Source organism: Ovis canadensis, chromosome 20 (genome assembly GCF_042477335.2).
Source record: "Ovis canadensis isolate MfBH-ARS-UI-01 breed Bighorn chromosome 20, ARS-UI_OviCan_v2, whole genome shotgun sequence".
In the NCBI taxonomy this organism is placed as follows: domain Eukaryota; kingdom Metazoa; phylum Chordata; class Mammalia; order Artiodactyla; family Bovidae; genus Ovis; species Ovis canadensis.
Window position 1 is genome coordinate 65,594,833 of NC_091264.1, and position 560,398 is coordinate 66,155,230.

Here is a 560,398-nt window from a genome sequence, read left to right on the forward strand (position 1 = left end):
GTACAAGCTGGATTTAGTAAAGGCAGAGGAACCAGACAGCAAATCGCCAACATTCTTTGGATCACAGAAAAAGCAAGGGGATTCCAGAGAAAACATCTGCTTCATTAACTATGCAAAACTCTTTGACTGTGTGCATCACAACAAACTATGTACAATTCTTAAGAGATGGGGATACCAGAGCACCTTATGTGCCTCCTGAGAAGCCTGTTTGCAGATTAAGAAGCAACAATTAGAACCAGACATGGAACAACTGACTGTTTCAAAATTGGGGAAGGAGTATGGCAAGGCTGTATGTCACCCTGCTTATTTAACTTATACACAGAGTACATCATGTGAAATGCCTGGCTGGATGAATCACAAGCTGGAATCAAGGTTGCTGAGAGAAAGATCAATAACCTAAGATATGCAGATGGCATCACCCTAATGGCAGAAAGCGAAGAGGAACTGAGGAACCTCTTGATGAATGTGAAAGAGGAGAGTGAAAAAGCTGGCTTAAAACTGAACATTCAGAAAACTAAGATCATGGCATCTGGTCCCACCACTTCATGGCAAATAGATGGGGAATTAATAGAAACCGTGACAAATTTTATTTTCCTGGCACTGTGGCCAGTGACTGCAGCCATGAAATTAAGATGCTTGCTCCTGGAAGAAAACCTATGACAAATCTAGACGGCGTGTTAAAAACCTGAGATGTCACTTTGCCAACAAAGGTCTGCATAGTCAAAGCTATGGATTTTCCAGTACAGATGTGAGAGTTGGACCATAAAGAAGGCTGAGTGCCAAAGAACTGATGCTTTAGAACTGTGGTGCTGGAGAAGACTCTTGAGAGTCCCTTGGACAGCAAGGAGATCCAACCAGTCAATCTTAAAGGAAATCAACCCTGAATATTCATTGGAAGGACTGATGCTGAAGCTGAAGCTCCAATACTTTGGCCACCTGATGCAAAGAGTCGACTCATTGGAAAGGACCCTGATGCTAGGAAAGATTGAGGGCAGAAAGAGAAGGGAACAACAGAGGATGAGATGGTTGGATGTCATCACCAACTCAATGGACAAGAATTTGCGCAAGCTCCGGGAGCTGGTGCAGGGAGACGGACACCTGGCGTGCTGCAGCCCGTGGGTCACAAAGAGCCAGCAACAAGTGGGCGACCGAACAATGTCGACAGTAACGACCACAAACCATACTGAATCTGCCATAACCAACAAATGGGGATGATACATATGTGTGAGAAAAGCCTCTTATTAAAAAAACAAACAGACAGGGATTAATGGGTGAAAAGAGCTTATTCATCGAGAATGTTACAGCATGCTTCCTGCCTGTTAGTCCCACATGCATACACGCACGCGAAGTTGTGTCTGACTCTCTGCGACCCCATGGACTGTAGCCCACTAGGCTCCTCTGTCCTTGGGATTCTCCAGGCAAGAAGACTGGCGTGGTTGCCATGCCCTCCTCCAGGGGATCTTCCTGACCCAGGGATCGAACTGGGGTCTCTTGCATCTCCTGCATCAGCAGGCAGGCTCTTCACCGCCAGCGCCAGCTTGGAAGCCCCAGCGAGAGTCCTGCAGGAGACTAATGTTGGCAGAAGCCAGCGGCCAGGGATGAGGCCGCAGTTACCCACATTTGCATAGCATTTTGGTGTTTTCTAAACAACCTAATGTGCTAAAGAAAGCTGACCCCCAAAAGCCCGTCCAAGTAAGTGTCCTGGTTGGAAAAATAAGATGCAAACCCACATGTGGGCTATGTGTGTGTGAAATTACCGTTCTGAGGAATCTTTTAATTTTAAACAGAAACCTCTTTACCCAGAGTTTGCAATGCCAACTGCCAATGCTGAAAGAAAATTACAATAATGACGATAAAGACCAAATCGGTTAGAAAGAAGGGAAAAGAAAGCCTTCTTGTTGGACAAAGAAGTTAAGGATTCCTTTTCTCTAAGTCTCACATTCGTCTTTTTAAAAACTTTCTTCCCATAAAATGTCACAACATAGTGAGGACTCGTACCGTAAAATCTCAAGGATAATTTTTAAGCAGTTTTGTTTTCACTAGCGTTCCTGAAATGAATACAGAAATTGAACCGTCTGCCCCTTGCCTGTGAATTTCAGCCCCTACACACGTACCTTAGCAGACTGTCAGAGACTAACTCACTCTCAACCAGACCGTTTAGACTACCTTCCCGCCCTGTTCATGCCATTCTCCGGAGCAGGAAAACGTATCGTGCATCATATCATTTGCCCCAAACCAATTTTTCCAAGTTTCATGGTCATCATCTCCGTTTTCCTGGAACAGAGCGTCTTGCAAGCGTTGCCAACAGTCATTCAGACTTGACCGCTGGTCACTTCCTAGACAAGGCAGCCTTGACAACCAGTACCTGGTCTCCCGACTACCAGTCTCTGTAATGAGATGTTGCTGTCCTGCCGTGCGGCTGCGTGTCTGAGTGGGATGCAAGGGAGAAAGGCTCACACTCAGCCTCAATTACCTACCCCAGGCTGGTCAGGAAAGTCAGAAATAATTGGCATAATCCTTCTGTGGGGGAAGGGGCACAACATTTAGGAAGCCAGAAACCAAATAGGATACTGGCCACATGTTAAAAAACGTCTCTGTAAGGCCCTGGACGGGGGAGGGCAGGGAGGAGTTTCGGGAGAAGTGAGCCAGCATCAGATCAGGGTGACCGGCTCTGTCCTTCATCAGCCCAGCGCGGGCTCGCTGCCTGGACCAGTCAATCTGTCTTCATTTTGCTGGCAGCTGACATTTGCCTGCAACACGGCATTCCTAAAAATGATACGATCCAAGAATGTCTTTTATTTACATTATGATATTCAGCACAGCCCTTATTTCTTAATTCATATAAGTAAAGACATCTTAAACTTCTCATTTCAGCATAAAGCAATAGTCTGTGCTCTGATCAAAGACAGTAACCCTTGGGTTCTTTCCCTCTGGTTAATTTCAATACAATATAGTCCTTCACAGAAAAAGCAGTTTTATTTCTAAAAGAAAGAATAACAGGAAAGAGCAGGCCGTGAGCCTACCACTTCAGCAAGGAGTCAAATTTAGAATAATCATTTAGAGATTAAATGTCGCTTCTGAAAGGATCAGTAATAATTGGAGAATGAGCCCTTACCCACCCAACTGGGTTATTTTCTTTAGTAACATTTTTATCTCAGTTTTGGACATTGTAGAGTGTTTGAAGTATTAATTCCTGATTAAAAAATTTTTAGTATCAACTTCTGCTTCAATTTGGGGAAATTTTTTTCTCCCAAAATTAAATGGACGTATCTACTTGTATAATTATTTGGGATCGTTGATGGTGAAAATTTAATGTAATCAGAATTTTTCTTTATCAAAGAGAAATATCATCACGACTCATCTCCTTCATGTCGCCTGGTCGTTATTTCATGAATCAAAGACAATGTGAACATCATACATTAACTGCACACCTGGGAGACCCAGCTACCACTGTTTTGGTGTGTGTGTGTATGTGTGTGTGAGAGAGGGATAGAACTTCATTTATTCCATCAGCCTTATCCTTACTGATGCCTTAGCACAACTCGGCCATTCATAGCTAGAGACATACATAGGTATATTTATCATGCAGACGAAGTCTGGGCTTTATCTATCTGATTTTCGTGGGTCGAGGGTTCACTGACCACAAACTAGGTTCTGTTGTTCCGTCTTTCCACTGACTGAAGCCATTGGGAAAACCATCCACACTGGCTGTGTTTGCGGAGGGGAACAAGATACTATAATTTGAGTTTAACAGAGCATGGCCAGAACGTATGTACATTACCCAGAGTGCACGGAGGGCGTTTGGCCAGGAGAGCAGATGCGTGGAGACAGGGGCTCTTTCTGCTCGCCTGGCACTTGTCTGGACCTCCCCTCCCACCCGCTGGCTGCAGTTAGCGCTTCCCTGGTGGAACCTGCCTGCCAGACTCCAGCTCAGCTAACGGAGAAGATGAGAGACCACTTCAAGATGCGGAGAAAAAGTGCCTGCGCTCACCTCCTCCCCTAACACAACAGTCTGCAACCACGTGTAAAGGAATTCCCTCGGACCAGGACCTAAAAGCTAGGTAAAGAGTCTCCACACGAAGGGTAAAGGAAGCTCCGGGGTGGGTAGGAGAGCTAGAGAGAGGGTCTCACAGAGGAAAAGCCCACACCCCTGCCCTGGCGATCCACCGCTGTGGGGGGGGGGGGTCACAGAGGGGTGAACCTTTTCCCCGAGAAGCAGGGGATTGCAACTCCGTACCAGGCACCCCAGCTCCTGGATCCCGCACACGGAAGACAAACCCGCAAACGCCTGGCTTTGGAAAACAGGAGGAGAACCGTAAGACTGCAGGGAGCAGGAAGCCCGCTCCTAAAAGGCACACACGCGGGCTCACTCAGCCCAGAAACCACCACAGAAACTCCAGGTCAGAGAGCGCGTGGGCCGTAAGTGAGGGAACCCACTTGCTAATCTTGAACCACCCCCCAGAGAGGCAGGAGCCAGCTGGGATGCTCCCCAGGGACGGAGTCGCTGCTGGAGCCATTCCTGCCGTTTCTCGCTGCCTTGTCAGCGCTGGGGCCACAGGTGCTGATTTGAGGGTCCCCCTCCGATCTGTTAGCTCCCGTGGGTGCACCCTGCTGAGGACCCTCCCACCCCAGACCCCTCAGTGCTTGACTGAGGCCAACTGGCTGTTTGCTCTGCTGGCTATGACAAAATTCCACATCCCTGTATGATAAAAACTCTCAACAAAGTGGGTATAAAAGGAATGTGCCAGAGCATAATGAAGGCCATATACAACCACCCACAGCCTACGTCCTCACTGATGCAAAGCTGAAAGCTCTTCCTCTGAGATCATGAACAAGACAGCAAGGTCCCCTCTAGCCACTTTTATTCAACACAGTGCTGGAAGACGCAGCCACAACAATTAGGCAATAAAAAGAAGAGAAGGCATTCTTGTTGGGAAGGAAGAAGTAAAACTGTCACTCTGTAGATGACATGATACCATACTCAGGAAAACCTAAAGACGCCACCAAAAACCATTAGAACCGACAAATGGATCCAGGCGAAGTCAGCAGGGGTTTCCCCACCATTCTGGTCTCGTCTCTACTGCCTTGGCACGTTGGGTTTTAATGGAGTGACTACTTTTTGCTCAAGTTAAGCATCTTCTTCTTTTGTTTTTAATGAGACTGAGCAAGAAAAGGCTGCGAAATAAACATGAAGTTGCAAACATTTAAGCACAATTTTACTTTATTTCACATCAGCTCACCTGAGAGAAGGGGTGGGGAAAAGACACTTCGCTCACGGCACGGACACGCCGAACACACCTCTCAGGTGCAAGCGAGTTCACATCCGACCATTTGCCCCGCTACTACTACTCCTGCTAAGTCACTTCAGTCCTGTCCGACTCTGTGTGAGCCCACAGACGGCAGCCCACCAGGCTCCCCCGTCCCTGGGATTCTCCAGGCAAGAACACTGGAGTGGGCTGCCATTTCCTTCTCCAATGCATGAAAGTGAAAAGTGAAAGGGAAGTCACTCAGTCGTGTCCGACTCTTAGCGACCCCATGGACTGCAGCCCACCAGGCTCCTCCGCCCACGGGATTTTCCGGGCAAGAGCACTGGAGAGGGGTGCCATCGCCTCCTCCTATTTGCCCAACAACTCGTAATAACTGAGGCTCAGTCCCCGCAGCAGCTCTCTGTTTCGTCACAGCAGCCGTGGGGACGCACTTGTGAGCCTCGTGGCACCTTCCGGCCCTGACTCCTAACTTCCCTCCCCAGCACATGTCCTGGGGCAGAAAGTCAGATTGAGATGGAGCATGATTATCTCAAGGAACATGGTCAAATTAATGTGAGTGCTGTGAGGCATGTCTGCAGAGAAATCACGTGGTCCTGGACACCTTGTACCCACGAGGTTTCATTTAGCCACACGTCATACGTCAACAGACAGGGTTTGGCGTTGAGAGCGTGTAGCTGGGAAAGCCGTCAGTCTGCTGCACACGCAGACTGTGTTTCCGATCCTCCAGCTCATCGTTCACGTCCCACAGGTTCTGTCCTGAGTGGTTCTCACTGTAAACAATTCTGTGTCAGGTCACGCGTCACACTAGCGCACCTCTGGCCTACCACAAAGGGCAGCTGTGGCAGTGGAATTCTGTGTTTATATTCACCATTTCTTTTCAGTCATCAGTCCAGCTCAGTCGCTCAGTCGTGTCCAGCTCTTCGTGACCCCACGGACTGCAGCACGCCAGGCCTCCCTGTCCATCACCAACTCCTGGAGTTTGCTCAGACTTGTCCATTGAATCAGTGATGTCATCTGACCATCTCATCCTCTGCCGTCCCCTTCTCCTCCTGCCTTCAATCTTTCCCAGCATCAAGGTCTTTTCCAATGAGTCAGTTCTTTGCATCAGTTGGCCAAAGGATTGGAGCTTCAGTTTCAGCATCAGTCCTTTCAATGAATATTCATGACTGATTTCCTTTAGGATGGACTGGTTTGATCTCCTTGCAGTCCAAGGGACTCTGAAGAGTCTTCTCCAACACCACAGTTCAAAAGCATCAATTCTTTGGCTCTCAGCTTTCTTTATGATCCAACTCTGAAAAACTTTTTCCAGTAGTTATCATCACCACCAGCTTATTATAACAGGCAATGATGCTTTCAGCACTGATCTTTTAAAATGTTTTATAGGATGTCTTGCATGTCTTAATGATACCAACCTGTTTCAGGTTGACAAAGACTTCTAGTTTATTAAATTGCTGGTTAGTTCTCAAGGGTCTACAAAATTCCACCAAGATCTAGGGAATGCCCTTGTATTTTTTTTATAACTTTGCCCACTCTGCAGGACCTACACACACGCCGTACTTTTATTAAGGTATATCTTTCCCAAATCTGCTAGCACACAGTAGACGCTCAATAAAGCCTGCAGGAAAGAATAGGCAGTCTCACACGAATCTCTCATGCACCTACTGCTGTGAAAGAAAGTATGTAAGGAACCGGCTGCTTCAAAGGTGGTAAGAATCCCTCAGACTAGATGCACTTGAAAAGGAGGCCTGCCTCATGAGGATGTTGTTGAAAACCCTCACGGACGACTCCAGTACAGACTAGACACAGCCGGCTCTGCCAACAGTGGGCGTGAGGTCAGGTCTGGAAACAGGCCATGCTGGCCTCCTCAGGGAAACAGCTCCAGCCTTGAAAAGTCCCGCCGCGGAGCCCTGCTCAGCGGTCCTTGAACCGCCCCTTTCCACCCCCGACTCCTCCGTGTTCCTTCCTTCCTTCCCTCCCTGCTGCCCTCTCCCTTCTCTTCTTTCCTCACTCTCTTTCTGGTCTCAGAGCCCCTCGTGAGGCTCGTCCAGGGGCACTCTTTATAGAAGGCCTTTAGTTTCCCAGCATGGCTTGTGCGCAGAGAACAGAGCCCCCATCCCAGGGACAAAGTCTCCGCCTCTTCAGGGAGGGGAGAGCGCAAGGCTCCCCAGGAGGAGCTGTCCCAGAGTCAGCACCCCGGGATGCTTGCTTAGGGCAGCTGTTCGCAAGCATAAATGACCCACACATGGGCCTGCTGTTCTATTATGCCTGTTATCATGAATTGCCAAGGTTAACCATCGGGCCAGGCCAGAGTGAACCTTCTCTGAAAGGTTAACCAGCTTTTCGTTTAGAACACCCTTCTCGGTGGCAAACATTTTTGAACCAACAAATGAACTGACTGCTCCAGGACTTGCTATTTTTAACATCTTCTAAATGACCGCTCTCACTGGTCCGCGGTGGGTGGGCAGCTGTTTGTAATTACGGCCATCCATGTGGCCCGCAGGTAAGCCAGGCTGCAGAACCGGCTTCTGGTGAAATGTTTTCAAGTAGCTTACTGCCACGCTGCACTTGGCAGGCAAACGACACCCAGTGGAGACGCGCTAAAAGAGATGGGCCGGGCGAGGGCTCCCGAAACCAGAGGCGTGACTCACGCTCGTAAGCCGTCATCGCCATGGCGATTCTGGAAACACACAGCCGGTCGGGGCCGCGGGAGGCAGGGTGGCGCCTCGGGCACCCCGGGAACTGCTCACGGGCCGCTTGTTCAGAACGTCGCTCTCCCGCTTGGGCTCCTGCCGTCCTCACTGGTGTGGCCAGGAGTCAAGCTGCTGCTGGAAAGAAAGGCCTCCTCGGCCAGGTGGAGAGGAAGTCTCCCTCCGGAATGGCTGCACACCCTGAAACACACGTGTCTATCTGCACCCCAGCCACATCGAGAGGGTGTGTGGCCTAGGGCGGGCAGTGCTTGGCTTTAAAATCAGGAGCTACTGAAACCAAGCAAAGAGCCAAATGAAAGACCTCCAGAAAATCTGCGCTCTTTCCGTCCCTGCCACGGCCACCAAGCCTGCGAACAGGGAAGAGGCAGTTTGCGAGCAGCCTGCATTCCTAGACCCACCTCCGCTCGCTCTGCCCGGGTCCTGGCTGGGTCTCTCTGGCCCTGCCTGATTTCTGGGCCAGCTGAGGGTGTGCGCGCCAGCACGTAGACCATGCGTGTGGCGTGTGCTGGGTGGCGGGGGTTTATGCTGTGGTGTGTTGAGCGGTATGGGTGTGTTAGGGATGCGGATATGATCACGTGTGTGTATAGCAAATGCAGATGGTCCTAGTGTAAACAGGGAATTCCGACTCCAGACAAGAAGCCAGTGGCCAGCACCGCACGCATCACTCAACCAGGGAGAAGGCGGCCCCGCCCGGCACACCCCGGGGGAGGGGGAGGTGCAGGCGGACTGAGCGCGGCCGCCTGGTGCCCGCAGCCCCCGGGGCCGCCTCCGCCCTGCATACGTCAGCAGGATGTCATTGTGACCACCGATCCTTCTCTCTGGTTTGCCCATGCTTTCTGCCCTGGAACAGAGGGGAGGCCGTTGAGAAGAAAGGGTAGGGAGAGAGAAGTGGAGACGGGAGGGGAAAGAGCGGCACTTTGGACACAAGGCCGGGAGCCAGCCAAGGAGGGGACGCACTCCCGCGCCCTGCCCCTCGGAACGACGGCCTTCGCGTGTCCCCGGCCGGGGGCACTCGTGGCTCCACTCTGTGGCAGCCCTGAGCGCGTCCTTGCCTGTGTGGTGTTCCCCGGCCCGGCTGTGCAGGTTCAAAGCTGGCTTTATGCGTCCATTCCGGCAGGGAAGGTGCTGAATCTCCCCCAGTGCACACTTCCATATAATCATTCCTGTTCTTGTTCTTGACGAGAAGAACACGATCCTGCTATGGGGAAACCAGGTGTCCTGAAACAGTCGTCTTTCAGATGAAAGCTTGGGTGGGGGGGCGACGATTGCGGGATGTTATCTGTCATCCCCCAATTCACAGCCATCCCGCACCCCCATTTTCCTGGCAATAAAGCCAAATCAGAGCACGATCCTCACCAACAGCTGATGGGCAGAAATGACAGCAGCGAGTCACGCAGGGCCCTGTGATCAGGGTGGACGCCCCCGTAACACGTCAACTGAACAAACATCGACCTCTGTGTCCATCCGTCCAGGGGTTTCCCACACGTTCAACAGACTCACTCGCAGAACTTTACAGCCAGAAGGGGCTTCGGAAATCATCTGTGCGAACACCTCATGTTGGGATGAGAGTCCAAGGCCCAGATGCATAGAAGGACCTGCCTGAGGGGCCCGGGCTGGTTGCAGAGAGCCAGACCAGGCCCTGAAGACATGCTTTCTGCCAGGGACACGGGCCCCCGTGCAGGGCAGGCAGCTCAGGGCGGCTTTACGGGCTTCATTTGAAGAGGTGTCTGAAAGGGAGCCTGGTTGCAAACACCTCTCCGGAGACGAGCACATGGTTGGTGGAGAGTGAGGCCACACCCCGACCTCCGGGAGGGTCGCAGGGAACACGTGTCCTCTCATCCGTCTTCTGAAGAACAAGATCCCTTTGCAGGCCCTCTGCGGGCATCTGTGTGTGATCGGCCTGGGTGAGGGGGGAGGAGAAAGCAAGGAGCATTCTTGGACTTGAAACCAGGCACTCAGCTCCCGTGAAATATGTGTCTGCGCATTTGTCTTGCTCAGAAAGAAATATGAGAACAAAGTTTCCTTCTTCAGGGGGAGGAGAAACAGGCCAATATATTACAAGCTCAGAGCATAAGAGACTTTGGCAAATACAAACTGGTCTGTCTGCTTTATTACTTCTGAGATGATGTGGAACCTAGGTGGGTGGCAAATATAACTTCCTCCTGGAAAGGGGTCAGGCTTGACTGCTGATCCACCGCAAGCCGCGAGCCGTCTCAGGGTCGGGCCTGGCCGTCCTGACCGGGACCCCAGGCCGAGCAAGGGGAGACTGACAGGCAGGGTCCGCCATGCCCCGGGGATACATGATCCGCGTGTCTGCACATGTCTTCATTTCTTCATTCCTCAGATTTTCCACGAGCATACCTGGGCTCGGGCTCTGTGCTGCAAGAGCCTTGCAGTTCTCCCGGCCTTTCTAACCCACGCTTAGTCAAGGCCTCAGCTGAAGTCTGATGCCCCTGCTGCAGGGTCCCATGGTGTTCGGGCGTCCCTTCCACACTCTTGTGAACCGCCAGCCCTGCCAGGCGGGGAGTCACCGGGGAGACGCACACCTGTCCACACACACAGTGCCACGCTTAGCACACGCTCGGCAAGGACTGGTTGGCTGGCAGCGGGACACACACCCTCTCTGCCTTGGGAGGCTGCGATTCAGCTGCCTCTACAGACTGCAAAAGGAGAAGCCCTGTCTCTCCCAATCCCGTTTTCTTGACCCTTTTCTCCATGAATGTGCTTTTATGTGGAGCACAGACTGTGGCCCTGCCGCCGGCACCGGCCGGGAATCTAACTGGAAATTCCAACGAAACGGTTGAGAGTGGGGAGTTAGGGACCCCTTGAATTCAAATCCCAAGTCTTGAAATAAAGCAGACCCCTAAACTCCATCTCCACACAGTCTTGAGTCAAGAAACTTATCTGATTCTTTTTGGGGTTCTGAGTGGGCTTTTCAGAAAAATTCTGTTGACTAATGTCCATTTTCCTCCTACACCAAGGGAACACTGTCATGTGACGTGCATGTGCAGATTAGATAAATCATCAATGAGTCTGCCTCAGCCAGTAAACTCCCCCCCTACCTGAGCACCAGCGCCGCAGACCTAGCATCTGGCAGCGTGAAGCAGTCCAGAGACGGCAAGCTGAAATGTTCTGAATAGGAAAGCAACCCTAAATATTCATTGGAAGGACTGACGCTGAAGCTCAGCTCCAATACTTTGGCCACCTGATGCAAAAAGCTGACTCATTGGAAAAGACCCTGATGCTGGGAAAGACAGAGCAGGAGGGGAGGCTGGGGACAAAGGATGAGATGGTTGGATGGCATCACCGACTCAATGGAAATGACTTTGAACAAGCTCCAGGAGACGGTGAAGGACAGGAAAGCCTGGTGTGCTGCAACCCACGGGGTCGAAAAGAGTCAGACTCAACTGAAGGACGGAACAACCGCAGCCGGTCTGGCTGCCTATAGCTGGGAGCTGCCTCAATACAATGTCCACTTTCACATTGGGCTTCACAAGAATGGGTGCCTTAATTCCAATGTGCTAATATAATAACCAGTTTATCATAAAAGTCAGCAGTGGACACTTTTTCTGTAAAGGGCCAGAGAGTAAGCCCCTCAGGCTCCCCAGGCCCTTTGGTTCCGCCGCAGCTGCTCAGCATGGACAGTGTGTGGAGCAGCCCGAGACAGCACCTCAGTGAGCCGCCTGGCTGGGTCCTGACGCAGTGCCACCTGCAAAATCAGGTGTGGGTCGGTTTTGCCCTGCCCCGTCCCCGACCTGAATGAGATACTGAGGCAGACAACACAGCAGAGAGTTCCAGGAAACTGCACAGTGGTGTGAGCAGACAGAAATCATGGGAGAAAAGAATCATTCTGCAGAAGAGGATGAACAATGATGCCAAGTTAAAAATGGAAAAAGATTTAAACCTTAATTGTCAATATCGTGTTCACCTTGCAAGCCGTGACTTGTTACAGAGTCCCTAGAGTGCCGACGAAGAGATGAATCGGCACAAAGATAAACGTCATTCAGATTGCAGAGCCCTGCAATGCACCTTCAGAATGTGTAAGTAAAGCGAGTTTAGATATGGCTTTATGACTGTACATACGTACATATTAAAGCAGAGATAATTTAAACTCTGAGGGATTCTGTGGTAGATTTTTTCTCTAAAGGAAGTTCATCTGAACATCCCTGGAGGCTAAGGACCACTGGCCTGGACAGAGCTGTGTCCCCCTCTTCGACAACCAGGAACTGAGCGGGACTGAGGGGTCAAAGGCCAGACTCCAGGCCAGACTCATGTGAAGGCCTTGTGCACACCGCTCAGGGTCACAGCAGCTTCTCAGTAGGAAGGAGGTCCTGGGGGTGTGTCGGGACTCATTCTGGCCTGTTTGGTTTTGTTTCCTCAGTTGAAACATTTCAGACAGTGTTTCAATCAACACTGAACTGAGCAAACACCCAAGTGTGGGTCTTTTTGGAGAGACACTGTGACAAAGTCTGTGAAGCTGAAACACGCGTGTGCACACACACACACACACACACGCATGTGTCAGGCAAACGAGATTTTGTAGGGGCTGGCAGAAGGCAATGGTACCCCACTCCAGTACTCTTACCCGGAAAATCCCATGGACAGAGGAGTCTGGTGGGCTGCAGTCCATGGGGTCGCTGGGAGTCGGGCACGACTGAGCGACGTCACTTTCACTTTTCACTTTCATGCACTGGAGAAGGAAACAGCAACCCACTCCAGTGTTCTTGCCTGGAGAGTCCCAGGGGCGGCGGAGCCTGGTGGGCTGCTGTCTATGGGGTTGCACAGAGTCGGACACGACTGTAGTGACTTAGCAGGCATGTCCAAATTCTGCTCGGTTAAGGCTTCAACTTCCCTCCAGTTGTCAGCTCCACTGCTGAGCATGGTTTTTTTGTGTGAATATTTTTATACAATAAGGGAGGTTTCTCTCGATTTCTGATTTACTGGGAGTTTTTTTTATCCTGAAGGAGTGTTGAATTTTGTCCAGGTTTTCTGCAGCACCTATCAGCATGGCCATATAATCTCCCCTTTTATTCTCTGATAATCTGATGAATTAGATTGATTGAGTTCCAAATGTTAAATCACCCTAAATTCCTGGAATAACCACACTCAGCACGATGTATTATCCTTTTTATATATCACTGGATTCTGTTTGCTAATAATTTTGTTAGGAAATTCAGCATCTTGTAATTTTCCTTTTTTGTAATGTCTTTTTCAGGTTTTGATATTCAGGGTAGACTGGCCTCATAAAAAGAGAAAGTATTCTCTTTTTCCTATGTTCTGGAAAAGTTTGTGTAACATTATTACCATTTCATCCTTAAATGTTTGGAAGAAATGACCAGTGAAACCATCTGGACCTAATTTTATCTCATATAAAGGATCCTGGAAACCCGACTTCGTTTTTTCACAACGGGACAAAAGTGAACGCAGACATCAGGTCAGAGGCTGGAGCCCCCGCCTACCCTGAGCCCCTCCCGGGCCCTGTCGTCCACCTCCCACTCTTACCTCGTCCCCAGGACGTGCCGGAGCGGGGCCCCGAACCACAGCCTCATCACAGAAGCCCTCCAGCACGTCTCAGCCACACAGCGCATTACCGTAGGCCACGGGAATGATTACTAAGATAGCCCACTTGGCATGCTTGTCTTGCTCTCTAGGGATCTGAATCTTGTCAGACTCGAAGTTCCGAGGGCCCTGAACAGCCCAGCATGAGCCACCGTCTGCTGGGGGAGCGAACAGGCCCGGACCTCTGGAGCTGTCAAGGCCTCCTCCTCGGGGACACCTTGCGCGTTGGCCGTGCGCGTCTGCTCCCGCTGCGCCCGAGGCTCTCTGCGCCCCCCGGATGGAGCAGCACCGGCCTGAAGCGCCCACGTCATGGACACAGTGTCCCAAAGGGCAGGGGTCACGGCACTCACATCCCCCCAACCCCAGCAGGACAGCCCGAAGGAGCCCCGAGGGGATGGACACACAGACCCATGCACACACACACACAGATACACACAGACACAGACCCACGCACACACACAGAGATGCACACAGATACGCACACAGACACACACACAGATACACACACACAGATACAGACACATGCGCACACACCACATACACACACAGATGCACAGAGACACACACACACAGATACACACGCACACAGACCCATGCACACATACACACACATACACTCAGATACACACAGACACACACACACTCAGATACACACAGACACACACACATCACACACACACAGATACAGACACATGCACACACACCATATACACACACAGATGCACAGAGACACACACACACAGATAGACACGCACACAGACACACACACTCAGATACACACAGACACACACACATCACACACACACACACATGCACACATACACACACAGATGCACAGAGACACACACGCACAGATACACACGCACACAGACCCATGCACACATACACACACATACACTCAGATACACACAGACATGCACACAGATACACACGCATACATCACACATACACAGATACAGACACATGCACACACACCATATACACACACAGATGCACAGAGACACACATGCACAGATAGACACGCACACAGACACACACACTCAGATACACACAGACACACACACATCACACACACACAGACACACACACACATGCACATAGATACACACACACACAGACCCATGCACACACACAGATACACAGAGACACATGCACACAGACACATAGATACACACAGACACACACACAGATGCACAGAGACACACACACCCATGCACACACACAGAGATACACACAGACACGTGCACACACACCACACACAGAGACACACAAACACACATGTACACATCACACACACACAGAGACAGACACAGCATACATCACACACACAGAGAGACACACATGGACACACACACACCTGATACACACAGACACACACAGAGATACCCACAGACACACACACACAACTGCACAGAGACACACACAGAACATGTACACACACATATGCAGAGATACACACAGACACAGGCACACACCACACACAGAGATACACGCAGACACATGTACACACACACACAGAGATACAGACAGACATGGACATGGACACACACAGAAATACACAGACACATGCACACACACAGATACACACACAGATGCACAGAGAAACACACACACAGATAAACACACACACAGACACACACACACACAGACCCATGCACACACACAGACACACACATAGATACACACAGACACAGGCACACCACACACAGAGATATACACAGACACATGTACACACACAGATACACACACACAGGGATATACACAGACACACAGACATGGACTCACACACACCCCCATACAGAGACACACACAGACACAGGCACACGTCACACACACGCTCCCACACAGACACACACAGACTCATGTACACACACAGATACACACAGACACACTGAGAAATACAAACAGACACACACACAGATACACATGGATACGTGTGCATGTCACACACGTGGACACACACAGACATGTACACACAGAGAATCACACATAGACACATGCACACGCATACACACACAGACACACACAGACACACACAGATCCATACAAACACCACACACACATAGACACGTGTGTGCCCACACAGAGCTACACACAGACACACAGAGAGACACACAGAGACACACACAGATACACACACACACACACACACACACACACACACAGACGCTGGCCTCCACTTCTCAGTGAGGAGCCCCAGGCCTGCCTGCACGGGTTTGGGCTCTGTGAAGACGTGTCGGCCCCCCCACAGCAGCAGGCAGGGGCCGGCTCCCAGGGGCCGCCACGCTGAGACAGGACGTCCATTGCAGGGACACCCCGGGTGTCGTCTGGGTGGGCGAGAGGATGTTCTGCACCCCTCAGCCGTGCCGAGCGGTCCCCTCTGACGCGTGTTCTGAGGGCTGGCAGTTGGAGGCCCCTTTGAAGCCCACTGTAAGGGGCACAAGGTCCAGCTGGCGCCAGGCGGCTCTTCCAGGCCAGCTGGGGAGTGGCCGGGCCACAGCCCCCGGGTGCCCGGGGCGCTTCTGTGGGTGAGCCGCTGGCGGCTGGCGTTCCTCCTCGGAGGCCGGAAGAGCGGCGTCTCTAGGAAGACGGCTCCCGCTCCGAGGTTGCTCTGAATCTTTTCCGCGCTCCTTGCGTCTGCGTTGTTTCAGCCACTTTACATTAACGCTTGCTAGACTGGAATCTACATGGAGATGACAGTCGAGACGGACTCGATCTCATTTAGATGCTTGTCCTGTTGTTCTGACTTCATTTATTATATGATCCACTCATTCCCACAGGTTCTTCCTGGAATCCTTTTATCGAATACTGAGTCTCTGGAGGTGTCAGGGCCAGTGGCCCCCGCCATTTGTCTGATAAGCTTAAACCCGTGATTTATTCCTCTGGCCTACCTGCACTGGCCAGTGCCCCCAGGACGAAGCTAAATACTGACGGTAACTGGGGAACCCTCGATCGTTCTCACTGTAGTGAGAATGTCTGTGTTTCCTCATGAAGCGTGGCGTCGGTTTGAAGTCGAAATATTTTATTTTAAGGACGTAACCACCGATTGCTAACTACGGCAAAATCTCAGTGACTTAAATCTCAGTGACTTTGCTTTGTTTTTTTTTATCACTCAAATCACAGCCCACCCTGGATCATGGGGCAGTGGGGGTTCTGCTCTCGCAGCCTCTCGGGCCCATCCACCTACCGGTGCCTGCGGCCTCCAGCGGCCTCCTGGAGTCTCTGCCTCTGGATGGCAGGAAAGAGAAAACAGAGAGGCGATTGTTCGGGAGATGCTGCGTGGGCCGGGCCTAGAAATGGCTGACATCACCTCTTCCTACATGTCATTGAAAGGAACTCTAGCAAACCAGAGCGGCTGACCAGTGGAGCCTGCCTCTGGCCCAGAAAGGAAAGGAGACAGGTTCGCTGAGCACGCTGCTGCGCCCATTACGCCTGTTACTGTCCACCTGTCCGCATGGCCGTCTGTACACGCACTCTCAGGGTCTGAATGCATCTGTCAGAACTGGCTCCACTGCACTGCAGTAACAGACAACCTAACTGCCTCAGCACGTTTCACACTGAAGATCCACCTACCCAGTGCAGGTCAGAGGAGGGACTCTGCTCACCCCAGCTACTCAGGCACCAGCCCAATGATGCTTCCATGATAGCCGTAGCGTGAGAAAAACAGGCTGGAAAACCAGGCCCACAGGATGCTGGCCGTAGCCGTGGCTGGCTGCGAGGGTAAGGGAGTGCCGGCCCCCACCCCCCCGAGCCTCCTCACAGAGGTGTGAGAGGCGGGGTGAGCTGTGGGAGGAGCTTCCCCACTTCCTGCACATAAAACTATGAACGTGTGTTCCAAAGCCCATCTGGTGTCCAATCTAGAAATGTTTCCAAGCCCACAGACGTGCATCTCTATGGTTGGAAACGATCACCCCCCTCCACGGACAGGACTGTGCCCTCAGACAGCGGAGACTGGTCAGCTTGCGCCAGGGCAACACCACCAACCCCCAAGCTCAGCAGAGCCCGTCTAGGAAGCGTGTCTGCATTTGTTTGTCGTAAAGCAGATAAACCAAATGTAACAGGTTGGACTAGGCCACTCCACAAGCCTCCGTGCCAGGGACTAACATTTATTGTGGCTAAAGCCTGTAGTTCAGTTGGAATCTGTCAAATACCACAGGGAAGCCAAAAACTGAACTCTCTGTTAGCAAAGGTCAAGAATTGTGGAAATTAAATACAAAAATAAAATCTCTTTGGCATTTCCATTTCCAATAGTCTTCTCCTTCGATTTTAGAAGCAGATGACCCCTCTTTCCTTTGTGGACCGTCAGGTACAAAGCATTACAATAAAGAATTATCTATTCCAGGGAAGTATGTCATCAACAATGTGAATTAAATTCTTATTAGGTGTAGCAGCTCTTGGAAGGTGGGTTATTCATTTTTCCACGTTCAGCCATTATTCAGGTTTCTAACATGAACCTTCTTGGTGGTTGGATAGGCCAGAATAGGTCAACGTGAAACCTGAGTTTAAAATGCAGTTTGGAAGAGATGGCCTTTCCAGGTCTGTCCAAAGTAAGCACGTGGCCTTGCAGGAGGGCATCGCCTGTCCACCCCCACGTGTGGTCCCTCAGGTGGGTTTAGGAGCAGTGACTGCCCTCACCTGGGGGTTGGAGCGGAAGGTCTGGGTAAGCTGGGAACTCTTCCTGTTAAAGAGAAAGAGGACGGGGGTCTTCGGGGAGCCCCCGGCATCTGGACTCAGCCTGAGCCCTTGCTTTTCTCTGCCCTGCCGGGCCCACCTGATTCTGCAGCCCCAGTTGGCCCCGAATTCCCCCTGCTGCTCACAGGACTGAGACCCGCCACGCCCTGGGTTCTGCGCCAAATCCCAGAGCCACAAAGCAGAGCAAGCCTTGGGCCCGACTCTTGAGGACGTCACATCGAGGAAGAGAACAGGTTTGGGAGCAGGGCAGGGGCGGCTCAGTCGCGCTGACGGCCCTGAGTGCCCGTGTGCAGCTGCACTCACTGCATGTGCTTGGGGTCATCAGAGCCGGGGGCCCCTCCTCCAGGCTGGCAGGACTTCTGGGAGCAGGAGGGGACTCCTCTGGGTCCTCTAGGGACCCTGGAAGCCCCCTCCACAACCTCCTTCAGAGGAAGGGGAGGCCCTCCATCAGCAGGATCCCGCTGCCCCCCGAGGTCACTCCACGCTGGCCCCTCGCTCGCCACCCTTGCTGACCGTGCTGAGTCAGGGGGTCCTCGAGACCCTTCAGGCTCGGCATGCGATCTGTGCAGAACCCCCTGGTCAGGGCTGCGGATCCCGGGCTCTGTCCTCCCCGAGCCCTTCTGCACTCTCTCCCTGGGTCCCCCTCCCCGGGACACTGAGCCTCACCCCTCCAGGGGCCCACGACGCCCTGGGGCTCCCTGGTGTCCTGCCTGCTTTGCTTCAGCCCTGCACGCCTGCTGCCTCGATCTCTCCATTTCCTGCCCCACGGCCGGGACAAGCCTGGGTCTCTGGATACTTGGCAGGCGGAAGGCCCTCCTCCCAGCTGGTCCGGCCGCCCATTCTGTGGTCTGGGGTTGGCCACGGCCCATAGCTGTGCAAGCAGCACGGTGCACGGCTTCTGGGTCAGAGGACAGACGCACACTCAGCCCCACGCGGAAACGCACGGCTTCGCAGAATGCTGGCGCGGCGTGCACGCCCGCGACGACGCCCTGTCTCCCCACGTTCCGGCGGCGCCTGAGTCATCGGCTCTCTGGCCTCGGCCGTCCTACGGGTCTGAGGTGGTTTCCATCACTGCTGCGTCTAGAGAGGGACCACTGGGGGCCCTAGGCTTGCCGTTTACATTCTGTCGTGCTCACAAACCCGCCTTTGAGAGGGCCATCTGGAGCAGGCTTCCTCCATGGTGTGCTTCACAGATGACACCTGATGGCCAGCCCTCCCAAATATTGACTCTGCATGACTTCCGTGGGTCCTCAGAGCCGCACGGGTGCAGTGAGGCTAACCCAGCTCCTGGCCAAGCCAGGACAGGACTGGACATCCCGCGGTGAAGGGTCAGGGCCCTGGGGACACACACACAAGCCTTGTCACTGAGTTCTCAAAGCTGACGTGGTGATGGCTGTGCAATAACGTGAATGTACTCAGCCTCACTGAACTCTCCACTTAGCCTCGATGAAATCGTGAATCCTAGCCATGTTTTACAACAGCTTCTAAACCAACTTCTTTCTTCGTGGAGAAGTGTCTGGGAAGTTCGAGAGGAAGCCAGGAACACCAGCTGGAAGTGACTACGGTAGAGGGGGCAGGAGCTGGGTTCAGACAGGCTCGGAGGAGGTGCAGGGGTGGATGGGGAGACTTGGGAATCCCTGCGTTTCCTTCTTAACATCACTAATTGGTTCCTGAAAATCACAGATTTATGCACAAAAGCACAAAGAAAGAGCATGTTTTCTCTTGTGTGTGAATGGAAAAAAGTCATACTACACTGCAGGATGACAGATTTCCCAAAACAAAACTGGGTCACGAAACTTACACCTGGTATCTAAGGGTAGGATGCGCAAAGCTTAAATAATCATTTCCTGATCTTCGAATAAGCGATGTGACTGCTACAGGCACCACATTCGCTCGGTGTGCAGGCAGTAACACGCACGGGTGGTCATGCTGTAACACACACACCACGATCCCTCGGTGTGTAAACAGTAACACACACAGGTGGCCTTTCTGTATCACACACCACATTCTCTCAGTGTGTAAGCAGTAACACTCACAGGTGGTCTCGCTGTAACACACACACCATGATCACTAGCTGTGCAGGCAGTAACACGCTCAGGTGGTCATGCTGTAACACACACAACACATTCTCTTGGTGTGTAAACAGTAACACCCACAGGTGGTCTCGCTGTAACACACACACCACAATCCCTCGGTGTGCAGGCAGTAACACGCACAGGTGGTCTCGCTGTGACACACGCACCACGATCCCTCGGTGTGCAGGCAGTAACACACACAGGTGGCCTTTCTGTATCACACACTACATTCTCTCAGTGTGTAAACAGTAACACGCACAGGTGGTCTCGCTGTAACACACACACCACGATCCCTCGGTGTGCAGGCAGTAACACGCTCAGGTGGTCATGCTGTAACACACACAACACATTCTCTCGGTGTGTAAACAGTAACACCCACAGGTGGTCTTGCTGTAACACACACACCACGATCCCTCGGTGTGCAGGCAGTAACACGCACAGGTTGTGTTGCTGTAACACACACTCCACACTTACTACAGAAGGTGGCACATGATATGTGAACTCATTTGTTTACAAAATGCAAACATTTCAACAAGACTTTTTTCAGGCCTCTCCTGTGATGACCGGTCGCACACGCTGGGCACAGGTTCCCGGGTGGGGGTGGGGGTGCGCTATTCTGTTATACCAGCTGGAGACCCCAGCCGGGGAGGACAGACCCAACCTGAGTTCTCCATGGCGATGCTGACCTGCCGACACTGAGTCTCCCACCTGATTCTTACTCTGTGAAAGAACAGGTTTCCGAATTGTTCAGGGGGTAAAAAGCATTCATGTTCTTTCGCTTTGGATTTTCCAACTGATATTGATGGCGATTGCAGCCACCAAATCAAAAGACACTTGGAAGAAAACCCATGACAAACCTACACAGCGCATTAGAAAGCAGAGACGTGACTTTGCCAACAAAGGTCCTTATAGTCAAAGCTGTGGTTTTTCCAGTAATCACGTACAGATGTGAGAGATGGTTCATGAAGAAGGCTGAGTGCCAAAGAATTGATGCTTTTAAGTTGCGGTGCTAGAGAAGACTCTTGAGAGTCCCTTGGACGGCAAGGAGACCCAACCAGTTCATCCTAAAGGAAATCAACCCTAAATATTTATTGGAAGGACTGATGCTGAAGCTCTAATACTCTAGTCACCTGATGCAAAGAATTGACTCATTGGAAAAGATCCTGATACTGGGAAACATTGAGGGCAGGAGGAGAAGGGGACGACAGAGGATGCGATGGTTGGATGGCATCACCGACTCAGTGGACAGGAGTTTGAGCAAGCTCTGGGAGACGTGCTGCAGTCCACGGGGTCACAGAGCCGGACACGACGGAACAACAGAAGCAGATATGAGCACCACCTCAGCACTACATGACTCTGCCTGCTGACTCTTTTCATACTAAATGTACACTCGTGAACACCAAGGTGTCAGACCAGAAGTGCAGGTGAGTTACAGGAACAAGGGAAAGCTTGTCTTTAGGTAACCTGCCATGCTATGATTCCTACTTGTCGGATTTAAAACTAATCTTCATTATTAAAGTATTTTTTGAGAAACAAGAAAGATTTGCTATTTTATCCTTAAAGGGTTGAGGTAAAAATATAGCCAGTCCTACAGGGGCTAACCCATATTAATGTAATATGAAAATAAAGTATGCCAGCTTTTTCCTAAATTTGCTTTTCTAAGTATGTATCTGAACTAGAGGTCTCAGGAACCCTTGTTAATAAAACATGAAGGAGCCCTGGCTGGGGAACAGTGCTCAGAAGAAGGAAAATGCAAAGAAATGCCAGAGTCTGGTCTTCTTGGAGGAGGACTGAAAATACACACGAGAAGAAAACCGAGAATTAGAAAAAAATTAGCAGCACTTTTTAAAATCTCTCCTCTTTTCTCCTTCCATATATGATTCAGCAGAGGTGTAGGCTCTCAATAAACACAGCAGATACTGAACGAGTGAATAACTGAATGGTGAGTGACTGGGAGGCTCGTCACCTGGGATCCTGCCTGTGGAGGGTGGAGAAGGGAGCCGGAGGGGCCCTCCTGGAGCATAAGAGTTTGCGCGAGTTTCCCGCTCCTTCCCCGCCCCCGAGAGTGTGCACCCTCCCCTCTGCAAGCAAGTCTATCTCCTGGAGCCTAGTTGTGGCCTCATTCTCCTGATGTAAGACCCTAACTGTGAAATCACACGGACCCTCCTGGGTGTTTGTGTTGGGTATTTTATGCTTCACACACAATATAGATTAAAAAAATAAAGAACCCAAAGACTGTTTTAGAATACGGTGAAAACAAAGCGGGCCAGGGAATGTGGGAACCAGAGTCCGAGAGAATAGCTCGGTCCTGCTGCACTGACCACCCTCATTCAAGTGGTAAGTCCAGCTCAAACACCCACTGCTCGGTTAAACCTACGTCGCAGTCCTGACTCAGAAACACGTTTTGACAGCGTAGACGACCTGATCTGGCCTCCAGGCCCTCTGTTTCCCAACAACACAGGGCTGGACCAGGGGGTTGCCAGGGGGCCTCTCAGTCCTTGCCGTGAGCGTAGTATGAACTAACGTCTGAAGAAGCGCACACGCCAAGAACTCCAACGAGACTCTGACCGCGGAGTAAGAAACCTGGGCTCTTCTCCAGGAATCTTAAAACTCACTTGAATTTTAAGTTGCCTCGTGGATACAAAACAAAATCTGTTTTTAACTGGAATATTTGATTGGTGTATTCATACAGACATGCTTTTAGGCATCTACCTCAACTCCCAATATTTCAAAAGTTATTTTAAAGTCTGAATCTGTAATTAATAGGTCTTGTGGTGGGGAAGGGTACTGTTGTTCCTTAGCTCACAGTTCTAAAATCCTGCCTAGGAAAAGACTTTCCCGTCTTCAAGTTACACATGTTGGAAAATGTATCATTTTGTGTAGGTCTAGGTATTTTAGCTGATCTAAAATTATAAAATATGCAAACATTTATGCATTTATGGAGATTTCCCTAAATCAGTCCTCCTCCCCTTCACCCCCGCTTGGACTATTATAGCTGCATAAGTTTGGCTTGTATGTCTTTCTTTTACGCAGCTTCAGTGTTTCAGTGTTTGCAAAGATCCTGTTACAAAGCTAATACAAATTAATGTCAAATACAGCCATGTTACAAAGGTAGAAGCAAGAATGATTGGTTAAATTAATTTCTGAAATCAAATGTGCACTTTCCAGCACATTTGCTGAGGAGTGACTGTTTGCAGCAAAAGGGTATATACAGATACAGACTTCAGGGACATAATGATTGAATCAAAACAACTCCATTGAAGTTATAGTGTTCGTTGTCAACGAAGAATGGATTTAAAAGACGGCGAGTCAGTAGCTGCAGATGCTCACGTGACTGGTGATTTTAAACATTCTTCCCAAACAACAATTAATGAATGAGATGGCAACAGCTAACAATGGCACCCCACCCCAGTACTCTAGCCTGGAAAATCCCATGGATGGAGGAGCCTGGTGGGCTGCAGTCCATGGGGTCGCGAAGAGTCGGACACGACTGAGCGACTCCACTTTCACTTTTCACTTTCATGCATTGGAGAAGGAAATGGCAACCCACTCCAGTGTTCTTGCCTGGAGAAACCCAGGGACGGGGGAGCCTGGCGGGCTGCCGTCTCTGGGGTCACACAGAGTCGGACACGACTGAAGCGACTCAGCAGTAACATAGTTTCAGCCTCATTTTCTTAGTTCCTCTTCACTCTGGATACATTTTCTTAATGAAAAGACAAAGACAAAAATAACAACCTGGAACTAGAACTCTGTACAAAAGAAACTGTTTAGCGCCACAAAGATTTATAACTACCATCACTTCCATAAGAATATGGGAATGTTTTGGGGGAGAATGGATACATTGGTATGTGTGGCTGAGTCCCCTTGCTGTTCACCTGAAACTACCAAGCATCGTTAATCGGCTGTACACCAATGCAAAATATTTCCGGTGTTAAAAAAAATTTAAAAAAGAATGTGAAGTGGTTTGTAGCTATATATGATCCCAATGCCTATCAACTCATTTAGAAAAAAAATCACACATAAAAGCACATTTCTGTGAAATCCACTGGCAGGCAGAAGGAAAGACAGACCCTTTGCTTCGTAAATAATATTTATATAAATAAACAGAGCTTTGCATTTTCGTGTCTATAAATGCGGATGTCCTTGTTTGGGCCAGCAGGTGGCGGTGTGGACTGTTTGCCAGAACAGCCGGAACCTGGCTGGAATTTCTCATTGTTTCAAAAGTAATTCCCAAGAAATACAAATGAGTTAATCTTATCTGTGTTTTGAAACTTTCAAAGATATTATTCCATCCTATCAGAGGCTACCGTGAACTCCCTTTGTGAAGCCTGATGATCCATCTATTTCTCTTGGCTCGGTGTGGCGCATTCAAGAGGCGGGCGTCTTTCATTTCCAAGTCTTGGTAGCGGTGGGATACGCTTTATCTATTTCACAGCCAGACGAGCACCACTGTTTACCTTGCCGAGGACAGAGCTTTGGAACGACGGGGGAATTTTCCTATCAACACGCAGAGCAACATACCCGTGAAACGAAAACAAGCGTGTGTTTGGAGACACAAACAAGGCGAGAGTGCAGCCGGCTGATTAGCGTCTCAGCCCACTATCCAGCAGGATCTTCTGACAAGCCTCTCTTCCCTGTGTTTGTATTTGATATCACTTATCTGTGGGTGGAACCGCCTCTGACAGGAGCCCTTTGGATCCTATCAACAAGATATGAGACGCATTTATACACAGGCCGACCGGTGCATCTTCTGAACAAAATTTTCTCACTCTTTTTTTTATTACCAAAGTTTCCAGGCTTGCTCTACACATTCCTTCCAGGAGGCATTGCTACAACCACAGATGAGTTACTTACCCCTTTCAAGCAGGACGTGGGGGATGGGGTGGTGGCCAATCCTTCTTAAAGGGCCAGAGAGAAAATGTTCCAGGCTTTGAGAACCAAGAGGTAAAACTGAGGATTCGATGTAGGTGTCGCGATAAAGAATCGCCTACCAATGCAGGAGACGCAAGAGACACAGGTTCAGTTCCTGAGTCGGGAACATCCCGTGGAGGAGGAAATGGTGACCCACTGCAGGATTCGTACAATTCCATGGACGGAGGGGCCCAGGGGGCTACAGTCCATGGGGTCCAAAGAGCCGGACACAGCTGACCACAACAAAACAACAACTTCTACAACTATTTAAAAATGTGAGCACCATTCTCAGCTCAAGAGCAATACAATACCCGGCCGCAGGCCAGGCTGGACCTACCAGCTTAGTCTGACAACAGGTTTCTAGAGAATAAACTCTGTGGTGGGTTTTTCTAGCCAAGCACATAAACGCTCTCAGAAACACAGACTGTAGCCTCGTACACTGTTTAAAATGTTTTCCTGTTTAGAGCTAGATGGTAGAGTTTCATACTAATCTTATATTTTGAAATATATATTGTATTATTATCACTAAAAAATAAAAATCGCGTGCCTGAGATCAGAAGATTTGCTCCAAAAGACATCTGTGATGCTGTCCAGTGGGCTGGACTTGGTGAGGGGGCACGGCGTGGTGGGGGTGAGGGAGGGGAACGCAGCCCAAACTAAGCCACCAAGCCGCGTTTACAGAGTGCGCTTTGCAGTAAAGGCCTTAGTTAGAAAGCTTCTAGGCGCTCTGTGTGCATGAGCTTTAATTTCAGTTTAAGACTGATACTTTTAAAGAGTGATCGGCACCGCAGGCTTTTAAAGAAAAGATCCCTGCTCCGGCCGGCCCTGCACAGCCAGTTCTCCTGAGCCTGCTGTCCTGGTCTGTCCCCCGTGGAGATTTCAGCGGCTAATGAGCTAATCTGCAGAGCTAACTTAGAAAGAAATGTGAGTTTGGGGTTCACAGTTTCTTCCTTTTCACGAGATCATAGACTATTTCACAAAGGAGATTAGCTAGTAGGAAAGGAACGGCATAAAATAACAGACTTGCTCAATAATTATTTTATCTTTGACTTTGCAGTTTAGTCAGAAATATTCTTGGAAGCTTGCTTTTTAGCAATGAGGAAAAGAAACCTAACCCACTCAGCCTGCATGTTCAGTCCTGGCCCCTGGGAGGGGCCTTCCAGGAAGCCCAGCGCGGCCCCTTTGTCCTGCAGGCGAGGAAGCTGGGACCCAGGGCCCGGGCGCCCTGCCCCAGAGTCACTCTGCAGGGGCAGGCTGAACACACGCCATCTGCCTGCTGCTCAGCTGCTCAGGCCGTCTGACTCTTTTGACCCCATGGACCATAGCCCACCAGGCTCCTCTCTCCATGGGGTTTCCCAGGCAAGAATGCTGGAGTGGGTTTCCATTTCTATCTCCAGGGGGCCTTCCCAACCCAGGGAATCAAATCTGCTTCTCCTGCTTGGCAGGTGGATTCTTTACCACTGAACCACCCGGGTTGTTGAGCCGCTAAGTCCTACTCGACCCCGCGCGACCCTGCGGACTGTTGCCCGCCGTTCACGGCTCCAAGGGTGGCGCTAACAGCAAGTTATCTGTCTTTCAATGAACAGTCTTTACTTAGACTCACAAGATAAGCACAAAATACACGCCAATTCGAATGCCTCCCAGCATTGCCCAGAGAGCCAGTATGAATACGAATTCGGGGCACACATCTCTCTACTCCAAGCTCGTTCTGTGCCCACCTTAGAGAGAGAGTCCTGGGCAGTGAATTTGCTCCCCAGCCTGTAGACACCCAGGGACCTGAGTCCTGACTGCTCTGGGTGGGGACCAGCCACCCTGCGTCTGCGGGCTGCCTGTCTAGCTCAGGGCAGCCCACGTCTGCCTTAGGCCAGAGGGACCACAGTCAGGGCACCCCAAACCTGGGCTCTGCCCACAAACAACAGGCCAACCCCTTCAATGGACGAAGTCAACATAGTCACTCACACCTCTCCATACAAACACATCAAACTGCCTGCTTATGACCAAGTCACATCAGCAAGGTTTGGTTTTAGAGTTAAGGCTTGTACTTTATGGGACACACCGTGACCCTTTAAATACATCTTTATCCAAGAGTGCTGTTCACTCAAGGAGCTCCTGCTATCCAGGGGGCTCGTCCAGGGGCCCCCTCGAGACAGCCTGTGCATCTGAATTCCAGACTTTGGTGTTGCCAACTCAGACCTCCTCCAACCCAGCACCTCACTGCCAGCACAGCCACTCTGCTCGTCTGCCCACCCACTCCAGAAACAGGGCTTCGTCTCACTCTCTGGCTCCTTCCAGCATGGCAGCAGACAAATGCCAACACAGTGCCATGCGCAACGTGCCACCCCCCAGGGGAGGCGACCCTGCCGGTGCTGCCCTGCCCTGCGTGCCCCCACCCAGCTCCCGCTTCTCAGAGACGCTCTGTCCAAGCTCGGGGCCCAGAGGAGCTGTTATCACGTCGCCACCATAGGGCCAGACATTGGCTGGGCCAATCAAAGCCCAGCACAGGACTGGCTTTAGTTGGAGTGGTCCCCAAGAGCTTTTTCTTCTCTGGTTCTAAGGTCTTTAAAATGTGACCCTGAATCCCCACCTGGATCTGTGATGGAGCCTGTCGGGAGCAGGAGAGATGGGGGAGAGAGAGACAGAGGGAGACAGAGACAGGGGGAGACAGTGACAGGCAGAGGCCAAGGAGCAAGCCTGCAGGGCGGGCCGCCCGTGGACCCAGCGCTAACTCACTGGATACAACGTGAGCTCAGAGGCGCCCCACCTGCCCCAGGGCAGGAGGAGGAGCGCCTGGCAGGGCCCCATGGCCTGTAAGAGCCTCAGAGCAAGCTGGGAAGCGCCGTGGCCCACGCGGCTGACGCACGGCCCTGGGCTGGCTTCCGCTCGCCTACGTTTCACGCTGTCGGCACAGTCGTGGGTTTCTCAGGCGATCAGTTGTCAGCATTTACCGAGCAACCTTTGCTGTGTAAACCTGAGTCCCGGTGTCTCAGGGACAGTGTATGGAGGACCCAGCCCTGGGCTGGTCCTCTCCCCAAGCAAGGCTGGGTGGGCTCTAGCAGGTACCAGGCCCCCAGACCAGGCAGGCCCAGCACGTGACCCAAGTGTCTGCGAGTCCTGGACCTGACCTCGTGCCCACAGCCCTAAGGCCAGGAGCACACCAGACCTGCCGGAAGCCACCCTGGAGAGGTTGTCCCGTAGCTGTCATCTGATGGGATCGTGTGTCTCTCAAAGTGTGCGGTTAGGATGCATTCTCAGCTGACCAACACTTTCCTTTTAAATCACACGTCAGGATGTCAAACATTCAGGAGCATTGTTACTGAGATGCCGTACATAGACTGTACTAGCTACTATGGAAAATAATGTTGTATCACTTTTTACCAAACTTCAAAGTGTTCTATTGAATCCTAGAGCAAATTTCCCCCAAGCTGATTCATCTTAAAAATATCATATTTATTTATTTGGCTGCTCTAGGCCTTAGTTGGGGCACGTGGGGTCTTTGCTTGCAGCGTGTGGGATCTGGTTCCCCGGCCAGGAATCAAACCCAAACCCCCTGCATTGAGAGCACAGTCTTACCCCTGGACCACCAGGGAAGTCCCGTCGCAGAGCTGACAGGACCTGTGATCTCATCCGCTTCAGACACACTGGAGGGAGCGCACGGCCTGGTTAAAGTAGGAAACTCCTCTGGGGCCTCGGGAAAGAGCCCCCCTGGGCTGCGTTCACCATCGCAGCTCAACTCGCAGAGGGCGTCTCTCCTTCCGTCCGCAAGCTCGGGGTCACAGGGCAGACGGGACTGCTGTTCAGCCCCGGTCCCAGGGTTGTACTTAAGGACTGGGTGGCTGGCGAAATAGTGGGCTGTATGACACTCTTGCCCGCCGTGTGGTCTGTTTACTCCCAGGAAGAGGCTGAGCAGAGGCGACGTGGTGTAGATGGAGCACCGCCAGCAGCTGCCTAGCGCGGCTGTCTGCTCACGTCCGCAGGGCGCAGGGCGCAGGGCGCAGGGCGGGCTCCTTCTGCACAGCACCCTCGCTGGGGCGGGCCCCTTTGTCTTCACGTGTTGCCTCTGTGCTGGTGTGTGTGAGACGGGTGGCCTTTCTGTATCTGCAAGCATTCCTGTCGGCAGGTGTTTGGCTGGGACCCACTGGCTGTGCTCTGCCGGCCACAACTTTGCTCTGGGCTCTGTCTCATTTCTGTTCTAAAGCTCTTTGCAAAATCTTCTGCCAGACTTACAGTCCAGCTGAGGGGCTAGTTCCCATTCTTGTTCTCTTTTCAAATTAGGTCTCCAGTGTGAGGCTCAGCTCCACGGACAAAATGAGACGAGAGCACTGCCTTAACTCCCAAACGTCATCCAAGGGGATGTTCTAATCTAGCCTGAAAACCTCCTATAGCTTTGTCATCTTCGATGTTTGTTGCTGTTGTTATTGAGAGATAATTAACATATAACATTATATGTCAATATTGTATTATATGTCAATATTACAATATTATAAAACATAGTCATTATAATAACATAATGGTTGATAAGTGTGTATATTGCAAACTGATCACCAGAATAGGTGTCATAACATCTGTCATAATACATTGTTATCAGAAAGATTCTCTTTCGGTAAGAACTTTTACCATCGGCTCTCTTAGCGATCTTCAAACGTCCAATCCAGTATCGTGAGCTATGATCCCACCATGCTGCGCACCACTTGCCCGCGACTCACTTACTTCACAGCTGGAATTCGTCATTTTGGCCCCTCCCATTCATGCCACCCCACCTCTGGCTACCAGTCTGTTCTCTGTGTCTATAAACTCGGCTTGGGTTTTTGGTTTGTTTTAGATTCTACGAACAGGTGAAATTATGCAGCAATTTTTTTCTGTCTGCCTTATCTTGCTTAGCATAAGATCTTCACCGTCCGTCTATGCTGTTCCAAACAGCCAGATTTCATTCTTTGTTATGGCGGGATGATATTCCAGTGTGTCTATATCGGGGGGGGGGGTGTAAACAGAAAGGAATAGACCGATAGGCAGGTAAAGCAATTTCTTTAGCCAGTCATCCTTCAGTGAGCACTTAGGTCGTGTCCACGTCTTGGCTGTCGTAGAAAATGCTGCAATAAACACAGCGTCTTTTTCGGTCAGTGTTTCGTTCTCTTCAGGTATGTGCCCAGGAGCAGGAGTGCTGATCATATGGTAGTTCCCTTTTTAATTTCTTGAGGAGCCTCCCTGACATTTTCCACAGTGGTTGCACAAATGTACGTTCCCACTAACCGTGCTCAAGAGTTCTGTTTCTGCACCTTCTCCGCAACACTCGCTATTTCTCACGTTGGTGATAGCAGCCAGTCAGGCAGGTGTGAGGTTACTTCTTGCATGATTGACTTGCATTTCCCTGATAATTAGGAACAAGGATTAAGGCTGAAGACCGTGCAGAGAAGAGGACTCAGACTCAGACAATCCCGTGGGAGCGGGTGACCCTCAGTGGAACATAATGCTCGTGCACTCCAAGACTCGGGCCCCCTGACAGTCAGCCACCTCCAAACGGAGACCCCAGAACCTGTGCTGCTGGTGGGCAGGACAGCAGCGAGAAGACTCTCTCCTGAAGCTCAGCTCTCAGGACAAAAAATTAGGACAGAGGGGAGGCTTGTGAGTTTTACTGATGACCCACAGCAACGTGTGCCCACGTGGACACGGGTCTGATAAGAGCAGCAAGTGCATGAATCTGTGAGGTCAGCTCGACACCAGGCTTCTAGAGTCTGGTCCTATCCTGCTGGCCTCCTTCTTAGAGCCTGAAGCAAAACAGTGGAGCAAAAGGCAGCAGACGGGGATGAAAGAGAGTGGCCTGACTCCACCAAGGATGCCAGGAAAATGGGGAACAACCACAAAATCTGGGTTTCAAACTGAGAGTCAGCAGGCGAGCACCTCGGTGCAGAGCCACCAGGCCAGCACCGTGAGCGGGTGGGGGTGAGGGCCCCGGGTGCCCCCTGTCTGCAGGCTGGAGTCCAGGACAACAGCAGACGCAGCCCACCGCCTGGCAGAACCATCACACCAACCAGGAAGACAAAGGCCAGGCAGGGGAGCAGAGCCACTCCTTCAGAGCTTGCCCCAGCAGGGAGAGAGTGGAAAGGCTCCCCGGTGGACAAGAGGAGCTTCGGGGCGAGCCCTTGCAGCCTGTGGGTGTGGGGAAGCTGTGGACGGGCCAGCCGGGGGGTGTCTGTGGGGCTCATCAGGGCTGCGTTCTCAGATCTCTCTGGTTGGTCTTGTGTTGGAAACAGCAAAAGTTAGGGAAGCTGTCCGCTAGGTCCATCGAGTCCCAGCCACAGTGGGGCCAACTGTCCCAGAGGCTTGGCTTCCTGGGCTGGGGCCGCAGAGGCTGACTGTTGGCAGCAGTGTTTGCTGGGCAGCGCAGCAGGCCGAGGTGCCCAGTCTATAGCCTACAGCCTTCAATCCAGCAGGGTCGCTCCCTGAAATCTGTCTTTAGATGAAATGGGCTGCATACGAGGCTACACATGGCAGGGTTCTTTCGAGAGAAGAAAGCAAAGACTGAAAGCAGCCCAAATGTCCCCCATCCAGGCACAGGATGTGTGAGCGGGGGCGCAGCCCGGCCCGAAGACGGACCCAAATGTCTCCCCTCTGGCACAGGATGCGTGAGCGGGGGCGCAGCCCGGCCCCGAAGACTGAGTCTACGACCCTCCTCTGCTCCCAAGCGCCCACACAGCGTCCAACGGCACCCCTTTACCTATCAGACTTCTCCAATGCGTCTTTAAGGACGTGAAGCAAAATTCGGTATCATTTACCATTGTGTCCTCTCAGTAGATACTAGTCAGCTGGGAGTGAAATGCGGGGCAGCTGCTTCTCTCCAACCAGAGGCCGGGCAGTCATGAAAAGCAACAGACAAACAGACACAGCTCCGCAAGTCAGAGCACGGTTTCTCAGGAGCAGGGCTGCTTCGCCACGAGCATGGCCGTTAGAGCACGTTACGGAGCAATGAGGGGTCCTAATTCCAGTTAAACAAGGTTCTGTGGACATTATCTAAGAGAGACGGCCAATGGACTTCTCCAAGGTCCAGACAGTGAGCATTTTAGGCTTTGAGGGCCATTCTCTATCTGTCACCTAACTTCGGTTTTGCTTATTTGTTTTTAACAACATTTGAAAATGTGGACCTTCCTCATTTCTAGGGCTATATAGAAACATCACAGACTGGATTTGGGGCTCACAGTTCAGTTCAGTTCAGTCGCTCAGTCGTGTCCGACTCTTTGTGACCCTATGAATCGCAGCACGCCAGGCCTCCCTGTCCATCACCAACTCACAGAGTTCACTCAGACTCATGTCCATCGAGTCAGTGATGCCATCCAGCCATCTCATCCTCTGTCGTCCCCTTCTCCTCCTGCCTCCAATCCCTCCCAGCATCAGAGTCTTTTCCAATGAGTCAACTCTTTGCATGAGGTGGCCAAAGTACTGGAGTTTCAGCTTCAGCATCAGTCCTTCAATGAACACCCAGGACTGATCTCCTTTATGATGGACTGGTTGGATCTCCTTGCAGTCAAAGGGACTCTCAAGAGTCTTCTTCAACACCACAGTTCAAAAGCATCAATTCTTTGGCGCTCAGCTTTCTTCACAGTCCAACTCTCACATCCATACATGACCACAGGAAAAAACATAGCCTTGACTAGACGGACCTTTGTTGGCAAACTAATGTCTCTGCTTTTCAATATGCTATCTAGGTTGGTCATAACTTTCCTCCAAGGAGTAAGCGTCTTTTAATCTCATGGCTGCAGTCACCATCTGCAGTGATTTTGGAACCCCAAAAAATAAAGTCTGACACTGTTTCCACTGTTTCCCCATCTATTTCCCATGAAGTGATGGGACCAGATGCCATGATTTTCTGAATGTTGGGCTTTAAGCCAACTTTTTCACTCTCCGCTTTCACTTTCATCAAGAGGCTTTTTAGTTCCTCTTCACTTTCTGCCATAAGGGTGGTGTCATCTGCATATCTGAGGTTATTGATATTTCTCCCAGCAATCTTGATTCCAGCTTGTGCTTCTTCCACTCCAGTGTTTCTCATGATGTACTCTGCATATGAGTTAAATAAGCAGGGTGACAATATGCAGCCTTGATGTACTCCTTTTCCTATTTGGAACCAGTCTGTTGTTCCATGTCCAGTTCTAACTCTTGCTTCCTGACCTGCATACAGATTTCTCAAGAGGCAGGTCAGGTGGTCTGGTATTCCCATTTCTTTCAGAATTTTCCACAGTTTATTGTGATCCACACAGTCAAAGGCTTTGGCATAGTCAAGAAAGCAGAAATAGATGTTTTTCTGGAACTCTCTTGCTTTTTCCATGATCCAGTAGATGTTGGCAATTTGATCTCTGGTTCCTCTGCCTTTTCTAAAACCAGCTTGAACATCTGGAAGTTCACGGTTCACATATTGCAGAAGCCTGGCTTGGAGAATTTTGAGCATTACTTTACTAGCATGTGAGATGAGTGCAATTGTGTGGTAGTTTGAGCATTCTTTGGCATTGCCTTTCTTTGGGATCAGAATAAAAACTGACCTTTTCCAGTCCTGTGGCCACTGCTGAGTTTTCCCAATTTGCTGGTGTATTGAGTGCAGCGCTTTCACAGCATCATCTTTCAGGATTTGAAATAGCTCTACTGGAATTCCATCACCTCCACTAGCTTTGTTCGTAGTGATGCTTTCTAAGGCCCACTTGACTTCAGATTTCAGGATGTCTGGCTCTAGATGAGTGATCACACCATCGTGATTATCCGGGTCATGAAGCTCTTTTTGTACAGTTCTTCTGTGTATTCTTGCCACCTCTTAATATCTTCTGCTTCTGTTAGGTCCATACCATTTCTGTCCTTTATCAAGCCCATCTTTGCATGAAATGTTCCCTTGGTATCTCTAATTTTCTTGAAGAGATCTCCAGTCTTTCCCATTCTGTTGTTTTCCTCTATTTCTTTGCATTGATTGCTGAGGAAGGCTTTCTTATTCTCCTTGCTATTCTTTGGAACTCTGCATTCAGATGCTTATATCTTTCCTTCTCTCCTTTGCTTTTTGCTTCTCTTCTTTTCACAGCTATTTGTAAGCCCCCCCCCAGCCAGCCATTTTGCTTTTTTGCATTTCTTTTCCATGGGGATGGTCTTGATCCCTATCTCCTGTACAATGTGACGAACCTCCGTCCATAGTTTATCAGGTACTCTGTCTGTCAGATCTAGTCCCTTAAATCTATTTCTCACTTCCACTGTATAGTCATAAGGGATTTGATTAAGGTAATATCTGAATGGTCTAGTGGTTTTCCCCACTTTCTTCAATTTAAGTCTGAATTTGACAATAAAGAGTTTATGATCTGAGCCACAGTCAGCTCCCAGTCTTGTATTTGCTGACTGTATAGAGCTCCTCCATCTTTGGCTCCAAAGAATATAATCAGTCTGATTTTGGTGTTGACCATCTGGTGATGTCCATGTGTAGAGTCTTCTCTTGTGTTGCTGGAAGAGGGTGTTTGCTATGACCAGTGCGTTCTCTTGGCAAAATTCTATTAGCCTTTGCCCTGCTTCATTCTGTACTCCAAGGCCAAATTTGCCTGTTACTGCAGGTGTTTCTTGACTTCCTACTTTTGTATTCCAGTCCCCTGTAATGAAAAGGACATCTTTTTTGGGTGTTAGTTCTAAAAGGTCTTGTAGGTCTTCATAGAACCATTCAGCTTTAGCTTCTTCAGCATTACTGGTTGGGGCATAGACTTGGATTACTGTGATATTGAATGGTTTGCCTTGGAAACAAACAGAGATCATTCTGTCGTTTTTGAGAGTGCATCCAAGTACTGCATTTTGGACTCTTTTGTTGACTATGATGACTACTCCATTCCTTCTAAGGGATTCCTGCCCGCAGTAGTAGATGTACTGGTCCTCTGAGTTAAATTCACCCATTCCAGTCCATTTTAGTTCGCTGATTCCTAGAATGTCGATGTTCACTCTTGCCATCTCCTGTTTGACCACTTCCAATTTGCCTTGATTCATGGACCTAACACTCCAGGTTCCTATGCAATATTGCTCTATACAGCATCGGATCTTGCTTCTATCACCAGTCACATCCACAGCTGGGTATTGTTTTTGCTTTGGTCCATCCCTTCATTCTTTCTGGAGTTATTTCTCCACTGACCTCCAGTAGCATATTGGGCACCTAATGACCTGGAGAGTTCAGCCCTGCCTAAAAGCCAAAGTTTGTGACTTCTGTTTTAAGAGGAGAAGAGAGCATATTGGAGAAATGTCTAAGTCTGAATATTTAAATATGTGGGCGGGTTTCAAGTGGACCCTTTGGGCAAAGAAACTCTACGACAAAAGGGACTGAGGTGGTGGCTGAAACATCAGAAGCTCCTGGAACACTGGCTGAACCCAACTTGCAAGGGGCCGCGTTCCCCCAAGCCACCATGTCTGGGACGCAGTCTGAGAACCGTGCTGCAGGGACGCGGATGCCAAACGCAGGCTCCGGCTCCTCGTCTTGCGTGCTTTCGCCTTTGCTGCATCGTTGAAACTCGCCTCCCGACTGAAACAAGGCTGTGACGCATGGATTCCTGCCTCAGTGGCCAGCGAATCAGGCCCTCTGCAGGTGTCACTGAAACCCCACTCTCAACGCACTCTGGGGACAAGGGGCAGGGGACCAGTTCACCCAGTCTCCAAGGGCCCAAGGCTCTGAGATGGGAGGGGGCTTGATCCTTTTCCTCCATTTTACGTGCATTCATTTTATCCTGCTCACATCGTGCGATTGTTACGCAGCCTATGAAAAGTGCCAAAGCCTAGTCCACTTTCCAGTGCTGGGTCACAGCTAAGCTGCGAGAAGGGAAAACAGTGAGGAAAGCCCAGGTGGAGCTGAGGGTGTGTCGGAGGCTGGCTGCCTGGCTCCTGACGCGTGGCACCATCTCTGTGGCCACGATTCCTGCCAGGAGGCCTCCTGAGGTCCCCGCATCTTTTCTCTGGGGCACAGGACCAGGACACCAGACAGGCCTGACCCAGATGGCTTCCACTCCATCCGGAGGTCCCCGTGTCTTTTCTCCGGGGCACAGGACCAGGACACCAGACAGGCCTGACCTAGATGGCTTCCACTCCATCTGGGTAAAGTCCACTGGGCATTTGCAACAGAGCTGTTTGAAAGAAACCTGATTTTATCTAGAAACACTCCATACAGAAGCTCTGGGCCACCTGCTCTTATAATATTTACAGTGAAAACAGCCCTATTTTTGGATCCAAAACTGGCAGTTGGGCTTCCTGAGCCGACCTGTGGCCTGTCTTTTCCCCAAGACGCTTGGGGTTTATCAATCAACATCTTGCCTGTCACCTTGCACCTTGACCTTGGTTATAGTGTGCATGTACTGTGGGAACTAGGCAAATAAGCCATCACAGAAGCACACATACCATGCAAGTCACTTGGATGCAGAATCTAGGGCCGTCAGACTCACGAGCACAGGCAGCAGAAGCGTGCTGGCCGCCCGGGGCCGGGACAGGGGGCAGTGGGCGTGGCTGCTCGGGGCCCCGGAGCCTCAGTTCTGAAAGGAGGCAGAGTTCCGGGGTCTGTTCCAGAGCAACGCACACATGTGATGTTCTCAATGCCAGTCTACGCATGTAAGAATTTGTTAACTGTATCTCACTGTATGCGTTTTTTACCACAATAAAAAATAATTTGGCTATTCCAATGGCGACCACCCAAAAGGTGGACAAGAAACCATTGATAAGGTTGTGTGTGGGGTCACAGGCCTCTGACTCCAGCTGACAGGAGGGCGAAGCCATACAACCTTTAAGGAGGGAGGGCGTGGCTTGGTGACATCGCAGGTGCGGGCCTGCCACACGTCCTTTGACCCGGCAGTCACGCTTCTAGGAGTCTGTCCCACAGACACACCAGCAAGGGTGCAGGAAAACAGCTGCGCAAAGCTGTTCTCTGCAGGGCTGTGTGTAACCCAGGGCCAAAGTGTGACGGAGCAACTCCACAGCGTGGAAAAGGAGTGAAGGGGAGCGTCTCAGCTGTTGTGAACCAAACATTTGTGTTCCCCTCAAAATTCATACAGTGATGAGCAGACCCTCACTGTGATGGTGGGGCCTCTGGGAGGTGACTTGATTTGGAGGAAGTCCTGTGATGGGGTTAGTGGACATAGAAGAGGAGGGGTGTGTATGTTGTTCAGTTCAGTTCAGTTCAGTCCCTCAGTCGTGTCCGGCTCTTTGCGACCCCATGAACCACAGCACGCCAGGCCTCCCTGTCCATCACCAGCTCCCAGAATTTACTCAAACTTGTGTCCATCGAGTCAGTGATGCCATCCAACCACCTCATCTTCTGTTGTTCCCTTCTCCTCCTGCCTTCAGTCTTTCCCAGCATCAGGGTCTTTTCAAATGAGTCAGCTCTTCACATCAGGTGGCCAAAAAGTATTGGAGTTTCAGCTTCAGCATCAGTCCTTCCAATGAACATTCAGGACTGATTTCCTTTAGGCTGGACTGGTTCGGTGTCCTTGCAGTCCAAGGGGCTCTCAAGAGTCTTCTCCAACACAGTTCAAAAGTCTCAATTCTTCTGTGCTCAGCTTTCTTTATAGTCCAACTCTCACATCCATAGATGATCACTGGAAAAACCATACCCTTGAGTAGACAGACATTTGTTGGCATACAACTAAAATGTTTATGAATGCAATGATAGAATTTCTTGAGTTTTCTCCAAAAGGAACAGAGGGAAGGGAATAAGTGAGGGTCCAGAGGAAATGAGAGTAGTCCTGGGTGATGTGCTGAGTCTGAGTGCTGGGCCCACAGCGGTTCACTGGGGTCGTCCCACCATTCTACTTGTCTTTGCATGTAGTGGAAGCCTGGCCAACTCATCCTTCCAAAAAGCACGTCAGTCCTGTATTTCAGCTCCCTTGGTGTTGTAGACACAAAAAGGAAGCACCCTTTTCCTCGACCCTCTCAGCTCCAGTGATCTGTGAATCAAACTTGTAAAAGGCATATTAATAGGAGAAAAATGTTCACTCTATGTGCAGAGCGGAGGAGCTCACAGAAGGGTGCAGATCCCAAAGCGGTGATCAGACCCAGAGGCAGACACTCTGTTTTCACACAGGGTGATAAGTCCGTGCAGAAACGGCAAGACCAAGGGAAGGAGCAGGGCTTCGGGGGCTGGGTATTTGAGAAGGTATATGTTTGGGAGAAGCCGATGGAAGATAAGGGTATTCACAGGGTTTGTCTGTGTAGACGCATCTCGGTGGGGCCTCCATCCCCTGTGATAAAGGCCGTTTTCCCCTCCTGGTATTGGGAGGCAGGCGGGGGCACCACACAGGGTAAATGCGCACCCTGCTTTTAGGCAGACGGGGCGGGTAGGAAGCTCTGCTGCTGGCTGCTCTTCCTCAGCTGCTCTCAGTTCAAAATAACCCTTGTGCCCAAGCGGCATATGTGGGGGTGGCCTATTCTAATCCCCTTCAGTGTCTCCCGCAAGAAGAGAGCCAGGCTGGGCCGCCGGGAGCCAGCCTCCTCCCGCCTCGTCGCTCTGCTGCCTTCGGGCAGGGCCTCCTCCAGGCTCTCTCTCTGGCTCCTCACCCTCTAGCCGCAACGTCTGCATTCTGGCTGGCCGGGAGAGGGAAGGACAAGGAGCAGTGTGTCCTTCTCTTAGGACTGTAACTAGGTGCAGAGCTCTAAGACTCCGTCTCCTATCTCAGTGGAGCCAAGAGGCGAGATACACTGGATTCCTCTTGCAAAGTGGGAGGTTTCTCACATTTCCACCTTATGGCTACTATTTTCTGGTAGCAATAAAATAAGATTTCACACCCTTTTCTCCCCCCAGTCATCTTTGCCAGCGTCTGAACTGAAACACACCCTGGTATTCAAATAAAGTAACTTCTGGTATGAAAAATGGCAAGGCTTATGCCATAAAACTTCAAAACCAATCTAAAATTGGTAGAAGAACTCCTAAAGAGCCCTAACATCATTAAAAACAGAGTGAAGATATTAAAATTGAATTTTCAAAGGCCAAAGATATGCGATAGTCTTGCACAGATGTCAGTGAGATGCTCCGTTGATGCCACCTTGAGACAAATAAAACCGGGCTGATGTTGGTGTGCACCCTCGCGTGCTTTTTTCCTGGATTCGCACCATCTTTAATTTTCTTATTCCTGGAAAAGGCTTACTCAACCCTGAGGCTTTTTTCGTAATAAGACCTTTCCAAAGGCCTCTGGTTCAGTGGCACTCAATAAATCTTTTAAAGTAGTAAAATTGAAAGCAACATTTTTTAAATGCCCCAGGACAATATCCTGTCTCACAAACATGAGGATCAGTTCTCAAGGAAGAGAATTTCTGTGAGACACTGATAGAGCTCAGCACAGCACACTTCTCAACCGTCTGGAGGAGAGCTCTAAGAGCTCGCTGTCTAGTGAGAAAAGCCAAAATTTTCCGAACAGGAGGGTGATTAGATTATTAAGGATAATCTGGTCCCTGATCCAGCAGTGATTCTCCACCATCAGCAAGTGGATGATGAATCGGCTACGAGGAGCCGTAGAGAGAGCAGACGGCCTGCCAACCCCTCCTGTGATACAGACCCCGGCATTCCGGGCAGAGATGAGATCTCCAGCTGTTGAACAGTTTTTTCTGAGTTTCAGAAAAGCAATAAAATGTATGGTTATGAAGAATGGAGTAGCATACCTATTTGTGGAAAATATATCCTAGAGAGACATTAAAGGAAATACTCTTATTTCCTTAAAACCTTGACGTTGTAGGTCCTGAGATGCGACTAAGCCACACACTTTGCTATGGTGGGGACCCACTGGGCCCCATAGTTTGTGTAGACAGAAAGTAGTTGCTCAGTCATGTCGGACTCTTTGCGACCCCATGGACTGTGGTCCCCAGGCTCTTCTGTCCACGGGATTCTATAGTCAAGAACACTGGAGTGGGTAGCCATTCCCTCCTCCAGGGGACCTTCCTGATCAGGGATTGAACCTGGGTCTCCTGCACTGCAGGCAGGTTCTTTACCATCTGAGCCACCAGGGAAGTCCAGGAACACTGGGGTGGGTAGCCGTTCCCTCCTCCAGGGGACCTTCCTGCCCCAGGGATTGAACCTGGGTCTCCTGCACTGCAGGCGGGTTCTTCACCATCTGAGATTATTTTAAAGTGAAAACATTTGGTCTCGACAGGGCTCAGGACAGGCCACCCCAAAATATGCCATGTTGGTCGGTGTGCTGATTATTTTTGATTAAAGTTACTCTAGAAACAGCCAATGTGTGAAGGGCAACCTCATCTTCCTTGGTCCCCATGAAAGTGCAAAATAAATCTTCCCCAGGAAGTGCCCTTCCCCTAGGGAGTGTCCTTCCTGCACCAGGAGGCAGAGAGACAGCTCATCAGCAGAGACGGAGAATTGAAGGCAGAGGAGTCTGTGTAAACGGCGTGGTTACTCTTCACTAGCTCACGGCCGCCGAGTCCAGGCCTCTTTGTCTTGTCAAATTTTCACAGATTTGTTGCTTCTTTGTCTGGAAAGTATAAACGCTGTCTGCTTTGCTCACTCGTTTGAGTCTCACTTCTATGAGTTCCTGAATACAGGACTCATGCTTGGTTTCCTCCTATTAATCCGTCTCACATCAATCTAAAGAGTGCTGGTGTGATAGCAGACAATTGCTTCTTAGTTTCCAGTAGAAATAAGGGTTTCTATGGGTCAACGTTTCTAACATGTAATTAAAACTCCTAGAAATAGTAAGGGAAACGTATGCAGCAAATGCAGGATATGTGTTTCTGGTGAGAAAAAGCATGAGCAATGGGCCTCTAATAATTCCCTTCTCATTAAAGAACTTGTTTTAAGGCAGTTTGTACACAAGATGTAAAAATGGCCAACAAGTGCGTGAAAAGATGCTTGGTCTCACTAATCAGCAGGGAAATGAAACTCAAAACCATGGTGAGACGTCACCTCACACTTGTTACAGGCCATGACCAAACCTGCAGGGAATCACAAGCGTTGCTGAGGATGTGGAGAGAGGGGACACGTGAGCACAATCGGTGAGGACTGTAAGTCGGTGCAGTCGCTGTGGAAAACATTACGGAAGCTCCTCAAAAAATTAAAAGTAGGGCCACTCTGTGACCCAGCAGTTCCACTTCTGGGTATCTGTCCAACAGAAAGAAGATCGTCACCTTGAGAAGATGTCTGCACCCTCGTGCTGACTGCAACATGCTTCACAACACACGGAGACAACCTGTGCTCACCAGCAGATGAGTGGATCACACACACAGACACACACACACACGGACACACACACACACACGGACACACACACACACGGACACACACACACACGGACACACACACACACGGACACACAGACACACACACGGACACACACACACACGGACACACACACACAGACACACACACACGGACACACACACGGACACACACACGGACACACACACGGACACACACGGACACACACACACGGACACACACACGGACACACACACGGACACACACACACACGGACACACACACACGGACACACACACAGACACACACACACACACACGTGATGTGCCGTGGAGTATTATTTAGCCGTAGAAAAAGGGCATCCGTGGGAATCCTCTGGTGGTCCAGTGCCTCGGGTTCAGCCCTTTCACTCCTGGGGCCTGGCTCAATTCCTGGTTGGAGAACTAAGATCCTGCCAGCCATGTGGTATGGCCAAAATAAAGAAAGAAAAAAAGGAAATCCTGTCATTTGTGACAACAGGGATAAACCTCTGAGGGCATTATGCTGAGACAAATCACACAAAGTAAGACAAATACTGAATAATCTCACTTGTATGTGAAATATTTTTAAAATATTGAGCTGGAGAGGGCGGCGGGCAGCTCCACCTCCTTACAGAATGTAAGCTGATGTAAGGTGACATGAGGTTGAAACTGAGCTCTTTCTAAATTAGTTCTTGCCGAGGAAAGGCTGCGTCTCTAGTCTCAGATGTGGAGCGAAGAGGATCCCAACCTCGCCTGCAAACCAGAAGCACCAGTGGGGCTGTTAGAATCTCCGAGGCCGACTCCCCCTCTGCGACTCCGAGCCCATCTGTCTGGGGTCGGCCCAGGCATCGCTCTGTTTTTAAGGCTCTCCAGGTGATCTGATTGTGCCCTCATCCTGCCGGACGCATGGATTCTTATGTAGAGCTCAGTCTCGCAGCCGGTGATACACAGGCAAAGCCACTGCGGTGTCCTCCCCACAGAGGAACGAAGGAGAAAGCCTGGAGCCAGGGAGAATGAGGGGCCTTAGCTTCTCACCACTCCTGGCATAGGAGGGGCACGTGCGCACCACGGAAGAGAGGACTGGCTTTTCCCACCTGCTGCAGGTTCTCGGACAGCTGGGCCCTTGCCCTCAGGGCTGGGCGAAGCGCAGGTCAGCTGCTGCCAGGCAGGATCGCATCCCTTGTGAGGCTCCCACAAGCCCCACGCTTCAGGCTGTCCCAGCGGGAGGCCCCGGGTGGGACGGCCCGGGAGGGCGGGGCCCAGGGTCTGCAGGAAAACAGTCATCCGCCCTTGAAAACCACACGGTGGGAAGACAGCCACGTGTTGCATGTCCAAAGCAGAGCTGTGTGTTAGTCGCTCGGTCGTGTTCGACCCTGTGCCACCCCGTGGACTGCCAGGCTTTCTGTCCGTGGGATCTCCCAGGCAAGATGACTGGAGTGGGTTGCCATTTTGTTCTCCAGGGGATCTTTCCAACCCAGGGATCGAACCTGCCTCTTGTGTCTCTTGCATTGGCAGGCGGATTCTTTACTGCTGAGCCGCCAGAGGGGAGGAGGCGTTGAATGGACGTGGTGAAACCACCACCACATTTTCTCAGCACTGTGTGATGAAAAGAAAGAAAAATGGTGAGCATTCAGAGAAGTGCTGAATACTGGATCTGTCTAAAACGTCCAAGCAAAATCCAGTCAAACATTTTAAAAGGAAGATTGAACTTGGTTTGACACCAGGCAGGGCTCTGAGGGGCCTTCCCGGGTACAACGCCCCTTAGTGTCCCCCGGTTCTGTCTCTTTCTCTCTTTCTCTGTCTTTCTAAGTTAACTTCGTTTGGCTGCACCAGGACGTTTAGCTGCAGCGTGCGGGTTTTGTGCTGCGGCAGGCGGCATCTGTGAGGCGTGGCAGGCCGGCCCTTAGCTGAGGCGTGTGGGATCTAGCTCCCTGAGCACGCACTGAGCCCAGGCCCCTGCGCTGGGAGCACTGAGCCTTACCTTATTTGTGGGAGAAAGGCTTCATCTCCTAGGTATTCCCCGTTTCCAAAGAGCAGACTCAAGAGTAACAGGACAGTAGAGTCACAGGATCCCTAGTCCCTCCTGAAGGGACACAGATAATCTGGCGCACACCCTTGAGCCATTTTGCAGAAACTAAGACACCCGCCCCCCCACCCCCCAATCTGAGGAGGATAGTGACCACATGCCGCCCACAGGCACACAGACCCCAGACTGGCTGAAGCCTGAAGGTCGATGACTAAGATTCCTGGCACGTGCACCCTGTTCCCTCTCCACCAACCAGTCAGAAGCAGGTCCATGCGCTGATCAGGCCCCCGCGACCTTCATTCCTAACGCTGTTGCTAAAACCCTAAGCTGAATGCCGCAGGGATGAACTGTCCTTCGCAAAATGTCAGAAGCTGTCTGGCTCCTTGTGGTGGTAAATAAGACCCATCACCTGGGACTTCCCTGGAGGTTCAGTGCTTGAGCCTCCAGGTTCCCAGTGCAGGGGGCCTGGATTTGATTCCTGGTCAGGGCAGTAGGTCCCACATGTTGGAACCAGGACCTGGCACGGCCAAAATAAAAATAATAGTAAAAAACGCAGACCCACTGCTGCCTGCTCGCAGCTTCGCAGCTTCACTCCAGCCTGCCTTGTGAGGGTCCTCCCTTGCTTTACCTTTGATGCCGTTTTGCTTGTTTGTTTTTAGACCCTAATTCTGTCATTCCAGATTAAATTCAGAATAGCAAAAAGGATGAATAACCCTTTACTTAATTCCTCTAACTCCAAGATCCACTCCTGAGAATGGTCCTCCAGGAGCCCTGGGGGTCCCCGGGTGGTCTGAGAGGGTACAAACATCTGGAGGTCCTTAAGGAAGCCAGTGGGTCTAGAAATGTCTTTCAGCCAGACTCCCCTAGCTCCTCAAGAGCGGAATGCTCTCCATCTGGTTCTGTACATCATGAGTTTCAAGTGGCAGAAAAATGTCACCGTTTGGTTCCTCTGGTTGTGGAGTGACAGTCACAGCGGATTCCCCGAACCAAATCACGTTCTTCACTAACAGTTTCGTCTCCCTGCACCTCATTCCTGGAAGTTGAGGTGGTTGCGTGGCACCCGGGCTTCCTTCTGCCCTATCGAACTTGGTGACCTGCTAACACCTGCTGAGTCAGGACGTCTGGGACTTTCCCATTTGTTCATGATAAGCAGAGAGTGAGAGTTAGAGTAACGAAGACACCTGGCACCGTGTCTTATTTCCTGTAAACCCCCAACCAACCACCCAGAGCAAGAAGTATCTCGCTGCTATTGGTCAAAGACCTGCAGTGATTCACATCACCCCTTTCCAGATAACCCAGTGTGAACAGCTAGCATCACATTGCCTGGCAAGCAGTCGGCACTGAGAACTATTTTCTGATGAAATCTGACCAAGTAGAACATTCAGCCTCAATCTAAGTCCCTTTTGTCTCTCTCAGGACTGAGCAAAGAGAAAACTGCTCAGCGTTTTCCTCAAAGCCCTTTATTGGACTTGAACAGAACACTGAAATCTTCTCTCTGGACGAAATGATTTTTTTTTTAACTTTTAATAGGAACACATGTTTTTATTTGTAATTTTGTGTGGTAATTCTGGTGACCAGTCTCTGTATTTTAGGGGAAAGCAGTGGATACAATAAGCTGAGACAGCTTTACCAGGCTGGTGAGGAAGAGGAAGGAGGGCATTCCTGACCTTGAAGGTCATCATCTCCTTGGATTGATTTGTGAGCCACCCCGATAAAGTGCAGCCGATAGAGGAAAAGCGCTATTTCTCATCAGGACTCAATTCAGTCAGCATTCACTGAACATCTTTCCAATGTGCGCTGGGAGGTTGAGAGAAATAAAATGCACAGTCCTGCTTTTGAGGAGCGGGTGAGTCCAGAGGTGCTGGGCCATCCTGATAGTTTCTTGATTCATTAAGAATTCTGTTTCGATTTTATGCACTCTGAGAAAGCTTTTGCAAGAAACACTAATTTCTAGTCCTGACATAACTTAGATTTTTGAATCAGAAGGCAGAGAAAGAATGAGGGAGCTGAGAGATTTTTTTGGCCAACCAGAAGTTTCCATCCGCTTTGAATTAATTCTCTCTTTTCTTCTAGCTATGTCATGTTTTGTTTGCTTGCTTGTTTTTATTTTTTTCTAAACATGATCAAAGCTTCATATTGGATTCCAAAGATGCTCATACAGATTTTGCATGTATCGTGCTTAATTGCTCAGTCATGTCCAACTCTTTGTGACCCACTGGACTGTAGCCCTCCAGGCTTCTCTGTCCATGGGATTCTCCAGGCAAGAATACTGGAGTGGGTAGCCTATCCCTTCTCCAGGGGATCTTCCCAGACCAGGAACCGGGCCAGGGTTTTCTGCATTGCAGGCGAATGCTTTACCAGCTGAGCCACCAGGGAAGCCCCCAACTTTACGTATATGAATGGAGTTCCCAGCACAGCAGAGTGGGAAGTGTGCTATTGTGACTAAATGCTTTATAACTTGTCCTTTGGTTTATTTTCAACTCCATCAATTAGCCCTTTATGTGAAATTTTTTCTGGAGATTTTTTAAAACACAAGGCAACAGCTTTTCACAGATTGTATGAACCGTTCACTATAAGGTTTTGGACCCAACTTCAAAGTGTGTTTTTGGGGAGTGTACCCACACCACCAACAACAAAGGTCCGTCTAGTCAAGGCTATGGTTTTTCCTGTGGTCATGTATGGATGTGAGAGTTGGACTGTGAAGAAGGCTGAGAGCCAAAGAATTGATGCTTTTGAATTGCGATGTTGGAGAAGGCTCTTGAGAGTCCCTTGGACTGCAAGGAGATCCAACCAGTCCATCCTGAAGGAGATCAGCCCTGGGATTTCTTTGGAAGGAATGACACTAAAGCTGAAACTCCAGTACTTTGGCCATCTGATGCAAAGAGTTGACTCATTGGAAAAGACTCTGATGCTGGGAGGGATTGGGGGCAGGAGGAGAAGGGGACGACCGAGGATGAGATGGCTGGATGGCATCACTGACTCGATGGACATGAGTCTGAGTGAACTTCGGGAGCTGGTGATAGACAGGGAGGCCTGGCATGCTGCGATTCATGGGGTCGCAAAGAGTCAGACTCGACTGAGCGACTGGACTGAACTGAACTGAACTGAACTGAACTGAACTGAACCATCAAGGGGCAATCGTGTGTGCGTGCTCAGTCGCTGCAGTCGTGCCCAACTCTTTGCAACCCCATGGACTGTAGCCCGCCAGGCTCCTCGGTCCATGGAATTACCCATGGAGTTGGGTAGAGTGGGTTGCCCTTTCCTTCTCCAGGGGATATTCCTGACCCAGGCTTCAAACTCGGGTCTTTTGCGTCTCCTGCACTGGCAGGCGGGTTCTTTATCACCAGAGCCACTGCAGCTGGGTGTCTGTCCTGCAGTCAGCTCAGCTCTGACTCCGTGGGTCCGGGGACAGCATCGGATCCCATGGTTAGGGGCTCAGTCCCATGAGCTGCCTTCCACCAGAGACACCAAACGCACCAAACACAAGCCTGGGTCGTTACCTGTGCTTCTGACCAACCAGCAATAAATCAGTGGCTCCCAGGATCCCCTCCTCGGGTTCAATCAATTTGCTAGAGCAGCTCGTGGGACTCAGACTTTACTTACTGGATTACTGGTTTGTCCTGAAAGATTACAGCTCAGGAATAGCTGGTGTAAGACAGGCACAGGGCAGGTGTGGGGACGGGGTGGGGATTCCACGCCCCCTACAGGTGTCGCCTGCTCCCCAGATGACACGTGTTCAACACGGAAGCTCTCAGAACCCTATCTTCCAGGTTTTATGGGTCTCCATGACGAAATCATGAGTGATTAAATAACTGACCATTGGTGACTCATGGAACATTCAGCCTCCCCTGCCTGGAAATCAGGAGGTAGCCCTAAAGTTCCATCCTGTTTTCATGGCTGGGTCCCTGGCAACCAGCCCTGCGTGCACCTCCCCCTCCAGCCCACCCCCCACACCCTCAGATTCTTCCAAAGTCATCTCATTAACAAAATCTCAGTTAATGTGGGGGTATAGGCTTGTTATGAATGCCAAGACACCCAGTTCACCTTTATGACTTTGAAGCAATTTCAGGACTGAGGATAAGAAAGCAAATACATTGATAAAAGGTATTCCTGTTCTCGAGTGGCCCATGGAATTCCAAAGGTTTAGGGGGAACTGTGAGCTGGGATCTGTGGACAAAAGCCAAATATATATGAGAAATATATGGTGGTCACCTGAGTGATCAGATAAATATTTATTTAGGTCATAATGTTGCAGGAAGGGGGACCCCTTCCAGGCCTGAAACTGGGCTTTTGTCTAACACTCAGAAATGAATTTTCTGAGGAGACACATGTGCTGGCAAAGCAAGAGATTTTATTGGGAAAGGGCACCCGGGTGGAGAGCAGTAGGGGAAGGGAACCCAGGAGAACTGCTCTGCCGCGTGGCTCGCAGTCTCGGGTTTATGGTGATGGGATTAGTTTCCGGGTGGTCTTTGGCCAATCACTCTAACTCAGAGTCTTTCCTGGTGGAGCAGCATCGCTCAGCCAAGATGGATGCTAGCGGGAGGGATTCTGGGAAGTGGATGGACACTCGGTGACTCCTTTCAGCCTTTCCCGAACTCTTCCGGTTGGTGGTGGCTTATTCCGTCTTCCTTACCAGGACCTCCTGTCGTAAAACAACTCACGCAGATGGTTAAAGGGTCTGACGAGGGTGGGCGGGTTCAGCCAGAGTGCCTCCCCTAGCAATAACATTGCACACATCAAACCAGAAACTCAAAATAAAAACATTTAAAAAGTATCTGTTTTTAAAATTTTACCAGATTTATCATTATCTAATGTTATTTATTCAACAATATTGTTTATTTCGGCTTTCCCAGTGGCCCAGGAGAAAGGAGCAGTGACCGCACAAGAGACTGAGGCAGACATGCCCATGAGTGTCCAGGAGTCTCCGGTGGAGGCGAGGGTCGGCGGTGGCCCGCTGCAGGGTGGGGGCACTGAGCCCGGCAGTGCACATGGGACCTTTGGAAGGAGGTCGCCAGTATCCTCATGACCTCCACCATAGGTGGCTTCAGGCCAAGCAACAGGGAGGGAACACAGCCCCACCCATCAACAGAAAACTGGATTAAAGATTTACTGAGCATGGCCATGCCCATCACAGCAAGACCCAGTTTCCCCCTCAGTCAGTCTCTCCCATCAGGAAGCTTCTATAAGCCTCTTATCCTTCTCCATAGTAGGGCAGAGTGACTGAAAACCACAATCACAGAAAACTAACCAATCTGATCACCTGGACCATAGCCTTGTCTAACTCAATGAAACTAAGCCATGCCATGCAGGGCCACCCAAGACAGACGGGTCATGGTGGAGAGTTCTGACAAAACATGGTCCACTGGAGAAGGGAGTGGCAAACCACTTCAGTATTCTTGCCTTGAGAACCCCATAAACAACATGAAAAGGTAAAAAGATAGGACACTGAAAGATGAACTCCCCAGGTCGGTAGGTGCCCCAATATGCTACTGGAGATCAGTGGAGAAATAACTCCAGCAAGAACCAAGAGATGGAGCCAAAGCAAAAACAACACCCAGTCGTGGATGTGACTGGTGATGGAAGCAAGGTCCGATGCTGTAAAGAGCAATATTGCATAGGAACCTGGAATGTTAGTTCCATGAATCAAGGCAAATTAGAAGTGGTCAAACAGGAGATGACAAGAGTGAACGTCAACATTTTAGGAATCAGCAAACTAAAATAGACTGGAATGGGTGAATTTAACTCAGATGACCATTATATCTACTACTGAGGGCAGGAATCCCTTAGAAGAAGTGGAGTAGAGATCATAGTCAACAAAAGAGTCCAAAAAAACCAGTACTTGGATGCAATCTCTAAAATGACAGAATGATCTCTGTTCATTTCCAAGGCTAACCATTCAATATCACAGTAATCGAAGGCTATGCCCCAACCAGTAATGCTCAAGAAGCTGACGTTGAACGGTTTTCTGAAGACCTACAAGACCTTCTAGACTAACACCCAAAAAGATGTCCTTTTCATTATAGGGGACTGGAAAGCAAAAGTAGGAAGTCAAGAGCTACCTGGAGTAACAGGCAAATTTGGCCTTGGAGTACAAAATGAAGCAGGTTAAAGGCTAACAGAGTTTTGCCAAGAGAACGCACTGGTCATAACAAACACCCTCTTCCAACTACACAAGAGAAGACTCTGCACATGGACATCACTAGATGTTCAATACAGAAATCAAATTGATTATATTCTTTGCAGCCAAAGATGGAGAAGGTCTGTGCTGCTGCTGCTAAGTCGCTTCAGTCGTGTCTGACTCTGTGCGACCCCAGAGATGCCAGCCCACCAGGCTCCCCCGTCCCTGGGATTCTCCAGGCAAGAACACTGGAGTGGAGTGTTGCCATTTCCTTCTCCAATGCATGAAAGTGAAAAGTGAAAGTGAAGTCGTTCAGTCATGTCCGACTCCTAGCGACCCCATGGACCTCAGCCTACCAGGCTCTTCCATCCACGGGATTTTCCAGGCCAGAGTACTGGAGTGGGGTGCCATTGCCTTCTCCGGGAGAAGCTCTATACAGTCAGCAAAAATAAGACCGAGAGCTGACTGTGGCTCAGATCATGAACTCCTTATTACCAAGTTCAGACTTAAATTGAAGAGGTAGGGAAAACCACTAGACCATTCAGGTATGTTCAGTTCAGTTCAGGCCAGTTCAGTCGCTCAGTTGTGTCTGACTCTTTGCGACCCCATGAATCGCAGCACGCCAGGCCTCCCTGTCCATCACCATCTCCCGGACTTCACTCAGACTCACGACCATCGAGTCAGTGATGCCATCCAGCCATCTCATCCGCTGTCGTCCCCTTCTCCTCCTGCCCCCAATCCCTCCCAGCATCAGAGTCTTTTCCAATGAGTCAACTCTTCGCATGAGGTGGCCAAAGTACTGGAGTTTCAGCTTCAGCATCATTCCTTCCAAAGAAATCCCAGGGCTGATCTCCTTCAGAATGACCTATACCAAATCCCTTAGGGTTATACAGAAAGTGAAATTAAAGTCACTCAGTCATGTCCGACTTTTTGTGACCCCATGGACTGTAGTCTACCAGGCTTCTCCATCCATGGATTTTCCAGGCAAGAGTACTGGAGTGGGTTGCCATTTCCTTCTCTAGGGGATCTTCCCAATCCAGGGATTGGACCTGGGTCTCCCGTATTGTAGGCAGATGCTTTTACCATCTGAGCCACCAGGGAAGTCCAGGGTTATACAGTGGAGTGACAAATAGATTCAAGAGATGAGATCTGATAGACAGAGTGCCTGAAGAACTATGGATGGGGGTTCATGACATTGTACAGGGGGCAGTGATCAAGACCATCCCCACGAAAAAGAAATGCAAGAAGGCAAATTGGTTGTCTGACGAGGCCTTACAAGTAGCTGAGAAAAGAAGAGAAGTTAAAGGCAAAGGAGAAAAGGAAAGATGTACCCATTTGAATGCAGAGTTCCAAAGAATAGCAAGGAGACATAAGAAAGCCTTCCTCAGCGATCAGTGCAGAGAAATAGAGGAAGACATAGAGTAGTAAAGACTAGAGATCTCTTCAAGAAAATCAGAGACACCAAGGGGACACTTCATGCAAAGATGAGCACAGTGAAGGACAGAAATGGTATGGACCTAATAGAAGCAGAAGATACTAAGAAGAGGTGGCAAGAATACACGGAAGAACCGTACCAAAAAGATCTTCATGACCCAGATAATCAGGATGGTGTGATCCCTCACCTAGAGCCAGACATCCTGGAATGTGAAGTCAAATGGGCCTGAGGAAGCATCACTACGATGGAATTCCAGTTGAGCTATTCCAATCCTAAAAGACGATGCTGTGAAAGTGCCGCATTCAGGATGGCAGCAAATCTGGAAAACTCAGCAGTGGCCACAGGACTGGAAAAGATCAGTTTTGATTCTGATCCCAAAGAAAGGCAATGCCAAAGAATGCTCAAACTACCGCACAATTGCACTCATCTCACACACTAGTAAAGTAATGCTCAAAATTCTCCAAGCCAGGCTTCAAGCAGTACTTGAACCATGAACTTCCAGATGTTCAAGCTGGATTTAGGAAAGGCAAAGGAACCAGAAATCAAATTGCCAACATCTGCTGGATCATCGAAAAAGCAAGAGAGTTCCAGAAAAAAACATCTACTTTTGCTTTGTTGATTATGCCAAAGCCTTTGACTGTGTGGATCATAATAAACTGTGGAAAATTCTGAAAGAGATGGGAATACCAGACCACCTGACCTGCCTTGTGAGAAATCTGTATGCAGATCAAGAAGCAACAGTTAGAATTGGACATAGAATAATAGACTGGTTCCAAGTAGGGAAAGGAGTACATCAAGGCTGTGTACTGTCACCTTGCTTATTTAACTTCTATGCAGAATACATCATGTGAAATGCCGGGCTGGATGAAGCACAATCTGGAATCAAGATTGCTGGGAGAAATATCAATAACCTCAGATATGTAGGTAATATAACCCTTAAGGCAGAAAGTGAAGAAGAACTAAAGAGCCTATTGATGAAAGTGAAAGAGGAGAGTGAAAAAGTTGGCTTAAAGCTCAACAGTCAGAAAACGAAGATCATGGCATCTGGTCCCATCACTTCATGGGAAATAGATGGGGAAACAGTGGAAAGAGTGTCAGACTTCATTTTTTTGCGCTCCAAAATCACTGCAGATGGTGATCTCAGACATGAAATTAAAAGATGCTTGCTCCTTGAAAGAAAAGTTATGACCAACCTAGAGAGCATATTAAAAAGGCAGAAACATTAGTTTGCCAACAAAGGTCCATCTAGTCAAAGCTATGGTTTTTCCAGTAGTCATGTATGTATATGAGAGTTGGACTATAAAGAGAGCTGAGTGCCAAAGAACTGATGCTTTTGAACTGCGGTGTTGGAGAAGACTCTTGAGAGTCTCTTGGACTGCAAAGAGATCCAACCAGTCCATCCTAAAGGAAATCAGTCCTGAATATTCATTGGAAGGACTGATGCTGAAGCTGAAACTCCAATACTTTGGCCACCTGATGGAAAGAACTGACTCACTGGAAAAGATCCTGATGCTGGGAATGATTGAAGGCAGGAGGAGAAGGGGACGACAGAGGATGAGATGGCTTGATGGCATCACTGACTCAATGGACATGACTTTGAGTAAGTTCCAGAAGTTGGTGATGGACAGGGCAGCCTGGAATCTGAAGTCCATGGGGTCGAAAAGAATTGGACATCACTGAGCAACTGAATTGAACTGAGTGCCTCAAATGGTAAAGAATTTGACTGCAGTGCGGGAGACCTGGGCTCAATCTTGTTGCTAAATACTCGAGCCTTCCCCCATGAATGAGTTTATGGACTTTTCAATATTGACTGAAAAGAAGCATCACAAGCATCAGGGGAAGTTTTGGTTTGGTGGGTCACCAAACGATGACTGCATGTGTAGCAGGATGCTTTTCCAGAAACAGAGGTGTTGGAACAAATAAGATGCTAGCATAAAATTCATACGTAAACTGGAATTTAAGACACTATGAAGGAGAACCAGAGCAATCAAGAGTTGGCTTTGAGGTAATTGGCTATCATTTGAGAAAAACACATTTTATTACATTTTAAATAAAAATACAAACACAGGAAAAAACAGGGAACAGTTGTGTAATACTGTTGTGGGAATATCTTTCTAAGTAAGTCCTCGAAAGAAAGGGAAATGAAAAGCAACCTGAAGGGAGTGAGTGTCTGTAACACAAAAAATAATGGCGTGGTTCTAGCCACCACACACAGAAAGCTCAGCAAATCTGTAAGAAGACAAGCAAAGCAGCAGAAAAGGGACAGAACCCGTGATGTAGTAGTTTAGAGAAAAATAAACAAAAATGATAAAATGAATTTGACGAGATGCTCAACATTTCTCATAATCAAGAACATATAAATTAAAATAAGATACACGTATGCCATCTGATTTTGAAGAGTTCTAGATTGAATACACAGCTTGGTGAATAGGCTGGAGAACTGAGTACTTTTAAGCACCTTTAGTGGAATTACCTTGAGGAAGGCAGTGTGGGCTGGTACGTGGCATAAGGTAGGCATAAGATAATTATTTGTTGGCCTAACGCAAGATTACTTTCCTGAAGGAGCATGGACTTTGCTATCAGACAAAGCAGAATTTTTTCCTGGCCCTGCCGTTTATTTACTAAGCAAACTTTAAGCAATTTACTTAACTTCTTTATGCTCCAACTTCCCTTTCTAGAAAATGGAGCTACGTCCGATCTTTTATAATTGTGACATATAATGAGATAACATAGGCCGGGCTTCATCTAGCAGCTGCCCAGTTTACTTGCTTGGTAAATGGAAGAATTTATTTCCTTTTAATTTCCCTGGCCACGCAAGAGAATTCCATACCCTCAGAAAATTTTACCCAGGCTCTCTTCACAGTCTCCTTCCTGGCCATCTGAGCACCTCTCTATTTTTTTAAAAGTCCAGCCTCCCCAGCTCTGCCTTTTATGCTGCCCACGGTTCAGTCACATGTTCCACTTACGATGACTTATCAGCAGCACTTCAGTTTTTCAGTAGACTCATAAACACTGCGTTTTGTGGGTTGTATTGTGTCCCCAAAAAGACGTGTTCGAGTCCTACCAGGCTCTTGGGAATGTCACCTTATTTAGAAATAAGGTCTTTGCAGATGTCTTCAAGTTGAGATGAGGTCAGACTGGTCAGACTTCACTGGGGTGAAGAGGGCCCTGAACCCACTGTAACTCAGTGTCCTTATAAAAGGAGGAGTTTGGATCTGAGACCACACTGGGGGAACGCCAAGTGCTGGTGGAGGCAGAGGTCACAGGGAAGCATCTCCAACCCAAGGAATCCCAGCGTTGGCTGGTAACTCAGGAGCCAGGGGCAGGCTCCCTGCAGAGCCCCGAGGGAGCACGGCCCCACGGACGCCTCTCCTCTGGACTTCCAGTCTCCAGAGCCGGGAGCGGCTGCGTCTGCTCCGCAGAGTCCCTGGTACCTTGGTGAGAAGCCTGAGGAGCCTGACACGCTGCCCCCAGAGGTCACTGGGCTCCCAGGTTTGACTCTGTCATCATCTGTGGCTCAGATGGAGGTGGTACCTGGTTTTGACAGTTCTGGATAAATCCCCGAACATATAGTCTTGATGTTCCAACAGGAAGCCAGGCTTAGAAAAGGGGAGGATATTTAAGGACTGCTACTGCTAAGTCACTTCTGTCATGTCTGACTCCGTGCGACCCCATAGATGGCAGCCCACCAGGCTCCCCCATCCCTGGGATTCTCCAGGCAAGAACACTGGAGTGGGTTGCCATTTCCTTCTCCAATGCATGAAAGTGAAAAGTGAAAGTGAAGTCGCTCGGTTGTATCCGACTCTTAGCGACTCCGTGGACTGCAGCCTACCAGGCTCCTCCGGCCATGAGATTTTCCAGGCCAGAGTACTGGAGCGGGGTGCCATTGCCTTCTCCGATTTAAGGACTAGATGGGCAAAAAAAAAAAAAAACACCTCTAAGGAGACAAAGCAAACAGGCGCGGTTAGCCTCGGGAGCGAGGGCTCCGGGCAGGTTCCCGGCAGGGACCCTGAAGGCCCCCACTTCCCTGGCCACTTGCCGGGGGGCGGGCGCGCAGTGGCCGTCCAGCGCTTCTGGGGCTGCCAGGCTCCTTTCTGCCGCCGCTGGGGCGCGCAGCGTTGCCCTGGGTGCACAGCGAGGGTACCGCGGGCACAGCAATGGAGGCACGCCACCAGCACATCTTACGGGGCAGGGCCGACCTGGAGGGCATCGGCCCTTCCTGGGAGGGGGCGCGGTCACCGTGGTGAACTCTGATTGGCGCTCCCAGGGGCCCGCTCCCCACACTTGCGGCTCGGTCCTCGTGCTAGAAGCCCAGCCCCGTGTCTGCCGGAGGGTCTGTCTGTCTGTCTGCGGCCTCAGTGCTGGCGCTGACCCTCTCTTCCCCCTGCCCCACCTCTCCACTGAGGTTCCCAGAGGGGCAGTTTGCGTCCTCGGGGATGACGTTTGCTGTAGGAACTTGGGACCGGATTCGGCAGAGCTGCCCTGAGGATCACTGGGCATCTCCATCAACTGTGACGTCACAAGTGAATCTTTGTACGGATGATTAGGACACAATCAAGGACAGAGCCCGGTAGGCCTCAGCCCTCCTGCAATGACCAACCCGTGTGCTTGGTCCTCCCCAATCCACAGAAACGGGCCGGAGGCCAGATGAGAAACTTAGGCCAGGCTTCCCTGGGGCCCCTGCTGCAGCAGGAGGCAGCAAGAACAAACAGGTTCCCTTGCTCACTCTCCGAGGGGTGAGCTGGTCCCTCACGTGGGTCTGGGGGTCAGCTGGAGGGGAGCTGAGGGGTGTGCCCACCCCTGTGGTGGTGTTGGGTGCGGGGGGCGCGCGCCATACCCTGCTTTGGCTCCCAGCACCCTCGTGACCGAGGGCTTTTGGCCTCCGATGGCTTTCTGTTCATGATGTGCCCCACTGTGCGCAGCTGTTTTGAGTCCGTTATCGTTTCTTTGTATTATATTTAGTTGCTCGAGGAGACGTTAGTCCAGGTGCAGGCCCTGGGGCGAGGCTCCCAGGTCCTGGCCTGTCTCACTTTTCGTCCTGGAGAAGATTCCTTCAGATGTGTCTCCCAGAGGTTGAAGGAAGCTCTCTCTTGCTGGGGAGGAGGGGGCCATTAAGAAAATTTACTAGGATCCTAATTTTTCTTACCATCTCTCCCAGCTGGTCTAGCAGATTCTCTAATGCACAGGATTCCTGGTGTGAGCCTTATAATCCTAAAGTTCCTCTATTACCTGCACACACGGGGCCCTGAACCAAGAACTTTCTAGGCACACAGGTACTGGAGGCAAGATCAGAAACAGAAGTGGACTCAGCCTGGAGGAGCTGGAGATTTATGACAGCGTCTCGAATGTGCTCAACACGTCAGCATAACGTTTTCTGGAATCAGAATCCTTACCATTAAAAGTGAGACCGATATCATAACTTTGAGGCAATTTCGACATTTTATAGGCATCAGACTAGAAGCCAGGAACTGGAAGGGTCCTCTAGGCGGTCAAGGGTGTTTTATTACCTCATCTAATTTAAAGAATAATATATCACTTCAGTTCCAGTGTTTCAAGTTATTGGAGAGTCACTTTTTGTTGGGCACGGCTTTGGGAAACATCATGAGGAGAGGAGTGAGCCTGTGTCCATCCTCACGTCCAGAGGGAAGGCTGAAAATCAGGGCCCAGGGAGGCTGAAAGCGTCAGGTGCTTCCCCCTGGGTTTGCCGCCAGTAACTATGGGAAAGCCATGCCATGTGCCTCGAGTGGAGATTCTAGTTAGACAGTCCAGGAGGGACCCACGGCCCTGCTCCCTGGGACTTCTGTGAATTAAGAAACTAAGATTACCAGAGGGTAAACCTTTCCCAACGAATAGCTCTTCTAGTGTGAAAGCCATTAGTGCAACTAACAACTTTGGAAATTTAAAAACAAGGGAGGCAGGGGTGAGGTGGCCGTCGGCCCACGTGCTCCACTAGAGACAGAGCGTGTCTAGCAGGGCCCAGAAAGCGCCCTTCTCTGCTCATCTGCCTGGAGCCAGAGTGGGGTCTGAGGCAACTGCGCGTGTGAGAAGGTGGGAAGTAGTCTTCAACTATTTCCGTTACATCTTCCCTTTTCCGAAAACATGATCTGCACAACTTGCTGCAGTGAGATCTCATTTGTCAAAGGAGAAACGCAAAGCAGAGGTGACATTTCAGAAGTCCTCACGAAGGCCAGCGATGTCTCACCATTTTCCAGTTCTGTTTCTAAAACTCTGCTGCTCCTGCCACAAAGCCCAGGACAGGAAACCTGCCCAAGTTAATTTTATGCTGAAGAGAAACGCAGTGAAAGACAGGGGTCTGAGCTGCCTCTTCTTCAGTGGAACTTATAAGATTTGACTTAAAAATCCACTACTTCTGTCCTGCTTTATTTTCTGGAAAACTGGTGTAAATTCTGAAATGGAGGGAAAGTAAAAAGAAAATGGTCTCTTCTTTCCCCCTGTAGGTTTGCCGTGCTCCAGTCCTTCTCATTCAGTCACACACACAGACACACACATACACACAGACACACACACACAGACACATACATGCACGAACCATTTCACTGGCCTTTCAGTGGAGATTCAAGGCCCCAGGTTTGGAGTTTCTTCCTCGTCTGCATTGCTTTGCTCGTCAGAGTTCAGAGTGGGACACAGGAACCATCAAAGGCAATTCAAGTGGAAAGGGGTTTTAGAGCAAGATGTTCTGTTTACAAACTCTTTGCAAGACCACAGTTTGGAAGTTTAAAAAAACAAAACAAATAAGCATGTAATTACCACGTGGCCTGGCAATTACACTCTTGGGCTAAATGAAACCTATGGCCACACAAAAACATACATGAATCGTGTACACGAAACGTTTACATGTTCCTACCCACAGACTAGAAACGATCCAAATACCCTTCAGCCGGTTAGGGTTGGGGCTGCATGAACTGTGGGGCACCCACACCATGGATGGGTTGATATTCGGCATTGGGAACGGATCGCTGGGGAAACTCAGGCTCTGTGAACAAAGCTGGTCCACAGACTGAGAGCTGGAGGAGTTCAGTTACAACACTTTGTGAAGGGACAGCTGCAGGAGTCACGGACGGAGTAGCAGTTCCCAGGAACGAGGGATGGGCAGGGACAGGGCAGCAGGAGGGGCCTGGTGCTGCCAGAACCGTTCCGTACTTCGAGCTGGCAGATAAACAGACCCACACGTGCGATAAAACGGGGTGGAACTAAAGGCAAGCGCGTACGCGTGAGTGCAAGCAGAAATGGGAAACCTGCACAGTGTCAGCGTCTGGCCTCAGTGCCAGAATCCTGCTTCTGATGTTGCACTGCAGCTTCTGAGTGACCACGGGGGAGATTCGGTAAAGGGTACATGTCGTGTCCCTGCATTATTTCCTACAAATACATTTTAATATACAATCATTTCCATAAAAACATTGGTTGAAAAAGAAATCTTTGTATGGAGTGGAGGAACGGAAGTTGGAGGGCTATCACTGGGCTGCTGATGTCAAGGGTATATCGTCACCTTGCTCCAAACCAGAATTCAGGAAGCCACTGCTGATGCCACTCCTCCTGGCTCCTGGTGAAACTGGAGCCTAAACTTGGAGTCCAGTTGCCAAAAATCTTTCCACTGTATGACCAGGAAGGAGAAAGACAGCGCCCGTTTCCCTTCCACCTGTCATAGTCTGACTGGCGGAACTCAATTTCTAAAACTCTAGATGCAAAATAATCTGGGAAATGTGGGTTTCTGCTGTTGTTGTTCAGTTGCTAAGTCATGTCTGACTCTATGTGACCCCATGCCAGATTCCTCTGTCCTCCACTATCTTCCAGAGTCTCAAACTCATGTCCATTGAGTCAGTGATGCTATCTAATCATCTCATCCTCTGTCCTCCCCTTCTCCTCCTGCCTTCAATCTTTCCCAGCATCGGGAGTCGGCTCTTGCCATCAGATGGCTAAAGTACTGGAGCTTCAGCTTCAGCATCAGTCTTTCCAGTGAATATTAAGGAGTAATTTCCTTTAGAATGGACTGGTTGGATCTCTTTGCAGTCCAAGGGACTCTCAAGAGTCTTCTCCAACACCACAGTTCAAAAGGATCAATTCATTTGCTATTATTTTCTCCCATTCAGAAGGCTGTCTTTTCACCTTGCTTACATTTTCCTTTGTTGTGCAGAAGCTTTTAATTTTAATTAGATCCCATTTGTTTATTTTTGCTTTTATTTCCAGAATTCTGGGAGGTGGATCATAGAGGATCCTGCTGTGATTTATGTCTGAGAGTGTTTTGCCTATGTTCTCCTCTAGGAGTTTTATAGTTTCTGATCTTACATTTAGATCTTTAATCCATTTTGAGTTTATTTTTGTGTGCGGTGTTAGAAAGTGATCTAGTTTCATTCTTTTACAAGTGGTTGACCAGTTTTCCCAGCACCACTTGTTAAAGAGATTGTCTTTACTCCATTGTATATTCTTGCCTCCTTTGTCAAAGATAAGGTGTCCATATGTGTGTGGATTTATCTCTGGGCTTTCTATTTTGTTCCGTTGATCTATATGTCTGTCTTTGTGCCAGTACCATACTGTCTTGATGACTGTGGCTTTGTAGTAGAGCCTGAAGTCAGGCAAGTTGATTCCTCCAGTTCCATTCTTCTTTCTCAAGATTGCTTTGGCTATTCGAGGTTTTTTGTATTTCCATACAAATCTTGAAATTATTTGTTCTAGTTCTGTGAAAAATGTGGCTGGTAGCTTGATAGGGATTGCATTGAATTTGTAAATTGCTTTGGGTAGTATACTCATTTTCACTATATTGATTCTTCCGATCCATGAACATGGTATATTTCTCCAAATGAAGCAACTGACAAACAACTAATCTCAAAAATATACAAGCAACTTATGCAGCTCAATTCCAGAAAAATAAACGACCCAACCAAAAAATGGGCCAAAGAACTAAATAGACATTTCTCCAAAGAAGACATACGAATGGCTAACAAACACATGAAAAGATGCTCAACATCACTCATTATTAGAGAAATGCAAATCAAAACCACAATGAGGTACCACTTCACACCAGTCAGAATGGCTGCGATCCAAAAATCTGCAAGCAATAAATGCTGGAGAGGGTGTGGAGAAAAGGGAACCCTCCTACACTGTTGGTGGGAATGCAAACTAGTACAGCCACTATGGAGAACAGTGTGGAGATTCCTTAAAAAATTGCAAATAGAAGTCCCTTATGACCCAGCAATCCCACTTCTGGGCATACACACCGAGGAAACCAGAATTGAAAGAGACACATGTACCCCAATGTTCATCGCAGCACTGTTTATAATAGCCAGGACATGGAAACAACCTAGATGTCCATCAGCAGATGAATGGATAAGAAAGCTGTGGTACATATACACAGTGGAGTATTACTCAGCCGTTAAAAAGAATTCATTTGAATCAGTTCTGATGAGATGGATGAAACTGGAGCCGATTATACAGAGTGAAGTAAGCCAGAAAGAAAAACACCAATACAGTATACTAACACATATATATGGAATTTAGGAAAATGGCAATGACGACCCTGTATGCAAGACAGGAAAAAAGACACAGATGTGTATAACGGACTTTTGGACTCAGAGGGAGAGTGAGAGGGTGGGATGATTTGGGAGAATGGCATTCTAACATGTATACTATCATGTAAGAATTGAATCGCCAGTCCATGTCTGACGCAGGATACAGCATGCTTGGGGCTGGTGCATGGGGATGACCCAGAGAGATGTTATGGAGAGGGAGGTGGGAGGGGGGTTCATGTTTGGGAACGCATGTAAGAATTAAAGATTTTAAAATTTAAAAAATAAAAAAATAAAGAAAATATCTTCGTGTTAATACCAAAAAAAAAAAAAAAACCAAAACCAAAAACAAAAACAAAAGCATCAATTCTTCGGCGCCCAGTCATCTTCTTCTTTTTTTCCTTCCAGATAGAATATGGAATGGGGTTGGAAGAACCAAGAATGATTTTTACCATTACCAGCTTCTAGCTGTGTGACCTCGGCAACAGCTTGTTACAAATTGCAGTCCCCATTCTTAGGTGACATGTTACAAGGTTCTGGACACAGTTCCAATCAATGTGTGTTTTGGGGGCGGGTTTCCCATAGCACCAAGGAGCAACTCTCTCACATCAGCTGGGTGTCCTCCAGTACAACTCAGTTCTGACACTTCTCACCCAGAGGTGAGCCAAGAAGAGAGGCCGCAGAAGGAACCAGCCCTGCAGACACCTGATCTCGGACTCCAGCCTCCAGAACTGTGAGGAAACGGATTTCTGTTGTGTAAGCCCTCCATCTGCGGCAGTCTGTGCAAACCAGTGTGCTAGCCTGCCACTGTCCCTGGGCTCCTCCAGATCTGGGGACAGCAAGGCCACAGAAATGTGTATTGCTCCTGCAAGGCTCTTTGGTAGCCAAAATTTTATACTGGAAGGAGAGCTTGTGCACAAGGGAGAAGGCAGAGACAAATGCCAGCTGCCTGAGATGTTCAGGGAAGGGTTTTAAGGGCCATGTGAGGGTGAGGACCACAGAAACCTGAACTACCTTGTGCTCAGTTGTCTGACTGGTTGGCGTCAAGGTGACGTTTCAAGCATCATCAACAACCTGATTTCAACAGGGCTGGGGTCCATGTGCTTGTCCTTGGCAGTTTTCAGCGTTTTCATCGGATGGGGGTCTGCTTCCTGCAGAATAGCCTGGGAATACCTGTCAGGTCTTTATCTGTATCTTTCAGGGCACTGGCAGTTTTGTTGGGTGGGGCTTTACAATCCCGCTTTTGTTCTTTGGAAACTATGTATAGACATCAGGGAACAGAGAGAATCTTCCAGAAGCCCACCCTGTAGGTGCTGTTTTACTGAGCCTGTTACTCAAGGCGGTTCTTCCGTCCTTTTCCGAAGTGGCTGTACTCTTGTCTTGCTTTCATCACCTTTCTCCAGAGACATTTTCCAGGGAAATATCCTTCCTTTTAAATCTCCCACTGTATCTCGGAACTACCATTTCCCTCAATATTTTTTTTTTTTTTTTACTGTTTACAGGCCCTAAAATATAGTCGATCTTCTGTCTGGGGGTCTTTCACTGTCAGGCTTCTTAGCAGGACAGGTCAGAGATATGACGAGAGTCTTAGCTGCAAATAAACTTGGCACATCCTCCCTAAGTATCTGGGTTTTTTTTTCCAGCAATTTTGGGGAAATGTTAAATAATTTATCTGCAAATTAATTCAAAGCATATTTATTTCAAGACAAACTTAAGCTTTTAGTCAGCTCTAGTAGATTTCACAGACATTTCTTGCTCATAGCAAGTTCCTCCAACAACAGTGCTTCCTCTCTGCTTCAGGGCCTCTGTGTTCAGCAAGGAGGTGAGTCACAGACCTTCCTTCAGTCACTCTCAGTGTGGAGCGGACAGGAGAGAGGCAAGTGAATCCAGAGACGAGTCTATCCACAAATATAAGGAGTATTCCTGATGAGTTTAGGGGATGGAGAGATTTTTCATTAAATCCTGAGCTTTTCTATTCGGGGATTTGAGGTCTGCAAGGGTCTGGCAGGTTAGGCAGGCACCTCCGAGTCACCCGGTACATGATGTGAAGCTGGTCTGTGCGGGTCTGCTGGGGAGAGGAATTTTATGCACAATGCTGGGAGGCAGAGCAGGGGGCTGGGAAGTTCCATTTCCTCCCTGGATTCCCGCCAGCGCTCAGGTACACACACCTGCTGCCCCACCAGGGTCTGAGTCACCTCCACTCCTTTCCCTGCCCTACCTGCAGCTGCCAGGTGGAAGCCACCTTCAGCAGGCCTCAAGCTAGGACCCCACCTTGCATCAGAATTATTTTTTGAAATTGGACATGTCCAGGGTTACTGATCTGTGCAGTCTTTTCAAGAATTCATTACGATGCACATGGGTGAGGCCAGAGACTCTTGCCCTGCTCTGCCAGTCCCCTGACTAGAGCACTTTACATCGAGTTACTTGGAACATCCTGCCTGGTTCCAAGCCTCAGAGAAACATGAGAAGAGCCCGAAAGCAGGGAGAAGTGAGGCTGTTCATTGCCCACATGTGCGACCCCATTCAGGGGGCTTACAACACAGTGCCCTTCAGGAAGCAGAGAACCAGACTCCTCAAAAGGTATTACAGCGCGTTTCCAGGAATTACACATCACTTCCCGCGTGGCTTAGTCTGTAAAGCATGTGCCTGCAATGCGGGAGACCTGGGTTCAATTTCTGCGTTGGAGAATGAAATGGCAACCCGCTCCAGTATTCTTGCCTGGAAAATTCCATGGACAGAGGAGCCTGGCAGGCTAGAGGCCATGGGATCTTAAGAGTCGGACACGACTTAGCTCTGTCTTTCTTTCTCCAGGAATTACTTGTCAAAGCCGATGATCCAGGGCCGTGACCTCTGGATTCAGAATTAAGGGCCTTCTCCCAAGGTAAAGGTCAGCCCGTAGTTCAACACAGCATCCTCGGTACAATGATTCTGGGAGATTCGGGAGGGTGGAGGGGAGGACGAGCAGCATGAGATGGGCAAGTCCAGGTGGCTGACAGCCCGCCCGGTCCACTGCCGGCCCTTACGAGGGCGCGAAGACCCAGCATCCTACGTCTGCCAGCATTCTGGACCAGCCCGCGCAGGCCCGCCCGACGCCCCGCCCCCGGTGTAGACCCCGCCCCAAGCCCCGCCCCTCCCGGCGAGCGCGGCCCCGGTGGGGTGGGAGGGGCGCCGGCGGGGTGGGGCGGGGCTTTGGGCTGGGGGGCGCAGCCCCGACGGGGTGGGCGGGTCCCGGCGGGCAGAGCGCCTCGGCGCGCGCTGACGCGGCCCCGGCGGGGAGGGCGGGGCTTGTGGGCGGGGAGGGCGGAGCCCGGCGGGCTGCGCGGAGCGTCGCGCGGTGACGCGGCCACGCGGCGCCCGCCGAGCCGCATCCCGGCCGCCCCGCCCCCGGCCCGCCCCGCCGGCCTCCGGGCGGCCTGTCAGTGTGGCGGCCGGCCGCGCGGTGCTGGTCCCTGCAGCCGGCTCCGCGGCACACCCCCGGCGGTCGGCGCCTCCGGTCAGCGCGCGGATATGGCCCAGGCGGCGGCGCACTGCCCCGGCGCCGGGGACGCCGAGACGGGCAAGCCCAGGAAGGTGGCGCTCATCACGGGCATCACGGGCCAGGTGAGCGGGCCGGGGGTCCGCGCCGGGGGCCGGGGTCTCTGGGGCCGGGGGCTGGGGGCGCCCCGTGCGCGCTCGGGGCCGGGGGCCGGGGGGTGGGCGCCGGGTCGCCCCGGCGGGGTCCGCGTGCGGGGGCTTCCCTGCCGCCGCGGCCCCTCGCCGGTCCCCCGGTCGCGGAGGAAACGAGAGGGAGCCGGGCTGTGCAGCTGCGGACCAGGAAATGTGCGCCTGTTTGGTGCTTTTTAAACAGAAAGCCCGCCTCGCAGGAGCTGCTGCGAGCGCCGGCAGTTCCGTGTCCGCGGCCGCACATGCACGTGGGGCAGCCGGTGCCCTTCCCGCCGGGCCCGGAGGAGTGTCCCAGCCCGGCCCGGGTGGCGGCGGGCGGGGCCCGGCCTCTCGGGTGCCCCCACCCCGCGGACCCCGGTGCTCAGGAAGCGATGGGCGGCGGAGTAAAAGGTGGTGACCCCAAGGCTCCTGCTGCCTGCCCACTGCGGCCGGTCACCTGCTGATGCGACTCGTTTGGTTTCCCAGCTGCTTTTCCAGGGGGTGCTGTTAGGACCCCCACTTTACAGACGGGGCAACTGAGGCAGCGATCGTGCACTAGGAGGTGTCCAGCGGGATTCACCCTGCGCTCAGACTCTCTGGGGCTGAAAGCAGAAACCGTCTAGAGCCTTAGGCAATGCTGACTGCTGACCTGATAACTTCCTGGTTAATGGTACCTCTCTTACTGTGTTTACCTTAATTACAGTCAATGCGGGTTTGAAAACTGGTGGCAGAGGTGGGCGGGCTGGAGCTGTGAGGTTGAGGAAGAGAACGCTGGAATTCAGTCAAAAGACTGCATGCTGTCAGTATCTGGGGAGAAGTCAGTGAAGCTGTTCTTGTAACTGTTTGTATGGCTCATGGCAAGCTGAGTGCCAGCAGTGTGAATCCACCTGGATTAGAAAGGAACCCTCGCTCACAGCCCTGAGCGCAGTGGGCTGGTTGGTTGGTGCTGATGGGCCAGCACCTCCCCCCACGAGGAGCACCACCTTTAGGCTTCATCTCTTCACCAGCCTTTCCCGCTTGCCCCCAGCACCCGCCCTCTGCGTTGTCCCCTCACTTGTTGGCTTCCGCAGCCCTGGCCCGTGCTGAACTCTGGGGGCCATGAAACCCCTCCTGGTGGAGGTGACTGGTCTGCTCTGCACTTGCTGTCCAGGACGGTGGCTCCTGCCCTGGGTGTCCCGGATCTGGGAGAGCCGTGAGGTCAATGGGAAGGGTCTGGAGACACACATTGCGGTCCGTTTTCATCACTTTGGGTGAGAGCTTACTGAACGGCTCACTTTGCTAAACATTTGCTATGTCTCTCTGTAAGAGGCAGGTATGTTTTCTGTCCCCATTTTACACCTGGCTTAGTAAGGTTATGTTCCCTGGGGGTGCATACCTCCTGAGTGTCAGGGCTGAGATCTGAGCCCAAGAATTGCTCTAAGGCATCTTGTTACACTGCCTCTGTGGTGAGCCACCCACGTGAAATTACAGCTGTGTGTGTGTGTGTGTGAGGGCGAGCGAGAGATGGGGTGGGCAAAGGGATCGTTTTTACTCTCAGAAGGGGTCTCTTCTCAGAGGAGAGGTGGAAACTGCTGCCCTGGCCCTCAGGGCTGCTGCGGCCCTGGGCCGGCGTGGGCTCTTGGGCGGGTTGCCCCAGGCGTGCCCTGCAGGTGCTGTCTGCCGTGGCCTCTCGTCTGCACTGTCAGCAGCCACCCCAGCTTTCTCCCTCCCGTCTCTCCTGACAGGAGCCGAGAATGGGTTCCCAGGGACTTTTCTTACTGACTGGCCGGGGGCAGCGGAGGCCCTGCTCTGCGTCGCCGCCTCCAAGCCCTCTGCCCCCACCCCCGGGCTCACCCTGTGGTCTGACTGCACCTGCCCTTCTTTACTGCGCCAGGGAATGTTCCCGCTGGTCTCCGAATATTGCTGCCTGTACCTCTTCAGGGTCATTATTTGTGGCTGAATGCCCTCCCAGATGTGCCTCCTCTTAACTAAAACCCTCTGTGCCTGCACGCATCCAGCCAGGTGCAGCCATTCCAGGGTTTGTATTTTCATTTCTTTGTATTTACAGAAGTGCAGTCTCTGATGGTTACATAGGTAGTGTACATACCTTAGTGTTTTTTTTTTCTTTAGACTTTCTTTGGTTTGTAAACACCTTTAAGATAGAAACCCCTCTGTGACCTGTTACACCCCGCATGGCTTGTCTGAGCAGGCTTCCAGAATGTTGATCTGCTCTTCCGTTAACGGAGCATGTCTTTGCTGTGTGTCTGCAGGAGGCACGGCTTGCTTTGATGCCTCTGGGAGCATGAGGATACGTAGGGCATACTCTGCCCTCCAGAACTGCACAGCTTTGGAGGGACTTAATGCACATGACAAACTTTGTGTTGTCCAAGTATTAGAGGCCCCATGACTGGTTCACCCAGCCTCAGGGCTCTGGGAGAAGTCCCTGACTGCTGGAAATAGCGCGGACTGTGTTCTGGGTGGACAGTGGGTACAAGAGTGCAGGGGGAGAGGGGAGGGCGGTGGGGGACAGTGAGGTCAAATGTAGTAATACTGGGAGGATATTTAATAATTTATCGCAGAGAAGGAAATGAAAACCCACTCCAGTACTCTCGCCTAGAGAATTCCATGGACGGAGGAGCCTGGTGGGCTACCGTCCAGGGAGTCGCAGAGTCAGACATGACTGAGTGACTAACACATATGTAACAATTTACGAAATTCCATTCTCCTTGCTCCTTTCCAGAAAGATTCTGAGGTGGCTTCAACAAAAATCACCTCATTGGACCATCCTAAGGAGAATGAAGAAGGCAGGAGTCTGCAGTGAGGGAGGGCCGTAGAAAGATGGAGATTGTGCCCCCAGTGCCAAGGACTGCTGTCCGGTGGGCGTGAGACTCGGCTCTGGGCTCCCTGACAGTCGAGACAGAGTGGGTGGGCGGGTGAGGCTTCGTTAGCCCTGAGCTCTCGGGGACATAGAGCAGAATGACACACGAGGAGCTTAGTAGAGTCGTCCCCCCGACGGGCCGTGGGAGCACCTCGGGTGGGTGGGGACTTGGGAGAAGTGAACGGTCAGCGTTTGTGGACGCGTCTTGGTCTTCCCGCTGACGGCTGTGTCAGGCTGGTCTCTGCAAGGAGCGTAGGCAGGTTGGAACTTAGGTTGTTTCGTCGAGTCTGCTTGGTAGGACGGTGTTTTGAGGATGGAGGAGTTGCACCGGTGAGCCCTTCGTGCCCACAGGTACCCTGGGTCTGCCTTACGAAGCAGTGTCGACGTGCTTGGACATCTCCGCAGGCCCGAGTTCCAGAGTTCTGCGCCACGACGCATGGAAGACAAAGTTCTCCTCTGCCCGTGGTTGGAAAGGCAGTCCTGGTCAAGAGGAGCTGCCTTGCTGGAGACCGCACGTTCGTGCCGAGTCTTGTGTAGAGCGAAGGGATGAGCTGTTTGGGCTGGCAAGGTCTGATCATTCACGCTGTAATATTCCGTCTTGGAATTGCATCTTCATGGCCGTGTTTCTTATTTTCACTGGTCTGATTGTGTTCTAGCTGCCGAAGGTCCCCCGTAGCTTTAAAGGGAACGTACGTGAAGCAGGTGCCCAGGCTCCTGGGCTTCTCTGCTCCCTGCAGGTTGGGGTCTGTCGCCGCTGACAGGCCCGCGTTTCTGAGGAGACTGAAGTCCCCCATTCCAGTCTCCTGTACCCCGACACGTAAGCTGGGAAACCTCCTGGCCTGCTCTTGACACGCACGGCTGACTTGCCTTTTCCCTGATGGGGGTCGACTCTGCACAGATGCTTCCCTCACTTATGAGAGGCCTCCCGCTTCTCTCCTCCAAGAAGCCTTGTGTTCAGGCTGAGAGTGGTTCTCTATTTCATATCTCCTAAATTTCCAGGAGCAATTTTTTTCACGCTTAATTGGTCTCCTCCTGGAGGCAGTTACATTTGGGGGCAGACCATCCTCTATTTAGTCACAGACGTGCTAGTGACCGTGGTTTGGTCAGCGTCGGCAGGCATTTGAGCGCCAGCCATGTGTCCCGCCCTGGGGCTGCGATGGAACAGGCATCCCAGGGGGAGCCTGCTTGTGGCCCCAATGTTCCTGATGGTGACGTGGCAGTGGCGAGGGGCGATGACGGTGACTGAGGCATGCGGGCGTCCACTGTGTGCCGAGCATTGCCCAGTGGGCTCTGCATCTGTTTCCCTTTCGGAGCAGGGAGCCCTCCTATGAGGCAGTTTTCTTGTCACCCCTGGGAAAGGCAGAGGTTAAACACTTTGCCCAGAGGAAACTCCCATGCTTGTTTACAAAGTCAGATGTGAAATATAAATCCCAGTAATTTTATTTCTTATCAAGTTTTTAACTAGTATTAACTGACTCTAAGGACAGGTAAATAACTTTTAAGGAGAGGTGGATAGATTGTCACATTTGAAATAAAGCGTATTCAAGAGTGTTTTTCTTTCTGCACTTGTGAAAGGATGCAGATCACAGCAGTAAGGCAGATCTGTGCCGATCACCATGTTCTCTGCTGCTCACTGTCTTTTCTTTGCTGTCATTTGGGTCACACTCTCTTGGCATTTATCTTGTGAGCTCTCTGGAGGCTGGGACTCTGTCTTGGGGCGGTGGGGGAAGGCTTGGGTTTCGTGGCCAGCGTGGGTTTGAGCTGCTGCTTGACCCCTTAGTCAGTGTGGGCATGGAGTTCACCATTGCTGCCCTGTTGGAAGAGTGATTCCTACCAGATAGAAAAGAGGCCTTAGCAATGACAAACCGAGATAACACATTAAACAGCAGAGCGATTACGTTGCCTACAAAGATCTGTAGAGTCAAAGCTATGGTTTTCCCAGTAGTCATGTAAGGATCTGAGAGCTGGATGATAAAAAAGGCAGAGCCCTGAATAATTGATGCCTTTGAATTGTGGTGCTAGAGAAGACTCTTGAGAGTCCCTTGGGCAGCAAGCAGATCAAACCAGTCAGTCCTAAAGGAAATCAACCCTGAATATTCACTGGAAGGACGGATGCTGAAGCTAAAGCTCCAATACTTTGGCCACCTCATGCAAAGAGCCGACTCATTGGAAAAGACCCTGATGCTGGGAAAGATTGAAGGTGGGAGGAGAAGGGGATGACAGAGGATGAGATGGCTGGATGGCATCACCAACTCAATGGACATGAGTTTGAGCAAATTCTGAGAGATGGTAAGGGACAGATCTTGCATGCTGCAATCTGTGGGGTCGCAGAGAGTCAGACACGACTTAGCAACTGAACAACAAGAAATCTGGTGTGAAATAGAGAGCTGACTAGGATGGGCCTTCTCTTCACAGAGCAGCCAGATAGTAAGCGTTCTTGCATATGAGGAGAGGGCATTGCACGTGGAGGGTACAATAGTCAGCCTTGCTTTGTGCAGGCAGAAAGTTCCACGGGATTTGGATCAGCTGCAGGCTGTAAACCTCTTTGCCGTCCAGTGGGTCTTACAGGCAAGCAGATCTGGGAGCCGGGCTTATCCTCCCGGGCGAGAGGATTGCTGGCCGTGGTTGGACGCTAATCCTGTGCAGCGTGAGTGCTCTAGGATGGCAGGTCCTGCTTTGGTCGGAGACTGTTACCTGGTGGGGAGTTTTTTATGTCTTTACGTTACACGTAGTTAGTTGATTAGCTGAGTAAAGACAGTGGACTTGAATGAGAATCAGAGGCTGGGTTTTGACTCCAGTTAATTGTACAGCTGTGATTTTCTTCTGAATCTGTCATGTGAAGGGGTCACCTGGCGACCTCTAAAGTCTGTTCAGAGTGAAATGTACTGTAACAGCAGGATTGAATGCTAATTGTAATCTGTTGAGGGCAAAAAATCTTGTATTTAAGCAGCACAGTCATTTAAAATATAAGTTTTAAAGATAAGTCCAATAGGAGAATTTTAAAAAGTGACTATTAACTGTAGTTGTTCAGTGGCTAAGTCATATCCAACTCTTTTTGACCCCATGGAAGTAGCACCCTAGGCTCCTCTGTCCTTCACTATCTCCTGGAGTTGGCTCAAAATTAACCGTAGTGAATTTATAATTAAATGTATATACTGGAAAGAGATGAGTTGGTATTTTGCTAGAAATTATAGGGTTAAAAGCAGAAAATCTGAGCTGTCTGCCATGGTAGGTTTTACCAAATGAAGTGATTTTTTGGTGAAGAAGGCTTTTAAATTCCTGTTGCTTGTGTTTTTGGATTAAAATGTTAAAAGCTATAAGAATCTATATTTTGTGCTTAGTGTTTAATAGTGGAGGTTTTTTCACGCAGTAAATATCTGCCAGCCCCCTTCATGATCACAGCCTTGTCATGGCAGAAGGGCTTGCATAACTCAGTGAGGTCTGAGCCATGCCGTGCAGGCCGCCCGAGATGAACGGGCTGTAGTGGAGGGTCCTGGCGAAATGTCCACTGGAGAAGGGAATGGCAAACCACTCCAATATTCTTGCCGCAAGAACCCCATGAACAATATGACAAGGCAAAAAGATATACCACCAGAAAATGAGCTCCCCTAGGTCGGAACGTGTCCAGTGTGCTGCTGGGGAAGGTCGGAGGGCAGTTAGTGACAGCTCCAGCAAGGATGAAGCATCTGCGCCAAAGTGGAAGCGGCGCTCAGCTGTGGAAGTGTCAGTGTTCATGGGAACCAGAGATCACATTGCCAGCATTCGTTGGATCGTAGAGAAAGCAAGGGAATTCCAGAAAAATATCTACTTCTGCTTTGTTGACTATGTGGAAGCCTTAGACTGTGCGGATGACACAATCTGGAAAGTTCTCAGAGAGATGGGAATACCAGACCACCTTAACCTGCCTCCTGAGAAACCCGTATGCAGGTCAGGAGGCAAAGGTTGGAAATGGACGTGGAACAACTGACTGGTTTGAATATGAGAAAGGAGTATGTTGAGGCTGTATATTGTCACCCTAGTTATTTAACTTATATGCAGAGTACATCATCGGAGAAGGCAATGGCACCCCACTCCAGTACTCTGGCCTGGAAAATGCCATGGACAGAGGAGCCTGGTGGGCTCCAGTCCATGGGGTCGCTAAGAGTCAGATACGACTGAGCGACTTCACTTTCACACGTTGGAGAAGGAAATGGCAACCCACTCCGGTGTTCTTGCCTGGAGAATCCCAGGGACAGGGGAGCCTGGTGGGCTGCTGTCTATGGGGTCGCACAGAGTCGGACACAACTGAAGTGGCTTAGCAGCAGCAGAGTACATCATGCGAAATGCTAGGCTGGAAGACTCACAAGCTGGAATCAAGATTGCCGGGAGAAATATCAACAACCTCAGATATGCAGATAATACCACTCTAATGGCAGAAAGTGAAGAGGAACTAAATAGACTCTTGATGAGGGTAAAAAAGGAGAGTGAAAAAGCTGGCTTAAAACTCAACTTTCAGGAAACTAAGATCGTGGTATCTGGTGCCATCACTTCATGGCAAATAGACGGGGGAAAAAGTGCTTCCACTTTATTTTGGGAGACTTTATTTTGGGGGGCTTCAAAATCACTGCAGATGGTGACTGCAGCCATGAAATTAAAAGACACTTGCTCCTTGGAAGAAAAGCGGTGACTAACCTAGACAGCATATTAAAAAGCAGAGACATTACTTTGCTGACAAAGGTCATTTTAGTCAAAGCTATGGTTTTTCCAGTAGTCATATACGGATGTGAGAGTTAGACCATAAAGAAGGCTGAGCACTGAAGAATTGATGCCTTTGAACTGTGGTGCCGGAGAAGACTCTTGAGAGTCCCTTGACCTGCAAGGAGATCCAGCCAGTCAACCCTAAAGGAGATCAGCCCTGAGTATCCCTTAGAGAGACTGACGCTGAAGTTGATGCTCCGGTACTTTGGCCACTGATGTGAAGAGCCGACTGATGGACAAAGACTCTGATGCTGGGAGAGATTGAGGTCAAAAGGGGAAGGGAGCTGCAGAGGACGAGATGGTTAGATAGCATCTCTGACTCAACGGACATGAGTTTGAACAAAGTCTGGGAGAGTGGGAACCAGGGAAGCCTGACGTGCTGCAGTCCCTGGGGTCACAAAGGGTCAGACACGACTCAGCGACTGAACAACAGCAAGTACCTGCTGAGGTTTATCCTGTGCTGAGTTAGGTGCTGGGGACTCGGCCGCCAGCACGGTGGCTGGGGTGTTTCCCCAGGGCCCGATCGTCTGGGGGTGCACGTCATTTGACAGGTAACTTCACAGCATGTTAATTTCTGTGATCAGAGTAAGTGGGTCACTGCGGCAGGCGCGTAACATGCTGTGGTTGTTCGCATGCGAGGATGCCCGGGTGGGCCTGCGGCGGGGCCGCTGTGGTCTAGTTCTCATTGCGTGAGCACACTGAGAAGCGGGTGTCCTGGCTTGCTGTCTCAGAAATGATGCGGGGAATAAGGAGAAGGTGCTCCTGCCATGCCCTGTGTTGGGTCTGGGGGATGAGCTAGGAGGAGTCCTGAGTCTCAGCCCATCTCAGATTTCATAGACTGAGAAAACCTTGAGAATGATATGCAGTGGCCAAGTTTTTATCCTGAATGTGGGGACTTTAAGCAGAGTCCTCCGTGGCACCAGCCAGCTTGCACACCGAAGTGTAACAAGGATGTGTTGTCAGAGTAAAGAACAGTCACAGATTTCGTCCTCTGGGCTGTGCGGCCTCCTTTTGTGTTAATATTTCTCTTCTCATTTTGTGAAAGAGTGGGTTGTGACTGTGTCATGGATTGGTATTGGTCTATCGGTAACATCTGGTGCCCTCCACGGAATACTGCGCTGTGAGAAAAGAGTTACTTGTCTGATTCTCAGGGCTCAAGTATAAGTCTCCGGGCCTGCGATGACCGCGTTTTCTGGACGGCAGGGTAGGACACGTCCCATGACTCATGCCCTGGAGCAGGCCGAGTCCTGGACATCAGGGCTGTCGGGAAGGGCGAGCAGGGCCTGCCCACCGTGCCCACCACGTCCTGCTGGTGCCCGCTGACTGCTGGGCACCGTGCACGGTGCTTGCGAGCACGAGGAGCCGCCTGCTGGAGAGTTCGTTTGTCGCCATGTTCCTTGGCACGCTGGGCAGAGCCCACTTCGCAGAGAGTACCGCAGCAGCCTTGGGGCCAGGACCCCCGCCCCTCTGACAGCTGTGGACCTGGGCTGCCTCCGAGGGCGCCGGAGGGAAGGTGCAGATTCTTGCTGTTTCAGGTCTAACTTGGGAGCCTGAAACTGAAATCAGGTTTGGGGCGGTTCTGACTGGTTTTGACTTGGCTTTATGACATTGGTCAAACCTCGGTACGCCCTGCAGGGTGGGTATTGAGTGAATTTCTCAAGGGTGAATAGGAAGAGTTCGGGAGGGGTTGTTTTTCAGGGGAGGTGATAATACATGGTGGGTTTTTCAGAAAGTTTTGCTTTTTAATGTAAACCTTGGGAAGGAAACAGAAGTTAGAACAAATGCGGAACCTCTTCTGTTGTTTTCTTTTAGCTTTTTTGTGGACTGTAGTTTTTCATTTCACCACCTCCCCCCGCCCCCCATCCATTTTGACTGTTTAGGAACTTTTGAATTATTTCAGTTTATGTGGTGTTTATTTTCCATTGAGCTGTGTTTCAGTCTTTAGTAATGTTTGAGCGTATAGATTTTAAGTTTATTCTATTACCAGACTGTTATTTTGGAGATTTTGGTTTTAATTCCTAGAACAAGGGGGTGTCTTAGAAGGAACCCTTTATGGCAAGCAGGCCAGTGGCTGGGGCCCGGCTGGAGGCCAGAAGCCCCTGTGGGGCCCCTTGCTCGGTGGCAGCTTGGCTTGTGTCGAGGAAGCCTGGGGTTCCTTCCCGCTGGGCCACTTCTCCCACCTGGGCTGATTTTCTTCTCTTTGGACACACTTTCTGGAAGAGGCAGATGCGCGCAGGGCGTGAAGGCCTGGATGCCTCCCTGGGTTTCCTGGCTGGAGTTCCCAGCGCGTGTAATGGAGACGGGACTTGAGGAGGGCGGGTCAATCTGGTGTCATCTGGTGTGGCTTGGGCTCGGGGAGGACTTGGGGAGCAGCCTCCAGCCGGGCTCTTTAGGGGGTCTCTGGGTGGCTGGGGCCCTTCGCTGGGGAAGGGGGTCCTGGGGACTGATGCCTGGGTTTCACTGAAGGATGGGCTTGTGTCCCTCCATGCCCAGAGCTGAGCCGCTGGGGACAGGTGTGGGAGCCTGTGCTCAAGGGGCGCAGGGGAGCTCTGGGCAGCCTGCACGTGGCCGGGGCCAGGGGAGCGGGCCTGGCCGCTGAGACCACCGCCCCTGCGGCCCGGGTTGCACCTGTGCAGACACACCCTTGTTCCAGAACCCGGAGGAGGCAGTCCTTGCCTCTCCACCCTGTCCTCCAGCCTACCCCGCCTCACCCCCTGCTCCCGTCTCCGCGGCTCCGGCTCACTCTCTAGGAATCACTGACATTCTGCCAGCATCAGCGGTCCTCTAGATTTGGCGCTCGTTCCAAAAGAAGGCTTTGTTTTTCTCCTTGGTGTTTGACCTTCGATTCCAGTCCTCCTCAGAGATGCCCAGGTTCTGCAGCTGCAGTAGGAACCAGCTGGGCAGCGTCGACAGCTCTCAGCTTGGATGGTCTCGGGTCCTCCCACTTCAGTCTGCTGGCCTCGGGGTGGGACTCAACCTTGGCTGCTTGGGGGACAGTCCCAGTGACTCAGGAGTGAGCTGGGGCCGAGCGGATGGTGGCGGCAGCTTGACGATGGAGCTTGTCGATTCCCGAACACTTTACCCAGTTTTAAAAACAGTGACACGTGCATACTGTAGAGAAACTGCGACGTGTGAGAGGGTATAAAGCCTCAGGGGAAAGTGCACCACCACAGTGACACCAGCCAGAGCCAGCCGCTGGCAGCGGCGATGTCGCTGCTTTCTTTCGTTGTTCCCTCTGTTTCTGAATCACTTCCCTGCCTTTCAGCAAACCGTTCTGCCTAGACTGGGACAGGCTCCCCTGGCCGCCCTGGACTCCCGCTAATCTTCCGTAGGAGTCCGCGAGGGTGGGCAGGGCCGTCCAGGGGTGAGGGACCCCACCTTAAGGCTCCTCACCGCACGGCCCACGCGGCACCTCCTTGCCTGGGCCACAGCCGTCACAGACTCTGCTTGTAGATTTTGGCTTATGTGTTAAGTCATTTTCTGTTTTCAGTGAGATTATGTAATTTAGGGGAATACACGCGAGTAGGATCAAGAGTTCGTTAATTTTGACATGTTAAAGGCAAAACCTTCAAAGAAAACTCGCTGTTATGTCTTGAAGATCGCTGTTTCAGAGCCTCGGATCCCGTCACTGCTCATCCTGCCGGGACGTTTCCATGCCATCGGTGCCGGGACGTCTTCATGCCTTCGGTGTGGGGACAGTTGCTCTTGGCATGCGTTTCAGTTCACTTTTGTCATTGCTGTGTTCCATGAGAGCACTTTATTAACTTGATTCGTTGACATTTAAATTTAATTCTAACACATAGCAATGCCAGGAGTTGGTTTCATTTTTATTCTTACACACAGTTTTCATCTGTAAACCTACCTCTTAGGTCCCATCGTGGTCTCCTGCAGCTCTGATGAATTCTGTCAGAGTTTGGAGCCTGCATCCTGGCCCCTCTGTAGAGGAGACTCGCTTCCCAGGTTTTCTATTTTTCTGCCCAGGAGCCTGGGTTCTGCACCCAAGGCCAGTCCTAAGGAAAGACAAGCTTGTGCGCAGCAGGGCGCGTACCAGGATGGTTCCTCACACTAGGAGGGTGGTGGAGGGCCCACCTGGCCGAGGGCCCCCGGACCAAGGGCCCACCTGGCCGAGGGCCCGCCTGGCCGAGGACCACCAGGCACTGTCAGGATTCCTCCTGGATTTTCTCCTCGTGAGCCTGGCTGTGCGCAGGCGTGGTGGACTGTTGGAGCGTCTTGGCTGCCAGCTTGGCCAGGTGTCGCCGTGTACACACACACACACACACGCACGCACGCACGCACGCATGCACGCACACACACGCGCACACACACGCACACACACGCACGTGCACACACATGCACACACACGCACGCACACACATGCACACACACGCATGCACGCACACACGCACGCACACACACACGCACACACACGCGCGCGCACACACACACGCACGCACACACGCATGCACACACACACGCACGCACACACACGCATGCACGCACACACGCACGCACACACACACGCACGCGCGCACACACACGCACACACACACGCATGCACACACACACGCACGCACACACACACACACGCACACTGTCTCTCTCTCTCTCTTCTTCAGCGGAGACCTTAAGGCCTGCAGTGAGAGCAGCTTATCATGAGGGACAGAGGTCACCTGCCTGAGAACGCAGTGCTGTAGGGGCAGGACTCTGGCCCCCTGATTGCCTTGTGGGTGGTGACTGTGCCCGGAGAGCTGAGAAAGCAAACAGTGGGTTCTTGTTTAAACAGCCCTGGAAGGGGCAGTCAGGTTGTGTGCAGGTCTTGGTCCGGGTGGAAAGGGGCGCCAGCCTCCATCCCCCCCCTCCTCTCACCTCTAAGCGTTTCCTTATTCTGCCCTCCTGACGTTTCGCAGCCTCTCCCTCTGGTCTCCAGCTTAGTGTGTGATTGCAGGTGCTTTGCTACTTCCTTTCTGCTGTGATATTGATCTTTAGTATGGGCATGTAGCAAACACAGGGGTCCAGATGCAGACAGGGAAGTTGGAGGGCTGCTGGTGAGCCAGCATTGCCAGGAGAGGCCCAGAGGGACCGCGTGCATGCGCGTGGGCCTGGGGCAAGGCGGTTTAGAGGGAGCCCCTGGGGTGGGAGAGCAAAGGCTCCGGTCTAGTTTTGGGACTTTGAGACTCAGGCTTTACCCTCTGGGAACCTTGGAGTCTTAGTCTATTGAATGAAGGTAATTCACCCTTAATTGCAGGGTTGTTGGTCCGTAGGCTAGTTTACGGTAAGTGGTATGGCTTTTGTAATCTGAAACACTTCAAAATACACACACATTAAAGTATATGAAGTATCCAAAATTAAAACCATACACACCTCAGGTTATTGAAGCGTTGTTGGGGGCGGAGGGGGGGGAGGACAGAAGCTAAGGTATGTCAGTGTGCTGTGGTGTCGGAGGGGAGTCGAGCCAGCACCTGCTTTCCACTGCAGGATGTGAAAGCAAGCTGCAGAAGTGAATCCCTCAACTTCTGGCGAGACAGACTCTCGGTCCAGGCAGCGGCTGTAAATGCAAGTGCTCAGTGACCCCTGAGCGCCGATCTGACTGCCTGGCCTCCATCCTGCCTTTCCTGGGGGACAGGGTTTCCATACCATCGCTTTCCTCTGTCCCTGGGGGAGAGGGGACTGGAGGTGATTTGGGCACAGAAGGCTGGGGTTTGTTTTGTCCTTTATCACTTTCCTTTGACCTCCCAGCTTCCCGAGGGGTTTCTGAGCATCTTGGTTTTCAGATGAGTTCTTCGTGACCCTCCAGCTTTGTTTTCCTCTTGTTTCCTGAGATTTCGTTATGACTCCCAGATCTGCTTCAGAAAGGGGCGAGCGGGCAAGTGCCTTGCCAGGCTCGGGACGGAGTGCCTGCCTGGCCCGCGGGAGGGTGTGCGGGCCCGCAGGCCCTGCGACAGTGCCCACGCCAGCCTTTCCTCAGCTCCTCTGCAGCTGAGAGCGCCTGTTCTCCGTCAGCGCTTCCTTCAGACGCAGCTGGAATACTCCCAGAGCCTAAATGAATTTGGTTAAAACACGCCAGGCGTTTTGCTCTCTGAAGCATAGCCCGTCTTGTCTTCCTTTTGGAGGACTGTTGTTTCCTGACGGCACACCCCCAAGAAGGGCTGCCCCCGTGGGGCTGGGAAGGTCAGAGAGGGGTGAGAAAGAACCGCCTTGCCCGCGAGGAGCTCACTGAGTTGTATTAAGATGCCCGGAGCTCAGTCACTCCTATCAGAGCCATTATACGCGTAGTTGAGGCAGTGCTCGGACTATCTCTAATAACAGCAGCTAAAACACACCCAGTGTTTGCATGCGTCAAGCCCTGTGTGTGCTCGGATCCTGCACGTTTAATCCTCACAAGGGCACCATCACTGCAAAAGCCATTCACAAAATTATTATGAGCACAGTTGGGTATTTACTATTTAAAACGGTTGGGGGGCCTTTTTATCCACCTTACACCTCGGTAAAGGACTTGAGTTCAAAAGCAAGTTGGTGAAATTATATATATCTCCTTTAAAATTAAACAGCAAACCACAAATATAAACCTTCACCTAATATTAAAATATTTTGTCTGATACGCTATATTTTATTACGTGAATGTCATATTGTATTATAACGACATTAGAGTATATTAAAAGTATCCCGCAATCCTGCATCCCAGGAAGGCCCGGGCTCTCCTGCCTTGGGGAGGGACGGGGAGCAAAGACCCCAAAGAGGAGAGCAGGCCGGGGGTGGGCAGTGCAGGGTTCTCGCGATGGGAAAGGAAGAGAGGAGAGCAGGCCGGTGGGGGTCAGGGCTCCTGGAGGTGGAGTTGGGGTGGTTGGTGGGGAAGGAAGAGAGGAGGGCGGGCGGCGGGACGTCCAGGGCCTCGGGAGGCTTAAGCAGATTCCAGGACATCATGGCCCGGGCTGCAGGGAGACTGGCCTGAGGCCCGCCGCCGCCCCCACCCCTGGTGAGGACAGAGGGCAGCCCCAGGCCCCTCCCACTGCAGGACACGGATCTCCCTCTGGAGGGACCACTGCCACATGGCCCCGTCACAGTGGCCGGGGCTGAACCACGGGCTCCAGCCCCAGGGGCACGGTGGGTGGCAGGAGGGCTCCCCCCGCCCAGTGGTGATGGCTGAGTTCAGGTCCTTTAAAGTGGGTGCAGTGGGTGGGGGTCCTGGCAGGTGGGCGGCTGCCGGAGGACAGTCAGGTGTGCAGTGTGAGTGTGTGTGATGTGTGGTGGGAGGGGGTCGCCTGATCCCCGGCGGTTCTGTTTGTCTGTAGAGATCACACTTCGTTGTGTGAGGATTGACAGCAGCAGGTCTCAGGGAGGCAGGGTTTTTTCGTTTTTGTAACTGTCCTTGGATGGTAGACCCTTCTAACTAAATCCTCGCTCTTTCTCTATAGAAAAGTGCAGCAAGTGTGTGCACACGCGTATCTACACGCTCAAACACACTCGCTTACACAGAGCCCTGCGTGTGTCACAGAGGCCTGAGGGTCTCCGGAAAGACATGCGCGTTCCTCTGATTAGGTTGTAGTCAGTTTCAGGCAAACCGTTCAGCACCATGGTAATCCAGGTCGCGTCCCAGCCACCGGTTCTATGAAGACCTACAAGACCTTCTAGAACTAACACCAAAAAAAGATCCTTTCCATCACAGGGGCTTCGGTGCAAAAGCAGACAGTGAAGAGATACCTGGAGTAACGGGCAAGTTTGGCTTCATTACAAAATGAAGCAGGGCAAAGGCCGAGAACACAGTGGCTATAGCAAGCACCCTCTTCCAATAACACGGGAGCCAGCTGTACACATGGGCATCACCAGGTGGTCAGTACTGGAATCAGATTGATTATATTCTTTGTAGCCAAAGATCGAGAAGCTATATGATCAGCAGAACCGAGTTCTGGAGCTGACTGTGCCTCAGATCGTGAGCTTCTTATTGTAAAATTCAGGCTTAAATTGAAGAAAGCAGAGAAAACCACTAGGCCATTCAGGTATGATCTAAATCAAGTCCCTTATGATTATGCAGTGGAGGTGGCAAATAGATCCAAGGGATCAGAGCTGGATGGACAGAAGTCCTTAACCTTGTACAGGACTGACCAGAACTGTCTGCACGGAGAAGAACGCAGGAAGGCAAGTGGCTGTCCGAGGAGCTTTACGAACTGCAGTTACTCGTTTGCAGCGAAATTCATTTCATGTGTAGCGCTGTATTTTTCCATGACCCCCCACCCCATCCCAGATTTTTAAGAGTAAACTCTGTGCACAGTATCATAGCTGTATTTAGCATCGTATTTACCTGTAAATGATTCTCTTACAAAATACTATGCTATCAATACTGTATTTACCAACTTAATAATAATTAATACAGTCAGACATCTGTCAGTATTCCGATTGCCCCAGTTGTCTCCTCGCTGTTTTTAATAATTCATTTATTTGTACCAACTGCCTATGGCCGGTTCCCCCCGTGGTGCCCTTTCCATCATTCCTGCGTGGCCCATGGGCACACGTTCAGGTTTACAGACTTGATCAAGCTCATTCTTGGTCTGAGGGTGGGTGAGGGCCAGAGTCGCTGCCGCCTGCCCCTGGAGCTCCTGTCAGGAGGAGTGCACGGCCTCGTTTTCCTTCTTACAGCGTCGGTAGACACTGAGGGGCGCCGTCAAGGTGCACTGTTTCATTAGAGGCTGCGAAGTGGTGATAATTGAATTCTGTAGCCCCTTCTTCACTGATTAGCTGAAATGCTTCCTGAAAGAGAAGCTTGTGAGTCCTTGGCTACCCTGAGGAGTAGGAGATTCAAGATAGGTCATCCGTTCTTTTCCTTTGTCAGTTCTTACTGAGCTGGTCTGTAGCATCCTCTAAGGGCCAGCTGGTTTCGGATCTTTATGAACTCACGGAATTAGATCTTCTCCACGTGTCCAGTGCTCGGTCTGTTGACACTCCCCTGGCCTTGTCTGTGACCTGGAGAACCTTCCGTTCGGCCTCCGCGTCCCTCGGGGCCGGCCTTGGTGGTCCCGGCTTCCTTTGCTCTCCAGGGGGATGGGGCGGTCCGTGTGTGTTTCTGCTCCAAATCTGGGATCAGTTATTTTTCCAAGGAGCTCAGGGCAGGTTTATTTTAATTTTGAAAGTCTTAAACTAAGAAATGAGCAGCCTTTTCTGTGTTTCTGCTGCTGCAGCTGAGGCAGTGGTTTTGGTGGAGGGTCCGCAGCGTCGGGAGCCTCCTGCCCCGCCTCGGTCTGCAGTCATGCGGTGTGTCACGCGTGATGGGGCCGTGTCCGTGTCTGCCAGACTGTTGTGCGGAACGTGGTATTCGGCTCGCCCCGTGAGTGGTGAGAGTTCGGTCCTTCTCCACCTTGAGGGGCCCTGGCCGCCCTCATCTGTGTGCCTGGCGCCTCCCGCCTCCAGCGGCTCCTCCTCGTCCCCGCAGTCCCACGCCTGCCGCCCTCCGCCTCGGGCGGCCGGGCCTGCGCCTTGGGGCATGCCTGCAGCCGCTCCACGGGGAGGCCCCGGGCTCCCCTGGCCGCCTCAGTGGCTCTCGGAGCAGCTGGCCCCAGGCCTGCCCTTCCAGACCTGGGGGGGCTCACAGTGCTGTTTACCTGTGACCCCAGCCCCTCCCCCCACGATAATAGAGTCGCCTTCTGCACTTTTGTGACAAAGTTGATTTGTATTTTATTTGCTCTCTTTTCAAAGTGAGTTCAGGTGAGAATCTCATTTGATTACCACAGCTGCTCTTTCGAGCCTGGTGGGCCTGCATTGTTCTCATTTTAGGAATGAGGGGAGTGGAAGGCAGGCGGCCTCCCGGCCTCAGTCCCTGTGTGAGTGGCGGGTGGCAGACTCAGGGCCCAGCTGCAGAGGTGTCCACGGGGCCCCCTGCGCACGTCCGGGGCCCCTGTGCACGAGTCCCGTGTCCCCGGGTTAGCATGTCTCTGGGGCTTTCCTGAGAGCTGTTTGCTCCCTGAGGTCGAGCTTTTCCTTTGCCTCAGGGTTTTATAATTTCCAGTACATAACTGCAAACAGGAATTTACACGGAGAGCCTGTGTTCCCTTCAGTGAGTTAAAAAGTACGGGAACTAAGGTTCAGTGGGGAGTATTTTTGTCTTCCTGGCCCTGAGGTTCTTAAGTCACCTGGTGAGGGACTGGCCTTGGAGAAGAACACCCAGAAGGAATGAGAGGAAAAGGTGATGTTTTTCTGTTAAAACGTAAGGAGTGGTTTTTTTTTTTTTTTTTAAACCAAGATAGCTATTTAGAAAATAACTTCTGTTTTTACTTTCTAGGAAGATAACAGTTTGCCCCTCTGAGGTCAGAGTCCGTGTCAGGCTACACAAGTGTTGGAGTTTTCTCGAGGTCATTGTCAACTAGTAAACTCAGTGTTTTGAGTTCTGTAAGAAGTTAGCGTAACTTTGGTACACCAGCGGAGGCGCCGGCTAAGAGGAGTGTTCTCGGGCCCTTTCTAATGCAGGCGCTTCCAAAGGTGTTTTTTTTCCAGCAGCTACACTCTTCATATCAGTTTTATAGGAACGTGAGTTCCGGGCTGTGCAATTTTCAGAGAATTTGGATGTTTAAGGTTTACCTGTGTGAGGAGTGTCCTGCAGCTGCGGGATCGTGTATTATGTTCTAACAGTTGTGGTACCCGTGAGATTGTGTCCCTGAGATTTCCCCTCTCTCTTCCGGTCACACCCGTCCTTAGAAATCCCTGTCCTGCAAATGCTCCCGCTGCTGCCGTGTTCCGGCCAAGTCTGGGGAAAAGTCTAAGCCATTAGTGTGTTCTTGTGCTTGTCTCTTTAAGTCATTGAGGAAGAGCTGCTTGCGCCTGACTTTTCCAAGTAGAAAATAACATCCAGGTCACTTAAGGAGTGAGTTAGTTGAGGTATTGCTGTTTTATAATTGAATCCAGATGTTTAAAAAAATTCATGTCAGAGGTAGTATAACTTTTCTTTATCACATCACAAAATATCACATCTAGTTGACTTTTTAATCAATTGAATTACAGTGAAATTTAACACAGGTTCTAAATGAAAAACAAGTAAGTACTATAAAATTCTCCGCACAATTCTGCCATATTTATTTAATTGAATGAACTATAATTCAGAAGGGATGGGTTAAATTGTCAATTGTTGAAAGTTTAATGAAATTTTTGGTGATTGAACTGGGCTAAGTGATAGAAAAGTTGCTTATATATTATGGCTTACAAAAGCTTACCTGACAGATTAGAAGTCTCACTTCCATATGGAATACGTATTTATGGGGATTTAAAATTCTGCAGTAATTTTATAGGTTCATTATCATTAATGGTTTCTGATCCTGTAGCATAGGAGATTTTAAGAATACTAACACACGCAAAAAATTATTTTGCCTATAGGGCCTTTGAGAGTTTAAAAAAATTGCCTACTGCTTTTTAAAAAAAATTAATTTTTTTTTTACTTTACAATATTGTATTGGTTTTGCGATACATTGTCATGAATCCGCCACAGGTGTATATGTTTTCCCCATCCTGAACCCCCCTCCCACCTCCCTCCCCACACCATCTCTCTGGGTCATCCCAGTGCACCAGCCCCGAGCACCCTGTATCATGCATCGAACTTGGACTGGCAATTCGTTTCACATATGATATTATACATATTTCAATGCCATTCTCCCAAATCATCCCACCCTCGCCCTCTCTCACAGAGTCCAAACGACTGTTCTATATATCTGTGTCTCTTTTGCTGTCTTGCATACAGGGTTATTGTTACCATCTTCCTAAATTCCATATATATGCGTTAGTATACTGTATTGGTGTTTTTCTTTCTGGCTTACTTCACTCTATAATAAGTCCAGTTTCATCCACCTCGTTAGAACTGATTCAAATCTATTCTTTTTAATAGGTGAGTAATATTCCATTGTGTATATGTACCACAGCTTTCTTATCCATTCATCTGCTGATGGACAGCTAGGTTGCTTCCATGTCCTGGCTATTATAAACAGTGCTGCGATGAACATTGGGGTACAAGTGTCTCTTTCAATTCTGGTTTCCTCAGCGTGTATGCCCAGCAGTGGGATTGCTAGGTCGTATGGCAGTTCTATTTCCAGTTTTTTAAGGAATCTCCACACTGTTCTGCATAGTGGCTGTACTAGTTTGCATTCCCACCAATAGTGTAAGAGGGTTCCCTTTTCTCTGCACCTTCTCCAGCATTTATTGCTTGTAGACTTTTGGATAGCAGCCATTCTGACGGGCCTGAAATGGTACCTCATTGTGGTTTTGATTTGCGTTTCTCTGATAATGAGTGATGTTGAGCATCTTTTCATCTGTTTGTTAGCCATCTGTATGTCTTTGGAGAAATGTCTGTTTAGTTCCTTGGCCCACTGTTTGATTGGGTCGTTTATTTTTCTGGAAATGAGCTGTAGGAGTTGCTTGTATATTTTTGAGATTAATTCTTTGTCAATTACTTCATTTGCTATTATTTTCTCCTATTCTGAAGGCTGTCTTTTCACCTTGCTTATAGTTTCCTTTGTTGTGCAGAAACTTTTAATTAGGTCCCATTTGTTTATTTTTGCTTTTATTTCTGATATTCTGGGAGGTGGATCATAGAGGATCCTGCTGTGGTTTATGTTGGAGGGTGTTTTGCCTATGTTCTCCTCTAGGAGTTTTATAGTTTCTGGTGTTATGTTTAGATCTTTAATCCATTTTGAGTTTATTTTTGTGTATGGTGTTAGAAAATGATCTAGTTTCATTCTTTTACAAGAGGTTGACCAGTTTTCCCAGCACCACTTGTTAAAGAGATTGTCTTTAATCCATTGTATATTCTCGCCTCCTTTGTTGAAGATAAGGTGTCCATAGGTGTGTGGATTTATCTCTGGGCTTTCTATTTTGTTCCATTGATCTATATTTCTGTCTTTGTGCCAGTACCATACTGTCTTGATGACTGTGGCTTTGTAGTAGAGCCTGAAGTCAGGCAAGTTGATTCCTCCAGTTCCATTCTTCTTTCTCAAGATCGCTTTGGCTATTTGAGGTTTTTTGTATTCCCATACAAATTGTGAAATTATTTGTTCTAGCTCTGTGAAAAATACCATTGGTAGCTTGATAGGGATTGCATTGAATCTATAGATTGCTTTGGGTAGTATACTCATTTTCACTATACTGATATTTCTGATCCATGAACACGGTATATTTCTCCATCTACTTGTGTCCTCTTTGAATTGTTTCACCAGTGTTTTATAGTTTTCTATATATAGGTCTTTCGTTTCTTTAGGTAGATATATTCCTAAGTATTTTATTCTTTTCATTGCAATGGTGATTGGAATTGTTTCCTTAATTTCTCTTTCTGTTTTCTCATTGTTAGTGTATAGGAATGCAAGGGATTTCTGTGTTATTTTATATCCTGCCACTTTATTATAGTCATTGATTAGCTCTAGTAATTTTCTGGTGGAGTCTTTAGGGTTTTCTATGTAGAGGATCATGTCATCTGCAAACAGTGAGAATTTTACTTCTTTTCCAATTTGGATTCCTTTTATTTCTTTTTCTGCTCTGATTGCTGTGGCCAAAACTTCCAAAACTATGTTGAATAGTAGTGGTGAGAGTGGGCACCCTTGTCTTGTTCCTGACTTTAGGGGAAATGCTTTCAATTTTTCACCATTGAGGATAATGTTTGCTGTGGGTTTGTCATATATAGCTTTTATTGTGTTGAGGTATGTTCCTTCTATTCCTGCTTTCTGGAGGGTTTTTTTTTTTTTTAATCATAAATGGATGTTGGATTTTGTCAAAGGCTTTCTGTGCATCTACTGAGATAATCATATGCAAAAATCCTTAACAAAATTCTAGCAAACAGCATCCAATAACAACATCTTAAAAAGATGATACATCATGACCAAGTGGTGTCATCCCAGGGATGCAAGGACTCTTCAGTATCCGCAGATCAACTGATGCCTGCTGCCTTTTTGAGGGAGGAGCTTCAGAAAGGAGCGTTGTTGGAGAGGAGCAGAGATGGCACTGTCTTCCCTGAAGTTTAAGACGCAAGTTAGGAGATTACAGGAGAAAGAGCCACCGAGCCGCCACCAGAACACACTCAGAGTGCTCAGAGGCCCTTTGAAAAGCAGATACCTGCGGGCAGGAATAAGATTACTCTAATTACTTCTTCGACAAATGTTTGGTGGGCGTCCTGCTCAGACCCAGGGCTGAGACGGGCTGACAGGCAGAGGAGGCCAGGCCCTGGGGTTCAGCGCCCGCGTGGGGCCTGATGCGGCACCCACGGCTGTCCCCCGGCCCCGGTGTCGTGCGGGGCAGGCGGACATGACCTCGAGGAGACAGCGAGGCCGCTATGGGAGGGCGGCTGGGTGGGAGGAAGTCCCCATGCACTCGGAAGAGATGAGCCTCGCGCTGAGAGAGGGTACGCGGCTGGAGAGGAGCTTTCTGCCTGACTTTGCCTCTTCAGAGTAACAAACCCTTGCCTAGAAGGAAGCCCCCAGCGACCTCGTCTATGTCTCGGGGTCATTGCTGACCCTCGAGTGCTCCCCTGACCCGCCTGGGGCCCGCATGCACTGTGAGGGCTGGGGAAACCCACCTGGGACCGCGTGAACCCCGCTGGAGAGTGCACTGCAGGCCAGGTGCCCTCGGGCCTGGGTGGGCCAGCCCAGTCCCGTCAGCTCCCCGAGGTGGGCCAGCCCCGGCCTCGCCTTCCCACAGTGCCACCGAGGAAGAATGTGTTTCTGAACCATCCTAGGCACATTTGTTACTTAGAATAGAAACTCTAAATTGATCAACATTCAGTAGCTAGGAAACTCCATTTATATGATGCCCGTTCTTCTCTGCCGTGTGGGACAGGGAGTGTCTTTCCTCTCTTCTGCACACAGCACTGTGTACCGCCGTGCGTGCTCAGGTGGTCTTGTTTAGGTGGAATCAGCTCAGTTCTCGGTCGTGGGGGTGAGAAGTGCTCACCGCCCACGGCACTTGTTCTCAGCCGGCCAGCCACTTGGGAGCCCTCGTTTCACCAAAGCGGCTTGAGATCAGTCTTCAGCCTCCTGTTAGCCGTTGTGATAAATCATGAGCTAAGATTCCCAAGATAGATTTCCCCTTAATGTAAGGCTTAGTGTGTCTGTCTTTGTTTCTAGGACCACTTACCTGATTTTCGGCGTGGTTTTTAGTAAATGCTCGTGTTCGGTGATGCTGAACATAAGGACGATAGGCAGCAGGCATCCTTCTCCAGTTCAGTTCTTCGGTTGGAAGTGAAAGTCGCTCAATCCTGTCCGACCCTTTGCAGCGCTGTGGACTATATAGTCCATGGAATTTTCCAGGCCAGAAGAGTGGGTAGCCTATGCCTTCTCCAGGGGATCTTCCTGACCCAGGAATCGAACCTGGGTCTCCTGCATTGTAGGCGGATTCTTTACCAACTGAGCTATCAGGGAAGCCCGTGTGTGTGTGTTAAAGCTCTATCACACTTCAGGATGTGAGCGTGGATTTTGTTTTCTCACTTGGCACCTGCGAAGTCCCAGAGGGCAGGTGCGGGCCTGCGTGTTGGGGAGGAGGTTCTGGACGGGGCAGCGCTGTGCAGGACTGTGTCCCCCAGTGGGGAGGGCGCTGGGGAGTCAGCCCTGAGCGGAGGGACCCTCTAGAAGGGAGCGTTGGCAGCACCTACCCCCAGAGGTGTTAATTCTGGGTTGTGTGTGGGGCCCCCAGAACTCTTACCTTGTCTTCTAGGTTTTGACTGAAGAAAAACCCTGTCACACACGAACACTGAATTTTGCCATCGTCTAAAGTAAAGGACAGTCCCCAGCGGAGTACTCAGGAGGTCACCTTGAGAGCAGAGGTCCCAGGAGAAGTGTTAAGCGGGGCTTCTCTGACCTTATCCCAAACCCTTCTTTCTGTGCAGCGGCCCAGGGAACACTCACTCAGGGACCTTCCATAACAGGGATGGCAGCCTCGGAGTGGTGGGGGGGTGTGTGGAGCCGAGTGTGGGGTCTTTTCAGCCGTGTCCCCGCTGTGCCCACACGGGCCTGCAGGCCGTGCGTGTGCCTGTGCCTGCTGAGGTTAGGGCCTGTGAACCCGGGGTGCTCCCATCTTCCCTTCCATCAGGGATGGGGATGGAGAGCGGTGTCCAGATGGCGGTTTCAGAGCTTTCCCAACGCAGTCCACTCTGCAGGCCTTAGGATTCAGTGATTTAACAAAATCATGCCAGTTTTACTTGAAGAAAATGGTTAAAAAAAAAAATAGAAAAAGAAAAAGATCTTTCTAAAATTCTGTGCTCTCAAATTACGTCTCGGGCATGCTATTTTCTAGAGTGCTTTCCCTTCCCCTGGGAGTTTCAGCAGCACCGAGCCCGTCTACTGTCTGAGTGTTTTGAGTAATCACGTGGCCAGTTCCCTGGGAGCATTTAAGATGCGTGGACTAAGCAGTCGTTTGAGGCCCCGTGAGTGAAGAGGGACGTGTGTGCACATCCCGTGTTAAGGACACATGTACACACACACGTGCTGTACTTCTTGGTTCCCAGGATGCTGTTTTGGAGAAATGATCTCAGTTTTTCTGACCCAGAGGAATTCACGTGAGTAACCCCACAGTCCTTCAGAAAACTGCTCTGGCAGGCTCCTATCGCAGTCTTCCCAGGATAACCTTCACATGGGAAGCCTTCCAGGGCAGAAGAGGAGGGGTCTACTGTGAGAACCCTGTTTGTTTTCATTTAATGGTCGGGTACAAGTTGCTATTGTGGGTGGTATCCATTCCTTCAGCAAATATTTGTTGACCATCTTCTATGAACAAAACGCTTCTAGGAACAATGTAGATAAGTGAGCTAATGGACAATTTGGATCTGATACAGACTCTAAATTTTATTACAGTTCCAAGCTCTGTGATTATAGTGTTTTGTTTTCACTGTGACATAGACAGCCAGCTAGCTGATCGCCATTCTTCTCTTCCTTATGAACACAATTCCTGTGTTATCTGGATCAACTGTGTGCTTAGTTAAAAGGTGGCATTTTCCAGCTTGCACAGCAGACACTCTGACTCTACTGAATTCCGGCCAACGAGTATGAGTGGAAATGCTGTGTTGGCCAGCAGGAAGGGATGTGTAAGAGGCACTGGGAAAAGTGCCCCCTTGGCCTTTGCCTTCCTCTTGTCTACACCTGGTATGTGGATGTGATGTCTGGAGCTCCAGCAGCAGTTCTGGATGATGAGGTAGTCTTGAAGACAGAAGCCAGAAGGACAGAAGGCGCTTGTGTCCTGGATTATAGTCGAGCTAGTGATCAACAGCCACACCATCCCTGGACTGACTACCGCCAGACTCTCTTTATGTGACGTGTGTTAGGGTTTAACTTACATGCAGCTGCAGTGAGTTGTTTTGAGCACCTTGGGTTTCCATGCTCATCGTCAGCTTCAGTGGCATGACTGTGAGCCCCGTACTGAGCGGACCTCGGGCTCCAGCAGGGCGCTCGTCCTGCCCTGTGGCGCCTGGAAGCAGTCATTCCAGATGCAAGTAAGGAAACCCTCAGATTAAGGAATATTAATTGCACTGGTCCTGAACAAGTATGCCTGGAAAACTTTCCATGGAGGTTCTCGGAGCGCTCCCCAGATCAGCAGGTCTGGCATCAAGTGGGTGTTTGTGGTCGCCGGGCCATGCCTCGGTGCTCTGAATGAAGCTCTGGAGGGAGGTCCAGCCATCTGAGATTCGACGTGTGGCTCAGATGCAGACGGTGCTCTGAGATCGCGGCTTTGTGACCTGCACCTTGTCACTCAGACAGACAGACGGGCACACGCAGCTGAGGCTGGGGGCGGCTGGGTCTGGAGCTGCTGATGCGGCCATTTGGGTCCTGCTCGCACTGCGTTCCCTTGCTTACCGAGGAGCTGGCAGAGGAGCCCAGAAGGAGACGTGGAGATCGGTGCAGCCGGGCTTCTGATGTCTGCTGGAGCTGCCCCGGGACACGCCTGGCCCGGCCAGCTGCGGTGAGAACCCAGAGCCATCTGGTAGCGGAGGAAACAGCAGTTTGTTTGAATGGGGGCATCTGATTTCACATTTTATTACGTTCTCTGTTCTATTATCAAACTACTTCAATGGAAAATGGGCAGATCGCTCGGAAAAGATTGTGTGAAAACTGACACGCGATGAAACAGAGCGCACGCGCGGCAGGAAGCCCTCCTCTCTCTGCCCGCGCAGAAGCCTGCAGAGCACGCAAAGGCCCTGGCGCTGTGCACACAGCAGGGAAAAGGAGGCGGCCGGGCAGGATCTGGGGAGCAGAGTGCGGGGGCCTGGGGTGCAGGTGTCGAGGCCCCGACTCTGGAGCCCTTCTCCTACCTTTAGCCTCCTCATTTGCAGGGTGGAGATTACTGGGAAAAGCAAGCGAGGAAAAGTTATGTTTACGTGTTGAGGGCAATACATGTCAAATAGTAAGTAGTCAATACATATCAGTCACTACTATCTTCCTTTGTAAAACTTTTCACATAAAAACACTCAGTGTTGAAAAGTGGAAGCCGCTCTCTGCAACCCCATGGGCTGCACAGTCAGTCCGTGGAATTCTCCAGGCCAGAACACTGGAGTGGGTGGCTATCCCTTCTCCAGCAGATCTTCCTGACCCGGGAATTGACTGGGGCCTCCTGCCTTGTAGGCATTCTTTACCAGTTGAGCTGAGCTGCCAGGAAAGCCTTTGTAAAACTTCTCACACAAAAAAGTCAGTGTTAGGTAAAGCTTTGTCAAAACACACGGGCTGTACATGGACTTTTGCTTTGGAAACTGGTCATCTTAGCTTTTGGCCTTGCGGTAGCTGTAGGAGAGGGCAGACGAGAGCACCGGGCACACACCTGGGTCTGGGGGAGGGCTGCGGCCAAGCCGTGGACCCAAGGGCCCCGCCACCACGGACAGCGGAGTAGCGACAGATGGCCTGGCGGTCCCTGGTCTTCGGCCCCGGTCCCAGACCGTCAGCACAGGCATCCCTCTGCCTGCCGACAGCCGGGCTGGCCGTGGCCCTGCAGCAGGAGCCCCACACCAGGCACACTGGGCGCCCCTGGAGCGAAGGCGGCCCAGGCCCCAACCTCAGCACTGCCTGAAGCAGCTTCCTTTCTGGACGTGCGTCCCCTGACTTTCTGGACGTTTGAAAGTCAGGCTGTTCAGAGGCACCTCAGCCTCACCTCAACCCCTGCCCACCGCCCCCTTCAAGAAAAGTGTTAAATACTGGTGCATTTTGGTCCGTTGTAATTTCATCTTACTGATTATTTGTTCAAAATGGATTAGTTTTCCTAACAAGCTGCGCAGCCGTTTAAGGTTGTTCATTTCTTGTCGTGTCGTGAGGGTGTCTGCTCAGCCCCCAGCCTTCCATCCTCGGCCCAAAAGGGCTCCAGAGGCCTTCTGTCAAAGTGTACCACCGCGGAAGCAAACACAGGGCCCGCTGTCGCTGTGTGATGTGTATGCCAGTTAGTTGTTGTCGTTTAGTCACCAAGTTGTGTCCAACTCTTTGTGACCTCATGGCCTGCAGCACACCAGGCTCCTCTGTCCTCCACTATCTCCTGGACTTTGCTCAAACTCATGTCCACTGAGTCGGTGATGCCATCCAACCATCTCATCCTCTGTCGTCCCCTTCTCCTCCCGCCTTCAATCTTTCCCAGCATCAGGGCCTTTTCCAATGAGTAGGCTCTCCGCATGAGGTGGCCAAATTATTGGAGCTTCAGCTTCAGCATCAGTCCTTCCAATTGTATATTCAGGACTGATTTCCTTTACGATTGACTGGTTTGATCTCCTTGCAGTCCAAGGGACTCTCAAGAGTCTTCTCCAATACTACAGTTCAAAAGCATCAATTCTTTGGTGCTCAACATTCTTCATGGTCCAACTGTCACACCCATATGACTTCTGGAAAAACCATAGCTTGGAATATGCAGACCTTTGCTAGCAAAGTGATGTCTCTGCTTTTTAATATCCTGTCTAGGTTTGGAATAGGTTTCCTTCCAAGGAGCAAGCATCTTTTAGTTTCATGGCTGCAGTCACCATCCACAGTGATTTCAGAGCCCAAGAAAATAAAGCCTGTCGCTGCTTTCACTGTTTCCCCATCTATTTGCTATGAAGTGATGGGACCGGATGCCATGCTGTTAGTTTTCTGAATGTTGAGTTTTAAGCCAGCTTTTTCACTCTCGTCAAGAAGCTCTTTAGTTCTTCTTCACTTTCTGCCTTTAGAGTGGTGTCATCTGCATATCTAAGGTTGTTAATATTTCTCCCAGCAATCTTGATTCCAGCTTGTGTTTCATCTGGCCCGGTATTTCCCGTGATGTACTCGGCATGTCAGTGAACAAACACAAAATGTTCATTTTAAAGTCAATGACTTTCCCTAAACTGCTACAGAAAACATGGGAGGGACGTTTTAAAAGTCATCTTAAAAAAATCCTGATACGTGAAACAAAAATTGCAGCCTAAATGTCATAGCGCACAGGGCGTGCACAGAGGGACTGCTGCGCTGTGTCTGAAGAAACTTGGCGTTTTGTCTGCGAGTAAGTCAATAACAGGAATTCAGTCATAAATGCCCTGGTTTCCTGCCGGTGTGGCCCCCGGAGGCCCCCCAGGCTGGCAGGAGCACGCGCTTAAATAGCAGCTGGCAGCATGGCCTGACAGGGAGGCCTGCATTACTTCTAAATTGGGGAATTGTTCCTCAGAAATTTCTTTTCTTACATATTCTTTTCCAATTTTACCATCATTTTTCATTTCAAAATTGAATAAATGTCTTCAAAGTGGCAGGAGAGCCTACACTGAATCAGTAACTGTTGCTCCCTCCAGCCCTGCACCACCACCCCCCCCCCCCCCACCCCGTGGCCTCAAATAACTTGAGCACATAAGCATCAGCCTTTTATTAATTGGACAGGCCTTCAAAAATGAGGAAAAGTAATTCGTGTTGGCAATTTGATTAACAGGCTTCCCACGAACACGCATTCCTATAAAACTAACAAGTATGAACCATTCAAGACACACCAAGCGCAGTTCTGAGGAGCCTTTCAGGTGGAGAGGCGGCAGGGCGCCCCCGCCCCCGGGCCGTTGCTGGTGTCCTGGGCTGGGTTTCCGCAGAGCCTGGCAAGTGGAAAAGGACTCTGCTCTGGGCCTGGGCCCGGGGCCTGGACCCCTTCCTCTGCTGCTCCGCTGCAGACACTGTCCACTGTGGTCAGAGTGAGGGGCGTCGGGTCAGGAGCAGCGTGCCCTGTGGAGACAGCCTAGCAGCCACGGCGCGGCGTTCGATCGGATCCCGCCCCTGGGCCTCCCTTCTCCCCTCACCTGGTCTCATCGGTCGGCTCCATCCCCACGCGCAGCCAGCCCCTCCTCCCGGTCCCAGGGCTCAGAGAGAAGTGCAGCGGTGGGAAAAGCGTCAGGCGACACCCGACCTTCAGGCGCACTGGTGTCGGAGGCTTTTATCCGTCGAGGAGAGTTAAAAACACAGTAAATCAGACCAAACATGTATACCACCGTGACAAGAGCGAGCAGTAGTGGGTGATGCACGAACCAGGGCTCGGCGCTGTCTCGGGGGCGGTGGCCGCGCTCGCCTCCGCTGACCGTCGGCTTCCCTCTTCCCGTCCTGCTGAGGACTGGGTGCAAGGGTGCGACCTCACGGGTCAGGCTCCCCGGACTCTGCCGCCTGTGCTCCAGACGACAGGACGTGCCCGTGGCTGGCTTTTGCTCCAGCTTGGTAGAAGTCTGATGTGGTGCAGAAGTTACTGATGCTTCTCACCTTTCCCAGTTTCCCAGTCCTAACTTTCTGATGCTGTAAAATCTCTGGGAAAGATAAATCCCCTTGCTCAGTTCTGTCTGCAGCTCATGTTTCTTGATCGCTAAGTTCCCTCCTCCTTTGTTTCTGATCTGGGGTCTCCGGGGCATGATTAGAAATTATTGATGTAACCTCAGGCCTCACAGTCATCGGGAGTCCCAGCTTCCACATGGTGGAGAAGGGAAGCAAACAGATTGAAAGCTGTGTCAGCGAAGGGGAAGCAAAGTGCAGTGGTTTAGCAGGACCCACAGCCTCTCAGCATTTTGGACGCATCTCGTTTCCTAACAGACTGCTTTTCCTGCTGTGAGCCGGCAGTGACGGGATAGCAGCTGACAGGGAGGCCTCTTCGCGAGGAGACAGTGGTCTCAGAGCCCCGTGTATTTGTGCGTGTGGGTTGCTCCTGTGTCCACGGCCCTGGTCGTCACCGGAGGTGCCCCCTGCCTTCCAACCCCACCAGCCCTTGGGGGTCTGGCCCAGGGGCTGCGGGGTTGGGGTCGGCGTCCTCGTCACAGCTGGGACTTGAGTGACCCAGCTGGGATCTGAGCCCTGACCTGCTCCTCAGGCTCACGTCCCGCTAACGCCCTTGCTGCTTCTTGGTAGTGATTTCTTCCAGAAGTGGCTGAAGGGCTGCACTTGAATCTGCCTTTGGCCCAGCAGCAGCCCGAGCCGTTTGGGAGGGCCGGCTTCCCGAGGGCGCCTCCCTCTGTCAGCTGCCCCCGCTGCGGCCCCGCTCGCAGGCCTGAGCTCTTCGCAGCAGCCGGGCGCCAGGGAGCTCTGAACCCAGAGCTGTGTTACCCGGCCGGGGAGCGAGGCCCTTGGACTGCGCTGAGGCAGGCGGCATCTGAGCCCCCCGAAGGGGTTCGTGCAGAGCAGACTCCGCAGCCTGGGCTCCCCATGCAGGCGCATGGAGCAGAGCGAGGCAGCCTCTGATGGGGAGCGTGGTCACTTTTACAGGCCTGGCCATCGACGTGGTCGGGGTGAGCTGCTTTCTCAGGACCACACAAGGAGGGGAGAAACGGCTGGCCAAGGGGCCCCGCCTTCCCGCCGAATTCTTTCCCTAAAGCTGTCTACCTTCCTCAGGAAACAAGTCTTTTAATAGCAGCCTCGCCTCTGCCGAGAACCTAGCCTGGAGGATGGGCAGAGCCACCCTTGGGGAGCTTCTGTCTGTGCGAGCCGTGTGGCCTTCCCTCCTGGGACGGGCCAGGAGCGCAGGGTGTCCTCGTGGGGGTCTGGGACCCCTCCCGGGGAGCTGGCCGTGGCCGCAGCGCTGTGGAGCGGGCAGGTCCCCGCACTGAGCTTTGTGCGTCTCCGTTCATGAGACTGCTGGAGCTCCCGGGCACTGCTGCTGCTGGACGCGGGTCCACCTCCCCGCCCGCTTACTGGGTGAAGGGCTTGATTGTCCCTGGCTCCGTGGCAGGCATCCATGTCGAGCCGACTTCTGTATAATCCTCTCCTCCACCACCGTCAGGATTGTCTAATGCCCTCTGCTTCCCAGGCCTTTCTATTTTAAGGTGAAGGTGTTGCTTTTATAAAAGTTTGAGCACCCGAGGCATCTCTTTGGGACCTCTTTGGGCATGAAGCAGAGTCGTAAAGACTGCCTTCCGTAACTTTCCTCTTGTCGGCAGATTGTACCTCATCGCCTTTTTTTCTGTGTTTTTTTTTTTTACCCACGTCTCTGACCACCTGTTGCCGCCTTTCTAGAGGTGAAGGCGGTGTCCTGTTAGGAGTTACGTTGGCTCTGTTCTGAGCTGCCCAGACCCAGGCAAGAGGGCAGCAGAGCCTGGGCAGACCTCCGCGTGAGGGGCAGTGTCTTTGAATTTGTTTTGAATTAGGCACCTAGTGTAGGCGTCAAGCACTGTTGAAAAGACCTGGGAACCATGAGCGGCCGCGGTGGTGAGCCGTCAGCAGTGGGCCCTGTGCTGGCGATAGCCGCGTTTATTGGGTGCTTCTCTGCGGGGCTGCACCGCGTGGCCGACACTCCGGGCACTGGGCGTGCGGGCTCCCTGTGGTCTTGGCACCAGCAGGAGAACCCAGGCGAGTCCAGTGCGGCCCATGCCGGCCCCGGCGTTTCCCCGTGCAGTGAGGGCGGCAGGCCACCAGGTGGCTCACGTCCCTGGCACTCTGGTCCTTGAGGCCTCCCCTGCATCTTCCAGTTGGTTTCACTCCAGAGACCAGTTCAGAGAAACCACTCCGAGAGTTAATTCAACACCATCTTAGATGCTTCCCTGGTGGCTCAGCCGGTAAAGCGTCTGTCTACAATGTGGGAGACCCGGGTTCGAGCCCTGGGTTGGGAAGATCCCCTGGAGAAGGAAATGGCACCCCACTCCAGGACTATTGCCTGGAAAATCCCCTGGACAGAGGAGCCTGGTAGGCTACAGTCCATGGGGTCTCAAAGAGTCGGACACGACTGAGCGACTTCACGCTCACTTAGACTCTTGCAGCGGAAGATTACCTTCTTGAATTGTGTTACTCATTAGCATTTACAAGATTTTGGACCCATATACTGTGTTTTGCTTAGATTTATAAAAAGCTTGAACATTTTTTTCCATTCTTGGCTGAAGTGAGCCCCCCCCATCAAATTGTTGATTTAGAATGTTGTAATGTTAAGCAGAGTTGCACATGACTGAGCCACTGAACTGAATAATTTATGTTTATTTTGACATATACATTCCATAGTTACAAGTAAAATGAATAGATACAGAAACTTAGACCATCATACATGGTTTATATGGTTTTAGTTTATGCTTCTGTTCTTTGAGAAATGAAGAGACACACAGTACCTAAAAAATGAGCACATAATTTTTGTGGACTTATTATTTCTTATGAAGAATTAAAAAAACCTACCTTATTCCATGAGAAGGACATCACTATGTAGCTTCCCACTAACATTAGACAAGAAGTATTAAAATGCCAAAGCATTTCCTTTGTTTTAGGAATACGTGCCGCAAAGCAGTAACCTTCAAATTAACCCTTGGGAGCCTTGCTTATTTTTTTTAGCAGATCACGACATAGCGTCTTAATTTTGGTTTATTTTTCAACCAGAGATTTTCTGGAATTAGGGTTTTTTTCTGATACAGTTAAGGCATATTAGAAAACAAAGCAATTATTCAAAAATGTAATGTTCAGTTTCCTATTTATGTGGTCTTTCTGCTTCAGTGTTTTTGGAGTCCTTAGGTATTGTCACGTCTCTTACTTAGTGGGAAAAGAGAAAAGAAGGTGAAAGTCGAATCAGGGCCCCCCTCCCCCTTTGTACTAATTTCAGTAAAGCCTTTTCCGGAGAAAAGATGAAATAAATTTTAAAAAGCATGTTATAAAATTACCATGGGCTTATATCCCCTTGTTAATAACTTCATGTAAGCATAATTATCTCAGAAAGGAAACCAAAGTCTTTACTGCTATTATTAAAGGTTAAGTTCTCTTGTCCTTTTTCGTGAAGCCGAGGCTGATAGCTGCAGCCAGCGCCTGGCCTCGTGCAACGAGCTGGCAGAGCGGCCCTCCCACCGGCCGCGCTGACTCGCCCGTCTGCACGCAGGTAGCCGTCCAGGAGCCTGCCTTTGTTAAGGTGCTCATCTCTGTTAAGGAAATTGATGAGATTTAAAGAAATGCTGTTCCTGCGTGTGGACAGCGTGGACAGCGGGGTGTGAGTGCTGCCCCCGCCCATGATTGAGAAAATAAAGCAGCAAAAGAGAGAGAGTGTGTGTGCGTGTGTGTGTGTGCGTGCGTGTGTGTGTATGTAGCACTTTTTAATTCTACTTTTCATTTAACTTGGTGGTTTGCTATAAAATGGAATCATTTGTTGTGACGATAAAGCAAGTTGATGAAGTAAGGAAGTAACGTTGCTAGAAAGCGGCTGAAGACATAATTGAGGTTTATAATACTTTTACGTGTAGAGCTTTCCAGGTGGCTCAGCGGCTGTTCCATCCCTGGGTCGGGAAGATCCCCGGGTCGGGAAGACCCCGGAGAAGGGAAAGGCTAACCACTCCAGTGTTCCGGCCTGGAGAATCCCGTGGACAGAGGAGCCTGGCGGGCTACAGTCCGTGGGGTCGCAGAGTTGGGCACAGCTGGAGATGTACCGTGTGTCTGTCGGGTTCAAACAGTTTTCTGTGTGTGTGTGTCTTTAAAACATGCTGCATAACGAATTGACCTTATGAGTCAAGAAGCGCGTTTCCCAAACTTTATTTTTCATGTTTCTTTAAAGTTTTTTTTTTCACTGTGAATATTTTAATCCCATTTTCTCCTACTTTAAAATTGTTTAAAATTAGTTTTATTTTGTATGTTGCTTCAAAAATCACAGTGAATTTAAAAACGGAGCTCTGGCATGTGCAGAGGACAAAAGTGCATTGATGTGCGGGTGCCTCCCCTCACGCACATTGTCCAGACTGATGGCAGCGCTGAGATTAAGCCAGGATTTCCTGAGGCATGGGAAACTACCTGCTTGACTTGCGTTCTGCTGAATTGAGAAAGACAGGTAATATTTATATGCCTTTTTAAAAAATAGCCCTTTCACTAAGCTTCCACTCTTTCAGGGGTCCATGCGGCCATTTCATGTAGAGTTGACGCCTTTACAATCTTAAAATGAAATTCATGGACAACATATCTTCACGGCACACATTATGTTTTTTTAAGTCCATATAATGTTTTCATTATAACCAAGAAAAGGAAGGGGAAGTAGCTTGTCAGGAGAATCTGTTCCGTATGTACACGTGAGCCACTGCTGCACGGGACACGGCATGAGGCCCCTGCACACCTGCCCCGGCGTGCCTCCCGGGTGCGCCCTGACGTGACGGCCCCGGCGTGCGCCCCGACGCGGCGGCCGCGGTGTGCAACGGCATGCGCCCTGACGCGACGGCCAGGGGTGGCCGCGGCAACCCAGCAAGGGCTGCCACCATGCTGTTGGTGTCACCGTTTTTGAAATGGTCTAATTTGGTTAAATTTGCCATAAAGTAGTAGTTTTCCTCAACACACTTTGTGGTGCAGGCTTGGCGCCTATGCAGAAACCAGGCAGGTTCTGCACTGAGAGGCATAAGCATTTTCCCCTTTTCTTCTCTGCACAGGGATACCCAGCAGGACCTCGAAGTTTCGAGGGACGCGGGACAGGCTTCGGCGTGCGGGCTGTCCCGGCGCTCCCGCTCTCCGCCCCGAGGCCGGCCGCGTCCCCGGTGGCCGGCGTGTCCAGGCCCCTCTGGGCTCTGTGGCGCGGCCGCGAGAGCCCGCGGGAAGCCCCGCAGGTCCCGTGGCCGTGGTCCTCCGCGGCGCCGGCAGCGGCCGCCTTTGCGGCGGGCAGGCGCGGGTGCTGGGGCCCCGGGGGTGAGGGCCCCCGTTTCCCCGCTGCGGCCCAAGTAGGGAAGCGAGGGGGCCGGTCACCGGCGGGGTCCAGGAAGCGCGTGGTCCTCCGCGGCGCCGGCAGCGGCCGCCTTTGCGGCGGGCAGGCGCGGGTGCTGGGGCCCCGGGGGTGAGGGCCCCCGTTTCCCCGCTGCGGCCCAAGTAGGGAAGCGAGGGGGCCGGTCACCGGCGGGGTCCAGGAAGCGCGTGCGGGGCGATCCGGTGAGAGGTCCCCGCCGGCGCCGCCCCCCGCCCGCCCCCCATTGTGGCCGCGCTCGGCCGCGCCCCACGCAGGAAGTGCGCCTGCAGCCAGAGGCGGCCTGGCCCAGGGGCAGCTTCCTCTGCAGAAGCCAGGACAATGGGATTAGCTGCGCGGTAAGATAACGGGAGGATGAAGAGGGAACCGGGAGAGCAGTGTGTGAAAGCGTGTCTTTTCCTATTTTTTAACAAAAGAGAAAACTGGCAATAGACGGGGTTAAGCTAACTATGCTTGCTCTTTTACTACAAACACTAAAAAAATAAATTTCCCGATGTGAATGTACGTAGTGCCCCTCAACTGTACAGTTAAATATGGTTAAAATAGTTTTATATTATGTGACTTTTACCACAATAAAAAGCATTAAAGAAACCAGAAAAACTAATGAAGTAAAAGTTAAGTTGAGAAATAAAGAAATAAAACCCCCTTGGTTTGTCATGTCCGGGTTTCATTCCACACTTGATCCTTTTCCCTTCCTGATTATTTTCTTTAGATAAATACAGTCTAACTCAATATAACGTAAATACAATATAACCTGTCTATGAGCAACTGAAAGTCCTGCATTCCTGGCCTCGGGGCCGGGGCAGGACGGCTCCTGGTCTTCCGGCGGCTAGGCTGAGTCCTCACAGGGCGGTTGTCTCGATGGGGAGCTCTTTTAACCGCTTCCACAACCTTCCTACGAACGTCCTTGATGAGGCCCTTTGCGGCAGCATCCGAGCACGATAACCATCCATAAAAGAAGACTTAAGAGGGCAGCTTAAACAGCTGAATCCGATGTTTCTTACAAAGGAACTTGACCGAGTTGCTACATAAATTTTATGATCAGAGCCAGAACTGCAGCATTGCACCAGGACACGGCCAAATTTCAGAGCCTGTGTAGCTTTGCACGTCTGCATCAACAGCATTCATCCATAGAGCGCATTCTAAGTAGATTTGCCACTTAGGCAGACAATGCTCTCCAGGTAATTCAGCATTCCAGATACTGCTAGTTAGATATTTCTCTCTCAGATGCCTCGGGGGCCCTGTAAAGCATCCCAAAGGCAGCTGAAAGTCAAGAGTATTTTAACATTTGTATTTGGAAGTTTGTCAAAAAGTTTCAAAACACTTAGTCAGATGAGATTGTAAGTCACAGTGAGACAATACTTATTCCTTAACCAGGTTACAAGAGAGCTCACCTTCAATACCAGACGTTGGTTTAATACCTGACCCTGACCCTGACCCTGACCCTATCCCTATCACATGAACCCAGATCACATGAACCTGAAATTTGCTCAGACTGGCTTCTTTTATATTTCTAAATGTTTATATAAGTGCTTAATTTCCTTTAAGCCAGTTAAATAGAGCTCTTTTATTTACAAAGTGCTTTTGGCAATACCATGCCCCTACAACAGACAAATAGATAGATTCACACACAGAGACCTCGTAGCTCCCACTGCAGAATTTCTGCCAGGAATTGGCTACAACAATGTAAAACACACCAGTTACAAAGGAGGTTGGTTCACGTTGGGTTTGCAGTAGATGGAACGAATCAAGGTCACCTGTCTAGATGGCTAAACCCTTTTTAGGGAAAAAGACGCAGGATTTCTGTTTGTCCTCGACAAGTCAATTTCTAGATCGCTTACCTCGTTTTCAGAATTTGCATTTTAAAAAGATGGTGGGTTCCTGGAGAAGACCGGGTGGAATATTTGCATCTCAAAACACAGAAAGGCAAGTTAAGGCCAAAATTTTTTTTTCCCCCTCAAAGAATTGAGTGACCACCTAAAGGATGCTGCATGCCTGATAGACCTGTGCTGAATGGTAACATAGTAACAAACTTCCCTTCACTTATGTTAGGAAGCCCCTTCCCACCCCCCCCAAATTCCTGTCAGCCATGGTTGGTTAGTCACAGCAGTGGCCTCCCATTGGCCTCCCATTTTGGTTATTCATAAACACTCTTGAGGATCCTCCCTGGGTTTAAGAAATCGGTGCCTTAGATTTGGACACTGTGGCCCTTCTGAACTTGATAATCACCAGCTGGGTATCTTTGGCCGCGTCTGGGACCTCTGCAGTCCACACTTCTGGGTCTGTGGCGTCTTCTGTTCTAGCTCCAGGTTTCATCTGCTCCTTCCCACTTTCTGTTAGAAGCCGTGGTGATGAGGGTGGTTTCCTTGCCCCTTGAGAAACAGTGGTCCTCATTAGTTGCTACGCCTCTTCCCATTAAAGGGATGGGACGGTCAGACACAAAAAGGGATGTGGAAACAGTTGGCCATTGACGTTGCACAAAAGGGGCTGCAAGGCAGTGTGCCCCTGCCTCTCCCCTGCCACCCCATCACATACTCCTTACGGTTGCTAAGACTTCCAGTCGTTGGGGTTAAGGCCGGGAAGGTTGCACCAGTGTCTAAGAAATTCTGTCAGCTGGCTGCCCCACCAGTGACCATGTGTGGCTCGACGCCAGTTACGCAGAGGGCGTCTCTAGGCAGAGCCCCTGTTGGCCTCAGGCCCTGTCCGTCTTCTGATGGCAAAACTGTCAATGGCTGAGGGGCCCCCATCGCTCTGCATCTGGGCATCCCCTCCGCCAGTGCCCTGGGTCTTTGCAAAGGACTCATGGATCGCGATCCTCCCCCAGCGCCCCCTTTGTCCACCCTGGAACCCGGGCCCAATCTGGGCAGCCGTGAGCCTAGGAGTCCAGCAGGGTCACACTGGCCCAGAGAAGCGGGCTCCCCCTCGGCCATCTCTGAGTGGACAGAGCCGTGCCATCATCTGGGCCTCTGCAGAGCTCTCTGGGTGCCTCCAGCCCTCTTGCCAAATCCCTATGACTGGAGACTGAATAAACCAATTGAAGCAAACAGTTGTTGGCAGCTGAGGACCAGCTGTTGCTTTCTGAGTATTGCGCCTGATATCAGCGTGGGGACCAGCAGACGGCTGGAAAACACACAGCCTAAAGGACCTGTCCCTCGAGGTTGGGGGCTGGGCTCCGCACTGTCCTGCTTCCCGAGAGCCTCCTCTGGGCCCCCAGGAAGGCTGCAGGGTCGTCGCCCTGTCCCTGCTGGACCTCTTTCACCTCTTCACAGCTGATGGTTTCACTGTGAGTGTCTTCACGCCCTCTGTTAGGCGATCTGGTCCCGTCCAGTGACACGGTTCCATGTCAGCACGCTTCCCCTGGTGATTGCACTGTGGGCCTGCCTGCCCCAGGAGCCCAGGGTGCTGGTGGCCCCCTAGGGGGCCCAGTCAGCGTGTCCTCTGTGTCCTTCCTGGAGTCACCTCCCCGGGCTCCTCAGGCCCTGCCCTCCTTTTGGGCCTTGTTGCCGGGATGCATGGCCACGGGGAGTTGAGCCTACGGAGCCCCAGTCCGTTTTTAACTTCCTTCTGTGAGAGAAATCTAGCCAACCTGGGGTCATCACTCGGGCCCGTTTAGTGGCCACTTTTCTCGGCTTCCTAACTCATATTGTCGCCAAAGCTGATTCAGTTCAGTTCAGTCGCTCAGTCGTGTCCGACTCTTTGCGACCCCATGAATCGCAGCACGCCAGGCCTCCCTGTCCATCACCATCTCCCGGAGTTCACCCAAACCCATGTCCATCGAGTCGGTGATGCCATCCAGCCATCTCATCCTCGGTCATCCCTTCTCCTCCTGCCCCCAATCCCTCCCAGCATCAGAGTCTTTTCCAATGAGTCAACTCTTCGCATGAGGTGGCCAAAGTACTGGAGCTTCAGCTTTAGCATCATTCCTTCCAGAGAAATCCCAGGGTTGATCTCCTTCTCCAAAGCTGATTACATAACCTAATAAGATTTTTTCCTTTTTAAATTCCTGTTGGCCAACCTTTCCCTAGTCCCAGAGTGTATGGACCGAGGGGTATTAGTTGGGATGGAGGCAGCCTGGCCCATTTCAGACCCCAGCCTGGAGTGATGTCTCTAACTCCCGTGGTACCCAAAAGTTCCGCTCTCCTGTCATATCCACCGGACAGCTTGGTGAGGGTTTGCCTTTGGGATTTGGGGTGCTGTCCCTTCCAAGATGGTCTCCCAGCCAGGTGTCAGTGCCTGAACAGGTGCCGCAGACAAACGAACAAACGGTACAAAGGTGTCCCCAGCGGTGCTAGCAGTGAGCTGGGGCTGGTCCAGCTGCAAGTCGGGAATAAAGGGTCAGCGCTTGTCAATAAAAAGTATGTCTTGTCGGCCACACAGGCCTCCTGGGGCGAAGAAAAGAGAGAAAAGAAAGGGGACGGGAATGAAGGTAGAAGGTAGCAACAAGCCTCTGAGCCAGGAGCAGAGTGTAGAGGCTCAGAGCCTGCGGCGTGCGCGGGCCGCGTCTGCCAGGCCTGCGGTCCAGCAGGGACGTGGGCGCAGCCTCCACCCCACCGGTCGCAGAAGTACAGGGTCTGTTTTCTTTGAGGGTCGTCACTGACGGGTGAGTTAATGCCTGGCGTGCGGGCCCTGCCGCAAGCCCCACCGCCTGTCCCTGTCGCGGGTACCATGGGTGTGGTCGCGGGGCGCAGCGGGCGCTGTCGCTTCCCGGGGGCATCTGCCCGTTGCCCTGCGTCGTGCGTCCTGATGGAGCTCCCGTGTCGGTCCTGGAGGCCGGCTTCCCGGCCCCTCCTTGCGGGATGGCCCGCGTCTGTCGACGAGCCTCTGCGGCGTGTGAGGTCACTGGCTGTCCCCTTGCCCTGACGACCGCACGGCAAGCTCCTTGGGAACTGAGACTGGCTCCTGGTGACACCCCGCGGCAGCTGGTGGAGAACGCAGACGCCGTATGTGAGGCGGTAGCTGCGTGTTGGACCCTTTAGAGCTGGACGTGCCTGCGACACGTCCCACTGCGGCAGAGAAGGAGCATGGAAGCCTCTTTCTGCCTTTCCTGCTTCGGCGATGAACCCGGTGCACGTCAGAGGAGGGCAGTCGGCGAGCTGCAGGACTGAGTCTGTGACTGTTCCGTTTCAGACGTCTCAGTGAAGCAGCTGCAGACACTGAGTCTTTTTTTTTTTTTTTACAAAGTATTAGATTTGTCTGCTTCTGCTGGGCTGGGTCCTCACTGCTGCCCGCAGGCTTTCTCTGGTGGCCGTGAGTGGGCGCTGCTCCCGGCGCCAGAGCGCAGGCTCAGTGGGTGTGGCCCAGGGGATTAGTTGCTCTGAGGCATGTGCGATCTTCCTGGACCAGGGATCGAGCCCGCGTCTCCTGCATTGGCAGGTGGATTCTTTACCCGTTGAGCCGCCAGTAAAGCTCTTAAAAGAGGACCTGTGCTCCACTCCAGCCCTGACGCTAAAGCCCCTTCCTCTGTGGGGACGGGCACCTTGCTTCTGAGGGCGGGGGGCGCCTGAGGTGTGGGCCGTCAGTTTGTCCCTGTTGGGGGCCGGCGGGCGGGGGGGGGGCTGGTCACGTCCTCAAGGAGCTGACGGCTCTGCAGGAGCCTGGAGACCCCACCTCTCCCCTTCTGCGGAGCTGACCCCTGGGTGCCGTGCTAGTGTCTCAGCGGGAGGAACTGAATTCTCTGATTCTCAGGCGAGAGTGCTGGTTTAAATCTGTTAGTTTCTGCCCTTCAGTAATTGACTGTGTTGAAAACATGTAAAAGTAACTCTGCCTTTGAATAAAGCAGTTCCAGCTTGAAAACCGTCACTGTTTCCTCATAATGTGGGTCCTGTTTTAAATGATCTCTTACATGAAAGAATGGCAGGTCACGGCGCAGCCAGGCTATTGCTCTCCGCTGTTTTACCTGGGGTGTCTCTTGGGCAAAGCTGCTTTGTTTCCTTTATACCTCAGTGTTCTCTTCTGGAAAGCAAGACTAGTGTGGGTGCGCCCCCGCAGGCGGGCGGGTGAGATGGGGAGCCGGCGGCCAGCGCTCACGCCGCGTCTCCCCGCGGGACACTGGGACACCGTGAGGCACTCTGCTGCTCCCGTTTCGTATTTTGTCTCAGAGCTTGGTCCTTTTCCAAGGAGGAGCTTAGGTCTCCTGGGATGAGAGGCAAGCTTGTGACTGTGACTAATGGGGCCACAGGTGAATCACATCCAGAGAACCGAGAAGGCTTGTTGGTGAGGAGCAAAGGAATGGAACGTCTTTCCCAAGCATGGTGTGGATCCTGCTGGTCACTGACCTCTGCCCCGACTGACAGAGCAGAGCTGAAGCAGAATCTGAAGGTGGGGAAAGGCCCTACTTGGCCTGAGTCAGCTGACCGGAGAGGCGCGCGTCCTCTCTGCCCAGCACAGGAAGGACCGGGGAACCTGGGCCTTTCGTCTGTTTATGAACTTGACTTTGAATGAAGACTGTCTCGGGTCCGAAGTGATCCCGTTGCGAAATCAGTAGAGCAGAGCTGATATCTAAAGAGTGGTTGCCCAAAGACAAGGGATTGTTGCGGGTATTTCAATGATTTGGCAAAGCTTTTAAAGCATTTATTGTTTTTAAATATAGAGGAACATTTAACAGTAGACTTCAGTTGAAAGTATCAAATTTATCACATATGTGACATTATGTATAAATATATATCCTTGTATGCATTCATTTCTGAAACGTGGCAAATACTCAAGTAGAGACTTCTCGTTGCTGCCCATTTGGGTCAGAACCTGAGCAGCTGGAGGGCCTTAGCATGTATCCACCAATAATTTCAGCCCTTCGCCTTGATTTCTCAGATCTTGATAAGTGAATCTGTGTAGGCGACTGTGTGGTGTTCAGCCCTTGCTTGATAGAATAGATTTTTTTTTTCTTGAAATTAGTAAACACAGCTGAACAATGGTCTTCAGTGTGTACTGGAGCAAATGCTTGAAGGCGCCTGCAGGGGACACCAGGCACAGGGCTGAAGTCCTCCCAGCAGGGCTAACTTGTTGCAGGAGAGCCAGCTGACGCACCGTTTCTGTGCAGTGACCGCAGGGGCTTGTTACCGATCATCCAGGTTGTCTCCCACATTCTGATGCCTCAGTGGAAATCTTTAAACAGTGCCCTTGGCCTTATTTTAGGAGTCAGCTAAGCTAAATAGGTAGACTTATTTCAGGTTTCATTAATTGGTGCCTTTGCTATCTTTAAGGGGTAGGCCCAGGCCTCCGCTGCAGTAACATAAACCAGTGATTTTTGAATTGCCACACAGTTAATACTTTAGTGACATTGTGCAGTGAAACATCACGGCAGTCCCAGCAAATCTTGAAAATGAGCAGCTGGCGTGTTCCTGCTCCCCCTGCGTGTGCTTGTCCACACGCACCCTTGGATTTCACATGGTGAAGATCACTTATTTCCGGGGCCAGTTTGGCTGTGTGAGAACCAGCTGGTGGCTTCGATCACGGCGGCTTTGGTGACCTGAAGCCTAGCCAAATTTGAGAATCATTGCCAAGAAGGAAATGCTGTATTTAACGGAATAAAATTTCAGCAAATGTGTGTTCCTTGATTCATCCTTTGACAGGCATTTACTAAACGTCCCTAGTTCGCCGTTTTCTCATCTGTGAAACGGAATGATAACGGTGTGGGGAGCTAGAGGGAGAGGGCGTGATGGACGGGCGTGGAGAGAAAGAGCGCCTGTGATGCCCCCGCCCTCAGGATGCAGGTCCAGACCCGCTGGTGGAGCTTGTGGGCCCGGGTGCCCGCACCCGAGTGGGGCTTCATTTTTTATTGCAAGCTGATGAGATCTTAGGAAGCTGAGTTCTGTTTTTAATAGGTATTAGCATCATCTTGGCCCCGTTTCTTTAAGATGGCCTGAGGGTGGCAGCTGGGATTTCCTGCTGAGAAATCAGTGAATCAGTGAACTCTGTTTTGGGGGAAATTCTGAGTGTCTCTATCACTGACCTGGGGAGTGGGTGAAGGAACTCGCGTGTCGGTTGGACTGATGCTTGTAGGACAGACAGGGCAAGTGTTGGCAGTTCAGCTGAGGAGTGGATGGCTGTTAGGGACCGTTGCTGATGGCTCCAGACACCGGTTAAGGCTATGGTTGAGTTCTTCCGCATGGCTGGACCCTCCGAGTTGACATCTAAATGGACACACATTTAGAAGCGGTGACTTTGATCAAAATATTCGACTACTGTGTAATATAAGGAGCATGCGGTCACACTAGGGGGGTGTTTTCAGGAGCAGACGGTGCCATGCGTGGACTGGGTCACTCTGGTCCAGATTTGCTGGTCCGCCGTGCCGGCAGGCAGCGTGTTCTCCAGGAGGGTACCGTTACTCTTGACCCACGTGGAATGTTAAGACTGTTCTGGAACATTTCTTCCCCTGCTGGGATGTGTCCTTTCCCACAGCGCTGAGGAGAAGTGATGAGTGCTGCTGGGTACCCAGGAAACGCCGCTGAGTTACCCTGGAGTTCAGATCCTGGTTCCGCCTGTGCTCGTGACGAGGATGTGGCCTCCCGGGCCTCCCTGGGGCACGGGGAGGGCAGGGCCCTGCGCCCGCCCATCGCGGCGCTCCAGAGCCCGGCTCAGCATCTGGCAGCAGTCGCTGGGGGTCGCCCGGTGGCAGCGCAGGCGGTGCCAGGCCCAGGCTGCCGGCTCAGCGGGAGGCGCGCGGGGCTCAGGCTCAGGGCTGTGATGGAGCGGGGTGTAGGCCATCACCGCTGTTAACTAAAATCTCAAGCGCGTGTTCTCTGTGTCTTTGTCTATCTTTAAAGAAAATAATTTTACTGTGTTTTAGATCAGTTCTGTGATAGATTGAACATGAAAAAAAGGGGGGGAGCTCCTTTCATCAGAGGTAGTTTGAGAAGCCCTGTGCTCCGGGCCAGCAGGTGAAGATGGGGTGTAGGTTCCGGTCAGGGAAGGCTGCTCTGAAGGTGAGGTTTGTGCTGAAATCTGAGGATGCTGGGGCTCAGCTTGACAGGCCTCAAGGTGACAACAGCTGAGTTCGAATGTCCTAGGAGCAGAGAGAGGCTGGGGCACAGTGAGAAGGAGGGGGTGACAGCAGGCGGCTGATGGGCGGGCAGGGGCTTCTTGACTCTGACAGCAAGGCTGTGTTTTGTCCAGAGTGCTGATTTCATCCAGTGACTTCTCTGAAGTCTTCATAGTTGAAGAAGATCACTTTTGTAGCATGGATATTAGTGTTCAAGAAGGGGGGAAAGTACAAGTTAGGAGATCATCCTAAAGGAGACCAGTCCTGGGTGTTCGCTGGAGGCGCTGATGCTGAAGCTGAAACTCCAATCCTTTGGCCACCTGATGCAGAGAGCTGACTCATTTGAGAAGACTCTGATGCTGGGAAAGATTGAGGGCAGGAGGAGAAGGAGATGACAGAGGATGAGATGGCTGGATGGCATCACCCACTCAATGGACATGGGTTTCGATGGACTCCGGGAGTTGGTGATGGACAGGGAGGCCTGGCGTGCTGTGGTTCATGGGGTCGCAAAGAGTCAGACACGACTGAGCTACTGAACTGAGTTGAACAAATTAGGAGGCTGGTGGAGTGGTCCAGCCCGGAGGCGGTGGTGAGGGGAGGCGGTGGTGGGGCGGTCCAGCCTGGAGGCGGTGGTGGGGGGAGGTGGTGGTGGGGCGGTCCAGCCTGGAGGTGGTGGTGGTGTAGATGGGAGTATTGCGGGACAGTGGACAGCGTAGGCTGGTCTGTGGGATGTTTTGAAGGTGCACGGGTAGGACTTGCTGAGAGATGAAATTTGGGGGGTGGGAAGGGCAGCAGGGCTGGCTTCTGAGTGTGTGTCTTGATCGGCTGGGTAAATAGAGATCCCGGTTATCGACAGGAAGGTGTAGTTTGAAGAGAGGGGCGGGTGGGGGTCGAGATGTGCGAGTGCTGCCTGCCTTGCTCCTGTGAGCCTCTTTAAGCCCCCCCCTTTTTTTTTTTTTTTGAGGTGGCGCTTCACAGTTGTGACCTCTGCACTATTGTCACAGAGGACCTGGAGAGGAAATGCCTCGTGCGGGAGGCAGCTGGCAGTCTCCAGCTGGTTTCATGCCTTCAAAACATCAGAGAGAGAAATCTTTTCGTTGCTCAAGTATTTTGGAAACTCTCAGAAAGAGTCTTTGGGGTGACTGGGAGGGCTTGTCCGCGTCAGCTGCTGCTGAGTCCTGGGTGGCGTCCTGCTCCGTGTGTGCCCGACTGGCCTGTGCCTCTGTCTCAGCTCGTCCCACGGAGGAGCACGCTCCCCACAGGGCAGGCGGAGCTGTGGGCGGCCCTCCGGCTGGATCTCACACAGTGCCCTGTTCTTAAGACGATGAGAGAAGAGGAAAGGAAAAATGCAACCTTCACGTTAGCTTTTAGCTCCTGAAGTCTGTTTTGCAAACCATTTGTGTGTTTGGTAATACCCCTCCCCACCCCCTCCACCCCCTTTCTTTTCCTTTGGTAAGTTCAGTGACAAAAAAGGTCCAGACTCAGATCAGCCTTGTGGCTGTCGCACCAGAGCTGCCCTCCGCCCAGGGGACGACTGAGAGCACAGAGTGGCTCTGCAGCGGGCCTTTCCTGTGGCCGGAGGGTCTTTCCGGAAAGCTCCGGGGGTCTTGGATTTGGTCTGGGCTCTGGAAGGTGAGACCCTGACGCTCCTAGTCTTTTTCCCCGAGAGAGGGCTTTTGCTGTTTTGAAATGTGCTGTGACGTTGCCCAGCCTCTGGCGTTTCTGCCAATGCAGATGGGCATCTTCACCTGTTCTCAGGCTGCCTTTGGTTCAGTCCTGTATCCCTGAGCGGTCCGCACATGCCCAGGTGGAGCTGCTCAGACCGCAGACTGAGCATTACTTAGTCTCCCTGGGGACTGGAGGGAGGACCTGCACTTTGTAGCCCTTGCCAAGAAATTGCCTGTTCCCATTTTGTATCTTTTTCATCCGATTGGTATCTGTGATCTATGTGTCTATGGTCCGATTGGTGTAGCATCTGAAGTTTCATTTCTGTTTTTAAGTGAGAATTCTATTGATCTTACTGACTTCGGCAGTCAATCCAAATTTCAAAATAGAGAAAGTTAAAATGATTTTTTTTGGGGGGGGCATAACCCTTTCAAACACCTGTGGATTGATATGCATCTTCTTCAATCAAGCTTTAAAGCCACTTTAGAGTTTTTTATTGTGAATACCAACTGCCTTTTTCTAAAGAAAGGAGTGGCCTCCGACCTACCTTGGAATGTTCTCCGGTCTCTCTGCCGTGTCTCATCGGCCTGACGTTTTCCTGTGTGTCCTGTGGCGTTTTGCATATTTCCCATCTCTTGGACCAAATGGTGGTGTTCTTGAAGGCAGGTAGCACTTTTACTCGTTGTTACGTTCCACACAGAGACTAGAGTTGTTTCTTGCACAAAGTAGCTACTTGGTGAAAGGATGCTGAGGGGTTTCACACTGCTGTGCTCTGCTCACGGGGACCCCGCTTCTGTACGCCGTGGAGATGACCTTGCGTACTTGGAATGTGTTTCCAGTGACGTGCTTTGGCATCAGAGCACCCTTGCTGGAACGTCGGCAGATGCGTGTTCAGAAGCTGCCTCTGTCTCCGCATCTGTAAGGTTGCCGTAGAAGCAGTGCTCCCCTATCAGCTGGGCATGGTACACGCTGCGTACGTAGCCTCTCAGTGAATGAGTATACAGGGTTATAACGTGCTTCAGGGGCCCTGTAAGTGTTGGATATAAACTAACCCGTACTGTTATTATTAACAGAGACTCAGTGGATGTTTTATCTGTGGCAGTTTGAAGGGCGTGCACCTGCCCTTGTATGTATTGAAACGCAGCAGATTCACTCCTGGAGGTGTAAGTGTCTGGGTGGGCGTGTGCTGGGAGGGTTGCACCGAGGCAGTGATGGAACTGCTGGCTCAGAACCTCGTGGGCCCGAGGGTGCTGGGCCGCCCTCCACTTCTACCCGTGCTGATTCCCTTGGGAGGGTCCGCGGGGCCGTGGAGTGGATAGATGGTCCGCCAGGCCAAGGTGGCAAGTCTCTTTGAGTTCAACGATACTTTGATTTAGTTCTGGCCAGCCCAGGAAACACAATTGTTTTTAATTCTCAAGCTCCTTAAATTGGCTGAGTCTTTTTAAGGGCTGGTGGTGTTTCAATCACCTTAAATTTACCCCTCCTTCACTGGCTCTCTGGCGCGATGCCATCTTCGTTTGTATATACACTTTTTCATCAGTTTATCGTCCATCAAGTGACATATAACACAGACTGTGCCCGTTTTGATCCCTAGCTTGCACACATTCAGTTGAGCCATTTCTTTTGTTATGAAATTCATTTTAACTTTTTTTTTTTACTCAGAGAAGAAGTTCAGTTCAGTTCAGTCACTTAGTTGTGTCTGATGCTTTTCGACCCCATGGACTGCAGCACGCCAGGCCTCCCTGTCCGTCACCAACTCCTGGAGCTTGCTCGAACTCATGTCTATTGAGTTGGTGATGCCATCCAACTGTCTCATCCTCTGTCATCCCCTTCTCCTCCCACCTTCAATCTTTCCCAGGATCAGGGTCTTTTCTAATGGGTCGGTCCTTTGCATCAGGTGGCCAAAGGATTGGAGTTTCAGCTTCAGCATCAGTCCTTCCAGTGAACATTCAGGATGATCTGCTTGCTGTCCAAGGGACTCTCAAGAGTCTTCTCCAACACCACAAAGCATCAATTCTCCAGTGCTCAGCTTTCTTTATAGTCCAACTCTCACATGCATACATGACTACTGGAAAAACCATAGCCTTGACTAGACGGACCTTTGTTGACAAAGCAATACATTTTCTTTGGAGTGTTATCTGCTTTTATTTCCTAAGTATTTATAAGTAGTAGTTTTTTCAATAACCAATAATTGCAAATTTGGCTTTCTTTTTGTCTATGTATTACTTAGTGTAGTATTTAAAAGGTTCTAACATTTAAAATGTAAGATTGTTATGAATTTTACTGCTTTGAGAATTGAGACAGTGGCTTTGTGCTGTTTGTATTTTTTAGGAACTTTTGTGTTCTGATATATCCTCAGTTTTTATAAATGTTTCATCAGTGCTTAAAAGGAAGATGTATGTGACCACAGTCTGGTGCAAGCCCGCTGCCCGCATCAAGCGTATAATCCCATCCTCTGCGTTTCGTGCTGGCTTTCCCGCAGAGACCGTCAGACGAGAGGGTTGCTTTGAGGTTCTGTGGGACTATTTTCCGTGCACGTTAGAACTTTTGCCCCTAATTCTTTCTGGTCTTCTTATTCTCTCAGTTCAGTGATATCTGATGCATGGAGATTCATGACTGTTACCTCGTGACCATTGTTCTGCTCAATCCTCCTGCCTGAGCCTACTTTGTCTTGTATTAACATTGCTACTCCCTCTGTTTTTTGTTTTTATCTGCTGGGTATATACCAGATCGGGTTATTTTGAGAGGTGGTACCTTATTTTTTTTCCCTTAATGTGAGAGACTTTATCTTTAATAGAGGGGGTTAAATTAATTTATAATGACCAGCATCGCAAGTGAGTTTGGATATAATTCCGCCTTCTTATTATTTTGTTTTTAACGTATTGCTGCCTCACGTGGGGCTTGGGAGCTTTGTTTTTTGCTGTGTATGCCGTCTGTTATGGTGTCTTTACCTCACTGGGAAGGTGTCTGTTTCAAGTCCACAGTCCAAGACAGCATCTTGCGTCTGTCTGCCTCTTGAGTTGTTCCTCCGCCCTGTCGGCTGTGGTCTTGCCCTTTGCTGCCCGTATCCCAGTTCCTGAGGCGAGAAGTCTGAGCTCGAGGCTGCCGAGCTGGTCCCATGCCCGGGGCTCCCCTGTCCCCTCGTCTCATGGGTGGCTGGGACTTCAACACGTGGACACGGTGGAGTTTTCAGCAGTGTCGTGGTGGATGCCGCGCCCTGTGTCTCAGTTCATGGCAGCGGTCATCAGCGACGCCTGTCCGTCTGTAGGCTGCTCAGAGTCCCTCAGCGCCGACCCTGCTCGTTTCTTCTGTCCTGCTGCAGACCCACAGTCGGGGGTTTCTTGCTGGAGTCCTGTCTGTCCAGTGGAGTGTCGGGCCAGGTGATTCTGAGCACACTGCTGAGGAAGCCGGGAGGCTGGGCCCTCTTCCACCACAGTGCGGGGTCAGCGGTGCAGCGGGCAGAAGTGTGCGGGCTTGGGGACCCTGCCACCCAGGCAGCCTCTCTCCTCCCCTTACGGGCACTGCTCAGTCGAGGCAGGCCAGGATCCGTGGTTCTCTGTGTTTGATTTTGTCGTCACTAGTGGACTGAGTTCTGTGGAGTGAAGGACTTCCTCGGTGTTTTCACAGCTCTGTTCGGAGCATCTAGAACAGGGCCTGACACATACCTGGCACTTGAAAACTGTTTGTTCAGTGACGGTATATGTGAAGTGAAACTAACGGGGTGTTCTCCTACAGGGCAATGGGATACTTAGGGGGTCATGTTTATGAAATGCGTATTGCTGTCAAGAGCTGGGAGGGGTCTGAGATTTTAGCTCCTTACAAGCTAACAAGTTAGTTGGTGGGTTTCCTGGGAGCCGGTGGAAGACTTCAGAGTCTCGGGTGAGAGACAGGAGGCCTCGTGACCTACAGCTGTAGCAGCCGCCAGGGTGTCCCATGTCCCTGCTGTCCTTCCGGACCCCCTGTTTTCAGAGGGAGACGTGGAGCCAGAGGGAGAGTTCTGTGCCTGCAGGAAGGGAACCCCGAGCTTGGGGAACCTGAGTTTTGTGATGGGCGGTAAGCAGGCTTTTTGTGGAGGGAAATGGTTTATCTTCGACACAGTCACTGCCCAGACCTCCTTGAAAAGGCAGCTCAGGACGCAGGACAGTCGGTCCTCCTGCTTTAAGGTGTGCAGAAGCAGGGAGGCCTGTGAGCCTTGTTTCCCAGCAAAAAGCCCTGACTGGTGCTGTCGGGAAAGACTGGTCATGCGGGGTTGGTGACGGTCACCTTTGGTCCCGTCCCAGCCTGAGCATGAGAGGCTTCTTCTGCCTTCATCTAATCCTTATTCAATCCTGTCTCCCCAGCTTCTGTTGCAAGACTCCTGGGTGTGTATTTTGTGGTTTCTGGCACTTTCATCACGATTTGACTTGTCAATTTCGGTTACTTATTAATTTTAAGCTGTGTGTGTGTGTGCACGCGCGCGTGCGTAAGCTAAATCATGGCCCTTACTCTTCAGTGATCCTTTCTGTGATGTATTTCTTTTTGGGGGGGGTGTGGCTGAGCACATCTGCTGCTCTCTCTCTCTCCCCCTCCCTCCTGATGTTCCTGTCTCTCCCCTCCCCTTCCTGGCCTTCCCCCTTTCTTTCATGTTTTTGTAAATGTGGCTGGCAGGTCATGTGACACAGGCCGCTCTGCCTTGCCGAAGGGGCTCCATGTTGAACAGGCTCAATGTCCTCTCCGTTCCCTGTTCGTCTTCTCTTGTTTCTCGTATTTTCGTTTGAGTCTGGCTAAGGGCTCACTGCTCTATTTTATTAAGCTCATGAGACCCTGGAAACTTGTGCAACAGTCTCACACTTCACTCCTCGGGGTAAGAGCACAGACTCCTGAGCTCGGGCTCGCGAGCGCCTGAGCTCCCTCCGCATCCTGGTTAGTCGCTTGTAATGCTGTCCTTCAGGTTGATAGACACTCACTGGCAGAGATCTTTTCAAACCATTTACTTACTTATTTAATTTTATCTGTGCTGGGTCTTTGCTCACATGAGGGCTTTGCTGCTGCAGCGAGCGGGTCTGCTCTCGTGCTGCGGCACGCAGCTTCTCGCGGCGCTCTTGCTGCGAGGCACGGGCTCCCAGTGCCTGGGCTTCAGTAGCTGTGGTGCTCAGGTTTTGTGGCCCCGTGGCCTGTGGGGTCTTCCTGGACCAGGGGCGGAACCCCTGTCATCTGCATCGGCAGGCGGGTTCTTATCCACTGCACCACCAGGGAAGCCCACTGGTAGTAATGTTTGTAAGTCTGATGTGTATTGGTTTTTAGAGTTTTAAGTCTTCCAGAAAAGACAAATGGGTGAGTCTCTACTGTAACTGTGCTTTTTTTTTTAAACAGTTTAGACTATGCAGTGACAAGGATAAAGGACTCAAGCAAGCTGGAAGTAACAAGGCCTCCTTAAAGTCACACCAAGCACATGGGGTCCACCACCTCCGGCGACTCTGCGGCGTGGCACGTTCTGTCCAGACAGCGAGAATTGCTGTCCTTGACCTGCCTGCATTCTCTCTCTGTGTCTGTCCCCATCTGGGTCTGTATCTGGGCATGCTGTTTTGCTGGAGGAGAGTGTGAGTTAAAGATCCCAGGTCCTGGCAACTATTTTACGAAAGTAAAGGGGAAAGTAAGTTACTCTCAACGGCCTCATCGAATTATAATTGTGATCATTAAGTTCTTGGTGCCTCTGTTTTCACAGCAGATGTAAAACTGGGTCCCCTTTTCTGGCGGGAGCATGGGGGCCTGCCTGGTTGCTTCACACTGTTCCGGGTCCTGTTGTTGAGTGAGCTGTTATTCCCTCTGAGGAATTTTCAGCTGTTTTTTTAAAACACCTGGACTTCAGTTAGAACCACCTTGATAGAAACGTGCCTTAACTCTTCCGTTTCTCTGAGGACCTTGCAGGTCCTGGCTTGTCCCCAGCTTAGGTCTGATGACCGTAGTGCTGCCTGTGTTTGACGATATCCTAGATACTGAGAAAGGAAATGACCTTTGGCTTTTCCTGTAGGAAGTTGATGATGAATCTAAAGTGAAATCCACAAATCCTCTTTGAACCTCAGTGTCTTTTTCAAGCACTCTGTCTGCTGCTGAAACTCTCTTAAGTATTCACAGAATGTGGCTCCTGCTCTCTTCACTGTGTTTGGTCAATGTAATAAATCCAGATGGGTCTAAAATGTCAGGCATTGCTTGCGTTCTCTTGTTGGCCACAAAGACTTGGAGGTCCATTAAAATCACACTTTCTTCCTCTGAATACTCAGCAGTCAGGTTTCCTGAATAATTCATTCTCGCCTGCAGTGGTTGTATGAAGTTTATATTTAGAAGCAGAGTCCTTATTTGGCATCGACTTTGCCCCATTTTGGAAGTTTATTTTAAAAGAAGCAGTTGATGTGTTCTGGCTAGTATTTGAAAAATGTAACCGATTCGTTCAGCTTCCAAAACAGCAAAGAGAAGAGAAAGAGCATCGTAGAGTCTCAGCTTGTGGCCCATGAGCTAAAGCGTAGTTAGGGGTTTTTCCACCCAGCCTTCTCGCTCTGAACAGTGCGCAAGCCCAGGGCGTCAGCTGTCTGGGAGTGGACGAGGCCTTAAGCCCTGCCGTGCCGCTGGCCCTGCATGTTGGGGCTCACACTTCGTCAGCAGCTAGTGACTCTGCTTCCCTTCTTCTGCTTGAGGTGGAGCAGGACGCTGTGGTCCTGCCCCCCGCACGTCCTCCACCTGCCTTTTGTCCGTGGAAAAACTTTGGCCAAAGCATAAGTTTAATCAGATAAATGAGGGACTATAGCAACAAAGGGAAACAGTCCAACAAGACTAAACAGGAATAGTTTAGTCACTAAGCAAAGGGAAGGCCTCTAGTTCCGCCTCAAGAGCCGCAGGTGGTACTCCGAGCCGTGTCCTGCGAGCTGTCTCATAGATGCTGAGCCCCTCCAGGTGGGGAGGTCAGCTGCATGGTGCCCGGACGGTAGCCAGGACAAGAGCTGCCGCAGTTCTGAGGACAGGCCTCAAGGACATGGGAACAAACTGACCCTGTAACTGAAGATTAACTGCCCACAACAACCAAGACAGCGCCGGCCAGACCAGCTCCGTGTGGGGAGTCTCTGCTCACGCTCACTCTGCGCAGTGTCCAGCTGGCCCTGCTCCCCCAGGGCACTCTGGCTGGGACAGGGCGTCCAGCGTGCAAGCTCTCCTGACACGGGAGCCCAGCCGCAGGTGGCTGGTCTGGGCGTCCGACTCCTCATTGGTGACCCCTCTCTTCCTGAGATGTCGGATGTCTGTGCTTTTTCAGGTTTCATCTGAGCTGCAGATGACTTGGCTTTCCACTCCCGCCCTGGAGGTTTCTCTCGTGCCTGCTCCCTGCTGGGGCGGTTTCTCCCTGTCCTCTGAGCCACACACGCGCCATCGTTCAGTGTCACCAGCCGCGGCTCCGGGCCGCGATATCCGTCCAGAGCAGACGTCCCGGGCGCTCCCTGAGCGTCACATCGGCGCTGTCGTGCCAGTGGAGGGCCAGAAAATCAGCTTTTTCTCAGCCGACGGGCTGTTGCTTCCCAGTGTTTATCCTCAGATGGTCACAGAGCAGGTGGGGTGGTGGAGAAGGGTGACTGCGGGCATGCAGAGGGGTCGGGATGGAGGGGGACTGCGGGGGCCCAGCACCCGGGGGCCAGGTGGGGCTCTGTGTCCTGGGGAAGCCATGCGAGGCAGGGGGGGTGGTGTGCACACTGTCTTCTCAGCCCAGGGCCCCGCTCTAGACCCAACTGACCCAGTAGGTCTCAAATCTGGCCATGCCACAGAGCTCCAGGAAAGGCTTGTGTGTGTGTGTATGTGTGTGTGTGTGTGTGTGTGAGAGAGAGAGAGAGAGAGAGAGAGAGATAAAAACCTAGTAACTTTGATTCTGTCAGCTGCACCAGGAATAATTTTACTAGCAAGAAGTGTAACTATTTTAAAACTAGGAGGTTTACCATTCCAACCTGGAAGCACAGAAACACATCTTCTCTTTCTGTTGGGTGGTCAGTTTCTGCTTGCTCATTCAGAGACGTGGTTCCCAGCCCCAGAGGCCTGTGGGAAGCTTGATGGGAAAGAACTGTGCACAAAGATGTCCATTATTTGATGTTAGCTGCAGAAAACCACAGTCTTAATTTGCGGAGCGCTGGTGTTCCGTGGGAGGAGAACTTGAGAACCGCTGAACTTGTCTGATCAGTTCACCGGAGCAAAACCTGGCCCCCGTGCACCGCGCCTCACTCAGGATTTCGAGGTCACGTAGCTGCAGGCGGAACCAGGACTGGGGCTCAGACGCCTGCAGGCGGAACCAGGACTGGGGCTCAGACGCCCACGCTGTCAGCTCTGTTTCCCAGTTTCGGAAGACGGCTGCTTTTCTTCTCTTTAATAGGCACTAGAGTATGTATCCGAGTGGCTCTGCGGCCAGTTTAGTCTCGAGAGGTTTCTCCTCTGAGAGCAGTGGCCTTGTCAGGCACAGACAGTTCCCTGTGCCGCTGCCACGCCCCTTGGCAGAATGTCATTTTTCTTGGTGACTGGCGTGGTGCAGGGCGTGCCCGCAGTGAGCTCGCTGTTCCGCCACTTACCTGCGGCAGGCCCCGCTTCCGACTTTGTCGACAGGGCCTCCTGTCATCAGTGACCTGCTTGGTTGAGGACTTGGCTTTCTTTTTATTCCCCCCCACCTTTTTTTTTTCTCTAATAGCCTGAGTCACAACCAGGAAGTCCTTTGAAACCAAACCCTTATTTGTGTTTCTGGGAGAGTTCGGGAAATGGTAACTCTGCTTAAAAAGGTGCTTTGGTTTGGTTTCCTCTTTCCTCCGTTTCTTCCCTCGCCTGGTGTGAGAGTGTGAGAGTTCGCTCTGCCCCAGAGAAGCCATCCATGGGTCACGGGCGGGGCACCCAGGGTCTCCCTGGACGCCTCTGGGTCAGCGCTTCGTGGTACCACTCTGTTATGAGGTTGAAAATGAATCTCCAGTTACCCCCAGATGGAGACCAAGTCCTTAGAGAAGCGCGTGGAAGCCCCTGGGGCCTTGCTGGGTCCTGTTCTCGACTCTGACTAGAAGCCCTGTCCCCGAGACATTCAGCCCATGGCCCCAGGAGGTGCTCTGTGGATACCTGCTGCCTCTCAGGCTGCTCAGCGCTGAGTGAATAGCTTGCTTCAGCCGACGAGTGAATAGCACGCGTAGGTTTAGAGGTCAGACCCCAAAACAGCCCTAGCAGAGTGCTTTTGGCAACGGTTGTTATCACTGCAAGCATCCTGGCGAGCTGCACAGCGTGTGTGGCGAGAGTCAGAGCAGAGATTCAGGAGCACGACGCTAATGAGCACGCTGGCCATCTGTGTGGGCTGAGGAAACTGTTGTCTTTCAGAACTAATTTAAAAATACCTATCTAAATTAGTTGCTTGGAGTTGGACATCAGACCCTGGTTGAGTGCTTTCTGTCTGAGGTGGTTTCCAAATCAAGCAGGGTCATCAAAGCCTCACCCTCCAGGTTTGTGACGGGCCTGGAGGGAGGCTGAGTCTGTGACACCCAGGGTAGGATTCTCTCCCGGGGAAGGACCGCTGTCCAGAACCTACCCTTCTCTCAGTTCAGATGTCGGGTGTGGCATAAGCTGCAATTCATAAATGAATTGTCTATAAACTAGTTTATAAATTGCAATTTATGAACTGCAATTAAAAAAACTATTGTAATAATCTGTTGGGAAATATAGCACTACTTATTTTTATAGGGAGCAAAATTTACATTTGAATTTTAAAATTTATTTTAGAATACATTAATTTTAGGCTTAAATAGATCCAGGTTGCCTCCATTGACTGTAAAAGATTTATATTCTATATGTAGGTAAGTGATTTTTCATTGGCTTCCTTGTTCATTTATACTCCAATGCATGGTGGTAATCTATTGTGACTACCAAATGGCATATTTGTACATAATATTTACAAAGGCTCTTAAAAAATCATTTTTGGCTTACATTTAGTGTGTGTGTGTGTATATATATTTCACTTCAGTTCAGTCGCTCAGTCGCGTCCGACTCTTTGCGACCCCATGAATTGCAGCACGCCAGGCCTCCCTGTCCATCACTAGCTCCCAAAGTTCACGCAAACTCATGTCCATTGAGTCCGTGATGCCATCCAGCCATCTCATCCTCTGTCGTCCCCTTCTCCTCCTGCCCCCAATCCCTCCCAGCATCAGAATCTTTTCCAATGAGTCAACTCTTCGCATGAGGTGGCCCAAGTATTGGAGTTTCAGCTTTAGTATCAGTCCTTCCAAAGAACACCCAGGGCTGATCTCCTTCAGAATGGACTGGTTGGATCTCCCTGTAGTCCAGGGGACTCTCAAGAGTCTTCTCCAACACCACAGTTCAAAAGCATCAATTCTTCGGCACTCAGCCTTCTTCACAGTCCAACTCTCATTCCATACATGACCACAGGAAAAACCGTAGCCTTGACTAGACAGACCTTAGTCGGCAAAGTAATGTCTCTGCTTTTGAATACACTATCTAGGTTGGTCATAACTTTTCTTCCAAGGAGTAAGCGTCTTTTAATTTCATGGCTGCAGTCACCATCTGCAGTGATTTTGGAGCCCCCAAAAATAAAGTCTGACACTGTTTCCACTGTTTCCCCATCTATTTGCCATGAAGTGATGGGACCAGATGCCATGATCTTCGTTTTCTGAATGTTGAGCTTTAAGCCAGCTTTTTCACCCTCCTCTTTCACTTTCATCAAGAGGCTTTTTAGTTCCTCTTCACTTTCTGCCATAAGGGTGCTGTCATCTGCATATCTGAGGTTGTTGATATTTCTCCTGGCAATCTTGATTCCAGCTTGTGCTTCTTCCAGTCCAGCGTTTCTCATGATGTACTCTGGAGAAGGAAATGGCAACCCACTCCAGTATTCTTGCCTGGAGAATCCCAGGGACGGGGGAGCCTGGTGGGCTGCCGTCTATGGGGTCGCACGGAGTAGGACACGACTGAAGTGACTTAGCAGCACTCTGCATATAAGTTAAATAAGCAGGGTGACAATATACAGCCTTGACGTACTCCTTTTCCTGTTTGGAACCAGTCTGTTGTTCCATGTCCAGTTCTAACTGTTGCTTCCTGACCTGCATACAGGTTTCTCAAGAGGCAGATCAGGTGGTCTGGTATTCCCATCTCTTTCAGAATTTTCCACAGTTTATTGTGATCCACACAGTCAAAGGCTTCGGCATAGTCAATAAAGCAGAAATAGATGTTTTTCTGGAACTCTCTTGCTTTTTCCATGATCCAGCGGATGTTGGCAATTTGATCTCTGGTTCCTCTGCCTTTTCTAAAACCAGCTTGAACATCTGGAAGTTCACGGTTCACATATTGCAGAAGCCTGGCTTGGAGAATTTTGAGCATTACTTTACTAGCATGTGAGATGAGTGCAATTGTGTGGTAGTTTGAGCATTCTTTGGCATTGCCTTTCTTTGGAATTGGAATGCAAACTGACCTTTTCCAGTCCTGTGGCCACTGCTGAGTTTTCCAAATTTGCTGGCATATTGAGTGCAGCACTTTCACAGCATCATCTTCCAGGATTTGAAACAGCTGAACTGGAATTCCATCACCTCCACTAGCTTTGTTCGCAGTGATTCTTTCTAAGGCCCACTTGACTTCAGATTTCAGGATGTCTGGCTCTAGATGAGTGATCACACCATTGTGATTATCCGGGTCGTGAAGATCTTTTTTGTACAGTTCTTCTGTGTATTCTTGCCACCTCTTCTTAGTATCTTCTGCTTCTGTTAGGTCCATACCATTTCTGTCCTTTATCGAGCCCATCTTTGCATGAAATGTTCCCTTGGTATCTCTAATTTTCTTGAAGAGATCTCTAGTCTTTCCCATTCTGTTGTTTTCCTCTATTTCTTTGCATTGATCGCTGAAGAAGGCTTTCTTATCTCTTCTTGCTATTCTTTGGAACTCTGCATTCAGATGCTTATATCTTTCCTTTTCTCCTTTGCTTTTCGCCTCTCTTCTTTTCACAGCTATTTGTAAGGCCTCCCCAGCCAGCCATTTTGCTTTTTTTGCATTTCTTTTCCATGGGGATGGTGTTGATCCCTGTCTCCTGTACAGTGTCACGAACCTCCGCCCATAGTTCATCAGGCACTCTGTCTATCAGATCTAGTCCTTTAAATCTATTTCTCACTTCCACTGTATAATCATAAGGAAAATACAACCAAAATCTCTCCACCACCTGTTATGTTAAAGCAAGCCTGATTTTCTATCCTTAAAATTGGGCTTGGTTTAACATAACAGGTGGTGGAGAGATTTTGGTTGCATTATGTAAAGTGTCAAAGTTCCCGAGTGCTGAGGGGAAGCGTGCTGAGTCCTCCTTTCATCTTACTGAGCCCCTTGGTCTGTGATGGCTCGCCCGGCATGTCAGTACCGGCTTCCGTCTGCCCCTGCAGAGTTAGCCTTGCGGAGTCTCGCTGTACATGGCTGCGTTTGTCACGAGCATCCGTGGACTGGGAAGGGCCCTGCCGCTCCGCCGGCGGGACAGGGGGCTGGTAGGACGGACACCGAGAGGGAGCTTGCAGCCGTCTTGTGGCGGCTGGAAAAGGAAGAGCCTCGGTGCCCATATCCGGGTGTCCTGGCGGGAGGACGGCTCGAGAGGGGTGCTCCCTGGCCCAGCCCGCATGCCCCGCATGAAGGAAGGGCAGGCAGGTGGCGGCTGTGTGCAGTCACACGATCAGCAGGTGTCCGGGGACGTGTCTGCTGAAGAGCGCCCAGCTGTGACCTGTGACTCTCACCAAAGCTGCAAGTTCCCACGTCTAGGTCCTGTGAGGCCGTGTCACGCGGGAAGCACCATTTTATTTTGAAATCAAGATGGTATGTATTTGAGATGGATTGGAAATCTTGCTTCATCTTTCTTCAGTTTTTAGGGGAAACAAACCCAAACAGTTGTCCCGGGACACCTGTGTTCCAGTCTTTCCGGACGGTGGAGGCGTTTCCTTCCTGTAAGTCAGGGCCCCTCTCGGGGAGGTGCTTGAGTGTGGCCTGAGGCAGACTTGGCTTCTGCCTCGCTCGCGGCCCGCGTGTGTCCCATTGTGTGTGCTCCGTAACGTCCCTGGTCTCAGTGCTGCGGAGAGTCGTGCATGTGTGTTCTCTGTGGGTTTGTCCGTAACCTTCCTGGTATCAGTGCTGTGAAGGGAAACAAGGCTGGGGACCAGCGCGGCGAGAGGCGGCGCCTTCGGGGAGGCGCTGCGGACGCGCTTCCAGGCTGGGCTTTGCCTTCCCTTCCCCTCGGAGGCGACGGCGCGTCCGAGCCGTGTCAGGTGGGCTGCTCCCCGCAGGGGCGGCTCCCGGGCCAGGCCTGCCCGGACGGGTGTGTGTTCTGCTCCTCACCTCACCCTCACCAAGCAAAGGAATCCCGCGGACGGGAGCCAGCATCGGTGTAGGCTGAAACACATACTTGCATTGGGTAATAGAGGCATTCACAAATTCCGTTTTTTTTTCCCTTACACAAAGCAGGCCAGCGGTGAAACCCTTTTGCAAGCGCTCCCCTTCATCTCCGACTGACGCAAGATGCGTCGTGGCCTGCGGTTTGCTAATTACCGAGGCCCCGAGTTCCTTGGCAAGTCTGTCCTCTGTCTGCAGGCTTCCTCTTGGCAGCAGAAGTATTTACTCACACGATAAGACGAGCTCTGGCCTCCTCGGTGCTGAGATGCACCGTGCGCCGGGCCAGCGCGGGTCCCGGGCGCCCGGTTAGCCGTCCTGGGTCGGCGGGCGGAGGCGCGCAGCTTGACTGTGAGAAACGGGCCGAGACCGCCAGTGCCTTCCCCAGCCCGGAAACCACCGAGCGGGGGTCCTCGCTCAGAAAGAGGCGCGCTTGTGCCCCTGGGCGCGCATCCTGAAGCCCGGCCCATAGACAGGCAGTCTTGGCCCTGCCCAGCTCGGCGGGCTCAGGACTGGCTTTGGAACACGTCGTGCTGTTTGGATGCACAGTAAGGTCTGAGCAGCTCTGTCCTGGGATGTCCTGGGGCTGTGAGACAGCCTGGGCTCTGCTGCTGTTCCAGACAGGGCCGTCAGCGGTGCCACCTCTGCACTGGACTCGGAGGCAGAACTCCCCTGAAATACAAGGAAATAAAATTTGCTGTGTGCAGGGAGAAGCCCGCGGACAGAGGAGCCTGCTGGGGTGCAGCCCACAGGAATGTGAAAAGGCAGGCTGAAGCAGCTGAGCGTACAGGCACGCGCGTGTGCACGGGGAGGGAAAGAGTTCTGGGTTAGTTCTGTGCGTCTCTTGAATAATCGCAGCTCGGTGATGACTGAGTTCTCTTTGCGAGGTTAGCGACGTGGGCATAACTACGGTGCTTGGCTCTTCTTTAAAGTTCAGTGCCTCTGGCTTTCTCCTCATTTTAGTAGGACCTGGGAGAAACTGCGGGTTGCCGTTTGGTGGAAAGAAAATAAACAGGAGCATCTTCACCGTGGAAATGCGAAAGCGCCCCTGCCGGGAGACGAAATGACATGTACTCTTAAATACTTTTTTTACCCTCATTTTCGAATCATCTTCTCTACTCCTTACCTGACTTTAGGGAGAGAAGGAGGCCACTCCTTTTGTTTGTCACATTGTGAAATTTAAATTTTTTTTTATTATGAAAAAAATAAAATTTCAATACAATCTTATTTTACTAGTTATCAGAGACGTGTTTTAAGAACACATTTTTAAAAACCAAAGACTTTTTAGTTTACTGTGAAAATCAGTTTCGGGCGCGTGCCCAGTTCTTATTAGCTCACTAGTTTATTTCACGGTTTATTCGATGAGCATTTGCCGTGGGATAATACTTCCAGGCGTGGCCTGCTCCCTTCTAGGACTTAGAATTTCTTAATAAAAAAGAATCAATGCTATTTTATGAGTAAGAACATTTTTTTTTCAGAATACAGTAATAGGCATGTACGTATAAATAAATTACCTCTGAATTCATTTCAGGTGATTGAAAAATTTTCTGCCTCTAGTATTTATCCTTCACAGTTTGCCTTGAAAGTCAGTTGTAACACAGCTTACAGTTATGGGGGGACCAGTTTTTAAAGTACTGAATAATATTTTTGATTTTCTAAAGCCAGGGGCAAAAAGTGGTAGAGGGTGAAAAGATTTAAAGAACACTACAGCATCCATTTTGATTTACCTTAACGTTTAGCAATAACTTGTAAGTATCCTCCCTTCCTTGAGTCTTTAGAAAAAAGTGATCCTAATACTTTAGATAAGTGCCAAACAGCCTCAGTTGTCTTTTGTGACTGGTCACTCTTTATACCTGTTTGACTCTGTAAGCAGATTGGTCCAAAGTGCCTTTTCTGACTTTTTCACCTTATGGCCGTTGCTTTTGGTTTCACATACGTTTGTAAAATCTTCACAAAAACGCCCGTTAGCAGCCATCCCGCTCCTCACCCTCCGCTGCGGCCGAGGACCGTTGGATGGAGCTCTTGCTCGGGAGGAAGCTGGCATCACAGCTCTTCCTCGCACTTCATTTTTCTTAAGGGTCTGGTTTTCGCAAGTGCTCGGTAATAGGAACGCCTGTGCACACGGTGCCCGCATTGGAAACTTTTAGGGTAGTTGTGTTCTTCTTATCTTCTGCCTGGGACACCGTAGTCCTCTGTCCGTCAGGAGACGTTAGGCTGAAACACCGAGCTGTCATCCGTGGGCAGCGGAAAGTCAAGCGCTTCCTTTCACGAGAGACACCCAGAATCAATCTGGGCCATTTGGTCACAAGGCTTGGCCACAAAAGATACACACCCAAGTGATAATTGCCTTTCAAGTCTGTTTGTGAAATGACTGAGTTTTTGGAAACTGTCCACTTTTCTGATTTCTTTGTTAATTGTGAAATCAGGAGGCAAAACATCATTGTCTTTTTTCTGCTTTCTCATCTCCGTTTGTATTTTGCCTTTAAATATAATTACTGAGCAACAGTAGAGGGTAGCCTGGTTATACGTAACCTCTCAGTGGGTGATGACATATCCCCCGTGGTTTGAATCATCCGCGTTGTATCACACCGGGCACGTGAAGTCTCACTTAAAGAAGTTAGTCCGTTTCTCTCAGTTGCCCGTGTCGTGGGAGGACCTGGGGATGAGCGTCCTTTCAGGAAGAGCCTCCCCTCTGGTTTGGGAAAATACTTAAAAAATAAAGCGTGGTTACATGCATTGTGCCTTGAAAAAAATGAAGAGCTGCTGTGAGAATTCATTAGTCTAAGTTTTGCTATCAGGTCGAGCATGTGAAACAGGTAAAAAGCTCTAGGCAAGCCATGGACTGCATCTCATTTGGCTCAACCTATTGCAGGGTTCTTTGGACTCGCCAGTTTGGTCTAAGCGAAACTTCTAAAAGAATTTAAAAAAATTTGTTTTCTTTTTGTGTCTTCTCAATAGGAAGCTTTTATCTAACTTGCCTTTAGCCAGATAAAGCTCAGCACAAGATTAGGTTTGGCCAGGAGCTCAGGTCCTTAGTGATAAATAGTTTGAAAAATTCTGTTTTCACTCTGATCATTCGTATAATTATGTCTCAATGCGTGCTCTTATCGACATGTTGTTACTCAAATACTATAAACTTAGAATTAGTTGTGAGAGCGAGTTTTGAGTGGCACCAGACGGAATATCTGCATGTTGAGTGGCCTAAGTTTAGGTGGAAAAAATTCTTTACTGAATTTGAGTTGGAAGTGGAGTGGGTGCATACTTGTGGTCATTGACTTTCTTTCCTATCCTGCGTGCCAAAATCAGAATTACAGATCCCAACCACTTCCCGGTACCTTAATTTAATTTTGAGGATAAGAGTGCTTTTCAAACATTGTTTTTGTGTGTTAGTTAATGAAAGTCATTAACAGAAATCTGAACAGAACGTTTATTTAAAGTGCCACTTTGATATTGAATAGAATTTCTGAAGTAGACATTAAAGATTTCTCAAATAGGATCATTGTATGTATTCACAGCCATTTTCCTTTTAAGTCCAGAAAAACTGTGCAGTGGGCCAACATCTTAAGAGGAAAGACTAAATATTCTGTACGATTCATATCCACTTTTGTCTCTAAAATCTACCATAAATATCAAATCTCTTTCTTTCAATTTCTAGCAAATGTGATCATGACTTGGGGTTGTAGGTGTCATCGGGAAGAGCAGAGAGTACTTAGAGAGGAGGACCTGGAAGCAGCCTTACTAAATGCCTTCTTGATTTTCATGCAAAAGTGTTGATGGACGAGGCAGAAGGTCTCTGCCGTCACGTTCTTCCCTGGCCCTCTCTTCTTGCCTCAGAATGCAGGTTTCATCGAATCTTTTAAGGATATTCTGATGCATAAGCCTATGCATAGCCTTTAGAACGTGCATGAACGTTGCGTTCTGCGTAGACGTCTGCCACGGGCAGGAGTAGCCATTCTTGTTTAAGTGCAAACGTGCAGCTGGTGAGAAGCATGCTGGTGGCATCTCCTTTTGATCTGTGTCTGTTCCATTTTGCGCGGGGGTCAGTGTCGTCGCGAATGTGCTCATTGTCTGTTTATATGTATGTTCTCTGTTAACTACCTGTTCACAGCCGTGCCTGTGTTTCCCACTGAATGAGCTTTCTTCTCAGATGTGTTCTTTCTGTGTGGGGACTGTAGCTCTTTTTGTCATGTTGAAGATAGCTTCCCCCCTCCATTTTCTCGTTTGCCTTTTGACTATCTGGTATTTTTTGGCCCTAAAGATATCTTTACTTTTTCCTCGTCAGTCATCAGCCCTTTCCTCTGTGATCTGGATATTGTGTCTTGTTAAATATGGTCCTTGCTCTAAAGTTATAAATACCTTTATCCATTCTAGTGTATTTAAGATTGTGTTTGTCAGCTTTGTTGGGCTTGGAATATAGTTCAGTATCAGGACCGAGGCAAGGCTGTAACTTTATTTTTCTCCTAAAGCACTGATTTCTCAGCGTCATTTATTCAAGCTCCATCTTCTCCACATTGGTTGAAACTTGCCCCCGGGTCTTGCCTGCCTCGGGCTGCATCGAGGTTCTGAGTGCGTTGCGATGCCTCTCACCTTTATCAGGCTCTCATAGTGTGTAGCTCCGTGGCTAACATGGGTCAGTCCCTGCTGATCTTGTTCAGGATTCCCGTTCATTCTTCCTGTTTGTTTGACTCTAGCATATAATTTTGTCACTTTCTGTCCCAAACCCGATAATCTGGCATTAAATCAAGTTCAAGGTTAATTAGGGTTAGTGGATATCTCCATAATGTTGAATCTTCTAATCCAAGAATAAAGATCATCCTTGGCTATTTTAAAATACCTCTTTTTATATATCTTTGACATGTTTAAAGTTTTCTTTATATGATTTCTGTTATTAATAATATCTTACTATTTCTAGGTGTTCAACTTTCCTTGCTAGTATAAATAGGATATTTCCCCTCAGTATAATTTTATTGTTTATTAATTAGAAAGCTCTTGATTTTGATTAATAATTTTGTAACCAGGTAATTTAATAGATGCTTGTTTTTAAGTATACAGTTGCATCATCTGCAAAATGACCATTTCTAGGCTCTTCCTCATCTGATTTCATTCACTAGTAGCAGGAGGAAATTCTTATTAATTTAAACTCTTTCACATTGACCAATAAAATATTTGGAGTGAATTTAGCTTGAGTATAAATAGCCTTTTAAGGATGTTAAAAGGCTTGAATTTAGTTTTCTATCTAATAAAGGGTATTTGCATGCTGTTTATAAAAATGTGAAGTCGAAGTCTAAGGGGATAACAATATGGACCTAGCTGTTTCTCTGCAGCACTGATATTTCGTATTAGAGGAAGGCCTGTGCTTCTGATGGGGACCTGTCAGCTTGTGTGCAGCCCATCAGTATGGTGGACTTTTACCGTAACATGCAGACTTTAATTCGGAAACTAGTGGAGATTAGCAAACGCCGGTGTGGAGCAGTGTCTCTGAAAACCGCTGGGGAGGCAGCAAGAAGCATTCTGAGTCCGCTTCAAACGGATAGCTGTGAGCTTGTTTACCTGGGAAAAAGAATTGGCTCCATCGCAGCCTGTGCTTTCGTGGCTCACATTCGTAAAGACAGCACAGTGATCTAGAGGAGGAAGTGAAAGCAGTGCAGAGACGCTGTGGAACTCTCCTAGAGAGAGAGATCGAAACTGGGAAAATCAAGTGTTCTGTGTTAGTACTTGTACATATCTGCCAGGAGCAGTTTTCCATGCATTTTGTTAGTGCTTATTAAATAATACTGGTAAGAGCAACACTCCCGAAGGTCACGGGGCAGATACTGCGGAGACATCCAGTCTGTTGAACGTCATTTTGTTTTAATTACTGTCATTATTAATCTGAAACAATTGCTTCTTTTAGGTGAAAAATAATTTCAGAGATTATTTTCGAGTTCAATTTCTAATTTTGTAGATGAGAAAGCTAAAACCAAACCAGTGGTTTCCCCAGGACAGTGTGACAAATGGCAAAGCCTGTTGGGTGGGTCCCTGCCCTAGAACCCCAGGGGGGTGGTTTTGTGTTGGTGAGAGGAGCAGTCTTTCAGCGGCCGGGTCCCCTCGGAGAGGCGCGGGCCTACTTCCTGCCTGTTTGGATCCCGTCGGCCGGGTCAGTTCCTGGTTCGGCTCGCCTCTGTGCACCGACTCCTCAAGGGAACGGCGTGGACCAGTGCTGATCCTTCCCCGGTGCTGCGTCCTCGGTGGAACGAGCATTTTCTGGTGGAAGTGATAGAATGCACACCGTGACCAAGAATTCTGAATCATGGCAGTTTTAGCCATAAGACCGTCTTGTTATTAATTAAAGAAATAATAAATTTCAGGGCTAAAGCTACATAACAAGCCAACATGGAGGGGCTTCTAAGTAGTTTTTTCTTGTTTCTAAAATGTATGAGGTACTTTTAAGACACTTAGGAAAAAAAAAAAACCAAGAAAGAAAAAAAGAAGAAAACTCCGGACCCGAAAGGCCTGGGCTCAGAGAGCGCACCCGGCCTGGGCTGGGCTGTGCTTGCGCCCGTCTGCCCGCAGCTTGTAAAGTGGGTTAAATATAGCCGCAGCTGGTTCTGGGGAACAGCAAATAGGAAGAGAAGGGAAGCTGGAGGCGTGCCGGTGAAAATCACTTCAAAGGAATCTATTTTGACGCTTCTTAAAGGCGTCTTTGTCGGCGCGCTTTTAAGCAGCGCCCTGCGTCCTTGAGTCCAGGCGGGGCCGCAGAGCCGGCTGGGTCTGCAGGCTGGCCTGGAAGCGCGGGCCGCCGCCGCCTCGGCTTCGCTGCGTTCCTTCCCGCCCTTCTCTCTTGAGGGACCTGCGCTCGGGTGCGGCACGCCCCTTGCTTAGCGCACGCGCACGTCTGTTGCCCGTCAGTTCGCCCGAGTTCTGTACTGTCCACCTGGTAGGCTCCAAAGAGCAGGAGGCGTGCAGATGGCCCCGAGCTCGGTAGCAGGTCAACACATGAGAAGGGGACCCATCTCGTCCTTATTCCCCTTTTAATGGTGCCCGCTAAACGGATGGCTTCTTCCAACCGCACTCCTGGCACTCCAGTGACCCTTCCCGGCTAACAGGAAAGTCATCGTCCCCCTCTCCTCTCTTCCTTTCTCCTGGGTAGAGCCTGTCCTTCCTGAGCTGTCGGAGGCAGCCTTGGACAAGCAGGAAAGCAGTTTCCATTTGTTTTCGTCTGTGTTCCATTGTCAAGGTCTCGATCTCCTCCCTAGTGGGGTGATTGAAGTACTTGACCTCTGAGGCCGTCTCCACCTCTGATTAGTGACTCGTGACCGTGTCGACGGTGCTCTGGGAGCCCAGCCAGGCAGTGGTACCTCCGCGGGTGCACCTGAGGGCTTCCAGAGGAATCCGCAGGAGCTATCTCTCCCTTCTCTCCTGTGGGTTCCTGGACCTGCTCTGCCCCCTGGGTGCCATCTCTCCCCCAGAACTGGTGGGACCTGGGTCCCCGAGAACCCCTGCCGCCCCTGCCTCAGGTGTGGGCAGGCGCCCAGGCTGGCGTTGATGCCCGGCTGCCTGACTTATGACTCCCAAGTGTGTGCCGAGTCCCTGAATAGATCCATTAACTGGAGGTTTTCACACACTCGCTGAGTCACACCAGCCTTTCATTTACTTTGGATCAGCCCCGTTAGCTGGGAACTGAAGGTTTTACTGCTCGAGAAATGCTTTTGAAACGTTATTTACCCTGTTGCTCACTCAACATCTGACAGAAATGTGAAAGTGCTTCCAGGGATAGTAAGAATGTGTTTCCAAACACTGGACTGGAGCAGGGGGCTTGGCTGCACCGTGTGGGGGCCCTGCTTGGAGAACATCTAACATGCCACCTTTCCAGAGGCTTCACACAGGCGTCTTTTAAAAAAGGGATACTCCTAACATATTTTAAATGTGAGTCAATATATAAATATTTTGTTAAGACATCTTGTCAGCAACACATCTATTTCATTATGTATAACATCTAAGGACTTTTAGTTTCTAAGTTGCTAAATTATCTAGAATGCTCAGGGGAGTTTTTCTACAGCATTTTACTAGGCTTGGAGATACCTCTGTATTCTCTTGAGGACCTTAAGAAAAGCCCCATTTTGTAGTGTGATCTGCACTGTAGGCAAGAGCTAAGCCTCTGTGGAAAGTCTCAGCCTGGTGCTGCTGTCCCGTGGTGGGTGGTGATGGCCGCGGAGACATGGCTGGGGCGGAGCCGCGCTGATAATGTGGGGGCTTCAGGGTGAGGGCTGGGCACCGTGCAAGGATCTCCACTGTCTGAACGCCAGACGAGAGAGTATTAACTCCAGGGCTTCAAAGTTACAGCAGTCTGAATCTAGGTCTTTCCTCCCCGCTTTGGAATATTATCAAAATATCCTAACCTGTTGGACCGAGTCACTGGAAAGTGTAGGCTCAGAATCGCCTGCCTCCATCTCAGCTGTAGCCCACGTCACATGGCTGTGAAAGGAAGGGCTTTGAACGTGTGTGTGGGTTCGTTTCGTGTCTCGTGGAGCCCGCTGGGCCAGGGCATGTGTGTGGGCCGGCTCCGTGTCTCGGTGGAGCCCGTGGGCTGGACCGTGTCCGTGGGCTGGCCTCGTGTCTTGGTAGAGTCCACTGGGCTGGAGCGTATGTGCGGGCCGGCTCCGTGTCTCGGTGGAGCCCGTGGGCCGGCCCTGTCTCGTGGAGCCTGTGGGCTGGACCGTGTCCGTGGGCTGGCCTCGTGTCTTGGTAGAGTCCACTGGGCTGGAGCGTATGTGCGGGCCGGCTCCGTGTCTCGGTGGAGCCCGTGGGCCGGCCCTGTCTCGTGGAGCCTGTGGGCTGGACCGTGTCCGTGGGCTGGCCTCGTGTCTTGGTAGAGTCCACTGGGCTGGAGCGTATGTGCGGGCCGGCCCCGTGTCTGGTGGAGCCTGTGAGCCGGCCCCCTGTCTTGTGGAGCCTGCTGGGCTGGAGCATGTCCGTGGGCTGGCCCCGTGTCTGGTGGAGCCCGTGAGCCGGAGCGTGTGTGCGGGCCACCCTGTGTCTGGTGGAACCCGTGAGCCGGTCCCCTGTCTCGTGGAGCCTGCTGGGCTGGAACATGTCCGTGGGCCGCCTTCCATCTCGTGGAGCCCGTGGGCCACCCTGTGTCTGGTGGAGCCTGTGGGTGGAGCATGTCTTGGTGGAGCCCGTGGGCCGCCCCCCGTCTCGTGGAGCCCGTGGGCCGCCCCACGTCTGGTGGAGCCTGTGGGCCGGAGCGTGTGTGCGCCCTTGGGCCGCCCCGTGTCTCGTGGAGCCCGTGGGCCGGAGCGTGTGTGCGGGCCGGCCCCGTGTCTGGTGGAGCCCGTGGGCCGGAGCTTAGGGAGCTCTGTCTTGACTGTCATCACGGTTTGTGTCAGAGCGTCACTGGTCAGCTTTTTGGCCAACTGGTAACCTTTTTTAGGTTTTGTCAAAACTGAATAGTTTTTGGAGTGTTTTATTTTTCTTTTTTGCTCCAAAATACTACCTTTGGCGAACGTATCAGAAGACTGGAGGCTTCCCCGGTGGTCTGGTGGGTAAGAACTTGCCTTCTGTTGCAGGGGACACGGGTCCAATCCCTGGTCTGGAAACTAAGATCCCACGTGCTGCGGGGCGTGTGTGCAGCCAGGAAGTCCGAGCATCTTGGCAAAAGATCCTTCATATTGCAGCGAGGACCCAACACAGCCAAATAAATATTTTAAAAACTAGTCTATCCATTTTAAAAAAATTGAAAGACCTTAGACATTCTGAATTTAAGGCTGAACAGAATAAGCTTCAGTCAGAATGGACTCCTGCTTGCCCCTGCCGTGTGATCCTGCGGCCCCGGCCCCTGGTGCAGGGTCAGCGGTGCCTCCGTCCTTCACGTCTCCATACCCGGCACCCGGGGTCTTCTTCTTCATCTCACTTTGTTAAGTTCCTTGACATCTTGCAGAGGCTGGCCCCGAACTCATCGTCACGAGTTCGCCTGTCTGCTTCTACCTGACAAGCTCCCCTTCCTGGATTTAGACGTTTAGAAGGCAGGTCACACGCTCTGTGTGAACAGCGCTGCCGTAGAAGGTTCTCTGAGGAGGAGGATGGCCGGTTGCTCAGCCCTTCGGGGACCTACTGTCCAGTTGAATAGGAAAATCACACATCTGTGTCATAATATAGCTGTTCCCCCCCCTTGCTCGGGAGGTGGTTGAGAAGCAGGTCTCTGCTTCTCAAAGTTAGGGAAGAAGTCGCTCCCAGAAGAACACCCGAAGGAGCCGTGAAGCCTGGCTTCGTCTGACATTATCTCGGAACCTTTGCTCTTCAAGGGCCGCAAGGACCACTCGTGATGATATAATTTGATCAAGTCCCGTCTTCACCCACCGTGGATCTCCTGCTGGATGCGTCCGTCCGCTGTCACTGCCTGGAGCTCAGGATGCCTGAAACGGAGCATCACCTGTCCCCCTCAGCCAGCCCACCCAGCATGCACCCTTCCTCTGGGCAGCTGAAATCTCTTCCTCTCTCCAGCCCTCTAACTGCCTGCTCTGCCCGTCTCTTACGTGGTCATCATCACCACCCATGTTTGGGACTCACCCCCTCTCCTGGACTTGGGTGGTTTTCTATTTGTCTCCCTCCTTAGCTGCTCTTCCAGCTTCTGGTCGGCCCTGCTCACCCCTGCGGACCCTGAAGCATTGCTTCCACAGATGCAGAGTTTACTGATTTAAGTTAGATGGGGCTGCCCAGGCGGCTCCCACCCGCCGGTGCAGGAGACGCAGGAGACATGGGCTCGACCCCTGGGTCGGGAAGATCCCCTGGCAGAGGAAATGGCAACCCTCTCCAGTAGTCTTGCCTAGAGAACCCCATGGACAGAGGAGCCTGGTGTGCTACAGTCCATGGGGTCACAAAGAGTCAGTCATGACTGAGCAGCTGAGTGCACGCACACACACGCAATGTACGGACCACAACTGGGTCTTGGGTTGAAAAAAACAAACCGTTATTAAAACATTTTGAGGGCAATTGGGAAAGTTGCCCTAGGATGAGATGGGTGGATGGCATCACCGACTCGATGGACATGAGTTTGAGCAAACTCCAGGAGTTGGTGATGGACAGGAAGGCCTGTGGTCCAAGGGGTCACAAAGAGTCGGACGTGACTGAGCAACTGAACTGATTAACTGGGAAAGTTAGGAATTGACTACGTTAGCGGTGCTGAGGTCAGAGGAGAGCTTCCAGGCCCCTGGGAACCGCGTGCCGAGGAAGCTCGCGAAGGGCGGAGTGTCGCTCTGTCGCTGTGTGGCCGCAGCGTGCTCCCACGTGGGTCTCCCGCCAACAGCAAAGTGAGCGCACGCACGTGTGAGACGGAGATGAGACAGGTGTGAAAACCCGCCAGCAGGTGAGCCGCATGCAAGGTAATGGGTGTTTCGTCACTTTCCTGTAGATCTGAAACTTTTTGGGATCACAAGTTGGGGGACTCCTGGTGATCCCCGCTAGGCTGGAGGCAAGGGCCAGGCCGGGTGAGAGCGCCGGGCGGGTGGTGCCCTGCGAGCCGTCTCGGCGGCCCCGCCCCCCGTCCCGCGCCTGCTGCCGGGGCCCCTTCACAGGGCATCGCAGGCCGGGGGCTCCTTTTCTCCTGCTCCTGATGTCCGGGATCAGGTCGTCCACACGGTGGTCCCTCCTTCAGGCCTGGAGGGTGGGCCGGCTCCCGGCGCCCCGCGGGCTGGTGTGCTGGCAAGTTTGGCATTTTGGTTTCTGAAGTATCACCTTGGCCTTTGCCTCCGTCTTCACAGGGTGTCTCCCTGTGTGTCTGCGTCCAAACTCCCCTCTTTCGCAGGACCCTGCTCACGTCAGAACCTGTTGTTGCTTACGTTGCGAAGTGGCATCCGACTCTGTGACCCCAGGGACTCTAGCCCGTCAGGCTCCTCTGTCCATGGGATTTCCCAGGCAGTAGCACTGGAGTGGGCTGCTGTTTCCTCCTCCGGTGGAGCTTCCTGACCCAGGGACTGAACCCGTGTCTCCTGCATTGTGGGCACGTTCTTTTACCACTGAGCCACCTGGGAAGCCCTCATATCAGAAAGAAGTGAAGTGAAGTGAAGCCGCTCAGTCGTGTCCCACTCCTTGCGACCCCATGGACTGTAGCCTACCGGGCTCCTCCGTCCATGGGATTTTCCAGGCAAGAATACTGGAGTAGGTTGCCATTTCCTTCTCCAGGGTAACTTCCCGACCCAGGGATCAGACTCGGGTCTCCCGCACTGTAGGCAGACACTTTACCGTCTGAGCCACAACCGTCTCATATCAGAATAGGGTCCACCTAGTCTAATATGATGACATCTTAACTAATTTCATCCACAATGACCCTATTTCAAATAAGGTCACAAATAACTCAGTTATTCAAATTCAATTAATTTCTGAGGCCCTGGGAATTAGGGCTTCAACAGATGTATTTTCAGGGGACAGTGTTCGACTCATAACAGGTCCTATTTTAGACTGATGTTACGCTTTTAGTAAATAGCCCCTTCAGCTTTGTGCATGAACTGTCTCTCCCCTTTGTCTCAAGGCCTAGAGGCAGACACGTGCAGTTGAAACTGGCTCGTGGTGAACATGCTGTGAAGGCCCCATGGCAAGGTCTTTGTCCAGGTGCCATAGTTTACCTCCGCCTTGTAGCAGAACACGCGCGCCCGTTGTTGGGCACTGACCTGTTCGACTCTGCTGCCAAGGGGTGCCTGAGCCTGAGACCAGCGGGACCTGCATCTGTGCTTTGGGAGTGCAGGGGGAGAAGGGGAGAGGGGGTTGGAGACAGAGAGCCGGGGGCAGAGACAGACAGAGACAGACAGACACACGGAGATGGAGACAGAGAACGCAACCAGAGCTACGCCCAGACGCCCCGGCCTGTAATTAGCTTTCACAGAAGGTGCCAAGCGGACACTTGGAGGCGCGGTGCCCGGTGTGTGGCCGCTGGGCCCTGTGGTCAGCTGGCGGCGAGTGGAAGGCGGCCCCTGCCTACCTGGCCGTCCTCCCCTCCGTCCCGTGGCCTCCTCGGCCTGGGGACCTTTGTTGCTCACAGGAGGGTGTGGAGCAGCGCTCATTTTCCCCTCCTCCCTCCCTCCCTGCCTTTTCTGAGCTTGTTTTCAGCTGCAGGTCACGTCAGCCGTTCTCCGAAGGCGGGTGCACAGTGGGTTCCCGCCTGTGGGCACGGGACCTGGTGGGCTCTGGTGGGCTAGTGCCGAGCTACGGCTTGCTGAAGATTTGGAATCTGACCCTCGCTTGGCAGTGTTTTTCTCGCAGTGGTTATCCCAGGTGCACGTGCGGCTGTGCCAGAGGCCTGGGGCCAGCTCGGGGCCTGGGGCCTGAGCGTCCGGAGGCTGTGGCTCTTCTGGGTCGACTTCCTCCCCGGTGTGGGCCTCCTCCCCCGAGGGTTGCCGTTCCCGAGAGAGTCTCTGAAGGGCCGGGGGCCTCCTGTGGGGCCTGGCCCCTCCCCGGCGTTCTTCAGTGCTGGCTTTTACGGAATCCTCGCGTGCCTTCCTTTCTGTTTTGCGTTAGTTTTTGAGTTACTTGCAGGCACTGCTGTTTTGTTCCCCGTGGGATATTTTCTTGGAAACCGCGCTCCTTTGCTCCTTCCGTGCCGTGTCTCACTTGTCACCTTCCGGAGCCCCCTCAGCTGCCTGGTGTCCCTCCCGAGAGTCTGGTGTCCCTGCCTGGAGGTGGTGGGATCACTGGGGTGGCTGAGGGGAGCCTGCAGTGCCGTCACACGGGGCGTTTCCGAAGCCGCGTTTTCTGCCACCGTGACACCACCAGAATCCAGGCTTGGGTCGTCCCTGGGTAAACTCCAGCGCTTCTCAGAGCCCTGCAGTGGTTCTGTGCGGCTTGTTCCTGTACGGTCCAGACTTAGCTGCCTGAATTACATGCCTTCCAGGATTCGTCTTGGGTCGGGATTTTCCCAGGCTTTGTCAGGGACCCCCAGTGTGTCCTTATACCGGACACACGTTGAAAAATGTGACCGAGAAGCTCCTTAAAAACCGAAGTGCGTGGTTGTGTACAGGCTGAGCCCCGTTGCTGTTGGTGAGAGAGGGCACAGCGGCGAGATGACAATGGCCAACAGCGGGCACCTGCAGAAGCTGCCCCGTCGGAGTCCGGGAGCCTGTCCTCTCCTTGTGTCTGGGAGGGGCTGGGCGGGGACAGACGCCCCCGCCTGCAGGGCCTCGGAGGCAGTGACTGCAGAGATGGCCGCCGGCTGGGTGGAGGTGCGCGCTTTTCAACGTGCAATTTCCCCGCAAAATGCTTTTTGGCCCCTCCTCTGAGTGGCAGGACCTTCCCGCATAAAAGCACCACCCAGCAAGTACGCAAGGGATGACCACCCGCACGCCAGGTGCCCGCCGAGATTAGCCAGAGGTGTGCCGCTCTTGCCCGTCCTTGCCTCGCCAGGACGCTCTTGCCCCCCGAGCGTCATCTTGGGTCACTTGATGATGGGTGGCTTTCTGGGTGGACGCTGACACACTTCTCGCTGACGCCTGTGCGTGGGCTTGACTTGCGCCGTCTTCCAGTGGCTCTAGGTCTCACGAGCCACAGCTCTCGCCCCGTGCGGCTCTTCTGTTACCTGCAGGGTCCCCGGCTTCCTGGGAGCTCCACGCTTGCAGAGAGGACTGCAGGGCCCCAGGGCTCCCCAGGTGGTGTGTCTGTCACGGCTGTACCTGTGACAGGAAGTCTCACCTGACTGTGCCAGGTACGTTTATCCCTGAAAGAAATCAGGTTAAAAAGAGCAAGAATGTTTGCAAATAGCTCAACTCTACTTATCACCAACGGTGACATTGAAGTGACACCCTCATAACTGGACGTGTAGTAAAGTGGAAACAGATGCGGCCATCAATATATGTGTGTCCTTTTGTTATTCTCATGACCCTTTTAAAGCCGGAAAATAAGAGGACACTTGCTTTTTCTTCCTCCATTAGGCAGGGCACAGATTATAAAAAGAAATGCACGAGGAAATGTTAATAAATCAGGTAAATACTAAAATTTAATAATTCTTCCCTTTTCAGTACTACTTTTTTTTTTCTTCCAAATTCGAAGTTTTCATTAAGCATGGCCTTGAACACTGGACAAAGTGCGGCTCTGTTTTGGTTAGAGTACCTGCAAAAAGTCATTTCCTCCATAAATCACTTGGGTGATTTGAGCTGTGCAAGCATGTGCTTTGCAAAGAAACAGCCCTTAATTGTGTGGACCGTCACTCTGAGCGATAACAAGAAAAGGAAGAGGAAAGAGAAACCCTGTTTTCCATTTTTGTACAGTTTTAATGTATGTGCCTATTTATTACAAAGAGATTATTTTAAGCATGAAGTTTACTTGTAATTTATTATTCACCTTTCTACAGATCTGAACCAACCTTTATCGATGTATCTGGAGCCCTGAGTTATGAAGACTTTCAGTTAGAATATTGTTCTAAACTTGAAAGAGGCTATTCACAGCAGCACTGAACTGGCCAGTTAGGCAGACCTTTCAGGGGACTTTGACGGGGATATGCTTCTTATATTTCCTTGGTTTTCTCCCACCTTGATTTTGTGCTGGAGGGTGGTGATGGATTTCCGCAGAGCACCATGCTGTCCAGCACAGGTGACGTCCTGGGGACGCGCATCTTGTTCAGTCGCTAAGTCGTGTCCAACTCTTGGCAACAGCATGGACTGCAGCACCCCAGGCTTCTCTGTGCTTCATTATCCAGAGTTTTCTCAGACTCATGTCCGTCAAGTCGGTGATGTCATCCAACCATCTCATCGTCTGTCGTCCCCTTCTCTTCCTGCCTTCAATCTTTCTCAGCACTGGGGTCTTTTTCAATGAGTCAGTTCTTCCCGTCAGGTGGTCAAAGTACTGGAGCTTCAGCTTCAGCAGCAGTCCTTCCAGTCAGTATTCAGGGTTGATTTCCTTTAGGATGGGCCGGTTTGAGTGTTTCTTAGCCTTCCTTTTATCCCGCCCTGCCTCTGCCCGGGACTCCTGCGTCTCCTGGTACACCAACAGTGGGCACTGTGACAGCCGCACAGATTAACTGGCTCATCCGTCCACGTGTGGGCCTGCTGACCCGTGTGAAGCTGGGGATCCAAGCCAGCGTGGACGTCTAGTCCTATCTCGGTCAGGAAGTGCCTGGCTTCCCAGATACTCTGAGGACTGGAGCGAGGGACTGAGGCCCTGGCTTCCTCTCTGTCCTCTGTTCCCCGACACCCATGGCCTGGTGAGGGTTTGAGGGTCACTAGTCTGTGACACTTTGCTTTGTTAACAAGTTCTGTAGAGACTGGATTTTATGTCCCAGCATTGGTGGGCCCGTCCTTACGGAGCGATTGACCCTATTTAGTGAAGCAGGTGCCATATACATCGTTACAAGTCTCTGCAGTGTGATCCTTTCTGCTTTGCAGCTGGGGTCTCCTGCGTGTGGCGTGGTCTCAGTTTGCTCACCTGTAAAATGGATGTAATGGTAGTGCCCACTGCAGAGGCGGTTGTGAAGGCGTGACAGTGGCGTGGAGCACTGGGAGCAGGGCTGCGAAGCCCGCGTGCCGAGTCAGCGCTCCCGCCTGGTGCTGGTGCTGGCGTCGTCGCCACCTGCAGTCACACCAGGTCGCACGGGGAGGCGCAGGAGCTCCAGCGCGCGCATACGATCGAGACAGAAACGGCACAGGGTTCAGACCGAAGGGGCTTGTGTTTTAAACGGGAGGGGCGGCGGGTGGGAGGCGGGCAGCTAGCCCCACAGGACGCCTCCATGCGCCACGTGTGTGGCGCACCCACCCAGGCACGCGTGTGCTCAGCCCCTCTGGGTGTGCTTCTGGGGCTGTGCTGCGCTGTCTGAACTGTCCTCCTCCTTCCAACCGTGTGGTCAGAGACGATCTTTCTGCGCCTCACTGGCAGCTCTTCCCTCTAAGCCCGCTTTTCTTACGCGTTTCCTGAAGCACAGAAAAGCGTTTGCTGTGCTGGAGTCAGAGGTGCTGCTGAGTGCTGCGCTGCGTCGATGCCCCGGAGTTCAGGGTTTTGTGTTTTCATTCTTCTTTGCTCATTAAACCAAGAGTTTACAATGATCATTTGCAGTTTGAAAGGAATGAATTTTAAGCCAGTTACCACTAAAAATCTCTGCTCACCTAGTTCCAAATATTTTTTGAGTGTCTTTTATTGGAGATAGAGATTAGTCGGTTTTGTAATTTTCTAGATGCTTAGAGAAAGAAACTAATTGAGGAAATACAGCCTACTAGAAAAACGTGTAAGAAAAACCAAAGAGAAGAATGAATGATTTCCGGAAGAAACAGGGCACACAGTCATAAACACAAAAACGTCGTCAGTCTTAATAATATCCTGATCAAAAAATGGAAAGGAAAACATCATTTTTTAACCTGTCAAGCTGAAAATATAATATTTTCTAAAATTAACTTTCTAGATGATTTCTTTCCTCTACGATATTTTATATTAAGTTTACCATTAGACACAGGACTTAATATTCGAATCTTTTGAAATTGAATGTTGATTTGAAATTAGCGTTACAAAATTTTGAGAGTGCTCATGGAAAAGAACTGAAGATGGAGTGATGTTTAGGCTGATAGTGGTGGCGGGTGTCCAGCCTCTTTCTGAAAGGCTGCGCTTAACCTTCCAGCTCATCACGGTTTCCTAGGAGGCCCTGGGCCAGCAGCAGAGCCAGGGTCACCGCTGGATGCATGATGCCGTGTGAGGCGTGTGGCGTGCATGTGTGTATGCGGTGTGCGTGTGTGCGGTGTGCACGTGTGAACTGTACCTGTGTGTGGTGTATGAGGCGTGTGGCATGTGTGTGTGCGTGCGGTGTGCAGTGTGTGTGTGCGGTGTGCACGTGTGAACTGTGCCTGTGTGAGGTGTGAGGTGTGGCATGCGTGTGTGTATGCGGTGTGCGTGTGTGCGGTGTGCATGTGTGAACTGTGACTGTGTGCGGTGTATGAGGTGTGTGGCATGCGTGTATGAGGTGTGCAGTGTGCGTGTGCAGTGTGCACATGTGAGCTGTGCTTGTGTGAGGCATGTGGCGTGTGTGTGTATGCGGTGTGCAGTGTGCGTGTGAGGTGTGCACCTGTGAACTGTGCCTGTGTGCGGTGTGTGAGGCGTGTGGCGTGCATGTGTGTGTGAGGTGTGCAGTGTGCATGTGAGGTGTGCATGTGTGAACTGTGCCTGTGTGAGGTGTGAGGTGTGGCATGCGTGTGTGTATGCGGTGTGCGTGTGTGCGGTGTGCATGTGTGAACTGTGACTGTGTGTGGTGTATGAGGCGTGTGGCATGCGTGTATGAGGTGTGCAGTGTGCGTGTGAGGTGTGCACATGTGAACTGTGCCTGTGTGAGGTGTGAGGTGTGGCATGCGTGTGTGTATGCGGTGTGCGTGTGCGTGTGTGCAGTGTGCATGTGTGAACTGTGACTGTGTGCGGTGTATGAGGTGTGTGGCATGCCTGTATGAGGTGTGCAGTGTGCGTGTGCGGTGTGCACATGTGAGCTGTGCTTGTGTGAGGCATGTGGCGTGTGTGTGTATGCGGTGTGCAGTGTGTGTGTGAGGTGTGCACCTGTGAACTGTGCCTGTGTGCGGTGTGTGAGGCGTGTGGCGTGCATGTGTGTATGAGGTGTGCAGTGTGCGTGTGAGGCGTGCACGTGTGAACTGTGCTTGTGTGAGGTGTGTGAGGCGTGTGATGTGCGTGTGTATGAGGTGTGCGTGTGTGTGTGTGCTGTGTGCACCTGTGAACTGTGCCTGTGTGCGGTGTGTGAGGCATGTGGCGTGCGTGTGTGTATGAGGTGTGCAGTGTGCATGTGAGGTGTGCACCTGTGAACTGTGCTTGTGTGAGGTGTGAGGTGTGGCATGAGTGTGTGTATGCGGTGTGCGTGTGCGTGTGTGCGGTGTGCATGTGTGAACTGTGACTGTGTGCGGTGTGTGAGGCATGTGGCATGCCTGTATGAGGTGTGCAGTGTGCGTGTGCAGTGTGCACATGTGAACTGTGCTTGTGTGAGGCATGTGGCATGCGTGTGTGTATGAGGTGTGCAGTGTGCGTGTGAGGCGTGCACCTGTGAACTGTGCCTGTGTGCGGTGTGTGAGGTGTGTGGCGTGCGTGTGTGTATGCGGTGTGCAGTGTGCGTGTGAGGCGTGCACGTGTGAACTGTGCCTGTGTGAGGTGTGTGTGCAGTGGCTCTTGCCCAGCAGGGGGTCCGTGTCAGAAAGGAGTGTCCCTTGTTCTTGGTTGTGCAGCAACTGCTGGTCACTGGTCTCTGAAAATGAATGCTGCTCAGTCGTGTCTGACCCTTTGTGACCCCAGGGACTGCAGCCCGCCAGGCTCCTCTGTCCACCGGATTCTCTGGACAAGAATATTGCAGAGGGTGGCCATTCCCTTCTCCAGGGAGTCTTCTTGACCCAGAGGCATCGAACCCGAGTCTCCTGCATGGCAGGTAGATTCGTTACCATCTGAGCCACCAGGGATACCGCTTCTCTCTACAAGGGGGTGAATCACGGAGTGAGAATCTGCCCTTTGGCGACCTCAGCTTTTGTGGGGAAATAAATAGTTTCCAACTCTAAAGACTGCAGGAGTGGGACCATTTGTATGTCTTATGTACTGGCGGGGTCCTGAGTCCTGCAGACCCGCCTGTCAGTCTGTGTTTGCCCTCCTAACCCTTGGGGGCTGTGTCTCGGTCCTCCGCCTGCTGCTCAGCTGTAGGCGCCAGTCCAGTCTCTCCGGTTGAGTGCCTTTAAGTGGAAAATCCTGAGACCTGAGAGTCTGGATAGCTGTTTTTTTCTTTTCTCTCTTTCTTTCCTTTTTGTAACATTCTGCTCCTTCCTGACTGTGTGACTGGACACTGAACATTTAGTGTTTTCAGTCTCCATTTCCTGACCTGTAAAATGAGACAGTGGGATTTATTAATCCCTTTGGCTTTTTGAAATCTGTGTTTTTGACGGAGATTTTGTCCAGTGATTTGTGTTGCAGCCGTGCACCTGGTGAAAATGCTTTCCCTGGGCATCCTGCCTCTGGGTTTCTCACGCTGCCAGAGCTCGTCTTCCCAGGGGCAGTCTCGTTCCAGTTCACAGCAGTGTCTTCTGTTCACCTGTGAGGCGTCTGCTTCTCTCGCTGGAGGTACAGATGACTTTGCTACTGTAACTGTGGTTAGCTGAAAATGCTTGCTGGACAGCGACTGGCACGCTAGACTTGCTGTAGAGCGACCAGGACACCAAGACTCGCTGTGGAGAGGCCGGGCACAGCTAGACACGCTGTAGAGACACCAGCACTCCAGACTCGCTTTAGAGAGACCGGCGCACTAGACTTACAGTAGAGTTATTGGCCCACCTAGAGTTAAAGCACATGGCAGGCAGTGTTGGTGAGGCTCTCTTCTTGCAGAAGGGGTGTGTTACTTCCTGGTGTTCCAGGTGATGTAAACAAGGAAGTTCATTTTATCAGTGGTCTGTTCTTCACCCAATTCTGCTTGTGCTTGTCTTCCTCTGTGAGAAGAAGCTTCCTGCAGTGCTTTGGCCGAAATGTACGGTCTGATTCAGGTGCATTTCGGAGGGGCCAGGTGCTCAGGTTGCATCTGAAACAGCATTCTTCTCATTCGTCCTCTGGGCTGGAAGAGGGTCCACGTTTGAAAAGAGAGGAGAAATGGTCCCTCCTTTCTCTGGGAAGGGGGGTGTCCAGGCACATCCGTGTGCGGTCGTGGGTGGGCATGAGGGTCTTCAGGGCTATTTCAGCCTTCTCTGGACATCAGGAGAACAGGGGACTTTCCTCCACTTCTTTCAGCTTTTCATAGATGTGAAATTTTAGATAATTTTTATCCTACAATCAAAATACGATTCAGTTAACTTCTAGAGTTGCTGTGAATTTTATGGGTTTATATCTGGAACATTTCACGGAGGTGAAGGATACAACTACTCAGGGACACAGCTGCAGCCCCAGGCACCGAAATCTGCCTGTTTTGGATTCTAGACTGTGGCTCTGGCCCCTGGGCTTTACAGCCCAGAACGAACATCCACCACCAAGCCGAGTGCGCCTCCAAACCGCACTGTGGCACTTCCCCAGGGGCGCTGGTGCCCACCTGAGGCCCTGCGGCCTGCCTAGTCCTCCGAGCTCCAGGTGGTCCTGAAGCTATGGGACCTCTGTGTTTGGGTCACTTGGGTAAAACAAGAGGCACCGTTGCCCTGTCATGACGGCAGAGCAACAAAAGCAGTTTGATTTGCCAATGAGTCCGTTTTGGAGTTTTTATTACTGTGTTGGGTTTTGACATGGGCTGGTGGGTCCCGGAGGTGGAGCGTGTTTTCTGGGTGACAGTGGTGGGAGCCCCGGGCTCTAGTCCTGCCTCCCCTCTCACGGTGGGGACCAGGTGGGCAGCTGACCTCCACCTGCCTCCGTAGCTCACAGGCCAAGTGGCTGCTTGCCCTCCAGGGGTGTTCCTGTGAGAATAAGATAGAAAATACTTCTGTGTTTTGAAAATGTCAAAGCCACAGTGCTTGCTTCAAGCTGTACGGCCTTTAATATGGAAAGGAGATTCTTTTAATAGCTGTGTGCAAAGTCAGATGGAAAGAGTCACAGTTAGAGTGTCAGCTCTCCAGTGAAAACGTTTCTGTGATGAGGACTGAGCCCAGGCTGGAACCTGTCCCAGAGTCAGTGTGCTCATGGTGAGTGAGCGGGGCTCTTAGTCCCTTAGCCCCTCGGATTTGCAGAGTCGGGTGTCCGGTTGCAGCGCTGGCTGCAGCCTCGGGGGTGACGGGTCAGTCTTCCACCTGTCTTGCTGGAGGGGCTTTGGCGCAGGGTTGGGGGCCAGGGGAGGCTGGGGCCCGGGACCCTGCAGCTCCGTTCCCACACTGTGTTGCCGGCCCTATCGCTCGGGAGGCCTGGCAAGGAAGTGGGGAGGAAGCGGGTGCCACCGCTGGTGCAGAATGTTCCAGGCGGCTGGAAAGTTTGAGGAGGGCCCGGTGAGAAGAACAGGACCTGTTGGCGGCGTCCAGCCCCGGCAGGTCTGCTTCGCATCAGCGTCTGGATAATCACAGCTCACCCCTCCCCCAGGGTCTCGCCGCTGCCTTTTTTTCCTTTTTTAAAACATTCTGGGCAACTGTGGGGAAGTACAGTGCATTTCAACTTTTTATTCCAAGAGAAACGAAAAATGTGCAAAGCATGTAAGGCTTTTGGGTCCTGTCGATTGACCTGGCTTGTCTGAGTGTGCATTGTGCAGCAGTCTTGTCTGATTTACTTTGCATGTTGGGTGTGTGAAACCGAGCAGCTGTGTGTATATCACGAGAGGGGAGGAAAAGGACTATGCTAGACAGCTTCTCTTTTTCTCTGCATGAGTCTACGTGCCGGAGTATTTGTATCAAGGAGTCAGAAGAAAACTTGCTGCATGTTTCAATGAACCACAAAATGTGTCCCTGATACCCTTGCCGAGTGGTCCTGCCTGAGTTCGTTCTGACTTCTGCGCCAAAGTGTGAACCCCCCTGAGGCAACCGCGCCATTTCCAGAGCGGCAGGGTGTCTCCAGTCCCAGCTTTGAGTCCAGCAATGATAGGAATAAAGCCCACTTCATTCTTCTTATTCCTGGAGTATCTGATAGACACCTTTGAACCTCAAAAGGATATTTTAAGGTTTTTTCAAACTTAGGAAACCAAAGAAAACCCAAGTGCTCCCAACCAGATTTGCGCACAGAGCCCCAGCAGTTGTGAAGCCTGGATGGGTGAGGGGCCTGCCTGGGCTGGGAGCAAAAACACAGCTACGGGCTGGTTGTGATGCTCCTGGTCACCCGGGCAGGGCTGGGGCGGTCTGCCCCGTCACTGTCTCTGGCACCGTGATTTTGTGCCGTGTGGCCTCTTAGTGGTTCAGTTAGATGACTCTCATGCTTTCTTTCCCTGAAAGTGGCACATAAAATGCACAGACCCCCTCTCCTTACTTAGGCAGTTATAAAAGAATTTTAGAAAATAAGTTGGGAGGGGATTCCCTGGTGGCTCAGTGCTGAAGAATCCGCCTGCCCGCACAGGAGACATGGGTTCGATCCTGATCTGGGAAGAGCCCACATGCCCTGGAGCCGCTGAGCCCGTGCAGCACAGCCACTGAGCCTGAGCTCTGGAGCTCAGGAGCCTCCGTGAGAGGAGATGCCACAAGGAGAAGGCCCACGCTGCAACTGCAGAAGGGCCCCCGCCTGTCACAGCTAGAGAAGGGCCTGGCTGCAGCAGAGGCTCCACACAGCCTAAGTAAATAAAATAAAACAAAAAGCAAGTTGCAAATCTCTGTGTTTAGTCTGACACCTTGATCTTAGAGAATGCGCGACTTAAGATGCATCCAAACGAAGCTCTTACTAGTCTCCATAAAATAAGTGCACTCCTTCTGCTGAGCTCCATCCACGTGTGCCTGCACACGGGCAGGGATGACACAGATCTGATCACGTCTACTGCCCCTACCCAAAACCCCTGAACCCTTTCTTGTCACTTTCCAGACCCTTGGGTTCGAAGCCCGGAGGGCCTCTTCTCCACATGCTGGCTTTTCCCAGGGATGTCAGCACCCTGCATTGTCGGCCCCCTCCCCGTCCACACCCTGCCCTCTCCCCAGCCCCCACAGCTCCTGTCTCATGCCTCCCCCAGTGACCCCCACCCCCGATTTTGTCAGAGTCCTATTTTATGTCCCAGCAGCACCAAGGCCTCTGCAAGGCCCACATGTTCTGTGTGTTTCACACGGCTTACAAGTGGCCAGGCCTGAACCAGATCCACCAGCCTCTGAAACCTCACGTCCTGCCCGTTGCCCCAGTGTCCCTGCCCCCAGTATCTCTCCCTGTGGGGGTGGTGATGCCAGCGGCCCCCGCCTCGTCCCCCCGCAGGCTCAGATGAGCTCCCGCCTGTCGCAAGGCCTGGAGGACAGCAGAGCAGCGCGCGGTGTTCACGTCGGATGTCGTCTGAGCCGTCTTTCGCGTCGGTTGCTGTGGGCCGTGTTTACGTCCACAGAGCCCCTGAGGGCTGCTCTCAAGCCTTGGTCGTGGCTGCGGCGGGTCTGACGTTGTCTCTCCTCCTTGTCTTCCAGGACGGCTCCTACCTGGCTGAGTTCCTGCTGGAGAAGGGCTACGAGGTGAGTCCCTGAGCGGGTGGAATCCCGCGGCCTCCTGCTTCCTCTGCTTCCTCTGTGCGTGTTTTCCACGGAAACTCTGATAAGGAGGCAGGGGCGGAATGAGCCCCCGGGCCTGTCCCCGCGCCAGCCCATTGTGCAGTTTATCTGCCGGCGAACGCGGGCGGCCCCCCCTCCCCGCTCCCGGCTCTGCAGGCTCCCCACATTCTCAGATAAACCAGCCGCCAGGCCCGCCAGGCCCTTCTCGGGTGACTTTATGAGGTCGTGGCTACACAAAAAAGTCCTGCTCCCAGTGAAGTCCCTTGATTTGCATCGAGCAGTAACAGCTCGCTGCCCTCCAGCCTGAGCGGCAGAGTTGACCTCAGGACGCTGGCTTTCCGGCTCTTGGCCCGTGGGCTGGGGCGGCCAGTGCAGCGGCTGCGTTTGCTGCCCTTGCCCTCATCCTCCTTTCCTGCCTCTTCTCCTCCTTCCAAGTTTCCTGCTTTCCCCAAAACAAACAAGAGTTTTATGTATGAAATGGGTGTAGCTCCGTGTGTGCACCTTACCCTTTTTAAGGACGGTGTTTGGATACGTGCCTTTCTAGAGATTTGTGCTCTGCAGTCAGCAGAATCCTGAGCAGCGGCCCACATGCTCCTCCCGATTCGGGGGTGTTTGCATGAATAACTTGGGATGCCACATTTTTCCAATGGCAGGTGCGTTGTTTAAAAAATGTGCACCATGGACCAATGGAAAAGCAATAGCAAGGAATCTGGCAGCTAAGCACCAGCAGGATTTGAAGAAAAGGAATGTAGTGTTTTTTTTTTTTTTTTTTTACTGTAACTCATAAGTTTTGAGAACTTTGACTGTTAGACTTTAATTAGGAGCAGATATGATTAAACCTTCTGTGCCTTTATCAAATAATAACTAGTTCTACATCTTGTAATGCCATCAAGATAGGTAAGATGTAATTATAGAAATATACGTGTACACACATGTTCACATACGTGGATTCCTGTAATAACTGGGTGATCAATATGTATTCTGCAAAGCAGAGCATTTTAGAGTTATGTTACATATGATATCATTAGAGAAGGAAATGGCAACCCACTTGGAACAGGCCATCTCCAGTATTCTTGCCTGGAGAATCCCATGGACAGAGAAGCCTGGCAGGCTACAGTCCATGGGGTCACAGAGTCAGACACGAGTGAGCGACTGAGTGTGCGCACACACACACACACACACACACACACACACATTGAGTGGTCATAAAGAGAGCAGATCTAGCCTGTGTTCATTATTTACAGGATATCTGCAGGTGTCATCTTGTGATGAGAAAAGCCAATAATTCTCAGGTTTTGTAGAAAATCTCCCTTTAACCTTTACGGATTTAATTCTACACATTGTTAAAAGTGCAGAGGGCAATTTGCCCCTTTGTAGCGCCAGCCAACTTGGAGCAGGGGGTGAGCAGGCAGGGTGCTTCCGAGGCAGCCCTTGGCCATCGCCACGCAGGACTGTGTCCTTATCCTTTGCCAGCTCCACGGCCTCTCCGGGACTTAGGAACTGTGTACCCGTGGCCCCCAGATCGTGGTGAAGAGCCGGTGAGATGCATGTGGGCAGTGGTGCAGAGGAGCCCGGGCCCGGGGGCTGACCCCAGAGGCAGGGGTGCAGCTCGGTGCTGACCAGCCGAGGGACGCAGACTCTGCAGGAGGCCCTTGGCCCGCCTGTCACTAGCACCAGGGAAGGGCGGGTGTGTGACGTTGCCCAGGTCCCAGCCCTGCGCCCACTTCTTCTCATCGTGAGGGAAAGGAAACCAGAGGAGCGAAGCTTCCCGGGAAGGTGTCTCTGGTTTCAGGTGCCCTCCTGGCATCGTCGTTAGCAGATAAGCCGAGAATATGCTTTCGTACCTATTTGTGCAAAAATACAGAGAGAAACCAGAAAAATGAAGGACACGGTCAAACCCTTGAAAAGCTGTATCTGGGAGCATGTGGACAACCTGTGTTGCTCCACTCGGTGACAGGGGCACAGGGACTCAGAATGTGAAGAGGACAGGTGAGCGCGGGGTCCCTGCCTGGGAGGAGCCGTCCCCAGGGAGCCTCAGGAGCGAAGAGCTGGTGGGGGCTGTGCAGGCCCCGGGCGCTGTCTGCTAGGACCAGCTCCCGAGCGTCAGTTCCTCAGCTGTGGGTCCTTCCTTCTGAGTTGCTGGAAATCCTCGAGGCCTCGGTGCAGAGAGGCCAAGCTTTCCGTGGCCTTCCCTCTGCAACGTGCTGGCTGTTGGCCTGACGGCCACGTCTGCCCTCCATAGGCCGAGGTGCTGGCCGCGTGGTCTTGGCAACACCCTGGCCTGTGGATGGGAGTCACGATCGGAGGGGCAGTGAGGGCGCTGTGCTTTCGCTCTGCAGAGGACACTCTGTGCGCGGGCATGGCCCGAGCGAGCACGGTTACTGCCCGTATATGTGCAGGCCGCCGCCGTGCGTGCGCGGTCACAGCCCGTGCAAGCGTGGTCACTGCCAGAATGTATGCCGGCCTCTGTCCGTGCGTGCGCGGCCACGGCCTGTGCGTGCAGGCTGCCACCCGTGAGTGCGCGGGCACTGCCAGTATATGTGCTGGCCTCTGCCCGTGCGTGCGCGGCCACGGCCCGTCTGTGCAGGCCGCCGCTTGTGTGTGCGCGGGCACCGCCAGTATACGTGCCGGCCTCTGCCCGTGCGTGCGCGGGCGCGGCTGGTGCGTGCGCGGCCACGGCCCATGCGTGCGTGCGCGGGCGCGGCCCGTGCGTGCGTGCGCGGCCACGGCCCGTGCGCGCGGGCGCGGCCCGTGCGTGCTGGCCGTTGACGGAACGGCGTCGTCCGTCTTCTCGGCGGCAGGTGCCTCAAGCAGCCTCTGGAGGACTCTTGACTCCAGGAGAAACCGCGACGGGGAGACTTTACAAATCCAGTGGTGATGGCTTTCTGTTTTCTTCGCTGTGGTCAGTCAATTGACTGTGCTCAGTTAATCAGCATTTCTGTGTTACACAGCCTAATCTGACTCTTGGTTTTGAAGTCAAATCAGCTTTTTTCTCACATTATGAGAACTTGAAATTTTCTTTTTCATCACTTTATTTTTCAGAAATGCTCACTTCCATTTAACACCCTCAGATTTTTCAGAAATTTTGTTTTTCAGCTTCTGTAATTTAATAATAATTTTGGTTAAATTTAGTCGAAGTTAGCTCATTCATCTTTTCACTTTGGTTTCCTCGCTCATTTCTTTTTCTCCAAAAATCCTTATGAAAACAAACAGAAAATCCTACGTATTAAATACATCCCTTCTGTAAGAAAAAGCCACTAATGTCAAATTCTTAACTAGATTATCCAACGTGCACACATTTTGGCTTGTCTTAAAGTTTGCATTTCACCTGTCTCAGAAGTAGACAGACTCAGCTTTCATTAGTTCTTAGAATAATACCTGCTGTCATGGATTAAACATTTGGCAGTCTTTCTTCCCCTATATACACATACCAAGAGTTGGGAGTGAAGGGGAATTAAAACACAATTTTTTTTCCTTTTAAAAAAGGCCCCAAACTAGTGCTTAATGCTTTTGGTTGTAAGTGTGGCAGTGAAGTCCTAAGTTCTTTACTTGCTGTGACTTCATGTAATTGTCTGATTTCCATACTGGGTCCATCAATGTCATTGAATATTTTTAACAGTCCTCTATGTTGATATAAAGGGGTTCCCTGGTGGCTCAGCTGGTGAAGAATCTGCCTGCAATGCAGGAGACCCCGGTTCAATTCCTGGGTCAGGAGAATCTGCTGGAGAAGGGTCAGGCTACCCACGCCAGTATTCTGGCCTGGAGAATTCCATGGACTGTGTAGTCCCTGGGGTCACAAAGAGTCAGACACAACTGAGTGACTTTCACTTTGTGTTGATATAAAATGTGTATGGATATAGCATTTCTCTTTGCTTTGCGCTTTTGGGATATGTGATTTATCCAGAGACCAGCCTTCAAGAGAAAAAGACTAAATCATATCATTTATAGTTTTTCATTGTCAAAACTAAGGTATCTGTTTTTAGAACTTAAAAATTTCCCTCTATCCTATTAAATAAAGCTCAAATTACATCTGAGATGTTTGTATTTCAGAAGTAACTGGTAGTAAATACCAGTTTTGATATGTATAAGTATACATGTGAACTTGGTTTTTATTAAACAAAGTTTATTAAGTTTATAGAGTAGCTGAACTTTGTTATTAACAACTTGAAAAATTGGAGACTATCAGGTTGAATTAATTCAAAGTTTAGGTAGAATTTTCTCTGCTTTTAAATTAAGTAATGGGTGTGTGTGTGTGTGTGTGTGTGTGTACGTACTAGGTCGCTTCAGTCATGTCCGATTCTTTGCAGCCCCATGACTGTAGCCCACCAGGCTCCTCTGTCCATGGACTTCCTTAGGGAAGAATACTGGAGTGGGCTGCCATGCCCTCCTCCAGGGCATCTTCCCAACCCAGGAATCGAACCTGCATCTCTTCCGTCTTCTGCGTTGGCAGGCAGGTTCTTTACCACCAGCCCCGCCTGGGAAGCCCTTAAGTAGGGGGTTTGTGCACCCAAATCTCAGTGTAATGTTTCCTAGGTTTTACTGTTGGCTTCCCGAAATGTCAACCAAGTTTGTGATGTTCCTGTCTTAAAGTATTCTCGCGTTTGCACGCTTGCTTTGGTTTCGGCTCTCTCGGGCAGTGCTGTGGTTCTGGCTCTCCACATGAAGCATCCGGCCAGCAGGATCACTGAGTGTGGATGTGTCGGCCCCTCTGCAGAAGCCGGTTTCTTGCGTCTGCCGTGTAAAATGACAATGACATTTCTCTCTCTTTGAAAGAAGGTCTTATGTGCTTATAATTCCCCCCCACACACACACTAGGAATATCTGAGTCATGCCAAGGATTAATTTTTGTTCGAAATAGACAGAAAACGATTGAGTTAAAATATAGAAGTGTATTCAGCTGCAAATGAAACTACCCAACGTAGGAGGAACTCTTCTAAAATAAGAGAAGGATTAAAACTGCCACCAGGAGAGCTGGAGCGCGGGCAGCCGGTGACATAAGCTGGTGTTAGCATTGGCAGCGTGGAGGAGGAAGTGAGAGCAGGTCTTGAACAATTTCTCTAATGTGTCTGACACAAATAGTCTTTTCTTCAGTGTCGGACAGGTATGCGTTCTGGTTCCAACTACTTTTTTTTCCCCTCACACTTGTCATGGTTAAGTCAAAGATAAAGATTGAAAGAAAAAAATCTCCCTTCCTTTGAGTTTCCTTCATGTCTTAAATCTCATAGGACCTCAGTCTTGTCCCTGCCCTGAACTGCTTCGCCTTCTTAGCTTTTCCACATGACTGCATAATAGCAGCTGCTCCCCAGTTCTCTTCTGGATGGAGATATGTGTTTGTTTAGACACCCATTGCCTGCTGCAGAGCTCGGGGGTGCCGGGCCGGGCGGGAGGCAGAGAGCCCTGACCTCAGGTTCAGTCAGAGAGACGGGCCAGGCTTGCGGTGGATGCGGCCTCACAGGGTCTGTCTTCAGTTCCAAATGGAAGAGAGATTTTTATCAGCGGTAGGACTAAGTGTGTGTGCTTGGAAAAGGAGACACTGGAGTATCTACAACTGAGCGCTCACTGTGAAGCCGTGTCGTCATCTAAATACTTTGGTTGAGATTGGCAGTGAAAACACTGGAAAGGGTTGGAGGGAGGTGCCTGCAGGTGGTGTGGCCAGGGGCTGGGGGAAGAGCAAGTGGTGGAATTATTTCTACTAATTCAAAATAACGTCTGTATATCACACTTACATGTTGTTTTCAAAAAGCAATGACCTCTGAGTTTCTGATCAGTCTTCATTAATGAGTTATAACTTACCCTTTTCCTTCCACATGATAAAAATGCAGGTCCACGGCATTGTACGGCGATCCAGTTCATTCAATACTGGCCGAATCGAGCATCTATATAAGAACCCCCAGGCTCACATCGAAGGAAGTAAGCCATTTTCTGTCTCTAAACTCTCTTTCTGTGTAACTTCCTGTATTATGATAAGGTATTTTCAAGTGTCGTTCTCCTCAAAGCCCATCACACCCCAGTTATTTACCCCTGAGTTACCTGCCCTGACTGCTCTCTGCACACTCTGAAGCCCTTCGCTGCCTGCCTGTGGCCCTGGGCTGTGGGGTCATTGTGCTGAGGCTGTGCCCAGGGGCCTGGCAGGTGATGCTGCCTGAGAGCCCGCTGCAGGCCAGCCTTTGATCCCCTTCTCCAGGTGTCCCCGTGCCCTGGAGCCAGATCAGCTCCACACAGAGCCCACCTCTGCTTTGCACGTTTGGTCTAATTTAATCAAGCCAAGCAGTCTTTGTACATTAATTTTAAACATAATCGGGGAGTACAGGTCCAAAAGCAGATGCAGTCAAAACTCTCTGTGAATCTCTTCACAGGCGGTTGCCAGTCTCTGCAGTTGTGGTGGTCTTTGGTGGCATACTTGCAAGCTGACATCCCAGTTTTCTCATCTGACCTTGGCAGCAGGTCCTGAGGTCATGAATGAGTCTGTTTTGCCGGTGGAGGCAGAGAGAGGTTGACGCTATCATGGCCCGCAGCACGTGGCAGACGTAGGCGGGATGAGGACATGGGTACCGCCCGCCAGCAGAGACCCTCCAGGAGCCTGTACTCACTTCAAGGCCCTGAATATTGAAAGGTGTGGGTTCATTGCACAGCAGCGATGTCATCAGGAAGATGACCTGCTAGTTGTCTTTCCACCTCAATACTTAGGGTTTTCAGTGAAGCCTTTCTGAAAATTACCATCATTTTGTGCAAAATGCAGAAAGGCACTGCCATTGTCTTTAGCTGTAGACCAGAATGTAAAAGTAATGAACAGATCAAGTGAGTAGGTTGCCCCTGGCCTGTGCCACCTGTTTACAGCAGGGAAGTCCCTGTGGGGATCGGCTGAGATTTGGGATCAGAGCACTTTGGATGCCTTTCGGTCAGCCATGGCCCGTGTCAGCATTCCACAACGGCTTCAGGACTGTTTATGAAGGACTGGATGGAAGCTTCTGAATAGAGCCATCCTCACCACCACAGATTTCTTTGGAGAGTGTACACTCTATTTCCAGATTTTCTTTGAATCCCATTCTTTTGTGGTAGGTCTTACAGTCATCTGGGCGCCATAAGCTACATTAGTTGTGTAACATCTGTGACGATTTTGTTTGTACGGAAAGCGCATCAGAGTTTTCACAGGTCCTTTATAGACGTGGCAGCAAGCGTGAGCCTCTGCTGTTTCGTGTCTTTCCAGATGACAGTCACGGGCTGCCACCCCAGAACCAATCTAGGCTTCAGGTTTTCGGAATGCACGGTGCGGTTCCCTTCCCGCTCACGGTGTGTGTTTCAATTCTGCAGACATGAAGCTGCACTACGGTGACCTCACCGACAGCACCTGCCTCGTGAAGATCATCAACGAGGTGAAGCCCACCGAGATCTATAACCTCGGAGCCCAGAGCCATGTCAAGGTGAGCCGCCCGCCAGAGCGCGCTTTCTCTGCTCTGTCCTGAGGTTCGCATTTTCCTTTTTTCTGTTGCTTCTTTTTTTTCCCATTTTGTGTCTTTTAATTTATTTTTAAAATCATTTTTTAAAGTTTACTTTTAATTGGGGGAAAATTGCTGTACAATGTTGTGTTGGTTTCTGCAGTACAATAAGGCAGATTAGCGCTCCTTAATCCAGCCCTAAAACCACTAGTTCCAGTCCTCGAGTTTAATTCTTCGCACTGGTTTGGGTGTTAAGAATCTTAACAGAAATGCTAATACAGTTTTTAAAAGTATATTCTCTGTTAGTGAACAGTGTATTAAATCTTACTGATGACATTAGAGTAAAAGTATTTGTTTCTTTGGGGTTGATCTTACAGTCACAGACCCCACTTGGATGTGTTTTCTGCTGCCTTAACTCACATTGTGCATGAAGTCTTTTGTTCAAATGTTGGAAAATTAAGTCAATAAAACTTCTATTTTAATATTAATTTTTGGTAGTGATGATATTGCTGGCTGAGAAAATAGTATTTTTGAGTGCTAATATGTCAATTAATGGAATTAACATTTTCTTGTGAGTGGTGAAAATTATTGGGAGGAAAAACTCTGTCTGGACTCTTGTTCCTTCAGTTTTGTGGCACACGTAGCTCGTGCTGACTTCTTTCCATTGATTTAGGCAGATTCTCCGGGGGTCTGTCTGCCTCTCCTTAGAGGAGGGTCTTTCTGGAACCTCAGGAACTGCCCCCAGCGTTCTGGCAGTCTGCTTGACTCCATTTCTGCTGCTGTGTCCGAGTGAGAGCTGCAGCCAGGGATGGTATGAGTCCTTTTAGATACGTGTTTAATTAGGGTAGTTAGTGGAGCTTAGAAATACAAGCAACTAACTCCAAGTCAAAACAGCCCCCACCCCCAAACTAAAGGGAGCAGGAACTCTGTCAGCATTTATGGCTGTTTCATCAGTAAGCCTGGCATTCTGGCTTCAGAAACAATTTGAGGTGGTTGCTGTTTGTCCACACCCCCAGCTTGGAGTGAAATGGAAACTAGATGCCTGTTTTATAGTCTTTGCCAGTTTAAGGAAGAAATTACAGACAAGATCAATGAAACCAAGGGTAGCACATAGTAAGAGAAGCAAGTAGAAGGCCTGATCTCATTATTGACGCCAAAATTAGACCCTCACAGCACATTTTTCTCCAAGATGTCAACTTTGGAGGACGGCAGCCGATCCACCGATAGTGATACTTCTTTACCAGTCTGTGCTGTGGCGGAAGGTGCTTGTTCCCTTCCCTAGTTTCTGATGATTCTGTTCTATATCCACGCTTAAGCTCTGGGCTGTGGAAGGTGTCAGGGTCTTGTCTTTTGGTGAGCACAGAGTCATTTTTCTAAGTGAGCCTGAGTGTATTTTCCATCTGAAAAGCCGTCTCTGGCATGCTGTGCCTCGAGGGCCTGTCCCCTCGCCTCTGGAGAAGCGGTAACTGCCACTCCAGGAGTGAAGACTTTATCCTGGATTGAGGCAGCCTGTCCATCTTCACGCTGTAATTTATCTCTAGGCTTCTTGCTGTCTCCAGACAAAACAGAGTGTTTTGGAATGAATACTCTGTTACCCAGCTTCCTTTAGATGAGGACCTTCCCTTTGTGATGGTGTTTAATAGATGGTTTCTCACCTCTGGAAGTCATCAGGTGGAATGGTGGGAAAATGCAGGGTATTTTATAGACCTGTGTGTATTAGGACTTCCCCTGTCATTTTCAGCATTAAATGAGTCAGTCTTCTCTTTCTCCAAAATGGGCTTGTAATTTGTTCAGAAAGTCCAGTGTGCTCCGCGTACATGCCGCGTCCTGGTCAGCACCGCAGAGTGGCCGGGCTATGCATACAGAGACCTCAGGGGCTCAGCTGATTTCCTCTGAGCGGCTCCGCGTGAAGTTTTATCTGTTTTTATTGGGTTTTGTCTGCTTCGCCTAAAGGCCAGCTAATGGGCAAAACTGGTGCTTAATTGGAGATGAATTTTGGCTTGTAAAATAGGTTCGCCCTTCAGTGGCATTTGCATGCGTGGCAGAGTGGAGCACCCACCTCCACCACAGGGGGTCTTGGCTTTCTCACGGATGGCAGAGGCGGGTGCTGACATCCTTGGGTCTTTAGAGATAGGTGATCTCAGTCTCGGGAAAGCGTGCATGGTGTCAGGGAGGTTCAGGGAGGAGTTTACAGACACTGTTAGTGGGAGCGGCTAGTTGAAATTGAGGTAAAAATACAAGGCTGAGAGTCAGAAGCGAGGAGACGTGGAACATGTTTGTGACATGATGTGCGCCCGACGTAAGCTGAGTGAGAAGTGTGCTGGGAGGAATGGGAGGTGGGCAGGTGGGGCACTGGACTGGGTTTGAGTGGCCTCTGTGTGTGTGTGTTTTTTTTAATTAGCCACTTTTAAATTGAAGTAGTTAGTTCACAATGGAATGTGGCTCCCTGGGCTGCACAGCAGATTTTTATTGTTTATCTATTTTATGTGTAGTGTGTGTTTATGTTAATTCCATAATTATTAATTAATTCATAATTAATTCCCTAAACTCCTAATGTATCGCTCACCTTGCCACCTGCTGTCCCTGGTGGCAGCCATAAATCTGCCATCTCTGTCTGTGAGTCCATTTTCTGGTAAAGAAGTTCATCTGTATCATCGTTTTAGATTCCACACACAAGCGATATCGTGTGACTGTTGCCTTTCTCTGGCCATCCTCACTTAATATGACACTCTGTAGGGTCATCCAGCCAGTCCATTCTGAAGCAGATCGGCCCTGGGATCTCTTTGGAAGGAATGATGCTAAAGCTGAAACTGCAGTACTTTGGCCACCTCATGCGAAGAGTTGACTCATTGGAAAAGACTCTGATGCTGGGAGGGATTGAGGGCAGGAGGAGAAGAGGACGACCCAGGATGAGATGGCTGGATGGCATCACGGACTCGATGGACACGAGTCTGAGTGAACTCCGGGAGTTGGTGATGGACAGGGAGGCCTGGCGTGCTGCGATTCATGGGGTCGCAAAGAGTCGGACACGACTGAGCGACTGAACTGAACGGAACTGAGGACCATCCATGTTTCTGCCAATGGCATTATCTCACTTGTTTCTGTCTAATATTCCATTGTCTATACGTACCACATCTTCTTTATCCAGCTGTCTGTCGATGGACACAGGTGGCTTCCAAGTCTTGGCTGTTGTAAACAGTGCTTCAGTGAACATTGGGGTGCATTTATCTTTTTGGCACAGAGTTTTCATCTTTCCTGAATATATGCCCAGGTGTGGGATTGTGGGATCACTTACTCTTGACTTTAGTTTCTGGAACCCCCATGCTAGTTTCTGTAGTGGCTGCACTAATTCACGTTCCCGCCAGCAGTGTCCCAGGCTCTTTTCTCCGCAGCTTCCCCAGCATTTGCTGTTTGTAGGCTTTTCGATGGTGGCTGTTGTGGCTGCTGTGAGCTGATAGCTCGCTGTGGTTTTGATTTGCGTTTCCCTGGTGTTTACTGACGCTGAGTGTCTTTTGCTCAGTGTGATTCCTTCAGCTCTGTTCTTTTGCCTGATTGCTTTGGCTGTTCAGAGTCTTTTGTGTTTCAAACACCATTGGTAATCTGATAGGGATTGCACTGACTGTGTAGATTGCCTTGGGGCCTATAGTTACTTTGACAGTATTGTTTCTTCCAGTCCCAAGAGCATATCTTTCCATCTGTTTGTGTTGCCTTTGCTTTCTTTGGTAAGTGTCTTACAGTTTTCAGAGGACAGGCCCTTTGCCTCCTCAGGTAGGCTTATTCTAGGTATTGTATTCTTTTTGATGTGATGGTGAATGGGCTTGTTTCCTTAATTTCTCTTCTGGATATTCCGTTGCCAGTGTGCAGGAATGTGACAGACTTGTTTCCTGCAGCTTCACGCCACTCCTTGGCGAGCTGTAGGAGTTTGCTGTAGCATCTTTAGGAGCTTGCTGTAGCATCTTTAGGAGCTTGCTGTAGCATCTCTGGGGGCTTGCTGCAGCATCTCTGGGGGCTTGCTGCAGCATCTCTGGGGGCTTGCTGCAGCATCTCTGGGGGTTTGCTGTAGCATCTCTGGGGGCTTGCTGCAGCATCTCTGGGGTTTGCTGTAGCATCTTTAGGGGTTTGCTGTAGCATCTTTAGGAGCTTGCTGCAGCATCTCTGGGGGCTTGCTGCAGCATCTCTGGGGGCTTGCTGTAGCATCTCTGGGGGCTTGCTGCAGCATCTCTGGGGGTTTGCTGTAGCATCTCTGGGGGTTTGCTGTAGCATCTCTGGGGGCTTGCTGCAGCATCTCTGGGGGCTTGCTGCAGCATCTCTGGGGGCTTGCTGCAGCATCTCTGGGGGCTTGCTGCAGCATCTCTGGGGTTTGCTGTAGCATCTTTAGGGGTTTGCTGTAGCATCTCTGGGGGCTTGCTGCAGCATCTCTGGGGGCTTGCTGCAGCATCTCTGGGGTTTGCTGTAGCATCTTTAGGGGTTTGCTGCAGCATCTCTGGGGGCTTGCTGCAGCATCTCTGGGGGCTTGCTGCAGCATCTCTGGGGGCTTGCTGCAGCATCTCTGGGGGCTTGCCGCAGCATCTCTGGGGGCTTGCTGCAGCATCTCTGGGGGCTTGCTGCAGCATCTCTGGGGGCTTGCTGTAGCATCTCTGGGGGCTTGCTGCAGCATCTTTAGGAGTTTGCTGTAGCATCTCTGGGGGCTTGCTGTAGCATCTTTAGGAGTTTGCTGTAGCATCTTTAGGGGCTTGCTGCAGCATCTCTGGGGGCTTGCTGCAGCATCTCTGGGGGCTTGCTGCAGCATCTCTGGGGGCTTGCTGTAGCATCTCTGGGGGCTTGCTGTAGCATCTTTAGGGGTTTGCTGTAGCATCTCTGGGGGCTTGCTGCAGCATCTCTGGGGGCTTGCTGCAGCATCTCTGGGGGCTTGCTGCAGCATCTCTGGGGGCTTGCTGCAGCATCTCTGGGGGCTTGCTGCAGCATCTCTGGGGGCTTGCTGCAGCATCTCTGGGGGCTTGCTGCAGCATCTTTAGGGGTTTGCTGTAGCATCTCTGGGGGCTTGCTGTAGCATCTTTAGGAGTTTGCTGTAGCATCTTTAGGGGCTTGCTGCAGCATCTCTGGGGGCTTGCTGCAGCATCTCTGGGGGCTTGCTGCAGCATCTCTGGGGGCTTACTGTAGCATCTCTGGGGGCTTGCTGCAGCATCTCTGGGGGCTTGCTGTAGCATCTCTGGGGGCTTGCTGCAGCATCTTTAGGAGTTTGCTGTAGCATCTCTGGGGGCTTGCTGTAGCATCTTTAGGAGTTTGCTGTAGCATCTTTAGGGGCTTGCTGCAGCATCTCTGGGGGCTTGCTGTAGCATCTCTGGGGGCTTGCTGCAGCATCTCTGGGGGCTTGCTGTAGCATCTCTGGGGGCTTGCTGCAGCATCTTTAGGGGTTTGCTGTAGCATCTCTGGGGGCTTGCTGTAGCATCTTTAGGAGTTTGCTGTAGCATCTTTAGGGGCTTGCTGCAGCATCTCTGGGGGCTTGCTGCAGCATCTCTGGGGGCTTGCTGCAGCATCTCTGGGGGCTTGCCGCAGCATCTCTGGGGGCTTGCTGCAGCATCTCTGGGGGCTTGCCGCAGCATCTCTGGGGGCTTGCTGCAGCATCTCTGGGGGCTTGCTGCAGCATCTCTGGGGCTCTGGGCGCAGCGCCGTGTCCTCTGCAGACAGTGGCGGTCTACTTCTTCCTTTCCCGCCTAGACCCCTTCTATTTCCTTTTCTTCTCTGATTGCTATGGCTAGGACTTCTAGAATTATGTGGAATAAAAGCAGTACGGATGAGCTTGTCTTGTTTCTGAACAGGAGACAGATTCAGAGGTGAGTGGAGGTGGGGCTTCGCAAGTGCAGGAAGCTGGTGGTTGAAGGCGGCGGCAGCCGACCTGGGCGTGAGGTGGATGAAGCGGGAGGCCTGGTGAGGCGGCCTGCTGCCGTCCAGACTGGGGGCTTGTGGCCCCAGTGCCGGAAGCAGGTGTTGGAGGAGGGACTGCTGAGCTGGCTGGGGGTGCGAGGGGGCCCCCTGGACACGTTCTCCCAACAGGACTTGGGGGACACTCAGGTGATGCAGGTCAAAGGTAACTTAAAGCATGTTGTGAGGTTGGAGAAGGGTTTGGAGTTCAGTCCTAAGGATTCTCGAGAGGCTGAAGCCGAGGCAGCAGGTGGAGACAGAGGATGAAGGCTGATCCTCAGGGAGGGGAGCGCCTGGACTGGGGAGGGTGGGAGTCAGGGATGACCAGGGGACGGGAAGGGGAGACAGGAGGGTGGAGCCGCAGGAGCCGGCAAACAGATCAGGCCCCCTGAGGCAGCAGCGGCGTCTGCAGGCTGGGTGAGGGCCAGGCACGAGGCCTGGGCCATTAGGTTACGAGCGGTTTGTGATGTAGGGATGGCTCAGTGATGCGAAGACAGAGGGTCAGGAGAGAACCCACAGTGAGTGGCTTCCTCTCTAGAAGTTTCCTGCCCGGGGAGGGCCCACTGCAGCATCAGCCATAGGTCTGACCTGCAGGGTTCTCCTCTTCCAGGATGTGTCCTGGCGATGCTGACCTGGTTGGGGGCTTCCCTTTGAGAACCGCTGCCCTTGGTTTCTCTCTGTGTGATATGCACCTTAAATGCATTCTTCCTTTGGCGGCGCATGGTTTTTGTATATATAAATTCTCTGTCAGATAATGACGGTGCCAGCTTGTAAAGCCGGAAACGGTACCTTCCCTCGGAAATGGGGAGGATGGAGGGAGTCTAAGGAGAATCGGATATATGTTCACAGCAGAATCCTCGACACTCAGACGTGTTCTGCCGAGCAGTGTGTGGCCGGTGACAGCGCTTACGTCCTGGCTCCCCAGGTGCTCTGGGGGAGTAGGTGAGCGCAAATCGTGATCACAGTGTCCCTGGAAAGCCCATGTTCCATGCGCTCTCCTTCTGTGATCTCACATCAGGTGGATTCTTAATGATGGACAGAGTCGGTGTGGGGAGGGCCCGACTGATGGCAGCTGGTGATAGCAGGCTGTGGTGGGGGCTTCTGTCCCTCCCGCCCCCTCTCCAAGGCTCTGTGGGTCGGTCTCAGCTGCCTCCCTGCTCTCCCAGCAGCTTGTTACTGGGCTGGAATGGAAAACACGTATTTTGTTCCTTATAATCAATTTCTCTGTATGAACCAATTTTGTAGAATTTATTGTATTCATGAATAATAGTTTTTAAACAAAAATTCTTTCTGGGAGTTTAATGTTCATAAGAAGTTGATTAGAATACTTCTCTTACTTGGGTTGGAGTTCCACAGAAAGAAAGCTCTGATATCAGCTCGCGCTGTTTCATTCCGAATCCGTGACCTCTGGACGAGGCATTGTTTGCGGCGGCCTCTCTTTGTGCAGGGCAGAGCCTGCTCTCGCTCTCACTTCCAGTTAATTTGATGTGGGCTATGGTATGCTAAAAGTAAGGAAAATAAAATAATGGGAAGTTGGTCTGGTTTCCTGTAGGAAACCAATGAGGATGAAATTGGTTCTTGGAAGAAACCCACAGTAGGCTGGGAAATACTGACTGAAGACATTTTTCTGAATCATAAACAGAAAAATTATGACTCATGTAGTGTAGGTCATCGAGAGGCTGATTTGATCTCATGTAGGAGAAAGTGAGAGATGACCAAAATGTACTAGTTATTGAAAGTAGTTAAACCCAGTGTGGTGACATCACCCCAGTAGGAACAAATGACCCGGCACGGGCCTGCCCATCTTGGGGCTGGGGGGGATGTTTGAGAGCCTGCTTTATTAGTCTTAAATCTTTGCCATGTAAATAATACGTTTCGGTAACTTCTGTCTTGAATTTCTCATCTGCTCGACATCCGTTACTGCTGTGACTTGGGGTTTTTCCGCCATTCCTTGCAGCTTTTTTGATACTGTCAGTTCATTCCTGAAGCCTCTCTGTTGGATGGGATCTCTCCACAGGGCGTCTAGCCCAGTGTGGCCCTGTGCTCTCACAATGTCATGTTGGAATTGCCTTTATTATTGTTGAAAAATGAAGATTATGCAATTATGGAAAGTTAGAGCTGAAAGGAGCTTTAGAAATAATTTAATGAGGTTTTCATTGTATAACTGAAGCTACCTGCTGCTCTGCTTGGTGACTGACAGATCCAAAACTCAGATCTTCATATTTGGCAATTTACTTTAAAGACCATCAAAGATGGTGACGATCTCCATTAGTGATAATTCTGATGTAAAATAGTCCTCGCCTTAAAGACTTTCTTTCCCCACGTACAGAAGTTTCTTCTTAAACTTTTTTTTTCTTGTGTGTTTGTGGACACAGAAAGTCATTTGACTCTTCTCTTTTCAGTTTTGGGAAGTATTTTCAAATCCCTTCTCAGTGTTCACGACCATTATGAAGTCTTTCTTTGACTTTCTCTTATTCACATTGAATAGCTCCATCCGTTTTGCTTGTTTTCTAACTCCTGAATTATCTTTATTATTTCCTTTTTGACTCTGTGGGTCATTTGTTTGATTCTGTCTCCTGACAGCCAGGAGGCCTACGTGCCCGAAGGTGCCTGGGGCCCCAGGGTCTGGGGGGCAGGATTTCCTCGTCCAGCTGTGCGGGCCTGGTAGCAGAGCCGAACATGGGAGCAAAAGGCCGAGTCTGATTGTCCTCCTGGTGGACGTCCAGCCCAGGAAGCGGGCAGGAAGCAGGGCTGACTGTGAGCCAAGGGGCTGGCGGAGCAGCCGGGCAGCCAGTCAGGGCCCAGGAGACGGAGCGGCCAGTGCAGGCGTGAGGCCAGTGCAGGGCTGAGGCTGGCGGTGAGGAGGGGCGCGGCGGGGGGGCCGGGCGACAGGCAGTCGCAGCCCTGCCCTCTCCCAGGGCTTCTTCCTGATGCTCCTGTTTTGTCGGCGTCGTTCAGTCGCTAGGCTGCGTCTGACTCGCTGCGACCCCGTCGACTGCAGCCCACCTGGCTGGCCAGTCCTTTACCGTCTGCTGGAGCTGGCTCAGACTCATGTCCGTTGAGTCGGGGATCCCATCTAGTCTCATCCTCTGTCGTCCCCTTCTCCTGCCCTCAGTCTTTCCCAACATCAGGGTCTTTTCCAGGGAGCTGGCTCTTCGCATCAGGTGGCCAAAGTATTGGAGCTTCAGCTTCAGCATCAGTCCTTCCAGTGAATACTCAGGGTTGATTTCCTTTAGGATTGGCTGATTTGATCTCCTTGCCGTCCAAGGGACTCTCAAGAGTCTGCTCCAGCACCACAGTTTGAAAGCATCATTCTCTGGTGCTCAGCCTTCTTTATGGGCCATCTCTGAAATCACTGAAAGTGAGAAGTGAAAGTGAAAGTCTTTCAGTCATGGCCTTATATGACTACTAGAACAAAACTATGGCTCTGACTGTACAGACCGCTGTCAACAAAGCTCGTCCCTGCTCTTCACTGCCCTGCCTAGGCTTGCCATAGCTCCCCTTCCAAGGAGAAGCTTCTGACTTCATGGCTGCTGTCATCATCCACAGTGATTCTGGAGCCCATGAAGACACAGTCTGCTACTCTTCCCACCTTTCCGCCTTCTGTTTGCCATGAAGTGATGGACTTGATGCCATGGTCTTATTTTTTTTAATGTTGAGTTTTAAGCCAGGTCAGTAGTATCAGACTGTTTTGCAACCCAATGGACTGTAGTCAGCTAGGCCCCTCTCTCCATGGGATTTCCCAGGCAAGAATATGGGAGTGGGTTGCCATTTCCTTCTCCAGGGGATCTTCCTGACCCAGGGATCGAACCTGCATCTCCTGCATTGTAGGTGGCTTTCTTACCACTGAGCCATCAGGGAAGCCCACTGTCTTAGCGCATGCAGCCATAATTCCATGTGGGGTCTCTGAAGATAGCTTATTTTGATTGTTAGATGTACACATTGATATAGGCTTGTATATTTTATAAGGTTTAAAATTAATTTTTATATTTCCATGTCTAACTCTCATATGTGCTTAGTGTGCCATAAGATCACTCTGGTATGCCAGCCAGTTGTTAGCCCGGTAATTGAGAAGGTGTCTGTTGGTGGGGGCTTTCCTTCATGCGGCCGTGAGACCCTGAGAATGGGTGAGGTGCCTTGTACATTGACCTGACATCCACACGGAGATAACGTGTGTGTTTCTGGAGAAATGGGAGGAGGGAGGAGATGGGAGGAGAGGGCCAGGCGCACAGAGCCGCGGCCTGGGCGATGCTGAGCCCCCGCGACCCGAGCGATGCTGAGCCCCCCAGGGCCTGGGCAATGCTGAGCCCCCATGACCCTAGCGATGCTGAGCCCCCGTGACCTACGCAGGCTGCGCTTCTCTGCTTTTGTTCTCGTCTTCACTTTTTGCTGACGGATCCTGTGCGACTCAGTCCCTGTGATGTTTAACCTCTGTAGTTTGGCACGAGGTGAAGTTGCGGCACAAAAGCCCTTTTCACTTAACGGAGCACTGCTTGTGCAGATGGTGCTCGACCCCTCACGTGCGTGAGGCTGGCCGGTGCCTGCAGCCCTCAGGGGCTTGCTGAGGCGCTCGACCCCCTCATGGGAGTGAGGCTGGCTGGTGCCTGCAGCCCTCAGGGGCTTGCTGAGGCGCTCGACCCCCTCATGGGAGTGAGGCTGGCTGGTGCCTGCAGCCCTCGGGCTTGCTGAGGCGCTCGACCCCCTCATGGGAGTGAGGCTGAGGGTCTTGTCCTCTGTGGACGGTGTGCTGTGTTTGGGTCCCTAGGTGTCCTACGGCTCAGACTCCGCTTGGAAGCCTGTTACAGACCTGACAATTGAATTCAAATCTAAAACCACTTAAAAGTCCTTTCCATTACGAATTTAAGAATTTATATGAGAAAGTACTCCATGAAAGCTCTCCTCCCCCTATTCAGACAGATTGTCCTGTTTTGCTAGCCTGAGTTGGTATTGTAATTTTGATAACAGTTAATAATGCTTGGATTTTTTCTGGTGATTGGGGGACCACACAAAGGTATGTTTGTTGAGTTTGGCTCTCTTAATTCACTCATAAGTGACTTGCTAAATTAAATCCAAAGTATTATTTTATCTTTGCACAGTTAAGCCAAAATTAGTTCAGATAACTAACTGCACATCTTTATCGTAATACTGATTTCTAGATGGATCTGTGCACACAAGCAGTAAAAAGGAAGTAAGTCAGTGAAGGTGCTGTGAGTGAAACACTTTGTTTTAGACGTCTGACGACGAATGAAGAATTTTCTCTGGATTCTCGATTAGATTGGAGTACGTAATTTGCATAAACTAAGATGTGCACAAAAATAATGCCTTATTTAATCCCATAGATATGGTATCTGGATCTGTGTTTAGTAAATGTGCAGGTAAGAGGTACACGTAAATAATACCTGTGTTTGGTGGTGGGTTAGTTGATAAGTTGTGTCCAACTCTTGAGACCCCAAGGACTGTAGCCCACCAGTCTCCTCTGTCCATGGGATTCTCCAAGCGAGAATACTGGAATGGGTTGCCATGTCCTCCTCCAAGGGATCTTCCTGACTCAGGGATCAAACCCAGTTCTCCTACATTGCAGGCAGATTCTTTACTAATTGAGCCACCAGTAAATTTATGTTTAATACCATAGATCCTGGAAATTGTAAGAATTTAAACTTAACTTTCCTTTGAAGCACAAAATAGAGTTTGGTATCTGTCAAACAAGATTTCTACTTTATCCTTTTAGTACAAATAGAATTTAATACAAATTCTCTTTGTTAAAGTTGGATCCTTGAAGTTGGTATGTATAGTAAGATAAAATGAAATCTTTTCTACTTCAAAGAAAGTTAACATGTGATATCTTTTTAACGTATTTCTTTTGTAAATCATTAATTGTATACTTTACCAGTGCAAGTAATAAATTGTATCAAGACTTATTTAATTTAGATTTCCACTTTATTAGTAGGTTTCATCATTTTATCCTTCTTCTCACATTCACATGAAGTGTATGTTGTTTAGGAATGTCAATTAAAAAATCATTCATGATGAGTTTAAATGTGCTCTATTTACAAAGAAATACACATATAGGCTTGGTTTGGCTTGCTAACCTATGTCTAGCTCGAAATCACTTTGATAGTTCTTGGGGAAAGTTGATTTCAGTGATGAGCTCAGCTGGGGTGCAGTCTGAGTCCTCCAGGCCAGGGCACTGGAGTGGTCAGCCGTTCCCCTCTCCAGGGGCTCTTCCTGACCCAGGGATCCCACCCAGGTCACCTGCGCTGCAGGTGGACTCTTTACCATCTAGCCACCAGGGAGCCCAAGAGCACTGGAGTGGGTAGCCTGTCCCCTCTCCAGGGGCTCTTCCTGACCCAGGGATCCCACCCAGGTCACCTGCGTTGCAGGTGGACTCTTTACCATCTAGCCACCAGGGAGCCCAAGAGCACTGGAGTGGGTAGCCTGTCCCTTCTCCAGGGGATCTTCCGGACCCGGGAATCCACCTGGGGTCACCTGCGCTGCAGGCGAGTTCTTCACCAGCTGAGCCACCAGGGAGCCCTGTGCTCGGTCAGCGTGTTGGTGATTAAGGGGGGCGCTTGCTGGACGACGTGTTTGCTGACAGCAGTTGTGCAGCCGCCGTGAATGGAAGGTCACTGTGGGGGCGGCCAGGGTGCGCTCCTGGTGGTGTTGGCTGAATCAGGGCTCACCTTCTCTCCGAGTCTCCTTTCCCTCCCTCCCCTGTGCATTTCACTGGCGCCAGTTGTTGTATCAGTAAAAAGTCTTTCAGAAATCAGTAGTGTTGACAAGCTAAACCTCTGAGGCTTGTTCTCTAGGACTATTGACAGCCTCGCTAGTCCTGATCAGAAACACCAGTGTCTGCCTTTACTGAGTAGATTAATTATTGTTTAAAAGCGCAGTAGAGGAAAGGTTTTGTGTGTTTTTTTGTTTGTTTTGCTTGAGGATCTTGAATGACTCACCCTGGAGTGGTTTTCTTGTTTGTTTGCTTTTTTGATGTTGACATCTACTGGGACACTTCAGAGCCTGTGTAGTCCACACCTTAGGAAAGGCTGAGGGCTGTCTAGGGTTCTGACATGTTTCTCTGTCTTCCCTAGAAAGAAAGCATTTCGGCATTTGATAATGACTAGGTGATTATATCTGTGCTGTTGCTAGTTGAAATAATGTGAGTAGATACTTTTAAAATCTGGTTTGTTTACATTTCCTTTATATTAAATATTAATATTACAAAAGTGACCATATCATTTGGCAGTTTTGCAGAATTATTTTTATTGCAATTGTTTGTGACTTAAAGCTTCAACTTCCTGTCACCTCTTCTTTTTCTGTCATGATGCTGTGGAAGTGGCCATTTTTGCTAAAATTTGTCAACAGCAGTAATGGAAAAGACTGTGGTTTTGGTTTATGTTAAATAACGCATTTTAGTCCTCTTCTAGTTTAAGAAGGTTGCTTCACAGAGAAGTAAATAGAGGTTCCTGGGAAGCTGCTACATTTTTTTTTGTGGGAAAGCGGATTATTCCTGAAGCTTCCCTTCTCATCTGTCCGGATCAGAAACAGGGTTGTTTCTGGAGCAAGGGGAGCTGAGGGGGTGGGCGGTGCTGTGCCCGTTTCTGCACATAGATGGCGGCAGAGTGTCACAGACTGCGGAAGTCAGCCTGGCAGTTAGAACAGACGGGAATGACAGTGAGAACCGGCTTCTATCAGCCCGGGCGCCTGTGTCCTGTAGTTAGACACAAAATAGGAAAGAAAGCCACTGCTGATAACACCAGGGTGTAGGAGGATGCAGAAGGCCGTGAGAAGCTGCAATACACTGGCTGTCTGGACAGATCCCACGTGGGAAGGCTTAATCTTTGAAGGTATGGCACGCAGTCCTGGAAGACGACAGGACTCGGCTAAGACAACAGGCATGTCACGGTCCAGAGCCGGCCGAGGGCTTGGGGTGGCGGGCGGGGACAGCCAAGGAGAGACCAGACCCAGCAGCGCGGCCAGGGACAGCCTGCCGCCTGCTCACTCGAGCCGGTTCCCAGGAGGAAGTGTCAGCCCAGAAATCAGGCAAACAGTCCATGGGAACGTTCACTCAAAGGCAGCGTTTCAGAAACGGGAACTGCAGTCTCTTACGGCTCCGTCCCCTCGCTGGATCTGCTGTTCAGCGAACGAGGACAAATAGATTCCTTCAGAATGCGTCTGCAATCAGCAAGTCATCTAATGTCTTAATTAGCATTCCTCAATAATGACATCATCGCCATAAAAGGTGACACTCATCCTTACAATTAACATGTAATATGTGTCTGCTTCTCCGGGGCCTTTCTGTGGCTGCCCACAAATTTCCAAGGTAGTTTTCAAGTTTCAGATTTGAGTTTGGTTAGAGCACGGCCAGGAAGGTCTGCAGAAGTGAGGCTGTGCTCATTAGAGATGTGAGACGTGGAAACAGGTTGTGAAAGAGCAGTCTGGGGCGCGTCCCGAGCTGCTGAATCAGGCCGGCGGCTTGCTCCTCGTGGGCATCGGAAGGGCTCCTTGGAGCGCCGGCGGTCGGCTGTCAGGAAGCCGCCTGCGTGCCTTCCTGCTCTCCCCCCTGCCCCAGGCGCACCAGCCCCCCGGCCTCGTCTCCGTGTCACAACACTGATCCCAAAGGTGTGCGTGGCCACCCGCGCCGACACCGTGAGCCTGGCAAGTCTCTCTGTGACAGCAACTTATTTCTCACATGATTATTTTTTTAGTAAGTTTGATATCTTAACAGCCCCTTCCCTCATTTCTAGGTTCAAAACGCAGCACTTAATATAATTTATTTCTCAGCCTTCACGAAGGCTCACTTGAGCGTAGCTGCTGCACCGGAGACGGCTGTGGCCGACAGGCCAGGCCCACGCTGGGCACCGCCACGGCCTCGGAGCTGCTCTAACAAAGCTGCCGCTTGTTACTCGCTAGTGATGAAGGGGTTCTACCCTGTCACACGCCGGTGGGGCAAGAGGATCCACGCTGACACGTGGGCTCTGGTTTTCCGAGTTCAGCAAGCCATTGTGTTAACTCCACTTTGCACAGCTCGGTCTGCGTTATTCTCACTGTTTTCATAGTGTGAGCTCCGTAAATGTAAGAACTAAGAAACATTTGAACTAATCCAGATTTGAGTTTGATCCTAAACATGTAATTATTTTAGAATTTTGTGAGCTTTCAATTTAATTAAATGGAATCTTATAAGATGAAACTTTCACCACCTTACAGTCCTTAACATCAAAGTCTGTGTTGTTTGAATTAGTTACAACTGTATATAAATTTCTTTAGAAATCATTATCAGTGTATCAAATGCATTAGTTTGAGATTTAGCTAAGAGTGTATACGATTTGTTTTAGATCGACGTGTACTGTTTGCAGACAGCTTTTGGCCAGAATATAATATGATTTGCAGGTGCCTGTACACTTTATTTTACACGTTTGTCCCTCTGCGGCCATCATTAGATTTAAAGCATGTGCTTTTTCTTGGTGGGAGAGTACCTGGCAGATTATTTATGTGACCTTTTTCAAAAAAAAGGACAATATTGCAAACTCCACTTCCTCTGACTACTTGATTTCTAAGAATCGTGTCTAGAGTAGGCAAATCTCACAGAATAACACTGTTTTAAAACTTTTTAAACCTGTATATATTTATTTTTAGGTTAGCATCAGCACATTAGTTTTCCTTGATAAAATATCATGAATATTTTGTGCAAATAATTAAATGTAGAGCAATTAAACATTTCCAGTTTGCTTACAGGTTTTCAGATGGATTTTAGAAAAGATGCTCTCTATGAATAATTTTTGATGCACTTTCAAAATAGAGAAACAGATTTCATATGAGTGATAGAGGTTTTTTAAAATTTTATTGAAATCATAACTAATTATAATTCATAATGGTTTTACATTTGTAAAATGAATCTTACAAAACCTTAGATATTTGAAAGTTTGTACTATAATATAATGATAGCTTTTGTACTGCTTCTCTTGAGTATTTGTTTTTAATTGTGTTATCTTCTGTATAATTAACTAGGTGGCATTTCAGTTGATCAGTAAAATGGAGTACACTGTTTAGGATTATACTGTAAAAATATTTGTTCTTTTAATGCTTAGCTTTTCATTCTGACTATGCCTAAATTGTGCTTTTTAAAAATCTGATCTATTTTAAAATATGTAAGCATTTTAAAATTGTTTATATTGATAGACAAGAGAGACTTTAATCCTAAAGCATACTTTCTCACGTAACTATTGTTCTTCGTGAAGTACTCATTATCTGTGGATAATTTAGTAAATTTAAATGCCCAAAGTCCAGTTTTGGCTGCAAATTTATCCTTTTAAAAATTCCTTCTTCTTTTTTACAGGTTGCACCTTATTTTTGGATTGAACGCTTGCGTTCCTAACTGTGTTCTTTGAGGGTTTGATGTGGGGGCTCTTTTCATGTCTCCAGTTTGTTTCTCTGCCTGCTTCCTTCTCTCTCGGTTTCCTCTCAAGGGTTCCACTTCTCCAGTTGAACACCTTTTATTATGATGAGTCTTGCACAGGACCCAGAGACTAATCCATAATACCGTTTGAGAAGTCTCTAAGGTGTAAACTATTAGCTTGCCAGTTTTTTCTCCCGCTTTCTCTTTTGACAGGCTTTGTTGAATTTTCTTTCTCTGTTTTCAAACGTACTCTGCCGTCCTGATTCTGAAAGAGTGTGCACAGATATGTCATTTAGGAAAATGTGCGTTTCAACAACTTGAGCATCATGGTCATGCAGTTTTCTGGTCAGAGGTTTTATTGATAAATTTCAAACCATGAAAATTCATTATTTATAATATAGCATAAATTGCATTTACTGCTTTTAGTAAAAGCATTTCACTAGAATTTTGACACATTTAAAAAGAAAAGAAATCTCAAAGTCAGCTCATATGCTCATGAAATATTTAATAGAAGCACTGCAAGTTAATTTCATATTTTTTCATAATAAAATGGAAGTTTACAAAGCGTTTTGATTCAGCTTACTCCTTGTTTTTCAATTGCTGATGCAGTTGAGAGCTTTCACAGGGATGACAATCACAGTTCTCTGTGTAAGACCACGGCAGCGAAGGGCAGGGGTACAGTGCCCACCTGTGCTTCCGGGCGCTTCCTCGCCCCCACGGCCGCGCGGCCTCCTCCCAGGCGCTGGCGCGGTGCTCACGGGCTGTCTGTCTGCCTGGTGTCTGTCCTGGGACCCGACGCTGTGTGTAGAGCCGTGATTTCTCAGGTTTGCAGATCCTATTGCTGTCACTGTTATTTGCAGTCTCCATCTGTGTTAAACGGAAGACGCGATTGTTGCAGCCATGAGACCGTCATGAAGACTCTGTACTTCATGCAAGTTGTGTGGAGAGTTCAGGCCTTCATCAGGGGACCTTCACAGAATTAGACAGGACAGTTTACTGCATGTGCAGACATGCCCATGAAATAGCGCTGCAGTGAGGGCAGTACTGATTGTCGGGACAATTGAAACAGTAAGAAAACATAGTTAAGCGTAGTTAATGGCTGGAAATTTGTTGTTTATCTCTTAGAAATTTGTGATGAATCTGAACGATAACAGGATTTCACTATATTGAAAATGTATAGATGCATATTTATTTAGCCCAGCTTTAACTGTATAATTATTTTACGATTTAATCCTCATTGATCTTATGTTTGTGATCAATCTATTGAAATGTAAAACATCCTAAATACTAGCACAGGGTTTTTTTTTTTTTTTTCCTTTTTTCCATGATGAGAAACAGAAGGACTTAGGCTGGCTGGAGTCTTTTTAGTCATGAAAAGCGGAATTCAGAAACCAAACCTGTAACTTCTCTGGGCCTCAGTTTGCACATCTGTGAAATGGGGTATGAGGCTTTGGGGACTGAGGGTTAGCTTGGGTGGTCTCTGAAATCTTTTCCACCCTAAAATTCTACGATGATATGACAGGTCTTTGCCATGCTGCTATGCCTATCGGTATTAGCCACACCTTGTCTAAAATAAACGTTAGGTGTAAGAAAAGCTGAGGATGAAAACGTCAGTCTTTTTTCAAAACCATATTTTTGGGAAGAATCAGCTGATAGATTTCCGTATATAACGGTTTTCTTAGGAAATATTTGAAATCCTGATCTAGAGTAGATGCCTTTTTTAAAATGTGACGCTGAAGAGTGGGAACTAGGTGTTTGATTGTGGAATAGCGAGTCTGTCACACTCGGCTAAATTACGCTGAATGAGAGGATGAGACACGTGGTGGCTAAACGCAGACAGTGACTTTGGAAAACAAACTGAAATTTTACAATATCATCTTTAAAAGGCAACAAAGGGAACGTTACAGCTTTGCTGTTGTTCAGACGCTGAGTGGTATCCACCTCTTTGAGTCCCCGTGACCTGCAGCACACCAGGCGTCCCTGTCCTTCACCGCCTCCCTGAGTTCTCACGAGCACAGACCAAATTCATCACCTGGCAGGGAAAAAAAATTTAAAGTTTTAATTTCCAAAATATTTTTATAGTTCATTTTTTATTTGGAAAGGAATTATTATTTATTCCGAGAGCTTATAAATATCAGAGAAAGATACCTCATGCTAATAAAAATGTCTTTTCCTCTTAGCTATTATTGTATTTAAATACTGTATTCCCAAGTGAAAGATTCCAACATTATAACTAGCAGAGGTTCAATTATTTTTAAGTCATCCTGATTATTTTTCCATTTAGTGGCATTTCACAAGTTCAAGGTAGCAAACTTTTTTTTAAGGTTGTTTTCTGAAGCTTATTATCATCTCATTTTAACCCCAATCAGGACATTCCTAAAAATAATTACTCTGAGCTTTTTATAGTTTCCTTGTACAACTTGTGGAAATCTTAAAAGTTTTCTGCTGAGATTGCTGTAACCCAAATAATCATGTAAAAACCTTCCCACCTTTCTCTTTTGCAATTACTTTAAGTATTTAAGAATTTGTTTGCAGCTGGTTATAAAATTGCATACAAACTCTTACATTGTTCTTTGTTTTTTGCTAGCTACAATAAAAGCTTTGCAATTTTTAAATAGATTGCTTTCTTTGTGACTAAATTTTCCCTATTTGAAAAACAATTATAAAAATAACTTATGTGTAATTTAAAAAATAGCACCCAGCTTACTTGGTTTTAGTGGCATAAGGAGACCAGGGAAGCCCTAGCGTAAGGAGATATTCAGTCAGCTTTTTGTGCCGTGTCTCCTCATCTTTTTCCGTTTGAAGCTGTGGCCCTAATTAGAAGGTGCTTGACGGTTAATTCTGGAGTGCAGTCACTGGCCACAGGGTCTGCGCTTGACACGTCCTTCTTGTCTCCACCCTAGCCATCTGCACTGTGACTACCTTCTTACACCTGGAGGCTCCCTTCTGCTCATGTACCAGATCACTAAAGCTCCAAGAGCGACTGCTCCTTGCCTGGGGCCCCCAGGCCCACCAGCTGGGTGCTGAGCAGCAGAGCCAGGGCTGTGTCAAGGCTTCCTTGCTGGTTCTCCAGAATCTTCTCTGCTCTGTCAGAGCGTGACGTGGACAGATTGCTCGGAATTCTTGCAGAGCCTGTCCTGTGTAATCATGATGGCCGAGGGTGCAGGCATTTGTCAGGGGCCACTGATAAGTGTTGTGACAGCAGTTTAAGGGGCGGGGGGAGGTGGATTTATTACCAATGAAACATTAAAACTATTATATTTAAAGCCAAACATAATTTACGTCCAGCCCCGCCCCTTGCTGCTCTACCTGTCAGCTCTGATTTAAACCGCCCCCCTCCCCTCGGCATCCATCTTCCTCCCGCCGCCCCCACGCCGCCCCCCTCCGCAGAGAGCGGGCGAGTAGCTGGGAAGGGCGCTGACTAGAACCATCTGCCGCACTGGCCCTCAGACAGGCGCGGCAGGCGGTGTTCTGGGGGGCTGGTGTGTGCGTGTACCCTGCAAGAGGGAGGAAATGCTTCTCGTTTAAACGCTTCTCTGCGACCACCCTGTGTTTTTCCAGTCTAACTTCACTGAGGCTCTCAGTAGCTAAGTCAAAGAGCTGTCTTGGTAAATGTTGCATTGCGCTTGAAAATATGTGGGCGATTTTCAAATATCTTATGGTGTTGATTTCTAACATAATTCCACGGGGGTAAGAGAACAGAATCTGTATGATTTCAATACCTTTAGACATGAAACTTCTGCACCTTATTTTATGTCCCTGGATGCGTTCCAGTGTCTCCTAGTTTACAGTCTGTGGAAACTTGAATAGAATTTGTATCCTGCTGTTGAGTGAAAAATTGTTTAAATCTTAATTACGTTGAACTGGTCATAGTGCTCTTCAGGACTGCTGTATCCTGCTGTTTCTCTGTATATTCATTCTGTTCATTTTTAAGAGTTTGATATTAAAACTCCAAGTAAAAATCTTAATTTGCTTAAAAAAATTGTAATATATGGTGGAATTATAATTAACTTTGTTCTGTATTTTGCAAGTCTCCTGTAAATGTGTTATCATACTTTCATAATTTAAAGAATAGAAATGAAAAAATAATTTGATAAAATAAAATACAACATTTCCAGATTCTGAAAGTCTCATGGTCTGGAACAGTCTCTCTTGGACTTCTGGGTGTTCTTGTGATTCTTCCATTCATTTATTCCGCAACTTGGAACCTTGTCTGGTTTATGTTTCCTTTTCCTTTCAAATAGCATTATTTTCTTTGTATTGTGCACAGCGTGATAACTTTAAGATAAAACCTGTCGAATAGATTCACGTTGGCCATCAATATACGCACAGTATATATCTGTGTTTGAAAACTATCTTTTAAGAAAAGACAAAAACTTATTCTTGGTCTCTTAAATATATGGACACTTAAAAATATGAAACCTGCACTCCTCCATTAAAGCGGCCTCTTAGATGTGTGTACACGCACCCGAAGGACACACTGAAGTCGGCCTCTCTGGCAGGACCACGGTCGCTTGCTTAGGACTCTGCTGAGCTCCCTGTAACTCAGGGCTGACACCCTGATGTTTGAGTGGGGGACCTCCTTGCTGACAGGTTGAGGAGGCTTTTATTGTTCCCAGGTTGGTGAGAATTGTTTTCCCTTTGCTTTTGATAAGTCCTGGAAGCTTTGAGCAATACTTGACCTTCTCAGCCTGAGAGACTATTGAAATGGTCTCTAGAACTAACCTTACCTTGTCCTTAATAATTTGAATTGCACTTGACCTAGTAACAGCTGTCACACAACTTGTCATTTTTCAAACGGCAAATCATCGATGTAGTGATTTCCACTGCATCAGTTAACATCAGTTAACATGAAGACTTTATTTCTGAAATAGACACTGAATATTTTCCCTACTGGGTTGCACTTAAACTGTGCTCATGTTTACAAATCTATTGTGTTTTCTTAAAACATAAGCACATCCTAGTAATAAAAGAGAAACAAATATATATATATATATATATATGTATGTATGTATACTTGGAAATCATAAAATATACCTTATTTCTCTACAAACGTATTATGCTGCTTTAAAACAACCTGATGTGTATAAATGTTAATTTAGAAAACGAATAGGATTGCCATTGTAAATTATAGTGTGACCATTTACTTTAGAAATTATTTTATCTGGGGGTTCTTTTTAATAAGCTTTCTGTGTCACTTTACTAAATAATAAAATCTCTGTATATTTACCCAGTAAAATTGAGGACAATTATGTCATAGCTTTATCTCTGATTGATAGTGGGATTGAACTCTTTTTATGTGGCCATTTAGATTTTCTGGGATTTCCTTCTGTGAAATGCCTTTTCCTAGTCTTTGTCCATTCGGTTCTTCTACTGTTTTTATTGCTGATTTATAGGAATTCCTATAAATCTTTTATCAGTTAAATATGTTGCAAATACATTATTCCAGTTTGTCAGTTCTGTGCTAACTTTGTGGTGTCCTCTGAACATAAATCTTCATTTTCTGAGGTCAGACCTTTTTGGTGGGGGCGTTGCGGGGTTTGCTGGAGAAACCCTCTTGTGGATCGCACACTTTCTCCGATAGGCTCCACAGCTGACTGGGCGCTGTCAACTGCTTTGGAAGTTGTCACCTGGGATATATTGTTGAAAGGGTTCACACACTAGCCTATGTTCAGCCGAATGACTGCCGAGCTTCCTCCCACCTCCACGATGCTAGAATTCCATTCTGTTATGGACAGAGTCAAAATGGAGGGCTCTGAAGTCTGAAATATATACCAGGTTTATGTGAAGTCTGAAATATATACCAGATTTGCAAGAGACACATTCTATTTCATTGACCCCAAGACACCGCTGGTTTTCAGAGGCATTGCTGTTTTACACACCGTTAGGAAAGAGGGGCCACTTGTCTTATCTGTGAGAAGAAGATCCGTGCAGACCACGTCTTTGGCATCGGCGTAGCTGTGCCTGCACCGTCCCTTAGCTGGCTTAGCGAACCCCGGGCCTTCGTGGGACGTCCTCCTCCGCGGGCACGCGTGCGGTGTCCTTGCTGTCTCGCATCTGTGTCCTCCTGACACTCAGCCTTGCGCTGACGCCTCCCCAGTGCTGCCTCTGCCTTTGGGCTTGTCAGAAGGTCGTGGTCTAAACCCAGACCAGCTTCTTTCCAGTCTCTGTGCCATTTGTTCCAGCTGTCCCCAAACCACCACACTTTACCAAAGCATCCACCTCCCTTCTTACACACCCATAACTCACACTTAGCATGTTCACCAGAGCCTTACATCTGCTGTGTCCTTCCTGAGCGCTTACTTTACTGAAGTTCCTGTAAAATGTGGGCTTGGTTAGGCGGGTGGCGCTCCAGGGCCCCCATCTGCTCCTCTGTGCAGAGTGGACTCTCACTTGCTTCACTGGAGCCATGCTGTGCTCTTGAGTGACAGCTAAAATGCCCCAGTTTTCACAGACGCTCAGCCCATCGGCTGTGTTTCCCTCTGCCCTCAATTTGTTTATCTGTTACGGTTGTTTAGTCGCTAAGTCATGTCCTACTCTTTGTGACCCCGTGGACTGTAGCCCGCCAGGCTCTTCTGTCCATGAGATTTCCCAGGCCAGAGTGCTGGAGTGGGCTGCTGTTCCCTTCTCCAGGGTCTCCCCAGCCCAGGGATGGAACCCGTGTCTGCTGCGTTGGCAGGCGGGGTCTGTACTGCCGAGCCGCCGGGGAGGCCCCTTTATCTATTTATTTGGCTGCACATGGTCTTAGTTGTGGCATGCGTGGTCTAATTCCCTGACCGGGGATTGAACCCAGATCCCCTGCATTGGGGATGCGGAGCCTGAGCCGCTGGACCACCAGGGAAGCCCCTGCCTTGCTTTTATAGCTCCGTATTTGGGCTTGAGACTCCTGGGAGACTTCAGATTTAAGTCTCCATCTTACAGATCTCAGTTGAATATTTTGTCTGCCGTGATTCAACAACTTGAAAGTTTTCTTCTGTGATGCTGCTGGAATCTCCAGCATTACCACCATAAATACACTCTTCATGTTTCCAAGCCCGTGTCCACTCCCTGACTTGTATGTGGAGCGGAGCTTTGATGCATCCAGCAGGAGAGTCCCTGTAGCTGAGCATCTGTGTTGGCCTATAGCCCCTGGGAGGGCCAGGCCATTTAGAATCTCCCTGTTTTCTCACAGGACCTGCCTTTCATCATCCTATTGACAAGAGTATCGTGAAGACTTTATTTAGGCCAGAAGACTTGGGGATCCGCACAAAACTGTTTCTTGAGAAGTGCCTTCTCCCTTAAGCACTATTTTCCCATTATATCAGATCTTTGAAAAATTTTTTAATGAAATTCTGTTTTTAAATTACAAAAGCAGCAATATCAGAGCAAATTTGGAAAATTAAAAAAAATTCTTTAAAATCTTAACACTGGAACCTATATTTTACCTTTTGTTTTTTTAGGGTTTTCCTTTCTGGCTTGTTGAATTCTATGGACTTGTAATATGCATTCAACTTTGTGTCATTTTTAGAAATAAAATTTTATAAAATGATTCTTTTTAAAATAATAAGCATCACTTCAGTAGCTGTGTAATCTTGTATGTCTTTCAGTTTGAGCGCTCAAGAATGACTTTAACTTTACATTTAACTGAACATTCTAATTAAAGTGCGTGCTCATGCATTTTTCTCGTTTGCTTGGGTCTGTTCCCTGATGTCGCTAATAATGTGCTATTAGAGTTGTTAACCACTCTCCTCTCTGAGGGACGAGTTGAATCTGTGCTGACCGTGTGAAATGCCTTGGACAGTATGTTTTAAGACAAAGCTATGATTTTGTCTTCTTATCATTTTCTTCCTTATTTTGTAAAAAGCAGAGTACGTAATGCAAAAAACAGGTTTTTGGTCTGTTTATTTGCATTTTTTTCAAGTGGATTTTTTTCTTTTTTGTCTTCTTTTAAATATGAAAAAATGTTGACCTATCTTCCATTCAAAATAGAGATTTCAAAATGCCCGACAGGACTGGCAGAGGCGAAATGTGCTTGAACTTGACCTCAGTTCATTTAGTTACATCTGGAAAGCCTGGTAACCCTGTAAGCCGAGTTGGTGGTGAGACTACAGATTTCTTGCTTCGTCATACTTTTATAGTTTTGCCATGTTCTGATGGGCAAGTACAGCCCAGAAAATGGAATAACGAATAATTTTTGTTCTGCAAACTGATACAGCCACCATGACTGGCTTAATGCACGCGGCTCTGTGTGTTTCCTGACAGCCTCCGGGATCTTTGCGTGTCTGTCAGGCCTTCTGCTGCATTTAGACCGTCGTTCATGTTGCCAGTACGTTGCCAGTTGTTCTTTCTCCTGGAGTGTCTGACATGCCCAGCTTCTCCCTGTGGAGTTCTGGGTGAGCTCTTTGTTTTTGCTCTCCAGAGGAGTGCTCCAGGCCCTGAGCCCCTCTGCGTTTCATGGGCACGTTTGCAGAACCTCTTTCGTTGCTGCTCTCTGATGTGGGTACCTGTGGGCGAGCATCTTCTCTGTTCGTTGGGAAGAGGCTGTGAGCTTGTCTCCAAGTTTCCTACAACCCGAGACGCAGGGCCGAAAAGGTCTCCTAGCCTGACTCTGTGTGTGGTACTTGACTTTTCTCTGCATTTCAAAACACACCTGTTGCCAACAACACGATGGTGCTGAGCCCAGGCCAGGTCCTGCCCGGGTGCCTGGAGAATAAAGAGAGTCGCGCGGCGCCCCTCTCCTGCCCCACAGCTCTGTGTCGGTGGTCACTGCGGCAGGAGGACCAGTCGTGTGCGTGCTCTCTGAGGGCGAGGGCTGTCTGGAGGACAGGGCGGTGTCAGGGGAAGTCGCAGAAAGGGGGCTGCATCTGAGCGAGGAAGACTGAAGCTGGATTCTGCCAGGCGGTCAGAGAAGGGCGCGGGTTCAGAGCTGGAGTGCCCGCCGAGGTGTGACCGCGGCGGGGGTGCGGGCAGGCAGGCGACCGGGGAACCTGGTTTAGGCGCTCGCGGTGACGCTGGCGGCAGCCCGCTTCGCCCTCAGGCAGCTCTGTCTGAGGATCTTATCTTCCTCCATGTGGCAGGCTTTACATTGCTGTTTCTGCTTTCTCCCTTGGGAACCAGGCACAAATCCAGTGGTTTCCTTACGTGTCTCCTCTCTTAGTTGGGAAAGGGCGTTTATTCCCCGCAGAGCCCCGACCCCAAACCAGGCTCAGCCTTTCCGCCGCCCCCGGGCCACAGCCCGCCTCCTGGAGCCACGCTTCCTGCTGCAGTCAAGGCCCCAGGTCCTGACTCTCGACCGCCCAGCCTCTCCCACCTGCCTTGGTCCTTCCTCAGATAAATGCTTGGAACTGACTTTTTCATGCTAGGCTGTGGCCCCAGCGGTGTGGGAAGAGCTGAGTCTGCAGTTGTCTTTGATCTAGTGACTACATTTTTGTCTGTCCAGCCAAGGTTGTGGAGACTGGTTGCTCGTATGTCCAGCCGGCCGTTACAGGCATGCTAAACGTGCTTAGACCGCACTCATCATTCAGGATGACCCGACAGTGATGGGAATCCCAAGAAGGGGGAGGGGGAACGGGAAATGAAAGCTTGAATAGAATTTAAATACCTAGCCAAGGAAAAAAGAGCCAAGTTCAGTTCCCCTGAAAACATTTTAATGTGTTCTGATCACTTGAACTTATTTAATGTATGGGGACATACCATGTAGTTAATGGTATTTGTGGGTCATCTTTTGAGATGTGTTGTTTCCTCATCCATCCAAACATCTGGTGAGGCCATTTCAGACCACGTTGGGCTCCCTATCAGCGTACTTTAAAAGTAAGCAATTCTGGTTAAATACGATGAAGCCTCCTGTACTGTAAACCGAGAAGCAATTTAGCTGGCAACTCAGAAGTGCAGGGCAGCTCGAGAATGAAATGAGATAAATCCCCCCGGCGGTTCACAGTGCACACCCCGAAGGGATCGCTGCCGGGGCTGTGCATAGACTGTGCTTTTATGAAGGCTTGGAATTTCCAAATATTTATCATGGCAGTGCTTTATTCTTAAATCACATAATGAACTTAGTGTCATTTTTCCTTTCAATTCTGTTAGGCTGATAGTCCGAACTAACAAGTGATGAGACCTTGAAACTTCAGCTAAATCCTTCTTTGATACTCTAAAGTACATATTCCATTTTGGTTGTAGAGGACTTGTTCAAATTATTTTATGCCATTATGAGCATAGTAAGAATTCAAACATTTTAAAATTTGTGTTTTAATTTGAACCAGTATCAGTATAAATCAAAATGCCATTCCACAAAGTTTGGGGTTTTATGCCATTGTAATTAAAATAGAGAAACAAGGTTTTTTTTGGTTTTGTTGTTCTAGCTTGTGACTGAAATCCTGGAAAGCCATGCACAACAGTCCATTTTATAAACTTAGGACTTTAAAAAAAATCTATTCTTGTTTATCTGGGCTGAATGCTGCTTTGAAATTTTAAGAGATGTGTTGATCTTGGGGATGTATATCATTAGGAATATTTTCTGTGTATTTGCTGGTGCCTGGCCTAATAAAATAATTTGTTTTTTGGTGGTAAATAACTTTGTTTATAACTATCAAGTGAATGCATTAATCTCAGTTTTGTAAATACTTTTTTTTTTCCTCTAAGTATAGGAACTTCTTATACTTACTGCCAGGAGATTTGGGGCCAGATAATTTCCTAGTTTACTACAATACTTCCTGTGTATGGAGATTTGAATTTATTGTTTTGTTCTATATCCAGGGATATTGTAGGCTAGATTACTTGGACCAAATCTTCTATTGAAAACAACTGAAAATGCAGGGTAAAGAATATCTTAAATCTCCTTAAAACAGCTTGAGTGAATAAGATCATAAGCGGTTATCGGAAAAGCAGGGATGTAACCGCACACTCAGGCCGCTTTAATCCTGGAAGTGTTTGCCCGTTTGGCCAGTTGGAGCGTCATTCTGACATCTCGTCTGATGAGAAAGATGGGGACCTAGCTGACGGCTGCAGGCTTGGGATGAATCAGACGGAAACCCTGGCTCCACCTCCAGCGGCTTCCCCAGGAAGGTTGCTTTGGTCTCAACAGAGGTGAGTGGAGGGAAATTCCTGAGAAGCTGTCACCCCAGGGGGCCCCTCGAGCGAGCTGTCACCCAAAGTCGCATCACATCTAGAAAGCTGTGCGCCCGGGGTCTGGCCTTAGGAATACGCACGCGTGCAGAGCCCTTAGGCTCCTCACAGAGGCTGACAAAATTCCTCTGTGGGGGAGCTAACACAAATGGCTTTACAAAGGCAATGAGCAGCACGCACTGTGGAATGACCAGGCCCTGGGAGGAGCGCTTCCCCTGGGACCGTCCTCCGGCTTCTGCTCCTCTCTCTGCCCCGCGCACGCTTCTCCCCCCGCTTTCCATTCTCTGCGCCCTCCTTCGCCCCCTTCCTTGCCCGCTCCCCTCCCAGCCTCACCCCCCTCCTGGCTCAGAGCCCCCCGGAACCCACTCTCTGACCCACTTTCACTCCTGTTGCTCCAGGCAAGCTTGTCCTCACCATCTCACCCACAGTCTGTGGTTAGTCTTATCGTTGGCTTCAGTTTTGTTTTTTTCTTCCCAAATTCAAGGGTAAACTGAGTTAGGGCTAATTAGGTCCCTTTTTGAAATCCTTAGGTGTGTCTGAGTGGACCTTCCATCTGATCTCCTCCTGGTCTGGCCTCAGGTAGACCGTCCGTCACTGTCGGGAGGGCCCGGGCCTTGGCTGCGAGTGCGCTCTGCTCCCAGGGTCCTCGCGTGCTGGGGGCTCTGGCTGACCCGGGTGCTCTCTGACGGGGGAGAGGCCTTTTGTTCTGCTGTTGGCAGTGGCTCTTCATAGGTTTATGCACGTGGTTCACCAGGTGAATCTGTGGCTCTGAGAAAGCAGGTAACAGCTTTGCTGAAAGAAGTCCTGAACTGTTAGGCGGGAGGAGGGGGGGGGCAGGTTGGGGCGGGGGGCTGCCCACCCTGGAGCTCCTTGGTGTGCAGGATATTCCCACGGATTTTCCACCCCCCTTATGCTGACCTTGCGATGCAGGCCGTGCAGAGCCTTGTCACTGCCATTTGTACAGAAAGGCTCACTTACAGCCAGACTTTATTTTTGCAGATGAGTTAGTTGGTTCACTTCTAGAAGCTCCAACTAAACACCACACTCCCACCCTCTGCCCTTGACTGTAGGTTTGTTTCTTTTTTAAACTGTGGCCCCTGCTGCAATCGCTGATTCCGCCTTGTAACCATGGCAGGGCATTTGGCCTTTTTCTTCCATAGCATTTTCATCTGTGAAATTAATACTCCATGTCACAATGTTTTATTATATTGAATAGCTTCTGCTTCGCCTTTGACCTTTTTAACCACCTCTCTTTCCTCCACCATTCCAGTGTATGAATGTATTATATTACTTTGCAGACAAGTAAAGTAGATAAACACTGCATTAATTGTTACATCCAAAGTTCCTTTTTCAGCTCTTGTTGGGTGAGGAAAAACAGAGATCTTACTTGTATAAACAAAATATGTCAACAGATTATATAAAGAAATGCCAACGAGAATCTTAAGACACAACACTTGGGCAACGTAGATAACCTACCTGATTATAGAGACTTCACTCAGTCTAAAATGTTGGCAAAAATAGCAGCTTCTTTGATGCTGATAATATTTTAGAACAAAGAGTCAAACTGTGATAGCTCTTGGGATCATTAAAAGTTCAAGACACTGAGCTTGTTTTCCGTTTCAGAGGAGAGGCAGCGGTGGTGGGAACCCAGGGACGCTGCGGTGGTTGAGTGCTGGCGCAGTGTTTACTGAGTGCCTACAGACTCCAGGTAGCGAGGAGCCAATATCTGTCCTTAAATCTGAAAAGCGAAGAGGAAATGATGGGCCCGAAGGCAAGGTCTTAGTGAGAAGATTTCCACTGGGGCTGAGTTTGAGAGACGGTTACCAAAGGATGATCTGTTGCACCAGTGCTGGACGGACTGCCTCTCCTGTGGCAGTTATTGCTTCCGGTCACTTGCTGTAGTGGCAAGGCCAAGTCCTTCAACCGGAGGAAGCCCATCTATAACGAGGATCATATAAAGAGGGGAGAAGTGTCTATGTTTTTCATGAGGAAGGAAGAAGGAATTTAAATGTCTGTAGATACAATTGTGATGATTGGCTATTGGTTATTAAATGCACCCCTGTTCAGGATGGCGTGACAGAGCGCCCTTCCATCTTTGCCCGGACCCGTGCTGCCCGAGTGTCCAGGCATCCTGTGCCCGCGGGGCTGTGTCCTGTGGGAACCGTCCCAGACATGGGCTCGCAGGGGCCGGGGCCCTTGGATCCTCATAAATCACATCTTAGTATTTTAGCTCAACATTTCAACAGGGTTTTTATGTTAATATTTTATTTGGAGCAATATTGTAATTTTCCAAGTGATTTCTCTCATGGAAACTCCCGAGTCCATGAAGGATGGAGACAGACATTTCAGGGCTTTTTTGTTGCTCCAGGCAGCAGCGAGCGCTGGCAACATGAGGTCCTGCTCAGAGAACTAGGACCGTTAGCTGAGGGCTGCTGTTGAAGCCCGCCCTTCACAGTCTCAAGCAGAGGGCCCGGGAGGCCCACGTGCTGCGCCGCCCTGTGGCTCTCGGCCAGCCCGCGGCCCGGAGGGCGGTGAGGCCACGGAGCTGATGCACCGGCCGTCAGCAGCTCTCTGCAAAACGCCTGTGGTAGTGACGGAGAAGTGTGTCGGCGCTGGGCGGCAGCCCCACCCGCTCCTGGCTGGAGCCCCACGGGGCTGCAGGCCGTGGCTTTGAGGGGCACCCCTGCTTCTCTGGCTGGCTGTTTCTGGAGACCTCGGTGGAGATGCTGCCCGCCCCCAGAGTGAGGGGTGCCTGTTGTGTCAGGATGGCATGAACCGAGGGGTGTGGAGCGTGACTGTCTTTGTGCTTCTTTGAACTGTGTCCTAGAACCAAAGAAGTGTGGCTTCTCCTAGAGGGATGGGAAGGGTTTCATAGATTCTGCGACTCGGAGGGAAGGCCGGTGCTCAGATGGACAGAGCGGTCGCCTCAAGACCCAGAACTGCTGGCGAAGCAGCTGGCACAGGTGGTTCTAGATTCCATCGGTGGGGTGACCCCAGTGGTCAACGCTGCAAGAAGAGAAAGCTGGCCGGTTCTCACCCACATGGATCCACCACACCCGGCTAGGTAGAGCAGGTCCTGGATTTGACTGTTTCCCTAGATGGCTAAATTTCACGGTAGATATTCTTTCCTCTGATGAGACTGGCATGCCAAACACCAAGAGAAGTTGGGAGTAAGAGGATGCGGCTGCTGAAGACACGGGTGCATAGGCGCCGTCCTTTCACCCTGGACTGGGAACATCGTCCTGCGCTTGTTTGCTTGCGTTGGTGAAGAAGAAGCTTGATTGATTCAGGACACTGAAGAGCTATAGTGAAAGAAAAAAAGTAAGCGAGCAATGAACATGGTGTGAACCTGTGACAGACGTCTGGGGCGACAAGTAGAGGGAAAGATGGTTCGTGGGGTGGGACTGGGCTTGTTGAAGGCAAGAGAAAGGCGTTTTGGTTCTTCCAGGGAGGAGGGAGTGCTTTCATGAAGGCTCCCCTGGCAGTGGTTATCATGGCTGTAGAAGAAGCAAACGTTTCTGGGTGTGAATGTGCCAGTTCAGGGTGTTTCCCAGGCTTCTGTGGCTTACCTGGAAAAACTGGTAAAATCGTGAGAAATGACCAAGGCTGCTAGACTTTGTACTGACTCCTGAATTTGATTATGCTCTCACAGGACTAATTGCCCCGCTGGTTCTCTCACTTTAGCCCCTTTAGACAGTTTTGATGAAGGGGATGGCCACTGAAACTGTTTCTCCATGTAACAGGTACAATCTACATGTAAGCCCACACTCTGACTTCTGGAAAGTTGAGTTCAGGAATTTTATTTGGATTATTTTATTATAGCCACTTGCTGTGAAATGAAGGGTCATCGACTAAGATCTGGTAACGATTTTGGATGTTGGAAATCGGGTCTTCATCTGCCACTTGAACAAATAAGCAGCTTCCCCAGCGTCCGGACCCCGGCTCACTCCCAGCAGGCGTCTGCAGAGCTGCCTGGACCGCTGCTGTGTCACGGTCAGTGTGATTTGGAAGGCGCCTCCCTTCCCTCGGCCTGCAAGACCCGCAGACGCAGGGCCCTCGCCACTCAGGTAGAGCTACTTCTGTGGAGAGAACCCACAAGGAAGGAGGGGGAGGCTGAGGTGATCGAGAGTAAGAGGATGCGACTTGCATCCTCCAGAGACTTAAAATGGAAGCGTAAGTTACCTGCATTCACCTGAAACACAGAGCCTAGCACTGTGTTTCCCATATAGTGGGCATTTGGTAAAATATTTTTAGCTTGTTTCTCTCTACCCAGAGCTGTCCTTGAGACATACAGTTTTGACCAGCTGACTTATGATTCATAGTATCTTGAATACTGTTTATTTTAGCATTAGTTGTTATTTTCTCTTCAAGTGGAAATAACTTCTGTTAATGTGGACACTGGAAGGCCTGCCCCCCAATTAACTGGGATGTTTGGTGAAAACAGACCTCCAAGTGGTGTATCTGTCAGGAACCACTGGCAGATGATAAATACACCATAATTTTAAAATTACTTGATGAGGGGCTTGCCTGATAGATGGCAGCTACATTTGAGAGCCCTGAGAGCCTGAAGATGGGTGCGAAAGGGGGATCTTGCCGTCCGTTCAGGCAAGCCTGCTTTCCGAGCACCCATGCGACCTTCGACCCCTGACCTCTCAGAATCACTGCCATGTCAGAGGGGTAGCAGGCGCCCTCTGAACTGGCATTTCGGACTGAGTGTTTCTGATTCAATTGTTACTTCCTAAACGGTTGTTACACCTCTTGTCTTTTTGCCCATTTCATTTAACACGTCTCCAGAAAATTAAGGTTTTTTTTTTTTTTAAGACATAAAGAACAGTTCAGGCTGAGTGCTCGCCAGCAATGGGCTGTGATTGTGGGCAAGTCTTTTCATCTTGCGGGGCTCAGCCGTAGTATCTGTCAACTGAGGCTATTATGCTAGACCAGTGTTTTTAGGCGTTTTTGCCCACTTGGGGGCACAGTGAGAAATATTCTTGTGAAAAATCCTGGTGCACACGTGTGTGTGTGTGTGTGTGTGTGTGTTGGGCACAAGTGACGCAGACTGACGTGTGTCCTCACGGGGCTCAGTGTGCTCCTCACGTGTGTTGCGAACTGACTCCAGGGCCCTGCATCCTCACCCCTGTTTGGAAAAGACTGGGTGGGATGCCCTCTGCCCCACTGATGTTAGGACTTTGAATTCAACATGCAGAATCGATTTTACGACTTTTGGACTAGAAACGTGAGTGAGTTTTTGGCAGTGACATGCTGCGGTCCCAGCAGAATGAGGGGTGGCTGTGCGGGGCTTGGGGCCCGGGGCCGGGTGAGCGGCGCTGGACCTCGTCAGCCTGTGCACAGAGCTTCAGCGAGGACGCCGAGGCAGTGCCTCGAGGCTGCGGGGCTGCTCCCACACAGCCCAGGAGTCAGCTGTTTTGCTGAAAATGGAGGCTGCTGTGCTTTAGTCTCGTCGTGTGTGAAGTTGCCGTATTGTAGCCTCCAAACAGTTGAAGAGTCAGCCTTATGAGATTGTTCAACCCAGTAACTCACCAAAGGTTATGTGCCCAGCCAGTGGCATTCTGATTGGCCTCTGATGACCCAAAGCCCATCTCCTTTTCCCTACTATTCTATGTGGAATTTACCGCATTGTAAAGCTCACTAAACAAACTGCGGAGAAGCCTGAGATGTCCCATCGTGTTGCACAAGCCTGAAACACCTTCTCGGTCAGGACCAGACAGTGGGGCCGGGAGGTCAGGGGGCGTCCCAACCGCCTTTGTTCTGAAGAAGGCACTATATAGGGGTCGGGAGTGAAGGGTGATTGCAGGGTCCCCAGTGTAGTCACTTCTGCGTTCTTCACTTCCCGAAGGTGGGCGTGTCTTGCCGTTGGCTGGGGGTCCGTGGCCGACGCAGTCTCTGCGGGGCTGACCGTGCTCCTCCCCCGCGTGCCTTGTGGCTGCTGGTGCCTTCTCCGTACCCTGAGCCAGCACCCCCTCCCCGGGATGCCGGATGGTGGAGAGCAACCAGATACGTTTAGAAAGGTGCCTCCCCGCCGGCCCAGCACTGCCCCCTGGATGCTCTGTGGTCAGCACAGGGGTGGCCCCTGCAGAGCCCCCAGGAGTCGAGGCAGGTGGGAGCTGTGTTCGCTTCCCCTCTGCACCGACTGTCTAATGTAAACATTCCAATGCTGAACACAACACCGAGAGCTGATGTTTTCAGGGAAGGGTCACTGAGCTCAGATGGACACAAAAAATACGCGCAGAAAGAAAGCAGCATGTTAATGCAGAGTATCCGAACCTGAGACAGAGGAAGGCCACTCGCTCATCTGGTTCAGGGGGCTAGAAATTCACAGATGTGTTTGTGATTTTACCAGCTGTGGAGATTTCAAATATTGAAACGGCATTCGAAACAGGAAGATGGGGTTCAGATTAGGGCCCCGTGAATAACAAAGTGAAATAGTGCTGTTCTAGCAGCTCACAGACCCCTTATTGTGTTTGCCTCCACGGACTCTTGACGAGATGATCTCGAAAGAGTGTGGCCTGTTGTTCTTGGCTTTTATTGATTTTGCTCCGTGCAGTGTGAAGGCTCCGCTGCTTGTCCTGAAATAATGAAATTGAGAGAAGATTGATTTTGGATGACTTCCAGTATCTTTCCTTAAACTTGAGTTTGCAAGAATTGGTCACTCAGAATCAAAGCCCCAACTCCCACAGTCCGCGCCCTGCTGCTGCGAGTCAAGAATCTACAGTTTATGCGTCTAGTGGATTTGGGAGAGGGCCTCCCAGGCAGCTCAGTGGTCAGGAACCCGCCTGTCAGCGTGGGAGGCACAGCCTCAGCCCCTGGGTCGGGAAGACCCCCCGGAGAGCAAAGTGCAGCCCACTGCAGTGTTCTTGGCGGGAGAACCCCACGGACAGAGGAGCCTGGTGGGCTGCAGCCCATGGGGGTGCAGAGAGCCGGACACAGCTGAGTGACCGAAAGCAGTAGCAGGAGCTTTGAGAGAACTGGGAGATTGCAGCCCATTTTGTAGCAGAAGTGCTACCACATTCAATCTGTTCTATGAACAATAAAAAATAAAAGGGGAGAACATTCCAGAGCCTCTTGATGCCCTGCCTTTCCTCAGTTCAGTTCAGTGTCTCAGTCGTCTCTGACTCTTTGCAACCCCATGAACCTCAGCACGCCAGGCCTCCCTGTCCATCACCAACTGCCAGAGTCCACCCAAACCCATGTCCATTGAGCCAGTGATGCCATCCAACCATCTCATCCTCTGTCGTCCCCTTCTCCTCCTGCCCTCAATCTTTCCCAGCATCAGGGACTTTTCAGATGAGTCAGCTCTTTGCATCAGGTGGCCAAAGTATTGGAGTTTCAGCTTCAACATCAGTCCTTCCAGTGAACACCCAGGACTGATCTTCTTTAGGATAGACTGGTCGGATCTCCTCGCCTTTTCTCAGCTGTGTCCGAAAGAGCAGCTCTTGGAACCTGGGCAGTGTGTTGATTTGGAGAAAGGGGGCCTCCCCTGTCCTTTCAGATCTTAGACGTTTCAGGGCATCTAAGTTGTAGAAATAGGGTAACTTGTTTTTTTAAGTGAATTAATACCAGCTTTGTCCTGTGGCATGCGTTTCCTGTTGTGTAAAGGGTAAATGAAAGCTGTGAAGTATGTTCCTGGCCAAGCACACCCTGCTCGTGCCCCAGCCCCCTGGCACACCTGCTCTGGCCCAAGGGTGGACTGTGCATCAGTGAAGAGGTGACCCACGCGCCGACAGAAGGCTTTCCCATCATTTTTGCTGCTTCTTCCTTGGAAGGACTTAACGGTAGTGTTCGCAGTTAGAGGCTCAGAACCCCAGGTGTGCAGGGTGACCTGTCCGGGGTCACGTTCAAAGCCAAAACTTGGCGTAGACAGCGCGGCGGGACCGTGTGAGGGCTGGCGTCCAGTCTTCCTGTGTCGTCTGCCCTTCCGCTGCCTTGGAAGGTGTAACGTGGCAGCGTAGGTGGCTGGATGGGGGCTTAGGGTTTGAGGGTTCAGAGCTTTAGTGCCTTCTCTCTCTTTTTACATGAAGTAGCCGGTCTTTCGCAGCTTTTTCAGCCTCCAGTTTTGCCCTAAAGGAACACCCAGCCTCTGGCCCTCCTTCCGTCTCCACATCTCCTCCCGTGCCCGTCTGCCCTTCTAGCCATTAGTGAGCTCCCTCCGCCTGTGCGGCAGCTAGGAGGGGTGTACCGGAGCACAGCCTGCTTTTGTGCTCAGGGCAGATGAGCTGATAGAAGGACACTCAGGCCTGCTTCTCCTGCGCTTGTGCTGAAGGAATAAGGGCGCCTTGAGATTTCCGAGTTAAGGTCGGCTTGCCGGGGCCGGAAAGGACGCAAGAACAGAGGAGCCCCAGGCCCCCGGGGGCTGCTCCAGCAGCCTCTGTTGCAGGTGGTCGAGGGAGGGTGTGGTCCCAGCTAGCTCCTGGGAGTGGGCATGCTTGGCTGCACTTGCTGGAAAGACAGGCGCTGAAGGGCAGCTGTGTGTGTGGACAGGATGCAGGAAGGTGCTGGAGAAGGCAGGGAGCTTGGTCCCCGCTTGGCAGGCGTCTGTTGTCTGCGGCCGAGGGAGCTGTCTAGAGGAAGCTGATGTGTGATCCTGGACGATGTGAATGAGAGGGTCGGTGCTGAGGCTGCCACGCCATGTCCATGAGGTTTGGATCTGCCATGCCTGCTTTGCATGTGGTGTCAGACATGGGAACGGGAGTCAGTGGAGGGAGCAGAGGAGGAGGGGTGGGGGAGGAGGATGGGGGGGCCCAGGCATGCCTCCGATGGGGGGCTCAGGGAGCCCTCTGATGGGGGCCCACAGACGCCTCTGATGGGATCACGGGGACACCTCGGAGCAGCCTCTGAGGTGTTTGACTTTTGTCCTGGCCTGTCCTTCCCTCCGTTAGCCTGTTTAGAGGGGCCACAGCGTTAACGATATCTACGAGCACATATAAAAATGTGATTCGGGTTATTTTATTTTATTTATTTTATGATTAATTTATGATGATTATATCAAATCATTATATCAAAATTATTCTGTGATTTTAGTTTATTTTATTATCTTTCAGCCTCAGCACTAGTGTCTCCCTTCATCACAATGCTAGGTCCTAAACAAAGGACACGTGTTACCTTATCATATAGAGCTTGTTTCCTTTGTAATTTTACTTTTGTAATTGTGTTTTTCTTTGCATCTTTAAATGCGTGGTTCTGAGAAAGTGCCCCTCAGCTTCACGCACAGCACAAACACGGTCCAGGGTTCGGGCTGGGCCACGCGTCCTGTGCTCCTGGGTCCCCAGCAGTGGCTCCACGTGGGCCCTGGGCGGGCGTCTGGACATGAGGCCTGGGCCGTGGACCAGCCTGCTCCCCTGGGGTCTCAGTCTCCGCCTGGCCCCGTCCCGGGACTTGGCGGGCAGGCAGTCTGTGTGGCCAGCTCCTCTCATGCCCGTAGCCGGTGTGGGGCGTGGAGTGCGGGGCCTCCCCGTGCGAGTGCCCAGACGTGATCTTGAATCCATAGCCTCAAGTTTCCTGTAACACAAGACGACGATGGGAAAGGATGAAGAGCTTGAGACGCCCCGTGATGATGCAGGCGCTCGTGCCAAGAGAACTGGAAGTCAACAAAGATGCTTGCAGGGATGGGTGCTTTTCCTTTACTTTCCATTTCTCTATAGAATCTCTTAGTTTTATGGCAGGAAAATCAATGTCCGGTATAAAGACTGCCTCTGGTTGGATTGTGGGTAATGGCGCCAGAGCCATGCCTTTCCAGATGGACTTGCTGAGCCTCGAGCCTGTTCTGGAGCAGCACGAGGTGGTGGCTGGGGACACTGCCTGCCGCCTGGTGAGGGCGGACGGGCTTTCACTCACACAGCGACCGCCTCCTGAGAGACGACGTGGCAGGAGAGGGCCTCCCGCGCCATCGTGGCCCTGGCTGCAGCTGCGCCCTCATGCACCGGTGCCCTGGGCAGGTCTGGCTTGAGTGCCTGCAGCACGCTGTTCATGCCGTGCGTCCAGTGATTAGTGTCGCACTGTGAATGCTGTAAATCGCGTGCTTAGAAAGATGGAATCTGAGCTTCCTGTTACAGGTGAATGGAGTGGATACGTTTCTCATCAAACATGCTTGAGTGCCTAGACTGTGGGGGCCATTGGTGCTTCGAGGGGGAGTTCAGTCTGCAATATGTAGACTTTTCTAGCGACCGGCTCTCGACTCTGCATGCAGCCTCTGATATTGTGGAAGTGAAGTCTCTCAGTTGTGTCCGATTCTTTGCAACCCCATGGACTAGTCCATGGAATTCTCCAGGCCAGAATACTGGACTGGGGAGCCTTTCCCTTCTCCGGGGGATCTTCCCGATCCAGGAATCAAACCAGGGTCTCCTGCATTGCAGGCGGATTCTTTACCAGCTGAGCTACAAGGGAAGCCCTTTTTATTTTGGAGAATTTTTTTGTGTGTGAAATTGAGACGTGCATGGGACACTTACAAGTCTTAATTCTGGAGAAGCAGAGAAGAACTTTTCTCTTTTTAACTTGAGTTTCTCTTCCTCCCTCGCCCAGTGTGCACCAGGTCCTAGGGCCTCCTTACCTGCCCACTCCTTGTCCTTCTCCAGGTGCCCGCCCTCCTCTGGGCACCCTGTCCTTCCGTTCAGGCGGGCTGGCCGCTGAGCGCCCCGAGTGCAGACACCGCCCTGATCCGGCAAGCATTCCTCGCCTTGGGTGGCCTGACCTCTCTTTAGCTCTTTAGATTTTTTACACCACCCTGAAGAGACCCAGCTTCTCTGGTCTTGAACCCATTAACAGCTTAACTGCTCTCAATCATTTCTCTGCTTTCCTGGAAGTGGAAATTTATATCATCGTGTATGTCAGATGTAACATTTTCTCTTCCTTATTTTGATCCAGAAGCTATTTGGATTGTTTGATTGCTTGGTTTCCTGGCCCGCTCAGAAACCCAGAGACGAGAGAGCCCCGCAGCCGTCTTCTCTTCAAGGGCCTGGATTCTTCATGAATTTAGAGTTTTGCTGTTTTGATTTGGTTTGCTTTCCTGTCATCCATTTATTATGAGATTTGCACTGTAGGGAAGGTAGGACTCCACCCCCTCAGGGTGGGAGCTGGGCCTGAGAGTTAAGCTGGCACAAACAGACGAGCAGGAGGACAGCATGCAGATGGGGGCCTGTCCTGGGGGCTCCGCAGGCCATGCAGACCCAGAGACGTGCGAGGCCCCGGGTTCACCCACAGGGTGAGCAGAGACACTGTCGTGGAGACGCAGCCGGAGCACGTGGGGAGCGGCAGCCACTGGGCTGCGTCCCCAGCCCTCGGCCCCCACCATGTCGTCTGCAGGCCAGAGTGTGTCCTTGGGCATCGTGAGGGCATCTTTCACGTGGGGGATTCCTTCCCGCTCCCAGGATAGAAGGTGGAGGTCAGGGTGCCCTCCCTTCTTCTGCTGTTCTTCCAGTACCTTTGGCTCAAAATAATCCTTGAGCCACAGTGGCATATTTGGGGTGACATGTCGTGCCGCCTCGCTGTCCTTCAGTAATTCAGTAGGTATCAGAAGACTTCTCACAAATGGTTTACACCACAGCATTTGTGATTTTTTAACAAGTCCCTGACCTCTGCGTGCCTGTCTCCTAATATGTACACAGAAGTAACAGCGGTATGGCCTCCCTAGGGTTGTTGTGAGGTTTATAGGAACGTGAGTGCAGTGCTTCGAAGGCCTGCACCTCCGGTGAGGGGCGCCCGCAAGTGGCGTGCCCTGGGGCTCCCGAAGGCCAGCCCGCCGTGGAGGTGCCTGCCCTTCCTGGAAGCTGGGGAGGCCGGAGCCCCTGCTTTCATGCCAGCTGCACCGCCCAGCATGGAGCCTCCGCCCCCAGGGCGCCAGCCACGGGGCTGGACCCCTAGGACCCCCTGGCGGGAAGAGGGGGAGTGGGGCCAGAGAGGTGCTGGCGGCGGCATGGGAGCAGGCGGCCCGGGCCCAGGAGAGAGGAAGCCAGGCTGAACCTGGAGGAGCATCAGCTTCTCCTCTCCCGGCCTCCTTTCATCTTCTGCCTTGCTTTCTATCCTCCTTCCAAAATACTTCGACTCAATTTTGACGGACTGAAAAATACAATAATTACAGGTTTGTTAACTGATAACCTTTAAAGATGTAGAATACTCTAGAAGTTCCCTGAGCTTGGGTTACCTTTTAGCATCTGTTTGATGTGCAAAAACATAATTTATGGCCAGATCTAATTTTCAGGTGATGGAAAACATGAGATCTCCTCTTTGTGTTTTGAAAACCGTTTCATTAGGTGCCATTTGTTGATGTTCTGAATTCGGGAGATCGCTTTTCCACATGGTCTGCCGTTAATTATTCGCTCTCCGTGTCTTTATTTGTAGGTCCCCTATTTGTCTCACTCAGTCTGTCCATCATCTGGGTATGTAGCTCAGCTGGTAACATCTGTTAATTCATGGCTATTTCTGAGCAGTAATGTGAGGGGCAGAAACAAGGTTTATTTATTGCGGCTCTTTTCTAACCACTCAGAGTACTTCTAACCTTCAAACAGCTTCCCCGACTGCAACAAAAGTGTCTCTTGTTCCTTTATGGAAGTGGGCCAAATCGTTTGACCTAACGACAGGTGGGGTATTATTCAGGGCCGCTGGAGCGCGGGCTCCACACGCTTTGTTCCCTGGGGACTGTGTTCCGCTCGCCTGTTCCTGGCTGCCCTCGTGGCAGGAGGCGCCTTTGCTGAGCTTGAAGCATGCCTGCAGAGCCAGCCTTGCGGAGGCCCCAGCTGCAGGGCCGGCGTCCCGTGTGCTCGCGGCCGCTGTAGTTCGGTTCTGTTTGCGTGCTAGAGTCGCGAGGGGCGCTCGTTCTCATTTGTTTGTGCTTGTTTTTACGCAGTTTCCCGTTACGAGAAACACAGCTGTGCTGTTTATGTCTGTGAGTACTTGTGCATTTTGGGTTTGGGGCCTTTTGAATTTCAAGGATGGATATGTGTTTACTTGTGAATTGAAAAAAGCCTTGCAAGGAATGTCCAGCACTTTAGACGAGTGATTGCTTTAAGAAGTTAAAGATCTGCCTTGTTGATGATGTTCTTAGTGCAGGAGCTGACGCCACAGTCGAGGCTGATGTCGACTGTGAGGTTTATTGCAACACTCTTCCTCCCTCCCTCCCTTCCCGTCAGAGAAGGTGCGCGCCGGTGCTCTGAGTTCCTGCACTGCTCTGCCTGGGGGGTGAGCAGGGACCACACAGAGCCTCTGTCCCCTGTCCCCTGGTCCTGGGCTCGTGTCCGGGGTCATGGGATAAACACACACTCCTAGGATCTGACCTGAAGCAGACCCTGAAGCAGACCCAAAGGGGCAGGCTTTGTGTGTGACGTCTCTGCCCTTACGGGAGCGAGTTCTGTCTTCATTTTGTAGGTGAGAAAACGGAGTCTCAGAAACTCGTCGCTTCACTCGAGGACGTTGCTGTTGGGAATTTAAGCTGCACTCTTTTTGCTCCCGCTGACCACTTCTCTTGGGTCTCTCAGCACAGGTTCCAGACTCATGCTCCTCGCCGGTCCTGGAGATGACTCTGACGCCTTGCCACCTGAAACTCGGCGACTGGGTCACGGGCACGGCTGGGTGTGGCCCGTGGTAGCTGCTCAGTTCATGCTCTTTCAGTAAAGTGGTGGAGATGCTTTCAGCGGCCGCAGAGCTTAGAAACCGGCTTCACTTTGCTTGCCTGTCCGTGTTTCACCAGAGTTTAACAAAACCTGAAAGTAAGATGCGAGTAATTAAGATGCGCTTCCTGTTGGAAGCTTAAGGAGGGGTGGTCCTCGCGGAGGCCTCTCACCAGCCCGAGGAGGGCCGCCCGGGCGGGGCTGAGACCACCACAGCGGGGTAGGGAGCCTTGGGGTCTGGAAGGCAGGGCGCACAGGCAGGCACCGCTCGTGCTCGCGGCAGTGGCTCTGTGGCCTCTGTGGATCTTCCATCTGTGAAATGGGGGTGTTTATGTCACGGGGTCCCTCTGTAGTTTATTGACCAGAGAGCAGTGCAGAAAATCGGAAACTGACAGAGTCTAATACCAGTGCTGAAAATGGACCAATTCTATTTCCATTTTTAATGGAATTCATATTTTTTACTCTATGAGATTTTCAGGTCCTTGCCTCTAACCTTTGTTCTGTCGGAATGATTTATCATGTATCTGGGGTTGATGAACTTAAAAACTATTCAGGGATGAAGTACAGTCTCCTCCCACCATAGGATTTGAGCAGTAGTGCATTTTTAAGCTTTCCCAAAGAAATGATTTTCCCTTCTAGAAAGGGAATGATAATGAAATTACAAACAAAACCACGATATATTTGATAACATTTATCATATTAATGATCAGCGTTTCAACCTGTCTGAAATTCAAAGAAAATGATAGTTCTGTGTAGTTCTGTGCTCTCACCTGGCGCTCTCTGTTGGCTTTGTCCAGACACGGGGCAGGAGGGCTTGTGTAACGGGCCACCGCCAGAAGGGGGACGCGGAGCCTCTACAGCCGCTCTTCTCTTGCCGGGAGCAGGCCAGGGGTTCGAATGCCCGGGGGCACATTGGGCCCACACGACCGAGTCAGGGAAGCGCCAGCCCTCCAGAGGGCGTCGGTCTCTCCCTGGACGTGTGTGCTGGGACTCAGCCTCCCCCCCCGACACCCGGACTCCCTTCTGGTGACCCAGGGAGGCCTTGCAAGGCCCCGAGACTCTGTGGGGCCAGGACTCCTGCTGCTTCCAGGCGACCGTGTTTGAAACTCATCCCGTGCTTGTGATGCTCTGCCTGCCTTTACGCCACCTCGGAAGTTAGAGAACATTGAATTTCTCTTCTACTTCTGCCTCAGAATGCTTTCTCACCTGGATGCGGGGGGCTGGTGTGAGAGTCATGGGGTGTACAAGGGCAGCTGCGCGGTCCTCATGGCACGGTGCAGCCTCAGCAGCAGCGTGGGGGGCGGACTCGAGCCCTGGGCAGTGCAAGTGCCTGGCTGTATCCGGATATGCGAGCAGCAGGGCTGCCAGCTGCCAGCAGTGAGCCAGGGGACAGCTGGGCAGGTCTCCATCATCCGCTTTCTGTAGTTAGACCAACTGTCTCTGCGTGCTTGTCTTTGTATGTGCCTGCTTGGTGTTGGCGACCTTTATGAGTCTGCGGCATACTGACTTTTGCCCTGATGGGGAAATTGATTTGTCCTGTACTCCTCTTCTTTCTCTCGGGAACTCAGTTACACGGGTGTTTTAAAATTATCCTGTCGATCCTGCGTTCTTATCATTTTGTTCAGGAACTTCATCCTCAGGGTCTGTAGTCTCCAGCTCTACTCAGCCTTCTCCGTCATCACCTGTCTGCTGGTAAGTCCATTTCATTTCAGTGAGATGCTCTTCAGTTCTAGGATTTTCATTTGGCTCTTTTCCCCTTCTTTTTTAAAGCTCTGTTTCTCTGATGAGCTTCTTTTTATCCATCCCGAGTGCGCCTTTTCAAGTGTCGCGATGCGGGCGGCAGTCGCAGCTCATGCTGGCGTCCAGGATCGTCTCAGTATCAGCCTTTCTTGCTATCTTCCCTTTTGAGACGGCTCAGGTTCTTGTTTCTGAGGCACGTTCCCTCCCTCCTCACGGCGTTGATTCTTTTCTTTTCGCACAGATTGGATGGCCCACGCTGCCAGCGGTGGTTTCAGTGTGGGCAGCAGCTCCAGTCACGGTCGCTCCCTTCAGTTCTGTCCTGGCGTCCGGGTCAGCTAGGGGTTTGGGCACAGCTCACCCAGACGGGCATGCCGTCTTCTTGTCTGTCTTCGCCGAGTCACCCCTCCCTGCCACCCTCATCCCCAGTCGCTGCTGCTGCCCTAAACTGGCCTTTGTTTCTTCACGCCGGTAAAACAGCGGGCTTTCTATAGTGTTGCTGCCTCTGCTTGGTCCACGTGGGAGCCTGCCCTCGGGTTAAGGTTCGCGGAAAGCAGGAGAGTCACTTGAGTGTCATCTCCTCTCCAGACTCTTCACGGGGATGCTCTTAAGAATCTCGGCAGTTGTGTTGTATTGTCCAAGATTTGTAGTTATTATCTGCAGGCAGTTCAGAAAAACAGGCATTTTTCTTCCTTCGTCAGAGGCTTCTTCTGGACTACTCACAGTCTAATAATCACAAGTGTCTCCTGTGATGAAGATGCGCGAAGGTTAGATTTTGCTTGGGAAGAACGATGACATTTCTGTTTTTTAACACGTTAGAATGGAGGTTTAGAGCTATTGCTTCACTTTCTGTGATAACTGAATGTACTCTTTTTGCATTTTGGTTTCTTTTGTGAGTGTAATTTATTCTGAATTCTGAATGAGCACATTTGGTATGTTTCTTGGAGAAATTGAAAATTTTTTACTATATGGAAACTTTTGCTTTGCTGATAAATAAGAAGATGATATTTTTCACAAGTCAAGTGTAAGCGCTTTGATTAGTGAAGTGATTTATGGATGGAGGGCATAAATATAAGTAATTAACTCTAGTGTAAATTCTGTGTTTAATTATAGAAAAAAGGAACTCTGATGATTTTGCTTTGATGATTGGAGGGCAATGTGCTGGTAGTGAAGAGCCCACCTGCCCGTGCAGGAGGTGTTAGAGATGCGGGCTCCGTCCCTGGGGCTACTGCCCTACTGGTCTGGACTCTCCTGGTGACTCAGATGGTAAAGAATCCACCAGCAATGTGGAAGGCCTGAGTTCGATCCCTGGGTCGGGAAGATCCCCTGGAGGAGGGCTTGGCAACCCACTCCAGTGTTCAGGCCTGGAGAATCCCCATTGGACAGAGGAGCCTGGTGGGCTACAGTCCACGGGGTCACAGAGAGTCAGACACGACTGAGCGACCAAGCACAGCACAGCACATTCATCAATGGAAGTATTTTAATTTGAGTGATTCTGTGGTTCTAATATGAACTAAGTTAGTGGGTTTTTTTTTTTTTTTGGCTTAGTCATGTTAAACCTGGAAATTAATTTTCTCAGTGTGTTTAACCTCTTATTTCTTAAAATTATGTGCAATTTTAGTCTGCTGATATATTATTGAGTTAGAAATGTACACCCCTTTCTTCTATACTTTTCTCAAATTTGAACTACTTTGATACAAGTATTCAATCTGGCAGCTATAAAAGGATATGAAAAATTAAGGAATCTAAATTTGTTTTTGTATTTCCTAATTTGTTGAAAATCACAGGAAAGCCCAGTAGAGCCCAAACGCTTGTGGAATGCCTAATGCTATCCTACATCCATATGTGAATGTGTGTGTTTGTAGGACTAAATTTTATTCATTTTTATGTGTTATTTCTTAATTCTTTGTATTTTTACCTTATCATGATCAGACCTGGGAACTTTATTTTCAAAAAGAATCCCTGTAATACCATTAGTTTTTAAGGATTATGCAATGGTAATGTTTTAAAAATTAAATTTATCAGTATTTTAGACTGTCATGAAATATATATGTTATATCAATGTTTGGGGGAAAAAGAAAAAATATATTCTCTTACTAAGATCATTCCATTCTGAAATTAGCTATTTTTCAACAATCTGTTGTCATTTAAAACCGGAGATAAAAATATCAAGAGGTGGTATAACAGGATGCCTCAGCTGTAAAGAGCAGAAAGCCCAAACCGAAAGCCCTAAACAATGAAGCGTTTTTAGACTTGCATAACAGGAAGTCTGGGCACAGGGCCAGGTCACTGGGGTCAACGTGGACAGACGCTCCTTCCATCTTTTTGGTCCAACAGCTTTATCATACTAGCTTGATCCTAGGGTGAGTCCCCTCATTGTCACAAAAGGGTTGCTATAGCTCCAGACATCCAGGTTTCCTTCCATGAATGTGTAATTAGAGGGGAAAACCTTTTCCTGGTGCTTCCTCATATCTCCTTGATCACAGAAATGAAATTATCATAATTGGTAAGCAGCAATCACGATTTACCTTCCCAGACGAGACCATGTGCTTCCTGACCGCACAGCATAGTGGATACTGGAGCAAGGCTGGGGCTCGGGTGGCAGCAAGGAAGGGGTGTAGAAGAGAGGCTGCACCCTTACAAGCAGGTTTAGATAGCCAGAGATTTCCCAGTTCCTTTAAAGAGCTGTGTTTTCTCCTGCTTTTAGGGCCTTCTTTTTGCTGTCTGGAATCTACTCCTAATAGATTATTTCTCATCTTTTAACTCTGAACTTATATATAGCTTCTTTGGGGAAGTTTCTCTAAATATGACTTAAAAAAGAGACTTTAAGGCAAAGCACTGTTACAGATAAATTACCTTTATAATGATAAAGGTTGTGTCCCCAAGAAGTGATAACAATTCTATATATGTCCACACTTAGCAACCGAAGTCAAGCTATAGTATAAAATTGTATAGCATGAAACAGTATAACGATTGCAGAGCTTGACTAAGTAAATGGGGAAGTAAACTAACTGTAACCATAGCAGGAGATTTTAGCCCGCTTTTGTCATAATTACTAGAAGCGCACAGCATATGTGTGTGTGTATATAAGTATAAATATAGAAGAGCTGAAGAACAAGATTAACTCACCTGAGCCAAGCAAGCAGTATATCACGTGGCTTATATGCGCTTAGGTCTGCTTGCTTGGCATCAGTGGCTTCTGGGGAACAAGGAGCAGCGCCCTCCACCTCACTGTAGGAATCAGTAGAAGCTGACAGTAGTGGTATAAGCAGGGCCTCCCCGGTGGCGCTGGTGGTCAAGAGCCTGCCTGCCACTGCAGGAGACATGAGACACGTGGGTCCCATCCCTGGGCCAGGACAATCCCCTGGGGGCGGGCACGGCAGCCCACTCCAGTGTTCTTGCCTGGACCATCCCATGGACAGAGGCCAGGACAGTCCCCTGGGGGCGGGCATGGCAGCCCACCCCAGTGTTCTTACCTGGACCATCCCATGGACAGAGGCCAGGACAGTCCCCTGGGGGCGGGCACAGCAGCCCACTCCAGTGTTCTTGCCTGGACCATCCCATGGACAGAGGCCAGGACAAGCCCCTGGGGGCGGGCACGGCAGCCCACTCCAGTGTTCCCCCTGGACCATCCCATGGACAGAGGCCAGGACAGTCCCCTGGGGGCGGGCACGGCAGCCCACTCCAGTGTTCCCCCTGGACCATCCCATGGACAGAGGGGCCAGGCGGGGGTGGGAGCGTTAGTGTGCCCAGCACTGTGTGGTTTATAAAGTGCAAAAACAGTTGTGCTTAATCATGAAGATACTTCTGATGTGGGGGATGAGAAGGCTGCCTTCAGCACGTGTCCATTTGCCCTTCTGATGGGGGACACATCTGATGCGATTAGGCAAATACGTAAACCAAAAGAAAAACTTAAAATAGAACTTTGGAAACGGGGAGCTGTCCCTTATTATTTACAGGTGGAGAAGATGGAGAAACTCTGCAGAATCAACAAAAACAAGACCTAGAGCTGACTGTGGCTCAGATCATCAGTTCCTTATTGAAAAACTCAAGCTTAAATTGAAGAAAGTAGGGAAAACTAGTAGGCCACACAGGTATGACCTAAATCAAATCCCTTGTGATTATACAGTGAAAATGACAAATAGATTCAAGGGATTAGATCTGCTAGGCGGAGTGCCTGAAGCCGTGTGGGTAGAGGTTTGTAACCTTGTGCAGGAGGTGGTGACAGAGACCATCCCAAAGAAAAGGAACTGCCTGAGGGCAAAGTGGCTGTCTGAAGAGGCTTCGCACACAGCTGAGGAAAGAAGACAAGCAAAAAGCAAGGGAGAGAGGGAAAGATGCACCCAACTGAACGCAGAGGTCCAGAGAATAACAAGGAGAAATCAGGTCTTCTTAAATGAAAACTGCAAAGAAGCAGAGGACAACAATAGAATGGGAAAGACTAGAGATCTCGTCAAGAAAACTGGAGACAGCAAGGGAACATTCCACGCAAGGATGGGCTCGATCAAGGACAGAGATGGTAAGGACCAAACAGAAGCGGAAGAGCTTAAGGAGAGGTGGTAAGAATACACAGAAGAAATGTACAGCGAAGGTCTTAATGACCCGGGTCGCTCATCTAGAGCCAGACACCCTGGAATGTGAAGCCAAATGCGCCCTGGGGAGCATCACTGTGAGCGAAGCTAGTGCAGGTGAGGGAGTTCCAGCCGAGCTACTTCAGACCCTAAAGGATGATGCTGTTAAAGTGCTGCACTCAGTTTGCCAGCAAATTTGGGAACCTCAGCAGTGGCCACGGGACTGGAGAAGGTCGGTGTTCATCGCAGTCCCAAAGAAGGGCAGCGCCAGAGAACGCTCCGGCTGCCGCACAGTTGTGCTCATTCTCTTTGCTGGGAAGGTCGTGCTCAAAGTCCGTAAAGCCAGGCTTCAGCAGTATGTGAACCAAGAGCTTCCAGATGTATAAGCTGGGTTTAGAAAAGGCAGAGGAACCAGAAATCAAATTGCCAACATTTGTTGGATCATAGAAAGAGCAAGGGAGTTCCAGAAAAACATCTACTTCTGCTTCATTGACTATACAAAAATCTTTGACTATGTGGATCACAATAAACTGTGGAAAATTCTTAAAGAGATGGGAATACCAGACCAGCTTACCTATCTCCTGAGAAACCTGTATACAGATCAAGAATCAACAGTTAGAACAAGATACAGAACAACAGACTGGTTCAAAATTGGGAAAGCAATGTGTTAAAACTGTGTACTGTCCCTCTGTTTATTTAACTTCTGTGCAGAGTACATCATGTGAAATGCTGGGCTGGATGAATCACAGACTGGAGCCAAGACTGAAGTATCAACAACCTCAGATACGATATCACTCTAATGGCAGAAAGTGAAGAGAAACTAAAGGGCCTCTTGATAAAAGTGAAAGAGGAGAGTGAAAAAGTTGGCTTAAAACTCAACATTCCAAAAACTGTGGCATCTGGTCCCATCACTTCATAGCAAATAGATGGGGAAAAAGTGGAAACAATGACATATTTTCTTTTCTTAAGTCCATCCAAAATCACTGAGGATGGTGACTGCAGTCATGAAATTAAAAGACACTTGCTCTTTGGAAGGGGAGCTATGACAAACCTAGACGGCATATGAAAAAACAAAGACGTCACTTTGCCGACAAAAATCCATGTAGTCAAAGCTTTGGTTTTTCCCGTGGTCATGCATGGATATGAGAGTGTGACCACAGAGAAGGCTGAGAGTCGAAGAAATGGTGCTTTCGAACCGGGGTCCTGGAGGAGACTCTTGAGGGTCCCTTGGACAGCAAGGAGATCAGACTAGTCCATCCAAAAGGAAATCAACCCTGAATATTCATTGGAAGGACTGATGCTAAAGCTCCAATACTTTGATCACCGGAGGAGAAGAGCCAACTCGTTGGAAAAGACCCTGACGCTGGGAAAGACTGAGGGCAGGAGGAGAAGGGGGCAACAGAGGATGAGATGGTTGGATGGCATCACCGACTCAATGGACAGGAGTTTGAGCAAGCTCTGGGAGACGGTGAAGGACCGGGAAGCCTGGCGTGCTGCAGTCCACGGGGTTGTCAAGAGTGGGATACCCCTTACTGACTGAGCAACGAAATGACTGTGGACAAAGGAAAATCCCCAAAGTTGATAGAGAAATTGTTCAAGTTAATGACTAATTTCAGGAGCTAGCTTAGCCTGGCCCCTCATAACCAAATAGCATCATCTGGGTGGCTTAAACAATAGAAATTTGTTTCCTCAAAGTTCTGAAGGTTAGAAATCCAAGGTCAAGGTGCCAACGTGGTTGGGTTTGGTGAGAGCTCTCTTTCTGCCTTGCAGGTGGCTGGCTTTCCACCTTGTCCTAAGGTGGTAACACGGGCAGGGTGTGGGTGGGGGGAGGTCTGCTCTCTGAGGGCACTCGTCTGCCACGAGGACCAGGTGGAGTGTTCTTTACAGGGAGAGAGTGCACGAAAAGACGTTCACTCTGCACCATATTACTCTATGTGAATTTATTCTTAAAAATTATGTGAATGACTTGGGAACAAAAACAAAATCCTGCCAGGCGGCTTGCTACTTGCGAGGACCTCCGAGCTGAATTTGCTCTCCAAAGGCCGAGCACCCTCTGGGACCCTGTCATCATGCCCTTGCTACCACTCCTCCGAGTCACTGTTTCATGAACTTAGGCAGTTTACGTTTGTGAGGAACTCTGTGCTCAAATTTTAATCCAAGTCAAACTGTGCAAGATTCTCTAAAGAGAATTGCCAGAAGATTTGTGTTCTCATGGATTATATCAGATGTCCATTACAATGAGACTCTAATCTAGTGTGTGAATTGGGTATTGGTTTTAGTATATATTCAGCCTGCTTCTGACTTTTTAGTGTCTGGAGTTTATCCAAGCATAACTGAAGAGTGAAATCTGTACTCAGTGTAGTCCACGTTTCTAGTAATCGCTGCATGTGTGTGAGCACACTTCTGTGCCGCACGCAGCCCTGAGTATACACAGTAGAAACACAGCTTTGCGTGTGTGGAAACCAACTCCTCAAACCACCACTTAGTTTAGGGATATGGCGGATTTGGGGGCCACTTTAGTGCTGCAGTCGCTGCTGGTGGGTCTTTATCACTGCCAGCCGGCGAGTGGGGGCTCAGCAGAGCTGGCCGCTGCTGCTTCACTCAGGGCCGTTATTTCACGTGATACGCTGGGCAGTGGGAAAATCCATGATGTGGTATCAGCCCTCTGTCCGCATACTGGCAGGTGGAGTGTGCTTTCTGCCTGCACGATCATGGGGTCAGTCCTCTCTGCATGCTGGCGGGTGGAGCATGCTTTCTGCCTGCACGATCATGGGGTCAATCCTCTCTGCATGCTGGCGGGTGGAGTGTGCTTTCTGCCTGCACGCCTGAAACTTTGCTGTGCTGTGCCCAGTTGCTCAGTTGTGTCCAACTCTTTGCGACACCAAAAGTAGCCCAGCAGACTCCTCTGTCCATGGGGATTCTCCAGGCCAGAACACTGGAGTGGGTTGCCATGCCCTCCTCCAGGGGATCTTCCCGACCCAGGAACTGAGCCCAGGTCTCCTGCTTTGCAGGCCGATTCTTTACCAGCTGAGCCACCAGGGAAGCCCAAGAATACTAGAGTGGGTAGCCTGTCCCTACTCCAGGGGACCTTCCCAACCCAGGAATCAAACTGGGTCTCCTGTATTGCAGGCAGACTCTTTACCAGCTGAGCTAGCAGGGAAGCCTGGACCTTTTCTAGTAGCTTCCAAATCTATATATTTTTGCAAAGTCATATTTTGATGTAAAGTTGTGGTTTGTTTTCTTGTAAATATTTGTTTGTTTGTTTGGTGGGTGGGTGGGGTGGGTGGGTGGTTGGTTGCTTGTTTGGTCAGTTGGTTGTTAATTGGTTGGTTGGTTGGTTGGTTGATTGGTTAGTTGGTTGGTTGGTTGGTTTTTTAGTTGTTTGGTTGGTTATTTTGTTGTTCGCTTGTTTGTTGTTGGTTTGTTGTTTGGTTGGTTGGTTGGTTGGTTGGTTGGTTGGTTGGTTGGTTCGTTGTTTGTTTAGTTGCTTGGTGGTTTGGTTAGTTGTTTGGTTGTTTAGTTGCTTACTTGGTTATTTGTTTGGTTAGTTTGTTTATTGCTTGTTTGGTTGGTTGTTTAGGTGGTTGGTTGGTTGGTTGGTTGGTTGGTTGTTTAGATGCTTGGTTGGTTGGTTGGTTGGTTGGTTGATTAGTTGTTTGTTTAGTGGCTTGGTGGTTTGGTTGTTTGGTTGGTTGACTAGTTGTTTGTTTGTTTAGTGGCTTGGTGGTTTGGCTGCTTGGTTGGTTGCATCCAATCTAAGTTGCAGTACATTAACTCTCTAGTTGTGGCTCACAGCTTAGTTGCACGTGGGATCTTAGTTCCCTGACCAGGGATCAAACCCATGTTTCCTGCATTGCCAGGCAGATTCTTAGCCACCGGAGCAGCAGGGAAGCCCGAAAGTTGTGGTTGAAAGCATGTGTTAAGGACTTCCCTGGAGCCCAGTGGTCTGAAATCCACCTGCCAGTGCAGGGAGCACAGGCTCAGCTCTTGGTTCGGGAAGATTCCGCATGCTGCGTAGCGACCAAGCCCGTGCACCTCTACCGAATCTTTGCTCCAGAGCTCGTGCTCCGCAGCGAGAGAGGCCCCGCAGAGAGAGCCGTGGCTCCGCAGCGAGAGAGGCCCCGCAGAGAGAACCCAGCCACCGCCGCTGGAGAAAACCCAGAAACAAAGGCCCTGTGCCGCCGGAATTCAGCAACACGTATTGAGCGCTGTGTCCAGCAGACACCTGGAGCCCCAGCGGCCCTGCAGACCCCCGTCTGCTCACCCCTCTCCCAGGCCCAGGATGGGAGGGTGTGGATCAGGGGTGGGACCAACTGTCTGCAGCTTCTGCTCGTGGGCAACAATAGCGCTCTAAACGCTGAACGCCCAGTGGCGTGCTCTCTGAGGCCAGGTCTGAGGTGGCGCCGTGGTGCTGCACCGCAGGCTGCTCTCTGCTGAGCCCGCTGGGCTCGCCAGGCAGCTGAGCTGGTCCCAGTCTCGGGGTCTGTGTCTCACTTATTCTGTTGTTCTCTTTCAGGGATTGTCTCTCTGCTCTTTTTCACCTTTTGTAGAAGGCACGACTGAGCGACTTATCTTTCACTTCCATGCACTGGAGAAGGAAATGGCAACCCACTCCGGTGTTCTTGCCTGGAGAACCCCAGGGATGGGGCAGCCTGGTGGGCTGCCGTCTATGGGGTCGCACAGAGTTGGACACGACTGAAGTGACTTAGCAGCAGCAGCAGAAGGCTTTGCCGCCATGAGTTCTGTCTGTATATACACGCGTGTGCACGTCTCTGTGTTTGAGCCTGTGTCCTTGTATACAGTGCGAGGCCCTCCCGCACGCTTGTCGCCCTAGAGCCTGGGCCCTGCCGGTTAGCATGCTCCTGTCCGCTTCCGTCCTGCCGCAGTGGCCTCGGCGGCCACCGGTGCCAACGCTCACATGGTCTGCTTCGCGCATGAGCATCGAGCGGGGCCGCGCTGTGCTGCTAGCTCGGTCGCTGCGAAGTGAGGCCTTTCTGACGGAGGTGAGTCCAGCAGGTCGCACGACTGTTTCCTGTCACACAAGCTGTGGGCGTCCCCGGTCTCTGCCTTCACACGCTTGCAGACTCTGTCTCTGAACACCGAGCTTATATAGTGCTTCTTACTTCAGAAGGGCTTCAGCCAAATGCACGGTACCCCACGACTCATGCTGGCGCTGGTGAGTGTCCTGGCTGGGCCAGCGGCCCCTCTGAGCCCTGATTTGGCCCCTCCTGTCAGCAGGCCATGGGGCCTGCCCTGCTCTGCATCATGTCTCCTCCTGTGGAGAGACGGTGCCGAGAGTCCTCCGCTTGGGTGGGAGGCGCACACATGGGACTGCACCCTGCACGCTCTGGTGTGGCCTCGCGCTCTTCTCAGAGGAGTGTCCCCTGGGGGGAGCCTGAGATGCAGGCTCCCCGGCACTCTGTTTAGGTAGCACCAAGGGCTTCCCTGGTGGCCCAGACGATAAAGAGTCCACCTGCCAATTCAGGAGACTTGGGTTCAATCCCTGGGTCAGGAAGATCCTCTGGAGAGGGCATGGCAACCCACTCCAGTGTTCTTGCCTGGAGAATCCCACGGACAGAGGAGCCTGGCAGGCTATAGTCCGCGGGGCCACAAAGAGTCAGACATGCGTGAGCAAATAACACTTTCACTTCTTTCACTTCCTGAGACCAGAGGTACTTAGGTGGTGAGACTCTAAATTAATCACGTTAATTACCTTCACATTTTATTTTGTGAATAAGAGTTGGAGAAAGGGCTGGGTGCCCATGTTTCTGAGCAGCCACTGAGGGACGGCGTTTCTGGGGGGTGTTTGCTTTGGTGCTGGGCTCCCTTCTGGGAGGGCTTTGAGTTAGCAGAGCCCTGAGGAGAGGCGTTCTCTCGCAGGACTTTCATTTGGTGTGTCTGCGTTCCCCGTGTGAATGGGACGTTGCTCTGCCATTTCAAACCTGCGGCCCCGCTGCCTGCGGGAGGACGCCAGGGCTGGCCTGCTGGAGGCCAGGCTGGAGAAGCGCTGGGGTCCCGCAGACAGGCCTGCATTCTTGCCGCGTCTGCCCGCGGAGTTCGCTTATCAAAGCACTTTATCGCCGGGAGGGGATGTGGGTTAAGCACTGCACTGGGCTCTGGCCCCCTGGCTCCCTGTCTGGCTGTCAGCAAACAGCTGCTTCTCAGCAAGCACGCTGTGCCGCCCGCCTGCACAGAGCTGGGGACAAAACCTGCTTTGTGTCCTGTGTGGAGGGTGGGGGGGGTGGGCTTTGGGGAGAGGGGCGAGTTCCCGCTTTGGGAGGGCGTCTTGGGTGAGCAGGTCTTTCCCTCTTCATTTCAGGGTTCAAGGTTAACTTTAAAAGCGTGCCTTCCCCGAGCAGGCCAACTGCAGGTACACCGTGGCAGAGAGAGCGTGGGACACGAGTCCCTGTGGACATCCGCACGGCGTGCGGCAGCGCCTTCTCGGCCGCTTTCCCTGCTCCCTCCCCCCACCGTCTCCATTCACTCCTCATCCTCCGGTGGCCATCGCGGGCGACTGGAGGAATGATGGCCGTGCAGCAGCGGGCAGATGCGTCAGGGAGCCCAGCCCGGTGCTTGTGGACCCCAGGGAGCAGCAGGAGCAAATCCCAGGACAGTCGGAGTCTCTGTTCAGGACGCGGGGGCTCCCAGCCCGTCCTCATCTGTGGAAGCTGCTCTGTGCGTCGCTGGGCAGGGAGGACAGTCACTCAGGTTCCTCCTCCCGGACACAGGGCCGGGTCCAGCCCTCCTGCCCCTGGGGTCTCTGCCCTCCCCGGCAGCTCCCTTCACTGCCCCGTCACCGCCTTGTGGAAGCTGCCAGGTCACAGCCCCCGTCCCGGGCCCAGGGTGAGTGCAGCGCTGTGGCGTGTCACGAGAGCTCGCTCCAGGGGGCGTTCACTTGAGGCTCTTGGTACTGCAGGAAAACACAGTTCTGACGGATTCACAGGCTGGAAGCAAGGCTTCCGTGCCTTCTTCGTGGACCCTTTGTGAGGCTCTGCCAGGATTTCCATCTCTCCCCCGGCGCCTCCCCCACATGGACGAGTTCGTTCTCAGAGCGCATCCGCAAGTCCAGCTCAGGGAGCCTAGGAACCCCCGCGCAGCTGGCTGTGTAGGACTGCAGTAGCTTGAGAGGACTGCTCAGAGAAACGCTGCGTAACGAACAAACGTGAAAAAGGAAGGGAGCACGGGGCCTCGAGAACTCGGGTGGCGCAGTGCTGGCAGCCGGGGCTGCCCTGAGTGACCAGGCAGGACGAGCTCCTGACTGAGGGCAGGGGCACGGGAACAGTGGAGCTGGAGGGGCGTCCGCCGCAGGGGCAGGGAGGCGGGCTGCAGCGTCACCCCTGACGCAGATGGGACGTGCGTTCGCTTCTTTGAAAGTTGGGGCTTGCAGGCTCGTGTGCTGGGACGCAGTGTGCTTCCTTGTCCCCTCTCTTCGCAGCACAGCACGCCCGAGGGGTGCCGCCCGGCGCGGGTGCTGTGAGCTCCTGGCCAGCGCAGTGCAGGCGCTCGGTCTCCCCGGCCGGCGGTGGGTGGAGGCGCCTCTGGTGGAGCGCGCCGTCCCCGCTCCTGGGGCCGCTCTTGCCCTGTATCCCCCACGTTTAAGTTCTTACCCCCTTCCTGCCTCTGTAAAACCGTTCCAAGTGGAGCGTAGGTAGAGTTTATTCTAAACGTTACTTCTGAGAGTGCCTTTCGGACACGTGAGATCACGTGTCCACACTCAGCTGGGGAGCTCTGCTTCCCGGGCTTCGCAGGGATGTCCACAGCGCCGGAGGTGCTCAGGCCTCCCCGCAGCAGCTTTCTTCACGGTGTGTGTTTCCTTCAGAACACTAGTCGTGGGTAAACTGCTTACCCTTGGTATATACTGTATTTACTTCCTGACATTTATGGGAAGAAAATTATCATGAATCAGCATATATGATTCTACCGTTTAAAGCTCTCTGGCGTTTTGCCTGGAGCCCCACTTGTTTGGAATGGACACATACGCTACTAAGTAGCCGGGAAATATCTGTGTGCTCAGTTTTTGTGGACAGCAAAGCCTGGGACAGTGGGAGCTCTGAGGGTCCCTGAGACAGACCTGCCCACGTGGACGTTGCATGGATTTCTCGGCACCAACCGCTGACCAGCCTGATGCTATCCCTGGAGCAGTGAAGAGCAATGGTTTGTTTCCAGTTAGCAAACATGTTAAGGGATCAATAAGCTGATCTATTCATGCCACGTGTGTTTGTAAAAGACAGCTTGGTAATCTGTGAAGCCGGTGTATTTAGATCTTTATCCAGTCAGATCCTAATTTATCAACACCTTGATGTCTTACATACTTTATACAGAAGGGTCATAAATCTTCCTTAAGAGGGCTTTTTTTCACCCTTTAATTAAACCACCCTGATTTCCTTCATTGACTCTAAAAGGGAATGGAGGGATTGCTGATTTTCATTAGGCAAAAAGTTTAATTTAGTTTAATACAAATATTAGACTAAAGCTGGGTGGCAGGAAAGCACTGTCTTTTCCCTGTAGCAGCAGGACAGACGAAGGCTGAGGCCCCCTCGACCACACTGGCTGCAGACGTGAGCTTCCTTGTGGGGAGGGGGTTTGGGAAGCTTGTTCTACCCGCTGGCGCTCTCTGTTTCCGTAAGAACTTGACTGTGGTGCTAGGACTGAGAGCACTGACAAATCTGAGCTTTTAGTCGGCGGGGGAAGGACAGTGGGCGATTCCTGGGGAGACGGAGGGAGACACAGGTGGAGGGCTGACTCGCTGGGCTAGCCCTGAAGGACGGAGGGCTTCAGGCTTTGGGAGATGAGGAGGAGGGACGCTCTGATCAGCAGCACCAGCCGAGGCGAGCCAGCAGCAGAGGGCAGACAGCCGACCTGCCTGCCGCTGTCCCACAGCCGGGCCCGCCCTCCACGGGATGACCCGGCGGGCCAGCGAGACCAGACCCTGTGCTGGGTGTGAATTCGGGGCGATGCGATGCTGTGTACGTAAAGAATTTTGCAGCTGCAAGTTATGGGGCATCCTGGAAAACCGCTTACATACGTGTGCTTTTCTCATGAGGTGGGAGGGTTGGAAGGGCCAGGCCGGCGAAGTCTCTGCCCGTTCCTGGCGCTGCCAGGGGTGGGCGGCTCCTCCTGCTCCCCGCAGCGCCCCCGCACCTCTCCTCTCTCGGTCTCGGGGTGTCTCCTCGCTTGGGCAGGAGTTCCCACATGGCTCTTGGAGAGCTGCAGCTCTAGGTACCTGGTTGCAGGCTGTGGCCCCTGGGCTCAGCCCTGAGGTAGGAGAGGCTGTCTTGCTCTCCCTGACAGCTTCAGGGAGAGAGCCCAGCTGAGCACGCCGGGTGGCGGGTGCCATCCCCTCGCCGGCCGTGCGGCCGTCAGTGTGGCTGTCTCCAGGACGGTCACCCCAGTAGGAGCCCCCACACCTGTTAGGGTCACTCTGTTCGCGTCAGGCCCCTCAAGCCCCTGGCACCTCTCCACGTCGCTTCGCTCTGGACTTGCCTGCTCTGGACATTGCAAATAGATGGATCCTATAATACGTGCCCTTTTGTAACTGGCAGTCACTGCATTGTTTAAAGGTTGTAAAGGAAAAGCACAGAACAGACACCAGAGACTGCCTGTGGCCTGAAGCTCAGACTGCTGGCGTCTGACCTCTAACAGAGGCGCCTGCTGACCCCTGCTCAGATCAGTGTGCATTTTTGACCAGAAAGAAGTTTTTGAGCATGAATCTCCTATATACACACCACATGCATTTACGCAAGGACATGTATTTATGGATTATATATGCTTAATCCTGTACCACATCTCTGTATGTTATAAATCATTCAACTCAAAAATGAAAGATAAATATAAAAGCTGAAATGTTTTTGCATATCTCTGTGGGCCATCATATATTCCTCTCAAGGGGCACATAGTGTGTTCAGGATTGGTGATGCCGAAATATTTATTTATGAATAGACTGCATTAGAAGCATGCTGGCATTTATCAAAAATACACTATCCAGACCTCCCTCCACCTCAGAGCTACTGAAACAGACTCTTTAGCAGTTGAACCCTGGGACTTCCCTGGTGGTCCAGTGGTTAAGAATCTGCCTTGCAATGCAGGGGACGTGGGTTCAATCCCTGGTCAGGGAACTAAGACCCTACATGCTGTAGAACTTAAACGAAGCCCTGCACCATGAAGAAAGAGCCTGCATGACGCTCCTAAGACCCAGTGCAGCCAGATAGTTTCTTTTTTTTTAAGAAGTTGAACCCAGGACCCTGCATTTTGATAGGAAGCCCAGTGACGCTGATGGGGAGCCTGGGTCAGGCACCAAGGCTCTGCGCCACTAGTCCCCTGGTGCAAGGTGCGGGGAGATGGTGCAGCAGAGCCCGTGGCATGGAGCCTCAGACGCTGAACTCCTTTAGAACGTGAGTTTCCAGAAACTTTTATGTCATGAGAGCAGCCTTTTAAGTTTCCTCTCCGGGAGCTGGTGATGGACAGGGAGGCCTGGCGTGCTGCGATTCATGGGGTCGCAAAGAGTCGGACACGACTGAGCGACTGAACTGAATGGAACTGAACTGAACTGAAGAATCAAACGTTGCCACTTGCCCCTCGGGATGTGCTGTGAGAGACTTCAGGAGAGGGACAGAAGAGAGAGCAGCCTCCGGCCAGCGATGCAGCGAAGAGTCTGTCCACACCTGACGGTTCCAACGTGTGTGTTTCCAGAAGGTCCGTGATGGTTTCCTCGGACAGAAATAATGAGACTGTCCCCCCCCCCCCCCCCCCCCGCCTCCCAGCGAACAGCCTGGTGACTTCTGAGGGAAGTAGATATTGCCTAGTTCATTGATTCAGGAGCAGAATAAAGAGATGCTGTGGGACCTTCTCGTGGAGCCCTGGACTATCAGCTGCACGACGGCGCTTACGGCTTCTGTCAGCAGTGGTTCTCAACTGAGGAATGGGCCAGCGAGCCAGTGACTGCGCAGTTATTACTCCTCTGATCCTGCGGTCTGCTCAAGTGACGAGTGAAGAAAATGATCAATTTAAAATGGTCCAGGAGAGGAAACGGCCAGAATTCTGAGGCCCTCAGTCTATCCTTTCCTGTGTGATTCAACTGATTACGAGAGTTTATATGCGCTTCCTGTTGAGTAAATGCCAGTAATAGTTTACCCAAATGTAAGATGAATTTTAATTTTACTTTCATTTTTGTGGCTTTAAATTTTAAAATGTTAAAAATGAGATTTGAAAAACCCCAAGTTGTTGTTAAAATTTTTTCTTAGCACCTTCTTCTTCTTGGTAGAGTGAGTATATAGCAGATCACCAAGAGGAACTGCTCCGCATCTGTCAGGGTGAGTTAGGTTCCAGATGCTGACCGTGTTTCTACTGTGACCTTGTGGAAGACGCCACATCTAGCAGCGGGTCAGCAGCTTTACAAGAATGAGCGGAGATCTTACTACTAATGATGCTGATGGTTACATCAGGCTCCTTGTGAACAAGTCATTGCTTTTCTTGTTTGTATATGTGTGTGTGTATATGTGTGTATGTGTGTGTATATGTGTGTATGTGTGTATATATGTGTGTGTATGTGTGTGTATGTGTGTGTATACGTGTGTGTGTGTGTATAAAATACATAGATGTATATATACATTTACTTTTGTATGCTCCCTAAGGGCAAGGATCGTTGTTCTCTGGTGTGTTTGTATATGTGTGTGTGTATATGTGTGTATGTGTGTGTATATGTGTGTATGTGTGTATATATGTGTGTGCATGTGTGTATGTGTGCGTATGTGTGTGTGTGTGTGTATACGTGTGTGTGTGTGTATAAAATACATAGATGTATATATACATTTACTTTTGTATGCTCCCTAAGGGCAAGGATCGTTGTTCTCTGGTATACGCCTAGAACCTAATAATGTCTACCTTCAGTAAAAATTTAATGAATGAATGGACTCCAGAACTTTTTTCGGAAAGGACTTTCTGAAGTGCAGACAAGTGTGGTGGCACGCACAGTATGCCAAGAGAAGATGAGTTCGGTCTCGCTCAGGAAGAGACTGAGACGGTGGGAAAGAAGTGAAGGGCGCGAGGCCCGAGGGTGAGGTCAGCGTGCAGCTTGCAGACGCGGCCTCGTGCGGATGCCCGGCGGAGGCTGTGCATTCGACACTGGGATGCCCAGCTGCACAGGATTGTGTATCAGGAGGATAAAAGGGTGTGTAGATTTGCTGCCTCTGTGGGCATCCTTGACCTGGCTGCTCGCCTGTCAGAGGCTTGACGTTGATCACAGAGCAACCGAGGGATAGATGTGTGTGTACAGGGCTGGCCCGGCCCCGCCCCCAGAGGCGCGGCTCACAGCGTGTATGTGTCTTCCAGATGATGGACAGGGGCAGCGGATCCACAGACGGAGGACGGCAGAGTGTCCCCTTTTGCTGGGATTTTATTCCACCCTTTGATCACTGAGAGACTCCCACGCCTGTCCTGGCTCCTTGGGGGTCTCTGTGTGTGCGCCTTCAGTAGTAAGCTCTGATTAAAGACTGCACGCTTTCAGTGTGCTTGAGTTCAGGAGGAAGGCGGCCAGGAGAAAAGTGGCTATTTGTTTTTTTTCATAAAGCATATTACTAAAATATGACTTGTATTTGCAAACTCTTACAACTATCTCTTGATAGCTCCCAAATACATAACTAGGTTTCTCTACTTTTAAGTCAGAAGAGAAGCGTTAGTGTTTAAGGCCTGTCTTTTCCAGGACTCTTTCCTCAGCCCCCCGGCCCCCAGGCTGGCTCAGTTTAACAGGCCCTGGACACGCCGGCCCGGTTTTCACAGCTGGCCTTTGCTCTCTCCCCAGAGGTCCTCAAGTCTTCTTCATCTGCGTCGTCTTCATCTTCTGCGTCTTCTTCAAGAGTCTCACCTGCCTTGTTCTCAGTGAGAGTGTCCCTGATCACACACGTATGCATACATGCACACACACAGGTCAGATGCAAGTGTGCACACGTGTACATACATGTGCACACGTGCACACTCGTGTACATGCATTGCGTGTGCACACCCATACACATGCGCCTGCACCCGTGCACACACACGTGCACACACACTCTCCCCATCTTTCCCTCTCTTTCCCACAGCACTGACCACGGACTTGCACGCTATCTGTGTGTGTCTTGCCGGGCGTCTCTCCGGTGCACCCTGGTCTGTCTGCTCACTGCTGGACCTTCCGAGCCGACAGCGCATGAACACAGACCAGGTTGTATTTGTCGGATGGATGAATTTCCGGCTTCTTCAGAGAAATGGGCCGGCGCTGGGCCTGGCTGCATTTCTTCATGGAGGCTGTCGTCTGAGGCAGAGCAGCAGGAAGAGAGAATAGGTCTCCAGGCCATTGCTTCTCAAGGAGCTTGTGAGAAATAGGGGTCTTGGATGCTCCTACAACCCCTGAACTTGACCCATGGCAGTCTGAGAAGGCCCACGTGGGGTGACCGCAGCCGCACCTGACCCAGCTGAGTTACTATGGGACAGGCCCACCCCGTGGGCATTTGTGATCTGGTGGAGAATAAGGTGATCATTTCTACGTGTGAGAGAACTGACACGGTAATAGCTGGCTTTGTTTGTAGTAAAGGACTTGGTGAGCAGGCTTGCTGTTGTGTCTGTGCTGAGTCCTGGGGATAGGCCCCATGACTGTGGTCGTGTCCTGGGGGCCTGCGGGCTGCAGCGCCCCATTTCCAGGCCGTTGGGGTTACCTTGACGTGCGCCCAAGCTAAGTGAGGTGCTTTTCAGCCGCTTCACTGTGCTGGTCCAGCGCACATGGCCTTGTTTGGAACCAACCTGTATTTTGGCAAATGGGCTACTTTTAAAAAATATCTATTACTTTCTTCACCAGAAAGTAATAGTTCCCAGGGAATTGTTACAAGGAGTCTCTCTTCTCTGCACACATGCCCTCTATCCCCGGAGAGTATGGGAGCCTCTGAGACCCACTGCAGCCCAGTCTGCTGCACAAACTCTGCTTGCCTCAGATCTTCGGGGGGATCTTAGATAAGAAAACACTTTGTATGCATTTTATGTATGGAATGGGGTCCGTGTCCGTGTAAAATAAAAATTGGGATAACATTTGAAATTGTGCTTCCTCTCTCTGCAAATTCTCAGATGCTGAAATAAAAAACACCAAATTAAAGTTTGCCTTACTCATCTTTTTACTGACTTTCCAACCTCACAAATTTGATGCAGGGGTTCAAATGTACCACCCCTCAAAATATTTCAAGAAAATGTGGATATATGGGTATTCTTGTTCACCCTCTACTTTGAAATAATCTTTTAAAATAGTCCAGACCAAAGGCACAGGCCCTTGTGGAGGAGGCGGACAGTACCCATGGGGACCGGGAGCCCGGGCCGGCAGTGCAGGAGGTGCTGTGGGCGGGGGGGCTCTTGAGTGGGCACTCTTTCCTCCTCCACGGCCTGTCCACCGTGCATACTGACCCGAAACGCTCATTGCCTCATGGGGAGAAGCAGCCCAGCAGGTAAAATGCATGTCTTCTGTTTTACAGCAGAGGTTTGTTCAGGGCCAGATCAACATCCTGAAAGACCTCAGAGCTGGAAACAATACTTCACGACGCCTCTTCTACACTCTGATGTGTGACACAGGATTAAATTCATGTGGGCTCTTTGAAGTATTTTGATATCAAGATTCTAGGTAACTTCATTGAGGATAAGCTTTTTCTCCTTTGGGGTGACATGTGGAACTCGAAGCATGTTCTCAGGCAACCTGCTATGTGAGCCTGCGGTGGGTCGGCCGTGCCCCCAGCGGAGGATACTCAGGAACGGTCACGGTGGGAGTGATGCCCACACAGGCCCGAGAGGGCGCACGTGCTTCCTGCCACTGAAGTCCTCCAGTGCCCTCCCGTGCTAATGCTGAGCTGGGCCATCGGTGCAGTTTTTAACCTGGTCCTCCTTCGTCTTCAGGACAATTCTTGGAAGCCCCAGTACCCTGGACCAGTTGTAATGGGTTTCTGCTGGGTGGGTAATTTCTCTGCTTTCGCACGCCCAATAGTGAGAAAGAAGATGAGGGGTCAGAGGCAGGGCAAGCTGACAGTTGGATCGTCATCAGCTGAGTCATTAAGGAGGACTGTAAATTTTTTTTATTGTAGTTGGAAAATACCTGATTAGGGTGTGTGAGAGACAGAAAGGGTGGAGGGGAGACAGAGGCAGAGAATGGAAGAAGCCCAGAAGTGATGTCCAAACTTAAATTTAAATCGGTATTTGTTATGATATTGTTTGGATTTATTTTGTCTTGAGGGCAGTCAAACTTTAACATAATGCGTTACAATTGTTAAAAATATACAACTCAACATACATTTTTTAAGTTATGGTAAAGGTCTTAAGACATCTCTGCCTCCTCATGCCCCCAATTAAAAAAAAAAAAGTCACACGGCAAAGCCATCTATCTTGTATAATTATCCTCATAAACTTCCAAGGAACGCCTCTCTCCCAAAATGTTACTGGCGTTGATCCTGGTATACAGTCATCACACCAGTAATTACAGGTCTTCAAAGGAATACAGTCGTCAGTGTTTACTAGCCCTCATCATGGACACATAAATCACTTAATAAAATGGCGAGGGGACACTTGACTTGTCGTTCTGTTTACATTGGGCATTCCCGGCAGGCGATCCACATGAAAGCTGAGGCAGGCTGCGCGCTTTCTGTAGACAGGCCTTATCGTTAATAGAAAGCAGCCTCGTGCATCCTGCAGACCTGTTTCCTTATTTAAAGTGGGCATCCTTCCTCCACCGAGAGGCGCTTCCTCTTTATTACAGGACTGAGGACCGGGCCTTTGTCAACCCTTAAAGGCACATCCCTTCCAAATGACCTTTTGTCCGGAGCAGCTAAGATGTATTGTTTAGTCCACTCAGAATTACACGGGGTGTCCTAGGAGTATTTGTTTTGGTTAATTAAATTTGGAAATGTGTCATTTTTTCCTATTATAAAGCAGAAATGAAAGTCCAGCCAATTGATTTTGGAGTTCTGGGAGATGAGATAATTGCAGAGGGTTTAAAAATATGGGCACCTTTTCTCCAGTGAGGGAAACATGAAACACACTTCAATTAAAGTATCTGTTTCTTCCCACCTGTAGGGATGTTCATATGCGTGTATGCTGAGCGCACACATCCTCACTAGTTACACTAAACAGAATGGGGCACTGCTTGAATGGAAGTGTTCTTTTTACTCTTAAATGTTAAGGGATGCTGAACTAACGATCCACATGAGAGCTTATCCGACGGGTCAGAAGCCATTTTATACGTGAGACCTCATCACACCCTTTCATAGTTGCTCTCTTCAAGGCTGTTCTTCTGCCAAGAATTTTTTGTTTTTCTTTAACTAGTCAAAGTTATTTTAAACCTTTGTTCAATGAACTATAAACGCTAGAATTTTTTTTTTAAGTCTTAACGCCAGAAGAGGACTGTTCCATGGTAATAGGCTTATTAATTGTAACAGCATAGAAAGCTGATTTGATTATGCAGATAGCTTCCTAAAGTTTTCACTTTTCATTTATGCTTTATTTGTAATAAAAGGACTTTCCCGAAACTATGAAACACAAATCTATGACCTCTTGTCTTATTCTGTGTTGTGACACGCCATTTACCTTTTCTTCCGGTAACTATGATGTCATCGGCTGTCCTCTGATACTACGTATTTGTTTCTGGAAGAATCCTGTCTCTTGTTTGGTATTCCACCTCTATTTCTGCATATCTGGTATATCCGAGTAAAAATCATCTTTCTGAATCTCACACTCTAAGGAAAATCACCTAAGCCCCTTTCTGAGAAAACTGGAAGGCAAAGGAAAGGGAACAGGGATCGCCCTGGGTGTCAGAGTCTGCCTGTTCCTGTCCCCCTGGGGTCGCCTCTGTGTCCCCCCACGTGACCTGGGAGGTCACGCACAGCTGCCACCCACCTCAGCTATGCTGTTTCAGGTCAGAACCTCCCGCTTTACAAGGACCAAAGGGCCTGCCTCTTCCTGGAGCCACGGGAGGCCGAGTGCCCGTTCCACACCGCCAGTCCCTGGTCTCAGCTCCTGGTTTACCGTGATATCTTTTCTTGTACGCATACCAGTGCGTATTTCATGGTTTCTGCGGTTTTGCTGTAATTTCTAGTCTGCTTTTCTTTGACCTTAGTGTTCTCTTATTTCTTATATGATCCGTACCCTTCTTTGGAAGATATTTTTGACTCATTTCCTGTTTATTGATAACATCTCAGTTAGTACAGAGCTCTTCCATAGGCAACACGAGGTGAACTGACGGAGCTGTAACGCTGATTTTGTAAGGTAGTGACCTTAGACCTGGTTCCTGTGTGCCAGGATTCCAGTGAGCCTGGCAGCTATGTCATCCATGGCCTCATCCACCCCCGTGGAGCTCTGTGAGCTCCCCCTGCAGGGTCCCCATGGGCACCACCAGAACCAGCGCTGGTGAAGAATTCCTGGAGACACTGAGAGTCATCGAGTGGTTTAGGAAGTGTTACCACTGAGATTAAACTGCTGAGAATGTGCACGTATCATACAAAGGGCAGCACCAACTCTTTCACAACAAGGTTGCACCTGAGGCGGTTATGATGGTGATTTCGAACAGCAGCTTCTCGTTTGCCAAGAAAAATGGTGATCTCTTACTATTAAATCTAATTTTTATGTTTTATGTACAAATTGCAGAGATCTTTCCAATACGACTGTGTAAAGTCCTACCTGCTTATGGTCCTGTTTGCCACACCCTTAAACCCAGTGTGTTTGCATCAGGGCTGGACAGGCCATGCCTGGGGCCGGCCGGGTGACAAACTGAGCTCGCGGCTGTGGAGCGGAGGTGTGTGCGTGGGAGCCCTGCTGGGGCCTCCGACGCTGAGTTCAGAGGAGCTAGGCAGCTCTCTGCATCCTGACCTGAAGAGAGCCACGTGGCCAGAGAGCCCAGGGGGGCCTGTGGCCCGGGACCAGGTGGTCGCCCTTTGACCCCATCTGCCTGTGGAGCAGGTTTTACTTAGCAGGCAAGTGCAGCTGCTTTGAACTACAGGGATTGTTCTGAGGGCTGAACTGCTAAGTTAAAGGTACAATAGAAACCTTGAGCATTTGAGCAAAAGGTGCTAACAACCTTAAAATTAATTTTAAAAGTTATTTTGTTGTGTTGAAAAAACTCTAAAGGGCCATCTAGCAGTTTAAAACCTTTCCTTTTTTTTTCTTAAGCTAACACCACGAGTGAGGGAGACTGATTTCTTCCCATGTGACCTGTGAATCTTCTTCACAGATCTGGTTAACCAACTGTTTAGTCAACTGTGAAACTTCTTCACAGAGCTGGTTAACCAACTGTTCAGTCAGCTGTGAATCTTCCTCACAGAGCTGGTTAACCAGCTGTTCAATCAACTGTGAATCTTCCTCACAGAGGTGGTTAACCAGCTGTTCAGTCAACGTGAATCTTCTTCACAGAGCTGGCTAACCAACTGTTCAGTCAACTGTGAATCTTCCTCACAGAGCTGGTTAACCAACTCTTCGGTCAGCTGTGAATCTTCACAGAGCTGGTTAACCAACTCTTCGGTCAGCTGTGAATCTTCACAGAGCTGGTTAACCAACTGTTCAGTTAGTTGTGAATCTTCCTCACAGACCTAGCTAACTAATTTCTCAGTCAAGCCCGTTTGCTGCACAGGTCCCTTAGGATTCAGAAAGAACTCAAACTTTTTTTTCCCCCAAATCTTACTTCAGCTTGAAACGTGTTCAGATCGCCAGAGCTGCTGGCTATGTGGGAACATCCTTATTCATTCACTTACAGACCGAGAGATATGAGGTGGAAAGTATGGTTTTTTGAGCTGGTATAGTCTTTATTCATACAGTATATGGGTTGAATTTACTTGGCTGATTCTTATTATCCATGTATAAAGTTAATAAATTCTTGATTTGAAACTTTTCAAGTTCAAAAAGAAAGAAATTGTCGTGTGTGTGTGTGTGGTCCTGTGCACAGGCACACACTGAGTTCTAAATACTCATTTCAGTGGGCTCAAAGCTCATTTTATCAGGGCCACTTGGTACGTACTCGTTAAATATGTGTCAGTCACACAGACACACTCACATACAGCCTCATTAGGTTGAGAGAACTAATTGTGTAAGTTTTAAATTCTTTCAGTATCTTTTATGTTAGACCTTAATTTATGGATTTCCCAACATGTGGATAGATGTTCAATAAATTAGAAACAAGTTAGATTTCTTGTCAAAGTCAAAATCTTAAAATCAGCTTTAGTGTCATCTACTTTCTTTGGCTGCGTTGTTCTGTGTCTTCTTCTGTATAATCTCAAGTTCATTTGTTTTAGTTTTTTTTTCCTGGATGATTGCATTGAATTTGATAGTATTCCCACAAAGTATTAAAATCCCTGTCATTGTGGATTTATTTGTCTTTCCTTGTTTATGGTTATCATATCCTTTGGGGTGTGTGGTTTTAGCAATAGGTAGTATGCTCATTAGTGTTAATATTTTTAACTAAAAAAGTAGAATTCATGCTACTGAGTCCACTTTCTTTTTGTAAGTGCTCGCCCGGGATTCCTTTCTCCAGTGTCCATCGTTACGGCTGATGTGCAGATGCGCCTTTCTATCTCAGTGTGCATTTTCTGCTTTTCTCTTTGCCTCTCTTTTTTCCTCTTTGTTGCCTTTGGTGACTTTGATATTTTTTTTTTTAATTTATTTTTCCTCAGCTACCAGTTCAGAAGTTAAACTTTTAATTTGTATACTTTCAACTTGTATTGTTTTTGCTACTGTGCTTCATTTCAACACACATACTCTATAAACTCTAAACCCGATCTATAGTTCTCACTGCCTCAGAGCACTCGTCCATCTGCTGCTCCCCAGGGCCGTGGACGGCTCTCCAGACACTTTAATTCTATCCTGTCTGCATGTCTTTGCAGCAGTCGTTACCGCTCTTCTGCTGTTTTCCGTACAGCTCGTAATTTTTAGGTTTATCTGAGTGTTTCACAGTTACTTTGCTCCCTCCTGCTTCTTTCATCCTGCTCCTGCTTTTTCGTTTAAATTTCTTCTTGTTTCAACGGATCCCTCAGTGGTGTTTCAGTGCAGGTGTGGGTTGCAGACACTCTGCCTTCGCCTGAAAAGGTCTTCACTCGGCCTGCGCTCCTGCGCAGCGCCTGCCCGCGTTGCGTGCTGGTGTCCGCTGCCCCTCGGCCCGCCGCTGCCTCCTGCTGCTCTCTCGCCGGCTCGGCAGCCTGTCCAGTGCTTTCTTCAGGCCCACCCGTTCTTGCTCTGGGTCTTTACTTCTTTCATCTGTTTGACTGTTTCAGATATGCTTCGTTTAGAGTCTTTCACATTCCCTTATTTTTCGTTCTGGGAGTGAGGACTCTCCTGGGTGTGCACCCCTGCTTTCTGTGGGGTGTCTGTGGGCCCCAGGCTTGGAGGCTCCCCGCGGTGTCTGTGCGGTCCCATCTCAGGTTTCCCAGTGCCAGCCAAGTTCTGATGTTTTGAATTCTGAAAACTGTGGCACAGAACAGTTTGTCCATATAGCAGATAGTACGAGGAAGGGACAGACATCCTGTCCTTTTGCAGCTTGTCACCACCCTAACTGATGACACATTCATGAGTTTCAAGTCTATGTGAATAGGACAGGAGAAGCTTTATGCTAAAGTCTAGGTGAAAATGAGTTTCACTTGATAGCATAAGTACATATGGAGGTGGTTGCCACTATTTTGAATGTTAGTGTGATTTACATGTAAGTTTGAGTATAGTTTTCAATATAATTTAAAATGAAATTCAAGTTGGCTATTTGAAAAATGCCTGGAACACCTCTGGGAATATAGTTTGCCTGTCAGTCACCTAGATTCTAGTACCTGCCTCAATATTAACTGACATGGTTTGCTAAGTAGGCCCAGGATCTGCATATTTAAGGAAATCAACTATAGAAGTCAACTAATGAATACTTTTAAAAATCTTAATTATGTCTTAAGAACACCTAGTTTCTTAAAAGACAAGTACATGAATATTTTTATTATTCTTCAGAAGGAAAGCTGATCAGACTTTTGGGGGGGGTTTCTTAGTGTGTTCTTAAGCTTCACAATTATTTGCCTGGAATGCTCTAATTGACTGATTTCCAAATTACTCACACATATATGAAGCAAAGCCTTATCTTTTTTTAGGAACGTTGTTCTCCTGTATAGTTAGATATACAGTGAAATTCAGAAATACACATTTCAGTCTGGAGCGCCTTGTGCACCTGTGGTGTGGACATAATAGCACATGTTGTCCAAGAAGCTCAGGGCTGTCCTGTGTTAAATGTGGTGGTGACTTTCATTTTTGTAATCTGCATAATTACTAGCAGATTTAACAGGACATTTCACTTGTGATTTCTTCCCTCCTTTTAAAGTTTGAATTTTTAGAATGATGGAATCTCTGTGAGATTTTGACTCACGTATAGCATCACCATGTCATCTTTACCTTATGGATCTCACAGTTGTAAAGAGAAACCAGGAAACAGCTACAGAATCAGCCGCTGGTTTTCAGAATATGAGTTGCTGCTGTCCGGAGGCCGGGGGCCTCCCCCTGAGCGCGTGTGCAGCGCGCTCTCGCTCACCCTTCGCACCGCGAGGCTCTGCCTCCTGACTCTGCCCGTCTCTCTGCCCTGCTCTTCTCCAGTGCCCCTGTGAAATCAAAAATATTTTTTGCTCCACTCTGGTTTCTTTAGACCGTGTGTGTGCTCAGTCACTTGAGTTGTGTCCGACTCTTTGCGACCCCATGGACTGTAGCCTGCCAGGCTCCTCTGTCCACGGGAGAAGCCTGGAGTGGGTTGCCATGTCCTCCTCCAGGGGGTCTTCCCCACCCAGGGATGGAACCTGTGTCTTTTATGTCACCTGCTTCTGCAGGCAGGTTCCTTACCACTCAGGCCACCTAGGAAGACCCTCTAGACTGTGTTTTCTGCCGCTTTGGCGCCGCCCCTTCCGGTTCTGGTGTGACTCACATGTCTGCCCTTCTCTGTACTCTGCTGCCTTGCTCGCGGTAGGGAGTCTGTCAATCCCAAAACAGAGAAGAAATTCAGGTTACAGTGGAGAGCATTCCCTCATCAAGTCCGGCTCCCATCACCCTTGGCTTCATAGGGTTATAGCAAGGTCATCTGATGTCCAGGGCTGCCCCGCTAGCATTTTGAAGATGTTGAGAGACTGGCTGTGTGTTAGTGCGACTCTGCCATTTCACAGCCTGGGGGTCAAGGCAGCACAGCTGAGGAAGCCGCCCTCCCAGCTAGGGCGCGTGTGCCCCTCCCCACGTGGGCTGTGTGGGTGGGAGCCGTCCCCGTGCACGTGTGGGGTGGGAGCCTGTTTGGAACGTGGTCGCCAGTGTGGGTGACGGCCAGGTTCTGCCGCCCCAAGACGCTGGCGCGCACCACCTCACAGCCGGGACCAGGGCTTCAGGAGTCAGAGTGGAGACGAGACCTGGTGACGTCACTGTTCTGCTCGTTATGTTTTTGGCTCTTTTTCTCTGTTTGTATCTTTAAGTCTGTATGTACTGTTTCTAGAGACTGAATCCTTGAGTTTTGCGCTCAGCCTTTCTCTCTCTTGGTGGTTAAGGAGAAGGCACCATGGTCTGTCAGCAAACTTAGTATTTTAATGGTCCTAAGACCTCTGTAGCCAGCACCTCAACTTTGATCACGACTGGTATTTAAGATGAGGCAGTATGTCCATTCTTTCCCCTAAATTTTAGGTCTTGTAGTTGAAGAGGATCAGCATTTGGGTTCTTGGAGTGTCTGGTTATAAATAAACTGGAAATTAGCAACAAGGGGGCTACTGCTTCGGTAATGACCCCTTTCAAATACTTAAAAGCAAATGATTCATCAAATAAAATCGCTAGAAGCAGAAACCTGCCAGTCTGTAGAATGTGACCCTCCTAATCAGAGCGCGCCAGCAGGATGTGGGGTTCCTGCTCTGCACCTGATTAAAGGCGGGCGCGCAGCACAGCTGTGGGAGGAAGCTCAGGACACTAGGAGGAAGGGGGCTTTTACGAAACCTTCTCCATTTGTTTAATTTTTCCAGATATGCATAGCAGATAGGCACAGTTTCAAGCTTTGCATTTCTTAGTAACATTCCATCTCTGATTTAAGGAAAAGGAATCTATGTGTGTTTTAAGCAAAATGTCTTCCTACGCAAGTTAGATGTGTTATTTTCAGGCGATTCTATTATCCTAAGTTTGCAATCATTCTCTTTAGGCATTTGTTGCAGCTATTAGAACAGTCACTCTTCTTTACTTACAGTCAATATTAATGATTCCGGCCCCACTGAATTTCAGTTTTTATTGTTTCCCATTAAGGGGTTCTCTGATGATTTCAATTTTTTAAAAAAATATATACATCTGAGTTCATTGTCGTATTTTCTCATGATTATTAAGGCTTTGCAAAGTGTTGTCTGTAGTTATTTAAATATTTTTATGAAGTTAAGCTAAAACTCTTGTTTCTCTAAAAATAAATTTTTAGAAAATTGGAAACATTCCACCAACTGTAATTTAAACTGTAGAACTGAGAAGCTATTAGCAGTTAAGATTTCTGGGCCGTTCAGAGTCTGAGCCTTGCTGCTGAGTGCTCTGTAGCTGACCTCTGATACTCCTGCCCACCAGCAGTGAGTGGGAGTCCCAGTCCCTTTGCCTCTCCACCGGCATTTGGTGGTGTCCGTGTAGATTTGGTCGTTCCGATGGACCTGCAGTCGTAGCCCCGTGTTGCCATTTGCATCTCTTTGATGACACATGGTGTGGAGCGTCTCTTCGCGTGCTTACTTGCTGTCTGCATTTCTTTATGGTGACCGGTGAGTGCTGTAGTTTAGCCCTTTTGTTTTTATTTGTCGCATGTGTTCTTGGCCTTATCTATTTTGCTTTGCGTTGAATTGGGTATTTTAAAGTTTTAGAAAATCAAATCAAATCAAATCAAATCAAATCATTGTCTCTGTCTATACATCCTTGTTTAAATTTCTTAGTGAGTGCTTGGTGCGCCTGTTCCTCGTCACTCTCTGCCCGTGCTTGTGCAGGTGATGGTGGTGGTTTACTTCACTACGTCTGGTCCAGCTCTTGAGGTCCATCCCGCGGACTGTAGCCTGCCTGGCTCTTCTGTCCATGGGATTTCCCAGGCAAGAATACTGGAGTGAGTTGCCATTTCCTCCTCAGGGGAGCTTCCCGACCCAGGGACTGAACCTGCATCTCCTGTTTGGCGGGCGGACTCTTCACCGCTGAGCCCCTGGGGAAGCGCCGCCTGTGCTTGTGTGTGGTACTAGGCTGCGCCCCATAGAGTGTGAGAAGCTGACAGCAGTGTGCTTCCGCTTTCTCATCCTGGTCTTTGTGCTGCAGTTATTTTCATAGACTTTCTTTTCACGCATCTTTTAAATCTTATAATCTATTGTTATTTTTTTGTTTAAACAACTTAAAAGGAATTTTTAAAAGAGTATTTTTGGCAGGTTCCTGGGAAGAGCAGGAAGCACTCCTTGGTCTAAGATTCATTCAAAATTGAACATATTTTGCCTGTTTTTCTAATATCATGGCCTATAGACGTGGCTTGAGGAAATGGCAAGCTGAGTTTCTTCGTTCCTATCCTGGTGTCTGTAAGACACACTTCTGTTTCCGTCCGGCAGTGGAGAATGCTGGCATTCGAGCCGCATGTGAGCTGTCAGCTACTGAGCTCTTGTCAGCAGGAGGGGAGCTGTGTGGGGCTGGCAGAGGCGGCCGGGCTGGGCGAGTTCAAGCCCACCCTGCGACGTATGGACCCCACAGGCATTGAAGAAGGACCCTGTCATAAACAAGAAGTATGGATGTAAATAGTTAGAAATTAAGCTGTACTTTTAATTTTTTTAATCAAGAATGAATAGGAGAAATAAGAAGAATCTTCTGTATTCAGTAAAAATGATGTTGAAAATAGTTTTCTTCTGAGATTTGGTGCCAGGAAAATGCTTCTGGGTGATGAAAACCGTGTGCACTCTGTTCATCAAACAGTGAGGAAAGGTGGCATGGCTTCCCGCAGAGTCGGGGCCTCTTATTTCCAGGGCAGCTTTAGATGTAAATACGGTTAGAACCACAAATGTTGGGGGAGTTTGTATTTCAGAAGTAATGGGGTAGAAATTATAATTTTTTAAATATTCTGAAATTAAACAATTATAAAATGAAGCCATAGTACACAGTCGTCATAAAACGTGCTGCTACAATTTAAGTGTTGATGTTTCATTTACAGATGAACCAGAAAAGATTTGTGTAACCAAATACACAAGACATGAGAATATACCCATTGGCATAGCCGGATTAACTGCTTTCCTTGAGAATCCTACAGTTATTGGAACATATTTTTCTCCTAAAATGTCATCAACTTAACTTTGAAGAGCTAGAGGATGTTTTCAACGGGAAACAGATGGCTTTAAACTCCCAAACCAAGAAATGAAAAGCTTAGACCCTTTTTTGGGAAAACCTAGTAAACTTGAGAACGTAGTGGGCAAACAGAGCACTGAGCTATATAATCGCACATTCAAGAGAATGTGAGTGAGGAAGGGAGAAGTGGCAGGAGGACATTCATTAACCTGGAAGGTGCATTTCTCATAGAACTGTTCATTATAAATAACCAGGAAGACAACATTCCCCACAGGTTCATGTGCTTAGAATTGTCTCTCTTTTTTTTTTTTTTCAATTGGAGGGAAGTTCCTGGTGCATTATAAAGGCATCATTTGCTTTTACCTCAGTTTTCCTTAAGTGAGCTTTTTATTCCCCACAAACAAATAAAAAGAAATCTCCCTCAAGGATGATTTGAGGGGCCCTGAGGCCCCAAATTTCATTCCTTGAAGCTGTCAAAGGATGAGTGACTCACCAGTCACAAATTGCTCAGATCAATCTGGATGTTTTTTAAGCCTCTTGTTATTTTCTATTCTGTTTTAAAGAGTACAAAGACTGCTCTGTGTGAAACTCTCTTTTCTGTCACTTTTTCTCAACCTCAAGGAAGAATTATAAGACAGGAAATTATATCACAGCAGATCGGTGTTCCCCTTTTAGGAAGAGCTTACACTCGGGGTATTACTCAAACCGTTTCTACGCTCAAGGGCAAAATATTCGCGGTGCACCCCGGGAGTTGCACCCCTCACTGCTTTGAACACTGTGATTGAAAACTTTATGCACTTTGGATACATGTAAATGAATTTAAAGGTCAAATTGATGTAAAGTAATTTTGTGATGATTGATTTATTTGGGGGGAAAGTTAAGTACTTCGCTAGCTTTTTAGTTACAGAATGGAAAAGGTGGTGAAAAATTACTGGTGGGCAGACAGGGTAGAATGATGTTGAAAAGTGTGTTTTTAGTTAATGCAGAAAATACATAAGACAGAATGAAAACAACATGTAAAATATTCATTTTAAGGGTTAGTTATTGATAATTAAGAATCTGTTTAGAATTGTTTAAAATGCATGGCTGTGAACGATTCGGAACCCAGTTGTCCTTTACCTCTGAATCCAAAGCATTGGATGACTTCTGCTTTTCCGTCACGAGGGTGGGAGGGCGTTGGGGCGGGGGCAGGGGCGGGGTGTGGAGAAGTGGGCGGAGTGTGGAGGGGCGGGGGCAGGGCGTGGGGGCAGTGGGCGGGGCGTTGAGGGGCAGGGGCGGGGCGTGGAGAAGTGGGCGGAGTGTGGAGGGGCGGGGGCAGGGCGTGGGGGCAGTGGGCGGGGCGTTGAGGGGCAGGGGCGGGGCGTGGAGAAGTGGGCGGAGTGTGGAGGGGCGGGGGCAGGGCGTGGGGGCAGTGGGCGGGGCGTTGAGGGGCAGGGGGCGGGGCGTGGGGCAATAGGGCAGGGCCATCTGGGCAGAGCTGTTCTGGTGCAGCCGGGCGGCCTTCTGGACTCAGGTGGTCGCGTTGGAGAGGAAGGCAGGGGTGATGAGTGTGAGTGTGAGTGAGAGTCTGCCGTGGGGGAGGGATGAAAGGGGCCCTTGGGAGCGCGAGGTGCCTCGGGTAGAGGCAGCGGTGGCCCTGACAGGTGAGCCGAGCCCCGTGCGGGGGGGTCCAGGCTTCCCCCGGCATCACCAGTTTCCCTCGGCCCAAGCTGACGGAAAGGAAAGCGGGGACGCTCGAGTTCAGACGCCGAGACCCTGGCTGCGTAGAGGCGAGCCACGTGTCTGCCCGCTCGAGGCCTCTGCTTTTCCAGAGCTGGCGTCAGGGGCCCCGCAGGACTGCTGACCGAGCCTTCTGGCCCGAGGTCGGGCCCCGCGCTGGACGCCCTGAGCCCCAGTGATCCCTCACATATTGCACAAAGCCCTGTGTTTTGAGGTAATTTAAAACCTTATTAATCCGGGCCCCATTGAGTCAGGATTTGAGCAATTCCAGACGCAGGCTTGTTAAAACTCACCGTAACGGTCGCCTAGAAAAGGTTCCACTAAGCAAACTCATAGCGCAGACACGATTGTAGCAGGAATGTTCCGACTACTTAGAGCGGGGCTTTGTTTATGAGTGGTCGTAAGTACTTCTTAAGCCCTTCAGAGGCCCTCACTCACTTATAAACTATCTGCTCGCTCACTGCAAACCACTCTTATCTAGTTATTACATCTATGGATTGATACTGGGTAAGATTTTATTAGTTTAATTCCAGTTGCTGTATTTTATAGGCAGTTTTCAGCAGCTAATGTCAAACATCAGCTCAAATAATTGTCTAAAGAGCAGCATTAAATCCAAATAGCAGAAATCCACTTAGGACTTGCTGAAAGCCAGGCTCTGTCTTTGTGTCCCTGGATCTTCTACCCACAGTCCTTATTTCCGTCAGCCCCGCCCTCTCCCTGCAGGACTGTGAGGAATGTCAGTGGATGCCCGCCTCAGGGGATCTTTTCCTGCTTCCTGACTCACCAAGCCGGAGTCTGGAGCTTCCCTGTCAGCCTTGAGGCAGTGATGGTTGGGAAAGCCTCATTCAGTGACATTATCAGACCAGCCCCAGAGGAGGGAGTCCTTCCATCAAGTCTTCAGTGTCCAGCAGCTCAGAGGCTGTCAGAGTTCCCCGGGAAAATATCTTCTATCATTTGGAAGGACTTAAAATGAGAGAAATGTTAATCTTTTTTTTTTTTTTTTGTTAAACCACACTGCTGCACATCATGGAGGATCTTAGTTCCTCAACCAGGGATCGAACCCACACCGGCTGCTTTGGAAGCTTCGAGTCTTTTTTTTTAACATTAAAAGCTTCCTTATTTGCGACCGTGCTGGGTCTCTGTCGCTGCGCCTGGGCTTTCCCTCGTTCTGGGAGCTTCTCTCTCGTGGACTCACAGCCGTGGCTTCTGCTGTCACGGAGCCCAGGCTCCAGGCCTCGGGCTTCAGTCTCTGTGGGGCGCAGGCTGAGATGCCCGTTGGCATGTGGGATTTTGCTGGACCAGGGATCAAACCTGTGTCCCCTGCATTGGCAGGCAGAGTCTTAACCACTGAACCACTAGGGAAATCCCAAGAAAAACGTCAACTTAAAAACTGGCTCATGTTTCTGTTTCTGGGGCTTTCTGACCAAAGAACCGTGTCAGCCTCAGCTCAGCCTGTCCTCTGCCCTCTGCCGCCACCCTGGGTTTCTGGTGCCGCAGAAGCACATGCTGGGGCGGTGTGTGTGTGTGTGTGTGTGTGTGTGTGTGTGTGTGTGTGTGGTGTGTGTGCGATTGGCTTGAATCCTGGGACATTAGCTCATCAGTGCTACGACCTTGGGTGAGTCCTTGGGCTCTCTGACCCACGGGAGCCCCCTGGATGAAAGGTGCTGTGGAGTTGACCTTGGTGCCGCGTCAGTGAGAGGGAGGTGTGTGCGGTCAACCAGGCGCTTCCCTGCTGCTCTCTGAGCGTCAGTAGCCGACTGCTCGATGCGGGGCGGGGCTGTGCGCATCGATTCTGTGTCTAGCAGTTCACACAATGGGAGTGACGGTAAATACGGACTGGAGAGGAGGCAAGGAGACACAGCTTCAGGGTGGAAAAGGCTCCGCGGTCTTGGGGTTTGTGGGTGATGAAAGGGGCCTGTGGTGACGCTCATGGGAATCCACGGGTCTGTGGTCGGAAACAGGTGGAAAAGTCAAGTTGGAGACCGCTGGCGGAAGGCTGTGCAAAGCTGCCTGAAGTGCACCAGCGTCTGGGAGCCTCTGGGGGTCTTGAGTGAAGGAAGCCGGGCCGGGCAGAGACGAGGGGCAAGTGGACCACTGGTTAGACTGGAGGTCCTCAGAGAGAGGCACAGGGATTCAGAGCTGGCTTAAACGCTTGCAAATAAATTGTCCTCATAAAATATCTAGACCAAAATATTAAGCTACTAATGTGTATCTGACAGCCTCTCATTTCTGTGTGTGGGCACAAAGAGCTGCTGGGTTCCCTCCTGACCTGTCGTGTCCGTGGCTAGAACCGTGTGAGCTTGCGCTGGCCCGGCCGGGCTGCAAGTCCAGTGGCGCTCCTGCCTGTTCCTCGCGCTGCGGGTTCGGCAGGTGTCTCCGCTGGCGCCCCGCGGCCTCGGTTCCTGGAGGCCTGGAGCGTGCGCGGTGGCTCTGCTGGCAGGGGTGGGGCTGGGCTGCGCTCCTCCCTCTGCTGCCCCTGGACCCCCGGGCGCCCCCGCTCCTTCGCCAGGTCCCCTCTGCACCGAGGGAGTCAGGTGCATCCAGCGGAGAGCTCTGCGCCCCCACCCCCACCTCTCCTGTCCCCCGCTGTTTGGTCTGGTCCCAGCAGCCTCCCAAGCCGTTGCCTCTCTCCACTCCAGCCAGAGAGCCTGTGCCCTCCGTCTGCCAGAGACACCCCAAGTTCTGGCTTCCCACACCCCACCTCTCCCGTTTCTCTCCCTCTCTCTCCCTCCTCATTCCTTTCATCGATGTGTTTCTGAGGACCTTATCTTTCAGCTTCTGAGACGTATAGACGCCCCCAGGACAATTGTACTGTCTAATTCTGTTGCATTCCCGTTTTCGCTTTATACATTTGGAAGCTGGAATGTTGCTTTGTGTTGACATTTTCTCTTTTCCTAGCCTACTTTAAAAAAAACTGTACAAAGTGTCTTTTCATGATATTTTCTGGACTTACTCTTTATTTGATGTTAGTATTACCACTTTTACTTTATTTTTATTAGCATTATGCCTCTTTTCAATCATTTTTGTTCATGTTTTGCATTTAGATGTCTTGAAAATAACTTATAATTAAGCTTTTAAAAATACTTTTAAAGAACTTTTGAGTCTTGATAGGAAGGTTCAAGGCATTCACATCTATTTTAATTATTGATCCGTTTGTCCTAATTTTTCCTAATCCCTGCCATTGTATTTTATGTTTTTCTTAAAAAAAATTATCACTTTTTCCCTTTATTTCTTTCCTTCTGTTTCCGACATCTCTTATTTATTTAATTCTCTTTAAGCTATAGTCCACCCCCAAGCTATTTAGAAGTTCTGCATTCCAACTATACTTTGCTGGTTGTTTCTCATAAGAATATTTGAAACTATGAATTCCAAGAATTTAATAGTATCTACATGTTACTGCGTCTTTGCCAAGGATGAAAGGAAATCTTGTGCATGCTTTTTTCCTCTTTCCTACTTGAATCCTAGGGTTTTTTTTTTTTAAAGAAATAGTCTATATTGTAAATACTGGGTCAGATTTTCTTATTATGTCTTTTTTACTCCCCTGTCTTTCTGAGCAGTTGAGTCGACTCCACAGCTGCGTTCTCGGACAAGGTTTGGGCTGATCGAGACTTTCGTTCTCTTCCTCGTTTGCCGCTCGTTGCTCGCGTTTTTCATCACCATCATTTTCTCGGAAGCACGTCCTCAGGTGACGTTCCTCCTGAGCAGAGTGCATTGGCATGCTTTCCAAGTCTTTTCATTAAGAAAAATGGTTTTCTTTCATCTTCACGGTTTCTGTGACATCCTGTTCCAGCTCTGGGGTCACGGTGCTGCCCCTCATCTGTGTTTAGCGTTCAGGCTCGTCTCCACTCCCCCTGGGTTTCCTCCTTCCCTGCCCTCCTCTGCTCCTGCTGGGGGCTCATGGCGACTTTCTGCTTGTTTCGGCACTGAGAACTCCCCCGGTCTGGGGTCTGTAGTCGGCACTTGGGGGCCTGATCCTCAGAGGGTCCCCCTGACCCAGCAATGGCTCCAGCTCCCACCCCTCAGGTCACAGCTGTGGGCACCCCCGACCATCACGGTTACATTTCTCCTGTGTGTGCACCACTATTCCTGTATGTTCGGGGAGATTGTCTGTTGGAATTCAAACCAAGACTTTGGTTTTCTTAAGTGTTTTATTAAGTCGCATGTCTCCACGGGGCATCTCAGCTGAGTGGCCGTGTTTTCACTTTCCTCACGCTTTCTGGGTCCTCCATTTCTCTGTGTAATTTCACGTGGTTCTTGTCCTGCTTGGAGGCGACGCGTCTTCAGAGCTTCCTGAACCTGCTGCTTTGGGGCTTGCCTTCTGATTTGGATGCTCTGCCCCCCACAGGGTGCCACATGCTCCTTATGGAGCGAGGAGTGAACCCCCAGCACTGCTGGTTGACGGGGCCCCACAGCGCCGTGGGTCTCTTTGCTCTCCCAGGGGGCCTCCGCCCACCAAATGGCCAGTGGGGACAAACTCCGCAGGGGCCCACACGCCAAAAGGGGGGCCTTCCCCTCCAGGTGCGTTGCCTGGGAATGAAGCAGAGAGTCAGCCTCTTCTAGGGAGACTGCAGGAGTGGGTGCCGAGGGGCCTGTGACTTGTGCCCGAGACGGAGGCCCCAGGGTGATGCCGCCTCACGTGCTCAGGGAGTCGGCAGCCTCTCGCTGCCCTTCCTCGGGCTCAGGAGCAGCCTCTGGACCAGCTCTGTCCTCTCTGGGCACTTCCCCCTCTACCATGTAGTGGCCTCTCCCCAGCCATCAGAGCAGACGGGCAGGAAGAGGGGAGGCGTCGTCAGGTGTGAGCAGCAGCCTCCTGGGGTGCTGTGGGCGCCTCTTCCACATTGGAAGGGTTGGGGACATTGCAGGAATTACTGGGGAATTGGTGCAGCTTCCAGAAAGGCTGACGTCTTGCTCCTTGACTGGAGGTCTGCTTGGCAAGTGTGGCAGAAGTGCTTGGTTTGTCCCTCAGCTTCCGTTTTCTCCTTCTCACGGATACAGTTCTGAATTTTTATCTGAGTATATTGTCTTCTGTAATAATTACATTCCCAACTCCCTTTATAATTTGTTTGGGCATGTGTCTGCATTCTATGAAATTACTTTCAAATAGACATGACATCTGCTACAGTCTATTAAATGTGTGTGCGTGTATGTGTGTGTGTGTACACAGACGGGAAGGGGAAGAATCTTCTTGGTGGGAGGGTGGATGTGATGGCAGGAATCTTGGCAGCTATTTTGGACCAGGGCTTGGAAGCTTTATGAAGTGGATACCAGAGCCATGGAGAGAATTGGCATCCTTAGTAATCGTGGAGCTACCAGGCCTTTCTCTCTACAGGCAGACTTATACAAGGGGAAGGGGAACTTTCAGCTTGTGTCAGCTTCTCTTTTTAAGCTTTTCTTTCACTTTGATGTGAACCCAGTCCCAGCTGATGGGAGCAGTCTCTTGGAGCAGGGAGGAGGAGAACGGGAGAAATGGCAGCAAGGGCAGCTGCGAGTATCCTCCTCCTGCTGGTCTGCAAGGCTGGGCCCCAGCGGGGACCCCGGCAGTGAGACCCCACAGGGAGGAAGCCTGTCATAGAGTGGTCAGCCCAGAGCCTGATTTCTCTCACTGGGAGCTGGGCAGAGGTACTGCTGCCCCCCGCCCAGGCCCCCTGAAGAATTCCCCCCACAAATTATGCCAGAACCAGCTTCTGTTCATCAGCTACCCTGTGACCCAGCTGGTTGTTGGGTGCAAGAGTGGAGATGAGGAAGAAGCTGGAAGCTGTGGCCCCCAGGCAGTTAAATAGCGAATGACATAGAGTGATTTCAAGGTGATTGCTTCTTCACAGGGGAAGTCTCCATGCCTCTGAGCTCATGGGCTCCCCCTGCGCCTTCCCTGTCTGTCCAGCAAGGGGGACGTCCTCCCCGCCTGTCACCGAGGGCCAGCCGTCGGCCCTGGATCACCTTAGTGCCGCGGCTCCCTGATGGCCTGGCTCCTCGGGCCTGTTTATTCACTCCCTCCCTCGTGAGTGCTGTCATCGCTTGCTGAAGCTCTGACTGTTTTTAAAGAGGTTTCAGTGTTTCTGCGTCTGTGTGTGTGGGGGGGTGTGTCCTGATATATCACGGGCTCCTGGATAGCAGAGGCAGCCCCATTCACCTTTCTGTCCCCAAACTCCGCTCGGTGCCCAGGCTTGGAAGCGTGCCCTCCGCGTTTGCTGAGGAGCACTGGGCAGGCGCCCAGCCGGCCCCGGAGCCTCGCACGCTGAGCCGCGGGGGCTCTGTGCGGCTGTCCCTGCACTCGCCCCTTTGCTCAGGGAGCCTCACTGGCGGCCGTGTCACCATGCCCTGCTTTTCCCTGCACGCCTCTCATCTCCTGGGACTTGCTGTGGGTCTCCCGTCTTTGTGTTGGCTCTCCTCTTCTCCCATCACTGGCGAGTGAGCCCCGCAAGGGCAGAGACCTTTGCCTGTTTCGTTTGAGTCTGGACAGGGCCTCGGAGTTGCTCTGTGATGCTTAGCTGAATAAACAGCAAGAGGACTTAACGTGGATGGGAGGCTGGTTTTGCACATAGCGTGACTCAGTGTATCCGAAGCGAAAAGAGACAGTGAGATGGAATGTGAGAGACCTGCCTGTCAGAGAGACGCTGTGACTTCCAGTGGGCTTTGCGTTCTGAGGGTTTTTATCTGGACGCATTAGCATGCAGAAAAGAATGAAGACCAGATGAAAGCAGGTTTCACCCTTCTTTCCCACACCCTCTACCCTCCTCCCTCCTGACACAGTAGGGGAATGAAGGGCTCTCCTTGCACATCTTCGTACCCGACTCCCTGGCAGTTTCCCGAGTCCCTGCTCCGCGTCTCCATGTCCACGCCGCGGTGACAATGCTGGCCTGGCCGGGCCCGGCCTGTGCTGGGTGAGCGGGCGCCCATGGCGTCTCGCATCCCTCTCCGTGGAGGGCCGTGTTGGTTCAGACAGCAGCACAGCCTCCGGCTCAGCCCTTGGTTTCCTGTGCTCTCATGGAAGAGGCTCAGCGCCGCCTCCGTGAAGCGGGCCCGGGGCTTCTTCACTGTTCCCTCCTTCGATCCCCACCCCGCCCCTCACTCTCAAGCCCTGTGTGGTCTGAACGTGGCGCTTTGGCAGCGTGGTTTGGAGATGACCCTGGAAGATGAATCGCTCTTACCAAGTCTCCCTGACAGCTGCCCGGGTCGTTAAGGTAACAGCAGTGAGGGGCGTGACAAGTAAGACTCGGGCCAGACGCAAGTTTCCGTCGGGGTCAGAGCCCTGGTGCCTCTCAGGGTCTCAGGCGTCCGTCCTTCGCCCTCCGGGCATCTTCACATGGCCGTTGTCTTTCTCTGAATTCTGACCCTTAGTGTAGATGCTTGAAGATAAGCCGCTGTTCACTGTTGGGGTCCTGCCACGCTGCACCCTTATGAACTTAATTCAGCTGGCTTTGCTGTTTAATTAGTCATGTGTACTCTGCTCTCCTCAAGGCAGTGAAAGACTGGCTTCGTAGGGGAGACCGCTGGCACTGCCTGCAGATGGAAGGCCAGGGTCGCTGAGGGTGGCGAGTTTAGCAGCGCCCAGGCTGCAGTGTCTGGCATCGCGGGAGGTGCCCCTGCACCTCGCTGCACCTCCCAGACCACGCTGGCACTGCCTGGGCAGTTAATCTCCAGGGCACCTGTAATATTTCAGGGAGGCAGAGCAGGTACCAACATCTCATCTTACTCAGAGAACTCCCAGGGAAGGTCATTTTCTCAGACGTTTTTAAGAACACAAAGAACATCATTTGCAGATTACATGTGATTTAAGACCTTGTCTTACTGTAATAAATCTTAGAGGAAAGTGATGTTCTTTTGAATAACAGAAATGCTGAAACTTGAAATTGTTGGCACTCACTAGTTTTCTAGGTCATCCACTTTTCAAGCCGTCATAAGTATGCCTAAGCTTTCTGCATCCAGACACAAAGTAGTTCTGCTCGGAATAAAGCCCTGCGTGCACCCCAGGCCACCTGCACACGCTGACTCACCCTGCTTCCGCCAGGGCAGGCTCACGGCGGCAAGCTCAGGCCGCCTCTGACTCCGGGGGACCTGGCTTGTATCCAGCTCTCCTTCCCTTGCCCGTCACCCTCCCCCACCTCTCTCCCTCCCTTCACTGCATCTGTGTGTTTTGGGGCAACATTCCCGGCTCTGTGCTATCTACTGAAGATTGAAGAAACCCAGGTCTCACAAAATGAGCCCATTCGTCCGGTGTGTGCTTTTGCTGTGGTGTTTCTAGGCGTCTTTTCTAAAACCTTTGCCTGTCTTCGGTCGTCCCAGTGTGGGTTTCACTGACTGCTTGTTTCCAGTGTTTTCAGTCTTTTTCACTCTGTTATTGTTTCATTTTGCCTGTTTTCAAAAACTATTTCCTGTTTTTAGCTGGTGTTATTTTTTGGTCTCTTTGGGATTAAAGAGATATTAAGGGAAAGTATTTAAGGTCATTTTCAGAATGTGCTATTATTTTCATTTCCTCTGGTGTCAATTCTCTCTTGAATTGTAGGTCTTGTTGGTTCTCTCTTTAGCAGGAGTGAATAATTGTTTTTTAATTATTTAAACTAAGGTGTTTAAATATGGAGTTCAACTCCATCTGAACTCTGTGAGGAGCCATTCTACTTCAAGAAGAATGTGGCCTAATTAGATTTTACATTTTGGGAAGATCATTCTGGTAGCGTGGAAGATGGAGTTTAGAAAGGCCAGACCACAGGCTGGGAGATGTGTTTGGAATGTTCAGTTCAGTTCAGTCGCTCAGTTGTGTCTGACTCTTTGCGACCCCATGAATCGCAGCACGCCAGGCCTCCCTGTCCATCACCATCTCCCGGAGTTAACGCAGACTCACGTCCATCGAGTCCATGATGCCATCCAGCCATCTCATCCTCGGTTGTCCCCTTCTCCTCCTGCCCCCAATCCCTCCCAGCATCAGAGTCTTTTCCAATGAGTCAACTCTTCACATCAGGTGGCCAAAGTACTGGAGCTTTAGCTTTAGCATCATTCCTTCCAAAGAAATCCCAGGATTGATCTCCTTTAGAATGGACTGGTTGGATCTCCTTGCAGTCCAAGGGACTCTCACGAGTCTTCTCCAACACCACAGTTCAAAAGCATCAATTCTTCAGTGCTCAGCCTTCTTTACAGTCCAACTCTCACATCCATACATGACCACAGGAAAAACCATAGCCTTGACTAGACGGACCTTAGTTGGCAAAGTAATGTCTCTGCTTTTGAATATACTGTCTAGGGTGGTCATAACTTTTCTTCCAAGGAGTAAGCATCTTTTAATTTCATGGCTGCAGTCACCATCTGCAGTGATTTTGGAGCCCCCAAAAATAAAGTCTGACACTGTTTCCACTGTTTCCCCATCTATTTCCCATGCAGTGATGGGACCGGATGCCATGATCTTCGTTTTCTGAATGTTGAGCTTTAAGCCAACTTTTTCGCTCTCCTCTTTCACTTTCATCAAGAGGCTTGTTAGTTCCTCTTCACTTTCTGCCATAAGGGTGGTGTCATCTGCATATCTGAGGTTATTGATATTTCTCCCGTCAGTCTTGATTCCAGCTTGTGTTTCTTCCAGTCCAGCGTTTCTCATGATGTCCTCTGCATAGAAGTTAAATAAGCAGGGTGACAATATACAGCCTTGACGTACTCCTTTTCCTGTTTGGAACCAGTGTGTTGTTCCATGTCCAGTTCTAACTGTTGCTTCCTGACCTGCATACAGATTTCTCAAGAGGCAGGTCAGGTGGTCTGGTATTCCCATCTCTTTCAGAATTTTCCACAGTTTATTGTGATCCACACAGTCAAAGGCTTTGGCATAGTCAATAAAGCAGAAATAGATGTTTTTCTGGAACTCTCTTGCTTTTTCCATGATCCAGCGGATGTTGGCAATTTGATCTCTGGTTCCTCTGCCTTTTCTAAAACCAGCTTGAACATCAGGGAGTTCACGGTTCACGTATTGCTGAAGCCTGGCTTGGAGAATTTTGAGCATTACTTTACTAGCATGTGAGATGAGTGCAATTGTGTGGTAGTTTGAGCATTCTTTGGCATTGCCTTTCTTTGGAATTGGAATGAAAACGGACCTTTTCCAGTCCTGTGGCCACTGCTGAGTTTTCCAAATCTGCTGACATATTGAGTGTAGCACTTTGACAGCATCATCTTTCAGGATTTGAAACAGCTCCACTGGAATTCCATCACCTCCACTAGCTTTGTTTGTAGTGATGCTTTCTAAGGCTCACTTGACTTCAGATTCCAACATGTCTGGTTCTAGATTAGTGATCACATCATCATGATTATCTGGGTCGTGAAGATCTTTTTTGTACAGTTCTTCCGTGTATTCTTGCCACCTCTTCTTAATATCTTCTGTGCAAAGGTCGTGGTGAGAGGCCTGGGGTGTTCGGGGGTGGACTCAGCATGGACGTTGGGGTCACGAGGAGCAGCTGCGTTGTGCAGGGCGGGGGCCCAGGCTGCCCGGACGCCCTTCTCCTTCAAGGCCAGCCCTCTTTCCTGCTGCACCTCTGGCCACGTTACTCACTGGCTGCTTGGAATAGAACGTGGAGCCTTTGTTTCCCTTCCTTCCACTGACCATCATGTCAGTCAAGAGGATGGTTGCTGGACACGTGTGGTGTCCTCAGATATACAGAGGAATGAGCCTGGAAAGGACTGTATGTGGGAGAAAGGGACTGAGGCTCAGGTTATTGACAAAACAAGGAGGAAAGCCGAGAGTTCTCATCAGCTGTCGTCAGCAGCTTCTGTGTCACCCTCTGCTCAGTCGTCGTCACCCGTCACACCCCCAGGGGCAGCTCTGCCTTACCCCAGGAGGCTGCTGTTGCAGCAAGTTGCATTTCCTTCTTCTGAGAACTCACGGTCCTTCTAGTCTTTCTTTCCCTGCCCAGCTCTGACTCGGATGCTGTTGTTTTCCCCAGTTGCCCTGAAATCAGTTTCTTCCCGGTCTCATGCGTCTGTTGGCCTGGCGTGCAGTGTGTGCGGCCCTCTGCCCCCCACCCTGGCCTCCTGTCTCTGCTCAGTCACATCAGCTCCCAGACTCCAGGGGACCGACGTCGGCAAGCACCACACTGGACGGTGTTCAAGACAGAGTAAGACATATATCCTGTCCAGCGTGACCTTCGTTTTCCTGTAAAATCTAAATTTTGTGCCACACAGCAGTTTCAGTGTGGAAAAAACCCATAAAAAACGCAGCATTTTTTTTCACATTTTGAAAGTGTCTGGCTAATGCCTACCTGTGCACTTATTTGTTGTAGAAAACACTGCTTTTAAAATGCCATTCAATAGCACCAAACACCTGCTCAAAGCATTAATAGCAGCAACGCTGCTGTTGATGGTGTTTCCCTCCTAGAGACTGCACGCCGCTGAACTCCCTTAGTCTTAGGGCTGCGCCAGGTTTTCACAGCGTTTTGTTCCTGTGGGAATGACTCCTGTCTAGAACAGACACTGGGATTAAGAGAAAGGTGTTCCAAGAGGAAGGAGCGATTTCAATGTCCCTGTCCTTTCTGAGGAGATCTGTGGTGTTTGGAGGTATCGGAATACTTGGCTCCTTTTTATTCATGTCCTCAACAGAATATCACCCTGCGCTGGGCGTGATGGAGAGCAGGATGGAGGCGTGTCCCTGCCCTGAAGACTGACAGCCTGCTTCTCAAGAGTGTGGGTTGCTCCAGAGGGAGCTTATTAAGCAGATTGTTTTTCAAACCACCGCTCAGTTGAAGACGGACTTCTGTTTTGTTAATTCAGTGCCTAATCAGACTTCAGTGAAGGGTGTGCCCCGTTCAGGTCTTCTCGATGCTAATGAGTGAGTTTATCATCTTTCTATTCACGTCCTCTATTATTTAACGGAGCCTGAGTCACTGCACCCACTTCCTGTCTCAGAGCTCGCAATGGAAAGAAATCTCACCTCCCGAGCCCTCTGCCCGCGTGACGGCTGCTCTGTCCTCTGGGCCCTCGGACTCTGTGCATGCAGCAGGCCCTCCTGGAGGGTGGTGACCGGAGGCCTCCCCACGCACGGGCGGGGGCACTGCCTTCTGTTCTGTGTCTCTGCTCCTTCCTGATTCTCAGCCCCAAACCGAAGTCTGAGCTCGGTGGAGGACCCGGGGTCTGAGGGTGTGGCTGCCGTCACCTCTCTCTCTCATGTTAAATGCCCAGCCTCCTCGGCCCGGTTTTCAGTGTCCTGACGTGTTCTGTGCATTTCCCCCAATGGCTTAGTGTATTTTTCTTCTAAAATTGATACAGTATATGCTTATGTGCTATTTTTGGAAGAAAAAGCACCTTGAGACAAATGGAGGCAAACAGGACAGGAAGCCCCTTGTGCTGTGCGCTGCGATGCCACTGTGGCCTGCCGTGAGCCGGGACGCTCAGACACGCCGCCCGCCGTGAGGCTGAATCTCCCTGATCCGTTAGTTTCCTGCCAGGAGCTCTGTCTCCTCTTCATCGTAATGAAATTCTTCTCCCTCACAAAACGGGACCCACGTTCCTGCAGCGGGGCACTTTGTAGCTTCTCGGGCCCACCCAGCATTGCCAGCAGCCCTCGTTCTGTGGTTGCTGTCCTGATGGTCTGTGGACTAAAGAACAGTTAGCTGTTTGGATGCGAAGGGAAGTGCTGAATTCCTACTTCAGTGCATAGCACTGGCCACTCCAGCCGTCATGACAGTGGTTGGAAGAGAAAGGGATGCTGTACGCTAAGTGTGGACACCGTTTTGGTCCTCCCACGCACGACCAAGGGGCTGCTCAGACCCGGTCTGTCCCGAGGACTCCCCGAATCCCCACTGCCTGCGCGGTGACGGGCGACAGGAGTCAAATCCTGTGGTCACCTCTGGACTATCTTCAACAGACAGTTTAATCCCTTGCTTAAGTGTTTAAGGCTCTTGGCTGAGTCCCCCTGAAGCAGATAATACCTCCAGACACTCCCAGGCTTCAGGGCAGTTAGAGCCTCCCTGTGTGCGTGAGCAGAGCCATGCAGAAGACTGGGGTTGTGAACTTTATCAGCTGGGGCGCAGAGCTAGACTGGCCATCCACTTTTTGATTGTCTGTCCAAAACCAGTGTCACGTCAACGCCTTCGTACACCTGTGTGGTTTTGGGACGGAGTTACCGAGGTCAGGAGTCCGCCATGATTCAGACCCTAGGATAATCGAAGATCCAGCGGTGTGCCGTGAGGTTGTGTGCGTCAGACCCCGACGTGGGTGGGGGGAGCTTGTTCATGGAGGAGGTGTGGGTTCTGAGAGACTGGGCCAAGATTCTGATTAGTCAGCGTTTCTGTTCATCTTTATGGATGGAAAGTGGAATCGGGAGAGAAGTCAAAACTCCTTCATCTGTTCCACAAATGGTTTTGTGTCCTGCCGTGTGCTGAGCAGATGGGTGCGAGACGGGGACCCCCACGCCGGCAGTGGACAGACGGCTCTGGTGAGATTGGAGTTGTCGGGAGCATGATGCCTGGGGCGGTTATCTTGTCCAGATCCCACGAATGTTCTGATTGCCTGTGGGAATCTTTAGTCGACTTTAGTTAAAAAACCTAAAGGGAAAGGGTCCCCACTCCAGTATTCTCACCTGGAGAATTCCATGGATGTGTAGTCCACGGGGTCGCAAAGAGTCAGACACAACTGACGACTTCCACTCCCAGTGGAAACTGCATTGGGTGAGCAGAGTTGCAGGGAGGTGTCCCCTCTGTTTAGTCTGGGCAGAATCCAACACACCAATGGACTGATGACTTACGACTGTTAAATGCTTCAAATTATCATTGTAAATGTTTTTGAATAAAAATATAATTACAGCGAAATAAGGAAAAGATCGTATAAATCTGGGCTTGTGAGTGTCAGGAGGTTCTGGTCCAGAGGCACAGAGAGCCAAGGCCGGGGGCGAGTCCACAGTGCAAAGGCCCGGCTGAAGCGCCGCCCCTCCTCTGTTCTGCCCCCGTCACTGGCTCCCCAGTGGCCACTGAGCAAGACTGCACCCCCGCCTCCTCCAGCCTGGCCCGCCTCTGTCCTTGGCTTTTCCCGTCTGAGCTGGAGCCTCCTGGTTTCCAGCACAGCCAGGGTGACCCCCCATCAGGGGGCCTCCCACCCCGTCTCCACTCGCTTGCGTGGGCATCTGCTCCCCGAGCCTTCTCTCCTCTGTCCATGCCCTCTCTCCTCCTCTGAGTTTCTGGGCCCCTACCCACCGTGGTCCCCAGACCCTGCAGCCGTCTCAGCCCCACGCCCTCAGTTCCCGAGGCCTCCGCCTTGCGGGCCCCTTCACTCCCCTCGCTGTTCTGCACCCGGAGGCAGGCAGGGGGACTCCTTCACCTTTGCATGTCCTGCACTTAGGACGGGCGCCCTGCTGCTCGGGGTGGACAGCCCCATAAACAGCACTGCCCCTCACCCCAGATCGGCCAGGAAGCCCCTCTGCCAGGCTGCAGCCCCCCGGGCCGGCCCCCTGCCGCCTGCCCGCCCTGCTCTGATCTCCTCTTGTCCTAGCTGTGAGGAGGTGCCTGCCTACCGAGCGCCGTGTCCGGGGAGACGGGTGTTTTATTGTTGCTCTCCTTGATTAATAATCTCACTTGCAGATTCCAGCTCCGAGGAGGCGCGGCAGCAGGCGCTGCCTGTGTGGTCCGTCTCCCGGAGGCAGAGGCGGTGCCGGGGCCCGGCTGCCTCTTCCCACACGGAGCTCTCCTGCAGCAGCAGTGGCAGCCTCTGCGGGTCTGAGGCGACATCTGTGCTCAGGAAACGCTAGCTCCTTCCTTGAGATTTCAGAAATCAAGTTTGCTTCCCGTGTAAAGTCCACTCCCTTCTTAGCTATATGCTCAGGTCACTGAGAAGTTACCGGCCTCCACTTGGGACTCCCCGCCATCCTCTGTGTTCAGGTTCTCACTGGTGGGAAAACAGGCAGAACAAGCGTGCGTGCGCACACGCTCCTGCCCCGGGGGCTCCGGGCCCCTAGACTGTGGGCGACTTGGGCTCTGAGGTCGGAGGTGACGCCAGGAGGAGACGCTGCCCGGGAGGGCCGTGAGGGTGGCGGGACTGCCGACCTTGCTGGCCCTGCGTGGTGTGAGCCCCGTGCGGAGAGCCGGGCCCATTCCAGTGAGCACGCTTCCAGAGTCTGCGCTCACGTGTTGCTCAGTAGTGCGGGGTGCAGGGCAGGCCTCCAGCTCCTCCATCTGGGTCCCCACAGCGCTCTGGGCGGGAGGCTCAGATTTCCACTTCTCTCTGAATGAGGATAATTCTGGGATACGTGTTTATATCTTTGAATGTTGATCAGAGCAATCTGCTCTATATTTGAACTTAAGTTTCCTATTTTCCTTTGACTTTAAGCGCCCTGGGTCCCGGCGGCCCTGCCACTGTCCTGATGGGCCTGGCGGTGAGCGTGTCGAGGGCGGCGTGCGTGTCGGGGGCGGCGAGCGTGTCGGGGGGGGCGAGGTCTTCCTTGGCTCTCCCGCTCCTCCTGCACCTGCTTCCCGACTGCAGGCTCAGGCGGTCCTCTGCCCCGAGCTCTGCATCTTTGTGCAGCCTTTGTCGTAACTGTTGCGCTGAAGTTTTGAAATTGACAGAGTTTCGTGTTAATTGTACCTGTTTCCGTAAGATTAGGTTACCAACCTTCTTCCGTCTTCTGGTAGCCCATGTTTTTTCGTAGTCTTTGTAGTTTTATTTGATATTTCTGTGTTCGACATTTAAATCTCAGTGGTTCACGTGCTGTCTTCATTCATCCACCAAACACTGGCCCAAGCCATGTTTCAGGCCCAGGGCTCCTGCTTAACACAAGGAAACTCTGCCCTCAGGAGCCTCGTTTTAATGGAGAAGCTGGACAGTGAGTGAAGGCTGGGTGGATGGAGGTGCAGGCCTCTGGGCTTTGTGGGCGGAGAGGAGGGCAGGGCAGGCCCCTGGGCCGGGGCAGCCGTGTGTAGCGCGAGGCTGACCGCGTGCACGCCTGCCTGGGTGTGTGTGCCTGTGAGTATGCAAGGACAGTGGTTTTCGGACGATGGTTTTTACTAGTTTAGGAGATTTTGATATTAGGTTAATTTGCTTATTATACTTACAGTTAATTGAAGAAAAAAGCGCGTCGGTCACATTTATGTTTAAATGAAACAGGGGAGAGCTGCAGAGCACTGAGTGACCCCTGACCTCTGCTTCGAAGCCCGTCCGCTCGGCGTGCGTGGCCTCTTGCTGTATTCGTGTCCTTATAATTGAAAGATATGTGTGTTCTTGTTTTGTCATTAAATCATGACTGACTCTGCGACCCCGTGGACTGTAGCCCACCAGGCTCCTCTGTCCTTGGGATCCTCCAGGCAAGAACACTGGAGTGGGCTGCCATTTCCTTCTCCAGGGGATCTTCCCGACCCAGGGACTGAACCCTCATCTCCTGCATTGGCAAGAAGGTTCTTTACCACTGAGCCACCTGGGACGCCTGTATCATTATGTATATAAGGTGCTAAAAAGTCGTGCTTGTAGCTTAATTAAAAATAGAAGATAAGAGTTCTTTTAACAATCAACTGTGTTCTAATCACATGTTCCCAAACTTAATCTGTGCATAAAAATTGTGTCATTGAAAATGTGGGTTCCTAGCCACCCCCCACCCATAGATTGGTTCCAGCTGAATTTTGGGGGGACACCCAGGCACCCTGATGATTCTGTGGGGCAGAGGCTTGCGTTTTGAGAAGCCCAGCCCCAGGGACCTGAGCCTGGAGTCAGCAGGTGGTGCGTGTGGCTGAGGAGTTCCCTGTGTTTCCACCGGTAATTGATGCCGCTTTCTTAAGGTATTTTTTCATCCACCTGACGTTAGAAACAGATGACATCCACACTCTTACTCTGCTGCTGGAAAATAATATTTTCCCACGAATAGAACCCTTCCAAGTAGCAGTTGCAGCCCGTCGCCTCTGAGGGTCTTCGCTGCTGGTCTGCGCTAATGTGGCCGCGTTGGCGCCTGCTGTTTCCAGATCTCATTCGACCTGGCGGAGTACACGGCCGACGTGGATGGCGTGGGCACCTTGCGGCTCCTGGACGCGGTGAAGACCTGTGGCCTTATCAACTCGGTGCGGTTCTACCAAGCCTCGACGAGCGAGCTCTATGGGAAGGTGCAGGAGATACCTCAGAAGGAGACCACGCCTTTCTACCCGCGCTCCCCTTACGGTGAGAAGGCACGGCCCTGTCCTGCCCGGGGGGCTGGCGACACCCCGGGGGTGGCCGGGCAGACGGGCCGAGGGGCGTGGCTTGCCTGCCAGACGCCTGTGCGCAGGCGGGGACTCCTGCCGCCTCTGCCTCTGGGTGGAATCGCCGTCTCACCGCACCCTCCGGACAGAGCGCTGTGAGAGGGAAGTGGCTTCCTGCAAGATTCTTGGTGCTGGAGAGTTGTGGGTCGTGCTGAAGTGATATGTCTGGTGTTTATTCCATTTCCCAGTTTAAATTCTCCTGAGCTCAAACCTTTAAGTGAAAGTGTTAGTTGCTCAGTCTTGTCTGACTCTTGGAGACCCCATGGACTGTGGTCCGCCAGGCTCCTCTGTCCATGGGATTCTCCAGGCAAGGATACTGGAGTGGGTTACCATTCCCTTCTCTAGGGGGGGTCATCCCAACCCAGGGATCGAATTGATCTCCTGCTTTGCAGGCAAATTCTTTGCCATCTGAGCCAGCAGGGAAACCCTAAAAGAGACAAATCTTTCGTGCCTAAAAAGTGTTCACAGAAGACTTTAGTGATGAAATTTAAAGCAGCTAGAATACCAAGATTCGGGTTTTTCACTTACCACTTCCTTCAAGAAGAAGGGGATGAGGCCTAGGAAAGGTCAGTCTGCTGTGCTGCGCACGCTACAGTTGAGGTAGGTTGTGAAGGCACAGGCTGTGGCTGTTACAGAAGGAAGGGTCTCTGAAGTATTTCCTGTTTCGTGGCAAAGGCGCCTTTATTTTGCCCTTGGCTTTTGATTCGTTTTCTCCCTATCTTGAGACATTGTGAACTGTAAATTTTGCAAGTTGTTACTTGTCTGAGTGAAAATCTGTTTTACAGTAAGACACTGTCTTTGATTTGCTTTTAAAAATTTATTCCAACAGGGGCAGCAAAGCTCTACGCCTACTGGATTGTGGTGAACTTCCGGGAGGCGTACAACCTGTTTGCAGTGAACGGCATCCTCTTCAACCACGAGAGCCCCCGGAGAGGTCAGTACAGGTGCTGATGGGAGGAGAGCCCCTGGCTCCAGGCAGGGACGTGCGTGCGTGCGTGCGTGCGTGTGTGTGTGTGTGTGTGTGCACGGGTTCTACACATGTGCTGTGCAGACTGGGGGCCGCTTCACATCTGTTTTTAGTGATGCGAGTGTCAGAAGCAGTCGATGAAGACATGGGAATCCAGCCTTGATTGCCTACTAGCTTTGATAGGGGTTTTGTTCAGCATGGAGCTGAGCAGTGTCCCAGGTTTACCATTCCCATCGGAAGCGCTCACCACGCGTGTTTGAACCCAGGAGTCAGGAGGTGTCCTTGGAGTACGAGGGGCCAGGCGGGAGCCGGGGCTTCTTCCCGTGTGGCTGTCGCTCTGGAGCCTCCACCTGTGGAGTCTCCCCTTTCTCACTCGGAATCAGTTCTGTACTCAATATTCCTTCTTTGCCTTCCATTTAACAAGCACCCAGACATTTCTGTGCTTCTAGAGTGTGTCTGAAGGTACATTTGAAATCACTGCTTGTATTTAGAATCTTTATTTTCTTTTTCAGAAAATCATATTTGTATTGGGTTGTTGCCTTTTTGTGGTTGTCTTTGAGACTGTGAGCAACATGCCAACTCTCCTCTTCCAAATATTAGGTTTTAAATAAGAAAGTGTGTACTCCCTTCATTATTTCTGGTTTACTAAAGCATGAGAAACCTTTAACAAAACATGTGCACCGATAAAGTGAAAGTCATCTGTTTAATCTAGTTCTAAGAAGTTTTATTAAATTTCACTGTCATTCAGGCTTTTAGCTTGAAAACGAATGAGAAGCCAGTGTTGCAGGTCGTTCCGTGCCCAACAATTAGTGATGCTTATAACCTGGTCAGTGAATTTTTATGTGACTGTATAGCCACATAATTAAACCAGCAAGTCATGGGGAAAGATTAAAGTGACATTTGTACTGGTGTGTTTAGTGGCAATACATTTTAATTTTATAATTGCTTCAGTTAAAACGTCCCACAGTGGACTGCTGGAGCATCAGAGCCTGGCGGCCGCCTCTGACACTAACAGGAGAGCCGGTGAGCAGGCTCAGCACCACGCTGTGGGGCGCCCCGAGCAGCCGGGAGAGGGGGCGCCTGGCCGTCCCTGCCTCTGACTGGGTTGGGGTGCTGGGGACCGACCGTCCGGCCTCCCAGGCACAAACGTGTCAGTGCATCTTGTCTTCTGTGATTCCCCCCTCAACTTTTCCACTGGCAAAAAAAAGGAAACTCAGTTGTTTGGGGATAGGTTAGGGTGAATGCCAGGGACGGGGGAGCCTGGTGGGCTGCCGTCTCTGGGGTCACACAGAGTCGGACACGACTGCAGTGACCTGGCAGTGGCAGCAGCAGGTTAGGATAGGGAAAAACATTCTCAGCTGTAGAGTATGCCGATTTACATTTTTAAATGGGAACCCCCCTCAGTCCTCTGTGCTCTTCCTAGTGAGAGCCATTTGTCTTCATTGATGTCAGCAACTGTTAAAAACTTTTCTTTTTAAAAGGAATGTTTATTTTTAAAATGGTTTTATTTTTTTATTCAGGTATGGTTGGTTCATAATGCTGTTAGTTTCAGGTGTACAGTTAAGTGATTTATATATAATGTAACTGAATATATATATGTGTATACACACAGATTCACACACACGCCCAGATTCTTTTCCCGTATAAGTTATTACAAAGTGGGCAGAGTCCCCTGTGCTGTGTAGGAGGTCCCTCTCGTCTGTCCGTTCTTGGTGTAATGGGGCATATGTGTCACTCCCAGGTTCACAACTCACCCCTCCCGCAGCCCTTCTCCGTTGGGCGCCTCAGTCTGTGTCCTGCGCCTGTGGGTCTGTTTCCATCCTGCGGGTGAGCTCCTGTGTGGCATCCGCAGACTCTGCACGCGAGTGGGGTCGCCTGGCGTTGTCCTCGCCTTCACTCGGTGTGCCCATCCCCGGGTGCACCTGTGGTGCTGCAGCGGGCACCGCTCCGCCTTCCTCTCAGCTGAGCAGCGCTCGTCGCACCCGCCTGCCGCGTGGCCTTTCCCCGTCTTCCGCGTGGCGTCTATGCCCCTTCACGCCCTGGCTGCTGTGCGCAGCGCTGCCCTGAGCGCTGGGGCGCGCGTGTCTTTTCTGACCTTGGCTTTCCTCCAGGTGTGTGTCTGCGAGTAGGACTGCTAACTAATGTGGTAGCTCTGTTGGTAGTGTTGTAATGCAGGGGTGTCTAGCCTCAGGGATGTAATGATGCCTGATGATCTGAGGTGGAGCTGATGCAGTAATGGGAATGAAGTGCACAATACATCACGCACGTGAGTCGTCCTGAAGCCGCCTCTCCCACCCCCAGTCCATGGAAACATTGTCTTCATGAAACTGGTCCCTGGCGGCCAAAGGGTTGGAGCTGCTGTGTTAAGGAACCTCCGTACTATTCTCCGCAATGACTGCACCAGTTTACATCCCCACCAGCAGTATAGGGGGGTCCCTTTCCTTCATACCCATGCAGCATTTATTGTTTGCAGACTTTTTGGTGATGGCCAGTCTGACTGGTGTGGTGATACCAAACAAAACCTAATTAAACTTAAAACATTTTGCGCAGCAAAGGAAGCCGTAAACAAAATGAAAAGACAACGTGCAGGATGGGAGAAAATGTTTCAAACGATGCAGCAGACAGGGGATGAATCTGAAAATATGCAGGGAACTCACACGGCTCAGCATGAACCAAACAGTCTCCAGTCAGAAAAGGGGCACATGATCTAAACAGACATTCCTCCAGAGAAGACATACAGATAGTTAATGGGCTCATGCAAAGATGTTCACCATCACCAATTATTAGAGAAATGCCAATCAAAGCGGAAAATAATACTTCTCTTTTGTTTAAAGAAAAGTAAACAGTGGAGGGAGGTTATGGGGAGAGCAGCCCCTTTCTCCCCGGGCTCCAGCCCCACCCTCAGGCCTCGGCTGACTCTCCTGCAGAAGCGGCCCAGGGGCCCCCGCCTCAGCGCAGAGGTGGCGCTGCGTGCACAGTGGCCCGCTCGCCGCGGGCAGAGGCGGGCCTGTGGCGCGCACCGCCTTGCTTTGTTCTGAAAGCCTGTGGCATCTCACTTTCTGTTTCATCCATATAACCGAACAATGGAAAATGATTAAAATAGTGGTATGTGTGAAAATGATGTGATACTTACTTGATAAGATATCTAATAGTTAATACCCACAGCATTTCCTGAAACTTGGAAATCAATCTTCACCTTAAATCAAGCTGATAATACTGCTGTTGTTCTGTCGCAGTTAATTGTTAGTTTTTGAGATTCTCTAGCAGACTGAGAATTCCTTCCTGGTAGGGAGTGTGTCACAGTCTTTCGTCTTCAGCGTCTGAAACGGCGCCTGCCTGCTGTCACACATTTGCTAAATGTCACATTAGTTTCAGGTGTACGACACGGTGGCTCACTTTCTGAAGGCTGTGCTCCGTTTGTAGCTGTGGAAGAGCCTTGGCTCCGTTCCTGTGCTGGACTTATTTTGTGTGCAGTCCTTGGTAGGAAGTGATTTAGAAGGTTCTCTGTGATGCCCCTTGGGGAACACGCAGAGCCCTCGTTAAGTGCCGGTAGCTCGGTCGCCTGCGATGCGCTGGTGCCTTGCGTTCGTTCTCTTAAGCAGCCGAGCGTGTGTGTGTCCCTCAGCCCTTCTGCCCTGTCACCTCTGGGCCACTTTGGTTTCGTCACTGAAGTGGTGAAGCTAAGTGTCAGGCCCCGTTAAGTGGAGCTGACACGAAGGCTGCTTTTTGCTTGTTCTCTAACAGAAGCTAATTGACAAGGCCCTTTTTGAGTGCTTGCATACATTCCATGAGAATCTCTGACTTTTAAGAAGTATGGAAGAGGTGTTTTTCATCTAGAGATATTCTGGACCAGAGGTTGGCCAGCTCTGGCTGGTGCGTCCAGTCCTGCCCACCTGCTTGTGTTTGGAAGTGAAGGGTCACGGGAGCCCGGCCCTGCCCAGGACCTGCACATTATCGGCGGCTGTGTCCACAGTGGAGGCCTGGGGCCTGCAGAGCCCCGAGGGTTGACTGTCTGACCCTTGAAGAAGACATCTGCTGTTCCGCCACCTTCCACCCTCGGGAACAGCTGAGGCCTCAACAGTAAGACACATCCAACTGTGTGTGGTGTGGGCTTCTCCCGAGGCCACAAGGCAGCTTTATAGAAGGGCTTCCAACAAACATGAATCGCGTTGAGTCAGTGGTTAACCCGCCTGCAGCGGGATGCCTGCAGCATGCTGTCAGCTGGGCGCCGAGAGGCCCGCGGGCGACCTGGCGGCCGGGCTGCTCCCAGCCGGTCCTGCTGGGCACGCGGCTGCTGGCCTCGCCTGCACCGTGTGTCCTCTCTCCCTCGCGGTCCTGGTGGTTCTCTGGAAGGACGCGTATGTACTTGGTCATGTGGTGAGGTCACAGTAGCTTTGGAGGTGGGTGGGGTTGTAGCTCGGGGTCCCCGATCTGGTGGAGACGCCGGTGATCAGAGGCGGGCCTGTTTGCCCGCCAGCCCCCTGCTCGCTCTTCAGAGGTGCTGCATGGCTCATCCTTCAGGTTTGCTTTTAAGAAAGCGGAGGCCCTTGAGTAACGTTTGCAGCACATTAACAGCAAGTGACAGTCTAGAGTCCAGCGCTGTCTGCCGGAAGGGGCGGCGCGCGTCCCGTGTGCTCGCATCACGCAGCGACGTTCAGACGCCAGCATGCTGCTCCCACTCATCGCACTCAGCCTGTGAAGTACACACAGACTGTCCTCTTTAAGTTAAAACGAGAGCTGCTTCACTTCGTGGAGAAATGCCACAAAACTGGACTTGCACCTGAAACCCTTTTACTTCTTTTGTTTCTCGAAACGAGCGTGTCGTCTATTTTACTTACGTATTTCTACGTGTGTGTGAATGCACGTGGGGTTCTGTTTGCCACGCCCGTGGCAGGGGTGCCACCTTACTTCTGAAGATACGGGCTTATATGTTCCCTCGTTAGGAAACGGAAGGCTGTGCTTATTGTCTGGAACTATTACATTTCTGCGAGGAAAATGTCACGTGCAAAGAATCTTTTTGTTTTTGTTGCTCTTTCTTTGGAAAGCGAATCAGAGACTGATGTCACGGAGCTGTTAACTATAGAAATTAGACTATGTAAAAAATGCTGAGAAATTTTAAAATTACTTTAAAGTAGCTTGTGAAAAGAAAGTAGCTTCTTTTCAAATATATTGGTTATCATGATAAAATACGAGACTAGTCTATGGATTAGAACACTGAAAACAAGCCCACTAGGAAGGTCATTGTACTCACAAGCTGTTTTTGCTGCAGCTGACATGTTCATTTAATACTCTAAAGATACTTGTAGAGATATTTTGACAGACTTGTTAAACTTACACATTTCTTTCTATGTATGTGGTCATTCATACATACTTCGGATTTTTAAGATTTCTTAATTTAAAAGTACATAGTGGCCCATGAGGCAATACTGTCTCTGAAAGAGCTTTTAGGGGGTGAGCAGTGGCCACCCACCTGTGTGTGCTCTCCCCAGAGGCACTCGGAGTCCAGGAGGAGGAGGAGTGCAGGCTTTTCTTCCCGTTTGTCTCATCACTGAAGAAGCTGAAGTGGCATGAGGGTGAGATGCTCACGGTCTCGGCACTGACTGATGTCAACACAAGGCTGGCACAGCCCTGGGGATGGAGGGTCAACCTACACGTTGCTTGTATCTGTAGAAATCGCATGTGGTGATGCTTTGGGGTTGGCATTGGAGCAGGTCACCCCCAGAAGCAGAGCTGGGCTTCAAAATGGAATGAAGCAATGCCTCATATCTTTGGTGAAAGATGTGAACTCTTCTGGTTAAATGCAGTGTGCCTTTCAGATGTTTAGCAGAAATGATCATAATGAAACATTAGTTTTATGACAGTAATATACAAATGTGATTCAAAGTAAAAATCTGACCTTGAGTATCACCAGGAGCTGGCCGGGAGGAAAAGCAGAGCTCATACAAAATGCATTACAACCCCATGCGACAGTGCGCAGTGGTGAAGCGCCGTAAATACACCCATGATTAGCAGGTCGACTCCGCAAATGCATGGTGTCCAGCGACCGCTTAGGAGTGGAGGCTTCTTTAGATGCTATAGCACATTCCTCTAAACACGGGCTTCGTAAGAAATCATATATATCAGTCTAAACACAGTATTCACCTGACTGGGAGACTCTGGAAGGTTCATGAACTTGTGGTTTTAAGGTTTAGACTTGAGCTTTTTTGGTTTTTTTTGCCAAGTATTTTGCGTCTTAAAATGTCTAACTATATTAACATAAGTTAATCTTCAGATTTTTAAAAACTATAATTGCGAGAAGTAACTACTCAAATCATAGTAAAATTTTGGACAGTTTTCCCCTTTAGTTTTCCAAACATTGTTCTTTATTCATTGCTGTAAATGTAAGATTAACCCTCCAGACTAGAGGTTTCTCCACTGGGATGGGGAGCGAGGTGGGGAGAATGTGACCTGCCCCCAGAGGACATGTGATTCACCTGAAGCCGTTTTTGGTTCTCACCCCTGGAGGGAGGGGTGCTGGGTGCTTGCTGCCAGCACCTTGGCTGTGGGCAGGGAAGCTCCTAAACAGCCCACAAGCACAGGTGCCCCACGGGCGTGGGTCCCCCAGGCGAGTGTCAGCCATGCTGAGAGTGACGGCCCCAGAGGCTGTCACCAGATCTGCACGAGCGCCATCTCTAAGACCAGCATCTTCTTTCCTTAATGGAGCACTTTTGCTTTGTCATAAATCCTTCCCAGAGTTTAGCAAATGTTCACCTAAACGCAGGAGAAAAGAAATCTGATTTAAATAGTTCCCTGTGAAACTGTTTAGGCCTTAGGTCTCCTGGAGGTCAGGCCTGAGTCGGGGAAGCCTGAGACCAGAGGAGTTTCTTCACGGCCCTTCTGATCAGCTGGGGATGAGCTCTCACTTCATAGGGGCCCACTGTCCACAGCCCTCGTCCCAGGTGGATCCAGTGCCCTCCCTCTGCCTCTGAAGTACGTGAGCATTTTTTATCGGTCATTGTGGATCAGAGCAAGAGCACAGCTTTCCTTTGGGAGTGAACTGTGGATCCATGCCCTGGGCCATCCCTCAGGGCGCAGGACCACAGGAACGTTTCTGTAGAGGCTCCCCAAGTATGAGAGCTTTCCTCCAAAATGATTCAAACTCACAGCTGCTTGATGCTCTAGGGGATAAGAGGATGCACGGTATACATCAAATAGTTGGAACTGGCTTGTATTTAATCCTGATGGGCAGAAAGCACTCCCCTTTCTGTATGTGGATGTCTATTTGTAAATAAGGTAATTTTTTAAAAAATGACGTGTTAGTATTTTGTCAATCTGGCTGGTAAATTTAAATTGCAGTGCTATAGGCATACTGAGAAACATGGAAACCAGTATCACATCGGCCAACTATGTATTTGTATTGCTGTATATTAAGAGTGCTCTGTGGTTTTGGGTGAGCATCACAGCCTGAATTACTGAAGACAGTGCAGCCACCTGTTGTGAAATCCAGGCAGTAAGCCCACACGAGGGCCCAGCCCAGTCCTGCAGGCTCAACACAGACCCATTCTGCCTGCCTTCGCGATGAGGTCGCTGGCTGCTCGCCGTGGCCCCACCGGGCTCCTGGTGGCCTCTGCCTGGGCAGGAACTGACGTCCTCCGGGCCCCTGTCACCCCTGCGGACTGGGACACCTGGACGCCACAGAGCTGTCTGCCTGTCCTTTTCTGCAGAAGACGAGGTGTAACTGGTCGGATGCTGGACTGAGTTTTCTTTTTCAGACTGTAGAAAGTTATCCGTTCCTTTCTTTACTTCCGGCTGTGCGGGCTCGGGGCCGCGCGCGCGCTTCTGTAGCTGCGGTGCGCGCGCCTCTCCCTGCGGGGCTGCTCTGGCCGTGGTGCGGGCTCCAGGGTGCTCGGGTCTCGGCAGCTGCAGTCCGCAGGCTCCGGAGCACGAGCCCCGACTCCGTGGTGCACGGGCCCAGCTGCCCCGCGGCGCGTGGGATCTTCAGGGCCAGGGGCTGAACCCGTGTCTCCTGCACTGGCAGGCATCGCCGAGCCGCCAGCGAAGCGCCCGAAGGACTCCTGAAGTGAGGCTTGGTCTTAGCGAGTGGCTCTTACCACTCAGGAAAGTCAAGTCCCTTCTCACCCCTTGAGGGGACACTTCTGGGATTAGCACTGATTTTGTGTGTGTGTGTGTGTGTGTGTGTGTGTGTGTGTGTGTGTGAGATTTCTGTGGCACTGACATGTGAAACCAAAGTGACGACCGTTGGGTCTCACATAGCGCGGCTCCACCTGTAAGCTGGCAGCGTCCGCGGGGCCGCAGGCCGCACAGAGCCAGGCACGGGCCGGGGCCGCGTGGCAGGGACTCAGGCAGCCCTCGGTCCTCTTCCGTGTCGGGGACCACGTCCAGCTCAGGCTGTCTTGCGCCGACGGTGTGCTGCGCACCTGTGGGGGCCGCGCAGGGGAGCAGCGGGGCGCAGGTGTGACACGGAGGAGCGCGGCTGGGGCGCTGGGAGCCCGTGTGCGCCCCCCTCCCCCTCGCTTCTCTTCCCTCTTCCTGTGCTTCCTTGCTGAGTCCTGGAGGCTGGACTCGGGACACCCCCCTCCCCCCGACCCCATCTGAGGGAGCGGCCGCAGCCTGAACAGTGCACATCCCGCGGGGCTGCCAGCCAGAGGTGTGTTAGAGCCGAACCCAGAAGGGATCGTGATGTTTACAGATGGCTTAGAGTGGCCGCCCAGGCGTCCGTGCGTTGCAGAAAGAAGAGATGGAGGCGCTCCTGGAGAATCGCTGGAACCACAGGAAAAGCCATTTGCAAGTGAGATTCTGGAAGTTAAGCCAGCGAATGTTTGAATTAGGGAAGCCAAGAACAGATGATGATGAATATGGAAGGATTATGGATAAACACCAAAGGCCTGTGTGAGACCCTTGGGAAAATTAATGAAACCTTTAAGTATTTTTAAAAATGGTTCACATATTTTCATTAATGATCCTGTGAAGTGCAAAATGTTTTGTCAAAGAAATTACAAACCAGAAAAAAAAAAAAAGCCTGCTATACATTTTGGTGATACTAAGGGAAAAAAAGTACAATTATTATTTAAATTTTATTATACATTGCAAACTTTTTTTCAAATGGCATTTTCCCCAAAATTTAGTTTGAGCCAAAGCTTCCTTCTTCCTGTTTACTGTAGGGCTTGGCTCCCCTTTTTCATTGGCTTGGTTTCAGGTGAGGACGCAGGAGCCATCAGCTGCTTAGACCCAAGCCAGCCTCCTCCACTTACGGCAGGAGCAACTTTGGCAAGTCCTGGCATCTCTCTGAGCCTCAGTTTCCTCACCTGTGAAATGGGATGATGACTGTCTTCCCTTAAGGGACTGTGACCTTGGCAGGAAGTCCTGTAAGTAGGGTCATTAGCGCAGGGTTCCATCACCCCTGCTGACGGTGCTCTGGAGAAGTGACGGCCGTCTGTGGCCAGCTCACATTCAAATGCAGTAATCACGAGGGAATGGGGGAGACTCACGAAGGGAGAGGTGGCGTGTCTTTCCTGAGTAAGTTAGAGGAGCTCGGCTCTCAGACCTTGTTCAGCGGTGATTAGGGTAGGCGAGATGTGGTGAAGTGTCAGTAATTTACGGAACACAGGACACCACGTAGCGGTGGGGAGTGTGCTGCGCTTCCTGTTTGCTTTCGATTCCCAGAGCTCAGTTAGGGACCGAACTCTGAGCAGAAACGACTCTTCTAGAGAAAGGCTCTAAAGCCATGCCGCTCTCCTAAGCTCGTCCTTTGCGGAGGAAAACTCTTTCTGTAGAAAATACTGGTGGTAAGGAAAGAAAAGGAAGGTGGGGAAGGAGCCGCAGTAAGCAGCCGGAGGAAGCGGAGCCTTGCGTGCAGCTAGCCGAGGACGACTCGGGGCTCGATGGCAGCCTCTGGCCCGGGCGTCTGCAGTCCCGAAGCATCGTGGCAGCTGGCGCCTACCCGCCTGTGAGGGGCGTGGCAGAGAGCCCGGAGCACAGCTCGGCTCAGGAGGCTGCGGCCCAGGCGTGAGGGTGAGGCGCGCTGGGGGCTTTGCCTGAGCCGCTGACGTCCTTTCCGGTTGGTCAGAGTCTCGCCCACGCGCGGCACGCGGTGCAGGCTTAGCCCACGCGCAGACGCGGTGCGGGGCTGGCGTCGCTCCTCGCTCAGAGCCGAGGCAATGCGTGAAAGTGACAGCCGGTCTGACCCGGGAGGAGTGACGGTGGCAACGGCTTCGGGCTTTTAAAACAGGAAGGAACCTGTGAGTCTGGGGCCTGAGGACCTGAGAGCACTCCCGTGGGGCTTCATTCTGATGCCAGGAACTGGGGAGGGGCCTCTCCGCGACGTGCGTGGGGGCACCGTCCTCGGGGAGGACGTGCTGCCCCTGGAGCTTTGGGGCCAGCTGAGCTCTGGGCCAGGGTGTGGTGCCCGTGGCTCCTCCCTCAAGCTGGTCAATGCCAGGACGATGAGAGCTCCAGACAGGAGGCTTTGAGAATATTCAACATTTCCCACTGGGTCAGTGGAAGTCGGCCCAACTGCTTCTCTGATCTTGGTAGTTATCGGTTGATGGACCCCTGGGCTTCCAGTCCTGGGTCCATTCAGGAAGTTAGAGCTTAGGCTCAACCTCTCAGCAGACCCTTTGCCATCTTCCTACAGCCCTGGCTGAATGAACACTTCCAGGTGTTACACAGACATTCGTGGTCTGCATGGACCCGAATGATGGGTCACATCAAAATTCCCAGAGTGGGCCAAAGTTAATGTTGAAGAAGGCTTATTTCTGCCAGAATAGGCTGCTGCTGCTGCTAAGTCGCTTCAGTCGTGTCCGACTCTGTGCGACCCCATAGACGGCAGCCCACTAGGCTCCCCCATCCCTGGGATTCTCCAGGCAAGAAGAGTGGAGTGGGTTGCCATTTCCTTCTCCAATGCATGGAAGTGAAAAGTGAAAGTGAAGTCGCTCAGTTGTGCCGACTGTTAGCGACCCCATGGACTGCAGCCCACCAGGCTCCTCCGCCCATGGGATATTCCAGGCAAGAGTACTGGAGTGGGGTGCCATTGCCTTCTCCGGCCAGAATAGGCGTATCATTGCAGTAACACTTGCTGAATGTCTAGTAAGTTCGGGGTGTCTGAAAAGGCACCAAAGAGGATGTGCGGAAGGATAAGTAGCCCATAGCGGCCGCAATCGAGGAACTGCGACCACAGTCCGACCGCAGAGAGCACTTCCTGGCCGTGAGGAAGGTGGGTGTTCAACATCATCTTACCAGTGGGAAAGGGGAAGCTCCTGTGCCCACAAGATGTTGAGGAGGCTGCGGTAAAGTCCACAGGAAACGTCTCAGCCTGGCCCCAGGTCCCTCTTAAAACCCTAACAATGGATTTGTGCAAAAGAAGCAAACCTCGTAAAGGAGAGGGAGGCAATCCTCAGAGGAGATGTGAGGTTTCTGTTGGAGGAAGATGGGCTAAACGTAGTTGCGAACCTCAGCGTGGATGTGAGGCCACGCGCACGGCCTTGGGATGGTGCTCACAGGAGGGCCTGGTGGACGATGCAGCTGAAGTGTTTCCTAAGCCTGCAGACACGGCGTCTTCTTGTAAGAAAGAAAATCAGGCAGTGACTGAAAATATCCTTAATAACAAGTATCATCTACTCTGCTGGGCCCACCGACTCAATGGACTTGAATCTGAGCAAACTTTGGGAGATAGTGAAGGACAGAGGAGCCTGGCGGGCTGCTGTCCATAGGGTCACAGGATCAGGTGTAACTTAGTGACTGAACAACAAGCTTCTGGGCTCGGCACAGTCATGAGCTGTTAATAGTGCACCATCTGTGAAAAAGTGACCCAAAGTGCCCCTCTAGCGAACGATGCAGGCACATACTGCCGGTTAATGAAGCTCGATGGTCGTGAACGTGAACTTGGTTCCTGGAATGGGCGCTGAGCAGTGGTGGGGCTGTGCCCGTGGGAGTGGACGGCACCTGCCCCGCGGCTTGTGCCCAGCCTGCAGTGCAGAGATGTCACTTCCACTGTGCTGCTTGCTGGGGCCCGCGTTTGCTCGCTGTTCTGTACAGGAACTGGATCCCAAGCATGGAGGGAGATGACCCTGCAAGGGCACGCGTGGCCTCCACGTGTGGACCTTTGTCTTGTTTCTGTTGCCCATCAGATGAAGGGCTTGAAGCAAAGCCTTTGGGAGGTTTTCTCACTTTGCAGTCTCTGCACCAGAATGCCTATAAGCAGATGCTGGCTTTTTAAAGTTACCTTGAACGTGAAATTTCCATGAAGTGGCCGTGCTCTGCTTCTCAGCGGTCAGGACGGCTCTGAGCCGAGACGGAAGATGAAGGACCTGAGCCTCCGCGGTTGTGAGCGAGCCTGGCCAGGGAGAGGCACCGCCTTCCTGACGCACCACGTGCCCCGTCCTGGGTGCAGCCAGGACGTGACCCAGGTCTATAGGAGAGGAGTCGTCTTTTAATGTTAACAAATCATTTCAGTACAAAGAGCGGGTTTCAAAGGACGGCGTGCAAGTCCCTGTGTGGCTCGCAGGCGGGCTTCCTCCTGAGAACACTGTGTGTCCGGGGCAGCCGCCCCGAGGGTTGAGTGCCCAGGACAGCCCAGGGCAGGAGGGTGAGCACGCAGGCACGTGAGGAGCTGGCTCCCCGGGAAGGGCAGCGAGCGCTGGAACAAACAGCAGAGCAGCCTGCGCCTCTCTCTTCAGCCCCCGTTTATGACTAGCTGCCTGGAGGTGGTGGCTCATGCCGTGAATGGGCCTCTTGTCCGCCGGGTCCCCGCAGTCCTATGCTGTTGCTCTTGGCCGGGCTCACGGCACAGGAGGTACGGGGCCCTCTGATCTCCGCGGTCTGCGCCGCTGGCCGTGACCTTCCCGCGTCTCCTCTTTCTCCACCCCGTCTGCACTGCGCCCGGCCCGGGCCCTGCCCGGTGGGGCGGCCGGGATCCCTGCGGGGTGGGACGTGGGCTCGGCAGAGGTCGCCAGGGGTTCAAGGAACATTGGAGCGATTTCTGTTTGCTGAAGGACGTCATCCAAGCTGCCTCTGTGCTTTATCTAATTCCAAAAAGCCTCTCAATCAAGAGCGTTTGGATGCAGTGCCGGGCAGCAGGGTGGAATTTTATTGGAGGCACCGTGGTTGCTTCTCCTGTTGCCTGGTGCCGACAGGGGCGGCTCACACGGGTTTGTGTGTGTGCGCTCACACGGCCCCAGGCACGGGCAGGCGGCCCGCTCCAGTCCCCCACACTCAGAGCTGCAGGGCCCTCGGCAAGTGCTCGGCCAGAGAAGAGGTGACTTTGTCCCGTGAGCGAGGGTGCCCCCGGCGCTCTTCCCTTAGAGCTGCTCAGCCTCCCTGTGCTGTCCACTGGGGCATTTTAAAAAGGTTTGTTGGCGTGATGCACTGTGGGAGAGAATGTATTTCAACAGATGATCTAGTTCTTTAATCTTTGCTGAGTGTGCTGTCTTCATGTCTTACAGTTCAATGCTGGCAATCCAAGGTGTGCGCTTTGCAAATTTCGTCAGTTCTCCTTTTCCTTCAAGTTTTGTCTTGAAGGTGTTTGACTCGGGGGTGTTATGTGGGTGCTTTGTGAGATGAGATTAGAAAGTTTAATAGAACAAGGGCTTGGAAGCCCACACACACGTACGCGAGGGTCAAGCATGGGCACAGGCCAGGGATTTGGGATCTGGCTCGGGCTCCCCTCCGAGTCTGCGTGTCCTGCTCCCCAGCTTCTCAGTGGGTCCTGGTTATCCGGCCTCACGGGAGGTGAGGCCTGGCAGGAGGGGAAGGCCCAGAAAAACAGAGTCCTCTTGAATTTCATGAGTTTGCTTGTGCGTGAAAAAATCATTACAGATAAGTGTATTTGAGCCAGAAAAATAGCGTGAGCAAGATAGACCCATTTCAGGTTTTTACATATTTTTTATGTACATGTAGTCAATGTACAGACATACTCCATACAGAATAAAACAGTAAAATCAAAATTTTCTGAATGTGTAAAGTGAAGCTGTGTGTGTCCAGCATGGTGTAGTTGCTCGCGTTTGCCCAGGTGTGCAGAACAGCAGCTTTCTCCCTTCAGGTCTGTCTGGTCTTTCCGGCAGCCCTGCCTGCTGGCAGGCGGGGGGCCGTGAGGGACAGCAAACTGCCCGCTGGTTCCGCCCATCCATGGGGATGTGGTGACCCAGGAGGCCTCTCACCACCCAACCTCTGGGGGGCCTCAGTCTGGGCCTTCCCATGGCAGTGGGGACGGAATCCTGTGCCCCTGGGGCTGGGGAAGGTGAGGGGAGGTGGCAGGGCAGTGCCTCTGTGCGCCCTCGACCAGAAGCAAGCAGACCCTCCCTGGAGGCGACTGTGCTTGTCAGACGTGTTCCCCGGCTTCCAGCAGATCTTCGCTCACTGAGAACTGGGGGTGCCACCAAGCGAGCCAGGAAGCAAGCAAGTCAGAGTCTGCAGAGGAGACGAGATCAGTCACTGGCGAATTCTAAGTATGAGGACTGTTAAATGAGAATATAGAACTCCAGGGTGTGTGTAAGTGAAAAGCCGTAAATTGAAACATCATAAAATGAAAATTCATAAAAAAAGGAAGAAACAAAATCAGAATATGAAAAATACCCAGGTAGATCTGCAAACGCAGCAGAGAGAACTTTAGATATAAAAGATTATGTAAACAGAATTAAACGCTTGGCTTAAATACCAGACACTGAGCAGAATGACACGGCTCTACGGAAGTCAGCTGCATATTGCAGGGAAGGGCAGGAGGAGGGAAATTATTTTAAAAGAGGTGAAGAGGTTGCAAGGTGACCTGGGAAGGTCTAGCGTTCTTTCCCAGAAGGGAACAGAAAGAAGAAAATAGAGTCAAGAGGGGGCCGTGCATGCGGAGGCCCATGGGTCGCACAGACACGGGACGGCTCTGCATGCGCCGAGCAGAAGCTGCGTCTGGACGCCTGGACTCCAGGGGCTGAAGAGGGAGAGGGCTTCGTTAGTCTCCCCAGAGGAGAAAGGGGAAGGGCGCTCACGCTGCCACACCCTCATCCAGGACAAACCAGAGCCGGAGGCTGTGTGTTAGTGCCCTGCTGCTGAGAGGAGCAACCTTCAACTTGGGGTCGTGAGGACTCTCAGAATCAAGCCAGACAGTTCTCCACTTTAAAGGAAATTCTAAAGAGTGCATTTTAAGAAGAAAGGAAAGTATGCCAGAAGAAAGATTCGAGAAGGTAGGATGAGAAGGAAAATTGGTACAGATGGGAATATGCCCAGCCTTTCTAGTCCAAAATTATAAACAGACCTGTCTTCTCTGAAAAGAGACCCTGGGAGCTATTCGAAGCAATCGAGCAAACTAGCGGAGTTAAAGCTGAGAGGAAACTGACTTTATCACCTCCAGCCGGTTGCAGCTGGGGACTCTGTTGGCACTTTTGCTCGTGAAAGATGCATGATTACCCTCACCAGTGGCTCAGCAGTGAAGAATGTGCCTGCAGTGCGGGAGACACTGGTTCAGTCCCTGGGTCGGGAAGATGCCCTGGAAGAGGAAATGGTACCACACCAGTGTTCTTGCCTGGAGACTCCCAGGGACAGAGGAGCCTGGCCAGCTGTGGTCCATAGTGTTGCACAGAGTCGGGTATGACTGATAAAAGTGACGGAATTAAGAGTGACTCCCAGGCCGTGTGGCCTGGCTCCCGGGGCCTCTCTGGAAGCCTCACCCTTTGCCTCCAGTTGGAGATCAGAGCTGAAGCTCTTTCCAGGGCCTCAGGTAGTGTCCCACCCAATCCCAGCCTGACCCCTCGGGGCCCACCTGTAACCCAGGCGGTGTGTGCAGACTAAGCTTTGAAATTCAGTGAATTGTCATATTTTATCCAGCATAGTTTGGTGTTTTTTAATGGGGTGAAATGGGGTTTTGATGCTGTTTTTTGTCTGCTATTTGCCAAAATAAAAGTTCTGAACTTTTCATTCCGTCAATGCTAGAAACGCTCCTGATCTCAATCTCAGCTAATATTTGGACTAAAACCCATTTTGATTGGTTTCCTTCTTACTAGTTTACATTTTTGTGTGTATTATGTTTTTCCGTGGCTAATGAATTTACCTTGAAAAAGTAACCTACAGCGTACAATATGAGAGATGTGCTCTTGGTGTGTGAGTCCACCCGCCTGCCTCTGGCTGTTTATTTAGATTTGTTCTCATTCTCAGACTTCCCAAATCAGAGAATTAAAGGGCTTAGTCATGAACAGACTAAGAAATCTGGGCTTCTCACTGAGGCTTAATTACAGGTCCCATTAACTTTGCAATGTAGTAATTGTGATAACAGGTGACACATTGTGAATTCCTTAATCACATTCACCTGGAATTTCTGAAACATCAGCCTGCACATACGCTGTACCAGAGCAGCCCTATAGCCACACGCAGGGGGCTGAAGCAGGGCCCTTTTCTCCTCACCATACATAGATGAACTGGAACCAGGTCAGATACCTACATTTAAGAACCAAATCAACGAAAGGCGTAAAACATCCAGGAGAAAATCTTCAAGACTCTCCTTGGGTAGGCAACGCCCTTTTGGATGTAACACCAAAAGCTCATACAGTCAAAAAAAAAAAAAAATAGACAAATTGAACTTCACAAAAATGAAAAAAATAATTGTGTGTGAATAGATGCCATCAAGGAAATTAAAATACGACTTATACAATGAGAGGAAATGTTTGTAAATCATGTCTGATGAAGGATTTGGACCCATAATATATAAAGAACTCTTACAACTCAAGATTAAAAAGACCAGTGACATTGTCCTTTAAAAGTTGGACAAAAACCCTGATTAGACATATCTCCAAAGAAGATACACCAGTGGCTGATAAGTACATGGAAATGTGGGTGCTTAGTGCCATTAGCTGTCAGAAATGCAAGTCAGAACCGCAAGGAGATAACACTTAAGTGCCCACGAGGACGACTGTCATTAGAAAGACGAAACCGTGCAGTTGTTGGGGAGGACGTGGAGGAGTGAGACCCAGTCGCTGCTGTGAGCACGCAGCTGGCGAACGGCTGTGGAGGCACCTGGCGGCCGATCGGTGGGTTCGCTGCGGAGCTGCCCTGCGCTCAAGCGCTACGTTGTGTCTGACTCTTTACAGCCCCATGGAGTGTAGCCCAGCAGGCTCACTCTGTCCGTGGGATTTCCCAGGCAAGAGTACTGGATTGCCATTTCCTTCTCTAGGAGATCTTCCCAACCCAGGGAGTGAACCTGCCTCTCATGCATTGCAGGCAGATTCTTTAGTGCTGAGCCACCAGGGAAGCTCCATGGAGCTGCCCTCAGTTCAGTTCAGTTCAGTCGCTCAGTCGTATCCGACTCTTTGCAACCCCATGAATCATAGCACGCCAGGCCTCCCTGTCCATCACCAACTCCTGGAGTTCACTCAAACTCATATCCATCGAGTTGGTGATGCCATCCAGCCATCTCATCCTCGGTCGTCCCCTTCTCCTCCTACGCTCAGTCTTTCCCAGCATCAGGGTCTTTTCCAGTGAGTCAGTTCTTTCCATCAGCTGGCCAAAGGATTGGAGCTTCAGCCTCAGCATCAGTCCTTCCAATGAGTATTCAGGGCTGATCTCCTTTAGGATGGACTGGTTGGATCTCCTTGCAGTCCAAGGGACTCTCAAGAGTCTTCTCCAACACCACAGTTCAAAAGCATCAATTCTTTGGCACTCAGCTTTCTTCACAGTCCAACTCTCACGTCCATACATGACCACTGGAAAACCCATAGCCTTGACTAGACAGACCTTTGTTGGCAAAGTAATGTCTCTGCTTTTGAATGTGCTATCTAGGTTGGTCATAACTTTCCTTCCCAAAGAGTAAGCCTCTTTTAATTTCATGGCTGCGGTCACCATCTGCAGTGATTCCAGGGGAAATGAACACTTGATCCCCACACAGAAAAGGGTGCACCCACGTTCGCTGAAGCACTCTTCACAACAGCCGAGAGGTGGGAACAGCCCAATGTCCGTGTGCTATTAACAGATACAGAGACGCAGTGTGTCCATGTCCATTGGGCCTCAAAGAAGGAAGTACTAACTCATGTAACATAGGTGAGTTGACATCACAAATTTATCCACGGAGCTGCAGGATGATGGCAGAGTCCTGACACCAAAATACGAAGATAGACACCAAGCCTAAGTTTAATTGTCACTTTAAATCAGTAGTAAATTAGAAGTTGCCAATTGAGAGCAGATTGAACAGGACTGTGCCTGTTAAACGCGTCATATGCAGAGGCTCCGTTCCGAAGGAGCTCTTGTGTCCACTACGCAGTGCCCTGTGGAGCTGCAGCTGCACCTCCTAAAGTCCACTGTTACCACCCACGAGACTGAAGCTTCAGCCCCTCACCGTCACTCGCGGTCGGGCCTGGCGTAAATGAGCCCGCCAAGGTTGCGCAGCGAGGCTGCTGTGCTTCTGAACTTGTGCTGGGCTCTTCTTGCCAAAGTTGAGAAAACCTACGTATAAGAATCCCCCTTCTCTCTGTCTCAGTCTGTCTAGAAGGCCACGCTTTTGTCGCAACACTCACCTCCCTGTTTCTTCTGCAGAGGAACAAAGCTGAAGTTACTGAAATGTGATAAGTTATGATGGCCATCTGTCTAATCTGTGTGACGCCACCATTGACCAGCTCACGTGCCTGTTAATTACCTTGAGATTTTGGTAGCTTTGTGATAACCTTACTTAGATGCGGGGACATAGATAAAGCTGCCTCAGAAGTGCCTTTTAATTTTCTCCTTCTTTGTGATCTTTTAATAGTGGATAGAGGCTTTCATTAAAGACCAGAGAACATTAAAACTGTTTCATTCCTTTCGGGTAGGATACGTTTCATCTGATCATTTCAAAATATTTATAGAGAATTCAGAAATGCTGTCCTGCAGATAACACTTGGGTGAATTTAGACGTTGACATTGTACTAAGTACAGAGAGTCTTGCAGCTTCAGACTTGGCCCTGGTAGCCACCATTGCTGGTGTTCATTCACTGACTCGTGTCTGACTCTGTGGCCCCAGGGACTGCAGCTCGCCAGGCCTCCCTGTCCTTCCCTGTCTGCCGGAGTTTGCCCAAGTTCACGGCCATCGAGTCAGTGACGCCATCCAACTGCTGCCTCCTCTGTCGCCCCCTTCTCCTGCCCTCAGTCTTTCCCACCATCAGGGTCTTTTTCCGATGAGCTGACTCTTTCCATCAGGTGGCTTAAGTATTGGAGCTTCAGCTTCATCATCAGTCCTTCCAATGAATATTCAGGGTTGATTTCCTTTAGGATGGACTGGTTTGATCTCCTTTCTGTCCAAGGGACTCTCAAGGGTCTTCTCCAGCACCACAGCTCAAAAGCATCGATTCCACCTTCTTTAGATAAAGGAGGGACCACCCCTCTTCCAGCAGCCACATGCCATTTCTTGTTTGCTTCCTGTGGTCACACCTGGGAGGAAGATTAGTCTCCTTTCTCTCTACACATGAACCCCGAAATAGTCTTATTAATAGGAATACATGATGTTTATGTTCTTAAAAAGTCAGGGTGGTCTTATTACAGATTCTGGCCTTTCCCTTCGTCCAACCCTGTTGACTCTTGTGTAAAGACTGGCCTTCCGAGAGCTGTTCTCTGGCCTGGGGTCTGCTCACGTGTTGCAGCAGCACATGGGGCCTGCCAAGACGGCGCCACAGTGTTCACCGCAGCTGCGGAGCCGGCGTGACGCTCGAGTGGGGCTCCTGATCTTGCCTAAGTGACGGCCAGTGGTTTCTGTTGTTTACTTTTGTTATTGTTTTAGAGGGGGGAGGGGATGAAAGAAATGCCCAGAGGCTCGGATTGTGTTTGGTTCACCAAACTGTTAAATGTCAAAATCACTAGACTGATAATACATCTTTTGTCTCTTTTAGGAGCTAATTTTGTTACTCGAAAAATTAGCCGCTCAGTAGCTAAGATTCACCTTGGACAACTGGAATGTTTCAGTTTGGGGAATCTGGATGCCAAACGAGACTGGGGCCACGCCAAGGACTATGTGGAGGTAGGAACCGATGCATTCTGGTTTCTAAGTATCTGCGTCTGCATGTCCGAGTGCCAGGCCTCCTGGGAGGGCTGCCTGGAGGGGGCAGCGCGTCAGCCGTGCTCATGCAGCTGTGTCTCAGCTCACACTGTGTCCCCTGCTGGCCCATGGTCAGCGGTGCGTGAGGCCGTTCTGCACAGTCTGGAAGGGGGAGTCCCTCACGGGCGTTGTTTTAATTATTGAAAACAAGGATGCTGGCCAGTGGGCTGGATGGTGGACAGAAAGCACATGGTGTTGTTTCCTTTCTGGAGTGTCTTCCGCGTGCCTCCTCCCTCACCCCACCCAGGACGCAGGTGGCGGCGTGCGAGAGGACCTGCTGGCGAGCAGGACTAGCGTCCAGGCCTCCCAGGAACACCGCTGGCCCTGGTGTCACTGCCGGTGTCTGCGAGCGCGCCCTTCACTGGCGTGAGCACGCCCTTCACTGGTGTGGCCACGCCCGCTGGCTCCTGAGTGCTGTCCTCAGAGAGCCTGGTGTCTGCTGCTTCAGACCCTGCTTACCCCCAGCCCTGGGCAGCCCGTGACTCCCACCCGTGAATTCTGCCCACTAAAGAAGGAACGCGAGAGAGACTTGAGCAGGGATGCTGCTGCGGAGCAGCGGGTGTTGTCAGAGGGGATCCAGGCGTCAGTCTCGGGATTAACATGCACGTTAAGGTCCGGTTTGGGTTACGTACGTTATTTAATGTACACGTAAATAGCGTGGTTTTCCTGTGAACAGTTTGTTGCCTTTTGCCTCACCGGGATGAGCATGCTTGCTGATGTCTGGAGTTTCCGTGGCGAGACGTGAAGGAGCGTGTTGGTGACGGGGTGTTTGCCCCGGAGCCCGTGGTGCCTGTTTAGGTGCTCACTGATTTCCTGTGCGCAGGACTGTTTCTGCCCCCAGCGATGCCTCTGGGGAACCGGATCTGGCTTCCTTGTTCATTGATGTGGTTCAAAAAGAAACTTGACCATTTCGAAAAGAAAGCAAACAAGAGTTCACTTGCCAACACAGAGGTCAGCTCCGCTATGTTACCGCTTTTGTGTGTGACTGAAATGTTGCGTGTTTGAACGCCTAAATTGTGATTTGTATTATGGCCCCAAAATTCCGATTCAATGCTTTGCTCAGCAGTGAAACATTTAGGTCGTTTGCATGTGTTCTTCCAAGCTGTAAACACAGTGAAGCTTTTTGTGATGGTGGCCCTTGGATATATTTTAAGAACATTGCATTAAAAAAGTACAGACGTCCACACTTTGAAAAACTATGAGACAGTGGGCGAAAGGTGATATAAAAGAACCTGAAATTTTGTTTCGTCTACATATATGGCCTCACCTTCTTAAGACTACGAGGCAAGTTTTGTAAAAATAATAATTTTTTTCAATACTGTCATTTTGGCATATAACCCTCTAGCTCTCTGCAAATACCTACAGCTACTTAGAAGGCTGTGAAGGTATCCATCTTTATCCAAAGTCTTGTTCTGCAGTTTTGGAACCAGATCGATCAAATTTCGTTCCACTCTACGTTTTTGCACTGGGATGCAACAGGAGTGTGTGTTGGACTCCGAAATAGATCTTGATAGTGCAGTAAGCAGTGTATCAAAATGTTAGTGATGCTTATTTCTGGTTACGTTTATTTTCTTCTCTAGACTGCTGTGTTTTCCATGTATTGAAACAAGTACATATAAACTTTTTCAGTCAGGGGAAAAAATAAATGGCATTTGGAAAACACGCCAGAAAAATCCAACAAAAATGCATGAGACCATTTGGTAAATACAGAAGTAATGAAAACCCCTCTGGGAGCTCAGTGGGTCTGTGTGGGGACCATGGGGTCGTTTCAGCCCAAAATGCCAAGCGTACCTCGGCTCTGGGGGTCACGCAGATCTTGGCGCAAAGGACCCCTGTCTGTGTTTGTGTAACAGGGAAGTATTTCAGAAACATCTAGGCTCAAAGACTTCAAAGGTCTTCCCAAATGATGTCATGTTTAAGATTCCTTGATGAGATGTGTCAGTCCAGCAACCCCAGGTGCTAAACTGCTCAGGAGAGAAGGTGTGAGAGCAGGAGGGCCTGGCTCCTCGGGACAGTGTGATGCTTTTGGATTCCAGGGATGCACGCTCAGGGCCAGTCATCCCTGGGTGTCCACGGCCTAGTCTGTGCCCCGACACAGGTGGGCTTTGCGTGTTTTGGGTTCCTTGGGCTCTGACAGTAACACATAGTGCTGCTCTAAAAATGATTTTCTCATTTACAGGTTCTGAAAGAGATTGACATTTCATGATTTCCAAAAAAGTGTCATCACTAAATAAAAATTCATCACTTTCATCCCCATTTTAAGAAATAGGACCATCCTTTGCAATTCCATTTTAAAATGAGGCTACTTCACAGACTTATGAGTCAAAGTAGGTGTGGCCAAAATTAAAATCAGCAAGCCTAAAAATGAAAAAACAGAAGCCTCATTTGATTAACTCATATCTAGATCCTGGCACTCTAATCAGTCTTAGAGTTGAGAAGCCTCAGCCAGCAGAGATCAAACAAGTCATAATAGCATCTCCTCACACATGCTTTAATTGTAGAATCCCTCTCATTTGTGCATAAATATATCGATGAGTCTCTAGGTTAAGCAGCTTATACTTTTATCTGTGGACGGGTTTCAGAGAAGAGGAGCAGAGAGCGTTTGCCAGACTGGGTGTGGTGATCTCGACTGGGTTAGTGGGCTCTGCCTCAGTCTCAGCAAGGTTCGTGCATCAATCACTGATCTTTGAAAAGGACGTAATAGCAGTCGCCTTCACGTGCTGTACATCCATGATGGGAATCTCTTTGTCTTGTAAACGTTTTCCCGACAATTAATACAAAGCCATTTCCTGTTGCTGATTCAGATCCGTTAACTTCTGTTTCATAGTCTCGTCTCTGAGATCAAGATGATTAAACGTTAGTTGAGTGGGTAAGAGGTATTTCAACTTGAAGTGGAGACTATGAATTCTGTATTTAACTATGTTGTACTTTAGAGCAAACAGGTCGTGTGCAGTTACACCTTTTTTCATTATTTTATTGGAAACATTGTTAAAGATGCAGAATTGTTGAATGGATTTTACTAGGAATGGCCACATATATCCATCACCCAGGTTCTGTAAACATGCGTTTCTTTTGGGATGAGGTCAGCTGACAGTTCAAACTGTAAAATACTTTCATCTTCTTAGCTGTGTAGATGCCCTCAGCACAGCCTGTTCTCAGGCCTGGCTCCCCGTGCGCGCGCCGGAGCTGCACCTTGAGTTCATGAAAGCACGAGGGCTGTGCTCCCAGGTGACGGAGACCCAGCAGAGCGGAGGCCTCCAGCGGGACGGGAGCCCAGCGGCCACCCTGGGGGAGCTGCCCGCTCTCTCCGGGCTCCTCGCCCCGCGTGCAGGCTGCTGCAGGCGTTTCCACCCTGCGCTCATTCACACAGATCTGGGAGGGGATGCTGTGTGGGCGCCCTGAGACTGTTTAAGGGGAACTGGCTCATTGCAGCATCTCTTCTTCATGTTCAGGAGAGGAGTTGATTCCTTGCCAGGGTTGAGTCTCTGAGAGTCGCTGGTCTCTGAACCGGGTCGCTAGCCAGGCCATACCGGGCAGAGATGCTGAAGGTCACCATAGCCAGGTTTCCTTGGCCAGGTCTTGATTGGTTGGGGGTGACACCCCAGGAGAGGCCATGGTCCCCACACCCTATAAACTGCAGGTCCTGTTTACGTCATCATGTTGACAGATGAAGCTTCTAGGATGGGTTGGGTTACTCCTCAAGTTTTCATCCACAGGGAAGTCCCAGCATGGAGATCAGAGACACTGCAAGGTCGGATTTTCGGCTGTGTCGTACAGAGGTAGACTGGGATATCTGACCTTGCGTCGGAAGAGCCGTTCTTGGCAAAGGGGTTCGTGTGTGCACGGGTGCGCGTGTGCACGTGTGCGTGGAGAGGAGGAAAGCGTAGGCTCAGCAGATGCCACACCGGGCAGACGCCCCGCACCTACTCAGGGGCAGAATTACCCGCCCTCAGCAGCGGCCTGGGCCCCGCCCTCCACCCCACCCCCACGCAGTGTCGGCACAGCTTGGGTCACCAGGTGACCCTCGTCCCCAAGAGAGTCATGGGTCTGTTCCTGAAGATGACCGTATGAATGGTGAGGCTCACTCGCTCTTATTTCAAGGGTCTGATGAGGGTCCCTGGGTGGCTGCCCCACCTCTCTTGCCCCCTGGCTGCACTCTGTCCCGTGTCTGCTCCTTCCCTTCCCATCTGTCCCTGCTGGCACCCGCTTCCTGTCTGCTTCCGCCCATGATGAGAACTGGCTATTTAATCGCAATGACGAGACTCTCCTGCGATACGGGTGTGATTGCCGCTCGTAAAGGCTGACATCACCTGCACTTAGAGATGACTGTATAGGAGGCGGCAGTGCTGGGCACTCTTGTTGTGCAGAAATAAAATGGCTGACGCTTTGACTTGCTGGTTAAATAGTTTCAGGATAATGTATTGCCTTTGTTCCGAGTTCTTGAACCCTTATTGTGGTTCAAGTGTCTGCAGAAGCCATCATCCTCTTGAAACCAAGTTTCCAAAAGGTTTTACATGTGGCCTTCCAAGTGGCTCCAGAGGCCGTGGTTGTATCCTACTCACAAGTTCACAGTGCCCAGGGGGATGAGCTGGGAGGACTAGTCAAGATCCCCTCTCATTTTAGCAAAGAAAATCATGGATGGGGCTTCCATGAAACCCAGATAATTCACAAGCAAAGTTTTACAGAAGCAGAATTACCTGAAGGCAAGATCGAGAAACCGTTTGTGGGACGGTCGGTGTTGCTGACAAAGCCTCACGCAGGTGTCACTAGTGAAGACCCTAAAGAAAGACACAGAACTGCTGTGTGGTATCGCTTCCCCCACTGCCTCTGAGTCGTGAAAGTATTTCAGGCCACTTTTGCTGCACTTTCTCAAAGAAAATGGTGAGCCTACCTCACTGTCCATCACTTCATGCAGAATCTGAGACCTGAAGTCTCGGAGAATGAAATCCCTCCTCCACAAACATAGGAAGGATGAGGTTGGCTACCTGGGCCCGCCCCCACGCTCTGGGGTCTGTCCCTCTTACTTGTAATCGCGCATCACAGAACGCCTGTTGCAGAACAGGTGCCCTGTGAATACGCGGAAGGAATGGACCCTCCCTGTCAATTATTTCTTCATAACGTGTATAAAAATGGATTCATAAAAATATGGGATGTGTTTGCTTTCTCTTACTTCTAAAGCACTGTTTCCTGTACTTAGCATCAGACATTTTCCACAGAACACACTCTTAGCCCATTTAGGTTCAGTTGTGATGGATTTTCCTGACCCCAGCCAAACGTGCTCAAGCAGGTTTCTCTCTTACTGCACCCTGGCCACGAAGGATCGCGGAGCAGTGCTTGCGTGTTCTCATTTTGGGTGAGTCTCCGAGGACCTCTGGCTTCTATCAGCGCTATCACTAGACGGGATCCCTATTTTTAAAAGAAGGGTATCCGAGCGATGGAAAGCACAGAATGACACGTTGGCCCTGATTTATAAGACAGACTTTGAAAATCGCAGACTTAGTGTGTAAGATCAGCGGCCCGCAGCGTGACTCTAACACTGGCACTCGCTCCTTAGAGGCCTCTGGCGCTGTGGGGCCCTCAGCGTGTGCTCCCAGTTTCCAAGCACACCGCTGATGCAGGGTTCTTTGATAAAGCAAGATTTCTGTCGCAGATTCTGTTGGAAACTTTCTCTCCATTCCAACCCCCCCACCCCCCCCCCGCCCGCCCTGCCACACACACACAGACGAGTGCTCACTTTCTGACGATTTGTCTTTGTTTCTTGATTTGTATAAAAGTTGACTTCATGACTCGTAGGCAGCTCTTTGGCAGAAGTGGCGATAGGAATCTCTGAAGTGCGGTGAGAAGGGAGGTCGTCCTGCAGGACCTTGGGTTCTCCGAGCGTCCCTTCCCCTCCTCCTGTGATCAGAACTCGGGCGCTGGAGCGAGGGCCTGTCCCGCTGCTGGCTCCCCTGTGGGCGGGCTGGGGGCCGCCAGGCAGAGCCTGGGAGGTGGGCGCATCCCTGGCCGTGGCCGTGGCCTGGCCAGCCTGGGCCCGCGTCCGTGGGCCCCACGCCCCTCCCGGGCGGCAGAGGCGCTGCCATGCTGCCGTGGCGGCACGGAGGCTACGGGCTGGGCTTTGCTGTGGCTCCACGTGGTGTTTCTTATGGTGTCTCCTATGGCTTAAGAATTACTTGCTGACTTTTACTGAATCTTAAATTTCAAGTTTGGAAACAAAAAGTGCTTTCACCAGATTGAAAACAAAATAAAAAGTGCTTTCACTGGACTTTTTTTTTTTTTTAAGCCCCGAGGGTTATCCTCTTGTGTTTGTGTGGTGCTTTATCAGTTCCATCTTTGGATCTGATTCTCCTGACAAATGTCAGACCGTGAGGAGAGCAGGAATTATTATGTGCATTTTTCATAGGGCAACGCTGGCTTTGAATGGAGATGTCCTGGCCCGCAGGCCTGGCTTGACTGTGACGCCGCGTGGCCTTTTAGGGTGGGTTCTTGGTGCCTTTAGACCTTCTTATGAGATGTAGAGGCTGTGTTTTGCACTGACCCCCAGCATCAACCCTCCCCAGGAATCAGGGATGTTTGTGCTGCTGGCTTGGGCCACCCCCGTCCCGCCCTGCCCCGAGAGATCGAGCCCAGGCCTGAAGACCCGGGTCAGAAAGAAGCCGCAGCAGCTGGGCAGAGAGGGGAGGCGGCCTGCCGTGCCGAGCAGGGACTTCCGCTGCGGCACGTGTTAGCTCAGTACTTGTACCGTCCTGTCATCTGGGGCAGGTATCAGCTCCGTACAGGAAATACAGGTTTAACAGAAATCACTTCATTTGATCCTTATCTTCAGAAACTCTGAAGGGAGAAGTTGGAAGAAAGGGCTGAGGTGGCTTGAATTCCATTGCTTGTTGTCAGCGGCAGCTGAAGGCCTCATTGTAGTGAACCGTCCGCAGGCGGCTCCGGAACCAGCGGCAGCGGGCGGCGGGGCGTGGGCCACCGGTAACCTGAGCCCTGCAAGCCCGGCTCCAGCGCAGCTGCCCACAGCTTACAGCCTCGGCAGTCTCCAAGCGGCTGTGTGGCTCAGGGGGTGCTTCCGGGGGTCTCGTCTTCCCAGCACACTGACCCCCTCCTCCCCACTCCCTCCCCTCTCTCCCTTCCCTCTCTCTTTCCAGTGAAGCGGCAGCTCCTGAACCCTCACCCGAGTGCATCTCTGATGGGGTCTCAGTGTCTGGAGGGTGAGGCCCTGGCCTTGTGCCCCTCAGGGCTCCTCGCCGCAAGAGCCCCTGGGGCCCCAGCCCTGTTCCCCTGCCCCCACCTTCCGTGGGAACCATGCCAGCCACGCAGTCTCATGTTAGACATGAAGGGAGGGGTTTGCAGCTCTTTTCCCCTCTCAGTCCAGCCACTCCTCTCGGCTGGAAGTCCACGCTTCTCAGATCGTTGCCCCTCCAGTGACCCCAGGGTGGCTGTGGCCCCTCCCGCCCCCTGAGTACCCCCACCCCCGGCCTGTGCCCTTGCCCAGAAGAGAAGGCTGCAGACTTTCAGGTGAGCCCTGGCCTGTGGCCACCCTGCCCTGCTCTGCTCTGCTGGGGCTCGTGGGGGCAGGTCTTCCCCTCCCAAGACTCTCTCCCAGGAGGGCCTGCCTGGGCCACATGCCTGATCGCAGGAGGCCTGGCTCTGACCAGCCTGGGCGGCTCCGAGCTCTCGGCCCGCACCCTGCCATCCCCGCCGTGCCTCCCCAACCCCGCCCAGACCCGTGTCCAGTGCCTTCCCGGGAGGGCTTCCTGGGGTCCGGACAGTGGGGTGAGATGGACAGGCCAGCAGCCCGTGTGCGGACTGTGTCTCCTTCAGGCCTGGGACGTCGGTCCACCTTTGCTGATTTTGTGCTCCTTCGTAAGCGCCCAGTCTAACGCCCTCGCGTGTGGTCGGCGTCCAGGCCTTGGCGGCCCCGCCGGACCACTGCGGTCTCTGGTCTGGGCCGACGGGGCTGCTTCTCCTTCCTTTGTCCCCCTGCCTCCACCGACTGCTGTCGATGGGAGCACCGCACAGAGCTGTGCTTGTCTTACTGACATCAGTCTCCCCGCTAGCTTTCAGTTCTACCGTATCTGCATTTTTGTGTTTGACCTATTACTGCCTTTTTGGTTTTATAAAGAAAAGTGCCTCCCTCAGCAGAACCATCTGGCTGCGTTTCCGGTCCCCGGCGGCCGTGTGTATACTCCAGCCAGGCCGGCCCTGTGGTTTCTGAGCACGCTGTTACTCTGGTGGTCTCAGGACTCAACTGGAACACTGGAAAAGTTACACTATGGGCGGCTTTCAAGTCTTAAGTTTCCAAGGTGGAAAAAAATGCATATTGTTGTCATTTTTGACATAGTATTATTTTTTTTTTCTGTAACTGAAAAAGAATTTTAAAAAGAATTACAGCATTCTGTTCTTTGAGGAAGAAACCTTGCTTCTAAAATTTCTTTTAGATACGGAGCTACCAAGTTTGCCTGTCAGCCACCTGAGGTGACTGTGGCTGGACTGGACATGTTTACAGCAGTACAAGTTTTCTTAAATTAGGGTCAGGTAACAGTAGTTTTTGGTTTTGCTTTTTTTTTAAATTGCGAGCTAGCTGGCATATAGCACTGTTAGTTTCGAATTCGCAGCGTCATGATCTGGTGTTTGTATATGCCGCAGAATGGCCACCATGCTAAGCCCAGGTAGCCTCTGCCACCTTACACAGCTACAGCTTTTTTATCTTATGATGAGAGTGTCTGAGATCTACTCTGAGCATCTTTCAAGGGTGCAGCACGGCGTGTTGACCGGCCTCACCTGCCGTCCGCCACAGCCCCAGCCTCACCTGTCTCACCCCTGGAAAGGGGTGGCCCTTGACCACCCTCGCCCATTGCTGTTGCCTTTATCCTCACTCCTCCTCCGACCTGGCAACCACCAACCCGCGCTCTGTATCTGTCGGTCCCTTTTTGTTCTTGCCGTATCCTTTAGCATTTGAGTGAGGGTAGACGCTATTTGTCTTTCTCTGTCTGACTTGTTCACGTAGCGTAACGCCCTCCACGTCCATCCGTGCTGCTGCAAATGGCAAGAGTTCATTCCTTTTTCTGTCTGAAAAATATTCTGGTTTTTGTTTGCACACACACACACACACACACACACACACACACACACGAGCTCCTGTGTGGCTCGGTGGTAAAGAATCCGCCTGCGATGCAGGAGACACGGGTTCAACCCCTGGGTTGGGAAGATCCCTTGGAGAAAGGAATGGAGCCCACACCCGTATTCTCGCCTGCAGAATCCCATGGACAGAGGAAGCTGGCAGGCTACATTCCTCGGGGTCACAGAGAGTTGGGCACGACTTAGCAACTAAACAAGAATAAATATATACATGAACTATAATATATATATTAGCCAGTTTTCTAAAAGGATCATATAGCAACAAGACAGACTCAAGGCAACAATAAATAGTAACAGTGTCAGACTGGAGGAGACTCGCTACTCGGTTCCTGTTTCCCGTGACCGTGGAGAGGGTGAACCTGCTTTCAAAGGCTGGTCTCCTCCAGTGCAGGCAGCGGCCACTGGGCAGTGAACGTGTTTCCGCAGATGCCTGCATAGTGGACGCAATACTGCGTCTTTATGTTGTAATAGTCCTGCTTCGAAAACTGCTTTGAGCACACGTGCACTTGGTTTTCATTTTCTAAAATGCTACTTTTAATATAAAATCATTGTTTTTAGAAGCAAATTAAACCTTTTTTTTTTTACAAAATAACGGTTTTGTTCATCTGCCCCACCCCCATATCACCTGGCAGCTCAGATCCACAGGCTATGGAGAGAAGACAGCCTGGGCGTCTTTTTCTCTCTTTTTGTAGTTCTTGTCACAGATTTCAGTGCATAAGAGCAGTGTGTAAAGTAATGCCTGGCATGTGGGCAGGACCCGGATTTAATTAGAGTCTTCTCCAGGATTCTTCAAGTGACTTTAGTGCTTCAGAACGACCAACACTGGAGGAACAGGGCTATGACACCCCAGTCCTTCCCCCCAGTCTAGGACTTCTCAGATAGTGAAGACAGGGAGGCCTGGCGTGCTGCAGTCCACGGGATCACAAAGAGCTGGGCACGCCTGAGCAACTGAACAACAACAAGGAGGGGTTTGGAGAGGTGGAAAGAAAGCCCGCACCGAGAGCTGGCTGTTCATGGTGTTTTCCCAGCCTCGCTGAGCCTGAATGCCACGGCTCGAAGGTGCACAGATGTGACGGGATGCTCATCTTTATTTCAAGAGAAGGCGAAAGCTGAGAATGGAGACCAATGCAAGTTAACAGGGAGCAGTGACACCCTTTAGCGGGTGGGCTATGCTGCTAACGTGCGCGTGTGGTACCTTCCTTCATCAGTGGTAACTCCATCCCCTGGAAAAGGAGCTGGTGAGACACGAGGCCGTGTCGCCCCCCTGCCTGTGGCTCACTTTCTGGCCAGCTCCACCGTCGTTTTAAATGGTGGAAAGAACAGGCACACAGAAATGACAATATAAGGGTTGGGTTTGTTTTTTTCCCCTGCCGTTTTCCCTAATTTGACAGAGGGTGGTAAAACAGTTATCAGCAGAGTTATCGTTTCTGTCTCTGTGCTTAGAAGCTTATTTTGGGATGGGAAACGTTCTCCAAACCCAGCGGGCGCAGTTAATACTCCAGTTTTCATTTGAGGAAAAGTTACTTTCCATGGTAGGGATGTGGGGCATTGCCCGACTGTGCATTTGGTGTTGATGGTCCAGAGAGACAGCACAGCTGGGCTTTCTGACGGGCAGCGCAGGAGACACCGGCGGGTCCCTGGAGATGGTATCCGGCTCTGGCTACGCGAATCCGCACACAGGGAAAGCTGTGACTCTTAGAAACGTTGCTCTCGGACGGCCCTGTCTGCCACCTAGATCAAATCTGTGGTGTGCACCACCGTCGTCCTGGTGTCAGAGATGAACGTGACCTTCACTGTGTCCCTGCCTGTAGGGTCTGGGCTCTGGGAGCCCGTCCCATGCTGGACCACCTTGAAGGATGGGGCTTCTGCCACGGGGATGAACGGATAAGCCAGGCCGTGCTCTCTCAGCAGCCTGCCACTGCGATAGGCAGGAACCATGTGGAGCAGTTCTAGGTGATGGCTGATGCTGTGAGCTTTCTTGTGGTAAAGTTAATCACTTGCCCTTTCTCCAGAGTTATTATGATTTTTCTTAAAAGCAGGATACCATTTTTCCCATAGCAATTTTTTTAAAGCTAATAATTATTCAGAGAAATACTTGTATCATATTTCCTAGAGGGCCTTCACCTCATGAGCTGTTTTTAGTAAAATAAAATATGTGCTCCTGGAATTTATCTCCAAATGGAGCGTGAAATCCTGAGTGTTGGTACCTGCTGTTTCTCGGCCCGTGTGACCTGACGCATGTGCCCCTCAGCCCCGAGCTGCTGACTCTGACCCAGGAGCTGCAAACACTCCCAGTCTTGGTTTTCTCGTCTTCAGTGGGAGGGGCTGGAGTCGCGTGCACTAGAAGGTTCAGAATCTGAGGATGTGGTTCCAGCCTGACAGACACTTTCCCTGAAGCCTAAAGACCATCCGGTATACAGTCTATACTGGCTTTAGTGATGCAGACTACGCCTTCCTGTTTTGATGCCACGAGATCCCTGAATGAAACAACTTACACAGCCCAATGCCATTTTATTCAACTTTCATGGTTAATTTAGACACATTTAAGCTAACATTTATTTCTCTTTCCATGCCAAGGTAAGAGATGTTCTAGAACATGGCTATCCAATAGAAATAATTGGATAGTAATAGTAATTCAAGCCACACATGTGAGCCATTTAATTTTAAGTAGTTTAAAATTTTCTAGTAGCTGCATTTGAGAAAATAAAAAAAATGAGATTAATTTTAATATTTTATCTAACCCATTGCATCCAAAATACCGTTTAGATGTGTTTAAAATACACAGTTATCGAGACGTGTTACCTCTTTGTTTTCCTGTGCTAAGGCTTCACGGCCCAGTGTGTGTTGTGTGTAGGCGATCCACTTTCTGGGTTGCCCACATTTAGGTCACACCACAGCGGTCACTGCAGGGGGGCTTGGTAGGTTTGTAGAATCATGGTCTGCCCTCTCGCTCCAAGCTGCATATTTTAAAACCAGCTCTTACATTCACACAGTCCTGAAGAAGGGCATCTCTGGAAGAGAAAGCCTAGGTGCTTGTGTGCTGAACATGTGGCCCTTTGACTGGGTGACTCGGTGGTCGGTGGCCTGTCCTGTCCCCCTGGGGAGCTGATGGGGCCCCCGCCCAGCGACCTGTGCTGCTGAGACCCTGCCTCAGTCTTCCCCCAGAGTGGCTGCAGCCAGTACCGGCGAGGTTACAGCACGCACCACCGGCCTTCCTGGGGACAGAAGCCACACCAGGCCACCCGTGAAAACCCTCAGAGCAGATCCTTTTGCAATCCAGAGAATCCCAGAATTTTTTAAGTAAAGGACCTTAGGAAGAATGTAGTTGTTGACACAGGATTAACCATAAGAACAGAGTATATACCTTTGGGGCTTTGATTCAGACCAGACAGATTCACTGTGACTCTGTTCCGTCAGGCAGTTCAGCAGTGGGTGGAATCCCAGTTGTCAAGTGGAATTTGGGGCTAACTTAATTTACTCTACTTAAGTGCTTTAACTTCAGACCAAGAATCCATTTAACTCTGGAGAACATTTTAGCTGCACCTTTCTGTATGGTTTTGAAGACTGCCAAACTTGCCTGGTTACAAACTCAGAACGTCTGTTTAGAGGGAACATCACAAGCTCCTAGGGTGCTCTTTTTTCGTAGGAGCAGCTTTCCTTGTGTGACTAATATCCTGGATTTTCGGTGAATCCGTATCATTCTTTCCATTTACACCACATCTCTGTTGGTAAGCCTCTCAAACCATGTTTGGGTAGAAGTTGGTATAGGTTTGCTAATTACAGAGATGTGGATATTTTAGCCCCCCTGGGGTGAAAATGGCTTGCTTTTAGGGTCAGCCAGGAGTCTGGGGGCAAACCTGGGATTTTAACCCAGGACTCCTGATTCTTGAATTTCTGCTCAAAGTTTGAGCTATTTAAAAATATGAAGAGACAGGACCCTGCTGCTCTCTGGGACACATGTCCAGCTGTGCGCGAGCCCACAGCCCTGCCCAGCCCGCCTGCCGCACCCCGCCCCTGCAGCCTCAGAGCCCGGGGGCACACGCAGCTTGACCGGGCGCTTGTTGGAGGGTCAGAGTGATGAGCAGGAAGAGGAGGTGAGGGAGGGGAGACGCGGCTGAGCAGCTGAGGGCTCACCTCCAGGACCCCAGCTGCTGGCCGGGTGGCTCCCGCCCTGGGGGTGTCGTGACTGAAGTCTGTCTCGTAGCTCACATCGCACGCATCTCACAGAAAGCTTTTCATTCCAGTAGATGTTTTTACCAAAGGAAGTTCCAAACAAAACTGGTCAACTTACCAACGACTTGGCGAAGAGAACCCTTACATGAAACATGTAAGTGAAAATATAAGAGATGTATTTTGGTGGTGTTCAGTTGCTAAGTCGTGTCTGTCTCTTTGCAGCCCCACGGACTGCAGCACGCCAGGCTTCCCTGTCCTTCACCGTCTCCCAGAGCTTGCTCAAACTCATGTCCGTGGAGTCGGTGGTGCCATCCAACCCTCTCACCCTGTCCCCCCCTTCCCCTCCCGCCTTCAGTCTTTCCCAGCATCAGGGGCTTTTCCAGTGAGTCAGCTTTTCACACAGGTGCCCAAAGTATTCAGCATCAGCTTCAGCTTCAGCATCACTCCTTCCAATGAATATTCGGGGTTGATTAACTTTAGGATGGACTGGTTTGATCTCCATGCAGTCCAAGGGACTCTCCAGCACAGTTTGAAAGCATCAATTCTTTGGCACTCAGCCTTTTTTATGGTCCAGCTCACATCCCTACATGACTACTGGAAAAACCATAGCTTTGACTATGGAGACCTTTGTCAGCAAAGCGATGACTTTGCTTTTTTAATACACTGTCTAGAAATATAGAAAAGAAATGCATGCAAAGTCATGCTGTTTCCTTGTCGATGGGGAGTGTGTCTAACATGTGGGCGCATGACGCACCGTTGACGGCCCTGACGGATCTCGGATTGTTTGTGGTCTTGTGTGTGTGGGTCCCCCGAGGCCGCAGCGGCCCCGGGGGAGGGACCGTGACGCTGGCCCTGGGCTGGCCTGCCGGCTCCAGCTGGAGCAGGTCGTGGGCACGAGCTCTGCGGGCACTCTGGCCTGCTCGCTGGGGAAAGCTCCATAAGGAAGCGCTCTCCTGGTCCAGTCAGAAGGCCCCTTTAAGGCAGACCGTCCCCAGGAGAGTTTGTTCGACTCCCTTGTTTCCGTGCCGTATGGCCCGAGGTAGGCACCCGGCCTCCGGCTTCTTTCGGCTACGCCTGTCTTACTGAAGTGGAGCTGGTTCGCAGTGTGGTCTGGTCTCTGCTGCGCCGCAGAGCGCCTCAGCCGTGCGTGTACGTGTGTTCTTCCTCATGTTCTTTTCCACTGGGGTTCATCACGGGACAGTGGCTAAAGCTGTATTGACTATAATTCCCTGTGATGAACAGAAAGACCTTTTTTATTCACAGTTATTGGTTTTTTACCCTGGAGGAGGGAATGGCAACACACTCCAGTATTTTTGCCTGCAGAATCCCATGGACAGAGGAGCCTAGTCGGGCTACAGTCCATGGGGTCGCAAAACGTTGGACACGACTGAGCAACTAATACTTTACTACTGTTTTTTTATTGGTTTCTTAAAACTTAAATTATTTTAGAGAGCTCTCTCTATTCGTAGGTCACAATATATTGCCTTGTGCCACCTTTGTCTGTCAAATCCAGCTTTGGAAACTGGGTTGTGGGACTCTGTGGCGCTAGGCTTGCCATCCATCCCCAAGCATATGGAGCCCTAAGCCACCTGGGGCCAGGGGAGCAGAGTTAAGTTGGTGCAGAGGCAAGGGGCATCTTCCCCTAGAGGCCTGGGGTCCTGGGGTAGAGAACCCACGAGCACAGAAGGAAGCTCTCCTGCACCGGCGCGGCCCCAGCACGTGGACCCAGCGCCCCAGTGCCGGTGCCAAGAGCCGCTCCGCACCGTCCAGGGTCAGGGGTCGGGCCAGGGGCCACTCTCCCCCGCCAGCTGCAGGCCCGCCCCGCCTGGCCCCCCTTCCCGGGTGCAGCCGGACACGTGTTTGCTGAGTAGCAGGGGCCCTGTGGCCATGCCTCAGGAAGCCCCAGACCTGAAGGCTGGACCTGCCGGCCTGCCGTGACCAAGAGGGGCTCCTGGAGGACCGAGCCCCCTGTTCCCCAGCACAGCCCGGGGGGGAGGGGTGGGGTGGAGCGGGGAAGGGGGGGCGGGGAGGAGGGGAATCCCGGGACACGCACTTTTGGGTCATACACACCTGGGACTCTCACCCCGCGGCGGTCAGAGCTTGAGGGTCTGGAGGATCGGCAGCATCACCCGGCCCAGCTCTGCAACCCCCAGCCTCCTCAGAACCTCCGAGAAACCAGCATGTCCTTGAGATGCGGAGACTCCCAGCATCAGTGAACAGACGCGTCCAGGTAAAACTTTAACTGTAGGGTTTTTAAGGAGTCGTAAAAATTGGAATAGGCTTCAGTGACAAAATGCATGTCTGGCTGTTTGACTTACAGCACTTAGGGTTCTGGTTTGGCCTAAATCATCCCTGAGAAGCTGGGGGTTCTTGGGTTATCCCAGCCCAGTGGAACCCCTAGCGGGAGGGGGACCTGCACCCACACGGCCCCTCCCAGCGAGCCCCTGGGAAGCCGCTCGGGCCGGAAGTTCCAGTGTGCTGCTCACGGCATGGCACCGCCCGTCGCCGTCACCGGCCTGCAGGCCCAGCGCTGTCCCTCAGCGGCCCCGGGTGAAGAGCACTGTCTCCAGGTGCCCCTGGGTGCTGGCAGTGGGCGCACTCGCAGCCCCCTCCTCCCTGCAGGCGGTCCCCATCGGCTCTGGAGGGTCCACCCACCCCCCGCTCCAGAGCGGAGTGCGCCGCTGAGGGCAGGGGCGCTGGCAGCCCCACGCCTGTTGTCGGCACCCGGAGTGCCCCACGTCCAGCGTCGGGGAGTTGGACAAAGCCCAGCCCTGCAGAGCAAGTGTTTTTATCCCCGTTTTGGTGAAGAAGAAGAGGAGGTGCAGTGTGGCCAGATACCTTCCCCAGAGCGCGTGGCAGCACCAGCCCAGACTCCGCAGGCAGGCGCCACTCGCAGGCTGGCCGGCACGCAGGCAGGCCCCGACACCTCTCGGGGACTTCCCTCTGCTCCCAGCCCAGTTTCCTTTGGCGCCTCCCCTCGAGGGGCACAGTAACTTTGCCTCTGATGGGTCTCTGACACTCTTGCTTCATCAGCCGTGTCTTCCCTGCAACACTGGGCCAGGACCCTGTGTGCTCTGGGCTCTCTCCCTCCAGCTGGGGAGCAGGGGCCTTGGGGCAGAGCCCCTGGGGCGAGGCTCCCACCAAGGACTGGGTGCTGTACCGGGCCAGGCTGGCATCTCGCTGGCACTCGGGTCACCGTGGCTAAGCTCAAGCAGGGACTGGCACCCAGAGCGCAGGGTCCAGACCTCAGCCAGGGGAGCGGTCTTCCCACAAGAGATGCAAATTCATTCGTTAAACCTGGTGACTCCTTGGTTTCATCACACAGCTACGCCTTTTCTTGACTTACTGTGTCTGCCTGAGACAGTCAGCGCGGGAGACCTTCCCTACCTCCATCCAGGAGGAGGCTTTGCTGCAAAGGGGTGAGGGGAGGGCTGAGTGGTCCTGCTCCCAGAGAGGAGGCCCAGCGCCGCCCCAGCTCGGTCAGCCACTTTTTCAGGAGCCCATCTCTCTCATCCACGGTGGTGTTTGTTCTGTTTCATACAACTGCGCGTTACTGAATCTTAGATTTTTTGGAAATGGCTTTCCCTGAGGCCATTCCCCTCTGCTCCTTTGTCCCGAAGCCTGGAGGGCCTGTCCCTGCGTCACGTGTTCCGTGCTGAACAGCGCGGCTCTGTTCCGAGCTCACCCTCGCCCCAGAGCTGGAATAAATCACAGTCGGTGGAGACTCCGTCGCCATAAATCAAGGCCTGTCCAGAGCTGGAGCCTGCCCAGTCGAAATGTCATAGCTCGGCTCTCACTGAGGATTAATTAAAGGCCTGATAGAAAGCCCAGATGTGCTGCCTGGTGGCTGCGTCTCCCGGGTCTCTGCCCACCCAGGAGCGCGGGGGGAGTGCGGGCGTGCGCGCGTCCTAGCGGACTTCACCTGGTTTGCAGGATGCGCGCGCGCTCTGGGCGTCGGGCTCTGCATGCCCAGCCTCTGCCTGCAGGGCCTGCAATCACGCAGAGGCTGCACTTTAACCGAGAAAGACGGAAGAAAAGGGACAAAGTCAAGGCGCCCTCAACACAGAAAAAGCTGTCCTGAAACCAGTGTCTGCTTACACCGCACGTGTCCATGTCAGGCCAGGGAACCCAGGAGAGCCGGGTCTGCGGCACCTGTGCTCGGGAGAGCTGGGCTCCTCGGGAGAGCTGGGCTCCTCCGGAGCGGCTCTCGCCTCAGCAAGTTGCTCAGTCCTTCCTTCAGTCCTGAACGATCGAGTGGAACCATCCAAAAAAGGGTGCTTGGTTAACTTACATTAAAGGGAATGTGCAGCATGAACCAGTTCTCGACATATCCTAGCAAAATACCGCATTAGAAACAGACAACAAGGAATAGGTTGTAATGTAAACCAGGCACCGCGACCATGCTTTTGCACAACTTTAACCTCAATATTAGCCACTGTAGAAATTTGATTATGAAGTTGGAAAAAAAAGACACCATTGAAGACCAAAAATAACCAGACATCTTTTTCCTGTGGTAATATGTTTACTTCCCTTACTGAGGATCTGAAATTGGCTATTTAGAAACTTCGTAAACAAAACGGTGACTCCCGATTACTGTGCGATCCATGCAAACATAATCAGAGATGTCAGTTGGAAAACTGTGATAGTGGAAAACAAGGCTGTCTGTGCCGAGCAGAGCTTGCTGTTTCGTATAGCTCATCTTTGTGTTTACCTGAGGCTTCTATCGACAGAAAGTTCGGCTTTCCCCAGCACACAGTGCTATATTGCTGCTTACTTTCTGGACATGAACACTTTGTTTTTTATGAACTTAAATAATGAAATAGCATATACCTTAAACAAATTCTAGAGAAAAGCATGGTGATTTCAATGGAAGTGATCTGAATGTTTTTATACCTGTTATGTGACCCAGGTATTTAAATATACAACCATATTCAATTTTAAGGATTTTTTAAAAATCTAATAAACTATTAATAGCCACATTATATGTGTTCATATATGACTTTTTATTATTTTCATTCTATAATCTGATGATTGTGACTGAAGTAATAATCTGAATAGACTTTTTAGCATGCCTGTGCAATTTCTCAGAAGCAGTTTCAGCTATCTTCCAAATGATCAAATTCTGTATTTCTGTTGAGATTACTGAGGACTGGTCTTGAGGAGTTATCATGGGTCTCACAGCATGTTTGTTGGCTTTCCAAGGCTTTCCTCAAGAACCCTTGGCTTACAGTAGTCAATTACCTGGGGGAAAAATAGTTTATTGCAAAGTTCCATTTATGATAGCCTAGATATTTGATGTTTTTAGGAGGATTGCCACTGCATACTTTCTTGCTTAGCCCATGAGTAACTTCACATTTATCATTGCTTCTGGTCCTGCATTTAAATTTCACTAGCTCTGCACAGGCTGAAAGGCCCAGGTCAGTGAGCAGAAACTGACCTGAAGAAATCGTTGCATTTCCCCAAACCAGGCAGCCTGGCTCCTGGAACAATCTTTAAAAATACTGCTTGTGTGTTTTCCCTTCTGTGCTTCTGATCGCATGGAGGCGACGGCTAATGTAACAGACCCGGTGTGGTTCGCTAAGTGTGAGAGTGTGCACACCACCAGCACCAGCGAGGAGGTCTCATTCCCAAGCCCAAGGATTAACACGATCAGAAAAAGACTAAGCCGTTGCCGTAGTCAGAAATCAGAATCGCATCCCGCAGTGGAGAGGGGAAATGCCCTCACTTAATGCAGGCTGTCTGCTGCCCGGGGTGCTGGGCAGTGGGTGGACACCAGGCCCGCCTGCCCTCTGGGCTGGGCTGGGCGCAGAGCGTGCAGACCCCTCAGCTCAGCCGGGCATCTCCCTGCTGGGAAGTGGCGAGCCCACGCCTGGCCTTTCCCCCCTCACATGGTATCTTAGTGCAGCAGACCAACGCTCCCTGATGATGGCATCCAGGTGCACTGCTCTGAAGTTAGGCAGCCCCTGTTTCCGTGTATAGCATTTTAGATGAGAAGGTTCACTCGGAAGTTGTCTGCTTTGATTAGCTGTAGACGTGAAGACCAGCAGAAGTCAGTGGTGCGTCCAGTGCTGTCAGTCAGAGCTGTTAGCGCTTGGCCACTGTTTCTTCTTCCCAATGTTGTCTCATATTTTCTCATTATTTTAAAGATTGGTTGATGTTGGCCATCAGCTGTTACGATGAGTTTGTGAAAACGCATTTATCCATTCGCATATATGTGCTTTTCTTTTACCTTGTATATTATATACTTAATGAAATTAAAAGACACTGCTTCTTGTAAGAAAAGCTACAACCAACCTGGACAGAGTATTAAAAAGCAGGAACGTCACTTTCCTGACAAAGGTCTGCATAGTCAAAGCGACGGTTTTTCTGTAGTCATGTGCAGATGTGAAAGTTGGACCGTAAAGAAAGCTGAACGCCAAAGAATTGACGCTTTCACATCGTGGCACTGGAGAAGACTCTTGAGAGTCCCTTGGACTGCAAGGAAATCAAACCAGTCAATCCTAAATTTAATCAACCCTGAATATTCATTGGAAGGACTGATGCTGAAGCTGAAGCTACAATACTTTGGCCACCTGATGCGGAGAGCTGACTCATTGGAAAAGACCCTGATGCTGGGAAAGATTGAGGGCAGGAGGAGAAGAGGGTGACAGAGGATGAGATGGTTGGAGGGCATCACCAAGTCAGTGGACATGAGTCTGAGCAAACTCTAGAAGATAGTGAGGGACAGGGAGGCCTGGCGTGCTGCAGTCCACGGGGTTGCAGAGAGTCTGACACGGCGGAACAACAACGTTAGGCTTCAGCATAAATCATCTTTAAAACATCACGATGTATGGAATTTGACATCATGCTTACCAGCGTGGGTTCGTTCTGAGGGTGTTTTTGATGGCAGTAAATCCTTAGCTCTTCAAATCAAGGGCATACGTGTCTGGAGGTGGGGCAGGGGCTGCTCTGTACTTGGTGGAGGTGGGGAGGGGGCTGCTCTGTACTTGGTGAGGTACCAGGTGGCCCCTTCCTGTGTTGCTGGCACTGTCCTGTGGGCTGCACATGATGGAGGCCTTGGATAGTTCAAGGTGAGCAGGTGTCACTGTGTCTGCTTGGGAACCGCCTCCTCTAGGGTGGGCGTCCCCCCATATCAGCCCCTAAGGGGGTCCCTCTCCCAGCAGCGCCTCCTGTGGGGTCTTCTGCTGCTCAATGGCCCCCTTCCTGGGAAAGGGCCAATTTGTGTGGCAGACGAGTGGCCCACAGCGTACGCGCTGGCTCACAGGGTGGGTGGCTTCCTCCTAGGCCAGCATCCACGCCGCCAGACCCCAGCCGATGCCCCTTCAGGTAAGACTCAGCCATGCTCACCGAACAGCCTGAGCTGCGGCTCTGCTGAAGCGTCAGGAGATCGTTCTTTGGCTTTGATGTTTGACATCTTTTATAGGAAATTTACTGGACCGTCTGCTCTCCTCCTCCATTTCCTGGAACGGTCCACACGGGGTCTTCTCTCCCCGTCCTTTGCAGCGTCTGCCGTGCGCTCCCTCAGTGCAGTCTTGTCTGTCGCCTGAGGCGGCTCCTGCCCCCTCGCGGCCTCTTCGGTCGCGTGTGCCCACTGGGCCACACGGAGACTCGCTCACTGCCTCTCCAGGTGCCCTGGTGCACGGTGCTCTCAGATGTCCTCCTGGAAATGGAGTTAGATATTTTCAATATGCCGGTTCCCAAGTTTTAGGTCCCAGCCCTCAGAAACACAGTGGCGCTGGTGACATTTAAACCTGACACTTATTTTCAGTGGACGTCTCCGCAGGCAGCGGGGCTGGGCAGAGAGAGGCAGGCAGGCGGAGAGGAAGCCTCCTTCCTGCCGCTGCTCAGGCCTTCCCCGCGAGCCGAGCCTGGATGACGGATGTGGCGGCTGATGAGGCGTCTCGGTGGCCTCGCCTCCGTTCTCTTCTCTGGTGGCGGCTATCACAGCTGGGACCCCCTCGCTGTGACCTGGGCTCACCTTCCCCCCGCGCTCCGCTGTGCCGCCCGCTCGCCCCTGACCCCCGCCCACCCCGGCCCCTCCCGGGGGCGCCGATGTTTGTTCAGAGGCCAGGTGATGAGGCCGGGCGCTCCCGCGCCGCACCGTCCACAGGGCCCCCGGGAAGCACCGTCTGCAGGGCTCCTGACGCTGCCGCGGGCCCCTCGCCCTGCCCTTCACTCGCCTTCGGTGGCGGTGCTGTCCTTCTCCCCGGCAGGGCGTCACTGTCGCCACGCCCTCAGGCCACGCTGACCTGGCCTGTGTTTACTGAAGGGACAGTGGAGCAAATGCCGAGCGGAGGCGGGCGCTGCCGTCTTGCCCAACTGGCCGGGCCAGTGTGGACTGTGTGCCTTGTCCTGTGTGCCTCCCTCCAGCCTGGCCCCGCCTCGCTCCAGAGGGATGTGTAGCGAGAAGAGAGAATGGAGCCCACAGGTGACTCGGACCTGCTGGGGTGCCCACGCCCGTCCCACTCACGTGCGTGTCTGTAGACTCCCCAGCCTCCCGGCCCACACCCGGGATCAGGTGGGCTCAGGCGTGAGGAGCCGGTGCTCTTTGGAGAAAGACTGGGCGTCCCTGAATGTTAGGTGGAGAGCATCCGTCCTGAGGACAGGACGTCTTGCTGGTTAGTTTTGTAGAAACAGCAATGGAGGTAACACCGTTCCAAGAGAAGAAAGATTTGGGTGACAATGAGAAATGTGTTTTCACTTCAAAAATGTAAAGAAAGCACTAAGTGGTATTTAAGAAATTTAATCTATTCTCTTGCCTGGAGGGTTCCATGGACGGAGGAGCCTGGTGGGCTGCAGCCCACGGGGTCACTAACAGCAGGCACGACTGAGCGACTTCCCTTTCACTTTTCACTTTCATGCATTGGAGAAGGAAATGGTAACCCACTCCAGTGTTCTTGCCTGGAGAATCCCAGGGACGGGGGAGCCTGGTGGGCTGCCGTCTGTGGGGTCGCACAGAGTCGGACACGACTGATGCGACTTAGCAGCAGCAGCAATCTATTCTCTTCTATTAATGTTTTAAGATTATTAGATGTTTTGATATTCAAGTTAGATGATTATTTAAGGAAGGGCTATTTTTCCACAGCAGGCATTTCACGGGCCAGGAGCACACGTCTTTAAAACCCTTGGCTGGGAACTGAGTTGGTTCTTCCCGGGGAGCTCCCAGGGCAGGAAGGTCAAATTAGAAGTGTGAGTAAAATATTATCCCAGTCAGGTGGAGCATTAGGCTTGTAAACTGATCGACGCTTTTTCAGGAACGTGACAAGTCTTGGCTTGTTCCTGTCATGGAGGAGCCCGTGAGAGCCGAGAGGAAGCCGTGTTAGTCTCCGTGTCAGGTATTCGGTGATGAGTTAATTGAAGATTTTCGTCGCTGTGCTGACCCTGGTCTCCAGCTTTCGGGACCGGCCTCCACCCTCTGCCTCCCCGCAGCCCCCGCCCAGCTTCCTCGCTGGACCCCGAGGGCCTCGGGTTTGCACAAGGTTCAGAGCAGGGCAGATGTTCACTGGTGTTTTGTAAAGGCGGCCTGAGCTCACGTAATTGCTTATCTTCATTAATTCCTCTCGTCCGCCCCCACCCCCACCGCAGGCCCAGCCCTTCACGTGAATCCAGTCTACCCTCAATGCACCTTATTCATCGGCTTCAGGCTGCTCTTCCCGCCAGCTGTCCGGCCGCCCGGCGGCCTCAGGCTTCCCGATTTAGCTCTGGAAATGATTTCAGCATGGCAAAAACGTTTCTCCGGCCAATTTGGAAAACAGGGTTCAATTTGTGAGGAAGGCCCGAAATGGCAACTGAACTTGGCAGGGAGGTGGGGGAGGCGGGGTGAGACTGTCAGGGTGGGGGTGGGGTGACGAGGGACCCTTACCCCGGGGCAGCCCCCCAGGAGCACCTCCGGGGTGGCGCCCCCTTCTCACCTGGAGGTGCGGGCAGGGTCAGGCTCGGGCTGTGCTGCTGTCTCTGCTAGTCTCCCGCTGGCCTCGGGTCTAAGGGCGGCTCTGCGGGCACTGGGGGCGGCGGGTGGGGAGGCCCAGCACGGCCACCGTCACCCGTGGTGCATGGGTGGCCGGGACCCGGGAGGCGCTGCGGCTGAGTGGGGACAGGTCTCAGCGCAGCGGCCGAGGCTGGAGCGATGCCGCGCGACACGTGGGGCTGAAAGAGCGGCACGCCCATCGCACACGCCCATCGCACACGCCCATCGCACACGCCGTTGCACCTGAGCCACCTGCTAAGTGTGGCTCTGCCTGTTAGGTCCAAAATTACTTGTGAGTAATTCATATAGGGTGTAAAAGGTTGCTCAACAGTGGATTCACTGTGGGCTTCGGTGAGGGGTGTGCTATTGAGATGCGTGCAGGCAGGCTCTAGGCTCCGAAGGCTGGCTGATGTCAGAGGCTGGTGGGCAGGGACTGTGGACGTGTGCGTCATTGCTTTTCTCTTTGTACACAAACCTCAGTCTCTCCCAAGAGAGAAGTGTGTTTGAACGTGTGTGGCTCAGTAGTAGCTGCTGCTTAAACTCCACCATGTTCCTTCTGTCCCACGGAATCTGTGATGGCAAACTAAGCGAGGTTATTACTCACAGCTTCTCCTGCAGAGGACACTGGATTTTGAATAATTTCAAAAGCCTAATGCCTTCAGAGGGCTTCCCTGGTGGCTCATCAGTGACGCGCCCATCGCCAGTGCAGGGGACTCCGGTTCAGTCCATGCGTCGGGAAGATCCCCTGGAGGAGGGCATGCAACCCGCTCCAGCATTATTGCCTGCAGAATCTCAGGGACAGAGGAGCCTGGCGGGCTAAGGTCCATGAAGTTGCAAAGAGTCAGACACGACTGAGAGACTTACCACCACCACCGTCTTCAGAAGTTACGGTCGCCCATCACGAGCTGTGTATTTAGCTGTATCGTTTATCCGTAACCGCTGCTGCTGGTGGTCAGTTGACAGGCCAAGGATGGCGGGACACAGCCACCCTCTCTGCTCTGCCCCGCACGTTAGAGGCCTCTCTTTGACCTTCAGAGGAGTGGTGCTTGGACTTGGAGGTCAGGCAGCCTGGGGAAAGGTGACTTTCTGCCAGGGTGGGGAGCATTCGTTTTGGGTCAGTGTCACTGAAGGGAGTGGAGGGAAGGACGGGTGAAAAGGACTCGCAAAACTGCCGCGAAAAGGATGCGGTCCCCAAGGATGCGGTCCCCAAGGGTGCGGTCCCCAAGGGTGCGGTCCCCAAGGATGCTGTCCCCAAGGATGCGGTCCCCAGGGATGCGGTCCCCAGGGATGCGGTCCCCAGGGATGCGGTCCCCAAGGGTGCGGTCCCCAGGGATGCGGTCCCCAGGGATGCGGTCCCCAAGGGTGCAGTCCCCAAGGGTGTGGTCCCCAAGGATGCCGTCCCCAAGGATGTGGTCCCTGCTCCAAAATGGTAATAACACTGCCCACTCGCAACGTTTCTGATAGGATTATTTTAGATGTGTTGTTGAAAATGTAGGTGCTAAATAATTGGCAAAGAATAAAGCCCCAGAATAGCCTGCCACCCACTGCAGTTCAGGGCCAGTCCCTCGCCCGCTCTGTGACTCCGTTCGTTCCTCTGTGCCACGGGCCATCTCCTGCGACTGTCGTGATGGGTAGGAGAGAACGTGCGTGTCTTCCCGGCGCATCGGGAAGGCTCAGCCGTTTACAGTGGCGGCAGCAGCCACTGCTGACACCGTGTCTTCAGGACAAACAGAAGAAAGAGCCATTTTCTGCGGTCGCCAGTGGGAGCTCATCAATGAGAAGGACCTCTGCTGGTTTAATCATTTATGCAAATCACAGATCTGATCTCTTCTGACCAAACAGTGCTTTTTCAGTCGTCTTAACCCCCGGCCCCTGGTGTAGATGAATGTAAAGAGATAAATGTTGGTTTTTGGAAAGTACAATTAATTGAAACGAGGCAGATAAAATACATGATGTTGGGTGGCCCCCTCTGGCTGCACTGCAGAGCTCTGGGGTCAGAGGGTCCTCTCCCTCCCAGGCCACGCTCACGTGCATCCTCATCACGGAGACTGAAAACCAAGTCGCCACTGGGGCTGCAGGCGCAGCATCCTGATAACGGGGAGCCCACTCGAGCCCACACAGCAGGGCCTGGAATCATGTCTCTCTGTCTGTCTCTGGGATGTGATGGAGTTGTTTGGTTTATCATAGAGTAAAGTCTGTGCCATTTCTGGTCGATATCCTTTTCCCATTGATATTTTAGGGCTTGTTACAGTAAAATTCCAGCAGAATTACGCAACCGAGAAAGAATGATCCAGCAGGTCCTGAAAGTGTACACCCTAATGGATTTCTGATGGAGGCTGAACGCAATGGCAGTATGTTAAGTTCTTGAAGTCGGAAATTCGTGTTATATTTTTAGGGGACATTCTTGGCATTGCTTTTCCCATTTGGGAGGAGGCAAGGAGAAACATCATGACTTTTCTTCTTTTCTCAGACAAACCACCAAGCAGGAGATGTTTTTATATGTTACGATCACACTCACTCTGCAGAGCCTGCTGTGAGTCCCGGCTTAGTCTCTGGGATTCTGCGCCCCCAGCCGTTCTGCGGACGACAGCCCTGAAGGCAGCCGGGGGACCACGCGCCCTGATTTCTCGGCGTGGCCAGGGAGCTCAGCAGGCTCTGTTTCGGGGTGTAGACCAGGAGGGAAGGGCACAGCTGGCTCTGCCTGAGGCCGCACCGTGCCGCACCCCGGGCTGGCCCGAGGGCTGGGTTCATTCAGCCTCCAGACCCAAGAGCCGTGTCCTGCGAGGAAGGCAGGTGGGCGGAAGTGCAGGCGACGGGAGGGCGGGAGCCCTGGAAGGGAGCGGCGGCCTGTGGAGACGGGCTGTGTCTGCCCCTCGACCCCGGGGACGCCGCTGCGGCCGAGGGACAGCCGTGGTGTCTCCTCGTCCCTCTCCATGATGATCTTTATAACCAAAGCTCCAGAGTGTTTTTGGCACCGAGCGGTCACTACCCTGTCGCTGTGCCTTCATGCTCTCCAGCCAGCGTCAGCTCAGACGCGTTCCCCGCGCCTCCTGCTCGGCCTTGCTCCGAGAAAGTGACGTGAAGGCCAGGTTAAACACTCGGCTCCTTTGCCTGGATCTGCAGACACATTCGTTTGATATATGACGAAGATAAGCAGGCAGAGAGAGGACGAGTGGGAGGACCCACTTACTCTGAGATAGCTTCTCTTTTTCAACTTCGAAATGAGAAATAATTGTGTTTATCTCTGCAGCACGGAGATAATGAGGCTGTAAATTAATTTCCATGCAGACTCTTCTAGTAAATTACAGTTTCACTCTTTTCCAGAATCAGAAGTCTAATAGGATGTTTCTGGGTCAAGTGCTCTGAGCCTCCTGCCCCTGTTTCTTTATAACAAGGGTGTTATCCCCTTCAATCCATAAATTATTTGAAACACCCTTTTAACTTGTTGGAAGAGAGGTGCCAGAGCGCTTAAATATTTCCTGTTTTGTCCGAGTTCTGTGTTCCTTTTCACTTATTTCAGCATGGTCTCCTCCTATAATTAAACCAGCGTTTCAGAACTTAATGTGAAGAAGGGAGCTCACAGACGGATGATGGAACTCTGTGGCTCAAAGAGATAAATCTTGGGGCCCTGCCAGTAGGTGAATAACGAACTTGTACTCAAGCCACTTAGGAGCGATCAGCTGCGAGGTCGGCCGCTCAGGGCACTGGGGCTTAATGCACTTTTTAATGAGTAAATCATGGCTAACTGGTGCTCTCATAATTTAACTCCCTTTTTAATATACTGCCCATGAGTTATGCCCCTAAAAAGCAAGTGTGGTGCCCTGAGGGCCAGAGGGGACTGGGAACATTTACAGACGAGCGTGACACCGATGTGAACCAATGGATTATTTGAATTCCACTGCCTCACTTATCACTTAGTGGCTGCAGGCTCCGGTGGCGAGCCTGAGGACTGCGTTATGTTAGCCTCAGAAATAAATGCTAATATCTGCAGTGTTTCCACATTCCCCACCATATTTGGTAAATTGTGCTCACTGAGCCCCCTGAGGGCTGCCAAGAGCCTGGCTAGCAAACACTGCCAGTTTGCCGAAGACGTACTGACCACTGGTCCTGCTTGCTGGCTTTCCACAGTGGGACCTGCCTCCTTTCCTCCTTTGGACTCAGGGGTTTGAGCTTTTTATTACAGCGATGATTTGAGTTGTGTGTAAATCACGCTCCTAGATCGCATTTTCCTTCGTTGGCAGAGTTTTGATCTTTGGATAATAATGGAAACCCTTGAATGTATGAGCTTAATGAATGGTTGTATTGATCTGTTTTTCGCAAGGATGTTTAGTTGGGCACTTAGGACCTGTGGGTAAAAAAGTAGATACGCAGGTCGAAGGATGGTGGCAAACTCAGGTCCCCACATGGAGGTCGATTCTTGCCCTTTCCCACTGAGGCTCTTACTCTAACCGTAGTTCCATGTATCAAAGTTATGGCCAGTTGAAGATTATATGCTAAATACTGCTTAGATGCCTGCGCTCCACTCATCAAGTCTAAATGAACCGGAAGGAAAACTATGTAATACATTTTGTAATGATTACAGAACACTTAGATTTGATTACAAAAATATGTAACAATGTATTTGTATGTATTCTTACAATAAGGAAACATAAAACATATCTTCCTTTCTGATATATTTTGTATTTAATTTGTTGTTCAGTTGCTCAGTTGAGTCTGACTCTGCGGCCCCATGGACTGCAGCAAGCCAGGCTTCCCTGTCCGTCACCAACTCCCAGAGCTTGCTCAGACTCATGTCCACTGAGTCGGTGATGCCATCCAACCATCTCATCCTCTGTCGTCCCCTTCTCCTGCCTTCAGTTTTTCCCAGCATCAGGGTCTTTCCCAGTGAGTTGGCTCTTCAAATCAAGTGGACAAAATATTGGAGCTTCAGCTTCAGCATCAGTCCTTACAGTGAATATTCAGGATTGATTTCCTTTAGGATTGACTGGTTGGACCTCCTTGCAGTCCAAGGGACTCTCAAGAGTCTTCTCCAACACCACAGTTGAAAAGCATCAATTCTGCAGCGCTCAGCTTTCTTTATAGTCCACCTCTCACGTCCGTACCTGACCACTGGAAAAACCATAGCCTTGAGTAGATGGACCTTTGATGGCAAAGTAATGTCTCTGCTTTTTACTATGCTGTCTAGGTTGGTCATAGCTTTTCTTTGAAGGAGCAAGCATCTTTTAATTTCATGGCTGCCGTCACCATCTGAAGTCATTTTGGAGCCCAAGAAAATAAAGTCTCTCACTGTTCCCATTGTTTCCCCGTCTGTTTGCCATGAAGTGGTGGGCCGTGGTGGTGCCATTCACTGTGAAGCGATGATGCCCTGGTCTTCGTTTCCTGAATGCTGAGTTTTGAGCCGGTTTTTTCACTCTCCTCTTTCACCTTCATCAAGAGGTTCTTTAGTTTCTCTTCACTTGGTGCCGTAAGGATAGTATTATCTGCATATCTGAGGTTATTGGTATTTAAGTTAACATTGAAATTTAAATGTTACTATTTTATTGGTGAAGCTTTTGGTCACTTGGCTTAGTGTCCAGGGTAATGAGGAGGTGCTCAGCTGTAGCTGGAGTGGTAGCTAGGCAGCAGGGGTGCTGGCTGGCGTTAGACTCACGTCTGCTCTGTAAGCTGTGTCTCTGTGTGAGTCACAAACAAAGGTGTTCTCGGTAACTCAGAGTTTTAGGATAGACAGATGGTATATCTGAGGGCTCCTTCAAATTTCAAAATCTGTTTTGTAATATATGTGGAAAGATGTTTTCTAAAATAGTCTTTAACATATTTACTTTGCATTTCATTTTCATTGCCAACTTCTAAAAGCCATTCATCTGTATGTAAAAAGTAGGTCAACAGACAGTTGGTTAATTCTACAAAGTGATTTTTAAGGCAGGAGGCCTAACATCTCTCTCTATTTCGAATGCCACACGTGAGGGCCTTTGCTCCCGGCAGAGGCATGTGCTGTTTCCTGAGCTGCTCTGACCAGGATACAGGACACGACCATTTTCCTCCAATCCTCAACCGATACGCGGACTTGGCTCAGTAATTGTTCCACAGGTGGAAAAACTGGAGCTCAGCCTGAGATGTGTAACTAGAGAAACGGGAATTCTGAATGGGATAACCAGCGCTCTCTTCTGTTACGTCCTGTGGCCACGTCCGTGTTAAGTCCACACATGGACACCATTGTGCAGTGAGTGCAAGAGCTGGGGGCTCGGAAGGTCCCATCTGGTGCTCGTAGTAGTCCACAGCAGGCGTTGTTGGGAGTCTCGTGGTCAGTGACTTCCTGTGACTCTGGGTCACGTGCTGGATGTTGCTAATGGCGTCAGGATTAACTTCAGAGTTTCCCCTCCTGAGCCTGCACGCCGAGTTTCTTCATTACTTCTCTCTCTTCTAAGTGGTCCTGAAAGTTGTGGTCATTGTGAGTACAGAATAGGGGGTTTGGGGTCAACTTGCCCTCCTACCCTAGGAGCACTTGAAATGACAGCTGGCTCATCTCCTTCCAGCCGTGCGTGTGCGTGTGTGCGTGCGTGTGTGTGTGTGCGTGCGCGTGTGTGCGTGTGTATGTGCGTGTGTGCGTGTGTGTGTGTGCGCGCGTGTGCGTGCGTGCATGCGTGTGTGTGCGTGTGCGTGTGTGCGTGTGTGTGCGTGTGTGTGCGCGTGTGTGTGTGTGCGTGCGTGCGCGTGTGCACACGTGCACACACATGCACTTATGCTCACATGCACATACATGCTTACATATGCTCAAGTCAATGGTGATTTAACTACAACCATTATTTCTATTTCTAAGTAATATTTATCTTCACTAGAAAAGCCGATTAGGGAGCCTCACAGAGAGCCCTGGGCTTCAGTTTTCTCTGCCTCCAGTTCTGAGGGACCAAGGGCTGCAGAGAGTTGTCCCCCAACTGCCTGGTAAAAATGCTTAATTTAGCAGCTAAACTGGGCGCCTCGGTTTGGAAATGCTGCACCGTGGTTGTAAGCCTGTGCCTTCCTTGGCTGATTCAGAAAGGAGGTTCTAAAAGCAAAATAGTGGCGCACACAACCCTTCTGACATGTGCATTGGAGAAGAATCCCTTCGACAGTGTTTCGCGGACAGAGGTTCCTAGGCGTTGGGCCTCACCCGGGAGGAGGCGTTGAGCCTCTCTGGCCTCATGGATGGGGCTCCCTGCTCCTGGTGCTTCTCCCAACCTCCCGGCATTTGGCCCGGCTCCTCTGAGGGCAGTGGGCGCGCAGGGCTGGAGGGGCGTCTCCTCTGCGTCCCGCTGTGCGTCCTGTGGGAAAGCAGAGGCCCTCCACTCCGGAGTAACCGGAGCCCGCTTACTTCCAGTGCGCTCAGTGGGATTTCTGGGCTGAGAGCTGGAGCAGGCAGTCCTGCGGCATCCCTGAGATGAGAGATGGACGGTTTGGTGGAAAGCAGAGCGGACGTCTGGGGACAGACAGATCTGTCTCGTGCACCTGGCTCTTGTTTTCATCATGTCTTTGCTGTGTTAGGGCTGTGCTCTTTCTTCAGACCTACTCCCTGTGACCTGATCGATGCTGCCCTGATGAGGATGCCTGGCAGAGCTCGACAGTGGTGTGCTTCAGGGGTTTATTCGGACCCACTGTCCTTGAACCTGTACTCAGCCTTCTCTTTTTCTAGAAAGTAAACGATCAATTTCTCATCTGTTATTTTTTTCTTCTTTTTAATTGCTTAATGATACTTTTTTCAATTTGGTCTGATGTTCAAGGCTTGATACCCAAGCCCAAGGGCGTGGCTGCAGGTCGGCTCCAGAGCCGTCTCACTGCTGCTCTTTGTTCTTGTCTTATCTGCTTCCTGCGTGTCCTGGGCGTCTGTGCAGGTTGATCCCTCGTGTCACTGGTTCCACTTCGGCAGGAAAAACCTCCTTTTCCAGCTTCTTTGGTTTCTCTGTGACTCCTTTTCATCCTGCCTGTTTTTGTTTTTTAATAGATGGATGTCTTCTTTACAAAAATATTCTTTCCTAGAATGTCTTGTTTTTCCCCCTAGAGTTTATACCTTAGCATTATTTTAACTTTGGTTCGTCTAAAAGTTACACAGTTAGCAAGGTGTTCTTTTATTTCTTTACCCTTGATTCCTTCTCTCATATCTCATCAACACATGTCCTTATTTCCAGTTTGATTTCTCTACTAGTACCTAGTGCTGTAAAGGGGTGGCAGTTTTCCTGCTGGCCTCACCGTCACCAGAAGATAGGCCCAGCCCGCGTGGTGGGTGGGCGGCGGTTGAGATCCCCAGTGCATGAAGGGCATCCTTTCTGCTGCCAGAAGTTATCTTTGTTTCTGATGATTGTCTAACTAGTAACATAGTAATGGAATTTGGTTGGAATTGGGAAAATCCGGAACCAACTGTCTTGCCTTGTGCTGAGAGGGGCCTTGTAAGTGATCACCCTGCAGAGATGACGCCTCTAGCAGCTGTTTACATGTTACCTGGATGGCTTGGGTCCGAACAGCACGTTCATAGCCGCAAGCATGGGTGCTCACTCGCTCGCTTGTGTCTGACTCTGTGCGACCCCATAGACTGCAGGCCACCAGGCTCCTCCGTCCATGGGATTCTCCAGGCAAGAACACTGGAGTGGGCTGCCATCTCCTTCTCCAGGGATTGAACCTGTGTTTCCGACGTCTGCACTGGCAGGTGGGTTCTTTAACCCTGCACCACCTGGGAAGCCATTCACAGTTACAGTACTGGGCAAAACCAGGGAAGTGAGACGCGTGTCAGCCCGGTAACGCTCTGAAGGTCTTCATCTAACAGTGGGGTCCCTGTGTGAGTCTTCCTTCCCTGCCTTCTCGTTGTCTTGCTCCGACCTCTGCCCCCATGACCAGCTCCACTCGGAACACACGAGGCCCAGCACACCGCACACCGGCTATCTGTGGGAGAATGAGACCTGTCCAGGGTCTCCTCCTGCTCACGACAGCTCTGCACGGCCCTGATGTGGCATGAGGTCCTGTGCTCCCGAAGCAGGAAGAGCGGCCCCCCGCCCCCTGAGCCCGTCCATCCAGACCTTCGGCCTTGTCGCCAAGGGCCGTGCTGCCCAGGCTGGGGGACCAGCTGCCCTCGGGGACCCTCTCCAGTCTCCTTGCTGTGCTCAGATCAGAGCTCAGTGCCAGAAGGCAGTTCCTAAGAGATGCCTCAGGAACGCAGTGCATCTCCAGGCCGACCCTTGGAGGCCTGCGTCATGTGTGTGGCCCGGCAGGTAGTGGGTCGCCTGTTAGGACGCTTACCTTCAAGTCCTAGGTTTTCTGCTGCTGAAACACAGAGGAGTGAAGGAGAGAGAGTCGTGAAAGAGAACTTGCCTGTTATCATCTGAGTGTGACAACTGGGGTAACGTGTGAGAAATCAGGATAAATCTCTCTCTTCAAGGAACAGTCTTTTATTTAGCACAAAGGGCCCTAATCCGGCGGTCACCGGGGGTTGCCTCGCCGCCGGCCGCCTTCCTAAGCAAGTCAGCAGCGCAGCGTCCCGGCCGCGGCTTGGCCTCCGAGGACTCCGAATGTTCTGCCTCCCGCCTTGGCAGCTGAGGTTGTTCCTCTTGCAGCCAAGTTGTCCTTCTCACCTGAACCTAAATATATTTTGTGACCCCATGGACTGTAGCCTGCCAGGCTAAATATATTTTAGAAGTATATTTTTAAAATGTATTTTGTGCCCACTACCTGCTTAAATAGAAAATCACCAGTTAATTATTGTCTTTGCCATGCTTATAACTAAATTTTAGAAATAAACTTTGAATTCTTTTGTCCCCCTCTTTCTATAACAACTTATTTAGGGAGTATTTACTGAATACCCAACATCTGTTCCGCTGTATGTATTTTGCACTGGGATTAACTGTGTGGTGAATTTGATGCAGCCTCTGACCTCAGGGAACCCCACACCCCATCCAGAGCCACACGGTCCTGGAAATGAGTCCTGGTACCTGGCGGGTGTGGCGGGGGCTCTGGGCCCAGGAAGGAATGTGGAGAGAAGTGAGGGCCGTTCCCAACCCCACTCCTTGCATTCACTCTGGAGTGCCTTTCTATTGGGGAAAAGCCACCCCTTTATTAGAGTCTCCCGAACTTTATTTTTAAGTGCTGTTTTTGCAGATATCTAATCATTGGATTCGCAGAAAGGGCACTGGGTTCACTGGCACTTCAGTTCCCTATTCTTGGATTAAATAGATAAAACTTGTCCCCAGCAGCTGCGTGTACATCAGTGGGTATTTCTCACCCCTCACTTGTCACACTTCTATGAAAGGGGCCCGTGGCAGCACCATGGGGCTGGGCATCGCATTCTAGCGGAGGCGCTGGGCTCACTGGTGACGCTACATCACCCCAGGGTTGTAAAGTGGAAGCCTGTTCCCGAGGAGCTAAGTAACGCGATTGGTCTGCATCACTGACTGGAGGGCTTTTGGGGAGATGGGAGGCCGTGGGCTTCTGTTGCCCGTCACAGCTGAACCAGGTGAGCTGGAGGACGTCGACAGGTGTGGCTGACCTCTGAATCCTGGTGTTTGCCTCAGAGAGCATTTCACTCTTGATCTTTTAAGCTGCATGAACTTGCTCCGCAGAGACCTCCCCCAGCCCGCCTCCTCGTTGCACGTGGTGAGGGTGTGCGGGCCGGGGGCTGAGGGAATGTCAGTGCTCCCGCCGGGCTGGCCTTTGCGTCTCTCCCAGGGCCTGTGACCACAGGGCTTGGAGGTGACAGTTCCAGCAGCGCGGCCTCACCAAGGTGACCCCTGGGGATTGTGTCCGTCATCCCGAGACCCTCCTCTCCTCCCCGGAAGCACCAGGGCTTGGACACTGAGCTGCAGCTGGCAATGGGTTTACTTGGGCAAAAAGAAACAAAACTCCAATATTTCTAAACATCCTCAGTTCAGTTGCTCAGTCATGTCCGAATCTTTGCAACCTCAGGGACACAGCACGCCAGGCTTCCCTGTCCAGCGCCAACTCCTGAACATCTAAGCATCCTAATGTAGGAAGGGGCGGGGCTGGAGAAGGGGCGGGCAAGCAGGAGGAGGGGCCTCGCAGGGAAATCTACCTCGGGGCCCAGCCAAGGCTTGCCCGCCGCCAGAGAGGGAGAGAGGGCCAGAGAACGCTGTCCATAGGGAATCAGCCATCTTCTCTTTCTCTGTGAGTCGGGACAGAAGGGAGGACTTCCACTTCACGGTATGTTCCCGGGAGGCGTTCACTGAGGAGACGGGAGCGCCAGTGCCAGTGCCTGGCGTTTACTCGGCGTCAGCTTTCAGGAAGCGTCGCCTTATGTCATCAGTGTTCCTGACGGCCCTGGGTGGGCTGCTTGTCCCAGAAGCTCAGAAATTGTCCAGAAGCCCCCGTGAACCTGGGTCTCTGCTCCCAGCCCCGCCCCTTCCCCAGCCCCGCCCCTTCCCCAGCCCCGCCCCTTCCCCAGCCCCGCCCCTTCCCCAGCCCCGCCCCTTCCCCAGCCCCGCCCCCGGTCTCGCCACAACCTGTGCGCAGCTGCGCTTCGTTCAGAAGCTTCACGTTCGGTTTCAGTCTGTTCATTACATCATTTGTGTTCTTTAATGAGGATGCGGTGGAAGACGGCGTTAGATCATTTTGCTTGCATGCTTTAGAACATGAGATTAGCAGCCTTCCTTCTTCTTCTGGGCAATTTCTACTTTGTCAAGTGTACTTTGGGATAATATTTGGCAAATAGAAGTTGTGAATGTATTTGGCAATACTTCAAGATAAGAAGGCTCAGTGAGGACTTCAAGACTCTGTAGAGAATCTCCTGAGATGTCCAATCTACCTGTGTAATTGTGGTGGTTAATGGTTTGGAGACAGTAGCGGAGCGCCGTGGGTTAAACATCGGAAATGCTGTTACAGTGTGTCTCTCTTGTACTGACATACTTTCAAAAGTCTTTTCAGTCCTAATAGAGATTGTGTTGGCACAAACTCTTCCAGTCTCTGTGTGTGTTATGTGTATATGTAGTTATGTAACTTTTACATAGAAAAAAAAGATTGAAAATGAATTTGCCTAATAAAAGGTATTCAGATATTATTTATAAAATTTGAATCATAAGCATCAAAAATGATGTTCTTTACATTTGTTCAAATTCATTCATTTGAAAGAGTTTTCTTTTGGAGTAGAACATTTTTGGATATTTTTACAGTATTTTACAGTTTTGTATTCTTTTTATTTTGAATTATATGTGCCCCAAAATAGGGAACCTCAAATATGAGGCCATCCCATATTTTCCACAGGGAAGAAACAGAGAATGTGCTAAGCCAACTGAATATTTTAACCTTTAGAAATGTGGACAGAACGGTTAAGTGACTGTAAATATTTAATTTGCTAAATTAAGTACATATTCATATTTTAAATAACATTAGGATGTTTAGATGTTTAGGAGTTGGCATTGGACAGGGAAGCCTGGCGTGCTGTGTCCATAGGGTCGCAAAGATTCGGACATGACTGAGCAACTGAACTGAGGATGTTCAGAAATATTGGAGTTTTTTCTTCTTGCACTTTATTTTATCCAATCCTCTCAAATGCGTCTTTGGCATCTATCAACCAGCCGTTTTCCCAGAGCCCCTCCTCCACTGCTGGCCCCATGTCGGGGCACCAGTCTGAGGCCTCGGGGCCTGGCGGGGACAGGCCGTTACTCCTCCTGCTTTGTAGAGGATTCCAGTGTCTTCGTTGACCTCAGACTCTTCGGTGATGAGACCATGCTTGCGATGATTATAGCTCCTTCGGTGCCGTGTCTTTAAACAGATTCTTTCACGTGGGCCCTTGAATCGTGGAAGCTAGGGTCGATTGATGTTACTTCCAGTGAATGCCTTCCCTCTCGCCCTGCCGCCCCCCGACGTGGCGCTTTGCTGTTTGAAACGGTATAACGAGAGGCCACCCAGGGTCCCTGGGACCCTATCAGGGCTTGGGCAGAAGGCGCACTGGGAGGAGGTGTCCCCACACCGTGGAAGAAACATCCTTGTCTTTCTGCATCAAATTTCACATTTCTTCCATGAGATTTTCTGTATAAACAAAATCTCCAACTTGAAATTGCATCAGGCCAAAGTGGAACTCTGGAGTCGGGAACAGAGGGACTGCTTTCCCGGGGGTCCCCCACCCCTGGGTCGCCGCCTCCCACGGGCCGCGCTGCAGCTCAGCCCTGCGTTGGCGTGGCCCCGGGGGCCCGGCGCTCAGCGGTGGGGGCTTCCTGCAGGAGGCGGCTGCGGCCGGGCGCCTGGGTGCTCGCCTCCCGCTCCCGGCAGTGCGGGGGTGTGCTTGGCGCTGCCCCCAGCTCCCCCACCCATCCGGCAGCCTCACCGAGTCCCCGGAACCCTGCTGAGGAGCCAGCATGGCTGCCGCTTAAAGCCAGGGCCCTGGGCCCAGGCGCTGCCCCCAGGTTGCTTGTCTGGAGCCTGGTCTCCCCATCCTCTGCCCAGAGCCAGCGGCGCCCATCTCCAGGGACACAGGGGCGCCCTGGCCTCGTTCTCGACATGCCCCCCGGGGTGGGCGGGGCAGGGGTGCTACAGGGGAGCCCAGGATGGGGGTGTGGACCCCCCCCCCCCCCAAGCGACTGCCTCTGAAGGGCAAGTGCAGGGAGGAGGGCGAAGTGCAGGGAGGAGGGCGAGTGCAGGCCGCTGACGCTGCTCACTCTCCTGTGGCGTTTCCGAGGCTCCCCCAGGACCCCCAGAACACCTCCACCCCTCCCGGCCTGGAGGAGGGGCTCTCGCTGTCCCTCTGCCTCTGAAGGCCTGGGACAGGTCCACCTCCTGGGCCGCCCCGGCTGTGAGCCCTCCGCCTCTGCTCACCTGTGAACGGAGTCGCCGAGCCCCAGAGCGGTGTGGGGTGTCAGTGGGCTCCAGGCCCCCGAGTCTGCAGCCCCCGTGGGGAGCCGGTCCCTCGCTGGGGGCAGGGCATGGCGAGGCGGGGGGAGCCCAGCCGGTGGCCGGCTCTGGGCTGCCATGTGTGCTGTGTAATGCTTGTCATCTCCAGTGAGTCATTAAAAGGTTCCCCTTAATGGGGCTTTGAAGTGCAGGGCAGCTTGAGCGCATCCATAAATTCCACAAACAGCCCTCTGACTGCGCCGGCTAATTGCTTGCTCTTTGACTTATTAGGATCAACTGAGTTAAATAATTTGTCACATGTGTGGCTCGTAATAAATAATGTGACCGGCCGGTTTGTGGGCTGCCTGGGTGATACATTGCACCCCTTTCGGGTGTTGCCACACATAGCCAGCAAATGGGGCTCTTTTATCCCCAGGACCATCTTTTCCTGCAAAAAGAGTAGCTCCTGACGGCGCAACTGGGGGAAGAATTCAGAAGAGTCTAGTTACAAACAAATGCGTTCACTTCTGCTTCAGTCTTTCCACAAGGCATCAATCGTTATTTTTCTCGGCTGTTAGGCATCTGTACCACATGCCATGCAGCTCGTAGGCTGGGCTGCCGTTGGTGCGGGTCCAGTGACTGCAGCTAAACTGGGGAGGAGGCTGTCCTGCTCGCAGCCCCAGGCGTCCTGTGTCCCCTCTTGCTGCACGCAGGGAGCCCCACTGCCGCTGCAGGTGTGGAGCTCCATCCGCGGGGAACAACGGGGGACCGCAAGGGCAGGAGACAGGACATGGCCAGGGAGGGGTCATCTGGGAGAGGGCAGGAGCAGGCCCAGTGTGGACGGGCCCACTCTCGTGCACTTGGGGTGAGTCCCTCACTCGGGGCCCAGAGTCCTTCCACCTCCGGAGACGTGACGCCCCAGCAGCTCTGGGCCGCCTGGCTCTCAGCTCAGCATCGTGTGTTTTTTTCACATTCAGGGAAAAAGGGGGCGGAGGGCAAATTTCTTGCCGTGCTGTTAATCTTAGTCTTGACTGTGTTCTTGCAGAAAGTGTCATGTGACTAATAAGAAAAGAATTGAGCTTATTTGTGACTTTTAAAAAAATCTTTGCAAGAGCAAGTCATGCTTGACTCTGCCTGTGCTCAGCAGTGGCCACCTAGAGCCGCGCTTCTATTGTGCTTGGGGTGGAGCAGGCGCCTCCGAAGGGAAGGCGGCCGCGCTTTTCTCTGGCAGATGAGTCTTTTCACAGTTCCACAGTGATTCTGCAGCAGAACAAGACAGGAAAAGTCCAGCTCACCCGGGCTTCCTTTCAGCTTTTTCAGTTCATGGACTACCATTTACAACTTATTTATTTGTCTGTGCTCCCCAAAGCACTCAATTGAAATAATAACTGCCTTAACTAACACTTTTATGGCAATTTTAAAAATTAAAAATAACTCCTTCTCTGTGCATGCTGCTTCAGAATTAATGTTCTTGAGCCGTTTTCTCTAATGACCTATTCTTTCTCCCTCTTTGAATATGTTTACTTAGGGTTTTAATATATCTCTATGCTTGCATATTATCACTGAGACAACAGGCAATAAAAATGCCAGAACGTCTCAAACAGTGAGGCCAAGAAGTCAGGAGCAGGCTGCAGCTGGAGGAGGCCCCGCCCTCCGTCAGCCTCTGGCACTCAGGCCTCTGGGCTGGGCGTTCAGAGCACAGTTAGATAACAGGGTGAGTGTGGGGTGGGCGAGGGTGCGTGTGCTCCGCATGGGGACACGAGTAGGAGTCCCCGCGTCTGGGGTGTCATCTCCGGGCAGCGGGCCTCCTCTGCCAGGCACCGGCCAGCCATCCCCTTGTGCAGCAGGTGGCTCTCGGCTCTGGGCCATCGAGTTTGTTGGCAGAAATCAGTGGCTTGGTCCAGTTCATCACGTCTGCTTCTGTGTGAGGTGATATCAAGTGAAATAAAGCTATTCACCTGGCTTCACTGAGCTCATACCTTCTGAATACTCTTCCCCAGTGACTCTTTAAACATTGTGGGTGTGTCTCAGGTGTGACGAAGATAATGGTTCTATTAGGAAGAGTGTGTGAATGGAAGATGGCGTTCAGGATGTTTATCTCGTGGTGTACTCTCCTGCCCTTGAAGGCAGAACATGCTGGGATGGGGCTTCTAGCTCGGGGGCGGGCGCCATGGTTTGGCCTGGTCCTCAAGGGCAGGCTCAGGACATGTGGTGGGGGGCCGCAGGGGAGATGAGGGGGCAGAGGAGAGATGGGGGGTTGGTCAGTGAGTGCTCTGCAGAGTCTCCGCGTGTGTGTGTGTTGCTTCCTGGTGTCTGGGCTGGTGGACATACCTTTCTTTCCGCCCTCTTGTCAGGGGCAGGGGCAGTGGGCTCAGGCACAGGGCGGCGACCGCAGAGCGTGTTTCTCCCACACACCCTGGCTCAGGACGGCCGCCTGAGGTGGGGTCCGGGCAGCGTGGGGAGCAGCACCTCCAGGCCTCCCCAGAGGAACAGGGGGCGAGCCCAGCCCAGTGCCCCAGGAGGCAATCCCCCCTTTCCCGTGTAAATTATGAGGAAATGTCTTAAACCTAAAATAGGCATGGGGAGCCTACCCTTGATTTCTGTCCTGTCCAGGCTCATCGAGACGGCCTGTCACAGCCGTGCGTAAGTGTGCAGTGTGCAGACCTGACACGCCCGTCACGAGGTGCCTGCCACCGAGGTGAGCATCCCGCCTTTCACATGGCTGCCCAGGGAAGGCTTCTTTGCTCGTGAAGCCCTCGGGCCTGCGCCTTCAGCTGTGCACAGGTGCAGGGCCCAGCCCGTCACCTGCAGGCCCTGTGCCGAGCTTCTCGTCCTGGTCCCGAGGCTTGGCCCTCGGTGCTCCCGATCGGCAGGCGCACACCTGCGCTTGCTGCTCCCTGGGTCCTGTTAGGGAGCCGGGCCTCCAAAAGTGCACCCGTGCGTCACGTATCGCTGTTCTTCCTGCCCTGGTAGCCCTCGTAGCAGAGTTCGGGAACCCTCCACTGAAGCCAGGGGGTCAAGACTGACCCTCAGCTCTGCTGAGCCACGCCTCTGAGATAAATTCCATCGCCTGTAAACGTCTTGAACTCGAAGAGCCTTTCAAACTGTTAAATGAAGGAAGGAGTGTAAGGACGCTCACGTTGGTGCCTGTGGAGCTGGGCTGTCTGTCCCCTTCCGGGGGCTGAGGCCGCCCCGTGGTGAGGTGGGTTTAGGACCGTCAGGCGAGTCCCCAGAGCCCCTGTGGCCCTTGGTCGGCACAGGGTGGTGCTTCCCAGGCGGCCTGGGCAGCGGCCGGGATGGGCGGCCTGGGCAGCGTTTGCGGGTGGACACTGCTGGCTGCAGAGCTGCTGTCAGGAGCTGAGGCGAGCACTCGGGACCCCGTGTCCCTGGAGCGGCCGCACCAGGCAGAGACCCTGCCGAGCAGGCTCCTTTCCTCCCGCCTCCTGCCCGCTGTTGTCGAGGCTCCTGGGGACAGGTGTTCTTGTAGTTCCACCTCTCAGCCAATGTTAACTTTTATTCTGGCTTGTTTTCTCAGAGTTTCCTTTTGATTTACTGACTTATTTTTCTTAAGCATCTTTGTGTCAGTTTTTAATAGTTCACAGTTACTCAAGCAACAGAGGGCGGTCTCCTGTTGTGTCTTTATCTGGGACCCGCGTCTACTCGTGTCTGGAGATCTCGGCTGTGGAGACCTTCTTGTGTGATATTTAGGCTGAGTGGGCCTCGGGCTGTAATGTGCCCTGAGGGTCAGAGTGTACAATGATGTCAAGTCCAGATGGGTGGAGTCTGGATCTGTCAGGATCATTTCTGTATTTGTGCTCAAACGCTGTCGAATCTGCCAGATGTCACCTTGCTGTTACCTGTTAGGACTCCTACCTAATCGCTTGTCTTACTTGCTGCTGCTGCTGCTGCTGCTAAGCCACTTCAGTCGTGTCCGACTCTGTGCGACCCCAGAGACGGCAGCCCACCAGGCTCCCCCGCCCCTGGGATTCTCCAGGCAAGAACACTGGAGTGGGTTGCCATTTCCTTCTCCAATGCATGAAAGTGAAAAGTGAAAGGGAAGTCGCTCAGTCATGTCTGACTCTTAGCGACCCCATGGACTGCACCCCACCAGGTTCCTCCGTCCATGGGATTTTCCAGGCCAGAGTACTGGAGTGGGTTGCCATTGCCTTCTCCTATCTTACCCTATAATAGTATAAATAAAATACGTCTTCATTAATATTTCAGAGAGAAAAAACCTTTTCTTTCTTAAAAAACGCATAAGGATAATTTTATGATCCTGAAATAACCCCTGTTATAAGGTTTCCCTTTGACTCTATTAGCCTGCCCTTTAAAATGCAGTGTCTCAACTTTAAATATTGTCACAATTTATGCTTTTGAGTTGCAAGTAATTTTTCCATATATTAAAGAAGTCGCTAGAACTAAAGTCATCAGAAGGAAACACAGAATCTCTGTCAAATTATTGTACATAAACTGATAAGCATGGCTAAATATATCTATGCAGTTTGTCCAAAGAATATTTTTGCTTAAACTGAAGGACAACACTGGAGTCTCCGTTAATTTTTTTTTTTTTTTTTGAGGAGGGGTGCTAATTCAAAAGTTACCAAAACTGTTAATGCATTATAAATTTAAAAAAAAAAAAAAGCCTTTCTCTTGTCATCCTGGGAGTTTGCCACGCTGGGTTGTTTCCCTTCCTGGAGAGGACCCTAGCCAACCATCCCACCCCGGGAGGCCAGCAGAGGGGGCGGTGGTGTGTGCGGCCCCAGCACTCGACCGGACACCTCAAACCTCTGCTTCTTCTGAAGTTGGGAGGACTGTGCTGGGCAGGGAACGGTGGGGAGCACTCCAGTGGGGCAGGAAGGGTGGGGACTACTCGGGTGAGGCAGGAACGGTGGGGGGCATTAGGGTGTGCCCCTCGCTGCACTCCGGCAGGTCCTACTGCTGAACTTCAGGGCGCTCGTCGAGGTGCCTGAGGCCTGCCGGTCCGCGAGGACTGGGCCCCTTGTGGCCGCGGTAGCTCCAAGCACTTGATGTTTCTAAGCCCTTTTCCTGTCTGTAATGTAAACTCTGTGAAGCTCCGGCTTCTTTAAAGCGTGTCCCCTGCACCGAGGCAGCTCCCACAATGAAACCTTTGTTCCCGGCCGCGTTGCACATTCGTATCTGTGTCCACACTCCCGCTGTCTGATGTTTGTCTGGTCTGGAATGAGCGTTCATCTTTAATTACTGGATAAACATTTTAAACAGGTGTGGAAGGACTGCGCCCAGCCCAGCCCAGTGCGGTGTTTATCTCCTGGCTGCCGGGCAGCCCGACCCCTCGGCCGGGGCTGGAGGTACGGGCGGAGGGGCAGAGGGCAGAGAAATGCCCAGGTCCCACGTGAATCGGGACTTTGCAGTTATAAATTACGTACCACCAGAACGCCCCTTACCGCAGTCTGCACGCTAGGAGCGGCCTGGGGACGGCGTCTCCTGAGCAGCATGCTTCTCTGTGTGGGAGCGCTGCCACGAGGGGCTGTGTGCACCGCGTCTTCCTCCTTCCTGGGGACTGTGCAGCCCCGGCTGCCTTCTGCGGGGCCGTGGTGTGAGCAGATATAAAGCAGCCTTTTTCTCGCTGCCTCTGGGACAATGAGGCCTCTGTTCACAGGAACCCGGCCGCGCAGACGGCCTCGCGGGCCACGGGGCTGCTGGAGCCCAGGTTCAAAGCCGTCGGCCTCCAAGTGCTCTTAATTCAGCGTTATTTTTGCTGCTCTAACCTTTTTTTTTTTCCTCTTTCTGCATAAACCTTCTGAGGCCTCCTTGTTTGGTTGGGAACCCAGCAGTGACTTTTTCTAATTAGGTTAAAGTTAATCAAATGAAGACTTGGATATGTTTAACCGTCATTTAATCTCCTTCTCCTCCTCTTCCCCATGGATTTTATCACCTTAGCTCAGTTTGCTGTAAAGTCTACCCTCACTTCTGCCTAGCTTCAGGTTTTCAAGTTTGGGAAAGCAGAGGCCAGCAGGCATTTCCAGGCATCTCGTTTGTGCTGGAAGGAAACACGCAGCCGGTGCCTGAGCTGCTTCTGACCGGATGGCTCTGCTGCCCCGCCATCCTCCACTGCAGGTCTTCCCTGCTGGGGCCCTGGGAGAGGAGGCCTGCAGTAAAGGGTTTCTGTAGTTAAGGATGGAACAGGGAAGGACGGCCACAGAGAACCGGGAGAACACTGATGTCTGAGGAGGGGACTGATGAGATTAGGGTGCTCCGGTCGATTTAAGACAGTAAGGCCGAAGAGGGAATCTGTGAGCACGCTTGATGCGGCTTCTCTACTCTAGCAATGAGAGTGTGAGCGCCCCTTCTTGCTGAGTCCAGATTCAAGCCCCGGATGACATGCTCTGGGAGGAGGCAGTGGGGGAGGGGAGGGGAGGCAGGGGGGAGGAGAGGAGAGGAAGGAGGGAGGGGAGGGGAGGCAGGGGGGAGGAGAGGAGAGGAAGGAGGGAGGGGAGGGGAGGCAGGGGGGAGGGGAGGGGAGGCAGGGGGAGGGGAGGGGAGGCAGGGGGAGGGGAGGGGAGGGAGAGGAGGGAAAGGAGGCAGTAGGGGAGGGGAGGAAGTGGGGGGAGGGGAGGGGAGGGAGTGGGGGAGGGGCGGCAAGCAGGGGGGAGGGCAATAGAGTTGGGGGCAGCAAGGCTGCCCTTGCCGCTTGGCTGGACTTTGACAAGCATCCTTTCTACTCCATGGACGAGGAGTCAGGTTTCGAGTTTCGAGCTGAAGGCCGTGGGGTGGTGCGCGGAGGGCCTGGTTCTGATTTTCAGTGGTGCTAAGAAGGTCAGGGTTCACATTTTTCCCATTTTATCCTGAGCTCATCACCAGCGGGTCTGCCTTTGCACACGTAGTAAACACTCCCGAGCAGATGAGACCAGGACGGGGTTCCCAGCCCCGGCCGGCGCCGACACCCCCAGTGTGAGGAGAAGAGTCCATGCCGCTGGCGGTGCAGCCGCTGCTCCACCTTCGCACCGGCTCTCTGACGGCCGCGTGTTCTCGTCTGCAGTGAACAGTGACGTCTCGTTTCCGACCTGAGTGAAGGGCTGCTTCATTCGCGCCTTTGTTCCTGTCTCTCGGCCACTGAAACGTATGCTTCTGGTTTTAAGCCACTGTTAGGACCTGCGTTGCATAAAGACACATGCTCTTGAAATCCTCTTTTTTCCTAGTCCAGAAGTTAATTATACTTCCTAAGGCCTTGGTCTGAAAGGTTAGTCAAAGTGCTATTCCTGTGTTAAAACCCATGAGTAATAAAAGTTCTCTAAATAACTCTTTAATATCTATGTATTTTATCCTCTTAGAATTCTTTTTGAACGAATAATAAAAGTAGGGAACATATTTCTTATATTTGTAAAAAGTGACTTAAATTTCTTTTTTATAAATAAAATGTTCTGACTTCCCTCTCTTCTTAGACAGTTTAATCTTATCAATCAACAATGACCACTTTCTTCCTGTTAGTTTATTGGCTGATTCGTTTGAAATTGGCCAATGTCTTTTTAAGGCTATACACTAGAAAAAAAATTTCTTTTCTATTTTGTCATAGCTGTAAACGTTGATTCGTGATGTTGGTACAAGACGCAGATGTGAAGGGAGGGACGAGTATGTGCTGCGTTTGCATTTATTGATGAGCGGACGTTGTACAACACCAAACAATGCCAACAATCCCCAAGGTGAGGGGCTCATAGACTAGCAGACTTCTGCACTGTTGAGACCACATATTCAGCAGCTGAAGCAAATGTGAGCATGTCTAAATCTCTAAGAGTGATTTCAATCTATAAGATTTTGTTTAAAGCTTTTAGGAGGTGTCAGAATCTTTAAATCACCAATAATAAAATAGCCCATTCTCATGCTAAGTAAAAGTTAAAAAAAAAAAAAGGCTACCCAGATACTTCATGTAAATTTAGAGGCATTGAATAAAATCAACAGGAGGCTTCCCCTCCCTCCCCTGTTTACCCTGGAAAACACTCACACACACTCACACATAAACACACACACACACAGTCACACACTTTCCTGTGAGGGGCTGCTGTGTGCACACATCACGTAACATGTCAGGGTTTGCAGCCAAGCGTTTGTGGGCGCTGTTTCCAGTCCACTTGCCCTGCTCACAAAAACGTACCAAAACAAACAGGAAAAATGTACTCTCTAAGGTAAAGTCCTAAAACATCTTCTCTTTGACTTGCTAGAGGCTTTCCTATGGCGAGATCTCCTCTGTGTGTTCAGAAAGCCCAGCGGTTGTGCATGTGAGCCCCGGTCAGAGTTCATGGATAAGTCCTCCCGCCCCGGCCCCCATCGACGGCTCGGCCCCCATGTCGCATCACAGGTGACAGAGCCGACTGAGGCAGCAGAGGACAGGCAGATGCTTTCGAATTTAATGTCTAAAATCACATTCCCTAATAAATTTCTTTTCCTGTTCCGCAGAGTGAAAATACAAGCATTGTTCCTTACATGTTCAAAAGTAGAACAGTGTACTTAGTTTAGCTTCTGAACATTCAAAAATGATCTGTAACTTCAGTATTTGATTTCTTTAGTTTAGGGATGCTCACTCGGGGTTTGGTGTAAGTCGACGCGCGTTTTATGTTTGGAAGAGACAATGCTGCTTGGAGAGATTGGTCTCAACAAGGTCACAGTTCTTGTGTGCATAGAAATTATTCCTCCTCCTCATTAGCTTTTCACATATACCATTGTTTTAGCCTAAAGAAGAATATCTCAATAGTACCAAATAATAAATCCACAGCTTTTTTTTATTTAACCAAGGAAAATGTTACATGAATAAGGCGTTAGATGTTTTCCATGAGGCTTGCTGGGCACAGCTGGGCAAGCGTCCTCGGCGGAGACAGACTGCCATGAGCTTTGCCAAGCTGTGGGAATGCATAAATTGTAGACTTCTCTTATGAACGGTCTTAATGCTGTCAACCTTGTTCTGGCTGAGGCAGAGAACTTTTCCGAGGTGCACACTCTGGCCTCCTCCCCGGCTGGCTGCGCCGTGGGCCGCACCAGACGCAGCCTAGGTGCGGGGACCGGCTCGCCGGCACTGCTCCTGGCCGCCGATGCCGTGCCAGCGGGAGCCCTTGCCTTCCTGCCCTTTCCGTTGTCTCCTGTCCAAGGCCTGTTTATGTAAAGGAAGAACCACTGTTGCTGTTTGAAACATTAAACAAAATAATTTTATTCCTCTTTCAATACTGCTGGATCACCCACAGCCTCTAAAATAAATAAATGAGCTTAGCTCATCAAACAAAACATTATTTTTATTGGTCTGGTTTGTGAAGAATGAGGAATTCTAGTGCAGAAAGTATCTGTCCTTTCATCATCGTCTCCCTTCCTGTTGGAGTTATTTTCTGTAAATCCTACTCAGATAGTCCAGGGTTTAAAGTAACTCAGACGTAGAAGCTGGGAGAGTGGTTGGTGTACATATCCTCCCGGAGCCTCTTTCTTTAAGGTTTGTGCAATGACTCTGTGCATAAACACAGTCCATTACAGCTGCTTTTCAGTTGGAATTTTAGCAAAATTAAACGTCAGTCTAGTGATAGGAAATATTTTGACTTTGTCATCTGGATGAACTCTCTCAGAAGAAAAGCTGGGTGGGACCAGGCATGTTTGTGAGCACCTGGACCCTCTGCGGTGGGAAGGGAGTGCGTTTGCTAGGACAGGGCTGCAACAGCTTCCCCCGTGGCCTTGGGTGCCTCCTGGTCTCTCACTTTTCGAGCAGAGAGATTACAGAGATGACCTTCAACCACGGACGTTTCTGCTCTGTGCCCTGAAATCATAGGCTGTGGATCAGCCGGGCAGCGCTGGCGTCCAGCCCCGGAGGCTGCCCTTCTCACGGGGCGGACTCCACCGATCCCCTGGAAGGCAGCACCAAGATGCTTACTCCACTGGCTCTGGGGAAACTGATGGCCACCCCCATATCACTGCCCGGGCAGCGATCAGAGCCTGCTGACATCTGTCTTTTGGGATTATCCACCCTTTCAGCTCCCAGGGGTTCTGGTGACCCAAGGCCGACTCGTTGCCACCAGAGAGGGACAGACAGAGCGATGCTCTTGGTGACTGAGGTCAAGGAGTTAATATCATTTAGTTGGCAGTTTTAAACGTTTCTTGGAAACTGCTTCAGTAGTTTGGTCTCTGCTCTAGTTTGCTTTTCCGTATGCTTTGGTCTAATGGGGAAACTTGAAAGCTACAGCTTCACGTTTGAAAGGCTGCTGTTCAGTAGAGGAAGTCGAAATCAGCTATATTGCTCCAAAGATCAAAACAGCATTTTGTAACAAAGTCTGACTTCACTGTTTACCTGAGTTGGGAACAGTGGCAGCAGCTAGCTCAGGTGTGGGATAGACAGCAGCCCCGGGTTCACCTCCAGCTCTGGGAGCCCTGGATCCCCGTGCTCCTGTTCGTCATGCAGACTCTGTTGTCTTAAGTACGTCCGGCCCCTTCCCGGACACTGGGCTCACACACACGCTCCTCCTGGAATGCATGTTGTCAGCCCTGAGCTTGGGAGCTGTCAGCCCAACCCTGTCCTTCACGGCCTGAGAGTCCCTCCATCCTGTGGGCATCGTGCCTGCCAAGGTGACTCGCCAAGCTTTTCTCTAGGGACCTGGCCCAAAAGCAGCCCCGTAGCAGACCCTTACACAGCTCCACAGGGTGCTCACTGGAAGGCAGAGCTTGTTTCTGTAAATTACACTCTTGAGCGGGCAGGCCTGATGTTTCTTGCCCCTGCGGTGGGCTCTGGCTGAGATGCTGCCCGCTGGCCGGCAGCTGGTGGAGCAGAGGCGGAGGCACCAGATGAGAAGCGCGGGGAGCCCAGGCGAGGCTGCGGTGCAGCAGGGCTGCTCGGGTCCTCACCTCCTTCCCAGCAGCGTCTGCTCGTGTGCGGGTCAGCGAGCTGGGGAGCTTGACATGGTGAAGCTTCCAAACAACGTAGGGTTTTACCTTCTGAACTAAGTTCCTAAAATCCAAAACCTGTGGGCCACACCCTGTTTCACATGTGACAACTTGTGCCCTAAAACCCTTTTCATCTGTTTTGGGGGTGCTGTCCATATATTAGTAAAAATATCCACTCCTCGGTTTTGAGTCAGGTTCACTGTGTGTAGCTCACACACAGTGATGCTCACGCTTTGCGGTGTGTACATCTGTGGGGCTTGTAACTGCAGCAGTCCTGTGACTGCCACACCGTCAGGATTTAGAATGACCTGCATCCCAGGTGGCTCGGATGGTAAAGAACCTGCCTGCAATGCTGGAGACCCGGGTTCGACCCCTGGGTGGGGAAGATCCCCTGGAGGAGGGCATGGCAACCCGCTCCAGTGTTCTTGCCTGGAGAATCCCATGGACAGAGGAGCCTGGCGGGCCACAGTCTGTGGGGTCACAGAGTCAGACAGGACTGAGCAACTAACACTTTCACACCCCAGAAGGCCTCCCCCTTCCTCTGTAGTCAGTTGCCTCCTCTCCTCTCCTTTCTGACCCACGGAATCAGTGACTTCTCTGCCCCAAAGTTTCCCCTTTTACAGAAAAACATGTGACTGTAATTTCTAGCCTTTGGAGCCTGGCTGCTTTCGCTTCTCGTTTGCATTTGAGAGTCAGCCCTGGCGTTGCCCATATTTTCTTCATTGTTGAGCAGTAGCCCCGCCCATTATATGGATCGACTTTTTTTTTAACTGAAAAAAAGTACAGAATTTCATTGTAATTTTTTTATTTTGCAGTGATATTGTTTGATTGCAATCATCTTTTTATTTTTAATTGGAAGATAATTGCCTTACAATGTTGTGTTGGTTTCTGCTGTGCAACAATGCGAATCATCTATCGATATAAATATATACGCATATAAATTACATACGTATCGGTATATACATGAACCCCTCCCCCATCCCACCCCACACCCCTAGGCCCTCGCAGCGTGCCGGGCTGAGCTCCACACCCTGCGCAGCAGGCCACCGGTGGCGTGCCACGCGGCGTCACGTGCGCGCCAGTGCTCCCCTCTCCCGTGTTTGAACTCAGTATCAGTCATGTGTCTTCCCAGGAGTTTGAAATGCATATAATTAAGGTCAGGTCACTAGTTTATTTTTAATTTCTCTCTTCCTTTTCTCCCCCCTTCATTGATTATCCTTATTTATTGAAAAATAGTCAACTTACAGTGTTGTGCTTCAGGTTTGTAGCAAACCGATTCAGTTATACATTTACACACACATATATATCTGATATATCCTTTTTTGGATTCTTTTCCATCATAGGTTATTACGGTGTATTCTCTCTCCCTTTTTTAAACACGTTATCATGTGGGTGTCTTCTGGCGTTTCTAGCTGCTATTCGCTTGGTTGGTCTCTCGCCCTCACTAGACGTGAGGTCTGGAAGGCCAGTGGGGAGCAGGAAGTCGGTGCATATCCACCTGTCATGTAGGATTCTACCCCAGTCATCACCCAGGATTTCCAGTTTGTAAAATTTGGACTTAGTACTATTTTCTTAAAAGGAGGCTGGCCATATTTGAAGGCATTCACTGTGTCCCGATGCTCTCCCGTGGACGCAGTCAGGTGTCCTGGCACTGCCCCGTGGGTGTGGTTAGGTGTCGTGACTCACAGTTCACACGTGACTAACACGAGGGCTGAGACGTCATCTCCACAATACCCGACTGTGAGCAGAGAAGCTCAGGTCCGGGCGGGCCTGCGGGGCCCCAGACACTCCAGCCTGTGGTCTCTGGGCGCATCGATCAGAAGCAAGGGCTTGGGTGCCGTTTTTCCGACTTACAAACCGAAACCAAAAGTCAGGACAGAGGTTGGAGTCCCATCTCCAGCTGGAGGCGGGGGCTTATTAATCAGTCACACTCATTCCACTCTCAGTGGACGTTAGCCCTGGAATGTTTATGCCAAACAGAGTTGTTGTTTTTTTTTTTTCCCTAATTGAAATTTTTCATCCAGTAAACTGCAGTTTAGCCTAGTTTGAACTGCTGCCTGGAGAAGTGTTTGTTCGAGTCTCTTGCACGAGACATCTCAGAGGCCGCTTTGTCAACGGCCTTCCCGTGAGCAGGGCCGTTTTGGGGGCGTGCTCCCGGGGGCAGAGCAGAGGCAGCACCGGCTCGCGGGGGCTTCCGCGCCTGAGGAGGCCTCACTGCCCGCCGCTCGCCTCCTGTCTGGGCAGTGCTGTGCTTGGTTGGTTGTCAGAGAAAAATCACAGACAATATGCTAGTCGGGTCACAGCTGAATCTCCAGTTTGTGCGGGTCTGAGCGCCGAGAGTCAACAGTAGGACAGGGAGTGTCCCCCGGAACTGAGACGCCAACCTCAGGGCCTCTGCTTCCTCTGAGTCCCGTGGGGGGCGGGGGGCCAGAATGAGGGGGCCCTGAGATGCGACGGACGTTTCTTCTTTAATGGAGCCTGCCAACACTTGTGAATGACCGAAAACCATTAAAATTCTCTTTTAAAAGCTAAATCTATTTCAACCTCCCATGTAGACAGGGAGGGAAAAGAATAAAAATTATCATCTTTGTTGAATTCTCCTAAGATCAATCAACAGTCCTTAATATGACTGATGCCAGGGAGGGCCACGAAAATGTTAAAGACGCCTCTGTAAACTGGCCAGTGAATTCTCCTGTGAAAGTTCAGAAAGCATTCACTCTGGCCGTCGGAAATAAATGTCTGAATTTACTCTCTCTTTGTGACGTTTCTTTGCCTGTGTTTATCCCTTTTCAAATAACATACATCGCACTCCTCAGTGAAAAGTAATTGGAATAAGTAAAATCTGAACCAAATTGCAGTGTGAAGTAGTAGCAAAAAAAGAGAGAAAGAGGTGGAAGCGTAGTGACAAGCAAAGCATTGTTACCGAAAGTTTCTGGAAGAAAGCCGCTTTCCCGCTGCTGGCCCCGTTAGGAAGCTTGGCCGCTGGTACAAAGCCACACAGCTGCACACAATATAAACGAAGGTTAACAGCATATTTGGTGCGTTTATAACTTCCCTGGGGCATTTTAACAGTAAAAATAGTGATTGTTAACCCAGTCCATCTGAACTTAAATATGAGCTTACTTTGCAAGAAATGAGGGGTAACGTGTAAGCAGTTTTCTCCAGGTTTCACTCGTTTGAAGATTTCACGTTATGGATCCTTTTTGTCTGATTTCATGTTAATATGTTTTATCCGACATGCTGGCTTATTTGGACTCTCAGCCTGGTGGCTTTTCTCCTACGTAGGGAGTGTAGGTCTTCATGAACGCGATACACCCAGTGTTCTGACGGACGAGACGCGTATCCATACGTGTGACACAGGCTGGGGCGGTGGAGCTGATCCTATAGTCGTCCCGGCGGATTTTCTGGGGTGCGCACCACGGCGTCCTCTGCTTATAATCACAGGAATGCAGCTTCCAGCAGCCGAGACCTCTAGACTGTCAGAATATTTCTAACTTAATTCATAAACAAAGCCAAGTCGGTGCATGGACCACGGTCAGTCCTGCTGGGCAATGCAAAAAATACTACAAATGCGTTTCATTATGTTCCCTCAGCCTCAGCATCTGCACTCCGCTGCTGGCTCCCAGCAGACGGGCGGCCATCGTGCTCCGAGGTGAGAGGCCGCTCCCGGCACGAGGACGCCGAGGAGCACTCGTCAGATGAGGCCCGCGTGCGTGTGCGCTCAGCCGCTCAGGCGCGCCCGACTCTTTGTGACGCTGTGGGCTCCTCCGTCCGTGGGATGCTCTGGGCAAGCATACTGGACTGGGTTGCCATGCCCTCCTCCAGGGGATCCTCCTGACTCAGGGTGGAACCCACGTCTCTTCCTGTGACCCTAAACCAAGCATCAGCTGGAGCCAGACGGCAGTGTCTGAAGTGTGAGGCGCCGAGATTGTGGCTGGACACCCCCCCCGCCCAGGCCCAGCGTGAGCTCCCCCAGGCCTGCAGCCCCCCGTGTCCACACAGGGTCCCCCCGTGTCCACACAGGGTCCCCGCGTGTCCACAGGCCTCATCTGACTCCAGGAAGCAGCGCTGCTGACCGCTCGGCATCTCCTGAGAGCGGAGGACGGTGCGGCCCAGCCAGCCAGTGAGTGTCCCGGTGTGGCTCCGTGCCCCCGCCTGAGGCCTGGTCCTTCTGCTCCGCAGCCCAGCAGCAGAGTCTGGTTTCTCAGCAGCCGCCGCGCTGTGTCTGCAGAGGACAGTCTGCCGAGGGGCACGGGCGCTGTGAGTGGCCGCACCTGGTCGCTCCCTCGGGAAGCGCAGCGTCCGCGTGCCTGGCGGCCTTCAGCTCTTCCATTCCTTAGACTCTGAGAGGAATTAGACCTTGGGAATGGTCTGTACTGGTTTCGCTCTGTCTCTCCATAACTTTGAGGAATCGCTGTCCTTCAGCTCGAGGTAGACTCGGGGCGTGAGCGGCCCCTTCCTGCGCCCTGCTGCGGGGAAGCACTGGGCCCCAGGCGGAGGCCTCGCCCTTCCTCGCTCTCAGTCCGCTCCTCGAGGCCGCCCGGGACTGAGGCCCGTTGGGAGCGACAGCCCTTCTGCTCCGCCGGAGCCGTCCCACAGGCCGCGGCAGTCTCCGTCGGGCGGCTGCCAGCGTCGGCCGTCTGGAGCCCGGGCGTGGCGGGGGGCAGGGGAGAGGTCCTTGCAGCTGCAGACCCTGAAAGGCGACACTGCCGACCTTGAGCTCCGGGGGCCTCGGGGGTGCTCGGTCCGGCCTGGCCTGGGGTGGAGTCTGGCACGTGTGGCAGCCGGGGGGCGGCCCTGATGCAGCAGTGCGGGCAGCGGCGCAGACGCCGCGTGGACGTGGGCACTAGCAGGCCCCGCGGGCGCAGGCTGCGGCCAAGGGTGGGGGGTGGTTGGTGCAGCTGTCTCTAATGGGCGCCCGGCCGGGCAATTACGCATACGGCTCTCATGTTCAGCCCCTGTGTGCACTAGCGTCAGGAGATGCTGGGCTGTCCCTGTGGCCCCTGACAGCTGACAGTCCACGCTGGCCGCACTCCGAGTCGCGGGCTCGCCCCGAGGTAGCTGGGTGCCCGCGGTTTACCCCGCAGCTGCAGTGGGTGTGCCTCGTGCCACCCTTCAGATCCCCAGCGGCGGGGGGCTCTCGTGGGCGGTTTTGGAGTCGAGAGGTGGACACAGGGACACACAGTGTAGACAGGTGTCTGTCTGCACCGAGAGACGCCACGGCCACGAGAAGCCCGCCCGCCGCAGCCCCGCTCGCTGCAGCTAGAGGAAGCCTGCAGCGGCAGCAAAGACCCCGCACCACACAAGAAAGACATCCGGCCCCACAGGGTCGCCCTGATGACCCCGGCGACCCCGATGACAGACGCGCGCGGCCGTGCCCACCCCAGGCAGGGGCGCTTCGGGGTGCTGCCCACACCGCCAGGGCTCAGGCCCTCCTCTGGACGGGACCCCTGCCACCTCTGCCCACCCCCGGTCTCTTCCTTGTCCTCTTTCTCCGTAAGCAGGTCTTCCTCTCAGTGGGGAGGTGAGGCCTGGACGTTTGTCCCCGGAACACGGGACTGACGTTTCTAGCCGGGAGTAGCCCTGGAGCAGACGCTGACGCCACGGCTGTGGCTGGACCCCCTCTTTCTTGGAGCCTCAGCAGTGCTCCCTCGCCCGTTCCCCCTCCTGGGTCCTCAGGGCACACGGGGTCCCCACGCCTTCCCTGCCACAGGGCACAGAGATCTCTGATCGATCAATAGGTGAACAGTAGGGTGTGGTCTCCGTCCCTCAGGGATGAGCAAAGCAAGTGGAAGATTTTCACACCCGTGAGCCCGGGCCCCGCAGAGCATCGGCCTCCCTCCAGTGAAAACAAAGCCAGTGTCGGGCAGCACAGGGCCACCTCTGCTCACCTCCCCTTCTTCTTTTTGGCCGATTGTCTCCGTGGTCTTACAAAGCTACCGTCAGCAAGAAAGTATGACCAGGGAGGAGGATGAGAGATTGATCCGGGACGGCGAGGAGTCCCCTCCCCAGTCAGTGCAGACAGAAAACACAGGTGTCACTTCAGGACCCGGGAAGAGAGGTTTGTGCAGATGCCCTGGGTCCAGGACATGGAGCCGTGGCCCCAGCGAGGACAGCCCCCGGGGTTCGGGGGTAACTGCCCAGCAGGGCCCACCTCGACCCCCCCAGCCCGTCCCGTCCAGCGGCACCCCAGCTTCAGCCGCAGTGGTGTGCCCCACCCAGGGCATCAACCACAGACGTCCCCAGACGTTGCTCCAGCCCCCTGGGAGAGAAGCCCCTCGGCCTTGTCTCGGGAACCGTTGTTGTTCAAGGATGGATGGTGCTGGAGGGGAGAACGACATGAGGCAGGGTCTTCTGGTTTTAAAGCTGAATTTCAAAAACTGAAATCCCAATTTGGTGTGTGGTCTCTTTGCCCTTGGACAGCAAGGAGACCAAACCAGTCCATCCTAAAGGAAATAAACCCTGAATATTCACTGGAAGGACTAATGTTGAAGCTGAAGCTCCAATACTTTGGCCACCTGATGAGAAGAACTGACTCATTGGAAAAGACCCTAATGCTTGGAAGGATTGAAGGCAGGATGAGAAGGGGATGGTGAGGATGAGATGGTCGGATGGCATTGCCAACTCGATGGGCATGAGTTTGAGCCAGCTCCAGGACATGGTGTAGGACAGGGAGGACTGGCGTGCTGCAGTCCATGGGGTCGCAGAGTCAGACACAGGGGCCTTGGCCCCCTGTGCAGTTGAGGACCCCCTTTCCCACTTGCCCACGTCCTGTAGAGGTTAGTACTCAAAGTATGACTTTTGGGTACATTTTCCCGTTTTATAGAATGGAATTGTTTCTGCTACCAACGTTTACCTGGGTGTGAATTTTTACAACTGGGATATTAATCCTTTAAAAAGAGACTTTTTAGTGGAAATGCTGACACAGCCTCAGCGCCCCCCCCCCCATGGCATCTTGGCGTCACTGCACTCTGGACGTGTCTGTGCCCCGAGAACAGTGGTGGCATTGTCTGCCTTGGAACGGGGCTGGGGCCAGGGTGGGGGGCTTTGGCACTGATATCAGAGCCAGGGAAGTGAAGCACAGACTGCACCTCCGTGCATGAGCCGCCCGTTCAGCTCAGGCATCGTCTCCAGCGCACACACGGGTCTGACCCATGCAGGATTTGCGTGTTTTGCCCCCTGCGGTAAATCAGACCGATGGCGCTGCCTCTGGTTGCCTCTCCCAGCCTCTCCTCTCTGGGTGTGAGCTGCTGGAACGACAGCCCAGGGAGGGGTGTTCTCTTTAGTAAATGCTCTTCGGGCTCGGCCTGGAAGCGCCTCACGTCTCGGGTACTCGCTGTGCAGAAGCTGGCTGTGCGCACGGTGGTCAGCTCAGACTTGCTCTGGTGGGGACTGCACACAGGCGCGGCAGTGGCCTGCCATTTTTTCTGGTCTGACAGCATTCATTTCTGCAAATAAAAAGCACTTCTGAGTAAGAAGCGGAAGAGGGGCTGAGGTTGGGAGAGGCTGGCGTCACAGAGGTGACGGTCCGGCCACCTTGGATTGGCCGTCGTGGTCTGTGGGCAGCTCTCCGGTCCAAGTCTTCTTGTGTCTCATGATGGTCTTTTGAGTGTGTTTGGTGGGGACACCGGGTAGGGGAGGCCCCTGGGGCTTAGTGTTGGGGAACCCTCCCTTTCTGGTTTGCTAGATCACCTTCCTTGTTCTACGCCTGTGTTGAACGCTTGTGTCCTGGCGTTCAGTGTGGGGTCTTCCCACAGCTGTGTGTTTGCAAACAGTTGTGCTCACACAGGCAAGGAGCGAAGTTCTGCCCTGAAGCTCCTAACCTTAGTAAAGTCTGTTGTTTCCAGTAAACCCTTCACCACGAGCATAATATTACGTTATTGTTCACCAAATGCACTTAAATATTTAAATGACATCAGCAAACACCTAAAGCTTATTTCCTTTTGCAATAAAATACATATATACATATATTCTCAGTCTTATAAGTCTCCACATTAACAATAATTTACAGGTTAGAAGACAGTCTTGGTTACAGCTAATCCCTCAGCCCTCTACTCTTGTTGGGAACACACACACGTTTTCTGAGCATCTTAGCTCAGTGTCTTGGGTCCATCCTTCTCTCCTCCTTCAATCTGATGTGTAAGAAACAGCTTCATCTGAAGGGTCATCTCCTCCCGCAGCCCCTCCGGGAAATCTCAGAGCCCTCAGCCTCGCACGGCTGCCCCACCGAGCGCTGCTGCTGTTTACAGTCTGTTACCCCTGAGGCTGGCTTCCCGTTTAATAAAGTACTAAAAATCCCGTCGAGTAGGATCAACTTGGGTGTTCTGCGGTTTGCATGGTGGTTGTCCTGCCCGACTCCCACAGCAGAGCCGGGAATTGGAGCGGTGAAAGGAGAGACATGGGGGGCTGCCAGCTGAGAGACCCCCGGCCCCGGACACAGGCTGGGCTGGGGGCGGTGTTCCTGGAGGGTGGGCGGGGGCCGGGGAGAGCTGGTCTTGGGAAGCAGCCGCAGGTCTGGATCCAATAATCCCTAGCCGCTGCGTCTGGAATAGATCTCGGGGTGAGTGGGGCGGACTCGTACCCTGCTCTGTGCTCTGCACTTATTAGCCTCCGAGCCCCTGCTTTGACCCTGCTCCCTTTCTAAATTAATGCATCTCCAATTCCCTAATCTAGACATTTTTTTAAATCTCATGTTTCTTTGTTTCCACCCAATTGGAGGAAATAGCTGAGGAGTTTTCAACTGTTTACCCAGAGGCAAAATTAACAGGTGCATTCGGGTGACTGGGGGCCTCACCCACCGCGCCAGGCCCGCCCGGGTGCAGTTCCAAGAAACAGCCCGGTGTCGTCAGTTAATTGAAAACCGACAGGGCGACGGCGTAGCCCGGAATCTGGGTAAGGCTTTGCCATGTCCTGTGCGGCGGCCTCCGTACCCGTGTCTACGGGACGGACTTTCTCAGGAGAGAGCTTGAAAGCAGCTAAGGTGGGACCAGAAAGGGTCGCCTCCCTGCCACAGTCCAGGGCACGTTTCCCTTGGGGGCGGCCTGGCGCGGGGAGAGGCTGTTGGGTGCTCTGCTGTCTGTTGCCTGGTGACGCCTCTGTTTGGAGCAGCCGGTCCGGGAGCCCGCGTGTGTGAACAGGGAGCATTAGGAAGAAGTAGGGTGTGTCCGGGGTCCTCTGTGGGGGGCACAAGGCCGTTTACAGGGAAGCACGTGGAATTTCCCGTACGCACGTCTTCAGGCACAAAAGCTCTGCAAAGCCTTATTGCGAAGAACGAACTTCACAGCTTGCAGAGGGCACCCACTGTTTCTGAGCTGTTCTGGTTCCATGAAAAGGGTTTTGAGGAGTTCTCTGTTGGAGAGAAGGGACCGCAGAGCTGTGCCATTGTGGCCCAGACAGCGTTGCTGTTCCACGCGCCGAAGGCGAAGAACACCTGTCTGAAGGCCTTGAGAGGCGCCTTTCCCGCCCAGGGACCTCCGAGGCTGGCCAAGGACAGCCTCCCAGATGAATCCCCCGTCTCTCCTCCAGGCCTTTGCTGACACCGTTCTGCTGGGCACATGCTGGCGGAAAAAACACACCGAGCGGCCCAAGGCAGGAAGTGGCTATTGTCAGGACAAGTGGTGCCAGGAGCTCCGAGCGCCCACGCGGAACTTCTGCGCGGAGGGCAGGGGACCCGAACTGGGGGGAGGGCTCGGGGCCCTGGGGTTCATTAGAAGGGGACAGGGATGCCGGGCACCGAGAGCTTCGCCACATCTGGACCCCGGGCTTCTGGGTGGAGGGAGGTGGCCACTGGCCCAGGTGGTGGGTGCCTGCTGGGGAAACGGGCTGGTGCTGGATCTGGGAGGATCCGAGGCAAAGCTGAGGAGTGTGGTCTGTAGGCGTGGGGAGCTGGTGAGTGGGAGGTGGGATTCGGGTGGATTCAGGAAGCAGTAGCGGGTTTTCCTGGTGGCTCAGTGGTAGAGAACCTGCCTGCCATGCAGGACATGGGGGTTCCATCCCTGGGTCAGAAGATCCCCTGGAGAAGGAAATGGCAGCCCACCCCAGTGTTCTTGCCTGGGGCATCCCAGGGACAGAGGAGGCTGGTGGGCCACAGTCCACGGGGTCACGCAGTCCACGGGGTCACAGAGATAGGATGTGGCAGCTAAGCAACAGAACCAGTGTCAGCCCCGCGGCCTCCTGCCCCCGGCACCGTGAGCCCTTCGAGCGTGCGCCTCCCCAGGTCCTCCCCGGCGCCCGGCCTCGTGCCCTGGCCTGGACGCCCCTGGTGTCCTGACCCTTTGCTCCCGTCAATCTCGTGCACGCCCCTGCCCCTCCAGAGCCTGTCTCCCCTTCAGCTGTGGTCTGTCAGGTCAGGCCCACGTCTGTCTCAGCCTCCATGAAGGCTCAGACCGCCACAGGCCCGAGCTCAGCCCCGGGGACAGAGATGCTGCCGGGCAGATGTGCACGGGTTACCAGCCGGCTCAGCTCGGGGCGAGGGGAGGCGGGCCCACACCGTCCTCTGCCGTGACCCGTGTGCCTTCTCCAGAAGAGCCGCGCTTCCACGTGTGCACACGCCATAGGCGTGTGTCTGTGTGTCTGTGTCCATCACTGAGAAAGGTTTCCGCGAATCCCAATGAGGCATAAATACAGTCTCGCATGAGGGATAGTAAACTGAATGGGAAGCATCATGCTTTCCCCCGCTCAGGCTGTCTGCCACCTTCTCTAGGCCACTTATTATATTTGTCATAGAGGCCCACCTCAGAGATACTGCAGGCTCGATTCCAGACCTCTGCAATTAAGCAAGCACCTCAGTAAAACGAATCGAGACTGTTTGGTTTCCCGGGGCGTGTAGCGCTCACACTGTACTGAGGTTATTAAGCTTGCGTTAGCATTACGTCCAAAAAAAGTGCCTTCGTTAAAACCTACTTTATTGCTGAAACATGCTGACCGTCATCTGACAGTGTAGAGCGGCCACGGACCTTCTGTTTGTAAAAGACACAGTATCGGCAAGCTCTGGGAAAGAGTGAGGACAAACAGAGAGGAGCGGGGTCTGCCTGCAAGTCAGAGAGAAATCGAGGCCGGTGGCGGCGTTGACACGTTACCTCCATCTCAGCCGGGAAATGCCCTGTGCCGTGAAAACAGTTTGTCTGACTTACTTTCAACTGTTTCTACTTTTCATCCGTAACCAGAGTCATGTTTCATACTCAGATGGAACATGAGAAAACTTCTGGGAAGACACGATGTAGACATGTTGAGGTTTAGCGGCATTTACTGAGCAGAACGGCGTGGCCCAGAGGCCCCCTTTCCATTCTGTATAAAGAGGCCACTTAATGCAGTCATCATCGATTCATCTGAAGAAATGTCACTTTAAGATTATAGATGCAATTCTGTTATTAATTTCTCCTACTTGCACAGAATGATCCAAGAGAGAAGTTAGCCTGCTTATAAAAAGAAGTGTGTGTTTGGATTGTGCCAGAAGTTATTTTGAAATGTACTTTCGTGTAGTAATGCTGCTGAAAGTTGCTGCGTAGATACAGTTGGGCCAGCTTGTACATTCATTATCTTTCCCCAAATTGCCAACCAAAATATTCTAAGCAACAATAACAACAACAAAAAAAAAACACTGCTGTAATCTTAGGGTTTTTTTCTGCTCCCTCCGGGGGGAGGAGGTGGGAAAAAGCTGTGCTTTGTTGTATTTCTTGGTGCAAAGCTTTGAAAGATTTCTTCTAATAATGAAGATTGTCTGTCAGTGATTTGGGGAAATTTCAAACTAAACAAACAACAACAACAGAAATATGCCAGGCGTTTATGAGTTTAAGCTTCAGGGTAAATGAAAAATTATGGTGTGGTGAGAACTTTACGTTGAATCCTGAGATAGATGCACCCCGTGTAAGGCCGTCCCACAAGTCTTGAGGCCCCCCGTGGAGAGTTCCCGTCCCCACCAGGCCCCTGCCTCCAGGCCGCCCGGCCCCGCCTCCGGTTGGAACAGTCCCTTCTGCATGGAGTGGGCGGTGGGCCTTTGGGGGACTGTTGTTACTTCCTTGTGTGTCGGCCATACATCACACTTGGGGAAACTGCAGGTTTAGAGACAAACTTGCACACAGACCGCGGGGCGCCTGCCCAGCCTGGTGGCCGGTGGGGGTCGCGTCACCTCCGCGGGGAGGGTGAGGCGGCGAGCCAGTCTGGACCGGGCGCTGGCACCGCCCCCGCGCCCCATCCTGCCCGAGGCCCTGGGGGCCCCACGGTCCTGGGCTCTCCAGCCTCACAGCTGGTGCTGGTCGCCCTGGTCTGAACGGATGTTAACTTGGGTGCTTTCCTTCCAGCCCCGGAGCTGGGAGACCCGGGAGGGTGGTGCCCGTCTCCTCCGCCCACGTGGCAGCAGCCTGCCCGGGGCGTGAAGGGGCCTGCCCGCCTGAGGCCGCACCCCGCCGCCCCAGGGCTGCCCACCCGGGTGTGGGCAGGAGCTGTCACCCTGGCATGTGGCTCGTCACCCGCACCTCCCCCGCCGCCCCGGGCAGCACCCGGCCATGCAGGATTGGGGCTCTGCTTGCCACACATCCGCAGGCGGCCGGGGGACACGGACCTGCCCCCGCCCCCAAGTCAGGACGTGTCTGCCTTCAAGTGACAGAAAATGTGAGTCAGACTGGCTGTAGCTGTAAGGAAATCTGTGCGCCCAGAGGTGTCCGGGGCCTGGTTGCCCCCTCTGCTGTCCCACCACCCCCCCAGGCTGGTCCCTGGGGTGCGTCAGGCCGTATCGCCTCCGCTGAGAGCAAACCGAGAGCAAAGCAGTGATGCCCGTCTTGTTGCCAGAGTCCGGCCCTGCCGTGGACCCTGGCGGTCTGCTGAGAGCACAGCTCTGACTGCCCAGACACGGCCACCACGCAGTCTGTGCCAGACTTCGCCCAGCAGGCAAGGGGGGAGGCAGGAGATCACACCACAGAAGCCTTCCTGGAGGAGGCGGCCTTTGCGCTGGGCTCTGAAGAATAGGTTATGGATGAGATTTGAAGCAGAGGAACGGTCTGGACAGCAAGTCCTGAAGGGCCTTGCGGTAGGAGCCCAAAGTGGTGACCGCAGAGGATGAGGGTGACAGGCTGACCGGGAGGGCGTGAGGTCACGGCCGTCCAGGGCCTCAGGGTGTCCTGGCCGGATGTGGGCAGGCCTCTGAGCAGGTCCAGGGCGGGACAGGGAGGGCTGCCTGAGAGGAAGCCCCCCGGGGGCGCAGGGGAGAAGCCGGCGGGTCCTGGGCCCCCGGCCACCGTGGCCCCTGAGCCGGGCCATCCTCACGCTGCGGTGGTGACACTGCGCCCCGAGCGGGGCCGTGCGCACAAAGCACGCGCCATCAGTGCTCGTCCCCGTGCTGCCGCCAGCAACCGCCCCTTCCCAATTTTCCTAAACACCTTAAATGAATAGTTTTACTCGTTTGAGGATGCAAGAAAAACAGCGACCCTTAAAGAAAAAAAAATTCCCTCCATGGAAGCAACCCAGACGTTGGTTTCGTAAAGTGGGGAGAACCCAGCATCCGGCTGCAATTTAGACTCAGCTTGTGGGATCCCAGTCTTCCCAGGTGGCTCAGTGGTGAAGAATCTGCCCACCAGTGCAGAAGACCCAGGTTTGATCCCTGGGTCAGGAAGATCCCCTGGAGGAGGGCATGGCAGCCCTCTCCAGTGTTCTTGCCTGGAGAGTCCCACGGACAGAGGAGCCTGGCAGGCTACGGTGCACGGGTCGCAAGAGTGGGTCGCACGTGACTGAGCTTTCCACACACACAGGGTCCCCGCCAGCAGCACCCTCTCCTCCTGCTCGGGTGGGCGTGGTGGGTGGGCGGTTGCCCCTGTGTTTCTGGCTCTGACTCTCTACCCAGAATGTTCTGTTCGCACAAACCTGGTTGACGTCCGCGGTCGGCGTGCCTGCCTGTGTGGAGCTGCGGCTGTGTGTTCAGTGCCCACTTGGAGCATAGTGGGAACCGGCTGTGTGCCGAGTGTGTATCCATCCAGGCATCTGCTGCCTGGAGACTCAGGAGGGATTAAAACTGGCTGCCGCGTCGTTCCCGATGCTGTTGACTTCAGAGGAGCGAACAGAAGTGCTTCCTGGAGGATTTCTTTCCTGGGTGTGAGCTGAAGACGAGCGGTTCTCAGCCGTCCCCACCAGGGTCTGGCCCAGGGCTCCCTGGCTGCTCAGCCCTGCTGCCTGCTGGCCCCAGGTGTAGGAGACGGGGGCCAGAGCCCCCAGCTCCTCCGGGAAGCATCTATGCAAGCACACCACAGCTCGAAGTGCAGCGGCCCGGCTCTGCCTCCGGCTTCAGGGAGAGAGTGCAGGGTGAGCTGGAATAGCACCTCTGACGTGGTCGACGCGGCGGCCAGGATGATGGATCTGAGATGTACGTGAAGGGATAATTGTACACAACCAGTTTAAAAGCTGGTAAATATTTAAGGGTCAGGGGTTAAATGTCAGAGCCATGGCGCTTGGGCTCAGCTCCATAAAACATCCAGAATGACTGCTAATTAAACCCAGGGTATATTTCAGCAAAGGGAAATAAATTTGACAGCTAACAACCGATACTGGATTACCACCTTGCAGAGGTTAGGGATCATGCTAGGAGTTGTAGACGGTTTTCAGTGGTTAACCTGAAGTCATCAGAGGGTGAGTGCTCCCCGTGACAGATCACTGCGCTGAACAGAGCTCGCTCTTGGGACTCAACCATGAGTGTCGCCGGGAGGCACCGTGTGTCCAGGCCCCCTGGCTCACCTGGTGCTTAACAACAAACGCCGTGTGGCTGCCGCAGAGCACACCCTTAAAATGAATGCAGTCGAAGGCGCGCTGACGTCTCTTCCTGAGCTGGATTTCTTTTCTGTGATTAATAATCACCAATGAGTGTCACAGCCAATTAGGAAGCAAGATGAGTTTGATTTCCAAACGGGACAGCAAATTGAAAGCAGAAAACTATCAGCTCGGTGTCATCGTCCGGGAGTGAGGCACGCCCTGGTGGCGCTCAGGTGGTCCCGCCTTCGACCAAGCTCAGCATTCTTCAATGGGCAGGTCATCCGGACGCCACCCTGTGTGCCCCGCCTCGGGAAAAGGCTGCTTACCTTGAGATGGGATATGCTGTATGAGCGCTAAGCAAACAGAGTGATTGTAATATTTTAATAGCTGTGTTTACATGCAGATCTTGAGATTATTTCTGCATTAGGTGATTTATGAGGCTATATTAAGTAAATCACACTTGGAATGCTGCTCCAGAGGATGAGTCACGGAGTATGGCCATTTCCCTTTCTCCTCACCAGAGGAGCTCAGAGGGAAAGAAAGGGAATCGCTCGGCACTCAACCCGTGCGGATGGAGAACGCGGCCCATTCAAGCTGCAGTTTCCGCTGCTTTGGATACTGACTGACATCTGTTTAAAGTAAAATTGTCTAACCTGAAATTTCGCAGAGATAAATTTATGTAGTAAAATAAATAAATAAAAATAACCGAAGCCATAAAAGCTCGCCACTCCTGCTCCTGAAGCTTCTGCAGGCTGAGCTGATTGCTGTCTGATCTTTACGTGAGGTATTGGTTAAACCAATTAAGTCGTTAGGAGTAATTTCAATAATGCTAGTGTTTGAGAGAACGAACGACCACATCGCAAACAGTATTGGCCTTAATTAGACTTTCAAACTCAGAGCCCTATCTCAGTCTGGAGCCGAGTTCTCTAATCTCGACTCTCCCTGCCTTCCTTCACTTAGTTGTAAGGGGGAATTTTTAATATGTCTGGCTCGAAGTAATTAGTTTGCAAATGTGTAATGTGAGACCTGGTCAGAGGGAGCTGGAAGGAAAGCACAGCCCCTCCCTTTTCACTTTATGAGCTTTTCCTGTATCTGGAGGCTTCCTGCGAGGAGGGAGTGTTCCCAGGGGCGCAGCTCTGGGAGGTTTGCACCAATCGCGGTGAATGCCTGCACACAGGTACCTGCGGCTGACCTCGGGCCCTCTGCCCTTTAACAGAAAGGCAGTGCTTTTCTTTGTCAGGTCTCTGCCCCCTCCCGCCTCCCCCGCCGGCCCCAGGCGCCCTCCATACCGGCTTCCTCTCGGGCTGGACCCGGGCAGGAGATCCTGTCCAGACCTGTGGGAAAGTGCCCAGGGCCCCCCATTCCCACCGTCCCGCCCACCCGCTGGGGAAGGAACTCTGGGCAGGAAGGTCTCATTAGCCTGAAAGAACATCCCGCCTTCCTGCCCAGCTAGCTCCGGGCTCCTGCCGCAGTAAATGCAGGAGGGCAGCGCTCACGCTGCTCAGATGGGGCTCTGTCTTTGGAGAGTCATAGCGCTCTGCTCACACAGAGAACTCCCTGCTAACTTCCTTCCCCAGGCGAAGGTTCGTCCCGATGCGTTCCTGCCCTCGGAAAGTTCAGCCTTGAGGAGCCGGGTGGCCGGCATGCCAGTCACGAGGCCAGGAAGCCAGAGCTTCACGAATTCGGGGGAGTCTGAATCCTCCGCACCACACAGTTTCTTCAGTTCTAACAGTCTTCAGAGACTCGGGTTCTGCTTCTGTGGAAACTTGCTCTGTGTTAGGAGGAAATGGCTTCCCCCCCGACCCCCCAGCACACACCCATTTTGTAAGCGCAGGAGAATCAATCAGTCCAGCCGCAGCCGACAACCAGAGCGAACATTGACTCACCACCCCGTGCCTTCCTGCTGCTCTGCATCTGAGCGTGCGGCGAGCCCAGCAGGTGGAGGGGCTTTTCCCCAAGGTGCAGTGGCTCCACACTTTTGGATGCAATTTAATTTTTAGTTTTAAAGTCTTACGTGGCACAGCTGAGCATGCTGGAAATTAAAGCTGGTATGAGCACAACTGCGGGAGTGATCGAAAGCTGAGCGGGTGAAACACGGAGACTTGCACTTCCCGCCCGTGAAGCTTAGCTTTTTCCCAAACGTTCTCTCTTGTGAACGTAAAACAAAGTCTTATCAGCAAAAGCAACACAGCGGAGCAGCTGGACGCCATTAGACCCTCCATCCTCACGATTCTTCTTCATTACCTTTCTCCTGACAAGCCTCGCTCTGCACAGAAATGTAACTTTGTGATGAGATTTATGTAATTCAGGTGTCCTCTCTGCTGAATGAGCCCTTGGCTACAGAAGAAAGGGGTTTGCAAGCATCCAAGGAGTTTTATAAGAGGAGGAGGCAGGACATGACAGAATTTGCAAAGAAACACGGGCTAACCTGACCACTTTCACCAACCCCCCTTTTATAAGTTCTTTTCATATTGAAACATTTTTCTGCAGACTAAAATAGTCGGTAGGTTTTATTTTACTAAAGCAAGACCTTTAGCTGTCTTACCGTAAAATACCCAGCAGCGCTCTTCCAGTGCCTTCTGGCTCAGGGGCTGTGAGCCGACTTTCTCAGCAGCGGCATAGGCATCCAGCCGTCAGTGCAGGCTGCAGCCGGCCACGCATATGCCCCTGAGTTTAGTGAGGCGGCGCTCCGGTTGTTAAGGTGGTGGCCGGTGTGCTGGCTCATTCTCACCCATCTGGGAGCCTTCCACTTGAGGTCTGCCGCAGTAAGTGTCAGTATCTGAGCCCAGGGTCAGACGTGTTTCTTTCAGTGGCACCACAGGACCAGCGGGGAGAGAGACTTATCCCTGTTAGAGGTGATGGGGCACCAGGGAATCGAAAGCATGTTTTAAAAAATAGAGGGAGCGAGAGGAATTCCCTAAGGGCCCTCTGGGACGTCAAGTCAGTAGCCTCTTCTTTCCTTGATGGGATAGTTATTTTCTACCGTATTACGAAATTAATGTCTGTAAGAATTGTTGTAATCAAAAAGCACCTGCTACACGTAATTTTATCAGCAACAGTTCAGTTGCTACTTATGTCCACCCTCCTGTACTTCCGGTTTGAATTAGAAATACAGAAAGCCTAAGAACCTGTAAAATAGTCGATTCATCAGAATTAAAACGTCATAGGCATAATCTGGTGATTTACAGGTGAAGGTCACTCAGGGGGTGGTGGTGTCATAAGTTAAGGCTCCTTTGATTTCACATCATTTTCCGTAAACACAGGATAAAGATCCCCAGCGTTTGACATCAGAGCCCCCCTCAGAGGCACAAGTGTAGCTGCCTTGGGCGTCTCACTCTTCTGCTGCAGGGACGGGGGGCGGGGAGGAGGGAAGGGCTGCCCTGGACTCGGCTCTCGCATCCCCCGGCTGTCACCGAGGGGCCTCTCAGGTGTCCTGCCCCCAGGAGACCTCCCTGGCAGTCTCCGACTGGCACCGGTTCTGGGCTCTTCCCCTCCCACCCTGATCACCCCCTTCTGCTCTGTGGTGGGGCCATCCGCTCAGAGGCCAGGATGGGCTGTGTCCCCATTCACCCCTCTTAGTGGCCCCATGAAGCAGGAAGAGAAACAGGCGCAGAGAAGCTGCAGAGAAGTTGCCCAAGACTGTGTGGACAGTAAATGATAAGAGTCTGCACGTGAACATAAATAATTCTGGCCAAGACAGCAGCAGTCTTAATTTAAAAAAATTTTTCTTTACTGACTTACCTAGAAACATCTAAACTCATGTAGCTGCTCTTTGGACATCCGGTCAGCTCTATCCTGCACCCTTTCTGTGTTGTCTTGTCAATGACAGTCTAAGCCCCTGAGGCGCTCTGGTGATGATTTAAAAATCTTCCCCTGCCACCTCCAGTTGATACCTAGTGGGTGCCAAGAGAAAGACAGACAACAGATGCTTAGTAAACACTTGCTGAAAATTAAAAATAGGACATAGTATTGTTTACATTAGATAGATGACAGGCTTTGATTTGGGGTCAAACTCAAGGACCAAATAATTATGCTCAAATGATCAGCTGTGCCTAGTTTGAGCCATGGAACAGAATTAAGACAAGGTTTAAAAATCCAAAATAACTGTTATTTTTTTCTTGGAAGTTGGGGTGGAGGCAAGCCTATTCCCGTCCAATAGCGAACCAATTTGTATCTAACATAAAGCACAGTTAAATAAGGGTTGTGATAAGGCTACCAGGTGGCTGGCTTGCAGCTGTGGCGAAGAGCAAGCATGTTCTCCAGGAAGTGGAAGCACCTCTGAGAGACGTCCGAACAGAAAGCAGGGTCAGAGCAGCGTGTTCTGTGTCTCTGACAGGGTGGCAAGCACAAGAGAAGGACCCCCTGGCTGCCCGCTGGGGTTCTGGACTGGGGGGAGGTGGCTCGGGAATCGTCCAGTTAGCTCGAGATCTTCAGCTCGGGAATGCCGGGTCTGCAGAGAGAGGGGAGTCACCTGGGGTTCTTGGGGCGGTGCAGCTCCACAGGCCCCGCCTGTCAGTCCATCCTCCCTGGGGCGGTGGGATCTCAGATTCAGATTAGAAGTGTGTCAGAAGCCGAAGGCAGTGAAAGTGTCAGTCGCTCAGTGGTGTCCGACTCTTTGCAACCCCGTGGACTGTAGCCCGCCAGGCTCCTCTGTCCAGGGAATTCTCCAGGCACAGATACTGGAGTGGGTAGCCATTCCCTTCTCCAGGGGATCTTCCTGACCCAGGGATCAAACCTGGGTCTCCTGAATTGGCAGCTGGAACCTTTACCACCTGAGCCACCAGGGAAGCCGTAATCTTGTATTCAAATTAGAAGTGTGTCAGAAACCAAGTGCAGGCTGATGCTTAGACCTCGTCTCACGACAGCCGTGTGAATAAGTGCCTTGTTGCGCGTTCCTGGTTGGTGAAAGAGGGAGTTGCTGTGTGTCCACACGGATGTCGCACACTCCAGGAAAAGACAGGTCCCCTCTGGGCGGTGGCAGAAGGTGGCGGCGCCCCTGACCCCGCCCCTGTCCGGCCCAGGCCATGTGGTGTCCTGGGCCCAGCCCTTCTCCTGATGGGAATTAGCATCTTGAAATCACCCAACTTTTTTCCATGACCATAAATGTTTTACATGGAATCTCTTTTAAGTTTTTAAACCTTTTAAACCATAGGTTTAAATGTTTTAAGCCTTCGATGGACCCCTAACAAAACCTTGTACAGTGTCCTTCATTTTCCTGCTATTGGATGAAATTAAGTATCAGCTGGCTTCATTTCAAAGCATGCCAAACATTTTAACCTGCAAATCAGTAACTTTCTTCTTTTCAACTTTAACTACTAGATTTTAAAATATTAACCCTTAATAATGTCTTTAAATTTGCAGTAACTTTTAGCTGGAGTCCCAGCCCTGCCTTGATGAGTCCATCGTGTGTGTGCACAGAACTTGCTTTTCTGATGGGCAGGACAGGGATTCTACAGGAATGCACACCAAGTGGTTTAAGGAGGGTGCATTTCCCAAGTAGATGTTGCCTAGAAATGCAGAAAAGCTAACCAACTACCTCTTAATTCACCTTGTTTATTTAATGAGCACCTTGGGTTTGTGTTAATTTCTGCCTCCATAAATTACCTTACTCATGAATAATGAAGAGTCTTCAGCCCACTGCCCTTCCATCTGAACACTGTGTTTTGAGCAAGATGGGTTGTAGTTTCCCCCTTCTGCCGCTGGAACGAGGTCAGCAGAACACGCGTGGGGCACGAAGTTTGTCTTTGGCACAGATTTGTCATGAGCCTCAGCATCTGTCTCTTTTGAGTAATTTACCGTTTAATTACCTTGTGTTACATTCTCTCAGGAAGGGGAGAAGAGGAGAGGAGAAGAGGAAAACAAGTGGTCCCGCCTCATAGGGTCTTTCTGGTCATGGAGTGAGGTCCAGGGTGTGCCTCACACTTCACACTGAGGCCCCGAGATGAACCTTCCCTCCGAAGGGAAAGAAGAGCTCCCAGACCCCGGGCTGGCCTCCCCCCACCCCAGGGCTGCTGACCACACAGTTTGGGCAGGAAGCCCCGTGGGAGGGCCGGCTCCCTCGCTGATGACCTTGCCGAGGGTCCGGGGGTCCAGGCCTCCCTGCCCTGGGGGCCCCGCCGCGGAGCAGGCTGTCCGTGGCTGTGCGCGGCCGGGCCGCGGCGCCGGCTGCTTCCCGTCCTCTGGGTGGGTGATTCACAGGCCCAGGGCGGCAGAGCTCTCTGGAGCCCAGGACCTCCTTCCTCCAGCGGCCGAACACCCTGAGGGCTGACCATGGTGCTCGGAATCGGCCCCCAAGCCCCAGCCCGGTGAAGGTCACCGCGGTTTCACGTGGCCGCTCCGCACATCTGGCAGGCCCTGCGTGTGAGGAAATCAGGTTCGAGGAGGAAATCAGGTTCGAGGAGGCAATGGAGAGTGAGCGCGGCCCCAGCAGGCCTGTAAGCGCCCTTTCACATGAGAAGCCCCCGTCAGTCTGCTTCCGGGACGTTCACAGTCAGGCTGCCGTCCCAGCCGCCCACCGGCTGTGCGGGCAGAGGGTCTCCATCTCCTCCCACCCTCTGGGACTCTTGAGGGTGCTTCTGGGAGGTGATTCTCGGTCTTCTGTGCAGACTGGCCCGGTAGCATTTGCAGGCCCTTCAAGACCAAAATGTCAGTTCAGTGCCTGGGGCAAAATGTTGCAAAAGAAAGCGCCCTCTCAGGGATTTCCCGGGTCTGCACCCAGTGTTCACGCGGTTCCAGCGAAACCGTGCAGCATGGTAGTTTTCGCCGATCTGTTGTGTTTCTGAAAGTGGAATGGACATGGGGGCGTGTTTCTGCCGCTGCCTTGAGTGTGCGAGCGTTAGTCACTCGGTTGTATCTGACTCTTTGTGACCTTGTGGAGTGTAGCCTGCCAGGCTCTGCTGTCCAGCGAATTCTGTGGGCAAAATTAGTGGAGTGGGTTGCCATTCCCTTCTCCAGGGACTACCACTTTATGCCCCATTAGAAGGATGGTAAAAGGAAAAAAGGTTCACACACTCAGAACATCAAAGAGGAAAGCAGTAGTTTTGCCTGATTACTGAGCACAGAGGAGGCTGAGCGCCAAGGGGAAGGGAAGAGACTGTGGTTCAAATAGCGCCTTCTGGACCCAGGTATGTGTGAGCATCCTCTGAGAGCGGCCCCAGGTCTCGAGGGCAGGGGGCGCTGAGACGGGAGCCTTGGCAGGGTTTCCTTAAAATTAAGCCAGGCGGACACAAGTGGGTCAAAGCGCAGATTAAACCAGGTGGAACCCAAGTTGCTAACAGTGGGGCCACTGATAGTTGCTTCCATTGCCTAATATCGTGTGTCTAAAATTATCTCAGGTGTAAATTTTCTTTAGTCTGGACATATGTGAGGTCCTGTGCAGCTTTCTAAATGAACTTCACGAAGGGCACCCCTGTGGGCAAGGTGAGGGAATGCCTCCCTCCTCCTGGACTCAGGGGGCCACATCCAGGTGAGCAGGCAGCCCTGAGTACACTCAGGTTTTGGGTTTGTGGTTTTTTCTTTGGGACCCCATGGACTGCAGCAAGCCAGGCTTCCCTGTCCTTCACCATCTCCTGGAGCTTGCTCAAAGTCATGTCCATTGAGTTGGTGATGCCATCCAACCCTCTCATCCTCTGTCGCCCCCTTCTCCTCCAGCCCTAAATCTTTCCCAGCATCAGGATCTTTTCCAGTGAAAAGACTCCAGTGACTCTTTGCATCAGGTCACCAAAGTATTGGAGCTTCAGCTTCAGCATCAGTCCCTCCAATGAATATCCAGGGTTGATTTCCTTTAGGATGGACTGGTTGGATCTCCTTGCTGTCCAAGGGACTCTCAAGAGTCTTCTCCAGCACCACAGTTCAAAAGCATCAATTCTTCAGTATTCAGCCTTCTTTATGGTCAAACTCTCACATTCATACATGACTACTGGAGAAACCACAGCTTTGACTAGACGGAACTTTGTTGGCAAAGGTTTTTTACTCATCTGCAAGCTTTAGCAGCATTGGTGAGAACAGGTTTCTTGTGAGTCATCTAAGAACTACCACATCCACTGGAGGTGTGTAACTCCTTGGTTGAAAGTGGGCCCTCTGAGGAGCACCCCCTTATCACGTGGCTGTGCCCGAGGCCGGAACATGGAAATGAAGGAATACTTCATCTTCTTTTAAGATATATATTCAAATAACGTGTGAAGGTTTCTGAGCTCCTACCATGAAACTTAGAACATGAGAATGTCTTCTATTCATGAAATATTAATATTGCTATTTGTAGATGGAGCAGAAAAGGTCAGGCATCCCCATCATCCCTTTTAATATATAAACACACTGAGGGGCATGACTATGGGTATATTACAGATGCCAGAAATGTAAGTTCACACAGAACAGTCGTTTCCAGAAAGTGAATGTTCTTATCAGTCATCTGAATCCTCTATGGAGAGCTAGTTTGCTGAGTGTTTTATTCATATGAGATCATTTTTCCTCTGACACTGAAGTGGTCAGGGCATGTGGTATTGTCCCTGATTATAAATAAAGAAGCCAAGATTCCAAAGGGCTTTCCTGGTGGCTCAGCACTAAAGAATCTGCCTGCCACAGCAGGAGATGCAGGTTTGATCCCTGGGTTGGGAAGATCCTCTGGAGAAGGGGATGGCAACCGACTCCAATGTTCCTGCCTGGGAAATCCCATGGACCGAGGAGCCTGATGGGCTACTGTTGGTGGGGCCGTAAAGAGCTGGGCACAACTTAGTGGCTGAAGAGCAGCAGCGAACAAGAGGCGCCGGGAGGCTGAGTGGTCAGCCTGGGGCTACACGCTGAGCAGGCGGGGAGCTGGAAGCAGACCCCCGCCTCCTCCTCTCGCCACCTTGTCTGCACACCCGCAGTCTTGTTGCCGTGTGGACCGCGCTGCTCCTAGAGGCGCCGTGAGCTGATTGAGTTCATCCCAGCTCCACTCCCGCGCGGCCCCTGCTGCCTTTGACGGCACGGATCGCGCCTCTCTACCTCGTGCGCCCGGTGACTTAGATCCGCAGGTGGCCTCGCGTACACTTGCCTGTTCGATGATGTAGGAAATGCAAGGCAGAGCTACCAGCCAAAACTGCCGCTCGCTGACCTTACAGCGTCTCTGCGGCCACTCTACTGGGGATCCTCGCCGCGTGCTGACCTTACAGCGTCTCTGCGGCCACTCTACTGGGGATCCTCACGTCTCCATAAGACTTTGACTTACGCTGTGGCTTCCTTCAACTTCCTTAGCCTCTGGTGATCCGGGGAGGCTTGCTTTCTTCCTCATGTTTGAAGGACAGTTTTACTGGATATAGAATTCTCATTTGACAGTGTTTTCTTTTCTTCACTTTAGATATTTCAACCAGAGGCTCTTTGGCTTCTGGCCTCTAAGGTTTCTGCTGAGAAATTGGCTAACGGTCTTTCGTGAGGCCCCTCCTGTCTGAACAGGCTCTTCTCTCTGCTGCTTCAAGATTCCCTCTCTCTTTTTAATGATTTGAAAGTTGAAAGATTTTAATAATCTGCGCTTTCATTGTTCTTTTCATGCTTCTTTTAATGGAGTAGGGTTAATTTACAATGTTGTATTAGTTCCAAGTGTCCATCCAAGTTTCACATGTGTCTATACACACACACTCCTTTTCAGGCTCTTTTCCATCGCGGGTTAGTCCGAGGTATTGAGCACGGCTCCCTGCGCTATGTGGCAGGTCCTGCCGTTCCCGTCTTATAGACAGAGGTGTGTATATGTTCCTCCTAAACTCCTAATTCATCTCTTGGAGATTCTGTCTTAATTTTTCTTTAATTTGATTGTGTATCTTAGTGCACTTCTCTCTGAGTTGACCCCACCTGTTTGTCCAGCTTCTTCGATTTGTAGGGTCCTCCTTCCATCAGGTTGGGATGCTGCCAGCCGCCGTTTCTCTGAGCCCTCTTTCCTGGGCCCCCGCAGCGGGGATGGTGGCCTGTTCCGCGGGGCTCACGAGTCCCTGAGGCTCTGCTCACTTTCTTCATTGTCTGTCTTTCTGTTGCTCTGGCTCAGTAATCTCACATTTCTTACCTTCACGCTTGCTGCTGCTTCTAGTCACTCAAATCTGCTTTTGAACCCTTCCGCCATATCTTTTATTATTCATTTATTCATTCTATTATTTGCCTTGCATTGCGTTTGCTTTCCAGCTCCAGGATTTCCTTGTCGCTCCTTCTTACAAGTCCTGTCTCTTCTCTTAGTCTCTGTCCCTCTCTCACTCTCTTGACTTTGTCGCGTAGCCGTGGAGCACCTTTTGCTTAGTAAGTCCAGAGTCTGAGCCTCCTCGGGTATTTATTCTCTGGATTTATTTTGAGCATCTTTTCCTTAGTGAGCCCAGAGTCTGAGCCTCCTCGGGTATTTATTCTGTGGATTTATTTTGAGCATCTTTTGCTTAGTGAGCCCAGAGTCTGAGCCTCCTCAGGTATTTGTTCTCTGGATTTATTTTGTCCCTTTGAGCAGCTCGTACTTTCTTGTTTCTTTTTTGTTGTTGAAAACTAGACATTTGAATTGGGTAAAAGTTAACTCTGGAAATGAAATTCTCCTTCCCAGGGTTTGTTTTTCTTTTTGTTTTGTTTTTATTACTGTTGGGTGTGTCTGTGCCAGGGATCAGCCTAAGGTGAAAAGGCTTAAGGTCTTCTCAGGCCTTTTCCTGCTGAGCACAGTGGCTTTCTGAATTCCTGAACGTGTGGGTGTCTTTGAGTATCTGAAGACACACGGCTGTTCCTTTGGCTTTGTGGAAGCCATTTCAGCCAGTGGGGGTTGAAGCAATAGAATAAATCCTTATCTTTTAATAAAGCTGATTTACAGCATTTTTAAAGTCAGAGATTCTGCCTTAGGACTCTTTCCCAAACATATAATGTAGTGCCTTGAAGTTAGTATATATTCAGTAGATATTTGTTGAATTATAATAAATAATCACTGCATGAATTCTCCATTCTGTATAGGCAGTAGACACTCTCGAATAACATGGATTTGAACTGTTCAGGTCCACTTGTTATGAGGATTTTTTTTTTTTTTACAGTAAATACTTTACTGCTGTGAGCTTTGCCGGTGGCATGGTGGTAAAGAACCCTCCTGCTCATGCAGAGATGCAGGAGACTCAGGTTCAGCCCCTGGGTCAGGAAGATCCCCTGGAGAAGGGCATGGCAACCCACTTCATTATTCTTGCCTGGGAAATCCCATGGACAGAGGAGCCTGGTGGGCTACAGTCCATGGGGTCCCAAGTGGACATGACTGAGTGTGCACACACACACACACACACACACACACGCCCAGTACTACACCATCCAAGGAGGGTTGACTGTGGATGAGGAAGCCCCTGTACCAAGTACTGGGGGTACAGGGGGCCAACTGTAAAGTTATACGTGAATTTCCGACTGCACACGACGTCAGTGCCCCTGACTCCAGCATTGTGGAGGGTCAACCATATTCAGTTACTGGCGTAAATTAATTTCGGATAGCAATTGGAAGTTTACAAGCAGCCTTAGGTCATTCGTGATGAGATTTCAGAATTGCAAAGTAACCCAGTATGTATAATTAAAGTCAGGCTATTTTAATTTGCCTCATTAATTTGGATTCATAACTGTATCATTACAATATCTGTAGAAAGCATTTGTTTAGCATATTAACAGATTAAGCAAAGTGAAAATGATGCCTACATATACCAAACTTTTAAGCATTAACATAATTTTAGGAGCCTCTATTTGTACAAAAATAGCTTGCTGATGCAAAAGCTGTATCTGTAGACTCAGGTATGTGTAAGCGTCTCAGGCTTGCTCCTGAGAACTGCCCCAAGCCCTGACTACAGATATTTTAACTAGCTCTTCAAACCAGATGGGCCTTACTTACTCAGCTTCCTCAGCTTAAGCCAACTTTTAATTTATTTGTCTGCCATTTTGCAAATTTTAAGTTTTGTTGTAAGTTTGGTCTAGTACATTTTTTAAAGTTAAGAAAATGTATGTTTTATGATTTTTTAGGGTTTTGTGTGTGTGTGTGTCTCCTACAGATATGTTCTCACAAGAGTCAGGTATTTTGAAGGACACTCTAATGTGAAACTTTACCAGGAATATTCTCAGCTTTGATTTATGTAAAACCTCAGGCACTCTGTTGCAGGGCAGCTTTGAATGGCAACTGACTCCCACAGGGAATTTCTTTCTTTGCAAGTAAAGGATCTAGATTGTTTTTTTAAAAAAATGACCCTGTGTGCTCCCCTCCCTCCTTCTGCCTGCACTTCTGTAGTTTCTGGCCCAAGGAAAAGTGGCTTCAGGAAGACGATAAAGTGTTTCGTAGGCGCCTGCAATGCGTAAGGCACTGAGCTGGCTGCTGGGGGTGACCTAACGCCCGCCCCCACCTGCTAAAATCCCATTAGGAGGCGAGAAGGCAGCCCCGGAGCCCGAGGCAGAGGGTGCAGGAGGACAATCGCTGTTTTGGCGCGGGGATGTTCACAACACAGCTGCAGAGAGTGAGCACTCAATTGTCGCAGGCGTGCAACACGCATTATTCCGCCTGGTCCTCCCGGCCCGGCTGTGACCCTCAGCCCCACAGGTCGAACGTTCAGGCGGTGGACGCGAGGCTCCGTGGAGCCCCATGGGGCCGGGGTTGGGCCTGACGGGACTCGGGGGGACTTGGGGAGAGGCTGGGGCGCCGTGGAGGCGGGTATCTGGCTCCCCTGGCTGCGGGCACACCCGGGCCTCCTGCAAGTTGCTGCCTGAATCTGAGCATGGAGGAGGATGGGCCGCAGCCCAAGCTAGTGGGACAGGCCGCCGTGGACGGGCAGCTAATTAGTGCTGCTGGAGAGGCAGGAAGAGGGGAGGCGGGGGGGGGGGTCTGGTGACAGCGCCCCGAGCGCGTGGGAGAAGCGCTTTCAGGGGGGTGGCAGGTGGCGCCATGGGCTGGCGTTGGCGGTGCTGGTGATGCTGCCAGGGTGGAGACACGGTTTGGGTTTGGGTTTGTCTCCTGCGGATCTCGGTATTCACGCCTCCCACCCTGGCTGTGGAGTCTAGCATACCCCCTGACATCCATCCGGGGACCCAGGTTCAGGAGCTCTGCAGTAGGACAGAGCTGTTTGAAACCGTGTTGGTGATGAATTTACTGAAAAACAGTGTGTGAAAGGAGAGGCCGAAGACCAGGTCACGGCTTTAGGAGCGGCAGATCCGGGTGTGGGGGCGGCCCTCAAGGTGGGGCAGACGGGGAGCCGGACCGCAAGGCGCCTTAAGGCCCCCAAGGCCAGGCGGGTCAGCTGTGTGTAAGGTGACGCAGTTAGGAGGGTGTATCCGCAGACCCCGAGACTCGATGCGTACCCAGGAGTGAAACCCGGGCCTCCTGCTGTGCGGGCCGACTAGCATCTGAGCCCCCAGGGAGCCCGGCAGACGGCTCCTGTTGCTTAGTATTATGGCTCCCGTTTCTAAACAGAGCTGTGAGAAAGAGGGCTGATTATAAACTGCAGAGGGGGTGGTGGGGAAATGCAGATAACATGGAACTGTATTAATCGTCTATCAAAATATGTAATTTCTGATTCAGAAAAAATAGACTCAAGTGGGAGGTGGTGGCCTGGCATGCCGCAGTCCATGGGATCGCAGAGGCTGGCACAACTGAGCGCTGAGCTGACTGGCTGGTACTGTAGGTGCCTACCATTCTATGGAGAGTTCTAGAGCATTCACAGATAGAAGCTAGATAGTTTTTTCTATATTTTACAAATAAGTAAATTTTATATATGAGTGAGTTTTGCCAAATATTTCACATACTTCTGATACACAAGCCAAATCTTTTCAATGAGCTCTAAATTTAAAAAGTACAAAAAGTCACTGAAATTGAGAGGATGTTTAGAAAAAAGGAAATCCTGTGGTATAAAAGACCCAAACAGACAATATTTTCATGTTGGTTCAGGTATTTTTTACGATGCTTTGTGTTCAGGGGAACAGCCGTTTCTGTCTTCTCTCAGATGCCACTTTATCAGGGAAGCATTTAGCTGCAGTAAAACACATGTACCCAAAAATACTTGTTATATTATGGATTTTTAAAATCATATGTTATTATTTTTTTTTAAAATTAATAATATTTAAGCAGTTAAAATATTAAAGAGGTATCTTGCTGAAGCAAAAATAGATCATCATAATCTAATTTTTGGACCTCCCTGGTGGCTCAGACAGTAAAAAGAAAATCTGCCTGCAATGTGGGAGACTGGGTTCGATCCCCCGGTCAGGAAGATCCCTGGAGGAGGGCATGGCAACCCTCTCCAGTATTCTTGCCTGGAGAACCCCATGGACAGAGGAGCCTGGGGGGCTACAGCCCACGGGGTCAAAAAGAGTCAGACACGACTGCAGTAAACCACACATACCCCAAACCACTGGCTGCATCATAGATCTTTTTAAAATCACATTTTATTATATTACAGTTTTTTAAAATTAGTAATGTTTAAGCAGTTAAAATATTAAAGAGGTGTTTGCTGAAGCAAAACTAGGTCATTGTGATCTGGCTTTTCTGGTGTAATATGGGAGGTGTAAATAAGTGTGATCTGTGAGGGTGTGAGTAAGTGTGATCTGTGAGGGTGTAAGTGTGATCTGTGAGGGTGTAAGTGTGATCTGTGAGGGTGTGAGTAAGTGTGATCTGTGAGGGTGTGAGTGTGATCTGTGAGGATGTAAGTGTGATCTGTGAGGGTGTAAGTGTGATCTGTGAGGGTGTAAATAAGTGTGATCTGTGAGGGTGTGAGCAAGTGTGATCTATGAGGGTGTGAGTAAGTGTGATCTGTGAGGGTGTAAGTGTGATCTGTGAGGGTGTGAGTAAGTGTGATCTGTGAGGGTGTGAGTAAGTGTGATCTGTGAGGGTGTGAGTAAGCCTCGGACGTTCTTCTGCTCCCATCACAAAGCCTGCAACACGACCAAGAATTCTGCCTCTCTTTCTCCCTCTCTCCTGTGTATGTGAGCGTCATCAAGCCTAAAAGCGTGTTGGTGTCTGTCTTGAATTGTCTCGTGACTGCGTACTTTGTCTACATGGCTCCTTTCTGCTCCTTGAGTTTGTCAGATGGTTACTGCCGTGGAGTTCCGATGGGAACGTTCCCTCTCTTTTCTGTCTGAAGGAACTCACTTCCTCTGAAAATAATCAGAGCACTGTCAAGCCTACCAGTAATCTGTGACCTAGAACTCACCCCAATACTTCTCAGAATGATGCGTTTCCTAATGTGTTTGGGCTTTGCCAAACCATCACATACTTTAAAATATAGCTCTGGTTTTGAATTTCCAAATGCATTTGCTTTGAATAATTTCATAACGCTAATACTTTCAAACGGGAAGATGGGAATTGGGTCAGAAGGCTCGCGTTTGCAGGCGTCTCCAGCTCAGGTGGCCTGTCGTGGGGTCTCACAGCGCGGAAGGCAGCGAGTCCAGCTCAGGTGGCCTGTCGCGGGGTCTCACAGCGCGGAAGGCAGCGAACAAGAAGTCACTTGTCAGAGCCGTCTGTTTCCTGGTAGCTTACACACCAGAAACTGAAATCTGAGAACGGCCCTTGAAGGAAAACAAAGAGCTTTACAGTATTTTTTTTTTTCTTTTCAGGAAAACACACAGAAGCTAATTTTAGCTTCTTGATCAGATTGACCCGGCCTTTAACCCTGGCAGACGCTGCCCCACACACTTCCCATAGACAATGGTTCGCATGCCAGCCCTGCGCTGGGAACAGATGTGCGCTCCGAGCAGGCCCCCAGCCGCCTCCGGGCCCGTGCGCCCTGGACCCCGAAACTGACGAGGTCCTTCCTAGCTGGCTAGAAATGGGAGCTTCTTCCAAATTTCAAGCTAAAAGCTTTCCTGACTTCTTAAAAATTTATTATGTCACAATTCTGTTTTGACCTGAGATACAAAATATCATTCACTAGAGAAACATCTCTTGGCTTCAGCATGAATTTTATCCTGGGGGAAAAAAGAGAAGAAATTGCTAGCAGCTGCTCTGCTCATGAGTGATGGTCACACAGTTTATATATTAAAGCGTTTGGAATGCGAACAATTACCTCTTTTACTTTCTCACCACGTCTCCTATAGTTTATATAAATTGCATTTTTATTACCAAAGAAACGTCAGCCTCCCCCCTCCTGCCCACCCTGCCCATCCTGCCCTCGCCAGGCACGCTCCAGGAGTGTCCGCCCGCCCGAGGCTGGCGCGCTCCAGGCCCTGCCCCGTGCTTGTGCCCCAGCCCCTGCAGGGACCCCTGGCAGCATCCCCAGGAAGGAACCCAGCTCAGCAGCTTTACTGTAGCCCCTTCCCTAAGCCCCAGGGAGATCCACTAACTTCTGACATGCTGGAGAGTTTTGCCATTTCTGCCAGGAGACAAGGAAAGGAGCAAATGTCTGTGCTCCCTTGCGCGAGGAAAAGGAGTGTTTCCTGCCTCTCTGCTGCAGTAGCTGCCTCTGTTTGGACACGCTCTCGCCCTGGGATGCTGTAGCTGCCTCTGTGTGGACACCCTCTCGCCCTGGGATGCTGTAGCTGGCTGTGACGCGTGTGCCCGCAAGTAGAGCCCACGTGTGGCCGGCACGAAGGGACTGTCCTGTCGGGACTCCCCACAGCTGTTTTGGTCAATTCCTGTTGGAACCTGTGGTTCTGGGACTTCACTGAAATCACAGAGCGAGTTGATGACCCTGGGTCTAAGCTAGGACCCCAGGACCAAGTTCCCAGCGGAGGCCCTGACCCACATGTGCAGAGCAGCTTAGTGACCAGCCAGGGTGTTCTTAAGGCTTACAGGCGTGAAATCCTCATTGAGAACTTGAGCTATAAAAGAGGAATTTAGGGGCAGGCATGATATTTTTTAGAAGCTGAGACTTTATATTGTAGACATATGTGTAAATTACAGTGTTTAACAGAATTTTAGAAATTAAATGAACGTATTCTTCAATGACTATGTGTTATCTCTGTCTTTAAAACATTCTTCTCTCTTAAAAATAATTATGAGCACCTCTTATTCCTCCTAAAATTTAAATACATAAAATTCTAGGAGGTTATAATACATCTGAATGGAATTACATAAAGGAAATAGATGTTGGACTGTTATCATGATAATTGCATATTAAATATATTTAATGCAAGAAAAGTTCTAAAGTTTACAGGGTGCATAAGCAATTGCTGATCAAGTATCCACATGAAAATATTTTTCCTTATATTTGCATGTTATAGCTGCATTTGAACTCTGTGAAGGGAATTTAAAGTATTTTCCTCAAATTTTAGTTTGACTGCCAAAGGGGAAAACTTTTTTGTTAGATTTTGATTGTGAAATCCAATATTTTTTATGTGTATGTTTTTATTACCAAGGGATTCTTTATCCACCTTTCTCTTTTTTTCATAATAAAGTTCATAGTCTTCTTTCAGTAACAATGTGAAGAGGCGATGCCGCCCTGAGCTCTTCCTCCCGCTTCAGATTTATGCTGAATCTGTTGTTAAGTGTGCAGGTCTCAGGAGTGCTGAGTCACAGATAGACAGTTTGTAAATGATAACAGATTAGGAAGCCCGATTCCGCTGAATCACAGCCATATCGTCAGGGGCCTCTCGTATTGGCTCCAGACAGGAGTCCGTGTGATGTGTGTGTTTACTGCTGTGCACGCTCCAAAGGAAACACTCAGAGCTGCTGCAGCAGCCCCTGCTCCGCTCGGAGGCGGTCAGTGTGCACCACGTGCGTCTGAGCTCGCGCGCCCACAGCTCCTGCCTGTCCTCGTCTTGTCTCCGTAGGGACACCTCACCCGACGTGCAAGGGTCTTTCAAGGACCAGGCCTCTCCCACGAAGCTTTCCTGCGGTCACAAGTCACAGGCAGCAGCTTGCCCTGCCGCGCAGGCCCCACTGGACTCAGCCCTCTCCCGGGCGTCCTGAGCCAGCAGCTGCCCAGGACGAGGTGGGACACCGGGCCCCCCTGCGCTGCCTGGTCTCGTCTCAGAGGCCCTGTGAGGGGGGTGTTGTCGCCACAGCCTGAGGCCAAGGAGGTGAGCCGGCTCGCCCAGGGCCTGGGGGCTCACAGGAGATCTGGAGTTTGAAGCGAATCACAGGTGCAGAATGCAGTCACTTCTGTACCCTAGTGTGCGTGAGTGTGTGAGCTGCATACACCATGTGGAAGTGTGTGTACATGTGCCTGTGTAGTCTGTGTATATACCATACGTGTGTATGGATTCGTGTGTAATATTTGTGTATATGTGTGTGTACACCATGGGAAAGTGTGTGTACATGTACCCGTGTAGTCTGTGTGTACACCATACGTGTGTATGGATTAGTGTGTAATATTTGTGTATATGTGTGTGCACCATGTGGAAGTGTGTGTACATGTACCTGTGTAGTCTGTGTGTACACCATACGTGTGTATGCATTAGTGTGTAATACTTGTGTATATGTGTGTGCACCATGTGAAAGTGTGTGTATCTATACCTGTGTATATACCACATGTGTGTATGCATTGGTGTGCAGTATTTGTGTATATGTGTGTGTACACCATGGGAAAGTGTGTGTACATGTACCCGTGTAGTCTGTGTGTACACCATACGTGTGTGTGGATTAGTGTGCAATATTTGTGTATATGTGTGTGCACCATGTGGAAGTGTGTGTACATGTACCCGTGTGGTCTGTGTGTACACCATACGTGTGTATGGATTAGTGTGGATGTATGTGTATATGTACTGTATCTGTGTGTGTATGTATATTTTTTGCAGACGTACGTGCGTGTCCTGCACACGCCACGTGGGTGTCTGTGTGTGTATTTGTGTGGGGGCACATGTGTGCATATGCCCCCGTGGCGTTCTCCTGTGTGCTCTGTGCCTGTGTAGCGTATATGTACCGTGTGTGTCTATGTGCATAGCGCATGTGTGTATATTTGGGAGTGCGTGTGTATCTGTGTCGTGCATGTGTGTGTACCTGTGTGTCTATGCACATGTATGTGTGTGTATGGATTCACGTGTGTGTGTGCATATATGTGCCCACACGTGGGCACGAGTGTGTCTGTGTGCACGTGTATGCTCCTACTAGGCCCTGTGCCATCACCACCCCCGCAGGTAGTCTTTATTTTCTCACTTGGGAGAAACTTTCATGTAGAGAAACCCCAACTTTGAGTCATTTCAAAGTTGAGTCGTTACAACAGCCTGCCCTTGATGTTCTATTTTTTCAATTCATTAGCTCTGCTTTCTCTTAGTTGTTCCATCTTAATATATTCAGTTAAGTTTCCAAGAAATGTAACACATCCAGAAGGTTTTTGGTAGCATTGCTGTCCCTTGACATCTTTATACCATGGATTTGCATCGACGTGCATCCAGATGGGGCTTTTACTTTCCCATCTTCTGTGATTTTCCAATGGGCTGGTGACTAGGAGGTGCATCTTAAGATCAACTATATATTTCAGGAAGATAGACAGCGTGATTTCACTTTTTTCCCCCTTTTTGTTATCTCTTTATTGCTGCTCCTGCTGCTAAGTCGCCTCAGTCGTGTCTGACTCTGTGCGACCCCATAGACGGCAGCCCACCAGGCTCCCCCGTCCCTGGGATTCTCCAGGCAGGAACACCGGAGTGGGTTGCCATTTCCTTCTCCAATGCATGCAAGTGAAAAGGGAAAGTGAAGTCGCTTAGTCATGTCCAACTCTTGGCGACCCCATGGACTGCAGGCCACCAGGCTCCTCCACCCATGGGATTTTCCAGGCAAGAGTACTGGAGTGGGGTGCCATTAACCTTGTCCGTGTTAGCTCTTTACAGCATTATAATTTTTCTTTCTTTTGCATTCTCCTTTATAAAAGGGAAGAAACCCATGATTTCATTTTATTCTGACCTCCTTTAGGGTCCACCAGGCCTCTTCCTCCCCCAGGGTCCGCCCCTCAAATGGCCTGGTGGGTCTGTGCTCCTCAGAAAGTCAAGGGGTGCTTTCAAGCCAGCCTCGCCGGGATCTGTTTGCCCTTCCAAGGACCGAAGCAATTAATGTGTTTGTTCTGCTACAAAGTACATGGCTTGCTGAGAACGTGTTTGTATTTTTGTATGTTTTTATGGTTGATGTTTTCAGTGACCCGCCGCAACTACTTCTGCAAGCATGTCACCGCAGGAAAGCACAACTGTGTATTCCTGGATATTTATACCACTTCACTCAAAACCTTGGAGTGAAACTTGAAAAAGGGGAAAAAAAAGATTTCTTCTCAAACATTCCAGCTCGAAACTCCATTTCAGGTCCTTGGCAGTGTCGTGTGTAGACTTTCTTACGTGATTGTTGAATAACATGTTATTATACGCGGGGAAGAATAGTTCTTTTGTTGGCTGCGTTACATTTTGTGGTGAAATTGGAGAAAACAAATCATTAAGGAAGTCTATTTTAGTTCAAGACGTTACACACTTATGACGAGTCTGTTTTTAACCATTTGTGCTGGAACAGGGAGGCACGCTGCAGACCCCATGCAGCAACGTCGTGTGAGTGTGTATGTGAGTGTGTGAGTGTGTGTGTGAGTGTGTGTGTGAGTGTGAGAATGTGTGTGTGAGTGTGTGTATTTGTGTGTGTGAGTGTGTGTGAGAGAGAGAGTGTGAGTGTGTGTGCAGGGCAGCGGTGGGTGACAGGTGTGTGTGGACCCCAGCCCTGCCGCTGTTCTTCGGTGAGGTCGCAGCCAGTCCTCCCGTGACCGGCTTTCAGACGCTGCTCAGGGGAGGAGGCGGCTCTCTGGGCGGCGCCGGCGCTGATAATCCTGCCCGACCTGCTCTCCTCGGGCCGTTGCCCTGGTCGCCCGAAACCGTGTGGCCACTGCTCCGTTGAAACTCCCATGGAGGCAGCATCCTGTGGTCAAAAGTGGAAAGAAAAGCTTTCACAGCTGAAAGAAAAACAGAGTGTCTGTGCGCCTCCTTGTCACAGCTAGCCTGAGTGGGGAAACGGTATAGAGAGAAAGGCCAGGTTCGAACTGGGTCAACGGGTTGGATTCAACTTTGTTTGAAAGACGTGGAGAAATTCTTTACACACTTCTGTGTTCTTTGATTTATTACAAATAAAATGGATTACCTTTAAAGGTGTAAAAAGGAGAAAACAAAGCCGCCGGTTTCGCAGAGTACCAGCAGCGGTCTGACATCCGCCCTCTGGACTCCAGGACTTCAGGAGAGGGTGGACGCACGCGGACAGACCCGAAGGCAGCCTTTTGTGGGATCCCCGAAATGCTCCCCGTCAAGAGCTCCTGAGCTGGGAAAGGAGACAGCCTGGGGCAGTCCTGCTTGGGCCTTAGCTGGTGTGATTTAGCTCAGCTCATGAGCTCTTTGGACGCCCCTTCCTCATCCAGAAGGACGTCATAAAAACACCGTGTCCGTTGAGATGGCAAAGATGAGGGGAGATAACTAAAGCTCCTAGCTCGTGGCAGGATTCCCGTAAATACCACCCAGAACCCAGCCCAGTGCATAGTAGGTGCTCATAACTACGGGACCAGTGGGCCAGTGAATGAATGGTTACTTTTTCCGCTGGTCCTGGACCTGCCTGGCCACCTCATGGTCAGGGTCGAGGTCGGATGGGAGGCCAGGCCTCCCGCTCAGCTGGTGGGCATCCACACCTGTGGACGGTGGGCTCTCGGCTGGGCGCTTCTTTGCGAACGGCGGGGTTAACGTGCAGACCCCACGTATCAGAGAAGGGAGATGTACTCCGCGTCATAAACAAAGTCCACTTGCAACTCAAGTCTTTCTTGTTTCTCTGCTTTGCAGTATTCTGCTCGTCTGGGTTTCCTTGTGAGTGAAACTTGCCAGGGTTAAAACAGCAGTAGACATCAGGATAAGGGCCATCCAAGCAGCTGAATAATTACATAGAAGTTATCTGCAGAGCTCACGTTGGCCTTTTTACTACTCCTGTTGTTTGTCATTGAGAAAGATTAATAATAAAGAAGAGACAGAAGGAAAGAAGAAAAGAAAGTAGTTGAAAGGCTCATTGCTCACGTTGTATGAACGGAAATGGGTTTATTTTTTAAATCTCACTTGAACAGCTTACTCTTGTTTATAAAGGATGGTTCAAAGCATGTGAGTCATCACAAAGGAGAAAAACAAAAATTCCGGGCGAACTTTCTCTTCGTTTCCCAAGAAACGGATTATGCCGTGGTCTCATTCACCATGTGGAGTGCGTGTCCCCTTTTGAGCCCCTGGGCAGGGCGGCTGCCCTCATCCAGGAATATTTACACGGGTGATCAGTAAGTCCAGACCACGTGTAGCTTCTTGTTAGAATTTAATAGCAAAAACAAAGACACTGAGATATTCTCCCGTAACTTTCATTTCCAAAAATAAAGTAGTCCCCTAAGGTTTATTTTGTTAAAATATCAGTTTTTCTGTGTGTGTGTATGCATATGATAACTTGGTGGGTTAAAAATATTATTTTGGGGATTGACTGAGACTCTAAACTTGCCTCAAACTTGAGGTAAAGTGCTGGAGTTTTTAATGAGATGAATTGCCTTTTTTACTGACTGGGGGGAAAAAACGTCTGCAGTGATCTAAAAACACTTGAAGATGCAGAAGGCCTCAGCATCTCATGTGAAGGAGCTGTGCTGCGCACTGAGGGGCAGGGCAGGCTCACCCAGCGGAGTCTGCTTCGTCTTACAGAGGGGCCTTCAGGCGCCATCACGCACCTTCCCCCTCAGGGTCTGTGACGTCTTACTGCGTTCCTGCTGTTGTCCCCAAATGGGACATGTTCTCTTTCACATTTGATTTAAAATAAACACTTTTCCTCTTCTTAATACAAGTCAACTAAACACAGGACTGTTCATCTTATCACTTTTAATTGGAAACTGAAATGTCAAGAACTTTTACAAAATCATAAGATAAATACCAGTCATTGAATTGGTTTTGTATAACAAAATTTGGAGACTGAATTATAAAGCAGAATTGCTTCAATACATGAGCTTCAAATGCACACACATACACACACACGGCTTGAAAAAAGTTAAATGCCTTCAAATTAAATCTGCTTATCCCAAACCTGAAGTCCTTTAAAGCTACAGACAGTAAGTGGCTTTCGCATCATGAAGTCGCACGCCGTCTAAGTCTCCATAATGCCCCCATGCTCAGCCGCGTCCCTCCTCCGGGGGTGCCGGACGGGCTTGGAGGGCGCAGCCTGGGTGGTCTCCGGCTGTTTCGGCTGCAGCCGCGCTTTTCTCCCGGGTTCCCTTATCTTGAGTCTTAATGTTGGAAACACTGCTTGTCGTAAAGCTCCGATAGTCTTTCTCGTTCCAAAATGTACCCTTCTCTTATTAACACAAGGAAGAAAAAGCCTTCCAGCCACGGTCCTTGGGAAGTGGGTGCTTCTCCCTCGTGCAGAAATTCCTGTCTCAGTGAGGAAGGAAATGTAACCTCCCGACCTGGAGAGCTGGAAGCCCTTGGCAGCCACAGTGGGTTCAGTCAGACTCACCCCGGACTGATGCTCCGATTGGGTTAAAATCCCGTCGCCCACCTTGGTTCTTATCCACAGCTGAGTTCTGCTGACATAGAAATGGAAACACAAGGGGGACAGGCTTCCGGTTGCCCTGGAGCCTGGGGCTACCCCAGTGCCTCATGTCCGTGATGCCGAATTTTCAAAACGTGCTTGCGAGAAGCGATTATGATTTATAAACTAGTCCTTATGTTTCTTTATATGAAATCAGAGGTTGCTCTCAATTACTATTAAATGGAATTAATTACTAGTTCCAATGCACGGATTCATTCTGTGCCTTTACCCCAATATTTCCATTTCCAGCTGGGGAACGACAGGGTGGCGCTCCTGTGTTCAGTTAACTGCTGAGAAACATTGTAAAGGGGTTTTGCTTTAGCTCCTGTTTGAAGAGCACAGTGAGGAGAACTCTGTTACTGAAGGAAGACTAGTCAGTTGCTCTCTTCTCACACTTGAAACTCTGAAGAGTCGCATGCTTGTCGCTCCCTCGCAAAGATGCTCTTATTAAAAGCGCTGGAGCGCTCTGTTTTCTCAACCATCCAGTGTTAGCTATCTAGAGCTGAGTACTCCCGAGGGCCCGTCTTTGGGATTTTATGATTCTGTGTCTCCTGGGACATCATGCAAAATTTTCAGATAATAAAGGAAGCCCGTAAGAATTCCTTCTTTTTCTTAAGTCAGGGGAAAATAAGAATGGCTTCGGCGTAAGTGTTCCTACGATAACTTCACTCTGGCCTTTGAAAGCTGGGTTTTCTGTCTGAACTTTCCTCTAAAGAACTTTTTTTTAAAATGATTAGTATATTGATCGGTTTTTATTTTCCAAGATTGTTGAAAAACACTTGACTTTGATCTTTTGTGTCCTGTGGACTTAGCTGTGGCGCTGAAGGGATGATCTTGCAAAAAGCAGACCTAATCTTGGCCTTGCCCTGCTGGCCCACCAGGCGTGCCTAGCCTGCTGTGGGCAGGGAGGCCCCTGAAATAGCCCCTGTGAGCCCCCCGTCGCCTCCCTGTCTGCTCCTTGGACAGACCACGCTCTCCCGGCGCCTCTGTTCACTCTGGTCCATCCACCTGAAAACCCATCCCCATCCGCCCTGCCCGGTCTCCTCCCCGTGTTCCTCCCCAGCACGGCTGCTCCTGAGCGTGCCTTCCCGCCCGGCCCCCAGGTGAGTGGGGCTGGGAGCCTTCAGCCCGCACCTCCCAGGTTGGGGTCTTCCCCGTGTCTCCTCCTCCAAGACGGCAGGGCTGTGCCTGGTCGATGTCCACGCCCCTGGCTGCGGGGTGGGCAGACAGCACCTGCTCCATGTCCTTTTGTAGAATAAATGGGAGAACTATTCATCAATCTGACCCAGTCTGAAAATTGATCTTAAGTAAAAAGCTAACCTTCCCAGGTGTATCTCCAAGGCACCTGCCAGGCCTGTGTCCCCCTAAGGCAGCGGTCTTGTGTTCCAGGGATCGCGGCGGCCTGCTCTCCAGGGCCGCGGTCGGGCCCGGTTGCTGCGGCCGCGGCAGGCGCGGGGGCTCCGGGGGCGGTCTGCGCCTCTCTCCCCTCCACTCCTCTCCTCTCCTCTCCTCTCCTCTCCTCTCCTCTCCTCTCCTCTCCTCTCCTCTCCTCTCCTCTCGTGGTTCATCCTGACCTAGTCTTAGGTTTCACGATCCGTTCACTAGCCCTCTTCTGTGTCACTCGCCCTTTAATTTACACGTTGGGCTGTCTGGTTCCTGTTACTCGGCCTACAAATCTGTCCTATGTCATCTCCTCTGAGTAATTTATAACCTCCATAAAATGCCACGGAGAGGCGCTTTTTTACATTTTTGAGTAATGGTGAGAAAGAATTGCCCTGGGAATCAAAAACCCAGTGAGTCATAGATTATTTTGTTATTTATGACCAGAGAGTGGTCATTGACAATATTTGGCAATTTTACAGCTATGAACCCGGGCTATTGTGCTTTAGAATGTAATTTATTAAGCAAATAAAACCCTTACTGGTAATGGTTTCTGTTAAATCTGGGGGACCACGTGGGCTCCAGGCCGGTGCAGCTGTGCACGGTCCTAGTAGCCACATGCATCCTGCGTGTCTGGACACTAATATTTTACACTTACTTCATGGTCTTACTTATTCAGTCGCCTTTATATTCTGATTGGATTCTGACCAACCGTTTTAAGAAGTCATCAGCTTTGAGCAGAGAAGGAGGAGCCTGGAGAAAATAAAATGAGTTTATGTTGAAAAAGCATAAATTCTTCCTTCGTTAGATATGACATTTAGTAAATTCAGGCTTTAAAGAAACACCAGATGTGTTCACGGAAAATAACTGATGTAAAATCATCTTTGAAAAAGAAAAAGACAAGGACCTTAAATTTGGTTACATGCACCCGAGGGAGAGAGAGACGTGCACACAGAGGCAGGAAGGGCTGTATACACAGGGCACACAGACACACACGGACACACGCACACAGACACGCACAGAGACACACACAGCATACGCTAGTGCCAATGGTGTGAGTGGGCACTCTGGACTGTTTCTCAAATCTTCATTACACACATACATGCATATATATATATAAGTAGTATTTTGTAATGTTGATTCCAGTTTAGTTCTAACCATCCTTAGCTTTTCATATGTTTGGAGAAGAGAATAATCTTGAAATTCTCAACGAAGGAAGTTGATCTTTTTCAAAATTACCACAGCAGGCAATAGAGTCCTTTTTTGCTGTTGTTTTCTTTTTAAGCTGGAAATGTGCTTCCTTTGGTGTGATGTTACATGTGTGTGTCTGACAAATTCCAGGGTGAGAGAAACTTGGTCACATACTTAACAGCGTGAGACACTCTGAAGACCTGGTTTCGAAAGCCAAACTGCAAATACTGATCAAAAGGAACGTTCCTGGAGCGTTCCTTCCATTTGGAAGTTAGTTCTGGACGCTGCATCTACCTGTCCTTTCTACAGGTAACGATCCCCCTTCTGTGGTCCTTGCCTTGTGTCTCTGTGCAGAAGAGAGACCGGCAGGCGAGACCTGCGGGGGGGTGTGGGCGCGGCGCCAGGGACGGTGGGGCTGAAAATGAGGAGATGAGACCAGGCAGGTGGCCTTGAGGGCCGCCCTCGTGTTCAGCCAGGCCCCTGGAGGCATGCGTTGCCACCCAGGGCTCTGTTACTGTTCTGGTTAAACCGGCAGCTTCTGGCCATGCCCTTTGTCACGCACGTCTCCTGTGGGGACGCAGGCTGCAGTGATCCTGGCGTGAACCTCGGCGGGCTGCCTGCCCGCTGGCTGCCCTGCTTCTCGGGACGGGCGCTGGTGCTCCGGGCAGGAACCGTCGGGCCCCAGCTTCCCGTGTTCGTTCACCCGGGCTGTTTTCATGGTGCAGACTCAGGTCCCGTCGGCCACGCGCAGCGGGCCTGTGTTTCTCCGGGAACGTCGTAGCGTTTGCTTTCACGTCAGGGTCTGTGGCCGCCTCTGACTGCCGTTATGTGTGGTGTGAGGCAGGGTGGAGAGTCATTCTTTCTGTATGATATCGAATTGCTCTAGAAGGGCCTAGATCTGATAGATAGAGTGCCTGATGAACTATGGAATGAGGTTCGTCACATTGTACAGGAGACCGGGATCAAGACCATCCCCATGGAAAATAAATGCAAAAAACCAAAATGGCTGTCTGAGGAGGCCTTAGAGATAGCTGTGAAAAGAAGAGAGGTGAAAAGCAAAGGAGAAAAGGAAAGATATAAGCATCTGAATGCAGAGTTCCAAAGAATAGCAAGAAGAGATAAGAAAGCCTTCTTCAGCAATCAATGCAAAGAAATAGAGGAAAACAACAGAATGGGAAAGACTAGAGATCTCTTCAAGAAAATCAGAGATACCAAGGGAACATTTCATGCAAAGATGGGCTTGATAAAGGACAGAAATGGTATGGACCTAACAGAAGCAAGAATACACGGAAGAACTGTACAAAAAAGATCTTCATGACCGAGATAATCACAATAATGTAATCACTCACCTAGAGCCAGACATCCTGGAATGTGAAGTCAAGTGGGCCTTAGAAAGTATCACTACGAACAAAGTTAGTGGAGGTGATGGAATTCCAGTTCAGCTGTTTCAAATCCTAAAAGATGATGCTGTGAAAGTGCTGCACTCAATATGCCAGCAGATTTGGAAAACTCAGCAGTGGCCACAGGACTGGAAAAGGTCCGTTTTCATTCCAATTCCAAAGAAAGGCAATGCCAAAGAATACTCAAACAACCACACAATTGCACTCATCTCACATGCTAGTAAAGTAATGCTCAAAATTCTCCAAGCCAGGCTTCAGCAATACATGAACCGTGAACTCCCTGATGTTCAAGCTGGTTTTAGAAAAGGCAGAGGAACCAGAGACCAAATTGCCAACATCCGCTGGATCTTGGAAAAAGCAAGAGAGTTCCAGAAAAACATCTATTTCTGCTTTATTGACTATGCCAAAGCCTTTGACTGTGTGGATCACAATAAACTGTGGAAAATTCTGAAAGAGATGGGAATACCAGACCACCTGACCTGCCTCTTGAGAAATCTGTATGCAGGTGAGAAAGCAACAGTTAGAACTGGACATGGAACCACAGACTGGTTCCAAATAGGAAAAGGAGTACATCAAGGCTGTATATTGTCACCCTGCTTATTTAACTTCTATGCAGAGTACATCATGAGAAACGCTGGGCTGGAAGAAGCACAAGCTGGAATCAAGATTGCCGGGAGAAATATCAATAACCTCAGATATGCAGATGACACCACCCTTATGGCAGAAAGTGAAGAGGAACTAACAAGCCTCTTGATGAAAGTGAAAGCGGAGAGTGAAAAAGTTGGCTTAAAGCTCAACATTCAGAAAACGAAGATCATGGCATCCGGTCCCATCACTCCATGGGAAATCGATGGGGAAACAGTAGAAACAGTGTCAGACTTTACTTTTGAGGGCTCCAAAATCACTGCAGATGGTGACTGCAGCCATGAAATTAAAAGACGCTTACTTCTTGGAAGAAAAGTTATGACCAACCTAGATAGCATATTCAAAAGCAGAGACATTACTTTGCCAACTAAGGTCCGTCTAGTCAAGGCTATGGTTTTTCCTGTGGTCATATATGGATGTGAGAGTTGGACTGTGAAGAAGGCTGAGCGCCAAAGAATTGATGCTTTTGAACTGTGGTGTCGGAGAAGACTCTTGAGAGTCCCTTGGACTGCAAGGAGATCCAACCAGTCCATCCTAAAGGAGATCAGTCCTGGGTATTCATTGGAAGAACTGATGCTAAAGCTGAAACTCCAGTACTTTGGCCACCTCATGTGAAGAGTTGACTCATTGGAAAAGACTCTGATGCTGGGAGGGATTGAGGGCAGGAGGGGAAGGGGATGACAGAGGATGAGATGGCTGGATGGCATCACGGACTCGATGGACGTGAGTCTGAGTGAACTCCGGGAGTTGGTGATGGACAGGGAGGCCTGGCGTGCTGCGATTCTTGGGGTTGCAAAGAGTCAGACACGACTGAGTGACTGAACTGAACTGAACTGAACTAGAACTTTATTGAAAACACCTCGCTTTCCCCTCACTGAATTGCTTTGATGTCTTTGTTGAAAATTGTAACGATACCAAGGTTTTGAAATTCATTCTTTGATCCATAATTCTTACCGTGAATTTTAACTGGATTCGTGTTTTCGTCATTGTCGAAACAGCGTGGAACACAGACGTGTCCCTGCTCTCATGGGGTTTATAGTCCACAGTTCCACCCTTCTGTTTAGACTGAAGCAAGGAACAGATTTCACAGAAGAGTAAAGGCATTTTGTCAGAAGCCAACGACCCTGGTCTACGAGTCACATGCTCTCTCATCTGTTCTTTGAATTTTAAGAATAAATATTGTGACTAAACGAGAACAGCTGAAATACTGAACATGCTTTTCCAAAGCAAGCAGACGACCTCTGCCCCCCACCCCGACAGTGAGGCCCTCGGGTCTGGGTGAGGACCCTCCACCCCTGACAGTGAGGCCCTCGGGTCTGGGTGAGGACCCCCCACCCCCGACAGCGAGGCCTCGGGTCTGGGTGAGGACCCCCCCACCCCCGACAGTGAGGCCCTCGGGTCTGGAGGGCGCGCGTGCGGGTGGCATCTATCATCAGGACCAAGTGTCTTAGCGCTGGAGGCTTGACAGGGGCGCAGGGCAGATGTGCAAACTCTGTGGGAACCGTTCGCTGACTGGTGAACCTGAGTGGTGTCTATTACACGTCTGGTTTTGGAAGGAAAATGCTGCTTAAATAAAACCCTCGGCTTCGATGGCAGGCACCAGTGTGCAAAAGTACCCGCAGGACCTTTGTCCTGGTTTGAAATGTAAGAATCCTAAATTCTACGCTGGGCAAGTTCAAGTCCATTCTCTGTCACTGACACGTAGTAATGGCTGTGGTAACAGGCGGCTTTCGTTCCAGTCCCAGGACGGATCAAGCCGCGGTGGCGTCCCCAGCCTCGTTCAAGTTGCAGGCGGCCCCGCAGGTCTGCACATCTGACGCCTGCGGGGCCTGCACGCTTCCCTCCGGCACTGACGGGCGCCTGCGCCCGAGCTCAGAGCCCTTAATGAGGTGAATTGCTGGGACAGGCTCCATTCTGAAGAAATCTGCCTTTTAAATCCAAAACTAAGAGCTCAATTTGTAAGGACAGAGTTCTAAACTTATAAGAACTTCTAGCGTGGTTTCCAGTATTCTAAGTGGCCCATTCTAACCGAGTGCTAGGACCTAGAGGGAGCAACTCTTCAGAGCTCGTAACGCTGACTCCTGAAAGGCTGGACACTCCTTCAGAAGCTCATTGTTGCTGTTCAGTCGCTCAGTCATGTCCGACCTTTGTGACCCCCTGGACTCGCCCACCAGGCTCCCCTGTCCTTCATCATCTCTGGGAGTTTGCTTAGATTCATGTCCATCGAGTCGGTGATGCCATCCAGCCATCTCATTCTCTGTAGCCCTCCTCTTTTGCCTCCAGTATTTCCCAGCATCAGGGTCTTTTCCAGTGAGTCGGCTCTTCACATCAGGTGGCCAAAGTATTGGAGCTTCAGCTTCAGTATCAGTCCTTCCAATGAACAGTCAGGGTTGATTATCTTTAGGATTACCAGTTTGGTCTCTTTACTGTCCGAGGGATGCTCAGAGTCTTCGTCAGCACTAGAGTTCAGAAGCAGGAGTTCTTGGGCACCCAGCCTTCTTTATGGCCCAACTGTCGCACCCATACAGGGCGACTGGGAGAACCATAGCTTTGGCTGTACAGACCTTTGCTGACAGGCTGATGCCTCTGCTTCTTAATATGCTGTCTAGGTTGGTCATAGCTTTTCTTCCAAGGAGCAGATGTCTTTTAATTTCATGGCTGCAGTCACTGTCCACTGTCCAAGGATGAATTTGGACTCAGAACGAAGCTCATTATCTAGGTACATTCTTACACACAGGCGCAGTTACAGATTTCCACATTTTCATGTGAATTGAAACTGTGTGATTGAAGAGCTCCAAACGAAACCAGCTAAGTGCCCTGAACCAGAATTTTGCAAACTACTCTCACCTCAGAGCCCTGCTCCCTCCCCTTTACACTCTTAAAAATGAGAATCCCAAACTACTTTTGCTTTTGTGGTCTGAATCTACCAGTATTTACCATATTAGAAAATAGAACTGATATTTTAAAAGATATTTATCACTTATTTAAAAGTAACACGGTAACATAACTATTCTATGGAAAATACTTATTTTTGTAAACAAAGAATATCAGTAGAAAGAGTACTCACCTCTGAGCAGGCTCCCTGCTGCCTGATGTGCTGAAGGCGGCTGGGCTCTCTCGCCCGCTGACCGTCTTGCGGCGGCCCCTGGAGGACCCCGCACACCTGTGAGAGGAAGCTGGCCAGGACCCACCGTCCTCATGTTATTGGAAAAATGATTTTGGCTGGGCCCGGGGCTCCAGGGTCTCAGGCTTGGGGGGCCTTCAGGGCTGCCCGATCACACTTTGGGAACTGCGCTCTGGAACGCCGTGGGCCACATCAGAGCCATCCACCCGACCACACTGCCTTGCAAAGCGGCGTGGGTGTGCAGACTACAGTACACAGGGACATTTGCTGGATCATATGTGTTCCCCTACTTGGAAACAAGCATTGTTTCTTAGAATATCTAAGTGCACATAGAACACAACGAGACAGACAGAGAAAGCTTACATTCCAAGCTACTTCCATATCAGTGCTTCATAAAATCAAACAGCATGACGCGGAACCCTCTCAAAGGCTCGACCGGTGAGCTACCTGTGGAAACCTAAGAGTGTGAAGCCGGAGCTTTAAGTTCCATGTGACAGGAAAGAGACGCTGCAGTTCTTAAAATGATGAAAGGAGGGAAGTTGATACTCTGATACAGACAGTAAGATGTCTGTCTTCTCTTTGAAATAGAAAGCCACTCAACTTCTTTAGAAGGTTGGTTACAGGAAACTTGGAGACCATTTTTTTTTCCTCTCTCAAACAAACGCTTTAATTTTGTTGAAGCACATGGATCTGTGCCTTTGACTTTGTGGAGACGACCTTAGCCTAGAAAATACCAGAGCGGTGCATCCCTGCTACTGGTGGGAGGGAGCATATGACAGTAAAGAAAGCACGAGACAGAAGAGCCGCAGCTCTGCCGTGTGAGAATGCCCACTGACGAGGCTTGGGACAAATTTCCAGTGCGTTTTATTTACGTGTGTTTGTTACTGGGCCGCGCCAGGTCTCCGCTGCAGCACATGGGATTGCGTTCTGTGGCCGGGGCTGGGACCCTGGCCCCTGCGTTGGGAGAGTGGAGTCTCAGCCACTGGACCACCAGGCACGTCCTTCTAACAAGTTTATAGAATTGTCTGTTCGTGGGCTCTGTGTTACACCTGAGTGCCTTATGAGCTTCTGTGATTTCTAGTGAACGTGTACACAGTCCATGATAAAAAAGTCAGTCTGTGTGTCCCCTGGTGGCCGGGGAGCTCGAGACTCAGGGTGCCGTGCCCAACCAAAAGGACTTGTGGGTCCTGACGTTACGACCCACCGGCAGAGTTAGCGGAAAGCTGCTCTTCTGTCCCCAAGTCTCTGAAGTCATGGTGAGAAACACGGAGTGGCCCCTCAAGTGGCGTGGCCGAGGCCCAGCTCCTGGTGGGGCATCAGCCTCCAGGATGGCGGGGGTCTGGGAGCAGCCGCTAGGTGTGCTTAAGAGTAGGGGGAAGCTCGTGGGCTTGGAAAGACTTCCATTCGAGCCAAGCTCATGTGCGAAAGCAAACCCTCCAGGTAGCCAGCTTGCTCCGCGAGCTGAGTAAAAGGCTCTCATTGTTCCCGCTTGCTCAGAAAAAATGAGCTGCTTAACCCACTGGCCGTAAAGCGGTTACAGAAAGAAGACAGGGAGGGACGCTGACCAAGCGCTGCTGGCCCGTCTCTCGACCTCGGGTCATGGCTCAGTCTGGTCATCAGCCCATTCTCCTGGTGGACGGTCAAGTCAGTGTCCCACCCCTCTCCGGGGAGCTCTGGCGTTGCAGACGCCCTTTAGAGAGAGGCCCCCACAGCCAGACACCTGCACGCGCGCTTCGGGTGGCAAAGCTCACCTCCCAACCGCGTGCACGCCTGGCCTTGCTGGGGGGGGTGGGGGGAGCTGGCCGCACTGCCGGCACCTCGGGGTGCAGGGCTGGCTCCCTCCTGTGAACCTGGCCCCCATCTCCCCCGCGTTTCCCCTCAGTGTAACCCAACACTTCGGCAACTGGAGGCCCAAATAGTCTTGTTAACTTAAAAGTTTTCCTTCAGATTTATTGACCCAGTGGAGTTGAACAGGGTGAGTGTTGATCCACACCTCGCAGGCATTTCTTTAATTATTGGGCTGGCATCTCGAGGGCCTCGTAAAAATGTGCAGCATGAGTCGTAATAAAGTCACTGTGTGTTTATTTATTTGTTTGTGCATGTATTTATGTATGAATTTATTTATTTGGGGGGTAGGAGAATCCGGGGTTTTCTAAGGGGAGCCCCTACCTTCTGCCATAAATTGTAGCCATGGCCTTGATAATACTGTGGTTGAGCAGTCAGGGCTCCAAGACTGCTCCCTGAAAGAGATTAAACTGTAATTAAACTCTGCTATGAGTAAGGAGGGACAGAAAAAAAGAAGAAAAAAAAATTGTGGTTTCATAAAGCAGAAAAGAAATACATTGACTGGTGTTTACAGCCCAGAGACTTTTTTTTTTTTTGCCTTTTTTTTTTTCCAACTACAAAACAGTCTTATTTTTAGCCAGCCAAGGTTTTGCAAGAAGGCCGTATCAATCCCACAGTGCTGTTCTTTGAAATAATTGCACCAGGCTGGTCCCAAATCAGCAGTAACTAACGGAGAAGCAGGAGGGAGCCATTTCTCAAACATACAGTGCCGATGAAATTTGCCATAACCCTCTGAATTATGTCGGCTGCCTGCGTGAAGTTCCACCTAATGGGAAAAAAGAATTTAACTGGATCTTAATTGAACATAGAGCTACATAATATCCTTTTGTTTAGGCTCAAAAATGGATTTTTTTAAACCTCCTTATCAGTGCAGCTATTAAATATTGTGGCTCTCGGGCTATCAGTCTCAGATCAGCTCAGTTAGTGCATTTTACCTTCCAAGGAAGTGCACTTGAGCCAGCTGGAGCGCGAGAGACGGAGGAGCTGGGGAAAGTCGTAATTGGAACAGGCGACTGCTTCAGAGCAGACAGGAAATAAGAGGAACACTGGCCCCTCCAACGGATTAAATTAGATGTTTCAGATGCAGACGGTATCAGGAAGAAGAAGCCTTACGGGAGGGGGGAAAGGTAACAGTAAGTTCATTCAGCCGACTCCCCCCTCCCTGCGCACACGTGTTTCTGCTGGGCCCTCTCCGCGTCCCCCCAGGCCGGCCGCCCACCCCCTGCCCGCAGCAGTGGCAGGGCTGCCCTCTTGTCACACCCTCCCAGCCCCCCTGCCCACCCGCTCCCTTCCAGAGCCCTTTGGTATTCCATTTCCATAAATTAGGCGTGAAATTACGTTGGACTGAGGATACAGGATTTCAGCTGTTTTATAGTTGGAAAGGAAAGTCTTTCAGACCTAAAGCAAAAACATTTTTTTAAATATGCTTCCTGCCTATTAGTTTGAGATATGCCTATTATGGAAAATGCTTGCTTTGTAGAAACCTTCTCTTTTCGATCTCAGAGAGTTCTGTCTCATCCTCACGGATTGAGAGCCGATTGTGCACACGGCCCCTGGGCTGACTGGAGTCGTGTGTGTACATCACTGCGACGACTTTCGTGTCTGTATCATTCAGATGCTCACGGCGGACTTGTGCTACTTTGTTAAAATATTTTAGGAAGTAGGTTTTATTTTACACTAGACGAATCAGCTGACACTTTTGGAGCTCTTTCTCTTTTTCACTTTCCTTGCATGCTGTATCTCAGTTTTCCCCATTTTGCAAATACAGGCCTTAGTTTTACACAGTTTGCTTAAATATCTACATTCAAAGTTTATGACTAGCAACGCCTGCAACATTGCTTTTTAAGGTCAGTGCCTCTTTCAGCCTGATGGCGTCCAGCATCATTTATTTCTGGGGGCAGGCAGCATTGGGTGAGGCATTTTCTCCCAGATATATATAAATATACTGAAAACGTCAACAAGCTAAAAATATGATGGCTCTCCTCTGTCCCCTCTTGAAAGCTGGTGACGTTCAGCGTTATTGTCGCAAATGGGTGGAATCCCAACTTGAAAGGCTCCTCTGAGGCCCCCTGGGTTCCTGAGCCATCATCTTTGGGGAGCAGGGGGCCCTGTCTGCTCAGGTGGGCTCACTGCTCAGCTTCCTGAACTGAACCCTGGGAAAATTGCCGTGCAAACATCTGCTCCGTTCACTCCACCTCTGCCGGGGAGTGCATCACGGGGTGGGCCCCTATGGAAAATGTCGTGGGTTGCTTCCACTCCAGCTAGACAGCTTTATGCAGCTATAAACCTTTACGGCCATATTAAGGTTCTGTTCAAAGGGTATGGATCTCATATACTCATGGTCCAGCAGAACTGTTACTAATTGCTTATCTACTGACTAGCTACCAGGGCTGGCAGCTTGAGCAACAATAATCCAGGGATGTGGTATCCTCCAACGCTAGAACATTCTCGCTCCTATAAATAGCACGGCTCGCGTTTTCCGAACGTGAAGGAGCAGATTAGCAGTGTCTGCTGTGGCCCCATCACCGTGGACTGTGTCCCCCAGGCCTCGTGTTCTGACAGAGGCCTGTTGTTCCCTTCTGAAAGGTCATCCCAACACGGGTCTCCTCGAGCGGGGGCGTCTTACAGAGAACGGCCTCTGCGTCTCGGGCAGGCTGTGCTAGCGCCTGGGTCCCAGGTTCAGGGTCGAGCGTTAAAAAAGTGCCCGGAAGCAGGCCGGCCTCGGAGCAGGGGTGAAGCCGCCGCCCCGGGCCAGGGCCCGCGGTGACCACAGCGCTGAACGGGGCGCGCCTTTCAGGGGCTGCATCGCCGTCCTGCAGAGGCTCTCCCGGCAGCGGCGCGCCTTCTGAGGGCCGGTCCCGGAGGCCCGGCCCCGGCTGGGCGATCTGAGGCAGGCACGCTCGTCTCGCTGCAGCCTGAGTCCCGGGCGCGGAGCTGCGGGATTCAGAAGCCTCCCTGGTCCCCTCCAGCACACCGGCGTGAGCTGGCCCTTCTTTAGCTTGGGAAGCCTGCTGTGTGCAGAAGAGGGACGTCTCCAGGAGGCAGCCCCTCTGGGGGCGCCGTCCCACGGCCTGGGCAGCTGGGGGCGGAGGCGGGCGGGCAGCCGCGGGGGCCGTCGAGGCTGGGGCCCCAGGCGGGAGATGTCCTCCGGCCTCCTGCTCTTTCCCGACAGACCAGCCCTGAACTGTCGTGATTTTAATTACTAAAGAAGCGTGGATCGGCTGTGTGAATGGCCACGAGCTCTAACCCATGAGGAGGCCGCTAACTCCGTCTCTAACGGGTGTCAGCACGTGGGCAGTGTTTGCAGCGGTGGGTGAGTTTCCTGTGAGCTCGGTGAGGGTGTCCCCAGGGGCTGTCTCTGGTTTAGAGGGAAGTGATGCGGGAATCAGCCGTCGCAGGTCGGCTGGGTGCAAACGGCGCGAGCAGCAGGAGCGGCCCCGAGTGGGCCCCGAGTGGAGAGCGGCACGTGGACCCCAGGCCCGCCTTCTCCAGCCCCACCCCGTTTCTCCTGGCCCCGCCCCATGCTCCTCCCACTCCGGGTGCCTCCGTCTGTGCTGCTCGTGGCGGAGGGCGGGAGGACCATGCCCTGGTTCTCCTGGCTGCTCCCCTCCCTGGACAGTAATGAAGACTTGCGCGCCCAGGGCCCAGTTCAGCCCCTCGTCGGGAAACCACCAAAATGGAGAGTTCAGGTTCCACAGCTGACAGCTGGTGTGGCCGCATAAATGTCCTTTAAAAATAAAGACGTAGAGAGGACCGTGCTCTGTGACCTGGACACTAAGGGCAAAGAAGGAGGGGACTTGGCTGCCAAGGAGACTCGGGGCCTGGACCCAGCATGCCCCCCAACCCAACCCCGCTCCCCACTCTGTCTCCCCTCTCCTCTTTGGGTGCTGGGAGTACAGATTTGGAAAGTTCATATTTGGAAATAGCCACTGGTGACTGCGATGCCTCCTCCCTGGCTCGGGAGGCTCACGGAGCCTAGCCTGCCGCCCCCCCCCCCCCCCCACCGCCCCGGCAGACATCAGCTCAGGAGGCTCGCGGAGCCTAGCCCTCCCCGGGCCGGACGTCAGCTCGGGGCTTTCTGTCTGGGTCATGTGCATCCTGGCTGCGGCCTTGCTGGATTCTGAGGCTGCTCCCCACGTGTCAGGAGCCCATCTCCAAGCTCGCAGGCCTATGTCCAAGCCTGGAGCTCCCACCCCATATGGGTGTCAGCAGGCCTGGCCTCCCTTTCCCAGGCTGTGCGGGGACCAGCGGGTAGGTGGGTGTGGGGAAGCCGGGCTTTGGAGCGCAGGCTCCATTTGGGGTCTCGGGGTGGGCACTTGGGAGGCTCAGGGCACGTGCCTGCTGAGAGGACACTGGGAGAGGACCCTTGGCTGCGAGCAGGCCTGGAGCCCTCCTCCCCCCCCCCCACTTCTCCCCCACGGGCCACTTCCAGAAAGCTGAGGCTGTTCCAGAACCTCCCACGTGGGCTTGTCCAAGGCCCAGTGGTTCTGCAGGTACTGTCTTACTGGGCCCAGGAAGTTGACAAGCACCCTTTAAAGTCTGGTTCTTTCAGAACTGCCCGCTGCAGTTACTTACTGGAGAATGATGACACGCTGGTGTGGGGCTGCAAGTTCAATAATTGGTACTGAGTCCTTGAATGCTTTCCTTAAGAGGTGTCTGTGTGCGTGTGTGTCTGGTGGCTGTGTATTCAGAAGTAAACTCAGATCAGAATTGGGCACAATTGGCCCCATCCTTATGCACCCACAATTGAAGTTCCTAGAATTATAGGTTGAGTGTTTTTCTGAGTTTGGTACAAATGTATTGAAACCAAAACTGGGAAGGTGTGGAAGCTCCATGTCCTTTGACTGCTGGTAAAAGAAGCGCAGAAGGGCATTTTCCAGGAGTAGCTCCGAGTGTGTATGAAACCAGGAAATAACTCTGTGACAGTCATAGTGTTAATCCCCCCAACTGAGTCAGAGACGCAGCTGGAACAGAGCCAGCGTGCCCTGCCTGTCTTCAGAGAGCAGGGGTCTGACCAGCCACGCCTGTCCTGGTCACGCGGAGGCCTGGGCACACGTGGTGCAGCAGGGTGTCAGGGCAGGACACAGACCCCTGGGCTCAGACCCTGCCTCTGCCCCTTCCCGGGCCCGTCTCTCAGGTCCTCTGTGTTTCAGTGCCTCTGCCTGTGAAGTGAGCACAGTAACAGCGCCCGCCTCGCAGGGCTCCAGCAGGGCATTAGTGAGGCCGTGCCCAGTTCTCTAGACTGTGGGTGTGTCTAAACGCGGGCAGCTGTGATGATACTGGTGGAGGTGGTGTTAACAGGTGCTTGCCTCTGTGCTTTGCATCATCACCCACCTCAGAGCGCCCCAGAAGAGCCCCGCAGCAGGCCACGTGCACAGAGCGAGTCTGTGGCGACATCTGTCTCCTGCACTGAAGAGGGGCGGGCGGGGGTCTTACCAAGTCCTCCTGTGCTCTTGCCCTGCCGGCGCTAAGGTTCAAAACCTCCTCCAGCACAGCAGGACCACGAGCTAGTGGCCGTTTCATGTGGGTTTAGTGACATATTCTTTCTGCTTTCTTGAGCCTTTGGAAGAAACATTTCTGGTCGGAAGCGAGATAACGTTTCCCCAGCTTCTTATTAGTGACTGGGAAACGGACCCTGCAAGCCTACCAAACAAGTCAAAGTCGCCATGGTTTGAGGAGTGAGGGTCCCAGTAAGTGCCAAGGAAAGGAAGACCTTAGGCTCCGCGTTCTCAAGTTTTTTGCTACTAAAACAAAGTAAGCATTTGGAGGGAAAACTCAGCAAATGAATATTTTATGTTCATTATTTTTAATTGAAATGAAGAGACCCATCAGTGGGTTTTTATGTTGCTAAAAGAGCAAATATATATAGGAGTTCAGGAAACCAAATTTGCATGAAATTGGAAAGTCATGCTTTGAGAAGTTAGTACCCCAAGGAAACTTTCCAAAATAGCATCAAATTTGAAATCCTAAACATGACTTGATTGTTAGGAGCTCTGGGGGAGCTTTATAAACTTAGACGTTCCCAGGCCCCTTACCAGCTCACCAAATCATAATCTGCAGAAGTGAGGCTTGAGAATTTGTGTTTTTTAAAGCACTCCAAGTGATTCAAAATACACAGGATAAAAAGAGAAAAAAGTGTAGTTTATAACCTGGACCAGCTTCATTTTTACATCCTCTTTTGCAGAGCACTATCTTAATGAAAAATAACAAATGTTATACTTGACACAGGATAACCAGGGACCCCAGTTCTCTGTGGGCCTCAGGGGAAGTTTTCAGGTGGCCACGCGGCAAGGGTCCCCCGTGCCCAGCTGCTGAGGCCTTTCAGGGAGACGTGTGCACACAGCCTTCCTTGTAACTCGGAGGGGAACACCTCCCGCCTGAGCTCTCGGCTCTGGCTACGCTTCCTGTTCGCTGCACGGCTCTCGCTGGTTCAGGGAGGGCGGGAGGGCGCTGGCCCAGCCCTGCCTTCCTCCTGCCCCGGCTCCACTGGTCACGGTAAATGCGGGTGGTGTATCTGTCAGCATTCACGTCAGTGTTTCTTCGGGACCACATTGCTGGTGTTTCATGCATGTCTTTAGAGCAAATAGCTGTTTAAGTTGGGTGTAATATTCGCAAGACGAAGGTGAAAAAGCTGGCTTGACACTCAACATAAGTTCATGGCATCTGGTCGCATCACTTCATGGCAAATAGATGGGAAAGTGGAAAGAGTAACAGATTCTATTTTCCTGGGCCCTGAAGTCGCCACAGACGGTGACTGCAGCCGTGAAACTGAAAGACGCGTGTTCCTTGTGAGAAAGCGATGGCAAACCTGGACCTAGTAAAAAGCAGAGACGCCACTTTGCTGACAGAAGTCTGTCTAGCCAAAGCCATCTCATCCTCCGTCGTCCCCTTCTCCCCCCGCCTTCAGTCTTTCCCAGCATCAGGGTCTTTTCCAGTGAGTCAGTTCTTCACTGGAAATTATGTGTAGATAATGGCCAAAGTATTGGACGACAGAGGATGAGATGGTTGGATGGCGTCACCAGCTTGATGGACATGGGTGTGAGGAAGCTCTGGGAGTGGGTGATGGACAAGGGAGCCTGGATGCTGCGGCCTGCGGGGTCACAAAGAGTCAGACACGACTGAGCGACTGAGCTGAGTCAAGCCGTGGGTTTCCCAGCAGTCGTATATGATGTGGGTTGGGCCATAAAGAAGCTGAATGGTAAAGAATTGATGCTTTTGAATTCTGTTGCTGGAGAAGACTCTTGAGAGTCCCTTGGACTGCAAGAAGATCCAACCAGTCCATCCTAAAGGAAATCAACCCTGAATATTCACTGGAAGGACTGATGCTGAAGCTGAAGCTCCAGTACTTTGGCCACCTGATGTGAAGAGCTGACTCACTGGAAAAGACCCTGATTCTGGGAAAGACTGAGGTCAGGAGGAGAAGGGAGTGACAGAGGGTTAGGTGGCTGGATAGTATCACTGACTCACTGGACATGAATCTGAGCAAACTCCGGGAGATGGTGAGGAACAGGGGGCTTGGGTGCTGCAGCCCACGGGGTCTCAAAGAGTCAGACACGACTGAGCGACTGAACAGAGATCCACAGTGCAGTCTGAGTGACTGTTAACACAGGTGCACGGGCACTTACAGTATTTTTATGTGGCCAGGCATTTCACGTGGACTTCGTGTCCACACATAATCATCTTAACTTCTATCTGAATTCAAAGCTTGGCTCCTACTAATGTCCCAGTTTGTCACTTCATGGTTACTATCTCTAAGCCTGAAAGTTTTCTGCAGCTTTTAATTGTTCTCCAGTAGGAGATATAGCTCTTTCTAGTAGCTGATTTAAAAGATATAAATACAGAAAAAGAGATTGAGCCGTTTGGAAGGTCAGATTGCATACAGCCATGTGAGCAGTGAGGCCAGCGCTGGGTACCTCTGTGTAATTTTGTGCCCCGTGGGCTTTCGGTGTAACTGAGAGTTCCCTCAAAAACAAAAGATGTCACAGCCTCAGAGTCTTTGTTAGCATATAAAAATCTTTATATAAAAATGCATTCATACAGAAAATTTAAGATATTATTCAATACCTTTAGTCTGGAATAGGACAGTTTTAGCTTCTTTTCAAAGATTTCGGAAGGCTCCAAATGAATTTTGTGCCCTTGGGGAAAGCAGGACAAGTGTGTCCAGTATCGCCACATGCAGGGGTCTGCTCACTAAATGGTAATACGTGTGGCTTTTAATCGGCCTATGAAATGATTTGGGCACCGCTGTTAGTAGCCAGGGTGGATAGGAGACTTGAGTCACTTCTCTTCCTCAGACAGCCTATCAACCCTGTTCTCTTATGAAGTCAGACTGAGGCCAGCCTCTGCCGAGGCTAGTGGACTTCTGGCAGCTGACCTCTGCTCTGTCCTTGGCGTCCAGCCACCACAGTTGGCCACACCCATGGCTTCAACCACCAAACCCCGAGCTCTCCATAAAGTGCCTCCACAAAACACCACAGTTTCCTTTCTGTGATTTTCGCTGATACAGAGGTGTCTGTGTCCACCCTGATGTTTGCATGACCTCAGCAGTTTACACGGAGTTGTGGTTTCCCGAGTTTTTTTTTTTTCCCCTCAATGAACTGATTCTTTAGAAGATATCTTAGACTGAGGAGTGCTCAAAGTGGAGTGAAATAAGTATGAAGAAATGAGGTCTGAAATGCAGTTGCTCAGCTGTGAGAGTCTCCGTGGGTTCATTGCAGGAGGAAGCTCAGCGGGCGTTGGCCCTGGGCTGGAGGGAGTGACTGCAGGCTCACCGCAAAGCTGGGGATGAATCCCCGTACCGGAGGGAATGCCGTGTTTTGTTGGTTTTGTTTCCTTCATGTTCCTTCCATTAAAATGTGTCCTCCTGGGAGAATCGTTCATCCCCCCCTTTATTTCGAGGAGTCCGTCTCCATCTCCTGTACATTTGAGCCAAAGCCGCCCCCACACGCAGGCAGGCAGGCACTTCCCATCACTGCACTTCTCACTGTCCTTGGGGGTTCCTTGTCCTCTCAGACCCCAGCATGCCATCCCTCCTGCTCAGTGCAGACATTTCTTCCTCTGTGGTCCCTCCCCGTCACCCTTTCTGTGCTTTAAAGTCTGGAGTATCTGGGAGAAGCTCTGAGACCTGAGACAGAGAGTTTGCGTGCATTTAGGATCGCGGAGCCGGATGAGAGACCCAGGGTTGCAGGGCGGCACGGGCAAGGACAGCAGCTGCCACCCAGGGCTTTGAACTCCCTCTGGCCCCTCCGTGGTGCGCTCCATCCCGCACCTGTGCAGGTGGGGCATCCCCAGGCTAGTGCAGAAGCATCTGGGGCTCGTGGACTTGGCTACATTCACTGAACACAAGGACGAACTCCACATCCTTGGACATCTCAAGGGCATACATCAAGTTTTCATCTCATAAACTTCTGGAAAGAGGTCATTTATACATTTATAATTCCCCATGCCAATTCAGACCTACTTTAAAAGATCATAGGAATTTATATGTATCTGAATTTCTTTCAACTGTTCTGAAGGTAACTGGAACTCTTTACTCTCCTTAACCCGTATCTACACCCAGAACAGCCTCATAAGTTCCTAAAACCATTCTAGAGTAGAGAAGTGCCTGGCAGACACAGAGTCATGTTCCAACACAGGTCCCAGGACTGCCATGAACCGCGGGACGCCTGGGAATGTAAAATGACTGAGGAAAGTATGTGCCCAGAGGAAGCCTTAGGAAGCTGTTTGTTAAGTATGGAGAAGATCACTGTTGGGGTGAGTGTAGAAAGGGGTCAAGCACTGACCCTGGAGCCACAAGGAGACGCAGCATGCAGGAGCTAGACGAGGCCCTGGGAAGCGCAAGCGCCACGTGGGCTTCAGCGAGCGCACAGAAGGGGACTGTCGAAGGACCACTGGAGGAAAATTTCCCAGAACTGAAGTATGTGAATGTTGAGATTGCAAAAGCTTTGTGAGTGTCCAGTCCAGTGAATGAACAAAGACCCACACCAAAGACCATTACTGTGAAATTTCAACATTGGGTTTAAAGAGAAGTTCCTAAAAGTTCTAACAGTGAAAACAAGTTTCTTTAAAATGACCCAGAGTGAAAAAGCAGGAGTGAAAATGCCATTGTACGATGTTCCAGCACAAAAAATGAGACGCCAAAGAAGAAAAGCCTTCCCAATTTTGGAAATGATCTTCAACCTGAGATTCTAAACCTATATGAAATATTATAGGCATTTTCAAGCATGCATCATTTTAAAAGACATTGTCCTCCATGTACTTTTCTGAGAAAGATAGGGGAGAGTAGCCTCCACCAAGACAGTGAGGTAAACCAACAAAGATAAAGGCAGAGGGTTCAGGAGGTAGGGACAGAGCACAGACACAGGGGGAGAGCATTCTCCAGAGGAGCCAGAAAGGGAGCTGCGGATTGAGAGCAAGGTCAGCGGCTGAAGGTGGAGGTTTCGGAAGGCATGTCACCCAGAGAAAAATGAAAAGTAGCCAGGGAGCAGATGGACAGGCGGGAGGACATGGAGAGCCAGAGGCGTGAGAAAGCTCGGAAGCCCAGCAAAGCCGATCAAACGCAAAAAGCCCACCAGTCACTAAGGGTATTAGACTGGGGGAAGGGGCTGTCCAGAAACTGAAATCTTGACCCACTAGGTGACTGAGGAGTAGAACATTTCTTTAGAAATTAACACTGGCTACTATGACAATTGCCAGGAGAAACGTCAGCAATGCAGATGACATCATCACCATGCAGACGACATCATCACCATGCAGATGACATATTCACACATGCAGATGACATCATCATGCAGATGACATCACACATGCAGATGACATCATCACCATGCAGATGACATCATGCAGATGACATCACCACGCCGATGATATCACCATGCAGATGACATCGCACATGCAGACGACATCATCACACATGCAGTTGACCTCACACATGCAGATGACATCACACATGCAGATGACATGCAGATGACATCATCACACATGCAGATGACAGGCAGATGACATCATCACACACGCAAACGACATCATCACACATGAAGATGACATCACCATGCAGATGACATCACCATGCAGATGACATCACCATGCAGATGACATCATGCAGACGACATCATCACACATGCAGTTGACATCACACATGCAGATGACATCACCACGCCAATGATATCATCATGTAGATGACATCATCACCATGCAGACGACATCATGCGGATGATATCACCACACATGCAGATGACATCATCACCATGCAGATGACATCACCATGCAGACGACATCATCACATATGCAGATGACATCACACATGCAGATGACATCACACATGCAGATGACATCACACATGCAGATGACATCACCACACATGCAGACGACATCACACATGCAGATGACATCACGCAGACGACATCACACATGCAGACAACATCATCACACATGCAAATGACATCATCACCATGCCGATGACATCATCACAGATGCAGATGACATGCAGATGACATCATCACATGTGCAGATGACATCATCACACATCCAGATATCACACATGCAGATGACATCACTATGCAGATGACATCATGCCAATGACATCACCATGCAGATGACATCATCACACATGCAGATGACATCACATGCAGATGACATCATCACACATCCAGATATCACACATGCAGATGACATCACCGTGCAGATGACATCATCACACATGCAGATGACATCACACATGCAGATGACATGCAGATGACATCATCACACATGCAGACGACATCATCACACATCCAGATATCACACATGCAGATGACATCACCATGCAGGTGACATCATGCAGATGACATCATCACTATGCAGATGACATCATCACACATGCAGGTGACATCATCACACATGCAGACGACACCGCCCTAATGGCAGAAAGTGCAGAGGAGCTAAAGACCCTCTTGATGAGGGTGAAAGAGGAGAGTGAAGAAGCTGGCTTAAAACTCAGCATTCAAAAAGCTGAGATCATGGCATCCAGTCCCATCACTTCATGACAAATAGATGGTGGAAAGTGGAAACAGTGGCAGATTTCATTCTCCTGGTGAGCTGCAGTCCATGGGATCTCAAAGAGTTGGACACGACTTAGCAACTCAGCGGCAACAACAACGATGATATAAATTTAACCAAAAATTGAGGAGTAATATAGGTAAAAAGTAGGATAAAAAGGTGTGTAATGCTAAAAATCCCCTCTCGCTATACTAGACAATATTTTAAGGCTTAAAGTGGATTAATCAGGTGATAAAAGAATAAACACACATGATTTAGCAAATGGTTCTAAGTATTGAAAGGGGCCCTAAAGTGTCTCACAAGTTGGGAGGAGCAGGGAACAAGGGGATTGTTTTTTATTATAAGTCTCTGAACACTTTAAAATTTCTTATATTTTTGACATGTCACATTTTGGTTAGTTTGAAAATTAATTTTAAAATAAATATAACTTGATCATATGTTGTACACAGCACTAAAGTTTGAAAATAAATTCGGTTTTCATCATTACTTAATAAGCCCGAATCCCCCCTACATTCTAGAAACTGGAAGGAGGACTGCTGTTGTTGCTTTTACCTGTGATGTAATCCGCCTATAACACTGCACCCGTGTCAGGTGCGCAGCACGGTAACGTTGCATTTGTGCAGCGTGATAGGTGGATGTCTGCATATCTTGCAGAATGATGCACTAGTTCTAGCCGGCAGCCACCACAAGACGCAGTGACAGTTTGTTTCTTGTGATGAGGACTTTTTAAGATCTCTCTTAACAACTTTCAGATGTACAATGCAGTATTATGAACTGGAGTTAGTGTGTGTGCTGTGCTTATCAGCTCAGTCGTGTCTGACTCTTTGTGACCCCTTGGACTGTAACCCACCAGGCCCCTCTCTCCATGGGATTTCCCAGGCAAGAATCCTGGAGCTGGTTGCCATTTTCTTCTCTAGGGGATCTTCCTGACCCAGCAGTGAAACCCACGATTCCTGCCTCTCCTCCTTCGGGGGATTCTTTACTATTATTGCCACCTGGGAAGCTCATAGTTAGTATAGTTAGAATAGTAAGATGTTAGTTTCACTTACGGGAAAAGAAGCATATAGTTTCTTGTTGCTGACACACGTCACCAGACTTGGTGGTCAAGAAGAGTTCCGTGTGGACTGGATCGTGTCCTCCTGCGTGTAGTGAGATTTGGACGTGGGCTGCTGGGAGGTAACTGGATTTGGAGAAGGTCGTGACGTGGGGCTCTCTCGATGGGGTCAGGAAAAGAAGACAGGGAGAAGGTGGCCATTTGCGAGCCAGGGGGAGAGTGCTGACCACTCTGTGACCGCAGCCTCTAGAATGGAGAGCACGGTCTGTTGCTGAATTCTGAGCGGGGGATGCCCTCTTGTGCAGGCCAGGCAGATGGAGGAAACAGGAGCACATTTATCATCTGACGGTTCAGGTCGGAGTCTGGACGGGTCACACAGGCTGCAGTCACGGAGCCAGGCTTCTGGAGGCCCCGGGGGCTCTGTGCCCGCCTCCCCGCTCCTAGACACGCCTGCGCCCCTCGGCCTGCGGCGCCGCACACACGCACGCCTCGTCCCGTCCCCTCGGCCTCCTCAGGCGCCACTCCCGTGCTGGGCCCTTGCGCTCACACTGGCCGCATGGGTTCCTCAGTAACCAGGACAGCCTCCCCGCGTCAGGGTCCTTACCTTCATCTGCGTCACCTGAGCTGACTCAGGGCATATGCTCACGGGTTAGAGGACTGGGGCGTGGGCCTCTTTGGGGACCAGCGTTCAGCTACCACTAGGGGCAGGTGTGAGTAGACAGACCTCCTTATAGTCAATCCCCAAGTAGCGGGGCTGTTGACAGCAAAATCACATTTGTTTAAAACACATGTTACTAGTTATATTCGGATATAGAGGAAAACTTAAATTTCAGTTTTAACTGCAACTATAGAGAACCTTGATAGTTTGTAAAATAAATAAATTTCATAGATAAATCTTCCTCACCTCCATTAAAACAGATAAAGAACTCAGTGGCAGTTGCCTGTTGGATGCTTGTGCCAGACAGCTGACCTTAAAATCTGTCTCTGCCTCCTTCCACCTGAGTTGGGACCAGTCACTAAATCTCTAAATCTCAGCTTCCTCGTCTGTGCAACAGAGAGACCCGGCCTCCATCCTACCGGGCTGTTGCCAGGCTGTGCCTGGCGCTCTGAGGATGCTCGGAGACCATGGGCTCTTACTGTGATTATTCACGGGCAGTTTAGGGGCTTGTCTCACATCCCCCAAACCCTTTGGGATTGTTCCCGAGCCGTCAGGCTGGAGTGATGCCGTTTCTGTCTGGATTTGTCGACAGGTATTAGGATTGGTAAGGCTGCTCATGGAAGGAGTGAGGGAGGAACATTTCATGACACATGGTAAGAACTTCAGCAGCAGTAAATGCAACGCCATGTATTTAAGGACCAAAAAAAGTATCTTTATGGATGCAAGTTGGGGAAAATAAGAAGACATATCAGAGTGAGTAAAAATTGTTTTGATTATAGGAGCAGAAATACGACGTTATTTAAACGGGAATGAGGCCATGCGCCTCTTTTAAATGCGAGTGCAGTTTAGCCGTGCCACCGCTAGCAAGGCGTGTTGGGGATGTTCTGCCATCCAGTTACGTTTACGTTGTATAGCAGAGGGTTTGATGTTCTTTCTCCCTCGTTCCTGGAATGAAGGCTGTAAATGCTTGGAATTTCCCAAGTGCAGGGGCCTTTGGTCCGCGGTGGTGGGCCACGATGTAGCGTGAGCGCTGGAGCTGGCCATGCTGAAAGACCACCCGTGGGGCTTGGGGGCCGCGGCTCTGAGCCGTAGGAGGAGCCCACCTCCTGGCCTTCACGGAGGAGGGCGCTGGAGGTCAAGCCCAGCCGTGTAGCCGAGAATTCAGTCCATCAGGCGCGCGGGGACCCCCGGTCATGACTGAGTGCCCCGGCTCCCCAGTGCCGATGGCAGCTGCCTGTGCGCACGTGTGGGAGGGTCTGTGTCTGGGGACACCAGGGGCTCTGAGTGTGGGCCCCCTGGGGCCCCTTGTGTGTCCCTGCGCTTGCCTCGTCCGGGGGCGTCCCTGCAGGCACTGCAGCCTGCCCCTCCCTCCCCTGACTGTGGCCCTGGTGGCCACCGGGTCCCCACCCGTGACTCATGGCTCCGCTGTTCCTGCCTTTGGCCGCCGGCCCACCTTCTCCTGTTGCCTGCTCTGTTCAGTCGCTCACTCGTGTCTGACTCTTTGCGACCCCACAGACTGCAGCACGCCAGGCTTCCCTGTCCTTCACCATCTCCTAGAGTTTGTTGAAGCTCATGTCCATTGAGTCGGTGATGCCATCCAATCACCTCATCTTCTGTCATCTCCTCTCCTGCCTTCAATCTTTCCCAGCCTCAGGGTCTTCTCCAGTGAGTCAGTTCTTTGCATCAGGTGGCCAAAGTATTGGAGGTTCAGCTTCAGCATCAGTCCTTCCAATAAATATTCAGGATTGATTTCCTCTAGGATTGCCTGTCCTAACCTCTGGGTATTAATATTCCAGTGTGATATAGGTGGACTGAGTCTGGGAACGTGTAAGGACCTGCCAAGGTCACAGGCTAGTGGTCAGGGCAGGGCTCCGGGGGTGCAAGGGGGTGTGTGTCAGTCCTGGGCACGCCCTGCCCTTACAGCCGAGCGTCAGCACCGAAGCCTCGGTCACCAGGCCTGCAGAAGTGCGAGTCCTACAAGAAATAGTCCCGACTTGTGAAGCTGACTTCACGCCTTATCTCCACCGTAGGGTCTAGATTCTCTCTTCGGCATCTCAGGAATATCTTTGCACCTCCCCCACATGAAAACTATTTCAGGCATCTGGGGCTTCTTCTGCCTTTTTTAATATCTGGGTCTAGAGACTTTACATGTTAATTTTGATGCAAAAGATACAATTAAGCCAATTAGTGTTGATTAAAAAACAACAACATAAATCCACAAGAGCATCTCCAGGCCTGTCCCCCCTTACTGTGAGCGGCATTCCTTCCGAGGCAGCCAGGCCTGAGCGCGTACTGCGAGCAGGGCCCCTTGTGTGTGGAGATGGACTTATCACATGGTTAGCAGCTAGGTTACGTGGGGCCTCATTAAATCAAGCAGCGGAGGCAGCCACCTCCCGCCGACAGGCACCCGGAGGCACCCGCCACAGGCACCTGTGTCTTTCCAATTCTAGCTCCTCTTTCTTACTTTGTTTTATGTCTCTCTCATTTTTCCGACTGTTTTTGACATTTTCTGACCTCGCAGTACTTTTATTATTATTTTTATTGCTACTATAACAATGATAACTTAAAGGTCTGATTTATATGATGGCAACTTAGCCAAGGGGGAGATTAAGGCAGACCCGAAAAAGCCTGCCGTAAATGTTTGAATCCGTCAGCCTTTCATTTTTATTAAGTGGGAAGCTTTTGTTTTGACACGCGTGAGTTTGCAGGGTTGCTGAGTGGCTGCAGGGCAGCGTCTGCTGGCGGGCGGCCCTGGGTCCCTGTGGTCACTCTGCACGACGCTCTTCACTCAGCCTCCCTTTTCCTTTCGGGGCACTCCGTAGTCCTTGCCTTGTTTTCCTTCTTGCTGAAGTGAGTACGATTTTCAGAATGAGCGAAATGCCACAGATTGTGGACAGACGTTCTTCATCGTGGTGACTTTGACGTTTACCTGTCTTGTTTGGGAGGGGCCAGGCCTTGTGCACCCCCAGCAGAGCCAGCCCTCCCGAGGGGCGTGGGAAATGGCCGTGGGGGGGGCGCCTGGCCCCTGGTGTGCCCATCCCCCACTCAGTGCGCCCATCCCCCCCGGTGCCCCACCCCTGGTGCCCATCTCTCCTGGTGCCCCCATCCCCCCGTGCGCCCATTCCCTCCCCCCGTCCCCCCACCCCCCCCCCGAGTTTGTCCATTCCCCCAGTGCCCCCATCCCCCTAGAACAGGGCTGGTCTGACCTGAAATTGATGTAAATGTAAGCTGGACACAAAATTTCCAAGGGCAAAAAGCAGAACATAAAATATCTCAACAATTATTTATATGAATTGCAAGTCAAGATAATAATGCTTTGGATAAGTAATATATTACTGTGTGTGAAAGTCACTCAGTCATGTCCGACTCTTTGCGTCCCTGTGGACTGTAGCCTACCAGCCTCCTCTGTATGGATGTGGCAGTTGGACCATAAAGAACGCTGAGTGCCAAAGAACTGATGCTTTTGAACTGTGGTGCTGGAGAGGACTCTTGAGAGTCCCTTGGACAGCAAGGAGATCCAACCAGTCCATCCTAAAGGAAATCAGCCCTGAATACTCATTGGAAGGACTGATGCTGAAGCTGAAGCTCCAACCCTTTGGCCAGCTGATGGAAAGAACTGACTCACTGGAAAAGACCCTGATGCTGGGAAAGATTGAAGGCGGGAGGAGAAGGGGACGGCAGAGGATGAGATGGTTGGATGGCATCACTGACTCAATGCATGTGAGTTTGAGTGAACTCTGGAAGATGGTGAAGGACAGGGAAGCCTGACTTGCTGCAGTTCCTGGGATCTCAGAGACCTGGGCATGACTTATCTGAACAACAACTACGGTGTGGCGTTAAAAGTCGTTTCACCCATTTCTGTCTTTTTACTGATGCATCAAACGTTTAGAGAGCTCGGTGGGGACACTGCATCGCTGGCACAGGGCCGTCCTGAGACCTGTGGTCACCTGTCTGTCAGCAGTGGCGTGCCCTGGGCCCAGGCCTGGCGGCATCACAGGGCCCTGTGCCTGCGTCCCCTGTGGGCACCATTGTACAGTGACGGTGGGCTCTTCTCTGAGAATATGATGTCTCCCGAATGAGCTGTTACCACACTTCAAACTTGAGACGAAGTGTCTCTGACTGTCCTTTTCCTGTGCTGCCCTCCAGGAGTAAGAAAGTTCCATCGAACACCGTCAGGGCGCCCTGTTGCCACGGTCTTGGTTAAATGCCTCTCTTCAAGGAGTGAGGCCTAATGATGCAGCCTGTTACGTCCCAGAAAAGATCAGGACTTCCATCAGATTAAACTGTCTTTCTTGTTACTTGTTAGAATTTCCCTTAACCAGCCAGTCTCTATAGATCTTTTTTATTCTCTTATATACTTCATGCTGAAGATTTATTACAAGTACAAATAAAAACATATTTCTAATCCTGTTTTTCAACGATAAACCATCTGGATTTGTTATGGCTGAAGAACTTCATGAATTGCATTCCTAACCCTGTTTGGCTCATATCAGTCTCTGATGAAAAATAATGTCAGCTTCTTAGGATTTGGGGATATTCTTGGGGCTTTGCAGCACTTTTTCATTTTAATCCTTACCTTGTTTATGCTTTATTAGAAGAAAAACTTATGCTGCAACACATATTATTGCTGTATCAAAGCTACTCTGGAAAGGTCTTTCTTTCTGCGTGTTTTCTGAATGGTGATGCTTCAAGTCTTTAAACATCATTTTAAAGATCATCGCACCATTTTAATCTGTGAGTTGCCACAATCCGTTATTCAGATCTGAAAGCGTAACTGTGACGGGGCAGAGAAGGACATCGTGCAAGGCAGAGGACACCAAGCTGCCCTGTGGTCGGTCACATCCGAAAGCAATAGGAGCCCGACCCCGCAGAGGCGCTTAAGAGCGCTTTTATTCTCTTCTGGCGCGGAGGTGGCGGAGGCTCCCAGTCCCGTGACGCAGAGCTGGCCCCCGGATCCAGAGGCGCCTCTCCACCCGCGCGCCGCCCTCTCGGGCCCAGACTCTGCCCTGCACGTCGCCTCCTTTGAGCAGCCCCTGCCCACCTCTCCCTTCTCTGGACCGACGCTGCTCCCCAGCCCAGGTGCTCCTGAGGTCACACAGACGCTGGGCACCCTTAGGCCAGGGAGGCTGGGGAGGCCTGGGAAAACCTGCAGAGGAGCTTTCCTAGTCTGTTTCATATCGTTATGCTTAGATTTATTTCTTCATTGGTAAACATAAATGGCCCACTGGTAACATGCAAAGCATAAATTCCATTACAGCAGATTGAACTTCTGAATATTTCGCTGATGTCAAGGCCCTGACTAATGTTGAGAGGATTTTGTGGTTTCTGTTTTTTTAAGACTGGCCCATCTGGCCTTACCACCTGCCTAATTATCACAGATCCAGGCTGGCCAGGGACCCTGGGGAAGGGGCCTGACCACGTGTCACCATCGTGCCTGTCACCGAGCCCCGGGGCCTGAGAACCTCTTAGTGTGGGTGTGCGCAGCTCAGTGACGTGACCGAGCAAGCTGCCTTGTCACACCACTTGTGCTAACGTTTTCACATTCCTCTTTTGCGTGTTTTCAGTAGCGACAGAATTGCTGCCTCTTAAGAGTCCAAACTGCATTTATTCCAACAGGACCGCCACCGCCGGTGAGACACCGTGGAGCTTCTTGAGGACGGACACGCTGGCTTCACACAGCGTGCCCTTCATCTCAGACCTGGTTGCAGACTTTGTATTCCAAAGGGTGTGGAGGCTGTGCCCTCCTTTTGGGTCATTTTGGACTCGGGGCTCCTGACCTCGGCATTTAGCTCTCACTGAAGTCTGGCAGGTCAGGCGCAGGGGTGCAGTGGGGAGAGGGGCGCCCTGGGGACGCACACAGTCCCCCCTGAAACGTGAGGGTCCAGTGCGGCTGCCCCGTGTGGCCTCAGCGGCCGGCCTTCCAGCACAGGGGGCTGCTGGAGAGGCTGGGTGAGCAGCCCCTGTCCCGCCCCAGCCGGGCCGGCATCCTCACCTCCCCACCCTCCGCTTTCCGATGGGGGCCGTAGCCCCCCCTCTGCAGGGCTGTCCTGGAATGAGGTGAGCGGGGGCGTGTGCTTGGCAGCTGGCATGGCGTGGGCCTTTAGTAAGGTTGTTTTATAAATATTTCACTCCATTTTGATCCACATTGCAATTTTGCCTGTATTCATGGCCTCCTAGCCGTGCCTAATGTCTCTTTGCCAGACAGAGTTCACATCCGCGAGACGGGACTCAGACGTTCGGCCACAAGCCCATCTTTCTGTGGGTGGAACCGCCTGGCTTTTTGTGACAGTCCATTTGCTCTAGATTCAGGTTTTATTGGTCCTGACACAGACCTTGAAGGAGATTATTACAAGATTAAGGCTTGAAGCATTCTTCAGCCTCTGGTGAGGTAAAAACTGCCTCATTGTCCAACTCAGCATGACGAAGCTTGAACTGATCGTGATTACCCTTGGTGCTGTGCGTCTAGGAACCGTAACCCTTAGAACGTGCTTAGGTGCGGGTGTTTGTTTTTCCTTCTTGTTCTTTGAATACATGTAACTAGGTCTTTTGCTAGAAATTTCTTTGGGGCTAAGTTGGAGCAAGAAAATAAGTGGGAGAGTTGGACCCAGTTCTGTGAGTCTGGACTCCACCAGGCCAGATTCCCCTTCCTTCCATGCAGTTTCAATAGAATTCCATTGAATTAATTTTACTCGTAATAAAATCGGCTGTATTTCAGGCCCGCAGCCCTGGGGCCTTCTAATCCAAGCACAACAGCCTGTGCTGTGCCGCCTGTTGACCTTGGCAGCGAGGGGTGGAGATGGGATCGTGTTTGAAGTTGGACCCTTCTACCCCGCTCATCAATATTTCAGGACAGCTGGGATTCTCTGAAAATCAACTTTGGCCAAAAAAAAAAAAAAAAAATTGCTGGTTTGAGAGGATTGTGCTACTTCTAAATTATTATTCCTACAATACTATAAAATTGTAAAAGGCTCCATAAACCATTAAGAGTATTGGAAGCTGGTGACTCGTCTTTCAGGGCTGAGTGTGGAGGCGAGGCCGCTGTGGCCAGCAGGTCCGTTCCGGGGACTTCCGCGGCAGGCTGTGTTCCCCGAGCTGGTGGGGTGGCCACATCTCACATGGTGGCCCCGGGCCAGGGACAGCAGGGAACGGGGGATGGGGCTGCTCGGACACCACGGAGGGACTGGGAAGGGCGGCTCTTTCCTGGGGCCCCGGCGCCGTGAGGGTCCCCTGAACACAGCCAGGAGCCTCCTGCTGCAGCGGGGTGCCCCGCACCCCCCGCAGAGCCGGGCCTCCCATCCAGGGCCAGGCTGCCAAGTCCCAGGGTCTGACCGCACTGGCAGGCGTGTCTGAGAGAGAAGCCCTCTTCCCGCAGGTGGTTCCTTAGACTCAGGGTGTGGGCAGTGAGATCTGAAGGAAGGAAAGCTGGGTTAGTTTTTAAAACCTGAAATGTGGTCTCTCGATTGGATGGTTTTAAATTATATGCGAACACATGCCACTGCGCCATCACACACACAGGACGAGGGCCGCCACGTGGGCGCGGACGGGAGGGTCTCGGGGCGCACCCGCGGACGGGAGGGTCTCGGGGCACACCCATGGATGGCAGGGTCTCGGGGCACACTCAGGACGGGAGGGTCTCGGGGCGCACCCGCGGACGGGAGGGTCTCGGGGTGCATCCATGGACTGGTAAGTTTTGGGGTGCTATTCATGGACTGGTAAGTCTCGGGGTGCCAGTCAGCACTGCAGTTAGAAAGGAGCGGGCCCTCAACATGGAGTCAGGCGGGACACCGGGGTGGGTCCTGCTGGGCCTCCTGTCACTCAGGTGCTGCAGCTGCTGTTTTGACTCGTGACCGGGAGCCCGGGCAAGTGACTGCCGGCCGCGCTGGCCCTCTCAGGAGGGGACGTGGGCAGAGAGATGGGAGGCTGCTTGCTGCTGCGTCTGGAATCCAGCAGGAGGGTGGAGAGCTGCCTCGGCCCCACAGGCTGTGGACAGGAGGCGGGCCGGGTGCTCTCAGGGCAACGGCTCAGCTCCTGGTTCCCTGTGGGCAGGTGCTGAGTGTTACTCGGGGCTGGGGGGCCACGGGCCTTTCTGCCCCACCCTAGACCAGTGCAGACGCCTCCAGGGAGCTTGGGACTGGAGGCAGGCAGGGCCGCTGTGGGTCTCGTCCACGTGCTCCCCAGGCCGAGTGCTGACACCTGACCCTGTCTCTTCAGAGATCCACCCTGGGTCTCCTCCTCATCGACCCTGGACACCCCCAAGGGGGAAGGGGCTCACCCAGGGTCACAGAACAAAGCTCTTTCTCCTGTCCTCAGAGGCGGGCCCCAGAAAGTCCCTTTCCGCTCGTGTCAGCTGCCTGCAGGAGACGTGTTCAGCCGCCCTCTCCTTCTTCTCTGGGTCTGTCAGGCTCTGCAGCGGTGGGCGGTGGGCTGCTCGGCCCTTCGGGGAGAAGGTCCTCAGGAGTGGACCTCAGAGCTGGAGTCAGCAGGGCAGAGGCCCCAGTCAGCCTGGCCCCCGTGACCCGGTGAAGCTTCTTCCCTCTGTCGCCTCGAGGGGCGCAGGACCAGCTGCCTTTGCTGGCGCCGATGGCGGCTCTTCCGTGAGGCAGGGGTGTCTCTGGGACACCTGCCACCGCAGGACACCGTCCCCAAGGCCCAGATAGCACTCCCAGGAGCGCCAAGTGCCCCGTCTCTCCTGGAAGTCATGGCCGGGTCCCAGGTTCCTTCCCAGTCCTGGGCTTCCCAGATAGCTCCTGGCTCGTCGGGCCCCCTCAGAATGGCTCGGGGAAAGAGGGTCCGGCCCACAGACAGGCGGACGCGCCTGGGGGCAGCTCCAGAACAGGGCTTGGCCGGTGGGGGGAGGGAGTGTGGGGGTTGTGGTGTGGGGAGGGGGCCTGGGGGAAGGGGTCTGGATGAGGAGAGGGCCTGGGTGGGGAGAGAGTGTGGGGCTGCAGTGTGGGGAGGGGGTTTGGGTGGGGAGGGAGTGTGGGGCTGCAGTGTGGGGAGGGGGTTTGGGTGGGGAGAGAGTGTGGGGCTGCAATGTGAGGAGGGGTCTGGGAGGGATCCTGGGTGGGGAGGGGGCGTGGGGGCTGCAGTGTGAGGAGGGGTCTGGGAGGGATCCTGGGTGGGGAGGGAGTGTGGGGCTGCAGTGTGGGGAGGGGGTTTGGGTGGGGAGAGAGTGTGGGGCTGTAGTGTGAGGAGGGGGTCTGGGAGGGATCCTGGGTGGGGAGGGGGCGTGGGGGCTGCAGTGTGAGGAGGGGGTCTGGGAGGGATCCTGGGTGGGGAGGGGGCGTGGGGGCTGCAGTGTGAGGAGGGGGTCTGGGAGGGATCCTGGGTGGGGAGGGGGCGTGGGGGCTGCAGTGTGAGGAGGGGGTCTGGGAGGGATCCTGGGTGGGGAGGGGGCGTGGGGGCTGCAATGTGAGGAGGGGTCTGGGAGGGATCCTGGGTGGGGAGGGGGCGTGGGGGCTGCAGTGTGGGGAGGGGGTCTGGGTGGGGAGAGGGTGTGGGGCCTGGGTGGGGAGGGTGTGGGGGCTGGGTGCGGAGAGAGCCGCAGTGTGGGGAGGGGCCGCTGAGCAGGGGACACCTCGCCTGAGGTCTCCCGTCACTGGCATCAAGCGTCTGGACTGAAGGGCTCCGGGCCGAGGCTGCCAGGGACGCCAGGCGGAGAAGGGCCGCCTGGCCGCGAGCGGTGCCACCTGGTCAGGGAGCAGCCTGGGCGGCCGTGGCAGCCCCGCCAGGAGGGCCAGGCTGCTAAGGAAACCTGTGAACTGGGAGGGCAGGGGGTGCTGGGGTTGGAAAAACACTCTCAGGCGTTTTCTGCCTCAGAGGAAGAAAGGAACCAGAGCGTCTGAGAGGCCAGGCCCTGCGGCGGCGCGGGTGCAGGCCTGGCCCACACCGGTCCGGCCGCGGCCGTGCGCCCAGGGCTAAACTGCGGACGTCAGCAGGCTTTTTCCTGGCTGGCAGGAAGGGAAAGTTCCCTCCAGTGACAGACAGAAGTAATGGATCTGGGGCGCGCCGCGGCCTTGGGAGGTTACGGTGAAAACTAATGGAGGCCACGTTTACTAATGTTGCTCTAATCCTGCAGTTTGGGGCATTGGGCTGAGCTTCTCTTCATGGCATGTTTTACAGACTAGCCTATTTGAGATGCTGGAACAGCCGGGCTTCAGTGAGTTCCAGGTCAGGAAGCGTGCCCCTCCCCTTGGAATCCAGCGCCCTGGCCACTGGGTGCTAGCTGCCCAGCCCTGCCCGCTGCCCTGGGGGCCCGCGCGGCGGCCCATTCATCTTCCAGGTGTTACAGTCGCGGGCCGCGGCCACCTCCATCACGCTAAACGGGCAATTATCTACCTTGTCACTTCTGCCTCTGCTCTTTTGACCCGGGGGTCACAGAGGCCCGGCTGTAACTGAATCCAGCAGAACTATTCCCTTACCTGTCATATAAATAGTCGTCCTGGCAGAATGAGGCCCACGGGGGCTTTTCGGGAGGTGTTGAGAAGGCCGGTCTAACTTGCGCCTTTATGCGCTCTGTAAGGAATGCAGCCCTGTTTTGGCACTCTATCAAAATAAAACAAAGTTCCATTTTTCAGCTTCTTTTTTTAAAGTGTGCACCCCTGAGCTCACAAATGCTTCTTTGTGGCCCTCTTTATTGAAATTTCCATTCAGCTCTTCCATCTGTTAGCTGTGTTTACCACTATTTCTAGGGAAAGAATTCAGCATTTCACCTTTATTTGGGGTGTAAGGTCATAAAACTGTCTGGATTATTTCAGCTATATTTATACCAAACTTAATATTGCTTCTTTAACAGGTTTAAAGCTTTTAATTCCCAGGTTCATTATTCACGGTGAGCTGCCTGAAGAGACCAGTTGGTGTTTTAAATGAGGAAGGTGTTCTGTACCTTCTTGCTGTCCGTGCTCCCTGCTCCCCGAGAGCGTGCTCCCTGTGACCTCCACTCGGGGAACCTCTAGCTCAGCTCCAGCGCCCCCTCCGCACAGGGTTGCCAACAACGCGCGGTGTTCCAGGAGCACACACTTGCAACATGAGTCCCCTTTTTGTAGAAATAGTCACGTTACTGTGATCTTAGAAAAGGCCTAAGACTGCGGGCGTGACGTCCTCTGGGGAGGTGACATCTCCCGGGCAGAGCTGATCCACGCGCGTATCGGTGGGTATGCGTGTGGATGTCTGCGCACGTGTGCATATGTGTGTATGTGTAGATGTGCGTATATGCGTATGTAAATTTCCCAAAACTTGGCAACTTCAGCTTCAGTTTTCAGCAGTAAGTTTGGAGCTGTGTCAGAAAGACATACAGAAATAATATGAAAATGCACACAGGTGATTTTTCCATCTAGAATTGCCACATCGATATGTTTGATGTTTCCCCATTTCCCCTGCAGCCCGGGCTGCAGGAAGCAGGTGGAGAGGCGGGCAGACCACAGGCCATTAGGGGTCCTGCATTGTTGGCCCAGGGCGTTCTGGTCTCACTTCTGCCTTCACGTAGGAGCGGAGCGGGCAGTGCAGATGCGCCGTGAGGGACGGGGGTGTGGGCAGACACGGGCCTGGTGGGCGCTCACGGGGGGTGTGGGCAGACATGGACCCTGGTGGGCGCTCACGGGGGTGTGGGCAGACACAGGGCCTGGTGGGCACTCACAGGCCCTGATGGGCACTCATGGGGGTTTGGACAGACACGGGCCCTGGTGGGCCCTCACAGTGGGTGTGAACAGACACGGGGCCTGGTGGGCACTCATGGGGGTGGGGTGTGGGCAGACACAGGGCCTCGTGGGCACTCATGAGGGTGTGGGCAGACACGGGCCCTGGTAGGCGCTCACAGGGGTGGTGTGGGCAGACACAGGGCCTGGTGGGCACTCCCAGGCCCTGGTGGGCACTCATGGGGGGTGTGGGCAGACACGGGCCCTGGTGGGCACTCATGGGGGGTGTGGGCAGACACGGGCCCTGGTGGGCACCCGCATGGGTTGTGGGCAGACACACGGCCTGGTGGGGGGCCCGCCCCCGCGTCTCGGTGCTGCTTCACAGGGTGCTTGTCTGACACCTGCCCGGGGGCCGCGGGCTCAGCTGTGTGGCTGCTTCCCCTAGTCCCTGACCCGCGAGCCCTTGCTGAAGAAGAGCATCTGTCTTCACCCTTTCCTGGATCATTTCCTGTGATAAGAGGCTCCCGGATGAGGGCAGGGGAGGTGGAAGTTGCGTCTCCAGGTAGAGAAGAACCAGAATGACGCTCAGGGCGCTTAGGTCAGCGCAGCCTGCGACCCGTCCGTCAGAGCTGGAGCCCGAGACGTAGCTGACTCCGGTGACAGCACGGCCCCAGGCTGCTCCCAAGAGCTGGGACCAAGACCCGCCACCTCAGTGGGCGTCCACCTGTTCTAACGGAAGGGGCTTAAAGAAGGGCCGCCACTGCCCTTGACTTGGAGACTCGGGAGAAAGAGCAACGGTGGTGCTTCGTGACCTCCCTTGGCTGTGTCTTTCTGGTCCTAACTCGTTGCTGAGTCCAGGTCGTGCCCAGTGGTCAGCGCACAGCTGGACGGAGCTTCTGGGCCCCAGCCGCCTGCCTCCCCAGCTGTCTCTGCTCTCCCAGGACCGAGGCAGCACAGAGACCCGCACACGTCTGCTGAGGGAGGTGGGCGAGCACACGCTGAGCCCCAGAGCAGGGCCGCCGTGGTCCCCCAGCCTCCAGTACTTCACGACGAAGGCAGAAGGGCTTTCCTGGTGGTGCTAGTGGAGAAGAGCCTGCCTGCCGGTGCAGGAGACAGAAAAGCCGCAGGCTCAGTCCCTGAGTCGGGAAGACCCCCCTGGAGGAAGGAACGGCGGCCCACTCCAGTGTTCTTGCCTGGAGAGTCCCAGGGACAGAGGAGTCTGTCCATAACAGGCGGGCTGCAGTCCATGGGGTTGCAAACAGCTGGACACTACTGAAGTGACAGCGCATACGCATAAAGACAGAAAAGAGTGAAATTCACTTTAGAAAGATGAAAACATTTGAAGAAAAAAATGCCAACCCTTAGAAACCACCATCTACCTTTGAAAACTCTATCAGAGCATCTCCGTCTCCTGGAGACACCTTGACTCGTCAGCAATATGAGTTTCTAGAGGAAGCAATAATGGGCTGTTTGGTCCTCTCATCCCAGGCCGCAGGCCGCTGCCTCCCCATCCCTGGTTCCTGGGCCGGCAGGGTGTCTGGCCGGCCCTGGGGACCCCCTGTGCGCCGGCATCACGTGGCTGGTCCTGGGGGCTCCGTGTGCGCCGGCGTCTCCCCGGCGGGGTTGGGGGCGGGGCATGTGCACGTCAGCAGAATTCACCTCCTCTCTCGACGGCTCGGGTCCCTGAGCTACTTTATTTATTTCCATAATCACATTAGGTGCTACAGACATTAATGAAGTAGTTGTCTCCAGAAGACCTGTCCTTCGGAAGAAGCCAGAGACGGATGGCCTCCAAATGGACATCCCCAGGACGGGCAGCCACCTGTCCGCTTCCTGAAACTCCGTGCCCCTGACCCGGGCCCTGCCTTCAGCTCTGACGCCAGGGTCCCCGCCCACGGTGAGGGACACGGAGGGCCTCCCTCGGCTCTGGAACTCTGCACGTGTGTGATCCCGTCTCAGTGGCTGATGAAGATATCTGTGGTGAATGTGCAGGAGCACCCGCTTCTTCATAAGCACAGAGGCAGGTTTTGGAAGAAGCGTTTCCCTTTTCAGCGTGGGTCAAGTGCTTTCTGCCCTGACAGGAGTCGCTGGGCTCCCTGCACTAGCTCGCGGCACATGTGCTTTCAGCGTGGGCCGCCGGCTGAAACACCTTTGCTAGGCTTCCGGGGAGGCAGCCGGACAGCGTGTGCTCCCACCGTGTGCGTCCGTGTCTGCACACTTGCACGCAGTCAGCACGGGACCTGCTGATGGGCCCTAACCCGCTCTAACAGCCTCGTGAGAGACGGCATCGCGCCTGGCGTGGCAGCGGCTGAACATGCTCTGCAGCAGCAGAGGGACCACCCTCGCAACTCACCGCACGCCTGCCCTTCCGGCTCGTGGGATCCAGCCCGTTACCTCACGTCGGCTCGTCACCCAGCGTCATCCTTGTCGGCAGAAAGCCTTGTGACAGGCGCTGAGCACCAGGGACGTGCGGGGGAGCGTGCGCTGTGGCACCCGAGCGAAGAGGCACACGCCGAGCGGACAGCCTCTCTCCTCCCGGGCGACACACGGGGCTGGATTCTTCAGCACTGTGAGCGCAGAGCAGACCCCGGGAGGCCGCGTGCTCCTGTCTGTGACTCACGCGTTTATGAGGCCTCACCTCCGAGGCATCCAGGGCCTTTTGGAAATTTTGCAGGAAACAAGCGTGGCCATGACTTTCTCCTCTCAAGCGCTGTTTTCACTAAGCTGTATGTTATTCTAGTGTTGGGTTTTGAATCATCGCAGGCATTTCTGTGCTTTAAAGTGAAGCCACTATTCAAAAACAGTCTCATTTCTATTGTTTGTGAATATATCATGTCCAGTGGGTTGAGCTTTTGACGTGAGCACAACTATTTGAACTCTTAGATACAGATAAACTGTTTGTGGATTTGATACTTAATAAGAACCACCTGCACCCTTTTATGTTAAAATCTAAATCCATTACAAGGAGGCTAAAATCTTGACACTTTTGGAATAAGATGGAACTACCCCTGTGAAATTTGTCTCCTGTACTCTCTCAAGAGGAACTGCCCACTTAGAATTCACACATCAGGGACTTTCCTGGTGGTCCAGTGACTAGGACTGCACACTCCCAAAGAAAGGGTCCAAGGTTCAATCCCTGGCCAGGGAATTAGATCCTGTGTTCCACAACTGAAAAAAAAAATTAAAAAAAAAAACCACCACCAAGTGCTGCCACTGAGACCTGGAGCAGCCAAATAAATAAGTATTAAAAAACCTCACACGTCAGACATCGTGAGCTGAGACCTGGGCCAGCCCCAGCAGCATGCGCTGCGGACCACAGGTTCAGTCCACATCTGACTGCCCCCGAGTGCAAGGCCACTGTCCTGCCATGAAGCTGTGATGTTGCCACCCAGCCAGCCGAGCGGTAGGCTCGGCCTTCATCTGCGTGACTGTGCTTGTTGTGGTCTGGAGGCCCCCAGAAGCCTTCTGTGAGATGGCTTTAGTGCACATAGGGAGGAGGGGACACAGAAGATGAGACGGTCGGATGGCATTATACATACGTTTGAGTGAACTCCGGGAGATGGTGAAGGACAGGGAGGCCTGGCGTGCTGCAGTCCATGGGGCTGCAGAGAGTCAGACAGGACTGCGCAGCTGAACTATAGCAGCAACAGAGCGGCGCCCAAGCCCAGCTCTGTGCAGCCCTGAGCGCTCTGAGCCCCAGCAGGCCTCCAGCCATCGTCTCCTCAGAAGCACGGACTTCCAGCTGAGGAGGTATTACTTCATTAGATGCTGATACTGACCAAGGGCCACCATCGCTGTTGAGAGAGCCCTTTGCTAACCCAAGTAGCTTCTGTCTTCTCTCAAAGGTGCACTTACCTTGAACCTGAAATAGCGGATCCTCAGTGTTTTCTGTGTAAAGTGTCGAGTTTTTGCTCTCTGTTCCTCCCTGAGCTGCCGTCTCCAGAGGGCAGCTGAGCCCCGCCCTTGGGCTTCATGCTCACAGGTAGGGGGCCGTGGGTCTGCCGTTTGCCGAGAAGGCCCAGCTAGTGATGGTCAGAGTGTTCTCCCGGGGTCTCTTTACCTTACGTTTTGCTCTGGAATGTGCATCCCGGCTTAAACAGGATGAATATCAAACAGAAACATAGAAGCCGTTTTTTTCAATAAACCGCCCCCTTCTAGAATCCAATTGCTGACAAGCTGCACCTGCAGAGAAGTCAGGATGAAACAGAGAATATTTGCATCTTTTTATTTTCCGTTTTCTCTCCGGGATCACAGTAATCTTTGGCTGGTTCTCCCCTCATCGGTCTTTCCCCACAGTCACCAGCCTGTTTTCAAAGTTCTTACAGATGAACTTGGTGCCGGACAGCCCTTCAGGGTGTCAGCCTGGGCGACCTCGCCTGTGGGGGCACGTCCTGGGACCCCCTGCGAGGCCGCTGTACTGGGTCTCTTGTAGAGCTGCTGCATTTTGAGAGCTAAACATAATCTGAAAAGTGTTTATTAACCACCTCTGAGGACACAGTCCCAATGCTCACACACTGAGATCCTTCGAAGGCCTCTTCAGCACTGGAAAGGCGTCTCCTCTTGTGCCCCGCAGATGCAGAAGCTTCTTTTCTCTCTGGTGGTGGAATGAAAGGACTGGGGGAAGTTGTCTCCCAGACCTGCTCTGCACACACTCAGATGCCCCCCGCGTGTGAGGACGAGATTCCACTCTTTCCTCCGCTTATCCCTCCCCGCCCTACCCTCAGGGATTGAAGAGAGAGAGGCGTGTTGGCTTTGGCCATGATCTAGTTGGTGTCCTCGTCCGCTTTATTTGCTTTGGAGCAGTGACTGACAGCCGCTGAGACTGAGACTCTGGAGCAGAGCTCGCCACCTGCCACGCCCACCCTCTCCTGTCCGATGGCCCGCCCTCGGGGGACCGCAGGCTGTGCTGGGGCCTCTCCTGCTCCGGCGGCCTGCCCTCAGAGGACCGCAGGCTGTGCCGGGGGCCGGGGGGCCGCTCTTCGCCGATCGCCCGCTTCTTTCCATTGCTCCCCATTTTCTCAAGACTGGCTGCCTCCTGGTCATGTGTCCGCGCCCCCAGATGGGGCTTCTCCTTTTCCTTCTCTTGAACACCTGCAGTGCTGAGGGCGCGTGCTGGGCCCATGGGTGCTGGTGGCGCAGGGTGCGCTGCTGGCTGGGTGACTGACAGGCCCCTGCAGGCCATCTCTGTGTCTTGCTGTGTGGCTTCAGCCCGTCCACTAGCACCTTCCACGCATCGTTTCCTCTAGGGTGAAGGAGAGACCACGGTGCTGCCGATTGGCTCCAGTGCACTGTGAGGCTCAGACGGCAGAGCGTGCGGGTGTTCACAGAGCCTGTCTCACTGTAGCTGGGGGCCTTTGGGCCTCAGACACTGGGGAGTGGCCTCCTTAGTGCGGGTTAACGGCAGCTGCCCCTGTTGACCTGCTTCTGTGGCTGGCCATTGTTACGGGCACTTCACACTCGTCTCCCATGTGTTCGTTGAAAGCCTGCAGGAGAGGCTTTGTTGCCCTCACATCACAGCTGAAGGGCTTGCCCGGCACCCTGAACACGAGACAGCAGAGCGGGAGTCCTGCCCGGTCTGCCCGTGCCAGGGCCCCTTACTGTGCCCGCTCTCCGCAGGGTGTGGGGTCTGACTCTCTGGCAGCTGAGGGGCCTAGTGTAGCCCTGTTTTCAGGCTTAGATGTTTGAGCTCCAAAAGAAGCAAGTGCTTGACCGCGGCGGGCAGGTGTCAGCACAGAAGGCATAAGCCGCCAGTGAGTTTCAGAAGCAAGCTGTGCCTCATAAGCCTCTTGTTACATGGGCCTCCCTGGTGGTTCAAACAGTTAAGAATCCGCCCGCAGCGCGGGAGACCTGGGTTCGATCCCTGGGTTGGGAAGATCCCCTGGAGAAGGGAACAGCTACCCACTCCAGTATTCTTGCCTGGGGAATTCCATGAATAGGGGGGCCTGGCTACAGTCCGCGGGGGTCACAAGAGTCGGACGTGACTAAGCAAGTAACACTTTGGCTGATTTGATTTCAGTGCTTTGCTTACGTCTCTCGTGACCCAATGAAGAATGTAGGTCAAAGTCCACTGCTGCAAAAGCTCCCCTTCCTCTATTGCTGTGGCAGCTTTATTTCTTAAAGGATCATCATGTAAAAATTTTTTCAGAACAGTTCCTTGGGTGCTTCTGGTGAAGAGGTCTTCTCCCCTCAGTAAGAAGACGTCCTGGACGCTTCTGATCAGTCGACTCCTCCTTGCTTTCCCTTTCTGGGTGAAAGTTCCGCTTCCCTGATCCGTGGCTGGCTCTCAAGGCAGGAAGGCAAGTTTGACTTCATAAACCGACAGCTAACGTTTATTTAGCGTCCGCCGTTTACAAAGCAGGCACTGTTCACTGCACTGTCCCAGCCCCAGGGCTGGTCGCTGTCCGAGGGCTCAGGCCTGGACACAGGGGCTGCCGTCTGGAGCACCCCGGGCTGAGCTGACGTGGGCAGAGGCACCACTCACCCCCGGCTGAGCTGACGCGGGCCGTGGCACAGGTCAGCGCCTCCCCGGCTCCCTGGCGTCCCACTCAGCTTCTCGACCCGACCTCACTGTGGTCGTCAGTGAGCCTGTGAGTGTGAGATGAGTGGAAGCTGCAGTGTGTCCTCGGTGACTCAGAGGTGTCTAAGCCAGTGTCCGCAGGCAGCCTTTCCGGGACATCTGTGAGTCTCCGAAAACCTTGGGCAGAAGCATGCCCATGCAGACTCACACACGCGTGCTTTTCGAAGAAGAATGCATCTTCCTCATTCTTAATCACATCCTCAGAGGGGCTCACGACCCCAATAAAGGCAATAATCACTGCTTTAAAAAATAGAACAGCCCTAAATCTTAAGGTTTTATTTACCATCCGTAACAAGAGACAGAAATCATCAGAACGTTAGGCTTAACCTCTGTGTTACCTAAGGGTATCAACATTTCGTGTCTGAGCTAATTGAATTTGGTTTGTTAGAGCTTAAAACTAATGAGGTTGACACTTGGGTTTCAACCTTCCAATTGGCGAATTCTCAGCTCGGTCCTGGGGCCGTGGATCTCACTGAGTCCCCAGGCATCTTGAAAATGCCCGTGATGGGCGTAAATGCACAGTGCCCCATCGGCAGTTGGCTGAAGCAGAAGGTCCCAAGACGAGCACCCACGTTTGAGTTCTGTGATATTTTATTGGTCATATGTTATCGACAGGCCACACTGTACCTTTTCTCGAGTGATCCTTCCAATTAAATTTTTTAGAAGCAAATGATGAAATGTCATCCTTGCCCTTTTGCACGTCTTATTAATTACACTGTCATTTTAAATATTTACAATGTGTTCTTTCAAATATTTGTAGATATAATAGAAGGCACGTCTGTGACAGTATATGCCTTGCTAAATTGACATTAGGCATTCCCATGTTTACACACTTACGTATGGTTAATGGCTCACGTTACCTAGTGAAGCTTTCTGTTTCCCGATTTAAAAGATAGTGAAAGGATGAAGTCCTGAAATGTTTATTTTTTACCCCAGGGTCTTACTGCTTCATGGAGTCACACACAAACAGGCTAAATACTTATTTTAACACCCCCAAACCCACGGTGAAGCTTCACTGGGAAACTAAGGTCTGGTCAGCTGATGTCGCGCTGGATACTTGGCGTGGCCGGTGTGGCCGCCGGTGACCTCTGTCCCAGGGAGGCGCGCGGAACGTAAACACGGTTTCTGCAGCAGCTCAGAGCCGGGATTAACTTGGATCAGCTCGTCTTCTGCTTTTAATGAAATTCCGTCCCTTGTATTTTCGTGTTTGGAGGAAAGTCCAAGCTGCCTCATGCTCACTTAGTCCGGCCGTGCCCTCGGGCCGTCGCAGGCTTCCCTGACCTCTGGGGGGCAGGGGGGGGGCACGAAACATTCCTGAGAAACTGGAGCGCGGCGGCCCCCAGAGAGTTCGCAGAGAAACTCGCTCCAGACTCGCTGCCAGACACTCGAGTCCCCTTTCAGCACTTGCCTGACGTCTCTGTCAGCCCGTCTGGCTCCTCGGGGAGGTCAGTCTGGGGGCTGGGAGAGGTGGCCGCCCCCGAGGCCAGGGGCCCGGACGGGCCTTCGGTCTCCGTCGTCCGCCGTCTGACTCCGTCCACGGAGGCGGGAAAAGCGTGGGGAAACGGGGCTGCAGTTTGCAAGTCATTTTCTTTTCTCTTAACCTTCAATTTAAATTAGATGAATTAGTGTTTTTATTCCTCAAATAATGAATTCACTGATTTGGGGTGGATGAAATTGAAGGGTTGTTGGCCATGGACCTCTGCGACTAATTATTTTGTAATGATATTAGCTATCGTACAAAGGATGTTTTCTCTTGTACATTTAATGAAATTTGGGGCAAGGGGGTTTGGGAAACATGTTTCTGGTTTTAAAATTATATTCTCTTTGTGGTTTACGTTTCCTATATGATGGATTTCAGAAAAAGCGGGGAACAAGGGTACTCTATACTGTAAACAAACTGAGAAGCCACATTTCTCGGCTCGTCCATTGTCCTCCGTGGACTGACTGCAGCTGAGTGTGCACGGCAGTGGCCGTGTGGGGAGAGTCTGCAGGTCCTGGCTGGACAGGACACCCGTGTCGGATCCTTGGGAAAAATGCTCCTGTTGGGGTCCTTCCCGACCGCACCGGAGCTGGGCTGTGGCTATGCCTGGTTTGGTTCAGGCAACGTTTAATTTTTTTTTTTTTAACTAGCATTTAAAATTAGTGGTTTTGTTTTTTTTTTTAACAAAAGTGTCAGGTTTTCATTTCAGATATACAGCTTCTCTTATATACCCAGAAGGCCTGGCTAGACTGGTTCCCCATCCCATGTGGGAAACACCTTCATCCCGGCAGTTTCCCGGCTCTTCCCCAAGGGAATATGCCCTGCAGGTCACCAGGGTGCCTCCCTGGCCAACCAGTGCCCCTGAAGTCACTGGAGGTGTGAACCTCTGGACTCTTTATCCAGTGCTGTGTTAAAAGAGAGATCACTCTGCGAAGTAAAGTGCTCTGTTCACTAGAAAGCCCTTCCTAGCTTTTGTATAAAAGCAGATGCTTGAATATTACAGTCACGGCTTCACTGACCTGCCTCATGCTTCTCAGGGTGCCTGGACAGACGCCCTCCCATAGATGGACTGGGGCCCCGCATCAAGGCTGTCTCTCATCGTCTGAAATGTCTCTTTGGACAGTTTCCTTATCACCAAAACCCAAAACAAATGTCCCAGCTCTCAAAAGTTCTGTGATCCTTATTGCGTTTCAGTTTCTAGTGATTCAAGACACAGTAGCTTGGGCTTCCCAAATTACCTGCCTTCTCTGCCAAAAACTTAATCACGGAATGAAGCATGTTGCTGTGCTCAGAGTTGGGCGGGGGAGTGCTGTGTCTAGCAAACGTTCAGGTTCTGTGTGGAAAGCCCCTTCGTAGAGACAGGACCCTTCAGATTAACACCCACCCCCATCCCCGTCGTCTTCATAAAGTGAAGCAAGTCTGGCCAGTCTGACCCCTGAGACAGAGGACGTGTGCCCGTGGCGTCTGAAGAGCATCAATAATGAGGGGACCCAGCAGAGTCTGGGAGGACCCCTCATGTCCAGGCTGGAGAGCGGGGAAGGAGGAGGGTCCCACATTGATCCTGGGATGGGCCTCTCTGAGCCCCTCACGTCCTGGCTAAGTCCCGGGCCGGCCTGTGCCTGGAGCTGCAGGGCCCAGGCCTCCCCCAGGCCAGGGACTGTGGTGGGTGCTGGGGGCTGGCTCAGGGTATTTTCAGGGAGCTGCTGATGAACCCTCAGCCCCTGCGGGCTCACCGGGACGGGGCGGCCTGGGTGGACGGTGGCCCGAGACCGGGAAGCCTGCCCCTCCCTCCTTTCGCCACCGTGACCTTCGCGAGGCCACTCCCAGCCCTGTTTGTTTTCCCCATCGGTAAAATAAGACAGTGAAGTTAATGTTCTTTCTGAGAAGCTCTAGGGAGATTCTTCTGATATCTTCATGGAAACGACGGCAGATGGACATTTCTTGGGGCTCCACCGTGGTCCCCGGCTGGGCCTGCCTCTCCAGTTGGGGGGCTTCTCAGACCCGCCTTCCTACTCCGTGCCCACCAGTCCTGCCCCAGCCTCCCCTGCTGCCCCAGGAGGAGAGGTGGAGGGAGTGGGAGCTCCTATGCCGAAAGAAACGGTGAAGTTTGGAGATGTTTAGACTAAGATACTTAGGACGATGCGACTGAGCAATGATGGCGTCAGATTTGTTGTTACACTTACGGTAGCGCTCAGCACCCCCGGGGCTCGCTCTCCAGCTAACTGTTCTGTCTTAAAAGGTTTGTTTTGTTTGCTTTAAGGCTTCATTTTGTTGAAACCTTCTCATCATGCCTCAGTTCAGGCTCTATTTATAGGCTTTTCTACTTCATTGAGAAATGTTGGGAAAACATCTGTTTTTCTATCAACAACTGTTGACAACTTGAGGATAGTATTAGACCAAGAAGCGCACAGCAGTGCATGAAGCCGATGCTATAGAAGGCATGAGTCAGGCTCCCCCCACCCCCCGAGTATCTGCTTGTTTAGCACAGATTCATTTTCCTAAAATAGCAGAAACGCACGTATAAGGCGAACACACAAATTACCAGGATTTTTATACTCTTTCTAAACTTAAATAGCCAACCTGCCTTAGTCAAGGACTCAGAAATTCTTAAGGATGTTGAAACCACAGATTCCATTCTAAAACACATCTTTAAAAAGAATTAGTGCTCTGCAGAATGCTGTGTTTTCATGTTAGGACTGATAACAGGCCGTGGAATTATCACATCATATCTGGGAGATCGCTACGGGTCACTGATCTCCTAGGCGTTGGCCCAGGAAATTTTCTCCAGGAAAATCAGCGTTTGCAGTAGCGGGAACAGCTTGTGGACCACAAAGTGCTTTCAAGAGACACTCTGATGGGAGCTCTAGGCCCTGGAAAGCGTGGGGAACCTGAGCAGGAAGTCGGTGGCGTGTCTGGCATGATGAGCCCGGAGTCTAGGACTGCTGTCCGCTTTCTTCCCACCGCATAACCTTGGCCCAGGCCTGCATGGCCCATTTCCCTGTGACGCTCTCCTGGGGGGACGCGTGGCAGCTCCAGGCCTTCACATCCCACCGTCTGCGGGAGGCGGGAGGGTCTCTCCGGGCGGTGTTCGCGGCACAGGCTCGGCTTGTGGAACTGACCCCCCTCCCATGACAAGGTCACGGCTGATCGCGGGAGGGATCCTCGGCCACCACGCCCGGCACTGCTGGGAGCCGGGGCGCCGTTCTCACTCTTCCCTTTGTCCTTGCCCTCCACCCCCAACAGCAGGAGGAGCTGGTATCACCGGGGGCTGGCCCTGCTCTCTCCCGACTCCCTGTGGGCAGCGGGCCCACCAAGAGACAGGGTCTCTGCTGAAGCAGGTGGCAGCCCCCACGGGTGACACATTCCCAGCCAGGGGACACCACTCATGCCTGGGAGCAAAGGCCCCAAACTGCGCCTCTTCTCAGGGTCCTAACCTAACACGGAGCAGGAGATGAAGGTGACTGGCACCGCAAGATGCTGCTCCTGGCCCCTGGTGGGGGGATCTGTGCCAGCCTGGCTGGGACATCACGCTGCCCCCCAGTACAGAGCCCTGCCCATCCACACCCCCATGAGAGCACGTGCTCGCGCCCCTTCCCGTCCCGTGTGGCCTGGCGTTGGGCACTCAGAGGCGCGGGGCAGGGGTGGGGCAGCGGGCATTGCAGCCCACCCCGCGTCTCCGCCCACCCCAGGCCGGGGGCTGCCCACGGGGCTATGCGGATTCCTCTCCCTGCCGGGGAGACGGGCTTCCTTGGGGGCAGTTCACTGAGGCTTCGTCTCACTTGCGTGGTCTCTGAACGGAATTTCTTCTTTTTTTAACCACTGTGCCACCTGGGAAGCCCTGTTTCCCTTCGTTTTTGCCCGCAAGGCTTCACTCTGGCTGATGGGGGCGGGCAGGGTGGGAAGGAGTCCCTGCCCACTGCTAGTCGGATGGCCCTGGTCAGGCAGCACCCCGCGTGTGTCCCAAAGCTCTGACCTCCGATCCCCTCGCCACGTTGTCTTTCCCTGTGACTTTAGGAGGAGTTTAGTAGAAATGGGAGCTGGAGAATCCGTGTGGATTGAGCAGAAAGTGTGACTGTCACGCGGGCCCCTGTGCCAGAGCCTTGATAGGTGACTTCATGTTCTGCTCACGCACGTGCTCCTGCTCGAAAGTTAGCAGCCTCTTAATTTGTGATCCAGCCTCTCACATTAATTTATGATTTTTGGAGCAAATATTCAATAACTGCTCTTGAGTCGACAACATTGATTTGAAAAACAAAACTGTCAGCATTACCTAGGGTGTCACAGGGAAGAAAAGCGTCCACGGGATCATTTCAGATTGAGTTTTGAGGTGTTACCAGAGGCCAGCTTTCTAACCAGGCTCCGTCTGCGATAAGGGCCGGACAGTGAAGAGGCCGCGCATCTGTGTACGACCAGCAGCCTCAGTTGGTCCCGAGGACCCAGCACGTCGCACGTCTTCCCGGGAAGGCGCTCATCCTGGGGTAACGTCTGCCTTCCGTAAGCACCACCCCAAGGGCCTCCTTCTCGGAAAGTTGGGCCGAGAGAGCCAGGACAGATTTCCACATGCCCCCCGCCCCCTGTCCCCCCAGAGCCTTGCGTCACAAGCCTTTCTGATCAATAAGAACATTGTGGAGGTTGCTGCAGGCTGATGAGCTTGCTCGTCTGCAAGCCAGCACCTGACTTGAAAGGCTGGTCTAGTCTGCGGCGGACCGCGGCCTCGCTGCCTGTCCTGGCTCCCGCCCCGGGCCCGCTCTCCCGACGCAGCGGCCCAGCCCGCAGTTTCGTGGTGAGTAAGCTGTGGCTGGACCCGCGCTCCTGTGAGAGGCATTGCGCCTTTCCCGTCAGAACCGCCGTGCCCAGATCCTGAGTAGGAAGGAGGAGAGAGCGGAATCGAAACCCGTCAGATCGCTGACCGGGGCCTGCAGGTCTGAAGAGACTGACAGCCCAGTGGCCCTGCTCTCCTTAGAACTGGGACGCGTGCACGCTGCCACAGGCCGTGGGCATCTGCGAGGAGATAACGCGCAAGCACACGGCTCAGGGTGAGCCGCCCGCGTGGTCCTCAGCTCACGGTTACAGCGCACTGTGCGTCTCGGCTTTTCTGTAATTGGTGGATATGGTTTGTATTTTAATTCATGTCAGGCTCTTGGAATTTCCTCTTGAAATTTTTGTCTTCCTCCTTGAAAACTTTCCGTTTCATTTTCAGGGAAATGGAATCCTTAGGTCTTACTCTTGAAATGTAGTTTTGCTCTTTCTGACAATGCTTTTAATTTCACCAGTCGCAGGGTAAATGAGCCATTGTGCAGCTGGGGGAAAAAAAACTGGCAGAAAGGCAGAACATGTTGAAGAGTCTTGCCTCCCTTTGCTGGGGAGATTTCCCAACTGGAGTGTCTCTGTTTTATTTTGCCTCTGGCTAACATCCGAAGATCAGTCATAAAGCTCCATGCAAATACTTTCATGTATTAGAAGAACAATATTTTGACACTCATTGACACAGCAAAAAAAAACAACACTAAATTAGTGTTCAGGAAGACAGTGCAGACATTGTCCATTCATATGAAATGACTGTGAAAATGCTGTGTTAACAGCAAAGATGGCCCCACGGCCCCTGCCGACAGCATTTGCCGGGAGAGCCACCTCTGGTGTTTCACAGGCTCCCACAACTTTTTCTTCTTAATCCTCGGTCTTGAATAGTCATTGGTGCTTGTCAAACAACTGAAAATTTTAGTCACCAAGAAATAAAGGTTTGTTCTCCAGAATCTGGTAATTTGAGTTAAGCTTCTCTAAGAGGTTTATGTTGATTTGATACTAGGGGGTAGGGGGAGAATTTTAGAATTGTTGACTATTCGATATGTTAACTGTCTTGAAAATATTAATTCAATTTATGAAAGACCTGATTTTCCAGATTTTATTTAAAGTTATAAAGACTCAAAAAAAAAAAAAATCTCCTGTCCTATGTGTTCTTAAAGTGATCAAACCTTTAGGAATTCTCTTGATTTTTTTTCTTTTTTAATTTGGAAAACATTAAGGAGGTTTTTGCTTAATTTTCAGCAGTGTTGTGGGAGCGTCTGTAGACTACTGGGGTTTTTTATCTGGTGGAATTCCTCTCCTCCCATGTCACTCAGCTCCAGTATTACTGTCACAGAAATGTTTTCTTAAATGTAACTGGCTTCCCTTCCCATCTCTTTCAATCAAGGACGTTGCTGAGTCAGCATCTAGGAAATAATTATAACAGAAACATTGTGGGCAGGACCGAGCTAATAAAAGTGACCTGACCTCCCAGAAGAGCAAAGCTTACACACTGTGTGTGCTGGGGTGCTCTTATATTTAGCAACCAAAAGTTAACACGGGATGATTAAATCTGGATCTATCCATCATAGCTTCAGGAGTACTGAGGGGAGGGTGACTTTTAAGCTGAAATCCTGATTTTTGTGAATTGGAACATTGTGGGAAACACGTTTGAAGTGAGTTTCGATGAATGAGGTGGCCAGGCCACCGTCCTCAGTTAGGAGGATGCTATGAGTGCTGGGGGTCCCTGGGATGCTGGACAGGCAGGTGCTGAAGTCCTGGGGTGAAGGGGCAAACGGGTGCCGATTCTGGGGGCCCATCCCAAGGTGCGCCCCCTGCCCCCCGCCCCTGCTGGCCGTTGCCCCTCCTGGCATCCTCCCCGCAGGCCCTGAGCCGAGTGCCTCCTGAGCGCTGAGTGCCGCCCCCCGCGCGGCCACCCTTCACCCAGGGGCTGAGCCCCGTCTTCCACGCAGCCTGTGCGTAGGGGCAGGAAGCTAGCTCGGAGAGTCCAGGGGTGGGGCAGGCATCCGGGGGCGGCGGGCGCCTCCCAGGCCTGGTCAAGGGGCCCCCTGCCAAGCCCCCCCAGGCCTGTGGCTCCCCGCCCCCCACGTATCACCTCTGGGTCTCCCACCCTAGGCCTCGGTGCTCCTGCCCCAGGCACCCCCAGCCTCAGCCAGCTGCTGCCCCCAGCACAGCTGGGCATCTGTGGTACCCAGGGCCAGCCACGCAGGCTCTGGGCCCCTGGGCACAGGTTTTTCTGAGACCCTGACTGACCCAGAATGAGTCCGTCTCCATCACAGAAAAGGGCTGGGAGGAGGGGAGACCCTGGGACAGCTCCCCGGCCGCATGCCCCTCCATCCTGAGCTGCGGGCCATGGGCTTGCTCAGGACAGAGGCTGAGGGAGCCCCCATGCCCGACAGCTCCTGGAGGCTCCCTGGAGTTTACACTCAGAAGCCCTTCCCCAAATCAAGCATCGGCCTCTTTCCTGCACAGAGTGTGGACTTCCCTGAGCCTGGCAGGGCGTCCACCGTGTCTGCCCGCCCCCCCTGCCCTGCGTCCTCCATGCCAGCACCTTGCGGGACCCTGTGAACGCTTGCCAACCGGCAGGTTGGGTCCCCGGGCAGGCGCACAGAGGCCCACGCAGGGTTCCTAGCAGCCATCTGCGGCACTCCCACAGGAAAGCGTGTGGGAGCGGAGTGCGCCTGGAGGAGGAATGGACGGGGGCGCAGCCTCTCGTCCCGCCACCAGCCGAACCGGCTGTGTGGCTTCAGACGGGTCACCCCGCCTCCCTGCTCTCAGCCGCCAGCCCACCTTCTAAATGAGTGGAATTGAATGGCGGTACCTTGAGGTCCCTTCCATCTATGAAAGTCTGTGGCTCTGACTAACAGAACTGGGATTAAATTCTCTCCACCCTCCACTCTCCCCTCCTGGAGAGGAGCCCTCTCCAGCTATGTAGTCAGCGCCATCGTCACGGAAACCACAGTCCTCGAGCACTCACTCTGCCCCCGCCCATTCCCGGCACTTTTCATAAAAGTGAAAAGTGAAAGTCTCCCAGTCGCGTCTGACTCTGTGCGACCCCGTGGACTGTACCGTCCGTGGAGTTCTCCAGACCAGAATACTGCAGTGGGTAGCCTTTCCCTTCACCAGGGGACCTTCCCAACCCAGGGGTCAAACCCAGGTCTCCGCATTGCAGGCAGATTCCTTACCAGCTGAGCCAGCAGGGATATTAACTAATTTAATCCCAGAAACAGCCCTCTGAGGCCAGCACCATGTATTCTCGTTTTTCTGAAGCGCTGGAAGACTAGGCAACTTCTCAGAAGTTATCCAGTGACTCCCGGAATGGGGGTCTAACCCAGGTGATCCGACTCCACGTCTGAGCCCAGCAAGCCTGGGCTCTCCTTGTGGCTCCCACACTGGTGCTGGCAGCCTCCCTGAAACCTGTTAAAGTTCAGGTGTTCAGGCTGTGGGGTCAGCCCCAAGGGGGCTGGTGGAGGCCCACAGGGTGCACGGGCCCCTTCCGGGTGACTCTGAGGCACCCAGGTTTGCTTCAAGCAGCCAGCCTCCTCTCTGAGCGCCCAGTGCCATCGTGCCTATCATCAGGGTCCTCTGGGTCTTCACTCCCCGATGTCCCCACGGGGCGGGTGGGGAGGGAATTGCTGCCCGTCGGACAGTCGCGATGCAAGCTTTCACGTGTCAGATGGTCATCAGCCGGGAGCTATGGGACGACTTTTCAAGGTCTGTCTTCACCGGTGAGGTCACTCCAGGAAGAGGCAGGCAGCATGGAGGCCATGACGAGAGAGGGACGAGAGGTCAGCCCTGCAGCTGTGCCGCCGGCGGGGCGGCTGCCTCCCTGGCCCTGCAGGCGGAGCGGCAGGACGAGGCACTGCCCACTCACCTCTCCTCCTCCGGGACGGCTCTGCCGCCCTGTGCCCAGTGGGCGCCCACCAGGCCCCTGGGTCACTGAGCATGTGAGGGGGGCCTGTCTGAACTCAGGGGTGCTGTAGCCACAGAAGGAGCGCCACGGCCCCCTGCACAGAACAGCAGCGTGACGCGCCTGGAGGCTGTGACGCGCCTGGAGGGTGTTCCGCGTTGCAGTGGCGCGGCGCTGCGTTTGGCGTTCTAAGACACTGAAGTCAGCTTCCCTTTTTCCGGCTCCTTTTCACTGTGGCTCACGGAAGGTGCTAAGCTGCATGTGTGGCCCACTGCTGATGGGGCAGCGCTGTCTGAAGGAAACTGAGCTTGTGAAGAGTGTACGACCCGCATTTCCCTGATGCCCATGCCCTGTTGTGTCTGTGGGGTTTATCTACCAGTGGTGATGGTTATCGGGGAGCTGAGGCTCATGCCTGCCGTCTGTGGGCACCCACGACCAGCCCGGAAGCTGGATTCCAGAGGTTGGAGTCAGCCGAGCGGCAGGGCCAGGTGGTCAGGACGGGCTGGAGGGGTAGGTCACAGGGAAGTCAGGGCTGGCTTCTGCGAGGGAGCCACGGGCGGCTGGGGCGGCCGGCAGGTGGCCGTGGGTGTGGAGTCGCTTCCCGCCCCGAGCCCACAGCTCGCGGCGGCCCTGCTGAGCCGGGAGCGGGTTTGGGTGGCTCGCAGGCTGTGCGCGTGGGAGCAGGTAATTGGAAGCACCTGGTCCAGGTAGGCGGCGGGGCCCCAGGAAGCAGCACTTCAGGGAGGCATGTTGTGGCAGTCCCGGAGCTTGGGTCGGGCCGCCAAGCCTGAGTCCCGGGCTCCTGTCCCTCTCGGGGGCCTGACAGGGTGTTGAAGGCAAACAGTGCTGAGCAGAGACGCAGCGGCAGAGGCAGCGATGCCACTGTTAAAGGCAAGCACGGAATTCTGCGGTGCTGAAACCACCAGCCGAAGCTCCGGTCATCACAGGACCGCCCTCTCACCCCGGGTGCCTCCCACTGTGCGACTTGACTTCTCACCGCGGTGTTTCCCCTTTGTTGGGTTTGGGCTGAGCCTGTCCATAGAGTGGGGGGACGCTGGGTCACTCCAGGCCGAGGCCAGAGGAGGCCTGGCAGCTTCTGTTTTCTGAGGAGGTGGGGGCAGGCTGGCCGGGAGGCCGTGGAGGCAGGGCAGGTGCAGGAGAGCAGGTGTGTCCAGCGCGAGGCCAGGCGGTCAGGCCACTTGGCCCGCAGCCCGGGGGCAGGGCGGAGCCACCACCCCAGGGCTCCTGCTGCAGGTCTCCGAGTCCTGAGCAGCTCGGCCCCAGGGCGACGCCCTTTGTTCGCATCTTCCGTTCTGGTTCTTCCTTCACCGTGCACGTGGCCACATAGCCTGACGCACCCACTCCGAGTGTGCTGTGCCGGGCATGCACGTCTGGCTCTAGAATTTGCTCAGCTTAGTCTTCAGTCCTAAAAGCCCCACAGAATGATATTACATATGGTTCAGTTCAGTTCAGTTCAATCACTCTGTCGAGTCCGACTCTTTGCGACCCCATGGACTGCAGCACGCCAGGCCTCCCTGTCCATCACCAACTCCTGGGGGTTACTCAAACTCACGTCCATCGAGTCGGTGACGCCATCTAACCGTCTCATCCTCTGTCGTCCCCTTCTTCTCCTACCTTCAATCTTTCCCAGCATCAGGGTCTTTTCCAGTGAGTCAGTTCTTTGAATCACGTGGCCAAAGGACTGGAGCTTCAGCTTCAGCACCAGTCCTTTCAATGAATATTCAGGACTGATCTCCTTTAGGGTTGACTGGTTGGATCTCCTTGCAGTCCGAGGTCTTCTCAAGAGTCTTCTTCAACACCACAGTTCAAAAGCATCAGTTCTTCGGAGCTCAGCGTTCTTTATAATCCACCTGTCACATCTGTACCTGACTACTGGAAAAACCATAGCTTTGACTAGACAGACCTTTGCTGGCAAAGTAATGTCTCTGCTTTTTAATATGTTGGCTAGGTTGGTCATACCTTTCCTTCCAAGGAGCAAGTGTCTTTGAATTTCATGGCTGCAGTCACCGTCTGCAGTGATTTTGGAGCCCAAAAAATAAAGTCCGCCGCTGTTCCCACTGTCTCCCCATCTATTTGCCACGAAGTGATGGGACTGGAGCCATGGTCTTCGTTTTCTGAAGGCTGAGTTTTAGCCAGCTTCTTCGCTCGCTCTCCTCTTTCCGTTTCGTCCAGAGGCTCCTTAGTTCTTCTTCGCTTCCTGCCATGAGGGTTATGGAGGGTTAGCGAACGTCCATACCGATGCCTACTGTTTCCTGCAGGACACACCAGCTTCCCTGTCAGGCCGGGCCTCCGGGCCAAGGGTGCAGACTGATCGCGGCCGGGCTGCCCGGTGGCCACGATCCCCAGCCCGACACTGGGGAGAGAGGGCAGGTGTGCCCCGGCGGGGAGCGTGGTGGTTCTGGAGAGAGTGTCTGGGGAGAGCCTTGAGGGGCAGCAGGCCCACCCTGTGCTTTTGTGCTCTTCCTCCTGCAGTTCGGCAGCGAATAGTAATGGTGGGAAAGGGGAGTGGCCTGGGGATGGGGTTGCAGGGGAATACGAGGGCCCAGCAGGCAGGCAGGCATGCGTGCTGACCGTAAGCACCGTGTCAGAGGAGGATACCGGGGTCCAGAGGAACTGCAGGCAGCACGGTCCAGTTCCATCTGCGAGAAGCCTGGGTGGACAGACGAGCGTCCGTGGGCCAGTCAGGGTTCCGTAGCAGTGCAGCCCCGCAGGTCTGTCCCTGAGCTGTCGCGGCCGTTCGGGGCTCCGGCCGCAGAGCTGAGTGCCTGTGGCTCAGAAACCTCAAGTGTTTACTCTCTGGCCCTTTAAGGAAATGTTTGCAGATTCCACACTTCAAGGAAATAAATGAAATAAAATAAATGAAAGAGCTAAGCCTGAAGTAGTCAGGAGCAACATGGACGAGAGAGAATCGTTCAAGACATTGAAGCCACGTCAGAAAGAAAATTTTAAATAAATGTTGTTAGGAACAATCAAACGAGCAAGCAAAAGGAAATCAGATAAACAATGTGGGAAAGAGCAAAAGCACGAGTGTGACCAGGCAGCACGCAGCAGACTTGGGCACGGAGGAGGAGAGGGCGGTTGCTGCGCCCAGGAACCAGGCGGAGCGTCCTCGGAGAGCGAAGGAGAGACAGCTGGGCCACCTGGCTCCGCGTGTGCAGAGAGCAGACGGCGTTCCAAACACACTGGGTCAGGGTGATTCCCGGAGGACTAGGGCGACCAGGCTGTGGTTCCCCCGCCTTGGACCTCGCAGGTCCGTGGGTAGGCCAGGGCAGGGCACATGCTGGCCCAGTCCATTTCAGAGCATCGGTACCAGCGTTGAATGACCGTTCATAGCGAGAGCTTAGAGAGCCTTCTAAGTTTGTTCCATTATTTTGGGTTGTTTCTTTTTTTTTAATTTATGGTCTAATGATTTTTTTCCTGACTAGTAAGTTTGTATCTTTAAAATGTCTAAAAGGTCCTTAGTCAGAGGACTCCACAAGCCTCAGTATTTTTGCCCATGAAGAAATGACTAGATTGAGGTTTTGATTTTATGCCGAAGGATTTTCTCCATATAGTTGTATTTGTTCCCCAACTATGTCAGAGTAAGCGGTGCTCCCCCGACCCTGGGGTAGCCCTTCAACCGCCCCCTGTGGGTCCCACAAACGTAAGACCCGGCCTCGGCCGGGACTCCTCGAGGTCCTGATTCAAGCTAAGAACACCAGGCTGTTGTCGTGGAGACAGCTACTGAATGAGCTCAAAGAAAATGCCGGTAACTAGTTCCACACTTGGAACACTCTGTGGGGAATTTTATCTCCATTTGTTCGAGCGCCTCTGATTTTCAGTAGAAACAGTCTGTGGGGTTTCTGTGGACCCTAGTTTCTGTATCTGTGTGTGTGTGTGTCTACACGCGTGTGTATTTGTAAGTGTGTGTGTGTCTACACGCGTGTGTATTTGTAAGTGTGTGTGTGTCTACACGCGTGTGTATTTGTAAGTGTGTGTGTGTATGTCTACACGCGTGTGTATTTGTGAGTGTGTGTGTGTATGTCTACACGTGTGTGTATTTGTAAGTGTGTGTGTGTGTTTAGACCATTTCCGTGACGGCGGCCCGTGGAGCAGGCCGAGTGAGCACAGGGCTGAGGCGGCAGCAGTCCCCGGACACAGTTAATCATAACCTCGATTAACACGTCTCGTTATTCATGGATGATAGCTCGGTTAATAAGTGTCCCTGGTGTGGATACCAAGCCGGAGGTTAACAGCGAGGTGGAGGCAATCGTCGAAGCCAGATTTTGAAGACAGACGCAGCCCGCGCTCTGAAGGGCGTGTGCGGAGTCGGGCCGCTGGCCAGCTGTGCGGCGCACTCTGGCAGTTCCCCTCCACGGGCCCAGCTGGGGGCCGCCCACGCCCCGCGCCCCGCGCCCAGCTGGTGGGGGCCCCTCCCTGGGACTTCCGCGGCCGTGACCCGAACGGCCAGCAAGCAGGTGGGCAGAGGAGGGCTTTAGGGTTCTTTTTTTTTTTTTTGAAAATTTTTTAAATCAAAGTTTTATTTTGACTTCTCTAATCAGATTTGTGAAACAGCTAGGTTAATTGTACGGTTACGAGAAAACATACCTCCGGATGGGGCGAACGTCTGTAACCATCTAGACTTGGCCTCCGATGTCGGTGACGTGGGTCAGGTCTCCGTGACTGCCTGTGCCACGAGACGTGGCTGGACAGCGGAAGGGCCCATTTGCCATCAAGGAGCAATTTCAAGCCTTGGTGCACCCCTGCCCCGGCTGTCTTTCCTCCCCCTGGGACAGGTGAGAAAGAAGCAGGCGGAGTTTTCATTTGCCCTGGTGATCAGGTCAGGGCAGCGGTGACGAGTGTGTGAGGACGTGGGTACATCCGTGGTATCCTCACGGGGCCCCTTGTACCTGGAGAGATGGGGCTGGACCCTGACATCTGAAGCCTGTCCCCTCTGGAGCGTTTCTGTGTCAGAAGCTGCAGGCCGATCATGGGTCACCCCTCCTGCCCACGATCAGGAAGGCGCGTGGAGGTGGACCCTGGTCAGCCACTCTGTCCGTCCAGGGAGCAGTGGACCAGGTCAGCGCGCCCAGCTGTGTGCGGAGGCCGGGCCAACGCTTCCCACTCAGGGGCCCTTGTGTCTGGCTGGGCGAGCATCCCCGCAGGCCTGGGGGCAGAGCGCTGACCACAGCCACTCCAGACGCTAGCTCGCTCGCCTGCTGACCCGGGTGTCACCCGGCCCCCATCACCAGCCAAGGACCATCCACTGTACTCAGTGGAAATTCAGACAAAGCCCTTCCCTCTGTTAAGACCAGTAAACGGCTCAGGAATAACAAATAACTCTGGAGTTGTATGTCTTTTCTCTTCCCATTCCCAGGCTGCAGTCTGGGACTGTAGGAACTTTACAGGAAATGCCTAGAAGTTGGCAGGTCAGAGGCCGCAGACGGTCTGATGGAAAAGAAGAGGGCAGATTCTCGGCGTTGGGTCCAGTGAAAGGAGAGGCTCCTGGTGGCCCCAGGTTCCCAGTGGGGACGAGCCCGCCCTGGGGCCGGCGCTGGTGCCTTGCGTGGCCCAGCCCCGGCCGGCCTCCTCCGTCTTCTCTCCTTTTGTTTTCAGCTGTCCTCACTTCCTTTCACATGATTCAAAATATGATTTTTTCGAAACCATTTGAGCCCCAACATAGTGTTCAAAAGAAATAAAATAAGCGGAGCTGTCCTGAAAGACCCATTTGAAATGTTATTTTTAGAATGGAAATTTGAGTAAAACACACTTAAGTGTATACACTAATCCCTCACAAAAACGTTCAAATAGAAATTCTAGCCAGAAGCATAATTTGATTTTTTCCTAAAAACTTTGAAAGTATTTTGAAGAAAGCCAAAGCGCGTGTGTGTGTGCGTGCGTGTGCTTACGTGCGTCTGTGCCCCAGCTTGTGTGTTTGGGAGGTGGGATGGTCCCTTCATCGGGGAAGTGGCTGCAGTGAAGTCAGCGTGGGGGCCATCGCCCCAGGGAGACCCAGGAGACTGCTGCATCAAGGTGCAGAGAGAGGGCTCCCAGGCCGCGGGAGGAGGGCAGGCAGGCCGGGAGGCTCCTGCAAGACAGACACCAGGAGGGCCCGGCCTCCGCGGGTGCCCGCGAGCAGGGCGCCCCCGAGGAGCAGCCAGCCACCCGGGCCCGACACTGTGGGGGCCGCCGAAGCACAGGCTTCCCAGGCCAGGCGTGCCGTCGCGACCAAGAGGAAGAGCTTGCATCCTGTGCCTGTTTAAAGCCGGTCAGGCTCTACTATTAATGTGACTCGTGTGAGACTTTCGAGGTGTCACGGCTGGGACCCAGTGGTGAGACTCCAGCTCCTAACGCAGGGGCTCAGGTTCAACCCTCGGTTAGGGAAGGAGACCCCCACGTGTCTCACATAAGACACAGTGCAGCCGAGTAAATAAAAATAAAATTTTAAAAAGGCTTGCAGCTGAGTTTACTAGCTATTATATGACATGTAACCGCCGGTCTTTCTGCAGTCTGTGGCCGTGAACAAAGCCCTCTCCTGCAGGATGACCTCATCCGGCGTCTCCCTGTGTCCCTGACGCGGGCTGTCTCCATCGCCCCGCTTACAGACACATGAGCTGCAGCTCCACGGCGTGTGAAGTGGCCAGAAGTCCCCTCTTCTGCAGGACGGAAATATGATTGGAGACGGTCTGGAAGTAGACCCAAAATGCAAAATAGTCGCAAGAAGAAAGTTCGCGCACAAGAGATATAAGCTCGGTTGTATTTTTTTAGAAGGCTACCGTAGATTCAGATGGATGAAGAAGAATTGGGCTTTGTTGACTGCATTTTCTAAAAGAAAATGAGCTTCTCCATCTTCCTCAGAAATGTACTTCTCAGCTTATCTGACAGCAGCTAGGGAGACACCAACCAACAGTTCCCTTTAAGCGTGAAAGCAAAAGTCCAGTGTCCCTGCCGGGGGGTCTGTGTTCTAAGGGGGTGCCTACTGCTTTTACCTGTGTTATTCAGAATGGGGGTCCCAGCTGCACTGGGACAACCCAGAGGGTTGGGATGGGGAGGGAGGCGGGAAGGGGGTTCGGGACCGGGGTACACACGTGCGCCCGTGGCTGATTCATGTCAGTGTGGCAAAACCCACAGTATTATAAAGTAATCAGCCTCCAATTAAAATAAATTAATCAATTAAAAACACGCGCGGGTGCGGTGCAGGTGACGCAGAGCTGTGCTGAGGCTGATTTGCCCTCCGTCGGCTTCAGGCGTGCAGCGAGGCGGTTCAGCTGTGCACGCGTGTGTGCGTGTGCGTGTGCGTGCGTGTGCGTGCGTGTGTGTGCGTGTGTCCGTGTGTGCATGCATGTGTGTGCGTGCGTGTGCGTGTGTGTGCATGTGTGTATGCACTTGTGCGTGCGTGTGTTCGTGTGTACGTGTGTGCATGCATGTGTGTGCGTGTGTGCATGCATGTGTGTGTGCGTGTGTGCGTGTGTCTGTGTGTGCATGTGTGCATGCACGTGTGTGTGCGTGTGTGTCCGTGTGTGCATGCGTGTGTGTGCGTGTGCGTGCGTGCGTGTGTGTGCGTGTGTGTGCGTGCACGTGTGTATGCATGCGTGTGTGCATGTGTCCGTGTGTGCATGTGTGCGTGCATGTGTGTGCATGCATGCATGCATGCGTGTGTGCGTGCACGTGTGTATGCATGCGTGTGTGCATGTGTCCGTGTGTGCATGTGTGCGTGTGCGCGTGTGCGTGCATGTGTGTGTGCATGTGTGCGTGCATGTGTGTGTGCATGCGTGCATGTGTGCTTGCATGTGTGTGCATGCGTGTGTGCATGCATGTGTGTGTGTGTGTGCATGCATGCGTGTGTGTGTGTGTGTGTGTGTGTGTGTGTGTCCCAGCTTCCTGGGGGCTCACTGTGAGGGCTGTCGGCGTGGCCCGTCGGGGGTGCGCGTGCTGCCCTGACCGCCCCGAGGGGAGCGCACCCCTCTCACCCGCTCTGCCTCTCTCCCCAGGCCATGTGGCTCATGCTCCAGAAGGACGAGCCCGAGGACTTCGTCATCGCCACGGGGGAGGTCCACAGTGTGCGGGAGTTCGTGGAGAAGTCGTTTCTGCACATCGGGAAGACCATTGTGTGAGTAGGCCCCACGGGCGTCCCTCCGCCTGCCTGCAGTCGGTCTCGCCATCTGCCCTTCTAGAGCAGGCAGCAGACGCTCTGTCCCGCTGGCAGTCCCCGTCACGCGCGGGTCACCAACTATACTCAGTCCTTCAGAAGTTTATCTTTTTAATTTTTAAATATGTTTTTAAGCTGTTTACTTTTTTAACTTCAAATGTTGTATCATGGTTTATACAGGCTTTCCTGGGATTTCACTGTCACTAATTCCTCTAAACAGATCAATGTGAGAACGTTATACAATCTCTGTTTTTAATACGTTCACTATATATTTAAAATTTTGGAAACCACAAAAATTTACAGGACAGTTTCGGATGTACTACCAGCAAAATCCTTTTCTCTGAAGCACTGAGAGCGGGCTGCTGACCCGAGGCCCCATCCCCGTGGACTTCGTGTGCTTTCCCCATGAGCAGTGACTCTGCTGAACGTGGGCACAGGATGGCCAGGAGGCCCCACTGGTGTGTGAGCAGCGTCCAGCCCGTGGGTGTCACTGAGGGTCTCAGCTCAGCCAGCGCTACCCGTTACACCAGAACATCACATGCTCCACCCACTCGTTGATCACACGAGTTTTGCAGTCGCTTTTTTGTTGGAAGATTTGGGGCTAGTCCATCACTGTGGATGGAGACTCTTTTCCGGTGATTGCTTTATTGAGGTGGGATACGTGTAAATGCTAAGTCACTTCAGTCACGTCTGACTCTTTGTGACCCCCGTGGACCGTGGCCCCCCAGGCTTCTCTGTCCATGCGATTCTCCAGGCAAGAACACTGGAGTGGGTAGCCATGCCCTTCTCCAGGGGATCTTCCAGACCCAGGGATCGAACCCGTGTTCCTTACATCTCCTGCCTTGGCAGGCGGGTTCTTTGTCACCTTCTGGGAAGCCCATGTGTAGCATAAAGTTTAGCGTTTTCACATTTGGGGCATTAAGTGGGTCGGTGGCACTAAGGACATTCACAGCTAATGCAACCACCAGCGCCCTCTACAGAACCCTCTCATCTCCCCAGGCTGGAACGCTGTCTCCGTTAAACAGTAGCTCTCCACCCCTCCCTCAGCCCCAGCAACGAAAACTCTGCTTGCAGTCTCTGAGTGGGAGGACCCCAGGGACCTCGTGTAAGTGGAACAACACACTTTCCGTCCTTCTGTGCCGGGCTCACCTCACTGAACCTGATGTCCTCAAGGCCCGTCCCTGCTGTAACTCGCGCCAGCACGTCGCTCCTTCTCAAGGCTGAGTAACGCTCTGTTGTGCGGTTGGACCACGTGTTGCTTATCTATCTGTTGTAACAGCTGGGTTGCTCCTCTTCGGCTATTGTGAGCTGTGCTGCTGTGAACACACAAGTTCCTGAGTCCCTGCTTTCAGTTCTTTGGGGGTAAAAGCCTAAAGAGTAGAATTTCTGGGTCTTATGGTAACTCTGTGTTTAATTTCTTGAGGATCTGCCAACTGTTTTCCCAAGGTTCAGTTTTAAAATATAAGAAGGGACTTCCACTTCTAACTATGATGGAATAACAGAAATTCGGTTAAACCTCTACCTTGAAAACCTAGGAGACTGTATGAAATATATAGAACAGCTTTCGGACAATGGGCAGCGCAGGGCCACGGGCCCTGGCAGGAAAGGAGCGAGTGAGGCGAGCCCTGCAATGGCCTGGCTTCCTGGAGGCACGGCCTCCACCTGGGAGGGAGGAAGAGGCGCTGCTACAGAGAAGACAGAGGTCAGAGCGCAGAGTCCGGGGCTGTGGAGAGTGCGGATGAGTTCTAGAAAGGTGTGATCTACAAAGCAAAGGAGCTCCAGAAATGTGCGTCAGGATCCCCCTGCGTTCCTGCCAAATATGAGGAAACTCCATGGGCTTGGACAGGAAACAGCCCTGAGGTGGGACTGAAGGCTTCTCAGGGCGTTCCCGCGGCCGAGAGGCTCCTGAGCTGCAGCCGCCACCGAGCCACCTCGCTCATCACTCAGAGGACGGAGCAAGTCCCCAGAAGGCCTGAGCTCGGAGGTGGGGTGACCCTGAGTGGAGGTTCCTCTAAGGCCAGGCCAGCAGAGCTGACGCACAGACTTCAAGGGCTTCCAAGTCACTGGGCCTCCAACCGTTGCAAAGCCGTGTGTTCTTCAAAGGAAGACAGTAGAATCTAGACTCAGAAGCGTAATTTTCTTAACGCTTAGCATTCAACCAAAAATTAGTAGGAGTGTCGCGAAGTGGGAAACGACCTAAAGCCAAGAGGAAAATCCGTCCACAGAAACAGACTGAGGCCTCATAAAGACAGTGTGTGCGCTCATGGGGAAGGCAGAGGGGCCACTGTGACGGCCGACTGTGTCGAGGAGACATGAGTGGAGTGAGGAGAGAGAGGAGATATGCGTGCTTTTTATAAGAGCCGCATGCAACCTTCAGAGATGAAAAATGAAGTAACTGGAATGAAGCCTCCCTCTTGGCATTGAGAACAGATCAGACGCTGCGGGAAAAAAGCTAGTAAACCTGCACGCGTTGTGCTGGAAATGACCCAGAATGAAGCGCAGGAAGAAACAGACTGAGGGGAAACTGAGTTTGATTAGATTAACCTGTGAGACAAAATCAAACAACTTAACGTGCACAATCAGAGTCTTGGGGAAAAGGGGGGGAGAGGACACAGGAAAAGAATTAAATAACAGCCCCAAGTTTCCCAAACTACTGAAAATAAATGCTAAAGAGAAAACTTTAAAAGTAGAGTTACGTAGAGGGGAACTAACATAAGAAAGCTGTGGTATCAGAAACTATTCGAGGCAAGAATTCCTTGTAGCAGCACCCTTAAATCGCAGGAGGAAACCTACGCCCCGAGGTCTGTGCCCGCGGACAGCATCTCGGAAATGGAGGCGAGTTAAAGACTTTCCAGACAGGCGGAGATTGGGAGGGCTCGTCACTAGCAAACGCTTAGATGGAAGGAAAACAGCAGAATGAGGGGCAGGAGAAGCCGCCGGAATGTAGGAAAATAAAAATTCTCCCCTCACTTTAGAAATTCTTTGAAAAGTAGCTGACTGTTGAAAGTACAAATAACAGCAGTACGTTTGTAGTTTTAATACACATATAATAGACGTAAATAAATAGAACAGACTGCACAGTAGCAGCAGCGCTGAGAGCGGAGACAGGATGGAAGCCTCGCATCGCTGCGCTGTTGCAGGACTCTGACACCGGATGGGAACTGGCGTGGAGCTATTTGAAGACAGGCTGCAGTTAGTCAAAGAATGTGCTGCGCACTCTGGAGAAACCACTAAAACAGAACAAAATGAAAGGTGGCCACGAGCCGGCACTGGAGGCCGAATGCAGCCTGGAGGCTGCTCGCCTCAGAGCAGCTGGAGAAGAGGGCTGGGAACAGCTTGCAGATGGGGCTGAAGGAGACAGATGCTGACTGCAGTGACAGGCACACCCACGGTGAGCGCCCTGAAAGCCCAAAAGAGCGGTGAAGCCGGACTCGACGGAAAAGCGACACGCTGCTGGCACGGGACACATTTCAGGTATAAACACACAGAGAGTTTAAAAGCAAAAAGGTGAAAAATAAAGCATCCAGATACTACCCACAAGGAAACTGGAGTGGCTGCATTTATATGGGATGAAAGAGACTTCATTTCCTCAGAAGGAATAAAGAGCCCTTTCGCAGTTTAAAGGGTTGATTCTTCATAAAGACATAATAATTTTAAATGTATATACACCGAGTTGTAGATGCTTCAGAATCCTGACAGAATGGATAGGAAAAAAGACAGACTTAATGTCTGTGCACCGTGGCACGCCTCTCTCTGTGACTGCGGTACAGGTAGACAGTCTCTGCAGACACAGAAGCGAGCGTCCTTACCCTGACTGGCATTTCAGAGCTCACCACCTGCCACACTTCTCAACAACTCACAGGTCAAACAAAGGAATCACAAGGGAGATTGGAGTAAATTCTGCACTAAACGCCAGGGAAAGCAGCGTACCAGAAGTCGCGGGGTGCTGGCGAAGCAGCGCTTAGAGAGGAGTGCGTGGCTGTGAACACTGGCGTTAGAACGCAAGAAAGAGCCCAAACCAGTTATCCCAGCTTCCATCTTAAGAAGCTTGACAAAGACGAGCACATTGAGCCCAGCGCAAACAGAAAGAAGGAAACGGCAAAGATGAAAATAGAGATAAATGAAGTAGAAACGGGAACATGATGGGGAAAATCATACAAATCATCAAAATCATCCAAAATCATCAAAACGTGGATGAACCTCTATCCAGGAAAAAAGGAGACAGCAGAAATCATACGCAGTAGAAATAAAAGACTTATCATCCCAACAAGTCCTCCAGACGCTGACAGAATGGTAAGGAAATGCTGTGAACAGGGTTTTGCCAGTGACCTTTTCAGATCAGAGAAAATGGGCAAATTGCATGAGAGACACAAACTGCCAAACCTGACTCAGAAAATCTATGAGTTTCTGTAGTTCTATGCGCAGCTTAGAAAACGGATTTTCAATGTCTAACGGCGAAAACACTCCCTTCCTTCCTTTCACTAAGAAGAGAGAACACTTCCTAACTCATTTGATGAGGCCAATATTACCCTGATGCTAAAAATAAAAATATTACATGAAAAGAAAGATACTGACTAGTATTTCCAGTGAGCATAGAAACAAAAAATAGCAACAGAATATTAGCAGATCGAAATTGTCCATATATAAAGAGTTGGTGCACCGCGGCAGAGTGGGGTTTATTCTAGGAACGCAAGGTTGGTTTAACATTTGAAAATTAACGTGATTCAACATATTAAGAAAACAAAGAAGCCATATTTTTTTTCAATAGAGGCAGAACAGACATTTGATAAAATTTAGCAGCTATTATTTTTTAAAATTAATTTCAACACACTAGAAATTAAAGGAAATTTCCTCAAGCTGATAAATGGTCTTTGAGAAAAACCAACAGTTAGCATCATAGTTGAATGTGGAGGCTGAATGCTTTTCCTCTAAAAGTGGGGCTCAGGGCAAGGCTGTCCGCTTCTGCTAAACCATTTCCACATTATCCTGGATCTTAGCCACAAGGAAAGTAAGAAAAAGAACGGGAGATGTGTGTCTGTCTTATTCACAGGTAGCTTGATGGAGCACATAGGAAACCTACGTGATCTACCCAGAAAGCCAGGTGCATTCAGCAGCATCACAGGACACAAGGTCCATATGCAGAAGCCAACTGCATTTCTGCGTACTGCCACTCAACAACTGGGAATCGAATTTTTTTTAAAAAAAGCACAGTACCATTTAGAGTAGAATCAGAAAAATGAAACGGAGATGAACTTAATAAAGTGCCTGAAAGATGTGCACCCACGTCGACCGGAGAAACCAGAACAGCGCTGCGCAAGCGGGGAGGTGCGCCGCGCGCACGCACGCAGGGCCCGGGGAGACGCGGTTCTCCTGGGATCAGTCTGCGGATTCAGTGCGGTTCTCCCGCTTTGGAGACGGCGTCTTGTGTTCAGCCTTCTGTCCCTGGTCCCCTGGGCTAACGCCTTTTTAAAAATACCTAGCACAGACCTGTACACACTGAGACTTCTGTAGAGAGGAAATGCCTTAGAAAAGCATGTGTCCAGCTCATCTGGAGAATATTGAATATTACAACCCCTCCTGGAGAATCACCAGTAGAGTCTGTGTGACGTTGTTTAACCCAGCGCTTCTCAAGCTGACCTTGTATTGGCATCCTCCTGGAACAACAGAGCCGCGTGGACTGCCAGCTGGGAGTGCCCTCTGTCCTTCGGAGCCCCGCTGCAGCCTGAGTCCCCATCCCCAGAGGCGGCAGGAAAGCCCGGCGTAGTCTCGCTAGAACCCACGGCAGATCTCAGGAGAGGCCTTCACGCCGTTCCAGGTGACGGGCCAAGCCACCAGCCAAGGCTTCACGGCATCGGCGTCGCCCTTGAGTGTCACGCACAGTTTCGGCGAAACCAAAACATTTCCCCGAATCTCCCACGAAGAGAGCAGGTGCCGATGGTCCGTCCGAGACACCGGGGCACTGCCCTGTGCCCCCAGCCGAGCCTCCTGCCCGGTGGCCACCTGCACCCCGAGCCTGCATGGCCGGGCGTGGGAACAGAGCGCGGCGATGCTCGCTCTCACAGCACGGCTGAGACGCGGAATTCCTTCTCAGGGCCAGATAATGAGATCACGACGGCGCTCTGAGCGCGGTCTGGAAGTTGCATTCTGTTGTTTGTTTTCTTTCCAATTTCCTTCCCTGGAGCATCTCCGGGCCCCACGAGCAGCATTCCGATCTCAGCTGGAACAGGCTGGAGAGTTGGGAGAGTCGGGACCGCTCCGGGCCAGCCCCGCCGCAGCTGGCCTTCTGACGGGCCGGCCAGGCCTCCTTGGGAACGGCTTCCGCGCAGTGAGACACCAGGCAGCGACGGGCAAGGAAAACGTCGAGCCGGAGCCGGGCCTGGAGGGCCCCCTCCCCGTTACCACCGGCTTCCTATCCCAGAACTCAGCGTGTCGTCTCTGCACGCAGTGTGCTGTGGCGTCGGGTGAGGGGCTCCACTCCAGCGCCCCCACCCACCCCAGGCCTGGGTCCCCACTCCACCGCCTCCACGCCACCCCTGGGCCTGGCTCCCCACTCCACCGCCCCCGCCCCACCCCTGGGCCTGGCCCCCCACTCCACCGCCCCCTGGGCCTGGCCCCCGCTCCACTGTCCCCATCCCCCTGGGCCTAGCCCCCCACTCCACCGCCATCTGGGCCTGGCCCTGCTCCACAGCCCCCCCACACCCTCCAGCCTGCCCCCGGCTCCACCTCCCCCCCGCCCCCCACCCAGGCCTGGCCTTGCTCCACCGCCCCCACCCCCAGGAAGCAGTTAGCTCTGGGCCTCACCCGAGAGGGGGTGAGGGCCTGCCTCTCAGGGATGGGAGCCGGTGAAACACGTCAACACGCGGGACGCGCCACAGCGGGCTGGAGTGTCGGGCACTCTGCCCTGTTTGCTGTTCGTGAGGAAACAGTGTTGATGGAAAGTGACATTTGTCTACATGAATGCTAGGGACAAGCAAAGCATGAAACCAGTAAGATCGGGCAACTGATGCTATGTCTGGGGACTCTAAACAGTCGAGTCCCACCAATGCCTCACACTCATGTGACCAGGAGGAGCCTACGGGCGTGCTCAGCAGAGAGGCGGACAGGGAGGGAGAGGACAGGCCCTCAGCTCGCGCCCAGGGGGCTGTGGCTGTGATGAGGACTCCCCTGCTCTCCGGGAGTAACCCACCTCCCGGCAGAGCTAGGGCGTCTTTTGGCTGGTCTGTCTCCTGTGGAGCACAAGTCCTCCGATGCTAAGTGCTGAGAAGCGCTTGGGGATCTAGTTAAAGTGCAGGTTTGGAATCGGTAGGTCTGGGCGGGGCCTGAGCATCTAACAGGACCCCCGCGATGCCAGATGTGGGGGCTGCTTGGCCCCTGGACCCCACTCTGAGCAGCAGAGCCTGGGAGATCACAGAACCTCAGGCCCAAGGTGGACCCGACAGTCACCGCATCTGAGCTCTCACCCCTTCTGACCGCGATCTTAGGTCGCCTGGGACTTTACCCTCCCTGGCGGACTGGGCATTCTCTGCTTGAGGCCACACCTGCTTTGGGTCCTTTCTGAACCTTGCATCCTGCCCCGCACAGTGGCAGACAGTTGGTAAATCAGCATTTTCATGAGTCGGTAACGGAAAACGAATATTTGGAAGTTGAGAGTTTGATTGTGTGTCTGTGTGTGTGGCATGCAGGGTGGGAATGAGGGCAGACTGCTGTAAAGTGAAAAGCCTAGACTTTCTAGGTTTTTCCATGAGGACTGTCATCCAGGGAGTGCCTGCAGCCGCCGTGGTGCCTTCTCTCCTCTTTCTTTCTGCCCTCACGCCTCCAGGGATCACATAAACGCCAGTTGAATTGAACGAGACATTGGACTAGTTAATTATCTGATAAACTGAGATAGAAGAAATCCTCTGAACACCACTTCCTGCCTTCAGTGACTTTGGATCGCTCTTGGTGAGACAGAGTTCTGAACAGCTGGAGGCATCCCTACCTGTTGTTTTTTTTTTTTTTCCCAAAGTAGGAAAGAGATTGACCAAGAACTGATGGGGGTCTCCAAGGTGCAAGAGCCAGGGGGTCCAGAACCCTGGTCTCTAAAGCGAGAGAAGAGCCAGGCGTTGATGGAAGTCTCCTGGGAGCCCAAGAAACATGTCGGTCATCTCTGAACTGATGGGGACTCGGTTCCACAGTTGTGTAGGAGTCAAGTTCTTCCAGCAACTTAATTTATATAGTAGTTCCCTTACCTCAAAACTTTTAATGGCAATCTGTCAAAAACAGCCTTGGAAATTGGAGAAAATCCAGGAGCTCATCTTTTGGGAAACACTTCACGTGCTTTCCTGTAATACTTTGCCTTTAAAACATTTGGCCCTTGGATCCCAAGAGAAGGCGAAGGTTTGTAAACCCAGGACCAACATCCTTATTTGTAGCGGACTTTAGGTGATGACGCTTCCAGACTATAGCAAGAGGATCAAAAATTCCGTCTATAGAATCACTTTCCATGTCAAAAATGCCACAGAATCATCTTCTATGTCACTGTTTCTTAATTCACCTGCGTTTTCTTTCTTAACTACCAGGCTTACATATTTGTTTTGCATGAAAACATTGTGCAGGAGACTAATTACATTCATTAGAGGAGATAAGGAACAGGAAGGCAGATGTGTTGGCGTTTTCATTTTAAATACAATGCTGGGAGCTGGAACACAGGTGGAAAAAAGCAAGAGGACGTGGAAGAATGTGCAGGCCGAGGAGCCGTCTGGACCGCCTCCATGCCCTCCTTCACTGTGGAAGAAGGCAGTGCGCGCTTCAAGAAAATCACCCATGTCCTTCTGTGATTTGCAAATGTATCGTGGGTCTCTTGTGTCAGGACTGAGTTTTTAAATATCCTTTTAATTCAAAATCCATGTTGCTTTAAATAAACCTCCAAGGTTCTTATTAGAGTGAATAGTATAGAAAAAGTGATTACCCTTCACTCTACAGTGGAGGCAATTTCACGTCTTTTTTCCTAAAAACAAGTACACTTTTTGTTTATGTTTTCTTACGGCATAAAATATGATGTTTTATTGACATTGTCTTAAACTCCAAAAGTTGTGAGGGATGAAAGACATAAATCCTTATTTATTTCAATGTGTGTAGCACTCATGCTAATAAAACCGAGCCGTGCGCTGTCCAGGTAAGAGCAGTGCTCCGTGTGTGTGTGTGTGTGTGCGTGCGTGTGACTGTGAGTCTGTGAGTGTGTGTGTGTGTCTGTGTGAATGCGTGAGAGTGTGTATATGTGTGTGTCCATATGTGTATCTGTCTGCCTGTTTGTGTGTCTGAGTGTGTGTATGTGTATTTGTGTGTCTTTATGTGTATATGTGTATCTGTGTGAGTGTGTGAGTGTGTATATGTGTGTGTCTTTATACGTATCTATGTGCCTGTTTGTGTATCTGTGTGTCTGTGTGAGTGTGTGTCTGTGTGTGCGTGTGTGTGTATCTGTGTGAGTGCGTATCTGTGTGAGTGTGTGTATGTGTCTATGTGCCTGTGTGCGTGTGTGTGTGTGCCTGTGTGTGTACACGTGTGCATTTGGAGGAGGCTGTGTGTGTATATGTGTATCTGTGTGAATGCACGATAGTGTGTATATGTGTGCGTCTATATACCTATCTATGTGCCTGTTTGTGTATCTGTCTGTGTGAGTGTACGTGTGTCTGTGTGTGTGGGTGTGTATAGATGTATCTGTGGGGGGGGTGTATATGTGTATCTGTGTGTCTGTGAGTGTGTGTGTATGTGTCTATGAGCACGTGTGCATGCGTGTGCGTGTGCGTGCGTGTGCGTGCCTGTGTGTGCCTGTGTGTGTACACGTGTGCATTTGGAGGAGGCTGTGTGTGTATATGTGTATCTGTGTGAATGCATGATAGTGTGTATATGTGTGCGTCTGTATACGTATCTATGTGCCTGTGTATCTGTCTGTCTGTGTGAGTGTGCGTGTGTCTGTGTGTGTGGGTGTGTATAGATGTATCTGTGGGGGGGGTGTATATGTGTATCTGTGTGTCTGTGAGTGTGTGTGTGTATGTGTCTATGAGCACGTGTGCGTGCGTGTGCGTGCGTGTGTGAGAGTGTGTGTGCCTGTGTGTGTATCCGTGTGCGTTTGGTGGGGGCTGTGTTCTCGGGGTCATTGTCAGTGGGAGGCTTTTCTTCCCGCTTCCCTGTCACCTTATCACTTATTAGGTAATAAGTAATGTGAAAAGGAAGCGCTTTTCTCTTGCACTCAAAGTGATGCGTAAACCAAACAGGCCAATACTTGTCTTGACTAATTTTCTGTCATTAATCTTGTTAAATTTTGAGAAGAGAGTTGTAGGAACAGCCTGCAACCATGAGAAAACCACCGCATGCTGCTGGGGTGGGGGCGGCGTTCCGCCAATGGAAATATTTATCATAGTTTGCGGTATCATAACTATATTTTCAGTCAAAACAACAAGGGCAAACCTTATTATACGTTTAAAAAGAAACTCATTTCTAAACGCCTCCTGGCTGAGATAACAAGCGTTTTGTGTTCATGCACATTCTTCCCCTAATTAGGGATTGTTTCTTGGGGCAGGGGTTGGGGCGGGGGGAGGTGGGGCGTGGGTTGGTGTGTGAGGCTTCTGGCTGGCCGCTGGGCTCGGAGGACGCAGAGGGGACTGCAGGGAGGTGGGGTTGGTGGGGGGGCCCAGGAGCGAGCCCGTGTCCCGTGTCCCGTGTCCAGGTATCAGGACCCCAGGAGCGAGCCCATGTCCCGTGTCTGGGTGTCCATTGTGAGCCCTCCTGTTGTACATGCTGAACCTTGACTGTGTCCAGTTGCTCTGTGGGAAAACCACACCCTTCCAGCGTGTCACTTCTGATGAAGTTTCTCCAGCTGTATGTTCGGGCTCTACTTGAGCAGAGTCAGGCAAAGGAGCGTCCGGGCTCTGCCTTCTTTCTCTGGAAGGTTCCGCATGTTTGCTCATGTTTGGGGCCGCGCTGGCCCACGTCTCTGCTCAGCAGCCCCACCCCGGAGCTCCAGCCCCCCGCGGTGGCCTGCAGCCGCCCTCTCTAACGTGCACACCATCTAGCCAAGTTGGGTGGCCTCTCTGACGCTGAGGGGTGGAGAGAGCATCACTCGGCATCTTCCATGGAGCCGGGAGAGAAGTGGCATGGGTTGGGCCCCTTGAGAACGTGGAGGAGACGCTCTGAGCAGACCCGAGCCTCCTCCCGAAGTGTCCGTGCGGAGACTGGCCCTGCTCACCAGCCTCCACTCACCGCTGAGGCAGAGCCTCCCCGCTTGAGAAAGCTAAGCCCTCGGTTTACGTTTATATGAACTTCTGAGATACTTAGGGTTTTAACCCATTAAAAAAAATAATAATAACAGCTAAAGCGATAGGAGCTTCGACTGAAGTGGCAGGCGTCTGGATGAGCAGTGTGCGCAGATCCGATGCTGTCTGCCTTGGAGGCTGGGGCAGCCCTCGCTACCTCTCACGGACGGCTGATGCATCCCTTCAGTTACGGTCTTTAGCTAAGGGTCCATCAGATCTCAGAGTGCCTGCTGCCTCTGAAGATTACCTGAAGAAACGGGCTTTGACCTGAACACAGAGCAGGCGCTCCATCCACGGGCTCCCTGCCCGTTTTCTTCTTCCTTTTTACTCTCAGAGCCAAACTCACCCAAGACAACCAAGGCCGGTGCTTGCGCTTGAGAAGCCAGGCTTTAATGCAGTGATAAGGAGAAGCCATCATTTACAAATCTATGCAAACAGCTGCGGATATTATGGAAGCCCGTTCTATCGCCACTTCTGAAGGGACGGCCGCACAACCGTGGCTGGAGTGATGTCGGCAGGGAGGTGGAGTCCCAGCTGGAGAAGAGGCTGGGAGCTCCGAGGAGGGCCCCCATGTGGGTGGAGAGGCCTGAGAACAAGCGCGGAGGCCGCTCCGTCACCCAGCTGTGGCCAGGACCAGCCTGGCCGCTCCGGGCAGGTGGGCGGTGGTGGGGAGGGGCGAGGAGCGGGGCTCCGCGCCCGCTCTGCCTCCGTCTCACCGCCGCCCGTCTGCGGGGTCTCGGCTGGTCCCCCGAGGGTCCTCCCGGGGCCCTGCCCCGCTGTGGCTGTTCCTGCCGGGTGCTGCCTGGTCCCCTGACCCCGCCGCTCCTCGGCTGTCCTGCGTGGCCGCCAGGCTAGAGGACCCTGGAGGACAGAGACCTGGGCGCTCAGCCCCGGCTCAGCTCAGTGCCCGACACGCAGGGCCCGCGGCGAGGACAAGGGGGTGGGGGGGCAGACGAGCGAGCTCGGCCGGGAGTGGAGGAGCCCCTGGGGACGCTCCCTTGCCCCTCCCCACCACTGCCCACCTGCCCATCAAGCCACTGCCCAGGTGCTTCCTCCTGTGAGGCTGGAGAAACCCCAGCCACAGTCTCTGCGTGAGGACAGAGTTCGACACAAGGAACACAGATAGGTAAGAGCTGTGTGAAGATGGCGCAGAGGCCCGCGGCACATGGCGAGGCCGCCGGGGGTCTCTGAGTGTCCCTCTGCTCTCAGCTCACGCTGCGGGGGCCAGCCCTGGTCTCTCTCGCGTCATCTCTCGAGCCACCTCATTCGGCCTCGTTAGGCTGGACCACCCGGGCCCTGTCCACGGAGCTGGTCACCCCCGTCAGAGGCCCTGCAGATGAAGCTGGCACAGGACAGTGAGAAAGGAGACACTTCTCCCTTTAACAGTTGCCAGTGATGCTCATGGGAGTTCCCTCGATGCAAGGAGGTCCACCCAGTCCATCCCAAAGGAGAGCAGTCCTGGGTGCTCATTGGAAGGACTGATGCTGAAGCTGAAGCTCCAATACTTTGGCCACCTAATGTGAAGAGCTGACTCATTTGAAAAGACCCTGATGCTGGGAAAGACTGAAGGCGGGAGGAGAAGGGGACGACAGAGAACGAGATGGTTGGATGGCATCACCGACTCGATGGACATGAGTTTGAGTAAATTCCGGGAGTTGGTGATGGACAGGGAGGCCTGGCGTGCTGCGATTCATGGGGTCGCAGAGAGTCGGACACGACTGTGACTGAACTGAAGTGAGTGATGCTGGTGATGAAGGATGCAGGAAAGATGCTGACGGTGCCCCCAGCCCCCCAGGAAGCAGCGTCCCCGCCGGAGGGTGCCTGCAGTGGAGGGAGGGGAAGCCACTCGCTCTCCTCTCCCCCCATGCAGGCCGCAGACCGTGCGCCTGGGTGGCATGCCCGGCCTGGTGTGGAAGCCCCGGGGATGAGTCCCACGGCAGCCCTCTTCCGGAACCCGGGCACGAGGGTTAAAGTTTAGCCTTTGTGTTTTAGTTGGTTATTTGTTCACACGGCGTGGCAGCGGGAGCCGGAGTCAGTGGCAGTGACTCTGGCTGAGGGGCGGAGGAGAGGCTCTGCAAGGGGCCTGAGAGCCCCCTTCGCGCCCTGAAGCCCCCCCCCCCCCCCGCCCCGGCGCTGCCCTCCGGAGTCTCCCTTCCCCCGCCCGCGTCTGGGACGGTCGCTCCACGGGCCTGGGGCTCCAGTGCCGCCTCCGCGCGCACAGACCGCTGTCCCTGCCTCCTCTGCCTTCAGCTCCTTCCCCAGCGTCGTGGCCGTCCCAGTGCCCCCACCGAGAGGCCCCTCCTCCCGTGGCGGCTCGCAGAGGCGCAGGGCCCAGCTCTCCTCGCGGCGGCCTCCCCACCCAGCCCGCCCTCTGCTCGTCCGGCCGCTGGCTCTCCTCATCCAGCCTGGGCCGTCCGGGGTCCACCTCCACCCTGCCCGTGTCTGCCACCTCTTGCTGGGAGTCCGCCGCCGCGTTGCTGGCCTTTCCCTGCCACGACTCCAGGCCGCGCTCTGATCTCCGTCCGCGCTGCTCCCCTCGCAGCTTCTCTCCTGGCCTGTTGCTCAGGACGAGGCTCCGTCCCTTGCACCCCGCATCCCGCCCTCCGCCCCCCCCTGCCCGCTCCAGGGGCCGCCGGTTCCCGTCATAGAGCAACAGTCCTGTTTCTCTGCGTCTGCCCCATTTCCCATGCGACCGCCCCTCGCCTGCCCCGTCAGCCTCGGGCTCTCCCCGGGCGTGTCGCCTGGGGCAGCCCCTCTGCCACCTTGTCACCTGACCCCGCCTGGACAGGTGGACGCTTGGCAGCCCCTGTTTTCCAACATCTTTCTAGAGCCTCGTGGTTTGGTTTCCTGAGACCAGTGCATCTGGAAACACATCTCTTCTGCCCTCGGCGTGAATAAGGGGGCCGATGTGCGTCTCTTGGTTGGAAACAGCCTTCCTTCAGGACTTGGAAGGCACTGCTTGCAGGGGCCGCCCTGCCCACCCCCAAGCCCACCCCCGACCCTGTCCCGTGTTCTGAAACAGGCCGCTAGTCCCACCTGGCCTCTGGGTGCTCGGTGGGGCCCTGTCTGTCTGGAAACATCTCTTCTTCTCCTCTGGTCCGTTTTCTCCATTTATTTGAAGACAGTTACTTCCTTCACTCTCTTTCTGGAAACCCTGTTATACTGACCTCTCGAGGCCGTCTTCTGATTTTATCTTCCTTTTTCATATTGATATCTTTTTGCTCTACTTTCTGAGAAATTACCTCAATTTTGTCTTCAAAATCTTCTCTTGAGTTCTTCTGAATTCTTTCCAATTACTACATCTTTTGTTTTCAAATTGTCCTTTTTTTAGTGCAGCGTCTTGCTTTTGTCTCCTGGGGCCGTGTCGCCTCACAGCTCTTGGCGCTGGTGCCTGTGGGCCGTCCTGTTTGCTGTTCTCTCACTCACCCCCCCCCCCCGTCGGTTCTGTCTCCTCCAAGTTGCTATGTCTCAGCTTATCTCTTGTGACCCCTTGTCTTTGTAAGTGTGGTTTTCCTCACGTGCATCTGGTAAGCCTTAGTGCTGGGCTCATATTTGAAAGTGGGGGCCTAAAAGCTGGTTGGGGTTTCTAGGACCTAGAGCTCGGGGGCTCCTGGTCACTCTGGGGGCTGTGAAGGGCTGTTTGCTTGGAGAATGGAGTCCAGAGGGCGTCCCTAGCTTCCCCCACAGAAGGGGCCAGCCTGACCCCAGCCCCCACCACAGAAGGGGCCAGCCTGACCCCCACCTCACTCCTAGAAAGGGGTACCCTGACCCCCGCAGCCCCTGGGGGCCGAGGGTGCCCAGCGCTCACGTACAGCCCACCTGCGTGCTCTCCGCGTGGGGACCCCGTCTCGGGGGCGCAGGACCGTCCCTCCTGCCACCGTCACAGGGACGCTGAGGCTGCCGTCCGGTGATGTGGGCCGCGGCGGCCTGGGCCCCAGCCTGCTTCCAGGGGAACCGAGCCCCTCCACCCTGAGCATCCGGGGCTGCCCTGCTCAGCCTGCCCACTGCCCGCTCGCGAGCCTGTTTTCGGGGCTCCTGCCCCGTCCTTCACGCTCGTCCGTCTGCTCGGCAGCACGGGTTGTCTCTTCTCTCCCGCGGTCCGGCCCTTATAGACTGACCCATGTCTGCAGGTGGGTCGAGGAAGGAGGAGGAGGGTGCAGCCAGCCTCCCGTCCAGAGCCGCTGCCTCTCCCAAGCCGCCCTGGGCCTCGACCTCCCGGCCCCGCCTGCCCCGCTCCAGCAGCGGGGCCTGCAGTGGCCCCGCCAGCTCTGGAGGCCCGGGCTCGCTTCACCCTGCTTGCTCCAGAGGGCCTCCTGGGTAGGGAGGCATGCGCTGCCCCGCGTCTCGCCATGGGGCACTCGGTTCTGCTCTCAGTGCTGCCTCGGGCTCTTAGCGCTTCTTAGGAGCCAGCAGTTGAGCCCACAGTCCGAGTCTGCGGGACCCCACGCGGGGAGTGCCATCTCACCGAGCAGGCTGCGCTCCTGCCGACCGGCGGGATCCTCACTCCCCGCCAGCAGCGCACAGGCCGCTCTGCGTGGAGTCACCCGTTACCTGTTAGGGCAGGTCCGCCCTTGCCTCTCGCTGGTGAACACAGCACTCCGTGTCCTGTTGCAGCCCACAGCTTCCTGGGCCTTGGCCGAAGCGTCTGCCTGCTGCCTGGTGCCGACCAGAAAGTGGCTCTGCGGCTCCATCCCACTCTGAGCCCTTCTCTCAGAGCCGTGGCCTCGGCAGCCGTGGCCGCAGACACCCCTGTAGGCCGGCCGACAGCATGGGGCAGAGGAGACCTCTGTGTGGGCAGCTCACACTACAGGCGCCCGAAGTGCCTGCTCGGTTCTGCCAGGCGGGCCCTTCCCCAGCTGCTCCCACCTCAGCTGCTGCGACAGGGGCTGGTGTTGGCCCAGGACTGCAGCACAGCCCAGCGAGCCCGTGACGCTGGGGAAGGTCACCCCAAGCCCGCTGTCGGCCCGCCGGTGTGGGCGGAACCAGATGCCCCCCCGGGGCGGAGGCTGAGGATGTGCCCCTGACTCGTCCCCTGGACCCGGCGGATGACTGGTCTGCATGCCAGACCCCAGTGAGGCCTGTGTTCTCTTCTCCAAGGATGTTTCCACTGTTCAGGCTTCCCCAGCGGCTCAGACGGTAAAGCGTCTGCCTGCAGTGCAGGAGACCCAGGTTCTATCCCTGGGTTGGGAAGATCCCCTGGAGAAGGAAATGGCAACCCACTCCAGTAGTCTTGCCTGGAAAATTCCGTGGACTAAGGAGCCTGGTAGGCTACAGTCCGTGGGGTCCCAAAGAGTCAGACACGATTGAGCGACTTCACTTCAAACGGTAGTTTTTTTTAAAAAAAAAAAAAGATGATATTGGGAAAGAGAAGGAGGAAGAATACGGAACAGAGCCTCAGGTTATCGTCCGTTTCGAGCTCTGTAGAAAAGGTCCTCCAGCCCCTGGTCCAGCCACGCGGAGGGCGGTGTCCTGTGTATCCGTGTTCCCACACAAGTGTGGCCCGTCGCACGTTACATGTGGGTGAGCACGTGCTTCTGAAACCCCGGCTCCGTGGAGATGCGTCAGGAAGGCGTGTGAGCTTGCTTTTCTTTGTATGACATATGAACAAGACTAGAGCTGAAACATGCTCGTGAGGAGCAGCTGTCCTTTCGTCGACTAGAAGCGCTCCCACAGAGAGCGCCCGCGGAAACGACCTTAGAGCTGCACAGGAGACCTTTGGGAACCGTGACCTCACCAGATCCCCTCCCTTGCTGTGGATGCCGAGGCTTGGTCTTCATCCACCTGAAATCACAGGGGTTCCCGTCTCACAGCGTCTCTAGTCTGCATATCTAAAGCATGTCCAGGTGAGTGTTCCAAACGCTTAGCTCTGAGCCTGCCAAGTGAGTCTAGGCAAGGGTAAGAAAATGAACCAAATAAGTAAATAGCCAAACCCCCTTTCTTGAGTCAATTAATTAATAGAAAATTCATGGAAAATGCCAGTTGTGCACAAGTCACCGTCCAGCATAATCTACTGTAACTCTGAGTGTTGTGGGATGTTTTTCCGTGTTTGCCTGTAGTCTGTGGGCAAGCCCAGTGTCCTCACAAACTGATTATTTCTCCAACGATGAAATGTGGTCCCTGTGCTGTCAGAAAGGGATTTAGACACAGAACCTCCGGATGGTCGATCAGAAATAAAGCTTGTGATGCTGGTTTATGTCCCTGTTACCCGACCTTTGTGCAGAATGCAACCGCGATCAGCGTTTGATCATCTTCAACGACCCCTGTACGGCATGTGGTCCAGTGGCCAGTGTGATACTCTGCTCTTCCCCCCAAGCCCCTGCGGCTGGTCGGGGGCACAGGACTGCCCTGTAGTAGGGCTCTTCGCCCGCCGAGAGAGCAAAGGTCTGAGATCAAGCATTGGAGTCAAACATTATACCCTGCAACATGTTTCCCTTCTTTGCCAAAAAGCTTTATTTGTGAAAATAATTAAAATTATATAGTATGTTCCTGTTTGAGTATTGGTTTGTGGAAACGCAGAGGTCAGCTCTAAGCCAGAGTCTTCGTTTCTATAAAAGTGAGAATGTAAAATCGAACTCCAGCGGGAAGCCAGTGTTGAAACGTGTGCGCTTGCCTCCTGGACTCACAGTGGAGGCTGTGCTTGGGCCCTGAAGGGCGAGCGGCTGTGGGTGTTTACAGGGGAAAATGAGTCCAGAGGGCCTCGCGGCTGAGTAAGAGGAGGAGAGTCTGGCAGACCCTTTCTTAGCAGGAAGTAACCGAGTCGTTACATAGTTTTGGAGGTTTAGTCACCTGGGATTTGTCACTGGGGCCCATGGCTGCCTGGATACAGCAAGGTAACTGGTGTGTAATACCAGGGTGATGTTAACGGTTCATTAGGACATTAAACTTGCTCTAAACTGGAATGCGTTAAAATTACAATAAATACACCTAAAACTCAAAAAAAAAAGGCGGGGGGAGAGACACAAGCGATTACTTCATAATAATTGACTTTTTCAAGAATAGTCTAAAGAAGCAGAAAGTCTTTGAGATCCCTGAAAATTGTGGAATTCCTTATTCTGGCTAATCTCTTCACTTCTGAGGTCTCAATTCTGACTGCATCGGGATTTTCTTTAAAAAGGCAGGGGAGCCCCTGAAATAGACCTGGGAAGGCCCGAAGGCCGCGGCTTGGCCTGTGCTCCCGAGTTCGCACGCTTCCGTGCGACCCTGGCCAGCTGCTCCCAAGCAACTCGGTGCGGACGACTAAGTCTTTATCTCCTTTCCAGGTGGGAAGGAGAGAATGAAAACGAAGTGGGCAGATGTAAAGAGACCGGCAAGATTCACGTGACTGTGGACCTCAAGTACTACCGGCCCACTGAAGTGGTAAGACTCTCGGCCGCGTCTCCACTGGCCACTCCTGGGAGACTGTCCCTGGACACCGCGGCCAGGCCGCCCAGCCCCACGCTGGGCGATCTGCGACCCTAGCGCCTTACCCAAGCCAGAGCCTTGGGAGGCGAATCCGGGGTGCTATTCTTGGCACAAGACACACTGCCGTATAAAGGAGAGCAGGGGAAGTTCATACCCGGGGAAGGGTTGGTTTCAGAAATGGAGGCTCGGGCCAAAGGCAGGCCCGTCAAGGTTAGGCCTGCTTGATGGCTGAGCCCTAGAGCCTGCGGGCTGTCCGCCTTCCCAGGGCCCCGTGACCTGCAGGGTCTGGAGGTCCCAGTGCACACGCACCTGCACACATTCACACACACTCACGTGCACCCTCAGACACACTCCTGCACACGCAGGCACACGCACACACACGCATGCATTCACGTGCGCTCGCACACAGTCAAATGTGCTGAGTCACGCACACACGCACGCACACACACGCACTCACGCACTCACACACGTGTACACATGCACACGCACACACATGCACTCACACACGTGTACACATGCACACACGCACACACACATGCATTCACGTGCGCTCGCACACAGTCAAATGTGCTGTCACGTACACACGCACTCACTTGCATACACGCGCTCAGCACTCACATGAACCGATGCACACAACCACATGCATTCATACGGTCACACACACACACGCACACACTCACATACACACACATGTACACATGCACACACACACACAAACCTGAGCCATGTGAGCCTGTACACTTTGAGCCTCAGCTCGAGTGTGGTCCTGGGTGCGAAGCCTCTTCTGGCCCGTGGACTGGCCGCCACCGAGCTTGCAGCTTTCCCTCTTGGATCTACATCGCACGCTCTGCAAACCGTGTCATAACGTGTGTGACAGCTTGTCAGACTCATCTCTTTCCATGTTTTTCTCCAAACTGTGAACTCTTTGAGGAAGACTCTTGTCCTGTCTCAGACGGCAACAGACGCGGCGTGAGTGCTGGTTGGCGGGTGGGTGGGTGGATGGTGCGTGGTCTTTGCGTGCGCGGGCCCCTGTCTGGAGAAACAGCCTGGAGGCATCAGGGCGCAGGGTCCCCCTTCCCTCACTGTCTAAGAATTCCTGGCTGGGTGTTGCCATTTAAATGTGGGCCTCCTTCACTCTGGTGACGAAACTCAGAGGTTTAAAGGGACGGACCTGGGGTGATGGAAAGCAGCGTCTTGACAGAGGTGTGCAAATGTGGTGGTTCCCGAACGAAATGTGTGTTAACTGTGAGCACGTTACCCTGGAACCTGTTCGACCTGTGTTTTGAACTAAATTCCTGTCTGCCGCACCACCTTTAGAGGTCAGGAAAGCCCCGCCAAGAAGGGTTGAAAGTGAACGTGTCTCTGGTGATCACCCGTCAGATGGTCTTGTTTCAGACAAAGGAGAGGCGTCGCTTCACGCGGCAGTCCACAAGGGCGGGACAGCGAGGAGAGGAAGTGTGCAGGGCTGTCTGGCCGGGCGGGGCGGCCTCTGCCGGGCGGCGAACAATGGCGCGCTGTGCCGGCGGAGTGGGTGTGCCGGCGGAGGATGTGCGGGCCGGGAGGGGGCCGCGGCTGCCTGCTGACGCAGCAGGGGGCCCTGCCCTGCAGCCCACGCCTGCCGCCCACCCGGCCCAGACGCCGCAGGCTTCTCGTATTTCTGGAACCTAAACGGGCAGCCTTGTGTCCCAGCTTGCGACGAGCGTTGTCATCTCAGAGTGGGAGTGGACGGGGCCCCTGCACCCCGTGACACCGTCACCCCGGGCCTTCTTTCCGAAGCCAGGAGCCCGCTACCAGCGGCTCGTCTGCCACCCTCCCGTGGGGACGCTGGGGCGTGGTGGGGACATGGCACGAGAGAGCCGAAGCCCCCGTGGCCCATCTTTCCGGCCGAAGCTCCACGTCCGTCCGTCCTTCTGTTCCCGCGGACACGGTGGTGGCACCTGCTCTGCAGGTCTGTCCACAGAGGGCATCTGAGCCTGAGGGCGCCGCCTGGCTCCGTGGGTTCCTCTCGCCCATCTGTCGCCCCCGGGCCCCCGTTACTGCTGCGGGAGCCTGTCCTCCCCGCCCCGCTCAGGGCTCCTTGGGGCATGTGCAGTGAGGCTCAACTTTTCACCCCATTCCTCAGCACAGCAGCTTTCCCAGAACCGAGCAGTCTGACAGGCTGAGGCAGAGCTGCCCGAGGCGCTGTGTTCCTCCAGGTGAAAGGGGACCAGACCCAGAGCCGCCGCCGTGAGCTTGCACTTGGGTCTGGGCCCTGACCAGCAGCCAGAGGGGTTGCTGGGACGAGGCCTGAGAAGCACTGGGCGTGGGGGCCGTGGAGCCCCCGGGGCCGGCGGTGGCCTGCCCTTGTCTGTGGTCAGGTCCATCTTCCGAGGCCACAGACTCCTCCCTCCTCGGGTTCTAGAAAAGCTCCTTCCCCTGGCCATTTTTGTCCTGTGTCTTCAGCACCCAGCACACCCCAGAGCCAACCGCAGAACCCGATTACCGTAGGGTCCAGTGTGTCAAGAGACTGCCAGGGGGAGTGCCAGGCAGGAAACCTGGGGCAGGCTGTAAGGACATGGCAGGCCCCAAAACACCAGCGTCCTCAAGCAAGACTAACGGGAGGTGCAGATTTGTGTCGTTACGTGAATAAGATTCAGACCAAGGAAGGCTGTTTGCCCAGCAGAGCCCAGCACAAGGACCCCACCGGCGGCTCTATATGGAGCAGGACTCCCGGCCAGGACCTTCCCCTGTTGATCTCACCATGGCGGGCTCCTCGGTCCTGCTCCTGCTTTGTGCGGAAGGTCCTGCTCCTGAAAGTGTGTGTCTGAGCTCAGGATGCTGGCGTCCACTTAGAGCTGAGCGGAGTCCTGTTCTGGGTCTCTCGGTGGACACCTCTGGGCTTCCCCTGAATGTTTAGTTGTTTGACTCGGGTGGAGAACTTGACTCTGGAAACTGGGCTTCACATTTCCCAGCGTTGCTGACCACCCTGTGAAGACTGGGCCCCCCTTCTCTGGGTGCACGGTATGCGGAGCCCTGGTGATGCGCGTCCATGCCCGGGAAGAAGCAGGGTTGGGTTGAAGGCCAGGCGGCCTGAGTTCAGAAACTGTCCATCACAGACGGGTAACCTCGAACCTGTCACTCCTCGGTGCGTCTGTCTGCCTGTCTTTAAAAATGGGGTTAGCAGTCAGACTTCTTCCAAAGAGGAGTTGTAGAAGTGGCAGTCAGCTCCGCGACTGCTCGTCAGAACAGTGGGGCACAGTGAGACGCCCAGCCTTGCCGCTCTCACTGTCAGTCATTCATTCTTCCAGCAGATACTCGCCAAACCCTGTGTTAGACCCTAAGAGTCGCGCGTGGCCGACACACACCCTGTCGCCACGGGGAGTGTAGGTGGGAAGAACAGGCCAGTTACGCAAGCCGACTGCCTTCTGAAAGACAGACTGACGTCGCTGGCGCATTGTGCGCGTTAACTGCCAACAAGTCAGTGACGTGATACAGTCAAGGCTTCTAGCAAACGTTTTGCTGTGTACTTTGATTTCTTTATTCTTGTTTTATTTTTATTTTTATCCTTTCTGACCCTGTCTCTGAAAATTCAGTAGCAATTCAGGGATATGGAATTATCATGTAAATATGAGAAAATTAACACTAATTTATTACTTAATTTAAAATAATAACAAAAACATTTTCTTTTTGTCTGAAAATTTTTAACTTGGGAAATTCACAAAGATTGGATTAAGAAGTATTCATCCCAACGTGGCAATTGTTAATCACACCAAATGGTCAATTCACTTAAAGAAAGAGAAGCTAAGATTTTCTCTTTTTCAGTGAAACAAACAAACCAAAAAATGCCTTTTTTTTTCTGCAGAGCACTTTAAGAAATATCATGGGAAACGCATTCACAGACCAAATTTGGAAGCACCTATTTTTCATGACAAAATACATTTAAACTCTACTGATGATGGAGCTGAGCTTCCCTCCCTGTCCTGTTTGTCTCTAACGTGGGCTTTTCTTGATGTGATGCTTCCAGCACCCTCCCCTGTGACTGGCTTTTGCTTTCTTTACCTAGATACTTTATGTTTATTCCCATTCTTTATAGATATTAGAAAAAAAGTCCCGAGTTAAAATCTGGATCTGGGAAAGCAGTAACTTCAAAGAAGGCAAAGCCAGTTAAAACAACACCTTCCTTCAGCAGAAACATGTGGCCTGTTTCTAATCAAATTACCACACGCTTGTCGAGTTGTCCCCTCTGCAAACTTTTCCTAATATTTTTCTGTAAATGATGTTAAGTTAAATGGCCCATAATTGCTTGTTCTATCTCGTAGCCCTGTTTAGAATAATGCAGGGTAACACTTTCCAGACCTCAGGAATCTGATCTGTCATCAGAGGACTTGTATAAATACCAGTTAGACCTTCGCCCAGCACCACCCCGAGCCTCTGCAGGGGTCTTGAAAAGGCCCCTCTTCCCGTGTCTGTGCTCCCGCCCCAGCAGGAAGCCGGACCTGCCTTCCCCGTGGCTCCGTCTTCCTCAGCCCCCCTGGAGGCCCCTATCGCTCAGTCCTGGTCCCCTGACCCCCAGGGCCCTCAGCCCCCACCTCCGCCCTCCTGCCCTCTGTGGGACCGGGGAAGAGGAAGCTGGCCGGGCAGACGAAGGGCGAGCCCCCTCTCTGCCGGGACCAGGAGAGGAGCGGCTGGGCTCCCGGCTCAGCGTCCGCCCTCTCGTCACCGGCAGGAGCAGTGGCGTGGATGCCGTCAGCGGTGCGTCGCTTCGGACGGAGCTTCCTCTCTGTAATTACTCCCTGACCATCTCACCACTCGTGTTTATGTCTCGCAACCACTGTGGACGCCCTCCCAGGCTCCGCCCTCCCAGGCTCCGTGTCCCTCCTTAACCGCACTGCCCCTCTCCTTCCGGGACAGACCTGCGAGGGCTCTGCACCTCGCTGTCTGCAGCTGGACCACGGCCTGGCCTCCTCTGTGCAGGACCCCCGGGCAGGCAACACTCCTCCTAAAGCCTGAGCTCCTCCCTGGCTGCCCGCCCCTCAAGACTGTTTGTATCTAATGAAATAGTAGTTGTGTCCCGACTACAGTGCCCCCGACTTCCTCCTGTTGCTCCTTGCAGGGTTCACGATTATACCTGGATCAGAATGGTGCCATCCAGCTGTAGGGGAAGAAGGCACAGATTTTAGACGAACCCCTACTGGTGCAGCGAATGGTGCAGCGTGCATTAGGAGTGCTGGTCTGCGCGTTTCCTGACGCGTGACAGGTTTCCCGGATAAGCCAGAAGTGTTCCGCCTCCTAAACCTGGTGTGAGAACGCCTACACTAAGGAACAGGTCAGCACCCAGCCGCTGATAGGCTCTGCAGCTTTCAGGCTTCGTTACTTTGCCGACTAAGGGCCGTCTAGTCAAGGCTATGGTTTTTCCTGTGGTCCTGTATGGATGTGAGAGTTGGACTGTGAAGAAGGCTGAGCACCGAAGAATTGATGCTTTTGAACTGTGGTGCTGGAGAAGACTCTTGAGGGTCCCTTGGACTGCAAGGAGATCCAACCAGTCCATTCTGAAGGAGATCGGCCCTGGGATTTCTTTGGAAGGAATGATGCTAAAGCTGAAGCTCCAGTACTTTGGCCACCTCATGCGAAGAGTTGACTCATTGGAAAAGACCCTGATGCTGGGAAGGATTGGGGGCAGGAGGAGAAGGGGACAACCAAGGATGAGATGGCTGGATGGCAACACCGGCTCGATGGATGTGAGTCTGAGTGAACTCCGGGAGTTGGTGATGGACAGGGAGGCCTGGCAGCTGCGATTCATGGGGTCGCGAAGAGTCGGACACGACTGAGCGACTGAACTGAACTGAACTGGACTGAACTGAACTGGACTGAACTGGACTGAACTGAACTGGACTGGACTGGACTGGACTGGACTGGACTGGACTGAACTGGACTGAACTGAACTGGACTGGACTGAACTGGACTGAACTGGTAGGGATCCCTTAGCGCACTCACCACACCCACACCGTCAGCTTCTCAGCAGGCCTAGCAGCAGCACAGAGTAGACTGTCTCTGTGTGACTGGGGCCTTAGAGGGTTAATCCTGAAGCAGCATTCGCTGGATTCCTGCCATGGAAGCGAGTCCTCGCAGCCCGTGAGAAATGCACAGAGACATGAAGCAGGGTCCTCGGCCGTAGACGAGGGAAGACGCAGCGTGGAAGCTGTGGGCTGGTCCGGGGCAGGCCAGCGAGGCACTCGCCGGACCGGGAGGTGGCAGCCGGACAGCGGCACGTGCCAGGACATTGCAAACGGAGGTCGCGGGGCCAGGGCAGGTGGGACAGTGCCGCAGGACGGGCGGCACGTGAGGGCCCGCGGTGCAGGAGCGGGGCTGCCACCCCATCGGGATCCCCTGAGGACCGCAGCAGTCGTTCATGGGGCAGGTGCAGGGCACTGAGCTCCGGCACGATTTCGGAGCCTCAAGCTGGCGCTGCGCCTAGGGGCCTGCTGTGCACGAGGAGCATTGAGGGGCATTTAGGGGAGGGGGTCGTGAGCAGGAGTTGGTCCCCTGCAGGCAGGCATCTGTGGGTGCAGGAGCTCAGTCTTAGAAACCCCGCTGAGGAAGCATTTATGTCCAAGGTCCAGGAGGCCAGACTCTTCAGAGGGGTAAAGGGCTGACGCCAAAGAGCTGACGTGAGCTGGCAGGCGGTGCCCACCCCCAGTCCAGGCAGACTGAATTTCAGGGGTGAGTAGAGACCTACTTTCAAACTGATGTGCCCGCAAGGCGGGATGCAGAGTGTTTAGCTCCTGAGGATGAAAGGCTCATCTAAGTATAAGGTGCTTTGCACCGCGCGTTATCGCTTTTATTGCTGTCATCATGGTTAATTATCACCGTCAGCATCGTCGTGTATGCCCGTGGAACCATTAGTTATCAGAGGCCATCTCAAAGGCTTCTTTGAGCCATCTGCTTCTGAGGTTTCCTGTAGCGTGTGCCTGGTTCTGTTGCCCGACGGCTTTGGGCAGGAACGGTCACGTGCTCCTTCACTGCTGGCACTGCTTCTGAACCGATGGTCCTGGGGAAAGATAGGAGTTGAGTTTCTCCTCTGATTCTGCTCTTCTCTGTGCCAAGCCCTGGGGCCCAGCGTGTTCCAGGGCCACCCCCGGAACTGCAGCCTTGCTGGCCGGCTGGAGATCAGCTACCACGAGAGACGCTGGGCGGCCGTCCACCACCTTCCCGTCAGCCGCCCCGCCCGCTCCCGCAGAAACCGGTCTTTGCGCACATGCTCGAGCCCGGCACCGCTTCCCAGCCCGGAGTCCGCGTGGGTTCTGGTGCTACCGCAGCAGGTCAGCACTGCACACGCTCGCTCCCTTGTGGGTCCAGGCTCAGAGGCCTGACAAGTTTCGGGAAGTAAGATCACTGCGTTGACAGAGCTGTGCTCCCCCCAGGGGCTCAAGGGTCTGGGTGTTCTACTGGAAGAAAATACTGGGTTGGTCATGTTGGAATGTTGCTGGGTCACAGCGTTTTCTGTTGTTTGGAAAACACATTGTTAATCACTTTGAGGAGAAAGAAGAAATGGAAGATTCTAGTTAGCTGCCAGTTGAAAGTTTGATAACGCACACCCTTGAAAACACCGTGAACACAGATGTGGGCCACCGCGGGTGAGGTCAGCCTGCACGTGCAGCGTTTCTGAGGGACGGCAGGCGGGGGCCAGGAGCAGTGGGGCGACTGTGGCTTTAAATAGAGGCCCAGAGGGTGTCCCGGAGCAGGGACCACTTCCTCCCACGTGGAGATGCTGGCGCCCGGGGCCCTCCCAGACCCCACAGCGAGTACTCTGCCCGCGGGCAGCGCTCAGCCCTCCTCCCCTCACACCTCGCCCTCTTCTCCCTGCGCTTAGACTCCCTTCTGTCCTATTCCTGCTGTCGTGAGCCTCAAAACCGTGTCACCCGTAAGCCCACTGAGTCCCGCTCCCTCGGAGACCGCCAGCCTCCCCGTCGACAAGCGTCGCCTGGCCACTGGCCAGTCACTGCGGGGTGACCCCTCGCAGTGTTTTCCTCTCCGTGACCAACTTTGACGGCAGTTTCGGTCCGACGCGTTGGGCTGGGCTTTGGATGGGCTCTTTGGATGGGCTCTCTGAAGCAGGTTCCCAAAACCCCTTCATTAATGTCCTGCTTCCCAGGGGCAGGGGCATGGCCCGACTGAAGCTGGCTCTCTTGCAAGAACTGCTAGCTTGCAACGGCAGACTGAAGGAACGAGAGTCCTGATGACTCGCAGAGCAGATGGGCAGAGAGAGAGGGAGGGAGGCTGTGGATTAGAGAGAGCAGCTCTGGTCTCCCGCGAGGTCCTCACGCTGGTGTCACCCACCGAGGTGAGAGAGGAACCGTTTTCACACGCCCGCTCACCTGTGGGAGTGGCGTGCTTGTCCATGGCCGTGGAGCCCGCCCTGGCTTGTCCACGGGCATGTGGTTTGTGGGTCCGTGGATGTGGAGCCTGCCCTGGCTTGTCCGCGGGTGTGTGGTTTGTGTGTCCGTGGCCGTGGAGCCTGCCCTGGGCATGTGGTTTGTGTGTCCGTGGCCATAAGCCTGCCCTGGCTTGTCCGCGGGCATGTGGTTTGTGTGTCCGTGGCCGTGGAGCCGGCCCTGGCTTGTCCGCGGGTGTGTGGTTTGTGTGTCCGTGGCCGTGGAGCCCGTCCTGGGCGAGTGGTTTGTGTGTCCGTGGCCGTGGAGCCGGCCCTGGGCGTGTGGTGTGTGTGTCCGTGGCCGTGGAGCCCGTCCTGGGTGTGTGGTTTGTGTGTCCGTGGCCGTGGAGCCGGCCCTCAGGTTAGTGGCTGTGACGAGCTCTCTTTGTGAATCAGCCCCCCCCCGGCTGCCCTGCAGGTGAAGTGGTTGGTGCCACTTTGGCCTCATGTCCGTCCCCGCTGCTCAGGGAGGCCTTGGGAAGAGACATAAGCAGACAGCCCAGGGTGGGCAGTGAGAGCCTGGCCCCATCACCACGTGGGCCCGGTCGCCCCCCGCCGACCCCGAGGGAGCAAGGACGGCTCCCACTGGAATCTGTCTGTGAGACCAGGGCGCATCCCATCAGGACAGCAGGGGCCGAGGCCACGATTCTAATTGTGGATTTCTTTAATGTATTTATCAAAAGGCCGTCTCTTTCACGTCTGGCTAAACATGAAGCAGGGCTGCTGCCTGTCCACTGAGAGTGTCCACTGCGGTCACCTTTCTTCCCATCCAGCCATCTCACATCCAAGCCTGGGTCCTAAGAAGCCTCATGCTCACAGCTTTATTGCTCTGGAATAAACACAGGTCCTGGGCTTCCCAGGTGGCTCAGGGGTGAAGAATCCGCCTGCCAGTACAGGAGATGCATGAGGCTTGGGTTTGATCCCTGGGTCAGGAAGATCCCCTGGAGCAGGAAATGGCAAACCACCCCAGTATTCTTGCCTGGAGAATCCCACGGACAGAGGAGCCTGGCTGGCTACAGTCCCTGGGGTCACAGAGAGTCGGACGCGACTGAGCGCACACACAGGCCTGTGGCGGTGGCTTTCAGCAGAAGGGCCTTTGCGCACCTGCTCAGGTTGGTGCCCGTCTTCTGACTCAGTGGCTCCTCTCCTCAGTTAAGTGATATTTAGGTGATTCTACCCCCAACCTCTGCTGAAATCCAAACAGAACCACCCACTGCCTACTGGAAACACTCTCCTTTCTTTGTCTGCATTTTTCATGATATTGCTCTTTTTTTTATTTTTCAAAGTAATTCAACCTCTTTTCTGTCTTCCTTGTTCATCTTTATAATCTTTCCAGGCAGCTGGACTCTATTTTTGATCCCCTCACACTTGGTGGTCTGTGTCCCAGACTCTACAGTGATGGTCTGTTTTAAACCTGAGTTGACTGTCAGTCATTCTTTCTGCTGCAGCGTCTGTCTGTGTGGCATTTTTGTGCCCTGACCCTCACGTCGATAGCAGGTCAGGTTGTGGGTTCTGCAGGTATTGATCACGTAAACCACCGGCCGAGGTTTTAGTCTGTTCGCTGAAAGTAAACAACACAGGGACCCCTACGGCGGTCAGATGCGCAGAAGCTGAGAGAAAAGGCTGCTGTTGAAATGGCACCTTGGGCTCCCTCGTCATCTTCCCCTGACTCAGCGCCCGCTCCCCGTCCTAATTGAGGGATGATTGTCCTAAACTGCACAAAAGTACCAGGAGGTGAAATTAACATGCGAGAAGCATGTTGCGATCTCACCATCAAGACGCAGCGTTAGTGTAAATTGCCGCGATTATCCTCCCGGGAACTCCTCCGACTTCCTCCGGAGCCCCAGGCCTGTGCCTGTCAGCACCCCAGCCTTCCCCTCGGGGATGCCGGTCTCAGTCCTGGGGTCCGTTCCTGGGAGTCGGGGAGAATCAGAATAGGTCAGGGCCTGGAAGTTGGGAAGAGGCCTGGTCACACACTCCCCTGGTGTCCCTCTTTCTCCCTCTTCCTCTGGCGGGCGCCTGGAAACTCTGCCTCCTAGAAGCTGTGTTTCCAGTGACACTGGGGCCCAGCCCTGCCCACCCAAAGCCGTTGTCCCAGTGACGTGCCTAAAACACAAGTCAGAAACCCTGAGCTGCGCCTCCGCACACGGGCGGGGCTGTTTCTCTGTGGAGTGGGCGCTTCTGAGTGGGCGGGGGAAAGAGCCTCGGTGCCAGCGGGCCCCCGTGAAGACCAGGTGAGGGCCCCCAGGAGGCCTGCGTGTCCCTGGGCACCTTCACCCCCGCCCAGGCCACCCCGAAGCCCGGAGGTCTCCGGGAGCGGACACGGGTGGGCCTGTGAGGTCACCGTCGGCTCCGCCCGAGTCTTGACCTCGAAACCCGCTGACTGGCTCCCTTTCCCCGTCACCAGGAGTGTGTTTAGAGAGACGTGCTGCTGATGGCGCGTGGGGATGTACTTTTAATTCCCCCTCTTCCCAACCAATAATAATATTGAAATTTTGGGTAAACAACATTTGAGAGGTACTGAAACTTGAGAATCACTTAACTGCTAAAGTACTACTCTCTTATCCACAAACCACCCGCTGTGAGTGTTTCCGTGCCCATTGATGGCGAGACACTTTGGAAAGTTGTGAGCCAGGAAGTTGTGAGAGATCCCAACTGCCTCTCGCCCTGAGACACGGCCGAGCGGTCTCCTCTAAGTTATGACACCCTGGGCACTTAGAGACAGTGGACCGCAGAGTCCAGCCATACATGACACGAAGAGCTGGTTCTCTGTGAATCAGAACATATTTTGCTGCAAATAAAGTGATTTGTCATGCCCATCATTAGTAAGCAAACTAATTCACTTTAAGGAGCTTATGTAAGCTTATAGAAAGGAAGAGACATTTACAGAGTACTGAAGGAAGATACTCATTTATAAGTAAACTTATTAATTGCTTATAATTAATATTTACATGTAATTTTAAAATGAGAAGACTTCTGAGCCAGTGTCCTTGGGTTTGATGACATAATCTTAAAAAATAGAATGTAGTAAATTACTGTTTTTAATTTTGTCATCATGAAGAACCTGTGAGAAAATGGCGTATTGTTCATGTCTCCTAGATTTCAGCATTTCTCCTTAAATTGCACGGACCTGTCTTTAGGTTTGGAAATGGTCCTCTGTGCGGGGGAGGGGGGGTGGTGACGATGCAGCCAGGGGCTATTGGAGCAGGAGGCTTCATGGAAAGGAAATCTCATGAAGTCTTTTCCCTGAAGAAATATTCCTCTTCCTGCACGTCTAGGCATTGTATAGTCTCTGTCACAGTTGTTTAGTACAAAGTGTTTCGAATTAAATGCTAGCTTCCCAAGGACAGACTTTGAATAGGTGGGCAAACTAGGTAAACTGGTGGTCCAGCGTTTGTGAAAGAACGCTCGTCTGAGAGCCTCCCTGTGGAAGAGGATGGGGCAGCGTCTGGCCCGGTGGGGTGGGGGCGGCTCCATCAGCAGAGGACAGTGCTGAAGCTGCGTCGTCTGGACTGGGGGCCTGAGAGGCAGGCAGATGACAGGGTCGCCCTGACGTGCCCCTGTCCCAGTCCTGGGACCTGTGGCTCCTTAAAGGCCAGGTTCTTCCTGGGCCTCATCCCTGGAGCGCGACTCGGGATCTGCTGGTGCCGACGCTTACTTCTTTAACGTGCTCGTAGGTGCTGCTGGCCCGGGGACCACGTTCAGAGCCGCTGGCTGGGAACCCGTGATGCAGAGGCTCTGGTTGGCCATCGTCTGTGTTTAGGGGCATCTTATGAGCAGCCAGCCGAGGTCTTCTGTTTCGTTCCTAGCTCAGTCTCTGGCTGACAGGGTGACCAGCCCTCCTGGTTTCTGCAGAACTGAGGGGTTCTGGGGCTTCCCAGTTGGGGCTAGTGGTAAAGATCCCGCCCGCCAGTGCAGGAGACGTCAGAGAAGCAACGGTGACCCCTGGGTCAGGAGGATCCCCTGGAGAGGCCACGGCAACCCCCTGCAGTGCTCCTGCCTAGAGAGTTCCACGGACAGAGGAGCCTGGCGGACTGCAGCCCACGGGGTCACACAGAGGCGGACACAGCCGAGCGAGTAAACCAACTGGGGATCTACAAGCCCCGCAGACATGTTTCGCTTGAACAGTTGTATGTTCTGCTGTGAAAACTGGCTATGGCCACAGGAAACGATCTTCAGGCTTTCTCTGAGTTTGTGTAAGGCCCGTGGACGGTTGTTCACTCGCTGGGCTGTGGGCAGAGGAGACATCCCATCCCGCCAACATTCGCTGATGCTGTTTCCACTGGTCTCCATCAGCTGCACTTGACTCCCACGGGCCACCGGGATACATGTGCGTGCCGACACGCAGGTGCACACACGCAGGACTGGCATGTCAGCAGGAAAACACAGAAGGTAGTGAGAGGGACTAATTTCAAACAAGCGTATTAGAAGTAGCAAAACCAGGCACCGCCGTTTACCAGCTGTGTGACCCTGGCTGGGCCCCGGGCCTCTTTGTGCCTCCGTCCCTCTGAACTGCAGGCCAGGACGCCGCCCCTCAGTGTTGTCGCTCAGGGCAACAGTGGCAGGTGGTAGGTACCAGAAAATGTCACTCGCTAGGTAATTGATTTCAGTGTGTATTTTGTAAACTTCTAACGAGTAGGTGACTACTTATGATCCTAAAAACATTAAGTCTCAGTCCTTAGATTTTGTTTAATTTTTATTAAAATTTTAACAAATCCTGAAATTGATGTTTTGGCATTGAAAGTTTAGTTTTAGTATGTAAAGCGCCGTGTCCTGTTTAACGGGCAGTGTCTTCCTTTCTCGGGGATAGGCAAAGTCACGATGCCCTCACACTCAGAGGCCTCTTGTGTGTGTGAGCCACTCGGTCCTGTCCAGCTCTGCGACCCCGTGGACTATGGCCCACTCCGCTGTCCATGGGATTCTCCAGGCAAGAATCCTGGAGTGGGTTGCCAAGCCCTCCTCCAGGGGCTCTTCCCAACCGGGGGATGGAACCCATGTTGCGTCTCCCCACTGGCAGGCGGGCTCTTCACCGCTAGCGCCCCTGAGGCCCCCTCGATGAATGAAACAGAGCGCCGCTGCCGTTCTGCGTTTGCAGCCTCAGGAGGGGCCGTGCGCTCACGTGTTTCCTTGACCCCATGCTCGCTCCCGCATGCTCACGTGTTTCCGTGACCCCAAGCTCGCTCCCGCACGCTCACGTGTTTCCGTGACCCCAAGCTCGCTCCCGCACGCTCACGTGTTTCCGTGACCCCAGGCTCGCTCCCGCACGCTTCCTGTGCCCGTGGTCTTCCCTTCAGTCTGTTCAGGAGAGCCAGGAGCAGAGCGCAGCCTTGTGAATCAGACGAGCTAACGCCCTGCTCTCAGCCCGGACACGAACCAGCCCATCACCCCTCCGTGCGTGAAGAGGGAACTGTGTGTTTACTGCAGAGTTGTTGCAAGGATGCAACGCAGTCGTGGAGGCAAGCACAGCCGCTTAGCATGGGCGCTCAGCTAATGAGGAGCCAGGAGCCGACGGGAGACCGTGCTTCCTGGTGAGAGAACGTGATGTTTGGCATTTTCTCTGAAGCAGACAAAAGCCACCCCCACACGTGTGAGGAAGTCATCGAGGCCGGGAATAACCACCCGAGGGTGGGAGCACAGACGTTCACTCGGGCTGGGAACAGGCTCCCCCCAGCCAGGCTGGGAGAGCTCAGCGTCCACAGGCGGCGGCTGAGAGTCTGGGGGTCCCGCCTCAGTAGTGGGGGATCCATTGGCCCCACCTGGGGCGCAGCTCCAGACCTGCCTAACAGACCTGAAAAGGAAGACCCCAAGGACCACCCTGTTTTCAGGCGAGCTAAGGATATACCACAAAACGCAGTTCAGTAGTATTTGTAGCAATACAGAAATACCACCTCACGGGGGGAGCTTCACCATGGATGACATCCACCCGAAAATCACCGGTTTGCAAAGAAGCAGGACAGCATGTCCACAGTGAAGAGAAGAATCCACCAAAACCAATGCAGACGTGACCCGGATGTTGGCACTCGTGGCAGGGGCGTTAGACGCTGAGCTCGTGTGAAACCCTGCTCCACAGGCCGAGAAGCTAGAGGGAGGACATGGAGAAGACAGCTGGGCTTGCAGAGATGAAACCCGCCACGGCCGATGCGAAAGGCACATCAGATGGAATTAAGGGGCGACTGCTCTACAGAGGAGCCCGGTGCCCCGGAGACCATCTGAGATGAAACACAGAAAGAATTTTCCAGGAAACAAAGTGTCAGCTCTCCAGGACAGCTTTAAGTGCCCAGATGTGCTAGTAGCTGGGGTCGCAGCAAAGAGAGGAGAATTAAATAAACACATGAAGAAACAACACGTTTTTTTTCAAATTTCATGAAAATGCTAAGCACACAGATGTAACAAGCTCCATAAACCTCAAGCATAAGAAATAGGGAGAGAACAGCCCAGAGGGTCTCACAGTCGTGGAGCACAAGCCAGGGACAGAGGACACGCCATGGGGCCTGCGAGGGGCAGAGCTAAGGAGGAAGCCCTACGCCTGCGCCGTGAGCCGCAGAGCGCAGTTGAAGGGAGGCCCCAGAGCGGGCTCCCCACCCCGCCCCGTAGACGCTCCAGGAATATGTGTGCCAAGGCTGGGGGAGCGAGCTTCACGGCGACGCCTGTAGCAGAAACGCCTGTGTATGTGAGGGTGCCGCTGGAGCCACGCGCTCACGGGTCTCGTGTGGCCAGCTCCTTGCAGATAGAACGTCAGGTCTCATTCGGGCTTCCCAGGTGGCTCAGAGGGTAAAGCGTCTGCCTCCAGTGCAGGAGACCCGGGTTTGAGCCCTGGGTCGGAAAGATCCCATGGAGAAGGAAATGGCAACCCACTCCAGGATTCTTGCCTGGAGAATCTCGTGGACAGCGGAGCCTGGTAGGCTACAGTCCATGGGGTCGCAGAGTCGGACGCGACTGAGCGACTTCACTTTCTTTCGTTCATTAGGCCCGGTCGAGTCCACCTGACGGAAGAAAATTTTGTCTCTAGTTTAAGTGTGTTAGTTTTCAGGGGGCAGTTAGGGAGTGCCCGCTGGCTGGACACTGGGGAGGACAGATGCCGTGCTCGGGCAGCTTGTGGGCAGTGGAGAGGCTCTGGGGACAGAAGAACGCCTGGAAAGGGACGGGGTTGCCCAGGTGCGGGACGTGCTGCTCACCTGCCTGGGCTGCCAGCAGCGCGTTCCCCTTCCCGCCCAACTTCTGGGTGGGCCGGTCACAGGACCCGCGCGTCTCTGATGCAGGCGGGACGGTAGTTGCTCAGTCCCTCTTCGCTCCACCTGCCGTGACCCAGGGGACTCGTCCTGACTGCTCCGCTCCCGGGTGCCGAGTCGTGAGACGCCTCACTCAGAGAGAAGCCAGCATATAATCGCCAGCGGAAGCTTTTAAGGGCTCATCGCAGGGTCGTGTCGGAGGCCTGCACTTCAGTGATTTTATGGGCTGGCTCGCTCAGGTGTGCGGCCTCTGGGCGCGGGGCACAGTCCAGGGAAGGGGAACGGGGGGGGGGGCACCCCTCCGTGTGTGCAGCCCTCCCAGCGCCGGGGCCCGTGGGTGCCCATCAGCCCATCCTCTTGTCTCCCAGCGGCTCCGGACAGGGCCTGGGATGGGCAGGGACCTGGGGTGGATGGGATCACAGCTGGACGGGGGTCTGGTTGGACAGCTCAGGCTGTACCGGCCCCTGGAGCTGATGAGGGCACAGGAGGCCCACTGCAGAGCCTCGTGTCTCCATAGCCCTCAGAGCTGTTAGAAGGAAGCCGTGCTCAGAGACGCGGCCGCGGCAGCGCAGGGCCCCGGCGTCCCCTGTAGGTGGTCTCCAGCGCGGATGCCAGTGTGTCAGGGTCCTTCTCTGGCGTCCCATCCTGCGTCCACATGGGGAGCTGATGGTCTTAGTAAGTTCACGTTCCTGGAGTGGATCCCTGAAGTTGGAGGAAGCACCGCCCCCAGGCCCGCATGCAGCTCCAAAGTGAGGCTCCTCACCTGGCATGCACAGGGTGGTTATTTTCGCTAAAGCCCGGCCCCGGCTTGCGTCTGCATCTCCTCCCACCCGCCAAGGCCCTCTGTGCTCCTTTCTTTGGGAACTGAACCTGGATCCAGCTCGCCACCTCCTCCCCTCCCAGAGCCCGAGCCAACTGCTAGGCCCCGCAGCTTCCTCAGGGTGTGCACTCCCGCCCTCAGCTGCTTCTCCAGACAACGGCCAGAGCCACACTGGACCGGAAGTGAGCGGACGGCTCTGTCCCCACCCCCCCACCTGCTCGAGTGCCCCTCGAGGTGCCCGTGGCCTGCCCCCCCCGAGTGAGGCTCCTGCTCCACACCCTCCGCCTTCTGACCCTTCAGGCCTCCCGGGGGTACACGGGCCAGGCCCCGGGGAGCCCGAGGGCAGGGCTGGCTCCTTCCTGCCCTGGGGCTCTGCATCTGTCCCTGGAGCCCCGGAGAAGCGGCAGCGCCCCCAGCGGCTCGCCTCCCGCTGCCTCTGCGGCCTGGGCGCCGGCCGGGTCCTGATGCTCTGGCCCAGCTGCCTGCAGGCCGGCGCTGCTCTCTGCTGAGAGGCAGGGCTGCGGGCAGCGCCGGGTCTGGGCTGGGATTCCAGTCATGGCCATGGTGCTTACCACCTCTCTGACCCGGGCCAGGTCCGGACCTGGAGGCCAGGCCGGCCCTCCTTGCGGTCGGGTGTTTCCCAGGCCTCCCAGCCCTGACTCCAGATGTCCAGAGACTCGGGAGACCACGTCTGCCTGTCCCTGCCCTCCCCACCAACCGCGGAGCCGCGGGCCGCGCGGAGATCCACTGAGCGCTGTGGTTCTTCATCGCGGGAGGGACCACATCCTCCAGCAGGTGGGAGGGCGCTGGTGCGGGGAGGGCTTTACAGACAACCGTTTTCCCCTCATCTTGGAAATAATCACAGCCACGACTTTGCCTGAAACTAGGGCTGGACTGAAACCCCACCAAGTTCCGTTTCTACCCTGATTCCAAACACGTTTCTCTTCCTTAAAGTCAATATTCTTTGGGTGGGAGGAAATGAAATTTTGTAGTATTTCAACAGGTGGCGCTGCTAGTAGCTATTATCTGACTATAAAAAATAAAATTCAGCTTTCCTACCTTAAAAAAATATTCTCAGTAAAAAATTGCTCTTGTGTCCCAGGACGATAGATCAATTTGTTTAGTCCTTTATGTTGCTGAATGCCAGGGTAGTGACTGGTTTTACCCCTTCTGAGCAGTGAAGCTGGCCCTGGAATGCAGGGTCGTCCGGCCCCTGAGGTGCCTCTGTCCATCTCACACACGCTGAGCCGGTGCTGCCTTAGACAGCAGCACGAGGCGCTTCTCAGGGGCAGAGAGAAGGCCGTGTGTGCAGCAGAGCAGCCCAGCCTGGCTTTTGATGTAAACACAGACAAACTGGGGTCTGTCTGCCCGGATGCTCCATGGGGATGCAAATACCGCATCCTCTGCGACCACACTCTTAGGAGGAAGCCACTGGCTGGGCAGAGGGTGTGGAGAAAGACGCGGGCCTGCTGGGGTCTCGGGAGAGGAGGCTCCCAGAGGACAAGGCCCAGCTCGCGGCTTCCTGCCCTGGACCGACGTGCCCCTCTGGCCTCGGAACAGCCGTCTCCTCGCCCTGCAGCCGTGCCCTGGCCACTGGGTGCGGCCTTCCTGATTGCACACTCCAGCGCAGATTGCAAATGTCTGGCAAGAGTCCTCCTTCTGTGGGAACCAGACAAGTCATAACACCCACTGGGCGCTCCACACGGCCATGCAGGAAAGAGCGGCGTCATCTCGGGTTTCAGAGTGCGGAGCCTGAGGTCGCGGGGCTCCGCTCCCCCTGGAGCCGAGGCCCCGGGGACGCTCTGTGGAGAGAGTGGCGGCCCCCGCCTGGCCCCCTCTGCCAGCCCAGGTGCCGGGGCACCGCCAGCGCTCTGCCCCGGAGCCCAGTTTGTGCCATGCCTTGTGGCGCCATCACCCAGAGCGGGATGCAGGGTCGGGCCTCGGGCGTGTTCAGGAGCAGGCGGCCGGGGGCAAGGCTGCAAAGCTGACCCTCAGGAAGCCCCACGTGTTGGGTGAAGCAGCCACACGCCCCCTTGACTTCCGGGCCCTTGGCTCCTGTCCACCTGCTCCATCAGGTCTGCCTGTGCCCACCGCTTGCTCCGCAAGAAAGCGGGGAGACCCCCATGGAGAGGAGAGTGGCCGGGAGGGAGCCCGCCGCCCAGGGACGATGCGAGCCAGTCCTCTGCACACGAGGACAGGCGAGGGGCACGGCGTCAGTGGCCTTCTCACTGCTTTCTAGGGTTAAGCAGTGTTTATAACCTTATTACTAGACTCACTTGGCAAACCAAGACCTGTTCTATCTGCATCCAGCCGGCCCTGGAGCTGCGCAGGGCTAAGTGAGCAGGCAGAGTCCGCCCCAGCTTCGCGGCCCTGCGTCCACGGGCCCAGCCTGAGCCCCAGGAGCTGCAGGGCCGCACGGTGCCGGAAAGCCAGAGGAACCGCGCTTGGCACCCCTATCTCACTTCATAGGGCCTCGCTGCCTTTGTTTGTGGGGCAGGGGGATGGAGGTGAACAGTCAAAGATGAAGAATGGGAGGGTGGGCATGTGTCAGAAGGAAGTGGGGTACGCTGTGCTCAGGCCTGAGGTAAGCTCGGCAGGCCCGCGCTGGCAGCAGGAACTCGGCATGACGGGGCTGTGGTTCCAGGAGACCGGACTCGAGAGGGGGCGTCACAGCCTCCTCGGGGCCAGCTCCACGGTCGGCCGCCCCGGGTGTAGTGAAACGGATCACTCGCTCCCGTGAGTTTTGGCGACCCTCGGGTGTGTGGCCGCCACAAAGACGCAAAGCGCGTCTGCCGCCCTGGGGGGCTTCTGCGGGGCCCCTCGCCCACTTTTTGGCCACATTCGCCGTTGTTCTGACCGTCACCGAAAGGGAGCCTTACCCTGGAGCTTGCCTGTGGCCCCTCAGGAGACGGGAGCCAGGCCCCGTCTGCCTGGGGTCTGTCCCTGCGCCTGGCCCACGGGCCCAGCACAGCCGGCAGCTTCCTCTGGGGCGGGCGGGGTGCTGCCTGAGTGGACCTCACGCCGGGGTCTGCGTGTGCTCCAGTGCGTGTCTGTTGGGCGGACGCCGGGGAGGGGCTCACGAGGGGCAGGCGGGCACCCGGGAGGGGCTCACGAGGGGCAGATAGACACCCGTGGGGGGCTCACGAGGGACAGATAGATGCCTGGGAGGGGCTCACGAGGGGCAGATAGACCCCCAGGAGGGGCTCACGAGGGCAGTGCGTTTCTCAGGCCCCACCAAGCTGTTGCCCCAGGTCGCCGTGTGTGCCCCGAGACGCCTGCCCAGCGGGGTGTTCGAGAGTTCCCGTGGCCCCGCTTCCGGGCGGTCATATGTTATTTCAGTCCCTCCTCAACGACACCGTAGATCGAGCGTCATGGGTCCAATTTTCATTTTACACACAAGGACACTGAGGCGTGGCAAGGCCGCGTGACTTGTGCAGGCCGCGTGCTGAGAGCTTGCGGCTCCACGTACACTACCCTGGATCTGGTGAGGCTTCTGTAAAGTGAGCTGATGTCGAAGCTGGAAGTGCTCGTGTGGATCATCTGAGGGTTCAGGACGAGTGGAAGACGACCAGTCGTGTCTGAGGAGCCCAGAGCCTCCGGCTTCTCCTCGTGGCCTGTGCGTAGGAAGCGGGATCAGAAGGGTTACAGGAGCCTTTCACCTCAGTGAGAACACGTTCAGGGCAAGCCGGGTGAGGTGGGGACGGTGCTCGTGCTGAAGCCTCTATTCTGCAAACCCCGCTGACGGCGGCGTCTTTATGTGCCCACCGCGCCTCCTCGGGGCAGGGGGCGCCCTCGCTGGACCCTGACCCGGCGCTGGTGCCCTCCTAAGTGGGTGGCATTACAGAGCCCACAGAGATCATTCTGGACATGACTCCTCCTTCCCTTTTCTTTGTTCTGCCTTAGAATAAGTTAGAGAATAAATAAGTGAATCTCGTCACATTTCTCACAACTGCACGCCTTGGGAAGGTACATTGTCGGTCTTTAGACAGCACGGTGGTTTCAGAAGAGAACGCCTCCTAAGCCCAGAAGGCAGTGGTGGAGGCTGGGTCCTTGCAGGTGAGCGTCCGGAATGCGAGCCGCTCTCTGAGCCCAAGTCCACCGCCCTCCTGTTCATGGCGGGAGAAGGCTCTTCCCCGGGACTGTGCCCCATGGGTGTCTGAAAGTCAGGTTCATGGTCGCCACTCACCTTCCAGCCCATTATTGAGGCAGCCAGAGGCCCGGAAGGCAGGTGGGCCTGCGAGTCCACAGCCCCTGGGGCCCTGCCCCGGCCCCCTCCCCACCCCATCCGCAGAGCCACAGCCTCCATCCCAGGTGAGGACACCGTACATCCAGGCCGCATCTCCCGGCCCTGTCGGGCCCTGAGTGCTGCAGCTCAGCCAACAGCAGGCCGAGGGCTTGTCCAACAGCGTGACAGGCCCTGCGGTGTGCTGCCGCGTGCATCGTCAAGCAGAAACCTTGTCACACGGCGGCAAGTGCCAGCCTGTCCCGGAGCAGCACACGGCCACGCGGCCTGCGCACACACATTCCTGCCCGTGCTGACACACGCCCTGCGCCCATCATCTCCCCGGCTGTGAGAGAGAGGGTGTCTGTGCGTCTGTGTGTGTGCCTGTGAGTATCAGTGTGTGAGAGAGAAGGTGTCTGTGTGTGTGCATGTATCACTGTGTGTGAGAGAGGGTGTCTGTGTGTGTGTGTGTGCATGTGAGTATCTGTGTGTGAGAGAGGGTGTCTGTGTGCGCGTGTGTGTGCAGGTAAGTATCTGCGTGTGTGAGAGGGTGTCTGTGTGTGCACGTGTGTGTGCCTGTGAGTATCAGTGTGTGTGAGAGAGGGTGTCTGTGTGCGTGTGTGTAGGTATCAGTGTGTGTGAGAGAGGGTGTCTGTATGAGTCTGTGTGTGTGGGGGTGAGTATCACTGTGTGTGAGAGGGTGTCTCTGTGTGTGTGTGTGCATGTGAGTATCACTGTGTGTGAGAGGGTGTCTGTGTGCGCGTGTGTGTGCAGGTGAGTATCTGTGTGAGAGGGTGTCTGTGTGTGCACGTGTGTGTGCCTGTGAGTATCAGTGTATGTGAGAGAGGGTGTCTGTGTGTGTCTGTGTGTGTGCATGTGAGTATCACTGTGTGTGAGAGGGTGTCTGTGTGTGTGTGCCTGTGAGTATCAGTGTGTGAGAGAGGGTGTCTGTGTGTGTGTGGGTGTGCGCAGGTGAGTATCAGTGTGTGTGAGAGAGGGTGTCTGTGTGCGCGTGTGTGTGCAGGTGAGTATCTGAGAGGGTGTCTGTGTGTGTCTGTGTGTGTGCCTGTGAGTATCAGTGTGTGTGAGAGAGGGTGTCTGTGTGTGCATGTGTGTGCAGGTGAGTATCTGTGTGAGAGGGTGTCTGTGTGTGTGCCTGTGAGTATCAGTGTGTGAGAGAGGGTGTCTGTGTGTGTGTGGGTGTGCGCAGGTGAGTATCAGTGTGTGTGAGAGAGGGTGTCTGTGTGTGTGTGTGCCTGTGAGTATCAGTGTGTGAGAGGGTGTCTGTGTGTGTGTGTGTGCATGTGAGTATCAGTGTGTGTGAGAGGGTGTCTGTGTGTGTGTGTGTGCCTGTGAGTATCAGTGTGTGTGAGAGGGTGTCTGTGTGTGTCTGTGTGCCTGTGAGTATCAGTGTGTGTGAGAGAGGGTGTCTGTATGAGTCTGTGTGTGTGTGGGTGAGTATCAGTGTGTGTGAGAGGGTGTCTGTGTGTGTCTGTGTGCCTGTGAGTATCAGTGTGTGAGAGGGTGTCTGTGTGTGTGTGTGTGTGCCTGTGAGTATCAGTGTGTGTGAGAGGGTGTCTGTGTGTGTGTGTGTGCATGTGAGTATCAGTGTGTGTGAGAGGGTGTCTGTGTGTGTCTGTGTGTGTGCATGTGAGTATCAGTGTGTGTGAGAGAGGGTGTCTGTGTGTGCATGTGTGTGCAGGTGAGTATCTGTGTGAGAGGGTGTCTGTGTGCGCGTGTGTGTGCAGGTGAGCATCAGTGTGTGTGAGAGAGTGTCTGTGTGTGTGTGTGTGTGTGCAGGTGAGTATCAGTGTGTGTGAGAGGGTGTCTGTGTGTGTGTGTGTGTGTGCATGTGAGTATCAGTGTGTGAGAGAGGGTGTCTGTGCGTGTGTACTTGTGCGCGTCTGTGTGCATGTGTCTGTGTATGCACTTGGATGTTTTTGCATGTGTGTCTGTGTGCGTGTGACTGTGGGTGTATGTGTGTATGTGAGTGTGTGTATGTGAGTGTGTGCATGTGTGTGCGTGTGTGTGTACATATGTGAGTGTGCATGTGTGTGCACGTGTCTTTTGCTTCTCTCCTTTCCGACCCCCGCCCCAAGGAGGCAGCCTTGAGTGTGAACCACCAGACAGAACAAACCAAGTGTCAAATGGTCTCCCGTGCACTTGCGGAGCTTCTCTTCAGGAAGCCTCTCCCCAGCAGCCGCAGGAGGAGCAGCCTTCTGGGCGGCTTGTACAGGGCTGGCTCATGTGGGTGTCAGAGTGAGGAGCGTGCCAGGCGCCCCCGGCAGGTGTCCGTTCAGCGGGGGAGGGTCAGGGCCGGAGCTCCCTGGGGGGGCCCAGCGTGGAGACTGTCCGCTGCTCCTCATGGCTCCACGTGGCCCCTGCAGTTCGCTTGCCTAGAACGTGACGACCTCAGTGGGCCTTACTGAGGTGATATCCTGTCCCGGCTTGGCTCCCAAGGAGGGACACAGAGCCGCAGTCAGAATCAGAGCTGGAGTCTGACAACCTCGGGCTGTGTGCACTCGGAAGGCAGAGAGTCAAGAGGACAGGACTCGTGGCCTGTCGCTGACCTCAGGCCCTCAATACCTGCAACTGAGACCCCAGACGTTTCCGTCCTGAGGGGCCAGGCCCCTGTGTGGCCGATACTGCCCACCTCCTGGTCCCGGTGCAGCCGGCCTCCCAGAGCCACGCCGCTTCTCTCCGGGGGCTTCAGGAAGAAGTCAGGGCGGCAGAGGGCCCACAGTTCGGGAATTCCCGTTGGCACAGCGAACTGCACCCCAAGCAGAGGCCACGTTGAGACCTGGCGACCGTGCCCACTGTCTGGGGAGCAGCCTGCTCTGAGGGCACTGGGGATCGTAGGCGCGAGGACCTCTGCCCCGCAAGCAGCCGCAGATGCCATCTGCAGAGAGGGTCTGGTTTCGTCCACAGCACCAGCCTCTGCCTGCAGTCACAGGCGGGACTAAATCAGCGATCAACCCGGCAGGTGTCTGTGCATCGGGATGGCCTATCCACACCCCACACCCCAGAACAATGCACCCCATTGTCAGTCTCCCATTCTGTTTTCTTTCCCTTCTTTCCCCCCTCGTCTCCAGGAGACCAGTTAATTGCTCAAAGGTGATGTGTAGAGGAGATTCTGAGAGCATTTTCTTTGGCACCGGCTCGGCCCCTTCGTGGTCTGGCTGACAATAAGGCTGAAATCTGTCTGTGGCGATGGCCCCGGCTGGACTGGAGGCCCTTTGAAGTTCCTGCAGTTTGCTGTCGTGAGAGCTCAAGATATTATTTGACTCGTTCTGCACATTTTATCCAAATAGGGGACACGCTGAACGTGGCAACAGGCAGTGGCCAGGCCCGCCCTCAGAGGCGCTCTGCCCGGGCGCCGCAGCACGGGTGCAGGAGGGTTCACCCACAGGGCCCGTCGCTACCGCGGGGGCCGGTCACGGGCCGGAAACTCACCCTGTTGAGCCCGCATCGGCCAGGATGGGGAGGACAGAGCAAAGCTGCGCAGGCCAGCGACCGTGCGGCGGGCAGCCCCGCCTGGCTGGGTGACCGCCGGGACCCAGGGCAGTTGTCGCGGTTCAGCCTCTCAGCTCTTGCGTCAGCTGACCTAAATTATTCTGTGCTGTAGTCACCCCTAAGTAAATATAGTCCTTGTCCTGGGCTCTATTTATACTCTGAAGCTCTTTCCCAACCACCCCGGGACTGGGAACAGCTCACCAGCCTCAGTGAGGAGGGTGTCCCGGCCTCCCTCCCACCGGTGGGTTTGGGACCCTCGTGCACAGGAGCTTCGCTCAGGGGCTGCTCCTCCGGGATGCACGTGTCCCGGTGTCAGGGCAGAGCCCGGCTGCTCCGAGAGCAGGAGTGTCTGTGCACGGCGAGTGGGCACCCTGAGGGCCGTGTGCCTCTACTGGAAAGCTGCTTTGTCTCAGGTGGTTTGGTAAACAGCTCCCGCTCAGGCGGCGTGTTACTTGGCCGCCATGTTCCAGGTGTTAGAAAATGCTGCGATGGATACTTGTTTTAAACAAAGAAAGAAGCCCTTGTAGTGTTCACTGACACCGCTCTCTGGGCTATGCTCCCTTGCTTGTGTGGGTGAAAATATTGTAAGTGATTTTTATGATAGTTTAAATAACCAAAAGGAATGCCTGAAAATGTATTTTGGCACAGGGGAATCCCTCCTTACAGGAATTTATAAGTGTGTCATGTGGGAAAATAATTATAAAATCTGTTTTAATCTTCTCGCCTCTGACTGAGCCCTCAGTTAAATGTTCTACCTGCCCCTGCCTTTCCGTGTTTGGTCCGAGCTGTGTCCAGGTGGGGAGGAGAATAAATAAAAGTCTGCTTAACTCACTTCCAGTTTCCACGCCGACAAGTGTCCTCACAAGAAGGAAATAAGCTGAACCAGCTGAAAGCCCGTAGCTGTTCTTAGCTCCATCGGGACGCTGAGGTCACAGGACAAATGGTGCCCCCACACTGGGGAGAGGCCTGAACACAGAGCTGGCCAGGATGGACCCTTCTCACACGCGCAAAGGGTGACTGGCTGGGTGCTGGAGGCCGAGTGAGAGGTGGGGACTCTTAGGACGCAGCATTTGGGGCCCAGATGCCGGTGAGGGCCCTGCTGTGCTCAGGATGGAAGAGGAGGGGCTGGCCTCATGCCTCTGGTGGGGCGGGGACAGAGGGGGAGAGCCACCAGTTTCCAAGGTGCCCAGAGCCCTCGGGCCCCTTCCCTCCAGGGAAGCTGACTGATGTGGGGGAAGGAAGCACCCGCCTCAGCCCCGAGAGCCCTCATCTCCTGCAGCTGGAGAGGAAAGCGAGGGCTGCTGGTGAAGGGCACAGCAAGGGACACAGAGTGGGCGCCAAGCCTCCGGCTGCACTGGCTCCTCCTGAACCACGCCAGCAGGCCCTGAGTGACACCACGGGGCCATAGCTGGAGAGACTGCGAGGCTCAGATCCTGCTTACAGAGGAGTCACTAGGGAAACCCAAAGACAACCTCCCGGACACCGGGGGGGCCGTGGCCTCGGATGCTGGCAGCTGCGCCAAACAAGAAGCACAGCCTGACTGCACGCCAGGCCCACCAGGCCTCACGCTGCAGGCCCAGGCACCTTAGCGCCTTCTATCCAGCACGCCGTGTCCAGGTTCCAGCCATAGGATGTGCTGAAATGTGAAAAGCACAGGCTGAGGAGGCAAAGCAAGCATCAGAGCCACTCACACATGAATGAGACTTGGGGATCGTCAGACTTTAGATTAAAACAGCCATGATTGGCATTCTGAGGGCTGTAGTGGACAGCATGGGCACCACACGGAACAGATGAGCAACACAAGGAGACAGACGGGCGTCTAAGAAGGAAAGGCTAGCGATCAGAGACTCGGTAACAGCGTAAAGAACACCTCTGACGGGCTCATAGGTAGACCCTCAGGACCAAGGCAGGAATCGGCAAGCCTGAAGACACGTCAGCAGAAAGTTCCACAGCTGAAAAGGCCAAGAAGGAAGAAAGGAGAAACGAACCGAATGCCTAAGGTTGTGGGTCAGTTGCAGAAGGCGCGGCGCACATGTCATGGGAATACCAGGTTGAGAAGGAAGAGAGAGAAGAATCGAAGAGATATTTGAAGTGAGAATGGCTGAGACGTTCCCACAGTTAATGATAGACACCAAACCACAGATCCAGGAAGGTCAGAGAACACCAAGCAAAGTAAATACCAGAAGGTTTGTGGCTGCCTGTGTCATACTCAAAGTGCAGAAAATAAAAGACAAAGAAAAATCTTGAAAGAAGTCAGAGGGGAAAAAGCACCTTATCTATTGAGGAACAAGGGCCAGAATCATGTCAGATTTCTCCTCAGAAACCGCACATGAAGTGACTGAAGTGGAATGTTTAAAGAGGTGAAAAAAAAAAAGCCTAGAATTCTGCATGTAGCAGAATTAGCATTCGAAAGCAAACGAGAAATAGAGACTTTTTCAAATAGATAGACATTAGTGGAACTTGTCACCAGTAGGCATACCTTGCAAAAAATGGAGTTAAACCAATTTCTCCATAAAGAAGAAAAATGATATAAGATGTGTATGGGTATTGACAGAGTGGTTCTAAAGATTACGCAGAAAGGCTAAACCCTCAGAAACGCCACCACAGCACTGAAGAAGAGCTCAGTCGGAGAGCGGGCGCTGCTCCAGCGGCTACAGTGTGATGCTGGCCCCCGAGCGCAGAGCTCACGCAGGCGGCCCTCGCACAGGCGGCCAGCTCGTCTCTGACGGGCTGGGGCGTCCCCGTGGAGAAAGGATGGTCCTCTCAGCAGACGGCACAGAAACAGCCAGACAGCCACAGAGCAAGACAGCGGGTCTCGACAGACCTTCCGCCCGCCGCAGAAGGCAGGCCGAGACGGGCCGCAGGCCGAGACGGACCGCAGACCTCGACACAAAATGCAAAACCAGGGGACTTCCGGGCGATAATACAGGAGAAAGTCCAGACGATTTGGTGACCTTGAAGTTTTCAGTTAACACCAAACGCACAGCCCAAGAAAGGAAAGCTCATCAGTGGGCCGTCATCAAGAGTAAAAACCGTGCTTTGTGAAAGACGCTGTTAAGGAGTGGGGGGAATCTTTGCAAAACCCATCTCTGATAATAATAATAATTTTTTTAAAAAACTGATATCCAAAATATACAAAGAACTCTTAAAATTCAACAATAAGGAGATGAATAACCCAATTTAAAAATAGGCAAAATGTCCAAGCAGACACCTTACCAAAGGAGACACACAGATAGCAACCAAGCATGTGAAAAGATGCCCAACACCTGACGCCATTAAGGAAATGCAAATCAGAACCGCCGAGCTGCACTCTGCACACCTCTGAGAGCACTGAGCATCCAGACGCCGCCTGCTGACAAGGGAGGAGCGGCAGGGCCCTCAGTCCCTGCTGGTGGGAAAGCAGAGCTCTGCGGCCACGCTGCGGGAAGGCGTGCACTTCCTTAAAGGCAGTCGCCTCTCTGAGTTGGAACTTATGTCCCCATAAAAGCTGCGCATCGTTGTTCACAGCGAATCCCCACCGGTGGGAGCAGGACATCCTCCAGGAAGTGGATGGAAGATCACGGCCCGTCCGGACAGCAGAGTGCCAACCAGCACGGGGAGGGAGCCCTCGGGGAGGGAGCGACTGCATGCTGCCGAGTGAAGGTAGCCGCTCTGAAAGGCTGCACGCTGCCATTCCAGCTCCCTGCCACCCCAGAAAGGGGACACAGTGAGGAGGCCAGTGCCTCCCAGGATGGAGGCGGGCTGCGTGGCAGACCGGCCTCCCAGGTGGCGCCCGTGGTGAAGCGTCTGCCTGCCACTGCAGGAGACGCTAGAGACGTGGGCTTGAGCCCTGGGTCGGGAAGACCCCCTGGAGGAGGAAAGGGCGGCCCACTCCAGTGTTCTTGCCTGGAGAATCCCGTGGACAGAGGAGCCTGGCCGGCCACAGCCCGCGGGGGAGCAAAGAGTCGGGCACAGCCGAGCACACGTGCACGCGTGGCACGCCAGGTGGAGCGCGGGGTTTCATTGCTTAAGGAAGTAGAATTACTCTGTACAAGCCTGTGTGTTGGCGAGGAGAGGTCGCACATGTGTCAGAGCCCGGAGGACCACAGCCTCCAGCACGGCCTGGAGTCAGTGCGCCCGGCGTGGTCCATCAGTGGTAACTGAGATGTTCACGGGGAGGTCGTGCAGGGCGGGTGGAGGAGGGGCTCAGGGCCCCGTCTACCTTCTGTGTCGTGTTTCTGCAAAACGAGACTGCTCTGACAAGGAGTCTACTTTGAAAAAGGCCCTTTGACAACATAGCTGAAGAGAAATCAAAGGAAGAAACATGGAGCCCTGTGAAACCAAGGAAGTGGTGGGGGGTGGGCGGGAGGGGGCCGGAGCAGTGGGGGCCCCAGTGCATCCGGGGGCACAGCCCCGACGCCTGGGACAGCCGAGGGGATGCTGTGGATGTCAGGATGCTAGCGGTGGCCCGAAGCCAGAGAGGCCCTCTCAAAGCCCGAACCTCATCTGTTTTCGCCAAAGTTCAAAACCAGGGTGGGCCCGCCTGATCCTTGGTCAGCTGCTGCAGGCTGATGGGCAGTGCCTTTCATGTGTAAGAACACGGGGTTGGGAACAGGCTGGTGCCTTCGAATCCCACCAAGCTGTCTGCCAGGCATGGGGGCTGCAGAGCCAGCGCCGACCCGTCCTCTCAACTCGCGGAGGGGGCCCTGGAGGAGGCGCCCTGTGCAGCCCCAGATGCCCAAGGTGGGGAGAGAAGAGCCCGCAAGAGCCGGGTCAGACCCGGGCCGGCGGGGGCGCCTGCTCCTCCTGGTCACTACACAGGCAGCCCTCGTGACTGCTGTCTCCAGGGACCCTCGGGACCCGTCTCTGAATTCTCTCTCCACGTCTGATAATGGAGACCAGGCCCTGGGAAATGCCTCTCAGTTCAGTTCAGTCGCTCAGTTGTGTCTGACTCTGTGTGACCCCAGGGACTGCAGCATGCCAGGCCTCCCTGTCTATCACCAACTCCGGGAACTTACTCAGAATCATGTCCATTATGTCAGTGATGCCATCCAACCATCTCACCCTCTGTCGTCCCCCTCTCCTCCTGCTCTCAGTCTCACCCTCTGTCGTCCCCTTCTCCTCCTGCCCTCAGTCTCTCCCAGCATCAGGGTCTTTTCCAGTCAGTCAGTTCTTCGCATCAGGCAGCCAAAGTATTGGAGTTTCAACTTCAGCATCAGTCTTTCCAATGAATATTCAGCACTGATCTCCTTTAGGATGGGCTGGTTGGAACTCCTTGCTGTCCAAGGGACTCTCAAGTGTCTTCTCCAACACCACAGTTCAAAAGCATCAATTGTTTGGCGCTCAGCTTTCTTTATAGTCCAACTCTCACAGCCATACACGACCACTGGAAAAACCATAGCTTTGACTAGACGGATCTTTGATGGCAAAGTAATGTCTCTGCTTTTTAATATGCTGTCTAGGTTGGTTATAACTTTTCTTCCAAGGAGTAAGTGTCTTTTAATTTCATGGCTGCAGTCACCATCTGCAGTGATTTTGGAGCCCCCCCCCCCCAAAATAAAGTCTCTCACTGTTTCCACTGTTTCCCCATCTATTTGACATGAAGTGATAGGACTGGATGTCATGATCTTAGTTTTCTGAATGTTGAGTTTTAAACCAGCTTTTTCTCTCTCCCCTTTCACTTTCATCAAGAGGCTCTTTAGTCCTTCATTTTCTGCCATAAGGGTGGTCTCATCTGCATATCTGAGGTTACTGATACTTCTCCCGGCAATCTTGATTCCAGCTTGTGCTTCATCCAGCCCGGCGTATCTCATGATGTACTCTGCATATAAGTCAAATAAGCAGGGTGACAATATACAGTCTCAGGGTACTCCTTTCCCAATTTGGAACATAACCTTAAAGGCTTAACAAGTGACAGAGAATGTCGGACCGGAAACCGGGAAGGCTGGGTTCTGGTTCCCGGGAATGGCCTCCCTGCAGCACGAATCTAACAGAGCGCTCTCCTGGCTGTGCGCGCGCATGCGTGTGGACGCACACAGGCACACACAGCCAGGCCCCGCCGCTGCTCCGCGACCACTTCCTGTCCGGCCCCCCCTCAGCCCGCCCCCCATCTGCTGTCGCCGCCCGGCGTGGCGTGGGCGCCGTGCCGTCCTCATCACCTCGGGAGACAGCGCAGCGGTGACTTCAGAGGCCGACTCCTCCCTGAGCCCAACTTGGGGGTGGTGGTCCTGGGTGGTGCTGCGTTGTTTTGTTCAGTCGATAAGTCGTGTCCACCCCGCCATCACCGCGTGCTCGGCAGCACGCCTGCAGTCCCCGCGCCTCACGGTCTCCGGAGCCTGCTCAGCGGCGTGTCCACCGCGTCGGCGCTGCCATGCAGCCATCCTGTGCTCTGCCGCCCCCTCCTCCTGCCCTCAGCATCGGGATCTTCTCCTGACGGGCGGCACGCGGCGCCGCCCGAGCGTGCTTCTGGGGAAGCAGAGCAGCGTGTGCTGGCGTTGGAGCCGCGCTTCTCCCGTCCGTGCCCTGTGCTCAGAACCGTGCGTGCGTCCTCCAGAGTCGCCGGAGCAGCAGAGCTGACGCCGCTGGTCCCGGCACTCGCCCCTCCTCAGCGGCTCACACCCATGGCTGATCCCCGGACCCGGGACCGCCTGCCGGGGTCTAGGGAGTCAGGGGCCCTCGGCCCGATCCCTCCTGGTCGCCCTGGGCTTCTCAGGAGAGCCGCCGGGCGCGAACCCGGCCTGGGGTTGTGGCTTCCTCTGAACAGGGCGTGGAGGGCGAGGCAGCCCATAGGCACCTCCTGGAGGAGGGCAGGGGGCACCCAGGGCCTGGCGCCTCCGCAGGTCTGGGGAGCGGTGGAATCAGGGCGCTGGTGCTGTAGACCCTCCGCTTGCTGGCCTGGGGCGGGCAGGAGGCGGCCCTCAGACCTTTGTCCGACTGTGCAAACCTCCTGGAGGACCGCGTGGGTGGGATTGAGCCGCGGGCAGAGGCGCTCATTGTCCCGAGCTTGGAGAAGCCTGACAGCTGAACCTCGGGGAGCGGCCACCCCCGCCTGGGAGGGCAGAGCTGGGGGGCGGGGCTCCCGGCAGCCCGCCTCAGAGCAAGAGTTTTCAGGTTTCAGAGCAAAGACGTGTGAGGTACGCACCCCGGGCCATGGGCTGACCCGCCGGTGACTTCGGCTTTTGGAGCCGTGGAATGCAGAGCAAAAACTGAGAACACAGCTGAAGACAGGAAGCGCGGAGATGAGTATCTGCGGTTTCACTGAGCCGCTCTTACCTCCGGAGGCCCCTGCATCCAGCCCCTCTGTCCATGTAGCTTCCCTCGTTGTAAATGTCCGTGCAGTTATGAAGCCGACCTGCAGAACGCTGTAACTTCTCATATGGGTATGCGTTTTCTCTGTCTCGTCTAGTCTGGACAAACCAGTTCCATTTAGACATCCAACCTACTCATTCATGAAGAGAAACCGAGCGTCAGCTACCCCCCGTGATGCCTCAGGAGGGACAGACCCCCGCTGCAGCGTGTGTTCCCCTGGAAGGGGTCCTCTGACCGCCCGCGCGTCTCCCAAAGCCCCCGATCACGTGGGAGGAGCCCCAGAAGCCCTTGGTCTGTAACAGCGAGAGGAGCAGCCCACGTCTGCCCCGGTTCCCGGTCAGGGCAGCTCTGAACACCCTCCCGGCCCCCACCCGCGAGAGAGAACCTGTGATCCTTCCAGGCTCGGGTGGGTCTGCGGGACATTGTAACGCTGGGGGCGCCCCTGAGGAGCCCTCCGGCTCTCGGGGCGAGGGTCCCTGTGGCCCCCTGCCATCGCCGGACAGGCTGGGACAGCCCCGGCCGCTGACCTCCCTTCTTTCAGAGGCTTCCTCACCTCCCTGGGGTCGTCGCAAACCCACCCCCCACACACACTCCATTTAGGCAGCAAAGCACACACCGCACACTGCTTCTTCTTATTTCAGTGGCAGAGGCCAGGTTTATAACAGAGCCATCTTTCTCTCCAAACAAACATTGATCCAAAAGCTGGGAAGAGCCTCAGAGGCTGCAGACCTTGACGCGGCTTCAGGGACGGCCCGTGCCCAGACGTGTCCCCTGGAGCCCGGACGTGTCCCCGGAGCCTGGATGTGTCTCCAGAGCCTGGATGTGTCTCCCGGGGTGCCCAGCTGAGCGGGCTCCCCCTCCACGCTGGCCTCATAGAGTGCACATCCAGTCAGTCCACTCCTTCTGAGAGAAGAAAAATATAATTCTTTTAATGCGGCTCATAAAGCTTCTGTGCTTCCGTGGGCCTCGGTGACCCCACCGATGTCGGGGTCAGCGTGAGGACCCCGTGGCCTCTCGGGATCTGTCCTCCTGGGCCGATTCCTGGTGCTCGGGCCTCGGCAAAACTCGGTGACGTGTTGCTAAGAGCATCACATGTTCCCAAACGCTCATTTCTAAGTTAATAGTACTTGTCTTACCTTAGTGGACATGTTCTGTTCTAATGTTTGGGTTCCCTTTTCTTCCCCCCCATGTCTCTGAAAATATTCACATTTTCTACCTATTTTTTTTAGAATTTAAAATGCAAAGATGTTTTTAAATCACCTTGATAACATATTTTTCAAAACACTCTGTTAGGGTTTATAAATCTTATACATTTATTTGCTTACCTATGTGCTATTTTAGTATTTAAACAAAAAGCAACAGCATCCTCCTTATTTGGAAGCTAAGCCACAAAGTAACTAAACACTATTTTCATTCAAAGTGAAAAAAAAAATGTAAACAGATGTTCCCAAGGTTGGTGTTCTCTTTTGAAATAACATTACATGGAAGGGTATTCATAAATACAGCCACATCATAACTGTACCCTCGCATCTTACAGGAACCTAAGTCCCATCCATTTGTGATGTTAAGAAACAGGTGACAGGTGGCAGCCTCTCCTTGTTCGTCCTGGCCGTGTGTGGGCCTGGCACCCGGAGCTTCGGCATCAAGCAACGATGGGGGCCCCAGGGATGTTTCCTCAGGGTCTGCACACAGTCAGGAGAACCTACCCAGGACGGCGTGTGTCCCATCCTTTTGAAATGTCCAAGCCACTGATAAGTGGGACACTTCTTTTTTTTTTTGAATGGCCACCTTTAAGCATCCAAGGGTCTCCCCAGGTGGCGCGGAGGTAAAGAACCCTCCTGCCAAGGCAGGAGACGCCACAGACAGAGGGTCAATCCCCGGGTCAGGAAGATCCCCTGGAGGAGGGCATGGCAACCCACCCCAGTGTTCTTGCCTGGAGTATCCCCAGGGGGAGAGGAGCCTGAGGGGCTGCAGTCCGCGGGGGTCACAGAGAGCTGGACCTGGAGAAGAGCGATACAAGTGCGTCACCTGGGAAAGCAGAGTCATGCAGCCCACCTCGCCCACCCTGCGCCGCCGTCATAGCCCCTGGGCTTCAGAAGGGACCGTCACCGTCCATTTTTCATCTTTAAAGGCTTTTAATTCTTTCAGCATGTCCGTATGGTTTTATAAAGCCCCAGATACCGGGCAAATCCCCTTGGTGTTGTAGGACAAGGTTGCTGTTAAAAAATGTTTAGGCTGTTAGCCGCTCCTCAGCGCTGTCATGGCGAGGGGCCCTGGGAACGCTGTTTATGCTGACGCGGGATTGATGGGGCCGGGGTAATGCGGTCGGGTCAGAGGTGCAGCTGCTTAGCCGCGCTCATCAAGCGCTCGAGTTTCGCCGCGGTTTATGAGGAGGGTCTGCAGCAATAGCATCTGGCTGCCCAGCGTGACTGCGTTCGCCTCTGTGATTGAGCGGGGTTTAATGGTGGGTGGAGAGGCCCAGGGCAACCCTTGGTCCTGAACGGTGGTCCAGGCAGATCAGGAGGGGCGGCCGCCCGCAGGCAGCGGACGGAGCAGCCCCGCCTCCTCCTGCTCTGCCCCCCACACGGCGGCCCCCCACACCAGCCTCCGGGTGGGGCTGAGGGCAGCCCTTCGTGGGCACTGCCTGTGTCCTCGTCCAGCTGCGCCCCGACCTGCTGGGGCCCCGCCGTGGGGGTGCCCCCAGGACGACTTCGGCCCAGCCAGGGGAGCTCTGACCAGGGGCCAAGGTCCACGCCGTCGAGGAGAGAAGAGGCTTGTTCACTCTGCTGTCCTCCAGGTCCAGGTCCCAGGGATGCTGCGACCCCGGGCACGGGGGCCTTTGTGGGCTGATTCCCCTCCACTCCCCCGGCCCAGGGTCCGGCGTCCTGGGACTGCTCGGCAGCTGCTCTCTGCGATCACAGTGGCCCGACGCGGAAAGCTGGCCGCATGTCATCTCCGCTGCCCGGGCCCCTGGAAGGGCTCATCACTCAGCCCGCGCCTCGCTGCGTGTCCCTGCCCCTCCCCCTCCTCCAGGGGCCTCTGTTCATCGACAGGGGGTCCCGCACACAGGCCCACTGTGGCAGAGGGTCCCCCGCGCATCAGGCCGACCAGCTAGAGGAGGGGCGGGCACGGACAGTCCCATCGCCCTGCTTCTTGCTTCCCGGCCCCCCAGCCAGGCAGGAAGGCCCTGGTGAGGTGAGCCAGCTGACCTGGCACCCAGCGCCCTGAACGACCAGGGTCAGGCGCCCGGAGTTCATGTCCCCACCTGCTCCCGGCGTGGCGTGTGGCCTCGGGCAGCCCGCTCAGCCGGCCTGTTTCCTCCTGTGTGCAGTGGCGGTGGCCTTAGGCGCGCCGCAGGGCGTCGTGAGGCTCAGTAATTACCACGCACGCAGCGCCCTGAGGACGCGAAGCTGGACGCGTGTTCAGGTGCCTGATGGCCGTCCCCGAGGACTGCTGGGCGCTCCCGGGTGCTGGCCTGTCGGTCACTGCTGACCCCCGGCTCTCACAGCCCCGGCCTGCAGTGCAGTCCACTGCGGTGGGTTCACGACCTGGAAGGATGCCGGTGGGGCCACTGCCAAGCGCTGGCCGCCCACGGGCTCCTGCCGTTTCCTAGAAGCGGGCTGGGGGGCGCCGTGTCGTGTGCAGAGGGTCACCTTGCCCCCTCGGGTGGTGCTGCTCAGGGGCAGAGTGGAAACCCCCTGCTGGGCCCTGCGGCTTCCTCAGGCCGAGTCTCAAGGTCAAGACGAGAGCAGAGGGCCGTGGACCATGGCTGATGCCGATCACACGGAGCCCTGGGCCCGGCTGGACAGACAGGAGCCCCTCACACCTGAGTGTCCACAGGAAGCCCTGGGCCCGGCTGGACAGACAGGAGCCCCCTCACCCGAGTGTCCACAGGAAGCCCTGGGGCCCCGGCTGGACAGACGGGAGCCCCTCACACCCGAGTGTCCACGCAGCTTGCTGAGAGCTCCGGCGCTGCGTGTGAGCACGCGTCCGGGTGTCCTCTGTGGCTGTGTCTGTTGCACAAGGACTTCGTGGTGGGCCTGGGCTTTCGCTTTAGTGTCCTGTTCTGTGATGTCATGTCACCTGCCTCTCACACTCCAGGGTGGACGCGGGGAGCGGGCAGCTGCAGATCAGACAGGCAGAGTCCGGCCTCTACCCAGCTTCCCTCCCAGACTCTCAGCACAGACACACCATCGTCCCCCGCGTCCTCTGCTTGTCTGGAGAAGCACCCGCAGCATCCGCGGGGTGTCCACGGTCCCATTGGCCCTGCGTCTTCTGGGCGGTGGGCGCTGCGAGCCCCGGGATCCACGAGCCCTGCTCCTTCCAGTTCCATGTGAAGACCTTCAGACTCCCCCCAGGCCCTGGAGTCAGCGGCAGGCTGGGGCTCTGCCATGGACCTCACTGCCGGGACCCTGAGCGGGACCGCCGCTCGTGAGGCAGGAAGCGTGGGTGTGCGTCGCAGACACGCATCCTTGAGGTGCTAATTAAGACCTGCATCAGGAACAGGACGGGTCGGGGCGGGGACTGCGCCACCCACCCAGTGGGGCCTGGCCCAGGGCTGGACGGCACCTTGGCTTCAGGGGATGCCCGCTGACAGAGCCGTGCCCACCCACAGCACCCCGCGCCTGTGGCCCCCAGGAGACTCAGCACAGAGTGGAGGCTGGACAGACCGCTCCCTCCCCAGGGGCCCCGGCCGGACACGGACATGTGACTCTGACCAGGCCCTGATACACGTGGGCAGACAGAACGCCCTCGGGCCACACGAGCAGGCATCAGCTTCCCCTTCATTCTAGCTTTGTGTTTAAAATATTAAGGGCTTTCAACCTTAAAAGAAAGCTAATATAAATATTTTACTTAAATAGGGAAATTCTTCACTTAAAAGGATCCACACACATCTGTCAGTTGAACATGAAATAGTGCGGTGAGCAGCCTTAGAACCGGGAAAGGAGAACCAGGGTGTGTGTGCTGGTCCTGCGCCTTGTTTAGCTCAGTGGCCAGGCTTGCGGTGCCCCCGGCCTTGAGCTGGACCCTGGGGACACAAGGCTCGAGGCTCAGGCACCACCCAGAGCCCTGGCTCAGGTGTGCCAGCTTCTGCAGGATAAAGGCAACTTAGTGATTCTGGATAGCAGTGGTTTGTTCATTTCTAAACTGGGTGCCGGTGGAGTTTTTGTGGTTAAGTATGTGTAGACTTTGCCATGGTGCAGCCTTCTTCGGGTGTGGAGTCCTGTGGCCTGAACTACCTTCCCAGGCATCACCTCTGCTTCTGGAACCCCTTCCTCGCCCAGAACTGACACCCAGTCCCCACTAAGTGATCACTTGCCACTGCCCCGCCCCCGCCCCTGAAGCCCACGCCCCCAGCTTCTGTCCCCATGAACGTGACTCCACGAGGGGCCGCACGTGCGTGGAGTCGGGTAGCGTTTGCCCTTCTGTGTCCGGCTCACTCCTCTGAGCACAGGGTCCCGAGTCCGTGCACGTTGTATCCCGGGCCGGGACTCGCGCCCTCTCAGACTCAGTGAAGCCCCGCCCCCCGCACGGACCGCGCGCCGCTTCTCCTCCGCCCTTCAGTGGCCACTGCGGCTGCTCCCGCCTTCTGCCTGTTCTGAGTGACGCTTCTGCGAACACGGGTGTGCAAGTGTCCGTTCAAGACGCTGCTTTCAGCTCTTTTGGATGGACACCCAGAAGTGGGAGTAGAGTCGCTGGGTCCCGTATAGAATCTGTTATTTTTAAGGCGTCTCCTTGCCGTTCTCCGCAGCGCCTGCACCGTTTCACACTCGCACCAGCAGGGCGCGGGGTCTGGTTTCCCCACGTCCTTGCCAGCCCTTGTCATTCTCTGTTGTTGTGTGTGTTTGTTTTTAATGTAACTGTCTGAATGGGAGTGAAGTAGCGTCCCGTGTGGTTTCGACTTGTGTTTCCACACCTTAGTGATGCTGAGCGTCTTTGCATTTGCTCATTGCCTGTCTGTGTGTCTTCTTTGAAGAATCGTTTCTGCAAGCCCTCTGCCCGCTTTTCAGTTGGGGAGTTTGGTCTGCTGTTGCTGCGTTGTGGGGGTTCTGAGTTCCTTCCGGGCGTGAGCCCTTTCTCAGACGCATAGTTTGCAAATGTCTTCTCCATTGCAATAGCTTGTGTCTTCACCCTGTTCATCGTGTCCTCTGAGATCCGGAAGTTTTACATTTTGACGTCGCCCAGTTTATCTGGTCTTGCCTTTGTTGCTTCTGCTTTTGGCGTCACGTCCGAGGAACTGTTGCCAGATCCAGCGTCGCACATCTTCCCCCTGATGGTTTCTCGCGGCCATCGTGACCACGTGTGCGGCGGGTTCTCTCTGAGGTCTGAGTTGCATTGCACTGGTTTGCTCGTCTGTCTCTGTTCCAGAACCACACAGTTCAGACTGCCACAGCCTCAGTAATAAGTTCTGAAATCAGGAAGTGTGACACTCCCAACTTTGTTCTGCTCTTTAAAGAGTCCTTTGTCTTTTACCAGACCCTTGCGATTTCATATGAATTTTAGGACAGATTCTTATTTCTAAGGAAAAAAAACACTCCCTTGGGGTTCTAACAGGGGCTGCATTTAGCTGTGTAGACGTCTTTGGTGGTATTTTCCTCTAAACGTATTAAATCTTCCAATCCGTGAACATGGGGTGTCTTTCCATATGTTTGTAGCTTTTGCACTTGTTTTTGAAGTCCCGTTATAAATATAGCACCATCTTTGATCATAGAGCAAAGGAAAAATTCATCTTTTTTCCTAGAGTGGGCTAGAGCCAAGTTTGAATGATAAGCAAATTTTCTGAATAAGTCAGAACTGAGATGGGAAGCAACACTGGCTGAGGGCGTCAGTCAAGGTGATACCTCAAGGGTCAGAGGCGGGAACCATGTCTAAGCAGCTCTTGGACCCCAGGAGACTGACCTGAGCGCGCAGGAGAGTCAGAGCAGCTGAAACCTGGTTGGTCTGTGTGCTGGAGGTGGACTAGATGGTTTGAGGGAGACGCACAAGCCTGCAAGAGCGAGGGGGACGCTTAGACCAGGCAGGTGACCCGGGCAACTGTGGGAGGCGGCCGGGGCAGTGTGTGTGTGTGTGTGTGTCTGTCTGTCTGTCTGTCTGTGCACCGTCAATGCACAGGCAGGGACAGGCTGTGGGTGTGGACAGGAGGCCAGGCCGGCGATGGTGCAGCCCAGGGTCTCTGCTGACACGCGCGCGGGAGGAGGGGCGTGTGCAGCGACGTGCACGGGACAGGGACAAGGGTGGACATGGGCTCACGGGGCAGCCGGTCTGCCGGCCTGCTGACACCTGGTTGCATCCAGCCCCCCACCTCTCTCCGCTGAAGGCTAACCAGCAGGCACCAGAGGTCCCCCCGGAATCGTGGGTGCTGAGTCAGGCCTGTGGCCCTAACTGAAGGCCCGAGTGTGTGCCCTTGGCCAGCATGGGCAGAGGCGGAGGCCCCTGCACCCGGGGGGAGTCACGGGGACCCAGGGCCCAGGGGTGGAGCCCCCGGAGCTCCTCAGAAGGGCCTTCAGGAGGCCATCTCTCTGCCTGTCGGGCCCTCACCTGCTCGGACTGGAAATGCCGGCGGGGTCGCGCGGGCGGCAGGGGTGGCCGTGCTCAGGAGCCCCCGTCAGCCTGGTGTCCTGGGCCTGTCACCAGGCGTCCTCCCCCACAGGACAGGGGTGAGCGCAGATGCGGCGGGAACAGGCCAGGGTGATGTGGGCCACTGGCATGCGGGGACGGGCTTGGGGCAGCCACTCCCACCGGACAGCGGAGCCCAGCATGGCCAGCGCCTCTCAGACCCCCTCCCAGGGGGCCCCCAGGGGCTGGGCCTGGAGTTCACCCAGAGGCCAGGCCCGCGGCTTTGGGCCCACCCTCCTGCCCACCCACCCACCCACCCCGGCCCGCCGACCTGGCCCTGCCCCGGAGGGCATGCTCTCCAGAGACCGCGCTCCCTGGAGGGCACGTCCCCCACTGGGTGTTTTCCTGTTCCGTTCACGCGTCCTGTCTTCCATCCTGACAAGACTGTGGCAGCTCTTTAAGGCATCTCTTTAAGAGACGGTGAGTCTGGTGAGCGTTTTCCTCCACTCGTGTGTTATCTGACTTGGTAGGTGAAATGCCAGGGCTGTGTTGGGGTCTCCAGAGCAGTCCTGGGTCTGCCTGGTCACGATGGCGGGGGCACAGCGCCCATGTCCTGGGGGCACCGGGAAGGGTCAGCGCTTCCAAGGGCCTCTTCCGTTTTTAGGAAGAGACAGGAGTGTGTCACTGGGCGTGTCCTCGGCTCGGGAGGTGTCCTCGGAGGGACGCTGGGGAGCAGCTCGTCATGTGGGCGACCCCGGAGTCTGCAGTGTGGGCCGGGGCGGATCCCTCAGCCTCAGTCCTCTCCGCACCCCCAAGGACCCTGGGGCCTGGGGGGCCACTGAAGAGCCAGCACCAGATGGGGACCCTTCCCTTAAGGTGGGGCAGGGTCCCAGGCCAGGAGACTGGCCAGAATTCCGGTTCCTGCTTTAAGGCTTTTGAGGGCTCTCTGAAAGATGAGCTGGGAAAACTCTTAGAAAACCCGCGTAAAGAAACAAGACGGCTTAGAGCTATTTTCTTAAAAAGCCATCAGGACCGTGACATCTCAGGGCCATCTTTGAAGCAACAAAAATGTCTTTATAGGAGGAACCTGCTTTCAGTCTAAGGAAGAGGTGGTCGGGAAGACTCCTGCGGGTCTGCGGCCCTGGCTGAGAGGGTCCCCGAGGCCTGCGGCCCTGGCTGAGAGGGTCCCCGAGGCCTGCCGCCCTGGCTGAGAGAGTCCCCGAGGCCTGCGGCCCTGGCTGAGAGGGTCCCTGAGGCCTGCGGCCCTGGCTGAGACTGTCTCTGGGTCTGGATCCCCGGCCTGACAGGGCAGGAGACACCCTCCGGCCTCTCGGGGAGGTGTGGAGAAGGGCAGGAGCTCCGGGCAGCCGCACCTGCTCTGGGGCAGCCTGGCGTCGTGGTGCAGGTCAGGAGTCATTCCTCCAGGATCGTAGTTGGAGGGCCATCTTATTAGGAAGGCCGAAACGCGGTGTTAACCGTGCTCCTAGAGTGTCTGATGCTGCTGGCCTAGCATGTTACATTTAGAGGCTGAGATGTCATCAGATATTCTGACCCCTGAGCTGACCTCTGAAGCTGAGTTCTCCCGTCTGTTGGGAAGCGAATGGCGTGTCCTCGGGACCCAGGCTGAGCTGAGTCAGAGGACGAGGCTGCGAGCCCCGAGGAGCGCGCGCTTCTCTCCTGCGCTTGCTCCTGAGGGGGCGTGGGGTCCTGACTCTGGGGCTGAGGGTGCACGCCTCCCGCGCCGGGGGGCCCAGCCTGTAACCTGTGAGGAGAGGTGACCGGCCCCTGCACGTGTCATAGACAGGAATAAAAGCTGACACTTGGAGCAAGAATTGTAATTACATTTCGAGATTTTAAAAGGATGCCTTCAAGTTAGGGCACGATCTCTTTATTTCTGATTTTGTACAGTGTTGCCTTTAAAGCCCTTAGCCGTGAATTTAGAGCCGTGAATTAGGAGAACTCTGAGAAGACGGTCCCTGTCTTAGGTCCGCCCTCAGCAGGGAAATTCAGTGCAGAGGCAGCAGCCAGTGTGTTCTGCAGTCTGTCTGCACATAGGCCTATAAGATGCAGCTGCTTTACGAAAACACTTTCACTTAAAATTGTCAATAGTTGCGGTGCCCTATCATTTGGGAGTGGTGATTAGCTCAATGGCCCATGAATTAAAGTATTACCAAACTAAAGGTTCTGATGATTCTCTGTGCAGCAGCTTTGCATTTTCACTGAGGAGGCAAGAAAGGATCAAGGAAAATCCAACTACATTTTCTTGCCAGGTGTCCGAAACTTCACTGTAACAGCAAGGAGCGCGGGTTAGCAGAGCTGACGCCTGCTGTGGATTTCTCCCGTATAGAGTCAGTGTCGTGGTGCCGCTGGCTGCAAGGTTAGACTGCACCTCACGGAGCAGCTCTGCACAGAAACGCAAGACAACCCACAGCACCTCCCACAGTGCTGTGCGCTGCTCAGCAGTCAGCCTGAACACGTGAGCCACTCAGAAGCCCCACGCCGCAGAGAGAGGTCTTCCCCGCTCAGGGTGGACGCCGTGATGCACGGGAGGGTAGAGACGTGAGGTTCCCCTCAGAACAAGCACCGCTTAGGTCGTCCCTTCTAAAGAACAATCCTGGGAAAACCTACCAGGAGAGGTGACCGGCCCCAAGCCGTCGCCCGCATTTCAGCGCTCCGGGCCTGTTCTCATCAAGTCAGGGGCGAGTGGGGTCAGTCTTGCAGGCAGCTTCCCCTGGGCAGTCGCTGGGGGCAGCACTCATTCAAGGCTGTGGTCGGGGCTGGGATGGACAGACTGCCTTTCCCCGGGGGAGGCCAAAGGCGCTGCAGCCCCACGCTCCCGGGGTTCTGTGGGGAAGCATCCTGGGGCTCAGGGTGGGTGGGCTGGGTCCGGATGGAGAGCTGAGCCCTCTAAGGGGGAGGGCTTGCCCTGCCCTCCGCGGCCTGAAGTGGGACACCTGATCTTCAGGACTCAGCCCTGACACCCCAGCTGCAGAGCCCTGCCTGTCCCCTGACCCCCCCCACCCGATGGTCCCCACCAGCAACCCCATGAGTGACCCCAGGTGCTGGCTTGCGTGGTAGCGTCCTGGCCGCTCCGTGCGCCCCGTGTCTACCGCTGAGCCTCAGCCGCAGGGGTGTTCCCACCCGGGCCCTTCACCCCCCGGGACGCCGGCTCGAAGCTGCCTGTGTTCCCGCCCACACAGACAGAGGGGCCCCAGTGCCGCTCTGACCCCCTGCGAGCAGCCCAAGCTCAGAGTTTCCTGCCCCAGCTCTGCAAGCGAGGCCGGCCCCGTGCCCACCCGGCCTTCCTCTGCCAGCCCTGGGGGGTCGGGCAGCACTTTTCTGTCAGGAACTCAAGCGGGGTAGGGGTAGGTCGCTGGTAGTGGTGAGTCAGGGCAGCTCCACTTGCCCGGAGGCCCCTCTGCAGGCTGACAGCTTGGAGCCACGCTGAGCACCTCTGACCTCTCCTGTCCGGGGGCCGCACGGAGCCCCAGCCTCCTGGGAACCTCCTCATGGTCCCGCTCAGTCGCCCATGATCCTGAGAAGAGTCCGAGCTACACTCGGGGGGAAGCAGCAAAACCGGCGAGAGCAGAGCCCCCCACTCTGTCCTCCCAAACCCCAGAGACCCAGGCCCTTCAGAGGAGGCATCGCTGGGCCAAGGCGGGCCGCGGTCTGTGCCGACAGGTGGTGTGGGCTTGCTGTGGCCAGAGTCCTGGACCACCACCCCAGCCCCCGAGAGGCTCTCGCCCGCCTCTGCCCCCCTTTCCGGGGTCTGTTTGCAGACACATCAGAGGAGACGCAGCTCCTGCCCGGAGATCTGACCCAGTTAGTCACTGGAGCAACACTCGGAGGTCGGACGCTCGTGCAGGAGGAGGCCGGCCCCTGGCTTCCTGGACGCTTCCGAGCACCTCTTGGCCCCTTGGTTACTGAGGACGACGGCTCGTCTTAGACGGGGTGCACACTCTGGGAACGTGACTCTGTGCACAGTGGGGTCCTGGAAGGGGCCTGTGGGGTCACATGACCCAGGTGGTGCCCACCGCCCTGTGATCCGTGATTCCTCCCGTGTGGGCACAGCTGGCATTTCCAGATGACTCTCACAGGCACTGAAGCACTCAGGCAAGCTGGCAGAGGGTGACACAGGCTCCTGTTTTCTCTTGGCCATGGGTGGCACACAGCTCAGACTCCAGCCTCAGCGGCGACAGCCACTCTGGCTGCAAACAGCCTCTGCAGGGATTGCAGGACAGCCAGCCACACTTGGAATTGCCACCAAAGCTTCCATCAAAGTCAGCCTGATTATTTTCCACTGCGTTTTCCTGAAAGGATGTTATGAGTTTCTAGATGTTTGGTAGCTGGCGATAAATCAGGCTTTTATGATGTCATGTGAAAGGTCCCCCCCTTCCTCCTGCTGTAGCCGCAGGCTGAGAGGACGTGTCGGCCGGATGCGTGGACACCGCTGGCTTAACCCTCTGCGCGCTTGGGCTGGGCACGGCGAGGCTGCCTGCCGGTGGGGCGTGGATGGTGCTGCGGGCCTGCCTCCCTGAATGCCCCACATGGCCACGTGGCTTTGCTTCCGAGGGCCTGGGCCCCACGGTGGGAGCTCCCCAGAGGCCAGGGTGTCGCCAGCTCCTCTGTGCTCTGCCCGCCAGACACGCTGTGCAGACTCTGGGGCCGTCTCTCTGCCCCCGAGACCCAAGGGCTCTGCGTGCGCTTCTCTCTTCATCAAATCACTGAGAATATCACCACTCCAAGAAGGAGCCCCCACTGTTCTTCAAGCCCCCCCTCCTCCTAGGCTTCTGCCCTGCGCCCCCCATGGCTTATTCACACATCCCGCCCCCTTGACTGGCCCTCCTGCTGACCCCGAAGCTCAGGACAAGGCTTCCTCATGACCACTGCTGCGCCCCCAGCGTCCGAGACAGTAAAGGTTTGGGAACAGCCAACAGCGTGTGAGATGGTTACAATAATTGGGGGGAATTAAATATTAAATCGGTTACCATCAATCACACATTATGATCTAAAGACTAAAGTTTGGTTGGGATGCCAGTCAAAGGGACAGGAGTATAGAAGCAAAGCCGTGAGACACGCTCAAGGGCGGCAGCGCCACCCCTGACGCCACCGCGGGAGGCTGGGAGCACCGCCGTCCCCGCCGAGGTGCTGGCCAGGCGGCCTGCCGCTGCCGTGAGCTGTGGCCACCCAGGATCCTGACTCTTGCGCAGCCTCGTCTGGCGGGGGGTGTTCTCCCCGCCTCGCAGACTGAAACCCTGAGGCTCAGGGGTGTTGAGGGACTCCCCCAGGGCCACAGGGCTCCGAGTCTGAGCCGCAGAGGCAGCCGGGTCTCCCCAGGGGTTTGTGCGCAGTCAGGTCTGAGGAGCTTTCGGTCCCGAGATGCAAGGTGTGTGCGGCAACATGCACAGATCCGGAGGCGGCAGAGCGGCGCTTTGGCGCGCGCACACCTTCCGTGCCGCCGCGCTCCCCGCCCACGGCCGGCCCTCGGTGGTGTTCCCAGCACCTCCAGTTCCGTTGCTGGGACAGAACCTCCCACGCAGTGGACCGTGAGCGTGACTCTGGCCATCTGGTCACCTGGCACCACAGCACGCTGTGGGTCCCGCTGCTCAGCTTCGTCAGTGTTGCTCAGAGCGCTCTGCCCCTCAGACGACTGTCCACAGAGCACATTCTTGCCGTGTTTTCTGGACGGGCTCGTCCTGCTGAGGGCCCTGCATCTTCCGGTCCAGTGCCCGACCCCCAGGGGGCTTCATGACGCTCTTCAAGTTGTCGGGTTTAAGCGTCTCTGTGGCCATGTTTGGGGAGGGCTTCTATTTCTCTTACAAAGACAGAAAAGGAGAGACCGCAGGTAACCGGGCAGCGTGGCTGCCTCTCAACTGGTAAACCTGCCCCTGCCGGGAAAGCAAAGGAACGGGCAGCCGGAGGCCCGACGTCCATCCGCACGCACGCCTCCCACCACGCCTCCCAGAAGCCTTGCTAACAAGCGTCGGAGCAGTTGTCCTAAGCTCCCCTCAACTCAGAGACTCCCCAGAGAAACAGCCGAAAAGCAGGGGTGTGGATGTGGTCTATGGCTGGGCGAGGCCCAGCATTTCTTTGGAAGCCACTGAGGGAACGCACGCTGGCCTGAGTGCCATGCCGTTTCTGCTGGGGGTGAGAAGGCGGGGGCGGGAGGGTTACATGACCAGGGTTCCTTGAAGTCGAGTAGGTTGATGTGCTCTTCAGATCGAGAAAAACCCAAAGGAAGAGCCTCCTGTCCGTGTTCCAGGTGCACCCCTGTGTCCACAGCGCTCGTCAATGCCGTGCCGTGCTCAGGTGCTGAGTCGTGGCCGATTCTTTGCGACCCCACGGGCTGTCGCCCACCAGGCAGGAACACTGGAGTGGGTTGCCACGCCCTCCTCCAGGGGACCTTCCAGGCCCAGGGATCAAACCCATCTCTCTCATGCCTCCTGCAACAGCGGGCAGCTTCTTACCCCTTGCGCCACCTGAGAAGCCCATATGCGTTAGTGCTGATCGGGGGCGTGGAGGGGGCGGGTGTCTAGGGCCCAGCAGGTCCCCTCACAACAGGGAAGGAAACGGCCTTCCTCTGCGGGTGGGGGTCCCTGGTGGCCGGCCTCGGCCTGCTTGCTGAGGGGTGCCCCAACCCTGCGTCAGAACACAGAGCCGGCCTTCGACCCCCGGGTGCTTGTCAGGTGCTTCCGTGCCCAGGGAAGGGGCGTCCTGAGGCAGATCCAGGATCTCCTGAGTTGCGTTTTGATCGTCTCAAGGTTTGATCAGCTCGTGTATGTGCAGCACTCGGAGGGTAAAAGGGCCTCAATGGCGGAGGCAGAGCCGCCCAGCCTCGTGCTCCAGGGGCCACCAGCCAGCAGCACCACAGCCCCTCTAATCACCCACTTAAAGGCGCTTTATCTCCTTTCCGCGGGCTTTGTGTCACCTCCTACCAGCCTGGGTAATCTTCACACCCTCGACCCAGTTATTAACAGTAACCAGTCATTTCCGACAAAGACGCTGCTGGCTTTGAAGCCTGGGATGTGCTGAGCTCACCGACAATCTTATCTCCCTCTCGTGAACCAGCCCTATGTTGCCACCTCCAATGGCCCCACCTCCGCCGCTCAGAGTCATCGTCAGGGAGGGCGTCAGGGTCCAGAGGCTCCCACGGCAGGACTGACCGAGCTCTGCTGGTGCTGTCAGCCCTGGTAGCACCTCGGATCCCGGAGGACAGCCGACAGAGAAGGGAGCGGGCCGGGGCGGGGAGGAGGTGCCTCGCCAGGGCGTGCGCGGCCATGCTCACCCCCCCGCCTCACCAGCGCTTTCAGAGCATCCTGGGCGCAGACAGCTTCTGGGCACAGCTTCGAGAAAGTGGGTTCAGGGGCTTCCCTGGGGGCGCGGTGGTAGAGGGGCCTCCTGCCGAAGCAGGAGGTGTGGGTTCAATCCCCGGGTCGGGGAGATCCCGCCACGTGTCGCAGAGCAGCTAAGCCTGCACGCCACAATGGAGCCCGTGCTCTGCGCCAGGATGCCTCCACCACAGTCAGAGGGCAGGCCCTGCACCCCAACGAGGACCAGCACAGCTGAAAACAGGAGAGACACCGGGCACGGACTGAGCCCGGGTGAGCCAGGCCCGGGGGCGGCTGGACTGGCCTCTCGGGCCCGCTCCTCTGCCCTGGGAGGGCATGCAGCTGTGAGGGGCACCCGGGGCTGGCATCGGGGACAGAAGCCAGCCTGGGCACCGGGCATGTGTCCACTCCGCGAGGAGAGGGCCCCCGTCCTCACCTCAGCCTGAAAGGACTTTCTCTACGTTTGCTCAAGCTCTGTTTCAAAGGAACTTGGTGTGCTCCATCCTGGAACAATCGTCTGTCGGCCCCTCCCCTCCGTCCTAACCACGTTTCTCTTTCTGCTAACCGCATTTTCAAAATACAAACGAAAATCGACGTCTCTACGTAGGCTGCACTATAAATGCTGTTAATCGGGTTCTCCATTTATAAAGCGAATTCTTTTTCTGTTTACCACCAGAGGCTTTATTTACAAATTTAGAAGTGGACGTGTCAGGAAGTCCCTGTTCTCATTCATTTTTCCAGAAATCTCTGCGTGCGGGGTAGATGTCTTCACCCATGTCTGGGGTGCACCTGGAGGTAGCCTTGCAGGCCTGGGTTTGGTAGCTCTCAGGAACTCATTCCAAACGACAAATCCTGGTTCCCACCCCGGAAGCTTCCTGGGGACCCGCTCAGGCACCGCCTCCCCCACCCAAGCCCTGGGGCTGGGACTGCCTGTCCCGAGGCCCCGCCCACAGTCCCCAGCAGAGGTGCCGGTGTCTCTGGGTGGGCCGCTCTCTCTGCCCCACCGGCTGCCCCGTATCTCCAGGGTCAGAGGTGGCAGGGCGGTGCTGAGGACTGGATTTCCCCGCGGGAGAGCCCAGCATTGTTCAGGGCCCGACAGCAGCCCGCTGACGGACTGCCCCTCTGAGGCCGCTTCCTGAGCAGACCAGACGCCTCTCCTCGTCTCTTATCAGCCCTGTCGTTAGAGGGGAGGCTGGGCTTCAGCTCCGTGGGTGCCGACGGCGGGGGTCCTGGGGGTGAGCGGAGCTCCCTGCGCTGCGCTCCCCGCCTCTCTGGGACGGGTCACAGCCAAGGATGGGAGAGCAGGAGGCGCTGAACCTGCCCCCGGGAGGCAGGCTCTCCTGCGGGCTCCCTGAGGGAAGGTCCCGCTTGGCCCTTTTCCTCGTTCCCGCTGACTCTCAGCTGCACGTCTCCAGCCGGACTGGGCCAGCGCTGCCCATTGCTGTTGTCCTGAGCAGTTCCGTCTTTCTAAAAAGGAGCATTTCCCCGAGAGGAAGGCGTTAGCATCGAGTTACAGGAGGAGCCAGATTCAGTGGCATTCTTTTATTCCCTGGGAGCCACAGCCATTCCTCAGTTCTGCTTTTTTAAGCAAAGTGGAAGGAAGCTGCTCAATGTGGAGCGGTCCCCACGCTCGGCTCTTAGGCCCTGGAAGGTGGCTCAGCCTCAGCGGTCCAAGTCGTCTGGGCCCCTTCTCAGTCGCAGGCTGGAGCCCAGCTCTTCCTCTCACGCTGTGGCGCCTAACAGCCTCCTGCCCAAAGAGCGCCCACCCTTAGCTGTCTCTCCACCTAAACGGACGCCCTTCGGAAAGCCTACAGACAGCCCTGTTAAGGAGACACACCACTTGACAATAAAATAGATGTTAACTTTCATATGAAAAATCTTCCTAATGTAACTTCAGTGAAAGAGCGAGAGGAAAGGAATGAGAGTGTGAACTTTAAAAAGAAACGCGATGGGCTTTGCCTGATGGCTTCCCCGGGTGATTTTCAGGAAAGTGGGTGGGCAGCCAAGGGCTTAATGTGCTGAATAATGACCGGAGCACAGGGGAAAGGAGGGAGGCCACCCGTTGGAGGTGGGTCCTCATCTTGGCAGAGAAGAGACGCCCCCGGGTGCAGAGAGCGGCCTGGTGAGATGGCGGCCGGCAGCGCAGGCCTGCTCTCCCAGCTCTGTGCTGACTGCTGGGGGCTCAGGAACTGGCCTAATGACTTTTCCAGGATCTGGCCTGGCCCTTTATCACTTCACTGTAACAAGGACAGAAATCAGGAAAGCCAGAAAAATTACTGCAGCAAAACACGCTTCCTACCTGCGTCGATTTGCCGCTCTGCCCACGGGCACTCGGGCCCTAGGCCTCCAGGCTGGACCCGGCCGTCGGAGGACGAGCCCCGAAGGTGGCCCCGGAGTCTGCGGACCCGGAAGAGCCGGGGCGTCTGCACAGGGGCGTCTGTGCCGCCCCGCCGCTGGGACTGGCTCAGCCAACCCTAATTGAATCCGACAAGAATAAATCACAGGCTGAAACTGCAGTGCTCACCTAAGGAGCCATGAAAACAGGAGGACACCCAGAGCGGAGCTCAGGAAACGTGGTCTTCACGTAGAAATGCCTCACATTCTTCCCAGAGCGGTCCTGTCTCCCTTCTAAAGGGAAGGCCAGACCACCCAGCGCACAGCGTGCATTTGGGAAACTGTGCATAAAATCATCACGTCCCTTCAACTCCAGCCGCTGCTGTCAGACTAAGGCTTCAAGCCTGTAAATAAAGGAGGAGCTGAACTGTCAGAAGAGAAGCAGAGAGCAGGACACACGGCTGGCTCCCCGCCTGTCCTCAGAGCCGCTCCCACGCGAGTGGGGAGCGTTCGGGCGGGGGAAGGACGCTGAGCCGGCCCCCGGCCCGGGCCCCACACTCCCTCCCCGCTGGCCAGGCTCGTGTACCCCAGCCCGGGCCCCAAACCTTGGGGCCCAGCTGTTTACCTTTTCTGTAATGGACTCACTGGGGACAAGCAGGAAAGCCCCTCAAGAGGGGCTGAGTATAAAACAAGCCGGGTGTCCCTGTCTTCCCTAGAGGGGGCCGGTCTAGGTGTCGGCTCGGACACAGCAGCTGGCGTCCAGAGTCGACGTTTTGTTTTAATGGAACCTCATCCTTTTCCTTCACAAGATCTCTCGGTCTAATTAAATTTCAGGGAGACAGCGCCTTGGCAGAGGCAAAGCTAGCTGCCGGGCTGGAATGTGGGAGCTGGGCTCAGAACTGCATTGGGAAGCTTTACTGGTGCGTCTCTGGTTTCAATGAGACCCTTGCACGGTAGCACGTCTGTTTCTGAGCTTTTGAAAGCCATTTTTCTTCTTCCTTAATTGTAGTTCCCTACGTGTTTTTAGATTAGGAGCTGCTTGTAGGAAAATACAGGAATCAGAGCTGCAGTGCCGAGCGCCCTTCCCGAGCCTCCTGCAGCCAGGTGAAGTGGCACGGGGCTCGGGGCCCTGCACCCTCACAGAGCTGGCGGCGTGGCAGGTGCGGGACCGGGACCGGCGGCGGCCCGCCCCCTCCTCCCGCAGCCAAGCCTGACTGTGGGGCCTGGGGCTCTGCTTCACAGCTCCCGCTGGGGACACAGACAGAATGCGTGTCTTTGTGTGACTCTTCTCCAGCAGAAGTAGCCTCGAAGTCTAGACACGTTTACTCGGGGAGAGGAGAGAAAAATAAATTCACTCGTTTTTCCGCATTTATTTCCGGCTCCATGTAGCACTGTGTTAAACTGCTGATCAGTAACACCTGCCCCTACTTTTCCTGAGGACTCTGCACATGGACTTTCGGGGCCAGCAGAAGTAACCTGTTTGACTGTTATTAATGCTGGAGGCCAGGGCAGCCCTTCAGTGGAGCCCTTTGGGAGCTGCTTGAGCCCAGCCTGGATGTGGGGCTGGGTGTTGGAGAGGCGCCGGAAGGGCCCTGCTGGAACAGCCCCCGGCAGACGGTGCAGACGTGGGGCCCCGCCGCCCCTGCGTCTGCCTGTGTGGATCCACCTTCCAGAGCCTGAGTTGACTGACGTGGGGCAGAAACGTTTCAGCTGCAGCTTGAGCATCCGTTGGGCTCCTCGCTGTGGTGGTTTGAGGCTGTCCTTCAGTACTCCGTGTGGCTGGGAGAATGTCTTCCCTGGGGCGTGGGGTGCTCACGCAGCCTGGTCTGTTTCAGAGCCCCTCTCTCTCCTTTTGTCTTCCCTCTCTCTCTTCTCCCTCCTTCTGCCCTCACTTTCTTTTTGGAAGCATCTTGAAATTCTCATTTCTCATCCTCCCATCCATCAGTCGTGGGCAGGGGGGCTCCGCTGGGCCGGGTGGGTGGGCCCTCTCCACTCTCCCCCGGTTCCCTTCCCAGGCAGTCCAAGCAAGGCAACCCGGAGGTTCTCAGCCCCTCCCCGTCCAGGGAGGCCCAGCAGGGACCGGTTGAGTCATCGTGTCCTCTTTTATGTGTTTTTATATTTTGATAAGACCCTGTCAGCTGGGGAGAGAAACTCACCACTGAGCAAATGAGCCGCAGTGGGACCGGGGGCAAGGAAGGGGCAGAGGAGCCGGGGCCCTGGGTCGGGGGAGTTGGGGCTGGGGGCAGCGAGAAGCAGCCCTTAGATTAGCAGTTCCAAGGAAGGGAGGGACCCACAGAATACCCTGGACCTCAGCTCTGAGGGCGGCAGTGGGGGGTCAGTAAAGAGGGGGCGGCTCAGAGGCCGGTTCCTGCAGGTCAGGTGTTGGGCGAGGGGCTGTGAGAGCAGAGAGAGGGAGCTGGGGCAAGCAGGGGAGGGGAGGGAGGGAGGGGAGGAGAAAGGGAGGAGAGGGGGAGGGGAGGGGAGAGGGAGGGGCGGGGGGAGGGAGGGAAGGGGCTTGGAGGGGGAGGGGAAGGGGCTTGGCTGGGAGTGGGGAGGGGAGAGGAGCCGGGAAGCAAGCACCGTGGGGGGCGGGCAGGCGGGGGGGGGGGGGCCTCCCCTCTCCTCCGAGAGGCCCACAAGGCCTTCAGAGTGCGTCCCTGGGGTGGGACTCGGGGCCGCGGCGGGGACCCGCCCAGTTGCGCCTGTAGGAGCCGTGGGGCCGCGGGTGACCGGGCCGAGGCTGCCACCGCCTGCCCGACCGTGCGCCCGGTCCCGCCCGCAGGACTTTCTGCAGGGAGACTGCTCCAAAGCCAGGCAGAAGCTCAGCTGGAAGCCTCGGGTCGCCTTTGATGTGAGTCTCCGGGGCAGGAGGGGCCCCGGGGGTGGGGGGGTTCTGGGGGGCCGGGGTGGGCGAGGAGGGCCCGGGGACCGAAGGCCAGGTCTCCCCCTGACCCACGCCCTGCCCGCAGGAGCTGGTGCGAGAGATGGTGGAGGCCGACGTGGAGCTCATGAGGACCAACCCCAACGCCTGAGCGCCCGGCTGCACTGCGCCGGGACCCAAGCTGGCCGAGGTTTTCGGCAGGCGGGAAGGGCCCCGCCGATTCCCTTTCCTCCTCCGATCGGTTTTGAAATCAGATGTTTTAATCACTTACTCGCTTCACTTGAAATTACATCCCAGACAACTGAAATTGTGGGGCTTTCAAATGGTTTTTCTCTTTTCTTATTAAAATGAGCCTTTCTCTTAATCAGCATTAACACAGTCCCTGTGGATACTGTCTCAAAGTTATAAAAGCATCAACTGTAAGGACCCCAAACAAAAAGTCACCCAAATCCACGCCTTGGAGTGGTCTCGGGCCTGAGCCTGCCGGGCCGCACGCCCTCCTGAGTCTGAGCGGCGACACTGCCGTCCCCTCCTGGTGACAATAAGCCGCTCTGTGCAGCCAGTCTGGAAACCCAGGTCCTGCAGAAAGGCGGCATTCACAGCAGCTCTGGTCTACAGCTATAATTAGAACCCACAGGGCTCCCACCATCTCAAAAGAAGGCTTGAGAAACAGGGAGGGTTAGAAGAAACTTGAAGGAAGGTAAATATTGCTGGAACATTCCAGGCCAGGCCCCTGGGTGACCCAGAGGTCTCTGAGCCCATGCCTTTGCTTGTGGTCTAGAGTCTTACACACACTACTTATTTCCAACCTCCTCTCAGTACTAGATCACTTTTTAAATCTAATTTTTATTCAGTCATTCAACCGGTTTATATTTAGTGCCTAATGTATGCCAGACACCGTGCACGTGAACCACACAAGGTTAATCAGAAATCCGGTTTCACTGAGAGCATCATTTAGCGGCCTGGCTTTCGCCGCGTGTGCTCCTGAGATGTGAACAGCGCGTCTGTGCAGCGTCAGGCAGGTGGACGCGCGTGTGGATTCACCCGCACCAGCAAGCGTTCGCGCACAGGTGGAGCCTCTGCCTGAGAGGCCGTGTTTTGCCCCAGAACAAACTGGGTCAGGACTCCTCTCCCCCTCACTCCCCCTCCAAGGAAAATAAAATAAAACTTCACAGCAAATGGAATTCCAGCCTTTGCACATGCTTGTTAGTGGGGCTGAACTACTGCTGAATGTCTTCTCGAGCAGGTTTATGATCTGGGGAGGACCTGGGCTCCAGGCTGGTGGCTGGAGAGAGGGCTCTTTGTGTGGCTGCTCCAGTTGTGAGAGCCTGCTGGCCTGGGGCAGCCTGGCTCCCATGGAGCAGAACCGGGGGCCCGAGCCGGCCCACCCGGGTCTTGGGCTCGGGAGCTGCCCCAGGACGGGCCTTCTCCCAATCGGGACGCTGCTAATTGGAAACAGATGGTCCCCGGAAAGCTGGGCCTCCAAGACTAGGCAGGCTGGTGGGCACACACACACACTCACACATATAAACACAAATACAAACACACACCAACAAACATGCCAGCTCTCACACACACACACAATGCAAACCCGCTGTCACAAACACACGCTTAAACGTCTCCCAAACACACACCTTCACACACATTGCCCTTGGCCTGGATGCAGTGGGCAGACCCCTCCTCCTCTTCCTCTGACCCCCTGAACCCTCCAGCCCTTCTCACACCGGCTCCCAGGGCTCCTTGCCGTTACCCAGCGACTCCTCAGTGAGCACTGGAGGGGGTCCAGGCAGGGGTTAGCAGGGCTTCGGTGGTGCCCTGGGGTTAAATTACTCTCAGAATGGCCTGGAGCATCGGGCTTCAAGGACACAAGGAGTATTTGGGTTGCAACCTTCTCTCTTTTCCCATATTTTGGATGGGGAGGGGGTAATCTGGCTTTCTGACCTCCCCGTGTGTGCTTAAGAGGGCGGAAAGAGAACAGGGCTGCTTGAGTATCTCTGCGCTTTCTTTCCGTGCTGTGAATTTCACTTAGACATCCTTTAACACAATTTTCATTAAAGGGTTTCTTCTACCTAAAGTCTGGCTTCAATTTCAACAAATTTACTTTCCCCCTTTTCTCTCCTCTGCCAGCTTTGAGTATTCATTTTAGATGTGGTAAATTATCTGCCACCTTGATTTTTCAAGTGGATACTAAGAAAGTTAAGCTTTACACTCCAATACGAGAGCAGAGCCCGTCAGGCCCACCCTGGCGCCCGCATGAGCAGCGAGGCCCGCGGGTGGCACCGGACAGCCGTGGCCTCGGTTCCACCCCACCTGCCGAACGGTGGCGGACTGTGCGCTGTCCTTGCAGGAGGTCGGGAGGGAGGGCGGCCCCGAAAGCCTTCTGCCCCTCCAGCTGTCCAGGGGTGAGTGTGGACACACAGGCTGGGCCTGAGAGGGAAGGACTAGAGGGCTTGGGGGTTAGCCTCCCCACGAGGCGGCTCCTTCAGGAGCTGGACTCCAGTCTGGGACCGCGCTCGGACACACACCAGCCACCAAGATGACAGGCCCGGGGGTGGTCGGTGGGCCACTGGGGAATGAGACCTTCGCCTGTCGGCAAAGCTCAGTGCTGTGCTTCGTCGCCCAGGCGTGTCCGACTCTGCAACCCCATGGGCTGTAGCTGCCAGGCTCCTCTGTCCATGGGACTCTCCAGGCAAGAAGCCTGGAGTGGGTGCCATGCCCTCCCAATCCAGGGATCGAACCCAGGCCTCCCACATCGCAGGCGGATTCTTTACCATCTGAGCCCCCAGGGAAGCAGAAGGCGAGATCTCCAACTTTTGTTTCAAAATAACCATAAATGCATTGTTTACAAATCATTCTGAAGCCCCTCAAAAAAGCCTCAAAGCACTCCAGGTAGGTTTGCACCAGCAGTTCCAGGCGGGTATTCTCCGATTTAAGAAGTGTGCAAGTCCAAGTGCCCGAGCCATCTGTTTTCCCCAAGGAGCAGCCTTTCCGGTCGGTGGCGTCCGAGGTGGGGGAGGGTTACTGCAGGGTTGTGCGCCTGGACTGGACGGGGGTTTTCAAACAACTCCGAAGCCAAACACACCACCCACACCTCTCCAAAAATGGCAGGTTTTGATTTTTCGTGCGGCAGTGACGGCTGGGACGAAGCATCCAGCGCCCCTTCCCGGGCGCCGGGCATCGCTGACCTGGGATCCCCGGATCCAGGCGGTGCCACCACGATCAGCCCGCGACCGCCTCTCCAACCGTTCAGGGTCCTGGGCCCACCACCAGATGTTCCGCTGCCCCGTCCTGGGCACTACGGCCAGGCCCCATCGTCTCTGCCGGGGAGCGGCCCCGGAGGGAGGCCAGCGACCGCGGCCTGACCCCCGGCCCCGGCTCCCACCCTCCCTCCAGGGTCAGGGGTCGCAGGCACGGGTTGCCCCGCTCTCAGCTGCCCCGTCTTTGATCTCTGGATTTGGGGACCGGACGCCGGGCGGAAGCTACTGTACGAAGGAGCCCCGACGTGGACCCAGGGTCAGCGGCTGTCACACTTATTGCCGGGGCCGCCGGGGGGAGCCAGGCGCCCCTCCCCCGGCGCGGGTGGCGGGACACCCCCCTCCCCACCCAGTGTCCCAGCACCGCGAGCGGAGGACGCGGGAGAACCGCAGTTAAGAAGGGACGCACGGCTCAGCCCCGCGCTGAGCGCCCAAGGCGTGCGAGATGCGATGCTCGGAAGGCCGAGGCCCCAAACGCCCAGCAGCGGGCGAACCGCGGCGGCGGCCGCCACGGGATTCCAAGGAAGGCGGCTCAGATCCGAGGCCTGGGCCCACCGCGAGGCCCCCCTGGGGCAGGAGGGGCGGGCGGGCCGTTTTCGGGGGAGCAGGACCTCGACTGGAGCTCGGCTTGTTATGGCGAGGAGGCCGTCCAGCGAGGCCTTCCTGTCAGGCTGCTGCTCCCCGCGCCCCCGACCCTCTCCCGGGGACGGCCTGCGAAGCCGCGGCGGCGGGCGGGTTCTCAGTCACCAGACACGCTGGACGCCGCGGCCCGGCCTCCCCGACGCCGCGCGCAGACGCCTCGGGGGTGTTTGGCTCCCAGACGGGCGCCCGGGAGCCACAGTGGGGCCTCCGCGTCTCCTCCACGGCCCTCCGCCGCCGCCCGCTGGGACCTAGAGCCCGCTGCCGGGTCCAGCGCCTCTCCTGCGGGGTGACCACGACGAAAGGCCCTTCGGGCCGCACGGAAGACCCCGGGGCGGCCCCCGCCCAGAGAGAACACAGGCGCTGCGCACTCGCGCACCGGCTCGCTTCCGTGTCCGCGGCCACAGGCACCAGCCGGCAGCCAGGGACGCGGGGCTCTCTCTCCGCACGGCACACAGTCCTCGTCTTTCCCCCACTCGCGGGTGTTTGAGAATCCGATCTCTCCCTAAACACGCGATTTCCACTCCTGCTCGGTTTTCCCAACTATCGCCACTAAGGAGGCCCGCGCAGCCTCGGGCCAGGGACCAGCCTTCACACTGCAGGGAGACAGAGGCCTTAGGAGTTAATGGCCCCCAAAGCGTTGGTTTCCCTGCCTTTTCCCAGGGGTGGGTGATGGGGGAGGGAAAGGTCTGTCTCCTCTCCCTCTCCTCTGTCACGTAAGTCGTCCCCAAAGCCCCGAAGCAAAGCCCTTCACTCCCCAGCCTCCAGCTTGGAGCCCAGGCGACCAACCTCCAGCCTGAGCCCAGGGGAGGCCTCCCCTGCCCCCGAGGCCAGGCCTGGGGTGCCACCACCCGCTCAGGGAGGAGGCCCACAGCTTTGGCTGCCTGCCCACTGCTCACTCGCTCCCTGGGCTCCCGAAAAGCAGTCCCAGGGCCACCCAAGTAGCACCAAGCTGTGCTGACTCTGGGGGCAAAGGAGCAGCCCACACAGGGTCCTTCCTGGGAGTGGCTCAGGGAAGGTAGGGGCAGGGGGCGGCAGCGGCTTGGAGGAACCCAAACGCAGAGGCAGGAGGTGCTCTGTCGGGGGGGAGGGAGGTGGGAGCCACCTGGGGGAGCAGGGGGCCTGGGGGGCTTCTGGGGTCCCCAGGGTCCCCACCAACCACTCGGAGCTGTCCTGCGTCTCCTCCAGGAGCTCCGAGCTTCTCTCCTGCTGAAGATCCCAGAGCCCAGGGCATCCCCTCTAATAAGCTCAATATGCCGCAAATTTGAAATCAGTGAGGGAAAAAATCAAGTCAACAGCAACAAAATAATGTGGAGCAGAGACTTCTCTGGAACCGGGTGAGAAGGAGCGGCGTGGCAAAGGCCTTCGGTTGCCCTCCTGCTCCCTACGCCGTGGTCTGGTTTCCAACAAGGCGGACATGGTCCATTTTGCTCAATTTTCCACTCCTAATCCCTTGGAGAACGTCATGGGGAAGCGGCTTTCATTCCCCTGAATGGGTTTCGGAGCTAGAACGCCTTGGATTAACCATCGCCCCTTTTCCAGCCAGATCTGGACCTGGAACCAGCCCGTCCTGCTCCCTGGGGCTGGGTGCCCAAGGCCTGCTAGCCAGCCGGCAGCCACATCCGGCCCAGGCCCAGCGCAGTGGGCGCGGGAGGCAGCCCCGGCCGGGTGGGGACCCTCTCAGGAGGGGCTTCGGCCCCCAGGCTTCTGCGGAGGCCTGGGGGGGACGGGTGGGAGAAGGGGAGGACAGAGGGGGGTACGAGGGGGGTACGAGGGGGGTACGGGGCGGGGGGGGCAGAAACCGAGCCAGCAGAGCCTCGAGCCGGCCGCTGGATCTTCCGCCAAAGTGGGGCCTGGAGCAGAGGGCCCGATACCCTCTGTCAGAGGAAGGCTGTGTTTAGGTGTGACCGAAATGCCGTTAATAAACAGCTCTTTTCAAGGAACCTCTTGGCCTCCTCGTAAATCGAAATAGTAACTCAGGAAAATGGGGTCTTGAAACTGGCATTTCAGCCCCAAGCACATGTCGAAGGTTTTTTTTTTTTTTCCCTTGGCCATCCCCTGAATCAATCAGGCTGTGCATCACCCCCTCCCCCGGGCTTCCTGGGGTGAACACTCTGATACAGTCTCTGGGTCCTTTTTCTCTCGACCTCCCCCTAAGCTCCCTGCCTGGCTGAAGAGCCATTTGCACAGAATCAGATTCTCGCCCGCCCGCCCGCCCGCTTTATCACGTGGCCACCATCGATCTTGCCTCTAAAGCGACATTTGTTTATGACCCGGTGGGAAGGCCTAACCGCTTCAGGAACGGTTCCACAAAATGAGTCCACAGGAGCCCGAAGACTCAGCGACACAGGCACGCCATCCCCACGCTGGGCACTGAGCTCCAGAGCAAACAGGCCCCCCAGAAGCTCCGGGCGTGGGGCGACGGTGGAAAGAAACTGTCACTCCCACTGCCGCCAACAACAGGGGATGTCCTGGATCCATGGGGTGCCGCCTCCCTCCCGGGCAGCAGGGCCAGCACCATGCCATCCACTACAAAACGGACGGCTCTCCACCTCACAAACCGAGACCCCTCCAAAGGCAACAGGGAGGGGGCGAAGGCCCCCGTCCCTCTTCACCTATCAAAGTTCAGGGGAGCCACAGGGCTGGAAGGCAGGCTTGTTTCCTGACCTTGCTTCTGACCCTGCAGGAAACAGCCAAGGGCTTGCGGGCCCCCAGCACAATCGAGCCTTATTCGCCTGCAGACCTCCATTATTAATGACACAACCCGCGGCACGATGGGTTGTGAGACGTGTGCCTGTTTGCATGCTGTCTGGTGGGAACGGCCTGCCACCTACATCACCCTGAAGAACAGCACCCACCACCGTGTGACTCGCCAAATGCAAGCCTGGATGTGGCATGCAGCAGGCTGAGAACTGCCTGCTCCTGTAGAAACTAAGAAGCGCCCACTGCCACACACAGGACGAGAAGACGTACTTTCCTCGGGCTTTCTACAGAGACGGACTTCCAAACTAGCCCAGTTCCCCCTGCTGGGTCCTGTCTGATGTCCCAGGCTAATTCCAAACTGCACCATTTGTTCAAACATGAAGGAGTTTCTCTTAGGATATTTCACAGCAAAATTATCCATGTTGCTGTAACAGTTCCAATCAAATATGCAAAGCACTAAGGAACAACTTGGGGTCCCTCCAGAATAAAGAGCCCTGACCTCCCAAGGATCAGGTGGCAGGAGTCGGCCTTAAACTGTATCCGCGAAGCCAAAGCGTCCTGAGCAGGACACGCCACATAAGGGGATCTAACATCAGCTTCATGACCAGGGCCTGTACCCTTCCGCTCCAACACAGCTTCTGAACAACGCCCTGGGCAACTCCTGTAGAGAAAACTAGTTTCTCTGCCTACAAATAACCCAAGCACCTTCCTCGAGGCATGTCTTAAAAACCTAACTTTCAAATGCTGGGATCGAAAAAGCAGAAGTGACGGCTAAGAGGCTTCCCTGGGGAGCAAGCAGGCAAGCGCTCCCCTGCTTGGGCCGGGGCTGCCCGCCGGCCTCCTCCAGAAGCCGAGCGCCGAGCCGGGCTCCCTCTCCAGCCCAGGGACTCGCGGGACGAGAAGGACGAGCTGGGTCGGAAGCGCCGCGGGGCCGGCCAGCTCTCTCTCACCCTCGCCACGGCCCGAGCATCGAAGGCGGGTCGAGGCCAGGCCCCGAGGCCGCGGGGACGCCCCCTGCCCGAGGAGCGGCTCTAGCTGCCCCGCGGCCTCCGCAAACGGGACGCGCGCGCCGAGAGGGGACACGGCCCAGCGGAGAGGCCGCCCGGGCCCAGCGCCGGCCGACAGGCCAGGCCGAGGCTGTCAGGCCGGCCAGGGCGCGCGGGGCGCCGGCGGCGGGGCCTGCCCGTGGCCCCCGGGCCGCCGCGCGGTGGACGAACGCACGTGCGTCCTCCAGACAAAGCGGCGGGCGCGGCGCGGGACCGGAGCCCCGCGCCAGGCGCAGACGGGCGGTGGGCCCGCCCGCCTCGGACCCGGCCAGCGGCGCCTCGGCGCGGCTCTTCTGGCGCCCGACCCAGCCGGGCGGAGAGGAGGGGCCGTGCGCGCTGAGCGCCCGGGACTTGTCTTCCCCCTAATTAGCCGAGGAGCGTCCGGTCCGCGGCCGGGTACGGCCGGGTCCACACGGCCGCCCACCGCTCAGAGAGTCGGGGCTGCTGAGGCCGGAGGGCTCGGCTCCGGCAGCCCGCCTGGGGGCGGGTGGGGGCGCTCCGCGTCCAGCGGACCGGGCCGCTGGCCACCTGCGGCCGCTTCCCTCGGGGCCGGCCCCGCGCCGCCGCGGCCCCTTTGTCCGCCAGCCCAGCTCCTCTCTCGGCTCCCACGAATGGGCCACGCGGGAGCCAGGCGGTTTGCCCGCGGATCCTTCCCCTTCACTCCCAAACGGGGGCTCCCGGGTGGCGCCAGGCCGCCGGGCCCGGGGCTGCGACGCGGAGGCCGCGCGGCGAGGAGGCCGGTCCCCGCGGCCTGCCCCCGGGGACGCCGCGCCCCGCGCCCTGCGCGCCTGCCGGCTCGACTCCGAGCCAGGGACCCAGCAAATCAGAGGCCGTGTAAAGCAGTTTTTGACTGGAAGTAGAGTGTATTTATTTGCAGCAATCCTTTAACAATGATCAAATTTTGACAACAAGCAACAGCAATTACTGCTAAGTGTTGCCTCTAGATCGGAGCGGCAGATAGCAGGGAACTGTATTATCTCGAGAACAAACGGAGACCCTGAAAGTCTGGAATCAAATCGCATCTCCCCAGAGTCTGATTGACAGGGCAGATCACCCTAAGATAATGAATTTATTACATTTCCTGGGTTATTTACAAAAGGAGGGGGCTAGCGGGCTGCCCCAGACGCTCAACTGTAAATTAACAAGAAAAATGGGACTGAAAAGAAACCACCTGGATTGAAATACCCTGCTTCCCGCTCCTTCCTTCTTGTTATTGCTTTAAGTCTTTTTCCAAAAAATAATTGTTCTACAAACATATCTTCTAAAATAGTTTCCCAAAGATTAAATATCCCTTTCCAACCCGCAGTACATTAAAATAAAAATCAATCCTACATTGGACATGAAGGATTGTAGATGTGGATGAGTTATATACACACATTTAAAAGCTAGGGTTTTTTTATCCCCCTCTTAAAAAGGAGTGAAATTAACAGGAAGAAACTTCATCCAGCATTCGGCTCACAGGGATGTCTGATATGTGCGACAGTTTTTTAAGTGATACACAAGCCAAATATTCAAATGTGTATCTGAAGGCACAGCCGCCTCTCTACACACAGGTATCACTGTGGTGAGACTGCTGCTGATTCATGGGCTTGAAATTTCCGAATCCTGTAGTCATTACTGAGAAAATGCATTTGTGCATATGCCAACTCAGATATGTTTAGGAAAATCTCTTTTTACTAGCCACAAAGCAAGCTGACTATACAGTACTTTTGCAAAAGATGCCGCAGGAAAAAATAAATCTAAACAAAAAGACTTACACGTGTAATTTGACCAGAAATAGAGGATGTCTCTACTTTTTTTTTTTTTCAGAGATTTAGGAGAATTGGTAATTTCTAGTGTTTTAATCTCTGAAATCTTTTTCTCTTATAAGAATTAAAGGCTGTATTAAAGTATCCAGACATATAGGTCTCATTCAAACTGAATGGTGATTTATTAATAAACAATGAATATGCTCAACAAAAAGAAAGCAAAGATGATAGAATAAGATTAATACAGTTTCCCTTTTCATAATCAAAAAAGCACAATTTAAAGTTTCAGGCAATTTAACGTCAGGTTTTGGAAACACTTTCTGGCGTTTGGTCCACGGACATCCAACTACAAATCACAAATAAATTACTATGTTGCAATTTACATTTTAAAACAAGTCCAAGAATAATAAGAAAGCCATCTCCACATATGGGGGACTTCCTCCCTCCTTCCAGCAGAGGATAAAAATATCTTACAGGTGAGAGGGCAAGGGACGGGGCAGGAGGAGGAGAGGTGTTCTCTGAAAAGAGGAAGAAACTTACGTGTTATCTGGAGAAACACTGCCCTTTAACAAACCATGACTCTGCTGTCTCTGCACAAAACAGTTTTACGGTTCTGTTTGTTTAGATAAAGCAAAGTGGAGGTGGCTCCGAATCCATCTTCTAAGAGAAGAAAGCCTTTCCTTCATGCTGGTGACTTGAAAGTGTGGAGGGCTTCTGTTTGCTAGTTCGGTGGACGTTTTACGGACTGGGTTTTTGGTTTCACTTTTGCGCTGAGGGTCCTTTTGGCTGCTCCTGCTCCGGGGTTCGGGTCGGCTCGGTTCGGTCCGGCTGGGAGGCAGGCGGGGCGGAGGCGGGGGGTCAGAACTTGCTGCAGTCGTAGACGAAGGCCCCGGACGTACGGTACAGGGACTGGCCGGAAGGAAAGGCCATCTGACAGCTGCTGTTCCCGTTTACCGGCGAGTTGTTCAGGCCGATCCGCTGCGACTCAAACATCTCCCGCACCGAGTGGAAGTTCTGCTGCTGGCCCGGGTAGCCCGCGGCCGCCGCCGCCGCCGCGCTGGCCAGGTGGCCCAGGTCCCCGCCCGCCTGGTTCAGGTACCACGAGGCCAGGCGGCCTTGGTGGGCCGCGGGGTGGTGGCCGGCCTCCTGGCCGCCGCCGCCGCCGTGGCCCAGGGACGAGGAGCTGCTGCTGGTGGCCGGGGGCAGGGAGTAGTCGGGCAGAGGGTCTTCCACCGAGGAGCCTCCGGCGCCCGCGGGAGCGCCCTGCACGTGGCCGCCGCGCTCCCCCGCCGCGTACAGGCTCATGGCCTGCAGGTTACAGTGGTAGGTCCCGGGGCCCCCCGCCCCGCCGCCGCCGCCGCCCGCGCCGCCCGCGCCGGGGCTCTGGCTGCAGGGCGAGCCGTACAGCGAGCTCTGGCCTGGCGAGTAGGCGCCGAGCGCCAGCGGAGGCGCGAGGCCCGCGCGCGAGGACGCGGCGGCCGGGGCCAGGAGGCCGGATCCCAGCTCGGCGGCCGCGCCCTGCGGCGACCCCCGCAGCGACGTCATGATGTTGTCCACGCTGAAGCCCTGGCTGTGCGCGGGCGCGGGCGCGGGCGGCGGGCCGGGCTCCGCGCCGTCCAGGCTCAGCGGCCGCGCCGCCGGCAGGCCGCCGGGGGGGCTGCCCCCGCTGGACAGGCTGCTGCTGCTGCTGTCGGGGCTTTCGATTTTGGGCACCGCGGCGGCGCCGCTGCTGCCGCTGCCCAGGGCGGCGGCCGGGGACAGGGGCTGGGGCGGCGAGGGGCACGTACCGTTCTCGGTCTTGATGTCCTGGATGCGCACGGGCGGGGGCTGCGCCCCGGGCGGCGCGCCGTCGGCCTGCTCGGGGGGCGCGGGCGCGGGCTGGCGGCCGGCCGTCGGCGGCGGCGGCGGCGGCGGCGGCGGCGGCGGCTCCTTGAGGTGCAGCCGGTCCTTCTCCTCCTTGTCCTTCACGGCGTCCTTCTTCTTGAAGCGCCGCCGCCGCCGCAGGAAGCTGCCGTTCTCGAACATGTTGTAAGAGTCCGGGTCGAGCGTCCAGTAGCTGCCCTTGCCCGGCTTCTTGTCGTCGCGCGGCACCTTGACGAAGCACTCGTTGAGCGAGAGGTTGTGGCGGATGCTGTTCTGCCAGCCCTGCTTGTTGTCGCGGTAGAAGGGGAAGCGGTCCATGATGAACTGGTAGATGCCGTTCAGGGTGATCTTCTTGTCCGGCGCGTTCTGGATGGCCATGGTGATGAGCGCGATGTAGCTGTAGGGCGGCTTCACCATGTCTTTGGGCTGCGGCTGCGGCGTGTAGGGCCCGTAGGCGCGGGCCATGCCGCCCGGGTACTGCTCGGCGTGCGCCGGGTGCGAGTACACGCTCATGGGGGCCGGCATGGCCGTGTAGCCGCCCCCCGCGGCCGCCGCCGCCGCGCGGTAGTAGCTCTGCTCGCCGCCGAGGTAGGGCACCACTCCCAGGGAGTTGGGGCTGGACACGGAGTAGCGCGCCTGCATGGCCCCCGCTCGCCGCCGCCCCCCGCCCTCTCCGGGCCGGCCGCCCAGTCCGAGTCCGGGCCCGCGGGCCGGTGCCGGGCCGCCGCCGCCGCCTCTGCGCGCGCCCGGCTCCGGGGCGCCTCGGGCCGGCAGAGAGGGCCGGACGAGGACGCGGCCGACGGCCTGGATCGCGCGCCGCGGCTGCCCGGCGGGAGCGGGAGCGCGGAGCCCCGGCTGGAAAGCAAGCCGAAGCCCGGCCCGCCGCGCCGCCTGCGCCTCGCGGAGGCTGAGCCCCAGCCGCCGGCGGGGCGGCCAGAGAGCGGGCGGGGGCAGCGCGCCGGCCCCGGCCCGGGCCGCGTCTCCTTCCTCAGGCTCTCGCGCGCCGGCCGCTCAGGGAAGCACGGGGAAAACTCCTGGACTTTTGAGCATCCGTCACCCAGGCGAGGACTTTTTTACGCAGTTGCATTTTTTCCGGGCCGCGCGGCCCCGCCCCGTCCCGGCGGCGGCGGCCAATGGGAGGCGGGGACGCCTCCGACGGAGCCGGAGGCCGAGCGGGCCGGCCCGCGCCCCGCCGCGGAGGACCGCGGGCTGACCGCACGCGCGCCGGCCCCGCGCCCGCGCCCCTGCCCGCGCCCCTGCCCGCGCCCGCGCCCGCGGCCGTGGGCCCCCCGCGCCCGCCGCCCGCGCCGGGCCCTCTCCCCGCCCCGGGCCCCGCGCCGGACGCCCATTGGTCCCGCGGCGCGGCCGGGCCCTCCGGTCCCGGCGCAGACCCTTCCCCGTCCGCTGCTCCCGGATGTCCCGGCGCCCTGGGGCCCCGACTGTCCCATTCCCGCACCCTCCTCGCCCACCCGGCGCCCGGGTCTCCCCTCCCCTCCCCCTCCCCTCCCCTCCCCCTCCCCTCCCCCTCCCCTCCCCTCCCCTCCCCCTCCCCTCCCCCTCCCCTCCCCCTCCCCTCCCCTCCCCCTCCCCTCCCCTCCCCCTCCGCTACTCCTCCATACTCCCTCAAACCTACTCTCCACCATCTGTCCCCCCTCTGCTATTCTCCCCTGTTCCCCCAACACTCCCCTCCCCTCCCCTCCCCTCCCCTATTCTCCCCTCCCCTATTCTCCCCTCCCCTCCCCTCCCCTCTTCTCCCTTCCTCTCTCCTGCTCTCCCCTCCCCTATTCTCCCCTCCCCTATTCTCCCCTCCCCTATTCTCCCCTATTCTCCCCTCCCCTATTCTCCACTCCTGGCCACCAGTCTCCCTCCTTCCCAGAAGTCCCCAGTCCCCCCCACCTGGAAGTTCTCCAGTCCAGAGCAGGGTTACAAAAAGGCACAGTTCCGAGTCCGAAAGCAGGGACAGCGGGAACTGTGCTGCTCCCGAGACCCCTCCCCAGTAGAAACAAGGGAGGGGGACATGGGGCCTTGCCAAGAGCTTGGGGCCGCGTTGGCGATGGGGGTCTGCAGAGCGCTCTCCTGGAGCCTGGGCGTCCCTGGACTCCTCTAGGGGTTCTCGGACAGGGCCTCCTAAAGGAGGATTCGGGCTGCGAACTCAGTGATGAGAGCGGGTGACGGGTAAAGACGGCCACCTCCCTCCCCGCCCCGCGTGGCTGCCGCTTGCAGAGCCAAAGGGTTGATGGGGGATGGGGGTGGGGGCGTTCAGAATCGCACCTGCAGGGCCTTCTGAGGGTCCGGGGGACCCTAGACTTGCCGCTTCTGGGGTCTGGGATGGAGGGCAGGAAGGAGCCGGCCTCTGGGCCTGCGGGGCTTTTTGCACTTCGGCCAACATGGAGCGGCCCTCCGGGCCCTCTCCTGAGGAACTGCGCGCCTCGGGGGCTCTGAAGAGCCGCCGGGCGCCCCTCACGCCTCCACCCCGGTTCGGACCGTCTGGAACTGCGAGGACGTGTAGGGAGCCCTTGGGCTTCCCGGCTCCAGTCTGGTTTCCTCCACAGCCCCAGCCACAGCTGCGCTGAGTGTCAGGGCGCCGGCCTGTGCGGTGTTAAACTGTTGGGTTTCCGAGTGGACCCTGACGTGGAGAATCTGCGGTATCTGCTCCTCCCGAGCAGGCGGTACCTCCCCGAAGCCCGGCTCCCGGCGCCGCGCGGCCTGCAGAGCGCCTGGGCCGCTCCGGCCTGCTTCCCGGGCACCCACCAGGCCGCGTCTCCGCCGCCGCGAAACCCTGAGTTACGGGCAGAGGCTCGGTGCTCCTGAACACCCGGTGTGGAGGGAGGAGCAGCGAACAGTGCGTTGGTGTCCAGCACCCGCCCGCATCTCGCCGGAATCCGCTGCCTTGACCGAGGCCTTGTAGGCGCCCCGGCTTCGGAGCAGCCTAGAGGCCGAGGAAGTCAGCGGTCGCTCCGAATGCCTCGGCCTCTGGCGACTTCGGCCTTTAAACTGCGTTTCCACGGCTCTCGGCGCGCGGGCATCAACGCGGCCAAGGAGACTCGCCGGTTTCCCGGCGCTGGGGCTCGCGGCTCGCGCGGGAGACGTGGTGCGCGCTGCCCGGCCCGCGCGGCCTCTCTGCTCCTGGCTCCGAGGCCCGAGAGGTGGAAAGAGCTCCTTACGTAAACTGCAAATCCGACAGCCAGCCTTGCTGGGCCGCTTTGGGGATGAAAGTGGCCGTTGTGAAATGAGTTTCTGGCGCGCGGGGGGAAAAGGAGGGTGCAGTTTACGAAGATCAACTTTCCCCTGGTCGCGCTCTGGATATTCGCCAGGAAAAGATATTTGCGTTTGTGTTTTATAAGCTTCCTCGGAAGCAAACCTCCACTAAACGGCTTGATTGTATTTCAAGTACTTGACTTCTGTTATTATTGTCGGTGGTGGTGGTATGTGGACACGAAGGCGCAGAAATGAAGTCTTCAGGGAATGGGGTGAGGTTTTTAATTTCGGTTAGGGTTTCTGATGCCCCTTGCATATAGTTCAGTCACTGTCCCCACGACCTTAACTGGCAGAAATGCCTTCGCAGGAAACCTTCGCTGTTTTTCTGACACCTCGCGGCTGCGACCTGAAGGTCCGAGGGCGACAGCGATCGGTAATGGATGTGTTTCCTCAGATGGTCGCTGACCTTCCTGGCCCCATCCATTCCCTGACCCGCCGGCGGGGAGGGTGGGGGCGTCACAATTCCTGGGCCCCTCGATGGGGTCTTAGCTCTGAGGAGGGGTGTCACAGCCTTCACCCAAACAGGATTCCCGAGCCCTCCGCTGGAAGAGCGTGAGGAAGGGAGAGGGGCGGGCCCTGCAGGAAATGCCCAACTGGGACCCGGTGACACCGCAGGAAGAGGGGGAGGGGTGACCCCCACCGGGCACCGGGAACTGGGGGGGGGGGGTAGCTTCTTTTCATATCGTGATAAAGGGAATAGGGATCCGGGAGGGGGCAGGGATCCTCGGCCCAGAAAAGAATTCCCAAGGGGCTGTGAGTTCAGCCCAAGTTCCTGGCATTGTCCTCCAGAGACCCCCTTGGGAACTTTCCAGCGCCGCCCCTGCCCCTCCCAGCCCTGGACAGTGATCCTCCCCAGACACAAGCAGGCCCCTCCACCCAGTGTCCAGAGGATCCGGCTGGCTCAGCGGGTGCGGGTCGGGGCTGGTCTGAGGAGTGTTACGGGGGGCGTCTAGAAAAGCTGGCTGTCCCTCTAGACGGGCAGTCGGCCCGGGATGGGGGCCCGCTGCACATGGGGGCAGGGCTTTCTGCAGGGCTGCAGCTCTCCCACCTTCCCCCCTTTTGCTGCCGGGAGACAAGCGTGGAGTACGGAGCACTTCATGGACGGTGGGACCCGAAGTCGCCCCGCTAGACTGAAGTCACAAGGAATGGTAGCCACGTCCGTTTCGGGGCGTCTTTGCACTATTTAGGGTCCTGTGGAAGTTCTCCACGTGGCCTCGTTCAGGAAGAGCCGAAGTCCAGGGGTGGGGGAGGATACATGCCGGCAGTGATCCTTATTCGTTATCAGACCCTCGGACAGGCAAGGAGCGCTGGGCATCCGCGCAGCGCGGGGCGGGGAAGGCTCCAGCCTTCTGGAAGAGCGACTTCTCTCTTCGTCGGGGTTTCAGAGTGCTTGTTCTGTTAATGCCGTCTTCCTGGCTCAGTCCCCTCCTTAGCAGAAAAACAATTCCTATGATAAATGAAAAATGCGTTTGTTTTTCGATTTTAAAGATTGAAAACGATCTGATGACAAAGTGCTGCCCGTGACTGACCGGACCGTGGAGCTGCTCTCCTAAGGGCGGCCTCCACAGGAGGCTCGTGTGACAGGAATTCAGTGCCCCCCAGGTCCCCAGGACGGCTGCCCCACCGAGTACTCTCAATGGCAGGAGTGTGCCCACACCTGGCAGGGTTGCCTGGGCTTGGCCCACCTGCCGCTGGTCTCAGGGAATGCCAGCTTCCCAGAGCGTTTCTGGGGCGCAGAGCGAGCTGAGTGCCCAGAAGGGGCCACAGGACAGGAGGGGAGCTTTACCCACGGGGTCCTGGCTGTGCGTCCTGGGGGCTTCCTTTGTCCTGGCAGAGGCAGGTGAAGACAACTGCCTCCTCTCCTTAGCCATCCAGGACAAAAATAACATGTTAAGCATGGATGAACGGAAAGTACCAGTCTCCACTTGGGTTCTTCCCACCCGGGTCCCCACTGAGACTTGGGAGCAGCCTGGCCTGCAAGGGCCGACGGCCTGCGGGGCCCCAGGTGCGCGGTGCGGGCGACAGGGACGCAGCGCGCGGGCGCCTTCCGACCCACGGGTGGGCTCCGGGTGTCAAGAGGAAAAGCCTCTGTGCGCAGACAGACCCGAGGGCCGGCCGGCCCCGCAGCGGAGAGGAGTTGGCCGCACCTCTTGGCAGCGGGGCCTCGTCCCGGGAGGTCTCCCCTGCTCTCCAGCCCGGTTCGGGGGCCCCAAGCGCGGGACCGGACCCCCTACCGCTCGGGAGCGGCCTGAGGAGCTCGAGCCCCGACGCCCCGGCCCCTCCGCGAGCCGGCGGCCAGGGACCCGGACCCGGGACGCTCCATCCACCCGGCTCAGGGCGCGGCCGGCCTGCTCCCCAACCTCCCGGGCGGCCGTGGGGTCCTCGGCCCGGCCCGCCGTCCACACCTTCAGGACGGGCGCTGGCCGGCACCGCCGTCCACACCTTCAGGACGGGCGCCGGCCGGCACCGGGCCCCGAGCAGCCAGCCTCCGGGTCGTCGTGTGCGTCTGCACCCGGGAGCGCGGCCCAGCGGGGCCCACAGGCTTCCCGCCCTGGCCGCTAGGGCGCCGGGCAGGGAGGCAGGGGCGTCGGGGGTCCGCACCTGAGGCGGGAGCTCTGGACCCCGGGGCGCAGCCCCGCGCCGCCCCCGCCCCGGCCACGCCGCCTGCTGCGCGGGGCTCGGGCCGCCCGGCTCCGGCTTCGGCTCTGCGCGCGCCCCGAGCGCCCCCTGCCGCCCGCGGCCAACCCCTGGGCGACGCGACGCCCCTCGGCGCCCGGGCTCAGCCCCTCGGCGCAGCCCGCGGAGGGGTCTCTGCGGAACGGGCCGGTGGGAGGCCTCGCCGCCAGACGGAGGGCCCGCCCGCCCGGCTCCTGGCCCTCGCACCCCGTAAGCTCGCCAGCGTGCCCGCGGGAAGAGTCGGCCGACAGGCCCCTTGGAGGGGCCAGGCACAGGCCTGGGAGCCTTTGTTCCCGGGACCCTCGGCGACCAGGCTGGAGGCTGGCAGCCCCGGCCGCATTCCTCCCAGCGGCCCCTTTAATTGATGTACATGTTAGAGGAAGAGGAGCCGCCTCGTCAAGTGAACTACGTTCTGGGAGATGCCGAGGAAAGTTGCAAATGAAGACCGCTGGTTTCCAGGAAAAAGTACTTCTGTTTTTTAACTGCTCCTTAGTCTTGATTACCAAAAAACTGAACCCCCAAAGAGTCGGTTTGGAGAACAGGGTGGGGTGGGGGGGCCGCCGGCTTCAGCGCGGACCCCAGCCCCCCGCGCGTTCCCACCCTGGAGCCCCGCACACAGAGGGCGCGCGGCAGTGGCCCGGGTGGAGCCCTGCGCGGCGCTGGCGCCTGGAGGGATGCACTCGCGTTAGGGCTGTTTAGTTTGGAAATGAAAATTTAAGGAAAGATAAACGACAGCGAATAGAGGCGAATTTCCACAGAATGTGAGTAGGAATAAGTGCGTGAGAGGAAAACAGCCACGTGCAGTCGCTGTGGCCCTCCCGGATTTTTTAAGGCCAGTGGTTGACTCCAGTTAGACTTGCTGGTAACAAACTTGTGAGTTGCTTCTACTGAGGGCCGCTCTGCTTGGGATCACAAAGGCCCAGCTGGAAGGAGAAAGCCTCTCCACGCCCCAAAGCTGGCCTCCTCCGCAGACCTGGTGAGGGGCGGCAGGTGGACCGTCAGGGTGATCTTGCAGGTAGGGTGGGGAGCTACGGATTCGGCAGTCGTCCTGTCCAGGGCCGAGAGTGACGTTGCCGCTGAATCCTGGCACGGGTGCCGTCTTCCGTGTCTCACTCGGGAGGAAGCTGGGCTCAGAGTGACTTGCTGGGTCGCGCACCATCCCTTTCTGTCTTACTCTCCTGTGTCCCTTGGCGCTAAGGTGCCCTTCGCGATAAGGTATGTGGCTTATGTGCCTCCGAGAGAAGACGGTAAACTATTAAACCTCATCCGTGATAAGTCTGATGTTTTCAGATGTTAAAGCGTGTGTCTCAGAGAGTTGGTAGGTGGGCTAACCCGTGTAATCGGCAGACATACGGAGCTGTCCTTGTTCAGAGTATTCCCAGCAGAGGGGTGTGTCACCTGGGCTGGACAGCTCTGTGGAGGTGCGTACTGGTCACTACGGGGAGCACGTCCACCCCGGGGTCTCGCGTCTGCTGCGAGCGCAGATGGCTGTGTGCTGGCCGGCAGGTGCTCCCGCAGGGCCTGCACGTGCGTCCTCTCGCACCTGAGGGCCGCCCTAGCTCCTCCCCTGGGTCTCCCATCCACGTGGGTGTCCCAGGCCCGTTCTCCTGGAGACAGGCACATGGAGGACGAGGTGCTCTTTCCAGCCCCCTCACGGCTGGCCCTAACTGCTCAGGAAGAGCAGCCAGCGAGGCCTTGCAGGCCGGGAGAGCTCAGGGCACTGCTGGGAAGCCCGGCCTGTCACTCTGTGCCCTCAGAGACGCGGGAGGGCGAGGCGGGGGCACAGGGCCTCAGACCTCCACGACCCCAAGAGAGTACCGCCTAGCTGTCGCGTCTCAGAGGGGGAGCCTGAGGCTTGGGCCACCTGCTTCTGGAGTGGGTGAGCCCCAACTCCCAGCCAAGATTTGCAGAGTCCCCAGCGAATAGAGGTGGTGAGGGGTTGGGGTAGGGGTGGAGCGAGGGGTGGGGTGGAGTGGGGAAGGGGTTGGGGAGGCGCTTCTGCAGCGCTGGGGGCTCTGCTCTCCCTGGGACAGGGCAGCGAAGTGTCCTGGGCCCTGTGGTGCCCAGGGGCCCTTCTGGGGCGGGACCCCCTGTGTCCAGGAAGGGCCTGCAGCCCCAGCTCTGGCGGGTCCATCCCCCAACCACTGGCCACGGCCACAACTGGGGCGGGCACCTTAGGCCAGACTCCCCGGGGACGCCAGCCGCCGTCGGCTGGCTCTGGCGACAGCCTGGGCCGGTCCTGCTTCGCCTCAAGAGCAGCCGGCGAGGGCGTCTGTCTCCCCGGGTGCCGTCTGTGTGCGCGGGCGCACGCGGAGTCCCGCACCAGGCCCTGTGTTTAGTCTGTCTCGCTGACGCCCTTCCTGAACAGATGGGAAGAGGAAACGCTCCTCTCAGCCATTTTTGCCGGCTCTACCCCGGCTCATCCATCATTTTCTCACCTCCCGTCCCGGGACGCCGCTCTGCACCGCCGGTCTCAGGCAGCCGGTCCCAGGAGAGGCCTCTCCGCAGCCTCTCACACAAAGCTTTACATTATTGGCCATCCCTGTGATGAAACGGGCTCCAGATTAGATAAGGTTAAATTACGCTTTTATAGGGTGCAAGTATCGTCTTAGGAGACGCTCTCTTTTCATTTGAGTGTGCGCTTGTAGTAATAGTTTGTTTTTATACTTGTCTCTCCTCTAAGGCAGACAACATATATACATGCTGTGACTTATTAGGGAGAAGACCACTCACTGCCCAAAAGGTGGGGGTGGGGGGGAACCTCAGTTATTGCCAAGAAAGAGCACGTTGCTCACAGCTGTGACTCCTGGGAGCCGGCCCAGCCCGCCGTGTGGAGCTGCCCTGTCTGTGTGGTAACTGCGTGGTGCCCGGTGCCATCTTAAACAGCCCATAGCAGTTCTCATTGTTTGCCTTTATGAGTCCCAGCTATCAAAGATGGTTTGTTTGGTGTATTTGTTTTAGTAAGGAACCCGTCCAAAGGCAGACAGACATGTCACTGGGAAAATGTTTTGGCAGGAGTCGAGCAGGGGTTTTACATAATAGGAAAACAAACGGGCCGCGCCCTCTCACATCAAGGCAAACACAGCCACACATTTTGTCTCGTATCAGTCACGTTGTCCACCGTCTGCTGGATGTAGGTTAGTTTTCTAGTAAACAGCACCATCATCCGTGCCAACTGTTTTTTCTGGAACGGGCTCAGGCTTCCCCAGCCTGTAGCGCGTGGTGCATTTTAGCTCGTCGCTGGACATTTTAAAAGACAGGGCTAGCGCACTGCAGTCCCGTTTCCTTTGAATTTTAAGTGAGTTTTGAGAAATCTGTGTTTCACATTCCTTCTCCGTTTGGCAGAGTTTAAGTGTTCCTCGACTCTGGGCTCAATGAAGTAAACAAGCTTCTCCTCCTCTCCTTTTCCTGCTCTCACCGCTGGAACGTCAGCCTTGCTGATGATATCTCTATAGCTCTGCTGATTTCAAGGAGGTTCAGTTATCAGACGGTGCTGACAACCTGTCGTAAATCTCGAGAAGGGACTGTGGCGCTCCATCTTCCAGTGCTGCCAGACGTTTTCCAAGTAGGTAAGCAGAAAGCGTCCCCTAGCAGATCAAAGCTACACTAAACACAGGTCAAGTGCTGGCTTCCAAGTTCTCGGTCACGTCCCTTTAAAAGTGCTTTTCTCTGCTGGGCCTGGGTCTGCTTTTCCAAGATCGGTCTGGCTTTCGGTTTTGTGCAGCAGACAAGCACATGCTGCAAGTGTGTGCCTCAGGAGAATAAAGCCCGTGGGCACCGCTGGTTCTTGCCTCAGGAAGAGTTTGCCTTGTGACTGATCCACGTGAGTTTATGTCTTGCAGATCCAGCTCATCCTCCACCTCTGTGCCCACTTCTGGCCATTTTACACTGTATTTGACATTTGCAATTAGCTGGAGGTGGAGTGCGGTGGGAGAGAATGGAGGTGAGGTCAGAGAAGGACTCAAACGGAGACCAGGTTACTGAGGAAGACATTTGTGGGTCCCACCTTCTGTTAAAAGGCAGGGCGGCTGTGGCTGTGTGGTTCCGGCTGAGCCCCGCAGAGGGGCCAGACAGGAGGTTAGGGGCTGGCCTTCTCTGTGCTGGCTGAACTTTCTTTCTTTGCGGGAGGGGGGAGGGTCTTTTTGTTCAAGCATGTCCCCTTTTTTTTCTTTTTTCAAAAGACACGTGAACTCTCATACTTCACCACAAGTTGCTTCTGTGGCGCCCACTTCTCTCTGTGCCCTGGGGGAGAGGCGGGGGTGTAGGGGCTGGTGGGGATGGAGGGACCCACGTGGAGGGGAGGAAAGAGTCCCGCCCACCGCCTCCTACGGCAGGTCCAGGTTGGTGGCAAGGTCAGCATGCTGGCGTCAGACACCCTGAAGCTGGTGCAGTGCGAACCAGGCTCTCGTCAGGAGCAGAAGGGAATTTGAGGGGAAGCCGGGCTCCCCAGGCAGCTGCCCGGCCAGACGCGAGCTCTGAGCAATATGTGCGCCACAGAAGGCGGTGTTCACACCAACGCAGGGAATCTTCTGGGGCCTTCCTGCGGTGGAAGGCGGGGCCGTCTGCTGGGGACAGGGTCCCACGGGCCACCTGGCCAATGGGGCCCACCTGGGAGAGGCCACCAGGCAGGGGTCACCCCCGCACTCCGTCTGCAGGGCCCACGCCCTCTCCTGCCTCAAATGTGGGTGTTCTCGGCGCATAGTTTCCGTCTCAGCGTGGAGCTGTGCGTCTGCCTGGCCCAATTTCTGCCCACATTCGGTGTGCACCATGAAAGGCCACTTTTCTTTCTGAAGCAGATCCAAAGCAATCGCATGATGAAGTGCAGGCAGGATGCCTGTGGGAAAGGCAGCTTCTCCCAGTTATTTCAGTGGGACGGGTGGCTGAGCCCTGTGAGCTGCGTCTGACGGAGGAGCAAAGCTTCCCTCCTTCAGGTCGGGGTATTGGCCGCAGAGGGGAGTCCAGAGCACCCCGACAGCAGGGCCACATGGCCGAGGCCCGCGGCTCCCAGCGGGCGGGACGCCAGCACCAGTGCTGAGCTCTGCCTCGGTTTACTTTGTCCCCAAAGGAGAACAACATGTGTCTTTTACTTAGAAGACAGGTTTTTATCAAATGATCTCAGTGGAGAACCTTGGAACACCTTTGAAAAAGTCAATTGTAAATACAGGGAATGGAAGAACGGTGATCACAAATAGGAAGTCAAAGAGCGGCTGGGTCTCTGAGCGTCGTGTTAAAGCCATTGGACTTCCAGGTTTCTGCTCCGACCAGCGCACACTGACGGGAGCTGTGCGTTCAAGTCTGTCTCTGCAGATGAGGAGCTCGACTGACCACAGAGGACTGACCGGGGGGCAGAGGGGCCTGAAGGCCAGTGCTGGCGATGGAGCGCGTCTGAGCCTTCTCACTGAGCTTCAGAGGAGACAGAGCTCCAAAGTCTAGGGGGAAACGCCTTCATTTTCTGCAGCAGATACTCGGACAAGCCAGGTTTCAACAGTGCAAACTGAAGCAGAGGCCCTGGAAGCAAATCGGCTGCCCATGAATGAGAGCATCAGCTTAACAGGATCGTGAAAGATCATCGCTAGGAGCGCCGTGCAGATATGAAATGGTGACGGTTCCTTTGGACAAAGAATGTCAAAGGAAATGCAGAATGGAAGTGGTGGCCGGAGTAGTGGCGCGGCGCTCCGTCCAGCTCAGCGTGTCTTTGACGTCTGATGGTACAGGTGTTAAACTCTGAAGTGGGGAAGCGGAATCTGGAAAGGGTTGTTTGTGACTTGAGATGGAGGCAGTTGCACCCTCAGGAGAAGCGCTCCTGGAAGGAAGCTGCTGTCAGCCAGCCTGGAAATTCCAGGGAACAAGTTTGGGGCAGGCAGAGGGCCTCCGGTGGTGGGGGCGGGATGTGGGAAGAGGGGAAGTGGGTGTCCTGAGAGGTGTAAGTGGCCTGGAGTCATTTGGTGAGAGGGAGAGATAAACACGGGCCCATAGCCCTGGGAAGGCGAGAGCCTCCGCTGCTGCAGCTCCGTGGGCATAGGGTTTCAGGAAAGCCCTTTATCTCTCTCCGCTCTGATGTTATCACACCTTTAAAATGGTAAATCGTTTATATAACATTTGCCGATTCTCAGATGAAGGGGCTGCAAGTTAACGCGCAGACAAGGAGGGCGGTGGGTAGAGCTGGAGGGTATTGATTTACTTCTGGTTCTGCCTGAGTCTTACCTCTGAGCTTGCGGGGGGCTGGGCGGAGGGGGAGCCTGGGGGAGGACCCACTGCTCCTGAGCTGCTCCTCTGGTTTTTCTGGGCTGGTGTGTGTGTGCGCACGCGCGCACACGTCCATGTGTATCTCTCTGGGAGACTCAGGGCAAAAGACTCTGGCTTCCCAGCGAGAGCAGGCTTTGGGGGGGGCGCCCCCCGGAGCTGTCTTCAGAGCCCCGGCTCCTGTGTGACATCAGCCGCCCAGCAGCCCGCCCTGTCCTGCTGCCCTTCAGCCTATAGAGAGGAGAGGTTACTACAAGTCCAGGACCAGCTTGCTTTAGACACATCCAGTGCAATGCCTGGTTCTGGACCTGGAGTTAAAAACTAAAGGTAGGTTCCATATTTTGGCCACATTTTGCACATGCGGTTATTACGGCTTTCCGTGTCCTGATGCCAAGTGCTCCCTCGTGGCTCCAGAAATGCAGGTCCCCGCGGTCTCAGCGCCCTGCGGGATGCAGGGCCGCGGGGCCTCGAGCTGACCCGGCCGTGGGGCCGGTGGAGCTCTGGCGCCACCGCGCGGCTGACACGGAGACTGCGGGCGGGAGTCGGCCGAGCCGGCTGGGATTTCAGGCTGTTTGCCGGCCACAGACCTTCCAGGGCATTCTGCAGGCAGTGGTCCAGGCATCTTTGCAGCTGGGTCCTTACACCGACTCCGGCCCGTGAGGGAGAAGGGGCCGCTGAATGTCGAGTGGCGCTGGGGTCCGTCCTGGCGGGTCTGTCTGTAAAGTGTGCACGAAACCCACGAGTGAGCCGGCCGCCCTTCGCCCGCTGCGCTGGCCCATCCGTCTCCAGACCCAGGAGCACCTGTGCGGGTGGCCAAGGCCAGCCAGGCTCAAGGTGTGTGCCGGGCACTCACCCTGCCTCCTGCATTCTGCCCTCGCCTCCCGGACCTCCTGCAAGCCCTGCCGGCCTCCTTAGAGCAGCCCTATACTCTAGTCACTTTGTCCCGGGGCCAGGCCCAGGCAGAGTCGAAACAAGGGGGTGACCGTGCCCCCAAGCCCTCTGTTCCGTGGTGCCCGCTGCTAAGTCTGTGCCCAAGGCCCAGCCCTCATGGCCCCAGGCTCTTCAGGGATATCTGAGGGGCACGTGGCCGTCATCCCCTCCCCCGACGCAGTTCCAGACCCAGTGAAAGACCCTGTAGGGCCCTTCACCTCAGTGAGGCCACTCCGAGGGGATCCCCTAAACCAGCCATCCGGGCAGCTGGCCATCTGGATGCATCACCTGAAAACCCAGGCCTTGGACAAACCTCAACTACAGGGGTCATGGTGGCCAGGTTAGTTAACTCAAGTGATGGTTTTAACACGACGATTAATATTTGATGATAAGCAAGGGATCGAACCCAGGGATCAAACTCAGGTCTCCCAGATTCTTTACCAGCTGAGCCACAAGGGGAGCTCAGGAACAGTGGGGTGGGCAGCCCATCCCTTCTCCAGGGGATCTTCCTGACCCAGGAGTCTCCTGCATTGCAGGGCAGCCCATCCCTTCTCCAGGGGATCTTCCCGAATCAGGAGTCTCTTGCATTGCAGGGCAGCCCATCCCTTCTCCAGGGGATCTTCCCGATCCAGGAGTCTCCTGCATTGCAGGTGGATTCTTTCCCAATTGAGCTCCCAGGGAAGCCTGATGCTAATTAATAGTATTGCTGTTTTAGCGTGAGCAGTAGCAAACGTGCATGATAGAGGTGTTCATGACCATCTCAAAGGGTTCCATAATAATTGCAAGAGGCTCACCCTCACCTCTGAGTCCCTGAGTCCGCCTTCCCTGGACACTGGCTCACAGCGTCACCAGAGACGCGCCTCCAGATCGTCCCCATGCTGGCTGGGCCTTTCCTCCCTCTTCTGCTTCACCCGGAGCAGGGCTCTGCGGGGAGACTGTCTGCCTGCTGGAACGGCCAGTGGGCAGACGCCCTAGTGGGCAGCCCTGGTGTTGGTGGGGACCACAGCTGTCTGTACCAAGAGGAAGATGGAACCGCTAATTTAGCATCTCCCGCAAGAAGATTCTAAGGGAGCAGGGTCTGAATTTTCACTTCTAAGTCACAGAGGTGGCCAGGACGTGGCGCAGTGCCCTGGGTGATGGGGAAGCTAGTGTGGGTCGTGGCCGCTCGGGAACGTCTCCTGGGCCAGTGGCTGCACAGGCCGCCGTCACTGGCTGAGGCGTCGGGTGCCCGGAGGTCTGTCCCTCCGCCCCCGTGAAGCTCTGATTCCTGGGTGGGGACGAGCCCTGGGCCCAGGCGGACGCCCCCAGGTGCTGTGAGCTGGGTGAACCGGTTCTGAGGGCATCTGGCGCCCGGGGGATGTGGTTACCTCCCGGCGGGCTCTCTCTACCCAGGCAGTGCCAGAGCGAGGTTATATAAAAAGCCTTTATGAGCCAGGGAAAGTGTGTGATTTGTCCTGGAAGAACATAAAGCTTATTGTTCTCCCCCGCCGCAGGTTGCTCTCAGCTCTGTTGGTCTCCTGGGAACGTTCGCTACCTGCTCCCGCGTCCACGGGCTTCGGGAGGAGGCTGCCAGACCACAGAGCTCTTGCCCTTCTGAAAGGAGAGAGAAAATGGGGCTTTCCTTCCTTACTCTGATTTCACGAAGAACCGACTCTGGACAGGTTTCGTCAGCGTGTTGACTCGTGTAGAATTCATGATACACGTATGTTTGTCAGTTGGAAGGGTTCAGCCGTATTCAGTGCGGATGTTCAGCACTCCCTGCCTCAGCTCCGCCCTCCTGGGCTCACAGACCTGAGAGCTGCTGGGGGAGCCGGGGTCAGACGCAGCCCGTGAGAGACCCCGGCAGGCCTCCCGGTGGACACGGTGTCCAGGGCACAGGCTGCGTGGCCACAAGGAAGCTTGCAGCCGCCGGCCCTGCCCTGGCAGCACCGTCTTTACTGGCCTGATGGTCGCCTCTGTGCCTGCACCTTGCCTTTCGCTTTCTTTTGAGGACAGTGACACAAAAGCATTTAAAAAATCGTGTCTACACACACACACACACACATGCACACACAGACTTGGCTTCAGCCACACACACTTTGTGGCTCTCAGCGACTGAGCGGGGTCTGGGCACAGCAGGGATGAAGAGCCGTCAAGTCAGGGGCCGTCCCCTTGTTCCTGTAGCTGGACCCTGGACCCCAGGAGTCAGCCTTTGCCAACTCTCCTCGGGAAGAGAGAAGCCCTCTGCTGCCTCGTCTGCCTCCCCCAGAGAAAGTGTGCGTCCTCTCTGCCCCACCCACCTTTGCCTCTGGAGGAGCAGAAGTGTGTTTGGCAGGCGGGGATGCAGGGCTGGCAGGGGCACCTACCTGGGGCTTCCTCCCTGGAAGCAAGACTCGGAGGCCAGTTCCTCTGGACAAAGGTGCTGACAGGGCCCAGCACCCTTTGCTCTGGGGCTGAGGTGAACGCAGACACACAGCGGGCCACAGGTGCCTCGAGCGCTGTCCACCTGGTGTGAGCAGCCCCACCAGGCTTCCAGAACCCTCGCCTGAGGGGGATCTCTCCTCCTGAGGCTGCCGAGTCTGGGGAAGCAGAGCCTGAGCCCGTTTCTCTTGAGCTCCTATGTGTGGTTGACGAGCCGAGCAGAGAAGCCTTCTGAATCACTTTTTTCCTCGCAAACCCTGGGCCCCGCTCTCAAAATCGCCTAAGGATCTTTTCATCAGTTCAAAGGAAAAATGTGCTATTTCAGACTCGGAACGCGTCTCTTTATAGCTGTACGATCGTCACGTCATGGAAGAAGCATGCGGCTCCTGAGAGTAGGGTGCCTGTCCATAAAGGGCTTTTGGGGGTGACTTTCCACTGGAGGAGCCGGGCTGTAAACTTCTCTTTCTGGACTGAGTCTAGCAGCATGTCGGTGTTGTTTTTTTTTTTTTTTTTACCAGATTGAGCAAAATTAACCTTGCAGGAGGAGAAAGGGGCGATAAAGGACGAGATGGTTGGACGGCGTCACTGACTCGATGGACATGAGTCTGAGCAAACTCTGGGCGTTGGTGATGGACAGGGAGGTCTGGCGTGCTGCCGTCCACGGGGTCGCAGAGAGTCAGACACGACTGAGCCACTGAACAATGAATCTTGCTGTGTGTGTGTGTGTTGGTATGTGCATTGGTGTGTGTGTGTGTCAGTATGCGTATGTTGGTGTGTGTGGTGTGTGTGTCTTCATAAGTTGGTGTGTGCTTTGGTGTGTGTGTGTGTTGGTGTATATGTGCTGTGTATTGGTCTGTGTTGCTGTGTGTTTATATGTTAGTGTGTGTGTGTTGTGTGTTGGTGTATGTTCGTGTTTGTATGTTGGTAGGCGTGTGTATTGGTGTGTATATGTTGATGGGTATGTATACTGGTGTGTGTCGGTGTGTGTGTGTGCATGTCAGTATGTTTGTTATTGTGTGGGTGTGTGGGTGTGAGTGTGTTGGTATGGGTGTTGGTGTGTGTGTGTGTTGGGGTGTTGCCGTGTGTTGGTGTGTGTGTATGTTGGGGTGTATGTTGGTGTGTGTTCATGTGTGTGTATTGGTGTGTGTATTGGTGTGTGTGTATATTGGTGTGTGTGTTGGTGTGTGTGTTGGTGTGTGTATGTATTGGTGTGAGTGTTGGGGTGTGTGTGTGTTGGTGTTTGTGTGTATGGTGTGAGTGTAGGTGTGTGTGTTGCTGTTATGTGTGTTGGGGTGTGTGTATTGGTGTGGGTGTTGCTGTGTGTGTGTATTGGTGTGTGTGTGTTACTGTGTGTATGCATTGGTGTGAGTGTTGGTGTGAGTGTGTGTGTAGTGCTCTGTGTGTGATTGTTGGTGTGTGTGTGTAGTGCTCTGTGTGTGTCAGTGTGTGTTGGTGTGTTTGTGTGTGTCAGTGTGTGTTTGAGTGTTGGTGTGTATGTATGTTGGGGGTGTGTGTGTGTCGGGGTGTGTGTGTCAGTGTGTTGCTGTGTGTGTGTGTCGAGGTTTGTGTGTCGCTGTGTGTGTCGGTGTGTGTGTGTGTGTCAGTGTGTGTGTGTGTCAGTGTGTGTTTGTGTGAGTGTTGGTGTGTATGTATGTTGGCGTGTGTGTGTGTTGGGGGGGTGTTGGTGTATGTCGGTGTTTGTGTATGTTGGTGTGTGTGTTGTTCTGTGTGTGGCGAGGTGTGTGTTGAGGTATGTGTTGGTGTAAGTGTTGGTGTATGTTGCTGTGTGTGTGTGTCGAGGTGTGTGTGTTGCTGTGTGTTGCTGTGTGTGTCGAGGTGTGTGTGTTGCTGTGTGTTGCTGTGTGTGTTGAGGTGTGTGTGTTGCTGTGTGTGTTGGTGTGTGTGTTGGCGTGTGTGTGAGAGGAGGGGCACTGGAGATCAAAAGCCGCAGGAACAGAGACTTCTGCTCTTCTCGCTCAGAGCCGGGCTGGCGTGTCCCCATCAGGCACCTGCCCTGAAGTGAGACCCACAGGTTTCGGATCACCAGGGTGGTGCAGTTGGGTGGCTTGGAACGTTCTGTGCAGAGCCAAGCTCGTTTCTGCCCTGCAGGCCTCCTCAGCACCTTCAGCTGCTCCAGCACAGGTTGGAATCCCACGAGGTGTGTGCGTCCCACACAGGCCGACCGTGGAGCACCTCCCAGACTGCTGCTCTCTGATTGCCTCTTGGGGAACCCTCCTGCAGAGGCCTGGTGGGACCCCGGCTGCAAGGGGCACGTCTAGGCAGAGGCGACCCAGGGCGTGGGCTCTGGGGCTGCTCCCACGGGGAGGGAGGCTGCCCGCGATGGCTGGCGCCGTCTCTCCCGCACCTGTCTCTCCTGATGGCAGATGGCAGATGTGCCTGGTGCTCCCACAGCTGAGAGTGGGTGGCGTGCGGAACGGGGCTGGGGTGCCAGGGGGGACAGGAGCCCCAGGCCTTTGGTCTTGGACTGGGGCAGGGGTGAGAGGAAGGAGAGGCGCCCAGGCCTTTGGTCTTGGACTGGGGCTGGGGTGCCAGGAGGGACAGGAGCCCCAGGCCTTTGGTCTTGGACTGGGGCTGGGGTGCCAGGAGGGGAGAGGAGCCCAGCGCCTTTGGTCTTGTCTCCGTGCCACACTGACCGTGGTCCCAGCTCAGCTACCACCCACGGGTGTCTCAGGCCCCTCAAGCACAGGGGAGCTGGGCACGGGCGGCCGGGTAGTCACTGTGCCCACACGTTGCGGCTTCCCTCTCCCCTGGCGCTTCTCATGGGTCAGGGCCACCTGCACAGGCGGGCCTCAGAAGCAGGAGTGCAGTCGCTCAGTCGTGTCCAACTCTTTGCGACCCCATGGACGGTAGCGTGCCGGGCTCCTCTGTCCAAGGGATTTTCCAAGCCAATTCTGGCTTGGAAGCCTTTCCCTTCTCCAGAGGATCTTCCCAACCCAGGGATCAAACCCAGGGCTCCCTCACTGCTGGCGGGTTCTTTGCCAGCTGAGCCACGGGGAAGCCCTGGGCCCCAGAGGGGACTCTACAACGTCGCCCCAGAGCGGGCTTTCGGGGGAGGGCAGCCCCTTTCTACCTTGGTGTGACGCGAGGGTGGGCGCTGGGCGTGCCCACACACAGGGAAAGCCTGGAAACGGCACTGTTCCGCGCATCCTGCGCGCCGGGTGCTGTGGCGGCGCGGGGCAGCAGTGTGAGTGAGAAGAGCTTCTGCCCGGTTGGGAGATCCCTGCACTGATGGTGGGACCGCATCGTGCAGCCCCCGGGTCTCAGACGCGTCCCCGGGGCCAGGATCACCTCGGACAGTGGCTGGGTGCTGGCAGAGTTTAGGACAGGGGTTCTGAGCGGAGTCAGCTGTGACGGTTGGGGATCACGTGAATGTGCTGAAAAGGTACGTGAGACGGTGTCCGGCCGAGGGAGGCAGGGAGGACAGCTGGCCTCTGTCGCCAGCGGTCAGCCCTGGCCTCGTGGTCGGCCGTCTCCCCAGGGGCTGGCTCCGCTCGGACGTGCTGTGAAGAAGCTGCCGGTGACGACTCAGCAAACAGCAGGTGTGGGCACTCTCGTGGACTGTTTTCCGAAGAAATTTTCTCTGCTAATGAGATGCACAAACGGAGGTGGAGACTTGAGCCCATTCAGCTGTGGCGTGGAGTGCAGCCTGCCTGCGCGCTTCCTCTGGAAGGTTCTGGAAGATTCTGGCAAGCGCACTCTGCGGCCACAGGTCTGGGAACGGCCTCGCCTCTCCGTTTCTCGGCCCGAGTCGGCAGTTGTTCCAGGACATCACGCCCTTGTGCTCTGAACTTGGCCACATGGCGCCCCGCTGTGTGTCAGATTCACGCGGAATTGTGAGCGGGGAAGGTTCCCTACGTGAGGTGGGTCTGGAAGGGGCCGTGGGGTGGCCAACCTGAAGGCTGCAGGCCTGCTGCTCCTGCAGGTCGCTTCACCTCAGCTCTCAGAGCCCGTCCTGGGACTTAACCCTGGGAGTTAACCCAGGTGAGCCAAGCCTGCCGCTGGGGACATGGGGACTGTGCCCCTAGGCTGCGGGCCACCCCCGTGCACGCTCAGGCAGAGGCCAGGCCCCAGGGGGCGGCCAAGTGTCCCAGCCACTTTAATCCCTGCTCACGACCGTCTGCTCTTCGGGACTGAAATCTCCTGTCTGGTGGTGGGCCATGTCTGCCCAAAGGTAAACTTCTCGGGAAATTTCCGCCAGAGCGATTAAGCCTTCCGTGAGTTGGTGAAAACAGATTCTTTATCTGACCTGTTTGGCTTCGGTTCACCAGGAATTCAGAGGGACCCGGCCTTTCAGAGGTGCTGGGTCCCTGAACATCTCTCACATTCACACACTCACACACCAGCCACTGACACACACCGCGCACACACACGCCCTCGGTCTGGCCGGTGCAAACCTGTCTCTCCCCGCTTGGTTTATGTGCCAGGAGACTATGGAGCGCCGGGCAGGACTCGGCGGTTCCGAGGCACACACCTGCAGCTTCAGGATCAGGAGGACGGGGTCCGAGCCAGAAGGCGAGTCTGGGGCAGCTCTGACTCGGCAGGGGCAGCTGGGCCCTCCCGTCGTGACGGGAGAAGTGCCCGCCCACCCGGTCCCCAAGCTTTCCTCTTCTGACCAGGATGCTCTGAGCGGGTCTCGCCCTGTTCCTGACCTGGCAAAGAGCCACGTCCGCGTGTCCTGGGCGGCAGCACGAGTCCCGGGCACACGGGGAGGCCAAGGGCTGAGCTCACCCGCCGCCTGATTGCAGGTTTGCGGCTGCCGGTCAGTGGCTGGTCAGCAGCTCCATCCCCTCCAACCTTCCGGAGAAATCTCGGGCGACCGGGCCTAGGTGAGCCTTGGTCCCGAGGGCGCCTGGCCGGGAAGCCTGTCCGCCTGCAACTCTCTCCAGAAGGGCTCGGAGCGGCACGTTCCCACTAACACTTCCCGGCTTGGAGAAACTGAACTCTCAAAATTTCTGTGTTTAAATGACATGGTGCCAGTAGAATGCTGTTTCCTAAAATGAAAACAGAAAGAGCTGTAAAGCCGCGGGCAGGGAGGGGGACGGATGGGTATTTAGGAACCCAGCTCTCTGTGTCCCTGGGGGCTCCGGGCTGTGACGGGGGGCGTCCACTGGCAGGTGGCCCAGCCCTGGCTGGGGACGCAGGGCGCTCGGGCTCTGGGCCCGTCCTGCTGGCTGAGCAGGGGCCCGGGTCGACCGGCGGGGTCACAGGTGGGCTCCTGGGGGCACGGAAGGCCCTGCCTCCTGCCGCTCCTCCTCCATCCGCGCCCCGGGCTGCATGCGCCTCGTGGCAAGGGCCGTTCTCTTCCGACTCGGCTTTAGGTGCGGGGGAGCCGCGGGGGCGTCAGGACCAGGGCGGCCCCAGTTCCCCCGCCGTCCCCCGTCAGCTCCAGGGCGACCCAGGCTGTCCTCCCGAAGGACAGCTCTGGTCCGCCTCACCCCGGGCAGGCGGCCTCCGGGGAGGCTGTGGCTGTCCCCGGGCCTGGCTCCCCGCTCGCAGCCCAGGCCCTCGGTCGCTCTCCCCTGAAGACTGGAAGGACCAGGCTTGGCGTGTGTGGCCTCCTGGCGTCAGCTGGCTCCGGAGGGCGAGGGCGCGTTGCATGCGGGGTGGGGGCACTTCTCCCCACCCGTCCCGAAGGGCAGCCAACGCACTCGCTCCCCTGGTCTTCTCGTGTCCGTATTTGTTCAGGAATTATCTGGAAAGGGGGCTGTGGGCGCCATGCGTGGTGCCAGGCCCTGGGAGAAGCCGGTCTGTGTCTTCACACGCAGAGCCCAGGGGAGCTGACAGAGTCTGCAGGGCTCCCAGGCCCCGGAGACAGCGGAGAGTGCAGCCGTCCTCCGCAGCGGCTGGACGCACCAGGCGGGCAGCAGGCTCATATTCGGCACAGTTTAAAGGAGGCGACCGAGGCCCAGGTGTTGCCTGGACCACACCTGGAAGAATCTTCAAATTGTTTCCCTAGCAGTTATGAAAGCCTTATCTAAAAATCAGAAGTTCTTGAAGACTTTTTTTTTTCTTTTACATTAATTTTGTGTGTGTGGTTGAATAGGTGATCCTCGAGCTTGATTTAGGCAGAACCAAGTCGTAAAAAGGCAGACATGGAGAAGTCTCCTTCCTGCCCAGGTCGCTGGCCTCCTCCCCCAACCCCAGCGACCGACCAGCTGCTTCTGCTCGCTTGTGTGGTTGTCCAGGGCAGGTTGTGATGCCTTGTCCTCCTGATAGTCCACTGTAGAAATACAAGCAAATAAAATATGTTCTTATTTTTCTGCTTTTTAACCCCCGGCAGCGTAGTATTAATCTCACTCCCTATCGTGTTCTGCTGACCCCTCCTCAGCGCGTGGGAATGCCTTCCAGAGGCGCCTGGTGTGCCCACGTTGGTTAACCCCACACAGAGGTGTTGTCAGTCATCTGCTAGAACGAACAGCCTTTCAGCAATCCCCTTGGAAGCCTCGTTCTGTGTGTGCAGGGGTGTCCACAGGCTGGACTCCCAGACGTCAGGTGGTCAGGCCTGAGTCAGCGCCTGCAAGGGGTGTGGAGGCCCCGCCCCGCCGGCCCCGCCCCCGTGTCCCCACAATTGGGGGGTCTGCCAACAACATACAGGAGGCTTGTTGACTCCGTGCAGGTTTTCTTTTATTGCACTAGGTCTTGCTTTGTGGAGCTTTCTCTAGTTCCGGCGAGCAGAGGCCCTTCTTTTTTGTGGGGCCTTCTCTTGTTGCAGAGCAGGGGCGCCAGGAGCCTGGATTTCACAAGTTGTGGGGCGCAGCCTCAGGAGCTGTGGTGCACAGGCTTAGCTGCTCAGTGGCCTGTGCAATCCTCCCAGACCGGGGACTGAACCCATGTCCCCCACACTGGCAGGCGGATTCTTATCCACTGAGCCACCGGGGAACCCTCAGTGCAGTTTTAATTTAAATTTCTTTCAAAGGAGGGTGAATATTTTTTCATGTTTTCTGTTTCTTGGTGGGCGTTTGTTTCCTTTGCCCACTTTCCCATCTGCTTATGGGAGTTTTTCCTCATGATTTATAGAGGTTCTTTATGTATGAGGAAGACTCATCCTTGTCCAGGATGTAAGTTACAGACAGTTTTTCCCAGGTTCTCATTTGTCTTTCAACTTTTGCTTATCATGTATTTTTTTCAACTCTCTATTATGAATAAATAAATCATCAAAAGAATAGTGCCGTGATCACCCGTGTGTGTGTGTGTGATCCCATGGACTGTAGCCCACCAGGCTTCTCTGTCCATGGGATTCTCTAGGCAAGAATTCTGGAGTGGGTTGCCATTTCCTCCAGGGCATCTTCCCCACCCAGGGATCACACATGGGTCTTCCACACTGCAGGCAGATCCTTCACCATCTGGGCCACCAGGGAGGCCTGACGGGCAAGATGATATCTCGAGGTATCCACCTGCTAAATTCAGCGGTGGATAGCAGTTACCACCTCTGCCCTAGCTGTGTGTGTGTGCCTGAGTGTGTGTGTGAGACAGCACGTCAGCCTGGCTCTCCTGAAACCTGGACGTTTTCTTACACAGTCATCGCATCCGAGAAAACTGTCAATAATGCCCTCACCTTTCTGCCCAGGACTTTCTTGATCCCCTTTCCTTTTCTTCATACAGATTTTAGATTGACTTGTCCCGTTCCAGAAACAGGCCCCTTTAAAAACCGAGATGTATTCGTATTTGATTACATGAACTTAAGAGTTGGCATCTTTCGATGCGGAGTCTTCATATCATGGTGTGTCCCTCCATTTAGGAATTCTTCCTCCGTGTTCCTCAGGAGCACCTTGAAGTTGTATTGTGAGGGGTAAGAGAAGGAGACGGGCTCAGGACGAGGACAGACTCGGGGTCTGAAGGTCCGCACCCTTGGCTTCTGATCCTGGCTGCTTCCGCGCTCCAGGCGGGGCGGCAAGTGGGCGGGACCGAGGCAGTGCCCTCCGCGGGCGCTCCTGAGACCCCGGGCATCTGCAAGATGCACTGTCTTCAGGGAGCCCATGGTGTCGAGGCTGGTCTGCAGGGTCACGCGGGCCTCGAGGGCTGTGAACCTCTCTCCCGGGCTGAAGTGGTGAATGAGGCAGGAGCATCGCTGCGGCGGGGAAGGCCTGGGCGGGAGAGCGCTCAGAGGGGGCTCAGAGGCCCGGCCGGGCGCCCACGCTGACCCGGCCCGCTCTGCCTGGCTCGCCCCTCTGTGGCCCGTCTCTGGGAGCAGCTGTGGCCTCTGGGGCTGTGGTTATCATTACACTGCTGGCCCTTTGGTGGAGAGCCTGGGTGTGGACTGCAGCCCCGGTTCTGGGGCGGAAGGCACCTTCTCGGGGCCGGGGGGAGGGGATCACCGTCCGCTGTGCTGGCCGCGGTGGACCCGGAGCCGCTGCGCCGACTTGGGGGTCTTCGCCGCTGCTGGCCCGCACCACGGAGCGCCCCTCGCAGCCTGTGGCTCACTCTGCGGCTCTTTCCTGGAAGGCTGCCCATGCTCCCGAGGCGCCTCTGAACTTGGGGTGCTCCAGCCCGTCTGCGGTCTCCTCCGAGGCTGTACGAAGGGCTGGGCCCCACAGAACAAAGAGGGCCTTGTCAAGCGCAGTGTTTGCTCTCTGTCACACCCAGGGCAGCGAGAGGCTTTTGAAACCCTTTCTGTGGCTCAGTGACCTCACCTGTTTATCAGCGCCTCGCCGCTCCTGGAGCCTCTGCTTTCTCGCATCGGCCCCCCATTGTTTCTTGGTGCGGTCCTGCGAGCAGAGACGAACAGGGAGGTGGCTGCTCGGCCCACCCCTCCCTCTCGCGGGCTTCCCAGTGAGGACACCCCGACGCGGGGGCTCTCGCGGCGGGGGAGGCGCACTGCACGGGCTCTATGCCATCGGGGGCCCAGGCTGGCCTGCCGCGTCTCCCTGGGAGCCAGAGAGGCTGAGTCACCTCAGGGCGGAGAGACACCACTCTCCCCTGTCATCCAGAAACAACTTCTCCCCCTTCCCTTCTGCCCGTTTCTTCCAGCACACTGTCTCACCTCCCCTGCCTCCTGCAAGCTGAAGGTAAAACCATGGGGCCCCACAGCAGGAGACCCCAGGGCCTCCTTCAGGGCCCTGGCTCCGAGCCCCGGAAGGCCTGTGGCTGGACCCCCGCCCAGGCGGCTGTGGGCAGACTGGGCCAGACCCAGGCAGGACGCGCTTCCCCAGCCACCGGTCCAAACAGCTCATAAATGCCCCACGGGTCTGGGTGTCAGCAAGAGCGTGCTGGGCGCCCCGCCCCGCCTCCCGCATGCCTCATCCTCAATTTATGAAGAGGGAGTCTGTGGGAGTTTTCCTGTGCAGGCCACTGGGCTTAGATTCATCATAGCTCGCCTCGCCTTTGTGGAAAGTACCGTGGTCAGAATCTGACTAATTCATCAGTGGATTTATGGCCTGTTCGGAGCCCGCATGTGAAATGGAAAGAGCCATGCTCTTCAGTGGCAGCAGCAGGATTTATTTGCTGTGAGATGGTTACCATAGAGGGACCTTTACGGATGAGATGAGGTTTTGGAAATGGTGGGATTTCGGACATGTGGCCTTATTGCTTTTGGAGACATGGCCGAATGCCCGCTCAATCATCTGTTGAGCTTGGGTGAGCAATTCCAGCAAAGAAATGCAGGAAACAGTGGCGGCTTCTCTTTCCCGAAGCGTGGCGTTTCGGGAAATGCCTCACCCCTCACCCCTTACCCGCTCCCTCGTCTGCTGCCCTCTGTGAGCTGTTCAGAACCAGGGGCTTCTATGAGAAATGATAAAGCGCAGAGGAAGAGACGAGTCCCGCGAATGGCTCCGAAAGCCAGGCTGCCCTGCGCCACACGCGGCCTCACCTCTGAAGGCCGCTGTCACTGCCGCACGTGGGCATCCAGACCCCGGCCCAGCCCCCGGGGCTCATTCCTGCTTCTCACCTGGACTCACTGCCGCTTCTTCCAGGGACATCTTGGCACGGACGGTACCCAGGGCCTTCCACCCCTCCCCGGATCCTTCTGACGCTTTTCGGACAACACGGTAAGGACCACAGCTTGGAAAAATAACATCGGATCTGGGGGCCTTTCCAAGCGCTTTGACGGCGAAACGCAGTCGCGGCCGTTTACTCCTTTTCCTGTGGCTCCTGCTTCCAGATGCTGCTCTTTGCTTGGGCCTTTGGACCCGTCCTTGGGTCTCACGGATACTGCGCACTCTGGACACCAGAGAGGGTGACTGGCTGCGGCTGCTCTGAGTGAGACCGGTGGCTGGCCACAGAGACGCAGCCAGAGCGGCAGGCTGGCCCTAAATGCCATGCGGGAGACGCAGAGCCGCGGGTCTGAGTCCGAGGAGGAGGTCTGTAGAAACCGCCGGGCAGTCTGCACATGGAAGTGCCGACCTCAGCTCAGGACTTGGAGGCTGAGGACAGCCTTGTCCCAGCTGCGCAGCGTCTCTGTCGTGCCGAATGTCCCTGACTCTGCTGGTGTTGTCAGCGCCCTGTCCTAGAGGGGCCCTAGGCTGGCAGGTGGACCTTGAACACGGCATTTCAGACCATTTCCACGGCTTGGCTTCCTGAACCCCAGGCTGCGACCTGCAGGGTGTGGATCGTAACTGGCATTAAAACTGGGGTTTTCACTTCCATCCCCACTGGGAGCAGAAGTTCAGAGAAAACAAGACAGGCAGACGGCTCTGACCTCGCCCAGAAACAGCATCTCCAAGCCCCGTGGAAACACATGCTTTACTCCTCAAGACTGCTCCTTCCCATCGCGGGGGGCGCAGCCGCGCTCCCCCAGAACCCCAGGCCCCGCCCCACCCACCCTGGACCCCTGGACGGGGAGATGCTGTCCCGTCCCGGGCGGGCCGAGCTCTGGGCATGAAAATGGCTTCAGAACGAGGCATCTGGGTCCTTGCTTTTGAAAGAGAACTCTCGGTGATCCTGGAATTCTGTCCTCCTTGAGAGTGAGCACCCAGGGGCTGAAGCCCTGAGACTCGGCCTCTGGGACTGAGGGGGAGTCGGTGTCAGGCGGGCGGCTGGCGCTTCGCGGCTTTGGTCTCCTTCCTGATGGAAACGCTCATCGCCCAAACCTGCTCATCGCCCATACCTCCCCGAGTCCCAGGTAGAGACTCCATCGCCGGTGAGAACAGGAGCTCTTCCCCCGCCCTGAGCTGCTCATGGCCCCAGGCTGGGGTCTGGCAGGACTGTCAGCTTCTTCTGTTTTCTAGAAACCAGATGCACCGGTGAACCTCTCCCCAGCGCTGGGCGGCGTCTGCATGAGCCACAGGGTGACCCAGCACTGCCGGCTGACACAGGGCCCCGGGGGCCTGATGACCCCAGCTCTGTTCTGTCCCCGGAACCCAGCCTCCACTCCCACAGAGGGGTAGTGAGCAGGAGCGGGAGCCCCAAGGTGGGGTCACCCACGTCCCGCCCGTGGGTGAGGGGTGGTCGTTGCCTGGACACACGGGGCAAGCCCAGGGCCTCCGCACGGCTGCAACCCGAGTGGCTGGTGGGGCCGGTGCTGAGATAGACCTGGGGTGGGGCTGGGGGGAAGGACGCGTGCCCCTCGACTCCCTCGTGGGACCACGGTAGGCACATCCAGGTGCCAAGGGGGCTCGGCTCGCCCCATGTTTCCAGTGGCCTGGGGCCCCGGGGACCCCTTGCGGTGTCTGCCTGTGGATGGGGCGCCAGCCGGGAGGACTGTGATGCGGGCCCTGAAGTTGCTCGAGGCTGGGCGGGTCTGGGCTAGCCAGGCCCTGGTCCTGCCCCCTCTGCCACAGGCACTGCCCTCTACACCTAGGGAGGAATCTTCCAAACAGAACAGCAAGCATGACCTGCTGACTGTCCATCCGATGAAGGGCCCCCCTGATGAAGGGCCACCACTGCCAAGACAGAGAGCACCGCCTGTCCATCTGATGAAGGGCCCACCACTGCACAAGACAGCAGGCACTGCCTGTCCACCTGATGAAGGGCCACCACTCCACAAGACTCGAGCACTGCCTGTCCACCTGACGAAGGGCCGTCACACAGATGAGACGCTCCAGTGTCCAGGCTGTGGCCCTCAGCCCATCACGGTGCCAGGAGAGGGCCAGGGTCACATTGCTGGGCCCACCCCGTGCAAGGCCTGTGTTGCGTCTGCTGGGAGTGGTCACTTGGGCCGTGGTGCGTATGTGCTAAGTCGCTTCAGGCGTGTCCAACTCTGTGAGAGCCCACGGACTGTAGCCCACCATGCTCCTCTGTCCATGGGATTCTCCAGGCAAGAAGACTGGAGTGGGTAGCCATGTCCTCCTCCAGGGGATCTTCCCCACCCAGGGACTGAACCCGCGTCTCTTACGTCTCCTGCGCTGGCAGGCGGAGTCTCTACCACTGGTGCCACCTGGGTCGCGGTGGGCAGGGCAAACAGTCAGATGAGGATTGTTCCATGTCTCTGCTCCTGGTGGCTCAGCGGTAAAAGGAACCTGCCTAACAATGCAGGACATGTGGGTTCGATCCCTGGGTCCAGAAGATCCCCTGGAGGAGGAAATGACAACCGACTCCAATATTCTTGGCTGGAGAATCCCATGGATAGAGGAGCCGGAGGGCTGCAGTCTGTGGGGTGGCCAGAGAGTGGCTAAGCACCAACATCCACCTTCCCGTGTGTGCCCTCTGCCTCAGGGAAGGCTGATGCCGCCCTCAACCCCAGGGAGTGGATCTGAGCATCTAAGGACCATCTCCCCTTTATTGCCAATGATCGGGTTAGTGGAGACACAGGTGGTTCCGTTGCTTGGGGAACAGATGGGTCCTGGAGTTGCCTTTGCTTATGGGAGGCCCATAGCTGGGAAGATCAGAGAATGACGAAGTTGTGAGGCCTTCTAGTTTTGCGTCCTAAGCAGTGGCAGAAGCTGACAGTCTGTTCTTTCCCTCAAATAGCATCCGTTATCGAGTTTTTAAGTAGCCTGGCGATCTTGCTGTTGGTTCCTAACACATAGCAATAGGTGCCCCAGTAGCGGCGAAGGGCACAGCCTGCCTGTGTGTGCTCGGACCCGCTGCTGGTCATCCCCGTGAAGGTGAATGAAGCCTCGCCGTGATGTGGGGAGACGTGGGCTGTTAGACCTCTTGGCAACTCACGGCCGTAGATCAGAGCCCTGTGGGTGCTCGGCCTTCGTGGCGGTTCAGGGCGACCCCTGTTCTCAGAACCGCCCTGCGTTCGGGCCCCGTACTGTGCACTCGGCACGCCGCTAAGGTCAGCCGGGGATGGTCGCTTCTCTCCGGCGTTATGCTTTCGCTTCCTGCAACACACGCCTTCAAGTTTTATTCAAATAAAAGCACGAGGACTCATCTGTGCGTAACTCGCGTTTTCGAGGCTTGATCGGTCCTGATAACTGCTAGCTACGCTGCTCCGCCTGGGGCGGGGCCTCCTGGAAGGGCCGTGGGGAGCGCGCATGCGGGCAGAGCCGGGGGCAGAGCCGGGGGCAGAGCCGGGGGCAGAGCCGGGGGCAGAGCCGGGGGCAGAGCCGGGGGCAGAGCCCGAGCGCGGAGCGGAAGCGCGCTCATCAGTGAGAGCGGCCCTTACGCGACGCAGGGTGCGCTCAGTGCTTGCTGGGCGACGCGCTCTCTAGCCTCGCTGCAGCCTTTTAAGGAAGGCGTCGTCGTTGCTGGTTGCAAAGGAACATCCGAGTTACATCAGGCTCAAGGTCGCCTAACCCGTAGGTGGGGGCTCGTCCACGGGGTCTGCTGGACCCGAAGGTCGGCACGCTCTCTTTCCCTCGGACCATGCGAGACGCTGTGTATCCTCCCAACAAAGACTTTCCCGGGTCAAGTCCTCTTTCTCAGTAGCTGTACGTTAGGTAGTGTTGAGGTCACGGAAGGAAAAGTCACACAGCTGAACAATCTCAGGAGGGGCAACGCTCAGTCTCAGAAAGGGTCTAAACTGAACTACCAGTGACACGAAGTACAGGGGACATCTAAGTGACACCACTGCCCGCAGTCGGCAAGCTCACAGCGAGGACGGTGCTGCAGGACGAAAGCCCCGGTTTCTTCAACAAAGACCCTTCGAGGAAAAAGAAAGGGAAACGGTAGGTGGGAAAGGACCCGAGAGATGGATCAGCCGGTCCAACGTGCGGACCTCAGATACTCCTGAGCAGCCGTGAGGAGAGGCCCTGGGACGGCCAGGGACGGGGCCCTGGCTGGGCGTGGGACGGCGCTGGAGGAGCGCGCTCGCATTTCCTTAGTCGTGATCGTTGCAGTGCGGCTGTTTTTGGGTTTTTTTTCCCCCCAAACAGCTATATTTTTAAATGCCATGGAAGCATTTTTATATGAAATGATATACCTTGTTTTTACTTCAAAGCAGATTGGAGGAAGTGGGTATTTGGTGAGAGTTTATATAAAAATACTGAAAATTGAATTGAGTGAAGGGTACTTTTTGTTTATATTTAATATATTTCCAATTAAAATCTAGAAAAAAATAGGGAAGCAATAGAGAGGACCTTGTCTGATTCTCTTATTGATGCTTGAAGCCTGTCTGTGTGTCAGGTCACTTATAAAACAATGAATCCCTTCCTTCTTCCGTTGTTTTTAACCTCTTTGTTTTTCTGCAATGTTTGGTGCTTTTAAGAAAATACTTATGATGAAGAAAGATAAGTTTAATTTTCTTGGAGGTACTGTCTTGGCTGGGGAGATGTTTTTATTATATAGCATGGCAGATCTCAAATATTTCAAATGTAAAATTAAGTAGCTCTTTTTTATTTGCAGGAGAAGTTTAAATATTTCATGATACATTGCATGCATGCTAAGTCACTTCAGTCGTGTCTGACTCTGTGCGACCCCATGGACAGCAGCCCACCAAGCTCCTCTATCCACGGGATTCAGCTTGACCTAAAAATAAATGCTGTAAAGTGTCTGATTATTAAGTAGATATGCTGTCTGAATTTGTAAGTACATTATAGAACTCTTTAAAGGAAATGCACTGTAGAAAAGTCTCCAGTGTGAGCTGAGTGTTAAAAACACATGGTTTGCATGTTGGTGATTGGCTTTGTAATTATTCTGATGTCGCATTTCAGGGCGCTGCTTGCATCTGGGTCTGGTGGGAGAGTACAGTGGGCGAGCGGGTGAGCAGGGCCACCACGAAAGGCAGTGGTGTGGCTGGGCACGGACTGGCGCAGAAGGCCTGGGCTGTCCTGGGAAGCTTCACCGAGGGCAGGTTAGCGGTCCCTCAGCATTGGGGTGCTCACGGCACATGGTGGGTGACTGGCCTGCCTCCCAGGACTGCGTGAGGTCCCACATGGCGAGGCAGGCCTGGCATGGAGGGTGAGCCCTACAGGTATCCGCACATATAGCTAATTCCTGGGACCCCCGTGAGCAGAGAAACGATCTTGCAGGCACCGGGGATGATTGTCACCCTGGGTCGTCCCCTGGTTGAAGAGGAGGTGACTTCTGCTTGCACTTCTCTCCTGTCTCCTGCGTGGAGAGGGAGAACCCGCGACCACGCGATCCCAGCAGCGGGCAGCCACTCCTGAGAGCCCGGGGGCGGAACCTTTTCTTTAAAACGATGCTCCACGCTTCAGGGAAACTGCTGTCTCTGAAGATGAAGAGAAAGGGGGCCCCAGAGGTACGTCCTCAGACCTTGTCGGAAGTGTTGAGACGCTTTCAGGAGCACATGCACTTTCATAACATGCAGCAAAGTACAATGTGACATTCGCATAGAGTAGCATGTACCTTTTACAGCTCTTTCAAGAATTGCCTTTTTTCTTAAAGATGGAGTTGCAGGAGTGGAAGCCTTGGCACACACCCTTTGTTTCTATCATGTCTTGCAAGAGCAGACGCCTTGGGATGGTGGTGGACTCCTCGATGCCATGTTGATAAGCCTCATTAGCTTGTCCTTGTCATGGGGACCTCCCTGGGCTTTACCAAGCCAGAGTGCTCAAGAGACTCTCTACTTCTCAGTGGTCATCGCCTCACAGATGGGAAGCGATAGAAGTGCTGAGAGCGTCCAAAATGCCTTTTTGTGATTTTTGGAAATGTTTAAGTTCTTGTAATATCTAGTTGGTCCTGGTGAGACAGACATTTCATACATGTGTGAGGAAAAAGGCATGTACTACAACTGCTCATCGAAGGAAAGAATAACTAAAGTGGGAGCAGTTAGTGTCCCCTGCAAGGAAGACAGCCTTCCAGTTAAGGAATCTCTGCAGATTAAGTTCCAAATCCCACACACGGGCTTAGTGGCGCTTCATTACTTCTTGAGTTGCTAGAAGAAGTGTTGGTCTTATTATTGAAAGACTATTGAGCTTTGAAAAGGACCCACAAACACGCAGGATTAACTAACCAGCTTGCTTTGCATTTTCCTTTAGTATTGTAAAATATATCAAAATGTAGATGACATTGTTAATGTCAATTATTATCTCTTTTTTAAGGTTTTACATGGATTATGGTTTCTTTTCTTTTTAAAACTTTTTATTGGGATATAATCGCTTTACAATGTTGTGTTAGTCTCTGCTGCACAACGATGTGAATCGGCTGTGTGTATACATACGTCCCCTCCTCTGAATGCAGAGTTCCAAAGAATAGCAAGAAGAGATAAGAAGGCCTTCTTCAGTGATCACTGCAAAGAAATAGGGGAAAAGAACAGAATGGGAAAGACTAGAGATCTCGTCAAGAAAATTAGAGATACCAAGGGAACATTTCATGCAAAGATGGGCTCGATAAAGGACAGAAATGGTATGGACCTAACAGAAGCAGAAGATATTAAGAAGAGATGGCAAGAATACACAGAAGAACTGTACAAAAAAGATCTTCACGACCCGGATAATCACGATGGTGTGATCACTCATCTAGAGCCAGACATCCTGGAATGTGAAGTCAAGTGGGCCTTAGAAAGCATCACTGCAAACAAAGCTAGTGGAGGTGATGGGATTCCAGTGGAGCTGTTTCAAATCCTGAAAGATGATGCTGTGAAAGTGCTGCACTCAATATGCCAGCAGATTTGGAAAACTCAGCAGTGGCCACAGGACTGGAAAAGGTCAGTTTTCATTCCAATCCCAAAGAAAGGCAATGCCAAAGAATGCTCAAACTACCACACAATTGCACTCATCTCACATGCTAGTAAAGTAATGCTCAAAATTCTCCAAGCCAGGCTTCAGCAATATGTGAACTGATGTTCAAGCTGGTTTTAGAAAAGGCAGAGGAACCAGAGATCAAATTGCCAACATCCGCTGGATCATGGAAAAAGCAAGAGAGTTCCAGAAAAACATCTATTTCTGCTTTCTTGACTATGCCAAAGCCTTTGACTGTGTGGATCACAATAAACTGTGGAAAATTCTGAGAGAGATGGGAATACCACACCACCTGACCTGCCTCTATCTGTATGCAGGTCAGGAAGCAACAGTTAGAACTGGACATGGAACAACAGACTGGTTCCAAATAGGAAAAGGAGTACATCAAGGCTGTATATTGTCACCCTGCTTATTTAATTTATATGCAGAGTATATCATTAGAAACGCTGGACTGGAAGAAACACATGCTGGAATCAAGATTGCTGGGAGAAATATCAATAACCTCAGATATGCAGATGACACCACCCTTATGGCAGAAAGTGAAGAGGAACTAAAAAGCCTCTTGATGAAAGTGAAAGAGGAGAGTGAAAAAGTTGGCTTAAAGCTCAACATTCAGAAAACTAAGATCATGGCATCTGGTCCCATCACTTCATGGGAAATAGATGGGGAAACAGTGGAAACAGTGACAGACTTTATTTTGAGGGGCTCCCAAATCATTGCAGATGGTGACTGCAGCCATGAAATTAAAAGACGCTTACTCCTTGGAAGAAAAGTGATGACCAACCTAGATAGCATATTCAAAAGCAGAGACATTACTTTGCCAACTAAGGTCCGTCTAGTCAAGGCTATGGTTTTTCCTGTGGTCATGTATGGATGTGAGAGTTGGACTGTGAAGAAGGCTGAGCGCTGAAGAATTGCTGCTTTTGAACTGTGGTGTTGGAGAAGACTCTTGAGAGTCCCTTGGACTGCAAGGAGACCCAACCAGTCCATTCTGAAGGAGATCAGCGCTGGGATTTCTTTGGAAGGACTGATGCTGAAGCTGAAACTCCAGTACTTTGGCCACCTGATGGGAAGAGTTGACTCATTGGAAAAGACTCTGATGCTGGGAGGGATTGGGGGCAGGAGGAGAAGGGGACGACAGAGGATGAGCTGGCTGGATGGCATCATGGACTCGATGGACGTGAGTCTGAGTGAACTCCGGGAGATGGTGATGGACAGGGAGGCCTGGCGTGCTGCGAGTCATGGGGTCGCAAAGAGTCGGACACGACTGAAATGCCGCCTCCCGCCCCGCCTCCCGCAGCTCCCTGTGTATGGTAGTGTATCTATGCCTACCCTAATCTCCCAGTTTGTCCCACCCTCCCTGTCCCCCGTGTCCACAAGTCCTTACTCTACGTCGGCGACTCTATTCCTGCCCTGAAAATGGGCTCGTGTGTACTGTTTTCTTAGGTTCCACATATTTGTGTTGATTTACGATATTTGTTCCTCTTTCTGACTCACTTCTCGTTTTCGCAGTTGCTGGTCCCACTGCCAAAGCCCGAGATGTGGTTAATGACACCACATGACACCACTTCTGAGCGAGGCAATTGCAGGTTAAAAGGGGAAAGGCAGTGGCTTTGGGAATCACAGGCAGCGAGAAGGCCAGTTCACGCGTCTGGAGTTGTCTCTCACCGGTTTGTCCGCGTGCTCTCTCTCCGTTTGGTTTTCCTTTGCAAGTTTCTCTTTAGGACTGTCGCGGCTTTGCTCTGCGTCCTTATCTGCCTCTGCTCTGGGTCAGGTGGACAGTCTGCAGCTGAGAAGTAGACAGAGACACCTCCTGGGAAAGCAGAGGGCCCTGCGGGGTGGTGTGTGCCCGCAGGGGGCTCCCCGCCCCCTCCGCCCCTGCACCTGCCACTCGGAGCAGACTGACTCAGGAGGCGGCTCTGACTCCAGGGCCTCCTGACACCTTTGCTGACAGATCTGGACATTTTTTTGGAAAACACAATCCCGTCGTGGGCGTGATTAACTTGCATCTAGTTCTGCTGCCAATTGCCAGAGCTGTGGGAAGAGGAGAGAGAAGGAAACAGGAAGAGAAATCGTGTGGCAGAGACCAGAGGAGTGAGTTTGCACACGTCCCACCACCCCAGCCTTCAGCGCCAGCTTTCAAGTCTTCATCTGGCCGGCTGAGGTCAAAGTCCTCTTTACTTCTCGTGAAAAATGCGTCCCAGGGGAGGCATGCTGACTCTGGTTCTGAAACTGATTAATGCTCTTGGGGTCCCCAAAGAGCCATTGCTAAGTGTCTAAGTTACAGTTTCAGAGGAAATGGGATGTGTTTTTGAACTCATCTAAAATGGCTTCATGGAGGGTAAATCTCAAGTTGCATTTGTAAAGGGGGAAGCCTGCGGTTTGGCCGAGGAGAATGAATAAAACATTCTCGACCCACGTGTGGGGACTTGGCTTAGTGAGAGAAGGATCCGAATGAGAAGGCGTCACCACGAGGCCTTCCCGGGGTGTTGCCTGGTCCGCTGGCCAATGGCGGGACTCACTCCGGCGCGTGCGAGCAGAAGGGGACTCATTGCAGATGTCGCGTGATTTCCAGACCCCTCCTGGATCCCGAAGGAACAGATGCCAGCTGACCCTCTAGGAGCACTGTCCAAAGCCACCCTGTAGAACTGAGGACACGGCCGCCTCCTCTCTGCCTCAGTGGACTTTGACCGGGCGGAGGCAGGGCAGCAGCGGGCTCCGAGCCATCCCAGCTGGTGCCACCGGGAACCTCCCCGAGGAGATCCTGCTCGTGCTGCGGGATCCAGAGTCATGCCGGCCGAACACGTGCCCTCGGCCGTGCTCTGCGAAGTTCCAGATGCCAGCAAGTAGGCACTGCGGGCACCGAGGGCTCAGACACCCCCACGGTGGGCGAAGAATTAGAAACAGACCTGCCACACTTGCATTCAGGCTTCTCAGTAGTGGGGCCTAAAGTGCTAGCGGGGCCTAAAGTGCTAGTGGGGCCTAAAGTGCTAGTGGGGCCTAAAGTGCTAGTGGGGCCTAAAGTCGAGCGCTAGATGCGGGAGAGTTGGAGAACTCTAGCTCTCTAGCTCCCGGGGTACAGGGCTGCACATGGGAAGGGTGTCAGCAGGGACACAGAGTGACTCAGTGCATAGCGCGCAGCGCGGTCCCCTGCCTTGTCATCTCAACTCTCATCGTGCCCTTCCCGCACTTCAGCTTTTGAATATGAATGATTCATCATGCAATAAAAATATAGGACTTGTTTTGGGTTCTAACCCAAGATGGTGATGGAGGAAACTCCTGAGACCCCCTCCGCAATTGCACAGCTATCCAAAGAGCAGTTCCATCGAGAAGAAATCCAGAAGCAAGCTGAGTCCCCCCTGCACATCGAGGAGTGAATAAGACAGAGCCCGCTGAGCTGCCACGGGAGGCCAGACACCCTCTCGCTGTCAGCCCGGCCCTGGCTTCTCTCTGTCCAGTAGGGGGAGCAAGGGTTTGCACCTCCCAACAAACACACCACCTTCTAAGGCGTTCAAATGAGGGAGAGACTCCCCAAGCATCAGTTCTGAAGGCCAATGGGCTTGAATCTGAGACCCCAAGACTACAGCAAAAAAGAACGCTTTGCGACCCCTGGACGGCAGCCCACCAGGCTCCTCTGTCCACGGGGTTGTCCAGGCAAGAACACTGGAGTGGGTTGCATTTCCTTCTCCAGGGGGTCTTCCCAAAACCCAGGGATCGAACCCGCGTCTCCTGCATTGGCAGGTGCGTTCTTTACCGCTGATCCGCCAGGGAAGCCTGAAACAAAGAGACACACATTTCTGAAGTCTCTCGAGGACTTGTGGCTGTCCGTGTCGCTGACAACATTGCGTGCTCTAGAAATGTAGAAACAGACTTTTCTCCATGGCCGCAGCACGCAGGGCTTAAGGGTGTAAAGCCACAGATTGGAAGGCAAAGAGGCAACTAGAGACGCCAAGTGCTCCTTGTGACTTGGGGTTGTGATTTCCCAAGGCCCCGCCCCCAGAGGCGAACTCGGAGTCATCCTGAGAAAGGCAGGGCAGGTGCCTCGCCCGTGCCCCGCCCCCAGCTTCGTAACAGGCGCGTCACCCTTGCCCCGCCCCCACCTCCGTAACACACAGCAAATCACGAGTGGATGCGCCCCCCGCAGGAGAGGCAGCGGCCCTGGTGCTCCCCCACGGAGGTGTGACAAGCGGTGCCAGGCCCGCGTGAGTCCCTCCCTGGCAGCGGGGGGCTTGGGTGCACTGAGATGCCCCTAGGGCGATGGGCCCGACTGGCTGCAGCAACCAGGGGCCCTCCTGTGGACCAGCTATCGATCAGCCGTGAGCCGGAGACCTGCCTTTGCTTCCCGGGGCCGGGGACTCAGCGCTGCAGCCCTGCAGGGTCCCAGTTTAACTGGACCGGCTCCAGTGGGAACGGGCAGAGTGGCCACGAGGGACCCTGCGTGGGGTGTCAGGAGCCCCGGGTCTGCGTGTTACTAGGGAAGCAGGGGCCCGTTTCCCTGAGCTTCAGTCTCCTCACCGGTAGCTTCAGGAGGCTGCGCGAGACTTTCATTCTGCGACCCCCGTTAGTAGCCTGTGTGAGTCTCTGCCTCCTTTATTTGGCCGTTACCCATCTATCACCTTTTCATCGACTTATCCATCTACTATCTATTTATCTACAGCCATCCATCTGTTCATCCTTATTCCAGAGACTAAGTAAGCCATCACATTTTTGCTATGGCCTGAATGCTGACGTCTGCCCAGCTTGCTATGTTGAAAACCTTATTCCAAGTCTGAAGGTGGAAGAGGCGAGGCCTTTGGAGGTGACCGTGTCCGAGGACAGACCCTCTGGGGAGGGATTCATGCTCTTACAGGAGGCCCCACAGACTCCCTCTCCCTCCGCCACGTGAAAATCCAGCGAGAAGCCGCCAGTCTCCATTTCTGGTGGGGCCTTGCCTGACCCTGCCTTCCAGTCTCCAGAACTATGAGCAATAAAGGCCTGATGCGTATGTCTATGGCATTTTGTTATAACAGCTCAAAAGGAATAAGACAAATTTCAAAATCTTAAAATCTGCATGCCATTCTGTGTAACAGCAAGCTTAAAAGAAGAAAGCAAGCCTTCTCCTGGAGTTTCCCTCAGATGCTCATATTTCCGGGATGAAGAAGAATCAAGCATTTTCACTGTGAACGGGACCGTTGTTTCTTTGGGGGGTCTGACACACAGAGGGAACTCAAAAAGGAGCTCTTGAATTTGGGTCACAGCTGGGAAAGGCATAGAAGTAAACAAATCCCAATCAAGACAGCTCTTCTCTTACATCAGTTTACTGAATCAGAAGGAAACTTCCTCTTGCTGGAAACTCAACTCCTGAGAGATGGAGGGAAAGAGGGAGGCAGGTGAAGAAATGTTGCAACCAGATGACGGGCGATCCTGTGGGGAGAGACCCCACCCACAAGGAGATGCAGGCAGGGAAATAGAAACACAGTTTGCAGCAGAAATGTGCCTGGTGAAAAGCCACACTCTGTAAGGGATCTGGCTGGGGGAAAAGAACCCACATCCTGCAGAGAGGACCCGGGGCCACAGGCTGAGGTTCTAGGTAAGGAGCAATCCCTGGGCGGAGGGGAGTTTTCCGGTTGGTTATCAGGAGATAGATCAGATTTCTGCTGGAGCAACAGCGGGGGAAGGTGGAAGTTTGTGCCAGAAATATCATTAACTCTCCAAGTAGCTTCTCTCTTCTCTTTGGTTGAGATTCGGTTCCACTGCATGTGAACAAAGTTCTCTTTTCCAGTGAATTGGCTCTTCATATCAGGCGGCCAAAGGATTGGAGCTTCAGCTTCAGCATCAGTATTCAGGGTTGATTTCTTTTAAGACTGACTGGTTTGATCTCCTTGATGTCTAGCGGATTCTCAAGAGTCTTCTCCAGCACCATAGTTTGAAAGCATCAAATCTTTGGTGCTGAGCCTTCTTTATGGTCCAACTCACATCTGTATATGACTACTGGAAAAACCATAGCTTTGACTGTATATCCAGTAAATGTTCAAATTTCTCATTGTATCAAAAGTGTCATAATCTTTTGGTAGCATGTTTGTTTGAGTCGGGATCCCAATAAGTCCCACACATTGGAATTGGTTGATGCATTTAAAGTCTCTTTTAACCTAAAGGTGCCCCCCTCCTCCTGGTCTCTCTCCCCTCCCCCAGAAGTCCCGATGGCCTGTGTTCAGGCACCACTGCCCCACCGGCTCCAGCTGGAGCTCCCTGCAGAAGATACAGCGGTAATCATAGGCAGCATATATGGGTGTCGAGTCATCACGTCTTATGCCTTCAACTTACCCCGTGTCTTGCGTCAACTGTATCTCTGTAAAGCTGGAAAAAAAGAAAGGCTGCAAGCCTGAGCCACTCCCGGGGAAGAGCCTGATGGTGTGCACCGGAAGTGTGGCCTCCGGGGACTAAACGGCTGTGCAGGGAGCGCTTGCATCTGGGGGCAGGCGACGAGGAACGGGGACCACGCTGGCGGGACCTGGGAGGCCGCAGGAGGCTCAGGCCTGCAGGAAGCAGGTGGCAACACAGCCGCCCCCCGCCCAGGGAGGGAGGGACTTGCCTTGCCTCCTCTCCCCCTGGAGGCGACGTCTTTGCTCCTGGCTCCAGCTCCTGCTGCCTCTGGGCTGGGAGAGCTCCAGTGTGCCGACTGGGCCTGGGAAGTCAGCTACAGGCTGTGCATGGGATCTCAATTCTCTCTGCCCCCTCGGGCCTCACTGGAACTCTTTGCTTTGAAGCAGCAGAATCTAGAGAAAGAGCATGAAGGTGTAGCCATGGGCTGTTTTAAAAATCCATCAAGTTTGAAAGAAACTGAAGTTGCTCAGTCATGTCCAAGTCTTTGTGATCCCCATGGATTGTAGCCCATCAGGCTCCTCCGTCCATGGGATTCTCCAGGCAAGAATACTAGAGTGGATTGCCATTTCCTTCTCCAGAGGATGATCCTGACCCAGGGATTGAACCCGGGTTTCCTGCATTGTAGGCAGACACTTCCTCTGAGCCAGCAGGGAAGCCCGCATGAAGTTTAAGGGAAACAAAAATTTCACTAATCAACAAAGAAATGCAAAGACCTTTGAGTTTATCTTTTTTGTTATTTTTTTAGCTACTAAAAAAGTCAGCAAAAGCTAATTTAACTCCTGGCAAGGTTGTAGTTTTTGTAAAAAATGCTCACGTTAGTTGTATGTTGTTAAAAGATTTTCCAAAACCAAGTTGGAAAACGGTTATACCTGTGGGCAGACTTGAGTCACCTGTGGAAATTCAACTAGAGGAAGTAATTCTGTGGAAGAGAGCAGCTGTGTCTGAGTGTCCAGTGAGGGGGGAGTGGACCCCTTGCACCCCCTGAATGGGACAGGGTCCGAGCCAGAGCGTCACAAGGTGGGGACTCCGCCACAGCAGAGGTGGCTGCGAACAACAGATCAGATGAAAATGCTGCCTCCCCTTAAAGCCTGGTCGAGTGCAGGTTCACAGAGGCAGGACTGGAAATGCCAGCGACCGAGAATCACAGGGTCAACAGCCATGTTCTGGGTTACACACGATATGAAGTTTCAACTGCTGGAAAGCTGTGTTTGAGGACCGTAGCCCGAGGTGCCCTGGAGAAGATACAGGCCTGGCCTGCGTCCAGCGTCAGGTCACAGCGAGAGAACCGATCCGCCTCCGCCTGGGCCCCCGGGGGTGGTCTTCTCCCGAAGAGAAGGCGCGGCTCGTCCCCTCCTCCCAGGCTCCCGAGTCGAAGTGGTCATCACTCACTGATGATCAGATCTTCCCCGGACAGGAGCCCGGGGGAGGCTGAGGACATGCCTGGGGAGGAGAGCCCGGGGCCTGAGGACTCCAGGCTGGGACCGGCGCCTGGATGGCGGCTCTGCAGGCCAGCCCAGGGGCCTCTGGGCTTAAAGATGGGGCACCGACATTGTGCACCCTGGGACTCGGGGTCACAGTTCAGGGGTCCCGTGAGCCACCTGGGTCTCAGGGCTTGGCCCCGGAGCTGAGCAGGGTCTCCTGAGGATGGGGGGCTCCTGAGGATGGGGAGCTGGCCTGCCTTCTGGGAAAGGCCCTGCTTGGGATTTGCTAGAGAAGGCACCTTGGGAGGGGGCCCAGGAGAAGAGCGTCCCCTCTCCACGTGGCAGAGGCCACATGGCCCCGAGTGGCTGCTGCTCAAACCCTACAGGCCCCGAACACTGAATCTGCACGCGCTCACGCCTACATGTGCACAGGGCGCCCTGGAAAGCCTGCCGCCCTGAGCCTGGGCGCGGGCACAGGCGTCCCTGCGGGCACGTGCGCATGCCCACGACCCCATTCCCCTTGAGGGCCACGAGCCGGGGCTCTGAGCACGCAGGGCTGGAGGGAGCCCTCCGAACGGCCGCCTGCACGGTTCCGGGCCGAGGAAACGCCCTCCTCGTCTTGCTGCGGGCACGGTGCCCTGGGGCTGAGCTCAGGCACAGCCCCGCTGGGCCGGATTCCCGGGAGAATAAGGACGGGGCAGGCAGCGGCCAGAGGAGCCCGGGCCAGCGTCTGAAATTAGACCAGACGGGGCAGGCGGGCTCACTGCTCCCCAAGTCTCCTCCCGGGAGAGTGCGGTGCTCCGTGCGCGGTCTCCGGACCCCATGCCCTTCCTGAATCTCGGGGACTTGGCTCTCCCCTGCCTCCCTCTCTCAGGAGCCTGCGCCGGCAGGCCTGGCCCTCTCTGCTCTGTTTCACGCTGGGCCAGGCTGCAGCTCAGAGGGGCTGTGATCGGGGAGCCCGAGGCTCAGAGCCTGTGGTGCTGGCCTGAGGGACACGGGGCCCGGGAGCCGCGTCCCCAAGTGTGCTGGACTCTTCCAATGCCTCTCACTTGGGATGGGGCACTGGGGCTCCTCTGGGGCCGTGAACCCTGAGCGCCACCCACAGACCCTCGGCCTGGGCTGGCCCCTGTGCCAGAGACAGCCCGGGGGGACGAGAGGGCAGCCGGCTGACATGTGCCCGCCTGGCCCCCGGCTCTCCCTGCAGTCACCCCTGAGCAATTATTGCTTGAGAATCCCCAAGGTCAATCCCCAGCTCTAGATCAAGACATACTTTGAATCTAAACTTGGATGCATTTCAGACTGAAAGGTTGATACTGATGGTTACCGGGTGACCACAGGATGAAACGGCGCTGCCCTGGGAAGCTGAGGACGGGGGGCCGTCTGCTCCCCACTCACCGGCCCTACGAGGGTCTCGAGAATCCTCGCCCCGGCCACTGGCTCAAATACAGGACCATCCCTAAGACCCCTTGAGATGACCTTCCCCTTATACACGAGCTCTGGGTCTTCATATATTTGCTTTGAGTTAGGTTGAAGTGTTACAGATTAATAAAAAAGAATACACATGATTTTCTTATTTTAACAAATGTTCCAAGAAACACATGCTTGTTCCAAGTTTAATCTTGCTCTGGTCTTGCAGGGTGAGCTCAGAGCGTCTCAGAAGGCTGATGCTCCCAAACGCAGGTGAACTTCCTGTCAGAGATCTGAGGACTGTAGCCAACAAGAGCTTTTCTTTGGGTTTTTGCAGTGTTTTGTGCATCTTAGAATCCATGTTCAAAAATGCTCCCCAGAGTCGCACGCGGGTTATCGGGGAGGGGCACGTCAGCAGGTTTCACCACTTACGTCTGACTCCCTCCGTTAACCTGCTGCTGACTGAGGGCTGGCATCCGTGATACTCTGACATGGTGAGTGACTCACACTGGTCCTCTCTGTCCTGAAACTGAGCTTAACTGTCACACCCCTGTCAGCCCCTTTCATCCCTGGAAGATGCTGGAAGTGAAACCCCACTGTTCTGGTTTCCCTGACGACGGAGGCTTTAGAACCCCGCCCCCTGCCTCCTCCTATCCCCAGGCTGCCCCAACTGTGTCCCCTGATGGAGCCTGGGAACCCCCGGGTCAGCCCCCTTCCCCCTACCCACCCCTCGCCTCCTGCTCAACCTTGAGGCTCAGCCTGTGTCCCTTCCTCAAGGAGACCTCTCCCGACCCGCGACCCCCCAGGCCTCAGCTCAGGCTGCCCTGCACCCCAGCAACTCTCAGAGTCCGTGCTGCTCGAACAACGAGACGTGGTTTCCTCACGCGGTGAGGGCAGGGGCCGCGCTCATTCTCCTGAAGCGTTCAGTGAAAGGGCGCGTCGCTCAGTCATGTCCGACTCTGTGCGACCCCATGGACTAGTCCATGGATTTTTTATCAGCTGAGCCACCAGGGAAGCCCAAGAACACTGGAGTGTGTAGCTCATCCCTTCTCCAGTGGATCTCACTGGCCCAGGAATTGGACCGGGGTCTCCTTCATTGCAGGCAGATCCTTTACCAACTGAACCATCAGGGAAGCCCATTCAGAGTCTCCAGCAAAAGACCCAGACTGATCAGTCAGAACTTTTAATATAATGATCAGGCTTGTTAACTTAGGTTGGCAAAGAGAAAAGCATTCTTTCTTGATCGGGAAAAAATGATGCTACCAGGCTTGCATTTCTCAGCTTGCTTTGCCGCGCTGTGTCCTAAGCACTTCAAGAGGATGTTTACAGGACTGCAAATTCATGCTCACTTAACGCCAGCTACTTAAACGGTCTCATAGTAACTTTGCTGCTGCTGCTGCTGCTAAGTCGCTTCAGTCGTGTCCGACTCTGTGCAACCCCATAAATGTCTATGTTAAACAGCCCTTGGGTTCCTAAGATAAAAAATGGTAAATGAAATTTTATAATCAAATAAAATTTAAATATAGAACTATACAACATATCCATGCCGGCAACAGTATTTTCACTTTAGTTGAAAGTCTGTTTTGCTCATTCAAGTAAACGTAGGTAGAGTCCCAGCATAAACATGCTTTTATTTTTGTTAATAAATTAATTTTTGGTTGCGCTAGGTCTTCATACCATCGTGATTATCTGGGTTGTGAAGATCTTATTTGTATAGTTCTTGTGGGTTTATTCTTGCCATCTCTTCTTAATATCTTCTGCTTCTGTTAGGTCCAGACCATTTCTGTCCTTTATCAAGCCCATCTTTGCATGAAATGTTCCCTTGGTATCTCTAATTTTCTTGAAGAGATCTCTAGTCTTTCCCATTCTGTTGTTTTCCTCTATTTCTTTGCATTGATCGCTGAAGAAGGCTTTCTTATCTCTTCTTGCTCTTCTTTGGAACTCTGCATTCAGATGCTTATATCTTTCCTTTTCTCCTTTGCTTTTCACTTCTCTTCTTTTCTCAGCTATTTGCAAGGCCTCCTCAGACAGCCATTTTGCTTTTTTGCATTTCTTTTTCTTGGGGATGGTCTTGCTCCCTGTCTCCTGTACAATGTCATGAACCTCTGTCCATAGTTTATCAGGCGCTCTATCAGATCTAATCCCTTGAATCTATTTATTACTTCCACTGTATAGTCATAAGGGATTTGATTTAGGTCTTACCTGGATGGTCTGGTTGTTTTCCCTACTTTGTTCAATTTCAGTCTGAATTTGGCAATAAGGAGTTCATGATCTGAGCCACAGTCAGCTCCTGGTCTTGTTTTTGCTGACTCTATAGAGCTTCTCCATCTTTGACTGCAAAGAATATAATCAATCTGATTTCAGTATTGACCATCTGGCAATGTCCATGTGTAGAGTCTTCTCTTGTATTGTTGGAAGAGGGTGTTTGCTATGACCAGTGTGTTCTGTTGGCAGAACTCTATTAGCCTTTGCCCTGCTTCATTCCGTACTCCAAGGCCAAATTTACCAGTTACTCCAGGTGTTTCTTGACTTCCTACTTTTGCATTCCAGTCCCCTATAATGAAAAGGACGTCTTTTGGGGGTGTTAGTTCTAGAAGATCTTGTAGGTAGATTGTAGAACCATTCAACTTTAGCTTCTTCAGCATTACTGGTCAAGGTATAGACTTAGATTACTGTGATACTGAATGGTTTGCCTTGGAAACGAACAGAGATCATTCTGTCATTTTTGAGATTGCATCAAAGTACTGAATTTCGGACTCTTTTGTTGACTATAAGGGCTATTCCATTTCTTCTATGGGATTCTTGCTCACAGTAGTAGATATAATGGTCATCTGAGTTAAATTCACCCATTCCAGTCCGTTTTAGTTCGCTGATTCCTAAAATGTTGACGTTCACTCTTGCCATCTCCTATCTGACCACTTTCAATGGACCTAACATTCCAGGTTCCTGTGCAATACTGCTCTTTATGGCATCGGACTTTGCTTCCATCCCCAGTCACACCCACAACTGGGTGTTGTTTTTGCTTTGGTTCTATCCCTTCATTCTTTCTGGAGTTATTTCCCCACTGGTCTCCAGTAGCATTTTGGGCACCTACTGACCTGGGGAGTTCATCTTTCAGTGTCCTATCTTTTTGCTTTCTCATGCTATTTATGGGGTTCTCAAGGCAAGAATACTGAAGTGGTTTGCCATTCCCTTCTCTAGCGGACCATGTTTTGTCAGAACTCTCCACCATGACCCATCTGTCTTGGGTGGCCCTGCATGGCATGGCCCATAGTTTCACTGAGTTAGACAAGGCTATGGTCCAGGTGATCAGATTGGTTAGTTTTCTGTGATTGTGGTTTTCAGTCTGTCTGCCCTCTGATGGAGAAGGATAAGAGGCTTATGGAAGCTTCCTGATGGGAGAGACTGACTGAGGGGGAAACTGGGTCTTGTTCTGATGGGCAGGACCATGCTCAGTAAATCTTTAATCCAGTTTTCTGTTGATGGGTGGGGCTGTGTTCCCTCCCTGCTATTTACCTGGGGCTAGTTTTGTCTTTGCAAGGCTCTGCTCTGCATTATGTTGGTGAAAACCACTCAGAAATTCTTAGAAGTCCCCTCTGCTGTGCCCCAGCACCCTGGGACACCTCCCCAAGCCTGTCCAGTCTGCCCACCTCACTCAGGCCAGCCTCAGGCCAGTGGAAGCCGAGTGTCTACCCAAGCAGCTGAGAAACTAGAAGGCCCTTCACGCAGGCTGAGTTGGAGTAAGCGCCTCTCCTCCCCGGAGCACCTGCCTACTCTTTTCTGTCTGGCTTCTGAGGTCAGTCGCGTCTGACTCTCTGCAGGCCCATGGACTGTAGCCTGCCAGGCTCCTCTGTCCATGGGAGTTTCCAGGCAAGAACGCTGGAGTGGGCTGCCATGTCCTCTGTCTGACTTTGGGATCCAGCCAAAAGCCAGTGCTGCTTCTCTTGGAAAAATGGTAGCTACTCGGCCCACGTATCAGCCAGGACACAACCAGGAGGCAGAAACCACTTAAACTGAGCAGGGAAGCTTCATGTAAAGGATTACTAACTAGGGGGGACTGGAGTCTTGAAGTGAAGAGAATTCTAAGGAGCGGTGGCTCCTGGCTGAGACGCAGAGCCCAAGAAAGGGGTCCTGGCCCTGCCGTGGGGGCCGCCTTTGTCAGGAGGGTGCCCCACCGGGCTCTGTCCAGGGGGCATGGGCTGCCCCACCTGCCGTGGGAGAGGGGTAGAGAGGGCAGGAGCGCCCTGGGCAGGAAGGCCTTCCTCCTGGCCGTGTCTCCAGGACCCTCCCACAGCAGCCTGAGCTGTGCTGGGGGGCACGCGTGTGTTCCGGCTCCCCAGTCGCCGGCCACTCCTGGGGGAGGAGGGCTGGGAGCCAGGGGTGGGTTCACAGCGGCCCAGGGAGCTCCTGCCTGAGGACGCCCTGCTTTCTGCCAAGGCTGTGTCCCTGGCGGGGTGGGCCGTGAATGCCTTCGGGGCGGGGTTGAGATTCCCACCCCGAAGGAGCAGGACGCACGGCTGACCGGGAGACGGGCTGTGGGGCCACCCCACGCCGGGTGCCGTGGATGCCGTGAAGTGAGGAGCGTGTTTGTGTGGCCAAGTCCAGGGAACCGTGGGCTCGGGGGAGTGAGAGGGCCGTAGTGTGGGCGTCCGCTCCGGGCTGGACCTCAGCACGCTTGCCCTGGCCTGACTGGCCCCCAGGGTCTGCGCAGGGTCAGGAGACCCCTGCAGGCGGATCCTGGACCTGGAGGAGGGTGCACCTGGCGCTCCAATACCAATCGCCACAGGGTCTCTACTCCGAGGGGGCCCTGCCATGTGGCAGGAGCTCTGGACTGAGGCTGGGCCTCGGGGATGGAGCCGAGCCCAGGCCGGCCAGCTCTCACCCTGTCTGGGGGAGAAGCAACCGCCCACTTTCCCCTGCTCGGACGGGAAGTGACAGGGCTGCTAGAGCCAGGGCTGGGGACCTGGGCCCCTGGGGTTGCCCACTGGTCCCTTGACTTCAAGTCCTTTCTTGCTGCAAGAGTCCGTGAGTCTGGAATTCCAAGCCCCAGACTTCCTCCTCCTAAAGTAGACTTTAAATCCAGGACTTCACGCGGGGCCCACGGGCCCACCTGCAGCTCCTTCTGAAAGGTCCCGGAGCACGTGTGTATGCGTCCCATGAGGAGAGGCCAGTGTAGCCCGCGCTGTGGTTTCTTTACCTTCAGATAGCAAACGTCAGGCTTGCGTGGGTCTGGGATTTTCACTTAGAAACTTGTCCTTTAGGTGGAACCTCTACAGTGAGATAAAGCAAGGGCACCCCGCACGTGCTGCCCACACTGCAGCGGCCTGGAGACCCTCTGCTTCATCCGGGGGGGCCCCTGCAGGGCGGCACCCCGCCCCCCCAGGGCAGGAGGACATCAGCGGAGGCAGCGGGCTGGCGCGTTCAGCCCTGCGTGCCGTCTGTGTGGCCCTAGGAGGGGGAGCCCGCTGCAGACGGGCAGAGGACGCGCAGCTGCCTGGGAGCCCCCGTCCCGTAACCGGCAGAGGAGGGGGCCTGTGGCTGCCCGTGCTCCCCAGGGAGGGAGGAACTGGGGGAGTGGGCCCCTGGGAGGGCTGGTGATGGGGAAGGCCTGAGGCCCCCCCCTGCCCTGCACCCCGCTCCCTCTGTCCCCCGCGGGTACACAGATGGCTCCCCTGCAAACGAGAGGTGCTCACTCCATCTTGGCCCTTGGCCGGAGCAGGGTCTCTGCCTCTTCCCCGAGGCACCATCTTAATTCACGGGAATGCAGCCGTGGGGACTCCGGGGAGTCTCAGGCCTGTGGTCACAGGGAGGGCGTCCTTCCTGTTTCCTGGAGGGTCCCCGCAGGCTCTGTGCTCTGAGCGAGCAGGGCAGGCGTCCAGTCTGGGAACAGCTGCCCGGCGGCTCGGCCTCTGACAGAAGTGCCTGCTTGTGCTGGGCCCTTTCTCCCTGACCCATGAGGCGTCCCAGGCCTGAGGACACCTGGGCAGAAGCCCCCTGTGATGCCCCCGCGAAAGCATCAATGGTTTCCAGGCTCTCTCCTATTTCCCCATCACAGCATATGTGGGAGCCACGCCTGCGCCCCAGGGAGACCCCAGACACTGCAGCCCGGCCCTGTCCGCCTCCCACAGGTCACTGACTTCACTGGGGGCCTGCCTGGGAAATGGGTCATTTCAGATCCCTGAGTCTGCGCCCTTGGCCCTCTATCAAACCAAAAGTTTAACGTGAGACTCAAACCATCACTTGGGGCAAGAACAACTGTCTAGGTCCCTGACAAAGCCATATAGAATTTCACAGAGCAGAGCCAGCCTTATTCAAAGTCACACACCCCCATCCCTAATTCAATGCATTTATTCAGCTGGGGACTTGGGGAGTATACAATTTAAGCTGCAAAACAAGACTATAAAGGGTGTTGGGTGTCCGTCTGGTACCAAAAGAGGGACTGCAGCCCAGCTTCTCAACACTGCGAGGCTTCCTCCAGAGCCCCCCTCCCCGGGCAGATCCAGGAGGTTTGCGCTGTCGCAGCCTTTCGATAAGATCGGCCTCTGAACCACAGGCGTTTCTCTGGGAAAACTAGAGAGAGCTGCTCCGAATATGCTGGGAGTTTTGAGGAGGCCCCTCCGTTGTGCAGGAGTCTGGAGAGTAAGATCGGGGGTCTTGAACTTGGAAGATGGAGCTGGCGTGAGCCGGTGGCGTGCGCTGTGTCTCCCGTGGACAGACAGACTCTGCTTCCAGTGGAGCTGCCCTGCTCTTGGTGCTCTGGGTGGGACCATGCCCACGCCCACCTTCCACAGGATGCCGACCTGACACTCAGGGCCTCACGTGTGGTTCTGTTTGGTAGAGGATTTTCACAGAGGTGATGAAGCTAAAAGAAGGTCCTTAGGGTGGATCCTGATCCAACGAGCCTGGTGTCCTCATGAGGAAAGATCAGGACACAGACACGCAGGGAGAAGGCGGCCTCTGCCAGCCGAGGAGAGGCCTCAGCAGAAAGCGGCCCTGCCAACAGCCGGCGGAGCTTTGAGAAAGGGCTTTCCTGCTGTTTGAGGCACCTTCTGCTCATCTTGCTAGAGCGGCCTTGGGGACTGAACACATTGTGTAAGGAGGGACTTTTATCATCCTGACCCAGTGGTGACCGAGAAGGCAGATCGCTAAGCTTTTAGCTTAAAGAAGAGATTAACACAATGTAATGAGTGAAAGGTATCTTCCTCCCCGCTTGCTTGTCACCCGGCCCTGGCGAGGACGGGTGAGAGAGGTTCAGACGGGGTGGGGGGTCCTGGACGCAGAGGGACCAGATCAGCTTTATTTTTGTAACAAGAGTGAGTCTAGGTTCACCCACATCACTTCTACCGACTCAAGTTTGTTCCTTTTTATGGCTAAGTAATATTCCATTTATCCAGAGCCAGTCACACAGAGTGAAGTCAAAGGGAAAAACGAGCATCATATATTGACATATGTTAATATATACAGATGGACAAGGAAATAGCAGTCCGCTCCAGCGTTCCTGCTGGGAGGATCCCACGGATGGAGGAGCCTGGAGCTACAGTCCATGGGGTCGCAAAGAGTGGGACACGACTGAGCGACCTCACTTTCTGACGTGCGGACTCAGGAGCAGCACTGTGGCGCCTGTTTGCAGGGCAGGCATAGAGGCGGAGATGCAGAGGGCTGGCTCCGGGCTCGGCAGGGAGCGATGGGGCGGCATTGACACTCAGGCAGACACGCCCGTGTGTAAAACAGACGGCGCGGAAAGCCGCGGCACAGCACGGGGAGCTCGGCCCGGCGCTCTGTGAGGCCGAGAGCGGCGGGGCTGGGGGGAGCGGGGCTCACGACGGAGCGGATGCATGCATGCTTACGGCTGATTCACGCTGGTGCCTAGCAGGACCTAACCCGGCAAACTGTCAGGCGACCATATTCCAATAAAGATGTGGCTCTAACGAAGCAAACACAAAGAGGAAAGACATGTCACCTCTCTTGATTCTTCCAAGAGGAATCTAACGTGACCCAGTGCTTTCAGGTCATCTTCTTAGAACAAAAATAAGATTAACGCGGAACCGCACTTCTGTGAAACCCTGCCTCTCCCCCGTGGGGCAGCGGCAGGCCCCTGCCCCTCTGGCGGCAGCTTCTCTGTTCACGGTCCCTGGACGTGTCTGCCCCTTCTTTCCGACCCGCCTGCAGGGAGGGTCTCCTTCCTCAACGTGGCCCCTCCTCGTGGTCGGCCGACCGCCGGTAGATTTTTCTAGAATGCTTGTGCAGTGTGACAGTTTCGTGGGATGGAATCTTCATTTTGCCTCCATTTTTGAAAGTGTTTTCATGGGGCTGAGACTTCCAGAATTTACATCTTTCTCTCAGCACTTCACTGATGTCAGTCCACTTTATTTTGGCCCCCAGTGTTAGTGATGAGAAGGCAGCATGTTGGGATCTTTTCTCCTCCGGTTAGTTTATTTTTCTCTTCCTTAGTTTTTTACAACTTGAGGATGAGGTGCTAAGGTGTGGTTTTATTATATTTAACCCTCTTGGGATTTGATCATCTTAAATATCTGGAGACTGATGTTTTTAATAAAATTAGGACTAATTTTGAACAACACTTTTTCAAATTTTTTTTCTGTCCCATTTTCTCTTTTCTTTGCTGCTAGGATTCTAAGCAGAGCCTCCAGACAGATCACATACAGATTAGACTGCTTGAAACTCTCACATGTAACTGTGACTCTTCATTGCTCTCATCTTCTTCTTTCTTGAATTATTTTCTCCAGTTCTTCATTTTGGACAATTTCTGCTGCGATCGTCTGTCTTCAAGGTCATTGAGGCTGAAGTGTTCCACATTGTGGAGGTTTCTTTAAAATTTCAGATGTTGAACATTCAGTTCTAGGAGATACATTTATTTATGTAGAATTTCTATTTCTCTCTTAAACTTCTGTTTATCTGTGTATCTTTTGCTGCAAATTGTTTTAATGTATCTGTTATTTCCCTTGTGGCTCAGCTGGTAAAGAATCCACCTGCAGTTCGGGAGACCTGGGTTCGATCTCTGGGTTGGGGAGATCCCCTGGAGAAGGGAAAGGCCACCCATTCCAGTATTCTGGCCTGGAGAATCCCATGGACAGTCCATGGGGTTGCAAAGAGTCAGACACGACTGAGCGACTTCCACACTCACACACACACACTCACATCTGTTATTTTGTCATTTGAGGTCGTGAGTGAATCTGCCTTGTTAACTAGGTCACATTTTCCTGGGTCTTTTCATGTAAAGGGCTTCCCTGGTGGCTCAGAGGGGAAAGCGTCCGCCTGGAATGCGGGAGACCCAGGTTCAATCCCTGGATCGGGAAGATCCCCTGGAGAAGGAAATGGCAACCCACTCCAGTATTCTTACCTGGAGAACCCCATGGATTGAGGAGCCTGCTAGGCTACAGTCCCTGGGGTCGCAAAGAGTTGGACATGACTGAGCGACTTCATTACCATTGTATATAGGGCACTGTGGATGACATGGTGTAGAAATTCTAGGTTGGCTTATGTTCCTGTGAAAAATGTTGACGTGAAGAATGAAAGCGGAATGCCTGGCAGGAAACCAACCCGCCCTGTGATCCCGCCCTGCCTGGGCATCTCTCCTCCTCTGGGTCCTGCACTGCCCGCCCCGAGCTCTGCCCTCTGCAGGGACGCGCCCACTGCCTCTGCTCTCGCTCGACCTCCAGTCCCCGGACCTGCGAAGAAGGGCCTGAGGGGGACAGACTGGGTAAAGGTGGCTCCTCACTCCATCCGGGGTGTCTCTTCTTTTCAAGAGCTGAGTCTTCTCTGCGTCTGCCTCTGTGTTCTGGTGCCTCAGAACAGCCCATCCTATCTTGTGTCTGAAGCTTATAACTGACGCTGGCAGGCAGGTCAGCCTGCTGTAAACTGCTTTGCCATTTCCAGAAATCAGAAATCTCTAAGACTGGATACACCAGCTCAGTGACTCTTCACCTTGTCTCTAAGGGGGTCAATATCCTTTTGCAGAAGGTGCTGGAGCTCAAGGAGTTTGACTAACTTACCAGCTGGTCAGCAGTGAGTCGGTGATGGAAGGACTCTAGCTGGACACCAGATTCCACGGTTGGAACACGGCCACTGCCGGCATCTGTCCTTGCGGTGCAGACATTGGGGTGTCTCCAAGCAGGGAGCCCGGCCAGGGAGGTCCCCGAGCACCACGAGTGCCTGGGGAGCACAGTGGTCCTGTGGGCACATGGCGAGCTGTCCTCCTCGGCGGGGCCGTGCTCTTCCCCAGGGTCCCCACTGCAGGTTGGTGTCACCAGCTCCTGGATCACAAATGCATCATATCCACCCCGGTGCACGGGCGAGAGAGTGGTGTTGGCAAGGCTGTTTTCTGGAAACTTCCAAGAAGGTTTGCTAGAGGAGAGTTTAGAGAGTGTATGAGGATGCAGGTGTGCAGGCGGGACCCTACGCTGGACACAAATGGGCTGCTGGGTTTCCAGGGTCTGACCCATGCTCCCTTGAGAAAACCTGCTCAGGCAGCTGGACTCAAAATAACCTGAGGACGGCAGGAACAGGAATAGCTTATCAAGGCGTGTTCTGTGCCCAGGCTGTGAAATCTCTTATCTGCATCAGCTCATTGAATCCTCACAGAAACTTGGGAGAATCGCTGTGACTTTTTGTTTTTAGTTTTCCTGGAGTGTAGTTGCCGCGCAGCTGCGTGAGCTCCGGGTGTGCAGCAGAGAGAGTCTGTCACACACGAGAGTGTGTGCACACTCAGGCACCTCAGCCATGTCGGACTCGGCATCCGATGGACTGCAGCCCACCAGGCTCCTCTGTCCATGGGATTTTCCATGCAAGAATACTGGAGTGGGGGGCCATGCCCTCCTCCAAGTGACCTTCCTGACCCAGGGGTTGAACCCACGTCTCCTGCATCTCCTACAGCAAGCAGATTCTTTACCCGTCTCAGACCACCCGACCTGCCTCTTGAGATACCGTGTGCAGGTCAAGAGGCAACAGTTAGAACCAGACATGGAACAACGGACTGGTTCCAAATTGGGAAAGGAGTACATCAAAGCTGTATATTGTCACCCTGCTTATTTAACTTATATGCAGAGTACATCATGAGAAACGCTGGGCTGGAAGAAGCACAAGCTGGAATCAAGATTGCCGGGAGAAATATCAATAACCTCAGATATGCAGATGACACCACCCTTATGGCAGAAAGTGAAGAACTAAAAAACCTCTTGATGAAAGTGAAAGAGGTGAGTGAAAAAGTTGGCTTAAAACTCAACATTCAGAAAGTTAAGATTATGGCATCTGGTCCCATCACTTCATAGCAAATAGATGGGGAAACAATGGAAACAGTGACAGACTTTATTTTGGGGGGCTCCAAAATCATTGCAGATGGTGACTGCGGCCTTGAAATTAAAAGACGTTTGCTCCTTGGAAGAAAAGCTATGACCAACCTAGACAGCATATTAAAAAGCAGAGATATTACTTTGCCAACAAAGGTCCATCTAGTCAAGGCTATGGTTTTTCCAGTGGTCATATATGGATGTGAGAATTGGACTATGAAGGGAGTTGAGTGCCAAAGAATTGATGCTTTTGAACTGTGGTGTTGGAGAAGACTCTTGAGAGTCCCTTGGACTGCAAGGAGATCCAATCAGTCCATCCTAAAGGAGATCAGTCCTGAGTGTTCATTGGAAGGACTGATCCGGAAGTTGAAATCCAATACTTTGCCCACCTGATGCAAAGAACTCACTCATTGGAAAAGACCCTGATGGTGGGAGGGAGTGGGGGCAGGAGAAGGGGATGACAGAGGATGAGATGGCTGGATGGCGTCACCGACTCAACGGACATGAGTTTGAGTGAACTCTGGGAGTTGGTGATGGACAGGGTAGCCTGGCATGCTGCGATTCATGGGGTCGCAAAGAGTCGGACACGACTGAGCGACTGAACTGAACTCAACTATAGATAAAGAAAAGGAGTCACAGAGGCAGGTTATGTGATCAAGGTCCTGCCGCTGGTCAGCACCCCAACTGATCTGCTACATTGCCGGTGGAGCCAGGGCTTGGCGTCACAGGAGACACTTCTGTTTATACTCAGTTCACAGCTGGACTGTGTCAGTAAGACATTTTCTGCTGGGACTTTGGAACTGAAGCTGAAGTCACTGAACAGATTTGGTTAGAACTTGAACTGGGAGGACAGAAAACTTTGGGAACAAAGGAGCAGCCGTCTCTGTCCCATCGTTGAAAAGCTGAGAAAAAGGGCAGAGAGAGAGACAGAGGGGGAGACAGAGACGGGGAGACAGGGACGGGAGGACAGAGAGACAGAGGCGGGGAGACAGAGACAGAGAGACAGAGGGGGAGGCAGAGACAGAGACAGAGTGGGAGACAGAGACGGAGACAGGGACGGGGAGACAGAGACAGAGGCGGGGAGACAGACAGAGGCGGGGAGACAGAGACAGAGAGACAGAGGGGGAGGCAGAGACAGAGAGACAGAGAGACAGAGAGGGAGACAGAGACAGAGACAGGGAGACAGAGACAGAGACGGGGAGACAGACAGAGGCGGGGAGACAGAGGCGGGGAGACAGAGGCAGAGAGACAGAGAGACAGAGGCGGGGAGACAGAGACAGAGAGACAGAGAGACAGAGGCGGGGAGACAGAGAGACAGAGGCGGGGAGACAGAGAGACAGAGGTGGGGAGACAGAGAGACAGAGAGACAGAGGCGGGGAGACAGAGAGACAGAGAGACAGAGGTGGGGAGACAGAGAGACAGAGGCGGGGAGACAGAGAGACAGAGGTGGGGAGACAGAGAGACAGAGGCGGGGAGACAGAGACAGAGGTGGGGAGACAGACAGAGGTAGGGAGACAGAGGCGGGGAGACAGAGACAGAGAGACAGAGAGACAGAGGCGGGGAGACAGAGACAGAGACGGGGAGACAGACAGAGGTGGGGAGACAGAGGCGGGGAGACAGAGGGGGAGGCAGAGACAGGGAGACAGAGGGGGAGACAGAGGCGGAGACAGGGACAGGAGACAGAGACAGAGACGGGGAGACAGAGACAGAGACGGGGAGACAGAGACAGAGACGGGGAGACAGAGACAGAGACGGGGAGACAGACAGAGGTGGGGAGACAGAGAGACAGAGGTGGGGAGACAGAGACGGGGGACAGAGAGACAGAGGCGGGGAGGAGTGGAGAGGACCGGGGTGAATGGCCGCGCGTCCCCAGAGAGGCCGTGGAGCGATGCGGGGGCAGAGGGGCTGGGCAGCCCTGGTTCCGCACGATCTCCATGTTCTGGCTGTCTTCCCTCTCGAGGCTTGACTGGACTTCTTGTCCTTGGATATGACAAGGTTCCCTCTATCTCTATAACCCAATTTTCTACAGTTTACTTTTAATGCATTTCTGTTACTTGCAAGGCGGAGGAGAAGGGTGATGCTTTTAGCTGTAAATAGGCTGAGAGCAGGTGGAGCCTCAGGGCAGACAAAAGCCTTCATGACCCAAGAGACCAGCCCCACATGAGGGCCCAACTCCGTCTCCGCCCTGAGCACCCAGCCTTGCCCTGGGACATGGTAGCCACCCAACACCCACACGTTAAATGAGAAGGAAGATTGGTCTGCTGCATAGCACCAGACTTCTGTTTCACGGTCAAAGACTGATATCTCGGTGACTCTGGGTCTGAGCAAATGAAACAGGAGGTTGGACTTACCCTGTATGGCTTCTAGAAAAACTCTGTGGAAAGCAATTTCCTTTTTTCTTGCTAATTTGTCTCACAAAATTGCAATTAGCTGATTTATTCTGAGGTCTTTCCTGAAAGTAGCGAGGCAGTTCAGAGTTTCTCTCACGGTTTGACAGGGAAGCCCCCATGTACCTGCTCTCTGGACTGCAGGAACATACAGGCTAATAAAAGACCTCAGCTCAAGAATGAAGCTCATTTGAATTATTTTAAAGCTGCTCAATGAATTTCTAAGACTCGTCTCTTTTCCAGGTGTTTCCTCTTTGGGCCTAAGGGTCTAAAATGTAATTTAAAAAAAAATTGGGAAGCATGCACTTATAATTGCCTTAGGTTGGGTCAGAGCCCTGAGACTCCGCAAGTTCTCTGAAGGGAAGTTGAGGAGGAAGATTAAAGATGCAGCTGATTTGCAAACAGCTCACAGGGAGGCAGAGGGTCCTCACGGTGGTCCCAGGGACCAGAGATGTGAGTGACTCTGGCCATTTTACTGGCTTTGGAAACCACACAAAATCGTTTTTCCGTTTTACTTCGGGCTTGGAACCTCTGTGCTCACGATAAATTCAAGCAGATGTGTTTGATTTTAAACATTCCCCTGAAAGACCACGCCTGTGCCTCCACGGGGTGAAGTGACCCCACTGAGGTGGAGAGCAGGGCCCCATGTGACCGCTCCTGTATCTTACTTCCCTCCAGATGGAGAATTGGGCAAACCCAAGTCACGGTGGTTGCAACTGGCCTTTGAAAGCAGATGCTAAGTTCCATAAAAGCAGAACGCAAAATTAACCTTGGAAAGCCAAAGTTTTCATTGAGCTCCAAGGAAGAAGAGGGTAGAAGAGGCAGAGGAGGAAAAGAACGTTTGAGGGGGGACCTACCTGGAGACTCTCTGAATCTTCTCTATCTAACTTGGTAGTTTGCTTCTTCAGTTGTCTGCTGAGTCCTCGGTCGTGAGGGTCGGGCATGTTCCTCTTCTTAGTCTAAGGTGCCGATTGTAACTAACACACACACACACACACATCGCCACCACCACCCCCCTTGACACCCGCACCACCCCCAGTGTTTGAAGACAGACACCCCAGGCTAAAGTCAAGGAGAAAGCGTTAGCATGCAGAGGCCGTGCATGGATTACATTTACCTGTAATCCACGTGTGTAAACCCTTACCCTGGATTTACATTTGCCAAGTCCGCGTGAAAGGACCGAAATCTTACTTTAAGAGCCGTTTGTTACAAAACTTCTCTAAACCAGCCCTTCTTCTGTGTCAGAGATTATGCATCGAGTCAGATGTTATTTGGCATTTCTTCCGCAATTCGGCCAAACCCATCTGAAGCTTTTTAACTTATTTCAAGTCGTCTCCATCCCATTGAAGTGCCTCACAGTTTTACCTAACTGCACTCTTTGTATTTGCTTTGGTTAATAAGGAGAAAAGAAAGTGAAGTCACTCAGTCGTGTCTGACTCTCTGCGACCCCGTGGACTGTAGCCCACCATGCTCCTCCATCCATGGGATGCTCCAGGTAAAAATACTGGAGTGGGTGCCATTTTCTTCTCCAGGGGATCTTCCCAACCCAGAGATCGAACCCTGGTCTCCCACACCGTAGGCAGACACTTTACCATTGGAGCCCCCAGGGAATCCACGTTGGTTGATGCGTTGTTGCATAATTAGACAGAGGAAAACACCTCTGTCTTCTAAGTCACTAGTGCTAAGGGAGCACTTCATCCTTTGAATGTCTTCAGGACACAGGACAGCAAGTACCCGGGGATCAAACACCCAGGTTGTGAGTTCTCAAAGGACCAGGGCTCCATTCCCTTGTCCCAGATCCCTTTGGGACCAGTGAGGAGAGAGAACGTCCCATGGCTTTGGAGCTAAGCTCAGGTGGCCCCAGGGGCGTGAACTGGGAACCGTAGATGAGTGCAAATCACACAGCTGTCTGCGTGAGTCAGTTCTGAGGAGACAAGTAGCTGGCGACTCCCTTCTCAGCCAGCTCTCCCCTGTAACCCCCATAAGTGCGTGCACATACTTAGCACATGTGCGTGTGCACATACATGACACACTTAGTACACATGTGTGCACACACAGGCAGGCACTCTGCACATGAGCGCACACACGCACACACTCAGCACAAGTGTCCCCGCATACATGCACACGCTTAGCACATATGTGCACAACATGCAAGCGCTTGCACACATGTGTCCACACACATGCACACACACTTAGCACACGCGTGCACACCCACACGCATACATTCACTCGGCACACATGTGCACACAGGCACATGCATGCACATACTCGGCACACATGTCCACACACATACACACACTTAGCGCACGTGTGCACCCACGTGTGTGCACTTAGCACACGCTCACACGTGCACATACACAGGTGCACACAGACTTACTAGGCCCAGGGCCTGTGCACACGTCTCAATCTTGCCCCTCCTCTGTCCTGGATCCCCAGGTCTGTCTCCACGACCCCTGTCAGTACGAGGCCCGGGGAGTAGAAAGCTCCCACTCCAGTGAGAGGACGTGGCCAGCTCAGGGAGCACTGTGAGCCCGCAGCTTTAGCTTCAGCAGGGGTTGACGGGGCCCCCACGAGGGGCCTGGAGTCCTGGATGTTGCTCCTTCACGAGACAGTCATTGACTCAGGGGATCCAGGAATACTTTGCAGATTCTTATTATCTAGCAATTAGCTTCTGAAATTTTTTCAGAAAAATATTTAGCATTTCACTTTGAGATAATTATAGACCCACAAGAAACGGCAAGACTCGTACAGAGCCCTGATCCCCCTCCCATCCACCTGTCCCTGCATCCACCCTTCCCTGCATCCCCCGTCCCTGCAGCCACCCATCCCTGCAGCCACCCGTCCCTGCAGCCACCCGTCCCTCCCATCCACCCGTCCCTGCATCCCCCCGTCCCTGCAGCCACCCATCCCTGCATCTACCCGTCCCTGCATCCCCCCGTCCCTGCAGCCACCCATCCCTGCATCCACCTGTCCCTCCCATCCACCCTTCCCTGCAGCCACCCGTCCCTGCAGGGGTGTCACGGCCGGGACGTCAGCCCCGCGCTGGCAACTGGGCTTCAGGCCTCAGCAGGTGTCCCTGGCTCTCACCTGTACTCGTGCGTGTGTTTGCCTGTGTGTGTAGTTCTTTGCCGTCTTATCCCCTGTGCAGACGCCTGTGACCGCCTGCGAGTTCCGAACTGTTCTGTCTACTCAGCCTGCTCTCTTTAGAGTCACCTCCCCTCCCCTCGCTGCTCCCAAGAAACCACGGTTTGTCTCCATCTCTAGAATCCTGCTGTTTCCTCAGTGCCACATAAGTGGGATCGGACAGCAGTGTCCTCCTCCTGGGTGGGCTCTCTGCTTTCCCCTGAGTCAGGTGTTCCTGTCCCGTAGCCGTATGCATCGGCCACCATCAGGAGCCCTGGACTGCCCCCACCCCACCTCGGCTCTGCTGAAACCCCACCCCCTCCTCACCCGCCAGGTTCGTGAGGGTTGTGAGCCGCCCCAGGGTGCCCCAGGCACCTTCCGATTTGCTGCTCCAGATGCTGTCTGGAGCCCAGTAACTCTGTTACAGTACGGTAATGGAAATATTTGGGATCAGAGGAGTGAAAATTATTTTCACTGGGAAGCTTAGAGCCAGCAAACTTGAGGACGTGCAGGGGAGAGGGCAGGGAAGGCGGGGCAGCCGCGAGGAGGCTGGAACGCTGGCCCATCAGCAGCGGACCGGCCCTGGGGCGGAGAGCCGAGCCCTGGGGGAGGGCGCCTCGGGACCGGGGTGGAAGCTCCGCCCTACTGTCGCGGCGAGGGTGCCCGTGGGTGTGCTGCCTGACTGCCAGCAACGACCTTCCCGAAGGCAATGCCCGAGCGCTGTTCCCTGTGGCTGGTAAAGGTGTAGACAACGCAGACGCCCATCGGCAGAAGGGAGCTCCTGTAAACGGTGAGGCGTGGAGGACTGTGCAGCCACCAAAACACGGAACCACCACTCGGTCCCTAAGCCAGGAGTGACTCTCAGAGGCGGGGGCGGGCGGTGAGTGAGAGTTCTAAGACCCTGGTGCGAGCATGAAAATGAAGACCGCCCTTCCGCTGTCTGTCCACAGGAGAGCGAGTGGACACACCTGTCGGGTGTGCAGGGGGAGTGCCTCCGTTCCCTTGCTACACCTCCGTCTTCTGACCAGACGCTCACTATCCGACCGTCTGCCTTGCACGAAGCTGCCGCACGAGGCCCTGAGGCCTGGAGGTGAAACAGTCCCTTGGAGCTCGTCAGGGGCTCATCGTGGGAGGCGACCCCTTGCTCCCAGGGACGCCCCTCTCCTCCGTGCTGCGGTTTGGGAGTGGCAGTGACGTCAGGGCCCAGGAAGGGATATCTAAGGACCCGCGTCCAGGGCGAACCAACAGTCAGGAAGCTGGTCTCCGCTGTAGAAATGTGCTTTCATGAATTCGATGGGGCTTATTCTCCAAGAATTAGCCGTCAGCTCACATAGACGCTTAGGCATATTTGAGTCCCATCAGCTGGCATTTAAGCTGCGGTTCGTCGGGGTGGATCCTGGCTCCAGCTAGAGCTTCACAGACTTCTGGAAAGTCAGAGCTCTGGGGGACTGACATTTCTGTGGGTTGGATGGAAAGGCTGGGGTTGCGGCAGGTACAGGGGACACTCTTACCCCAGCCCCTCTGCGGGCCCTGGTGGTCCTTCTCTGCCCACCGAGGTCTGCCCCAGCCGCGCCGTTGACTCTTGCAGATGGTGGCGGTGAGGGCAGCGGCTCTTGTCTCAGGCTGCCGCTGGAAATCTAAGTCGCCTCTGCACTCAGCACGCGACGCAGAGCGCCGGGAGCTGTGTCTGCTCTTCATCACGACTCCAAGCACAGAACTGCAGCAGTGAGCGGACTCACGCTAGAGCCTCTGAAGCCTTTAAGTCACTGCTCCCGACGGGCCGAACATGACGGTTTGGGGCAGGTAGGAGGGAGAGTCCCCAGGGCAAGGAGCCCTGCCTGGCAGAGCGGGCTCACTGTCCCACGATGCCTGCTCCCCACGACGCCTGCTGCCCACGACCCCTGCTCCCCACGACGCCTGCTCCCCACGACGCCTGCTCCCCACGACCCCTGCTCCCCATGACCCCTGGTGGGCATGGCTGCAGGTGGGGGTCCTTCCTGGTCATCTTGGCTTAGGGGGGCTGTTATCGGCTCTGGATAGTGACTTTAGCCAAGACCACAACTTGGTCTAAAGTGACTCAGAATGTGTCATGGGCTGAAGGGTGATGCCCCAAATTCATATGTTGAAGCCCTAATGCCCAGGACCTCGGAGTGTGATTGTGTTTGGAGACAGTCTGAGAGAAGTGACTTAGGGTAAATGAGGTGGTGTGGGTGGGCTCTAAACTAACAGGACTGAGTTCTTATAAGAAGGGAAGTTAGGACACGCACGCACAGGTGGAGGGAAGGCCCTAGAGGACCAGGGAGAAGATGGCCGTCTACCTCCCAGGGAGAGCAGCCTTGGAAAGGAAGGAAAGAAAACCAGCCTCGCCCACACCCAGACCTCAGGCTTCCAGCCCCCAGACTGAGAGAAGAGCGTTTCTGTTGTTCCAGCTGCCCGCCTGCACCGCTTGTACACGGCCACCTCAGCAGGCTGGTGGAACCCGCGGGGTTTTCCACTTTCTCTCTGCCCATCTTTGTAGGGGGTGCGGGTGTGGACCACATACCTGGGAGCATGGTGGGGGGCGTCACTGGTGGGGGCGTCACTGGTGGGGGCGTCACTGGTGGCGTCACTGGTGGGGGCGTCACTGGTGGGGGCGTCACTGGTGGCGTCACTGGTGGGGGCGTCACTGGTGGGGGCGTCACTGGTGGGGGCGTCACTGATGGGGGCGTCACTCCTGGAGGCAATGGGGCCTCCCTTAGCTGGCCTCTGAACACCTCTGTGGGGAGAACCGGCTACTTTGTGACATTCAAGATTTTCAGTAAACGAGAGATAAAGTTGTATGATATAAGGGCGTGAGATTTTGAGCTTATCTGTCAGTACAGTAGAACTGCCCCTCCCCCCACAATGGAGCCGACTTCAAAGGCGCTGGAGGGACACAGGGGGTCCCAGCTGGGAAATGGCAAGTTAGAAGGAAGTTGAGACTCTAACAGGACTTGAATTCTGTAGGACGGGGGAGCTCGGGGAGGCGCCACGCAATGGGGCCCAGCTCCTTCACGGAAGCTGAGAATGCCAACGGTATTGAAAATTTATTGAGACGAGGAGTCAGACACACAGGAGCTGTTTTCTTCCTCAAAACTAAAGGGAATATGATGACAGAAATAGGTCCCTCGGAAATGAGGTGAAGCTTATACCGGGGGCGTCAGGTCTGGGAATGGCATTGATCGCTACGACCGGTTGATCACGGAGAGGGAGCAAGTCAGACACTTGGCAGGCGGGCTCGAGAACTGCGTCCTTACTCGCAAGAATTCTTTTGTACATCAGGCGACGTCACTCCTTTCAAAAGAAAAAGACAAGTGTTCGCGTGGGATTGTGCTTAGACTAAAGACTAAGAAAGTGGCCTTTCTCGTGTCACAGATGTGCCCGGGGCGTGGGCCTCTGCTGGCCTGAGTGGCTGCATGCTCTCCTCCAGAAGCCTCGGGCAAGGCCGGCTCTCCCTAGAGTGGGGCCTGAACTGAAGGCGCTTCATTCACCGTGGAGAGTTATGGGCTGTAGAGAGAGATGGAGCCTAACGCTGCCTGCCCCTGTTTGCTTTTCTAATCCCGAGATTTAAAGCTGCAAGGTTTACAAATAGCTAAAATAGGACAGATGTAAAAACCAGCATTGTCTTGTCCAGCCTCCAGCCTGTCCACTTTGGAACTGAACCAGAGTTCTGCCAAGAAGTGTCCGGTGTCCTGTTTTCATTTCTGATTTTATCCCTGACTCTGGTCATGCAGAATGTGAAAACAGACTAAATACAAATATCTAAAAAAATAAAAACAATCCAAGCCATTGGACACAAGGGAAGATCTTACTAAAGGGAAAGACCCGTCTTTTCTTGGGTTGGAAGACAGTAATATAAAGGGTCATTTTCCCTAAATTATTTTATGTAATTCAGTATCATTTCAGGTAAACAACTCAATAGAATCTGGGGAGAAGTTGACAAAATTTTCTAAAGTTCATCTGGCAGTAAAAATTTGAAAATGACTGCGAGTATTTTGGAAAGAATAATAAAGGAAGCCTTATCTTACGTGAATGAAATGCGCCCTCACGGTAATAACACAGTTATAGTAATAAAACTGTGTGGCCCTGGCCTGGGAATAGGCAGGTAGATTAGTGAAGTGGAGCAGAGGACCCAGAGGGAGGTGAAGACAGATAGGAAATGCAGCAAGTCGGTTTCCATGTCAACTCGAAAATAAGAAAACAAAGAGCCTAATAAAAATCAGGCCCAAGGTCAGAACGGGCATTTCACCCACGAAGGTACACAGAATGAGAACAGACACAATTAGCCACTGGAGTCGTTAAAACCCGGGCGAGTTACCTGGTAGAACGGACAGAAAACCAAGCTCAGGAGCGCAGAGCGCGGCGAGAGCGCGGCCGCCCGGAGCGGTCATCCTGCTCGGGGAGCTGAGCTGCGCCTTTGCGGACGGGCAGCTTCTCGTCATGGAGAAACAGCTGCACGTGACCCACTGCTCTGCATCGGGGTGTTCGGGCGGCGCCTTCCCAGGACGGTGTTTAGCCAAGAGAAGTGGGACTCACAGTTTCACCAAGGCCTGCAGACGGCTGTCTCAGTCCAGCTGGGAGGCGACAGAAGCCACAGGTGAGGGGCCTGGACCACGGCGCCTGCCCTCAAGGTCAGGAGGCTTGGCGTCCGAGGTGGGGCCCGCAGGTCCCGAGCTGCAGAGGGCCCGCTTCCTCAGAGCCGCTGGCTTTCACACCGTGTCCTCACGCGCGAGCAGTCTCTTCTTTAAGGGCACAGATCCCATCCCAGGGCTCCAGACCCCGCCCTGATCGCCCCCCAAAGGCCTCATCTCCTAATTCCATCACACTGGGGGGTAGGATCCCAGCAGATGAATTTGGGGGAAGGGCATAGACATTCAGCCCGCCATAGCAAATTTATTCACAAATCACTAGAAGCAGAGAACGTCCCACGTGCCCTTCGGCTGGCAAATGTATAAACAAAATGGGAAGAACCCTGCTCGGCATTAGGCGAGTGAACTAGGGACGCTCCCAGGACCACTCGATGGAGGAGGAGCCGGGGGAGGCACACCTATCCTGATCCTACGATGATCCTGCGACATCGTGGAAGAGGCGGTGGCCTGGGGACTGGGGTCAGGAGCTACTGTGGGCTGGACTCTAAAGGGACAGTGAGAAGGGCTTTGGGGGTGTTGGGACTGTCCTGTATCGTGCTTGTGAGGCTGCTTACACAGCTCGTTTACAGAACTCATGCAGCTATTCCCCAAAAGTCAATGATGCTGAACATCAAGTATACAATAAGCTTTAAAAGACATCATGTCATCTTGGTAGATGGGATGTGATGCCAAGCTAATGATTTAGACAAAAACAGAGATAGGAGACTCCCTCAGCCCCCATGGAAATAAAGGCCAGATGGACTGAGGTTTCAATGCAAATACAGAAATTATAAAATGTTACAAGAAAAGAGGGGTGAATAGTTTTCTAATCTTGGTTGGGGGAAGCCTTTCAAATAAGCATGTCAGAGATCTCCAAACCCGTATACTTGATGGGATACAGATTTAAAGCTGCTGCTGCTGCTGCTGCTAAGCACTTCCGTCGTGTCCGACTCTGTGCGACCCCATAGACGGCAGCTCACCAGGTGCCCCCATCCCTGAGATTCTCCAGGCAAGAACACTGGAGTGGGTTGCCATGTCTTCTCCAATGAGTGAAAGTGAAAAGTGAAAGTGAAGTCGCTCAGTCGTGTCCAACTCCTAGCAACCCCCTGGACTGCAGCCCACCAGGCTCCTCCGTCCAGGGGACTTTCCAGGCAAGAGTGCTGGAGTGGGCGCCATTGCTACTGGACAGCAAAATAAAATAAGTTAGATGTGGTGGAAACTGAACTGGTGAAATTAGCTACGAGTCACATGGTAACAGATTAATTTTCTGAACTCAAAAAAGAAAAAAGAAAAGAAACCCAAAGAAAAATTTGGGAAGAACATGAATCAGCAATTTACAAATTAACCAATAAACACCAGAAAATATGTTAAACCTCCTTAGTGATCAAAGGAAGAAATAAAAACATAGTTAGTTTTGTGTGTGTATCAGATCAACGAAGGGCGAAGGGGCTGATGAAACCTTCTGGTGGCCGGTTTGGAGAGCGGGAAACCTGCGGACAAGCTGTGGGCGTGCAAACTCCCTTAGCTGTTGGGTTGGGCTCTGTGAATGCCTGTTCCCCTAAGGAAATGCTACCACAATTGAGAAGACGCCACGTAATTCAGGATATCTGTTGCAGCACTGTTTATAATGTTAACAGTTTTTGCTGCTACAGTTTGGTGAGCCTTTAAAATACTGGTTCTCTGTGAGTTTCAGGTGGTGGATACGATATACAGAAAGTTCTCAAAATTATATTTGAAAGTCCTGCCCTTTCTTTCCCTCAATGGGTCACCCTTCCGTCATAGGAAGGCGATGGGGAGAATGGTCTTTAAATGTTAACGGCCCTCCCATCTGGATTCGGCGAAACTTTACGGACTTCTTTGTACTGTTCTGTGTTGCTTGAATTCTGTAAGCAATGAACATTTATCATTTTAATTAAAAAAAAAAAGGATCTGTTTTCAAAAGGAAGAAAAAAGGTTCAATGATTATAAAAGATGAGCAAGTTAAACCTTCACTGCAAAGCCAACCTCTCTGTGAGTCGCCTCGACGTAAAGACTGGAGCCCCCGTGCTGCCGTGAGCACATGAGCCCGGGTCCTGGGGTCCCCAGGCCAAGGACGACCGCTAGGCCCCGCGGCAGCACCCGGTGTGGCCTGGGGGGCCGCCCCTAACTCAGGCCCGTTCCCTCAGCTGTGAGGCTGGAGTCAGGCTTCCACCCCGCCTCATTCGCAAGGCTCGTGACACCGTACAGGAGGCAGGGATCAAGACCATCCTCGAGAGGAAGAAATGCAAAAAGGCAAAGTGGCCGTCTGGGGAGGCCTTACAGATAGCTGTGAAAAGAAGAGAGGCGAAAAGCCAAGAAGGAAAGGAAAGATATTCCCATCTGAATGCAGAGTTCCAAAGAACAGCAAGGAGAGACAAGAAAGCCTTCCTCAGCGATCAGTGCAAAGAAACAGAGGAAGACAGAATGGAAAAGACTAGAGATCTCTTCAAGAAAATCAGAGATACCAAGGGAACATTTCATGCAAAGATGGGCTTGATAAAGGACAGAAATGGTAGGGACCTAACAGAAGCAGAAGATATTAAGAAGAGGTGGCAAGAATACACAGAAGAACTGTACAAAAAAGATCTTCACGACCCAGATAATCACGATGGTGTGATCACTCACCTAGAGCCAGACAGACATCCTGGAATGTGAAGTCAAGTGGGCCTTAGGAAGCATCACTATGAACAAAGCTAGTGGAGGTGATGGAATTCCAGTTGAGCTATTTCAAATCCTGGAAGATGATGCTGTGAAAGTGCTGCACTCAATATGCCAGCAAATCTGGAAAACTCAGCAGTGGCCACAGGACTGGAAAAGGTCAGTTTTCATTCTAATCCCAAAGAAAGGCAATGTCAAAGAATATTCAGACTAGTGCACAATTGCACTCATCTCACACGCTAGCACGGAGAAGGCAATGGCACCCCACTCCAGCACTCTTGCCTAGA

The 560,398-nt window shown here is 52.9% G+C and overlaps 2 protein-coding genes and 1 long non-coding RNA gene across 5 annotated transcripts; 1 reads left to right on the forward strand and 2 right to left on the reverse strand.

The window, feature by feature from the left end:
• The first annotated feature begins 63,827 nt into the window (after positions 1-63,827).
• GMDS (GDP-mannose 4,6-dehydratase) lies at positions 63,828-483,413 on the forward strand. Of its 2 annotated transcripts, none has more exons than XM_069563990.1 (11): positions 63,828-64,100; positions 146,761-146,805; positions 152,664-152,751; positions 154,153-154,262; positions 245,512-245,704; positions 246,614-246,718; positions 266,575-266,702; positions 412,613-412,731; positions 431,321-431,417; positions 482,945-483,013; positions 483,132-483,413. In XM_069563990.1, exons 1-11 carry the CDS (start codon positions 64,008-64,010, stop codon positions 483,192-483,194), a joined length of 1,110 nt encoding a protein of 369 aa, XP_069420091.1. In that variant the 5' UTR covers positions 63,828-64,007; the 3' UTR covers positions 483,195-483,413. The 2 variants fall into 2 exon arrangements, with proteins under 2 accessions (XP_069420091.1, XP_069420090.1); XM_069563989.1 differs by lacking the exon at positions 63,828-64,100 and adding an exon at positions 122,000-122,245.
• On the reverse strand, positions 329,208-334,441 carry LOC138425727 (uncharacterized). 2 transcript variants are annotated; one of them, XR_011251353.1, is made up of 3 exons: positions 333,689-334,441; positions 333,214-333,365; positions 329,208-332,318 (listed from the first exon to the last, which is right to left on the reverse strand). It is a non-coding gene; the product is annotated as an uncharacterized lncRNA (long non-coding RNA). The 2 variants fall into 2 exon arrangements; XR_011251352.1 differs by having other exon boundaries at positions 333,944-334,430.
• An 8,115-nt stretch (positions 483,414-491,528) lies between the features above and the next one.
• FOXC1 (forkhead box C1) lies at positions 491,529-495,322 on the reverse strand. The gene has a single exon (XM_069562619.1). It carries the CDS (start codon positions 494,936-494,938, stop codon positions 493,292-493,294), a length of 1,647 nt encoding a protein of 548 aa, XP_069418720.1. The 5' UTR covers positions 494,939-495,322; the 3' UTR covers positions 491,529-493,291.
• Between the last annotated feature and the right edge of the window lie 65,076 nt (positions 495,323-560,398).

What these genes read in the sequence shown, in the direction of transcription:
- GMDS (XM_069563990.1), top strand. Translation starts at nt 64,008, where the DNA reads ATGGCCCAGGCGGCGGCGCACTGCCCCGGCGCCGGGGACGCCGAGACG. An exon ending in TGCTGGAGAAGGGCTACGAG is followed by an intron (nt 146,806 to 152,663) that starts GTGAGTCCCTGA and finishes ATAAAAATGCAG; the next exon opens with GTCCACGGCATTGTACGGCG. An exon ending in CTACCCGCGCTCCCCTTACG is followed by an intron (nt 245,705 to 246,613) that starts GTGAGAAGGCAC and finishes TTATTCCAACAG; the next exon opens with GGGCAGCAAAGCTCTACGCC.
- FOXC1 (XM_069562619.1), bottom strand. Translation starts at nt 494,938, where the DNA reads ATGCAGGCGCGCTACTCCGTGTCCAGCCCCAACTCCCTGGGAGTGGTG.